The sequence below is a fragment of the Mobula hypostoma genome, chromosome 22 (genome assembly GCF_963921235.1).
Source record: "Mobula hypostoma chromosome 22, sMobHyp1.1, whole genome shotgun sequence".
Lineage (NCBI taxonomy): Eukaryota > Metazoa > Chordata > Chondrichthyes > Myliobatiformes > Myliobatidae > Mobula > Mobula hypostoma.
Window position 1 is genome coordinate 20,991,107 of NC_086118.1, and position 576,716 is coordinate 21,567,822.

General features: G+C 42.0%; 2 protein-coding genes across 2 annotated transcripts; one reads left to right on the forward strand and one right to left on the reverse strand.

Moving 5' to 3' along the window:
• Positions 1-48,971: 48,971 nt before the first annotated feature.
• b3gntl1 (UDP-GlcNAc:betaGal beta-1,3-N-acetylglucosaminyltransferase-like 1) lies at positions 48,972-423,833 on the reverse strand. Its single transcript, XM_063030766.1, has 12 exons — positions 423,463-423,833; positions 418,963-419,079; positions 406,865-406,964; positions 391,021-391,085; positions 380,444-380,509; positions 360,105-360,200; positions 202,515-202,610; positions 194,820-194,944; positions 135,934-136,069; positions 126,045-126,113; positions 121,581-121,655; positions 48,972-51,885 (listed from the first exon to the last, which is right to left on the reverse strand). The coding sequence occupies exons 1-12, from the start codon at positions 423,601-423,603 to the stop codon at positions 51,805-51,807; spliced, it is 1,167 nt and encodes a 388-aa protein (XP_062886836.1). The 5' UTR covers positions 423,604-423,833; the 3' UTR covers positions 48,972-51,804.
• A 33,665-nt stretch (positions 423,834-457,498) lies between these two features.
• metrnla (meteorin like, glial cell differentiation regulator a) lies at positions 457,499-482,548 on the forward strand. Its single transcript, XM_063074280.1, has 4 exons — positions 457,499-457,839; positions 460,290-460,675; positions 473,174-473,233; positions 479,942-482,548. The coding sequence occupies exons 1-4, from the start codon at positions 457,742-457,744 to the stop codon at positions 480,256-480,258; spliced, it is 861 nt and encodes a 286-aa protein (XP_062930350.1). The 5' UTR covers positions 457,499-457,741; the 3' UTR covers positions 480,259-482,548.
• Positions 482,549-576,716: the final 94,168 nt, after the last annotated feature.

Genomic DNA, 576,716 nt, shown 5'->3' on the forward strand with positions numbered 1-576,716 from the left:
GCACCGAGTGCTAAAATTTACATGCAACACACTTAAAAGTTGCTGGTGCCAGGTAGCATCTATAGGAAGAGGTACAGTTGACATTTCGGGTTGAGACCCTTCGTCAGGACTAAGACAGGAGGGGGAGGGATGAAGCCAAGAACTGGACAGTTGATTGGCAAAAGGGATATGAAAGGATCATGGGACGGGGGACCTGGGGAGAAAGAAAGAGGGAGGGGGCAATCCCAGAGGATGGACAAGGAGTATAGTGAGAGGGAGAGAGAGAGAAAAAATAATAATAATAAATAAATAACGGATGGGGTACGAAGGGGAGGTGGGGCATTAACGAAAGTTAGAGAAGTCGATGTTCATGTCATCAGGTTGGAGGCTACCCAGACAGAATATAAGGTGTTGTTCCTCCAACCTGAGTGCGGCTTCATCTTGACAGTAGAGGAGGCCATGGATAGACATATCAGAATGGGAATGGGACGTGGAATTAAAATGTGTGGCCACTTCTGTTAATGCCCCACATCCCCTTCGTACCCCATCTGCTATTTATTTATTATTATTAATTTTTTTCTCTCTCTCTTTTTCTCCCTCTGTCCCTCTCACTATACTCCTTGCCCATCCTCTGGGATTCCCCCCTCCCTCTTTCTTTCTCCCTAGGCCTCCCATCCCATGATCCTCTCATATTCCTTTTGCCAATCAACTGTCCAGATCCCTCCCCCTCCTGTCTTCTCCTATCATTTCGGATCTCCCCCTCCCCCTCCCACTTTCAAATCTCTTACTATCTCTTCTTTCAGTTAGTCCTGACGAAGGGTCTCGGCCTGAAACGTCGACTGTACCTCTTCCTAGAGATGCTGCCTGGCCTGCTGCGTTCACCAGCAACTTTTAAGTGTGTTGTTTGAAATTCCAGCATCTGCAGATTTCCTTGTGTTTGTGTGCTAAAATTTACATGACTGGATCCAGAGTGTCAGCCCTTCATATGCCCAATGGTGACTGAAGTTGCAAGTTGCTCAGTGAGAGCTTAAAATGCCCCCTCTGTCAATGTGAGAGTGGGAACAACTTTGCTATAAAAGCCGTAATTAAGTTTTTTTTTGGTCTCTGTCAATATGTCCTGGAGTTGTGTATTTTAAACTGCAAACACAAAGTTCTCTGATTAATGATTCAGCACTGGAATTTTCAATGGAAACCACCAAAAATACTCAGCACAATCCAGCTGCCTGCACTTCACATCACATGAGGAAGTAGTGATGTTAGGGAAAGGGGGTAGATGGAGTAAAACTGTAGGATTGCAGCATCACAGTTCTTTTGAATTCTATAACCTTCCTGGCTTCAAATGCACTAATCAAGTGATGAGAGTTAAAACATCTGAAGATTTTTTCCTAAATGCTTAATCGGTTAAAGTATTAGCCATCCGCAATTCTCTCAGTTGTTAACAATGATAAATAACAAGCTCACAGATTACATTTGCTTTCGTCAGACCAGGCTCATGTCTCAGCATTTCCAAACTCTTAAGTAATCTTCTGATACAATTACCTTCTGAATACAAACTTTCAGGCATAATCTTGCATCTATGAAACGGCTAGATTCATAGAAGACTAGAGAGATTAGCAACCTGATAGAATAATGACTGACAAAACTTATTTCATATTAGCAGTGAGTTATTGAGGACAAATGAATAATGTGCTCATTGAAAATGGTGAATGGAATGTCTGGAGCAGCTCTGGAACTGATGACAGTTCCAGATCCAGAGCTGATACTATCAGGAAAGATCTGGCAAGTGGGGACTAGGACAGGTTGTTTTCAGGCCAAGATGTGCTTGGAAAGTGGGAGGCCTTCAAAAGAGAAATTTTGAAGGTACATTTTAAAGTTCAAAAGAAATTCAAAGTAGATTTATTATTAAAGTACATACATGTCACCATATATTAACATGAGATTCATTTTCTCATGGGCATTCACAATAGATACAAAGAAACTCAACAGAGTCAGTGAAACGCTACACACAAAGACAAACAAACAACCTATGGACAAAAGACAAAGTGTGCAAGTAGAGTTGTAGAGGCCATGACGGTGAGCCCATAGGTTGTGGAATCACTTCACTGTCAAGCTGAGTGAAGTTATCCACACTGATTCAGGAGCCTGATGATTGAAGAGTAATATCAGCCCCTCAACCTGGTGGTGTGGGTCCTGAGGCTCCTAGCAGCGGTGAGAAGAGAGCTTGGACTGGATGTTGGAGTCCTTGATAATGGATGTTACTTGCTCCTTGTAGATGTGTTCAATGGTGAGGAGGGATTTTCCTGTGATGTATCCACTACTTTTTCTTGTCTTGTCTGTTCATGGACACTGGTTTTTGCATACCAGGCCATGATGCAACCAGTCAGGATACTAACCATTGTACATCTACAGAGATTTGTCAAAGTTTTTAATGACATGCCAAACTCATGCAAACTTCTAAGAGAGGAGAGGCACTTCTGTGCCTTCTTCGTGCTGACACTTATGAACTGGTCCCAGGACAGATTCCCTAAAATGATAACATCAAGTTACTCACCCTCTCCACTGCCAGTCTCCTAGTGAGGACTTCCTTCTGGACCTTGAATTTCCTGCACTTGTAGTCAATAATCAATACAGAGTATGTATGTTCATGTCAGAATCGAAGATAAGGCTAACAGGTGTAGGGAACCTTGGCTTTCAAAAGATATTGAGGCCCTGGTTGCAAAGAAGCAACATAGCAAGGAGCAAATGAGGCACTGAAGGAGTATAAGAAATGCAAGAGAACATTTAAGAGGGAAATCAGGAGGGCTAAAAGAAGGCACGGTTACTCTAGCAGACAAGATGAAGGAGAATCCCAAGGGCTTCTACAGACATATTAAGAGCAAACGGATAGCAGGGGACAAAACTGGTCCTCTTGAGGATCAGCTGGAAGAGATGAGGGAGATCTTAAATGGATATCATGCATCTGTACTCACTTGGAAGATAGAAACAGAGTCTGTATAAGTGAGGCAATACGACGGTGAGGTTATGGACTGCATACAGGTCACAGAGAAGGAGATGCTCCCTGTTTTGACACAAATTAGGGTGGATAAATCCCTAGTGCCTGACAAGCTATTCCTTCTGAAATTGCAGGAGCCCTGGCAGAAATATTTAAAATGTCCATAGCCACAGGTGAAGAGCCAGAGGATTGGAGGACAGTTAATGTTGTTCTGTTGTTTAAGGAAGGCTCTAAGAATAAGCTGGGAAATTATTGGCCTTTGAGGACTGATGTCAGTCGCAGGTAAGTTATTGGAAGTTGTTCTAAGGGACTAGGTGTATAAGTATTTGGATAGACCAGAACTAATTAGGTATATTCAAATCGGCTCTGTGAAGTGGTAAGTTGTGTCTATTCAATCTTATAGAGTTTTTTTGAGGAGGTCACCTGAAAAATTGATGAAGAAAAGGCAATGGATGTTGTCTACATGGACTTTAGCAAGGCCTTTGACAAGGTCCCACACGGGAGGTTGATCAAGAAGGTTCAATCGCTTGTCACTTGGATGAGTTTAATAAAATACATTTAACATTGGCTGCATGGGAGATGGTTACCTCTCTGACTGAAGACCTGTGATAGTGCTGTGCCAAAAAGATCAGTGTTGGGCCCACGTTGTTTGTCATCAATATCAGCAATCTGGATGATAATGTGGTAAACCAGATTAGTAAATTTGCAGATGACCTTAAGATTGGGAGCATTGACAGCAAGGAAAGCTATCAAAACATACAGCAGGATCTGGACCAGCTGGGAAAATAGGCTGAAAATAGCAGATGGAATTTAACCTTTAATCCTCTGGCTTCTTCTACTTCCTTTCCAGTCCTGAAGAAGGGTCTTGACCCAAAAACATCAACTCTTTATTCTTCTCCATAGATCCTGGCTGACTTGAGTTCCTCCAGCATTTTGTTGTATTGTCGCAGATGGAACTTAATACAGACAAGTGTGAGATGTTGCCGTTTGCAAGGACAAACCAGGGTAGGACTTACACAGTGAATGGTAGGGCACTGAAGAGCATGGTAGAAGAGAGGGACTTGGGCATACAGATCCATAATTCCTTGAAAGTGGCTTGATAGGCTCATGGAGAGAGTTTTTGGCATATCAGAAATCAAAGTATTGGTACAAGAGATTCCATGTTATATTGCAGTTGTAAAAGTCATTCGCAAAGTCTAATTTGGAGCATTGTGTGTGGTTGTGGTCACCTACCTGCAGGAGAGATATCAGTAAGATTGAATAGCTGCAGAGAAAATTTACAAGGATGTTTCTGGAATTTGCAGCCCTGTGCCCTCTAGTCTTAGACTCACCTACGATAGGAAACATCCTCTCCACATCCACTCTATCGAAGCCTTTCAACATTCGATAAGTTTCAACAAAATTCCCTCATTCGTGTAAATTTCAGTGAGTACATGCCCAGAGCCACAAAACACTCATGTTTTAACCCTTTCATTCCTGGGATAATTCTCATAAACCTCCTCTCCAATGCCGCCATATCTTTTTTAGATAAGGGACCCAAAGCTGCTCACAATACTACAAGTGCGGTCTGGCCAATGCCTTATAAAGCTTTAGCATTACATCCATGCTTTTGTATTCTAGTCCTCTTGAAATGAATGCTAACATTGTATTAGCCTTCCATACCACCAGCTCAACCTGCATGTTAACTTTTAGGAAATCCTGCACGAGGACTCCCAAGTCTCTTCACATCTCTCAATTTTGAATTTTCTCCCCACTTAGAAAATACTCCATGTCTTTATTCCTTCTACCAAAGTGCATAACCATAAACTTCTCTACACTATATTCCATCTGCCACTTCTTTGCCCATTCTCCCAATCTGTCTAGGTCCTTCCACAACCACACTGCTAAATCAACACTACCTGCCTGTCTACCTACCTTTGTATTGTCTGCAAAACTGGCCGCAATGTCATTAATTCCATCATCTGAACCATTGACATATAACATGAAAAGAAGCGGTCCCAACACCGACCTCTGTGGAACACCACTAGTCACTGGTAGCCAACCAGAAAATGCCCCCTTCATTCCCACCTTTTGCCTTTTGCCAGTCAGTGAATCTTCTGCCCATGTTAGTATCTTTCCTTTAATACCATGGGGTCTTATTTTGTTAAGCAGCTTCGTGTACGACACCTTGACAAAGGCCTTCTGAAAATCCAAATAAACAACATCCACTGACTCTCCTTTGTCTATCTTGCCTGTTATTTCCTCAGAGAATTCCAACAGATTTGTCAGGCAAGACCTCCCCTTAAGGAAACCTTGCTGACTTTGGTCTATTTTGTAAATGTCTCCAATTACCCCAGAACCTCATCTTTAAAAGTAGACTCCAACATTTTCCCAACTACCGAAGAAAGGCTAACTGGCCTATAATTTCATCTCTTCTGCCTCCCTCCCTTCTTAAAGAGTGGAGAGACATTTGCAATTTTCCAGTCTTCCGGAACTTTTCCAGAATCCAGTGATTCTTGAAAGATCATTTCTAATGCCTCCTCCATCTCTTCAGCTACCTTTTCAGAGCCCTGGGGTGTCTTCCATCTGGTCCAAGTGATTTATCTAACTTCAGACATTTCAGCTTCCCAAGCACCTTCTTCTTAGAAATAGCAACAACACCCACTTATTCCCCCAGACATTTCTGCACTTCTGCTTTCCACTAGTGCCTTACACAGTGAAGACTGACAAAAAATACTTATTAAGTTTGTCCGTCACTTCTTTGGCCCCCATTACTACCTCTCCAGTGTTCTTTTCCAGTGGTCCAATATCTACTCTTGCCTCTCTTTTACTCTATATATCTGAAAAATCTTTGTATCCTTTTTTATATTCTTGCCTAGCTTACCTTCATATTTCATCTTTTCTCTCTTAATGGCTTTTTTAGTTGCCTAATGTTGGTTTTTAAAAGCTTCCCAAACCTCTACCTTCCCACTAATTTTTGCTATATTACATGCTCTCTCTTTTGCTTTTATGGTGTCTTTGACTTCCCTTGTCAGCCACAGTTGCCTCATCCTCCCTTTAGAATACTTCTTCACCTTTGGAATGTATCTTTCCTGCATCTTCCAAATTGCTTCCAGAATCTCCAGCTATTGTTGTTCTGCCATTATCCCTGCTGGTGACCCCCTCCAATCAACATTAGCAAGTCCATCTCTCATGCTTCTTAATTCCCTTTACTCCACTGTAATACTGATACATCTGATTTTAGCTCCTCCTTCTCAAACTACAGGATGAATTCTATTATATTATGATCACTGCCTCCACAGGGTTCTGTTACCTTAAGCTCCCTAATCAAATCTGGGTCATTACTTAACCCCCAGTCCAGAATTGCTATTCCCCTCATGGGCTCAACCATAAGTTGCTCTAAAAAGCCATCTCATAAGCATTATACAGATTTCCTCTCTTAGGTTCCAGCACCAAACTAGTTTTCCCAATCTACCTGGATATTGAAATCCCCCAAGACTATCACAACCTTGCCCTTTTTACATGCTGATTCTGTCTCCCATTGTAATTTGTAGCCCACATTCTGGCTACTGTTTGGAGGCCTGTATATCACTCTCATCAGGATCTTTTTATCCCTGCATTTTCCTAACTCTACCCACATGGATTCTGTATCTTTGAATCCTATGTTTGATTTCATTTTTATACTAACAGAGCCAGCCCAAACCGTCTGCCTAGCTGCCTAACCTGTTGATACAATGCTTATCTTTGGATGTTAAGCTCACAACTGTGATCTTCTTTCAGCCACGACTCAGTGATGCCCACATCATACCTGCCGATCCCTAATTGCACTAAAAGATCATCTACCTTCTTCTGTATAGAGCATGCATTCAAATATAACACCTCTAGACCTGTAATCATCACTCTTTGTCGATTTTGGCCACTGGTTACACTTTAACACATCCAACTAACTGCTATTTTGCCTTATCATCTGCCAGTCCTTCCTCACAGTCTTACTTTATCTACTTGTGTACCAACTGCCCCATCCTCGGCCCTATCACTCTGGCTTCTATCTCCCTGCCAACCTAGTTTAAACTCTCCGCAGCAGCTCTTGCAAACCCTCCCAGGAGGATATTGGTTCCCCTTGTGTTCAGGTGTAATCCGTCCCTTTTGTGCAGGTCATACCTTCCTCTGGAGGGACCCTAGTTATCTATAAATCTACATCCCTGCCCCTTGCACCAATTCTTCAGTCATGCATTCATCTGTCAAATCATCCTGTTCTTACTCTCACTGGTGCGTGGCACAGGCAGCAATACAGAGATTACTACCCTGCATGTCCTGCTTTTCACCTTCCTACCTGACTCCCTATATTCTCTCTTCAGGACCACCTCCCTTTTCCTACCAATGCTATTGGTACCAATATATACCATGACTTCCTTTAGAATGCTGTGGACCTATGTAAGACATCTTGGAAGGCAACATACCAGCCAGGGGTCTCTTTCACGTCCACAGAATCTCCTATCTGCTCCTCTGACTATGGAATTCCCCTGTCAGTATCACACTCCTTTTCTCCCCCTTCCCTTCAGAGCCTCTGAGACAGATGTAGTCACTGGTAGGTTGTCCCTCCCCAGCAGTATCCAAGCATCTTATTATTGTTGTTGTGTTGGTGGTGTTCCTTTCCGCTCCTTGTGGCGTATCCTTGATGCCTTTTCTTCTGCATCTTTGTCTGTTTTTTACAAGGCCGAGTGGCCAGCTCAGCGCTCAACCCAGCATGGATAGAAAGCATGCAAAGAAGCGGCTGGATTCGAACCCGGGACCGCTCGCCCCAAAGTCCGGTGGCGATGCCACCACACTACCGGCCAGCTGATACTTATTACTATTTAGGGAAATTCATGCTCCTGGCCCGGGCCCCCACATCACAAATCATTCAGGGTTTTCTACTCCTATCAGGTCTTTTAAATAGAACCTCCAAAAGGACTATGAAAATTTGTAACCCGACATTGGACTTTGCCTTTAAAACCTTTCAATAAAACAAATAACACCATATAGACTTTTGTTCCTGGTAATTATTACTTCTAGCCATATCGTCCGTTGATCACACACACTCCTGATAAATTACTGTACATTACATGTAAAGGTAGATGCCTAATCTCTGCTGGGAAGGATGTGAATTGGTCCACAACATATGAAAATGAGTAACAGGGTGAGGTTTAGAGTTACATTTACTCGACAGGATTTCTTTTCATTCATTCGATGGTGAGATAACAAAGACAAAAGGCGTTCTGATGAAGGCCTGTCAGGAGCTTGTATCTGTATCACTCAAGCTTCAGCGAACACAAGTGACGACCTGATGTAGCAGCCTTGTAGCAGGATTACATACAGAGAACAGAGAGAAGCCTGTCAGTGTCCACTGGGTCATCGCACTCATCCTGCGCTTACTGAGCTGTCTGTTTACCTACCGCCCCGGAGTGATCATGTTGACAGCAAACAAAGCACTGTTGGGAAAGAAAGCATCCTGATCGTCTCCTGTCGGAGGCACAGTTGCTAATTAGGGAACATCAGGATGACAAGTGGGGCCAGGAAATGAAAACTTCAAGAGCTGTTGCAACAACATGAGAGATTTTTCCAAGTTGCCCTGTGGCCTAGGCAAATTGCATCATAGGTTCATCTGAATGGTACAAACGTCGCTGCTCAAAATATTTTACACCACAATTGCCAAATTTTGAGCTGAATCTGAACAAAAGTAAAACAAAGAATAGCTTTGTTTGACTGATCCATTTCCTTTCAACCCTCCCTGCCCCAACAGCTTGAAAAAGAACACTTGGTGGCAGTGCTTAAATGTGCAGAAACTATGACTGCTCCTGGATCAACGAGACATTGATAGAGATTTTTAGTGAGAGTTAATTGTACTGCAAAATCAATGTACTTAGTTTCATATAACATATCACCCAGCATTATGAATTTTTTAAAATCCTGGTGTTAAAATAGCTAAACATCTGCATACTTTGAAAGCTTTTTTTCTTGTGGAGTGGAAAACTTAGTCCTTCTGTGTTAAAGTAAGGATCTAAGATTGGAATGATTGCTGAGTCTCTGTGAAATCAATCAGTCAAGGACCTGCCAAGTTTATCTGATAATCTTCTCAAACAAGTTTGAGAAACTGGAATTCTTGATGTCCTTTAATCAGACCTAGTTGGAAGGTTATCAATATGAAAACATCAAGATGCTTTTAGACATCTTCAATTTTTATTTCAGATTATTAACTTTTGGATTATTTTCCCTTTGACTTCCAGATTCCTATACAACTACATCCGACGACACCAAACTCAGCAAAGTTAAGCAGGCACTCACTCTGTTGGTGCACTCCTTGCAGATGTCACAACTCCCCCTCGCCTCACAACGCAGCAAATGAAATAATCCGGGCAAACTGAATCTGTCTTAGTTTTTGCTGTTACTCTAATGGTACTGTAGGTAGAGCCCTGCAATGCAGTCGTGCATACTTAAATGGATTTTTCATATGTCAAAATGTGGATAGAAATTCTGCATCCTGCAGAGTTTGAAAGAAAACTGTTCCCAACCATGAATCACTCAGCTGATAAGTTATCAGCACAGCCGGATGCAGAGTCTGATAAATCCAGTGAAGTGTTAGAGTGGTATTTAATATCTTAGATGGAGACAGAAACTTCACCACTAACACAGTTCTGCGTGCCTGGAGGAGTTCCAAGTGCTTGGCAGAACCACTGTTTCAGTCTTTGTTTTTCGTGGCCCTGCTTTTAGTAAGTAAGAAGATTCATGTCTTCAGGAAACAATTTTTATGTTGTAATTTAGATAATGGATTACAATGAGGGCCAGTTGCTCTTTTGTGCTTAAACGACTTCCTACCAAGGCACAGTACCAAAAGTAACAGCGTCTGTAGACGGCTACACCAGTGGATGGTTTTGTTAGTTTTAGGAATGTGTGGCAAAAGAATCAGGAGTTACATTTTCAATAGTTCAATAGTTCCACTTAAATATCAGAGACTGCATACAATGTACAACGGGAAATTCTTGCTGTTCGCGGACATCCTCAAAAACAGAAGAGTGCCCCAAAAAATGAGTGACAGTAAAATCATTAGCACCCCAAAGCCTCCCACGCACAAGCAGCAGCAAAGCATCAACCCTGCCCCTCCCACATGTTTAGATATGAGCAGCTACAACCCTCGGGGGATATTGTCAAACTTCTGTTTCATTTGTGTCATAACTTCTCCAGTTAGAGTGTGATAGCGAAGTACTCTCATTTGTCCCATATTATTCTGGTTCCAATTTCCCAGCCTCCAACTCAGATCTACTGGGATTCTACTTTAGCCTTGATAGGAACTAAAAGCCTGTCTTTTTATAGTCATAATCAGAGTCATAGTCATACTTTATTGATCCCGAGGGAAATTGGTTTTCATTACAGTTGCACCAACCAAGAATAGAGTATAAATAAAGCAATATAAAACCATAAATAATTAAATAGTAATATGTAAATGCCAGGAAATAAGTCCAGGACCAGCCTATTGGCTCAGGGTGTCTGACCCTCCAAGGGAGGAATTGTAAAGTTTGATGGCTACAGGCAGGAATGACTTCTTATGACACTCTGTGTTGCATCTCGGTGGAATGAGTCTCTGGCTGAATGTACTCCTGTGCCCAACAAGTACCTTATGTAGTGGATGGGAGACATTGTCCAAGATGGCATGCAACTTGGACAGCATATGTGGCTACAATCGAAACCACAGGTGGTAGGGTGGAGATACATCTCTACCAAAGATTCTTGTCTGCTAGCCAGTAGGTCACCCTTGTGCAAGGTGTAGTGCCTACTTAGCTCCCACCCCGTCCCCAATCAGGGTCGAATGAAGTCATGGGAGCAGGTGGTGGATGGTTGTATGGGTAGCTGGTGCACATCACAAATCGGGGTTATGAGACCACTGATACCAGGCAGACAATCTCTGAAGAGTATTGATAATGGCTGGGGTCACCCGTCTTGTAAAGGCACTGCCCAGAAGAAAGCAATGGCAAATCGCTTCTCTAGAAAAAATTGCCAAGAAAAGTTGTGGTCATGAGACCATGATCACTTACATCACACAACACGACACATAATAATGATGATGACGACCTAAACCACTGACTCCATGATATAGGATAGTTCCTGAATAGGAAGGAATTAACGTAACCTGGACAATTTCAACCTGCCAAAATGAAAAGTTAATTTCAAATTCCTATTTCACATCTCCCACAGATATAGGCTACCTTTTGTTAATGACCTTCCCTATACATTCCAGCAGCATCTTGTTCGATGCATTCATGGTTACTTTTTGCCACTGAGGAACTGTGAGACAATTGGCAATGAGATTCAGGCTCTCCAATTCTTCTGGTGCAAATAAACCCACCCAACCTTCCACTGAATTTGAGTTGTAATGTACCTCTTGCTTAACCTTCACTTCTCAGGATATAGAAACTTTTTTGATCTTAACTTGCCTATTCCGTCCTTAGATCTTGAAACTCTGGGTTGGCCTAATCAATACTCAATTAGTTAAGGCACGTGAGAAGGATTGGAGAAAGATTTGAAAATTATCCCAGATTTGAGAGATTGTATATAGCTTCTGGAAAAGAATGAACCAGCTCATTTCTCTGAGGTTAATAAGGTCTTAATAAACTGAGAAAGGTGTTGAATGAGGAAGCAGAGGGATTGTGGACCACTGTGGGGAAGAGGAAGGCAAGAGATCAAGTTTGGAAAGTAAAAGAGTAGTGAGAAATGCACACTACCTTGTGAATGATTGGGACACACAGTATTGATATATAGGGTAAGCTACGAGAGGAATAGCGGAGTATCCCAGCTTGTGAATAGCTGCTGCCTTACAGCCTTTCACTCAGGTTCAATCCTGACCTTGGGTGCTGTCTGTTTGGAGTTTATTTGCTCCCTGTGGCCATGCAGGCTTCTTCTGGGTGCTCTGGATTACACCCAATCATACACAGGCTGGGGAGGAATTGGCCTGGGATCTAGATGAACAGTACAATTTGGGAGAAGTCGATAGGGATGAGGAGAGAATGTAATGGGAGTGGTGTCAGATTAGTGCTTGATGGCAGATGATGAATCGAAGGGCTAGTTGTGCAATGGGACGATTTCACATGAGTTAGACAAGAACAAATGTTGGCTTGAGTGAAGCATAAACGTCATTGACTGAATGCCCCTAATTTGAATTTACGCTGTCTAACCATGTCCAGCTTTGTTAGGATGTTATGATATTGAATTTTGCCAATTTCCTCAAACTTCATGAAAGACCAGCTTCACCAGCATTAGCATGGGTTCAGATGGCCAAGATATTTTTTTTTTGAGATTTAAAAGACTTGTATTCCGAACAGGTGATTTCTAGCACAGTGACTAGACCTGTTTCTAGTGTAACCTAGATTGGTGACTTAGCAAAAAGGAAAATTACATAGGATGAAATTTGCATCACCAAAAAAGACCTGTTTGTTTGAATAATTCACCAGTGGAATAGCTGCTAATCAAGTCACATTATTTGGACTCAGTGACATTTTTGAGAGTCATTGTGGTGATGTTAACACATGATATATTCAGGCAAATTATGGAGAGCTTTTTGATTGTAAATCGCTTGAATCATGGAAATTACTGTACAGAGGAAGACCAATTTCTCTTCCAATAAATTCGCCTTCCACCATTCTTCAATGCAATAACATCCTTCTCCACTCTAATTTATTGTTCATGTCTCCATTCCTTCTGTTCTGCTTTCTCCTTTCCAGTCCTCAGCTGCTTGTCCCACTTTATACCTCTTCCCTCTTCCTGCTTTCTGCTTTTCTCCACCTCCATTGTCCGTCACCTGCCCTGTTTCCCTTCTTCCACGTTTGGTGGCTCTGAGTATATGTACCACATGCCTTTCTGCTTTCATTCAATTCACATTTGAATTCCTGCAATAGGCTATGTGTTGTCAATTTTTGCAGCTCCCACCTCCTCCCCAAATCAATAAGAAAAAGAACGTTTTATTGCAATGCCTCTATGATTTTGACTCAGTTGTTCACTGTCTTTTTTCTTAAGTAATTCACAAACATTACATTTATAACAGGGTCATACATGGATAACAATCATAGTACAATAGTCTCTATTTTACTATTTCATTCATCATTATTGCACATTATTACACATAAATTATTACAGTGTATATTATTATTCTGTACTTTATTATTAATTAATATTATTATATTTATTATTATTGCTGTGTATTTTTAAATGTTGCTGCTGTAATGAAATAATTTCCCACTTGGGATCAATAAAGTAATTATTATTATAACCACATTAGATGTTGATAATTGTGTGTTCTACAGCTCCCAGTATCTCATATGAAGAGCAGTTACCAGGTCTACACAATGGGCTACCAACTGCACTACAATAGTCAGAGCAGCACTTCTGATTAAAACAGGCGGTGTTAAGAAACACCCTAGTTGTAGTTAATTAGCAGTTGAACTAATTCTGCAGATAATTAACAGCATTGAATAAAGGACCTCAAAAAGCAGGGTGGAGAAAATGGCTTGGGTGTACTTCACGTTAAATCTGTCAACCTACACGGTATAGTGGGAACTTTAAAAATTGCCAGCGATAGTCTTCGGTTGCATAGTTCCAGTGACCGATGTTCATTTCCAATCTCTGGTGCTTGTGTTTGTGGCAACTGGTTTCTCCTTGATGTTCCAGTCTCTTCCCACTTCCTACGGGTGTGCTGATTGCTTAATTTGCTGTTGTAATAAAAAAATTGTCCCTGGTGTTTGTTGGATTGCCAAAGAATCAGGAGAGAGTTGATAGAAACTGAGAGAGAACAGGTTCTGGGTGGAAAGTGGGCAAACTGGAATGTTTTGTTATGCTGCATAGTTTTGATGAGTCAACTAGCCTCCTTTTACATCATCAAAAACAAATGATAGATAGGATATGATACAAGACAGCAAAAAAAGTGAACAATGCAGTGAAGCCCCTAAGTAGAAATGTTGTGGTTTGGTAGGAAATGAGACAAAATAGCCACTCAAACACAGACAGCTAAGCAATGTATAATCTATCTGGTCAGTGCTCCACAGTGTAACTAGACAGAAACAAAATGTTCTTTAATCCTAATAATACACAAATTACAGGATCACATTGAAACTACAAATAAATAAATACCATTAAGGGGAAGTATAAAGGAGCTATTATATAGTTTTCAGAGCCAATTTGAATCAATCATGCAAATTATTAAACAGGTGACCGAACATAGAGCCAAAGGTAATATAGTAAAATAGGTTATAAGATCACAAGACCACAGGATATAGGAGCAGAATTAGGCCACTTGGTTCATCAAATCTGCTCTGCCATTTTATCATGGCTGATCCTGTATCCCTTCATGCTTGGACAACGAATAATCTATCAACCTCTGCCTTTAATATACATAAAGACTTGGCCTCCATAGCGGCCAGTGGCAAAAGAATTCCACAGATTCACCATCCTCTGGCTAACAATATTCCTCCTCATCTCCGTTTTAGAAGGACGCCCCTCTACTCTGAGGCTGTGTCCTCCGGTCTTAGACTCTCCTCTCCACATCCCCACTCTATCAAGGTCTTTCACCATTCGACAGGTTTCAATGAGGTCACCCCTCATTCTTCTGAATTCTAGTGAATGTGGACTCGGAGCCATCAGACGCTCTTCGTTTGACAAGCCGTTCAATCCTGGAATCATTTTTGGTGAACCTCCTTTGAACCGTCTCCAGTTTCAGCACAACCTTTATAAGATAAGGGACCCAAACCTGCTCACAATGCTCCAAGTGAGGCCTCACCAGTGCTTTATAATGTCTCAATGTTACACCCTTGATTTTATATCCTAGCCCTCTTGAAATGAATGCAAACACTGCATTTGCCTTCCTCACCACAGACTCAACCTGCAAATTAACCTTTAGGGAATCCTGCACAAGAACTCCCAAGTCCCTTTGCATCTCAGTTGATAGTAATTTTGTTCCCATTAGAAAATAGTCAGCCCTTTCATTTCTTCTACCAAAGTGCATGACCATACACTTTCAACACTGTATTCCATCTGCCTTTTATTTACCCATTCTTCTAATCTGTCTGAGCCCTTCTGCAGCATCTCTACTTCCTCAAAACTACCTGTCCCTCCACCTATCTTCATATCGTCTGCAAACTTTGCAACAAAACCATCAATTTCATCATCCAAATCATTAATGTATACATTAAAAAGAAGCAGCCCCAACACAGAACCATTTGGAATACCCCCAGTCACCTGCAGTCAACCAGAAAAGGCCCCCTTTATTCCCACTCTTTGCCTCCTGCCAATCCGGCACTGTTTTATCCATGCTAGAAAATTTCCTGTAGTACCATAGGCTCGTAGCTTGTTAAGCAGCCTCATGTGTGGCACCTTGTCAAAGGCCTTCTGAAAATCCAAGTACACAGCATCAACCAATTCTCCTTTTTTATCATGCTTGTTGCTTCTTCAAAGAATTTCAACAGATAGTGAACCTCAAGTCAACAAGCACAACGACAGTTTCTTTTGCATTGTCTTCAAAGTAAATTTATTATCAAAGTACATATATGCCACCATATATTGGAGATCGTCGATGGCTGAATAAAAGGCAGTGATGAATCAGCAAATTGGAGGGAGATTGAAAATCTGTCTGAGTGGTGTCACAACAACAACCTCTCTTTCAATGTCAGCAAGACAATGGAGCTGATTATTGACTTTAGGAGGACGAAACCAGAAGTCCATGGACTAGTCCTTATCAGAGAATCAGAGGTGGACAGGATCAGCAACTTAAAATCCCTTGGTGTTATCATGTCCTGGGTCCAGTACATAATTGCCATTATGAAGTAAGTACAGCAGAGCCTCTACTTTCTTAGAAGTTTCAAAGATTTGGTCTGACCTCAGTGGTTGGCAAGATGTTGAGGTCAATTGTCAAGGATGAGGTTATGGAGTACTTGGTGACACACGATAAGATCAGTTTCCTTAAGGGGAAATCTTACTTGACGAACCTGCTGGAATACATCGGGGAGATTACAGGTAGGTTAGATAAAGGGGATGCAGTGGATGTTGTATATTTGGACTTACAGAAGGCCTTTGGCAAGGTGCCACACATGAGGCTGCTTACCAAGTTAGGAGCCCATGGTATTACAGGGACATTACTGGCATGGTTAGAGCATTGGCTGACTGGTAGGAAGCAGTGAGTGGGAATAAAAGGATCCTTTCCTGGTTGGCTGTCAGTGACTAGTAGTGTTCTGCAGAGGTTGGTGTTGGGACTACTTCTTTTTATGTTGTATATCAGTGATTTAAATGATGGAATTGATGGCCTTGTTGTCAGTTTTACAGATGATACAAACATTGGTGGAGGAGCAAGTAGTGTTGAGGAAACAGGTAGGCTGCAGAAGGACTTAAGACAGATTAGAAGAATAGGCTAGAGAGTGGCTAATGAAATACAATGTTGGAAAAATGCACAGTCATGCACATTGATAGAAGAAATAAATGTGCAAACTATTTTCTAAATGGGACAAAAATCCAACAGTCTGAGATACAAAGGGACTTGGGAGTCCTTATGCAGAATATGCTAAAGGTTAACTTGCAGGTAGAGTCAATACTGAGGAAGGCAAATGCAATATTAGCATTCATTTCAAGAGGCCTAGAATACAGGAGGAGAGATGTGATGCTGAGGCTTTATAAGGCCCTGGTGAGGCTTCACCTTCAGTATTGTGAACAGTTTTGGCTCCTCATCTAATAAAAAATATGCTGGCATTGGAATTTAGAAGGATGAGGGGGGATAGAAACTACAGCACAGAAACAGGCCTTTTGGCCCTTCTTGGCTGTGCCGAACCATTTTCTGCCTAGTCCCACTGACCTGCACACAGACCATATCCCTCCATACACCTCCCATCCATGTATCTGTCCAATTTATTCTTAAATGTTAAAAAAGAACCCGCATTTACCACCTCGTCTGGCAGCTCATTCCATACTCCCACCACTCTCTGTGTGAAGAAGCCCCCCCTAATGTTCCCTTTAAACTTTCCCCCCTCACCCTAAACCCATGTCCTCTGGTTTTTTACTCCCCTTGCCTCAGTGGAAAAAGCCTGCTTGCATTCACTCTATCTATACCCATCATAATTTTATATACCTCTATCAAATCTCCCCTCATTCTTCTAAAGTCCCAACCTATTCAACCTTTCTCTGTAACTGAGTTTGTCAGGTCAAGTTCTCATTGAAACCTTTCGAATGTTGAAAAGGCCTAGACAGAGTAGATATGGAAAGGATGTTTCCCATGGTGGGGTAATCTAGGACAAGAGGGCACAGCCTCAGGTTAGAGCGGCATCCATTTAGAACAGTGATGCAGAGAAATTTCTTCAGCCAGAGGGTGGTGAATTTGTGGCATTTATTACCACTGGCAGCTTGGGAGGCCAGATTGTTGGGTGTATTTAAGGCAGAGCTTAATAGGTTCTTGTTTGGACATGGCATCAGAGGTAACGGGGAGAAGGCCGGGGAGTAGATCGAAGGAGACGAAGAAAGAATCAGCCGTGATTGAATGGCAGAGCAGATTCGATGGGCCAAATGGCCTAATTCTGCTCCTGTCTTATGTCATCTAAAAATTTGACGAACTTCTATAGAAGTGTGGTGGAGAATACATTGACTGGTTGCATCATGGCCTGGTATGGAAACACCAATGTCCTTGTATGAAAAGCCTACAAGGAGTAATGGATACTGCCCAGTCCATTACATGTAAAGCCCTCCCCACCACTGAGAACATCTACAAGGAGCGCTATCACAGGAAAACATCATCTATCATCAAGGGCCCCCACAACCTAGGCCATGCTGTCTTCCCACTGCTGCCATCAGGAAGAAGATATGGGAGCCTCAAGATCCACCCTACCAGGTTCAGAAACAATTATCCCTCAACCATCAGGGCCTTGAAACACAGGGGATAACTTCACTCGCCCCATCACTGAACTATTCCCACAACCTACAGACTCAATTCCAAGAACTCTTCATCTCATGTTCTTGATACTTATTGCTTATTTATTTATTATTATTATTTATTAATTTTTGCATTTACACAGTTTGTTGTTTTTTGCACTGGTTGTTTATCTGTCCTGTTGGGTGCAGTCTTTCATTGATTCTATTGTGCTTCTTGTACTTACTATGAATGCCAGCAAGAAAATGAATCTCAGGGTTGTATATGGTGACATATATATACTTCAATAATAAATATACTTTGGACTTTGATTTATTTTGGTCAAAAGCTTTAAGTTCCTCGGGGTCAATATCACAAATGACCTGACTTGGTCCAGGCAAGCAGAGTTCACTGCCAAGAAGGCCCACCAGCGCCTTTACTTCCTGAGAAAACTAAAGAAATTTGGCCTGTCCCCTAAAACCCTCAGTAATTTTTATAGATGCACCGTAGAAAGTATTCTTCTAGGGTGCTTCACAACCTGGTATGGAAGTTGTCCTGTCCAAGACCGAAAGAAGCTGCAGAAGTACGTGAACACGGTGCAGCACATCACATAAACCAATCTTCCGTCTGTGGACTCACTTTACACCACACACTGCCAGGATAATCAAGGACACAGCCCACCCAGCCAACACACTTTTCATCCCTCTTCCCTCTGGGAGAAGGCTCAGGAGCTTGAAGACTCGTACAGCCAGATTTGGGAACAGCTTCTTTCCAACTGTGATAAGACTGCTGAACTGATCCTGACCCGGATCTGGGCCGTACCCTCCAAATATCCGGACCTGCCTCTCGTTTTTTTTTTTGCACTACCTTACTTCCCATTTTTCTATTTTCTATTTATGATTTATCATTTAAATTTTTAATATTTACTAATTTTAACTGTTTTAAATATTTTTAATATTTAATATTTGTAATCCAGGGAGTGTGAAGTGCAGAATCATATATTGCTGTGATGATTGTACATTCTAGTACCAATTGTTTGGCGACAATAAAGTATAAAGTATAAGTATTTTGTTGTGGGCATTCACAGTAAATACAGAGGACATGTGCTATCGTGAGAGGCTGGACAAATTTGGGTTGATTTCTCTGGAGCGGCTGCGGCTGAGGGGAGATCTGATAGAGGTTTATAAGATTATGAGAGGTATAGATAGAATGGACAGGGAGTACCTTTTCCCAGGGTAGAAATGTCTAATACCAGAGGGCATTCATTGAAGGGTGGCGGGGGCAAATCCAAAGGGCATGTGTGGGGTTTCGGCCCAAAACGTCCACTGTACTTTTTGCCATAGATGCTGCCTGGCCTGCTGAGTTCCTCTAGCATTTTGTGCGTGTTGCTTGGATTTCCAGCATCTGCAGATTCTCTCTTGTTTGTGGTGGTGCACAGTAAGTTTGTAACTGAGAGAGCGGAGGATTCCTGGAATGTGCTCCCTGGAGAGGTGGTTGAGGCAAATTCATTGGAGGCTTTCAAGAGATGTTTGGGTAGGCACATGAATGTGAAGAAGGTGGACGGATATGGACATTAGGTAGGTAGGAGGGAATTGATCTTGTTTTTTTTTAAATTTACTTTGTAGCTGGTTCGGCACAACATTTTAGGCTGAAGTGCTTCTTCCTGTGCTGTACTGTACTATGTTCTAACTGGCAGCAGCAACATACATACCAGAGCACAGCGTACAAATATGCAAAGATTAATTTGTTGCAAAACCAACCAATGATTTGGAGGCAGTGATTCCTCAGATTTGGAATGAACTGCAATGCCAGGGACCCAAACACAGCTGGGAAAGTTCAAGTGCCTTGGAAAGCCAGTCAACAGACCAAGCTTATATAGTTGCTCTACATAAATCACACACTCTTTCAAAAGATGGAAAGCAGTGTGATTTGTTTACATGGGAGTACAGTATATGACATGTATGAGTGATACAATAATATCAGAACTGTAGCATATATCTGTTCTTGTTGCTCTTCTGCAAAAGCCTGGTGTTTCCCAGAGAAAGTTACAGATGCCTGTGCAAGACAGGCTCATGCAACACCTTCTAATGGATCACACTAACTCTAATAAGTAATAATTAATGCCTAGTGACCTCAGAGACTTGGTAACCATAACTTTCTTTCCTTCCCAATCCCTTCTGACCCCACCCTCATCCATTTCCATACAGTAATTCATCCAGTCTCTAACTCAGCTTGACCCAAAGGTTCTTACTCAACTGCAGCACTGTGAGATACCAGTCATCTCTTCAGAGAGCAAATTAAGAACTAAAACTTATCCCACCCAATAAAACAAATTTTCTGAAAAATTGCCATCTTTCAACTGCTCTCTTCCACCATAACACTAAACTTTTTTTTAGTCTTTAGAAAACTAGCCAGACCTTAATAAAAACCAATACTTCAAAAGTCACCTTTGACAACACACAGTACTTGGGCTGAATTGGATAGTAGGAGAGATCAGCTCTCTTTCTCAAAATAATAATTGCAGTAGTAACAGCCAAGAAGTGTGTATACTGACTCAAATGATAGAACAGATTAAAAACTGTAATGGGATCCCACTAGTCTCTGTGGACAATATTTCCTAATCAGCCATCACTTGGAACACAAATAAAATCATTTGCATTATTCAGAAATTGGCCCATTGGCCATTCTCTGGAATAGGCTTAATTGTTAGAGAAGCACAATTCAAAGATGCACAAACTAGTCATCCACCCAACTTTTAAATTCAGCCTTTTCACTTTTTATTTCCAAGAGGAAGATCAAAGACAGATTGTGATTTACAAAACTTGATTTCTGATTTAGTTTAGTGTAAAAAGATGATAATTTTAAAGCTCCACAGTTCCCTTTGTCTCCTGTTTTAACTCCAGATCAAGGAAAACCCCACATTCCACCATTGTTTATGGTTCTGTCAGACTAGGACAAACTTGGTATAATATCATAACGTAAAGACATGGAACAAACAGGCTATTTGGTGCAACTCTCCCATACCTACAAAAACTCTCATCTTAGTCCATCTCATTTGCCCAGATTTGGCCCATATCCCTCCTAACCTATCCTACATGTTGTCCAAATGTCTTTTAAATAGTTGTTATTGCAGCTGCCTCAATTTCATGCACTGGCAGATCATCCCATACACATACCACCCTCTGCATGGGGATATTGCCCCTCTGGTCCCCTTTAAATCTTTGCTTCTCATTTTAAATCACTTTCCTCGGGCAAAAACATCCGTGCAGTCATCCTACCTATGCACCCCATGATTTTATCCACCTCTAACATCATCCCTCAGTCTCCTATGCTTTAAAGAATAAACTTCAAACCAGCCCAACCTCTCTCTATAACTCAGGGCCTCGAGCTCTGGCAACATTCTTGTAAATATTCTTTGCACTCTCTCAAGCTTAATAATATCGTTCCCATAAGAAGGTAACCAAAACTGTGCACAATGCTCCATGTGTGACCTCACCAATGCCATGAACTAGTGTAAAATAATATCCAACTCTTATAGTCAATGCCCTCAATGAAGAAGGCCAGAATGCCAAACACCTTTTAAAATTAATACCTTAATGCAATTGCAAATTAAGTGTATTATTTCCTAAAAGGCTATATTGAAACTATAATCATTCATGATGTTAACACATTTCTATGATTTTTAAAATAATTTTAACTCAGTTTTTTTTAAACTAGCATCAAATGTAAACTGTTCTTTAAAAATAAAGGCTCACAGCAGTTTTTTTTCCCCTCCTTCCTGTCAGGAATGGGGATGGGGCCAACTCTATCCCCCACTCAATAAACTGCTTATCATAACTGTACTACTGAAGGAAATACCAAAGAAAATCAAGAATGTCAAAGATGAAAGAGAACAAATGATGTTACTTGATGCTACCTACACTCTGGCCAATGAATGACAGACATTAGTATATGAAGAAGTACATCCAACCAGAGTCAAAGCATAAGCAGATGAATGATCAGTATCTTTTATGTTTCAGAACCAGCTGTTGACTAAGCCAACAGAATCCAAAAGAAATTGCTCAAAGAGCCTACACACTCAGCTGTGATTAAAAACTTCACACACTACTGTGAATAGATTCAAGAGTATTGTATTAACAAAGTTCAATACTAAAACTTCAAAATGAGCAATGAAGCTATTAGCTCAGATTTAGGTACTTTCACTTTACTCATCTCTCCAGACCACTGGTTGTGTTGCACATATTAGCAATAGCTGCAAGAAAAAAAAGGTCATTAAATATCTACCAGGGAACTTCGGTGTAGAACAAAGCAAAGAAAAAGAGATCATTGGGGTTGAGTTCATGTCATCACGGCTACCCAAAGTATTCATTAACACTGCTAACTGTAACTTATAATAAATGTTTTTGATACGAAATAACATAGTTATTTTAACACTGTTATGCAATAGATATCCAATATGTAAAAATAAAGTGATCATTTTAATTAACATTTATTTATTTCGATTGTCTCTTTCAACTCCAACTCTTTCTTGACAGGCATTTACTGTAAGTTCACTGATGTATTTTAAGAAAAAAAGAAATAACGCCCAGGGCAATGTGAGGTAGATAATAATTACTGAAAATCCGAATGTACTGTGGGCGAAATACATTTGGATTTTCAGTCACCGTTCATTCACAGTTCAGTACTGTGACACTTGTATGAGCAATTTAAACAATTTCTTCAGCCCAACATATCCAATGACTAAGGAAAAGAATATCCCACCTTTAATAAGCTAACATAAGCTAAAATGAAAAAATTTAATACTTCTGGTTTCTAATGGATGCATAACTGATAATGTAAACAGTGTTCTGAACTCTGATTCTTTTCTTGGAACACAATTCAAGTTTCACAAGCTGAAATGATCAAAACTTGGAGCGTACTTTAAGTGGAATAACATATGGACTCCACATGTCGACTCTAGCTCAGAGTGAAATGTGATTCTGCAGAGTTAAAAAATGTTTTGAATTTGTTGAAGGGAAATGTTGTCCTTTTGTGACACATTAAAATTTCCATCAAGTACTCCAAGAAGTTGTAGTATTATTATACTGTTCGGACTTCAGTTTCTGTCTTGTATGTTTGGCCTTTAGTGAAACTAATGCTGAATCTTCAATGGCCTTAAAGTATTGTCAAGCACCTTCTCTCTGTGACACATGCAAACTTCCATCAAATACTCCAAGAAATTGTAGTGTTATTACTCTGTGTACAGCCTTTAGAGCTGGAATCAGAATCGGGTTTAATATCATGGGCATATGCCGTGAAATTTGTTAACTTTGTGGCAGCAGTACAATGCAATACATAATAATAGAGAAAAATTTGTGGATTACAGTATGAATTTTTAAATAGATATATAAATTAAATAAATAATGCAGAACAACAGAAATAAAAAGTGGTAAGGTAATGTTCATGGTTCAATGTCCAAATGGGATGGCAGAGGGGAAAAAGCTGTTTCTGAGTCATTAAGTGTTGGTGCCTGCATGCTTCTGTACCTCATTCCTGATGGTAGCAATGAGAACAGGGCATGTCCTGGGTGATGGAGGTCTTCAGTGATGGACGTGCACTTTTTGAGGCACTTCTCCTTGAAGATGTCCTGAATACTACAGAGGCGGAGCTGACTAATTTTACAACTCTCTGCAGCTCACTTCATTCCTGTGCAGTAGCCCCTCCCCATACCAGATGGTAATGCAGCCAGTCAGAATGCTCTCCGCGATACACCTGAAGAAATTGGTGAGTGTTTTCGGTGACATGCCAAGTCTCCTCAAGCTCGTAATGAAATATAGCTTCTGTCTTGCCTTCTTTATAGCTGTATCAATATGTTGGGTCCAGATTAGGTCCTCAAAGATACTAACACCCAGAAACTTGAAATTGTTCACTCTTTCCACTTCTGATCCCTCAGTGAGGACTGGTACGTGTTCCTTTGTTTTACCCTTTCTGAAGTCCACAATCAGTTCTTTGGTTTTACTGACGTTGAGTGCAAGGTTACTGCTGCGACACCACTCAACTAGCTGATATACCTCACTACAGTACGCCCCCTTGTCACCATCAGAGATTCTGCCAACAATGTTTGTATCATCAGCAAATTTATAGATGGCATTTCAGCTGTGCCTAGCCACACTGTCATGGGTGTAGAGAGAGTAGAGCAGTGGGCTAAGCACACACCCCTGAGGCGCAGCTGTGTTGCTTGTCAGTGAAGTGGAGATGTTATTTCCAATCTGCACAGATTGTGATCGTCCGCTTACGAAGTCGAGGATCCAGTTGCAGAGGGAGGTCCAGGTTCTGCAGCTTTACAATCAGAACTGTAGGAATGATGGTGTTAAATGCTGAGCCGTAGTCAATAAACAGCATCCTGACATAGGCATCTGTGTAGTCCAGGTGATCCAAAGCCACTTGGAGAGCCAATGAGATTTCATCCACTGTTGTGGTGATTCAGGTTCTGTCTTGTATGTTCAGACTCTAGTGAAACTCATGCTGGGTCTTCCATGGCCTTAAAGCATTGTCAAGCACCTTCTCTCCGTAAGGCAGGGTCGACCGGTAGCCACCCATTTCAATTTGACTTCCCATTCCCATCCTAACATGTCTGTCCATGGCCTCCTCTACTGCCACGATGAGGCCACTCTCAGACTGGAGGAGCAATACCTCATATTCTGTCACGGAGGCCTCCAAACTTATGGCATGACCATTAATTTCTCTCACTTCCGTTTTTTACTCTCCTTTCTCCCCCACTCACATTTTCCCATCCCCCTATTCTAATTACCCTCTCACTCCTTCTCTTCTCCTCACCTGCCCATCACCCCCCTTGGGTTCCCCCTCTCCTTCCCTTTCTTCCATCATCCTCTGTCATCTACAGCTGGATTCCTTCTTCTTTAGATCTCCTTCCACCTATCACCTCCCAGCTTCTTACTTCATCCCCCCGTCCCCTACCAACACACCTTCCCCCTCATCTGGTTTCACATCACCTACCAGCTTGTACTCCTTCCCCTCCCCTGCCCCCCAACCCCATCCAACTTCCTTATTCTGACACAAACACAAAATACTCTGAAGATGCTGGGGTCAAAGCCAAACTCACACCACGCTGGAGGAACTCAGCAGGTTGGGCAGCATCCGTGGAAACGATGAGTCGACGTTTTGAGCCGGAACCCTTCGTCAGGACTGTAGAGGGAAGGGGCAGAGGCTTGGAAGGACTGTTTGGGGCCCTGAATGGTGGCAAGAGAGGAGCTGTAGGGACAGGTGTAGCACTTGCACTTACAGGGATAAGTGCCAGGTGGAAGATCCATGGGGATGGACGTGTGGATAAGGGAGTCGCGGAGGGACTGATCCCTGTGGAAAGTGGAGAGTGGTGGAGAGGGAAAGATGTGCTTAGTGGTGGGGTCCTGTTGAAGGTGGTGGAAGTTGCAGAGGATAATGTGCTGGATCCGGAGGCTGGTGGGGTGGTAGGTGAGGACAAGGGGAACTCTGTCCCTGTTGTGGTGGCGGGAAGATGGGGTGAGGGCTGAAGTGCGGGAAATGGAGGAGATGCAGGTGAGGGCATCATTGATGATGGTAGAGAGGAAACCACGAACCTTAAAGAGGACATTTGAGATGTCCTGGAACGGAAAACCTCATCCTGAGAGCAGATGCGGCGGAGACGGAGGAACTGGGAATAGGGAATGGCATTTTTACATGTGGCGGGGTGGGAAGAGGTATAGTCGAGGTAGTTATGAGAGTCAGTGGGCTTGTAGAAGATGTCAGTGGACAGTCTAAATCCAGAGATGGAGACCGAGAGATCGAGAAAGGAGAGAGAAGTGTCCAATATAGACCAAGTGAATTTGAGGGCTGGGTGGAAGTTAGAAGTAAAGTCGATGAAATTGACGAGCTCAGCTTGGGTGCAGGAAGCAGCACCAGTGTGGTTGTCAATGTACCGAAGGAAAAGTTGGGGAGCAACTTATTCTGACTTCTGCTTCCTTCTTTTCTCGTCCCGATGAAGGGTTTTAGTCTGAGATGTCAGCTGGTTATCTTCCTCCATAGATGCTGCCTGACTGGTTGAGTTCCTCCAGCATTTTGTGTGTGTTGCTCATGCTGGATTAACTGGGTATTATATCTCTGCACTAATATTGCATAATTGACAACTATAGGCTGTCCCCAAGTTAAGCACAACTTTAAATCACCCCTACATGTAAACAAGCTTCCTTAATGTTATTTATGTCAAAAGTCCAAAGTACTTACACACGTTTGTCCCACAAACGGCTTGAACTAGTTTCTACTCTTTTAACCTATAGCAATTACTTTTTCTTATTGGTCTTATGCACTTTTAGTGCCACTCATTACTACACAGTTGAAGTATGGTTACCACATTGTCTATTTTATGACATGGATGAAATTGACTAAAGAACTTCTGTAAAAATGGAGCCTATTTTTTACCCGGGGATTGCCTCCAATTGTATCTGTGAATGAAACTCTTTACATATTTATTAAGATGAAGATTGGAGGTCAAGATGGCACCAAGGTGAGGTCTCCATCAAGCTTATGGTTCAGGCATAGTAGTCTCTTAAGTTTGTTGGGATAGTTTGGGGTCAGAGAGGGGAGTTAGGGGTCAGGTTATGGTTTAGGGACAGTGATGTGGATGAGTTAGAGGTCAGTTTAAGGTTTAGAGGCAGAGATATAGAGGTCAGGCCTCCACTCTGTGCTCCACATTCAATGGACAGTGACATGGATGGGTGATGAAGGACATCTGGAGTCGAGGCTTCCATTCCACACTCAAAAGCCAGCAATGTGAGCGGCTTCATTCATTACATGGTACCTCAATGCCAACAAGCCCCTGAGGTCAGACGTCCATGCAAGTTGAAGGCATGGAGGCCAGTCAGTCGGTTTGCCCACAGTTCAAGGCCCCATCATTGGTTAGTCCTGGGGTTGATATTGAAAACTGGAGCCTAAGAGTCAATTGGAAGTCAAGTTGAAGCCTGCTAGCCGAAGCCTAGTGTCTGGAGGCTGGAGGTCTGTCCTGGAGATGGAGGACAGTCCATGTGTGTGGGTGGCTGGGAGGGAGGTAAGGGGCTTATCTTGCCGCTGTTCATTTGTTGCTTGTTGTGTTCTGTGTTGTTCTGCTTGTGGGCATGCTATGTTGGAACCGGAATGCGTGGCATCCCTTGCGGGCTGCCCCCGGCACATCCCTAGGTGTGTAGGTTGTTAACAGAAACAATGCATTTCAATGTACCCTTCAATGTACATGTGAAAGCAAATCTGAATCTGAATCTGAATCTGAAGGTAGCTCTGAGGAACTGCACAAGTTTAAATATATTCTTCAAGTGTGCTCTCACAACATCATCATTTGGTTAAACCTCAAACTCCGTCTATAAACAGCACTCATCTTTGCACTGCCATGATTTTGCATATCCGAGAATGCTAACTTCAAATGAACGGTATATCTAGGCAACAATTTGTACTGAATTAAGTGCACCATGTGCTGTAAATTCTCTTATACCATAATTCAAACAGCAACATGTGGGAAATATAATCTCAATTAAATTTGCTCTGGATTGCAAGGCTGAAATGATCATACTAACTTGTTAAGATTGTGCATTTCAGGACATGAGTTTGATGTTGTTGGACTAATGAAATAATGATGTTGCTGGTCTCTTCCAGAACCATCCATAAGATTCATTGATGAATCAAAGTTCAGCTCTGTTCCCAGTTAAATTGAATTTTCAGTGCAGCCAGTTAACTGCTGCAGCAGATAAAAATGTCACACGTTTCCTTAGTAACTTCTTAAACCCTATGTCATAAGCAATATTTATTATATAAAAATGATTCTTCTGTGCGTCAGCAGTAAGAAGTAATAAACTATTTTTATATTAATAAAAACTGCTGGAAAAAAATCTTAGCATTTAAGATTGGTTCTTTGGTGATGTTGTTAGTAAGTTTTGTGCAGTAGGGCAAGTTTAATTGTATCAATAGCTTTTACAGCTGCTTAATGCAACTATACCAAGTTCAGCTTCGTTCATTACATGGTACCTCAATGCCAACGTGTTCAAACTAGTGACTTTGATGCACAAGCTTTCAACCATTGATTGTCACCGGACACTGCTAACAAATCCTTCTATTCTTCCACATATGCCTAAATGCCTTAATGAATCTATTCCATTTGCTTCAAGTGATCTCTCACTGACACTGAGTTCCACATTCTAACGCTGCGACCAGACATTGTCCTAGTGTCTGAGTCGACTAAGCAAGTGGTGCTGCTGGAGCTGGCAGTCCCATGGGAAGATAGCTTGGAAGAGGCCTTTGAACGGAAGCTCTCCAAGTACGCAGGACTGTTCAGCAACTGTCAGCAGGCTGGATGGAGAGCGTGGTGTCTCCCAGTGGAGGTTGGTTGTAGGGGATTCATAGCCCGTTCTTTAGTTAGAGTCTTCAGCATTTTGGGCGTCGAGGGAGAGAGGAAGAGGAGAGCCATCCGCAGTACCACCGATGCGGCAGAGAGGGCCTAAAGATGGCTGTGGCTCAAAACAGGGGAGCCATGGAGTCATAATTAGCTAGCCATCTGGACACAAGCTGGGGTCTGATCAGCCGCGGCTGGGTCACCTGGAGGAGGTTGTATGATGTTGAAAGACCCGAAACACCCGATGATTCCAGGAACATCACTGAAGATGTGTCCAGAAGCATCAATAGATATGTACACAGCTCATCATAAAGTTCCCTGATGGTCTTTGTAGTGATTACTTGACTGCATTATTTGATCGTAATCACTCTTATGTGATTTATCCAAGATGAAAATGTCCAGTCATGTACATGTGTGAAGGCAGGAAGTGAGTTTCACTATTGAGGAAGACAAAAGGCATACACATGGCCGCTCTGAAATCCAGTGGTGCTGGCTTCCTTCCTTTACTGGACGACCACACATTGATAGGAAAACTGGGTTACAGGTTCACTCCCCCCACCCCCATGGCTTACCTGTGTTTTCATCGCTTGATGTGCCAGTACAAATAGACTACCAAGCAATATAGATGTAAATGTGATAATGACACAAGGTCAGTTGTTATTTTCAATTTAAGAAGGTCAAAGGCATCTGAGGAATAGTTGTAATGGACTATGTTTCAATGGTGAATAGTAGTCATTCAACTAGGGCCAGTGGGGAGACTGCTTCCTTCTATAGCTCAAAAAAAGCCTCTTTGCAGTAATCCTACTTCTTTAGAATTTGCTGTGGTTAGGACTTCCTGTTTTCGAGTCAGTCTTTATATGACATCCCTCAGTCTACTTCAGTTTTCACTCCATGGGCATCTAACCTGGATGTCGGTCAACAATTGACTGGCCTTCAAGTTTGGGGGCTATGCAGTCAAATAGGAATGTGATCCAAACATTTACAAGAGCTTCCCATTGTAGGATTTCACAAATCAAATGGCAGAGGTGTTTTATGTTTAAGAAAAACCGTACCAACTCATTTATTGTACTTCAAACACATAACACAAAGTGCGCTTAAAAAAAACTTTCTGTAATTACATCATCACATCAGACCTGCCTCATAAGGTGAACCCCAACTCAATGTCGACGATTGTGAATTATGTTCATTTCCACCAACTGCATTACCCTACATCTTTCCCACAGGAAAATTTGTACATCATCTGCTTGACTGTGGAGCCCAAACTCTTTAGAAATGGTTTTGTATCCTTTTCCAGCCCGGTGAGCATCAACAACGTTTTTCTGAGGTCCTCAGAAATTTCCTTTAATCAATGCATGGCTCACTTCCAAAAACCTGCGTGGTGAAGATCAGACTTTGATGGTGAAGACCCAAGTGTATGTTCTTTAAATAGGGCAGGGCCTCCCACACTCACACCTGATTGTCATCCCATTGATTGAAACACCTGACTCTAATTTCCCCTTTAAATAAACTGATAATCCTAATGGTTCACATACTTTTCCTGTGACAAGAATACACATAGATGTTAGCTGTCCTGTGTGATCAGCAGTTGGTCTGCCACCTGTCTTCGGGAGAGAGAGAGATAAGGAAAACAATGAGCAGCATTTGGGAGATGTGTAATGAAGGGACAGGAGAGAGAGCTGTCGAGAGCGGCTCCCCCTTTGAACCCTGAACTGTTTGAAGTGATGGACAGGCGATTTGGAGATATGTAATGAAGGGACGGGACAGAGAGCTGTCTAGAGCGGCTCCCCCTTTGAACCCTGAACTGTTTGAAGTGATGGACAGGCGATACCCCAGCAGGGGGATAAAAAAGGACAGGTTCGCTAAGGCAGGACACACACGACACCACAAGGTAATGAGACCCTGGGAGCGGTGCCCCCTCCGCAAGTTGGCGGGAGTCGTTTGGAAGGCTGGTTGCGGAACCAAGCCTTAGACGCACAGGGTGGAAAGGTACGATCAGCGGGAACCCGGTGTGTGTCCACCCTCGCTTGGGTGCCGGGTTCACTGCAGAGGATCGACCGCATCTGGAGGAGGGGTCACAGTCGGTGACCTCAGGTGACATCACGAAGGACTCGCCCGAAAGCTGCTTGTGAGCAATATTGCAGGTCTGTGTGTGGAAGCCGTTTTGAATGATCATTCGTTCTTGTTCTCTCTCTCCTTCCCCCCACATTGTCCATCGCCATGGCAACGATTACTGCGAACTGAACTAAATTGAACTGGACTTTGTGTCACTTTGAAATTGGTCATTTACCCCTAGACAACAATAGAGCTTGATTGATCCTGTTATCTTAATTCTGTGCACATGTGTCTTTATCATTGCTGAACTGTTGCATTTATTATTTTCTTTCGATTACTGTGTTGCTTGTTTCTTTAATAAAACTTTCTTAGTTCTAGTAATCCAGACTCCAACTGAGTGATCCATTTCTGCTGGTTTGGTAACCCAGTTATGGGGTACGTAACATAAGTGGGGTTCTCGTTCACGATTTTGAACGCTAAATTTGGGATGGAGTAAATTGATTGGGTCAAAATTCCCGAAAGAAAGAAAAGACAAACAGCAGAAATGGAGGCTGAGGAATTTATAAAGGCGCCGACCTTGGAGGCATTAGAGGATGCCAGGAAATCGGAATTGGTAGCTGTGGCCAAACGGTTGAATCTTGCTAAGGGGAAGTCGACAATGAGGAGAGAGGAGATACACAGAGCTATCGTAGAGCACTATGTATCAAAAGGTGTGTTTCCCCAAGGCGAGCTGGAGGTGGTGTCTATTGAAAAACCTGCTGGAGACGCGGTACAGGTGCAGCTTGAAAAACTGAGACTCGAGCACGAGTTCCGGGTACGGCAGTTGGAGCGAGAAGAGAAAGAGAGGGACAGGCAGTTACAGCGAGAAGGGCAGGAGAGAGAGTTAGAAAGGCAAGCGAGAGAGAGGCAGTTGGAGCGAGAAGGGAGGCAGTTGGAGAAACAGAGGGAAAGGGAATTTGAGCTGGAGAAGTTAAAAATAAGGGCCGAGCAGGGGCTCGTGCCGAACCAAGGTGGAGGGTTCCGGGCGACCCAGGAGTTTAGGCTGGTTCCCCCATTTGACGAAACCGACGTGGATCGGTACTTTCTCCACTTCGAAAAAGTGGCTATAAGTCAGGACTGGCCGAGGGATAAGTGGGTTGTTTTGCTTCAGAGTGTACTGAAAGGGAAAGCCCAAGAAGCTTACTCAGCTTTGTCCGCGGAAGATGCCCAGAGGTATGAGGTGGTGAAAGAGGCCATCCTCAGGATTTATGAGTTGGTCCCGGAGGCATACCGGCAGAGGTTCCGGAATGCGAGAAAGCAGTGGGACCGCACGTACTTGGAGTTTGCCCATGAGATGCAGACATATTGTGAGCGTTGGTGCGCCTCGAAGGGAGTAGAGGGGGATTATGACAGACTGCTGCAGCTGATCCTGATTGAGCAGTTTAAAGGTTGTGTCCCTGAGGGTATGAGACCCTACCTAGATGAGAAAGAGGCAGCCACGTTAGCCGCAACTGCTAAGTTAGCGGATGAGTATGTGTTGACGCATAAAATGAAGTTTGCCTGAGTAAAGGCTACCAGAAGGGTAGTCAGGACGGCGGGGAGAGTCCGCCAGAAAAGTCAGAAAGTAAACCGGGGACTAGTGAGAAGGATAAGGTCGACTGGGAGCAGTCTGGTAGGAAGTCTCCTGGGGTCGTCTGTTATAATTGTGGGAAAGTCGGACACTTTGCGTCCAGGTGCTTTGCCCCAAAGAAGGAGACGGGAAAAGGAAAAACGGCAATTTTGACTGGCTGTATCGAGCTGGTACACGAACCGCTAGGGAAGGACAGGTCTGCCAAAGTTCAGGAAGGGCGCGAGAAGTTTATCTCGGCCGGATTGGTGTCAGTGAAGGAGGGGTTAAAACCAGTTCCAGTGCGGATCTGGAGAGACATGGGAGCGTGTCAGTCACTGATACTGAAGAGTGTATTAGAGTTTAGCTCATAGACCCAGGCTGGGGAGGTAGAGGTCAAAGGTGTTGGGGAAGGGACAGAGTCAGTCCCTTTGCGCCAGATACACTTACAAAGCAACCTGGTCTCTGGACTAGTCACGATCGGGGTGAGGTCCGAATTACCGATGAAAGGTGTGGAAGTCTTGCTCGGTAATGACCTCGCTGGGGGAATCGTGTTCGAAGCAGTGAGATTGACAGGTCAGCCTGCCAGCATTGAGGCCCCGCCCATGGACTCACAGGTTCATCATGGGGCTGCGGTGGTAAATTTTGCTGAGACGTTTCTGCCAATCTTGTACGAGAAGGGGGTAGAAAATGAAAAGAAGGAGTGTAGTGAGACAAGAGGTAGTGAGGGAGCTGGGACAGACGTAGCAGTAGCCAGGAAAGAATTTGTGCAGGCGCGGGAGCGAGACGATGGGCTGATGGTTTCGGCAGAGACAGCTCTCTCTGACACAGACTTGACAAGGGAACTAGTAGGCTATTGTGTGGGGGAGGAAGTGCTAAGGAAGCAAAGGAGACCAATTACCGTGCCCGCAGATGAGGAGTGGGGGGTGGTGCAAAAGAGTTATGGGGATGAGGTTTTTAACCTGGCCCACGAGGTACCCCCCGGTGGATATTTTGCGGTGCTGGAGGAAACAGTTGGTGGAATCATGAAAGAGGTTTACCGGCTGCTCAGGGGGAGGATGTTATTGATTATGACCTACGCGAACTGAGACGGTCACAGGCTTTTGATATGCTAACAAACCTAGTCGGGGTTAGCGTGGAAATCAATAAAGCTAGGGTCCCCCCAATAAGAGAGAAAAACCATTTTGAAAAGATGAGTATGGTATCGACCAGATGGGAGAAGGCTATTGTTCTGGCCAGGTCTGCTGATAAGCTCTCTCCCTTAATCCCCGAACAAAGCGACTCTTTAGGAGAAGTAATTAAACGACTCGCACCCGTATGTTTGATTGTCCCAAGGCGATGCAAAGAACTGGGACGTTGGGTGGTGTCTGTTAAATAGGTCAGCCTAGTAAGCAACAACCATATAGAATGAGTAATTCAGTGACTCAAGGGCTGACGAACACAGAGGTGTGTATTGGCAATTTAATACGGCTGTCCGAAGCCAGCTTGATAGTGAACCTTAAAAAAATGAGTTTGGCCACATGAAGGTCACTTACCTGGGAATTGTGGTGACACAGGGGCAGTTGGCAGCGATGCAAGCTACAGTGCAGGCTATCACTGACCTCCCAACCCCGACAGACAAGAGGGCCCTCAGAAGGCTCTTGGAGATGGTGGGGTACTGTAGGAAGTTTTGCAATAACTCTGCGGTCACTACCCCTCCCCCTCCTACTAAGCCCTTGCGAGAGAAAACTAAGTCGGAATGGGACGACCCTTGTTATTGTGGTCTGGGACAAAACCAAATGAGAGGTTACATAGATCGCAATTCATCAGTGTTTTTGGCCACTATGAAGTTTGCTGAGTTGGAGCCTGGTCTAAGGGATTATTAATAACACATATAAAAGGGACGTAAAATGTGATTACTGACTGTCTGTCAAGGTGTTGACAACTTCAAACTCGCTGTGTTAGCCAAATAGCTGATAAAGATGTATATTTGTGTGTGTATCAAATAATGTATTCATGTTTGTAGTTTTTACCCCCCGGTAAAAATCCTTAAAGGGGGGAAGTGTGACAAGAATACACATAGATGTTAGCTGTCCTGTGTGATCAGCAGTTGGTCTGCCACCTGTCTTCGGGAGAGAGAGAGATAAGGAAGACAATGGAGCAGCATTTGGGAGATGTGTAATGAAGGGACGGGAGAGAGAGCTGTCTAGAGCGGCTCCCCCTTTGAACCCTGAACTGTTTGAAGTGATGGACAGGCGATTTGGAGATGTGTAATGAAGGGACGGGACAGAGAGCTGACTAGAGCGGCTCCCCCTTTGAACCCTGAACTGTTTGAAGTGATGGACAGGCGATACCCCAGCAGGGGGATAAAAAGGGACAGGTTCGCTAAGGCAGGACACACACGACACCACAAGGTAACGAGACCCTGGGAGCGGTGCCCCCCTCGCAAGTCGGCGGGAGTCGTTTGGAAGGCTGGTTGCGGAACCAAGCCTTAAACGCACAGGGTGGAAAGGTACGATCAGCGGGAACCCGGTGTGTATCCGCCCTTGCTTGGGTGCCGGGTTCACTGCAGAGGATCGACCGCATCTGGAGGAGGGGTCACAGTCGGTGACCTCAGGTGACATCACAAAGGACTCGCCCGAAAGCTGCTTGTGAGCAATATCGCAGGTCTGTGTGTGGAAGCCGTTTTGAATGATCATTCGTTCTTGTTCTCTCTCTCTCCTTCCCCCCACATTGTCCATCGCCATGGCAACGACTACTGCGAACTGAACTAAATTGAACTGGACTTTGTGTCACTTTGAAATTGGTCACTTACCCCTAGACAACGATAGAACTTGATTCATCCTGTTATCTTAATTCTGTGCACATGTGTCTTTATCATTGCTGAACTGTTGCATTTATTATTCTTTCAATTACTGTGTTGCTTGTTTCTTTAATAAAACTTTCTTAGTTCTAGTAATCCAGACTCCAACTGAGTGATCCATTTCTGCTGGTTTGGCAACCCAGTTACGGGGTACGTAACACCCCAACAAATACATGTAATATTTTTCTCAATAAATAAATGAATGAGTATAATGATCTTGTGTTAATTATTTAATTGGGTTTTCTTTATCTAGTTTTAGGACTTATGTGAAGATCTGATCACGTTTTAGGTCATATTTATGCAGAAACAGAGAAAATTCTAAAGGACTCACAAACTCTCTAGCACCACTGTAACTCACTGGCCCCATTCCCACAGTTATTTACCTGCAACCTTTTACCTCACACATTCCTATCAACTCCTCCAATTCTCCAGACACGCGTCCACACCGGGAAACAATTAACCTTCCAAACTGCACTCCTTGGCATGCAGGAGGAAGCCAGAGCACCTGGAGGAAATGCATGTGGAAATGGAGAACGTGGAAACTCCACACAGTCAGCACCCAAAGTCAGAATTGAACCTGGGTCTCTTGAGCTGGGAGATGGCAGAGTTTCGACCCAAAATATCAACAGTTCCTTTCCCCTGAGAGATGATGCTTGACCCATTGAGTTCCTCCAGTAGATTTGTTGTCATTCCAGATTCCTGCATCTCCATTGGACCCATCAGACTGGAGTGGAAGCAAGTCATCCTCAATCTAAGGAAATTATCAGAGACAGGCAACTTACGGTTCACGATCAGCTAATTCCCATCAACCTGTCAGTTCTTGAATCAACGGGCACAACTCTAATCACTAGGATTTAGCAACGCCACAACCCCTTGCACTATAATGAAATAGACTTTGGGATATTTTTGTTCCATTTTTGACCTTGTAAAAATGTTTGATTTTTTTTTTGCGAATGCTGCTTATGTGATGCTATGTGCCTGTGATGCAGCTGGAACTATATTTTTCCCTTACAATAAACTTGACCTTGATTTTGAAAATCTGATTTTCAAAAAAATGAACTATTAAAATAATTCTGCGCCGACTCAGGAGATTCTACAATCCTAACAGTGATTTGTACTATAATTAATCGTGGGCTCAGTGTTTTTAAATGAAAGAGGCGCGTAGAGTTAAACTTTAACTTAGCTTCTGGGTTACTGGAACTGAAGACGATGTCGAAATGGCGCCCCCTGGGCTAACAACGGGCACACTACAGGTATGCAAACTCCAATGCCACCAATTCCGCAAACAACAGGAATTCTGCAGATGCTGGAAATTCAAGCAACATACATCAAAGTTGCTGGTGAACGCAGCAGGCCAAGCAGCATCTATAGGAAGAGGTGCAGTCGACGTTTCAGGCTGAGACCCTTCGTCTCGGCCTGAAACGTCGACTGCACCTCTTCCTATAGATGCCGCTTGGCCTGTTACGTTCACCAGCAACTTTGATGTATGTTGCCACCAATTTCGTCCTTTTTTGTTCGCTTGGATATATTGGTTTCAAATGTGAAGCTGCACAAAATACTAATGTATAAAAAAACATACAAATGGAAACTTGTCACAGAATTTAGAAAAACTAAACATCTTAAATTATGCTTTTAATATGGTTTGAGACTCTATGTTGGCAAATTGTCCCCAGAGTCTGACAGCAGCATATAGACAGCAGCATTAACATCTACTTTGGAGATCAAATGCTAGTAAAATCAACCAAGATCTTTTATAAAGTGCACAGTGATGTACCGTACGCATATCAAACCACAGACAGAGATCGTAAGATCTGGTGGTCATAAGACATAGGGGCAGATATAGGCCATTTGGCCCATTAAGTCTGCTCCGCCATTTCATCCTAGCTAACCCCATTTCCCTCTCAACTCCATTCTCCTGCCTTCTACCCGTAAACTTTCATGCCCTGACTAACCGAGAATCTATCCACCTCTGCCTTAAACACATCCAATGACCTGGCCTCCACAGCTGCCTGTGGCAATGAATTCCACAGATTCACCACTCTCTGGCTTGTATATCTGTAAATATAAAAAAGAAAGCAGTTATCTGATAATCAGCAAAAATGTCAGACAATTGTAACCATTATCAGAGGATATTATACCACCAACATTATCCCCTTGTTGCAATTATAACCACGTTTGCTTTGCAAATGTAAGTAGATGTCAAACATTGAGGGAAAAATGAAGGGATAGTTCAAAGAGATGACTGAAGGGTAGAGGGTGAATGGGAGAAAGATTGAGGGAATTGGGTTGAATAGTGCAAAATGCGGGGCCAAATTGACTGAAAACTCCCAAGAAAGGTAGAACGGAAGGAGGCTTGATGCAGAATATCAGAATCAAAATCAGAGCAAACTGGAGATGAGGAGGTTGATTGTGCATAATGACATGAAGAATGCATGGGAGGGGGTTGCAGGGCTGTTAGTAAGAGGGTCTGGAAGGGAACAGGGACAAAGCAGGCGTACAGATAAAACTGTGGATTTTGTAGGCAGGGACTGGATATCAACATTCACTGAAAAATGCAGGGTTGATAAGGAAGCCAAACTTTGCTAGAATAGTGTGTAGACATGAGCATGTGTAATTAATTTGACAGAGACTGCAAAGGAGAATGTTAGAAAAGTCAAAGCAGGTCAAGTGGGGATTTCAACAGCATTAATGACAAAGGATGATTGTGAGAATGTGCAGTAACTTTGCTAAATTTGTCTTGTCAAACTATCCTGTTTCTCAGTTCTTAAGTGAACTCAGAGTGATTCTTCTTTGAATATCACTTAGTTAAAAAGGAGATTGTTAACAAGATTCTAAATTAGTTATAGATAAGATTATAAGTAAGATTTATTTAGTATCGTAGACTGAATTTTTGACTGTCAAGTTTACCCCAAGTTGCTGGGAATGTTTTGTGTTGCTTCATGTAGCACCAGGGACCTGGAGGAACGTTGTTTCGTTTTTACTGTGTACTGTACCAGCAGCTTACAGTCGAAATGACAATAAACTTGACTTGACTTGACTATAGATGTGAATACAACCTCTATAGAGGTATAGAGGTATAGAGATATAGAGAATTAAGAGGAATAGATAGAGTGAACAGCCAGCGCCTCTTCCCCAGGGCATCACTGCTCAGTACAAGAGGGCATGGCTTTAAGGTAAGGGGTGGGAAGTTCAAGGGGGATATTAGAGGAAGGTTTTTTACTCAGAGAGTGGTTGGTGTGTGGAATGCACTGCCTGAGTTAGTGGTGGAGGCAGATACACTAGTGAAGTTTAAGAGACTGCTAGACAGGTATATGGAGGAATTTAAGGTGGGGGGTGGGTTACATGGGAGGTAGGGTTTAAAGGTCAGCACAACTTTGTGGGCCGAAGGGCCTGTACTGTGCTGTACTATTCTATGTTCTATCCATAACATGAATAACTTTAGGAAATGTTAATGGTGTAGATATAAGCATTTAGACATTGGGAATCACTGTGATATACACCACAATGGTGTCTCTTCACACAAAGGAGAAGGATACGTATAGCTGGGTATTTCTTCCCTCTCCTGTCTGTATGTTACTCAACCTATATATCAATTCTTGGTCTGTTTGCTCTGTTTTGCTCCCATTGTCCAGTAGAAGTTGCATGAACATATCTCTATATCGCTTCATCCTGTGGCATCCATTTTGCAGTCTCTAACTTGTGTGCAGCATCTGCTGCAGATGTCTCTGGTGAAATCAGGAACTGGTAGAATTATAGGAAATGACTAACATATTTTTAAAGATCTGGAAAAAAGCCCCTTTATAGGAACAGAGGAAATACTATTATGTAATAAAACTCATCTGTGGAAGATACATAAATTATAGTAACAATCCATATTTATACATTGCCTTTAATACGGTAAGTTACTTAAAGACCCAGCACAGAAACATCATAGATCAAAAATTGACAACTTTCCAAGGATTGTGTCGAAAAGCTTGACCAGGTGTGCAGTTAGCAAAGAGAGCTTTGGAATGACTGAGATTCAGGGAGGAAATTCCAGGGCTTGTGGCTGAAGGTATAGCCACTTATACATGGGGGAGAAGGAAATGGAGCCTGTACCAGAAGTTTGGTATCCTCCCAAGGTTCTGGAGGCCCAGAATGTGATACAGCATGGAAGGTGGACATTCAGTCCATTGTGGCTGTTCCGTTATTTGTCAGAACTATGTGATTGGCCCCAATCCCTGTTCTTTTCCAGAGAATTACATATTTTTCTTTTAATTTTCTTCTGAACATTAGCATTTAATTTGCGTCAAGCTCCCTTTCAAACTTTGCAGTACAGGTCACAACACAACTCACTCTGCCATTTCTCCAGTTCCACTTCTTGTTTTACCAGTTACCTAAAATCCACTTCCTTTGGCTATTGACTATTTTGCTGCTAGAATTAGGTTCTCTTCATATTTAGAGACTTTTCTCAAATATATCGATTGCAACTTAATTAAACAATGTGAAAAGTCAACAAACACACCACCAGCCACATTATTTGCAATGAGAGCCAAGGGTGACAGAGCTTGAATACCATTGCTTGTAGTCATACAAACAGGTCTTGTGCTATTACTCTGATTTTACAGGATATACTGTTGACCTTCTGGTCTCACCAATTTCTTGCATGAATTGTTAGCAAGATTCAGGAACACTGATTACCTTGAGGTAAGTTTGTTTTTGATTTGACAAAGAGGGAAATTTGACTGGACAAAATTGGCACCATGTTATAGTAATACTAAATTTTCAAAAGACCTATATATACTTGAATGAAGAGTATACTGACCAATACTAAACCAGGCATGACGACCTGCCTCAGAGTACTGAAATGTTATGTTTATCCAGTTATTTTATATGGCTCAGAATGTTGGACAATATCTAGTAACATGAGGTAACGAATTGTAGCAGCAAAAATGTGGTTTTTGAGGAGGATGCAAAGAATATTATGGACGAAACGAATATCTAATGAGGATGTCATGAACAGAGAAAATACAAGAAGAGATATAATGTATGAGATCTTGAAAGGGCAATGTAACTTGATTGGACATGTGATTAGGAAAGAGGAGTTACAATGCACGGTAATTATGGGAAAGATTGAAGGGAAGAAAGCAAGAGGAAGGCAAAGGCAAATGATGATGGAGACAGCAGCCAGAGAATTGGAAATGAATACCAATGAATTGATCCACTTGACCTGAAACAGGAGTGCGTGGGCCATGGCAGTCAAAGCTCAAACTGGGCACGGCACCTGATGACGATGATGATGATGATATATACCTGATGGTAATGCATGATTTCATTCTTTCTGTTACATTCAAATATTTGTATTGTTAGTGTATGTTTAATATAATTTCAGGAATGTGAGCGTTGATATGAACCTGAAGAACGTGGCCGATGGCGACATCCTTCAGATAGTTCACAAAAATACTCCTTTTACTTCTTCTTTTAAATATGATTCTACTACTAAGGCGTGTGCAGTAGTAACCTGTGATTTATATTTTGATGGCGTGTTTCTGAGCGATCTGGTACCTTGCTGTCTCTGAGAGAATTCCGTGAGGTTTGGAGCAGAGTGTGGAGGCTAAGAAACCTGGAGACAGGGTGTGAGCCCATGATTGACTCTATTTCTCAATGATTAAAGTGTTGAGCAAGATTGAAATCAACGAGGATGAGAACGGAAGGTGAGCGGGTGTTCAGCACTGTCTGCTTGTGTGTGACTAGTCTCTCTCTTTCCTTCCTGTTTGTTGCTGCCAGAGGATGGTGCCAGAGCCTTGGGTCTTGGGCAAAGTTTAAGTCTCGCAGCTTGAGGACTGGACTCTGCATTTCAGGTTATATATATTTCTGGTTACTCCTTCTTTTATTTTGTGTGATTTTGATTGAGGACTGCAGTCAATGAATGACACAGTGCTAAATTGAACTAAACATGCCTAGACTGTTTCAAGGACTCTATGGTTTGATGTTTCATATTCTGCACCATAGAAAGGGTGCAGACGAGATTTACAAGGATGTTGCCTGGATTGGGGAGCATGCCTTATGAGAATAGGTTGAGTGAACTCAGCCTTTTCTCCTTGGAGCAACGGAGGATGAGAGGTGACCTGATAGAGGTGTATAAGACGATGAGAGGCATTGATCCTGTGGATAGTCAGAGGCTTTTTCCCAGGGCTGAAATGGCTAGCTTGAGAGGGCACAGGTTTAAGCTGCTTGGGAGTAGGTACAGAGAAGAGGACAGGGGTAAGTTTTTTACACACAGAGTGGTGAGTGTGTGGAATGGGCTGTCAGCGATGGTGGTGGAGGCGGATACGATAGGGTCTTTTAAGAGACTCCTGGACAGGTACATGGAGCTCAGAAAAATAGAGGGCTATGGGTAACCTTGGGTAATTTTTAAGGTAAGGACATGTTCGGCACAGCTTTGTGGGCCGAGGGGCCTGTATTGTGCTGTAGGTTTTCTATGTTTTCATTCTGTGTGTTTATTGCTCTTTTTTTGCCATTTGCGTGAGTTGTTCTTTTTTATGCATGGTGGGTATTTGATGTTTTCTCTGAACAGGTTCCAGTGTGTTTCTATGTTTTGTGGCTGACTGTAGGAAGAAGACTTGTAGAGTTGTGTACTGCATACATACTTCGATTCTTTGAATCTTTGAATGTTCTACACATAAATAAAGAAATCTACACATGCTCATTAAGATTCAGGCAGCTTGGAATATCAGTGATTTAGTTTTCTCTCTGAATTAACTTCTAATTTCTTGCGCTGAACTCTCTTAGTTCTTTCTGTGGTTTTAGTGCTGGGATGGGAAACATTTCTCTGGCTTTTGCTGAATGTCAGCAGCAAACACTTCTATGTACTGATTCCCTCGCCAAGCACTGTCTCAGCCTGAACTCTGCCATCTCGGTGGCTGGAGTCTGCTGGTCATAGAGTTGTAGACGATGGAAAAAGGCCCTTCAGCCCATAATGTACATGCCCATGAACGCTGGTTCATGAGCAGCCGGTAAACAGGCAAGACCAGAAAGAATGTAGGAAAGCAGACTACTTGGCATCCAAAAGTTCCTGAGTCTGAAAATGCCTTTGGTCAAACCTCACCTGGAGCACTGAATGTAGATGTGCTCTCTAACCATGAGAACATAAAAAATGGGAGCTGGAGTAGGTGTCTGGCCTATCTAGCATGCTCTGATATTCAGTGACATCATGGCTGATCTGGTATGGGGGGGGTGGTGCAGAGGGTGTGGTGCTACTGCACAGGATCGAGAGAAACTGCAGACAGTTGCAAAATTAGCTCCATCGTGGGTAGTAGCTTCCCTAGAATCCAAGGCATCCTCAAGGAGAGGTCCCTTGGTAAGGCGGCGTTCATCGTTAAGGAACCCCACCACCTTGGGCAGGCCCTCTTCTCATTCTTACTGTCAGGAAGGAGATTCAGAAGCCTGAAAACACACACTGAGTGATTCAGGAACACCTTCTTCCCCTCTGCCATCCAGTTCCTAAATGGGTATTGAACTCATGGACACTACCCATACTACTTTTGAAAACTTTCTGTTTTTGCACTACTAATTTAAATTTAACTATTTAAGATATACTCACTGTAAGTCATTTTTTCTATATTTATCATATATTGCATTGTACCGTTGCTGCTAAGTTAACAAATTTCATGACATATGCTGGTGACTTTACACCTGATTCTGATTCTGACTCAGGTCCACCTTTCCCTCATAACCTTTAATTTCCCTACCATGCAAGAATCTGTCTAACTCTGTCTTAAATACATTTAATGAGGTAGCCTCTACTGCTTCCTGGGCAGAGGGTTCCACAGATGCACTACCACTCCTCATCTCCATCCTACATCAACTCCCCACAACCTTGAGACTGTGTCCCTTAGCCATGCAAACACCTTCCCTGCCTTTACCTTACCTAAAGAAGATAGAGACAGGGTACCTGGCCAAGTACTAAAGACCTGTGCTGATCAACTGGCTGGACTGTTCACTGAGATCTTCGGCAGTCTGAGGTACCCTCCTGCTGCAAGCAGGCTTCAATTATATGATGCCTAAGAAGAATATGGTGACTTGCCTCAAAGACTATCAACCAGTAGCACCTACAATCAGAGTGATGGAGTGTTTTGAGAGGTTGGTGTTGAGACATATCAACTCCTGCCTGAGAAGCGACTTAGATCCGTTCCAATTTGCCTACCGGAGCAACAACAGATGCCATCTCATTGGCCCTTCACTCAACCCTGGAACGTCTGTACAGCAAAGATGCACACAGTACATCAGGGTGCTTTTTGTTGACTGCAGCTCAGCGTTCAATACCATTATCCCCTCAAAATTCATCAATAAGCTCCCAGACCTTGGTCTCAATACCTCCTTGTGTGTTTGGATCTTTAATTTTCTCACTTGCAGACTCCAGTCAGTTTGAATTGGCAACAACATCTTCTCCACAGTCTCCATCAGCACAGGTGCACCACAAGGCTGTGTGCTTAGCCCCTGCTCTACTCACCAAAACAACAACCTCTTACTCAATGTCAGTAAGACCAAGGAACTGATTATTGACTTCAGAAGAAGGAAGCCAGAGCTCCATGATCCAATCCTCATTGTGGGATCAGAGAAGGAGAGGGTCAGCAACTTTAAAACTTCCTCGGTGTCAGTATATCGGAGGACCTCTCCTGGGCCCAGCTCATAAGTGCAATTACAAAGAGAATGCAGCAGCACTGCTACCTTCCTTAAGAGTTTGCAAAGATTCAACACGATGTCTAAATCCTTGACCAACTTCTATAGATGTGTAGAGGAGAGTATCACAGCCTGGTGTGGAAACACGAATGCCCTTGAACACAAAAGCCTACAAAAGGTAGTGGATATAGCTCAGTCCATCATGGGTAAAGCCCTTCCCACCATTGAGCACATCGACATGAAACGCTATCGCATGAAAGCAGCATCCATCATCAGGGACCCCCACCACCCAGGACATGCTCTCTTCTCATTGCTGCCATCAGGAAGAAGGTACACAAGCCTCAGGACTCACACCACCGGGTTCAGGAACCGTTACTACCCCTCAACCGTCAGGCACTTGAACCGAAGGGGATAATGTCACTCAACTTCACTTGTCCTACCATTGAAATGTTCCCACAACCAATGGACTCACTTTCAAATACGCTGCACCTCATTTATAGCTTATTTATTATTATTATCATTTCTTTCTTTTTGTATTTGCACAGTTTGTTGTCTTGTGCCCTGTGATTGAAGCCCCAGGTCGGTGCAGTCTTCCATTGATTCTGTTATGGTTATTATTCTAAGGATTTATTGAGTATGCCCTCAAGAAAATGACTCTCAGGGTCATATATGGTGATGTACATGTACTTCGATAATACATTCACTTTGAACTTTGAAGTGGCGGGGAGAGATAGCAGCGCGCCATGCGCACGCAGCCCTCCGGTGAAAAATGATATCATATCCGTTAAATAGGGCCGTGGACAGTTCTGATTTGATGGAGACAGACGTGAAAGCACAGAGGAAAATCTGGAGAAATTTCTGAAACGCCAGTTCGCTGTTGTTGTTACTGCGCAATCCAGAATCTTCCGGGGGGAAGGCCTCAAAATCCCCGGCTTTGCCTGCTGTTGGTGACCGAGATTGAGGTCGAATCATTTGGATAGAGATGGCGCTCAGTACTCGGTGTCGGAGAGCTGATCGGAGGCTCAAAGTTTTTGGACGGCTCAGAGTCAGACTGTGGTTGGGCATGGCAGGAAGAGTTTTTCTTCCTTCTTCCGTCTGCGTGAGATGTGGGACATTTGAGAGACTTTGAACTTTTTACTGTGCTCATGGACTCCTTCATCAAGTTATGGTGTTGTTGCACTGTTGTAACCATATGTTATAATTATGTGGTTTTGTTAGTTTTTTTCAGTCTTGGTCTGTCCTGTATTTTGTGATATCACACTGGAGGAAATATTGCATCATTTCTTAACGCATGCATTACTAAATGACAATAAAAGAGGACTGCGTGTCTTCATAATCTAAAAAGGTACACTTCTCTTGGATCTACAGAGCATGGACCTACTAGAATGATGCCTGTGACAAGGGAGTGGATCTGTGAGTTCAATTTGAGCAATGACTGAAGTTTAGAAGTGTGAGAAAGAAAGGAGTGTGATGTAATTGTCTCCATTTGCCTGGGTGGATGCAGCTACAATAACACTTTGACACCATATAGGACAGAAAAGCCTAGGGGGTAGAGACCCCCATCCACAACCATTCACTCAGTCCACCTGCAGGATGCACTGCAGCAACTCAGCAGGGTCCTTAGTCAGCACCTTCCAAGGCCCAAATATATCACAGTTCTTTCCCTGTCATTGGGTCAAAATCCCGGAATTCCCTCCCTAACATTAGGTGGGATCACCACACCTCAAGGACTGCAGAGATTCCAGATCACAGCTCACCGACACCTTCTCAATGGAAATTAAGGATGGGCAATTAAATGCTAGCTCAGATTGCGAAGCCCACATCCCCTAAATGAATTTTTAAAATACTCACGATTCTAAAGATGAGTAAAGCAGAAGCTCATTCCTTTGGCTGGAGTTTCTAAGTGGAGTCATAGTCTTAGGACAAGATGACAGCCAGTTAGGATGGAAATGAGAGACATTTACGTAAGTAGCAGGTTGTACATCTTCAGATATCTCCAAAAATTCTCCTGATCTAGTACTAATGTAAAAAATAAAAGACAGGATTTGATTTCTCTAGATGTTTCCCTTCCTGCGCTAGTTTGAAATTCAAAGTAATTACTTCACGTGCTTAAGTATATTAAAATAAACGGATTTATGATATTTAGGAGTGATTTGTGTGATGTACAATCTTCTACAAAGCACAATAGGGAAGATTAAGAATAATGGTTGTAAGGTCAACCTGGGTACACATTAGGTTTTCAGATGTTGCTGATGCTTTCTCTATAGCCCAGTAAATACTCAGCAGCATGTAGCTGGCTTCGGCAGAACATCCTACTGCAATGCGGGTTCTTTTTTAACATTTAAGAATAAATTGGACAGATACATGGATGGGAGGTGTATGGAGGGATATGATCCGTGTGCAGGTCAGTGGGACTAGGCAGAAAATGGTTCGGCACAGCCAAGAAGGGCCAAAGGGCCTGTTTCTGTGCTGTAGTTTCTATGGTTCTATGGTTCTAAGATTAACCTCCTGGAATACTGGGAAGCATTTCTCCAGCTGTCTGGCCCTGAGCAGCCTCTGAGGTAGCTGTGCTCAAATGTCCATTGAGAAGGAAAATGAATTCCAGTTTATCTAAATGTCTAGGAATCTCACCGTGTCCTCAGAAAGTCTGTCTCAGAAAATATGTACTGTCTTTACCCATTCTAATGGAACTCTATAAAAGATTACTCAACATTTATAAGTAAATCTGACACTGAAGATTACTTTGATGTTATAGGAGTTTATTTTGTCAAAAAGTAAATCCTTGATTTGAAATTGAATTCTGGTGTGGAACATCAATGAATCCTGTAGATTAGACTGCACAGAGCTCTCTGGCTGAGAGACCCACCATGACCTGGGATTATTGTTCCTTTCCAAGCACCTGATGGATGGAACAGCAGGCAAGAGTTGACTTCCCAAATGAGAAAAACTGCATCAGCATTAATTAAGTCTAGGCATCAAGATTTGAAGTGAATGGCAAATAAAACTTATTGTAATTGGTGTGCCAGTGATGGAGTAGAGGGATAGGTAAATAGGGGTATAGACTAAGAAGAATGATTAGCTAGTGATCAATACTGTCGCTGGGACAAGCCAGAAAGAAACTTTACCCAGCAACAGCCATTGTTCTCTAATGGTTCAAATAAGGAACTATCTGATCATGCAGAGGTATCTCAAGGTATAACTAAATATAGGAAGGATAGTGTAGGGGTTAGAATATTCTAGAGAAAAGGGGAAGGTGTCCGCATGAGGAACTGATGGGCTAGCTTTGGCTTAAAATAATTATAACCAACTAACCAATGATCAATTAAAATGTGTGGCCACTGGGAGATCCTGCTTTCTCTGGCGGACAGAGCATAGGTGTTCAGCAAAGTGGTCTCCCAGTCTGCGTCGGGTCTCGCCAATATATAGAAGGCCACATCGGGAGCACAGGACGCAGTATTTCAGCAAAGCGGTCTCCCAGTCTGCCCTTACACTTCCTCCCTTCAGGGCCCCAGACAGTCCTTCCAGGTGAGGTGACACTTCACCTGTGAGTCGGCTGGGGTGATATACTGCATCCGGTGCTCCCGATGTGGTCTTCTATATATTGGTGAGACCCAACGCAGACTGGGAGACCGCTTTGCTGAACACCTACGCTCTGTCCGCCAGAGAAAGCAGGATCTCCCAGTGGCCACACATTTTAATTCCACATCCCATTCCCATTCTGACATGTCTATCCATGGCCTCCTCTACTGTAAAGATGAGGCCACACTCAGGTTGGAGGAACAACACCTTATATTCCGTCTGGGTAGCTTCCAGCCTGATGACATGAACATCGATTTCTCTAACTTCCGCTAATGCCCCACCTCCCCCTCGTACCCCATCCGTTATTTATTTTTATACACACATTCTTTCTCTCACTCTTCTTTTTCTCCCTCTGTCCCTCTGACTATACCCCTTGCCCATCCTCAGGGTTCCCCCACCCCCCTTGTCTTTCTCCCTGGGCCTCCTGTCCCATGATCCTCTCATATCCCTTTTGCCAATCACCTGTCCAGCTCTTGGCGCCATCCCTCCCCCTCCTGTCTTCTCCTATCATTTTGGATCTCCCCCTCCCACTTTCAATCTCTTACTCACTCTTCCTTCAGTTAGTCCTGACGAAGGGTCTCGGCCTGAAACGTCGACTGCACCTCTTCCTAGAGATGCTGCCTGGCCTGCTGCGTTCACCAGCAACTTTGATGTGTCGTCTTCCTTGGAACTGCTTATTCGTGCTGGTGGCAAATTAAAAGTACTGAGAAAACCTAAGCATTAAGTAATACTATCAGGCTAATGTGGCATAATTGACTCTTCATGAAAGGATATGGAAATTCCTTCTGAGGTCAAGAGTAACCATCCGAGGCAGGTGATGTCATGAGTATCTTGGTGCTTAACGGTTATATATTGAAAGCAACGATTCTTTGCTGGCAGGCGTACATGAAGAAACGCCAAAAGCAAAGATCTGGCTTCAACAATGTGTTGAGTCAGCAACACCGAAGTCTTTGAATACAAGCAACCTTCACTTAATGTATTTTGAATACACCTGATGTAAAGGCCTGGGGCAATTCATGCTCAGGCATGAACTTGCTGTCTCTGGTGAGTGAATAACTATGTTTAATACGATGATTGCATGTCATTATTATTCCCAAAGTAAAAAAAAAGCCTTGTCTGATTGTGCAGATGAGATGATTTGTTGATTTTAAACATAATATAAGCTTTTGAACTTGCTTCAAGGAAACGACTTGCAAAGGGACTAGTTGCAAATGATAGCAGACATATCATTTTAAAAAAGTCACATGTAGGCAAAGGATTCAGCACAATTAATAACTTTGCAAAAACGCTTCACTGCACTAAGTATCTTGAGATCAAGTGTGTGTGGTGAAACTCTGTGCATACGACGCAGAAGTCACAATACAGCCAAGCAAATGATTGCGTGATAAATAACGGAAAGTGAGGTGACTTATTCTATCAAATCTGCATGGAATGTGTGAAAGTGGCAGGGGGAGGGAGATGGTGGCTTCTGATTTTAACTTTCTTGCTCTACCGGGGGCAGGGTGGACACCACTGAAAGGAAGCTATGTCAGCACTGGCTGTAAACCAGGGACCCCATCACATATCCTGAGATCAGAATCGGGTTTAATATTAACGGCATATGGCGTGAAATTTGTTTGTTATGCAGCAGCAGTACAATAAAATGGTGAATTACGGTGAGAAAGTCGGGATTAAAGTTCAACGTTGAAAGGCAAAACCAACCAAACCAGATTCTTGCCCCTTTCCTTCCGAGGAATTTCAGACCTAAAATTTAGCTTTCACACATCATTCTAAATTCATCAAAACATTGATCAACAACATTTGAAAGATGCTAAGAAGTGTGACCCATGAAAATGTGTGACATATACAATGAATTGTTTGACATTTAACATAGATTTATATTAATGTTACAAAAATTAACTTTTTATGACTTTTATTCCTATTTCTTATTGGTCTGTGGTTTGCTTATTATACAACAGTTAAAAGTGCATATGTGCAAAAAGAAGAGATAGTAAAAACACATTGCTTTATTTCCATTTAAAACATTATTGCTCATTGTTCACTGCCATTTGAAACGTTGTTGGTCACAACATCAAAGTCATACATACAACGATCATCAGAGGTGAAGTTCACAACTCTATACATTTACGTGCAACACCGTGCTGAAACTGACACTGTGATCCACTGACTTCTCGCACCTGCTGGCCTTTAGACCAGTAGGTGTGAACTCTGTAGCCAGCTCTACAAAGAACTGCCATTATTAAGGCAAAACTCTTTGAGCTGCTGAGAGGGTTACTACTAAAGCCTGATTTATACTTCTGCGTTAACTCAACGCCGTAACCAACGCAAGTGACTTACGTGCGTTGTGAGCATTTATACTTGTGCGTTGGTGTGTCTGCATCGCTCTGCAATTCAGGCACGTTGCGCATGCACACACACCTGCCCGCGCAAGGTTTCGTGGTCATGGTAATCTTTCTCAGGGTAAACAAGAAACGAGCGTATTTTTTCGTAAAAGCCAAATGTGTCCTCCATAATTTCGGAGGTCTGTAAAGCTTTATGGAAAGCATTGCAGCCAGAGTTCCTTCCCTGCCCTTCAGTAGCCCAACAGGAAGCTATTGCAGTGTAGAAGGAAATGCGATGCTACCAAGCCGACCAATCACAGTTGTTCGGTCTGTGTTGCCGTGACGCGCGGTTACATTTTGGGAGAGGTGTGCATCGCAGCAACGCACGCTCTCGCGTAGGGATTCGCGTCGGGTTTGCGGCGACGCAGTACTTACGGCGACGCGTTGATGCAGAAGTATAAATCAGGCTTAAGTGTTGTGCTGCGTTGTGGGGGTGGGGTGGGTCAGAACAATCTTCAAGAGAACGTCCACTAGAAGCAAGTTCTCCGAGAGTTGGGGGCTATGAATGGTATCTAGGCTGAACCTGTTAGGTTCTGGCAGGTTATACCTGGGGAGATCTCTATAAAATGAGAACAGCCTTTGAATTTCTCTTCTTTCAGGAAGCAGCAGTTCATGAATTTTTTCATGCTTTTCCTGCATCTTGAGGCTGAGTAGTTGAAGTCTCTCCTTGATTATGGAGTCTGAGGGGAAATCCTGGTTCAGCAAGTGAAGAGTAAACTGTGCGATGTAGCTGAGATATGGGTGACTGTGATCCTGACCTCTATGTACAAAGCACTGCAGGTGCTCGTGTGAGTTTGCATTTGATGCCATTGAAGGACACAGATCTTGGTGAGAGCAAAGAATGTAGTTTGAGTGTAGTCTCTTTAAGTTGTATGGCTTCAAAGGAAATACGGCAAATTAAAGGTGTGCGGAGAATTTGTTTTGGTGTATTAACTGCATGTCCTGTATAGCAATAACAGCAAATTAGACGCTCTGCAAAAGATCATGAAACTGTCCAAAAACGCTGCAAAGAAGTGCGATTACACCTAGAACCATGCTAAAATGAGACTTGTGCAGTTCCTAACAGGAAAGAGTTGATAAGAAAATGTGGCAATGCTGGAACAAAGCAATTTCCTCTCCAGGTGGAGGGACCCCTGCAGAATCCTTGCCATGAGCAGTCCCTCAGTTCTGCAAGGTGGACGACGATCTGTAAAGCTGGATTTGCAGAGCAGGATATATGCAGGGTAACTGTGGTGACCCAGTGGCGTGATGGATATGGTGTCAATCTCCAGAGCAGGGGATTGTGGGATTAGTCTCATCTGGGTTGCATTGTAGCACTGTTTTTCTTGATTATTAAAGGCATCAAATGTTACAGGGAGCAGGCAGGAGAATGGTGATGAGAGGGATAATAAATCAGCAGAGAAGACTTGACAGGCCAAACGGCCTAATTCTTAAGCCTTATGGCCAGGTGGAAGTAAACAGACCATAATCAGTGAGGTAATAACCAGTGATGATGTTTTAAATACTCTGAGCACTATGAGCTGTAATTAGTGAGCGCTGTGTCCAAAATATTTGTGTTAAAGTGGAAACACATTAAATGCCAATCAAAATGCAATGTTATTTTTATGTGTTGCCCTTACAGCATTGATTAGCCACGGAGTTGTACAGCACAGAAACAGGCCCTTCAGCCCACTACACTCGTGCCAACCTTTCTGCCCATCTCCACATTTTGTCTGCAGCAGGTCTCCAAGTGGAAGAATCGGGGGCGGGCCGATGGAAATGAGGGGAGAATAAAATAGGATTACCATACACTGGTGGTCGATGGTCAGCAAGAGCTCTGGGCTGAAGGACCTATTTCTGTGCTGTATGACTTTCTGGTGCAAAGCAGACTCAAGGATTCAAAGTACATTTATTATCAAAGAGCATATAAATTGTACAACCCCGAGATCTGTCTGCTCATGGGCAGCCACAAAGCAAAAACCTGAACAAACCCAATTAAAAAAAGACCCAATACACAAAGAAAAAAAAACACAAATTATGCGAACAATAAAAGCCAGTAAAAGCATTCCGAACTAAATTGAGTCCATAGACCTGGAGCTCAGTGTAGCCAGAGTAGGCCCATAGCCTGGTCTCAGTTCATCACACAGCGGGGCTAATCACCGCAAAGCTTGCAAACACAAAGTCCGTTGCAGCCGAAGCAGTCTGGCAGCCTCAACGCCGTGGACAGAGGAATGAACATCATGGAAGAGCGAGTGGAATTGGCCCGACACCCTACCTTTTCAGCCTGTTGGACCGGCATTTAAATCATCCTAATGCAAGAACGTTCTGAGCAAGAAACTGGTGCTAAGGTAAAAGTTCAACCATGATCTTACTGAATGGAGCAGATGTGAGAGGCCAAATAGCCTCCTGCTACTTGCACTCCTTAAGTCCTTATATTCTTACAGGCATTGTGGAATTCGGCCGTGGAGATTAGCCCGGGGTCCTCAGCTGAAATGATAGTAGTCCACTCCTTCCTTCAGTTTCAGTGAGTGCAAATTTTCTTCAAACCCACCATCTGTCAGGTCCTGCCAAAACGAGAAATGTTAGATCACATCAGCCTTGCTTTTTATCTCATAATTGATGACATAAGTGCAAGTCTAATCCATGCTGAAACCTGGCAGCTTGTCAATGTGCTAGGAGCTGTGTCCTCAGTTGTTGAGAAATACATCCCAGAGTATGAATCAGCTCAGGGGGTCAAAGATTTGTGAGCACCAACACCGTTCCTGACAGTTTGCCACTGTGAGCCTCCAGCTGTTTGAACATTTTCCTCTGTGCAAATAGTGAAAACACAAAAACAAACCAACAGCTGGTTATTCTGTGCAAGGGCTAATTATTAGTTTGTAGGGTTGTTCGCTGAGCCTGGAGGTCAGGTCGCAAGCGTTTCGTAACCAGTCGAGGTGACATCATCAGTTGCACAATTGATGATGTCATCTCGACTGGTGACAAGACATTTGCGGCCTGACCTCCAGGCTCTGCGAACAAGCAGCCAAACCAAGCTACCAATCTTTTTTTTCATTTCAAAGGTTTAATTATGTTCTTGATTGGAAGCTATGAGAACACCACCACTTAATTTCCAGTCCACTTCAGTGGTGATATACCTCCATCTTAATGTACAGTACATGTTGAATTTATCTTCTGACTTTAATTCATCTAATTTTATTATGCAATTATTTCATATATTATTGTTCTGCCACGATGGTCGGTAGACTCGAACAACATTTGGGAGCAAATTCTACTGGAAGGTTCTCTGTCATTCAGCTCCCAACTGCTGCTGCAAAATTAATTTCATTTGTTTTTGGTGACCTAAACCTTTGGACTTGATCACAGTCACCAAATTAGATCCCTTCAAAATATGCCTAATTGGCCTAAGATTGATTGACACCCATAAAGAAGGACTGATATGGGACCCACACAATTCTTGATGGTACAAGGCTTTATTGAACACTGCTGTATACTATGACAAAGGGAGTGGTTCCTTAATGCAGCTCTGCATGGTAGTCAGACACCAAAAGCACAGACGATGACTGTTGTGGAGTAGAGAAGGAAAGAGGACTCAGATTGATGAACGGGGACACTCAAGTCCTATATTACATACAATCAGGAAAAAGATCTTGGGTGCTGGAGATGACAGTGGAGCGGAGGCAATGTAGGAAATCAAACACAAAACTGGAGATGCTGGTACTTGGGGCGGGGGAATGGAACTGGGGACACTCAGCAGTTTGAATAGCAATGGTGGAAAGGAACAAAGTAAATGTTTCAATTTAAGACTGAGAAAGGGAGAAAATAAGATCAGAGAGTGGTGGTGGGTGTTGGGGGTGGGGGAGGGGTAGATAGATAATAGGGAATATCACCAAAATGGTGAGAGGAGGGTTGACTTGGTAAAACACTGTTGTTGAAGCCATGGGTTGATAGGGGAAGTTAGAAGACAGAGTGGGCGTGTGAGAGAGTGTGAGAAAGCAAATAAAGGAACATTAGAGAGCTGTGAAATGCAGGTCAGAGCTGTAGAAATCAACCAGTGTTGGTGGAGAGGGCAAAAACTGAGTCGACATGAAAGATGGTCAACCGACAGCATCTCTGATCATTTCCAATACAAACAGGAAGTAAGTGACCAACGGCATCACTGATCAGTTAGAAACATAGAAAACCTACAGCACAATATAGGCCCTTCGGCCCACAAAGCTGTGTTGGACATGTCCTTACCTTAGAAATTATCTAGGGTTACCCATACCCCTCTATTTTTCTGAGCTCCATATACTTGACCAGGAGTCTCTTAAAAGACCCTATTGTATCCCCCTCCACCACCATCGCCAGCAGCCCATTCCACACACTTACCACTCCCTACGTCAAAAACTTACCCCTGACATCTCCTCTGTACCTACTTCCAAGCACCTTAAAACTGTGCACTCTCGTGCTAGCCAGCCCTGGAAAAAGCCTGTGACTATCCACAAGATCAATGCCTCTTGTCATCTTATACACCTCTATCAGGTCACCTCTCATCCTCCGCCGCTCCAAGGAGAAAAGACCGAGTTCACTCAACCTATTCTCATAAGGCATGCTCCCCAATCCAGGCAACATCCTTGTAAATCTCCTCTGCACCCTTCCTATGGTTTCCACATTCATCTTATGGTGAGGCAACCAGAACTGAGCACAGTATTCCAGGTGAGGTCTGACCAGGGTCCTATATAACTGCAACATTACCTCACAGCTCCTAAACTCAATCCCACGATTGATGAAGGCCAATACACCGTATGCTTTCTTACCCACAGAGTCAACCTGTGCAGCAGCTTTGAGTGACCTATGCACTCGGATCCCAAGATCCCTCGGATCCTCCACACTGCCAAAAGTCTTACTATTAATACTATATTCTGCCATCATATTTGAACTACCAAAATGAACCACCTCACACTTATCTGGGTTGAACTCCATCTGTCACTTCTCAGCTCAGTTTTGCATCCTATCAATGTCCCGCTGTAACCTGTGACAGCCCTCCACATTATCCATAACACCTCCAACCTTTGTGTCATCAGCAAATTTACTCACCCATCCCTCCACTTCTTCATCCAGGTCATTTATAAAAATCATGAAGAGTAGGGGTCCTAGAACAGATCCCTGAGGCACACCACTGGTCACCGACCTCCATGCAGAATATGACCCGTCTACAACCACTCTTTGCCTTCTGTGGGCAAGCCAGTTCTGAATTCACAAAGCAATGTCCCCTTGGATCCCATGCTTCCTTACTTTCTCAATAAGCCTTGCATAGAGTACCTTGTCAAATGCCTTGCTGAAATCCATATACATTACATCTACTGCTCTACCTTCATCAATGTGTTCAGTCACATTTTCAAAAAATTCAATCAGGGTTGTAAGGCATGACCTGCCTTTCACAAAGCCAAGCTGACTATTCCTAATCATATTATGCCCCTCCAAATGTTCATAAATCTCGTCTCTCAGGATCTTCTCCATCAACTTACCAACCACTGAAGTAAGACTCACTGGTCTATCATTTCCTGGGCTATCTCTATTCCCTTTCTTGAATAATGGAACAAGATCCGCAACCCTGCAATCCTCCAGAACCTCTCCCGTCCCCATTGATGATGCAAAGATCATTGCCAGAGGCTCAGCAATCTCCTCCCTTGCCTCCCACAGTACCCTGGGGTACATCTCGTCCGGTCCCGGTGACTTATCCGACTTGATGCTTTCCAAAAGCTCCAGCACGTCCTCTTTCTTGATATCTACATGCTCAAGCTTCTCAGTCCACTGCAAGTCATCCCTAAACTTGCCAAGATCCTTTTCCGTAATGAATACTGAAGCAAAGTACTCGTTAAGTACCTCTGCTATCTCCTCCGGTTCCATACATACTTTTCTACTGTCACAATTGATTGGTGCTATTCTCTCACGTCTTATCCTCTTGCTCTTCACATACTCGTAGAATGCCTTGGGGTCTTCCTTAATCTGTCCATCAAGGCCTTCTCATGGCCCCTTCTGGCTTTCCTAATTTCTTTCTTAAGCTTCTTCCTGCTAGCCTTATAATCTTCTAGATCTTTATCATTACCTAGTTTTTTGAACCTTTCGTAAGCTCTTCTTTTCTTCTTGACTAGATTTACAAAAGCGTTTGTACACCATGGTTCCTATACCCTACCATCCTTTCCCTGTCTCATTGGAATGTATCTATGCAGAACTCCACGCAAATATCCCCTGAACATTTGCCACATTTCTTCCATACATTTCCTTGAGAACATCTGTTCCCAATTTATGCTTCCAAGTTCCTGCCTGATAACCTCATATTTCCCCTAACTCCAATTAAACGCTTTCCTAACTTGTCTGTTCCTATCCCTCTCCAATGCTATGGTAAAGGAGATAGCACTACCTCCAAAATGCTCTCCCAGTGAGAGATCTGACACCTGACCAGGTTCATTTCCCAATAGCAGATCAAGTACAGCCTCTCCTCTTGGAGGCTTATCTACATATTGTGCCAAGAAACCTTCCTGAACACACCTAACAAACTCCACCCCATCTAAACCCCTCGCTCTAGGGAGATGCCAATCGATATTTGGGAAATAAAAATCTCCCACCACGACAACCCTGTTATTATTACACCTTTCCAGAATCTGTCTCCCTATCTGCTCCTCAATGTCCCTGTTACTACCTGTGGTCTATAAAAAAACACCCAATAGAGTTATTGACCCCTTCCTAAAACAGAGAAAGTAAGTTACCTACAGCATCACTGATCAGTTCTAATACAAACAGAGAAAGTAAGTTACCTGAAAATACTGAGTTCAGAAAGTTGCGAAGTGCCCTGATAGAAAATTTGGTGCTGACTCTCAGGCTGTAGTTGGGCTTTGTGATACTGTTAAAGTGGCCGTTGACAGATTGGTGTGAGTAGGATGGAAAACAGTAATTGATATAAGCTGTTAAGATGGACATATTTAATCAGGGGACTGATAGGGCGTTTTGTCACAGAAGAAGTAGAAGGTGGTTAACCACCCAGAACCACAGAAGGATTGTATGTCCATATGTTCCTGTTGCGACCAGGAAACTATCAAAGTGGCAGAGGGCCTCACAAGTGCCATGGTAAGTTCAAAGTTCAAAGTACATTCATTATCGAAGTATGTACTGTATACAGTACACAACCTTGAGATTCATCTTCTTGCAGGCAGTCACAAAATAAAAAAAAACAATAAACCGATTAAAAAAACCCACACAACAAAGACCATCAGTCACCCAGTATATGAAAAAAGAACAAATCATGCCAACAATATATAAGGAAAACAAGTAACACACAGAAAATTAACCGCAGAGTCCCCGAAAGTGAGCACACAGCCACGGGGTCAGTTCAGCACCGAGGTGATTGGAGGCAGTACAGGAGCCCGATGACTGTCGACCAGACCACAGCCACAGAACAAGTTCAGTGCTGAGGCGAATGACGCCAGTCCAGGAGTTCGATGGTTGCAAGTCATAGTCACAGAGCCAATTCTGCGCTGAGGCAAATGCTGATGCTTGCAGGCCACAGCTACAGACTGAACCTGCAGAAAAATGATGGGGCCAACGCCACTTTTAAAAGAGGCAGGTAGGAGGTGGTTGCAGCAGTCTCCTTCAGCTGCGAGAATCTTTGCATTATGGAGCAATGATAAAAGAAATTCCATGGTATCTGAGGGAAAACGATGCACCACTACAGTATAAACTCTGCCCTTTTACGGATCTGCTTGCACTGGGATCTTGACTTCCTGAGCAGCAAATAGCAATCAGTAAGGACACACAGCAACACCTCCGCCACCATTATCCTCACAGGTGCCCCACAAGGCTGTGTCCTCAGTCCCCTACTCTTCTCCTTATACACTCACGTCCACGTGGCCAGGTTCTGCCCTAACTCCATCTACAAGTTTGCATGTGACATTTCCTTAGTGGGCCAAATCTCAAATAACGATGTCAAAGTACAAGAAGGAGATAGAGAGATTAGTGGCATGGTATCATGACAATATTTCCCCCAGTGTAATCAAAATAATAGAGCTGGACTTTGACTTCAGAGAGAGAGAGGGCAGTGCACACGCTCCTGTTCACATCAACAGTGGCAAGGTCAAGAGTATCAAAAGCTTCAAGTACTTCGGAGTGAACATCATCAATGGCCGTTAAAGTGCACTAGCACATCTACTTCTTCCGAAGGCTAAAGAAACTTGGCATGTCACAACTGGCCCTCTCCAACTTTTAAAGATGCACTACAGAAAGCATACCACCCAGATACATCATATGTCAACTGCTTTGTCTGAGATTACAGAGAGTTGTGGACACAGCTCAGCACATTGGAGAGATTAGCTTCCCCTCAGTCTACACTTCTCACTGTCTCAATGAAACAGCCAGAATAATCAAAGACCCCACCCATCCCAGACATTCCTTCTTCTCCCACCTCTCATTAGACAAAAGATTGAAGCACATACACAGAGTTTATATCTCTAAGAATATTAAACCTAAACAACTTCTGGTTATAATAGACCCCTTGTACAATGAGATGGACACTTGACCTCACAATCACCTCATTGTTTGCCTGCACTACACCTTCTCTGTAACTGTAACACTTTATTTTGCATTCTGTTATTACTTCTCCCTTGTACTACCTCGAGGTACTAATTTGATGAAATGATCCATTTGGATGACATTTTTTTTTCACTGCATCTCAACACAGGTGACAGTGGTAAACCAATTTACCAATTTATGTGCACACACACTACTGCAAGCACACTCTCACATTTACACCCTCACAGTTTTAGCCATGAAAACTCTTACCGGACCCCACACTGTCAGACGGCACATTCTTCCTCAGAGGTTAAGCAGCCAGAGGTAAAATAATGAAAAGATTTCCCATTCGTTTTGGATCCTCCATGCTGAAGCAAAGAATAAGAGGGGAGGACACAGGCCTGGGAGGATCTCCCCTCCCCCCGCTCCCCGTGAGAGTAGCTCCACACCTGGCTGCAGGAGACCTTTATCTCCTTTATGGCCAGAGAAGCTGTCGAGGCACAAATATCCTCATAAGCAGAAGCTATAATAAACTTTCTAGGTAATCTTACAAACTGTGACCATTGTGGTCACTACATCCTCTTTGTTAGCAACCTCACGACATCAGTTTCACTGCATCAGTTGGAAGGTTTGTGGGTGACTGCAATCTTTATATAGATTGGATAAGTTAAGTTAGCCGGAGGAAGAGTTTATGGGTCTGTTTCACAGCAACGTGCTGTAGCCAACAAGGGAACAGGCAGTCCTAAAGAACGGGTCTCAGCCCGAAATGTTGACTGTTTACTCTTTTCCACAGATGCTCCCTGGCCTGCTGAGTTCCTCCAGCATTTTGTGTGTGTTCCTTCGGATTTCCAGCATCTGCAGATTTTCTCCTGTTCATAATAAGCTATTTTAATTCTGATTATTTCTAAGGCAGGATTAATTATTGATTTTAAGTAATATTCATAATATGCTCGAAATTCTGGGAAAGAGCCATCATGGGTTGGAAATGAGAAACTTTGGGCTTGAGCTAGGGTTTCAAACTTAAATAAAAAAACAATTATGGAGACAAAAATGGGGAAGTAAATTATCGGATGATAGGAAGTGTGAGTAGCAGCAGGTAATTAAGGACATTTTCATAATTCTTAACAATGATAGCTTTCATTAAGAAATAAAGACTCCGTCAGAATAATCCATCTGTGGCTAACTTAGGCAGTTAAGGATGATATGAAATGAAAGCATGGTAGCAATGAATATAAAGCAGACAGTAAGAGTTTCTATAAACACTGTACATAAAGAGATAAACAGTAGCCAAGGCAAACATCGGCCCCTTAGAAGATGTAACTGGGAAATTACTAATGCACAATGCAGGGGATTTGAACAAGTGCTTTGTCTTTAAGGCAGATACTAAATGCACCCCAACAATAGTGAAAATCTGGGGGCAAAGGGGGCAGAGGAAATCATAAATGATTATTGTCACTGGAATAAAAGGAATGGGCAAACCACTAGGACTAAAGTTTGGCAAGTTTCTTGACCTGATGCCTTCATAAGGAAGCCTTGAGGAGGTAGTTGCACAGAACATGGGTGGATATGACCTTTCAAGTGTCACTCAATCCCACAGAGATCTCAGTGATTTTGAAAACTGCATGTGTAATAAGCCCATTCAGGGAGGGAGCTAGTCATAATAAAGGTGACTATAGGCCAGTTATCCCAAAGTCTATCATTGGGAAAGTGCTGAAATCCATAATTAACAAATAATAGTAAAATATTTAGAAGAATTATAATCAAGCAGAGTCACCATTTTTTTTATAGAAGTGTTTGACAAATTTAGTAAAGTATGTTCTTTAACAAGCTGGGTGAAGTTGATGAGCGGACAACAAAAGGCCCAGAAGGTATGGTGAGTCATGGAAATATATTACTGGGAAAGAGGATGAATATCATCATACAAAATGGAGTATGTGGTTTGAGGAGACTGATGGCTTTTCCTGCTCCTATTTTTCTGTGTCCCTGTGTAGTATAATTGGATTTTCAAAAGGCATTTGATAAGTTGCCACATATAAGATTACATCACCAGGTAGCAGCCTGTGTCTTTGGGGGTTATTACTACCCAAAATGATGCTGATTCATTATTGCGCTTTCAGTCTGTGCACTCACAAACACCTGTCCCACTGTTCTTGGACTGTGCTACTGTTAGCTGGGGAACCAGGCATAATTCCCTGCTCTTTACACTGTTGTGCCTGGAACTGTGCCCTCAACTGGCTCTCCCCAGCAAGGAATTGTGCCCTGTCTCCACGTGATGAGGCTGCCTCTAAGGGCTAGTATTGGACCCACTGAAGCAAAGTTGGTCGCTGCTGCTAAGTTAACAAACTTCATGACACATGCCGGTGATTTTGATTCTGAATGCATAAATACGCAGAGATGGTTCAAACAAATGAGGCAAAATTGCTCACACAGCTATTAACTCTCCCAAACTTCCTCCTGAATATCTAGCGTGTTACCTAAACATTCTTAAACTACAGTAAATCTTGATGCAGCCAGACACTGAGGTGGTACTAGAAATTATACTCTCACAGCAGCAAGCAATATGATAGAGAAATATTCACACAGATGTCAAAAGAGTCTAGGGTTTTTGGCAATGATTTATGTAACTTCCAATGTGAAGTTGACAACTGGCTTAACATACTATCTCAGGATCCTCTACTTGTCCTCCTCTTACAATATGTTTCATGACAACTTGACAGCGAGTGACTCCTACAAGAGGCAGAAAAACTATGAAGAAACTCACATGGTGAGATGAAACATCTGTTCAACTTTATCCCTTCTCCAGGAACTTTCGTTATATGGAGGAGCAAAAGCAGTATGGTTGGATGAGAGACAAGTGATAGATGGTCACCTCATTGACCAGATCCAATTGCTTTGAGCTGAATGAAACACAATGCTTCTACCGCTGATATTCTTAAGTTGTGGCCCACTGTGTACTTTGAAATGACCACTTGGCATAGACATGGGCTTTGTGAGTAGTTGAGCATTGCGAAGTTTCTCTAAAGCCACTCTGTTGAGTTTCCCAACACCAATTTTAAAAGATATGTAAAACAACAAGTTAGCACAACATGGTGCTAGTTCGACTAAGACTTTTCCACAATGAAATTTCGAGATCCAGTTTGTGTAACCATGGACGTAAATGGACCCTGCAACTTGTGAAGTCATTAGAAACATGTCTGGTGCGTTATTGCAGGAATGTTCACAGAAAGGCTTTGCCCTATTTCATGAATTGCGCAACTTCAAGTGGCAATGATAATGTTCCCTTCACTAATAAATCCAGCAAAATGGAATACATGTTCCAGGCTATCCTGTCCAAGTGGTTTCTTGGGTTGACTAAGCTTATAGTTTATATCCTGAGTACAATCTTTTAACATTTAGTATTGTTACAAAGCTCTTGTTTTTTCACAGACTTTCTGTCTTCAGTTCTATTTCATATGATGCTCCTGAACAAATTCCATGTTTACTGTAAGGCTTACCTTATCCCATCTAGTGGCAGTTCCAAGACACTATGGGCATACTGTACTCAGAATATGGTCAGTGCTACGTTGCAGAATACTTGAAATGATTTGATTTAATGTGAAATAAATGAGAAAAAGGATAGGAGAGTATGTTAAGAGAGTAGTGAAACATCTCAAGAGGAATATGAAATTCACTGCAGTCGAGGTGTTCCTATTAGCTTACACTGTCATCGGTTGGAGGAAGGCATCGAGGATCAAGACCTTGTAAAGACTTGGACCTGTGAAGATCTTAATCAGTTTGTTGAAATGCAGGGAATCAATAAATCTTATAAGGCTGGAGCAAAGTGAGAGGAATACTTTGCAGTGGTAGTATTGTGTGACTTTGATAGAAGCAGTCATGGTGCTGATGGGACAGCTGGAATTTAGGTCAGAGCTGGGTAATACCTCACTGCTTCTCTATCCCCAGAATGACTAAAATGATGGTCAAGGAATCAAAGGTTAAAGGGATGGAGATCATACTGGGAAAAGTGAGATTGCTTTGTCAACATTAAATTATAAAGAAATTGAGACTGTCCACATCCTGATGTCAAACAGGTAAGTGAAGAAGGTAATGATGATCTCTGGGCTAATGGAAGAGACAGATGCAAAACATATTTGAGAAAGTTAACTTTGATTTTGTTTGTAAGCCATGAAAGTCCTTTAGAATCCAATTAAAAACTGACTCTCCCAGTGGCTTAGCTGTCTGCACAGCACTCCTCTTTGAATTTGATAGTCACTCTTTTAGCATCTAAGTCTAAAGTAAAGTTGTGTGCAGTCACTCAGCAGTGGCCTACTCACCACAGGCACACGTATCAATTATAAAGAAACAGCACTCCTGATTCCTGATGCCTGTCCAAGCCAACCCTAATTTGAGCATGTAGATTATGCCATATTAAATCGATAGCAATCACAATTTAAATCCATTAGTACTCGAAGCAAATGAGAACTGCATAATTATGGTGTACCAGAAGGTCAAGTTGTCGCAGTGAAGTGGATTGTTATCAGTCACAGTTAAGTACTTTCTCTGAGTGGTAGGGTCTGAGAGTGACTTAAGTCACCCTGCCTGTAAGGCCTATTTGGATTGAACAGTGCCCAAGATGAGAAAAGCATGCAGAGCAATATATTTTCTTCCCGTGTCCTCTCATTTCTGAGATCCCATTATTATATATCTTAGGTTCAATTATGGAATTATGGTTCTACAGGAGAATGTTAAAAATATCATGGACCACACACACATCAAATGAGAAGTTCTCAGAAGAGCCCAAGCAGTTTGATCACTCATACCAACAATAAGAGAAAGACAACTCAGATTCCTAGGACATATCATGTGGAAAGATGAACTAGAAAAACTCATACTTTCTGGAAACCTAGAGGAAGACCTCGGCTTATGCACATCAAAAGCCTAGCCAGGTGGCTACACATCGAGGAAATGGAAGTTATCCAAAGAACGAGGGATAGATCTATATGGAAAACCATGGTCACCAACGTCCACATCGGATATGATACCTAAACAGACAGACAGGTTCAATTACTTATTAATAATGCAGAATGGGCAATGATCATATGTTGAGTAAAATTATATGATCTGATTGATGATAGATGTATCCAAGGATAGAGTCACTCTGGGAACTACAGTTACTCTTTCATCTTACTAAGAATGTAGATGTTAGATATTCACGGATGACACATACCTGTCACATAATGAAATTCACAATTTTACCATTTTAGTTTCCAATTTTCCCATCACAGCATCTAAATGATTTTAAAATGTGATAAGTTCCTAAACGATCAACTACATCTCTCTCCCTCTGACAACTGTTGGAGGCTCAACAAAACCGTCTGCAAATTTGGTGTTATATTTGTATGAGTTTTGGACCAACTTTCATGCTTTCACTAAGATTGCTAGCTTACCGGCTGATAAAAACCTTATTCCTGTCTTTGTTGCCTCTAATCCAGGACATTCTAAAGTGTTCCTGGTTGAAATCACTGATATAAAACCACAGGATCATAAGACATAGGTGCAGCATTAGGCCATCTGGCCCATCGAGTCAGCTTCACTATTCAATCATAGCTAATCCGTTTTTCCCCTTTTCAGTCTCATTCCCCGGTCTTCTCCCCATAACCTTTGATGCCATGTCCAATCAAGAACCGATCAAGCTCGCCCTTAAATACACCCAACGACCTTGCCTCCACAGTTGACTGTGGTAACAAATTCCACAAATTCACCACCCTCTGGCTAAAGAAATTTCTCCACATCTCTGTTTTAAATGGACACCCCTCTATCCTGAGGCTGAGTCCTCTTGTCCTAGACTCCCCCGCAATGGGGAACATCCTTTCCACATCACCTCTGCCTAGACCTTTCAACATTTGAAAGGTTTCAGTGAGAACCCCCCCCCATCCTTCTAAATTCTATCGAGCACAGACATACAGCTATCAATCTTTCCTCATACGATAAACCTTTCATTCCCAGAGTCATCCTTATGAACCACCTCTGAACCCTCTTGAAGGCCATCACATCTTTTCTTGGATGAGCAGCCCAAAACTGTTCACAGTACTCAAAGCAAGGCCTCACCAGTGTCTTATAAAGCTCAGTGTCACATCCCTGCTCTTGTATTCTAGACCTCTTGAAATGAATGCTAACATTGCATTTGGCTTCCTCACCCTGACTCTACCTACAAGTTAACCTTTAGGGTGTCCTCTGCATCTCCAACTTTTTGGATCTTCTCCCTGTTTAGAAAATAATTGGCACATTTATTTCTACTATCAAAGTGCATAACCATGCATTTTCCAACATTGTATTTAATTTACCACTTTCTTGCCCATACTCCTAATCTGTCTAAGTCCTTCTGCAGCCTACCTGTTTCCTCGACACTACCTGCCCCTCCACCAGTCCTTATATCATCTGCAAACATGGCAACAAAGCCATCTATTCCATCACCTAAGTCATTGATAAACAGCATAAAAAGAAACAGTCCCAACACCAACCCCTGTGGAACACCAACCTGAAAAGGATCCTTTTATTCCCACTTGCTACCTCCTACCAATCAGCCAATGCTGTGACCATGCCAGTAACATTCCAGTAACACCGTGGGCTCATCTGCCATCTCCATGTCCCTTGTAATTATTTCTCTGGCCTCATTTTCTAGTGGTCCAACATCCAATCTGAACTCTCTTTTACTATCCACTTTGATATTGTTTGCTAGCTTGCTTTTACATTTCATTTTTTCCCTCCTAATGATTCTTCTAGTTGCTTTCTGTAGGTTTTTAAAAGCTCCCCAATCCTCTTTCTTCCCGATAATTTTAGCTTTGTGGTATTCTGTCTCTTTTGCTTTTACATTAGCTTTGACTTTCCTTGTCAGCCACGGTTGTACTATGTTGCCATTTGAGTATTTCTTCATTTGAGGATTACACCTATCCTGCACCTTCCTCATTTTTTCCCATAAACTCATGCCATTGCTGCTCTGCTGTCATTCTTGCCAGCATCTCCGACCAATTTACTTTGACCAGCTCCTCTCTCATACCACTGTAATTTCCTTTACTCCACTGAAATACTGCTACATCAGACTTTACTTTCTCCCTATCAGATTTCAAGTTGAACTCAATCATATTGTGATCACTGTCTCCTAAGGGTTCTTTTACTTTAGCTCCCGAATTGCCTCCGGTTCATTATATAGCACTCAATCCTGTACAGCTGATCCCCAAGTAGGCTTAACGACAAACTGCTCTAAAAAACCATCTCGTAGGCATTCAACAAACTCACTCTCTTGAGGTCCATTTCCAGCCTGATTTTCCCAATCGACCTGCATGTTGTACAGGTAATCTCCCATGACTATCATAACATTGCCCTTTTGACACAGCTTTTCTATTTCCTGTTTAAGTCTGTGGACCAGCTACTGTTGGGAGGTCTGTATATAACTGCCATCAGGGTCTTTTTCCCCTTGCAGTTTCGTAACACAATTCACAAGGATTCAACATCTTCTGGTCCTATGTCACATCTTTCTACTGATTTGATGCCAACTTTACCAGCAGAGCCACACCAGCCCCTCTGCCTGCCCTCCAATACAATGTGTAACTTTGGACATTCAGCTCCCAATTACAACTATCCTTCAGCCACGATTCAGTGATGGCCACAACTACATACCTGGCAATCTGTAATAGTGCAACATCATCATCCACTTTATTTCTTAAACTCCATGTACTGAGATATAACACTTTGTGTACTGTATTTGCTACCCTTTTTGATTCTGCATCCCTAATGCTCTGATACTTACCCTGCTGGCTGCAATTTTGTTCTATCATCTTCCTGTCCATCCTAACAGTTTGCCTGCACGCTGTCTTTGTTTTTTTACCATCCGTCCTATCCTGAGTCCCTTCACTCCAGCTCCCACCCCACTGCCAAATTAGTTTAAACCCTCCCCAACAGCTCTCACAAACCTGCCCGCAAGAATATTGGTCCCGCTCAGGTTCTTTTGACCTGGCTGGTGGCATGGTAGCATCAGCTTCGGACTTCGGGAAGAAAGTTCCCGAGTTCGAATCCAGCCGGCTCCCCTGCACGCTTTCCATCCGTGCTGTGGTACGAGCTGGTGATCTCTTTGGAAACTCACCCGGCAGAAGGCAATGGCAAACCACTGCTGTAACTTGCCTCGTACTTGGTTCCCCATTACATCAGAGAGGCGTGGAGGGAAATCAACTGATGTACCTTTCCTTTCCTTTCAGGTTCTTTTGCAACCAGTCCCTTTTGAACATGTCATACCTCCCCCAGAAGAGATCCCAATGATCCAAGAACCTGAAACCCTATCCCCTGCACCAGCTTCTCAGCCATGCATTTATCTGCCAAGTCATCCTGTTTCTACCCTCACTGGCACATGGCACAGGCAGCAATCCAAAAATTACTACCCTGGATGTCCTGCTTCTTAGCTTTCTGCATAGCTCTCTAAATTCTCTCTTCATGACCTCTTTGCTTTTCCTTCCTATGTCATTGGTAGTAAGACATCTGGCTGCTCTCCCTCCCACTCCAAAATGCTGTGGATGCAATTTTAGACATCCCTGAGTCTGGCACCTGGGAGGTAACATACCATTCGGGTGTCCCGTTCACATCCACAGAATCTCCTGTCTATTCCTCTGGCTATTGAGTCCCCTATTACTACCACTGATTTCTTCTCTCTCTTTCCCTTCTGCACTACGGACCCATGCACAGTGCCTGTAACCCGGTCGCCATGGCATTTTCCCAGGAGGTCATAACCCACAAAAATATCCAAAGTGGTATACCTATTATTGAGGGGAATGGCCACAGGGGTGCTCTGTGCTGCCTATTTGCATTTTCATTTTTCCTGACAGTCACCCAGCTACTCGCCTCTTGCCACTTAGGAGTGACTACTTCCCGGTAACTCTAATCGATTAACTCCTCACTCTCCTGTACAAGCCGAAGGTCATCCAGCTGCTGCTCCAGATCCCTAACACGGTCTTCAAGGAGCTGCAGCTGGATGCACTTCATGCAGATATAGTTCCCTGCGAGACTCTGGGTCTCCCAAGACTCCAACTTCCAGCATGAAGAGCACATACAACAGCCATTTACTACACTAGGTACAGTAAGAGGAAAGAGGGAAAAAAAGGTAACCGTAACAAAAACTTACCCAGAGCCAAAGCTTCTTTAGAGCCGAAGCCTGCTTTGAGGCTAAGCCTGATGTTCCTACTCTCACCACGGCCTACTCCCAACAATGGCTGCCCAGCTTGTCCCTTCTGCAATCTATTGAATTCGCTGCACTCTGCTCCCACCGCTGATTGGGTCACCGGAATGAGCCTGAATGCCAGTGAAGTTCACCTTTTAAACATACGTTGCTGACCTGAGAGAAACCTCCTCGCTGTGTTCTGCTCCCAACGCTGATTGTCCTTACACTAACACTGGTCTTCCAGTTACCATCTCCAAGCTTCTCACTTTATTCCCCCCCCCCTCACTCACCCACCTACCCACCCCACGTGGTGCCGCCTATCACCAACCAGCTTGTACGCCTTCTCCTCCCTCGACCTTTTATTCTGGCTTCTTCCCCCTTCCTTTCCAGTCCTGGTGAAAAGTCCTGACACATTAACTGTTTATTCCCCCCACAGATGATGCTTGATCTGCTGAGTTCCTTCAGAATTTAGTGTATATTGATTGAAATATTATTTGAGAGTTCACGTTCAAGTTCAATTGTCATTCAACTCTACCGGTCAGTGAAACAACATTCCTCTGGGACCCAAGGTGCAAAACACGGTATATACAGTCACACACAGCACAAATAGTTACGACAGTCACACACAGCATACATAGTTACGACAGTCACATACAGCACAGTTACGACAGTCACACACAGCATACATAGTTACGACAGTCACATACAGCACAGTTACGACAGTCACACACAGCATACATAGTTATGACAGTCACACACAGCACAAATAGTTACGACAGTCACACACAGCATACATAGTTACGACAGTCACACACAGCACAGTTACGACAGTCACACACAGCATACATAGTTATGACAGTCACACACAGCACAAATAGTTACGACAGTCACACACAGCATACATAGTTACGACAGTCACACACAGCACAAATAGTTACGACAGTCACACACAGCACACAGTTACGACAGTCACACACAGCACAAATAGTTACGACAGTCACACACAGCACACATAGTTACGACAGTCACACACAGCACACATAGTTATGGTAGTCACACCCAGCACACATAGTTACGGTAGTCAAACACAGCACACATAGTTACGATTGCACATGCAGTCAGAAAATAACATTAGCAAGCCCGGAGTGGCATGGCATGAAGATTGATGGTGCAAGGGATGTTGCCCTGGAGCCATGTTTCTGCAAGAACAAGCATGCAGCAGCTCCTCATCTCACACTGGGTCAGCAGCAGACAAAGGCAAATTGGCTCGTCTCGTGCTGGATCAGCCACATATGAAAGCAATCTAACTTGTCTTCCATGGAGGCGAACTTTTGCAAGAGTAGCACTGAAGGGAGCGCTGGCCTGCTGGGGCCAGTGCCCAACCCACTCTGTCTCTGTTCTCTTCCACACCTGGGGTGGCTGTAACAGGCGAAGCCACAACTTGAAGGCACAGCCCACGCAACTTCCAAGGCCATGCAACTCCCCCACCACTGGTCTCACCAATAAACCAGCCTGGCAGTATATTGCATTACCAATGTCCATCAGGGTGTTGCGATCAAAGAAAAATGTTTAAAACAAATATTTGCACCATTTGTTGGAGCGGCTGCTGCAACCAAGCATGCCACCATCTTACTGGGTGAAGCGCGAAAATGCTGCTGAGAGCAAATGTGGCATTGGGGCAGATCTTCTTCAGACTGGCACATTGCCTGAGCGAGGCATTAGCTCTGCATGTCTTCAGGAAGCTTCATCTAAGGGGTGGTGGATTCCAGCCCATCAGAGAGCTATTATTATGAGTGTCCAGCTGCAGCCCTGAATGTCATTGAGAGATGGTGAGACCTTGGTACCAGGTTCATCAGCTGTCAGATTAATATGAATTACAAAAATATCAAAAAATCTGAAACTATAATTAGCTGAATATTATTTGAACAAAAACCCTTGCCATTATTTGACTTTTGATTGTAGTTTAGTGGTCTTCTTCAAATGAATGGGGACATCTTTGGTGGAGAGAATCTGAGGGGCCAGGTAAGAACTGTGTCATCCGCTTGCTCTCAGACACGCCCGGATTCGGTCGTGGGCTGAAGGATGGAATGGGAAGATGGATACACGAGCATCTAATCTCCAACACGTTCGGAGCTTTGACAATGCAGTTTGCAAGTCTGAACTACGTGCGCATGCACTCTCTCTCTCTCTCTCTCTCACACACACACACACATCAACCAAACAGAGAGCAATTCCTTATGGAGCAGCAGCTCGCTTTTAGCACAATCCGGTCTAATCACCCTGACTGTAATATTTTGCACAGCAGGAGCCTGAAGGCTCAACATGTGTGAGGGTCAAGTGCCTGGCAAGTAAAACACACAATCTCTTTTGTGGTGTGTGTGTGATATATATTGTGATTAATACATTTATGAAGATATTATGGCCTAGATGTTTGTCAATTCTTGCAGCCACACACCACCCACTCCCATGCTCAAACTCTGGGAATTGCCTTGAGGCCACAATCATCAGGGCAAGCAGCCAAAGATTTATCTCATTAAATTAGGTATGCTGATTGCTAAGCACTGATAGGCGCCAGCAGCTCATCAAGATAAGACTGAACTTCAGGCAGGCCTTAGGCCTTTATAGCTTGGCCGAAATCAATTAAACCCTTTTGGTGAAAGGGCCCACGGCGGGCTCAGACTTCGTAACATTACAGAGGCTAAAGGTGAGCTCGAAGCAGCAAGCAGTTTTTGTCACATTTATGGTCTACTGTGGAATGCAGCAGCCAGTTAAGTGAATTTAATAAACTGTAGATTGTACGATTTATTTATTCCCTCTGAGGTCAATCATATCTATTTACCGAATCAGATTTACTATCACTGGCATATGTTATGAAATTTGTTGTTTTGCAGCAGCAGTACAATGCAATACACACTGATAAAAAAGAACTACAAATTACAATCAGAATATACAAGTCAGTATTTAGTAGATGCACCTTTGGCAGTAATTACTGCCTTGAGTCTGTGTGGATAGGTCTCTATCAGCTTTGCACATCTGGACACAACAATTTTCCCCCATTCTTCTTTACAAAACTGCTCAAGCTCTGTCAGATTGCATGGGGATCGTCAGTGAACAATTTTCAAGCCCAGCCATAAATTCTCAATTGGATTAAGGTCTGGACTCTGACTTGGCCATTCCAGGACATTAACTTTGCTGTTTTTAAGCCATTCCTGTGTAGCTTTGGCTTTATGCTTGGGGTCATTGTGTTGCTGGAAAACAAATCTCTCAAGTTACAGTTCTCTTGCAGACTGCATCTGGTTTTCCTCCAGGATTTCCCTGTATTTTGCTGCATTCATTTTACCCTCTACCTTCACAAGCCTTCCAGGGTCTGCTGCAGTGAACCATCCCCACAGCATAATGCAGCTGCCACCATGCTTCACGGTAGGGATGGTGTGTTTTTGATGAAATGCAGTGTTTGGCTTATGCTAAACATAGTGTTTAGTTTGATGGCCAAAAGCTCAATTTTGGTTTCATCAGACCATAGAATCTTCTTCTAGCTGACTTCAGAGTCCCCCATATGTCTTCTGGCAAACTCTAGCCGAGGTTTCATAAGGATTTTTTTTCCCAACAATGAATTTCTCTTTGCCACACTCCCACAAAGCTGCAATTGGTGAAGCTTGTAGCTCCTCCAGAGTTGTCATAGGTCTGTTGGTGGCCTCCCTTACTAGAGCCCTTCTCGCACGGTCACTCAGTTTTTGAGGATGACCTGCTCAAGGTAGATTTACAGCTGTGCCATATTCTTTCCATTTCTTGATGATTGACTTAACTGTACTCCAAGTCAGTGACTTGGAAATGTTCATGTATCCATCTCTTGACTTGCGCTTTTCAATAACATTTCACAGAGATGCTTGGAGTGTTCTTTTGTCTTTACAGTATAGTTTTTGCCAGGATACTGACTCACCAGCAGTTAACCCTTTTTACAGAAGGTGTATTTTTACCACAATTAATTGAAACACCATGACTGCACACAGGTGATCTCCATTTAACTAATTATGTGATTTCTAAAACCAATTGGCTGGACCAGTGATCATTTATGTGTCATATTAAAGGGGTGTGAAGACTTGTGCAATCAATTATTTTGTGTTCTATATTTGTAATTAACTTCGATCACTTTGTAGAGGTCTGTTTTCACATTGATACATTGTCTTTTTCTGTTGATCAGTGGCAAAAAAGCCAAATTTAATCCACTGTGATTCAATGTTGTAAAACAATATAAAATGAAAACTTCCAAGGGAGGGGGGGTGAATACTTTTTATAAGCACTATATATAGAATTAAATTAAATAAGTAATGCAAGAAAGAAAGAAAAAAATAGAAGAAAAATCATGACCTAGAGTACATGGGTTCATTATCTATTCAGAAATCTGATAGCCAAGGGGAAGAAAGCTGCTCCTAAAACACTGAGTTTGTGTCTTCAGCTCTGGCACCTCCTCCTTGATGGTAGGAATGGGAAGAGGGCATGTTCTGGGTGACAGGGGTCTTTAATGATGGATGCTGCCTTTTTGAAGCATCATCTTTTGAAGGTGCCCATGATGGAGCTGGTGGAATTTGCAACTTACTGCAGCTTTCTCCGATCTTGTACAGTGGCCCCTCCATACCAGACGGTGATGCAACCAGTCAGAATGCTCTCCATGGTACATCTGTAGAAATTTGCTAGAGTCTTCGGTGACGTACCAAGTATCCTCAAACTCCCAATTAAATATAGCCCCGGCTGTGCCAACAGCCTACCTGCATAGGACTCACTATGTCTCGGTCTGAAACATTGACTGTTTATTCCTCTCCACAGATGTGCCTGGCTTGCTGAATTCCTCCAGCATTTTTGTGTGATCACATTAACGACTCGGATGAGAATTTAGGTGCCATGCTCAGTAGGCTTACAGATAATACCAAAACTGATAGTGTTGTGGACAATGAAGAAGATTGCTTAAGTTTACAACTGGATCTAGACCAACTGGAAAAGTGGACAAAGAAATTGCAGATAGAAGATGGCAGTGTGACGCAGCGCACGTAGCCTCTCCGGTGAAATGATATCGTATTTGTTAAATAGGGGCCACAATCAATTCTGATTTGATGAAGACAGCCGCGAGAAGCATGGAGGAACATCAGGAGAAACTTCTGAAATGCCCGATTCACTGCTGCTGCTACTGTGTGATCGAGAATCTCTGGAGGGAAGCCCCCAAAATCCTCGGCTTTGCCTGCTGCTGGCGACCGGGGCTGGGGTCGAAGCGTTCGGCAGAGATGGTGCTCGGTGCCCCGTGTCGGAGCTTGAAGTTTTCAGATGACTCAGAGTCGGACTGTGGTCGGGTATGGCAGGGAGAGTTTTCTTCCTTCTCCCATCTGTGTGAGATGTGGGACTTAGAATTTTTTACCATGCTCATGGCCTGTTCTTCATCAAGTTACGGTATTGCTTGCACTGCTGTAACTATATGTTATAATTATGTGGTTTTTGTCAATTTTTCAGTCTTGGTCTGTCCTGTGTTTCTGTGATATCACACCGGAGGAATATTGTATCATTTCTTAATGCATGCATTACTAAATGACAATAAAAGAGGACTGCGTGTCCTCATAATCTAATCTAATCTAGAATTTAACTCAGAGAAGTGCAAACTGGTGCACTTTTGGAAGTTAAACCAGGGCAGCATATACATAGTGAATGGCGGAGCCCTGGGAAACGTACAACAGAGAGACATCGAGTACATAATTCCATGAAAGTGGTGATGGGTAGACAAGAGGGTGAATAAGGCATGTGCCACATTTGCCTTCATTGGATGGGGCACTGAGTACACGAGTTGAGAGGTCATATTACAGCTGTACAGGACGTTGGTGAGATCAACCAGAAATATTGCATGCAGTTCTACAGACCACACTACAGGAAGGATATGATTAAGCTGGAAGAGGCTGCAAAAATGTTCCACAGGATGTTGCTGGGACTGGCGGGCTTGACATAAGGACATACCAGATAGGGAACTGTTTTCCCCTGCATGAAGGAGGCTGAGGGGTAACCTTATAGAGGCTTATAAAATCTTAAATAAAGCTGACGGTGATAGCTTTCTTTTACCCTAGAGTAGGGTAGTCTAAAACTAGAGGCATGGGCCTAAAAGTGAGAGGGGAAAGATTTAAAGGGGACGTGAGGGGCAAGATTTTCACACCTTAGATACAGATATGGAAAGAGCTGCCAGTGTAAGTGGTAGAGGCAAGTACAATTACACCATTTAAAAGCCATCTTGACAGGGGGATAGGAAAGGTTCACATGGATAGGGACCAAATGCAGACAAGTACAATCAGCTCAGAAGGGCGCCCTGGTCAGCATCAACAAGTTAGGCTGAAGGGCCTATTTCTGTGCTGTATGAATCTAAAACTCTATATATATGAAGGAAGGGGCATTGGGCTCAACCTGGAAAGCAGGCCGATGCCAGTTTGAGCATCAGTTAAAGGAACAGGGCTCAGCCAAGCTGATGTTGGGGTGTCTGCCAGAGAGACAACTACTGATTCCACTCCAATAGGCCAAGTGTCCCTTCAGGTTGTTCTCCGGCAAAGGTGTGATCGGTAGGTGGGAAGCCTTCAAAGGAGAAATTTTGAGAGTGCAGAGTTTGTATGTTCCTGTCAGGGTTAAAGGCAAGGTGAATAGGAATAAGGAACCTTGGTTCTCAAGGGATATTGCAACTCTGATAAAGAAGAAGAGGGAGTTGTATAGGAAACGGGGAGTAAATAAGGTGCTTGAGGAGTATAAGAAGTGCAAGAAAATACTTAAGAAAGAAATCAGGAGGACTAAAAGAAGACATGAGGTTGCCTTGGCAGTCAACGTTAAGGATAATCCAAAGAGCTTTTACAGGTATATTAAGAGCAAAAGGATTGTAAGGGATAAAATTGGTCCTCTTGAAGATCAGAGTGGTCGGCTATGTGTGGAACCAAAGGAAATGGGGGAGATCTTAAATAGGTTTTTCGCGTCTGTATTTACTAAGGAAACTGGCATGAAGTCTATGGAGTTAAGGGAAACAAGTAGTGAGATCATGGAAAATGTACAGATTGAAAAGGAGGAGGTGCTTGCTGTCTTGAGGAAAATTAAAGTGGATAAATCCCCGGGACCTGACAGAGTGTGCCCTTGGACCTTAAAGGAGACTAGTGTTGAAATTGCAGGGGCCCTGGCAGAAATATTTAAAATGTCGCTGTCTACAGGTGAGGTGCCGGAGGATAGGAGAGTGGCTCATGTTGTTCCGTTGTTTAAAAACGGATCGAAAAGTAACCCGGGAAATTATAGGCCGGTAAGTTTAACGTCAGTAGTAGGTAAGTTATTGGAGGGAGTACTAAGAGACAGAATCTACAAGCATTTGGATAGACAGGGACTTATTCGGGAGAGTCAACATGGCTTTGTGCGTGGTAGGTCATGTTTGACCAATCTATTGGAGTTTTTCGACAAGGTTATCAGGAAAGTGGATGAAGGGAAGGCAGTGGATATTGTCTACATGGACTTCAGTAAGGCCTTTGACAAGGTCCTGCATGGGAGGTTAGTTAGGAAAATTCAGTCGCTAGGTATACATGGAGAGGTGGTAAATCGGTTTAGACATTGGCTCAATGGTAGAAGCCAAAGAGTGGTAGCAGAGAATTGCTTCTCTGAGTGGAGGCCTGTGACTAGTGGTGTGCCACAGAAATCAGTGCTGGGTCCATTGTTATTTGTCATCTATATCAATGATCTGGATGATAATGTGGTAAATTGGATCAGTAAATTTGCTGATGATACAAAGATTGAAGGTGTAGTAGACAGTGAGGAAGGTTTTCAGAGCCTGCAGAGGGACTTGGACCAGCTGGAAAAATGGGCTGAAAAATGGCAGATGGAGTTTAATACAGACAAGTTTGAGGTATTGCACGTTGGAAGGACAAACCAAGGTAGAACATACAGGGTTAATGGTAAGGCACTGAGGAGTGCAGTAGAACAGAGGGATCTGGGAATACAGATACAAAATTCCCTAAAAGTGGCGTCACAGGTAGATAGGGTCGTAAAGAGAGCTTTTGGCACATTGGCCTTTATTAATCAAAGTATTGCGTGTAAGAGCTGGAATGTTATGATGAGGTTGTATAAGGCACTGGTGAGGCCGAATCTGGAGTATTGTGTTCAGTTTTGGTCACCAAATTACAGGAAAGATATAAATAAGGTTGAAAGAGTACAGAGAAGGTTTACAAGGATGTTGCTGGGACTTGAGAAACTCAGTTACAGAGAAAGGTTGAATAGGTTAGGACTTTATTCCCTAGAGCGTAGAAGAATGAGGGGAGATTTGATAGAGGTATATAAAATTATGATGGGTATAGATAGAGTGAATGCAAGCAGGGTTTTTCCACTGAGGCAAGGGGAGAAAAAAACCAGAGGACATGGATTAAGGGTGAGGGGGGAAAAGTTTAAAGGGAACATTAGAGGGGGCTTCTTCACACAGAGAGTGGTGGGAGTATGGAATGAGCTGCCAGACGAGGTGGTAAATGCAGGTTCTTTTTTAACATTTAAGAATAAATTGGACAGATACATGGATGGGAGGTGTATGGAGGGATATGGTCCGTGTGCAGGCCAGTAGGACGAGGCAGAAAATGGTTCAGCACAGCCAAGAAGGGCCAAAAGGCCTGTTTCTGTGCTGTAGTTTTTCTATGGTTTTTATGGTTCTATGGTTGCAAGTGAGCTAATCAAACTTTTGGGGGTGTTGGCGAAAGAGAAGTCTGCCCACTAAAATACTTGCCCTCGGCTCCCACCTTCCCTGCCCTTATGCGTAACTATGTATGTTATCAACCAGGTCAAGCTCTTACTCCAGCGAGAAGTAATCCTGTTCAGTTCATTGTTTGCATCAGTGGTTTCACTGTGATTTGTTGCTTTAAAAACAGCTACAAGCCAAAATAATTATGCAGGAAAACTGATGCTTTTCAGGTGACTCCCAAAATGTTGTTTGGTCACCTGTATCTCAGAAACCACTTTATGTATGACTCTTTGCATGGTGTGCATCTGACAGCCTCCCACACTACCCTGAAATGAACAGGTGTTGATCTACTATGCTGAGTCAATTGCTACATAATAATTTCCAGTCCTAAAATTGGACTTGTGCTAAACACAGGGATTGGCCAAGGACACGGCAGGAATCCTTTTGAATATCTCCAATACGTAGCTTCTCATTCAGTTTACAGTGCATTTGTGAACCAAAACATTTCATTACTCGATTGCCAGTGTACACTCAATATATTACATCAAAATAAATTACAAAAATGAACTGGTATTTGCATCCTATGGGTTTTAACACAATAGATGGGATTACTACAAGGTGCCTACTTGTTTGTAATCCTTTATGAACTAGATTTCAATATCTGTACCAAATGTCATGGAACAGTAAGGAGCAGGCCATTTGGCCAATAATGTTGCGCTGAACCAGCTAAAAAGCAAATTAAAAAATACCCAAACACTAATCCCTTCTATCTATACCATGTCGATATCATTCCATCCTGGGGAGAAGATGGCAGCGCGACGCAGCGCGCACGGTCGCTCTGAAATGATATCGTATTTGTGAAGTAGGGGCTGTGCACAATCCTGATTTGATGGAGACAGACGTGAGAAGCACGGAGGAACATCTGGAGAAACTTCTGAAATGCCCGCTTCGCTGCTGCTGCTACTGTACAATTGAGAATCTCCGGAGGGGAAGGCCCCAAATCCTTGGCTTTGCCTATTGCCTGTTGCCGGGGCCGGGGTCGAAGCGTTCGGCAGAGATGGTGCTCGGTGCTTGGTGTCGGAGGACTGGTCAGAGGCTCGAAGTTTTCAGACAGACTCAAGAGTTGGCTGTGGTCAGGTGCTCCCAGGGTGCTGCATCGGCAAGTTTGCGGCGCTGGAGTTTCACGGCAGGGAGAGTTTTTTTTCTTCCTTCTACCATCTGCGTGAGATGATGGGACTTTCGAGAGACTTCGAGACTTTTTTTTACCGTGCCCATGGTCTGTTCTTTATCAAATTATGGTATTGCTTTGCACTGTTGTAACTATATGTTATAATTATGTGGTTTTTGTCAGTTTTTCAGTCTTGATTTGTCTTGCGTTTCTGTGATATCATTCTGGAGGAACATTGTATCATTTCTTAACGCATGCATTACTAAATGACAATAAAAGAGGACTGCGTGTTCTCATAATCTAATCTAACCTAATCTTCCTTACAGCTATGTGCCTATCCAAACATCCCTTAAAAGTCTATAATGTATTTGCCTCTACCACCATATCAGACAGTGCATTCCAGGCATCCACGACATCTGAGTAAAAATCTTACCCTCACATCCCCATTGAAGGTACCCCCTGTCACCTTCAATGCATGCCCTCTGGTATTAGATATTTCAATCCTGGGAAACAGATACTCCCTGTCCACTCTATCCATGCCTCTCATAATCTTATAACCCTCAATCAGATCTCTACTCAGCCTCCAGCACTCCAGAGAAAACAACCCAAGTTTATCCAGCCTCTCATAATAGCAAATGCCCTCTAAACCAGGCAGCATCATGGTAAACCCCTTCTGCACCCTCTCCAAAGCCTCAACATCTTTCTATAGTGGGGTGATCAGAAATGCATGCAATATTCCAGATGTGGCGGAATCAGGGTTTTATAAAGTTGCAACATAACCTCTCGTCTTTTCAACTCAATGCCTGGACTAATAAAAGCAAGTATTCGATTAGCCTTCTCAACTACCTTATCGACTTGTGTAGCCTCTTTCAAGGAGCAATGAACTTGGATCCCAAGATCTCACCACTCAGCAACACTTACCTTCAATACCTCACATTTATCCATCTCCCATTTCTCTGCCTATATCTGCAAATGATCTATATTGCACTGTATTGTTTACCAGTCTTCTACAGTATCTACAACTCCACCAATCTTGGTATCGCCCGCAAACTTACTAACCCACCTATCTACATTTCCATCCGGGTCATTTATATACATCACAAACTGCAAAGGTCCCAGCACAGATCCTTGCAGAACACCACTAATTACAGACCTCCAGCTTGAATGAATCCCTTCAACCATCACCCTCTGTCTCCTAGGCGCAAACCAGTTCTGAATCCAAACAGCCAAATTACTGCAGACCCCATGCATCTTCATTTTCTTCATTAGCCTCCCATGGAAGACTTTGTCAAGTGCCTGACTAAAATCCATGTAGACAACATCCCCTGCCCTACCTTACATATGAATGAATATAAGGAAGGACAAGCCAATGATTGGGTAGACAAAGCAAAGAAAGCAAAGAATTCAGTTATACCACAGAGGCTAAATTCATAAGGGTGAAGAAAGCAGGACTGAAGGTGCTGTATTTAAATGCTTATAGCATTCAAAATAAGGTGGACAAACTCGTGGCGCAATTAGAGATTGGTCGGTATGACGTTGTGGGCATCACTGAGTCGTGACTGAAAGAAGGTCATAGCTGGGAGTTTGACATCAAAGGATATACTCTGCATCGAAAGGATAGGCAGGAGGGCATAGGCAGTGCTGTGGCTCTGTTGGTAAGAGATGGAATTATATCTTTAGAAAGAGATGACATAGGGTCTTCACCACCATCATCATCATGTGCCATACTCTGCCAGAGCCTGGGCAACCACTTTCTTCCACTGCCATCTGTCAGCAGTCGAACCTCTTGCATCTCTGGCAGTGAGGCTGGTCCACTTCTTGATGCTGTCGATCCAGGTTGTCCTCTGTCTGCCCCGGGAGCGGCTTCCTTCTACTCTGCCTTCAAGCACAGTGCGTTCCAGTGCGTCATCAGTTCCTGAGATGTATCCAAAATAGCGAAGTTTCCTTTGGATAACGGTTTCCAGAAGTATTGGTTTCATGCCAGTCTTTTCTAGGATGATACCCTGATGATCCGTCTGTATGTCCACATCTCAAATGCTGTCAACTTCTTTTCATCAGCTGCTTTTAGGGTCCATGTTTCACAGCCATATGGGGTTACAGGCCAGAGGAGGCTCCTGAGGAGGCGTATCTTGATGTCAGTGCTCCCAGACCTATCTTTCCAGATGTTCCAGAGTTTGGTAGTGCTTGTGTGTGCCATTGCTAGCCTTCGCCTTTTTTCCTTGCTGCGTTCGTTTGTGTCATTTAGTTCTGCACCAAGGTATATAAAGGAGGACACTTGTTCGATCTTGTCGTTTCCGATGTAGATGTCAGCTTGAATTGCAGTTTTGCTTATCACCATAACTTTGGTCTTTTTGCCATTTATCAGCAATCCAAATTCAGCAGAGACTTTTGCAACGTTATTGAGTAGTGCTTGTAGGTCTTTTTGTAGGTGGAGTTAAGAAATTGCAAGGGTAAAAGAAAACTATTATGGGAATCATACACAGGCCTCTAAACAGTAGCCAAGATGTGGGGTTGAGACTGTAAAGGGAGCTGGAAAAGGCATGTAATAAGGGTAATGTCACAATTACAATGGGGGACTTCAATATGCCAGGGGATTGGGAAAATCAGGTTGTTGTCGGATTGCAAGAGAGGGAATTTGTTGAATGCCTACGAGATGGCTTTTTAGAGCAGCTGGTGCTTGAGCCTACTAGGGGAAAGGCTATCTTAGATTGGGTGTTGTGTAATAACCCAGATCTTATTAGTCAGCTAATCATAAAGGAACCCTTAGGAGGCATTGAATTCATACTGCAATTTGAGAGGGAGAAGCATAAGTCACATGTATCAGTATCGCAATGGAATAAAGGGAATTACAGAGGCATTAGAGAGGAGCTTGCCCAGGTGGATTGGAGAGAGAGAGTTTTAAGTTCCCTGGCCCCCACCGCTTTATTTTCACCATGGATGTCCAGTCCCTATATACTTCCATCCCCCATCAGGAAGGTCTCAAAGCTCTCTGCTTCTTTTTGGATTCCAGACCTAATCAGTTCCCCTCTACCACCACTCTGCTCCGTCTAGTGGAATTAGTCCTTACTCTTAATACTTTCTCCTTTGGCTCCTCCCACTTCCTCCAAACTAAAGGTGTAGCTATGGGCACCCGTATGGGTCCTAGCTATGCCTGCCTTTTTGTTGGCTTTGTAGAACAACCTATGTTCCGTGCCTATTCTGGTATCTGTCCCCCACTTTTCCTTCGCTACATCGACGACTGCATTGGCGCTGCTTCCTGCATGCATGCTGAGCTCGTTGACTTTATTAACTTTGCCTCCAACTTCTACCCTGCCCTCAAGTTTACCTGGTCCATTTCCTACACCTTCCTCCCCTTTCTAGATCTTTCTGTCTCTGTCTCTGGAGACAGCTTATCCACTGATGTCTACTATAAGCCTAATGACTCTCACAGCTATCCGGACTATTCCTCTTCTTACGCTGTCTCTTGCAAAAATGCCATCCCCTTCTCGCAATTCCTCCGTCTCTGCCGCATCTGCTCTCAGGATGAGCCTTTTCATTCCAGAACGAGGGAGATGTCCTTTTTTAAAGAAAGGGGCTTCCCTTCCTCCACTATCAACTCTGCTCTCAAACGCATCTCCCCCATTTCACGTACATCTGCTCTCACTCCATCCTCCCACCACCCCACTAGGAATAGGGTTCCCCTGGTCCTCACCTACCACCCCACCAGTCTCCGGGTCCAACATATTATTCTCCGTAACTTCCACCACCTCCAACGGGATCCCACCACTAAGCACATCTTTCCCTTCCCCCCCCCCCGCTGCTTTCTGCAGGGATCGCTCCCTATGCGACTCCCTTGTCCATTCGTCCCCCCCATCTCTCCCCACTGATCTCCCTCCTGGCACTTATCCTTGTAAGTGGAACAAGTGCTACACATGCCCTTACACTTTCTCCCTTACCACCATTCAGGGCCCCAGACAGTCCCTCCAGGTGAGGCGACACTTCACCTGTGAGTCGGCTGAGGTGATATACTGCGTCCCATGTGGCCTTCTATATATTGGCGAGACCCGACACAAACTGGGAGACCGCTTTGCTGAACACCTACGCTCTGTCCGCCAGAGAAAGCAGGATCTCCCAGGGGCCACACATTTTAATTCGACATCCCATTCCCATTCTGACATGTCTATCCACGGCCTCCTCTACTGTAAAGATGAAGCCACACTCAGGTTGGAGGAGCAACACCTTATATTCCGTCTGGGTAGCCTCCAACCTGACGGCATGAACATCGACTTCTCTAACTTCCGCTAATGCCCCACCTCCCCCTCGTACCCCATCCGTTATTTATTTTTATACACACATTCTTTCTCTCACTCTCCTTTTTCTCCCTCTGTCCCTCTGACTATACCCCTTGCCCATCCTCTGGGTTCCCCCTGCCCTTGTCTTTCTCCCCGGACCTCCTGTCCCATGACCCTCTCATATCCCCTTTGCCAAACACCTGTCCAGCTCTTGGCTCCATCCCTCTCCCTCCTGTCTTCTCCTATCATTTTGGATCTCCCCTTCCCCCTCCCACTTTCAAATCTCTTACTAACTCTTCCTTCAGTTAGTCCTGATGAAGGGTCTCGGCCAGAAACATCGACTGTACCTCTTCCTAGAGATGCTGCCTGGCCTGCTGCGTTCACCAGCAACTTTGATGTGTGTTGCTTGAATTTCCAGCATCTGCAGAATTCCTGTTGTCTAGCTGATAAGACATGGCCTGCCGCACACATGACCGTTCTCCCTAATTAGGCCATGGGTTTCCAAATGCTCATATATCCTACCCCTAAAAATTTTCTCCAGCAAGTTCCCTGCAACTGGAGTGAGGATTTTCCCTTGATTCCTTCTTAAATAGAGGTACAACATTACCCACTTGTCAGTCCGCTGGGGCGTTGCCTGTAGCCAGAGAAGATACTAAGATACTGGTCAAGCCCCAGAAGTCTTGTCCCTTGCCTCCTTCAATAACCTGGAGTAAATCCCATCAGGTTCTGGGGACTTATTCACTTTAATACTCATTAGGAGGCCCAATACTTCCTCCTCCTTGGCTTCTAACCACGTTAAAGTATTGATATCCTCAGCATTTATCCCCTGGTCCTCCATATCCTTTTACTAGGTAAATACTGAAGGAAAGTACTCATTATGTACCTCACTCACATTCTCCACATCCAGGCAAATGTTCTCCCCTTTATCCTTGAGTGGTCCCACCCTCTCCCTAGTTATTCCCTTGCTCTTGATGTATGTATACAATGCCCTAGAATTCACCGTAATCCTTCTTGCCAAGGACTTTTGATGGCCCCTCCTGGCTTTCCTATTTCCCTCCTTTAGTTCTTTACTGGCTTCTTTATACTCTTCATTGCTTCATTTGATCGTAACTTCTGAAGCTTTGCAACCTTGTCCTTTCTCTTCTTGACTAAATTAATCATTTCTCTGGATATCCAGGATTCTTTTTATCATCAATATCAGGACCGAAGACCAGGTCCAGTATGGCCCCTCTGCTCGTTGGACTGTCCACATATTGATTTAAGAATCCTTCCTGGACACACTTAACAAATTCTGCCCCATCTAAACCCCTTGCACTAAGAAAGTCCTCGTTTATATTAGGGAAATTGAAATCCCCCAAGACAACAACCCTATTATTTTTATACATTTCCTTAAACTGATCACACATCTGTTCCTCAGTGTCCTGGTGGTGTGACGAGAATACACATAAAATTAAGATGTTTGCTGGCCTGGGTTAGCATCAGTGGCATCAGCAAGTGGTCTGCCACCTGCCCTCAGGGGAAGGAGAGATAAGGAACAACGGAGCAGCATCTGGAGATGTGTAATGAAGGGACGGGAGAGAGAGCTGTCTGGAGCGGCTCCCCCTTTGAACCCTGAACTGTTTAAAGTGATGGACAGGCGATATCCCAGCAGGGGGATAAAAAGGGACAGGTTCACTAAGGCAACACACACACGACACTCGAGGTAACAAGACCCTGGAAGCGGTGCGCCTCTCACGAGTCGGTGGGAAGTACCGGACCTTAAACGCACAGGGTGGAAAGGTACAATCAGAGGGAACCCGGTGTGTGTCCACCCTTGCTTGGGTGCCGGGTGCCGGGTTCACTGCAGAGGATCGACCGCATCTAGAGGAGGGGTCACAGTCGGTGACCTCAGGTGACATCACAAAGGACCCGCCCGGAAAGCTGCTTGTGAGCCATATCGCCGGTCTGTGAGTGGAAGCCGTTTCTGAATGATCAGTCGTTCCCGTTCTCTCTCTCTCTCTCTCCCCCCACGTTGTCCATCGCCATGGCAACGATTACTGCAAACTGAACTACTAAATTGGACTGAACTTTGTGTCACTTTGAAATTGGTCATTTATCCCTAGACAACGATAGAGCTTGATTGATGCTGTTATCTTAATTCTGTGCACATGTGGGTTTATCATTGCTGAACTGTTGCATTTATTATCCTTTCGATTACTGTGTTGCTTGTTTCTTTAATAAAACTTTCTTAGTTCTAGTAATCCAGACTCCAACTGAGTGATCCATTTCTGCTGGTTTGGCAACCCAGTTACGGGGTACGTAACAGTGGCTATGGGGGGGGGAGGGTGGTCTGTAGTACAATCCCATCAGTGTGATTGCACCCTTCCTATTCCCGGATTCCACCCGGACGGACTCAGTGTCTGACCCCTCCATTATGTCCTCCTGAGTGCAGCTGTGATATTGTCCCTGGTTTGTAGTGGAACTCCACCACCTTTTACCTCCTCCTCTATCCTTCCTAAAACTTTAAAAACCTGGTATGTTAATCACACATTCCTGCCCATTGCTCAACCGAATGCTGGAAAAAGAAGGCCACAACATCGTAGTTCCATGTACTGATCCATGCTTTAAGTCCATCACCCTTACCCATAATATTCCTCACATTGAAGTATACACACTTCAAGCCATCCGACCCATCATACCTGTTACTTTGATTTTGCCTTTCACTAGTTTCCCTAACATCTACCTTCTGGTCCAACCCTCACTGACCAGGTACTCTGTTTCCCAGTCCCCTGAAAAACTAGTTTGAACTCTCTGGAGTAGCATTAGCAAACCTCCCAGTTAGGATACTGGTTCCCCTCCAGTTCAGGTGCAACCTGTCCCTCTTGTACAGGTCACCCCTTCTCCAGAAAAGGTTCCAATAATCCAAGAACATGAAACCCTGTCCCCTGCAACATCTCTTTAGCCACTCTTTTTCTCTTTTGTGTTTCAAATTGTTTTTATTGTGAAGCAACATCAACTTAACCACAACCAACAATGTCCTAAAGTACAATGCTTCTTTTTTTGTTTCTTTCTTACAACAACATAATGAAAATCAAATGAATGTATGTATAGTAAACAAGCAAAAAGCCAAGGAAACCCTACCATCCTGTCTCCTTTCCCCTTCCCAGCCCTACCCTCCCCTTGCCCCTCCCGTATGTGCTGTTTGGGTCCTAATGCCCCCCACACTTAGTTCAGCTGTCAATCTCTTCTAAATACAACAGAAATGGTCGCCAGATTTTTTCAAATTCGTTGAGTCTGTCCTTGATAACATATCTTATCCTCCTAGATGCAGAATATCCATTAATGCAGCCAGCCATTGTCTGAGTGATGGAGTTTCCTCCTTTTTCCAGAAAATCAGTATGAGTTTCTTTCCATTAAGTATGCCATAGGTCAGGAGTTGTTGCCTGGAATTTATTTGACCTCGCAGAAGTTCTAAAAATTATTAAAATGGGGTCTGGTATTATCTGAACCTTTAGTACCTTCGATAGGACCTCAAATATTTGCTTCCAGTACTCTTGTATCCTGGGACATAAAGCATAACTATGTAACAAATTTGCCTCCGAGGACTTGCATTTCTCACACATTGGGGACACCTCTGGGAATATTTTATGAATCCTTACTTTTGAGTAATGTAGTCTATGTAGGATTTTAAACTGTATTAAACAATGCCTGGCATTGATGGAACAGAAGTTAACATACTCCAAAGCCTCATTCCATACAACCTCCTTTATCTCTGTATTTAGCCACGCTTTCTTCCGTGCTATCACCCCATTCCTACCTGCACTTGCCCGTGGTACCGGGAGTAATCTGGAGATTACTTTCGCTTTGGCCTCTTTCCAAACTCTATATACGCACCATGTAGGACCTCTTCCCCTTTTCTGCTATATCACTGGACCAATATGCACATGACCTCTGGCTGTTCACCCTCCCCCTTGAAAGTATCCTGCAGCTGCTCTTATACATCCTGGACCCCAGAACACCAGCACATCTCGTTTGCAACCACTGGATCTCCTTTCTGTCCCCCTAACTATCGAGCCCCCTATAACTACTGCAGGGCCGGTCAAGTCTCAGAGTTGACTCTGGCTACAGTGCCACCAGCCTGGCTGCTGCTGCCATGCTCTGATGGGTCATTATCCTCCCCCACCCCCCAGCAGTAACTTGTTGCTGAGAGGAATGGCCACAGGGGGACCCTGTCAAGAATAATTAATTTCCTGGACGAAGATTGGAAATTCCTTGCACCAGACAAAACCAAGAGGGCCACAGCCTTGTAGGAGGGTTTGAAGGCTTGTGTGCCTCAGTGACCTGGGGAACTATGTTGGCTGGCATCAGAGCTTTATATGTTGGCTCTTGGTAGAGTCACCCATGCCAAGCAGATCAAAGGGTAGAGGCCAGACTAAGAGTGGTCCACCGGTCCTCCAGGTTCAGGGGTTCAGCTCAGGGCTAACAACCCTGATTGGTCAAAAGAAAAACTATTACAGAAAGAGCAATGAAGAATTCTATTTATCTGTGTGCGATGGTATATGGACAACGATAGGCAGAAATGGAGGACCTTCAGTGAGATCCGAAATGCCAGTCGTGTAATGGACAGTAACTAGACAAAACCCATGTTATTTCTGACTCAATATACTTCCAATCTTCAACCATGTCATGAGATAGAGCTGTAAAACAAAGGCTAAGAATGTCTGTGAGGAGAGAGGACCGGACCAGGTGTGTTGCTCTGATGGCTCTCAAACACGTCATATTGAGTTCTCATGTGCTTAAGGGCTGACTGCTCACACACTCGTTAGGTTGCACAAAAAAGACGTGGAAGAAGTTAAAAAAAAAAACTATAAAATTCTTAACTGAAGCTGAGGAGTTCTGGCTTGTCACTGAACACTCTAACCAATGTTTATAGACTACTGTTGAAAACCCCCTGACTAGTTGCATCTTGTTTGGTAAGGCAATTCACATACACAGGAAGATAAGAAGCTTCAGAGCTTAGTAGGCTCAGCCAAAATCAACACAGGCACGTCCCTTCTGACCATCAGTAGCATTTACAGGAGGCACTGCCTCAAGCAGGCAACATCCATTAACAAAGCTCCCACCATCTTGTCCATGCCATCTTCTTATAGTTACCATCGAGTAGAAGGTGCAGATGCCTGAAGTTCCACATCATCAGGTTTAAGAACAGATACTTCCTGTCAACCAAATGGTCTTGAACCAGGCGATGTACCCAAATCACTATAGTTTAACAAAACTTAACCACTTCTTTCACTTAGCACCAAAATTGACTTTTTTGTTCTAATTTTATTTGTTCTTGCAAAAAATGTATATAATTTGTTTCATTTACGTTTTTTCTTGTGAATGCTGCAGAAACTAAGTATTTCTCATTGTACCTGTGTATACATTGTGCATATGACAATAAACTCAACCTTGATTTTGAGAAGCACATTCTCCCAGCATGCTCCTTTTGTGGCCTAATCAATTTTGTATAAAGTTGTTCCGTGGTCTCCTCCCCTCCCAGGCTGTTGAAGGCAAGAATCTCATATGTCCTCGCTATTTGATCCTCCGATGCTGTGGTCTTCAGGATCCTTGGATTTATACACTGAAGTCTCTCTATTCCTCAGTGCTCTCGAGAGGTTCTACCATCCAGTGTGCATGTCCTACGCTTACTAATCATCCCAAAGTATATTGCCTCACAACTTACCAGGATTAAATTCCATTTGCTACTGCTCTGCCCATCTAACCAACTGATCAGTATCACACTGTAGCCTATAACTATCATTTTTAATATCAACAATACTGATGATTTTTGTGTTACCTTAAACTTAACATCTTATGTTCTATAAACAACAGGAATTCTGCAGATGCTGGAAATTCAAGCAACATACATCAAAGTTGCTGGTGAACGCAGCAGGCCAAGCAGCATCTATAGGAAGAGGCGCAGTCGACGTTTCAGGCCGAGACCCTTCGTCAGGACTAACTGAAGGAAGAGTGAGTAAGGGATTTGAAAGCTGGAGGGGGAGGGGGAGATGCAAAATGATAGGAGAAGACAGGAGGCGGAGGGATAGAGCCGAGAGCTGGACAGGTGATAGGCAAAAGGGGATACGAGAGGATCATGGGACAGGAGGCCTAGGGAGAAAGACGGGGGGGGGGTGACCCAGAGGATGGGCAAGAGGTATATTCAGAGGGACAGAGGGAGAAAAAGGAGAGTCAGAGAAAGAATGTGTGCATAAAAAGGAGTAACAGCTGGGGTACGAGGGGGAGGTGGGGCCTAGCGGAAGTTAGAGAAGTCAATGTTCATGCCATCAGGTTGGAGGCTACCCAGGCGGAATATAAGGTGTTGTTCCTCCAACCTGAGTGTGGCTTCATCTTTACAGTAGAGGAGGCCGTGGATAGACATGTCAGAATGGGAATGGGATGTGGAATTAAAATGTGTGGCCACTGGGAGATCCTGCTTTCTCTGGCGGACAGAGCGTAGATGTTCAGCAAAGCGGTCTCCCAGTCTGCGTCGGGTCTCACCAATATATAAAAGGCCACATCGGGAGCACCGGACGCAGTATATCACCCCAGTCACCTACCACCCCACCAGCCTCCGGGTTCAACATTTTATTCTCCGTAACTTCCACCACCTCCAACGGGATCCCACCACTAAGCACATCTTTCCCTCCCCCCCTCTCTCTGCATTCCGCAGGGATCGCTCCCTACACAACTCCCTTGTCCATTCGTCCCCCCCATCCCTCCCCACTGATCTCCCTCCTGGCACTTATCCGTGTAAGCGGAACAAGTGCTACACATGCCCTTACACTTCCTCCCTTACCACCATTCAGGGCCCCAAACAGTCCTTCCAGGTGAGGCATCACTTCACCTGTGAGTCGACTGGGGTGATATACTGCGTCCGGTGCTCCCGATGTGGCCTTTTATATATTGGTGAGACCCGACGCAGACTGGGAGACCGCTTTGCTGAACATCTACGCTCTGTCCGCCAGAGAAAGCAGGATCTCCCAGTGGCCACACATTTTAATTCCACATCCCATTCCCATTCTGACATGTCTATCCACGGCCTCCTCTACTGTAAAGATGAAGCCACACTCAGGTTGGAGGAACAACACCTTATATTCCGTCTGGGTAGCCTCCAACCTGATGGCATGAACATTGACTTCTCTAACTTCCGCTAGGCCCCACCTCCCCCTCGTACCCCAGCTGTTACTCCTTTTTATGCACACATTCTTTCTCTCACTCTCCTTTTTCTCCCTCTGTCCCTCTGAATATACCTCTTGCCCATCCTCTGGGTCACCCCCCCCCCCGTCTTTCTCCCTAGGCCTCCTGTCCCATGATCCTCTCGTATCCCCTTTTGCCTATCACCTGTCCAGCTCTTGGCTCTATCCCTCCCCCTCCTGTCTTCTCCTATCATTTTGCATCTCCCCCTCCCCCTCCAGCTTTCAAATCCCTTACTCACTCTTCCTTCAGTTAGTCCTGACGAAGGGTCTCGGCCTGAAACGTCGACTGTACCTCTTCCTAGAGATGCTGCTTGGCCTGCTGCGTTCACCAGCAACTTTGATGTATCTTATGTTCTATATTTGTTAATGTATGTCAAGTAATGTCAAGTCAAATGAAGTTTATTGTCATTTAACTATATACATGTATATAATGTATATAGAAAGGAGACATTTCTTTGAACCATAACACGATAACTTATGAAGGTGAGGATAAAATCTACAGATGAATCACACATGAGTAACAAACTAAAGTGCATCAAATATTGTGAGGTATGGAACAGATTAACCAGTGAAACTTTGAATACAATGCAGCTGGGAATTCAGAAGCCTAATGGCCTGGGGAAAGAAACTGTTTCTCATCCTGACTGTTCTTGTTTTATACATCATCGTCTTCTGCCTGATGGTAGAAAGGCAAAGAGGATGCTGGATGTATGGGTGGGATCCTTAATACTATTAAGGGCCCTGAGTACCAGTGCTCTTGATAAGTGTCCCCGATGGATGGTAGGGAGACCCCTATGATTCTCTCAGCTGTTCTCACAGTCCTTTGTAGGGACTTCCGGTTCAATGCTCTGCTGCTCCCATACCAGATGGAGCTGCAACTTGTCAGGACACTCTCAATGGTGCTCCTGTAAAATGCAGTTAACTCCTAGCACTGATCTCTGTAGTAGAGGTTTCCTTATATAAGAACAATCCTCCACTATCACCACTTGCCTCCTTTGATCACTCTAATTATGCATTGATTTTGCCAACTTACCCTGGTTCCAATCAAGTCTAATTGTGGATTACAGTAGAATTCTATAAACTACACTTAGCTTTCAAGATTGATACAAGTAAAACATTTTGTGAATTGCACACATCTTTTTCCATGAACACATTAAAACTAGGGGAAAAATCCAAATAAAACATGATCTAAGGAAAGTTAATGACCTTAATATGACATCAGTGTACAGCCTGATGGGATTCCTCCTCTCCCACAAAAAGTACTCAAGCTCATGTTAGTGCTCTTGTCATTCAAATGGGCTTATAGTTAGCTAAAACAACAGATTCTATTACACATAATGAATTCATTTACATTGGCTGAAGATTGAACCGTAATATCTAAACTGGACCCTTTGGGTACAGCCAATTCAAGCATTTTTCAGCCAAATATAATTTTCTCATATCTGGAGGGAGAAGAAAAAAAAATTTCATAAGCTAGGAATCATATACCAATTCTCTGTAAAAATTTGCTATGTTTCAGCATCTTCAAAGATTAGTGCACTTCTTGGGGACTGAATTTGCTTTCAGAGAGAGAAACCCCATATACTCATCCAACTAACTATCTAATTGGGGAAGCACCAGGTCAGGTAAACGGAGGCACCGAGATGTATTTATGTTCCAGCTTCCATAAATGGTCTCTTTTTCCATTTGAAGCATGGACTTATTTTTCACAGTTTCATAAACTTCAGAAAGAAACCCCTCTAGGCCAGTAAGAATTCATGTTTAAGACCCATTTTGTGTTGGCACTTCCCACATTGGAACCTTACCATTCCCTGTTAGGTTTGTTATTTAAGCAAACAGAATCACATCAGATTTCCATTTCAAGCCTTTCTTTGCATGTTTTAATTTGTGCGTTGCCTACTAAATCCTGGTCTTATTCCTTCAAGGTGAACTTTAAAGGCAAATTGTGCACCGTGACTCTACTGGATTATTTACTTAACCGCACATCTACCTCCAGGAGTGACATGAATTCAATTCCCTGTTTTGCAAAAACATCCAACATACGAGAATTCACAAAGGTTGCAGAGCCATGTATTTATGAACAAGTTACAGGGTTGGTTGAACTTTTTTTCTGGTGTGTCATGCTTCTTTAAAAAGTCACAATGATCTCAAGGTTTTCAATACTGATCAGATGTGGAAAAGCTCTTCTGCTTGAAATAGAAGCTCAGGAATATACAAAGACATGCTTATGTACTGCACAAAAAAATGACCATTGCCACTGTTGGACGCCGAACAATTAAACTTGAAATTGAACTTGAGTTGTGCAATTCCTTCCTCTCTTTTACAAAATGTATCTGTTTATTTACGAGTACACCAGTACCATACAATTACGGTATGTTCAAAGGAATGCTAAGTCAATCAATGTCATTGCAACTGGCTTCACAGATAAAAGGCCCTCTGGAAGATATTATTTGAGATATCTAATCTGTTGTATCACGTGCAGTGTCGGAATTAATAAAGTGTTAACACATGTAGAGTTCATTGGGATGAATTGGTCTTTGGCCTGAGATATTGATTCCATTCTTCTTTTCACAGATGCTGCCAGATATGCTGATATTTTCCAGAATTTTCCATTTTGATTTCAGCACTCATTGGCTTCGAAGCACACAATCATTGCCAGAGCTAGGCAGTGCTAAAAATGAAATCAAAGCTTCCAGAAATTCCCCTTACAAAAGGTGCTGATATAAATAGTTTTGTGCACCGTTCAACTGGCTTAACGAAAATTCCTTCATACCATTCACACAGACAACTGTGGACAAGTGACCGGCAACAAAAGGACCACATTACAACTACTTTGCACAGACCTATTTTGTTAGCTTTTCAGTAGCAACACACGTTAATGTGGAACCCTCGTCATATTCAAAGGTTTGCTTGTATATCATAATTCTACTGTCACAGTGACAATAAGCACAAGACAATCCAATTTATTATGCTGTTATTAATATTTTTCATAGAATGGTTCAGCAAAAAAATACATTTAGTGAGATTACACAGTTCATCTGAATTAAAGAGTCTGATTTAAAAAAAATCTGTTTTGCATCACTTGCAAATTTAAATTATTATTCTGTGTTCATATGGAAATGAGCATTTTCTATACAAAATGATCGCACTTTCTTTAGTGTGTGAATAAATATGCTAATTGCTTAGCTGGACAAGAGCATGAATTATGCTGAATTCACTGATGTACAGTCAGCTAACCTTTTGCAACATGATCTCAACGCACATGCTGATGTCCCTAATTCACTGCATTATGCTGATATTTTTCTGACAAATTCGAACTACTTTTGTTTAAGTTCACCAAATCAGATCAGCTGACAAGGGTTCCTTCGTTCTGGCGATGTTCTCGAGGGGATGATTGTTCACCTTGTTCCGTCAGTCTGCACAGGAGCTGATAGTCATTTCACATTCTGTGTGATTGTGCCAAAGGTAAATTTTGTTCTTGTCTTTTTGCAGCTGTAGACATGCTGGACCACACTGACTTCCGCCAATGACACTGAAGCCTCTTTCACCTGGGTGGGACTGGACAGACCTACATCTAGTCTACTCTACCCACTCACAGCTGAGAATCATCTCTTCCAACATATTAACCTACTATCCTCAAAAATCTATCCCTGCCCTTATGAGAGATTGAAGTATGTCGGAGTTCAGCGAGGCCTGGCTGTCCTTGCACATGACTCTTGAAAGTTAACATGAGGGTTTGGAAAGCAAAAGGGAACATTAGGATTTACAACCTGAAGATTTGAGTACATGAAAAGAGATGTCTTGCTTCAATCTTTTGCTTCTGGAACAAGGTGTTTACAATGGCCTCTCTATATACAAAAGATATGGGTGGCACCGTAGTGTAGCAGCTGGCATAATGCTAATTTAGCACCAGCAACCCTGGTTCAATTCTACCACTGTCTCTAAGGGTTTGTACATTCTCCCCGTGACTGCGTGGTCTTCCTCTGGGCGCTCTGTTTTCCTCCCGCATTCCAAAGGTGTATGGGTTAAGTTAGTGTTGGCGCGTGGCCAAGTGGTTAAGGCATTCGCTAGTTCGAGCCTTGGCTGAGGCAGCGTGTGTGTCCTTGAGCAAGGCACTTAACCACACACTGCTCTGCGACGACACCAGTGCCAAGCTGTATGGGTCCTAATACCCTTCCCTTGGACAACATCAGTGGTGTGGAGAGGGGAGACTTGCAACATGGGCAACTGCTGGTATTCCATACAACCTTTCCCAGGCCTGCACCCTGGAAACCTTCCAAGGAGCAAATCCATGGTCTCATGAGACTAACATGATCTCATGTGAAGTTATCCACTTTGGTGGCAAAAATAGGAAAACAGATTATTATCTGAGTGGTGGCTGATTAGGAAAAGGAAAGGTGCAACGAGACCTGGGTGTCATTATACACCAGTCATTGAAAGTGGGCATGCAGGTACAGCAGGCGGTGAAAAAGGCGAATGGTATGCTGGCATTTATAGCAAGAGGATTCGAGTACAGGAGCAGGGAGGTACTACTGCAGTTGTACAAGGTCTTGGTGAGACCACACCTGGAGTATTGTGTGCAGTTTTGGTTCCCTAATCTGAGGAAAGACATCCTCGCCATAGAGGGAGTACAAAGAAGGTTCACCAGATTGATTCCTGGGATGGCAGGATTTTCATATGAAGAAAGACTGGATGAACTGGGCTTGTACTCGTTGGAATTTAGAAGATTGAGGGGGGATCTGATTGAAACATATAAAACCCTAAAGGGATTGGACAGGCTAGATGCAGGAAGATTGTTCCTGATGTTGGGCAAGTCCAGAACAAGGGGTCACAGTTTGAGGATAAAGGGGAAGCCTTTTAGGACCGAGATTAGGAAAAACTTCTTCACACAGAGAGTGGTGAATCTGTGGAATTCTCTGCCACAGGAAACAGTTGAGGCCAGTTCATTGGCTATATTTAAGAGGGAGTTAGATATGGCCCTTGTGGCTACGGGGTTCAGGGGGAATGGAGGGAAGGCTGGGGCGGGGTTCTGAGTTGGATGATTAGCCATGATCATAATAAATGGCGGTGCAGGCTCGAAGGGCCGAATGGCCTACTCCTGCACCTATTTTCTATGTTTCTATGTTTCTAACGGATGCCTGTAATATGGGTTAAGTAGGTCAATTGGTCAGATGGGTGTAATTGGAGACCTTGGGCCTGAAGGCTCTATCACTCGGCTGTATGTCTAGCTAAAACAAAAATCAAGCAAAAGATACACTTGCCAAAGAGAGAGAGCAACAGAAGTTCACCACTTTATTTTAGGAATGGTGTATATTGATCTGCATTCCCTTGATTTTAGAAGAATAAAAGCTGAACTTATTTAAATATGTAGAATTCTTAATATATGGAGCAGATATGTCCAGAACCAGGGGATGCGGTCTCAGAATAAGAAGTTGACCACCCAGGTTAGAGTTGAGAGGAAATCATCACTTGTGATGAGCTACAACACACCAGAACTGCCGGGGTAAGTCAACAGGTCTCAGCTCGAAACATTGGCTGTTTATTTCCATCCATAGATGCTGCCTGACCTTCTGTGTCCCTCCAGCATTTTGTATGACTTGCTCAAAATTTCCAGCACCTATAGAATTTCTGGCACCACTCTGAGGGCAGTGGAGTCTCAGTTGCTGAGAATGTTCATATCAAAAGTCAATAAACTTTTAGATTTCAGGGGAATCAAAGGAAAGGGAAGTGGTACTGAGGTTACAAAACATTTTGAGAACGATGGAGAAGCACAAAGGGCCTAATTGCCTCCTCTTCCTTTTTTTAATATACATTCCTTAATTCTCATTAATGCTGTGCTCTTCAGCAACATAATCCAGAAGCCCGGGGCTAGCTTTCTTTGTCAGTACTGATGACACTTAATTACGCCTTACCAACCCCTCTCCTAACACCTCCAAAACTTCTTCACAGTCAGGCTGCTTGTCCAAAGGCCAGCTCTTGGAGCAAAGAAATTTCCTCCAATTAAATACAGCAAAGACCAAAGCCTTTGTTAGCTGCTCCTTCCACCATCTCTGGTCCTAGCCACTGATTCACTGTTCTTCTGGCAACCACCACAAGGCAGAATTGGAATGCAAACTTGGTGTCAGTGTAAGCTCAAGGTGAGACACAAGCCATATCTCTGTCAGCTTTGTTCCTGCCTTAGCCGACATGTTGCTCACACCCTCCTTTACATCACTGTTACTTTTATACTTGACTACTACAATGCGTAGATAGTTGGTATCTTTCATTCTACTATATGGATGAAGCTATTAAAAAATTATTCAAAACAAACCCTATTCAGCATTACCTGATTTCGTACTGGCTGAAACAGGTTGCCAAAATTTGAATGCACATCCCCACTTTTGTAATCAAATTCCTCTGAGTTCTTACCTCTCTTAACTCTATTAGCTCACCCAATCATACAACTGTCAAATATACCTTCACTCATTTAATTCTGGCAAAACCCTGACCTTAATCACTCCAGTATTGCTCTTGGCTACCAATACTCAAAATTCCTAACCTAAAACTCCCCACATCTTTACTTTCAGATAATTGTTAAAACCTACTTCATTTGATCAGACTTTTGGTTATCTATCTTGGACTTTACAGTGGGGTGCTAATTCTTGGATTTATCACCCACAGCAGTCCCTCACATACCCAACTGTCCTCCCACCTTAGACAAATCCAGACTGAAGAAGTTCCTAGATAGTGAGGCCCTTCTTGACAGAACTACAGTGGTTGACCAAAGCAAGAGCCAACAACAAAACCTGAGAAAACCTTCAATAAACAACAAAATCACACCACAGCTTAGCCATCTGTCAGAGCTGTCGCATTTTTTGTTTAACTTTCTAAGTATCCCTGACAATTAATCAGAATCAGGTTTAATATCACTGGCATACGTTGTGGAATGTGTTGCCTTTGTGGCATCAGCACAATGCTATATATAATAATGTTGAAAAAATGTGAATTACATTAAATAAATAAACAAACAAACATACATACATACATATATATAAATTAGATCAGTGCAAAAATAAAAATAAATATTTAGTGAGCTTCATGGGTTCAATGTCCATTCAGAAATCGGATGGCAGAGGGGAAGAAGCTGTTCCTGAATCACTGAGTGTGTGCCTTCAGGCTTCTGTACCTCCTCCCTGGTGGTAATAATGAGAAGAGAGCATGTCGTGGGTGATGGGGGTCCTTAATAATGGATGCTGCCATCATTAACATTTAGAAACATTCATGGGCAATTAAAAGTGCAAGAACAACAAAAATATTTAACGGTCATTACACATATAAAAATTCACCGAAAACATTTTAAAAAATAATTAATATTAGAGAAAACAAGTATCAAGTAAGTTTTCTGGTTCTTAGTTACACTAAAGATGAACCACCTCCAGGATCTTGCCCCAAAGTGCAGCTGACCGTGACTAAATATTGGGAACTCCACCATGATGGTGCTTTGCTACTTGGCTCTGTGTGCAGCCCACTGACAGATTCACTGGCATGTGTGGGATTTCCATGTTTGGAAATGCATGTGCTTCAGTCTCAGACTTGTTGTCATGGTCTTGGATAAATGCTAGCAGTAACACAACTACTCACAAATTCCAGGTCAATATTTCTTTTTTATGCCTTATTGTCAGATGTTGTGTAATAATTCGCCTTGGGACATTTTATTACATCACAAGCGTATGGTGCATTAGAGTTGTTGCCATTTAATTTATTTTTCTATTTTATTTCCTTAACATATTATTATTTCTGCCTTCCCTTACTTTCAGACTCAGACTGATTCAGTTTCCACTTCAAAATTGAGTATTTGCAGCACCTTAGGTCAACCCAACCTTTAACTGACCATAATGAGCTGGAGGAATGTGTTCATGCCAAATTATAGTGAGCTAACTGGGGCTGTAGGTAGAGTCAACTTACTCAGCACAGGGCAGGGATCAAAGCTAGGGAATTCCTGGGTGGTATGATTTTATACTTCATAGTATAGCACATTTACCATTCACAGAACTATGCATGCGTATTTTTTAAGCTGCAAACAGCACTTGGAACTTTTATGCAAACATAATGATCTGTTCAGACAGATTTAATATCATAAACTCTCAGTTCACTAAGTGTCTAGATATTCAAGACAAATTCTGTACTGATTAGCTCCCAGTTCAGAGAATCTTTCGATTAGAGCTCAGAGCAGAAGCCTGGCATTGCGCTGTTTTGACTTAATCTGACTGCGTTCCTGTTGAATCAGGTGTTAAGCAGTGGGCACTCAGGACTGCTGAATAAATCTTCCCATCTGAGTCTTTGAGAGTGTGCACAATTCTTTTATTGTTCTTGCTAACCAGAAAATCTAAGGAAAGTCATAAAAGGGTTAATGCTTCCCCCATAAAACTTAGATGCCAATAACTGAAAAAGCAATTTTTTTCACAAAGCAACTAGGTTATTTTGTGGAGTTTAATTAAATAGAAAAAATCACTTCCCTGCAGATTTTCATAATTCTGCCTCCCAACAGGGGATAATTGAAAAATGCGGCAGAATGGATTCATGCTGTGTTAAAGGAGGTCTATAGAGAGGACACTGAAAGAGCTGGATGCACACGCTTCTGAGTTGGCAAACTCAGTTGTAAGGAGGGAATGAGAGAAAGGGGAGTTGTAACTGGCCTCCTGCTATTGAAGTCTGCTTGAATGGGCCACAACCCAATGAGTGTTTTGTCCACTGAGCAGCAGGCAGCTCAAGGAGTAGAACAAAAAAGGCGTTGAAAATTTTGCATCATCGCTACTTGAAGTAAAATATCAGCATTATGAAACCAAGGATTACTGCTTGTAGTTTGAATGAAATTAACGTGCACCTCTGAGGCACAATTTTCTTTCTATTGATTTATTGAAGGCACTAATCTGTTTATTTTAAATAGATTAACATGTCCATTGGAATAATGATCAAAAATATTCAGTTGTACGGAGATCTGCTAATACTGGAGAAAGTATTTCACAGAGTGTGGTATTATTAAATTAACAATTTGAACAAGCTTTGGTTGAAGTTCCATATTAATTCATAATAACCTCTATTTTTAACTTGTGGAATGTCTTTATCAACAGTTCAAAGAAGGTCTATTTATGAATCTGGCCCTGAGTACCTGGCAGCTTAGGTTAATGAAATAGTTTGAAGAGCAGTTTTTTAATCTGTTCAAGAGTTTGGTTTGGGTGGAGATTATTGCTGAATTTGTTGAGAGTGCTGTGTGCAGTATCTCAGATGATTGCAATGGAAACATTTTGCAATTCCATCTCCTTTGTAGCTCCTCTGCCCCATTTGGTCTTGATGAAATGCAATGGCTACATGCAGATAACACGGAGTAAAGACCACTGATTTGGATTCACTGAGAACAGATCAGTGATTTGGAGGCCATATTAGTGTGGAAATATGGTTATCAGTTATCTTTGATGTCTGTAGCACACTGACACAGCTGCCTCTCGGCACGAGAGAACCGGGTTTCAACCCGACCTCGAATGCCGTCTTTGTGGAATCTGCACAATCTCTCTGTAACTGTGTGGGTTCCCTCTGTATGCTTTGGTTTCCTCCCAAATCCTGAAGATATGAGAGTCAGTAGATTAATTGGCCTTATAGTGTAGGCAAGTGGTGAATGTGGGAAGAATAAAAATGGAATTAATGTAAATGGGTGGCTGATGGCCAACACAGACTCACTAGGCTGAAGGGTCTGTTTTCTTGTTGTATTGCCCTATGACTCTATGAAAGCAGACAGTAACCTATTGTAAGCCCTTCTTGTATCACACACAAAATGCTGGAGGAACTCAGAAGGCCTGGCAGTACCTATGGAAATGAATAAACAGCCAATGCTTTGTGCTGAGACCCCTCTTTAAGACTGAAGAGGAAGGGGGGAAGATGTCAGAATAAAAAGCTTCGGGGAGGGGATGGAGGCTAGCTAGAAAACGATGGGTGAAGCCAAGTGGGGTGGGAAAGGTCAAGGGCTGGAGAAGAAGGAAGCTGATAGGAGAGCAGAGTGGACTATAGGAGAAAGGGAAGGAGGAGGGGACCCAAGAGGGAAGTGATAGGCAGGTGTAGAGAGGTAAAAGGCCAGAGTGGGGAATAGAAGAAGAGGGGAGGGGGAGGGAAAAAACTTTTTACCAAAAGGAGAAATCAATATTCATGCCATCAGGTTGGAGGCTACCCAGGTGGAATATCAAGGGTTGCTCCTTCACCCTGAGGGAATTGGAATGGGGCAATTCACAGTGGGTCTGGGAACTGGAATTAGAATGCTTGGCCACCAGGAAGTCCCACTTTTGGCAGATGGAGCAGAGGTGCTCGATGAAGTGGTCCCCCAATCTACGACGGGTCTCACCAATGTAGAGGAGGCCTTATTGGGCGCACTGGACGCAATAGAAGACCCCAGCAGATTTGCAAGTGAGGTGTTGCCTCAATTGGAAAGACTATTTGGGGCCCTGACAGGAGGTGAGGGGAGAGGTGAATGGGCAGGTGTAGCACTTGGGCTGGTAGTAAGGAGAAGTGCTGGGAGGAAGATTAGTGGGAAGGGACGAATAGACAAGGGAATCACGGACGGAGAAATTCCTGCTAAAAATGGCGGGGGGGGGTGGAGTTAGAGCGAGAGGAACTTTATCACTGTTAAGGCGTTGTGAAGATGGGGTAAGCACAGATATACAGGAAATGCGGGTGAGGGCAACATCAAGAGTGGCAGAAGGGAAACCCTGTCCCTTGAAGAAGGAAGACAACTCTGATATTCTGGGAACAGATGCAGTGGAGGCAAAGGATCTGGGAAAAGAGAATAGCATTTTTTACAAGAGATAAAGTGGAAAGAGGTATGGTCAACAGAACCATGGGAACTGGTAGGTTTATAAAAGATGTCGGTTGACAGTTTGTCCAGAGATAGAGATGGAGAGATTGAGAAAGGAGAGGGAGGTGTCAGAAATAGACCAACTGAATTTTAGGGCAGGGTGAAAGTTTGAGGCAAAGTAGATAAAATTGACAAGCTCAGCATGAGTGCATGAAGCAGCACCAATGCAGTCGTCAATGTTGTGGTGGAAGAGTTGGGGAATATTACTGGGGAAGGCTTTGAAAATGGACTACTCTGTGTAGCCAATAAAGAGACAGGCACAGCTGTGGCCCATGCAGGTGCCCATGGCTACCCCCAAGTCTGCAGAAAGTGGGAGGACCCAAAGGAAAATTTGTTGAGGGTGAGAACCATTTCGGCCAGACAGAGGAGTGCGGTGGTGGAGAGGAATTGATTGGTTCTTTCGTTAAGAAAGAAGCAGAAATCTTTGAGGCCTTCTTGATGAGGACAGAAGTGTATAGGGATTGAACATCCATGGTGAAAATGAGGCAGTCAGAGCCAGGGAATTGGAAGATACTGAGGAGATAGAGAAATATAGTTGGAAAGGGACTTAATCAAGGGGAATAGAATGGAATTGAGGTATAAGGACATGAGTTCAGTGGGGCAGGAGCAGGCAGAGACAATAGGCAAAACTCTTCTTGAGTCCGTATTCCGGTTCACGGTCCGGTCCATCGACCCTTGCTCCAGGTTTTCCTCTCTACCCTGTTTCTGTTCTTGTTGAGCTAATTGAGGCAGCTGATGCTCGTTGGGGCTGGCTGCATAAATACCTTCAGAGACCAGGGCGTGGCTGCTGGATTGTTCTTGTCCTTACTCCTTGTATCCCTTCCTTTGCCTTCTGTTTCCTTGCTTTGTCTTGCCGGTAACTCCTGCCTCACCTGAAGTTCTCGTTTCGCCTTGCATTGCCTGAAGCCTTGTCTTGTCTTGATGGTAACTCTCACCTCGTTTCGCCTTCAGTCTTGTCCTGGAGCCACCCCGTACCTAGCTCCCTTCTTGTCCCTTGCCTCCGTTGGGTAAGTCAGGTTGCCTTGCCATTACCCTGCGGCTGGTTCTGTCCCTTCTTGTCCCTTGCCTCCGTCGGGTAAGCCAGGCCGTCTTGCTGTTGCCTGCTGTGGGTTCTGTCCCTTCCTGTCCCTTGCCTCCGTCGGGTGGTGATCCGCGCCCTGCCCAGGAGTAGCCTCCAGCCTCAAGTCTTTAGCCTAAAGCCTGAAGACTCCAGCCTCCCTCCTGCCAAGCCTCGCCTCAAGTCTCTAGCCACAAGCCTGAAGCTCCAGCCTCCTGCCTCCTGCCAAGCCTCGCCTGTAGCCTCAAGCCTGAAGACTCCAGCCTCGTCCTGTCTGCCAGCCAAGCCTCGTCCTTGCCTAGTTCTGGGGTCTGAGCCAGCGGCAAGACCCAGGTACTGGGTCCTTGTCCAGTCTCTGGCTCGGAGTCCAAGCCCGGGCTTCTAGCTCTCTGGTCCAGTCCTGTTCCAGGTTCCTGGTTTTCGTGTCCATGTCCTTGCCCTCACCCTGTATCCTAGTCCTGTCCCTAGTACTTCAGTGTTTGTGTCTTGCACTTGGGTCCATTCCTAGCCACCTCCTTATGACACTTCTTGTATGGCGCTTGGGAATGAGGAGGCTCTGATCTGAACCTAAAATAGAATAGCCCATGAATCACTCAAGCGCTGTAAGATTGTAGCTCTCATCTGACCTGTCATTGTGTTCCAGGGCAGATAACACATAAATTATGTATTTTGCTCTTTATAATGGATCCAGGAATATACTGATAACTTAAATATAATTATAGGAAAAGTATGAAATGCAGAAGTTATACTGCAGAGTGATCATGATTTAAGCTGATGATTCAACACACTCTGACTGCAATGACCTGCCTCTGAGTCATATTCATGTGTCAATCTGAGGAAATTTGCATAGCAGACTGTTTTCAACAGCCTTATCACCCACGTCTTTGGGTCTTTATATAGCAAAACACCTTGAGGAACATCTTGTGGAAGATTGCCAAAAATATCTTCATGCAACTTCAGACAAGTTCGACAACCACACATCAAGAATGGTGAACCCCTTAATGGATATAACAGATTTTGGAAAGGTTCACCATAATTAATCAATCACAGCATTGACTAACAGACACACTACATTATTAACATTTGGCTTAGAGGTATGTAACTGTACAATGCTTACTTAATCTTATCTTAAAAGTTCAGCAATTGCACAAAATGATTTCTTGTAGCAAACCATTCAGTGCTTTATTGCTCTATGCTTTCTTACTCAATAAAGCATAGGAGAAGGCCATTTAGCCCACCATATCCAGACTAGCTCCCAGCAGAGCCCTGAGGCATAGGAAAGAGTATTTCCCTACCCACTTTATGAAATTCTATCAGAAAGTTTCGAAGTTTATTCTTTCCCCAATGTGACCATTAATGGTGCAAACAACATTTATAGTCTTTAAGAAAGCAGTGGTGTGCTGTGGTCTGTGTGTTTTATGAGCCCTTCACAGGGAGGGAATGTATGATTTTGGCAACAACCCTTTGTTGAAGATACTCCTCCTATGCTTTTAGGTTAAACTTCCAGGAATATGACCAGTGATGATAAAAGAACAATGAAATGCTTTAAAATGAGGACCGCGACAGCAATGGCATTCAGTAAGATTGTGGACGTGGAGGTGCTGTTCAAGATGCCTGCAGTGTGTGAATGGCAGCAATGCATTATGTAGATGGTACATGACTACAGCATGTCAGTGTCGGAGGAGATGTATGTTTAATGTAGTTTTGGGAGGAACGATCTAGAGCAGGGGTTCCCAGCCTTTTTTATGCCCTGGACCCCTACCATTAACTGCGGGCTCGATGAACTTATGATCCAGAGGGTTGTTTTTTATCGAAGATGTAATCGAGCTTCCTGATCGTTGATGGGTGCAGGTGGAGATTATTCCATCGTAATCATCAATGGTTGAAAGGCTCCAGAGAGTCAGGAGGTGAGCCATCCTCTGATATAGAGTGTCTTGTACTCATATCGCTGATCTACTTACATTTCTGCTAAGTGCTGCCTCTACCCAGATCGCTGCTCTTTGGGCATTTATTGCTGGCAATTCAATTCAATGTCAAGAGCTGTGTTTAAAGTCTTTCTCGTTCCTCCAGCATTTTGCTCACCATTGTCTGTTGGCTAATGCTTCTTTTGTTTCGTATGCACCTCATTATGCTTTAGTTGTATCAGGTTGGTACCTCCGTACTGGGTACATCTAATAATTCTCCATGCTCTTTTGGATTCACAAATTAATCAGGATTGGTTCTCTAGCTTGAGGACCTTTTAGGGCGGAATATGTTAGCTCATGAGGTGAAATTCAATTTTGTCAAAGAGTCATAGAGCATGGAAATAGGCCTTCTCAACTCAACTTGTCCATGTTGACTAAGTTGTCTGGCGAATGAGTCCCATCTCTGTGGATTTTAAACGTGCCTGCCTCATCTACTATTTCTGGCAGCTCATTCCAAATACATTCTAGCCTTGAACACTGTGCAGGAGCTTCTCAGGGCAGTGTCATAGATCAGCCAACTTCAGCTGCTTCTGTCATGAAAAGAAGTGGTCCCACCTCTGACCCTTAGAGAACACCACTAGTCATTGACAGGCAACCAGAAAAGGTGGCCTTTATTCCCACCATTTGCCTGCTGCCAGTCAGCCAATCTGCTATCCATTCTAGTATCTTTCCTGTAGTACTGTGGGCTCATGTCTTGTTAAACAGCCTCATGTGTGGTACTTTGCCAAACGCCTGCTGACAATCCAATTACACAACATCCACTGGCTCTCCTTTGTCTGTCCTACTTGTTATTTCCTCAAAGAATACTAACAGGTTTGTCAGATAAGATTTTCCCTTGAGGAAACCATGCAGACTCAGGCCTATTTTATCATGTGCCTCCATGTATTCTGGAACTTCATCCTTAATAATGGGCTTCAACATCATCCCAACCATTGAAGTTAGGCTAACTGGCCTACAATTTCCTTTCTTTTGCTGCCCTTCCTTCTTAAAGAGTGGAGTGATAGTTATAATTTTCCAGTCTCCGGAACCATTGCAGAACCTAGTGATTCCTGAAAGATCATGACTAATGCCTCCACAATCTCTTCAGCTACCTCTTTCAGAATCCATCTGGTCCAGGTGACTTATCTACCTTCAGACCTTTCAGTTTCCCAAGCACCTTCTCCTTAGTAATACAAACTATATTCACTTCTGCCCATTGACACTCTCAAATTTCTGGCACACTGCTAGTTTCTCCCACACTAAAGACTGATACAAAGTACTTCTTAAGTTCGTCTGCCATTTCTTTGTTCCTCCAATTACTACCTCTCCAGTATAATTTTTCAGTAGTCCAATATTTACTCACGCTGCTCTTTTAGTCTTTTTATATTTGAAAAAAAACCTCTCTCATTCCTCTGTAATTCACTTTATACCACTGTAATGGTGATACATGACAAAAGCTAGTCCCTCTCAAACTGTGGGGCAAATTCTATCATACTGTGATCACTGCCTCCTAAAGGTTCCTTTAACTTAAGCTCCATAATCAAATCTGGCTCATTACACAACATCCAATCCAGAATTACCTTTCCCCTCTTTGTTACTCTGACTCCACATCTTTGGAACCCCTGATGAAGGGGCTCAGCCTGAAACGCCGACTAAACTTTTTTCCATGGATGCTGCTTGGCATGCTGTGCTCCTCTAGCACTTTGTGTGTATTGCTTGGTGTGCTGACTATTGTAATATTGCCCTTTTTACATGCTTTTCAATTTCCCTTTGTAATTTGCACCTCACATACTTGCTACTGTTCACAGGCTTGTATATAACTTCCATCAGGGTTTTTTTACCCTTGCAGTTTCTAAACTCTGCCCGCAAGGATTCTACATCTTCCGAGCTGACTGTATGTCACCTCTTTCTAAGGATTTGTTTTCATTTTTACCAACAGAGCCACCTTACCCCCTCTGCCTCCCTGCCTGGCCTTCTGATGCAATGTGTATCCTTGGATGGTCCTAAGCTCCAAACTATGATCTTCTTTCAGCCACAATTCTGTGATGCTCATCATGTCATACCTGCCAATCTCCAACTGCACTACAAGATCATCTATCTTATTCCATAGATTACATGCATTTAAAAATACACCTTCAGTCCTGTATAATTCAACTCATCCCACTGACGACAATTTTGCCCTATCTTCCTCACAGTCTCACTACACACTGCATCATTTTGCATACCAACTGCCCCACCCTCAGCTCTATCAATCCGGTTTCCATCCCCTTGCCAAATTAGTTTAAACCATCTCCAACAAACCTGCCCACACAGATATTGGTTCCCCTCGCATTCAGGTGTAAATCTTCCTTTTTGTACAGGTCATACCTTCCCCAGAAGAGATCCCAATGATCCAGACATCTAAAACTTTCCCCCCTGCACCAATTCCTCAGCCACGCATTCATCTTATTCGTCTGCCAAATCATCCTATTTTTACCCTCACTGGTGCATGTCATAGGCAGAAATCTAGTGATTGATCCCATGGAGGTCCTGCTTTTCAGCTTACTTTCTATCTCCCTGTCTTCTCTCTTCAGGACTTCCTTCCCTTTCCTACCTATAATAATGGACATAGACACCCAGCCGGAGAGCAACTTCAGAGTTACAGGACTCTTTTGGAAACACGGACTGGACCATGCTCAAGGAGGTGGCTACCTATGATTGTCACATTAACATCGACGAATATGTGAGATCTGTGACGGCCAATATAAAGAATTGCATCGAGGACGTTACTGTTATCAAACACATCTATGTGAGGGCAAATCAGGAGCCATGGTTGACAGCAGAGGTTAACATACCATACCAGCAGAGCATAATAGACTACCAGCCCCATGCATGTCAATGACAGTGACTCTTCTCTTCCTGATGGGCTGAATGTCTTTTATGCATGGTTTGATGCACAGAGTGATGTGCTTGCAAGGAAGGCCCCCTCTTCCCTCCCGCTCCCAGAGGAGCAGGCACTCTGTTTGGCTGCAGCTGAACTGAGGATGTCCCTAGCCAGGGTAAAGCTGAGGGCTCTGATGACATACCTGGTTGGGTGTTCAGTGACTATGCAGCCCAGTTAACTGAGGTTCTAACTGACATCTTCAACATCCCTCTGGAACAGTCCACTGTCTTCTCAGCTTCAAGGTGGCCACCATCATTCCGGTGCCCAGGAGGGCAACAGTGACTTGCCTCAATGACCACTGTCCAGTGGCACTGACCTCAATATTAAAGAAGTGTTTTGAGTGGCTGGTTATGGATTGCATTAAATCCCATCTTACTGTGACATTGGAGCCTTTCCAGTTTGCTTATCTCACAAATCAGTCCACTGATGATGCCATAGCCTCTGCACTCCACTCCGTCCTGTCCCACCTGGAAAGTAGTGACTTATATGCCAGGATGCTGTATATTGACTTCAGCTCAGCATTCAATACAAGCAGCCCTTAACGGCTGGTGGATATACTGTCCTCATTGGGTCTCAACACACCTCTCTGTGATTGGATTCTGAACTTCTTGACAGAAAGGCCACAGCCAGTCAGTGTTAGCAGAAACATCTCCAGCTCCATCACACTAAGCACCAGCGTTCCCCAGGCCTGTCTGCTCAGCCCGCTGCTGTTCACACTGCTAACGCATGACTGCATTGCTAGATCCAAATTCAAACTGAATCATCAACAGTGGTTGGCCCTTCAACAGCAATGCTGAGACGGTGTACAGAGAAGAGGTAAGAGTGGCTGGTAGAATGGTGCAAGCACAACAACTTGAGCCTCTACATGGACAAGACCAAAGAAATGATTGTGGACTTTAGGAAGGTGCAGGCTGACCATTCCTCACTGCACATACGTAACTTCTCTGTGGAGAGAGTTAGGAGTACCAAGACTCTGGGAGTTTACATAATGGACAATCTCACCTAGTCCCTCAACAGCACCTCTTTGTTCGAGAAAGCACCTCAGCGTCTCCACTTACTGAAGAGATTGAGATAAGTGAGCCCCCCCCTCTGAATTTGCACAGGAGCACCATCACCATCCAGTATGAGAAGGGCAGGGTATCTGACTGCAAGTCCCTACAAAGGTTTACGAGAACTGTTGAGAGGATCAGCAGTTTCTCTTCCACCCATTAGAGGTATTTATCAGGAGTGCTGAGATTGCACGGCCCTCAGCCTTGTCAACGATCCATCCAACAGTCCAAGAGTCTCTTTGGCCTCTACCATCAGGAAAGAAGTACCATAGCATTAGGATAAGACTTAGTAGGATGGGAAAGAGCACCTTGTCCCAAGCTGTGAGACGACTGAACTTCCTGCCACCACCCAGATCTCATCAGATATGAAGTGCTAGTAGCATGACAGTCTTTACTTCTTAACTTGTCTTGTATATGCACCTTATTATTTGTTAATGTATTTGCGGTAATATTACTTTATGTGCTATGTGAGTGAGTTACATGTACTGTGTTGTGCACCTTGATCCAAATGTTGTCTCACATGGTGGTATACAGTACATGTGTACAACTAAAGGACAATAAACGGAACTTGAGCTTGAATTTAAACTATGTCATTGCTACTAATATATACTGTGACTTCCGGCTTCTCACTCTCCCTCTTTAGAATGCTGTGGACCCGATCTTTGGCATCCCTGACCCTGGCACCTTGGAGGTAACATACCATCTGGGCGTCTATTTCACGTCCATTGAATCTGCTGTCTGCTCCTCTAACGATGGAATCCCCTATGAGTACTGCACTCCTCTTCTCCCCACTCCCCTTCTGAGTCACAGGGCCAGACTCAGTGCCAGAGACCTGACCACTTTATGGCTTTCCTCTGCAAGGTCATCCACCCAGCAGTATCCAAAGCTGTGTACCGTTTGTTGAGGGGAACAGCCACAGGATAAGCTGCACTGGAGGCTTCCCCCCTTCCCCCTCCTGACGGTCACCCAGTTGCCTGTGTCCCGCAACTTGGGTGCAACTATCTTCCTGTACCCCTCAGCCTCCCGAATGATGCGGAGTTCATCCAGTTCCAGCTGCAATTCCTTCACACGGTCTGAAAGAAGCTCCAGCTCGATGCACTTCTTGCAGGTATAGTCGTCAGGGATACTGGTTGTCTCCCTGTCTTCCCACATCCCTCAAGAGGACCATTTGGTTGGTGGTGTTGTAGATAGTGTACAGGATTGTCGAAGATTGCAGAGAGACATTGATAGGATGCAGAGGTGGGCTGAGAAGTGGCAGATGGAGTTCAACCCGGAGAAGTGTGAGGTGGTACACTTTGGAAGGACAAACTCCAAGGCAGAGTACAAAGTAAATGGCAGGATACTTGGTAGTGTGGAGGAGCAGAGGGATCTGGGGGTACATGTCCACAGATCCCTGAAAGTTGCCTCACAGGTAGATAGGATAGTTAAGAAAGCTTATGGGGTGTTAGCTGTCATAAGTCGAGGGATACAGTTTAGAGTCGCGATGTAATGATGCAGCTCTATAAAACTCTGGTTAGGCCACACTTGGAGTACTGTGTCCCGTTCTGGTCACCTCTCTATAGGAAGGATGTGGAAGCTTTGGAAAGGGTACAGAGGAGATTTACCAGGATGCTGCCTGGTTTAGAGAGTATGCATTATGATCAGAGATTAAGGGAGCTAGGGCTTTACTCTTTGGAGAGAAGGAGGATGAGAGGAGACATGATAGAGGTGTACAAGATAATAAGAGGAATAGATAGAGTGGATAGCCAGCGCCTTTTCCCCAGGGCACCACTGCTCAATACAAGAGGGCATGGCTTTAAGGTAAGGGGTGGGAAGTTCAAGGGGTATATTAGAGAAAGGTTTTTTACTCAGAGAGTCATTGGTGCGTGGAATGCACTGCCTGAGTCAGTGGTGGAGGCAGATACACTAGTGAAGTTTAAGAGACTACTAGACAGGCATATGGAGGAATTTAAGGTGGGGGTTATATGGGAGGCAGGGTTTGAGGGTCCGCACAACATTGTGGGCTGAAAGGCCTGTAATGTGCTGTACTATTCTATGTAATCTATGTAATTTAACTACCCTGCATGGCATCCCACTGCTGTAAATGTACAAGAAGAAAGTGAGAAAGAAATTAAACAAACAAATCTACCTACAGCCTTCATCTCTCCTTGCCAAAGTGCCTACGAGCCAAAGCCTGAGCTCACACAATGACTACTCCACTTAAACCTAACTTCTTGTTATTGGCCCTTGTCAAGTGCCTATTCATGCACATTCCAACGTCTCCGTGGGAACTGTGGTATGCAGGGTGCTTCAACTGCCTTTCTTGCTTCTTCTGAACTCTCTCTCTCCCAAGGTCTCCTCAGAATGTCCCATCTGTTCTTCTTGCTTCTTTTAACCTCTGTCTTCTGCAACATAATCCAACGTCTCCTTGAGAACCGTGGCATGCAGTTTTATATCTTCTTTTTTACAATCACAAAACTCTGCTGGATATTAAGACCGTCAAATACTGTAGGTCTACCCCACCAGCGGGCTGCTGGATAGCCACGGAGCTGGACTTGTTGAGGTCCATGCTGCCGCCTGGACTTGTCGTGCAGAGGCAGCGCGCAGTCCAACAAACAGTACAAACGATTGTCTTGGAGGTCTTTAATGTGATCGTAAGATCCTGTTAGACACTGGTAATGTAGAATACTGCCAGTCTGGTTCACTGGTTCATTGTGGACCCCGGCAAGGGAGGGGGTGGGCTGCGTTACCTTGTTTGCTGCGTGGACCAGGTCCTTGTGTCCCCAGGACAGAAGACACCAGAGGCAGTGCGAGAGAGAGCAGAAGCTCCTGTGGGTGCGCTAGCACCCGTGCTGGGTCAGGGGGCTGGCCTCTCCCATCTGTGCTGCCTGCCCTCCATAGCTCGCTTGGTGAAAGATATCCTGAGTTGCATTCATCTGTGTGTGACGAGGCACAAGCGCATGATGAGGAGCTGCTGTGTGTGCTCAGTCCTGCAGAATCGTGACTCCAGGGTAACATCCCATGCACCATCAATCTGCAGACCATGACACTCACGGACTTGGGCTATATTATTTATTTGTGACTATTGTATTTTCAGCTATCGTAACTATATGTGCTAAATGTGCTGTGTGTGACAGTTGGCTACAGCATCTTGCACCTTGGCTGTATTTCATTTGGCTGTGTTCAGGTGTATGGTTGAATGACAATTAAACCAGAGCTTGAACTTGAAATATAGAACGTGAATTTTTTAAGTATTCTTGGCTACTTTAGCCAGAGCAAGTTCCATCTTGCTCTGTGGTATCCTTGCTCACTAAAACACAACTTCACTGAAGGTACTGTGATCGGCCTTGAGTCTGCACAGCCCTCTGGGATGCAAACAGCTGCGTAACATTTTAGTAAAAGAAATGCATTTCTGGATAATGTTGCAGTTTATTCCTCCATGACCTATTTGTTGTCCCCAAACTACCTTGAAAACATGTCAAGGTTTAACTGAAGTCTCTTATTAAAGAACTTGTAATATCTAACAATGTGCACATTGATCCATTTGCAGTGCTGCTACAAATTTGTATCTGATGCTGGTAATGTTACACCCTCATAAATCAAGGGAGAAAATTCAGAAACAACTCAATCAGGGGAAAAAAGTATTCTTGGAGGCAAACACCAAAATAAATCAGACATTGTCTTCTTCACAAAGTGTTTTTGGATAATCATTAGATAAATGGATGGGTAGATTTCCCTCACCTGTAATGATCTTATAAGCAATTATTATTGGTCACTGTAGAATTTAAAGGGGATTGTCTTTGATAAATCAACACTTTATACTCTTTGCAAGAGAAATGATGTAAGTACAGCACCAGTTAAAATGGATGTTAAAATATCAAACCACTGACACAACAAATTACTTAAGAAGCAATACCCCACTGCAAATTATGTTTTTGTCCAATGCCTTCCTTGACAATAAGATCATGTATCGAGAAAGTAAACCAAATTATTGAAAATGAAATGTGTTTTAAAGACAACTCAGTAATGGTACAAGATCGATGATGAGGAAGCAAACAGCAAGATACTTTTCAGGTTTGTAGTTTGAAGTATTCTAGGCCAAATGTTGAAATGTAGGTTGAAGGAAAAAAATCAAAGTGCAGTATAAGGAATGGCTGACCAGGCTAGCACTTTTTTCCTTGGAGTTTTTCGAAAATGAGGAGTTTTAAATTATGAGGGGCATAGATAACGTGAATGGTAAAAGTCTTTTCCCTAGGGCAGAGAATGCTAAAACAAGGGGGCATATATGTATATAGGGTGAAGAGGAAAGGCTTAAAAGGGACTTTTTCACTCAGAAGGTGAGTATACATTCTCTGATATTTAATCAAACAAGTTAAACCATTTGAGTACAGGTGTCCCCCGCTTTTCAAACGTTCAGTTTACGAAACCTCACTGTTATGAAAGACCTACATTAATTCCCTGTTTTCGTTAACAGAAGGTGTTTTCACTGCTACGAAAAAAAGCAGCACGCGAAAAAAAGCAGCGTGCAATAAAAGGCAGCGTGCGCCCCGAGCAGCCGCCCTCCCCGGGATTCCGAATGGCATTCTCGCCGGCATTGCTTAAACACGTGCTTGTGAGCAGCCATTTGCAAGATGAGTTCTAAGGTATTGGAAAAGCCTGAAAAAGCTTGTAAAGGTGTTAGACTCAGCGTAAAACTAGACATAATTTGCGTTTCGATCGTGGTGAATGAAGTAAGGACAAAGTGAGCTTGGCTTGTAGAAGCTGATGAAGATGATGTTGAAGAGGTTTTGGCATCCCATGACCAAGAACTGATAGATGAAGAGCTGATGCAATTACAAGAGGAAAGGATAACAATCAAAACCAAATGCACTAGCCAATGGACCGAAAGTGAAGTTGTCCAGGAATTGAACGTGAGGCAACTACGTGAGATTTTCACTGCAATGATAAAGTACGACTTTAACTTTGAAACGGTACATCGGTTTAGGGCATATTTGCAGGATGGTTTGAGTGCTTACAAAGAACTGTATGATCTAAAAATGCGCGAGGCTAAGCAGTCAAGCAAGCCTTCCACATCAGCCACAGCAGATGACGAACCTCGACCTTCGACATCGAGGCAGGCAGAGATAGGAGACGACCTGCCTGCCCTGATCGACGATGAGATGACACCCCAGTGTCCCACCACCCCAAACCCCGGGCCGCGGACAGATACCAATTCGTGGAAAATGCAGCAGTAGCCGGGAGGCATCCAGCACGTCTTTAAGAAAAAAGCCGAAATAAACAAGCTAATTAATTAGGTGCCGCCCAGCACATAAATGTCAGCCCAGATCAGAGGCGATTGCCGACTGCGTCGCCTCTGATCTGGGCCGACATTTACGTGCCAGGTGGCACCTAATTAATTAGCTTGTTTATTTCAGCTTTTTTCTTAAAGATACGCTGGATGCGTCCCGGCTACCGCTGTACCCCTGCATTCTTCGCAGATCGGTATCGGTTGGCAGCCTGGAGGGTGGGGACCACTGCACCACCTACACTGTACATACATTATTTCTACTTTATATCGGCTGTGTATTTTTACGTGTTATTTGGTATGATTTGGCAGCTTCATAGCTTAAAGGTTGCTGGAGAGCGCTTGCGCCGTGTTTCTGCCGACGGCACTTGCGTGAGATTTTCGCTACGGAGAACAGTGCAGGCAATTATTGTGGAAAAGTATTCTACTTTATATAGGCTGTGTATTCATCATATCATTCCTTCTTTTACTATATGTTACTGCTATTTTAGGTTTTATGTGTTACTTGGCATGATTTGGTAGGCTACTTTTGGGTCTGCGAATGCTCACAAATTTTTCCCATATAAGTAAATGGCAATTGCTTCTTCGCTTTGCGACATTCCAACTTACGAACCGTTTCATAGGAACGCTCTACCTTCGGATGGCGGGGGAAACCTGTATATGGAAGAGTATTGAAGCAGCAGAGCCCAGGTCCGAGCGCAAGGAACAACCCAAGGTTAGGCCGATTTCAGCGCTGGGCCAGGTTGAAAAGGTCTGAGTATCGGGGCTGGAGGTGAGGGTCGGACCGGTTCACTCGTCTCTGTACTGAACTGAGGCTGGGGCCTGCGACTAACTTCTGAATCTGCCTGCCTGTGGACCCACTTTTGTGAGCTTCAATTCTGAATGCTACTTGCTTTCTTTTATTATTTTTTTCTCTCTGGTGTTTGACGTTTTTCTTTTGTTTTAACGGGTTCCCTTGGGATTTCTTTGTTTAGTGGCTGGTAAGGAGGCAAATCTCAAGGTTGTATAAAAAACACAGACTTTGATAATAAATGTACTTTGAAGTTTGAACAAGCTGTAGGGAAAGTGGTTGAGGCTGGTAGAATAGTATAATTTAAGAAGCACTTGGACAGGTACACGGAGGGCTAGGCTTAGAGGGATACGGGCCAAAGGTGGGAAATTGGGACTAGCTGGGAGGGCACTATGGTCAGTATAGATTTGTTGGGCCAAAGGGCCTGTATTCATGCTGTACTGTGTGATGACTTTGACTCTATCATTCTGTCAAAACTGCTACAGCAAAGTTGTGAAACAGTTCCTTCAGATTCAGTGTGATTTTGGCAGGTGGTAGGCTCCTGTTGAACAATGCCTATTGTACATGAAACAATAGTAACAGAATATGATAACTAAGCTCCCAAGTCATAGAAGATCAATTAAAATCTTAAAATAATGTGGAAAGGGCTGTATTTATTGTCGACCTCCAGTTGCCTTGTGATGGTAATAGGAAATCAGCTTCATTAGCAGATGCATCCATTGTCATAGCAGATTATATATAATTAAGTTATTGGCTAAACTTTTTCAGGGAATGATTAAGAATTGATCTGAGGTTCTATAAAGGGCATACTGAGTAACAATAATAAGATTTTCTTCCCTAAAGAATATTAATCAATCAGATAGCTTTCAAAGCAATTGAGTACTTTCGTCATCTACCTGTTTTCTACTTCAGATTTATTAAACTACTTGAGTTTAAATTCTACAGCCAACTGAAATATAAATTCATGCCTCCTGATTAGAGTCTAGACCTCAGCATAATTAAATTTGAACCATAATAGCTTTTCTCCCGCAATGTGCATAAAATTATACATTTACATATTAATCATGAATTAGTTAAGTGAAAGCAAGTTCTCTCTGTGACAGTCCATAGACTCCTTTCAGTTGAACTTGTGTTTAATAACTACACGTTTTTGACACTTATTCTTAATTACTTCTATATTGCTGAAGATATAAGGAAAATATAACTCATAGCTAATTAAAATTTGATGAGTGAGAATTGTTCAGAGGCTCACGTGCCCCAGGGGATGACTCTTATCAGTCGATTCTTTTTTTAGATGTGTGTCACCTCCTAAAATAATGCCACTTACTTTTTTTTAAAATATTTTATGATTTTCTACAAACTACAGCATAAAAAAAAATCACTGGTATAAATAGAAGGATCATTGCAATACAGACAAAAATAACAATAGTGCATATCTTAACAAATGAGCAAGTCTCCCATATTAAAAATGAAAAAAAATAAAAAAGGAAGCACCCAACCCACCCACTGTTCAACTCCAAGCCAACCATTATATTATAAGTATACATATTTGAAAGGACATTTGAGATAAACTTTTATCACCCCAGAGCTATACATTGTAGTAAAAAAATGAATAATAATAAAAAAACAGCCTGCTACCTAATCAAAAAAAGTCAAAGAAAGCTGGAAATGCAGGATCTGACAATCAAGGGAAGAAAAAAAAATACACCTGTCAATCTGGGTGAGAATTATGAAAATATTCAAGAAAAGGTCCTCACACCTTATGGAACTTTATGTCCAAATTAAAAAGTGAATAATAAATCTTTTCAAGCTCTAAACAAGACATAATATCCCTAAGCCGTTGAACATGGGTAGGGGGAACTACATCTCTCCACTTAAGAAGAACTGCACGTCTAACTAAAAGAGAGGCAAAAGACAATGTTCGTCGTTTAGCCGGGATCAAATGCTTGTCAGATTCTCGAGAAATACCAAAAAAAGTGATCAAAGGATCAGGTTCCAAATGACAATTTAATATAGAAGATAAAGTTGAAAGAACATCTTTCCAAAAATTTTCCAAAGAAGGACAAGCCCAATACATATGAATAAGGGAAGCCTCACCTCCTTTGCATTTGTCACACCAGGGACTAATATCAGGATAAAACTTTGCCAATTTGGTTTTAGACATATGAGCCCTGTGGACAACTTTAAACTGCAAAAGACAATGATGAGCACATAAAGAAGTTGAATTAACTGACTTAGGAATTGAATCGGACAAAGAAAAACCAAAGTCATGCTCCCAAGCAGTTTTAATTTTATCACAAGGGGCTCGTCTGAGATTCATAAATTTGACATAAATAGTAGAAATTAAACCTCTACCCAAGGGGTTCATTTAAAGAAACAAATCTACCACATTTTTATTAAGTTGTTCAGGAAAACGTGGTACTAAAGGGCTAATGAAATGTCTAATTTGAGGATATCTAAATAAATGAGTATTCAGTAAATCAAACTTTGTAGACAACTGTTCAAAAGCCGCAAACCGATTGTCTTTAAAAAGATCTTCAAAACGCCTGATACCTCTCCTACACCAGTCTTGGAATGTGGAATCCTGCATAGAAGGTTGAAATAAATGATTGTATAGAATAGGACTAGAAAGGGAAAAACTATAAAGGCCATTTTCTAAATTGAGCCCATATTCTCAGAGTATGCCTGATTACAGGATTAATAATAAACTTTGGCAGGTGGCAAGGAACTGTAAACCCAAGTACAGCTGGAATAAATAATTTCTTACAAGCATTCAATTCCATTGCCACCCATGTTGGACAAATAGACTGATTATAAAAGTAGGACCAAAAGATAATAATGCGAATATTGGCTGCCCAATAATATGAATGAAAATTAGGCAATGCCAAGCCACCTTCTCTTTTAGGCTTTTGAAGATGAGCTTTATTAAGTCTGGACTGTTTACCCTTCCACAGGTATGACGAGATAATAGAATCTAAAGAATCAAAAAAAACTTTAGGAATAAATATAGATAAAGATTGAAATAAGTGTAAAAATTTAGGATGAATATACATTTTAATTACATTAATTCGCTCAGTTAAAGACATAGATAAAGGTGACCACTGTGCTTGACTCTGTTTTGTAAAATTTAAAAGATTATTGAAATTCTCATCAAAAAGGTGATTATAATTCCTTGTTACTATAATACCAAGATAAGTAAAACAATTGTTTACTACTTTAAAAGGGAGATTTTGAAATTCTAATGCTTGTGCTTCTTTATTTATCGGAAAAAGTTCACTCTTATATAGATTAAGTTTGTATCCGGATAACTGACTAAATTTATCAAGAAGTAAAAACATCAAAGATAAGGAAGTGGTCGGATTTGATATAAAAAGTAACAAATCATCGGTGTATAGAGAGACTTTATGCTCAATCCCGCCCCTCCCGATCCCAGTTAATTCGGTACAACTGCAAAATGCAATTGCCAATGGCTCGATAGCCAGATCAAATAGCAGAGGACTTAAAGGGCATCCTTGTCGGGTGCCACGTTTAAGGTCAAATGGTTGGGATTGCTGAGAGTTAGTCAAAACGGATGCAATTGCATGAGAATATAGTATCTTAATCCACTTCATAAAATTATGTCCAAAATCAAATTTTTCTAAAACCGCAAATAAATAGTGCCACTCCACCTGGTCAAATGCCTTTTCAGCAGCAAGAGAAATAACACATTCAGGAATCCCTGATGAAGATGAATATAGGATATTAAAAAGACGCCTAATATTAAAGAAGGGAAGGCGATTTTTAATAAAACCAGATTGATCTTCAGAGATAATTAAAGGTAAAATAGTCTCCAATCTACGGGCCAAAACTTTAGTTAAAATTTTGACATCTACGTTATCGGTCTATATGAAGCACATTCTAATGGATCCGTACCTTTTTTCACTAAAAGAATAATACAAGCCTCATCAAATGATGCAGGCAATTTATTTTGTTTAAAAGAATCAGAAAAAACTAAACTAAGTTGGGATAAGAACAATGAAGAAAATGATCTATAAAATTCTGCAGAAAACCCATCAGGACCAGAAGATTTACCAGGCTGCAAAGCAGAAATAGCAGAGGATATTTCCCCTAAGGATAATGGCTCATTCAATTTATGTTTGAGATCAGAAGAAAGTTTAGGAATAATTAAACTATTTAAAAATTGCAAAACATTAGTATTACCATTAAAGGATTCAGAGGTATAAAGTTGAGAATAAAAATTCCTGAATGTATCATTAATTTCAGAATGGTCCATAGTAATATTCCCACTACTCATTCGAATTTTAGTGATATGTTGTTTTGCTTTAGAACGTCTAAGTTGATTAACTAAGGACTTAACAGATTTATCCCCGTGGACATAGAACTTACTTTTACTGCTCAAAAGTTGGCGTTCAACCGGGTAAGTAGAAATAAGATTAAATTTAGTTTGAAGTTCCATTCTTTTCTTATACAGCTCTGGATCCTTGACCTGGGCATATAATTGGTCTATGGCTTTAATCTGATTGATCAATTCTAAACGTTCTTTATGAGTCTTTCTTTTCAAATTTGCTATATAAGAAATTATTTGACCTCTTAGATATGCTTTCATTGCATCCCAAACAACCTGACTTGAGGTTTCAGGTAATGTATTAGTATTTAAGAAGAAAGTTATCTGATCCTCCATGAATTTTACAAAGTCATTATCCAACAACAAGGTCGGATTAAAACGCCAGTGTTTATTTACTTGAGGGAGACCAGGAAAAACTATAGACAATGTAAGTGGGGCATGATCTGAAATCAACATACTCTCATAGTCACAGGAACGGACGGATGGAATCAACTGATTATCAATTAAAAAATAATCGATTCTAGTAAATGTATGATGTTCTTGTGAGAAAAAAAGAGTAATTTCTTTCATAGGGATGAAAAAAGCGCCAAATATCAGATATTCCATAATTGGAAAGAAAAATTGAATTGATAAAGCAGATTTACTTAATTGTCTAGGGATAGAGGAAGATCTGTCCAAGACTGGATCCAACCAGCAATTGAAATAAGAGAGTATGAGCTTAGTTCTGGCAATGAAAAAAGGTGGTCAAAAAACCCTACATCATCTGAATTAGGAGCATAAAGGTTGGTTAAAACTACCCGTGTATTATAAAGTTTCCCCGAAACAATAATAAAATGACCATTAGGATCAAAAATCTTATTATGAAGCTCAAGAGGAACATTTTTGTTTATAAGAATTGAAACGTCCCTCGCCTTGGCTTGAAAAGTTGAATGAAAATGTTGTCCTGCCCATCGTGCCATAAGACGAGAGTTATCTGAGTAACGAATATGTGTTTCTTGTAAAAAAATCTACCTCTGCTCTAAACTGTTTAAGATGTGCAAACATCCTCCCCCTTTTAACCGGATGATTCAAATCCCTAACATTCCAGCTTACAAAGTTCAACGGACTAACCATTGAACATAGGAAAAAAAAGATAGCAGGCATTGAACCATATCTGAAATTTATATGTCAACTCTGGAGCAAAGGTATAGAAGAAAAAAACAGGGCGAAATTATGTCCTGTATAGTGCAAATATGTCAAAATTCCGTATATAATATTAGCATTGGAGTTCCCACCTATACTCTCTGAACCTACAGCAAGAAAGCTGCAAATATAAAGCAGCAAGCTCTCCCCTAAAAAAACTAACCCCCTACTTGACTTCCAGTTAGGTAACATCTTAGTCGTCTCCACTCCAACAGTTAATACAGTAATGAAAAAAACACCAAAAAGCTTTAAGAATTGCAAACTAAACTTAACCTTAATAAGAAAAAACAATACAAAGTTTATAAATTGTAACATATGATAATTATCTAAAAAGAAACTTTACCCCAACCTACCCGCTAGAATTGATAAACAAAAAAAATCATCTGTAAACCCAATTATATAGAAAAAAAACTTTAACATCCAAGTAAATAATCCATCCAAATCATAAAAATAAGAAAAACGTAAACAGCATTTTGAAACACAAGAAAAAAAAATGCCAAAGGAAAATCCATTCGAAGGGATTTTCAATCCAAACCCGAAAATGAATTTAAAGGTACAGCATCGACTGCTGTTTAAAGTTAACATAATCTAACCAAGAGAAAAAAAAGTTCATTAACTTTTGAATAACTAAAATTATGAAAGATAGAGAGTAACATTAAGAAAATGGGAAAAAAAACACTTCAATAGGACAACATAGTTAAGCCACTAATTAATTAAATGCGACATCAACTTCATTTTAAATTTTTTAAAAATCTAGATTTGTAGAAAATGGAGACTGAAATCTGAAAAAAAACAGGAAACAGTTCAAAGAAGACGTCACTTCATGAATCGATAATAATTTCATAATGCGACACCAACTCCATTTTGAAGTGAAATCTCCATATTGAAAAATAGAAATCCATCATATCGAAATATATTGAATTAAATAGATAATAAAAGAGATAAAGATTAGAATATTAGAAAAAAATAAAGGAAATAACCGTTATCTAAAAAAAAATGAAAAAGGCTGAAAAGAAAAAAAAAATCACATCATATCTGACGAACTTGAAGTATCAGATAGGCTATCAATGAAGGTCTGCACCTCTGCGACCGAATCGAAACGCTTAAAATCGCCGTTCTCGAGCTTGATTCGGAGCTGGGCTGCGTAGGCAAGAGAAGGGTAAAGTCCTCAATTATAAAAAACATTCATTACTCCTCTGTATTCATCACGTTGACTCATAACTTGAGGTGTATAGTTCTCTACTAAACGGATAGCATGACCTTTATATTGAAGTGTTTTACATCGGTGAGCTACTTTAATTAGTAAATCCTTGATTTGGTAACGATGAAGGCGAATTATGACTGGACGTGGTCTCTGGCCGTCCACTGAGCGAGATGTAAAGATACGATGCGCTCGATCGATCTCTGGAGGACTGGAAAGTATTTCACTTCCAAAAATCTCACATAGAAAGTTCGAGAAAAATTTGACAGGAGATCCGCTTTCAACAGCCTCCGGCAAGCTGAGAATTCGAAGATTTTTGCGTCTACTCGTGCTTTCAAGATCCATAACTTTAGAAGTTAACTTGCTATTGTGCTCTTTAAGGGTAGAGCAAACTTTTTCCAGTTCTTGACAACGACCATCTAGCTTCTCCGTAACTTCTTCAACTTGTGATAAACGCTGAATGTGATTCTCCAGTGTAGAGTTAGGTTTATCCAGTTTCAATTCCAACGAACCAAATCAGGAAAATCTATCTTGTCAGGTTTCTTCTAACAGCATCACAATTTCACTCAAGGTGGCTCCCGATGGAATGTCTTTTTTTGCCGATTTAGTAGCCTTAGGAACACTCATTGCGTAGCCAGTAGATTCAATAGCGGGAGGAAGAGTAAGAAGTAAAATAAAAAAATGCAGGTGTATGAAATGGAGCGGAGCAATAGTTTTAGCGACTTAAGCTGTCGCCATCTTAACCAGAAGTCCGCCACTTTCTTTTTGCAGTTGAATTACTATTGCTTTTGTGGCAGGTGACTACAATTGTCCGTCTCATGTAACATTTGAACCCTATTATCCATGCGCAGGTCAGCCACTAACAGGAAGCCACAAAGGGAAACCCATGTATTTATGTAATATTTTCTGTATTATTATTACTAAAATAACTCAAATCTTTTTTATATAAAATCTGTAGACCTATAATGGTGGTAGGCACATTACAGTGGGTCCAGGTCCTTTAGGCAAAAATTAATTCTACCAAAGATCGACCTCTCAAAGCAATTGATCAGAGAAGATAGTCATTGAGGCAACCCACCCTACTCTTAGTTGGCACCAGTAGGATTGATACCCTTTTGAAGCAGGCAGGAACCTCTGACTGCAGCAGTAAGACATTGAAGACGTCCTTGAATACTGCCACCAGCTGGCTGACACAGCGTCCTACCCGGTACACCATCAAGCCCCGCACCTTGCGAGAGTTCACCCGCTTGAAAGATGTTCTGAAGTTGGCCTTTGAAAGAGATATCACAGGGCTGCCAGAGGGATTCGCACAGGCGTAGCTTTATTGTCTCTGTCAAAGCGTGCATAAAAGGTGTTGAGCTCATCTGGGAGTGAAGCATCAGAACCATTTATGATGTCAGGTTTTGCTCAATGATGCATAATCTGAACCCAGTTCTTATGAATTGGTTGAGAACAATGCAAGTGAAGTACCTAGAGCCAGATCTGAAAAGGAGGAGAGGTTTTGGAGCAGTCATGTGGTTAACAAGACTGGGTTGCTTCACTACCTGATTGGTAAGTGGGAAGTGTGCATCCTTGCTGTGCTATTTCAGCTTAAATTTTGAGTCCAAACAACTACAAATGGAATTTAGTTCAAATCAGATCAAGGTCCATTTTTGGCAAAGTCAAATCTTAAACTATTTACAATGGCAGCATTCAAGAAGATTTTTAAGCCATATATTGTGAATGCAATTTTAAAATTCTGGTAGTACTCAGCAGTTTAGGTGGCATTTGTGGGGAGTGAAAGGTCATTAACCTGAAACTTTAATTTGGTTCCCCTCTCTACAGCTTCCACTTGAACTATTAAACATTTCCAGTGCTTTCTGCTTTTACTTCAGATTTTCAACATCTGCAGTCTTTTAATTCCAAATATGCATTGCATTACTTTTTGCAGATCTGATATGTACCTTTTACAGTCAAGCATTCTCCAGCTGGGATGAGGAAAAACCTAACTGGAGGATCACACTTAATTTACATGAAAATTTTATTAATCCAGCATGCTCGAGGCCTTGTAGCAGTTCCGGACTATGAGGACACCAATACAGGTCTAATTCTTTATTCAGATACAGCTTGGAATAAGTCCTTCGGCCCTTCGAGTCGCAGCACCCAACAATCCCCTGATTTAATCCTAGTCTGATCATAGGACAATTTACAATGACCAATTAACCTACCAACCCGTACGTCTTTGGAGTGCGGGAGGAAACCAGAGCACCCGGAGGAAACGGGGACAACATACGAACTCCTTACAGGCAGCGAAGGTAACCACTACCTTATCGTGCTGCCAATTCAGAAGTGTTGAGATGATACAAAGTAGTTTGTTAAATTTTCTAGTGAACCAGGTGAGCTTAAAGGGAGCAATGGAAGCAGGGCCCTGGTTAGAAGTCCAGAACAACTGGACTCCAGTGTGTTTAAAAGAGTGCCTTGCAGCTGTGTTGATTCTATCATTAATGCATTGTACATTTATTAATTAAAAACAAGTATTCTCACTCACCAGCTTCACACAGATGATGAAAGGGAGCTTGGCTTCCGTAAAATGGCAAATGGGAATCTTTGGCTTGGGTTTGATCTAGGAGAAGCGAGCACATTTGTTAGGGTCTCTATAGTAAGGGTGCTACATAAATGTACGTTGCTATAAATTTGCAACACATAAAACGTATTGTGTATTTGTATATGTCAAGAATGCACTCTATTTGTAACTATAATTTATATCTTGGAAGTTATAAAATAAATCAGTTTTGGTGTTAAGAGAATGGTGTATTTGCACCCATCCCTACCACCTCGCTGGCCTGGCAGTCTTACACACCAAGATGAGTGGATAGTGACCTGTCCCACTCTCTGACACTGCAGCATGCTGTAAGAAGTATTTTCTCTTTAGGAAGTGATTGGGACTTTTAAACTATCACCAACCAACTCTTAAGATTGCCCTCACTAACAATTTACACCAGACAGTTTATCACACAAAAGGTATAACATTTTATTTTAAAGATAAGAATTATGCAAAATTTGTATCAACACAATAAAAAATTGTGAAGGTAGATTCCGTATCAATTAAAGAGAAAATCCCAGAGCACAACACATGGAAACATTTGATAAGCCCAAAGGCCAGGTTATAAGAAGAGTTGTGAATGCCTGACCATCGAATCCTTGTAATTTCTGAGCATAACATCTACAAGTAAAATGAATAAGCACTGTTGTGATGTCAAACATACAGTATATATTGGTAATCATGATGCAAGATAAATTCTATGTAAAATTTGTGCCTTTTATTGGTTTTCCCTTTACAGATGCTCTCTACTAGAAGTGGGAAAAGACTTAATCACAGATTTTTGTCACCCATTACATGGAATATTCTGTCATCAGAGGATCCTGTCTCTGACCCAGGATAACTCAGCCAATTGATTGCCGGATGCTGAAGGCATTTTGGGAAGTTTATGGTAAAGAGTTCAGCACAGGGTGCATTAGGATGTATGCCCCTTGCCAGTACAAAATGGTTACACCTTACAAAGAGTGAACTTCTTCCGTTAAACATGCAGGTTCCAAGTTATGAATGTTTACCATTCAGATTGGTTACCAATTACTTATTTAGGGGTCAAAATTACTAGGAAGCACAAGGATTTATTTAAAGCTAATTTTTTACCTTTATTGGATCAGATTAAATGTTTGCTTTACTAAATGGTCACCAATGTCTTTGTCATTTATTGGCCGGATCAATGCTGTTAAGATGATTATTTTACCTAAATTTTTATATTTATTTCAAGCATTGCCAATTCTTATTTCAAGATCCTTTTTTGATAATGTTGACTCTAAAATTTCTTCATACATATGGCAGAACAAAAATCCTAGATCAGGTAAAAGATACTTACAGAAGCCCAAAAAGCAGGGTGGTTTGGCATTGCCCAACTTCAGATTTTACTACTGGGCAATTAATATTTGATATTTAAAATTTTGGACATAAAACTTGGATACAATTTCTAGTCCACATTGGGTAAATCGTGAATGTAAATCCGTACGAGGGTTTTCATTGGGATCTATTTTAGGGACCTCGCTTCCCTTTGCTCTTTCAAAATTGAATAAACAGATGAATAATCCAATAGTTGAATATACTCTTCGAATATGTTTTCAATTTTGAAAATTTTCTGGGTTGAATCAATTTGTCTTAGTAAGCCCTATTATATCTAATTTTTTTTTCAACCCTCTATTATGGACCAAGCTTATTTGGTCTGGAAGACAAAAGGAATAATATGATTTTGTGATCTATTTTTGGAAAATTGTTTTATGTCTTTTGAACAATTATCTAATAAATATAATTTACCTAGATCCCACTTCTTTAGATATTTACAGATTAGAAACTTCTTAAATACTGTTCTTACTACCTTTCTGAATCTATATCCAATGGATATTATGGAAAAAATTTTAGATTTAAATCCCTCTCAAAAAGGTTTAATAGCAATTATTTATAATATGATTATGAAAATTAATCCAGATGTATCTAATAAAATTAAGAACGATTGGGAAAGGGAACTTAACCTCACTTTACCTACAGAGAAATGGGAAAAAAAATTTCAATTAGTTAATTCTTCCTCTGTATGTGCTAAACATGTGTTGATACAGTTTTAAAGTAGTACATGGGGCTCATATGTCTAAGGATAAATTATCTTGTTATTACTTGCATATAAATCCGATATGTGACAGGTGTCATTCTGAGACAGCTTCCTGAACTCATATGTTTTGGTCATGTCCTCTGTTGAAGAAATATTGGAAAGATATCTTTATCCTTTATTGTCGCCAAACAATTGAACGTATAATCATCACAGCGCTATTTGATTCTGCGCTTCCCGCTCCCTGGAGTACAAATCAATAGTAAATATTAAAAATTTAAATTATAAGTCATAAATAGAAAATAGAAAATGGAAAGTAAGGTAGTGCAAAACGAGAGGCAGGTCCGGATATTTAGAGGGTACGGCCCTGATCTGGGTCAGGATCCATTCAACAGTCTTATCACAGTTGGAAAGAAGCTTTGATATTATTTCAATTGTTCTGCATATTGATTTTACAACCTCACCCTATTACTACAATTTTTGGTTTACCAATGATAGAACAAAGTCATTTGACCTCTTCATCATGTCGGATGATTGCATTCGTTACATTAATGGCTAGAAGATCCATACTATTGAATTGGAAAGAGATTAATCCTCCTACTACATTTCAATGGATCTCTCAAACTATGCCTCGTTTAAATTTAGAAAAAAATAGAAGTGTCACTTATGATCCTTCTATTAAATTTGAAGAGACTTGGAGGTCATTTATTTGATACTTTCATATGTTGTAGTTTGACCCTCTCCAATTCTATTCTGCTACTTTTAAATATATGGAGAGAGGAACAGAGTTACTGACACTATTGGTTTTATCTGATGTTACATAATAGCCCATTTCTTTTTCTTTTTTAATTTAGTTGATTAGTTTGATTTAGATTAGGGTTTTTTTTTCCCTATTGGGACATTTTTTTTTCTTTTTTCTTTTTCCATGATATTTTTGTATATTTTTTTTCTATATACTACTTATTTGTACTCAGTAAGATTTTGGGAGGTTAATATTTATGTATTAACTGTGTTTTTGTCTATATATACTGATTATCAACAATGTAATCCCAATAGCTTTGTATCAATTCATGGTATTGTTTGAAAATTTGATATTAAGAAGAAGATTGAAAAAGAAAGAACAAAGAGACTATAAATACAGGCTTAATCCAGCATCAAGGTCAACATCACTATGGTGAAAAAGGTCTGTCCTCTGGGTGGAGAATTTCATTCTATTTTTCTATTGTCTACTTGGTGCAAACAAATATCTGACACTACAGGAGTTTGGTATCACTAAAAAAGTGATGCCCTAAAATTGGAGACAGGAAGGAATTCAGCTATTCAGAGTGTTAAACCTGTACCAGTCAGTAATTCTTACCAATTTGCAAAGTGATATTTCTGCAAGCTATTAGTTAATATCAGTTAGATCTGATCTGCCAATCATTAATCTTTATTTTAATAATATTAAATCTATTTTGTGTAGAAGCTATTCTAAGCTCCCATTTCTCAGATTACACAGGATTGATATATCAGCATGCATACAAAGTCATTGTTACAGAAACTTCAGTATTAATTATAAAGTTGTGGATATACTTGAGGGATTTATAATGGACGAAGTCGACAATGTGAGAGAAAGCACATAGCATTTTAGACAGAAATTGAGGTCTTATGTGAATGAGTGTTCCTGAAGTTAACACTGCAACACCTTAACTTCTCAATCCACTACTAAAAGACACACAGAAGATGAGTATAACATATGATCTCTAAACCAGAGGATCATCAGAAAATAACCTGTAGTAGATGAGAAGAAAATGCCATACATGTTGTGGAACAGTGCATTCACTTTCATTAAACACTGTGTAGTCTTCTCTGTCTCATGGCTGCTTATACTGCACATGTGTTGTGAATACTGTCAGATAGAAAAAGAGATGCTATTAATAGGAAGATTTTTCTCCTACACCCCTCACCCCACTCTTCCACCAAATCAGCTCTCTTTTCCTCATCCCAAATCAGGATAGGGAATTCAATCTTTAAGGAATTCCTAGGTGAAATATCCAAGGAGTTCATGGGTAAATCCAAACACCCTGCTGGTCTCTGGAGATCCATGTCCCTAAAAATGAACAGACTGTAATATTTAAACGCAAACAACAGGAATTCTGCAGATGCTGGAAATTCAAGCAACATACATCAAAGTTGCTGGTTCACCAGCAACTTTGATGTATGTAGACTGTAATATTCAAGTCTAAATCGCTGATTGGGTGTGAGGGTTTTGTGCAGAGGTGCGGATTGTGCAGAGCTGGGGTGCTAGTTTTGTGCTGTAGGCTGTACTTGTGTAAACCCATGTCATTAAACTGCCATTTACAAAAAAAGGAATTTACCTTTGATTCTTCATAAGTATAGAAGCCCTTTGTTATCTTGCTTTGATCCACATCACAGAAGGAGACAACCTAGACAGAAACATGGCAGGAACTGTAGTTAGCTATATATACAAGCAATGTCATGCAACAAGCTCAAATGGTGACTTGAAAAACTATTCAGCCCCCATCCACAACTATTTTCACATTTTACTGTCTCATTGTCAAAATTTAAAATATGTTGAAGTAGAAATCCTTGAGCTAATCTACAAAGCAATGTGCGTCATGTCAAATCAAAAGAAAAATTCCAAAACCAGTCAACAATTTCTGAAAAATTAAAAACTAAAATTGTAAATTGAAGACGTATTCATCCCCTTTGTAATTACAATGCTAACTTTCCTCGGGTGCAATACTGTATATTACCTTACCAACTCACCCAATTTGTTGATATAGAAAATTGGAGGTTCACCTGAATAAATGCCCCCTCTCTCTGGAAGCTACAAGAGCATGGTAGATTTTCAGCAGACCAAACCAAAATGAAGACAAAAGAGCTTTCAAGGCAAGTCATAACAATGATAATACAGAAGCACAAATCTGGAGAAGGGTACAAGACCATCTCAAAGGCGCTGAACATACCTCAGAAGTTTGTGTAGGGGAACATTTTGCATCCAGTTACCACAATGCCATTAGTTTCAACGTGAATATGTGAAAAGATAGGTCTGGTCCATGGGTTGAGATTCTAAGTTGCAGAAAGGCTGATTTTGATGGTATCAGAAATGATTTGGCAAGTGTGGATTGGGACAGGGTGATTTCTGGCAAAGGTGTACTTGGTAAGTGGAAGGCCTTCAAAAACAAAATTTTGAGAGTACAAAGCTTGTATGTGCCCGTCAGAATAAAAGGTAAAGATAACAAGTGTAGGGAACACACATCAAAGTTGCTGGTGAACGCAGCAGGCCAGGCAGCATCTCTAGGAAGAGGTACAGTCGACGTTTCGGGCCGAGACCGTAGGGAACCTTGGTTTTCAAGAGATATTGAGGCCCTGGCTGAGAGAAAAAAGGTGTCTCGCAGTTAGAGGCAAACAGAAACAAATTAGGTGTCTATGGAATATAAGATATGCAAGGGAACACTTAAAAAAGAAATCAGGAAGGCTAAAAGAAGACATGAAGTTGCTCTAGCAGACAAGGTGAAGGAGAATTCTATGAGATGTTACAATATATTAAGAGCAAGAGGATTGCAAAGGACAAATTGTTTCCCTGGGAGATCAGAATGATAATCCATGTGTGGGGCCAAAACAGATCTTAGATAAATTCTTTGCACCTGTATTTACTCAGGAGATGGACATAGAAGTGAGACAAAGTGGCATAACCTTCATGGATGCTGCACAGATTACAGAGGAGGTGTTTGCTACCCTGAGGCAAATCAGGGTGGATAAATCCCCAGGACCTGAGAAGATGTTTCCTCAGACCCTATAGGAGGCAAGTGCAGAAATTGCTGGGACCCGAGCAGAGATATTTAAATCACCCATAGCAACAGGGGAAAGACCAGAGGACTGGAGGATAGCAAATGTGTTTCGCTGTTTAAAAAAGGCTTTAAACATATATCTGGAAATTATAGGCCAGTGAGCCTGACGGCAGTTGTGGAAAGTTATTAGAAGGTATTCTAAGGGACCAGACATATAAGTATTTAGATGGGCGTGGACTAATTAATGATAGTCAGCATGGCGTCGTGCATGGTAGGCCATGTCTAACCAATCTTGTCTAAACAGTAATCAGTTTTTCGAGGAAGGTACCAGGAAAGCGGATGAAGGCAAGGCAGTGGATGTTGTCTACGTGGACTTTAGTAGTGCACTTGACAGGGTCCTGCATGGGGCTGGTCAGGAAGGTTCAGTCACTCAGCATTCAGGATAGGGTAGTACGAGGGGTGATTGATAAGTTTGTGGCCTAAGGTAGAAGGAGTCAATATTAGAAAACCTAGCACATTTATTTTTCAACATAGTCCCCTCCTACATTTACACACTTAGTCCAGCAGTCATGGAGCATACGGATCCCTTCTTTGTAGAAGTCGGCGTCTTGGACCTCCAGAAGTAGTCCACAGCAGGGGTGATTGATCAGTTCGTGGACTAAGGTAGAAGGAGATGAGTTATACAGCTCTCATTATATGCATGTGCAGTTCAACTCTTTGAGTGATGATGCAGAAAGTTTGAAATTAATAACTCATCTCCTTCTACCTTAGGCCACGAACTGATCAATCACCCCTGCTGTGGACCACTTTCTGGAGGTCCAAGATGCCGACTTCTACAAAGAAGGGATCCGTATGCTCCACGACCACTGGACTAAGTGTGTAAATGTAGGAGGGGACTATGTTGAAAAATAAATGTGCTAGGTTTTCTAAAATTGACTCCTTCTACCATAGGCCACAAACTTATCAATCACCCCTCGTAAATTGGAATAGACGTTGGTTTTGTGGGAGAAGCCAGAGGGTGGTAGTAGGGGGTCGCCTCTCTGACCGGAGGCTTGTGATTAGTGGTGTGCTGTGGGGATTGGTGCTGGATCCTATGTTGTTTGTCATCTACATCTGTGAACTGGATGATAATATCGTTAAATGGATCAGCAAATTTTTGGATGACACCAAGATTGGGGGTGTAGTGGACAGTGAGGAAGGCTATCATGGCTTACAGTGGGATCTGCATCAGCTGGAAAAATGGGCTGGAAAACGGCAGATGGAATGTAATGCAGACAAGTGTAAGGTTTTGCACTTCAGTAGGACCGACTAGGGTAGGTCTTACATAGTGAATGGTTGGGCATTGAAGAGTGTGGCAGAACAAAGCGATCCGGGAATACAGGTCCATAATTTATGAAAGTGGTGTCACAGGTAAATAGGGTCAAAAAGAAAGCTTTTGGCACTTTGTCCTTCGTAAATCAATGCATTGAGAACAGGAGGTGGGATGTTATGTTGAAGTTGTGTAAGACATTGGTGAGGCCTAATTTGGAGTATTGTATGCAGCTTTGGTCACCTACCTACAGGACAGATGTCAATAAGGTTGAAAGAGTATGGAGAAAATTGACAAGGATGTTGCTGGATCTGGAGGACCTGCGTTATAAGGAAAGATTGAATAGGTTAGAACTGTATTCTTTAGAATTGAGAGGAGATTTGAACGAGATATACAAAATTATGAGGGGTATAGATAGAGTAAATGTAAGCAGGTCTTATTCCACAAAGGTGGATGGGACTACAGCCAGAAGTCATGGGTTAGGGGTGAAAGGTGAGAAGTTTAAAGGGAGCATGAGTGGAAACTTCTTCACTTAGAGTGTTGAGAGAGTGTAGAATGAGCTGCCAGCACAAGTGGTGCATGGGAGCTCGATTTCAATGTTTAAGAGAAGTCTGGATAGGTACATGGATGGTAGGGAAATGGAGGACCACGGTTCCCGTGCAGGTCGATGGGAGTAGGGAATTTAAATGATTTTGGCAAGGATTAGATGGCCTGAAGGCCCTGCTTCTGTGCTGTACTTCTCTATGACTCTATACCTTGGAGCTCAGTGCAGTCCATTGTGAAAAAATGGAAAAAAATATACCACAGTCACACTGCCTAGGTCAAGCTGTCCCTCTAAACTTAGTCATCGAAGAAGAATGTCATTTGTAAGAATGGTTCCTATGACAGAACCAGTCACTCTGTTGGAGCTGCAGATGTCAGTGGCTGCAAATGGAGATTAAGTTTATGACTCCACAATCTCTAAGGCCTTGCACAAAAAAGGCATTTATGGAAGAGTGGCAAGGAAGAAGCCTGGATAAAAAAAAAGGCATATCCTTGCCTATAAAGATTTCACAAAGCATAACTTCGAAGAATCTATAAGGTCTTGGAAGAAAGTCTTGTGGTCAGATGAGATTATAGTGGAACTTTCTGGCCTCAACACTAAGTGGTACGTGTGGCATCTGGTCAGCAATGATGGGCAGATGAATGCTACTAAATACAGAGAGAGATCCTGGATAGAAATCTGCTATCCTCTGCCATAAAGTTTAAACTGGGAAGGATGTTAATCTTTCAGGAGGAAAATAACCAAAAGCACATTGTCAGAGCAACCATGGAGTGGCTTCAATTGAAGAAAATTGATGTTATTGAGTGGCTCAGTCAGAGTCCTGACCTTAACCCGATTGAACATCTCTGGCAAGACTTCAACATTGCTGTCCACCACTACTCTCCCAACTAACTCGGCACAGCTTGAGCAACTTTGCAAAGAGGAATGGGCAAATCTTGTTCCATCATGTTGATATAGACTTATCTAAAAAGACTACTGTCTGTAATAGCTGAGAGAGGTTGTTCAACCAAGTACTGAGCAAAGAGGGATGAATACTTTTGAATTGTTGACACCTGCATTTTTGAATTTTTAGTTTTTCATGCTTTACAATTTTACCTGTTTTGGGGCTCGACTATGAAAAAAAGGCAGCATGTGATTCACAAATAAAAATTCTCAGTTAACTTGATCAAAATCGCTGGTTGTAATACTCATTTATGTGAACAAAGGGTTGGGGGCTGAATACCTTTACAAGACACTGTATCCGCATGCTGATCTCGTTTAAATATTCAACAGCTGTTTGTAGTGAAATACAGCTGGAAATGTAGCATGAGGATTTGCTGTAACTTCATTAGGCTCCTCTCCATCTATATTACAAATTTCACCTTTGTATACAATCCATACAAACCAAAAATGTTTCTGTTTGTTTAATCCTGACAATGATTTTCAAGATTCAGGATTCAAGATTTTGTAAGCAAGGGTAAAGAGAACAAAATTATTTGGATTAACAGTGAGGTCAATGAGTATCATGCAACTCAGAAATCCAGGTTGTTTAAATGTATTACATCTTTATGAGCTGAGAAATTTAACAATTCTACCCCAAGATTTTTCACATATATTGCAGTTTGTGTTAATTTAAGTCAAATCAAGTTTATTATAAACACAAAATATTCTGCAGATGCTGGGGTCAAAGCAGTACGCACAGCATGCTGGAGGAACTCAGCAGGTCGGGCAGCATCCGTGGAAATGAACAGTCAACGTTTCGGGCCGGGACCGTTCGACAGGACTGAAGAGGGAGGGGGCCGGGGCCCTATAAAGAAGGTGGGGGGAGGGTGGGAAGGATAAGGCTGGTAGGTGCCAGATGAAAAACCAGTAAGGGTAAAAATCAAGAGGTGGGGAAGGGGAAGCAGGGAGGGGATAGGCAGGAAAGGTGAAGAAGGAATAGGGGAAAACACAATGGGTAGTAGAAGGAGGCGGAACCATTAGGGAGGTGATAGGCAGCTGGAGGAGGGGGTAGAGTGGAACTGGGATGGGGGAAGGGAGGGGGAGGGAATTACCAGAAGTTGGAGAACTCAATGTTCATGCCAAGGGGCTGGAGACTACCCAGATAGTATATGAGGTGTTGTTCCTCCAACCTGAGTTTGGCCTCATCATGGCAGTAGAGGAGGCCATATATGGACATATCCGAATGGGAATGTGAGGCAGAGTTGAAGTGGGTGGCAACCGGGAGATCCTGTCTGTTGTGGCGGACTCCATTTTGTCACCCATAGTTCAGTCCCTCCCCACCTACATCCGAGATACATCCCATGCCCTCCACCTCTTCAATAACTTCCAATTCCCCGGTCCCGACCGCTTCATTTTCACTGTGGATGTCCAATCCTCAGACACCTCCATTCCCCATCAAGAAGGCCTCAAAGCCCTCCGCTACTTTCTGGACAATAGACCTCACCAGTTCCCTACCACCACTACCCTCCTCCAGTTGGCGGAACTGGTACTCACACTTAATAACTTCTCTTTTGGCTCTTCCCACTTCCTTCAGACCAAGGGTGTAGCTATGGGAACTCGCATGGGCCCTAGCTATGCCTGCCTCTTCATTGGTTACGTGGAACAGTCTATGGTCCAAACCTATACTGGTACTGCTCCCGAACTTTTCCTTCGCTATATTGACGACTACATTGGTGCTGCTTCCTGCACCCATGCTGAGCTTGTCAATTTCATCGATTTTGCTTCCAACTTCCACCCAGCCCTCAAACTCACTTGGTCCATCTCGGACACTTCTCTCCCCTTTCTTGATTTCTCGGTCTCCATCTCTGGAGACAGACTGTCCACTAACATCTTCTATAAGCCCACTGACTCTCATAACTACCTCGACTATACCTCTTCCCACCCTTCCACATGCAAAAATGCTATCCTTTATTCCCAGTTCCTCTGTCTCCGCCGCATCTGCTCCCAGGATGAAACTTTCCGTTCCGGGACATCTCAAATGTCCTCTTTCTTTAAGGATCGTGGTTTCCCTTCTGCCGTCATCAATGATGCCCTCACCCGCATCTCCTCCATTTCCCGCACTTCGGCCCTCACCCCATCCTCCCGTCACCACAACAGGGACAGAGTTCCCCTTGTCCTCACCTACCACCCCACCAGCCTCCGGATCCAACACATTATCCACCACAACTTCTGCCACCTTCAACAGGACCCCACCACTAAGCACATCTTTCCCTCTCTACCCCTCTCCGCTTTCCGCAGGGACCGTTCCCTCCGCGACTCCCTGGTCCACATGTCCCTCCCCACGGATCTCCCACCCGGCACTTATCCCTGCAAGCGTAAGTGCTACACCTGTCCCTGCACCTCCTCTCTCACCACCATTCAGGCCCCAAACAGTACTTCCAAGTGAGTCAACACTTCACTTGTGAGTCTGTTGGGGTCATCTATTGCATCCAGTGCTGCCTCCTCTACATCGATGAGACCCGACGCAGATTGGGGGACCACTTCGTCGAGCACCTCCGCTCCATCCGCCACAACAGACAGGATCTCCTGGTTGCCACCCACTTCAACTCTGCCTCACATTCCCATTCGGATATGTCCATATATGGCCTCCTCTACTGCCATGATGAGGCTAAACTCAGGTTGGAGGAGCAACACCTCATATACCGTCTGGGTAGTCTCCAGCCCCTTGGCATGAACATTGAATTCTCCAACTTCTGGTAATTCCCTCCCCCTCCCTTCCCCCATCCCAGTTCCACTCTGCCCCCTCCTCCAGCTGCCTATCACCTCCCTAATGGTTCCGCCTCCTTCTACTACCCATTGTGTTTTCCCCTATTCCTTCTTCATCTTTTCTGCCTATCACCTCCCTGCTTCTCTTCCCCCACCCCTTTATCTTTCCCCTTACTGGTTTTTCACCTGGCACCTACCAGCCTTCTCCTTCCCACCCTCCCCCCACCTTCTTTATAGGGTCCCTGCCCCCTCCCTCTGCAGTCCTGACAAAGGGTCTTGGCTCGAAAAGTTGACTGTTCGTTTCCATGGATGCTGCCCGACCTGCTGAAGTCAAGTTTATTGTCATTTAACTATATCCTGTACATGTATACCATCAAATGAGACAATGTTTCTCTGAACCAGGGTGTAAAGCACTGTAGTACATATAGCACACAATAACTTAGGAAAGTAAGGATAAAATCTACAGATGAATTATGCATATAATAAACAAATAAATCATATAAATTAAATATTGTACAGAACAGATTAACCGGTGAATGCAATGCAGCAGGGAGTTTCGAAGCCCAATGGCCAGAGGGAAGACAGTTCTTGCTTTTATGCATCAGGGTCTCCTGTTTCATGATAGAAATTCAAAGAGGATGCTGGATGGATGGGTGGGATCCTTGATAATACTAAGGGCCCTGCCCTTAGTAACTAATGATGTTTCATTTGTGATCAAAGATGTTCAAAAACATTCAATACTTCTAATGGGCAATTAAGCCTCAAAACATAGCATTGTTAGCGTTTAATTTAGGATACTTTCAGGGGTTTTATGGTGGGGCTTGTTCTAAATTCTGGTTCTTGTGCCAATGAACCTGATTTGCCTAAATGAACAAGTTCTATACTTTCCTTTGGGTGTTTCAATGAAACACAGTGGTTGACCACATTACCAAATACTAGGAGGAAGATAAAATTGGCCTCTTTTAAGGTAATTGTGGAATGATCACAGTAGTAATGATGCCTGTGATGCAGCTAATCAGGACTCCGTTCAGGGTGAATTCTATCAAATGGAAGTTAACTCTAAAGATAGAGTAACTTGCACAAACAAATATATTTGCTTTTCAAATATTATGGAAAACTACAATATATTCATACTTTTATACATTGTTATGGACAATCGGTTGTGTATTAACATTTTCTTTCAGCTGAAAAATCTAATGAATCATCAGTTCTATAAAAAATAAACATCTGTTCCTTTGTGAGAGAAAATCTTAGCAAAACACCACCAAATCCGAGAATTCAACCATAAACAATGTGGGTTTATTTAAATGAGCCACATCTGAGAGCCTCATAACCATGTGTTGATACTTTCATTAACCCTGGAATCTGAAGCATGCAATATTATCTGTCATACTGAATAGGAAAATCTTTGAAGAAATGGTATATTCTAGGATTGATTTGCCTTCCCTGACATCTTGTAGTTTAGAGTTTGTATAGCAACTGATCCGATTAGTAGAGAGCTTTCATTCCTTTCCGGATACTTGGAACATTATGTGCCAAAAACCAGGATGCCATTAATGTTGCAGATTTCAGACAGCGCCAGATTTCAAAATATCTAAGCTTCTACAATATTGGCCCAATTATTAACACATGGGAAAGGACTGGGTTAAAAAATTATGCTGTCAGTAGAAATTCTAGAACTTGTTCACCTTCTGTTTACAGTTTACTTGAGATATAGTAGTTAGGAAAAAAAAACTTCAGTTTATGCAGATTTAACATTTAAAGTAAAACTTTGATCTACGTCACAACCTAAAGTTTTGAAAAATGCTCATTGGAAGCCAGTCCTTAAAGTGTACGGAAAAATTGAGAATCAATTGTGTTCTTCAAGCATGTAAAACTGGCCATGAAGACCAACCTTCAAGCACCATGACATCGTTTGACAATGGATATTGCTTCGACAGAAACTTTCTGTTATTTGACAATGATTATTTCCCTAGTTAAAGCATTGTTGAAATGAGTACGTTCTGTGGAGAGTTTCAACACTTTTGTCAGTACTTTTGGCTCTTAATCGCAAACTTATCCATTTAGCTCTATAACTCATAAAATTTCCATTGTAATTTCACAAAACATTTTCACAAATAAGGCTTGTGTACATTACATTCACCAACCAGTGCAGATCTGTTCTGAGCAAAAATCTTGGTTCTAAGAGAAAAAAAATATGACAGCAAGCCCACATATCTGAATCCTAGTGTACACAGTTCAAAGTTCAAAGTGGATTTGATTTACTTTGATTCACAGATCTGATATGGCCAACAAAGTCAAAATATGATAAAGTGGTTTTAACATTGTCGTAATATAATGCACAAAGCTTCAATACATTATGCTTTGGAATGATAGGAGAGACTGTGCGTATGAGCCTGTAACTTTTTCATTTCTATTTCATAACATATTGTACATTGTACTGCATTCATACCTAAAAGGAAAGTTGCCTCATTTGGACCTTGATTTAATGAGAACATAGAATGATTAAGTAACGTTAGATCTGTTGCTGACCTCCTCTGCTGGACGGAAAGGTGATGATGGCAGATCATTTCAGTAAACGATAACAACAGCAGCCCAGGCTACTCAAATGCTGCTTTTAAAGCAACATATAAAAGTCATCCTCACAGAAATATAATCAGACAAAAATATGAGGGAAAAGTTATAGATTTTAGATATCACAGGGAGAATGTAGCAATATAATGGGTTAGATGATTGCATTCACCTAGATTAAAGCTCAATTATTCAAATGAAAATTTACCCCATTGTCTTTTAATAGCATCTCTACCTACCCAACAGTGAAAATTAGATAACAAAGGAGATGTTGATGGAGTATTCGATATATTATTTCTGAAGTGTTGTCCTTTAATAATTTGATTTTGGTTTAAACATACCTTTTTCTGATTGGCAGCTGACAGAGACCTGTACAGTTTTCTCCCCTGTTTCCCAGCATTCCAAATTGTAAATTGAGGCCAAGTGTTTAGAACTCTCTCCTCCAGGAATCTCACACGTTCCTTCCAAATAGTGTCCCTAAAGAAATAGAGCAATGAATCACATCTCTGTGCATGTAATACAGTAAAACAATCACCAATGTTTGGCTTTGCAAAGTACTGAAAACCATGTTGATTATATTATTGTAAGTTCGGACCTTAGACTATTTTCACATGTAATCAGACACTTGCATACATAGAAACTTGGGGCATAAGTTTTAGTTCGGGTCGTGATTCATATTATCGCAGAGACTTCACAAAAATAAACTAATATTGGCCTCTTTCTTTATTATGGCAGAATAAACTAGCAGCAGGAAGCAGCATAGAAGGAAAACTGGGTGACAAACCTGATGCACACATATTCAGAATTTACCAATCTAAATTTTCTTGGTTCCAGTACAGGGGCAGATAAATATCTTTTAACATACAGACAGTTATTAATTTCTTCTCCACTTACAGAAAAATGTTGTTGCTGGTGCCTTGCTTCAGTCAATTGGACCAGAGAACTGTGACTGCAATCACGTGTTCTTAATATCACCACACAGGCCAAGCACAGACCGAGTTTGTAGCAAAGCTCAATAGTTCCCTTTGTACTTGACTCATAATCCAGGAATGTTCTAAAGTATAAATCAGTTCCAAGGCACTGGGTACCTGGAGCCGCTGCTGTGGAAAAACAACCTTCATCTGGGCTTTTGAGGATTTTTGTGTCAATTCTATTCCTGTACGTAGTGAAATTGCTTTGAGACCATGAATTTTCTTCCATTGCCTTTACTTCACTGTGTAAAGATTTCACAAACCATCTTCTCAGACAATGCAATTTAATCAGAGAAGGTTTAACATTATTCTAGGTTGTTTAATTAGTCTGAGCCACATTTAGCACAGCTGAAGATATTTTATAATCGCTTATCATTGTGATGAAATAAGTCATGCTCAAACCAGCTTTCCAAGTTATTTCTGATTCTGTAAGAATAATAAAAGCATTTGTGCACGCAGTGACATTCCTCTGGTAAGTAGCAATGAACAGTAACACAAGAGCACAGGGACACATGCAAAATGCTGGAGGAACTCAGCAGGCCAGGCAGCATCGATGGAGAAAAATACAGTCGATGCTTTGGGCTGAGACCCTTCGGAGATTGGAGAGAAAAAGCTGAGGAGTAGATTTAAAAAGTGAACGGAGCGGAAAGAGAAACACTAGGCGATAGGTGAAACCGGGAGGGGGAGGGATGAAGTAAAGAGCTAGGAAATTGATTGGTGAAAGAGATACAGGGCTGAAGAAGGGTAAATCTGATAGAAGAGGACAGAAGACCATGGAAGTAAGAAAAGGGGGTAGGAGGAGCACCAGAGTGAGGCGATGTGCAGGCAAGGAGATAAGGTGAGAGAGAGAAAAGGGGATGCAGAATAGTGAAGGAGGTGGGGGACATTGACCGAAGTTTGAGAAATTGATGTTGGAGGCTACCCAGACGGAATATAAGGTGTTGTTCCTCCAACCTAAGTGTGACCTCATCATTACAGTGGAAGAGGCCATAGATTGACATATCAGAATGGGAATGGGAAGTGGAATTAAAATGGGTGGCCACCAAGAGATCCCCCTTTTTCTGGCGGACAGAACGTTGTTGCTCAGCAAAGTGGTCTCCCAATCACTGACGTGCAGGAAGCCACAATGGGAGCACTGGACACAGTAATGACCCACAACAGATTCACAGGTGAAGAGTCGCCTCATCTGGAGGGGCTGTTTGGGGTCCTGAATGGTAGTGAGGGAGGAGGTATAGGGGAAGGTGTACTACTTGTTCTGCTTGCAAGGGTAAGTGCCAGGAGGGAGATCAGTGGGGAAGGACGAATGGACGAGGGAGTTGCGTAGGGAGCAATCCCTGTGGAAAGCAGAAAGTGGGGGGGGGGGGTGGATGGGAAAAATTGGCTTGTGGTACCATTGCCCAAAACGTCAACTGTACTTTTTCCCATAGATACCGCCTGGCCTGCTGAGTTCCTCCAGCATTTTGTGCGTGTTGCTCAGATTTTCATCATCTGCCGATTTTCTCTAGTTGTGACAGGGAAGTAGGATCAACAGTAAGGTGACCTGGCCCCTCAGGTTTGCCTCACTATTCAATATGAACATGGCTGATCTGCCTCGTTCCTCAACTCCTTTAACCTCTGTTTCTCTGTCTTTCAAGAATTTATCCACCTCCACTTTAAACAGTTTTCACAATGCACTGCGACAGAGGATTCCTTTTCTATGCACCTTACCTTTAAAAGAGGATCTCCTTAACATGTACCTATGTTCCCTCAATCAAGACTCTCCTACTAGTAGAAACATTTCAGCATATATTCTGATATTTGCCTTTTGAATTGTGCATGTTTAATAAGATTACCCCAGATTTCTCTGAACTCTGAAGAAAACACACCCAAGCTCTTTAACCAAAAAATTAGCTTATTGAATCTCTTTTGGTCTGCTTCCAATGTTGCTATATCCATTCTAACGAGGGGAACAAAACTGCACAGTACACCGAGTGTGGACTCACTAACACCTTGTACAACTCTTACAATACTATTTTGAAGTCCTAAATTTGTAATAAAGTTCGATATTCTGTTTCCTTTCTTATCAATTTGCTGCAACTGCCTATAAACTTTAGTGCATGTTCACCAGAGATATCTCTGTATTGCATTTATTTATAATCTCTCTCCATTTAGATAATAGTTCTGCCTTTTTATTACTCTCACCACAATGCACAGCTGCATACTTTCCCCACATTAAACTCCATTTGCCAAGTTTTTATACCAAACTATGCCCTGATATTAGTCACAATATTCCTATTGTCCACCTGCCTCTGTGCCACCATGTTGTATTCAACTTTTCTAAGGATAACCTACTTCTATTTTGATTATTCACTCTGGCAAAATGCCAAGAATACACGTCAAACCCCAGTATTTGACGCAGATTTCTCTCCCTCACTGTTTGAACAAGGAGAGTTATGTTAGTTGTTTTTCAATCTGCTGTTACTTTCCCAGAATTCACTAAGTTTGGAAAACCCTAGCCAATGTATCTATTATCTCTGTAACCACTTCTTATAAAGCCTTTGGATGCAGGTTATTGGGCCTTGGTGACATGTCTGTCCTTGGTGCTACTTCTTCCTTACCTTCATAAGTTAACATGTTTAATGAGTGCCCTGTGTACTACTGTGCTTTACACCCTGCTTCAGAGAAAGTTGACTCATTTCTATATATATTATGGTTATATATGTTATATAAGTACAGTATATATTGTCAAATGACAGTAAACGTGACTTGACTTGACTTGATTAGTCTTTCCAAAACCCTGTCCCTCATCATCAGGATGATTACGAGTTTTTCCACGCTCTTTGAAACCGGCTCATCTGATTTTTGAATTGGGGTGGTCCGCAGATAGTGAACACGGAGCTGAACTGAAATATGCCTTTTGATTTTGTGTTTTATATTCGGTCTTTTCGCTCATTTTTTCATTGCTGTTTGTGCGATTTGATTTTTTTTTCGTGATTAGGGTGGGGTTTTAATGTGTTTCCTTTGAACAGGTTCCATGGCTCTTCCTCGTTTTGTGGTTGTTTGTGAGAAGACGAATCTCAGGGCTGTATACTGCATACATACTTTGATAATAAGTGTACTTTGAACCTTTGATATTATTAAGATGCTTGTGATGTCCTCCATCATGAAGATTGATGCAAAGTATTGGTTTGTTACTTCCTTCTTTCCGCTTATTAATTTTTCAGTTTCATCCTCGACGGGCTTTCAAAAGTAACTTAGCCTCCCACTTCCTCTTTATATTCTCTTAGAGCTCTTCCCGATTGACTCATAGAGTCATGAGTCACAGAACACTACAGCACCAAAATAGGCCTTTTGACCTATCTAGTCCATGCTGAACTATTAATCTGCCTAGTTCCATCAACCTACACCTGGACCATAGACCTCTATATCCCTCCAATTCATGTACCTATCCAAAGTTCTCTCACAACCCTCTGAGTTAAGAAGTTCCTCCTCATGTTTCCCTTAAACATTTCCTTCTCATCTTTAACCCATCACCTCTAGTTGTAGTCTCACCCAACCACAGTGGAAAAAGCCTGCTTGCATTTACCCTATCTATACCCTTCATAATTTTGTTTCCCTCTATCAAATCTCCCGCAAATTTTCTATCCTCTAGAGAATAAATTCCAAATCTATTCAATCTTTCCCTATAATTCAGGTCCTCAAGTCTTGGCAACATAAATTTTCTCTGCACTCTTTCGATCTTATTTGCATCTTTCCTGTAGGTAGGTGACCAAAATTGCAAACAATACTCCTAATTAGATCTCAACAATGTCTTATACAACTTCAACATAACATCCAATTCCTGTACTTAAAACTTTGATTTATGAAGGCCAGTGTGCCAAAAGTTTTCTTTATGAACCCATCTACCGACAACACACACAAAATACTGGAGGAACTCAGCAGGCCAGGCAGCAGCTATCGAAAAAAGTACAGTCGACATTTCGGGCCAAGACCCTTCAGTAGAAGGGTCCTGATGAATGGTCTCAACCTGAAACGTTGACTGTACTTTTTTCCATAGATGCTGCCTCCTTCAGCATTTTGTGTGTGTTGCTTGGATTTCCAGCATCTGCAGATTTTCTCTCGTTTGTGATTTGACCATCTACCGATAATGCCACTTCCAAGGAATAATGGATTTGTATTCCAAGATCCCACTATTCTACTGCACTCCTCAGTGTCCGACTGCTCACCGCGTAAGTCCGAGCCTGGTTTCCCCTCCCAAAGTGCAATACCTCACACTTGTCTACATTAAATTTCATCTGCCATTTTCAGCCCACTTTTTCAGCTGGTCCAGATTCCGCTGCAAGCTTTGACAGTCTTCCTCGCTCTCGACTAGACTCCAGTCGTGATGTTATCTGCAAATTTACTGATCCAGTTTACCACATTATCATCTGGAGATCAGTGATATAGATGACAAACAAAGGACCCAGCACCAGTCCCGGCGGCACAGCACTAGTCACAGGATTCCTGTCAGAGAGGCAACCACCGACTGCAGTACCACCCTCTGTCTTCTACCACAAAGCCAACATCTAATCCAATTTACTACCTCATCTTGAATGCCAAGGGACCATACCATCTTGACCAACCTCCCATGGGGGTCCTTGTCAAAGGCCTTGATAAAGTCTTTGTAGAGAACATCCACTGCCTTGTCTTCACCAATCTTCCTGGTAACTTCCTTGAAAAACTCTATAATTGGTTAGACACAACCTACCATGCACAGCCATATTTTCTATCCCTAATCAGTCACTGTCTATCCAACTACTTACAAATCCAGCTCCTTAGAATACCTTCCAATAATTTACCCACTATAATGATATCCAGCTCACCAGCCTATAATTTCTTGGCTTATTCTTTCTTAAACAACAGAATCCTCCATTCCTCCTGCACCTAACCCGTTCCCAAGGATATTTTAAATACCTATAAGACCATAAGACCTGGGAGGAGAATTAGGCCATTTAGCCTGTAAAATCTGCTTTGCCATTCCATCATGGCTGATTCATTATACCTCTCAACCCCATTTCCCTGCCTTTTCCCTGAAACCTTTGATACCCTGGTTAATCAAGAACCTGTCAACCTCCACCTTAAATACACCCAATGACTTGCCCTGCACAGCCGTCTGTAGCAAAGAATTCCACAGATTTACCACCTTCTGGCTAAAGAAATTTTCCCTAATCTTTTTTCTGAATGGATGCCTCTCAGTTCTGAGGCTGTCCTCGACCTTGCCACTAAAGGAAACATCCTCTCCACACCCACTCTATCTCAAACTTCCAATATTTGATAAGTTGAAATGAGATTCCCCCCTCATTTTTCTAAACTCCAGCAAGTACAGGTTTAGAGCCATTAAACGCACCTCATATTTTAACCCTTTCATTCCTGGGATCATTCTCATGAACCTTCTCTGGATCATTTCCGATGCTAGCACATCTTCAGACAGACATTCATCTGCCAAATCATCCTATTCTTAACTTCCGGCTGTTCACCTGGCCCCTTTAGAATGCAGTGGACCTGATTCAAGACATCTTTGACCCTGTCACCTGGGAGGCAACATACTGTCCGGGTGTTTCTTGCACGTCCACAGAATCTGTGGTCTGCTCCTCTAATTATGGAATCTCTCTATCACTACGGCACTCCTGTTCTTTGCCCCCTCCCCCACCTTCTGAGCCACAGAGAAGACTCAGGACCAGAGACCTGGTCACTGTGGCTTCCCCCACAACCGTATTTGAAGCGGTATACTTATTATTGAGGGAAATGGCCACAGGGGTACTCTACGCTGGCTGTCTATTCCCATTCTCTTTCCTGACCGTCACCTAGGGACCTGCCTCCTGCAACTTGGAGTGACTTCCTCACTATAGCTCCTATCTATCACCTCCTCATTCTCCTATATGAGCCGAAGGTCATCGAGCTTCAGCTCCATTTCCTTTATACGGTCTCGAAGGAGATGCAGCTCAATACACTTTGTGCAGGTGTAGTTATCAGGGAGACATGAAATCACTCAAATTTCTCATGTCTCACACAAGGAACATATCACTACCTCTGGATCTATTCTCAGCATACTAGCTATGTACAAACAGAGAGAAAAAAAAACTTACTAGAAACTTTCTTACTTGGTTAATTAGAACCTCCAGCTGTGCTTGCCCAAGCCTACTCTCACCTAAGCCTGTTGAGCCAAAGCTGGACCACTCTAACAATAGCCCACTCACACAGTGGCCACTCCACGTACACCTCCTTTCTTTTGATTGGCCCCGCACTGATTGCCACCCACCAAGAAAAGTGCTGAATGCACCCAAGCTGTCTTTAAACCTCGCGCTGCGTCACCAACGAATGACCTCTCACACTAATCACCACCCGCTGAGAAAACAAATATCATTGCTAGGGCCCTTGCAATTTTTGCACTGGGCTCCCACTGGGTCTGAAGAAACACCTTGTTAGGCCCTGGGGATTTATCCATCCGAATTTGTTTCAATATAGCAAACACCTCGTCCTCTGTAATCTGTATATGGTCCATGACCTCACTGCTGCTTTGCCTCACTTCCATAGACTCTGTGTCTGTCTCCCGAGTAAATACAGATGCAAAAAATTCATTTAAGATCTCCTCTATCTCTTTCACCTCCATGCATAGATGACCATTCTGATCTTCCACAGGACAAACTTTTCCCTTGTTATACTTTTGCTCTTAATATATCTGTTGAAGCCCTTGTGATTTTCCTTCACCTTGTCTGCTAGAGTAATCTCATGTCTTCTTAAGTATTCTCTTGCATTTCTTATGCTCTTTGAGGACCTCATTTATTCCTCTCTGCCTATACTTGCAATGCAGCTCCTTTTTCTTAACCAGGGCTTCAAATTCTCTCAAAAACAAGGTTCCCTAAACCTGCTATCCTTGCCTTTTATTCTGACAGGATCAGACATAATATGCTTTGTTGTAAGTTGTATATTTTTTCTCATAGTTAATGTTTTCTCCTTATTAGATTTTCAGTCTTTTTTTCTGTGCAGTCTTGAAAAATGCTCAACCTCCCTAGTCTACCACTAGACCTTGTCACTTTGTATGCTCCAGTTTTTGATTTAACATTACCTTTCATTTTCTTTCTAAGCCTGGAATATTCATACTTCTCATGGAAGCCCTGTTCTAATTAAGAAAACTTTTTACTGCATGTTATGAATTTGCTGGTTAAATCTCTAACCATTACACATCCACTGACCTATCTCTTAGCCTACTTACTCAGTCAATTTCAGACAAATCTTCCTTCATATCTTTCTAATTGCCCTTATTTAATTTGAAAACATCAGATCTGGAGTAACCGTCCTGAAACTACATCTGGAAATCTATCATGTTATTGTTGCAATTTTCCAGGAATCCTTAACCAGAAGAAGTTTAAATCAATTTTTCCTCATTACACATGACTAAGTCTAAAATAGCCTGCTCCTGGTTGGTTCTAAGAAACAATTTTTGACACAGTCCCCAAAGTGTGAGTCAACAAACTGCAGATACAGCAAGTCTAAAATAAAAACAGAAAATACTGGAAATACTCAGCAGGTCAGGAAACATCTTCACTTTCTGTTTTGGCATTCCCAATTTCTTCTTCTATGATATCCTTGCCAGTTTGAATTGTCCAATCAAAATGGTTCATTATGTGCCATTTTGTTTGATGTGGGTGATCAATGGTCTTTCCATGACCCTGATTGTCCTTGGGGAATGTTTCTACAGAACATGTTTACCATTGGCTTCTTCTGAGTCATGTATTTACAAGATGGGTGACCCAGCCATCTTCAATACTCTTCAGAGATTGTCCTGATGTCGGGTTCCGGCCCGAAACGTCGACCGATCTTTTCCACGGATGCTTCCCGACCTGATGAGTTCCTCCAGCGTGTTGTGAGTGTTGCTTTGACCTCAGCATCTGCAGATTATTTTGTGTCAGAGATTGTCTGCTTGCAGTCAGTGGTCACATTACCAGGACTTGTGATACGCACTAGCTGCTCGTACGACCATCCACCACCTGCTCCCATGGCTTCACATGGCCCTGACTGGGGGACTAAGCAGGTGCTACACCTTACCCAAGGGTGAGCTGCAGGCTAGTGGAGGGGAGAAGCACCTTACACCTCCTTTAGTAGAGATGTATCTCCAGCCGGCCCTCATCAATCATTATCACCCATGCAAACTGGAGTTCTCTTTGTTCATGCTTTCTTTATACCTCCTTTGTGCTACTGAGAAGCAACCCCTTGGGAGACTATTGACCTCTTTATACCATGTCATATTTCCAATGCTTTTCATTACTTTCACCCAACCAGTTCCACTTCACTATGTAATGCACCTACAGTACATCATTACTCAACACACCTGTTGGTGTGAGGCCAAGTGGTTAAGGCGTCGGTCTAGTGATCTGAAGGTTGCTAGTTCGAGCCTCAGCTGAGGCAGTGTGTTGTGTCCTTGAGCAAGGCACTTAACCACACATTGCTCTGCAACGACACTGGTGCCAAGCTTTATTGGCCCTAGTGCCCTTCCCTTGGACAACATCGGTGGCGTGGAGAGGGGAGACTTGCAGCATGGGCAACTGCCGGTCTTCCATACAACCTTGCCCAGGCCTGCGCCCTGGAAACCTTCCAAGGCACAAATCCATGGTCTCACGTCATGTAACTAGGTCTCTGTAATAACTAATACACATATGTTGCTATTTGTGTTATCAACTCTTTTTATCTCTCATATATCTTGCTGCAAATACTATTTTATTTACACCAGATTTATTTTACTTCCTGTCACACTTTGATCTTCATTTTCCCCTTACTTTCTCTCATTTCATTTTATTTATTAAACTTCCAATCATTAGAATCATACGCCAGAATCAGAATCAGGTTTAATATCACTGCCGTAAGTCATTAGATTTGTTGTTTGCAGTAGCAGTACATTGCAATACCATAATAATAAAAAAAACTATCAATTACAATAAGACATAAAGTATACAAAAATTTTAAATAAATAAGTCGTGCAAAAAGAGAGGATAAAGATAGTGAGGTAGTGTTCATTGATTCGTTACCCATTCAGGGGAGGGGGTAAAAGCTGTCCCTGAATCGTTAGGTGTACGCATTCAGGCTCCTGTACCTCCTCCTTGATAGTAGAAATGAGAAGGGGGCGTATCCTGGGTGGAAGAGGTCTTTAATCATGGATGCTGCTCTTTTGAGATGTTACCTTTTGAAGGTGTCCTTGATGCTGGGGAGGCTGGTGCCCATGATGGAGCCGGCCGAGTTTACAACTTTCTGCAGGTTTTCCAATCCCGTGCAGTGCTCCCCATACCAGACGTTGAAGCAACCATTTAGAATGCTCTCCACAGCACATCTGTAGAAAGTTGTGGGAGTCTCTGACAACATACCAAGTCTCTTTAAACTCCAAAAGAAATATAGCTGCAGTCTTGCCTTCTTTGTAATTGCATCAATATGTTGGGCCCAGGATAGATCTTCAGAGATGCTGACACCCAGGAACTTGAAACTGTTCACTCTTTCTACTTCTGATCTCTCAATGAGGACTGGTGTGTGTTACCTTGTCTTCCCCTTCCTGATCCACAATTAATTTCTTGTTCGTACTGAGGTTGAGTACAAGATCGTTGTTGTGACAAGACTCAACCAGCTGATCTATCTTGCGCCTGTACACCTCCTCATTGCCACCTGAAATTCTGACAACAGTAGTTGTGTCATCAGCAAACTTATAGATGATGTCTGAGCTGTGTCTAGCCAGATAGTCATGGGCGTAGAGAGATTAGATCAGCGGACTAAGCACGCATCCTTCAGATGCATCAGTGTTGATTATCAGGAGGAGATGTTATTTCTGATCTGTACAGACCACGGTCTACCGATGAGGGAGTCAAGGATCCAGTTGCAGAGGGAGATACAGAGGCCCTGCTTTTGGAGCTTGTTGATTAGAACTGAAGGTATGATTGTGTTGAACGCGAAGCTGCAATCAATAAACAGCAGCCAGACATAGGTATTACTATTGTCCAGGTGACCTAAGGACAACTGGAGAGCCAGTGAGAATGCATCCACTGTAGACCAATTGTGGTGATAGGGAAATTGTATCGGGTCCAGCACCTTGCTTAGGCAGGAGTTGACTCTAGCCACGACCAATCTCTCAAGGCACTTCTTCACAATAGATGTGAGTGCTACTGGGCAATAATTATTAAGGCAACTCACCCAGCTTTTCCTGGGTACTGGTATGATTGTCCAGCTGGAAATCCCCGACTGCAGCAGTGACCGATTGAAGATGTCCTTGAAAACTCTTGCCAGTTGTTTGGCACAGGTTTTTAGAGCCCCAGCAGGTGATGCCTTGTGACTGTTCACCCTCCTGAAAGATGTTCTGACATCAGGCTCTGAGACGGAAATCACAGGGTCACCAGATGCTGCAGGGATTTGCACAGGAGTGGTTGTATTCACCCTTTCAAAGCGTGCATAAAACGCTCTCTCTTATGATGCTCATCTGGGAGTGACGTATCACATCCATTCATGATGTTAGGTTTTGCTTAGTAGAAAGTAATAGCCTGAAAACTCTCTAACCTCAATCAAAATGTTTTCTTTCACTCTTAAAATAGCCATCCATTGATCATACCTGACTCCTTGTATAGTTCTATATCACTGGTTCTGAATACCACAGATCGATCCCTCAACAGACTATGAATCTCCTGGTTCACCCACGGCTTGTGGTTTGAGTACATCTAGTATGTTCTTGAAGGCAGACACACATCCACACAAGTCTTGAAGTCAGTGATAACTGTGGCGTACTCATTCAGATTGGAAGATGAATCTCTGAATATTGTCCAGATCACTGACTCAAAGCAGTCCTGTGACTGCTCCTCGCCTCCCTTGGTCATACCTTCTTGGTCCTCGCCACTGGTGCTGTGCTCTTTCCTTCCTGCCGACACACTGGGAGTAGAGGTATAGTCAGGTGATTGGACTTTCCAATGTATGGGCATGGTAAGCATTCTTGACGGTTGATAACAGTGGTCAAGTGTGTTGGCTCCTCTGTTTCCACAGGTGATACACTGCTGGTAGTTGTTCAGAGACTTCTTCAACCTGGCCCGGTTGAAATCCCCCACAATGATAGGGAAGGCATGAGGGTGTGCTGTTTATGTGCCTGCTAATTACGATGCTTAGCTCCTCCACTGTATGCCTCATATTGGCCTCATTTATAATGGACACTGCTATCAGGATGATGACAGAAAATTCCCTCAGCAGGTAAAAAGGATGATATTTGACCTCTCGTTGTTCCAGGTTGGATGAGTAGGACTGAGACAGAATGGCCACATTTGTGTACCACAATGAGTTAATCTAAAGCATACTCCACCTCCTCTGTCTTTAAAAGACTGAGCTGCTCCGTCTTTGGGGAGAATGGTGAAGTCTTTGGGCTGAAGTCCTGCATCCAAAATGGCAGGAGTGAGCCACGTTTCTGTAAAGCAAAGCACAGAGCAGTCCTTGATATCCCATTGGTACAGCAATCTTGCTCTGAGGTCTTCAATTTTATTTTCCAGAGACTGTGTGTTTGGCAGCAGGATAGTCGGAAGTAGGGGGTCTAAATCCTCTGCATTTCAGTCATACCTGCAGGCAGGTTTGGCTTCCACACTTCCATTTTCTTAAAGGAGAACTGCATTTGCGAACCAAGTCTGTAGTCCAGGATCTGTCAATTTTGAGTATCATTAACAACCTTGCTCTCTCTAATTGATTTAGAGCCTGTCTACAACCCTATTTATGGAATTCCTCTGAACACTAGTCCCAGCCTGGTTCATCCCAACAGAACAGTTCTCTCGTCCTCAGTACCAGCACCAGTGCTAATGAATTGGAACCCATTACTCCTACAGGACTGCAAGAACTGGCACAAAGACAAAGTATTTCCTGCTGTTTATTCCTTGCTAGAGTGAAGTTACTATCAAATAAACATAACCCGTGCCTGCTGGTTCATATGAACTCCGCACAAGCAAAGATCAAATCCATCCTTCCATTTGTGAACATGTTGTAATAATGTTGATGTCATCCACTTTTATCTGTACATTGTATAGCTTTACTGGATATAATGTAATGGAAGAATTTGCTAAAGAAATTGCTCATCATCTCCATTCTAAAAGGACATCCCTCTATTCTGAGGCTGTGTCCTCAGGTCTTAGACTCACCCACCATAGGAAACATCCTCTCCACATCCATTCTATAACGGCCTTTCACAATTTGATAGGTTTCAATGAGATCACCCCTCATTCTTCTGAATTCTGGTGAATACCAGCTCAGAGCCATCAAACACACTTCATATGACAAGTCGTTCAATCCTGGAATAATTTTCATGAACCTCCTTTGAACCCTCTCCAGTTTCAGCATATCCTTTCTAAGATAAGAGGCTCAAACCTGCTCACAATACTTCAAGTGAGGCCTCACCAGTGCTTTATAAAGTTTCAACATTAAATCATTGCTTTTATATTTTGATGTATGTTGCTTTTATATTCTAGCCCTCTTGAAATGAATGCTAACATTGCATTTGCCTTCCTCACCACAGACTTAACCTGCAAATTACCCTTTAGGGAATCCTGCATGAGGACTCCCAAGTCCTGTTGCACCTCAGTTTTTTTTCTGTATTTTCTCTCTGTTTAGAAAATAGTCAACCCTTTTATTTCTTCTACCAGAGCACATGACCATATACTTCCTGGCACTGCATTCCATCTGCCATTTCTCTTATTCTGTCTAAGACCTTCCTTTGCTTCTCTGCTTCCTCAAAACTATCCTGCCCCTCCACTTAGGATCTTCATATTGTCTGCAAATTTATCAACAAAGCCATCAATTCCATCATCTACATCATTGATATATAACATGAAAAGAATTGGTCCCAACACAGACCCCTGTGGAACACCACTAGTCACCAGCAGCCAGCCAGAAAAGGCTCCCATTATTCCTACATTTTGCCTGTTGCCAATCAGCCACTGCTTTATCCATGCTAGAATCTTTCCTGTAGTACTATGGGGTCATAGTTTGTTAAGCAGTCTCATGTGTGGCACCTTGTCAAAGGCCTTCTGAAAATCCAATTACACAACAACCAAATCTCCTATGTACACAGGATGCTCCAACAAAAACAATTTACAAAACCAAATTCATCTGCCACGTCTTTTCATGGCACAGACCACAGTAATTTATCAATTAATATTTATCAATTATCAATTTATCAGTATTTTTATTTCAATCCCTTGGTAAATTTCATTTAATTATTTTGTATTTTTACATCTTCCTGAGATATGTGGTTGTTCACTGCCTTGCATGATCACCGCTGTTATTATTTGAATTCTCCAGCTTTCTATCTCCACATAGACCTTTCATTGTATTCTTTCCTCATCACCTTGACCTTCCATCTTCCTTGCATCTACAGACTTGCTTGACCTATAAAACTTTCCATTGTGATGTCTCTTCATTGATCTGAAATGCTAACTCAGTTTCTCTGTATTAATTCTTATTTTTACTGTTACATGTTGAGATTCTTGTTTTTCTACATGATTTGGCGTGGAATTTCTAAACTTAACTTGCTTCCCCAGCACTATACCCTGCTGCGTTGAATGGCATTTCTCCCACACTAAATTACTATACCCTGCAGTAACCAAACAGTAATTTAGCCTTTGAGTATAAACTCACAAATAAATAACAAAGAACATTGGGAAAGGATATATAGATTGAGGAACAGCTGGTAAAGAGATAAAATACAAAGGAATGCACATCACTAAAATGTCAATGGCTGAATCAAAGGTGGTGATGAATCAGCATATAGGAGGGAGTTTGAAAATCTGGCTGAGTGATGTCATGGCAACAACCTCTCACTCAATGTCAGCAAGACCAAGGAGCTGATTATTGACTTCAGGAGGAGGAAACCAGAGGTTCATGAGCCAGTCCTCATTGGGGGATCAGAGGTGGAGGGGGTCAGAAACTTTAAAATTCTCGGTGTAATCACTTCGAGGATCGGTCCTGAGTCCCGCACATAAGTACCATAACGAAGAAAGCACGACAGCCCCTCTATTTTCTCAGAAGTTTGCAAAGATTCGGCATGTCATCCAAAACTTTGACAAGCTTCTTTAGATGTGTGGTGGAGCGTATATTGACTGGCTGCATCACAGCTTGGTATTTAAAATCAATGCCCTTGAATGGAAAAGCCTTCAAAAGTTAGTGGATACAGCCCAGTCGATCACGGGTAAACCCCTCCCCTCTGTTGAGCACATCTGTGCAGTGCACTGTCGCAAGAAAGCAGCATCCACCATCAAGGAGCTCCACCATCCAGGTCATGTTCTCTTCTCGCTGCTGCATCAGGAAGGAGATATGGGAGCCTCAGGATCCACACCACCAAGTTCAGGAACAGTTATTACCCCTCAACCATCAGGCTCTTGAACCAGAAGGGATAACTTCACTCAACTTCACTTGCCCCATCTCTGATCTGTTCCAAAACCTATCACACATTTTCTATGACTCTTCATTTTTATGTTCTTGATATTTATTGTTTATTTTATTATTATTATTGTTATTTCTACTTTTTCTTTTTTTTTTGTAATATGCACAGCTGTTGTCTTTTGTGTACTGGTTGTTTGTCTATCTTTCATGGATCGGTTGCCATGCACTCCAAAGTTCCTCTCTGTAGCCTACTATTTCCTTTCTTTTATGTTGTTAACAAAATATTATCTCACAAATATGGGTGCGATCTTCCTTGATTGTGTTTCTTGAATTTACTGCGACTGCCCACAAGGAAAAGAATCTCACAGTTGTATATGGTGTCATGCCCGTACTTTGATAATAAATTTACTTTGAACTGAAAGGATGTTTAGAGAGTATCAGATAAATGAAAAAAAGGAGTAGGTAAAATATATCTACATTTTAAAAGCCTGGGGGGGATGGGGGTGGGTGGGTGATAAGAGATTAGAATTGATGGAGTGAGCTGTGCTGTGTGGTGTGTATTGATGCATTGACTTCAGAAATGAGTGGATTCATATTGTAGAAGTAAAATAAATCATACATATTAAGAAATAGCAATGTAAATACAATCACAGGACAGTAACAGCTTGCTTAATCAAGCTCAGCATATTTTAACTATTGCATAGCTATCCAAAGTTACTGTTTAATTTGCATACCAGGTTAACAAGTTCACTTTTCAGAATTGCAAGCGCTCTTTGAATATAACCTATCCATTGCTGATTAATCTACTGCTCCTTCCTATTTGTGGCCAAGCAATTGGCTGCAATCAGAAGTTTCCTGAGTACGGATATCTTCAGGCAACAGTATCAGGTTTTGCAGGTGAAACTAATGATTTCCAGACACAGGACTGGTTAACTTTTCAACGGTTTCATAAATTCCGATTTTGATTCTAAACAGGTGGGCAAAGTCTGCAAAAGCAAAAGAGTCAAATCCAGGTCCCCGACTGCAAAAAAAAAAGTGATATCTTGTTTTTCATGCAAAAAATGCCGAAGAAAATCATGCTGATAGCCAAATCAAAAAGTTTTCAGTAACTGCAGTATTATTTAACATTTCAAAGTTGCACAAACTCTGATAGTCTAATCGGTACTGCAAACACAAAGCAATAGATATACCAATAAAATCGGGAGTAAAATTGTAACACTGATTTGAGTTACAATGGAGTCTTTACTTTATTGATACATTCACTGGTTACCATTTTTCAATCCAACATGAGACTTGTCAGGACTGAATGATATTTGATGAAAATGGCAATTCGAAAGCTAACCTCACTTTCAATGTTACTTTATTCCGTGCAGCAGAGTGAATTAAATGTTTTAAATCAGCAGGCACAGCATTTTGGGTGGCATATTTTGATACTGGAACACATTTAAAAGACATTTAAAAGGCCCCACCTCCCCCTCGTACCCCATCTGTTACTCATTTTTATGCACACATTCTTTCTCTCACTCTCCTTTTTCTCCCTCTGTCCCTCTGAATATACCTCTTGCCCATCCTCTGGGTCACCCCCCCCTTGTCTTTCTTCCCGGACCTCCTGTCCCATGATCCTCTCGTATCCCCTTTTGCCTATCACCTGTCCAGCTCTCAGCTCTATCCCTCCCCCTCCTGTCTTCTCCTATCATTTTGCATCTCCCCCTCCCCCTCCAGCTTTCAAATCCCTTACTCACTCTTCCTTCAGTTAGTCCTGACGAAGGGTCTCGGCCTGAAACGTCGACTGCGCCTCTTCCTATAGATGCTGCTTGGCCTGCTGCGTTCACCAGCAACTTTGATGTATGTTGTTTAAAAGACAGGGTTGGCTGTAACCTCTCATGAAGTTTGCGTGAGCATCTGTATCAGATCCTGCGCTTTGGAGCTTCCATACAGATTGTGATGCATGAGTCAGAATGCTCTCCACTCTACATCTGTAGAAATGGGGCAAGTTTGAATGCAAAACACACCAGAAGGCTAAGGTTTGGGGCTCAAAGTATTTTTACAATCAGAATGTTAGCATACGAATTAGGAGCAGAAGGCACTCAACCCATTAGCCTGATCGAACGTTTAATAAGATCATAGCTGATGTGAACTTCAATCACATTCCCATCTATTACAGTGACCTTTCACCCTGTGCTTATCAAAGGTATGTCTCAAAAATATTCCGACACTCTGCCCTTTGAGGAAGAGAGTTCCAACGATTTATGGTCCTCAGGATCTTAATGTTTAGATTCTCTCTCCAAGAGGAAGCATCCTTTCTACATCCTCCCTGGCAAAATCGCTGATGATATTGTATGTTTCAATCAAGTCCACTCTCAATCGTAAACTCCAGCAGACCCAAGCTTGGCCTATCCCACCTCTCCTCAGAAGACAACCTCACCATGCCAGATGTTCCCATGTCTTCTTAACCAACATAAAGGACTGGAAGTTTCATTGATCTGTTGCCATGCACTCCAAAGTTTCTTTTTGTAGCCTACTACTTCCTTCCTTTTATGCTGTTTACGAAGGATTACCCCACAAATACGGGGCTAAGTTCCTGTTGTTGCTTTCTCACCACCTGATTTGTCCATTGTCTAAGTTTGCCTCCTCACCATTACCCACATGGCTAATTTTTGTATTATCTGTGAACTCAAATGCAAACCCTTAATTTAAAGCTAAATCAATGAGTAGAGTCACAAAAAATGTTCTCACATGAAAAGGAAGCAGACTATTTCAGTCACAAACACAGCCCTCAACTATTAATGAGTCATTTTCTCTGAGATCAATTGGGACTTGGCTTTTTGGATTGGTTTGCCATGTGGGGCCTTGTCATTGTCATAGAGTCGAGCAGTACAGGAAAAAGAAGCCCCTCAGTCTATCACATCCCTACCAATTATCACAGTCCTATCTAGGCTGATCCCATCTACTGGCACTTGATCTACAGCCTTCTACAGCTTGACACTTCAAGTGCTTGGCAGGATACTTCTCAAAAGTTGTGAGAGCACCTGCTTTCACCTCCCATTCATGCAATATTTTCCAGATTCAAGCCTCTGGGTGAAAATGTTCTTCTTCAGAGCTCCTGTAAATCTCTTTTCCCTAAGCCTATATATTCTAGATGTTGAAATCCCTGCTTGAGGACAAGTTTCCTATTAATCACCCTAGCGATGCTCCTCATGATTTGTATACAGGTTCCCTTTAACCCTCCTCTGCACCAAGGAAAACTAACATAGACTAACCAGATTCTCTTCATAACTGAGATGCTCTTTCACATATAACATCCTTTGCACACTCTCTAGTGCAATTTCATGTTTCCTATAGTCTGGCAACCAGAAGTGCATACAGGCTTCAATAAGACCATAAGACACAGGAGCAGAATTAGGCCATCTGATCCACTGAGTCTGCTCAAACAGATGATCATTGCTGATTTATTTTCCCTCCCAACCATATTCTCCTGCCTTCTCCCCATAAATTTTAATGCCCTTACTAATCAAGAACCTATCAACCTCCGCTTTAAATATACAAAATGACTTGGCATCTACAGCTGTCTAGGGCAATGAATTCCACAGATTCACCACCCTCTGGCTAAAGATACTACACCTCTTCCCAGTTCTAAAGGGTCATCTATTATGAGGATGTATCTTCTGTTCTAGACTCTCCAAATCCACTCAATCCAGGCCCTTCAAATTCGATTTCAAAGATATCCCCATCTCATTCTTCTAAACTGCAGTGAGTACTGGCCTAGAACCATCAAACACTCCTCATACATTAACCCTTCCATTCCCTGGATCATTTTCATAAAACTCCAATGCCAGCACACCCTTTCTTAGATATGGGGCCCAAAATTCCTCACAATTCTCCAGTAGTGGTCTGACCAACAGCCTATAAAATTGCAACATTGCGTCCTTGTTTTCTATTCTAGTCCTCCGGAAATGAATACTAACATTGCATTTGTCTTCCTTCCTACTGACTCAACCTGCAAGTAAACCTTCAATGAATCCTGCACTAGGACTCCCAAGTCCTTTTGCATCTCTGATTTCTGAATTCACTCCCCATTTAGAAAATAGTCCACGCATTTATTTCTACTACCAAAGTGCATGACCAGACACTTGCTGACACATTATATTTCATCTGCCATTTCTTTGCCTATTCTCCCAGCCTGTCTAAGTCCTTCTGCAGACGCCCTGCTTCCTTAACACTATCTGCCACTCCAACTATCTTTATATCATCTGCAGACTTGGTCACAAAGCTATCAATTCCATCATCCAGATCATTAATACATTACGTGAAAAGTAGCAGACGCAATACAGACCACTGTGGAATACCACTACTCACCTGCAGCCAACCAGAAAAGGCCCCCTTTATCTCCACTCTTTACCTTCTGCCAGTCAACCAATCTTCTGTCCATGTTGATATCTTTCCTGAGCTCCTATCTTGTTTAGCAGCCTCATGAGCAACACCTTGTCTAGGACCTTTTGAAAATTCAAGTAAACAACATCTACTGACTCTCCTTTGTCTATCCTGCTCCGTAGAATTCCAACAAGTTTGTCAGACAAAATTTCCCCTTAAGGAAATCATTGCTGACTTTGGCCTATTTTATCCTGTGCCTCCAAGCACCCTGAAATCTCATCCTTAATAATGGATTCTAACATCTTGACAATCACTGGTCGGGTTAACTGGCCTGTAATTTCCTGTCTTTTCCCTCCCTCCCTTCTTAAAGAGTGGAGTGGCATGTGCAATTTTCCAGTCCTTCGAACCATTCCAGAATCTAGTAATTCATGAAAGATCATTACTAATGCCTTCACAATTTCTTCAGCTACCTCTTTCAGAACTCTGAGCTGCAGTCCATATGATCCATGTGACTTATCTACCTTCAGACCTTCCAGCTTCCAAATCATGTTTTCCTTAGATGTTGAGACTACTCTCACTTTTGCCTCCTGACACTTTTAAAATTCTAGTGTGTTGCTGGTGTCTTCCAGTGAAGATTGAAGCAAAATAGTCATTCAGTTTGTCCGCTATTTCTTTGTTCTCCATTACTACCTATCCAGTGTCATTTTGTAGCTGTCCACTATCTGTTTTTTGCCACTCTTTATGACTGTAAAACTTTCGATATCCTTTTTCATATTATTGGCTATCAAAGCTTCATATTTCATGTTTTCTCTCTCAATTTGTTTTTTATTTGCTTCTGTTGGTTTCTAAAAGCCTCCCAATCCTCTAGCTTCCCACTACTTTTTGCTATGTTGTATACCCTCTCTTTTGCTTTATTGCTGTCTTTGACTTCCCTTGTCAGCCATAGTTTCCTCATCCTCCCTTTTGAATGTTTCTTCTTCTTTGGGATGAACTGATCGGACACCTTTCGAATTACTCCAAGAAATTCCACCGCTGCTACTGTTATTCCTGCTAGTGTCCACTTCCAGTGAAGTTTGGCCATTTCCTCTTTTGTGCCTCTGTTGTTACTTTTACTCCACTGTACTACGATACATCCCATTTCAATTTCTTCCTCCGATTTTAGCTCCTCCTTCTCAAACTGAAGGGAATTCTATCCTATTATGATCACTGCCTCCTAAGGTCCCTAATCAAATCTGGTTCATTACACAACACCCAGTCCAAATTGCCTTTTCCCTATTGGGCTAAATCACAAGCTTCTCTAAAAAGCCAGCTCACAGGCTTTCTACAAATTCCTTCTCTTGCAATCCAGCACCAACCTGATTTTCCCAATCTACCTGCATCCTGAAATCCCCCATGACCACCATAACATTGCTCTTTTTCTCTCCATGCCTTTTCTACTTCCAATTGTAATTTGTGTCCCATATCTTGGCCTATATATAGTTCTCATCAGTACCTTTTTACCCTTGCAGTTTCTCAACTTTACTCATAAGGATTCTACATCTTCTGATCCTATATCGCTTCTTTCTAAGAATTTGATTTTATTTTTTACCACTCCACCCTCTTTTGCTTTATCTGTCTGCCCTTTCAATATGATGTGTATCTTTGGATGTTAAGCTTCTAGTTGTAGTCTCCTTTCAACCACAATGCATCATACCTGCTCATCAAACATGACTCATCGTCATAGTCGTCATATCTATCCTAGTTTGTATACTGTGTGAATTCAAATATAACACCTTCAGTCCTGTCTTCACCACCCTTCTTTACAATTTTGTCTTCATGTTGCCTGAAGTTAAACTCTTATCTCTTTCCAAACTTTTTGTCCATTCTTTGTTATTCTGGAGACTTCAGTAACCTCTCCTGCACTCTCCTTCCCTTTTACTTTATCCATACTTTTCAAAGCTGTTGATGCCTCCACCCCACCCCCCACGATTTAGTTTAAAACCCTATCCACAACCCTCGTTATGCAATTCGCCAGCACTGGATTTTGGCATGGTTCAGGAGGAGCACATCTCCTTGAAAGAGCTCTCTCCTCCACCAGTACTGGTGTCAATATCCCAGGAGTTCAAACCCACATCTCCCACACAAATCTTTGAGCCACATATTTAGCTCACCGATTACATTAACCTTGTGCCAATTTGCATGTGGCTCACATCCAAAAATTATTACCATTTTTGGTTCTGTGTTTCAACTTAGTCCCTAGCTGGTCAAATTCCCTCAGCAGAACCTCTTTCCTTGTCCTTCCTACATCATTGGTATCCACATGGACCATAGCAACTGTATCTTTCCCCTCCCACTCCAAATTCTTATGCAGGTCAGATGAGGTGTCTGGAACCCCAGCACCAGCCAGACAACACAGCCTTCGGGACTCTCAATCCTTGCGACAGACAGTTGTATCGTGTATTCCCCTCACTACATTATCCCCAGTTACAACTACATTTCTCTTCTCTACCCCTTTTGAATGGCTCCCTGAACCACAATGTCATGGTTTATAATTGCTATAGTCCCACTCTCATCCTCACAGGGAGCAACTAACTTGTTCTTGTTGGGCAAGTTCAAGGGTCAAAGGTCAAGGGTCAAGCAATACTACTTTTAGGAAGCCCTTACCTGCCTTATTTTCAATCACGTCCTCTTGTCCCTGGCTACGGACTGAATTTGCGGAAGATGATCTAATGGGTGAGAATTCCTCCTGAAAAACATTGTACAGGTAACTCTCCCACTCCCTGATAGAAACATAGAAACATAGAAAATAGGTGCAGGAGTAGGCCATTCGGCCCTTCGAGCCGGCACCACCATTCAGTATGATCATGGCTGATCATCCAACTCAGAACCCTGTACCAGCCTTCCCTCCATACCCCCGATCCCTTTAGCCACAAGGGACATATCTAACTCCCTCTTAAATATAGCCAATGAACTGGCCTCAACTGTTTCCTGCGGCAGAGAATTCCACAGATTCACCACTCTCTGTGTGAAGAAGTTTTTCCTAATCTCGGTCCTAAAAGGCTTCCTCTTTATCCTCAAACTGTGACCCCTCGTTCTGGACTTCCCCAACATCGGGAACAATCTTCCTGCATCTAGCCTGTCCAATCCCTTTAGGATTTTATACGTTTCAATCAGATCCCCCCTCAATCTTCTAAATTCCAACGAGTATAAGCCTAGTTCATCTAGCCTTTCATCATATGAAAGTCCTGCCATCCCAGGAATCAATCTGGTGAACCTCCTTTGTACTCCCTCTATGGCAAGGATGTCTTTCCTCAGATTAGGGGACCAAAACTGCACACAATACTCCAGGTGTGGTCTCACCAAGGCCTTGTACAACTGCAGTAGTACCTCCCTGCTCCTGTACTCAAATCCTCTTGCTATAAATGCCAGCATACCATTCGCCTTTTTCACCGCCTGCTGTACCTGACATGCCCACTTTCAATGACTGGTGTATAATGACACCCAGGTCTCGTTGCACCTCCCCTTTTCCTAATCGGCCACCATTCAGATAATAATCTGTTTTCCTGTTTTTGCCACCGAAGTGGATAACTTCACATTTATCCACATTAAATTGCATCTGCCATGAATTTGCCCACTCACCTAACCTATCTCAGTCACCCTGCATCCTCTTAGCATCCTCCTCACAGCTAACACTGCCGCCCAGCTTCGTGTCATCTGCAAACTTGGAGATGCTGCATTTAATTCCCTCATCCAAGTCATTAATATATATTGTAAACAACTGGGGGAGCCTTGCGGTACCCCACTAGTCACTGCCTGCCATTCTGAAAAAGTCCCGTTTATTCCCACTCTTTGCTTCCTGTCTGCCAACCAATTCTCGATCCACATCAATACCTTACCCCCAATATCATGTGCTTTAAGTTTGCACACTAATCTCCTGTGTGGGACCTTGTCAAAAGCCTTTTGAAAATCCAAATATACCACATCCACTGGTTCTCCCCTATCCACTCTACTAGTTACATCCTCAAAAAATTCTATGAGATTCGTCAGACATGATTTTCCTCTCACAAATCCATGCTGACTTTGTCTGATGATTTCACCGCTTTCCAAATGTGCTGTTATCACATCTTTGATAACTGACTCTAGCAGTTTCCCCACCACCGATGTTAGGCTAACCGGTCTATAATTCCCTGGTTTCTCTCTCCCTCCTTTTTTAAAAAGTGGGGTTACATTAGCCATCCTCCAATCCTCAGGAACCAGTCCAGAATCTAAAGAGTTTTGAAAAATTATCACTAATGCATCCACTATTTCTTGGGCTACTTCCTTAAGCACTCTGGGGTGCAGACCATCTGGCCCTGGGGATTTATCTGCCTTCAATCCCTTCAATTTACCTAACACCACTTCCCTACTAACATGTATTTCCCTCAGTTCCTCCATCTCACTGGACCCTCTGTCCCCTACTATTTCCGGAAGATTATTTATGTCCTCCTTAGTGCAGACAGAACCAAAGTAATTATTCAATTAGTCTGCCATGTCTTTGCTCCCCATAATCAATTCACCTGTTTCTGTCTGTAGGGGACCCACATTTGTCTTAACCAATCTTTTTCTTTTCACATATCTATAAAAGCTTTTACAGTCAGTTTTTATGTTCCCTGCCAGTTTTCTCTCATAATCTTTTTTCCCCTTCCTAATTAAGCCCTTTGTCCTCCTCTACTGAACTCTGAATTTCTCCCAGTCCTCAGGTGAGCCACTTTTTCTGGCTAATTTGTATGCTTCTTCTTTGGAATTGATACTATCCCTAATTTCCCTTGTCAGCCACAGGTGCACTACCTTCCTTGATTTATTCTTTTGCCAAACTGGGATGAACAATTGTTGTAGTTCATCCATGCGATCTTTAAATGCTTGCCATTGTATATCCACCGTCAACCCTTTAAGTGTCATTTGCATGTCTATCTTAGCTAATTCACGTCTCATACCTTCAAAGTTACCCTTCTTTAAGTTCAGAACCTTTGTTTCTGAATTAACTATGTCACTCTCCATCTTAATGAAGGATTCCACCATATTATGGTCACTCTTACCCAAGGGGCCTCTCACAACAAGTTTGGTAATTAACCCTACCTCATTGCTCAATACCCAGTCTGGAATAGCCTGCTCTCTAGTTGGTTCCTCGACATGTTGGTTCAAAAAACCATCCTGCATACATTCCAAGAAATCCTCTTCCTCAGCACCCTTACTAATTTGGTTCACCCAATCTACATGTAGATTGAAGTCACCCATTATAACTGCTGTTCCTTTACTGCACACATTTCTAATTTCCTGTTTAATACCATCCCCAACCTCACTACTACTGTTAGGTGGCCTGTACACAACTCCCACCAGCGTTTTCTGCCCCTTAGTGTTATGCAGCTCTACCCATATTGATTCTACATCCTCCTGGCTTATGTCCTTCCTTTCTATTGCGTTAATCTCCTTTCTAACCAGCAACGCACCCCACCTCGTTTTCTTTCATGTCTATCCCTCCTGAATATTGAATATCCCTGAATGTTGAGCTCCCATCCTTGGTCACCCTGGAGCCATGTTTCTGTGATCCCAACTATATCATATTCATTAATAACTATCTGCACTTTTAATTCATCCACTTTGTTACGAATGCTCCTTGCATTGACACACAAAGCCTTCAGGCGCGCTTTTACAACTCTCTTAGCCCTTATACAATTATGTTGAAAAGTGGCCCTTTTTGATGCTTGCCCTGGATTTGTCGGCCTGCCACTTTTACTTTTCACCTTACTACCTTTTGCTTCTACCCTCATTTTACACCCCTCTGTCTCTCTGCACTGGTTCCCATCCCCCTGTTGTGAACTAACCTCCTCTCGCCTAATCAATAAATTATGTGGTTAGACCATAACCTCTTTGCTCTTATATCCTATATCCCGGCTAATGGTGGCAAGTATGCAGTATGCTTTCTTCACCAGCTGATTGACCTGGACTTGTACACTGATACCTCTCTGGTCCTCAGTACGCCCTAAATCCTCATCCATCACTGCATATGTCCTACAATTATTAGTCTTCCTAAAGTGCAACACCTTCCACTTTTAGAATTAAGTCGCAACTGCCAATTGATCAATAATATCTTGTAGTCTATCAACAATACTAGAAATGTTCATGTCATTTGTAAATGTACTAATATTCCAGCTTGTTAGTTATACTTAGTTTCTCTTTTAGTGTGGGAGCTCCAGCTTGGAGCTTAGTTGGTAAGCGGGCAGAGGAATTGGGAGCCAGGGGTATATGCACTAGGAAACTAGTAATAGGCAGTTTCAACCCAGATGAGAAAGAGAAGCAGCGAGGACTTACTTTCTCTTCAGAAAAATAATTACATTTTTGGACACTGATTTGGAACATTTTGTAACACTAAGTTTGACCTGGCAGCATAACATTACTGGTTAGAGAGCCTCTTTATTCAGCTGCTGGTGGCTCATTGCAAAAGTACCTGAAAAAAACAGTACCAAACAGTCCAACCTAGAATTCCCCCTTTCTCTCGGGGGATTCAGGAAATGGCAAGGGTGAGGGTGGGCTGCATCACTGTGTTAAGCTGAAGGCGAAAATTACCCATTCTGGTCCCTGCTACAATAATGGGTGTGGAAGGGAATGAATCATAGAAATGTCAGAATTAAAATCGTAAAGTTCATTTTGCACATAATGTTCATTCTGACCGAACAGACTGGGTTAATCAGCTTTCCCAGGCCTGCAGATTATGGCACTTCAGGTACTCATATAGGTACATTTAATACTTGCTTTAGATTTGTACTTCCATCACACTTTCAGGTAGCAAGTATCAGGCCTCTCCTTCAGGTGAAGACCAAACTTCTCAACTCACCTTTAATTCTTTCTGGTTTTAGGCTGTTGCCATTCGGGGTTGAGTACTTCGACTCGTTGTTGTTAGAGCATAGAATGTAGAACAGTACAGCACAGCACAGAAACAAGCCCTTTGAACCAGCTAAAAGGTAAATCAAAAAAACCCCACACTACTCCCTACACAATGTCCATATCCCTCCATCTCATGTGCCTATCTAAAAGTCTCTTAAAAGCCTCTAATGTATTTGGCTCTACCACCATACCAGGAAGCACATTCCAGGCATCCGCCACGCTCAGAGTGGAGCAAATAACTATCGTTCTGATGAGACTCTGGCGTGTTGGTAATGGTAATGCTGGTACCATTATGTTTTCAAACCAGGCGACCCTTCCCGAAGGTTTAAGAAGAGCTTGGGAACCTTTTGGAAGGGTTGCCTGGTTTGAAAACATAACGGTCTATTAGGGAGCGGAGAGATGCAGGTCTGAATCCGTCTACAAAGTCCAGAGAGGTAGCCAGTTTTTCACTAATGACTAGTGACTTATGACTTATGGCTTATGACTTATGACTAGTCCATCATCTTGGAAAGCCTCAGCAGAGAGTACAGGCTCCTGTTGATTACCGAATGGCTGCCTCTGTTGCATCTCATTGCTTTCTGTAAGTTAAAAGAACCTCAGCTATATTTGAACAGGATTGAAGTTTGTTTCACACTTGTGCACAAAACACTATGGTGGTTAGCTGACCAAGTCTAAGTGTTCTACCCTTGCTACAGATTTTCAAGAGTGCCTCTCGTAGACAATCGTTGTGAGAGGGCACAATGCAGAACTTAAATTCCAGCAACTTAATATGAAATTATCGAAGAAACTGATAATTTCATAATTTCCCAGTACCTCAGTGTGCCTGGTAAAACAGTACTGACCAAAAACTACTTCAAAGTTGGAGAGGAATTTTTCCAAAACTGTACAATGATTAGTTTACTAAAACTACTTTAAATAAGCCAACCTAGTGAAAAGGAAGTGACAAATAATAATGGCTGGCTCTAACTTAATACACAGTTCAAATGAAACAAAGCATAAAAACTAGTTCCTTTGACTTAAATTAATGACCTCCACACTCTAGCTTATTCTAACTAAAGCTGTAAAACTTCTGACATCCTTTGCTCTCGAAATCCAAACCTAGCATCACTTGATTTCTGTTTCTTGTTTTCCCTCTCCTGCTATTCCTATCATAAGTGAAGGTTACTATTTTGTGACAAAAAAAAAACAAAACAGAATGCTAGATGATCTCAGTGGGTGAAGCAGCATTATCAGCTGAGGCAATTTCCAGTGAGGCAGAGGTTCGCCTGCACCTTCTCCAACCCGGGCTACTGCAACTAGCCTCGCCTCCAAGGGGAAACCAAGTATAGACTAAGTGACCATTTTGTGAAGCACTGATGCTCTGTCAGCATCAGCCGTATTGACTATCCAGTTGCACATCACTTCAATTCTTCTTCACCTTGCCACACTGACCTATCTCCCCTCGGTCTTCCCCAACATTATGAAAAGGACAACATCTCATTTTCTGTTTGGAGAGCTTACTTCCCAATCAAGTCAAGTCAATCACAAAACAAGAGAAAATCTACAGATGCTGGAAATACAAGCAACACACACAAAGCACTGGAGGAACTCAGCAGGCCAGGCAGCACCTATGGAAAAGAGTACAGTCGACATTTTGGGCCGAGACCCTTCAGCAGGACTGGAGAAAACACTCATGCCTGCTGACTTCCTCCAGCATTTTGTGCATTTACAAGTCAAGTCAAGTTTATTGTCATCTAACCATATACATGTATACCATCAAAACAGACGTTTCTCCAAACCAGGGTGTAAAGCACAGTCGTATACATAGCACACAATCACATGAAAGTAAGGATAAAATCGACAGATGAATCGTGCATAAATAAAATGCATAAATTAAATATTGTAAGGTACAGAACAGATTAACCAGTGACACTTCGAATGCGTTGCGACAGGAAGTTCAAAAGCCTAATGCCCTGAGTGAGGAAACCATTTCCCACCCTGACTGTTCCTGTTCTTATGCATCAGAGTCTCCTGCTTGATAGTAGAACGTCAAAGATGCTGGATGGATGGGTGGGATCCTTGATAATACTAAGGGCCCTGCAAACGCAGTGATCCCAATAAATATCCCTGATGAATGGTCGGAAGACCACGATGATCCTCCCAGCCGTTCTCGCAGTCCTTTGCAAGGACTTCCAGTCCAATGCTCAGCTGCTCCCAAACCAGATGGAGGTGCAACTTGTCAGGATGCTCTCAATGGTGCTTCTGTAAAATGTAATTAAGATGGGAGTGTGGGGAGCCTTGCTAGCCTCAATCGCCTTAGGAAGGGGAGGTGCTGCTGTGCCTTCTTGTTCAGGGAGGTGATATTAAGGGGCCAGGTGAGATAATCCGTGATGTGAACTCCCAGGAACATGGAGCATTAACTTTCTCTACCGAGGAGTCATGTATTTGAAGAGGGGGATGATTCATGGGCAGCTTCCTGAAGTCCTGAATGATTTCCTTGGTCTTCTCCATCGTCAGGCTTAGGTTGTTCTTCTCACACCAGTCCACCAGCTGCTCCACTTTCTCCCTGTACTCTGCCTTGTCATTGTCGTTGATTAGGCCCAACTACTGTTGTATCATCCATGAACGTGATGACACGGTTTGAGCTGAATCCTGTGACGCAGTCATACGTCAGTTGGGTGAACAGCGGTGGGCTGGGCACGCAGCCCTGAGGAGCACCGGTGCTCAGTGTAAAGGGACGAGAGACGTTTCTGCCCACATGGACTGACTGTAGCACTGTTAAGAAGTCCATCATCCAGTTGCAGAGGGAGGTATTAAGACCTAGTGAGAACAATCTCCCCACCAGTTTCTGGGGTTTGATGGCATAAATATTCCTGTTTCAGTCAACCCCCATCCCCAGTGTTCCTTCCCACACACGCTCACCTGTCCACCTTCCTTTCTTCTCCCTTTGTTCATCTTTCTCAGCCTCTCGTGCCCCCCACCCCTCCCCAATGCCACCTGGTTCCGTCTGCCCATCTATCCCCTCCACATCTAGTTCCATCAGTTACCTACCAGCCTCTCCCTCATACAGCTATACACTGGCAATTTTTTCCCCTCTCAGTCCTAATGCAGGATCTCAACTCAAAATGCAAACATCCACCTTTTGTACCCACCAACATGACCAACATGACCCCAACCAACTGAGTTCTTCCAGTGTTTTTGTCCCAGATTCCAACATCTTGGCTACAACCCGGACTCTTTTGAGTTAGTGATGGAGAGAAGGTCACTAAACAAACTGTTATCCATTATGCACGATTTGGCACATCCTCTCCATGACCTACTGAATAAGCAGAGGAGCACCCTTTCAAACAGACTCATTCAGCTTCGCTGTCACAAGGATCGTTACAGAAAATCTTTCTTACCAAATGCAATGAGCATATACAACAGTTTATCTCCCCGGAGAGCACACATTATTGTACAATAGACTCGGTTTTATTATTTTGTACATTATTATTGCACAGTATTGCAAATTATTGCACATTGGTAATTCTGTACTTTATTATTAATTCTCACACTGCTAAATGTGTTTTTAAATGTTGCTGCTGTAACAAAAGAATGTTCTACTTGGGATCAATAAAGTATTTATTATTATTATTACTATCTGCAGTATTTTTGGCTTTCTACCTATTTTGTGACCCTGCCTTGTACCTTCTCAGCAAACATTATAAGCAACAAAGGCAATATCTTTAAACTGAATTGAAACTGAAGAATTAATTGGAGAATTTATGATTGCTCCCCTTTGTTAGCAGTTAGAATTATAAGACCATTTTACAAATGCATTTGTAGCTCCAAGGGTTAAAATGCTGCACCTTCTCCAGAATAAAAAGAGAAACTCCAGCAAGGTTTCAGTAAAAATGAATGACTGCCTTTCTGCATGGGAGGTGGAAGTTAAACGGAAAGTGGTGTGATGCAAAGTCTGGAAGTCCGTGAGACAACTTCCAGCTCCGTCCATCATCTCGGAAAGCATCAGTGGAGAGTACAGATTCCTGTTGATTAGAGTACGGCCGCCTCTGTTGCATCTCATTGCTTTCTGGAAGTTAAATCAGCCTCAGCTATATTTGAACAGGATTGAAGCTTGTTTCACACTTGGGCACGCCTGGTGGTTAACAGACCCAGTCTCAGTGGCCTCCCCTTGCTACATATTTTCAGAAGTGCCTCTCACAGACTAATCCACAATCTGAGCCATGCAGAACATTGAGCAGTGCGGTATAGAAACAGGTCCTTTGGCCCACAATGTATGTGCCATTCAGATTGACATTAATAATTAAGAACCTGATAACTTGCATGGATGCAATTTTCAGTTTCAACGTTATTGGAGTAGACTTTGCTTCTTTGTCAAAGTAGCAAGTTTCACACCACCCATACCACAATCTGCATGCTTGCTTTAGTTGGTGCTGGAGCTACGACTGTTAATTAACTAATTACTTTTTAAGTGCACGACCTGAAAATTATTATTAAAGCAGGCTTATTGCCAAATTTTCTGTGTTTATGAAGGCAGAAACCAGGTACGAAGCAGGTCAGCTACATTACTGTTTGAGCCAGTATGAAGGAAACTCAGCAAATGCATTTGGGAAATGCTCTTTAACATGATCGTTCAATTTGGCTCTTCGATGGCTGAAATGTGATCAAAATCCAGAATTTGTTCCTTAGCAAGCTAGGAATTCAACAGCCTTGGAAGATGGACAAGCAATATAAACGTTTCCCATTTACAGACTGAAGTACAAATCTGCCTCAGATTTAGTTACAGCCTTATCTGACTCATCAATGCCTTATTTGTGGACAAGGACTGGTGAAGGTGAGGCCACTAAGATGAAAACTCCAGGAATTCTTCCAACATGAGATGTCATGTCTATGTGAACAAGAAAAATTCAACAAGGATTAGTACGCTTTCAATGTCACAGGTACACCTAAAGGTTGCGTGCTTAGTCCCCTGCTCTACTAGGTATACACACCTAACTGTGCGGCTAGGCACAGCTCTAATACCATCTTCAAATTCACCAATCACACTACTCTTACTGGATGAATCACAGGCAGTAATGCCAGAAAAGCGTCTTCTTGCTGGACATCAGCAAAACTGAAGAGCTGTTTGTAGATGTCAGGAAGAGGAAGGAGGGAGAACATGTGCCAACGAACACTGAGGGAGCAGCAATGGACAAATCGACAACTTTAAATTCCTGGGAATTGATATATTGGATGACCTGTCCTGAGCCCAGCACACAGATACGATTGCAAGGAAAATCTGCCAGCAGCTTTACTTTCTTCGGAGGTTTAGGAACACTCCAGCAACCTTCTATAGACGTACGCTGACTTGATGCATCATGGTCTGCATGGTCAGATGCACAGAAACGCAAGAAGCTGCAGAGTAGTGGATTCTGCCCATTACATCACAGACACATCCCTCTCCACCATTGATAACTACAGGAGGCACTGCCTCAAGAAGGCAACATCCCTCATCAAAGATTCCCTCCATCCAGTCCATGCCACATCACCAAGTTCAAGAATACCTACTTTCCTTCAACCATATGGCTCTTGAACCAATGGCAAAACCCTAGTCACTACAGTTTAGCAATAATATGAACACTTTGCACTAAAATAGCATGTTTTTCTTCTAACTGTGTTTTCTTGTAAAAATTGTGTATAATTTAATCTATGTTTATTTGCCTTTGTCAGAGCTGGGGAGTTGCCAATCCCTGCCAAAAGGACATCTGCAGGCATTCTGACCTCTGCAAGGGTCTGGCAGCTGTTGGTGGACCTCGAAGGGCAGCTGAAGTTCCCCAACCATATCGCAGCCCCCACCCTGCGACCAGACATTGTCCTAGTGTCTGAGTCTACTAAGCAAGTGGTGCTGCTGGAGCTGACAGTCCCATGGGAAGATAGCTTGGAGGAGGCCTTTGAAAGGAAGCTCTCCAAGTACGCAGGACTGGTCAGCGACTGTCAGCAGGCTGAATGGAGAGCGAGGTGTCTCCCAGTGGAGGTTGGTTGTAGGGGATTCGTAGTCCATTCTTTAGTTAGAGCTTTCAGCATTTTGGGCATCGAGGGAGAGAGGAAGAGGAGAGCCATCGGCAGTACCACCGATGAGGCAGAGAGGGCCTCAAGATGGTTGTGGCTCAAAAGAGGGGAGCCATGGAGTCATAAGTAGCTAGCCATCTGGACACAAGCTGGGGTCTGATCAGCCCCGGCTGGGTCACCTGGAGGAGGTTGTATGATGTTGAAAGACCCGAAACACCCGATGATTCCAGGAACATCACTGAAGATGTGTCCAGAAGCATCAGTAGATGTATGTACACAGCTTAATGTTGCTTATATGATGCTATGTGCCTGTGGCGCTGCTGCAACCTTTCATTTGAGCTGTGCATGCATCTACTTGGGCATTTGATAATAAACTTTAATTTTGAAATTAAGAGCTGTATTTCAGCCAGAATACTATGCACTGAAACTCAGCCTTGGATCATGCCAAAATTCTATATGGTGTCTTCAATATCTATCATACATTACAAAACATTCAAGGTCACTGCATTAATTTTGATTTGTAATTGTTCTGGATATAGTGTACTCTCTATAACACAGCTGGCCCCAGGGAAACAAGATGCCGCAGAAGCACATTACAAATAACTTTAAAGTTCTGTCCACATCCGTGAAGGCTCACGACTTAGTTAAATATTGAGTGCTGAGAATATGACATGGGAGTTATCTGGAAGACGTCCAATCAAATAGCGTTGGATGAAGTTGAAATGAGAGGCTTTATCAGTGAACCATCAGAGATCAACAACTGCAAGCGTTTATATCAAATTAAGCTTCTTGCAAAGTTTCAGTTGTACTGTATTCAGATTCTGCCACTAACATTGCAAGGTTCTGTCTCTAATCTGCAATTTAAATAAAATACAGAACATAGAATAGTATGGCACAGGAACAGGGCTTTTGGCCTACAACGTTGTGCTGAGCCAATTAAATTAGTAATCAGATTACCAACTAAATTAATCTCTTCTGCCTACACAACGCCCATATCCTTCCATTATCCTCACATTCATGTGCCTACCTAAATGTCTCTTAAAAGTCTTTAACGTATCTCTGCTTCTACCACTACCTCAGGCAGCACATCCCAGGCACCCGGCACTCTCTGTGTAAAAAATTTGCCCCTCAAATCTCCTTTGAAGTTATCTCCTCCCACCTCAAATGCATTCCCTCTGGTATTAAACATTTCAACCCTTACAAAGAGATATTGTCTGTCTGCTCTATCTATGCCTCCCATAATATTTTAAACCTCTATCAGATCTCCTCTCAGTCTCTGCCACTTCAGAGAAAAAAAACCCAAATTTGTTCAATCTTTCATGCCCTCTAATCCAGACAATGTCCTGGTAAACGTCTTCTGCACCCTCTCCAAAGCCTTGTCATCCTTCGTATAATGGGGTGACCAAAACTGTATGCGATACTCCAGATGCAGCCTAACTAGAACTTTATAAAAGTTATGCAACATTAACTTCCTGACTTTTGAACTCGGTGCCTCGACTAATAAAGGTAAACATGCCATATGCCTTCTGAACCCTCTGTTCAATCTGTGTAGCCACTTGCAAGGAGCTATGAACTTGCACCCTAAGATCCCTCTGCTCATCAACACTGTTAAGGATCTTTCCCTTAACAGTGTAATGTCACTTTGCATTTGACTTACCAAGGAGCAACAATTCACATTTGGCCGGGTTAAACTCCATCTGCCATTTCTCCATTCACATCTGCAACTGATATATCCTGTTGTATTCTTTGAGCGTCTTCTACACTAACCACAACACCACCAATGTTTGTACCATCTGCAAACTTACTAACCCACACATCTACATTTTCAAGGAATTAAGACCAAACCTGGCCAACCTCTCCCTATAACTCAGGCCCTCTAGTCTTGACAGCATCTTCATAAATCTTTTCTGTGCTTTTTTTCAGTTTAACCATATCTTTCCAATAACAGGGTAACCAAATCTGTATACAGTACTCTGAGCAAAGCCTTACCAACAACTTATACAACTGCAACATAATTTCCCAACTCTTATACTAAAAAGACTAAGCTGATGGTGAAGTTCAGAAGTATAATAAATACGCAGTTTTGAATACACATTTGAGGACTCCAAACTATGACTTATCTAGGTTTTGCAAAATATTGTAGATCCTTCAGATTTTGCAAGGATTTAAAATTAGAATAACAGAAAGCTATGAGACAACCGGAAACAGTACATTTTAACCAAATAAGGATTAAGTAGGAAAAGAAGCTACAATGCACTAGATTTGATAAATAACTTTAAAATGTCATTCCCCGAACTCTATTAATCTCTTCGCTGCTGCAGACCAATGTTTATTTACTTTTGCACAACATTCCTTCAGGATGACAAGGCATCCCTTGTGCTGTGCATAGTATGTGCTGCTGCCCGTGCATTATGCCCTTGTTAACGCACCAGGCTCTGTTCAGCTGAGGCGCTCAGAAACACCTCAATTTAATTCTAACCAAAGTTTCTGCCTTTAATAAAAGCCATCTACTCTGCAAATAGGTAGAATAAATGGGGTAGCACGCAAGAGCTAAAACAACATTGTTTTTGGAATAATCCTAACCATGTAAATGTTACCTCTAAATGTCCTTTGGCTTCAGAAATGCTAGCCATTGAAACTCAGTTCTGTTTTCTTCCATGGGTATCCCACACTTTGATACAAACAGAATTACACTCTCCTTCCATCTCTGTGTTTGTTGAACTATAGTGGTTTCCAATTCATCAAACAGATTATTCCTGCTTTGAAACTCCACAATGGGTTTTGCCTCTTCTAATTCACTGCTATTGTGTGGTAACTGGAATCTCTGGAGCTGAAGGCCTCGAAATCCTTGGCTTTGCGTGTTTCAGCAGCCGGGGAGAGGTTGAAGGCGCTCGGCAGAGGATGGCGCTCGGGAGGCTGTATCGGAGAGGCTGCTCCGAAGCTCGGAGTTTTCGGACAGATGGACTCAGTGTCGGCTGTGGTCGGCTGCTTCCAAGGCATCGGCAAGTTGACGGTGCCTGGAGGTTTATGGCAGGGAGTTTCTCCATTTTGCCGCCTGCTATCGGGGACTCGGGAGTCGATCGACTCGGGGACTTTAAGGCTATTTTTTTTACTGTGCCTATGGACTGTTCTTCATCAAATTATGGTATTGCTTTGCACTGCTGCAACTATATGGTATAATTATGTGCTTTTGTCAGTGTTAGTCTTTGGTCTGTCTTGTTTTCTGTGATATCACACCGGAGAAACATTGTATCATTTCTTAATGCATGTATGCGTTTCTAAATGATAACAAAAGAGGACTGAGTGTTCTCATAATCTAATTCATGTAATCAGCCCCAATTCTACAAATTCCTCGTTTGCTGCACTATCTACACGACTTCTGGCTGCCAATCTAAGTTCAAGACCACCTGTACCTCCTGTAGCTGAGCCATTAGCTCTAATATCTTGGCCTCCTCCCCCATTAACCTTTCTATCCCTTTCAAGCAACACACACAAAATGCTGGTGGAACGCAGCAGGCCAGGCAGCATCTATAGGAAGAAGTACAGCCGACATTTTGGGCCGAGACCCTTCATCAGGACTAAATGAAAGAAGAGACAGTCAGAGATTTGAAAGTGGGAGGGGGAGGGGGAGGTCCAAAATGATTGGAGAAGACAGGAGGGGAGGGATGGAGCTAAGAACTGGAAAGTTGATTGGCAAAAGGGATACAGAGTTGGAGAAGGGGGAGGATCATGGGACAGGAGGCCTAGGGAGAAAGAAAGGGGGAAGGGAACCCCGATGGAAGATGGAAAGTAAGCAAGGAGTGATTGTGAGAGGGACAGAGAGAGAAGAAAAAAAAGGGGGAAATAAAAATAAATAAGGGATGGAGTAAGAAGGGGAGGAGGGGCATTAATGGAAGTTAGAGAAATCAATGTTCATGCCATTAGGTTGGAGGATACCCAGACGAGTATAAGGTGTTGTTCCTCCAACCTGAGTGTGGCTTCATCTTGACAGTAGAGGAGGCCTTGGACTGTCATATCAGAATGGGAATGGGATGTGGAATTAAAATGTGTGGCCACTGGGAGATCCTACTTTCTCTGGCGGACAGAGCGCAGGTGTTCAGCGAAATGGTCTCCCAGTCTGTGTCGGATCTCACCAACATATAGAAGGCCACACCGTGAGCACTGGACGCAGTATATCACACCAGCTGACTCACAGGTGAAGTGTCGCCTCTCCTGAAGGACTGTCTGGGGCCCTGAATGGTAGTAATGGAGGAAGTGTAAGGGCATGTGTAGCACGTTTACAAGGATAAGTGCCGGTGGGGGAGATTGTGGGAAGGGATGGGGGGGGCACAAATGGACAAGGGAGTCACGTAGGGAGTAATCCCTGCGGAAAGCAGAAAGAGGGAAGGAGGGAAAGATGTGCTTAGTGGTGGCATCCCGTTGGAGGTGGCAGAGGTTACGGAGAATTATATGTTGGTCCCGGAGTCTGGTGGGGTGGTAGGTGAGGACAAGGGGAACCCTATTCCTAGGGTGGTGGCGGGAGGATGGGGCGAGTGCAGATGTACGTGAAATGGGAGAGATGTGTTTGAGAGCAGAGTTGATGGTGGAGGAGGGGAAGCCCCTTTCTTTAAAAAAGGAAGACATCTCCTTCGTCCTGGAATGAAAAGCCTCATCCTGGGAGCAGATGCGGCGGAGATGGAGGAATTGCGAGAAGGGGATGGCATTTTTGCAAGGAACAGAGTGGGAAGAGGAATAGTCCAGGTAGCTGTGAGAGTCTATAGGCTTATAGTAGACATCAGTAGATAAGCTGTCTCTAGAGATAGAGACAGAAAGATCAAGAAAGGGGACGGAGGTGTCGGAAATGGACCAGGTAAATTTGAGGGCAGGGTGAAAGTTGGAGGCAAAGTTAATGAAGTCAACGAGCTCAGCATGAGTGCAAGAAGCAGCGCCAATGCAGTCATCGATGTAGCGAAGGAAAAGTGGGGGTCATCAGTGTAGCAAAGGAAAAGTGGGGGTCATCGATGTAGCGACTGTACTTCTTCCTATAGATGCTGCCTGGCCTGCTGCGTTCCACCAGCATTTTGAGTGTGTTACTTGAATTTCCAGCATCTGCAGATTTTCTCGTGTTTGCATTTCTATCCCTTTCTTCTTCTTTGCTGCAGCTATCAGGTAGAAGTTACAGGAGCCCCAGGACTTGCACCACCAGGTGCACGAACTACCCCTCATCCATCAGGCTCTTGATCAAAAAGGGATAACTACTCTCACCTGCTCCAGTATTAAAATGTTCCCTCAACAAATGATCTCACTTTTAATAACTGTCTCATTATTTCATGTTCTCGTTATTTATTGCTAATTATTAATATTTACATTTGCACAGTTTGTCTTCTGCACTCTGATCTTTCATTGATCCTGTTTACAGTTACTATTCTGTAGATTTGCTGAGTATGCCCACAGGAAAATGAATCTCAGGGTTGTAGATGGTGACATATAAACTATGTGCTTTGATAATAAAATTTACATTGAACTTTGAAAACTTTCCTTAAAATCTGCAACCTGCTCAAATACAGTATCTCCTTTTGCATCTTGATTTCAGACTTTATTTGCTTAATTGTTGCTTGGACTGTGTAAATATGTTAAAATGACCACATAAATGTAAGTTAATGATTGGACTTAGGTGAAGATGGAGAAAGCAAGCTGTACCCTTGGAGAAAACAATTCTACGGCTACTTCACTGAAAACTAGTTAATCTGAAAAAAAAAATCATCACATGCAAAGAACATTTGAATTAAATCCTTAAAAGATTACTTCTTCTACGATATTCCAGTATCAGTAGATTCTCTCTACAGCAAAGCCAGGAAGCATTTAGAAATTCTTCTTCATAAGCATCATAAAACCTTTGAAGCAACATTATCCCTATTTAATTACGGTACTGAAGCATAGGCACAGTATTTAATGGAAATTGAAAATGGTACTGTTCTGGTATGAGTCTTGACTCTTATTAAGTCTAACCATTTTCTAGTTCAGCCATGCAGCTATTGTTGCCTGTTCATGCTAAGCTTTTTACACTAAATCTGGTGGGGCAGGGTGGGGTGAAATTCGAATAAAGTCTTCGTGCTGGCCTTCCCAAAACAATTTCATGATGTGAAATGTTCAGGGAAGTTCTGAAATGTTGGTTGAAAAGTTTTCTTTCCTTGTAGAACTGCGGCATCTACCTATCTATTTATTTATTTATTGTGATACAGTGTGGAGTTGGTCCTTCCGGCTCTTTGAGCCACGCGACCCAGCAATCCCCTGATCTAATCCTGACCTAATCACGAGACAATTTACAACAACCAATTAACAAACCGACTGGTACACTTTTGGACTGTGGGAGGAAACTGGAGCACCCACAGAAAACCCACGAGGTCATGAGAAGAACGTAAAAACTCCTTACAGGCAGTGACGGGAATTGAACACGGGTCACCTGTACTGTAAAGCATTGCGCTAACCACTACCCTAACGTGCCGTCCTAACATTTGCATTATGCAAGTGCTGAAGGAAAAAGAATTCAGCCGCTACTAACATCTTCACTGTCAGAATATGTTTAATTTTCAAAGTAGTAGAATATCCCCTTAGGGATGTTAAACCAAGATGCATGAATAAGTGGCACATTTCGCAGTATCATATCAAAACATGATATTTGGTGAATTAGTAACTAAGACTCAGCGATTTAGACCACCTATAACGTTCGTAAAAGTAAGTTAAGTAAACACTATGTCAAAAATATATGACTCAAGAGGTCAGTCCTGAAATTGGACACTAAATTTAGTCAAGGTGTTCGCAGTTTTTAAATTTTATAGTTAAAAACAGTGATCTTTTACATACTGCACAGGTTACAAGCAGTTTCCCCACAGTCCACAATAATCTTGAAAGAATTTTATGACATGAAGGGAGTTTAGAAAACTGAGCTTGGCAGCGCTGTCATTTGGGTGTTGTTAGGAGACCGGATGACAGATAATGTAGACACAGAAGGAAAACAGACGGAGATACACACACACAGAAGCATTTGGCATGAAATGTGCCAGGCAACATATTCCTTCAGTGTTCAGCCACAGATGGAGTAGGCCCAAGCCCCGGTCTCAGTTTATCACATAGTGGGGCAAATCACCGCAAAGCTCGCAGACACAAATTGTGTAGCAGCCGGAGCAGCCTCACAGCCTCAGTGCCAAGGAGAGCGGAGTAAAGCATCGTGGAGCATAACCGGGTCAATCTTCGCCTCTGGTCCTGACACCCTGCCTTTTTAGTCCATCTGGCCCAGCGTTGAATTATCCAAACACCGGGTCATCCCCCGCACTCAGACCCAGACCTCGCCACAGTGATACGCTCTGGGCCAGTTCTGGCCTGTACTCAACCTTTTCAAATTGGCACAGCACTTATCTGGATCAAACCTTGCTCCCGATTCAGGTGGACGGGATCTGAAACAACTCCGATTCAACTTTTCTCCACTCTGCTCGTTTCAACTTTGCCTCTGAATTTCCAGCTTCTTCACTTCCCTCCAACTTCTCCTGGAACGTGCCTCGGTCTCACTCCCGACGCCGTCTCGCACCTGCATTTATTTTTCTCTCTCCTGTATGCCTCCTCGTTGCCATCTGAGATTCTGCCAACGACAGAGGTGTCATCAGCAAATCTATACATGGTGTTTGAGCTATGCCTTGCTACATTGTCATGAGTGGAGATAAAGTAGAGCAGTGGGCTTGGTATGCATCCTTGATGTGTGCCTGTGTTGATAGTCGGTGAGGTGGAAATGCTATCAGCAATCCATAGTTCCTGTGGTTTCCCAATGAGGAAGTCAAGAATCAGATTTCAGAGGCTGTACAGAGGCCCAGGTGTTCTTGGATCAGCCTTGCCTTCGCTCGCCTCTTCATTGTTGCAGTGATCGCTTACCAGAATTCTCCATGCGAAAAGTGTTATTAATGGAGTAGTTAGTAGGAGTTTCTTACTTTGAAAACCACTCGTAAGCTGTCGCCCCACCTTCTATAGCGCCATCTTAAACCACATCAATCATACCAGTGCCCAGGGAGAGAAAGGTGAGCTGCCTCGAAGACGATCACGTAGTAGCACTCATATCTATTGTGATGAAGTGCTTTTGAGAGGTCGGTCATGGCTAGAATTACCTCCAATCTGAGCAAGGGCTAGGAGCCACTGCAATTTGCCTAGCGCCACAACAGGTCTACAATGGATACAAACTCACTGGCTCTCCACTGGGCTGTGGACCATCTGGAAAACAGAAGCTCCTGAGTCAGGTTCCTGTGTATCGGTTACAGCTCAGCATTCAACACCATCCTCCCCTCAGTACTAATCAACAAGCTTCAAAACCAGGGCCTCTGTACAGTCTCTGAAATCTGATTCTAGACCTCCTCACTGGGAAATCACAGGAACTATGGATTGCTGATAGCATCTCCACCTCACCGACTATCAACACAGGCACACATCAAGGATGCATACCAAGCCCACTGCTCTACTCAATCTCCACCCAATGACAATGTAGCAAGGCACAGCTCAAAACACCATGCTGATGACACCTCTATTGTTGGCAGAATCTCAGATGGCAACGAGAAGGCATACAGGAGAGAAAAAAATAGGCTAGTCAAATGGTGATGCAACAATAACCTTGCACTTGTCAGCAAGACCAAGGAACTGATGGTGGACTTCTGGAAAGGGAAGTCAGGAGGACACCCACCTATCCTCATTGAGGGGTCAGTGGTGGAAAGGGTGAGTGGATTCAAGTTCATGGATGTCAACATCTCAGACGATCTGACCTGGGCCCATCGCATTGATGCAATCATGATGAAGACAGGAATAGATTTGGTATGTCTCCAAAAACTCTAGCAAATTTCTACAAACATGCTGCATCTGGTATGGAGGCACCAATGCACAGGATCGTAAGAGCCTTCAGAGAATTGTAGACTCAGCCAGTTCCAAGTCTCCACATCATTGAGGACATCTTCAAAACACAGTGCCTCTAGAAGGCATCATTAAGGATCCTCACCACTCAGGACATATCCTCTTCTCATTACTACCCAGGGAGGAAATACAGGAGCCTGAAAACCCATAATCAACATTTTAGGAACAGCTTCTTCCCGTTTGGCCATCAGATGTCAGAATGGTCCATGAATTATGAACACTAGCCTGCTATTCTTCCTTTCCACTATTAATTTATTTTTTATTGTAACTCATATTTTTATTGTTTATTACTAATTTATTTTTTATTGTTGTGCCTGCACTGTCCTGCTGCCTCAAAACAACAAATTTCATGCCCAGTATCAGTGACAATAAACCTGATTCTGACTCTTATTCTGAAGATAAGAAGAAAGCAATCAGGATAGGACACTTAGCTTGAAAATAATCACTTATTCAGAAAGTTCCAGGCTTGAGTCCCAATCCAGAAAATTGACAATAAAAAACTTGGCTAGAGCTATAGAACTGTTAAAGATATCAAGGACCTATCTGTTCTCATAGGTATGCATAAAAGCTCCCATGGAACGATTTACTTGGAAGGAAAGGGAGTTATATCCAGCGCCCAGGCCAATATTTATTCTTCACATAATATTTCTGTAACCAGTTATCTGGTGAATATCAGATTGCTGTTTGTGTGGGCTTGCTGAGCATAAATTGGCTGCCAACTTACCTACATTGTAAAAGTTGACAGTACCTCAGTTCTTCAGGGATGTGCTGAAAGGGACAGGAAAGTTGCTATAGAAATGCATGTCTTTCTTCCTTCTCCATGCCAAGCTACCAGATACACTCAGTGATGGAATTTGCAGGTGGCCTTCAAACGTATCCGGGTTTGGGCAAGTAAGAGTACTGGAGTGGATAAAGCAGGTCTGTGCTCCATAATGCCATCTCAGAATCTGAAAGCCCTGAAGAATTATCTTCTGCATATCAGACTTGGAAGTAAAGTTTAAGCAGCAGGCAGTTGCCTTATTTAGTGTTACCATTCCTGATGTTGGACCTCTGATAATGTACTCCAGCAAATCAAAAGCATGGTTAACACCAGGTGTACATAGAAGTCATACTGGAAGTAAATCTGTACAGTAGGTTTTGGGCCACAGAAGTGAGCAGAGTCTAAGGTGGGAAGCAGAGATACATCTTTAATCTTTCATTTGAGTAATTACATGTGGAAATTGTTATACTGAATAGGCAGCGTTAAATTGGCACTGCCCATATATCGCAATGAAGATCTGCAAGTAAGTTATGCTCTTGATTCCAATGCTAGTTTTGGGTTTGTCGAAGCTAATTTGCTGATGGTTTTAAGTGCCATTCGGCTTGCTTAAGAAGTTGATACAGTATAACGTTACCTCATCATCTGGGCATCTTTTAGTCAGAAAGCAATGACTTCCCTCATGTTAACTTCATACTTTTTTCCAAATTAGGATTAAAATAACATTGTTGCATTGGAATGTCACGTCATTAGCAAACATGTCCCTGTCGTTTAACAAGAAAGGATGTTCTTTGAATTACACAGATCATGACATAAGGGTGGTTTATTGGAATCGTTTTTTTTATCATTAACATGAGTCTGGTGGTTTGACTTTTTTATCTACAGTCTCACTGAAATGCTTCTCCTGAATAAATTTCAAGACATAATAATTCAGTCAAGAACAAAAATAGAATCTTTTTACTCAATGTTTTATATTTTAACTAGAACTGAGAGTAGTTAGTGATGTACAAAAAACATACCCCAAGTATGCCAAAGATTTTAATTGCAATTAAAGTGCTAGTATTTAAAAGGACATCGTAAAATTTGCAAGCATCCATGGACAGCAAGATTATGGTTTTACACTAACAATTTGTGACATCATGAGATAAACATTTTACCATCAACAAACTTTTATATGACAATATAATCAGGACTTCAGGGGGTATTTCTGAATTCCCACCAGTTACATTTACCCGTTACCAAGATCAGCTATGATAGATATCAGTCAATGGGTGGGGAATACCAAGATTTGTTTTTGTTTCTTTGCACCTATCTGTTCATTGTTTTTATTTCAACTCAAAATATCCTTGGTCAAAAGACTAGTTATGTTTGGGTTTGGCAATGTTTTATTCATCGGCTGGATATTCGCACAATAATATGACCTCAGACTTAATGGTTTGGGAAAAGTACAAAGCCCACCTCCAAATAAGGAATATCTTCTATAGCCTGAAGTCATCCCAAAGCAATTCACAGCCAAAGGGGTAGTTATAAAGATTAGGCACAAAAATGTGATTGACAATCTGCACACAGCAAAGAACCATGTAGAATAATATATTACTGATCTTATGGTGGTGTGTACTGGCTATATATTGGACATGACTCACAGGACAACCTGCTGCCTCTTTTTCACAATAGTCCAACTGGATCTTTAACATCCAAATAGGAAAGCAACTGGCCCCTCAATTCATATGATCTGAAAGATGACACATTCAATCATGTGGCAATCTATCAGTATAACACTGGAGGGACTGCAGAAATTTATTTAATCACATAATTTATTCATGGCTGCTGGTCTAGATAAAGCAGATAAAGTACAGCACAGAACCGTGTCAAGTCATTTAAACTTCCTACTCCAATTTACCTGCACCAGGACCATAGCCCTCCATAGCCCCAACCATCCATGTCCCTGTCCAAAACGTCTCTTAAATGTTGAAATTGAGCTCACGTGCACCACTTGTGCTGACAGCTCATTCCACACTACCACTACCTTCTGAGTGAAGTTTCCCCTCATGTTCCCCTTCAACTTTTCACCTTTCATCCTTAACACATGAATTCCAGTTGTAGTCCCACCCAACCTCAGTGGAAAAAGCTTGCTTGCTTTTACCCTATCTATACCCCTCATAATTTTGTATACCTTTATCAATCTCCTCTCAATCTTCTACGTTCCAAGGAATAAACTCCTAACCTGTTCACATAACTCAGTTCCTCCAGACCCAGCAACATCCTTGTAAATTTCCTCTGTGCTCTTTTAAACTTATTTACATCTTTCCAAAACTGCACACAATACTCTAAATTTGGCCTCACCGATGTCTTATACAACTTCAATATAACATCTCATCTTCTGTACTCAATACTTGATTTGTGAAGGCCAATGTGCCAAAAGCTTTCTTTATAACCCTATCAACCTATGACGCCGCTTTCAATGAATTATGGACCTGTATTCACAGATCCTAGGGGGCTGGCGTCGGGCACGATGACGGACTCTCCACTTCTCCCCCTCCCTCCTCAGTGCATTCAGTTAATCTACATTAGCCGCGCCGCTGTCTTCTAGGCATCGTCCCCGACGCTGGCCCCCTAGGCCTGAGTCGACATAGTAGGAGTAGTAGTAGTATTCACAGATCCCCTTTTCTACCACCAACACAGGTGGAGGTAGAATTACAATGACGCTCAATGGCGATTCCTTTGAGTTAATCCTTGGAAACAGCTTAATTTCTACCTCTTTTCCCTCTTCAGTGTGGATGGGGTTCTATTGAAAACACTTAGCTGGAGTTAGACTCAGACTTTGGCTCTTTGCCGTGGTAGGTCCCACTCCCCAGGGCACACAACCAGCTGCTTTTTGAAATCTCAAGGACATGGCCTAGGAGACAAGGGTGCCTTCGGGATTCCATGGTTTCGTGGCACTCTGGATGAGCTGAGTCTATGCCAGTGCCGCTCACTAAAGTATCGTGGGAGAAAACGGAACATCAGGAGCAGCAGATCGGATATTGAGGGCTCTGTATTCGGCAAGTCATGCGCTCTCTCTCTCTCTCGCGTTGGTGGGGAAGAGTTTGTTGTCAATTCTCCGGTTATGGTATGTGGAATTGTCAGGTGAGTAATTAGGTTTTGTTGTATTGCACATCGTGGTTTTTCTTGGGGGCTTTGCCGTTGCTTGCTTGGTGGGTGGAGGTTGCTGATGTAAGTGGGGAGGGGGAGGGTCGTTGCTTTGCTGCTGCTTGTGTGTGGGAGAGGCGAGAGGGGGGCTTTGGGGTTCTAATGTTTTTACTGACACTCAGTCATTGGGGTATCATGGATATCTGCAAAGAACAAGAAGTTCAGGATGTATACTGTATACATTTCTCTGATATTAGATGCAACTATTGCACTATAGAATCCTCAGTGCCATGCCATTCACTGTGTAAGACTTACCCTAGTTGGTCCTACTGAAGTGCAACACCTTGCATTTGTCCACATTAAACTCTATCTGCCATTTTTTAGCCCATTTTTCCAGCTGGTCCAGATCCCACTGCAAGCCATGATAGCCTTCCTTGCTGTCCACTACACCCGCAGTCTTGATGTCATCCACAAATTTGTTCATCCAGTTAACATTATCATTCAGTTCGTTGATATAAATGACAGACAACAATGGACCCAGAACCGATCCCTGCGGCACGCTACCAGTCACAAGCCTCCGGTCAGGGAGGCAACCATCTGCTACCACTCCTCGGCTTCTCACACAAAGTCAATGTCCAATCCAATTTACTACCTTATCTTGAATGCCAACCGACTGAACCTTCTTGGATTATCACCCTCCATACCTTCTTTAAAACCAACAATCTTAATATTATTTCGCCTAATAAAACTTTCCAGCACCTCCACTTTTTCCAACGACCGATTTCTTTCCATTGTCAAGGCAAGAATATCATTTTCTGTCTTTTCCACTCTATCCTTGGTATCCTCCATTGTTCCTTCCAACTTTTCAACTTTCTTATCTGTTTTCTCCTGTTTTTTCACAACTTTATCAAACATAGTCTTCATGTTTTTAACATCTATTTTTATTACTTTTAATTCAAACATTATTTGCACTAAGGCCTCTCTTATGTCTCCACGATGTCCTTTACTTTTAATTTCTTCTTGTTCTTCTTCCTCCTTTTCTTCATCTGTATTCTCCGGGGAGTCTGATTCTGACTCCAGATTACTCTCACTTTCAGTGGCAGTTGGTTCCTGTAGTTCACCTTGTACCGATTTGCGCAGGCCTACTTCTTTATGCATGCGCAATTCTCACCTCTTCTTCCCAGAGACCGCTGCCACCGCCATTGCCCCCTGTTCTTCAAAGCCAGAGATAAAATGTGTCTCCTCAGAAGGAGATCCAACCTGTGCCCGAGGTTCCATTGCAGTAGTCGGCCCTTTTTCCTTCCCATCTCGTCGTGTCGTCAAAACGGTAGTCTTCTTCTGTTTCTGTTTACAAGGCATATCCTAAAATAATCTTGAGTAGTTTATAAGTAGTTTTCAAAAACTATTTATTAACTTTTCTTTATTTAAACGATACTTTGCTGATTTTTTACAGGAGAGCTGGATTTCCACGTCTCAATCCTACGTCATCATGTGATGTCCCCCCCCCCAACTGAACCTTCTTGACCAACCTTCCATATGGGACCATGTCAAAAGCCTTGCTAAAGTCCATGCAGACAACATCCACTGCTCTCCCTTCATCAGATTTCCTGGTAATTTCCTCAAAAAACTCTGTAAGATTCATTAGACACAACCTGCCATGCATGAAGCTATGCTGACTATCCTTAATCAGTCCATGTTCATCCAAATACTCTTACTGATGTCAGGCTCACTGGCCTATAATTTCCTGGTCAATTTTAGAGCCTTTCTGAAACAGTGGTATAACATTAGCTATACGCCAATCTTCCAGCGCCTCACCTGTCACTAAGGATGATATAAATATCTCTGCTAGGACCCTAGCAATCTCTTCACTTGCCTCCCGTAGGATCCAAGAGAACACCTTGTCAGGCCCTGGGGATTTATCTACCATGATTTACTTCAAGACAGCAAACACAGATCATGGACTATTTCCTAAATGAAAATAAAGCAGATTTACAAATATTGAAGTGCTCTAAAAACAATTTTGAAGAGGGGGCCGAGTGTAGTTTATCTACAGTGGAACCTGTTGGCTTTCTAGCTGGTTTGGGAAGATATTATGCTATAAAGTGGATTTGTTTGGTGTCCAGTGGCAGAAGTGTGTGGGCAGAAGAGATGTGACAGATGGAGGCAGGTAAATGTGTTATTAAACCTAATGGGTTTGGCAAATACACTCATCAAAGTTTTTGTCAATGAAGTTGCACCATCATGTATATTTGAATAATGTGTATTCAAATCTGAAGTACAAGTAATTATGGAACCACTAACACAAGAGATTGCGCAGATGCTGGAAAGCTTGAGCAGCAGACACAAAATGCTGGAGGAACTCAGCAAGTCAGGCAGCATCTATAGAGATGAGTAAACAGTCGACAATTCTGGTTGAGACCCTTAGTCAGGACACATGGTGAAAGGTCTTGGCCTGAAATGTCGACCATTCACTCCGTTCATAGATACTGCCTGACTTGCGGAGTTCCTCCATTATCTTGTGTGTGTTGCTTACAATGGAAATAACATGTGCCAGGGCCAGCATTTAAACCAACTTGCCTTTCTTACTTTTAGCACTGGAAGATGCATAAAGTGGAAGCCAACATGGCAAGAGAAATCAGGCAATGTGCAAAACTTGTGCAAGAATTTCATCAAATAGATGTACCATGGTTGTATATTCAAATCCTCAGCGTCAATATACCAAATCTTAGGAGGTGCAGGCAAAAATAATGGAATTAGCATTCCAAATTGAAGCTGAAATCCTCCCCAGAGGTCTCTTTGCTGTTTTCTTCTGCAGAGGGAAGTAAGTGTTAATTTGAAGATAACTGTTCTAAAGTCTGTGTCTGTACTCATGTAGGGAAGTCCCGTTTCTGTGGAAAGCAGGGTGAAACTGCACACAGACAATGAAGGTAGAGAAATGGGGCAAAGGTTGTGCTGATAGGCATTAAATCTCATTGGAGTACAGTCACTAAGGAAACAGACTGCTTTTATTTTTCAGTTACAAAAGCAATATTGTTAAGTAGCTGAACTCTGAGTTGGTCCTGGGAGCTCACACAGAAGCTTACTTTATAACAACAGCTCACCGGGGCTTTCTGACATTAATAAACCTCCCGTTGTGCTCGTATAACTTGGCAACCACATACAGCAGAGGCATAATCATTCCACGTGGGGTATGTGCCCACAAAATGGTAAAACTACAGCCGTGGTTAAATTCAAAACAGGACTCCAGAATTTGAATCATAATGTACCTAATTTATTGGGTCCACCCTAAGACATAAAATATCTATTACACACTATTGATGTGAAATTAGTGAAAGTGCTTTGCTGTAATTGGGCATATAAAAATTTAAAATTTTTAAAATAGGGATGAAGGGCTGAACTTATTTATAGTGCGGATCAACTGTGGATTTGAATACACATTTATGCCTTGATGGAACTTGGAACAAATTTTGAGGAGCGCATCAGAATCAGAATCAGGTTTAATATCACCAACATATGTTGTGAAATGTGTTGTTTTGTAGCAGCAGTACATTGCAACACATAATAATAAAAGAACTACAAATTACAAAAGGAAATATATGTTAAAACTAAATTAAGTAAGTAGTGCAAAAAGAGAGGGAAAAATATTGAGGTAGTGTTCATAGATTCATTGTCCATTCAGAAATCTGATGACTGAGGGGAAGAAGCTGTTCCTGAAACATTGACTGTGTGTCTTCAGGCTCCTGTACCTCCCCCTTGATAGTAGCAACGAGAACCACGTATCTCCTGGGTGATGGGAGCCCGTAATGATGGATGACAGCCATTCATGATGTTAGGCTCTGCTTTGTAGGAAGTAATGGCCTGCAACCCCTGCCAGAGCCGACATGCATGCAGTTCCATCTCTAACCTCAATCAGGATTATTTAATTGCTCTTAAAATAGCCTCCTGTAAGTCATACCTGGACTTCATGTATAGTTCTGAATCACTGGTCTTGAATACCACAGATCTAGCCCTCAGCAGACTATGAATATCCTGGTTCATTCAGGGCTTTTGGTTTGGGTATGTTAAATTCAAAATAGGATCCCAGAATTTGAATCTTAAAGTACCTAATTTATTGGTTCTTGAAGGCACACACTCATCCACATAGGCCTTGATGAAGTCGGTGACAACTGTGCTGTATTCATTTAGATTCAAAAATGACTGCCTGAATATTGTCCAGTCCACTGACTCACAGCAGTGCTGTAGGTGCCCCTTCACCTCCCATGAGCCTCCAGTCTTGGTCCTTACTACTGGTGCTGCAGTCTTTAGTCTCTGTCAATATATTAGGAGTAGAAGTACAGCCCGATGATTTGACTTTCCAAAGTGTAGGCGTGGGATGGCACGGAAGCGTTCTTGATGGTGGTATAACAATGATCAAGTGTGCTGGCCTCTCTGGTTCCGCAGGTGATATGTTGGTGGCAGCTGTTCAGAGACTTGTTCAAGCTGGCCTGGTTGAAATCCCCCGCAATGACAGGGAAGGAATCAGGAAACTCTGTTTCATGTCTGTTGATTACGGTGCTCCAGTGCCTGCCTGTCAATGGCCTGTAGTCAAATGTACACTGCAACCAGCATGACGGCAGAAAATCCCTCGGTAGATACAACAGACAACATTTGAACAGGTTGGGTGAGCAGGACTGAGACAGAACTCTCTCATCTGTAAACCATGATGAGTTAAGCATACTCCATCTTCTCTAGCTTTAAAAGATTGAGCTGTCCTGTCTTGGTGGAGAATGATGAAGCCATCAGAGTGCTGCATTTGAAATGGTTGGGGATAGCCATGTTTCCATGAAACAAAGTATAAAGCAGTCTCTGATGTCCCTCTGGTACATCAATCTTGCTCTGAGATCTTCAATTTTATGTTCCAGAGAATGCATTCAACTTCAGGATAGTCATGAGTTGATATGGAGGGGCAGGGTTTAAGGCCTGGCATTTCAATCGTATCACCAAACCAGCATGCTTCTGTTTTCTTAAAGCGGAACTGCACTCGAAATCTGAGTCTGCAGTCCGGGATTCAATGGTTTAGAGCATCAATAGATTTTTCAAAAATGTCTTAAAATGATGCTACTTACTGAAATACCCATGGCTATAACTGGATATAACATATCTACCTGCCTCCAGCCTCTGCTCACACCCTCTTGCAGTTGGTCACCTGACAGATCCACCTTATAACATATCATCTTCCCAGAACAACAGATTCCTAATTGGCCAGACTAATTAAACAATTGACATACCAGATAAAAAACAATCAGACATAACTTGGTTATGTAAACTAGTTCCGATTTTTCCTGAGTGTATTGAACATGTGCTGATTCCAACTTGATGACTAAAGGATGTAACCAGCAGATAAGGGTGAACCAGGTTGCAAGTGTATTTGAAAGCCTTCAATAAGATGCCACATTAGAGATTATTAAACAAAGTTTAAGAAATAAAAGGTATTGCAGGTATTGTTTCAGTGTAAATGGATAGTGTACAGCAAACAAACAGGTCATTTTCATAACACGCTGGAGGAACTCAGCAGGTCGGGCAGCATCCGTGGAAAAGATCGGTCGATGTTCCGTCCTGAAACATCGACTGATCTTTTCCACGGATGCTGCCCAACCTGCTGAGTTCCTCCAGCGTGTTGTGAGTATCGCGTTGACCCCAGCATCTGCAGACTATTTTGTGTTTAGGTCATTTTCATGTTTAGAGGATGCCACAAGGGGGTTGCTAGAGTCCCAGTTCAGAATCAAGAGGAATGATTTGGATAACAGGATAATTTGCAATGTATCCAACAAACAATCTGTTGAATTGTTTTACATGTCCCCACTGATGTTGCTCGACCCTGTGACTTCCCCCAGTAGTTTGGTTGTTGCTACAGATTCCAGCATCTGCAGTCTCAGCAACTGGATCTTTGACTTCATGACCAACCGACTGTAATCAGTCAGGATAGGCAGCAATGATTATTCTAAACACTGGTGCTCCACAAGATTGCATCCTCAGCCCCTTCCTCTGCTCCCTGTACGCCTATGACAGTGTGGCCAGATTCTGCTCCAACTTTTATCACTCTTTTTATCAGTCCCAATGAAAGGTTCTAGACCTGAAACTTTGACAGATGCCGCTTGACCTTTGAGTTATGTTTTTATTTCAGGTTTTCAGCATCTGCAGTTTTGCTTTTTGATTTTTATCCACTTCTACTTCTTACATTCTCATTTCCATGAGAAAAGGTCTCATATCCATAAAGTCTCCATACTACTCCTAAAACCCTCCTTTCACACTCCAGTAAGAACGTCCTTTACAATTGATTCGTTATAGGGAGGAATTAATAAATCTGTAGTAGGCGCGGTAGTAGGACTTCAAGCACATCTTAAAATTTTAAGAAACTTGTCACCAGCAAAAAGTCATGCATCAATCTCAAGGACAGGAGGAGAAGGTGATTTATTTCCAAGGCATAAATACTTCAAAGCAGTTATTGCTTTCTGACCCTGTTTGTTTTCCCTTTGGCCACTATCTGGGAGGCTGATGTTAGTTATTAAACCACAGTTGCATTGCAAATTTCAAAACATTCTTGTTCTGCTACCCCAGGCAGAAAATAAATCAAATTGCTCCACGGCCTCATTTGAGTAAACCATTACAAATGCAAAATAAAAAAAGGGAATTAATAACTATGTTCAAACTTGTCCCTGAAATCTAAAATAAAACCAGATTTTTTTTCAAGTTCCCTTTTAGACATTAAAATCTGTTAAACACAATTGTGTTTTCAGAAGAAAGTAACAATTCAAAAAGGGAACTATCAGCCAACTAATTTTTGCTTTCAAAATCACATAAGGTAATGTCATATTACTATGTTCATGAGATGATAATGAAGTACATTTTTTCAACTGACAGGATAAAGAGGGATCTATTTGCATGGAAGTGACGATGAGGAGAATGGATAGTGCTCTCACTGGTGAAGTGAAATGCCATTGAAGAATCTTTGGCAGAAATTGAGAAAACAAGTTCAGTTTGAGTTATCGAGAACATGGGAGGAATGTATAGGAGGGGGTTACCCAAGTTATCCTTCAGTTTACATAGTCACCTGGTTGGTAGCTGTATGAAGGAAGTCTGAGAGAAGAAACAAAGGGGCATGTTAAACCAGGTAAGAGTTATCGCAGAAACCTGGAACCAAAAGCAGAATGCTGGTCATGTGTGACAGATCAAGCAAAGTTTATGGAGGGTTATCATCAGAAGTGGTTAACTCACAGCAGAAGTTGCCAATTCTAATGTAAACACAAGAAGCAAGTTACTGGAAACCATTGATTTCAATATTGGGTTCAGAAGGTTACAGAATACCCATATGAAAGATGAGGTGTTGCTCCTCAAGCTGGCTAAAGGCCTCACTGGAATAGTGCAAGATGCCAGAGGCAGATGTTCAGTGTGGGTGAAGAAAGGAGAGTTAGAGGGGAGATACTCCACAAACACTCAGTCCAAGACTGATCTCTTCAGTGGAGTGGAGACCACATTGTAATTACTGGATGCAAACCACTTGAATGCTTCATTTGACAGAACTGTTTGAGTCCATGGATCGTGGGAACATGTGTTGCAACTCCAGTGGCTGCATTAGGAATGTACTCTGAGGATGTGGAGATGGAACAAAGGAGCTGCTAAGCTGCCCTGCCCAGTACCGATGAAGGGTCTTGGCCCGAAATGTCGACTTTCCATAGATGCTGCCTGATCTCCAGCATTTGTGTATGCTACAAATGGCCCTTTTGAACAGTTGAAAGGAAGGGGTAGAGATAGGTTTGATGGTGTATTCTTTTTGATAGTGACACATCGTGCAAAGGGTGATCTGTTTAATGTGAAAGAAGCAAAGATAGTGATGAGAAAAAAAGACCAGAATTTAAAAACAGAAAACAGGGAAATCAAGCAACATACATCAAAGTTGCTGGTGAACGCAGCAGGCCAGGCAGCATCTATAGGAAGAGGCGCAGTCGACGTTTCAGGCCGAGACCCTTCGTCAGGACTAACTGAAGGAAGAGTGAGTAAGGGATTTGAAAGCTGGAGGGGGAGGGGGAGATGCAAAATGATAGGAGAAGACAGGAGGGGGAGGGATAGAGCCGAGAGCTGGACAGGTGATAGGCAAAAGGGGATACGAGAGGATCATGGGACAGGAGGTCCGGGAAGAAAGACCGGGGGGGGGGTGACCCAGAGGATGGGCAAGAGGTATATTCAGAGGGACAGAGGGAGAAAAAGGAGAGTGAGAGAAAGAATGTGTGCATTAAAAAGAGTAACAGATGGGGTACGAGGGGGAGGTGGGGCCTAGCGGAAGTTAGAGAAGTCAATGTTCGTGCCATCAGGTTGGAGGCTACCCAGACGGAATATAAGGTCACTGTACAAAGAAAATGTAAAATAGTTAAATGTAACATAAAGACAAGCCTTATAGCTTTGAATCTTAATGTACAAAACACTCATAGGCGAACTATTAGCATAAAGAAAGGTGTGCAAATGGGGTATGATACTGTAGCCATTATGGAAACATGATTGCTAGGGATTCAAAAAATAGGAACTTATTACTTAGGGATATTTGACTTTTAAGAGGGAAGGACAGGAACAATAAGGTGTTGGAGAAGAACTGTTAAGAGATGCATTAAGTACAATTGTGAAAAAATTATGTAAAGTCATATAAAGTCTTACGCTCTGGAGAAATGCCAGAGAATTGGAAAATTCTTTTGCGATTAAATATATTTTAAAAGGAAGGGAGGCAAAAAGAAACAGGTAACTATAAGCTACTTAGCCAAACAGAGTTGGAAAAAGTAACAGCAGAACATTTGGAAAATCAAAACAAAATCAAGCAAGGTCAGCACAGTTCCGTGAGGGAAACTGTCTGACAAATTTATTAGAGTTTTTCTCAGGAAGTCTTGACTGGAGAGGATAGTGGGGAACCAGCCTTATAAATCTTTTGACAAAGTGTCTGACAGAGGGTTAGCTCACAAGATATCAACTCATGGTATAGTAGTAGATGCTGGCATAGGAACAGAGAGCAGGGATAAGGGGATCATTTACAGCAGGGAGACCTATAACCAACTGGGTACCAAAGACTGTCACCAAAACTGCTTGCAATATGAAGATTCAAGTTTGAGTTTATTGCCATTTTTCAATACATGACTGTAAAGGAGAATGAAATAATTGTTTTCCAGATCTGATGCAGTATTAAAAATAACATTGTATGGATAAAAAAACACAATAAATGTAAATATAAGTATATAAAACACAATGTACAAGTAACTGTAAAGGGGGGATGAAGGTACTGAGAGACTGTGGACAGGAGTGGTTGATGTAGATGTTGTAGTGTTGGGGTTGGTGGGTGAGTCAATGGGTGGAATTGTTGATCAGCCTGACAGCTTGCGGGTGTAATAGTTTTTGAGTCTAGTGGTCCTGGCCTTGGATGCTGCGTAGCCTCGTCCCTGATGGGAGTTGGAGAAGCAGTCCTTCATAATATCTCTGGCCTTCCAGCACCCTTCTGCATATATGTCATTATGGTGGGTTTGCTGGTGCATTAACCACCCATCGTAGAGCCCTTTTGTCCACCACAGTACAGGTTTTGTGCCACACAGTGATGCAGCATGCTAGGATGCTCTGAACTGCGCATCTGTGGAAGATCATGAGTACTGATGTGCACAGTCCAGCTCTCTTCAGCCACCTCAGAAAGTAGAGGCTTTCTTGACTGTGGAGGATGTGTTCTGGGACCATGAAAGGTTGTATGAGATGTGCATTCCCCAGAGTTTGAAACTGCTCTCAGTTTCCACTGCTGTGCCGTCGACGTGAAAACGGGTGCGGTTAACGACTGCCAGGAAGGAAGTAAATCCAGAGTAGACAAATATGTAGACAGCTCAGAAACTGCGAAGGCCAATTGTGAGGAGGATGTGAACAGCTTACAGCAGGATATTGATAAGTGAGTTGGAAAAATTGCAAAAATGTGAAATGGAAGACAAAAGAACAGAGTATTATTTAAACACAGCAAATAAGCAGGTAGGCAAGGATGTGGTGCGGGGATGGAGGTTCCTTGTGCATGTAAGATTGAAAGTGAGTACACAAGTGCGGCAAGAGATAGGGAAAACTAACTAAAGTGTACAACATACTGCATTCATCAGCATACACCTAGAGCCCTGCGAGTAACTTTGGTCCACCAAGGTTAGCACAGCACTGTACAGATCCGGTGAGCAAGGTTCAGTTACTGACACTGCCTGTAAGGAGTTTCTACATTCTCCCCGTCACTGCGTGGGTTTCCTCCGGGTGCTCTGGTTTCCTCCCACAGTCCAAAGATATACTGGTTGGGAGGTTAACTGGTCATTGTAAATTGTCTCGTGATTAGGCGAGGATTAAATTGGGGGATTGTTCGGTGATGTGGCTCGAAGGGCTGGAAGGGGCTATTACGTGCTATACCTCAATAAGTAAATATTATTTTATTTCAAGCAGTTCAGAGAAGCTTCACAAATCAGGAATGATCAAATAGGTCACAATTTATATGACCTATTTGTCATATAAACTGTCAATGTGGTGTATATGAGAAAATGACAGCAATAATGTTGAGATATTTCCTATTACGGGAGGAACCAGAGGACATGGGTTTTAATAAGGGGTGGGTGCATTCATACTGAGATGTCAATGAATTTCTTCATTCGGAGTTGTGAGTTGTTGGAGCTCCTTGCCACTGCAAATGGTAGGGCTGCAGAACTTTGGCTTACTTAAGACAGAGTTTGAATAGGTTTATAATCAGTAGGAGTTAAGGGGAGATCAACCATGATTCTGCTGAATGTTGGAATAGGTGTGAGGGGCTGAATGGCCTCCTCCTATTCCCATTTCTTAACTCTTATAATCAGGTGCAAGGTTGATGCACAGAAAGTGAAAAAATTTTTAAATCCCTCTAATGCTGGAACTCTAAAATAAGAACAGAAAATTGTAGAAATACTCATTGAGTCAGTCAGCAACTGTAGAAAAGGAAACAATTACTGTTTCAGGTCTGAGACCCTTTGTCAGAACATCATCCTTGCCCTGGCACAAGGCCAGGAAATGTAGGAGGTGGCAGGAAACAGATGAGACAGCGTCTTAGGCTCCATCGCTATGGCTTAGGGAAAGGAAGGCATTTCAAAGGCACTATATGGAAAATCTCATTTTCAGAAATGATGCAATGGAGCAGAGGAACTGGGAGAATAGAGTGGTGATTTCACAGGAGGCAGGATAAGGGGAAGTGCAGTTGAGATACCTAAGGGAGTCTATGGGCTTAGAATGGATATTGGACACTAACATATCCCCGACATGGATACAATGGTATCCAGAAAGGGAAGTGAAGAATCAGAAATAAATCATGTGAAAGTGAGAGTAGGGTAGAAATTGACAGCACAGTAATTAAATTTTCAAGCTCTGTGCAAGTTTCACCACAGATGGCCAAGGTCTTATGATCATTGTTTCAAAATATTCAATACCCTCAATCTTTTCATGCCTTCAATCTAAAATAACGTTTCCTAGCTACAGACCCCAAGTTTAACCTCTGTTTTATTTTCTATATGTGTCCTATCTTGATGGCATTATCAGAAATGGAACTTCCAATCATTCTTCACAAACACTTTGGAACTTCACACTGAGACGTTTGCTCTAGCAACAGCTCTCCCATTTCCAAAGGATCTGCAGGTTGGGAATCTGTCCTCTGAAGCCTTAGCTAAGCACACAATATGGGCAGTATGATCTCACAGTTAGAATGGCTCCTGCTTCAAGCTCCAACATCTCGGGGGCAGTCTTTTCTTCTGGTACTGTCTATGTGGAGTTTGCTAGGTTAGTCAGCAGATTAATTGGCAAAATATATCAAAGTAAATTTATTATCAAAGTACATACATGATACCATATACAACCCTAAGATTCATTTTCTTCTGGGCATCCACAGTAAATACAAAGAATCACAACTGAATCAATGAAAAACTGCATACAAGAAAGACGACCAAACAACCAATGTGCAAAAGACGACGAACTGTGAAAGCACAAAAAGGTAATAATAATAATGATCAATAATTATTGAGAACATAAGATATAGAGTTTATAGGTTGTGGAATCAGTTCAATGTTGCGGGGAGTGAAATTATCCCCTCTGGTTCATAAGCCTGATAGCTGATGGGTAATAACTGTTCCTGAACCTGGTGGCATGGGACTTGAGGCTCATAAACCTCAGCAGTGAGAAGAGAGCATGGCTTGGATGGTGGGGGTCCTTGAGACAATGCTCCATATAAATGTGCTCAATGGTGGAGAGGGCTTTACTTATGATGGACTGGGCTGTATCCATGACTTTTGTAGGTTTTTCTGTTTAAGGGCCTTGATGTTCCCATCATATACTCTTCACCACGCATCTATAGAAGTTTGTCAAAGTTTTAGATTGACTTGCCAAATCTGTGCAAACTTCTAAGAAAGTACAGGTGTTGCTGCACCTTCTTTGTAATAGCACTTACAGTATGTGCTGGACCCAAGACAGATAACTACTTAACCTGATAGAAAGTTTCTCACTTACTGAGTTATCAGTAGCTTTATGAACAACCTAAGCTATACAGTCACTTAATCTAGAATAATCATTGAGATAACTCTTGTGAACAGCCTTCAAAATTATATTCCAATTGAGTTTCATTTCAAAGTGAAATAAGGTTTTCCATTTTCCTGTTTTGATAGCTTTCATCAAAGTTAGTCACTAACATCTGTATTTTTCACTTCTGTGCTGGCAGCATAAGACTGAAACTGTGCAGATGTGCCATATGATTCCTAGCGAAGCTGGGTGAATATTATGTACTCACTGGAGACAGATCCTTTCTTGAAACTTAGGAGCGAGGATCTTGACCACATTAATAATTCTTACAACCTGATATCCGTGACATTGATCAATATCTTTGGTGCTGACGAGACCTACGTACTTTTATAAGATCTTTCAAATACCTTTTTCACTATTTTGCAATGGTTTATGAGTGAACTTTTTTGCAGATGCTGTGTAATTTGAGTAATGGAAAACAAGGAATTCTTTCAGCTGCTGTTTTTGATCCTCGAAGCCCAGGTCTTGAGTATTCTTTTTCTAATTCTTTCCGAGTGTACAAAACTTGTATGATTAAATGGGATTTTCTTCCCTCTTTTCTATTTATGTAAGACACCTTTAACTAAATGATTTTTTTTTATTTTGTCAAAGCAGAGTAATAACTTGGTGAAGCTACCTAGGACAAACAGAGTATGTTAACAGTAGGAAGACTGTATTCTTCAGAGATTTGTGCTGGGCACCACACTATCTCAGCATGGATTAAAGAAGTGATAATAAATCAGTTTGGTTGCAAGTCTATGCCCAGGATGAAAAGGGGAATGTCCAATGTGACATCTGAGTGAGAAAAAATATTTTTATTCATCATAGAACGATCATGTAGGTCCTCACTCATGGAATAAATGTGTCAACTGCTGTTTTTTGGCACACATTAAATACGTAAAAGAAAGAATATGAAAAGCTGTCACCTTCACACTACTTATCTCAGACACTAGATCAAAAGGAACATAATAGGATAATTATCCTAACAGCTCATTGAGGAGTTGCAGGTTAAGTCCAACACTCATGTTTGTTTTGACAGCATTCTAATTTTTTAAGGTAGCTAACACATCTTTTTGAACTGATGAAAGTACAACATCCAAGACCAAACAAAACATTGGGAGTATAAAATAAGCTGAAAAGTCAAAATTTCAGAGTGAAGCCTTACTCTAAAACAGCATGTGTGGCAGCCTCCAAGTGATAGCGATAGACAAGAAGGCAATGATCCACTCGAAACACGCCTCCTCCTTTCCGAAGACTTTCATAGAAGAACAGCAAATCCTCAGGAACACCCTAGAGATATACATAAATGACAGATTAGGGTTTGCAATGCAAGCATCTAGTTTACTGAAAAACTTCAAGTTCAAGTTTATTGTCATCTTTCTATACATAGGTTGTTCGTCCATCGTCGTTGTCGATGAAGACCTCGACACCATTGATGGTGTCAAGACTAGCGTGTGATTTGGATTTAAGTGAGGGAGAGTTGCGCAGCGTCAGCCTCACTCTCTCTTCCCAATTCCCATCTGGATCCAGTGGCAAGACAGAGTCGAGACAGCTGGAGATGGCTCTAGGCGCAGTGGATGACTAGGACGTCTTCTGTGTCTTGTCGTGCTCTACACGTTCCACGACGCTTGCAGAGACCGTTGGACCTTCCACTGGTCTCATCCACTCAATAGCCGGAGTCTGTCTTCATATGCTGGGATAGACAACTCCCTATCTCACCGAGGGTTTTGAGACCCGTCGGCTACCTTCACCTGGTTTAGCTGGCTTGTCGAAGCCGTTGCCCAGGGTGTGGCCACTGTCGCATGCAAACAGCTACGGGGAGCCACAGGTGAGAGCTCAGTGCCAGGTGGGGACCAAAGATGGACTAACCGCCTTGAAAAGGACGCTACATGTTCTCCCACCAGAGGTGCTACCCCTCCCTGGCACCCCATACACCCACATACACAACCAAACGAAACAATGTTCCTCCAGATCATGATATGCCCACAAAACACATAAAACAAAATATTTCCATTAATAAATATAATTCACAATACATGTAGTGTGTAGTACAAGTAAACAGTAAACAGCTTGCTGTCCTAATTACAAGACCTCTATGATGGCAGGGTATTCATTGGTCTCACAGCCTTAGGGGAAAAACTTAAAGCATTTAACTGCGCTAGACCTGGAATGGTGAAACTTGATTTTAACACAGGTTGAGTAGGGGTATTAGCAATGGTCACAGAGAGATGTGGTTGGTTCTTAAAAGGATGTAGGCAGGAAACAATATATCCATCCACAATGGCAACATTTGTAGAGGGAAAAATAAGTAGTCTATTTTTGGTTGTTCAAAGATCCTCCAGGTGAGGTGGAGAGAAAAGTGATACTTGGAGATGTAATGAAGTCCATAGACTGTGAAGGCAGAGCCAGAAGAGGAAAGTACAGCTGGTTGCCTAAAGGACAAGAGTTATCAAGGAATAGTTAGAAGGATGAAAAACATGGAAAATGTCCAACTGTGGCTTGAGCCTAAAAAGGAGTTTTGCTAAGAATGAAGCTTCAGTCAACATGTAGACTAGTAATATTCCATCCGTTTCCTGCAACTGTTCCCTGTAAATTGAAATCTGAATGTGATGGGTCATCCAGTGTGAAGTGGGTTCCAGTATTTCACCTGAGAACAGCCAAGAATGCTAATTATCCTTTAGACGGACTTGAATTCTCAATACGTTCATCACTTCGACTGAATGTTAATACGGTTGCTTTCTGCAGTATACAAATGAATCGGGTCTATCTGTCAGCTAGTCATATGGTCTTTGGCTTTCAGCATGTTTAGTAGGACCATGCAATGAAGCAGGTCTTCTGAAAAGCAGCAAGTCCACTGAACCTACTGTTTGCACAGGCTCGGACCACACTGTTATATTCAATGTGCACAAGGGTGCACTCTTTCAATGCAGAAAATCTTTTCTGCGTCCACCCCCAAGTGGCCTTGACAAGAGAGTGGAGCCCCATCCTCCTAGGTACACCCACTATTAAAGCTGCCAAATGACAGCAGCATGGTAAAATGTTGTGATGAGTCTTGTGAGAGTTTATAGACATTTTATTTTTCTTGATGCTGCAAGTGAACCAGAGTTAATATAAACACAAGAAATACTGCAGATGCTGGAAATCCAAAGTAACAGACACAAAATGCGGGAGAAACTCAGCAGGTCAGGCAGCTTCTATGGAAATGAATACACAGTTGATATTTTGGGCTGAGACCATGCTTCAGGACTGTAAAGGAAGGGGGATGAAGCCAGAGTAAGAAGGTGAGGGGAGGGGAAAGAGTACAAAAGAGGTTAATAGGCAGGCGTTGCACCTCTTCTGACTGCAGGAATAAGTGCCAGGAAGGAGATGAATGGGGAAGGATGAATGGACAAGGGAATCACGGAGGGTGCGATCCCTGTGGAAAGTGAAGAGTGGGGGGTGGGGGAAGGAGGTAAAGATGTGTTTGGTGGTAAGGTCCCATAGAAGATGGCGGAAGTTGTGGAGAATGATGTGCTGGATGCAGAGGCTCATGCATGAGGACAAGAGAAACTCTATCCCTGCTAAGGTAGCAGGAAGATGGGGTGAAGGCAGGTGGCCAGCAGAAAGAGGAGATGCAGGTAAGGGCAGCATCAATGGTGGAGGAAGGGACACCCTATTCTTTGAAGAAGGAAGGCAGTCCTGGTATTCTGGAAAGAAAAGCCTCAGCCTGGGAACAGATGCAGTGGACATGAAGGAACTGAGAAAAGGGAATATCACTTTTTTTTTTACAGGAGACAGGGTGGAAAGAGGTATAGTCAAGATTGTCATGGGAGTTGGTAGGTTTATAAAAGATATCAGTAGCCTGTTTGTCTCCAGAGATGGAGACAGAGAGAATGAGAAAGGGGAGACAGGTGTCAGAAATGGACCAAGGGAATTTAAGGGCAGGATGAAAGTTGGAGCATACTTGATGAGATTGATGAGCTCAGCATGGGTGCATGAAACAGCATCAATGCAATCGTCAATGTAGCACAGAAAGAGTTGGGGAGCATTACCAGGGAAGGAATGGAACATAATGAAAAGACAGGCACAGCCGGGGCCCATGCGGGTGTTAGCATGTCATGTTAACATTAACCAGAGTCAATATGTCAGTTCTATTGTCAGAATCATCACTGATGGTAGAAACATGTCTGTTCCTCTGTCCATGGATGCTGTCTGATCTGTTGAGGATTGGCAGCATCTGTTAGAAGATGACAGGTGAAGTCAGGTGAGTGTGTGGCCTAAATTATTTTTTTTTCTCTAGGCAGCCTTTGCCCTCTTAGATTAGATTAGATTAGATTCAACTTTATTGTCATTGTGCCATGTACAGATACAAAACCAGTGAAATGCATTTAGCATCTGACCAAAAATGCAAAGAATAGCGTTATTTACAAAATAACTGTGAATAAAAAAAAGTGCTACAGCACACAAATATAAAAGTACTGAGACAGTACAATACGGATGCAATACTGCTTAGCGCTGTGATGAGAGGTTCAGCAGTTTCATAGCCTCAGGGAAGAAGCTCTTCCTGTGCCTGCTGATGTGGGAGCAGAGGCTCCTGTAGCACCTACCGGATGGGAGGAGAGTAAAAAGTCCATGGTTAGCGTGAGATGCATCCTTGATAATGCTTTTCGCCCTGCCCAGGCAGCGTTTATGGCAGATGTTCTCAATGGTGGGCAATTGGGTGCCGATAATCCGCTGGGCAGTTTTCACCACATGCTGGAGTGCTTTGCGGATAAGGTTTCTATCGCTGCTGAGAGCTGTCCCGTTCCTGGACGTGAAGGAAATGCCCCGGGCTTTTAGTTGGAAGCACACCTCTTCGTTCAGCCAGGATTTTGGTTGGGTTGCGAGATGACAGTTCTTGAGGTACCAACGTCATCTACACACTCATCTGCGTCTTCTCTGTTCGTGGCGGCCACCATGACTGCTAGTTAGTCCATTCAAAACAGTCCTGAAGCATCGAGATTCCCTCATTAGGCCATACAGTGATGGTCCTCGTCTCCATTTTCAGCAGAGTACAGTATGCCGGCATTAACGTTGTGGAAATGTAGTTAGACAGGTCAAGATGAGGGTGTGGGATGGCTTTGCAAGTACTATGTCTGTATAAGCATGGACCAGTCTATTTGTTCCCCTAGTGAGCATGGTGACGTGTTGGTGGAATTTGGGTAAACTGTCATTCAGATTAACATGACTGAAGTCTCCTGCAATTATGAAGAGACCGTCCGGATGCTTGTTTTGTAGAGAGCTGACGATACTCTAAAGCTCTCCCAGTGGGCTCCTTGGTGTTTGAGCTCAGGGGGATGTAGACAGTGATGATGAACACAACAGTACACTCCCTGAGCAGATAATGTGGCTGGCATTTAATTGTAAGATGTTCAATTGCCCCAGAACAGTGACTGCTAACTACAGATGAGTTTGTACACCAACCTTCGTTAACGTACACACAAATTCCTGTCTGAACGGAACAAGGTCAACCTGTCCAGTTGAAGCACCGAGTCAGGTATATTGGTGTTTAACCATGTTTCAGCACAAACCAGAATGCAGCAGTTTCCCATCTCTTTCAGTGTGTTGGGCTCCCCTATAATGACTAGGCTGGCAGGTAGCTCGGGGTGGCGTAGACAGTGCCCCGCTAGTTGCAGTCTTCTCGCCTGATTTTAGTGGTGAGCATCGGTAAGTCGTCATAGAGCTCGATGTTCGTCATGTGCTGTTGCCAACTGACGTCAAGAGCCATCTGGAGCATTCGTGTATAGCAACCATCTAGAGACTTTCGCATAGTCTTGGCGAGTGTCCACCTCTCACATCTGTGCATGAGAATGGACTCTGTAGCTGCTAGAAGATCCTCCTTTTAAGCGCTTGGCCAGGTTCGACTTCCAGATTTCCTTCATGTCATTCATAGCCCTCCATGCCAGCACCTTCCGTATCTTTATGTCCTCCTCCGAACTCATCATTCTTGACGCGAGGTACTTGAAGTCAAAGACTTTCTTAATGGTATCATTCTTTACGGTCTTGAGAGTACCTTCGTCGCAGTTAAAAGCCATGTACTCTGTCTTTTTAGCGTTTAGGAGAAGTCCAATTTTATTGCACTCAATTTCCACTTTTGTCAGTAGCTGTTGTGCTTCCTCCATCCGGTCAGAGAGCAGGACTATGTTATCTGCAAAATCGAGATCTGTGAGTGTAACTGGTCTGACCCTTTTGGTTCGTCCTGGTTTTATGGTAAAACCAAGCTTGTCATGATCTTTGATAGCTTGAGGTAGAGCGTAATCAAGGACGATTATAAAGACGTACGGTGCCAGAGTGTTTCCTTGCAGCACACCAGCTAGGAGCTCGAACACTGCTGTTTCTCCGTCTGGTGATAAAACTTTCGCCATGGTTTTGGTATAGCTGGACTCTATTATTCTCAGTAGACGGTCTGGCACTCCGTGAGCTTTCATCATATGGGAGCCCAAGCATGGGAGGATGAACCCTAGGCGCCCTCCCAAGACTATGGTCAACACGCTCCTAGAAGACAGCGGCGCGGCTAATGTAGATGAACTGAACACACTGATGAGGGAGATGGAGAAGTGGAGAGTCCGTCATTGTGCGCAACGCCAGCCCCCTAGGCCTGAGTCGACATAGTAGTAGTTCTGTGTGTTCATTCTCATTCTCGGTGAGTCCATTTTATTATCTAGTGAGCGGACACTGGCCAGGAAAAGTCAAGCCGAGTTAGCTCTCAGCCCCAGCTCTCTTGCCACGTTTCTGCTTCCTCTCACACTGCCCATAATCTCGGCTGAGCCTCTCAGGCCAGATCGCTGTCACGAGGCCTGCTGTCCACAGAATCCCTATTCTGTTGAGCACCGCTATTAACTTGGCTGCCAGCGGATTAAACGTAATTTTGTCTAAGAGTTCAGCTGTATTCACAGAGCTTTGGCTGACTGAAATTCCAGACTAGAAACTTTGAAATACCATCTAAGAATTTAAAGTTAGCACCATTATTGTGTGCTGGAGAAGCCCTGCATCTCTGCATGCTGCCATCTCAATACCTTCATAAATATTAACCAAATGATGAATAAGCAGATTCCTTTTTCCTTTGTAGTTACTGAAGGAATGTTTAGAATGATTATGATCTGCAGATGTTGTTGAATGCTTGCCATGCTAGGCTCTTCTGGGCCTTTGCTTTCTTTTCTACCCCAATTAAGGGACATAGAAATAATTTACTTTCTGTGCCAAACTCAAGCTTAAATGATAATACCAGAAAGGGATGAATTTCTATACAAACAATTGCTATCCAGACAACTTGACTCAGTAACAGACATGGACTGCAATGATAATGAAACCACATCACAGATAGCTTTCCTTCCCTCTTTCCCTTCATGGCATGTGATCTATCTCAGCAGTCCCGACACTTTGAGTAGGGTCTGCAACTCTTCACTCTTGGCCCATGCAATCTGCCTACATGCACATCAATTACTGCACTTTGCTGTTTACATCAAAGCCCCGGTAACAACTCCTCAGCCAGGATTGGGTTTAATTAAAATAAAATTCCTTTGAGAGAAAATTTATGTTTGTATTTAATCCTCTTGAAGCATGACGTTAATGAGACTCAATGATACTACAGAACCATTCACTGAAACATTAAGCAAGTAAATACTGTGCACAAGATGTTCAATGGTTTCTATCAAATTAGAGTATTTTAATTGGGGAATCTTATTATCAAAGGTCATGCTGCTTTGGAATTTCCCCCACCTCCACACAACCTTTTTTTAGCCTTCAGTCTGGGCTATACAAATTTGTTACGATCTTAACAGTTTCTCTCATATACAAATACCCTCCTTTCTCCCTAGCTTCTTCCAGCCATTAAACCTCATCAAAAATTCTACATTTCTACAGCTCTGGCCCATGCACTGAGCCCTTCATCCCCATATGTTTGTGTTTTAAAGCTGTTGTCAGTCACGAGTCCAGTGGCGCAGCAGGAGATCAGATACGTTGGCATCTTGGTCTCCAGATTATCTTTGCCTTCTGCATTTCAACAGGCAGATGTAGAAGTTAGGGACAAACAGATCTAAGGGTGGTTCTTCACAACAATCAGTGGTCAGGTATAAGTGTGCTTTAGACCCATTTATTCTGGGGAAGCCCTTCGGGACATTTCCCATGTGAAAGATAAGGTTTTGTTGCTGAAATGCTGGCAGTGTTTCTTGATAACCATCAATGCCTCTAGTCATTCAGCTTCTGACCAGGAAAAGATGGTGACCCAGATACTGAGGCTTAAAAGTATTAAAACCATTAAGAGATAATATCTGTAGATTATTATTACAGACTATTAAAACAATTTCAAAATCAATAAATTAACTAAAACCTGCCTCAAAGTCATCGTCAAGATTATTGTCATTTGCACGTGTGCAATGAAAAGCTTACTTGCAGCATCATCAGAGGTACATAGCATCATATAAGCAACATTCACAACTAAATCATAAATTAAGCACAATTATTATCAGAGAAAACACAATTAGAACAAAAAAGAACTCAATTTTATGCAAAGTGATCAGCCAGTTGCTAAACTGTAGTGTTTAGAGTTGTGCTGATTGGTTCAAGAACCATGTGGTTGAAGGGAAATGCAGTCACTGTTCCATGTCTAACCTGACACAGGTTGTTCAACTGACACAACTTTACACTCTGCCACTGTGCCCCACGCGGGGTGCACCCTTGCAGTGCAGAATACCAGAGATAGCTGACAGCATTTTCAGAAATTCCACATTCATGCAGAAAGCCTTTGGATGCAGCAATTTAAAGTGGAAAATGTTGGCAGTGCAAGAAAAGTGGATAAAAAACCTCTGAATCTCCCTTTATCCTGTATTCTAAGTGTACTCACCTTTCCGCTTTCGTCAAACTTTCCAATGGAGTCAAACCATTCTCGAGAGCAGAACCATGTTGGCATGATGACAGTGGGACCATGGGAAGTAAAGACCTGCCAAGAAGAAAGACCGTTTCAATAAATAACATATTATCTAACTCTCCAATTTAGAAGCCTCCATGTATCTTACGTATGAGTGTGAGGCTAAGTACAGCTCCAATGTCATACATATGTTTGCTGACGACACCACTGTTGTTAGCTGAATCAACTGAAAATCTAGCTGAATAGTGCCATAACAACAAGAACCCTTCAGTCAATGTCAGCAAAATCAGGAGCTGGTTATTGACTTTGGGAGAAGGAAAACAGAGGTTCATGAGCCAGTCTTCATCAGGGTATCAGAGGTGGAGAACATTAAATTCCTCATTATTATCATTTCAGAGAGTCTATCCTCGGTCCACCACTTAAATGTCATTACAGTGAAGGACTGCTGTGCCTTTACCTAGAAGTTTGCAAAGATTTGGCATGTCATCTAAAACTTTAAAAAACATCTATAGGTGTTTGATGGAGTGTATACTGACTGGTTGCATCACAGCCTGTTATGGAAACACCAATGCACTTGAACAAAAAAGCCTACAAAAAGTAATGGGTAAAGCCCAGACCATCGCAGGTAAAGCCCTCCCACCCACTGAGTACATCTGCAAGGAGTGCTGTCGCAGGAAAGCAACATCCATCACTAAGGACCCCTATCATCCAGGCCATGCTCTCTTCTCACTGCTGTAATCAGGAAGGAGCTGCAGGAGTTTCAGGTCCCACACCAACAGGTCCAGGAACAGTTATTACCACTCAACCATCAGGCTTTTGAACGAGAGGGAATAACTTCACTCACTCCAACAATGAACTGATTCCATAACCTTTGGACTCACTTTCAAGAAATTTACAACTTATGTTCTCAATAGTTATTACTTATTCACTTAGTATATATGTTTTTGCTTTTCAAATTTAAATAAATTTAATTAGCACTTTATAACTTGTCCTTTTAACTTATAACTCATACATTTTAACTTATACTTATAACTTTTTAACTTATACATTCTGATTCAGCTATCTACCAGCAATGCTGGTGAGCAGCAGATATTACCTTCTTTTCCCTGTACTGCATCACTGAACGTGAGGTGGTGTGACCTCCTGGCCGAATTGTTTTTTGTGACTGTCCCGCTTATTGCACCTCATGTTTTGAACCAAGCAGATTGCAGGTTAATCTTCCAATTGGTTTATCCCTAGTCCTTGATTGGCTATACTTTAACAATTCAGCAGAGGCCCCATTTTGTAAATCAAGGTGATTACAGTAAAACACACAAAATTCTGGCGGATCTCAGCGGACCAGGCAGCATCTATGGAAAAGAGAACAGTGATTGTACTCTTTTCCATAGATGCTGCCTGATCTGCTGAGTTCCTCCAGCATTTTGTGTTTGTTGCTTGGATTTCCAGCATCTGCAGATTTTCTTTTGTTGGTGATTATCGTAAAAAGTGTTCCTACTAACTTCTACAAATTTCCATCTCTCTTATTTATCTCTCCGGCAGTCTTTATTAATGTATGATCATGATACAATTAATCCTTCACTGATTTTCCAATGAAAACAACTTCTTAAAGCCAATTATACTACCCCTACTGCTACTGTGACATAGAACATTAAACTTGAGACCTGCCTGAGGCCTTAATTCCTCAATTACTCAATAGACAAACTTAAAGACTGCTCCAAGTCTTTTGTCCTAATAAGTTATTTTCAAAATTAATCTGTTTAACTGGTCAGCATGGATGACATAATCAAAATATTCCTCTGAATGGAAAGGTTGAATCCAATGCCAAGTATAAAATGCCATTGTGGGAGTTACAATGTCATAGTGTGTATATCCACAATATTTTACAGGGTGTATTAATAACAGGGCAATTTTCTTATGTTCCCACAACAATCAGCTCTTGAACAAAAAGGGGTAACTACTCTCACTTGCTCATCCATTGAGGTGTTCACTTTAGGGACTCTTTATCTCATTACCTCCTGTTCTCATTATTTATTGCTATTTATTTATATTTGCATTTTAACGGTTTGTTTTCAGGGTCTTTCTGCACCCTGGTTGATCTTTCATTGATCACATTACAGTTAGTATTCTATAGATTTGTTGAGTTTGCCCGCAGGAAAATGGATCTCAGAGTTTTATATACTTTGAAAATAAAATTTACTTTGAGCTTTGAACTTGGCCTCATTTACCCAAGATTTTCAGTTCAATGTGTATGGGACCTCTGAGGACACAGAATGAGTTTATGGGTTGCTGTTTGTTACTCAACACACATTTTTTTCCTTTGCCTTGAAGCCAACAAAGAACACACCAGCAACATGCATAATAGACTGTAACTTCTCACTCTGCACTTTTGCCAAAGTTATACGTTTCAAATCCTGGACCATGAAAGTAAAATCATTCTGGAACCAATTAGAGTAAAATTAGACAGGTCTGTTTGTGAGACGCCTGTCCTTTACCAGATCACTTACAGCACTTCAGCTTAGCTCCCTCACACAAATTTCTTGCCACAACTAGAGACAACATTTCTGTAGGGCAGAGAGATTGTTCGGTTTACTCCTGCACCTGTTTCTTAACCTTTTTATCCAGGTTTTCACAGAACATGTGACTTGAAGACATAGTTCTTATTTTGATCTCAGTCTTTTCCAGCTGTAGCTGTACCACACCAAGTGTCTTTAAATATAGTTCAAGTTTGCACATGTATCCCATTTTCTACGCAGCCTGGTAAGTTTATAATATTAAGCATACTAATTTTAAATTCAAGCTACAGACAACCAAACAGGCTACACTTTATTTACAGTTTGTAAAGTTATCCCAGAAGTCGTGGTTACAGCTCATACTCTGGTAACCTCAAAGAGGCTACTTCAGAGTGTGGTTGCCCGTACTATAATCAGAAATTATTCTGTTAGACTGGAATACAAAAGAGCCTTTCTGTAAAGCAGCAAGCTACAACTATACAAAAAGAATGCCACTGTGAAGAAGTTTCAAATGATTTTTCCCCCCTATTTCAATGGACACAGTCCAAGCTATGTCTGTTGTCAGGAAACTTCACATAATGTCAACAGTATTGGGCTACTCACAGTACAAATAAATCATACCGCTACTTCTTTTCCACGGCAGTAGCACATGTAATAAAATACAAAGAAACTAAGAAATATCTTAAATTCCTTTCAAGACACCTAGCCACAGTCAGTCAGCTAATATACAGTACCCGTATATGGATCTCTTAACCATGGTCTACTCCAGGGAGCTGTGCACATGAAGGAATATACGGAAATTGCACATAGGGCAAGAAGGCAGAGATGATATTAAGAATCACCCATTATGCTATTAGTAAATGGTGGAGCAGGTTCATACGGTCGGCTCCAGCCCCTATTTCATGTTCTTGCAAGGGAGTGTAGCAGTTGGCGCAGTGCTTTACAGCAGCTAGCTGTGAAAATCGGAGATTGGTTGCCGTCATTGTCTGTAAGGAGTTTGTACGTTTCCCCTGGGAGCTCTGGTTTTCTTCCACATTCCAAAGATACATGGTTAGGGTTAGTACATTGTGGGCATGCATAGCAACACTTGTGAACTGTCCCCCAGCACAATACTCGCTGATATGATTTGACACAAATAATGCATTTCCCTGGTGAACACAGCAGGCCAGGCAGCATCTCTAGGAAGAGGTACAGTCGACGTTTCAGGCCCAGACCCTTCGTCAGGACTAACTGAAGGAAGAGTTAGTAAGAGATTTGAAAGTGGGAGGGCGAGATCCAAAATGATAGGAGAAGACAGGAGGGGGAGGGATGGAGCCAAGAGCTGGACAGGTGATTGGCAAAGGGGATATGAGAGGATCACGGGACAGGAGGCCCGGGGAGAAATCCCCCCCCACTGTCTTTCTCCATGGGCCTCCTGTCCCGTGATCCTCTCATATCCCCTTTGCCAATCACCTGTCCAGCTCTTGGCTCCATCCCTCCCCCTCCTGTCTTCTCCTGTCATTTTGGATCTCCCCCTCCCCCTCCCACTTTCAAATCTCTTACTCACTCTTCCTTCAGTTAGTCCTGACGAAGGGTCTCGGCCTGAAACGTCGACTGCACCTCTTCCTAGAGATGCTGCCTGGCCTGCTGCGTTCACCAGCAACTTTGATGTGTGTTGCTTGAATTTCCAGCATCTGCAGAATTCCTGTTGTAATGCATTTCACTGTATGTTTTGATGTACGCGTGACAAAGCTAATCTTTTTAAATTCAGGATGAAATTCTGGCGCATTAGTGATCAAATTAAATGTTAATTTATCTTTTAGCAATCACAGGATGGCTGCATGGTTTGTTGTTCAACCCTAATTCACCTTGAGGAGACTGTGGGAACCGCCATCTTGATTTGTTGTAGACCCTGTGTTGAAATACTGCTCCCACTGTGCCTAACACTACCACTGAGTGGCTTGTTAGGTCATTTCACGAAGAGCCACTAATTGGCAGATGAGCATGGAGAGCAAAAATTATTCCCTAAAGGTCATTGGCTTTGCTTTGCCTAACAATCCACGTAGTCACTAGTCCTAAATTAACACTCCCACATCTCAATTGAATTTGCATTCGCATCTGCTATGGTGGGATTAGATTACATTTCCTAATCATTTAGGTCAGAATCAGAATGGGAATCATGTTTACTATGACGGGCATATGCCATAAATTTTGTGGTCTTTGCAGCAGCAGTACATTGTAATACATAATAGTAAAGGGAAAAAACTGTGAATTACATTATATATATTAAATAGTTAAATTAAGCAGTGCAAAAATAAAAATAAAAAAGTAGTGAGGTATTGTTCATGGGCTCAATGTCCATTCAGAAATCAGACAGCAGAGGGGAAGATGTTGTTCCTGAATCGTTGTGTGTGTGCCTTCAGGCTCCTGTGCCTTCTTCTTGATAGCAGCAATGAGAACAGGGCATATTCAGGGTGATTAGGATCGTTAATGGTGGACACCACCTTTTTGGGGTATTGCTCCTCGAAGATGTTCTGGATACGGTAGAGGTTAGTGCCCATGATGGAGCTTATAACTCTCTGCAGCTTATTTCCATCCTGCAGTAACCCTACCCCTATAACAGATGGTACTGCAGCCAGTTAGAATACTCTCCACAGCACATCTGTAGAAACTTGCGAGTGTCTCTGCTGACATACCAACTCTCCTCAAACTCCAAATGAAATATAGCCAATGTCTCTGGATTACGAGTTCAGTAATGTAATCATAATACCACAGTAGCCCAGTGTGCTGTGGAATTAATGACACACCACAACTCCTAGAGTGTGGCTCTACATGGAGAACCCTCAATTAGTTACATAAAACAAAGATAAAAATGAAATCTTTGGATAGTCTCCTGTATGTAACAATGCAGGATGTTTTTATTTCTCCAGAGCAAACAAAATTGGTAGAGCTGAAATGCTGTAGTCTAAAAATGTATTTCATTCCCGAGCACTTTATCATACACTGCAAACATTAAGCAAAGAAAATAAACACTAGAAGTCTTGGTCAAAAGTGGTTATGTTTTTATTTCCAGAAGGAAAAATAAGCAGTTGAAAATGGTAGCCAGGCATCTGACTTTGTTTAAATTAAATGTGTTCTGACACAAGTAAAGAATTAGTGCATTTTAAAGCATGTCCATTCTTGACACAGCTTGCCATCCCATTGCATAGTCTAACTCCCTCCAGGACACCTCCGGAAACACCAGGTTGGAATTGTTCTTAGCAATCCATCAACACTTACCCCAACAAAGCAGACAATTCATACTGAAACCTCTTTCTGATTAACTAAATCCAAACCCACTACAGTAAGTAGGATAGAGAGGCAATGCCTGTGTTCCAGTCTGCAGTGGTACAAAGATAGCATTGTTTTAGTTACAAGAAAGATGCTAACAGCTTTCCAAACAACCAACACAAAACTGCTGCTTCGTGTATGGGCAAAGTCTAAAATTGTTCGATTAACTATGTGAAGCTACAGTAATACTCAGCAACATGAGCATGAGATCCTTTATTGAGCTGCAATGCAGAATAAGCCCTTCTGGATTGCCTAGCGATCCCCCCAGTTTAATCTGAGCCTAATCATGGGAAAATTTACAATGACTGATTAACCTACCAACTGGTAAGTCTTTCGACTGTGGGAGGAAAGCGAAGCACCCGGAGCAAACATACATAGTCACAGGGAGAAAGTACAAACACCTTACAGGCAGTGACAGGAACTGAACCCAGTTCACCTGTGCTGTAAAGTGTTGTGCAAATCACTACACTACTCTGCTGCCCAAAATCTGTTAAGTATTTAATTTATTCAAAACAATAAACTAGTTTGAACCATAATATTAATCTCAGCACAGGTTTCCTCTACGTCTATCCACTGAGTGCCATGACTTCCGAATTTTCAGATGTAATGTTGAACTTTTCTCGGGCTGATCTTAATATTAGCTTTGAAATGTTTCCTTTGACCACCAGGGACAACATGAGAATGACATCCACTATGCTTCAGAAAGCAAGTGGCAGCTACAAAAGGAGAGCTGAAGACCCAACTACCAACCATGGCCACCACTTACTCTTGCGTGCACCGCACCAGAATATGTGGATCCTGCATCCCCTCTTCACCCCTTGAGAACCCACCAATAGACAACGCCTTAGGACAGGGGTTCCCAACCTTTTTTCATGCCATACAGCAACACCATTAAGCAAGGGGGTCCGAGGACCTCAGGTTGGGAACCCCTGCTTTAGGAGAAGATCGTATTTGACTTGAGTGATCACAACACTAAATAAGTTTAGCCTCTAAATATAACAGTAGGAATGTGATACCAGGAAGCTAGAGTCTAAAGCAACTTTTCAACAGAGCTCTATATTGGATTATCCTTCTTTGCTCTCATTTTGTTTTGTACTAGTAGCTCCCTCAGAAATTTGCGTAGGGGATGCTGGCAGCCAACTGTACCCGTGCAGTGGTGTGGCTAGTAGACCTACAGTCTCACAACACCAGCGACTCTGGTACAATAAGACCATAAAACATAGGAGCCCAATTAGGCCATTTGGCCCATTGAGTCTGCTCCGCCATTCAATTATGGCTGATCCTTTTGTTCCCTCCTCATCAGCCTCACTCGCTAGCCTTCTCCCTGTAACCTTTGATGCCATGTCCAATCAAGGACCTTTCAAGCTCTGCCTTAAATACACCCAACGACCTGGCCTCAACAGCTTCCTGTGTAACAAATTCCACAAATTCACCACCCTCTGGCTAAAGAAATTTCTTCTCATCTCTGTTTTAAATGGACACCCCTCTATCCTGAGGCTGAGTCTGCTTGTCCTAGGCACCCCCACCACTGGAAACATCCTTTCTACATCTACTCTGTCAAGGCCTTTCAACATTCAAAAAGGTTCAATGAGATACCACCCCCTCCGCCATCCTTCTAAATTCCAGCGAGTACAGACCCAGAACTATCAGACGTTCCGCATATGATAACCCTTTCATTCCCGGAATCATCCTTGTGAACATCCTCTGGACCCTCTCCAATGCCAGCACATCTTTTCTAAGATAAGGAGCCCAAAACTGTTCACAATACTCAAGGTGAGGCCTCACCAGTGCCGTATAAAGCCTCAGCATCAGGTCCCTGCTCTTGTATTCTAGACCTCTTGAAATGAATGCTAACATTGCATTTACCTTCCTCCCACAATCCTGGCCACCAGTGCTATGTGTGTAGAGTTTGCATGTCTGTCTGCAATTGCAAGGGATTTTTCTGTGTGCTCTGATTTCCTCCCACATCGCAAATATGTCTTGGTTGGTAAGTTCCAAATTGAAAGTACGTTTATTATCAAAGTATGTGTACATTCTGCCACCATGAGATTTGTGTCCTTACAGGCAGCTGCAAAACAAAGAAACCTCAAAAGACCCCATCAAAAAGAAAGACCGTCAAACACCCAATGCCCAGAAAGAGGGGGAAAAACAAATCATGCAAACAATAAAAGTAAGCAAATCGCTTCAGAACTGAATTTTTACGAAAGACACAAAGCCAAGCAGACTGCTTCTGGAGCAGGCAAAAGCCACAGTTCAGCACAAAACCGAGTAAACATTCTGAAACCACAGACGCAAAGCCAGGCATCACTGCAGCCAGCATCACGGTTCTGCGCGGAGCTGAGTGATCACTGTGGAGCATCGAGCAGAACGGGCAGAACCGGCCGTCGCCTTGCCTCTGGCCTGACACCCTAGCCTTTTCAATCAGGCCCAATGCTTAGATTGTCCAAATATCGTCCATTCCTCGCTCTCAGGGATGCCTCAACTCTGCTTTGGCCATTGCAAATAGCTCCCAATGTGTCAGCGCAAGCTGATAGGAAAGTGGCAAAAACAAAACACAGTTAGAGTCAATGGGGAACACCAAAAATGCTGGAGGTCAGGCAGCATCTATGGAGGGCAATAAGCAGTCGGCATTTCGTGCTGAGACTCTTCATCAGGACTGGAAATGAAGAGGGCAAAAGCCAGAATGAGAAGGTGAGGGGGGATGGAACAGGCTGCAGGCTGGCAGTTGACAGGTGTGACCAGGTGAGGGAGAAGGAGGGTTGGTGTCGTTCTTCCATTTCATTGTTTATGGATGCTGAAAATATTAGAGAAAAGTTGCACTGAAAACTACTGAGGTAAGGGCTTTCATGGGGAATGCAAACCATTTCTGCTTCTTTATATGATGGTGTTTTTTGCAGTGTGGTGAATAAAAAGTATCTTCTCCGTGGATTGTCACCTTGTCATGGTGGAGAAGCTTGTGTGGTCCTGTGATCCCGACAGCAATGCTGTCTGGAGCTATGCTCCTGGTAGGGTCACCCATGGCGGTAAGGTCGAGGGAGAGGTCCCTGACAAAGAACAATCCAACCAAGACCACAACAGAGGAACAGGCGGACAAAGTTATTTCGGACTCAATGGCTGTGAAGGCGGATGACGGCTGTAACAAATCCTTCAGCTCCAATCATTGTAGTTTCCATGCCATTGGAATCAGTTGGTTGATTTGTGAAGTATCGTTTGCTTCTTGGAGTGCAACATCAAGTACACGTTAAACAAACACACGCACAGGCGTCTTCGCTCTGTGGGCCACTTCCTCAGAACGAAGCCCATCGTCCTCGACCTTGAGGGATAGCCACGATGACGTATAAAAAGTATGCTCAATCTTTCTTATTATCTTCAGACAGATTTCCTTTACGCAAAACAGTTGGATGGGTTGCTATGTCAGGAGGGCTGCAGAGATCTACTCTCAGTGGCTGCTTTATTCGGTACAGGAGGTAGCTAATGAAGATGTCACTGAGTGCATTTCTGTATGTTTGTGGTCTTCTGCTTCAAGGTTCGATGTGTTGTGTACGTAGGGATGCTCTTCTGCAGACCGCTGTTGTAACGTGTGGATATTTGAGTTGCTGTCGCCTTTCAGTCAGCTTGAACCAGTCTGGCCATTCTCCTCTGACCTCTCTCATTAAGACATTTTGCCCACAGAACTGCCACTCACTGGAGAAAAAAATATGAGGAGTCAGAGTAAGAAGGTGGGGGGGGGGAGGAGAGGAAGAAACCCCCATCTTCTTACTCTGACTCCTCATATTTTTTTCTCCAGTCATGATGAAGGGTCTCAGCCCAAAACATTGATGTTTACTCTTTTCTATAGATGCTGCCTGGCCTGTGAGTTCCTCCAGCATTTTGTGTGACCACTGAGCGTAGAAGGGCTACCTGTTGCATTAAGCAAGTTTGGAAAGAAGTTTCATGAAATGCACTCAAAGTGAACAAGCACAGATATTTAAAGAAAATAGTTTTCTTTGTCTACTTAGCACAAGTACATTTTACACAAGAAATATTGCAAGGTAGGTCCCTATCATCAAAAGATAATTGGTACATCAGCTTTTTTCAACTACATTCCTAAACATAAGGGATGCAGACTCAATTGACACTTCCAAACACCAGCTCAAAACCTATTTATTTAACCTTGGTTTTAGGTAACATCTTTGTGTCTTTTATTTTCATGTTTATTTTTATTTTTATTCTATGTTTATGTTTGCACTTTATCCCATTGTAAAGCACTTTGATCTACATCATCTGTATGAAAAGTGCTCTTTAAACAAGTTATTATTATGATTATATATGTATTTTAAATTGTGAGTTCATAAACAAGATGGAGATTCCATTTTCATTACAAGTTTGTCCCTATGTGTAGCTTGCACTTAAAACAAGCTGGTCGGACTTCAGTTCCACAATTTCTAGACATGCCATTCTCTACCCTTATCTCACATTTACTCATGGAGTTAGCTAGGTGAGCTAAAACAAGTATTTTATTGTGCCATAAAGCAGTTCTAAATCTCCTACTATTTTAACTCTAATCCCTATTCCCATTCCGACATGTCAGTCCATGGCTTCCTCTACTGCCGTAATGAAGCCAGCCTCGGGCTGGTGGAGCTACATCTCATTTTACGTCTGGGGAGCCTCCAAACTGATGGTATGAACATTGCTTTCTCAAACTTCTGGTGATTTTCCCCCTCCCCCTTCCCTCTTATTACATTTCTCACTCAGGCTCCCCTCTTAACTCTTCTCTTCTCCTCACTTGTCAGTCACCTCCCCTGGTGCCCCCGCCTTGTTCCCTTTCCCCCATGGTCCACTCTCCTCTCCTGTCCAATTCCTTCCTCTTCAGCTCTTTACCTTTTTCATCTATCACCTCCCAGGTTCTTACTTCTCCCAATCACCTAGCTTCATCTATTACCTTTTTGCTTGTACTCCTTCTCATAGCCCCAACATCTTCTTCTGGTTTCTTCCTCCTTAGTCTCCTGTCCTGATGAAAGGTCTTGACCTGAAACGCCGACCGTTCATTCCTTTCCATAGATGCTGCCTGACCTGCTGAGTTCCTCCAGCATTTTATGTGTGTTGCTCTGGATTTTCAGCATCTACAGAATCTCTCGTGTTTATGATAATAATAGAATGCTTTATGGTATTCATTGATGGCTCCTATGGTATGATGGTATTCATTAATTCCATATGTCTATGAGAATAATCAGAGGAGCTCTAAAATCCACACCTGTCCAATGGCTGCCAACAATGAGAGGAATAGCATCTTCAGAGATCCGTAGAAGAGCAGCTTCAGCAAAACTCTGCAAGTGTACCCAAAATATGCCCAACAACGTTCCAGTTCGCAAACTCATCGAAAATGCTCCTCCAACTTCCTGGCAGACCTCAAAAACCTTTCTACAACTTGAAGAACCTCGACTCCTATGAGGAACAAACTGAACGGTGCCAATACTGGCACACGAACATGCTCCCCGGCGGAGATCTGATCGACTACCCGACCTCGCTCCTCCTGGGCTCTACCACAGCTACCAGAAAAGAATAGACAGCGCAAATAGACTCAGAAGTCAACATGGCAAGACAGCACAAACACTACACTGATGGGGCACCCGACAAACCCCAGCCTTCCCACGTGGCAAAATAGCACTACTTTATACTTTATACTTCATACTTTATTGTCGCCAAACAATTGATACTAGAACGTACAATCATTACAGCGATATCTGATTCTGCACTTCCCGCTCCCTGGATCACAAATATTAAATATTAAAAATATTTAAAATAGTAAAAATTAGTAAATATTAAAATTTTAAATTATAAATCATAAATAGAAAATAGAAAAATGGAAAGTAAGGTAGTGCAAAAAAACCGAGAGGCAGGTCCGGATATTTGGAGGGTACGGCCCAGATCCGGGTCAGGATCTGTTCAGCAGTCTTATCACAGTTGGAAAGAAGCTGTTCCCAAATCTGGCCGTATGAGTTTTCAAGCTCCTGAGCCTTCTCCCGGAGGGAAGAGGGACGAAAAGTGTGTTGGCTGGGTGGGTCGTGTCCTTGATTATCCTGGCAGCACTGCTCCGACAGCGTGCGGTGTAAAGTGAGTCCAAGGATGGAAGATTGGTTTGTGTAACGTGCTGTGCCGTGTTCATGATCCTCTGCAGCTTCTTTTGGTCTTGGACAGGACAACTTCCATACCAGGTTGTGATGCACCCTAGAAGAATGCTTTCTATGGTGCATCTATAAAAAATAGTGAGGGTTTTAGGGGACAGGCCAAATTTCTTTAGTTTTCTCAGGAAGTAAAGGCGCTGGTGGGCCTTCTTGGCAGTGAACTCTGCTTGGTTGGACCAAGTCAGGTCATTTGTGATATTGACCTCGAGGAACTTAAAGCTTTTGACCTGTTCCACTTGCGCACCACCGATGTAAATGGGGTCGTGCGGTCCGCTACTCCTTCTGAAGTCAACAACCAATTCCTTCGTCTTGCTGACGTTGAGGGATAGGTTATCGTCTTCGCACCATGCCACCAGGTTCTTAATTTCCTCTCTGTACTCAAACTCATCATTACCCGATATACGGCCTACAATTGTTGAGTCATTAGCAAACTTATACATTGAGTTTGATGGAAACTTGGCTACACAATCATGGGTGGACAGTGAGTACAGCAGGGGGCTGAGTACACAGCCTTGTGGGGCACTGGTGCTCAGAGTGATTGTAGAGGAGAGCCTGTCCCCTATTTTTACAGCCTGGGTCCTGTCTGTGAGGAGGTTGAAGATCCAGCTGCAGATATGAGTGCTAAGGCCCAGGTTCCGGAGCTTAGGAATCAGTTTATTTGGAATGATGGTATTAAAGGCAGAGCTGTAGTCAATGAAAAGGAGCCTTACGTATGCATCTTTATTCTCCAGGTGTTCTAAGGAGGAATGTAGGGCCAGAGAAATGGCATCTGCCGTTGACCTGTTGCTCCGGTAGGCGAACTGCAAAGCGTCGGGGTTGACCGGTAGGCTGTGGTTGATGTGTGCCATAACCAATCTCTCGAAGCACTTCATAGCAATTGATGTCAGAGCCACAGGTTGATAGTCATTCAGGCATGCCATCTTGCTCTTCTTTGGCACTGGGATCATCGTTGCCTTCTTAAAACATGAGGGGATCTTAGACTGAAGCAAGGAGCAGTTGAAGATGTCAGCAAACATTCCAGCTAGCTTGCTTGCACAGGCCCAGAGAACCCGTCCTGGGACGCCACCTGGGCCCGTCGCCTTCCTTGGATTTATCTTCAGGAAGGCCCTTCTAACGTCCTCCTCGGTGACGATGAATCTCGATGCCACCAGGTCTGGTTCATCCGGAGGGAGCAAGATGCTCCTCTTCTGTTCGAATCTTGCGTAGAATACGTTAAGTTCGTCAGGGAGAGAAGCGCCACAGTTATTGGTATTCCCAGCCTTTTCTTTGCACCCAGGGATCTCATTTAGACCCTGCCATAGTCTACAGGCATCCCTCTGGTTAGCCTGGGCTTCCAACTTGGCTCGATATTGCCTCTTGGCGCCCCTAATGGCTTTCCGGAGTTCACACACTACACTGATGGGGCGCCCGACAAACCCCAGCCTTCCCACGTGGTGCCCCAACCCAGGACGACATCCACCTAGTCCAAACATGCCCTCTTGTCAAGATCCGAGACGGCTTTGCCACAGTCCATTGATGCGGTCAGAAGCTGGAGGAGTGGCTTGACAAAAACTAATTAGAAATGTGAAGAGAAAAGCACCTGCCATATGAAACAACAAATTTATTTACCATGCCCATGGTTTGTTCTTTATCAAATTATGGTATTGCTTTGCACTGCTGTAACTATATGTTATAGCTATGTGGTTCTGTCAGTGTTAGGCTTTGGTTTGTCTAGTTTTTTGTGATATCACTCCGGAGAAACATTGTATCATTTCTCAATGCATGTATGCATTTCTATATGACAATAAAAGAGGACTGAGTGTTCTCATAATCTAATCTAATGGCTAGATAGAGTATATATGTTATTAGTTTAGTTATGAGGAATATTGGCATGGTTATTCAATGAAATAGAAGAAATATAGCAGGTGGATGTAGAGCAATATGATATGGGTAGTTTAGAAAACAGATTTTTTTTGACTTATGGAGAAGTCATGTTATGGACAGTTCCATATGAGGAATCCTTATAAAACCCAGTGTCTGTCTATATTACATTTTCTATTATCTTGAAGCAGATCTTTATTCTTAGAGAGCAATACTGTACAAATGGGGAATGCTGGTAGAAGACTTCTGTTTTGGAGAGTAAAGCTCTTTTTTTTGCATGCTTTGGTGAACAAGCTGACAATGACTTGGAGTTCAGCCTCCAAATGTGTGCATTATTAGCATACCGCAGCTTGATGACTGATGCCACGGGTGGCAGTGATTCATCAATGGAGGTGGTGCAGGTTGAACAGTTTCCAAGTTGTCCTTTAGGTTAGCTCCACTCCAGTGGAAGCTGGTTGGAGGTGAGGTGCAGCATTACAGTGAGAAGGGGGCGCGAAACGGGCTGGGACAATGATACAACCTTGTCTGACACTGATGAGCACTGAAAATGAGTCTAGGGGGCCCAGGGGTCAAAATAATGGCAGATCAAAAATGGCAGGCACATTTAATAACTGTTCCACCTATTCTGCTTTATTTATGAACTCAAAAGCTTTTTTTGAGGTTAATAAAGACATTGAGTAGAGAATTATGCTAGTTCATGCCTTTCTCTTGCAGCTAATATGCAAAGAAAATCATGCTTTGTGCATTTACTTGGTCAGAATCTACACTATGAGTTAGGAAGCAGTTCTTTGGCGGTTGGGAAGAACCTTGGCAGTGATGCCAAGGCCATTCAATAGTGACTGTATTCAGATTTCTCTTTTCTCAAAGATGGAGATTATTGCAGCATACTTAGCATCCTCTGGCATCTCCTTCTCTTCAAAGACGGAGAGATGATGTTGCGTTTGAAATTCCTTTCCAGCAAGTTGGTGGAGATAGCACATGCTTCCAAGGCTATTATTTTACAGCTGACAGATGGGCATTTCAACATGTTGTTGCTGAGGGTTGGTGTCAAAGTTGGACCAGATGATTTGCTGTGTGATAGGATCCAGCCTCACCAACACAACTGATCAACAAGAAGGCCATCATCCTATTTAACTCTTTAAATGCCTGTCACTAAAACATATGACTTCTACATAACATTCATGTGTCATAACACATGCTCATGTTACCACAACTCTTGGATCATCCAATATTTATCTTACTTGTATCATTCGGTAACTTCTGGTTTAAACAGGCAAGCGCTGGGTTCAAGACCTTTCCCTCTTACAGAGTACATAAAGTTAGGCAATGCACTGATGTTTCATATTTTGTGTTTTTCACTAATTTTTTTGCCATTTGCACGATTTGTTCTTTTTTGTGCGCTGGGTGTTTGATGTTGTCTTTAAACAAGTTCCATGGTATTTATTTGTTTCATGGCTGTCTGTGGGGAAGATGAATCTCAGGGTTGTATACTGCATACATACTTTGATAACATGTATGTAGAGGAGAAGATGGCGGCGCGACGGCAGCACGCATGGCATTTCCGGTGATGAATATCTGTTATCTGTCAAGTAGGGGACCGTGCACAATCCTGATTTGATGGAGACAGACGTGAGAGTATGGAGGAACATCTGGAAAACTTCTGAAATGCCCGCTTTGCTGCCTCTGCTACTGTGTGGTAACCGGAATCTCCGGAGCAGAAGGCCCCGAAATCCTCGGCTTTGTGTGTTTCAGTGGCCAGGGTGAGGTCGAAGGCGCTCGACAGAGCATGGCGCTCGGGAGACTGTATTGGAGGGCTGGTCAGAGGCTCAAAGTTTTCGGATGGATGGACTCAGTGTCGGCTGGGGTCGGCTGCTTCCAAGGCATTGGCAAGTTGGCGGTGCCTGGAGGTTTATGGCAGGGAGTTTCTCCCTTTTGCCGCCTGCTATCGGGGACTCGGGAGTCGATCGACTCGGGGACTTTTGAGACTTTTTTTTACCGTGCCCATAGTCTGTTCTTCATCAAATTATGGTATTGCTTTGCACTGCTGTAACTGTATGTGATAATTATGTGGTTCTGTCAGTGTTAGTCTCTGGTTTGTCCTGTTTTCTATGATATCACTCTGGAGAAACATTGTATCATTTCTTAATGCATGTATGCATTTCTAAATGACAATAAAAGAGGACTGAGTGTTCTCATATTCTAATCTAATCTAATAAATGTACTTTGAATCTTCGACTTGGGGAAATGCTTCTGCTCCCGAATGAAAAGCAGAAATTTTAAGCACAGCTGAACTGAGTTCCTAATAGATAAAAAGATCTTCTACCAGCAAGGATTTCTACCCCATTGTTAAAATGTGTGAAGCTGTATTTAAAATTGTTCAAAAATAAATAATGCTGAACCAAAGTACTTACTTCCTACAGCTCAAATCTCTTGAGTGTATGAAGTGACTCCATTTCCTATTTGGGTTCTAAATCCAATAAGTATTACATGAATGTCAACATTATCACTGGCTTCACCAATTTAAGTCACTTTGGTAGATGGGTATGAACAGGATTGACTTGCATGTTTTGCAAAGTACCTTAAGTATTTTCTTTCGAATGGCAAGGCACTCTTTCCCTTGCCAAGCGCTCAAAAGTTTATAGAAAAGAATCTGTGGGGAGTGTGTACAACTGGCTGTTTAGAGTCTAGCATACGTGACCAAAGGTGGATTATCCCCCACATTTCAGCAACATAGGAATAACATGAGCTAACTGGGCACTGAAACTACTTGTATGCAGATCTGGAGATTTTTACTACTGACCATGGCACGTGAGACACAACATCTCCCTTAAAATACAGATGGTTAATGTTTAAAACTTGGATTGGTATATTGTATTTTTCTCTACAAGTTCCAATTGCAGTAACTCCAGTGACGATGTGTTGTGCAAGAGTAAGTCCCCTGAGCTGAACTGAATTTCCAATTAAATGCAGCACATGAGAATTACTCATCCTTACCGATATCTCGAAAATGCTGAGGGTACATGCTAGAGAGTACACAGCTCATTAAGAAAGAATCACATGATGTGAGGTCACCCTCGATTCAACACAATGTGGTTTCAAATGGAATGATTACAGAGCCCCTTGGAAATGAGACACAGAAGCATTCGTTCTTGCTTAAACAGGGCTCAGAGTCAGGTTTAATACCATCTGCACATATCGTGAAATTTGTCAACTTTGGGGCAGCATTTCAGTGAAATACATGATAAATAAACAAAAAAACTGAATGACAGTAGGCATATAAATGTATATTAAATAGTTAAATTAAGATAAGCAGTGCAAAAAACAGAAATTTGAAATAAGTAGTGAGGTAGGGTTCATAAGTCCAATGCCCATTTAGAAATCTGATGGCAGAGGGGGAAAAGCCATTGCTGAATCGTTGAGTGTGTGCCTTCAGGCTTCTGTATCTCCTTCCTGATGATGACAATGAGAAGGGCGCCTGTCCTGGGTGCTGGGGGTCTTTGATGATGGAAGCCGCTTTTCCAAGGCACTGCTCCTTGAAGGTGTCTCGGAGAAAGGTTTGAATAGAAGACAACCTATGTCGGGCTCTTGCTGCACAGCGGCAGAAATGCCCTGGCATCTCTGGTCCTAACTGGCCTAAAGTCGGTGAAGTTTAATTGGAAACAGCAGTACATTCTGAACAAATCTGCAGTAGTGAGAGAAGAGCATGCCACCCGGCACCTTTTATTTACTCAGGCCATTACCAAGCCTGCTGTCAGGGTCTGAACCGCACACAGCCAGCCTGATAATGCCTGCTCTAATTAAACCAGGCCTTGTGCCGCCTTATCTTCACCATTGTTTGTTCTTGCTTTTCCATTCCTGTTTACCCATGTGATCAATCTCAAAGTGAGTCTAAAGTGTTTACCATCAATCAATGGAGTGTAAGAAATGGATAATCCTTGTTTAAACTGGCCTCATTTAAAAATAACAAAACGCGAATGGGTCAAATTCCCAGTGTCATCTACCTTTTAGCTGGAAATGAAGAAATGCATCACAAAGGCCTTGAAATGCTTTTCAATCTAACAGCCGTAATGTACTATAATCAAAGCATTAGATGCAACTGTTCTGAGCCCCAAAGCCATAACAAACTTTAACTCACTTCATTAAAATATTGCCAATGTAATGCATTGATAATAAATTGTTGTAATACAGATTAAAGCAAACCTAGCAATCCAGGTTAATGTCCTCAAATTGCTATCATTTTATAAACTACTGTACCACAGAATAAAACTCCTTAGGTTCATCGAAGTAAAAAATAAAGTGGCTTAATACGCCAAATTATAATGAATGGAACACAGGAACAGGAAAAAACCACTTAGCCTGTTCCACTCTTTAACATTGTCTTGGCTGCATATTTTCCCCATATTTGTTATTACTTTAGATCAAGCAAAGTTCAAAGTACATTTATTACCAAGGTATGTATACAACCTCAAGATTCGTCTCCTAATAGGTAGTCACAAAAACAAAAAAACCTGAAAATTACCCTTAAAAAAGACAGACTCTTGAAGTGCAGAGTGAAAGCAAATCATGCTAGCTAATAGTCCACAAAGACCATCATGTCCGCAGACCCTTAGTTCAGTGCAGAGCAGAGCAGTAAACTAACAGAATATTCACTGATGGAATATCCCCCAGGTTGCTCCACGAGGTGAGGGAAGAGATTGCTGAGCCTCTGGCGCTAGGATCTTTATGTCCTCGTTGTCCATGGGAATGGGACTGGAGCATTGCAGAGAGGCGATTGCTGTCCCTTTGTTCAAAAAAGGTAGTAGGGATAGTCCGGGTAATTATAGACCAGTGAGCCTTACGTCTGTGGTGGGAAAGCTGTTGGAAAAGATTCTTAGAGATAGGATCTATGGGCATTTAGAGAATCATAGTCTGATCAGGGACAGTCAGCATGGCTTTGTGAAGGGCAGATCGTGTCTAACTAGCCTGATAGAGTTCTTTGAGGAGGTGACCAGGCATATAGATGAGAGTAGTGCAGTGGATGTGATCTACATGGATTTTAGTAACGCATTTGACAAGGTTCCACACAGTAGGCTTATTCAGAAAGTCAGAAGGCAAGGGATCCAGGGAAGTTTGGCCAGGTGGATTCAGAATTGGCTTGCCTGCACAAGGCAGAGGGTCGTGGTGGAGGGATTACATTCAGATTGGAGGATTGTGACTAGTGGTGTCCCACAAGGATCTGTTCCGGGACCTCTACTTTTCGTGATTTTTATTAATGACCTGGATGTTGGGGTAGAAGGGTGGGTTGGCAAGTTTGCAGATGACACAAAGGTTGGTGGTGTTGTGGATAGTGTAGAGGATTGTCGAAGATTGCAGAGAGACATTGATAGGATGCAGAAGTAGGCTGAGAAGTGGCAGATGGAGTTCAACCCGGAGAAGTGTGAGGTGGTACACTTTGCAAGGACAAATTCCAAGGCAGAGTACAAAGTAAATGGCAGGATACCTGGTAGTGTGGAGGAGCAGAGGGATCTGTGGGTACATGTCCACAGATCCCTGAAAGTTGCCTCACAGGTGGATAGGGTAGTTAAGAAAGCTTATGGGATGTTAACTTTCACAAGTCGAGGGATAGAGTTTAAGAGTCGTGATGTAATGATGCAGCTCTATAAAACTCTGGTTAGGCCACACTTGGAGTACTGTGTCCAGTTCTGGTCGCCTCACTATAGGAAGGATGTGGAAGCATTGGAAAGGGTACAGAGGAGATTTACCAGGATGCTGCCTGGTTTAGAGAGTACGCATTACGATCAGAGATTAAGGGAGCCAGGGGTTTACTCTTTGGAGAGAAGGAGGGTGAGAGGAGACATGATAGAGGTGTACAAGATAATAAGAGGAATAGATAGAATGGATAGCCAGCGCCTCTTCTCCACGGCACCACTGCTCAATACAAGAGGAAATGGCTTTAAGGTAAGGGGTGGGAAGTTCAAGGGGGATATTAGAGGAAGGTTTTTTACTCAGAGAGTGGTTGGTCCGTGGAATGCACTGCCTGAGTCAGTGATGGAGGCAGATACACTAGTGAAGTTTAAGAGACTACTAGACAGGTATATGGAGGAATTTAAGGTGGGGGTTTATATGGGAGGCAGGGTTTGAGGGTCAGCACAATATTGTGGGCTGAAGGGCCTGTACTGTGCTGTACTATTCTATGTTCTATGTTCTATGACAGGCCCATCCCTCGCCTCGGGCCCTAACACCCTGAATTTTTCAATCTGGCCTGGTACGTGAATCGTTCAAACACTGGGTTCAGTTGCTTTGATATGCTCTGGGGCCTGGACCCTGCCCCGCCTCGATTCGGCCTGTGCCCAACCTTTCCGATTCGGCTTGGTGCTTAAATCGATTGTACCTCGGGTCTTCCTCGCTCTTGGCGACAGGCCCACTTGCTTCGCTCGCCTCATCTTGTTTCTACCACATCAAATTGCCTCCAAGTCCAAAGGGAAGTTACAGGCTATTGGTCGCGATGATCATTTACCAGAAAAAGAGGGATTAACAAAGTATTTAGCTGTGTTCTGTTTCCTTAGCCAGAAGTCACTGAGATTAATCAGTTCCATCTTAAATCAGAAGGTTGATTTAAAGTTCTCAGATTTATAGTTAAACTTTGACCTGGCTTCAATTGTCTTTTGCAGAAGGGAGCTCTAGCCTTCCTCTGTCTGTTTGTATAGAAATGTTTCCGAATTTTACCTCAGAGAGCCCTGGTTATAAAGAATTTATAAAAAATTGCATTGGCAGTAGCTAAGAAGACTATAGCAGTTACTTGGAAATCTGATTCGTATTTAGGTATGAATCGTTGGAACAATTAAATGGCTAGTTCTATTCCAATGGAAAAAATTACTTATAATTTAAGAGATAAATATGAAACATTTTTGAATATTTGGCGCCCTTATTTACAAAAGATAGGATGGCATATTTAATTGCTCCGATAAAGATCTTGGTCCTTTGGGGAAACTAACGAATAAGTATACTAAATTTATTTTGAATCCCATGGAGCATGTGGAAACCTTCCAATACCCAGACAGTTCTTCTTTTTTTTCTTTCTTTCTTTTCTTTTTTAGGTAGGACTATATGGGGGGGGGGGAGGGTAGTTATTATCTTTCCATGTATTCATTTTGAAAACTTAATAAAAATTATATTAAAAAAACAGAGCCCTGGTTCTAACTTTCATTCAACACCAACAACCCCCTCCCCCCACTATCCTCTTCCCTCTATGTTAGGTAAACAAATCTCTTGTTGAGCTGAACAAATTTGTAGAAAGATTGAAAACTTCAATAATCACCCATTAACCTCCTAAATCCTAGGGAACAAACCCCTTGCTTGTGTGATCATAAACTGGCAGTGGCAGGGAAAGAAGCTAATAAGCAAGTGTCAGGATGGTGCCGAGGTGCAGTCTCCGCTGAGGTTGTGGCTGAGACTTGGTTAATTTTTAGGTTGATAGGAACAGGGTGGAGAGTTAAGAGTCAGGTTAGGGTTAAGGTCAGGGATGTGGCGAAGTTGGAGGTCAGGGTGGAACTCAGGTTGGAACTCAGGTTGGAGTGCTCCATGGATTGAGGCCGATGATCTCCGCTGTTGGACGCCGGGCCGGAAAGTGCCGTAGACGAAGATCAGCGAGGGTAGGGGGTGTTGATCCCCCAGGTCAGCAAGTCTCCCACACCCTCAGGGCATGCAGGAGGCATGAGGGCCGGTGATTCCCCTAGGTCAGCACGTCGGAGGCTTGGAGTTCAGGGTCCTATCATCGTCAGGTCCTGGCGTTGATACCAAAGATCGAAGCCTGATTGCTGAAGACTGAAGTTGGTGAATCTGGAAATCGAGGCCTGTTATCTGAGGCTCTGGGTCTGCCGATCTGTGAGTCCTCTGGGGAAGTTGGAGGCCCAGTTCTGTGAGACTGTAAATTCACTGGAAGCTGGAGGCCCAGAGTGGCCTGACCTGGGATTGGAGGGCTGGGTGTCTGAGTAGGTGGGTGAGAGGCAGGAAGGCGCACTGTTTTGCTGTTATTTTGTTGCTGTAGTTGCCTGGGTTGTTCTGCAAAACATTGTGGGCATGCTACGTTGGAGCTGGAATATATGGCGACACTTGTGGGCTGCCCCCAGCACATTCTTAGTTTAGGTTAAGACAAGTGATGCATTTCACTGCAAGTTTCAATGTACACCTCTTAAATAAATGGACCTTATCTTTAGTCATATGGACTCTACGTACCACCTTAAATTGTATGAGGGAATGGCGACCACATAGTGATGAAGTATTAACCAGTTTAAAATTTTCATTCCAAGTTTCCTCAGATATTGATGCCTGTAAATCTTGTTCCCAAGGATTCTTAATTTTGTGCGAAGAAACATTCATCATCTCCAGTAACATACCATAAATATTAGATATTGAACCATTGTGAAGAGGTGTCAAATTAAAAATTTCATCTAGTAAGTTCTTATCTGAGCTTATAGGAAATGTGCATATATCAGATATATCTCCCTACTGTGACAGATATAATAATGGAGAAGCTTCATTAATTCATATGTTTTGGACTTGTCCGAGTCTTGAAAAATATTGGAAGGAAGTTTTTCAAACTTTTTCTTTACTTTTCAAAGTCAAATTTAAGCCTAATCCTCTGACGGCCCTATTCGGTATTGTTGCAGGACAAGATATCAAGCTGAAGACATCTGATTTACATATTTTGGCCTTTAGCTCTCTTATAGAAAGGAGGGCACTTTTGTTTAAATGGAAAGATGTTTTTCCTCCTACTTATGCTCAATAGTTATGCGACGTTATGTCATGCTTAGATTTAGAGAAGATTCGTTGTTCAATTTCTGAATCTTGTCAAGACTTCCAAACATTGTGGGGACCTTTTCTGAATTACTTTCAAAACTTTCAAAACCAATTTGTTGTTTGAATTCAGATGTTGACTATTATTAATTTTTATTATATGAAAAGGTATTTTACCTTTTTTCTCCTTAATAAACAGCTTTGGTCTTGGTAGGAGTTAAACTTTTTTTGTAATCAATTAGTATATTTCAATATAACTATTCATTAACTTACATGAATACGGGGTAATTAGATTGTTATTATGAATAGATATAATGTAATTGGTAGTTTTTAAAAATCTTTTTTGACCTTTTATATATACTTTCTTGTACTCTGTATTCTTCTATGTAGAAACTAATAAAAATATTGGAAAGAAATAAATGGACCTGAAATCTGAAATCAGTCAGCAAGGGTTATTATTAGGTACCACCCATCCCTAATAAAGTGGCCACTGAGTGTATGTTCATGGCTTTCTGCTACAATAGCCCATCTGCTTCAAGATTCAACATATATGTTCGGAGATGCTTTTGTGCACACCACTCTTGTAATGCATGGTTACTTGAGTCAGTGTCACCTTCCTGTCAGTTTGAACCAGTCTAGACATTCTCCTCTGACTTCTCTCATTAACAAGGAACTTTTGCCCACAGAAAAGGACGTTTTTTTGTTTCTCTTGTCATTCTCTCTGAACTCCAGAGACTGTTGCGTTTAAAAATCCCAGGAAAATCAGTAGTTTCTGAGATACTCAAACCAGCTTGTCTGGCACCACGGTCAAAGTCCCTTAGATCACATTTCTTCCCCATTCTGATGTTTGGTCTGACCAACAAGTGGACCTCATGACCAGGTCTGCATGCTTTTATACACTGAGTTGCTGCTAGACAATTAGCAGATTAGATATTTGCATTAATAAGGAGGTATACAGGTATACCTAATTGTCACAGTGGGGGGCGCTGAAAGCGGACCCAAATGCAAGACACAGACACTGAAGTACAAGGAACAGGACTTGACTAGAGTAGGGACATGACAGGATACAGACAAGGAGCAGGGACAAGAACGCAGACTTGGGCTAGGACACGGACTAGACAGGGAACCCGGGCCAGGAACCATGAACTAGGAACCTGGGCTTGAGGGTGGGGTCTTGAGTCTTGAGGCTTGAGGCTGGGGTCTTGGCTCTAGAGGCTTGGGGCTGCTAACTCAGAGGCTGGAGCTTGGAGACAGACCGGGAACTGTACATCAACACAGAGCCGGAACTATCCTTCCAAAAGCCAGGACTCATCTTTAACTCGACACTAACATGAGACTGGACAGTACACAGACATAGAGCCGGGACTCATTCATAGACGAGCTGGGACTCAGCTTTATCTCCACACCAAGGTGGGAAAGGTCCACCTGTTGGGTAATGGCAGAACGGCCGGACTTACCCAACAGAGGCAAAGACAAGACAAGACTGATCCCCCAACAGGGCAACGGCAAAATGGCCTGACTTACCCCATGGAGGCGAGGGCAAGACAAGACAGGACCCCCTGCAGGGCAACAGCAGAATGGCCTGACTTAACCCCACGGAGGCAAGGACAAAACAAGACAGATCCCCCCCCAGGGCAACGGCAAAATGGCCTGACTTACCCCACGGAGGCGAAGACAAGAAGAGACAAACACCAAAGAACGACAGACAGTTCCATCTCTGCTTCAGGGTTGCTCCGAGTCGCAGTTATGGCCAGCAACCTAGGCTGGCTATGGAAACAGCCGGATCCCTACCTAGCTCCGAGTGGCCGATGGCCACTCAGCTGGCCTGGGAAACGGCTGAATCCATACCACAAAGACTGCTCCAACTACCAACAGTAAGCTCCATGAAGCAACGGTTCTCCAACACAGCCTAAGGATGGCAAGTGGCCGCTCTAGCCTTCCACCGGCAGGTTGCTCCCAGGAAATCATGACAAGACAAACCAGCAGCTCACACTCAACCCAAAGGCTACTTATATTCCAAGCCCCAAGATGGGAATCAGGTGCCTATGATAAACTCAATCAAAACAAGGGACAGCTGGAAGACCCGGAGTCCTGAGTCCACGGACTGGACCGTGAACTGGAATGCAGACTTCACGGACCGGACCATGACACTAATAGCATGGCCACTGGGTCTATTCCCTTACTTTTTCCCATTACCCTACTTTTTTCTCTTCAAATACCTCTTTGAAAATCAGGTACCTTTCTTGTAAGCCTAAATATCACTCTCCAAGGTTGGCAGATGGAACTGCAGGCATTATTCTGGTTATGGGGTAGCCCGGGAGTTCTGCCCTCTAAAGGTGCAGTTGATTTTGTATGAACATCACTTCCCACATGTAAGCTGTTTTTTTGTATCATATTCTGCATGGATTAGTTTTGATTTAATTTGAGGTGCAGGGTGGAAAGACAAACACCCCCACCCATTCTTTATTTTCCATATCTTTTCAGAGTAAAGAGATCTCATAAAAAACCCTACAGAAAACTTCCATCTCAATGATTTATGAGAAGTTGTTTAGCTCACTGCATCGCTGTGTACAAACTGTGTACTGTGAAGGCGGCTGAGTGAAAAGATAGCTCATCTTCAAAGTCATCACCCATGGACTGGAGACACATTTGAACACTGTAGACAAGAATGCCAGCTTTGGACCCAAGCAATATTGATCACCAAGACCTGGAGATCAAGTCTGAACATGGCTCATCTATCACGTCTTTGCGATGCTCAAATGAAACCACAATTAGCAGAGCTACAGCATAAGCTCGCATCAAAGCTGATGCAGCAAGGAAGAGGGGAGCATATGCTATGCGTGAAGTTGAGATGCAAATGGAGAAAGCTTGTATAGACACAGAGAAAGCACATATAGATATGGAGAGAGCATGTGTAGGGGCTACATTAAGTGTGCTCAAGGAAGAATATGAAGCTAAGGCCGCTTCAGCAGAAAGGTGTATGAAGCAGTAGAGAATATGTCCAAACACAATTTGGCTATAAAAAAAGAGAATGGTCAAACTCGACAAGGAGAAGCTGTCCTCACCACCTGGCCAACATGGCTTTCACAGAGTCAATATATGGACAGTCAAGGTTTACTGCAGCAAAGACCCACAATACCCACGACAGCAATCTCAGTCAAGAATTGCTACTGATGCCAATCCCATCTGCATAGACATGGACAGTCTGAACTTCCATCCATCCCAGGAAACACATTTTGCAAACCAATCTTTACAATGCCCTCATTCAGGAGCTGCAGGTGCATTAGACTGCCTTGGTACCTGGCTTGTTGAGACCATGTCACAGCAGGACTAAAAGTGTTTAACAAGCAGTCTGGCAGTTGTCTGTCTTGAAAGTCAAACTTACACAATGCTGTGGAAGGACTAAGTCTCAAACTTAGTGAAGGGCTAGACCTCTGTGAGTGGCTTGGTGGAAAGTCACTGCAACGTGCAAGAAGGGTTAGGGCAGTGCACATTAATAATCCAACTATGAGTTTACTAATGATCTGGCAGAGGCTGGACTAATGCAATGGCTCTTCAGAGGCAGTCATAGAATCTCTCTTTAGTAGAACCAATAACTTTCCAAAGCTCCCACAGAGAACCTGAGAAGCTACAGGAATTTGCAGATCTGTTGGGAGAACTGCCAGCCACAAAAAACAAGGAGTGCCTACTAGGGCTGAGTTTCTTGGACACAGCAGGAGGAAAAAAAAACATATAGTGGAACAACTACCAAACAATATCCAAGAACAGTGGATAACTGAGGGTTCAAATATAAAATGAAGCATCATGCCCCCCGTATGGCATTTTCATTTTTTGTGGACCATCTGCTGCCATACAGAAATGTAAAATGATCCTAGACTTATGCTCTCAACTTCCAGTAACACATTATTCAAAGAAAGGTCTCCAGCAAAAACACGGAGAAGCAGAACCAGGGCGGTAAAGAAAGCTTTTGGCACATTGTCCTTCATAAGTCAATGTATTGAGTACAGGAGTTGGGATGTTATTTTGTTTACATTGGTGAGGCCTAATTTGGAGTATTGTGTACTGTTTTGTTCACCTACCTACAGGAAAGATGTAAATAAAATTTAATTAGCATAGGGAAAACTTACAAGGATGTTACCAGGACTTGAGGACCTGAGTTATAGGGAGAAGCTGAATAGGTGAGGACTTCATTCCCCAGAGCGTAGAAAATTGACGGGAGATTCTATAGAGGTATACAAAATATGACTGGTATCATCATCATCATCAGGTGCTATGATCTCATACATTATTTCTCTTTTTGTCTTTGCTCTGTTCATGACATCCTCATTAGATATTCGTTTCATCCATGATATTCTTTGCATCCTCCTCAAAAACCACATCTCTGCTGCTTCAAATCGTTTCCTCATGTTACTTGATATTGTCCAGCATTCTGAGCCATATAACATAACTGGATAAACGTAACGTTTCAGTACTCTGAGGTGGGTTGTCGTGCCTAGTTTAGTGTTGGTCAGTATACTCTTCATTCTCGTAAAGGTGTCTTTCACCATCCCTATTCTTCTTTTGATGTCCCTGTCATACCTGCCATCTGATGTCACCCAGCCTCCTAAGTAGCAAAAGTTCTGTACTTGTTTTATGTCTTCCCTGTTTACTTTCAGCAGGCAGATAGGATTCTCCGTATTTCTGGATATCACCATACATTCTGTCTTTTTGCAATTGATAGACCAATTTTTACACTTTCTTCAACAACTATATCAATTAAGTTTTGTAGTTCTTTCTCCCTACTTGCAATTAACGCAGTGTCATCCGCATATCTGAAATTATTGATGTTTTCACTGCCAACTTTAATTCCCAAGATGTTTCTTATTTTTTGTAATATTGTTTCACTGTGCACATTAAATAAATCAGGGGAGAAAACACACCCTTGTCTAATGTCTCTCTTGATTTTCATAAACTGACTCACTTTTCCATCTATTCTTACAGCAGCAGTTTGTTCCCAGTACAGATTTCTGATTAGGCGGAGGTCTTTTGAATCTAGATCTAGTTTCCTGTAATATTTCAAATAACTTATTGTGCTTCACTTTATCAAATGCTTTTGTGTAGTCGATAAAACAAACAAATCCTTTTGCACTTGAATAGCTCATTTAGTATCCTTAACACCAACATTGCGTTTCTTGTACCATTGTCATTCACAAAACCATATTGTTCTTTGCCTATTTCAGCTTGTATCTTACTTTTAGCTCTTGTCATCAAAATTCTTAGAAGTACCTTGGTAACAAAACTCATTAAACTTATGGTCCTATGGAGTTCACATTCCATTGCTCCAAATTTCTTAGGAAGAGTGATAAATACTGATTTTTTTCATCTCTTCCGGTATTATTCCAGTCTCATAAATGCCATTGATTAAATCAGTAAGTTTTTCAATTCCATAATCTTCAAGGCCGATAACTTGTTCTATTACTAAGTCATCAGGGCCTGCTGCCTTTCCTTTCTTCATCTTATTTATTGCATTACTAACTTCAGATTTTAAAATACTTGGACCTTCAATGTTTTTCTTAATTTCTGGTTTTTCGCCTCGATCATCTTCAAACAATTCCTGAATATACTCAGTCCATCTGTTCATGATCTCATCTTTTTCCATGATAATGGTACTGTCCTTTGCTTTCAAACATCCACCTGTAGAACAGAGGAGCTTTTTACCAGTGATATTCTTGATTTGTTGATGTAACCTTTTTGGATCAGTAACAGGGATTATTTCTATTTGCTCACATTCCTGGTTTAACCATTCTTCTTTGGCTTTTTGACATAAGCTTTTAACTTTTTTATCTAAAGACTTATATTTTATAGGATTTGCTTTCTTCTGTCTCCTTTTTTCCATTAGATTTTTGATTTCATCTGTCATCCATTTATTCTTTGTGCTTTTTTCTTTTTTAGGAATCACTGACTTTGCTTAACCTTTAGAGAGTTAAACTTCATACATACATGATTGCTATCATCTTCAACAGATTCTATTTCTAATCTTTGAAATCTATTCCTTACTTCAATTGTAAATTCTTGTCTTAAGTTTTCTTCTTTAATTAATTGTGAGTAGTCAAGGGATTGTTCAGGACTTTGGTTCTTTAGTTTTTTAAGTTTTACTTTTACATGACATACTTCTGGGTTATGGTCACTATTACAGTCTGTACCTGGATATGTTTTGCATTGAGTCACTGAGCTTCTAAATCTTTGGTTTATAGTAATAAAGCCAATTTCATTTCTAGTGTTATTACCTGGACTTAAAAAAGGAGGGAGAGAGAAACCAGGGAATTATAGACCGGTTAGCCTAACATCGGTGGTGGGGAAACTGCTAGAGTCAGTTATCAAAGATGTGATAACAGCACATTTGGAAAGCGGTGATATCATCGGACAAAGTCAGCATGGATTTGTGAAAGGAAAATCATGTCCGACGAATCTCATAGAATTTTTTGAGGATGTAACTAGTAGGGTAGATAGGGGAGAACCAGTGGATGTGGTATATTTGGATTTTCAAAAGGCTTTTGACAAGGTCCCACACAGGAGATTAGTGTGCAAACTTAAAGCACACAGTATTGGGGGTAAGGTATTGATGTGGATAGAGAGTTGGTTGGCAGACAGGAAGCAAAGAGTGGGAATAAACAGGACCTTTTCAGAATGGTAGGCAGTGACTAGTGGGGTACCGCAAGGCTCAGTGCTGGGACTCCAGTTGTTTACAATATATATTAATGACTTGGATGAGGGAATTAAATGCAGCATCTCCAAGTTTGCGGATGACACGAAGTTGGGCGGCAGTGTTAGCTGTGAGGAGGATGCTAAGAGGATGCAGGGTGACTTGGATAGGTTAGGTGAGTGGGCAAATTCATGGCAGATGCAATTTAATGTGGATAAATGTGAAGTTATCCACTTTGGTGGCAAAAACAGGAAAACATATTATTATCTGAATGGTGGCCGATTAGGAAAAGGGGAGGTGCAACGAGACCTGGGTGTCATTATACACCAGTCATTGAAAGTGGGCATGCAGGTACAGCAGGCGGTGAAAAAGGCGAATGGTATGCTGGCATTTATAGCAAGAGGATTCGAGTACAGGAGCAGGGAGGTACTACTGCAGTCGTACAAGGCCTTGGTGAGACCACACCTGGAGTATTGTGTGCAGTTTTGGTCCCCTAATCTGAGGAAAGACATCCTTGCCAAAGAGGGAGTACAAAGAAGGTTCACCAGATTGATTCCTGGGATGGCAGGACTTTCATATGATGAAAGACTGGATGAACTAGGTTTATACTCGTTGGAATTTAGAAGATTGAGGGGGGATCTGATTGAAACGTATAAAATCCTAAAGGGATTGGACAGGCTAGATGCAGGAAGATTGTTCCCGATGTTGGGGAAGTCCAGAACGAGGGGTCACAGTTTGAGGATAAAGGGGAAGCCTTTTAGGACCGAGATTAGGAAAAACTTCTTCACACAGAGAGTGGTGAATCTGTGGAATTCTCTGCCACAGGAAACAGTTGAGGCCAGTTCATTGGCTATATTTAAGAGGGAGTTAGATATGGCCCTTGTGGCTAAAGGGATCAGGGGGTATGGAGGGAAGGCTGGTGCAGGGTTCTGAGTTGGATGATCAGCCATGATCATACTGAATGGCGGTGCAGGCTCGAAGGGCCGAATGGCCTACTCCTGCACCTATTTTCTATGTTTCTATGACTTTTCCAGGTCCACAAGCATCTTGGATGGTTTTTAAAGTAGGTATTCATAATGACCTGATTATTCATTTTGTACCGTTCTACCCATTTCTCACCTTTTTCATTTCTTTTTCCTTGTCCAAACTTTCCTATGGTGTTTCCATCAGCACCTTGTACTACTTTAGCATTTAGATCTCCCATGACAATAACAATATCTTGAGATTTGCATCCATTCTTTGATGCAAATCTCAAGATATTGTTATTGTCATGGGAGATCTAAATGCTAAAGTAGTACAAGGTGCTGATGGAAACACCTTGATAGAATTCATAGAATTCTTCATAGAATTTACCTATATCCTCATTTGTTCCATCAGTTGGTGCATATACAGTACCCGTATAATTGCTAAATCAATGGTTGTCCTCTGAATTTAACAAGGAGCACTCTTTCTGATATTGCCCAATGTCCTAAGACACGTTTTACCATGTTTTCATCCATAAGAATTCCTACTTCATTAGTATGGGATGTTCCACAAGAATAAATTAGTGTTTTAGTTCTATTCTGACATGTTCCAGCATCTCTCCAACAAACTTCGCTAATTCTCATGATGTTAATCTTCAGTCGTTCCATTTTATTTATCACATTGTCCAATCTTCCTGCTTGATATAGAGTTCTTACATTCCAAGTGGCAATAGTTTTCTTTTGTGTTACTTGAATTTTAGGAGCAGTAGCTTGATGACAGTCAGGGATCCCCTGCTGCCCAGAATCAACCCTACCGAGCGAAGCATCTTCAGAATTGTCTTGAAGATCCTCCTGAAACTGTTGTTGTGTGATACATTTTGTGAGTTTGACCATGGTTTTCTTAGCAAATAAATTCTAGGAAACCGAGTATCTAGCAATGGTGGTTTGCTATTGCCTTCTGCTGGGCGAACTAAAGAAATCGCCATTTCTCTTCCCAAATGTTCATCCGCCTGTACTATAGCCATTGACATTTGAGGTCCTAGCTCATCCCCCTTCTCCGTCATGTACAGTTACTGAACCTGCCGGACCCGCTATTGGCCTTCACTCGTATCCTGAGCAGGAATCCTTGCAGGTGCTACTGTTCCGGGTCAGAGCGGCCCTGGGAGCAATGAATGACTAAGGGGTAACTCCATTTTCCCCAAAGTTCTGAAAGTCCCCAGTCAGAGCCTCATCACCGGTTGCAGTTTAGAGTCATACCCAGGACTAATGACTTGTATAGATAGGGTAAATGCAAGAAGACATTTTCCACAGAAGTTTGGTGAGACTACAACTAGAGGTTATGGGTTAAGGGTGAAAGGTGAAATGTTTAAGGGGAACATGAGGGGGAACTTCTTCACTCAGAGGGTGGTGAAAGTGTGGAATGAGCTCCCAGTGCAAGTGATGGATGTGGGATTGATTCCAACACTTAACAGAAATTTGGACAACTACATGGATGGGAAGGGTATGTAGGGCTATGGTCTGGGTGTAAATCGATGGGACTAGGCAGACTAAAGGGTCAGCATGAACTAGACTGGACGAGGGGCTTGCTTCTGTAACCACTATCACGGTCTACAAAAGTGAAGAAGAAGACTCTATCATGGACCCCGCTGGACAATGCCCTGTCCAAAGAAACCTCACCCCTTCAGGAAATGCAGAGGATTCAGAGAAAAACTGCTCACGGACTAAAGACTCTTTCTAAAGAAGCACACAATGTTTCAGCTGTAAAGTGTTATTGCTGTATTGATAGTTTCTGTATAGCATCATGGTACTTGCAGTATAGTTGCCAGTGTTTCTGAGTCATACAGTGAGTACAGCAAGGATGTCTGTATCGGTTGAACTTACTACTGCTTAAGGAGCAGTTAATTTCTGGGTGGTGCTGCCAACTGTTTAAAATAGATGGGGCAGGAAATTGACTGTAATTCTGAGCAGGTCTCGTAGCAGCAACACTATAACAGCTTGCACACTTGGTAGCTCCGAAAGCTTTTTTCCCATGCTTTGCAAAAATGATCCATGTCCTCATAAATCTACCCCCATCCAAGCTTTCACAGATGGTCATTCACTGAATTGCTCCAACATCTTGTGTGTTACCTCAAAGCTGCCATGCTTTCCGTTCCCATTCTTTCAATGTCTTTCTCAGAGTTTGTCAGGTACTGTCTGCAGAGGTGATGAAGTCACAGAATAACAAGTGTGATCTTAATGCTGTCACCTGTTTTAGTTGGAAACTTTACACCCAATGAGAAAGGCAGCCAGTTTGCTGCAGTGCAAAGGGTGAGCAGCTTCAAGTTCCTCGGTGTCCAAATCTCAGAAGATATATCCCAGGCCCTGCACATTGATGCAGCTATGAAGAAAGCTATATTTTGTTAAGAGTATGAGGAGATTCGGTACATCGGCAAAGACTCGAGCAGATTTCTACGTATGTACATTGGAGAGTACTCTGACTGGATGCAGCACCATCTGGCAAGGAGGCACCAATACACAGGGTTGGAAAAAGCTGCAGAAGGTTGTAGACTCAACTAGGGATACCAGCATCCCCACCATCGAGGACATCTTTAAAAGATGATACCTCCAGAAGATGTCAGCCATCACGAAGGACCCTCAGCATCTAAGACATACACTCTTGTGATTACTACCATCAGGAAGGAGATGCAGGAGAATGGGCAAAGAAGTGGCAAATGAAATACAATGTTGGAAAGTGTATGGTTATGCACTTTGGCAGGAAAAATAAACGGGCAGATTATTATTTAAATGGGGAAAGAATTCAAAGTTCTGAGATGCAACGGGACTTGGGAGTCCTCGTACAGGATACCCTTAAGGTTAACCTCCAGGTTGAGTTGGTGGTGAAGAAGGCGAATGCAATGTTGGCATTCATTTCTAGAGGAATAGAGTATAGGAGCAGGGATGTGATGTTGAGGCTCTATAAGGCGCTGGTAAGACCTCACTTAGAGTACTGTGGGCAGTTTTAGTCTCCTCATTTAAGAAAGGATGTGCTGACGTTGGAGAGGGTACAGGGAAGATTCACTGGAATGATTCCGGGAATGAGAGGGTTAACATATGAGGAACATTTGTCCGCTCTTGGACTGTATTCCTTGGAGTTTAGAAGAATGAGGGAGTCCTCATAGAAACATTTCGAATGTTGAAAGGCATGGACAGAGTGGATGTGGCAAACTTGTTTTCCATGATGGGGGAGTCCAGTACGAGAGGGAATGACTTAAGGATTGAAGGGCGCCCATTCAGAACAGAAATGCAAAGAAATTTTTTTAGCCAGAGGGTGGTGAATCTATGGAATTTGTTGCCATGGGTGGCAGTGGAGGCCAAGTCATTGGGTGTATTTAAGGCAGAGATTGATAGGTATCTGAGTAGCCAGGGCATCAAAGGTTATGGTGAGAAAGCAGGGGTGTGGGAGTAAATGGGAGAATGGATCAGCTCATGATAAAATGGCGGAGCAGACTCGATGGGCCGAATGTCCGAGTTCTGCTCCTTTGTCTTATGGTCTTATGTTGAAGCTTTGGAGAGGGTCCAGAGGAGGTTCACCAGGATGTTGTCTGGATTTGAGAGATTAGCTATAAGGAGAAGTTGGACTAATTTGGATTGTTTCCTCTAGAGGAGCAGAGGTTGAGGGTGACCTGATAGAATTCAGTAAAATAGTGAGAGGCAGAGTTAAAGTACTCGGTGTCTTTTTCCTGGCTGGAAATATCAAATATGAGACAGCATAGTTTTATAGTCAGGAAGAAGAGGTTAATGGAGATTGGGAAGGAATGTTCTTAACACTGAGGATGGTTGGTGCCAGGAGAGGTAGTGGAAGTAGATATTATAGCAATTTTTAAGAGGCACGTAGACATAGTCATAGTCATACTTTATTGATCCCGGAGGAAATTGGTTTTTGTTACAGTTGCACCATAAATAATAAATAGTAATAAAACCATAAATAGTTAAATAGTAATAGGTAAATTATGCCAGGAAATAAGTCCAGGACCAGCCTATTGGCTCAGAGTGTTTGACCCTCCAAGGGAGGAGTTGTAAAGTTTGATGGCCACAGGCAGGAATGACTTCCTATGACGCTCTGTGTTGCATCTCGGTGGAATGAGTCTCTGGCTGAATGTGCTCCTGTGCCCAACCAGTACATTATGTAGTGGATGGGAGACATTGTCCAAGATGGCATGCAACTTGGACAGCATCCTCTTTTCAGACACCACCTTCAGAGAGTCCAGTTCCATCCCCACAACATCACTGGCCTTACAAATGAGTTTGTTGATTCTGTTGGTGTCTGCTACCCTCAGCCTGCTGCCCCAGCACACAACAGCAAACATGATAGGACTGGCCACCATAGACTGGTAGACAGATACATGAACAGGCATGTAACAGAAGGACACAGACCATGTGGAAAGAAATGGGATTAGTTTAGTTTGACATCATAGTCACCACAGATATGATTTACTTACAGGCTTGTACTGTTCTAGTTTCAAAATCAAAAGGTGGCCACTTTGGAGACAGATGCTACATACGATACTATATACTGTTTTGAGTCATGAGAGCACTGTCAAATACTTATCCTATATATGACATTTGTCCTTCTCTAATGCATCTAAATTTCTTTCAAAATGCTTCTGGCCCCACACCTTCAGTTTACAAACCTATCAGATCATGATGAGTTTCTGTTTGCAGAGAAAACTGGAAATACAGGATTTGTCACAATGCTGTCCTTCAGGTTTGATTAGTTCAGTGGGTGACAAACCCTGTCAGGTGTTACTCCTTTCAAAATCAAATGACGCTGCACATCGCAGTAAAGGTTTGGCAAAGAATCACTGTCTAATGTAATGATAGCGGATATATGGAAAGAAATTAAGGGGGCATTATCTTCCCTCTTCACAGAGAGCAGCAGTGGGTTGTTACTGAGCTCCCTTTTATCTATGTCAAAAGGTTGCAAGTTCAAAACTTAACTACAGAGCGTTAAACCTAACCCTATTCAATATGTCATTGATTTGCCAAATATTACAGGTGTAGGTGTGTCACGTGGATGGGTAGAGACAAGTACAGGTAGGTTTGTTTTTATTTATTCATTATCAGGTATCTGGGCATTGTTGGCAAGGCCAACATGTATTCCCATCATAAGATGGCAGTGAGCTGCCTTTTTGGACTGCTGTGGTAAGTCTAGTGAAGGAGCTCGTCCCTGGGCTGCCACGTGGGGAGATCCTGGATTTTTGCCCCTGTGGTGATGAAAAAGCAACAATATATTTTGAAGTCAAGGAGGCACACAAAATTAAAGAGAACCTGCCAGTGGTGGGGATCCACTGAGCGTATTGAGTTGTCTTTGGTTTTGGAGTTCCCAGGTTTTGGAGGTGTTGTCTCAGTAACCAAGGTGAGCACAGCAAGTCTTGGGCTGCATTTCTTCATTTCACAACTGAGATGTTGTCTGGTCCTGTAGCCTTTGCCGTCTCCTTCGCTAGCAGCTATTCTTGATATTCATCAGCATCATCATCAGGTGCCGTGCCCAGTTTGAGTTCTGACTGCCATGGCCCACACACTCCTGTTTCAGGTCAAGTGGATCAATTCATTGGTATTCATTTCCAGTTCTCTGGCTGCTGTCTCCATCATCATTTGTCTTTGTCTTTTTCTTGCTTTCTTCCCTTCAACCTTTCCCATTATTACCGTGCATTCTAACTCCTCTTCCCTAATCACATGCCCAATGAAGTCACATTGCCTTTTCATGATCTCATACATTATTTCTCTTTTTGTGCTTGTTCTGTTCATGACATCCTCATCAGATATTCGTTTCGTCCATGATATTCTTTGCATCCTCCTCAAAAACCACATCTCTGCTGCTTCATTCATGAGCTATGTAACATAACTGGATAAACGTAACATTTCAGTGCACTGAGGCGGGTTGTCATGCCTAGTTTAGTGTTGGTCAGTATACTCTTCATTCTCGTAAAGGTGTCTTTCACCATCCCTGTTCTTCTTTTGATGTCCATGTCACACCTGCCATCTGATGTCACCCAGCTTCCTAAGTAGCAAAAGTTCTGTACTTTTCTTCCCTGTTTATTCTCAGCCTGCAAATAGGATTCTCCTTCTTTTTGGATATCTCTATACATTCTGTCTTTTTGCAATTGATACATAGACCATTTTCTTCAACGACTGTATCAATTAAGTTTTGTAGTTCTTCCTCCGTACTTGCAATTAACACAGTGTCATCCGCATATCTAAAATTATTGATGTTTTCACCGCCAACTTTGATTCCCAAGATGTCTCTTATTGTTTGTAATATTGTTTCACTGTACACATTAAACAAATCAGGGGAGAAAACACACCCTTGTGTGACGCCTCTCTTGATTTTCGTAAACTGACTCACTTCTCCATCTATTCTTACAACGGCAGTTGATATTTCATGGAGGAAATCAAATTGACGCAGACTGAGGGCTCATAGGGAACTATCTGTTTGAACATTGATAAAACAGAGCTTTCAGGAACTTCACCAGAGTAGTTGAATGTAACTTCATTAGAAATGTCTGCCTCCCAATTTAGATTATCCAAGAGATGGAAGCAGAACAAGGTTGGGAAGTGCCATTTGCTTTGCTCATCATGTTCACCTCTTTTCTTTCAGGAATTCCTGCTGCCTCAGCTAACTACAGCCAGAAAATGTGAACAGGCAGATAACGGCTCACAGGCTGTCTAACCTCCAGCTCATCCCACCCCATTTCTCAGAGTAAGTGAGGAAGTCATTTGATGAAAATCATCCTGACCTCAGCCTTTGACTCTCCTCCCTCAGTGTCACTGAGAATGAACAAAGGGGAGAGTGCTGACAGCTGGGGAAAAAATACTCCCTCACAAATTCCAAAATGCATGTTATTAAAAATGCACAGTGAAAGTGATTGCATTACATCTCTGAGGGTGGCTAACAATGAAATGCTCAAACTTTGATTATTTTAAGATGGTGCCAGGAAGTGTGACTCTTTGTGTGCAGCTCCATAGGGAATTGTCAAATATTCCCATTTAGGACTACTACAGCTGAAATCTATGACCACAGGCATGGGTACTTCAGAAAAAGTTATATTGTTCTATGATGTTGAAAAAATCTATCCATCTTCACAATCGGTGGACTCCAGACTGCAGACCCGGGTTGCAAGTGCAGTTTCTCTTTAAGAAAGCATTGATGAGAACTGGCTGGTGGTGCAACGACATCGGCGCCGGACCTGGGAGCGGAGGTTCCCAGGTTTGAAACCAGTCGGGTCTGCCCCCGAGTACGCTTTCCATCCGTGCCAGGTTGAGCGTCGAGACCTCGTAAAATAAAGGGAAAATACTGCGAAAATGTCTGTGTGAGTAGTGGCGAGCCACAGAGTCTCCCTCTCGCTCCACGCCTTGTAAAAAGCCATGAAAAAAAGACATCATCACGGACACACGCAGGCACACGCCAAAAAAAAGCATGGATGAAGTGCTAGGCTGCAGTTGAAAGTGAAATGCAGGGCCCTGAGGCCCTCACTCCCAACAAACTGCCTGGATAATGTACACTCTAGGGAAAATAACATTTAAGACCTCAAAGCAAGACTGCCGTATCAGAGGGACATCAGCGACCGCTGTATACTTTGGTTCACAGAAACCTGGCTGAACCCCAGCATGCCGGACACAGCACTTGGACCACCAGCTCATTAATACTGTTAAGGATCTTACCCTGAACAATGCACTGTCTCATTGTATTAGATCTACCAAGGTGCAGCACTTCACATTTGGCCAGATTAAAATCCATCTGTCATTCCTCCATCCATATCTGCAACTGATCTACATCCCACCATATTCTTTGACAGTCTTCTATGCTATCCGCAACAACCAATCTTCATATCATCTGCAAACTTACTAACCATCTAGCCTTTCATTCAGGGCATTTATATACATCATAAACAGCACAGGTCCCAGTACAGATCCCTGTGGAACACTACTGATGATAAACCTCCAGCTGGAATAAGTCCCTTTCACCGCTACCCTCTGTCTTCTATGGGAAAGCCAGTTCTGAATCCAAACTGCCAATTTCCCACGGATCCCATGCATCTGAATCTTCTGGATGAGCCTCCCACAAGGAACCCTGTCAAATGCCTTACTAAAGTCCACAGCTCCACCTTAATCAATCACCCTCCTCACCTCATCAAAAATCTCAATCAAGTAGTAAGACACAACTTGCCCACACAAAGCCATGCTGCTGGCTCTCCACGAGTTAGAGACAGAATTGGATGTACATCAACTCTAGCAGGGTTTGCAGGTTATTACTTTCAACAAGGCAAAACCCAACCTCATAAATGGCAATGATGCTTCACTCCCAGATGAGTGCAACACCTTTTATGCACGTTTTTAAAGGGCGAATAAAACTACACCTGCTGCATCTGGGGACCCTGTGATATTTGTCTCAGAGGCCGACAAAAGGAACATCTTTCAAGAAGATGAAACCTCACAAGGCATCAGGCCCTGATGATGTACGTGTTAGGACACTGAAAACCTGTTCCGACCAACACATGTTCAAGGACATCTTCAATCTCTCACTAGTGCAGTCAGAGGTTTCACCTGCTTAGACCATAGGACCATAAGAGATAGGAGCAGAATTAGGCCATTCAGCCCATCAAGTCTACTCCACCATTTCATCATGGCTGATCCCAAATCCCATGCAACCCCATACACCTGCCCTCTCACCATATCCGCTGAAACCCTGACCAATCAGGAATCTATCAACTTCTGCTTTAAATATATCCACGGACTTGGCTTCCACCACAGTCTGTGGTAAAGTTTCAGCCCAAGAAGAACTGGCTGAACTGCTCAACGACTATTGCCCAGTTGCACTCACGTCTACAGTGATGAAGTGCGTGGAGAAATTTATCAAGGCTTGAATTAACTCCTGGCCCCACTGCAAGTTGTCTACCACCACAATAGTTCTACAGTGGATGTCATCTCATTCGCTCTCCACTCAACCTTGAACCACCTAGACAAGAGCAATAACAAACTAAAGAAAATCTACAGATGCTGGAAATCATAGCAGCACACAATGCTGGAGAAACCCAGCAGGCCAGGCAGCATCTATGGAAAAGAGTCCAGTCAACGTTTCGGGCCAAGACCCTTCATCAGGGCTGGAAAGAAAAAGACGAGGAGTCAGAGTTAGAAGATGGGGGGGAAGGCAGGAAGAAACACAAACTGATAGGTGAAACTGGGGGGTGGGGTGGTGAAGTAAAGAGCTGGGAAGTTGATTGGAAAAAGAGATACAGGGCTGGAGAAGGAGGGGACCTGTTTGGAGAGGACAGAAGGCCATGGAAGAAAGTAAAGGGGGGAGGTGCACTTGAGGGAGGAGATGGGCAGGCAAGGAGATAAGGTGAGAGAGGGAAATGGAAATGAGGAATGGTGAAGGGGGGGGGGGGTGCATAACCAGAAGTTTGAGAAATTGATGTTCATGCCATCAGGTTGGAGGCTGCCCGATATGGAATATAAGGTTTTGCTCCTCCAACCCAAGGAGACCATGGACCGACATGTCAGAATGGGAATGGGAAGTGGAATTAAAATGGGTAGCCACTGGCAGATCCTGCTTTTTCTGGACGATGGTGCATAGATGCTCGGCGAACTGGTCTCCCAATCTACGTCAAGTCTCACCAATATACAGGAGGCCACACCGGGAGCACCGGATACAGTAGATGACCCAACAGACTCACGGGTGAAGTGTTCGCCTCACTGTCTAGGGCCCTGAATGGTAGTCAGGGAGGAGGTGTAGGGGCAGGTGTAGCACTTGTTCCGCTTGCAAGGATAAGTGCCGGGAGGGAGATCATTGGGGAGGGACTAATGGACAAGGGAGTCACACAGGGAGAGAAAGCAGAAAGTGGAGGGGTGGGAAGAGGGAAAGATGTGTTTGTCGGAGGGATATTGTTGGAGATGGCAGAAGTTACAGAGAATTACGTGCGGTACGTGGAGGCTGGTGGGGTGGTAGGTGAGGAAAAGAGGAACTCTATCCCGGCTGGGATGGCTGGAGGATGGGGTGATGGCAGACATGCGCAAAATGGAAGAGATGTGGTTGAGGGCAGCGTTGATGGTGGAGGAAAGGAAGCCCCTTTCTTTGAAGAAGGGGCACATCTCTTTTGTTCTGGAATGAAAAGACTCATCCTGATAGCAAACGTGGTGGAAACAGAGGAATTGAGAGAAGGGAATGGCACTTTTACAAGTAACAGGGTGGGAAGAGTCAGTGGGTTTATAATAGACACCAGTAGATAAGCTGTCCTCGGAGATAGAGACAGAGAGATTGAGAAAGGGGAAGGAGGTGTCTGAAATGGACCACGTAAATTTGAGAGCATGGTAGAAGTTGGAGGCTAAGTTGTTTTTTTCCTTTTCCTTTTCTTTGTATACTCTGTGCTTATTTTATAATTTTTATGTTCTTTTCATCTTGTTTTTCTCTCTCTTACCTCAACCACTGCCTCACCTTATGGTGACCTTTCTTTTGTCACATCTGTTCCTTTCCAACTTCCCTGCAACTTAAAACCAAGTTGTTTCCTATTACAGCTCCAGTAAAGTATCTTTCACCTGTAAGATTAACTCTGTCTCTTTCTCTGCAGATACTGCCTGACCCACTGAGTGTTTCCAGCATTGTCTGCTCTTGTTTCGCACAGAAAACCTTTCTCCACTGTCAAACAACTGCTGAGTTTCTGCCGCAATCCGAGCAGTGCCAGGTCACTAAGGACAGAGAGGTGAAAACTGAGGGGATTCATAAATCCCTTTCCAGACTTCTATTCATCTTTTAATTACAATGAATGACACCTATCCGTATGGTTAACTCAGCAAACCCTGTCATTCCCATCCCCCCCACATAATTCATTGTACCTTCTGCTCTAGCAGTTGTCCAAAACATCTCCCTGATCCTCCAACTACAACAGAACAATTTACATTACCCAATTAACCTTCCACATAGACAGCAGCAGAAGTCCGGTCATGAACTATGTGTAGGATCAAAATGACATTGACGTAATGCAACACTGCAAGACTATTGAAGGTCTCTGTTGACATCATGTTTTGACCACACTAGACCTTATGTGGCAGCTTTAAACCGTATTTGGGGTGGATGTACCTTCAAATGTGGTGAATTAAGGTACATTGTACAAATCACATCAAACAGAATTTGAGAATAATCTCTCTCAGCATGTCTAACCAAACGTTGATTACATCATCAAACCATTGATGCTTATACAGAGAAGTACATCATTGCAACCTAGGTGGCCTAAATAATTGAACACAGGGTGATCCTTTCAGAGGAATTAAAATAAACTCAAAATCCATTTAATGCAATTAAAGAAATGTAAGTGACTGAGGTGGCAGTTTGCTTACGGGCTTACTTTCATTTCACACTCCTTCGATTGAAGCTGCTAGTAAATTCATTTTGTTTTATTCAACCTTTAATCACTTTTTATTTCATATCAGTTTGGTTGTATACATAAACACAAGAGATTTTGCAGATGCTGGAGATCCAGAGCAACGCACTTAAAAAAGCTGTAAGTACACTCAGCAGCTCAGGCAGCATCTATGGAGGGGAATAAACAGTCAGCGTTCTGGACTGAGTCCCTTCATCAGGACTGGTTCCCTTCCATAGATACTGCCTCTGAATAGCCCCATGCATCTGGATCCTCAGCTTCCTAACCCGAAGAACACAATCTGTGTGGATAACATCTCCACCTCGCTGACCACCAACAATGGTGTACCTCAGGGGTGTGTGCTCAGCCCACTGCTCTACTCCCTCTACACCCATGACTGTGTGGCTCGGCACAGCTCAAGTACCCTCTATAAATTTGCTGATGATACAACTGTTGTCAGCAGAATTTCAGATGGTGACAAGAAGGCGTACAGGAATGAAATACATCAGCTAATTCAGTGGTGTCGCAACAATAACCTTGCACTCAACGTCAGTAAGACCAAAAGAGTGATTGTGGACTTCAGAAAGGGCGAGATGAGGAAACACACCAGTCCTCATAGAGGGATCAGAAGTGGTGAGGGACAGCAATGCAAGTTGCTGAATGTCAATATCTCTAAGAACCTAACCTGGACCCAACATATCAATGTAGTTACAATGAAAGCATGACAGCAGCTATATTTCATTAGGAGTTCGAGGAGATTTGGTATGTCACGAAGGACACTCGCAAATTTCTACAGATGTACCCTGGACAGCATTCAAACTGGCTGGCTGCATCACTGTCCGTTATGGGGGGGGGGTGATGCTATTGCACAGGAATTGAAATAAGCTCATTCAGCTCCATCATGGGCATAGACCTCTGTAGTGTCCAGGACATCTTCAGGGAGCAATGCATCAAAAAGATGGCATCCACCATTAAGGACCCTCATCACATTGAACCCATGAACACTATCTCACTACTTTTTTGGTACTTTGCTTGCAAAATCATGAACGAATGTCTTCATTGCTACAGGACTTTTCTTCCCGCCTGCGCCATGTAGGTTTAGAGTGAGGATCGGTGCACACCGCCTGAATCCAAAATGCTGGAGGAACTCAGTAGGTCAGGCAGCATCTAAGGAAGGGGATAAATAGTCAATGTTTCCAGCCAAACCCTTTACTTTACTTTATTGTCGCCAAACAATTGATACTAGAACCTGCAACCATCACAGGGATATTTGATTCTGCGCTTCGCTCTCCCTGGAGTACAAATTGATAGTAAATATTAAAAATTTCAATTATAAATCATAAATAGAAAACAGAAAAGGGAAAGTAAGGTAGTGCAAAAAAAACCGAGAGGCAGGTCCAGATATTTGGAGGGTACAGCCCAGATCCGGGTCAGGATCTGTTCAGCAGTCTTATCACAGTTGGAAAGAAGCTGTTCCCAAATCTGGCCGTACGAGTCTTCAAGCTCCTGAGCCTTCTCCCAGAGGGAAGAGGGACGAAAAGTGTGTTGGCTGGGTGGGTCGTGGCCTTGATTATCCTGGCAGCACTGCTCCGACAGCGTGCAGTGTAAAGTGAGTCCAAGGACGGAAGATTGGTTTGTGTGATGTGCTGTGCTGTGTTCATGATCCTCTGCACCTTCTTCCGGTCTTGGACAGGACAACTTCCATACCAGGTTGTGATGCACCTTAGGAGAGTGCTTTCTACGGTGCATCTATAAAAATTAGTGAGGGTTTTAGGGGACAGGCCAAACTTCTTTCGCTCTCTCAGGAAGTAAAGCTGCTGGTGGGCCTTCTTGGCAGTGGACTCTGCTTGGTTGGACCAGGTCTGGTCATTTGTGATATTGACCCCGAGGAACTTAAAGCTTTTGACCTGTTCCATTTGCGCACCACCAATGTAAATGGGGTCGTGTGGTCCGCTACTCCTTCTGAAGTCAACAACCAATTCCTTCGTCTTGCTGACGTTGAGGAATAGGTTATCATCAGGACTTTCCCCAAACCATCAGCTGTTTACTTCCCTCCATAGAGCTGCCAGACTTGCTGAGTACCTCTAACATTTTGTGAGCACGGACTGAATGAGAGGGATTGTGAAGAACTGGCACTTACCAGCACTCATGGGTCACATAAGGCCACCCACTAGAAACTTGCACCCATAATCAGATCATGAACTCATAACCTCCTGTGCCCACTGCTCACACTTAAAAATGGCCCTTCCTTGACCTCCAGTCATCTTACTGCAACTTAAACCAATTTTCAGATGCAAGTGATTCGGCAGATGCTGGAAATCTTGAGTAACAGACTCAAAATGTTGGAGAAACACAGCAGGCCAGACAGCATTTATAATGGAAGGAAGTAAACAGTCAGCATTCGTTTCTCTCCATACGTACTGCCTGACCTGCAGAATTCCTCCATCATTTTGTGCATGTTAAACCAGTTTGCAACACCCTTTTGTCTACAGCTGATTTTCCTCTTGTTTTTAATTTGTTATTGCACTACTTATCTTAATATAACTATTTAATATACATATATATACTTACTGTAATTCAGTTTTTTTTATATTTATCATGTATTGCATTGTACTGCTGCCACAAAGTTAACAAATTTCACAACATGAAATTTGATATTAAACTTGCTATTAAGCTGGTGACACTGAACCTGATTCTGATTCCTCATGGATGATGTGATGATGCAGGAGGCAGACAAAGGCCCTTCTCCATTGAGGCTCCACAGGGCATTGCACTAGTATCTACATTTCTTTAAGGAGCATGGTCACTGCAGGCTATACTGTACAAGGTTGACATCTGTGACCTCAGAGAGAGTAAAGCACAGGCTCATGGAGCTGGCAGCAGAAGTCAAGCTCATTCTCACTTTTACATTCAGGATCATTCCCGACACCTGCTGATGTAAGCCACATATCACAGTTTGCTGATCACTGGGGCTTTACAGGGGTCAATGACACTCTGCTTCACAAAACAGACAGACTTCACAATGCTGCTGCATAAGAGAACTCAGCAAAACAGAAGAAATGTTGCTATCTTTTAAGCGTTTCAAAACAGCAATGAGAAGCCATGTAATGTCTAAACCCCAAAGTGATGCAGATGAATCTCTAAGCCAAAAAAATAGTATACCAAGATGTAGAACAGTTAATATGCTGTTCAATAACATATTCACCAGTTTGTTTGCAGAAGACCTCTGGTCCATTTTACTGGAAAACCTTTGGATCATAATTAAAACTGTGAACCAGATATCAAAGCACAGAATGAAGGGAAAGGCAGATGGGCTCGAGATAGAAGGCAGAGGGAAGAAAGCAGAGGGGTAGGTTATAGTGAAACACATTAAGAAAGCATTAAAAAAAACCTGAAAGATTAGGAATAAGGATGCCAGAGAACGTTGAAGTGCATCTGGAGGAAGTCCTAACACAACTGCCATCAGATTTATCAATGCACATTGATCTGATTGCATATCTGACTGAACGTTGTATCTGACTGTTCATACATGTATACAAAACAATTATGTATACATCTTAGTGTTTAGGCAATATCCTACTATATTTCCCTTCCTTATTGCTTGTGCATTGTGATGGAGACACAACATAAAGATTTTTACTCCCTCATGTTGTGAGATGGACGTAAGAAATAAAATAAATTCTATTTTCTAAAAAAAATGCTAAAAATGGAACAAAGAAATAGGTGAGTAAAGCAGCACATCAACACATCTTTCCTGAAACTTTCTGTCCTGTCCTAGTTCTCCATGTAGTTATCAAAGAAACTTTAAAACAAAAGTACAAACTCACGTTGGGACAATGCACATTTTCAGCAAAAAGTTAAAGCATAATCCTCCAGGCCTATGATTTGGAGACTTTCCTGGGGCACTGCCAAAACGTACACTTGAAGACAGCTCACTGAAAACACGGCACACACTGTAAGTGAAAATACTTCAAGAATATTTACCTCTAATTTTTCAAGAAGATCAAAGCAGTAGTTAGAGAAAGAAAAAAAACAAGCTGCTGCTTTCTGAGGCTCAGGCATCAGCTTTGAAACTCAGGAATGTGAGCACTATTGTCAAGGCTGCCATTCATTGTCCATCTCCATTTGTTTACTGAACTAAGAAACTGGTTGGGCCACTTCGGAGTCCGGCACAGGACAGATCAGGTTAAATCAACCAAATGTTTTTTTCCAAAACAATCTAGCAGTGTCATGGTCATTAGTTTTAAAAGTTTTTTTTAATATATTTTTTAATTACTTGAAATTAATTTTGCCAACTGTTGCAGTGGACTTCAAACCAATGTCTCCACATCAAGAGCTCCACGCTTCTGTATTCTAGTCCATTAATGTACCAATGATACTAATTAGCGTTAACCATGACATGAATGGCTGTGATTTCTGGGGGTGGAAATGTATCCACCAAATGTGACAAAATGGTCAGTCAGGTACATTCTTCAAATCCACTCTCCTGAACTATTTCTTCTTCTATGAAGGTGATTGGTATTGAGATTACGTGGCTTCCAAATTGCTATCCCTACATGCCCCAATCCACTTATCTTCACTAATGCTAGGCTAAAGAAAAATACCAGCTGCTCAGGTTTTATTTTAAAATTGCTACTAACCATTGATCAGGTCCGACAACTTTTGCAGACATCTGGAATTTTGGTTAAGTCTCCTCTAAAACTTCAACAATATTTTTTTTTGCTATTTTCCCTCTCCTGTATCAGTCAGCAATGCAAAACCACTCTTTGCAAAGAAACTTTCATTAAAACAATCCTCAGTTCAACAGCAAGCAGCTGTTTTTCATTAATCTGGGTACTTACAGTGGCTTTTCTTACAATGAAAATAGGGCTAGTTTCATTTCACATTTTTTTTTCCATTTCAATGTCATCTCAGGCCAAATATTTCTTGAAGGTGCTGTTCAAAGCACATTTCGAGCTTTCCTCAATACCTGTGCAGAGGAAATAGGTAAGTTTCCCAAAGAGAAAGCAAAGATAAACAACAAAGCAATTGTACAGAAGAATGATGCCTGCAGTTTATTTCAAAGAGAAACTAAACACTTACAGTGAGAGGTGAACACACTTAAAACTTCAGAAATACAAATAGAATTGTACTTACTTAAAAGGATTTAGCCCATTCTTATAACTCCTTAATTTGCTTAAAACAAAAAAAAGATCAGAGTGCATTTATATTTGATCTTGACATAGAATATAGAACATTCCATCACAGGAAAATGTCCTCTGGTCCACCAGGGAGGAGTATTTTTCTGTTCCACCAGGATCATCTGTCACATCTGATATGATGTAGGTTGTCCAATTTGTAAACTTACAGATGGCTCAACAATTGGTGGGGTTGTGGATATAGAGAAAGACAGTCAAAGAATACCGCAGAATATTTTGGGTGGAGAAACAACAGATAACATCAGAGAAATGAGTATAAATTCTGGGAAATCAGGTTGTGACTGTATAAACCTTTGGTTTGGCCTCATTTGGAGCATTGTGTGCATCTCTCGTCACTACTCTAGTCAGCACTCTAGTCAGCATGGCTTTGTGCAAGGTAGATCATGTCTACCTAATCCTACAGAGTTTTTCAACAGACAATAGACAATACGTGCAGGAGTAGGCCATTCGGCCCTTGGAGCCAGCACCACCATTCACTGTGATCATGGCTGATCATCCACAATCAGTATCCAATTCCTGCCTTATCCCCATAACCTTTGATTCCGCTATCTTTAAGAGCTCTCTCCATCTCTTTCTTTAAAGCATCCAGAGACTTGGCCTCCACAGCCTTCTGGGGCACAGCATTCCATATATCCACCACTCTCTGGGTGAAAAAGTTTTTCCTCAACTCCGTTCTAAATGGCCTACCCCTCATTCTTAAACTGTGGCCTCTGGTTCTAGACTCACCCATCAGCGGGAACATGCGTCCTGCCTCCGGTGTGTCCAATCCCTTAATAATCTTATATGTTTCAATAAGATCCCCTCTCAGCCTTCTAAATTCCAGAGTATACAAGCCCAGTTGCTCCAATCTTTCGACATATGACAGTCCCGCCATCCCAGGAATTAACCTTGTGAACCTACGCTGCACTCCCTCAATAGCAAGAATGTCCTTCCTCAAATTTGGAGACCAAAACCGCACACAATACTCCAGGTGTGGTCTCACCAGGGCCCTATACAGCTGCAGAAGGACCTCTTTGCTCTTATACTCAATTCTCAGTTATGAAGGCCAGCATGCCATTAGCTTTCTTCACAGCCTACTGTACTTGCATGCTTACTTTCAGTGACTGATGAACAAGAACACCTAGATCTCGTTGTACTTCCCGTTTTCCTAACTTGACTCCATTTAGATAATAATCTGCCTTCCCGTTCTTACCACCAAAGTGGATAACCTCACATGTATCCACATTAAACTGCATCTGCCATGCATCTGCCCACTCACCCAACCTGTCCAAGTCACCCTGCATTCTCATAACATCCTCCTCACATTTCACACTGCCACCCAGCTTTGTGTCATCGGCAAATTTGCTGATGTTACTTTTAATTCCCTCACCTAAATCATTAATGTATATTGTAAATAGCTGCGGTCCCAGCACTGAACCCTGCAGTACCCCACTGGTCACCACCTGCCATTCCAAAAGGGACCCATTAATCGCTACTCTTTGTTTTCTGTCAGCCAGCCAATTTTCAATCCATGTCAGTACTCTGCCCCCAATACCATGTGCCCTAATTTTGCCCACTAATCTCCTATGTGGGACTTTATCAAAGACTTTCTGAAAGTCCAGGTACACTACATCCACTGGCTCTCCCTTGTCCATTTTCATAGTTACATCCTCAAAAAATTCCAGAAGATTAGTCAAGCATGGTTTTCCCTTCGTAAATCCAAGGAAGTTACTAGGAAAGTTGATGAAGACAAGGCAGTGGATATTGTTTACATGGACTTCAGCAAGGTATTTGACAAGGTCCTGCATGGGAGGTTGGTCAAGAAGGTTCGGTCACTTGGCATTCAGTATGAGGCAGTAAATTGGATTAGACATTGGCTTTGTAGGAGAAGTCAGAGAATGGTAGTAGATGGTTGCCTCTCTGACTGGGGGCCTGTGACTAGTGGAGGGCCACAGGGATCTGAGCTGGGTCCATTGTCAATGACCTGGATGATAATATGTTTAACTGGATCAGCAAATTTGCAGATGACACCAAGGCCGGGCGTGTAGTGAACAGTGAGGAAGACTATCAAAGTTTGCAGTGGGATCTGGACCAGCTGGAAAAACTGGCCGATAGAATTTGATCCAGACAAGTGTGAGGTATTGCACTTTGGGAAGTCTTACACAGGAAGTGGTAGGCACTGAGGAGTACAGGTCCATAGTGGCATCACGGGTAGATAGGGTCGTTAAGAAAGCTTTTGGCACATTGGCTTTCATAGATCAAAGTACTGAATACAGGAGTTGGGATGTTATGCTTAAGTTGTATAAGACATTGATGAGGCCTAACTTGGATATTGTGTGTAGTTCTGGTCACCTATCTACAGGAAAGATGTAAATAAGATTGAAAAAGTACAGAGAAAGTTTACAAGGATGTTGCCAGTACCTGAGTTGTAAGGAAAGATTGGAACACAGAAGACTGAGGAGGGAATTTGACAGAGATGATGGAAATTATGAGGGATATAGATACGGTAAATGCAAGCGGGCTTTTTCCACTAACGTTGGATGAGACTACAGTTAGGGGTCAGGGGTTAAGGGTGAAAGGTGAAATGTTTAAGGGGAACAGGTGGGGGAACTTCTTCACTCAGAGTGTGATAGGAGTGTGGAATGAGCTACACGTGCAAGTGGAGGATGTGATTTTGATATCAACATTTAAGAGAAGTTTCAGTAGGTACATGGACAGGAGGGGTATGGAGGGCTATGGTCTGGGTGCAGGTCCATGGGAGCGGGCAGTCTAAATGGTTTGGCATGGTCTGGATGGGCCGAAGGGCCTGTTTCTGTGCTGTAGTTTTCTATGACTCTACAAGAATGATGTGGAGGCTGTGGAGAAGGTGCAGAAGATGTTCAGCAGAATGTTGGTTGAATGTTAGCTGGAAGGACAGGTTGGAGAAGTCTGGAATGTTTTCTCTCCAGCATGAAAGGCTACGAGGTGACCAGATAGATGCATATAAAATTATAACAGTCATAGACAGGGTAGATCGCTTCACCATGATGGAAATGTCAAATAGTTATGGGAAAAGGTTTAAGGTAAGAGGAGGAAAGATTAAAGGAGATTTGCAAGGCAAGATTGTTTTTAACACAGAGAGTGGTAGTTGCTTGGAATTCACTGCCAAGGGAGGTGGTAAAAGCAGATTATGACGGAAATGTTTAAGAGGTATTTTGATAGAAACGCAAACAGGCTGGGAACACATTGACTTTGTGGAGGCAGACGGGATTAGTTCAGATTGGCATCGTGGTGGGCACCAACAAGTAGGCCATAGGTGAAAAAACGTTGACTGATCGTTTTCACGGATGCTGCCCGACCTGCTGAGTTCCTCCAGCGTGTTGTGAGCGTAGGCCATGGGCCATTTCTGTGCTGTACTGTTCTGTGTTCTATGTTCTAAAGTTTCAAATGAGATAATGAAAAGGACCTTTTTAATGTAATTTATCTTTCATGGATAGAAACAGCATGAGTTTGTTTTACATTTGCAAAGGACTGCAGAAAAGAAAAATGTAGGATATGTTACCATGATGGTGAACAGTGGCCAAGACGACTGATCTGGAGACAAGAGTTCAAGACCTACCAGGAGAGCAGGAAAATTTAAACACAAATTATGAAGTAAATCTAGAATAAAAAGCTAGCATCAGAAACAATAACCAGTTACTTTGTAAAAAATCTAACTGCTTCATTAATGTCCTTCAGAAGGGGAAATCAGTCTGGCCTATATCTGATTTTGGTTCCAACAATGTGACTGACACTGTCCTGCCCTCTGAAATATCCCAGCATGCCATTCAGTTCTGTACAGCAAGAGGGACAATAAGTGCTGCCCTTGACAATGATGTCCACATAAAAAAGATAGTGTTTGCATTGGGTATGAATCAAGTGCCAATTTCATGGAGCACTTGACTTCACCTACAATTAGTTTTAACTACAACATTCATAAGGAAATTGGTCAGAAGCCTTGTTCACCAGGCACAGTGAGCTGGTATGAAAGAATAAATAATATTCACTATAAAGCCATATGAAGATGATCCAAAACCATTTCAACACCTTACCTCCAAACATGCAGGTGATAATATAGTTATTTGTGTGGTTTCCAAAGGGGGCAGTACAATGAAGCAAACGAGATGGCAAATTAATGCTAACTTGCCTAGTTTCCGCAGACCCATTTTCCTCATTGGTTTAATCACAATACTGCACATGCAAATTAAAGCATATAATGCCTGAAAACGAACATGCCTAATTGTCACTAAAATACTTGTTGGGAAATTTACATTACTTATCTACATCACCATTTTCCTGTTTTGACTGACATGTCAAGCTTTTGCTGCCTACTGTGAATATGATGTACATCTGGGGAGAACTATCGCTCAATCTAGGACGGAATGAAATGATCTGGAATGAATCAGTAGGTTCTCTTTTTTATATCTTTTGCCAGTTTCTCTTTCCAATACTGATAGGACTGTAAAATCTCTCACCATCAAAAATACTGAAACTGCACTAACATTTCAGAACGTTTCACAGATAGTTCATGGTGCAAAATTGTAATAGTACATCTAGAATTGCAGATTTATACCAAGCTAGGAACATATACATGATAAACAAAAGACTTAGATATTGCCCTGACCTTATCAAAATATGTCAGACATCACTGGAAATTATACATCCCATCTGATGAATGGGGAGAAGGTATAGTTATCCTGCATGCTCACACTGTCTGAAAATTTGGAAATCATGACCTCTACGCTCATCGAAATCAGCAATACATATTGACAAACTTGGATGATGAGAGGTGTCATAAATTGTGTCAAACAAGAGGAAGCATAGATAAATCTTGGGAAGCTGAAATCAGACAGGGCCCTTAAGGAATAGAAAAAAGCAAACAGAATAGAAACACATGAACAGGCAGGGGATGGAGGAACATAGGCCACATACAGGAAAATGGGATTCATTTAAATTGACATTATGGTCAGTATCAAATCAAATCAAGCTTAATTATCAGTCAACCATTCAGGGATAGATCCAAATGAAATAATATCCCTCTGTGGAAAACATACACAACACATTCAAAATAGCGGGCAAAAAAACATAGTCACACAAAAATAAATTCATTTATATAGCCCAAGTCCCTGAGCCAGAGATCCCGCAAATTAATGGTACAGTTCTTTGCAATCTAGCCTGTCATTCCACCGATCGAAAACTGGAGGGCAGCACTGACGGGAGAGGTCAGCCCCCAACTGAGCACGGGTGCCACACCGTACCACCTCCAGTGTCTCCTCTCCTGGACTGCAGCAGCAGGCAAGCCCACAGCTTGAGGCCTGGTTCCCACAACAACCGAGGCTACACAGCTCCCATGCCGCCTGTAGCATCACCAAACAAGGGAAACAGGCCTGCAGCATCTTACATTATCAATGTCAAACAGGGTCTTGCGATCGCAAGCCAAACATCAAAGACAATCACCTGCGTCTACACTGCACGCCGCCTTCACACACCATCTCCAATGTCTCCGATGCAATTTCTCCAAATCCAATCTGGCTCCTACCACACCCCAGCCACACCCATTCCGATCTCACTGTTGGCATAAACTTGCAGTACCCGAAGTTCTTGGAGTCCAGTATTGTCTTGCGATCATAAAAAACACATCTAACAAAGAAAAAAAACACCTTTGGTTGGCCCCCAAATGCACCACCATCTTACTGGAAGTATAGACATTGTGGGCCAAAGGGCCTGCTTCTGTGCTGTACTGTTCTATATTCTAAAATCAGTGATCATGGCATTGCTCTTTGGACAACACTACAGTCTGTAAAGCAACTATTCACTGCAACTCAAGTTCCTGTTACTTAGCCAATTTTCCATCCGTGTTGGTACAGTCCATTTTATTCGAAGGTTTTCAATTACAATTGCACACCAATCATGTAGCACCTTAACAAAACTCTTTTGGAAGTCCACATCAACCACATTTCGCCTCACCAACCCCTTCTGCTGCTTTATCAAAAAAAACCCTAACAAATGAATTGGATATGATTTGTCTTTAGCAAAGCCATGCTGGTTTTTTCTCATCAGTTCATACTAGTCTCAGAGACAGCTAATTCTGCCCTTGATTATCATCTCTGGAAATTTCCCCACCACTGAGGTCAAATTAAGTGTGTGGTAATTGCTCAGTTCATCCAGGCATCCTTTTGAACAAGGGTGGAACATTTGCAATATTTCATTTTCAATATTCCCTGCCTTGCTTCCCTCAACAGTCTGGGATGCATGGCATCTGGAAGAAGTGATCTATCCACCTAACTGTGAGCTTTTCTCATACCTCCTTTTTATCAATTGGAAACTTCACCAACCTCTTCTCTGGTAACGATGTATGTGAAATACCCATTTAGAACCACGGCTGCACTCTCTGTCTCCAAAACAAGTTTCCTTTTTTGATCGCTGATTAGCAACAACTCTTACAACCTTTTTCAAGTTCAAACGTCTTGAGAGTTTTGTTCTCTCTTTTTTGTTTGCTGCCAGATTTTTCTTATGTTCTCCCTTTGCCTCTCTGACCATCTTTTTAACACTCCTTGCAATCACCCTGCTTCTCAGGTGTGTTGGCAGCTGGGTTAGAACACTCTCTGTGTCAGGGATTTTCAGACAGAAAGGTGGATTTCTTGAGATACTGGATTACAGCTTGGCACATCGGAATTCCATTTTTACATCACTTAGTTGCTCAAGTACTATTCTGCTCTATTTACTTCCTTCCACAATAAATACTTCAAAAAATAGTACAAAATATTTTCAATGAACAATTTAAAATCTAGTGATCTATTTTCCTTAACTTAATTTCTTGGCTCAAATGTTTCATTAACCAGGAAATGAAGCTGTCATAAATAACTTACTTCCAGTAATTATTTATTTGGATCTTCTAGCAGTGTTGGTTTATAAAAACACACTCTATGATTCAGAACTCATCTAGAGTTAAAACAGGAATTAAGTTGTTTAAGCCTTGCCATGTTTGGATTGCACTGATTACAAGTTAAGTTACATTACTGTATGTACTCTATTGTACTCTTCCTATTCCCCAGCAGACAGACAGGATCAAATGATCAGGTGGCTCAACATGTGGCTTTACCCAATGATACTGACAACTGATACCTGGGTAAACAGACTATAGTGGTGAATCATGCCTGTAACGTAACTCCTTTCTTCAGACTGATCTGTCGGCATCAAATTTCCCTTTATATTACCCACAGCAAATTCGTAAACATGTTGACTGTTTTACCTACAATGTGCGCAAAGGAAATCTCACATCATTATTTGCTGTGTTTATGGCTGGTGACAAAGTTAACTTTTAGCATTAATCGTGTGAAACTGCTTTCCCCACATAAATGACCACAATACTGTACTCTGTTCAAACTCAAACTGTCAAGACCTCTCCTTCTTAAAGAGTGGTTACAAATCAAAGCAGCCTCTAGAGTTTCACTGTTATTTTACACTGACATTAAAAAAAATCAGTAAAAGTGCTCTCTAGTGTAAGGTGGATTTAAATTGTCACCATTTCTCTTTAGTGATGCTAACTCATCTGCTATATTTCAATATAACCACATTTGGTGACCTATAGCAGTCTGGCTGAATCAAAACAAGCAGGTAGATTTAAAAACGTGAGCTACAGGAATGTTATAGATGGCCTCAAACTATTCCTTGTCCTGTTATTCCCTAAACTGACGACTTGCCCTGATTAAAATTGGATTAAAACGAGGCAGGATATAATTTTAACTCAACACCTAGTAAAAGAAGTTCATTGTTTCTCACTCTCTGTTAACTTCAACTAGAACATAATTGAACACAATATTCACCCAATTGTTTGGGGTTTATGATGAGCAGTGAGGTTAAAATTTCATTACGGCACAAGTATGTGACAGTGGGGAAGAGAAAGTAACAAAGAAATGGATTTAATAACAGACAGAAACAGAAAGAGGAACGTAATTTCAAGACAGACAAAAGGCAAAACTATTAGAGATGTAAGGGGAAATTAACAGTGAGGTCAGACAAAAGCCAGACATAAAAAAGATTGGACAACTCAGAGAAAATGGGGAGAATAATAAAAAGGGGAATGCAATAGAAAGGTAGATGCATTGTCATGCATTTTTATGAATGCAGTGCAGTATAAGTATTGCTGGCTCTCATCAAAAATGTCTATTAAATTCTTCTTAACAGGATTCTGACTTCTGCAATGATATTACTAATATCAGGACATTAGTCAGAGCAGTATGAGGAAATCAGTCAGAATAATCTCTGGGACTCTTAGACAGAATGATGTGTTTTTCAGTTACTAGATTATGTTTCATCCTGTAATCTTAGCATACGTGTCCCATTTGGAAAGGATACGTCTTTCCATAGCCTGGTTGCTTAATAGGGAACAGGATGCAAATGTGGGAAGCCATAAGATGGGGGGGGGGGTGGGGAGGCTATTGTTCAATGCCTTTAAGAGGAGCAAAAGTTTAAATAAGGTGGTCCATTGTGAAAAAATGGCAGCAGTGAAGAATCTGGAAACAATACATACAGTAAGATGTTATAAAATAAATTACTTCACATTTCATTTCTTTGGGAGTGGAAATGAAAAAATAAATTTGTACAATTCATCACTGCAGTTCTTGAATGAATACTTAATACACAAGTTCAGATTTCGATCACTTCAGTGCTGCTATTGCATATAAAGTAAGCTGATGCTGATGTTAAAATACCACTGAGGCATACTGGCACAAACATAGTTACAAATGTTGTGCAAGAACAATCCTTGCTCTAATTTGTATTTTACTCACATCGTGTATGCTCTCCAAACAAAAGGATGGGAAATTTGTTCTTTTGAATTCCTCTCTGCTTGGCACATCCCCATGGCAATTAGATTGAGGCTGAGAAGGAAGAGTGTGGGAGACTGCTGATATATGCGTGTGTCTTTCTGTTCAGCAGAACAACGTTTTGAAATTTAAGCTCGCTGTGCCGCCATGGCAGCTTTGATTCTCATAACTTTCCCTGGCAATGAAAATTGTTCATGGCACTAAGGCAAAATTAGATGAGCGCAGAACAAGACTGGTACTGAACAACTCATGAATGCCTTATCACTAATATAAAGATGGAAGTTAACTAAGTGAAAATGCTAAAATGTTGGATCTAGAAGAAAAGCACAAGAAGGGAAATGCAAAACTAAAAGGAAGGGCACTTGATATTGGAACAACTCGGAGATGGCAAAAAGCTCCCTATTATGGGACTCTTCCAGCACTGAGCGTCTTCACTCCACACCACGTATCAGAAATGCATCGAAGAAAGTCACTCCTAACTTGGTGTGTAACTGGATCTCTTGCCTACAGAGAATTAATGCACTGACAGCAAAATATCCCAAGGCTCTTCATAGTAGATGGATTGGACTAAGATTTACACACAAGCTTTGAACTTTGCGGTGTCTTTTATCGGTGTTATGCAATCCATAGTTTATGTTACTCAGAGTAAATTATGTCAGTGATATTTCTAAGTGAAAATATGCCAATAGTAAAAGGGAGCCCAGTCCCTCTGGTAGCAATCTATATTAGCATAATTGACTTCTTCCTGGCTTCAGATGCACAGCAATTGTTCGTCACGTAATACTAATTCCAGGTTAGGCTGACTTAAAATGGAGCTCGAAGCTTCACACAATGACTGTTGTGACACTAGAAGTACATTCCACGACACTGCAGTTTTACTCCACACACTAAAAGTGTTAATAGCCTTTGAAGGTGACCAAAAGCCTTTCTTTAAGTCCATAAGACATGCTACAGTTAACAGGGAATTATATCTACAGCTCTTGGCTTCACAGCTGCTCATTTAAGGGTGACCCAGTGGTGACCCTGCTGGCAACACCCCAACCACTGGAGGCTTTGCGACTGGCAAAGTATTTCACTGACAAGGTTTCTGGTACCTGAGACAGGAGGCAAGTCATGTCCTATTTCCAAAGGGTCCTGAGAACACATCATCCCCAAGCAACCTGCTAGTAAAGTTGGGTTTTCTAGACCCGCAATCACAGAGATTTGTCGCATTTTGCAGTGCCACCTTCAGTCAAGCACTCATTCCTCTGCTGATCTACATGTAAAGGTGAAGGTTGTAGTGACTCCCAATCCCTTGGTCAGTGGATTGTTCCAGATGGGTACAGCAGCTCTATACCATATTCTTACAGTTGCACGATGGAAGTCATTGAGGATCTCTACTGATGAGGAAAATGTGGCATCTTGGAGTCTAAGCTTCGCTCAGCAACGCTGACTTCCCAGGACTGAAGGTGTCCATTGACCACACTCACGTACCACCAGAGCTCTGATTACATCAATAGGCTTCCATTACCTTAATATGCAGCTGCCTGCCCCTCATGAGAAACATTTTGTCATGTTGAATGATATGCTTCTGAGAAATCTGAGGGAATCTAACTGATGAACATTTTCTGCAGCCTGGAACAAGTGAAGCATTAGGTTCAGTCCAATTTGGTGATTCACTATATTCATTCTTTAGCATGCTGTGAATTCCTGAAATTTGAAGTTTGCTGCTACTTGCATTATGAGATAGTCACAATTACAACACTTTATTCTTATGGGGATTCTTATGGGAGAGGATATTAGCAGAGAATTCTCTCTCATATTGGTCTGTCCATGGCACAGGTTGTGCATTGCTATTCAAGTAGGTGTAGATTTAATATCACTTTACCTTGGAGCAGTGGTTTTCAATTTGCATCAACCCACGATGAATATAATTAATATTAATAACTCAACAAATCAATGCCCAACAATACCACTCAATGTGATATTGTCTTAAGCCATTATGAATTCCCACAGAATGTATCATAACTCCAAACTATAAATTTGCGTGATGGATACAAGTACAGATTAGGTATCACCTTATTTCTTTTGTAATCTGAAGTTCATTCTATTATGAAGTAAACCACATAAAAACATTGATTGTTATGTGTTTAATCTACATGGTATGGCATTTATTACTATAGTCTCAGAGAAGATGCCTAAAGATTAGGAAACAAGACAGGGTTTGTCTCATCTGCTGTGTGCAAATTGCAACAACAGAGATTTCCATTTCATCTGCTCCCCTTCTACACAGGGCCACAGTTTGGTTCATAAGGGAATGATTATGCAGATAAGTATGATTCCTGATTCTGAGTATTGGGGGAATAGCTTATGCTTTGTAGCTAAGAGGTTAAAATCTAAACAAATTCATGTAAATTAATTCTGAAATAACTTCCTGATGGCTGCTGGTGCCAAAAATAATAATAAAGTTAATGAAGTCTGAAAGCCTGAGGCTGGACTATGCACACCTAATGAACAAGGTAAATAATGCAAGCCTTACATGGACTTGTAACTGATTGTTTGATAAGTCAGACAAAGGGAAATGTTTCAAGTTATGGTCCAGTACATATTAAAACTTCTAATATCAAGACACTTTAGCCTGGTTGTCTTTGATAGGAAGTCATTGTAAATACTGGGAAAATGGAAGAAGGACCTCTCTAATTCTTCGCTCCAGAAGCAGTAGCAATGCCTGGCTCTGAGATCGATTACTTTTTTAAATCCAACAACGCAATCCCATGACAACTGAGAGCGGTTACGGCTCAGCATAGTAGAGATTCCAGCTGGGGGGGTGGTAGAGCAGACACTTCGACATTTTAGAAAACAAAGTGAACAACAGTCACTGGTGTCATTGCAACAGTTTCTCATCTCGGTCTATGCGTCTCTTTTTCATGATATTACCGTGTTATTAACAGTGACAAAACTAGGTGCACGGCTACATACTTCTGTCAGTAAAAGAAGCATTTCATTCCAAATGAGATGAACTTCATTTGCAAATAAATAAAGTTCATTATGGAAATGGCCATCATTCATCAACATTTAAAGGAATAAGTGTAGAGAACTTGGAGAGATAATTAGATGCAGAATACCAGAAAGAAGTATGCAGTTACCATGATGGATAATTAAATGGGGCCCTGACCAGTCTTGATGTTAAGTACAGAGCTACACGAGCTGTATGCGCACGTGTGTGTGTGTGTGTGTGTGTGTGTGTGTGTGTTTGTGTGTGTGTGTGTGTGTGTGTGTGTGTGTGTGTGTGTGTGTGTGTGTGTGTGTGTGTGTGTGTGTTTGTGTGTGTGTGTGTATGTGTGTGTGTGTGTGTTTCAACAAATGCTGCACATTATGCCACCTGTCAGGGTGTTTGGTGGGTAAAGATTATTATTAGATTCACTAGATCCCTGTTCATAACATGTCATGTGTTTCCATATGGTCGAAACTGCAGAAAATAGTAAAATCCCGAGGAATACAAAAAAACTAACTTTATTCAAAGCAAATCACTTGCGAAATAATTTCCCAATTGCTATGTGTCAAAAAAGGATAATAAACTTAACATTTGAAACCTCAAGCATTTTCTGATCTGTAGTTAGTAATACACACCTAATAAAAAGGTCAAATAAATCAGGATAAATCAAGAAAGTCTAATATATCAAACTGTGACTGACTGAGCCAAACAGTAAGATTTTAAGTAACAATTACAGTTGAACCTCAATATGTGAATATCATACAATAAAAACTTTTAAAATGGCCATACATTGTACCATTCTTTAAAAATATACACTGTGACTAGATCTCCTTACCCATTTTTTCCATTACTTTTAACATGTGCTGTGCATTTCAGACTGTTATAGGCTCTTTAAGCTGGTGAATAACCTTAGGCAACTTTTTAAAAACTGAAAATTCCATATTTGGTTTTTTGATATACAGGCAAAATTTCAGATATCTATTTACATAGTAATCAGGTTTATTTCAATCCTTGCTATTCACACTCTATGATCTGTACACAACTTTCATTTACCATAAAGAACTCTATTGTGTTCCACAGATCATTTGATAGTCTATCTCTGCCTATCTCTTTGTTCCTCAGACTTATTCTGAATCAGTAAGCTTCTTGAATACACATGGAGAACGCACTGAATGAAATTAAAACTACTAATCAGTGCTACTTGAATAAAAAATGCTTCACTATTAAGGCTGTCAATTCATGCCTACATTTTAACATAAGGCAGATTACTTTCTCAGCTATGGTATCGGGAAAATAGGAATGAAACAGGTATATTATGAAATGCTGGCAAAACTCAGCAAGTCAGGCAGCATCTGCACAAGCAGAAACAGTATTAATGTTTCATAACAACACACATCAAAGTTGCTGGTGAACACAGCAGGCCAGGCAGCATCTCTAGGAAGAGGTACAGTCCACGTTTCGGGCCCGAAATGTCAACTGTACCATTTGGACAGATAACAGGTTGTGTGGGGCAAAAGTGCTTGTTTCAATGTTTTGTAGTTCACGTGCGATGTAAAGCTAATCTTTATCTTTAAATAACAGTTGGAATTGCAGGAAACACTCAGCAGGTTAGGCAGCGTCCATGGAGAGGGGAAGAGTTTTTCAGGTTTGGGATTGGTCATTAAAATCTGGCCCAGCAGTGTAAATAAATAGTACTGAGAACGTGAGTTGTAGAAGCCTTGAAAGAGGGTCTGTAAGTCCCCTCGGCCTGAAACGTCAGTCCTGACGAAGGGTCTCGGCCTGAAACGTTGACTGTACCTCTTCCTAGAGATGCTGCCTGGCCTGCTGCGTTCACCAGCAACTTTGATGTGTGTTGCTTGAATTTCCAGCATCTGCAGAATTCCTCATGTTAACGTTTCATAACCTTTGACGTTGCTGTCTGACTTACTGAGTGTTTCGAGGATTTTCTGTTTTTGTTTCATAGCTTTTTCTGTTCAGGGGCATATTATCAAGGTTGAATTTTATTTGTCTCCATTTGCATACACTTGAGGTTTATTAAAGGTCAATCAGTGGATATTTTGACCACCATTGTCTGCTGTGACTTTAGTAAATGCTGCAATATCCTCAACTAATTCTGTCTCCCCACCATTCTTTAAGACCCCAGCAACGTCTTCAGTAAAGCATTTGATTACATCTCCTCGTGGCTCTGTTGTTGGCTCTGCAGCAGTTCTTTTATGAATACATCTTTGTGAGGGGCTTAATATGTTTTACAAAATGGAAATGGTTGCTGTCATTAATACCAAGTTAAATGTTTGAATAAGTGCTATGAGAGATTTCCAACAGAAACAAGAGGAGGAAGGCACCTTTACAACAGCCAAAAGATTCTTTCCCATTGTTTTTGGCCCTATGCAAATTAGAAGCAATTACTTGCTCTTGGAATGTTGTCACGTAGGAGGCAAAAAGATTCTTTAACAATCAGCGTCTTTTTATTTTGCGTTGACACAGCAAAACTATCAGAATTATTACTAGGACCACTTGTACCTCAGGTTTACCATATATTTGGGACTGAACAGGTTATTACAGCAAAGTTGCTCACTTAATGCATGAAAAGTTTCAGAGTACTTGGCTAACAATCAGCAGAGGTTACTGACTGAGCAACCTGTATTTCATTGTCAATTTTTTATTCATATTCTAATGTGTAATGCATTAAATACAACTTTATTTGAAGAATTTCTGGGTGCATGTCACAGGCCTGTTTCCATTCTGCATGTTTATCAGCCTACTATTAACACAAGGGATTCTGCAGATGCCAACTCCATGCCCGAACTCCAGATCCACCAACGATGGGACCCTGAAACTCTGCACTTACCGACTCATGTTATGGGGGTGCGGGGTCACTACCCTTCAGGTCTCCTGTCCCCATGGACCTCCTGTGGGGGATTCGCTGAGTGAGGGGAAGGGGGGCATGCCTGCCTGTATCTTTGCTGGCTTTGCCCACTGTGCTTGTCTCTGGCCTGGAGGATGTCCTTCATCCACATAGATGCTGGCCTCTGATTGCATAATATAGAGCAGAGACCTACGCTTTGGCCTAACCTCTAACTCCCACATCCTTGTCCCTGAACCCTAATCTGACTCCAAAACCATCACAATGAACCTAACAAACAACTAAGTCTGATTCACTAATTTGGCAGAGATCGTCGCTTGGTGCCATGTTAACTAGAAGTTACGACCAACGTTCCCCCTCATTTTTTTCACAGCTGCGCGGACCAACCATTACTCTGAGCAGGAAATTTTTACCTGCGCGGGCACTTTAATAAAACATTATGTGAAAGAAAGTCCTAGCTGCGTGGCAACAAAGGCTATGTGTGCGGAAGTATAGATAGATAGATAGATAGATAGATATACTTTATTAATCCCGAGGGAAATTGGGTTTTGTTACAGCCGCACCAACCAAGAATAGAGCGTAAATATAGTATTTCAGTTACTGCGCAGTCAGCCACTGTTCTCCGGCTTTTAAAGAGAAAATTTTAAATTTATTGCTAGTTTGCACTGTATGTGATATATATTAGAAATTCTGTGACATTTTGGGAGCCAAGGAAGCGTAGTGGTTAACATGATACTATTACAGCTTGGGGTATCAGAGTTCAAAGTTCAATTCCAATATCATCAGTAGGGAGTCTGTACGTCCTCCCCATGGAATATGTGGATTTTCCCTGAGTCCTCTGGTTTCCTCCCACAGTCCAATGTTGCACTGATTACTAGATTAATTGGTCATTGTAAATTGTCGTGTGGGTTAAAGCAGGGGCTGCTGGATGGTGCAGCTCGAAGAGCCAGAAGGGCCTATAGCACACTGTATTACCTGTTTATGACCAGTTTTTACTGAATTAGACTGAAACAAAACAGAGCAACATGATGAAAAGTTCAGAGAAAGAATTCATCATTCAAATTTTTAAATAAAATGTTTTTGAATTTATGTTATCACATATCACACTGGGGAGCTGAGAGAAAGAAGACGATGATCATCTAAATTTCAAAGAACTGAACCAACTCCTTCCCTGACTGCATAAATCTCAAACATTTTAACTAATCAGAGGCTTGATTACTTAAATTTCTATAAGTGTAACCAATAAATCAGAAATCACTGGAAATAATCTTCTCTGTGAAGAGAAATAATAGCATCTTAGGCTGATGAAACATTCTGATTACTCTGCAATTACCTACACATAGCTGTAACATAATTCCTAACAACTCATGAATCTATTACCGAATAATACTTATGGGAAAAATTCTGCTTTTGGTTCATCACCATCAACTGGTCTTCTGAGAAGCTCAGTAAGAGAGTCAAGTAAATCTCTTGCATTACAAGACAGCTCTTTGAGTTAAGAATATATGTGTAATGAGAGAACAGAATAGAATTCAGATGGAGAACCCACAAATGGTGAATTTTACTGACACTTCGAAATTAATCCCATTAAAATGGACTGAAGTCATTGCTGAATTGTGTGAGAATAGACAGGACTCCCACATAGACCATGAACCTCCTGTTGTTTCTCGCTGAAGAGGTCTGTGTATTAATGAAGCCAAAGATCTCACTTTTAGAAAACCTTTGCCCTGTTCAACATTTATATCCAAAATACCATCTGCCTGCCACTGCAGTTTGTGTTTGGACGAATCAGAAACAAGTGATTTGCCACAGATTTCTTCATTGAACCAAAGAAGTTTCACAACCCCACTATAACTTTTCCCCAAAATGTTGCCAAATTCACACAGTATAAACCTCTGAGCTAAACAAATTGGCTCCAAAACAATCGACAGAAGTACTTTTTCTTAAATAAGCTGATTGGATGCCAGACCATAGTATGAGGCCTGTCTGACAGACTTTGCCATGAAAACTGTGTGCGCATTGTGTCCGTGTAGAGCCTTTTGATAAAGCTGTGCCCACACCAGGGTCACTCATGCAATTTAGTTGGACTACTTTTTATTTTTCAGTTTATTTTCTTGGCATTTGCACAGTCTAACGACTAACCTGTACAGTTCTTCATTCTTCTGCAATTTTAACCTGGATTTATTATGTTATTAGTTTATTATTCTCACTAAATTTAATTTTAAAGCTAATCAGATTCAACTTTTGTTCAACGAGAAATACAGTTAGAATTTTAATACTAAGCCTCTTGTATGTTCATAGCAAAAAATAGTTATTCTATATCTTTGAGTTGTGACAAAAATATTCTCAAATAAGTCTTAATTTTTGGTGTCAATATGCAGCAAATGTCAAAGGTCATGATCCTGGTTGACATCTCTCATCATGCAACTGCCTGAACCAAAATGAAAATGGATACAACAGATATGGCGTTTCAAAACAGCAGGGGAGAGAGCCTCTGAGAGGTTTAAAAAAGTGCACGAGTGAAAGACATAGAGGAGAGAGAGGCTGAGGGTGACTAGAGCAAGACAGAAGATAAATGGGAAAGATTGGAAGAACTAAAGGAGACACTAATAATGGCAAGTTTGAGGACAAAGATAGTGACAGAGGAGTAAACAGCAGTGGATCAGTAGTGGAATTTTCAATTCTGTGTTACCCAGGAAGGAAAAAATAATGATGCATTACGAAAGCAGATAGCTGATTGGTTGGCGAATCAGAATCAGAATCCAGTTTTCGTATCATTGGCATATGTCATCAAATTTGTTGATTTTGCAGCAGCTGTACATTGTAACACACAATAATAAAAACTGTGAAAATAGTTAAATAGTTAAATTAAATAAATAGGGCAAAAAAGTAGTGAGGCAGTGTTCGTGGGTTCAATGTCCATTCAGAAATCTGATCGCAGAGGGAAAAGAAGCTATTCCTGAATCATTGAGTATGTGCCTTCAGGCTCCTGTACCTACTTCCTGATGGTAGCAACGAGAAGAAGGCATGTCCTGGGTGATGGAGTTCCTTGATGATGGGTGCCGCCTTTTTGAGGCATCGCTCCATGAAGATGTCCTGGATGCTGGGGAGACTAGTATAGCATAATGGAGCTGACTGAGTTCACAATGTTCTTTGGCTTCTTTCAATCGTATGCAGTAGCACCCCCCACCCCCATACCAGACTGTGATGCAGCCAGTTAGAATTCTCTCCATGGTACATCTGTAGAAATTTGTGGGAGTCTTTAGTGACATATAAAATTTCTTTAAACTCCTAATGAAATATAGCCACTGCAGTGAGCACTTGAGGTTCTTTTTCTCTATAGTAGGGTAGAAATCCAAATTAAGATTGTGACACTATAAAATACTGCATTTAAATTTATAGCTTTACAAATTAAATGTTGAAGTTTATTGAACAGGGACTTCAATTAACTCGGACAGTACAGTGGCACCTATGATAGGGCTTCTGCTTAACAGTCACAGCCACCTGAATTCAATCTGATCTTTGGTGTTGTTTGCCTGGAGCTTGCCCACTCTCTCTGTAACTGCACGTGTTTCCACCTGGTGCTCTGTTTTCCTCCCGCACCTCAAAAGACAAATGTGCAGGTTGCAAAGTGTGTAGAATCTTGCAGGAGGAGCGGGGTGTGGGCACGTGGATGGGAGTATGGGAAGAATAAAATTGGTTATGGTGAAAGTAGTGTAAAGACGGGTCTTTGATAGTTGAAGTGCACTGAGCGGGCTGAAGGACATTTTCAAAGCTTCATCTCTCTAGCGTTCTAAGTAAAACTACCAAGTCCAAGATGCAAACACAAGAGATGCTGCAGATGCTGGAAATCCAGAGTAAAACGCTCAGAGAGTCAGTCATCACCTTATGGAAAGAAACAAAGAGTCGATGTTTCAGTCTCATAGACCGATCAGGGCTCATCAACCCTTCATCAGACGATGAATCATCTCAGCCTGAAACATCGATGCTGCCTGATCTGCTGAGCTCCTGTGTTTTCTGTGTTGATACAATGGCAGAGGTAAGAGATACAAGAGACCGTAGATGCTGGAACATGGAACAGCAAACAATCTGCGGGGAGAACTCAGTGGGTCAGGCAGCATCTACATAAAACATAGAACAGGAACGTGCCCTTCAGATCATGACACTATAATTAAACACTGAACAAAATTAATCCCTTCTGTCTACAGAATATCCATATGCCTCCATTCTCTGCACATTCAAGTGCCTATCTAAAGGTTTTCTGTGCTTCCCTCAAATACCAACCTTAGCAGTACATTTCAGGCACCTAGATTTCTCTATATAAAAACTTGCCGTGCACATTTCGTAACTGCAGTTGTGCAACTAAATTTCAGTCTTTTGGTTAATGGTTTTAGAATCTTACACTCCTTTCAAACAGTGATTCCCATATTTGATTAAAGTGATTGTTGTTGAAATTCATTTAAAAACTCAGAGACAATCAGTCACTGATTTTGGGCAAATTTTCAGAACTCCCCCCAAAAGCAGTGTGCTATTATTAAATAACACAGTCATTTCTAAGCAAGCTCTGAACTAATTTTTGTTGCACTCTGTACTCTGTATGTGGTAATGCGTACTCTCAGAACCAGCAAAGAAATATTGGGGCATGACCAATTCTAAAATAAGAATCAATTTGATCTTTACAAGAAACTATCAGTGACATTTTTCCATTAATGTGACAATTTTTCCAACATATCTATCTGCTAATCTTATTTTAGTATGCGCTATATATACGGTTTCCTGCTTGAATACCAGGCAGCACCACGATTGTAAATGTATTCTGAGGTTAAAAATTACACTGTTGGCACAGCGTAGCAGCTTGCTTAGTGTGCTGCATGCATCAGTAAACTGTACCAGAACCAACTGGGGCTTTCCTTGAACAGTTTTGAATAAAGGTGAGAGAACTGTTTTTGCTCTCAGCTTAAAAATGCAGGATAAACTCTACCATTTCCAGCAACCTCTTTAGGGGAAAGTTGTAGTTGTGTTCCGTTGGATAAGTTCAAGAGTCGATATAATAACCCAACCTCAGCTCACTTCCCTCTCTGTTCTTGCCAACATCCAAGATGTCACCAAGAAAAGATCTTAAAATCAGAATCATCATGTTGGGAACCCATTTTAATACATCCCTTGTATATATTTTAGCAACATGTTACGAAAATTCTAATATATAGTTGATAAATGTAACAGAATCAACTAAAGGCCACTTTTAGTGCAGTACATCACAGAAGCAGTCTCTCAGCCCACAAATATTGTGCCAAAATAGCTAACTAATGATCCTTAATTAAAATATTTCCTTCTGCCTCCGCATGGCCCATATTCCTCCAATTTCTTTGTGTGTGCTTAGCTAAGGGCCTCTTAGGTATCTCTGGAATATCTGCTTCCACTACCACCACTTTCCAGGTACTCACCTCTGGTCTTACTCTGCACATCCTCTCTAACCTTCAATTTGACTATAAATGAAATTTGGCCTCTGTATTTATTCCACCCTCAGGCTTCCCATTTGAAATCTCCCTGGGTATTTTGGAAGTTACTGAATACAAAAGGATAAAAAATATGAAAGCTCAGTGAATTCTCATTCGGCGAGTCATTGAAGGTTACATGGGAAAGTCAGGCTAGAATGTCTTTTGAGGTCCTTATGAAGGATCTTGATTGATCAGCTATTTCTCTCCACAGATGCTGCCTGATGCACTGAGTACCTCCAGCATTTTGTTTGCTGCTCCAGATTCCAGCATCTGCAGTCTCTTCAGCCTCTAAAATCGTATTGCATTATTACAAATGACCTGTCATGTCTAATTGTGCAGATCCTGGGTTTGTGTTGGTGTTTCAACACCCTATGTCTGAAGTGGCAAGCACCAGCTGAACCACATCAGTAATAATCAAACCCAGCTGATAGTGTGGAGGCTCTCTGTGGCTGCAAGCGGTGCCATAATTTACTTCATGGTGAGGGTTAGTGAAGCAATTTCAGTACCCCTCCTACGCAGAGGGACAAATTCCTCACTGTCGCTGGAACTGGCACTGCAGAGCCATGGAAAGGGGAACTACAGAGGCCACAGCATGCTGATAGAAGTCTTATAACTGTTCTTTCTTCTCACATTCCACTTTCTTACCATTCAACCATGGCCACCTCTGTTCCCAAGATTTCCCCTCATCACAGCCAAAGGAGGTCCATCAGAATTATCAGAAACAAGAGAAAATCTGCAGATGCTGGAAATCCAAGCAACACACACACACACACACACACACAAAACACCTTTCCTCCAGCATTTTGTGTGTGTTGCCATCAGAATTATAATGTATGGAAGAAGAATACAGCCCAACTTTCAAGGTAACACCTAAAGCTTGGAATGACAGAGATGGGATGTGCAGGTTCTTATTTCTTCATTTAGAGGTACAGCATGGAACAGGCCCTTCTGTCCCTTTGAGCTGTACTGCCCGGCAACCCAGCGATTTAATCCTACCCTAATCACAGGACAATTTACAATGGCCAATCAACCTACCAATTGATATGTATTTGGACCGTGGGGGGAACCCACATGCACATGGGAGAGAACGCACAAACTTGTTTACAGAGGACACCGGAACTGAACTCCAAACTCCAATGCCCCAAGCTGTAAATAGTGGCGAATTATGTGCTACCATGGCACCAAGGAAATGTAATAAAAAACAGAAAGTGCTAGAAGCAATCGGCTGGCCAGGCAGCATCTGTGGAGAAAGAAGGAGAATTAACAGGTCAGATCAAACACTCTTAGTCACTCGTGTTTCTCTTTTTACTGATGTTGAATCACCTACTGAGTATTTCCAGGACCTTTATTTTGGATTCCCAGCATCTGCAGGATTTTGCTTTATATTCATTACAGGTTCTCCTCAGGTTACAAACACCCAATTTATGGATACCCTGTACATATGAACCACCATTTGGGAGTGTGGGATGGATGAGGATGGATTTGCTGACTGCTGTGGGGGTGTAGGCACCTTCTGCTAGATGGGAATGGGGCAATTCCGCATGCCTTCTCCCTCCCACTCCCCCCAAACCACAACAATTAGGGGCTGGGTTGAGCCAAGCAGAGCAGTGAAAGCGAGGCAAACTCACTCACTGCCTGAGTCAATGAGGCCAGCTGGAGGCGCCTGCTCACTCTTATCTCTGCTCAGAGTCTTTCCCCACACACTGTTTTTGTTCATTTCTGACTTACAAACCATCTGGCTTACCTGGGGACTGCCTGTACTGGGATCTTTTTGTGCTGTCACAAGTGGACTCATGGAGGTCCTGGGTTGTCAAAAACCCTGGAAGTTAAGTCAAAGAACATTGGGAGCTCCACCTCCAACCAAATATGTCATCTATAAATTCTCAGATAACATCACTGTTGATGTAAAATCTCTTTTGGCAGCAAGGAGGTGTAAAGGAGTGAGGTTGATCATCTGGTTGAGTGGTATTGCAACAACGACCTTGCAGTCAACAAAGGAAGACAAAGGAACTGATTATGGACTTCAGGAAGCACAACTGCTGGGATTCCTGGGATGAGGTTCACCAGATTGATTCCTGGGATGGCAGGACTTTCATATGATGAAATACTGGATCGACTAGGGTTATACTCGCTGGAATTTAGAAGATTGAGGGGGGATCTCATTGAAACATATAAAATTCTAAAGGGATTGGACAGGCTAGATGCAGGAAGATTGTTCCCGATGTTGGCGAAGTCCAGAATGAGGGGTCACAGTTTAAGGATAAAGGGGAAGCCTTTTAGGACTGAGATGAGGAAAAACTTCTTCACACAGAGCGTGGTGAATCTGTGGAATTCTCTGCCACAGGAAACAGTTGAGGCCAGTTCATTGGCTATATTTAAGAGGGAGTTAGATATGGCCCTTATGGCTAAAGGGATCGGGGGTATGGAGAGAAGGCAGGTACAGGGTTCTGAGTTGGATGATCAGCCATGATCATTCTGAATGGCGGTGCAGGTTTGAAAGGCTGAATGGCCTACTCCGGCACTTATTTTCTATGTTTCTATGTAACTCAGGAGAAAATATACCAGTGTTCATTTTGGGGCCAGTTTCAAGTTCTTAGGTGTCAACATCTCGGAAGATCTATCCCAGACCCAAAATACTGATGCGATCATGAAGAAGGCATGCCCGCGGCTCTACTTCATTAGCAGTTTGAAGAGACTTGGTATGTTACCAATGACTCTTGCAGATAAATAGAGATGTACGGTGGGGCGCATTCTGACTGGTTATATGGGGGACCAATGCACAAGAGGCTGCAGAAGATTGTAGACTTAGCCAATTCCATCATGTGCACAACCCTCCCTATCACCCAGGGCATCTTCAAGAGGCAGTACCTTAAGAAAGCAACATCGAGTTTTAAGTGACATGCACTCTTCTCATTGTCACCATCGGTGAGGAGGTACAAAAGCCTGAAGGACCACACTTAATGTTTTAGAAACAGCTTCTTCTCCTCCATCGTCAGATTTCTAAATAGTCCATAAACATCTGAACACCACCTTATTACTCCCATCTTTTTTCCTTTATTTTGTAATTTAGTAACTTTATGTAGCTTCTAATGATCAGTCCCTCAGTATCAGTTACAGCAAAAGCAGAAGTCACCCATCATCTGGGTGTCACAGTTAAAACTCATCATGCTTTGCAAACTGGCTTTGAGAAGAGCTTAAGCACATCAAGCAATCCATCCTCCAATATTTCTGGGGTTGCAACTGTGGTTTTAAGGATTACAAATCTGTTTTACTCTATCAATTAATCCCTGGCACATCACCATAGTCCATGAGAGAACCATCTTAGAGTTCTGCTGTTCATGTTGAAAGTGGTTTGGTCTATAGATGAACCTTTTGGGTGGAATCTTCTTTCGCAACCATTTATGGCCTCCTTCACTCCAAGTCACGCACCACACTACATTTACCAAAGATGCAGTGTTCACAGAGGATGATAAGATACTGAAACAAAAAAGAAATTCAAGACTATAAGAGCCTTTACCTTAATAGTGAAGGCAACTTTTAGTCCAGAAGAAAGGTCTCAACCCAAAACACTGACTGCCATTTCTCTATAGATGGTGCTTGATCTGCTGAGTTCCTCTAGTATTTTATTTGTTGCTCCAGATTCCGGTATCTGGACATCTCTTTTTCTCCATTTCTAGGATTAATGTATGGCTATTCATAGTTGTGTATGTACAGTATGCATCATATAGCAGGTCACTCTGGTTACTTAGTTAAAGAAGGCAATGCTCCTTATTATTTGAACATTTGGGAAGTGATCTCTGTGAAGCTGGCCTCCTTTTTAAAGCCCTTCTGCATAGCAGGTCGTTTGCTCATTCTCCTTAACAGAAACAATTCCAAGTAGCACAGCCACCAAAGCAAGGATGTCTATTATAAAACCTGATATAAGTGTCCCAAAACAAATTATGTCCCTGTTGTTGTCCAAGGTTTCAATCACCCCATGTGTATGTGTAGTATAACCCATAGCAACAGTGGAGTGCGAATGGTTAAGTTATTTCTCCCGAGGCCAAATGCCAGGTTTCAAATACATGCTCAGCTAGTTGTATCTGGTTAGTTGTCATTGTGTGATTTGGCAGGAATGTTGTTAAATCAATTTTGGAAGGGCTGATGTTAATTCAATATTGGATGAAGGATCAACAGGTTTCTTTACCTATTTGTTGGATGTCTACAAATCCCATTATTCTCAAGCTATCCAAGTTATTGGTGATTTAACTTAGCCCTGAAAATACATACTACCAAGAAGTACTTCAAACCAGGGCACCAGGAAGAATGATGACAAAGCCATTTTCTTTCCCAATATTCTACTTTGAGATAGAATACATGACATATCACTCTCTTTTTGTTTTTTTTTCACAGTCCAGTTTGGAATGAATTACACTTATTCAAAATAAATTCAATTCTAAGCACATGCAACAGCCAAAGGATTTGAATACAGTACAGTATTTATTTCCTTATGCTAACAGGCTTTTCAACTTCTATTATATTTTGTTTTACAGTCTGTTTGTGTTTCCCCATCTACCAGAACTCAAACAGCCTACAGCTAAATTACAAGAATAAAAGGTTGTGAGGACTGAGATCAGTTAGTATCATCTTCTAAAACATTCCAGCTTAAACTAAATCTGTCTTTGCACTTGTACGTCTGCTGCTGAAATTACTTCTCTCTGCTTCCAATGCAATAAATTACCAAACCTATAACCCTTCTGTCATCAGAAACTATCAGCACCTTGCCAGAGTTTTCCGAACTTGGAGCTTTCTAGCACAAACAATTTCATGTTGGAAGCCAATCAAAATCTAATTTTGCACTTCTCTCAACTTCACTTTTATGGAAAAAGGCATTAAGATGTTTCAACAAAGAATAATAATACATGGAAGAGCAGAAAGCCCCAAATCTTTCTGAATCATATGGGTACTTTCTCAGAAATGATGTACCAACCGGTCTAATTTGTCATTATTTTCAATGGTACATGCATGAGGGCAAGAATCCAAATTGCAATATGATAAAACATCTTGGTGGAAATAACCCTGTTCTGACTTAAATGCATTGTTTGAAAATGCTTGATTTGAAGAGATTTCAAGAGTGATATCAACATCTCACAGAAAAAAAAGCAGCAGCTTTCGTGGATGAAATAGATGCACTTGCACAAAATATGAGCTACTTTGGAAAGCTTAATCAATATTGTTTCATTTTAATCAGTCTCATGACACCAGTGCTGAGAAGCTAAACTGTGTAATGAAGTGTATGCCTGTACCCTGACTGCAGCTGTCAAGAGGATGCAGCCAAACTTTATGAAACACGGTACAAATATGATAAAAACCATGGATGTTACTCATAAACACAAGAGGTTTTGCAGATGCTGGAAACCTTGAACAACACACACACGAAATGCTAGAGGAACTCAGCAAGTCAGGCGTGGATGTTACTCACCCACTTCCATTCAGAGCCTCCAGCAATGTCACTTACAAGTCCAAAAGCAAAGCAAGGTCTCCTGCAGCACCATTTCAATGACAGGAGGGAATGGAAGTGTTAATAGAGCTGTCCAGATGAATACAAATGCAAAGTACTGCACACTTCCAGTCAAAAAAAAATGATGCAGTGGTAAACCATCTTGTAAAACACCTCACCCTCTGCAACACACCATCTCCAACACTACCATTAAACATATTTTTACCTCAACTTCCCTCACTCCTGCACCCCCCCCCCGCTTTCCACTGGGATCACTCCCTCTGCGATTCTTTTATCCATTCCTTCCCCCCGCCCCCACTAATCTCCCTCCAGGCACTTATTCCTACAAGTGGACTAAGTGCTACACCTGCCCATTCACCTCCTCCCTAACCTCCATTCAGGACCCCAATCAGTCCTCCCAGGTGAGGCAACACCTCATCTGAGAACCTGCTGGAGTCGTCTATTGTCCGGTGCTCCAGATGCGGCCTTCACTTCACCAAGAACCTCTGCTCCATCTGCTAAAACCGGAACTTCCTGGTGTCCAAACATTTTAATTCCGATTCCCACTCGGACACGTCGTCCCATAGACTCTTTTTGTGCCAAGGTGAGGCCACACTAACCCTTGACTTTTCCCACTAACTTGGCTTCACCTATCACCTTCTAGCTATCCTCCTCCATTCCCACCTTCTTTTTGTTCTGGCGTCTCCCCCCTCCCTTTCCAATCCTGATGGAAGGGCCTCAGTCCGAAACTACGTTTCCATAGATGCTGCCTGTCCTGCTGAGTTCCTCCAGCATTTTGTGTGTGTTTGGCTTTGCACTTTGTGCTTACCTGCTTTGCTATGCCAAAACCAATGATGCACAACTCTTATTTTCAGACTGATGCAGTTATTTGCTGCCATTAATAGTTACACTTCCTGTGTACAAATATATTTAAGACCATTTGATGATTCAAAATAGATTTGTTTCTTTTGGTTCAATTCTCCTCGCTCCCTCAACCTGAAAACTACACTACATTCATTTTCAACTCTCCTCCTGTAATACCACATAACAGTATCTACAAAAGAATCTGTCATCTAGAAGATTTAATTCCTGCTGTCAAACTTCCCCTAATAAATCCCTAACTCAAATTTATATTGGGAGTCAAAATTGCCATATTTTAATAGACAATAGGGGCAGAAGTAGGCCATTTGGCCCTTCAAGCCAGCACCACCATTTACTGTGATCATGGCTGATCATCCACAATCAGTACCCTGTTCCTGCCTTCTCCCCATATTTCTTGACTCCACTATCTTTAACAGCTCTATCTAACTCTTTCTTGAAAGAATCCAGAGAATTGGCCTCCACTGCCTTCTGAGACAGAGCATTCCACAGATCCACAACCCTCTGTGTGAAAAAGTTCTTCCTCAACTCAGTTCTAAATGGTCTACCCCTTTTCTTAAACTGTGGCCTCTGGTTCTGGACTCCCCCAACATCGGGAACATGTTTCCTGCCTCCAGCGTGTCCAATCCCTTAATAATCTTATATGTTTCAATCAGATCCCCTTTCATCCTTCTAAATTCCAGTGTATACAAGCCCAATGATGTTGATTAAGTGCTGTAGGCTCCTTAACTTAATGTCATCCAGTTGCCAGGTTATTAATATAACACCCACCCAGAATACTGAGCAATAGTGCAAGAGAGCCACAAATCCAATTCAAAAGAAACGAAATATTACTGATGTCAGACAAGCTATGCCGTTGACTATTATGCATATTGTATAATTCAGCTAGCCATACAGCTCCGGAACAGCCCTTTGGCCCAGCAGCTATGTGCTGATAACCAAACACTTATTTGCACCTTTTTCCCCACATTCCCATCTAATTCTACTACCCACCTACACAATAGAGGCAATTTTCAATTAATTTACTGACACATCTGTTGTTATTTGGATTTGGATGAGACCCGTCAGGTCACAGGGGGGTCATGCATACAAAAGGCGGCATCAGAAGTCAGGTCAGTAGAACCGTGTAGCCTCAGCTACATCACTGAACCACTGAAAAGATATTGCGGTCAAAGATGTATAACCTAACATCAAAAGACATGCAATGCTATAATTATAACTGAACATCTGTAAATGTACTGATTGCATGTTTCACAATTTGCTTATTAAGCACTTCTCAAAAGCAAGAGGCTGCACTAGTTGCAATTTAGCTGGCAAAGCAGATTTTTCCTCACTGTAAGGGAGGACGTGAATATGAATCACTACGATTCATAGGCTTCAGTCTTTGATGTTATCCTTTTCTCCTCTTTATTCCGCATTCCATTATTGGAAAGATGAAAGAGCACATACACAGTAACAGTGTACGTACATAAAGACAGTGTATAACAGAAGTAGACATACATTAGGGACACTTAATGGATGAAAGAAAATGTAAGGTTTTAAGTATGTAGGAGCGAAGGATTAGACTGATTGTGGAGCTGGCACAAAATCATGGGACGAAGGGCCTGTACTGTGCTGTACTGTTCCATGTTTCCTCCACATTTTTAATTTCATTCTTAGCTTTTCTGCTCTATACTTGTGCTTTCATCTTCCCCAGTACACAGTCCCCAACGGACTTTAACCTGCCTGCATAGTTAAGTCCCTCCCAGCAAACTCAATTTCAGATCATCCCTGTAATTTGTGAATATTTGACAATTTATTGACCTTCGGTAAAATTTGGAAGCAGCCTGTTTTAGCTTGGGTAATGCTCTACGACACACGCAGAGCAATTCAGAAATTGGCTTTTTACTGCAACGATATTTTGAAAACTAATTATTCTACAATCCAGACAAAACCCTTGTAAATATCTGCACCCTCTCTAATGCATTTGCATCCTCCCTGTATACTGTAGTGACCAGTAGCCTAGTGGTAGCTTAAATAGTAAGTTTCATGTTTCGTTGCAGAATAACCTCCTTTGCATTCAAATTTGTGAGGAGGGCAAGTAACCTTTATGCCTTATTGACTACCATATTTCCAACAAGTTTCAAAAATATGTCAACAAGTTCTCTAAGATCCTTCTGTTCCTCTCTAATGCACAGTATCCTGCCATTTACTGTGAATTATTTGCCCATCCAATTGCATTATATCACATTTCTTTGGATTGAATTCCATTTGTTATTTTCTTGCACCTTCATTAACTTCAATTAGTTTAAAACGTTTTTTTCTCACTATTAGCCATTCTGCTAGTTTTAGTATAATTTGCAAACTAATTAACAATGAGTCCCATATCTAACTGTGATATATACTGCATACCATTAAAAGGAAGGTACATGGCCCTGTGTTCTCTGGAATCCTTCAAGTCACGATTTTTTAAAATGTTTTCTGCCACCCAGTTAGTTTTGGTTCTAACTGGCCACTTTACCTTGTGCCTTCATGTTGCTGATCCATATACTTTCCTAAAAGCAATTTAACTTCATCAAATTCTCAGTGTTACCTCAAAAAATTCAATCTGATAAAATATATACAGTATGTGGTTAATAATAACTGTGTACACGAATCTCCGAACATTAAATCTATTGTATGGTCAGAATATCAAAAGAAAAGATTTTTATATACTAAACTTACACCAATAATGTACTAGAAGACTTCTGTGGAATAAAAGTGCTTATTCAGGCACATACAGAACAGATGATCTATACAGATTTGAATGGTCTCATTGACAGTTTACAAGAAAAATTTAGGGAAAGCCCTAGAATTTATCAAGTCTTGTGCAAAAGCACAAAGCACAAGTGATGGAAGTGAGTTTACCAGATGCTGTTGAAGTAGCCTTGACAAAATTGAAACCCATTCACTTTGATTTTTGTTTAGATTTAAGTCTTGAATCTAATCTTTCCTGAGGAGAATACTCAGGTTTAGGCCAATTAAGCTACAAGAAAAATGTGTGAACTCTAGCAAAATCTCCATGAATCTTTATGATGTTAGTCTGCACACGGCAATGATCATCAAAGACACTTTTGTTCAATTATTCAGCTGGATCCAAAGAATGCTCAAAACGCCACAACTCTACAAAAATATCACATTGCCAAATATAGTTTCAAAGGGTACAAAGTATTTCATACCAAACAGAAACTGCACAAATTACAGAATGTGTGGCACTGCTTGTCAATATTAGCAGGGAAACACATATGGAAATAGCTTGCCATTTAACAAGCCTAATCCTTCAGTTAAGTGGAATAATGCCTTTTGTTCAAAGAGGGTGAATAATGTGTCACAAAAGCAAGCATTTAACCATAACACTTCCAAGTGTTTTCCTGTTCAGGATTTCTGGATTATGCGATGTGACAACTAATGATTTATTCATTAAAATAAATGAGTCATGTAAATTAGAACCACTTCATTGTGCATTCTGTAAATTCTAACGTAGGGGTAAACAATGCCATGATATTGCACCAGTGCCAAAGAGATTGGAGGTTTGGGGAACCCATCAGATAGTTGCCTTATCGTGGATACTGTTGAGCTCCGAGATTGTTGTTGGAGCTATACAGAACCGATCAAATAGAAAGTATCTCATCACTTTCCTTGTGTGCGATGTAGATGGTGAAGAAGCTGTGGGTAACAAGAGGCAAACCACCTTTGGATGAGGAAATCAAAGTTCTGTTCTTGTAGTCATGTTATTTATTTGAGTTTCTGGTCAATTCTGACCTCCAGGATGTTGATGGTGATGGTGGGGCGGTTAGTGATGGTTAAGTCACTGAATGTTGGGAAGGTGTTTAGACAACACTTGGTGGAGATGGCTTTATCTGGTAACCTTCTGTTACTTGCCACGTAACATTTCCTGGTTGAATGTTGTCCAGGTGTTACTCTAGAGAAGTATGGACCAGTTCATATTCCAAGCAGTAAATAAATTTAACCACTTACATATGTAATTAGTATCAAATTGTAGGTAACACAATATAATAAATTACAAAATTCTATGCAAAGAAATCTTCTCGTTTTGTACAGAGAATGTCTATTGTCTCTGTAAAAGGTATCCCATTGAACAAGTTAGATAAACAGGGCCATCTGAAATCTTGCAACTGATTTTTAACAAAGAATTGTTACAATGTTTTACTTCTCACTTGGATTTTGAAATACCTTGGCAACTGCCCAGTTGAAATGGGGTGAATTATTGCACTTTAGTGTTTCCTGGAAAACAGCAATGTTTAAACTAGCTTTCAGTGGTGTAAACTCTACATAGCCATCTTGATGATCTTTTTAATCTGGCTTGTTCACAAATCCAACCCGCTTGTTATCTGCTACTGTCACTCAAGATGAAGTCCCAGTGAGAGCAGTATTCGACAGTCCACCATCTGGTATTAATATAACCACCACTCTAATTGTCTCTCGCTTTGCTTAATTTAAGAACATTAATGAATGACTGAGAAGTGCCACTAACTGTATCTCTACTGCACTGCTGTGTACATACATCTACTGATGCTTCTGGACACATCTTCAGTGATGTTCCTGGAATCATAGGGTGTTTCGGATCTTTCAACATCATACAATCTCCACCAGGTGACCCAGCCGCGGCTGATCAGACCCCAGCTTGTGTCCAGATGGCTAGCTACTTCTAACTCCATGGCTCCCCTCTTTTGAGCCGCAGCCATCTTGAGGTCCTCTCTGCCGCATCGGTGGTACTGCCGATGGCTTTCCTCTTCCTCTCTCCCTCGATGCCCAAAATGCTGAAGGCTCTAACTAAAGAATGGGCTATGAATCCCCTACAACCAACCTCCACTGGGAGACACCTCGCTCTCCATCCAGCCTGCTGACAGTTGCTGACCAGTCCTGCGTACTTGGAGAGCTTCCTTTCAAAGGCCTCTTCCAAGCTATCTTCCCATGGGACTGCCAGCACCAGCAGCACCACTTGCTTAGTCGACTCAGACACTAGGACAATGTCTGGTCGCAGGGTGGTGGCTGTGACAAAACACCTTTAGCATTGAAAGGGAAAGGCGCCTGGTGAGTAGTGAGATCAGAGGCCACAATATTTGTTCTCATGATAAAAAGATGTAATGCTCTCACCCTGCTAATACATAGAAGTTAATGTCCTTTTAACAAGTCATATCTGAGGTATCAAAATATAGATCTGGGAGAAATATTTGTCTTAAAATTTATTGGGCTAACAAAACAGAAATCACCTGCCATTGAAAAAGAAATTTGCTGTTGTGAGTAATGTTCAGTTTGACTTTGTAATTCTGTAAGACATAGGAGGAGAATTAGGCTATTTGGCCCATTGAGTCTGCAGCACCATTCAACCATAGTTGATTTATTTTCCTTCTCAACTACATTTTCCTGTCTTCTCCCCATAAACTTTGACACCCTTAATAATTATGTACCTATCAACCTCCACTTTAAATATACCCAATGACTTGGTGTCCACAGCCGTCCAATGATTCACCAACCTCTGGCTAAATAAATTCCTCTTCATTTCTGTTCTAAAGGGACATGCTTCTATTCTGAGGCTTTGCCCTCTGGTCCGAGGCTCTCCCACTATTGGAAACATCCTCGGTATGTCCACTTCGTCTAGGCCTTTCAATATTTGGTAGGTTTCAATGAGATTCCCCCACCATTCTTCTAAGCTCCACCGAGCACAGGCCCAGTCCCATCAAACATTCCTCATACATTAATGCTTTCATTCCTAAGATCATTCTCTTAAACCTTCTCTGCACTGATTCCAATACTGGCACTTCCTTTTTGAGAAATGGACACCAAGATGAGGCCTGACAAGCAGCTTATAAAGTCTCAGCATTACATCTTTGCTTTTATATTCTAATCCTCTTGAAATTACCTTCCTTACTACCAATGCTAAAAACAGAATACTGCAGTGCTACATTTATTCTATCTTGACTTATGGAAGTGAATGCTGGACAATTTCCCCAGCAATGGAAAAGAGACTAGAAGCAGCTGAATTATGGTTCTACAGGAGAATGTTAAAAATATCATGGACCACAAACACATCAATTGAAGAAATCTTCAGAAGAGCCCAAGCAATTCGGTCACTCATACCAACAATAAGAGAAAGACAACTCAGATTCCTAGGACATATCATGCGGAAAGATGAGCTAGAAAAATTCATGCTTTCTGGAAAAGATCGAGGGGAGCAAACCTAGAGGAAGACCTCGGCTTATGTACATCAAAAGCCTAGCCAGGTGGCTATACATGAAGAAAATGGAAGTCATCCAAAGAACGAGGGATAGATCTATATGCAAAATCATGGTCACCAATGTCCGCATCGGATATGGTACCTAGACAGACAGACAGACTACCAACGCAACCTGTAAGTTAACCCTTAAGGAATCCTGCACTGGAACTCCTAAGTTCTTTTGCCTTTTCCATTTCTGAATTTGCTCCCCATTTAGAAAATAGTCCTTCTACCAAAGCGCATGACCATACAGGTTCTTACATTGTATTCCATCTAACGTAAAGTCAGCATGACCACTGTATAAATATCCTGATAGTCCTAGAATCTTGGCAGTTCAAAACAGAAAACTATTTCCACATTGGTTCAGGTGGTACATATGGGCAGATCATGTGACTAGAACAGACCTCCCCCTCCCCCTCCAAAAGCTTGCAACACAATACTTTCGGCTGATTTTTATGGACTCCGCTGATGTACCATGCTCTCTGTAAAGGTTGACTGCTCTGTCACCAAAAGAATCATCCCACAAGATAAAGTGCTTGTGTATAATTTTGCAATGGCACAATTTAACTTGCTGAAATCAGTATTAAGGGGCCTAATACAGCCTTCACGGACTCAGCTCATTAACAGATGTGCTAGGCGCATTACTGATTTCACAAGCATCTATCAGTTTCAGCATTTAGCCCTTTTTAATGTGCAGATTCTTTTCATTTTAGCCTCTTTTAATATTAAGATAGATATAATGGGTTGCATGGACCTCTTCTTTAACAAAGAATTCTTCAACTTGTTATTAATGTGTATAAAGCAGTCTCTGATGACACTGCTCCCTAAGAGATCAGTTTTAAAAGGAAGTTGTGAGTCAGGATCCCGAAAATCTCTTTGAGCCACTGCTATTCTTGGTTGTATCCCTCCCACTTCTGGCACGAACATCCCCACTTCCCCAGCGCATTCCTGCTGTTAGCTCCACTGTCTGACTTGTCACTGTGCGAATCTAATGTGTTGCATTAGATGACTGGCTGGGGGCAGGTTGTTCGCTCTATTTAGATATGAAGCCAAGCTATTAAAATAGCTGTGACCTCTTGGACTTGCATTGCATTTGGAAAGTTACTGACACACCCTCAGCAGTCTCTCACGGAAGCTTCACTCACTAACTTCACTTCACTAACTGGTGCCTTGCAGAAAATGTCCATGAAATACCTGTTGACACATCCAAGTACATTTAGTGGTCTATGACATTGTCTGTCACACTACAATCATGATTGCCTCAATAGCATGAAAGGTGACAGGCAGAATACAAGAAAGAGATTCTGGCTATAACAGGCACTATCAATGTACTCTAACAGAAAAACTAAAAGAGCTGCAATTTCAACTGTTCGGTGGAAGAAGAACTAGCCCTAACCTTTTATAGAATCAAAGAATTGCTACAGCACATTAGCTCCATTATGGCTGTTCCAAGTAGAGTTAGCCAAACAGTCCTATTCCCCTGCTAATTAACCAGACACAAAGTCTAAATCTTAAAGCAAAAAGGCATTGGTTGGGCTAGATGGGTTTGTGGAACAGCTTCCTCATCAAAGCATTTTATTTCTCTCCTTGTAGGCTTCTTTTTGTTGGTCTCCATCTGCTTTTGGATGGAATGTCATTCTTAGGAGTCAGATGCCAATAATTTATTTAGCATGAAACTGCAAATTCATTGATGTTAATTGGTTCTGTTCCTCCATTCCTCACTCTCCCAGGACCTTCAGCTAAAAACAGCCAGGGACACACATCTTGCACTAAATGAGCATCTTCTTGTCAGGGAAAAAAAAAATCAGAAATCTGTTGTTTAAATGTTGTCACTGACTTTCTCTTTCTTACTGGATACTTTGTTAAGATTAAGTAGCTAGACCCGCTGTTGGCATAGATTAACATTTGGTTAATTATGACTAGTTTGGAACCTAGGTGTATTAATGCTTTAATTAAAAATACTTCTAACGGATTTTTTGTCTGAAATCTATAAAGAACATAGAATAGTACAGTACAGTACAGGCCCTTCGGCCCACAATGTTGTGCCAACCCTTAAACCCTGCCTCCCATATAACCCCCACACCTTAAATTCCTCCATATACCGGTCTAGTAGTCTCTTAAATTTCACTAGTGTATCTGCTTCCACCACTGACTCAGGCAGTGCAATTCCACGCACCAACCACTCTCTGAGTAAAAAACCTTCCTCTAATATCCCCCTTGAACTTCCCACCCCTTACCTTAAAGCCATGTCCTCTTGTATTGAGCAGTGGTGCCCTGGGGAAGAGGCGCTGGCTGTCCACTCTATCTATTCCTCTTAATATCTTGTACACCTCTATCACATCTCCTCTCGTCCTCCTTCTCTCCAAAGAGTAAAGCCCTAGCTCCCTTAATCTCTGATCATAATCCATACTCTCTAAACCAGGCAGCATCCTGGTAAATCTCCTCTGTACTGTTTCCAATGCTTCCACATCCTTCCTATAGTGAGGCGACCAGAACTGGACACAGTACTCCAAGCGTGCCTTAACCAGAGTTTTATAGAGCTGCATCATTACCTCGCAACTCTTAAACTCTATCCCTCGACTTGTAAAACCTAACACCCCATAAGCTTTCTTAACTACCCTATCTACCTGTGAGGCAACTTTCAGGGATCTGTGGACATGTACCCACAGATCCCTCTGCTCCTTCACACTACCAAGTATCCTGCCATTAACTTTGTACTCTGCCTTGGAGTTTGTCCTTCCAAAGTGTACCACCTCACACTTCTCCGGGTTGAACTCCATCTGCCACTTCTCAGCCCACTTCTGCATCCTGTCAATGTCTCTCTGCAATCTTCGACAATCCTCTACACTATCCACAACACCACCAACCCTTGTGTCATCTGTAAACTTGCCAACCAACCCTTCTACCCCCATATCCAGGTCGTTAATAAAAATCACGAAAAGTAGAGGTCCCAGAACAGATCCTTGTGGGACACCACTAGTCACAATCCTCCAATCTGAATGTACTCCCTCCACCACCACCCTCTGCTTTCTGCAGGCAAGCCAATTCTGAATCCACCTGGCCAAACTTCCCTGGATCCCATGCCTTCTGACTTTCTGAATAAGCCTACCGTGTGGAATCTTGTCAAATGCCTTACTAAAATCCATGTAGATCACATCCACTGCACTACCCTCATCTATATGCCTGGTCACCTCCTCAAAGAACTTTATTAGGCTTGTTAGACACGATCTGCCCTTCACAAAGCCATGCTGACTGTCCCTGATCAGACCATGACTATCTAAATGCCCACAGATCCTATCACTAAGAATCTTTTCCAACAGCTTTCCCACCGCAGACGTAAGGTTCACTGGTCTATAATTACCCGGACTATCCCTACTACCTTTTTTGAACAAAAGGGACAACATTCGCCTCCCTCCAATCCTCCGGGACCATTCCTGTGGACAACGAGGACATAAAGATCCTAGACAGAGGCTCAGCAATCTCTTCCCTCACCTCGTGGAGCAGCCTGGGGAATGTTCCGTCAGGTCCCAGGGACTTACCCATCCTAATGTATTTTAACAACTCCAACACCTCTTCTCCCTTAATATCAACATGCCCCAGAACATCAACCTCACTCATATTGTCCTCACCATCATCAAGTTCCCTCTCACTGGTGAATACCGAAGAGAAGTATTCATTGAGGACCTCACTCACTTCCACAGCCTCCAGGCACATCTTCCCACCTTTATCTCTAATCGGTTCTACCTTCACTCCTGTCATCCTTTTGTTCTTTACATAATTGAAGAATGCCTTGGGGTTTTCCTTTACCCTATTTGCCAAGGCCTTCTCATGCCCCCTTCTTAAGCTCCTTTCTTGCTACCCTATATTTCTCAATAGACCCATCTGATCCTTGCTTCCTAAACCTCATGTATGCTGCCTTCTTCCACCTGACTAGATTTTCCACCTCACTTGTCACCCATGGTTCCTTCACCCTACCATTCTTTATCTTCCTCACCAGGACAAATTTATCCCTAACTTCCAGCAAGAGTTCCCTAAACATCGACCATATGTCCATAGTACATTTCCCTGCAAAAACATCATCCCAATTCACACTCGCAAGTTCTAAAGGGGCTAACTGCAACAACTAAACTTTAAAATACACTTCATTCATAAATATACAGCCAATTTAGTCACAAAAAAGTTTTTTTTCCAATATAAAGATCAAATTGGAATAGAATGGTCTCATTGGCATTTACTGAACTTCCTTGGCTTCCTGTTAAAACACACACGTCTCTAATGGTCATTTCCTGTCTCTGACGAATGACCAAAATAACACTTGTGATGCCTTCCTTTAAGGAAAATGATTTTTATGGTTTAATGACTCATTCAGAGAACTGTAGGAGTGAAATATCTTGTCAGGATACCTTCTGAGTTGATGAAATGTGCACGTACAGTCAGGTGATAGCAGTTCTTCCAGGTAGTGGAATAGCATAACCAGCTGTTTTCAGAATGCAGTGCTGCCCAAGATCATTGCTTTCCAGCAGTCCAATAAACTCACATGGCAGTAAATTACTCTATACCTCTTTTTTTTCTTTTATTTCTCCAGTGTTTCTTGGATCCACACATTCACAGTGGTAGACAGGAGACCCACTCTCAGGAGGCTTCATCTCAAACGTCCGTTAGGTCTGTTTCTCATTGTACTATAATCTGGTCCAGTTATACCCTCTAACACAGGGGTTCCCAGCCTGGGGTCCACAGACCACTCAGTTAATGGTTGGAGTCCAGAGCATAAAGAAGGTTGAGACCCCTGCTCTAAAGATTTTTTTTAAAAACCCCTGCTGTTAAAGTATACTCTTTTCAATAAAGCACCAATACACACAACTTCCAAATTGGCCACCAGTTTCTGATCTCTAACAATGAACAAGGGAGAATGGAAATCTGAAGCAACACACAAAGGGACTGGAGAAACTCAGAGGGTCAGGCAGCAAATATGAAGGGGTATGGGCAGCTGACACTTTGGGTTGAGACCTTTCATCTCGACCAGATGGAAGGCTTGAATGGAATGTCAGTTGTTCCATTTCCCTCCATAGATGCCACATGACTTGCGTGTCACTATCCCAGATGACCTGTCCAGGACCCATCATATAAACATTATTGCGAAGAAAGCACGACAGACCCCTACTTCCTCAGGAGTCTGCGACGACTTAGCGTGTCATCGAAAACCTTGGCAAACTTCTATAGATTTGTGGTGGGAAGTGTGCTGACTGGCTGCATTATGCCTGGTATGGGAACTCCAATGCTTTTGAGCAGAAAATCCTATAAAAGGTAGTGGATTTGGCCCAGTACATCACGAGTAAAATCCTCGCAACTGTTGAGCACATCTATATGAAACATTGCCGTAGAAATGCAGCATCCATCATCAAAGATCTTCAACACCTAGGCCATGTTCTTTTCTCGCTGCTGCCATCGGGTAGGAGGTACAGGAGCCTCAGGATTCGCAGCACCAGGTTTAAGAACAGTTCCTACCCCTTGAACAAAAAGGGATAATGTACACTCATTTAAGGACTCTGTTATTTTGTTACTTCATGCTCATTGTTTATCGTTTTTTATATATCTGTGTTTGCAGTTTGTTTACCATTTACAGTTCCTGGTGTTTACAGTTACTCTTCTATAGATTTGCTAAGTATGTCCACAGAGAAAAAAAATCTCAGGATTATATGTGGTGACATAAATAAGTTTTACTTTGAACTTTGACCAGCTGAGTTCAGCCAGTTCCTTTGTGTGTTGCTCCAGATTTTCAGCATTCACACTCTCTCGTGTCGCTGTGAATATCTGGAGTCAGGTTTGAGTCTGCCACAAAATGATGCAGGCTCTATGATCAACGGGGATGAACTCTGCTTCACTTCACAGGGAGCTTAGACCATGTGACTCCACTTACTTATTGATCGTTAACATTGGAGTAAGTGTTGAAGTTATGTTCTATGATTATGCCAGTAAACAATATGCACAAAATTACACGATCTTCATTTTCTATTAGTGCTACTCCCATAGCTTTATGAATTTAAGCTATCACCACAGGAGTCTTTTTATTTCTTTTTTTCTCTCTCATATTACTAAATTCCATGTGTGGTATTATCTTCTAAAGTAAACATAGTTCATGAGACCAAACCCCATTTTTACAAAACTATTAATTGAAAGAACTGTTTGGTTGTAATTTTGTTAAGTTTCACTTTTTGGCCCTCCTTAGACTTAGGGTTGAAAAGAGATGGTTACCAAAGGTTCCTCCAGTGCTGCTTTGCCATCAACTCTTCAGAAATATTGAAAATCAACAGGTTAAACTCAGCATGCCTCAGCATTGAACTCTGTGCGTCATTCTTTGTTCAAAATTTATAATGTACTTCACCTTTCTGTCCCTATTTATGTCAGATTTTCCCGAACACAGCATTTTTGAAATGCCACTCAGTTACCTGACAGATTCATCGATGGAAAAAAGCCAAAGAACTGGTCCAACTTAGCCTCATTATTCAACTTCAGATAAACTCAGCAACACACTGTATGAAATTTTGTGCCACTACATTGCTAATAATAAATAACTTGAGTTATAACACAAATTATGATCGATCAATTAAATCATGGTTGTACCCGATGGCAGTAAGAAGGAGAAAAAGGGAGATAAAAAAGCAGGGGATTATGAGAGTTAAGAAGTCAAAGATATGGGGCGGGTGACGGAGTAGAGGGAGGCAGAGTAGGAAGGCTTTGGCTCCTGAGGTTTCGGCGAGCAGAGGCTGAGGAAGAGCTTCACTCTAAGTGAGGTAAGGCTGGGTAAGTTCCTTTAATAAATCTAATTACCTTAAGAGTAGGCAGCAGTTAGGGCAGTTGAATGCTCCGTTTGCAGGATGTGGGAAGTCAGGGCGAGTACAATTGTCCCTGATGACTACACCTGCGAAAGGTGCATCCAGCTGCAGCTCCTGACAAACCGAGTTAGGGAACTGGAGCTGGAGCTGGATGAACTTCGGATCATTCGGGAGGCGGAGGCAGAAACAGAGAGGAGTTACAGGGAGATAGTCACCCCTAAGGGTCAGGAGACAGGTAGCTGGGTGGCTGTCAGGAGAGGGAACGGGAATAGACAGAATGAGCAGAGCACCCCTGTGGCCATTCCCACCAATAATAAGTATACCGTTTTGGATACTGTTGATGGGGACGACCTACCAGGGACAAGTTGCAGTGGTTGTGCCTCTGGCACTGAGACGGGACCCTCAGCTCAGAAGGGAAGGAGGGAAAAGAGGAGAGCAGTAGCGATAGGGGATTCCATAGTTAGGGGGACAGATAAGAAGTTCTGTGGAAGAGATCGAGAATCCTGGATGGTCTGTTGCCTCCCTGGTGCCAAGATCTGTGATGTCTCGGATCGAGTTCTCAGTATTCTCAAGAGGGAGGGTGAGCAGCTGGATGTCGTGGTTCATGTAGGGACCAATGACGTGGGTAGGAAGAGTGAGGAGGTCCTGAAAGGTGAGTTTAGGGAGTTAGGTGCCAAGTTAAAGGACAGGACCTTCAGGATAGCAATCTCAGGATTGCTATCAGTGTCACATGCAGGCGGGTTTAGAAATAGTAAGATAGCACAGATCAACACGTGGCTGAAGACATGGTGCAGGAGGGAAGGCTTCAGATTTATAGATAATTGGGCAGTTTTCCAGGGAAGATGGGAGCTGTTCCAGTGGGACGGTTTACATCTGAACTGGAGGGGGACAAATATTCTTGCAGGTAGGTTTACTAGAGAGGCTCCAGTGCATTTAAACTAGATACGGGGGAGGGGGGGGTGGGAGGGGAACCAGAGTGTCGGAACAGATGTAGGGGAGAAGGAAGAAAAAGGAGATAGTAAAGTTGTTTGCACTGTTAGTGACAAACAGAGAGTAAGAGGAGGAAAATTTCTTAAATGCATTTATTTTAATGCTAGGAGCATTGTAAGAAAGGTGGATGAGCTTAGAGCATGGATTGATATCTGGAAGTATGATGTTGTAGCAATTAGTGAAACATGGTTGCAGGAGGGGTGTGATTGGCAACTAAATATTCCTGGATTTCATTGCTTCAGGTGTGATCGAATTGGAGGAACAAGAGGGGGAGGTGTTGCATTGCTTGTCAGAGAAAATATTACAGTGGTGCTCTGGCAGGATAGATTAGAGGACTTGTCTAGGGAGGCTATTTGGGTGGAATTGAGGAATGGGAAAGGTGTAGTAACACTTATAGGGGTGTATTATAGACCACCAAATGGGGAGCGAGAATTGGAGGAGCAAATTTGTAAGGAGATAGCAGATATTTGTAGTAAGCACAAGGTTGTGATTGTGGGAGATTTTAATTTTCCACACATAGACTGGGAAACCCATTCTGTAAAAGGGCTGGATAGTTTGGAGTTTGTAAAATGTGTGCAGGATAGTATTTTGCAGCAATACATAGAGGTACCAACTAGAGAGGGGGCAGTGTTGGATCTCCTGTTAGGGAATGAGATAGGTCAAGTGACGGAGGTTTGTGTTGGGGAGCACTTCGGGTCCAGTGATCACAATGCCATTAGTTTCAATATAATTATGGAGAAGGATAGGTCTGGACCCAGGGTTGAGATTTTTGATTGGAGAAAGGCTAACTTTAAGGAGATGCGAAAGGATTTAGAAGGAGTGGATTGGGACAATTTGTTTTATGGGAGGGATGTAATAGAGAAATGGAGGTCATTTAAAGGTGAAATTTTGAAGGTACAGAATCTTTATGTTCCTGTTAGGTTGAAAGGTAAGGTTAAAAGTTTGAGAGAGCCATGGTTTTCAAGGGATATTGGAAATTTGGTTCAGAAAAAGAGAGACATCTACAATAAATATAGGCGGCATGGAGTAAATGAGGTGCTCGAGGAATATAGAGAATGTAAAAAGAATCTTAAGAAAGAAATTAGAAAAGCTAAAAGAAGATACGAGGTTGCTTTGGCAAGTACAGTGAAGATAAATCCAGAGGATTTCTACAGTTACAGTAATAGCAAAAGGATAGTGAGGGATAAAATTGGTCCCTTAGAGAACCAGAGTGGACAGCTATGTGTGGAGCCAAAAGAGATGAGGGAGACTTTAAACAATTTTTTTTCTTCGGTATTCACTAAGGAAAAGGATATTGAACTGTGTAAGGTAAGGGAAACAAGTAGGGAGGTTATGGAAACTATGATGATTGAAGAAGAGCAAGTACTGGCACTTTCAAGGAATATAAAAGTGGATAAGTCTCCGGGTCCTGACAGGATATTCCCTAGGACCTTGAGGGAAGTTAGTGTGGAAATAGCAGGGGCTCTGACAGAAATATTTCAAATGTCATTAGAAACGGGGATGGTGCCAGAGGATTGGCGTATTGCTCATGTAGTTCCATTGTTTAAAAAGGGTTCTAAGAGTAAACCTAGCAATTATCGGCCTGTGAGTTTGAACGTCAGTGGTGGGTAAATTGATGGAAAGTATTCTCAGAGACGGCATATATAATTATCTGGATAGACAGGGTCTGATTAGGAACAGTCAACATGGATTTGTGCGTGGAAAGTCATGTTTGACAAATCTTATTGAATTTTTTGAAGAGGTTACTAGGAAAGTTGAGGGTAAAGCGGTGGATGTTGTCTACATGGACTTCAGTAAGGCCTTTGACAAGGTTCCACACGGAAGGTTAGTTAGGAAGGTTCAATTGTTAGGCATTAATATTGAAGTAGTAAAATGGATTCAGCAGTGGCTGGATGGGAGACGCCGGAGAGTAGTGGTGGATAACTATTTGTCAGATTGGAGGTCGGTGACTAGTAGCGTGCCTCAGGGATCTGTACTGGGTCCAATGTTGTTTGTCATATACATTAATGATGTGGATGATGGGGTGGTAAATTGGATTAGTAAGTATGCAAAGGATACTAAGATAGGTGGAGTTGTGGATAATGAAGTAGGTTTTCAACCTTGCAGAGAGATTTAGGCCAGTGAGAAGAGTGGGCTGAAAAATGGCAGATGGAGTTTAATGCTGATAATTGTGAGGTGCTACATTTTGGTAGGACTAATCAAAATAGGATATACATGGTAAATGGTAGGGCATTGAATAATGCAGTAGAACAGAGGGATCTAGGAATAATGGTGCATAGTTCCCTGAAGGTGGAATCTCATGTGGATAGGGTGGTGAAGAAAGCTTTTGGTATGCTGGCCTTTATAAATCAGAGCATTGAGTATAGGAGTTGGGATGTAATGTTGAAATTGTACAAGGCATTGGTCACCGAATTATAGGAAAGATGTCAACAAAATAGAGAGAGTACAGAGAAGATTTACCAGAATGTTACCTGGGTTTCATCACCTAAGTTACAGAGAAAGGTTGTACAAGTTGGGCCTTTATTCTTTGGAGCGTAGAAGGTTGAGGGGGGACTTGATAGAAGTATTTAAAATTATGAGGGGGATAGATAGAGTTGACATGGATAGGCTTTTTCCATTGAGAGTAGGGGAGATTCAAACAAGAGGACATGAGTTGAGAGTTAAAGGGCAAAAGTTTCGGGGTAACATGAGGGGAACTTCTTTACTCAGAGAGTGGTAGCTGTGTGGAATGAGCTTCCAGCAGAAGTGGTTAAGGCAGGTTCGGTATTGTCATTTAGAGTTAAATTGGACAGCTATATGGACAGGAAAGGAATGGAGGGTTATGGGCTGAGTGCAGGTTGGTGGGACTAGGTGAGAGTAAGTGTTCGTCACGGACTAGAAGGGCTGAGATGGCCTGTTTCTGTGCTGTAAATGTTATATGGTTATATATATGCCTTACTGGTGGACAAAATGAAACTCTGAGGGAGAGTTGTGTAATATAATGGGTGTGCTAGGTGTGGAGCGGGTGCACTAAAAATACAATCCAACTGAAGCAGTAGGCATGATTTACATTATAAGGATCTACATTAATATGCACCAATAAAGTCTGCAAAGAGCAAGGATTTATTCTCCTTTCATTTGAAAACCCTTTTTAACTAGTCTAGGAAAGCATCAGACAAATTACAGCTTTAGAGATGAATCTCAAATGAACATATTATTAGCTGTAAAAACTGACAATGCTTCAGTTACTCAACAAGTCAGGAAGTATCTATGGACAGCGCAACAGTCAATGACTTAGCTCAAAAAACTCTTGCCTGACTTTACGATATTTTAATTTAATAATAATTTAAGATTTTTTTTCTGATGGAAAAAGAATCTGAAACATTAATTGTTTCTTTCTCTGCCTGATCTACGGAGTACTCATAGCTCTTTTTGTTTTTGTTTCAAATATCCATTTTTGCAATCTTTTGCTGAGTATCTTTTTACATTAAATTACATTATGTTTGGTGTAGAACTTTGCAAAGAACCCCAATTATATGGACTTTCTGCAGAATCAACCTTTGTCAGATAGTGACATTTGTCACTGCCCCAAGAATTTTGCCTTGCTGTACTCAGAAAAGATCAGACCCACAATGTTTTCAAGTATGTGTGGTTCAGATGAACTGGAAGTGGTCACACAACAGTGCAGAGCTCAATCTCACCTCTGCCTTTATTCATTCAGTCATTAATTATCAGCTGTTTTCTCCCTTGGTGGTTGCTCAGCTGCATTCATTGAACATCTGGATTTTTCTTGGTATGTGAGAATTGATTTATATTTTTTAAATTGGCAAAAACATTCCTTCTGAATTGATACTAATACACAGTTTTTCCTTCATTTTCACAATTTTATTTATTTATCATTTGAGCTAATTTTACCAAAAATATTCAAAATATTTGCTTCTATTGCCACCAACAGATTTGGCTCAATTCCAATGCAAGTATGTTTTGTTTCCTGCTACTAAACTGTTTAGTTTTCATGGTTACATATTCTATTGAATGACTTAACCACTGGCTATAAGTTAGGATGCTATAAATCATATCTTTGTACTTGGATAGCAAATGTGGTTAAAGTTCTCGCTTTTCCCACAAGACAGCTTCAACCGCCACACACACGACCATCCAGCTTGAAGACTTTTGTGTGTGAAAAGATCACCCTTTGTTACATAAACAATGTGGCCAGATTTCCTCCTTGTGCAACAGTTCATTGTACTGTTTTGATTCTCCATTTAAATGTAAGAACAACCAAAGAATCTGAAGAGAAAACAATTTGCTCTGCTGTGTTTGCACTGAAATGACAGGCAGAATTCTGGTCAAGCTTGCAATGTTGAAAACAGCAATCTTTGATGTTGAAATTTGTGTTTGGCTATAATTAGCTCCCCATATCTTGAGATAAGGTCTTAAACTGCCAATAGCATAGGCAAGTATTCATGCAATTCCATTCCACCAGCCACTACTAATCATTAAAGACCTTCTAATACCTGTAGCTGCTGGGCATCAATAAACTCTTGACCATGCAAATTTGGAAATTTTCTTTAGTGAACACAAAATCAACTCGCATGGGTTTTTTAATATTAAACAATTTCCTGTTTTCATACAAGTATGAAGTAAGAGGACACTAAAACAAAGAGGATGAAGAATTAAGGGTAATAACAAAGGTAAGAACAAAGAGATAGAGTTTACAATATGAAAGTGTTTAGGCAGAGGAAGCAAAATTACTGCAAATTGAAATAAGAAAGTATGCAGATTCAAAGAGGCTGAAACTGCAAGAGTAGGAATTTCAAATTGTGATGCAGAGGTGAAAGAGGGAGTACTAAGGAACTTGTAAAGAGAGACAAAGATTCTGAACATGATGCGGGAAGAGGAGCTTGATGTTCAAAGGCACTGGGTGTACCTGTACACAACTTACCAAAAGCCACTTGTAGATGCATCAAATCATCAGGAAGACAGATAATACCTTAGTCTCTATTACGAGATGACTCATGTACAGGAGTGTAGACAATATCCAGGTGTGGCCTTATATCATATATATATATATTGTCTGATGCTTTGGAGCCCAGGTTGAGAACCTCTGATCTAGACCCTTATAAGTCACTAATACAGCCTTAGATGGATATATTTTCAAACACTGCCTTTACTGGTTCCCTCCACTTAACCACCCGCACCCCCCCACACCTAGCACTCACACCAACTACACAACTCTCCCTCAGACTTTGATTTTGTCCACCATTAAGGCATATCTTTGAGCTCTTAATTCCCATCCTTAGGAGTTTTAATTTACTACATCCATTGATATTTTTGCCTCCCTTTTCTCTTTCTGATTACCATCAAGTAGGAGGTGCAGGACCCTGCAATTATACAAGGCCTTAATGAGACCGCAACGGGATATTGTGAACAGCTTTGGTCGCCTTCCCCAGCAACACGATGCACTTAGAGTGCACCATAGACTGAATGAAAAGAGGAAAGATTCCCTTGCTTGAGATGTATTAATGAATAGTACAGCAGGTTCAAAGGAAAAAATAACCTACACTTTCTATTTTTATATGGATAGGAAGCCACTGAGGCCAAAGGGGAGCAGGTTTTGTGTAAGGTGGAGTGTGGCAAGTTGCAATTTGAACAAAGTGGACTTTTAGAAGGGCAGGATTCAGAAAACACCAATGTTGGATAATTCAACCCACAAAGAAACAAAGGTAAAGTGGGAAGTATCTAATCTCATGCTGGAGACAGTTGCTGTAATGATGGTGAAGGTGTGGCACTTAGAGCTGATATTTCCAATAAGCTAACACTGTGCAACATTGGGCCTTATTTGAGAGAGCTTTAAGATTTAGGAAGAGAGCGGTATGCAAAGTTGCGAATGTTTAAGTGGGAGCTAAAACTAATTTAGTTTGTGCTGTCATAGATATATCAAAATGGCAAAGATAAACCCAAAATCCAGAATGTTCCAATTAATTTTGTGGTCGTCCTTCTTAAATGCTTACAATAAGTTTACTTGACATTAATTGACACTGGGTCAAGAGGATAGAAAACTGAGTTGGTGGAAGGGAAATTTTTAAACAAGTCATCTCAAAACAATTCATTGCTCGAAGTGGGATAAATCCTTAAAACTGATCAGGTACAACAGATGAGTTAAAGATAGCAAGGGAGTTAAAAATACAGTTTGATCTGAGATTAGGTAAGATCAAATCTTCTCAGAATTCTTTTTAAATGGCTTAATTGGAGATGCTTCATGCTAACTTTTTCTTATTGTGGCAGAGAGGACAGGACATTTGATAGGAAAATCTCCCTTGCTGATGAAAGACCTTGGCTCCCTCACCTTCTGTGTTTACATATTGATCCTCAGAGATGCCGACAGTAGACATAGGGTCAGCTTCCACATGTTAGCTGATGAAATCCAGCTTTATCTCACCACCACCACCACCACCCTCAATTCCACAAAAGGCCCTATGTTGTCAGTCTGGAATCTAAGCAGAACAATTTTCAATCAAATACGAGGAAAACTCCAGGCACCTTGTGAATCTCCTGGTCAATCAAAACCATTTCTTCCTCAATGATAGTATTTAAGTAATACTGTGTGTAGTAGCCTTGTGGTCCTGCTTGACTGCTTTAGAGCAATATAAATGGAATGGATGATTAAATTCATTCAAAGGGAATATAAACTGGAAAATTCCCCTGCTGGCAATAAGCAGCCACAGGATGTTAATACACAGCTGAAGTTCCTGAATCAAAATCAGTGCCTTTGTGAAACTGTTTGTTAATTGAGAGCAGAAAGGTCATGCAGAAAGCTGAGGTCTGAATTCAATGAAATGATGAAAGGGCTGAGAGAAATGAATGGAACATTCAGAGGAAAAAATGTTTTGATAATTTTGTAAAATAAGTTACTTCTTTAGAAATAGTGTTGCATTTGGGCGATTTAAATTTTCCAAAATGCATAGAAGGTTATGCAACAATAAAAGCATATTCCCATCAAATTACCATATATTTGCATAATCAATCCAGAGAGTCCTTTTGTGCAATATACACCATTTGACTTGATTAGATTGAATTAGATGCTTAATTTCAACAATTCTTCATAATTACTTCAAAGAAGATATGTCCTGTGGTCTAAATTAAGCTTTGGTTAATTAAAGTCTCTTCATTACCAAGGAAAGTCTGTCACCAAGATGTAATTCACTGCGTAAGGCCTTAAAGGAACTTGTACACTCTGTTTAATACCACTTTAGAACTAAAACCACAAGGAAATGTGGATGTGACGAAAGTTACTTGGAAGTTCTGTTTTGGTCCTCACTGCAAACTGAGTCATGCTAGTACAGCTGCCTCCACTTAAGTGTTCACCTTATTCATTTGCACAGACATTTAACGGCCAGCTTCCTCTTGTCAATTTCCAGAGAAAATTCTTTTCATTAAAGGTTGTTTCCATTTAAAGGGGAAGGCAAGCTTGGAGGAATTTTATTTTTGATGAAATTCCTTTGCTTCTGTAGAAGAAAAATGATACCCACATTTGATTCCATCTTCAACATGTTCCTGCCATGCAGACCCTGATAGTTGTTCCATTTGAGTCTAAGTGTACAGTTCACACGTTATCCGATTGTTGGCCTAATTCAAAACTGGTGTGGCAATTCTTTCTTGATGCACTTTCTAAATTACAACCTTGAGCCCATGTGTTGGGACTCATGGTGGGAACCTTGCCTTCCATTGCATAAATGTGTCATTGTGCCATTTTGAACTTAACATATATTTAATTTTAGTTTGCTATCACATTTATGTTCAAACAGTTGCATCTAGTTCATCTTAATGGATGTCTCAAAGTAGCTTTCAAGTGCTAGATGCCATCAAACATCCAACAGGGATTGGCTGGTATAGACCGGAAAAAGTGTTCAGCTTGTTCAATGAAATGGAATTACTTAATTCAGATTCAGAATCAGAATCAGATTTTATCATCACCGGCCTGTGTCGTGAAATTTGTTAACTTAGTAGCAGTACAATGAAATAGACGATAAATACAGAGAAAACAAACTGAATTACATTAAACATATATATGTCTATTAAATAGTTAAGCTAAAATACGTAGAGCAAAAGAAAGAGAAATTAAAAAGTAGTGAGGTGGTGTTCATGGGTTCAATGTCCGTTTAGCAATCGGATGGCAGATGGGAAGAGCCGCTCCTGAATCACTAAGTGTGTACTTTCAGGCTTCTGTACCTCCTTCCCAATGCTAACAGTGTGAAGAGAGCATGTCCTGGTTGGTAGGGATCCTTAATGATGCACGCCGCCTTCCGAAGGCACTGCTCCTTGAAGAAGTCTTAGATATTCCTGCAGCTGTACAGGGTCCTGGTGAGACCACACCTGGAATATTGTGTGCAGTTTTGGTCTCCAAATTTGAGGAAGGACACTCTAGCTATTGAGGGAGTGCAGCGTAGGTTCACGAGGTTAATTCTCGGGATGGCGGGACTGTCAATTGTTGAAAGATTGGAGCAACTGGGGTTGTATACACTGGAATTTAGAAGGATCAGAGGGGATCTGATTGAAACATATAAGATTATTAGGGGATTGGACAAGCTAGAGGCAGGAAAACATGTTCCCGATGTTGGGGGAGTCCAGAACCAGAGGCCACGGTTTAAGAATAAGGGGTAGACAATTTAGAACAGAGTTAAGGAAAAACTTTTTCACACAGAGGGTTGTGGTTCTGTGGAATGCTCTGCCTCAGAAGGCAGTGGAGGCCAATTCTCTGGATTCTTTTAAAAAAGAGTTAGATAGCGCTCTTAAAGATAGCAGAGTGAAGGGATATGGGGAGAAGGCACGAAGAGGGTACTGATTGTGGATGATCAGCCAACGTCACAGTGAATGGTGGTGCTGGCTCAAAGGGCTGAATGGCCTACTCCTGCACCTATTGTCTATTGTCATATTACAGAGGCTAGTACCCATGATGGAACTAACTAATTTTACAAGTTTCTGGAACTTACTTTGATTTTGTGCAGTAGCGGCCCCCTGCCAATACCAGATGGTGATGCAGCCAGTCAGAATGGTCTCCACAGTACATTTGTAGGAGTTCTTGAGTATTTTAGTTGACAAATTAAATCTCCTCAAACTCCTAATGAAATATAGCCGGCTGCCTTCTTTATAGCTGCATCAATATGTTGGGACCAAGTTAGTTCCTCAGAGATCTTGACACCCAGACACTTGAAACTGCTCACTCTCTCCACTTCTGCTCCCTCTATGAGGATTGATTTGTGTTCCCTTGTCTTACTCTTTCTGAAGTGTACTCTTGCTGACATTGAGTGCAAGGTTGTAGCTATGACACCACTCAACTAACTGGTATATCTTGCTCCTGTACGACCCCTCGTCACCATCTGAAATTCTGCCAACAATAGTTGTATCATCAGTAAATTTACAGATGGCATTTGAGCTAAGCTGAGCCACACAGTCTTGGGTGACAGTCACAGTTCAGTTCAGTTGAACACTGGGCATATATTCCTAATTTTTTAAGTGCAGTTTGTTAGCAATGAAACCCAGCCGGGCTTGCCAGAATGCTGTTTTGATTGGTGAACACTGTTTAGTATCAATTTCATTTTACATTCACTCATTGACAACAAAAGCAGATGTTAGGCTGTCTTTAAAGAGAGTGAACCCTCGCAAGGCAGAAGGTCCCAATGGAGTACCTGGTCTGGCTCTGAAAACCTGCGCCAACCAACTAGCGGGAGTATTCAAGGACTTTTTCAACCTCTCACTGCTATGGGCAGAAGTTCCCACTTGCTTCAAAAAGGCAACAATTATACCAGTGTCAAAGAAGAATAATGTGGGCTACCTTAACGACTATCTTAAGGGCGTACTGGAGTGAGATATGCCAACTAGTGGAATGGTGCCACAGCAACAACCTGGCACTCAACGTCAGTAAGATGAAAGAGCGAATTGTGGACTTCAGATAGGGTAAGACGAAGGAACACATACCAATCCTCATAGAGGGATCAGAAGTGGTGAGAGTGAGCAGCTTCAAGTTCCTGGCTGTCAAGATCTCTGAGGATTTAACCTTGTCCCAACATATTAATGTAGTCATAAAGAAGGCAAGATAGCGGCTATCCTTTATTAGGAGTTTGAAGTGATTTGGCATGTCAACAAATACGCTCAAAAACTTCTATAGTTGTACAGTGGAGAGCATTCTGACAGGTTGCATCATTGTCTGGTATGGAGGGGCTACTGCACAGGACCGAAAGAAGCTGCAGAAGGTTGTAAATCTAGTCAGCTCCACCTTGGGCACTAGCCTACTAAGTACCCAGGACATCTTTACGGAGCAGTGTCTCAGGAAGGCAGCATCCATTATTAAAGACCTCCAGCACCCAGGGCATGCCCTTTTCTCACTGTTACCATCAGGTAGGAGATACGGAAGCCTGAAGGCACACACTCAGTGATTCAGGAACAGCTTCTTCCCCTCTGCCATCCGATTTCTAAAGGGACTTTGAAGCTTTGGACACTACCTCACTTTTTTAATGTACAATATTTCTCTTTTTGCACTTTTTTAAATAATCTATTCAATATACATAATTGATTTACTTGTTTACTTATTATGTTTTACTTTATCTGTTATTTTTTCTCTCTCTGCTAGATTATGTATTGCATTGAACTGCTGCTGCTAAGTTAACAAATTTCACGTCACATGCCAGTGATGATAAACCTGATTCTGTTCTGATTATAACTAGAATTAATTAATGAAGAATGATCAGACAAAGATTTTAATGTAGAGCAGTCAGCCTGAAGGGACTGTATTTGTAGCTCTCATGACTGTATTGTAACTTCCAAATGAAGATAATGATTTAAAGTAGGTCAGGTTTGATTTATGTGCATTGTGATGAGAATACACATAAATTAAGATGTTAGCTGGCCTGGGCTGGCACCAGTGGGATCAGCAGTTGGTCTGTCACCTGTCTTCAGGAGAGAGAGAGATAAGGAAAACAATGGAGCAGCATTTGGAGATGTTAATGAAGGGACGGGGAAAGAGTAACGGAAGGAGAGCTGTCAAGATCGGCTCCCCCTTTGAACCCTGAACTGTTTGAAGTGATGGACAGGCGATACCCCAGCAGGGGGATAAAAAGGGACAGGTTCGCTAAGGCAAGACACACACACGACACCCCGAGGTAACGAGACCCTGGAAGCAGTGCGTCTCTCACAAGTTGGTGGGAAGTTTTGGACGGCTGGTCGCGGGACAAGCCATAGACGCACAGGGTGGAAAGGCACGATCGGCGGGAACCTGGTGTGTGTCCACCCTTGCCTGGGTGCCAGGTTCACCGCAGAGAAACGATCATATCTGGAAACGGAGGGGTCACGGTCGGTGACCTCAGATGACATCACAAAGGGCTCGCCCGAAAGCTGACTGCAAAGGTCTGTGTGGAAGCCGTTTGAATATTCATTCGTTTTGTTCTCTCTCTCCTTCCCCCCACACTGTCCATCTCCCACGGCAGCGATTACTGCGAACTGAACTGAACTAAATTGAACTGAACTTTGCGTCACTTTGAAACTGGTCATTTACCCCTAGACAACGATAGAGCTTGATTGATCCTGTTATCTTAATTCTGTGTACATGTGTGTTTATCATTGCTGAACGGTTGCATTTATTATCCTTTTGATTAGAGTACTGTGTTGCTTGTTTCCTTAATAAAACTTTCTTAGTTCTAGTAATCCAGACTCCAACTGAGTGATCCATTTCTGCTGGTTTGGCAACCCAGTTATGGGTACGTAACAGCATTTACTTTTGTTGCTGTGAAAATGTTAACTGCCCTATCTTGAATACTCAAATTGACTGAAAGTGAAATAAATTGGAAAAATAATCACCAATTTTGACAGCAAAAATTGTTTTTAAAAAAGTGAGCTTCTTGCACTTAACACTACATTAAGTACTGGAATCTCAGAAATGAAGGCATCTGTAGCACTAACCATATACTCAAGAGTTACAAAGAGATTTTAACATCGAGTGTTTTTCAGGTGCTTTTAAAGCAGCTGCAACCAGAAAGTCACTCTTACTAGCTCTTCCTTCAGTTAGTCCTGACGAAGGGTCTCGGCCTGAAACGTCGACTGTACCTCTTCCTAGAGATGCTGCCTGGCCTGCTGCGTTCACCAGCAACTTTGATGTGTGTTGCAACCAGGAAGTGTCACTATTGGAGGTTCTAGTGGATTTCTCAATGTTGAAGGGAGCCTTCAGGTAACAGAATAGGTCCAGTGCTAACACACCGTACAGAGAGCCCAGTACAAATGGAGTAATGTCAGTATGTGCAATAAAGAGTGGTATGCGAATGGAATGACAAGAGTGCCTGCAGCTAACAAAGCATGGAATTAACACACACAAGATGCTGGAGGAGCTCAGCAGGCCAGGCAGCATCTATGGAAGAGAGTAAACGGTCTACTTTTCGGGCTGAGACCCTCCATCAGGACTCCTGCTGAGTTCCTCCAGCGTTTTGTGTGTGTCGCTTTGGATTTCCAGCACCTGCCGATGTTCTTGTGTTCATGGAACTAAGAGTGTGGATGGCACTAACAAAGGGCATGGTTAACCGACAGCTCTGTATGTGGAACTAGCCAAACTAATCCTACTAAGTGATGGTCAGCATGGACAATGTGGGTTGAAGGAGTTGTTTCTGGTCCACGAGACTCCAGACTACTAACAAATGGCATAGATTTAATGGGGTTAACAAACATATGTTTTTTAATAAAATACAACACTGACATAACCACCGAGGTCCATCCATTAATTTAAATGGACAGGACACCAGCCATATGAATAGTTACTATGGTTGTTTGATTTAAATACCCCAGGGTTAGAAATACATCTACAATCAACTGCACCAGCAATTCCTTTAATCTGCTATCTCCTCTAAGAAAGATTGCACTCACATGCTCCCAGCATTTTGATCAGTCATAGAACACACAAAATACGTTGTGCTGCTTGAACAAATCTAAATAGGTCCTTGACATTAATTAGCATTTACTATTATAATTATTAGGGAAATGCATAAGCTAACTGTGTGATTAAAGTCATGCCTGCATACATTAGAGACACGTGCAGAACTGCAATACTACTGCAGGAACTTAAAAACTCACAATGCTGTTAGTATATTCTTGTAACAAAGCCTTAGTGTTGAGGAATTACAGATTCCAGAATAATGGATGGTGGCCAACTTGTACCAACTCATAGACCATAGTCTTGATAAACTGATTCCAACTTCCAAAGGCCAGGATAAAGTAAGTCTCATTGGTATTAACTGTCATATATTCAGAGGGTAAGCCATTGCTCACATCCAGTGCAGTGTAACATTAGCAACTCTCTGTTAAGTTATGCGCTGGTGCATTTGAGACATTTATCCTGTATTTTGTTCATAATGAGAATAGAGGAAAAGAATAATAGGAATAACTTCGCAAACAACAGGACTTCTGCAGATGCTGGAAATTCAAGCAACGCACATCAAAGTTGCTGGTGAACGCAGCAGGTCAGGCAGCATCTCTAGGAAGAGGTACAGTCGACGTTTCAGGCCGAGACCCTTCATCAGGACTAACTGAAGGAAGAGTTAGTAAGAGATTTGAAAGTGGGAGGGAGAGGGGGAGATCCAAAATGATAGGAGAAGACAGGAGGGGGAGGGGTGGAGCCAAGAGCTGGACAGGTGATTGGCAAAAGGGATATGAAAGGATCATGGGACAGGAGGCCCAGGGAGAAAGATAAAGCGGGGGGGGGGGGAAACCAGAGGATGGGCAAGGGGTATAGTCAGAGGGACAGAGGGAGAAAAAGTAGAGTGAGAGAAAGAATGTGTGTATAAAATGAAATAACGAATGGGGTACGAGGGGGAGGTGGGGCATTATTGGAAGTTAGAGAAGTCAATGTTCATTCCATCAGGTTGGAGGCTACCCAGACGGAATATAAGGTGTTGTTCCTCCAACCTGAGTGTGGCTTCATCTTTACAGTAGAGGAGGCCGTGGATAGACATGTCAGAATGGGAATGGGTTGTGGAATTAAAATGTGTGGCCACTGGGAGATCCTGCTTTCTCTGGCGGACAGAGCATAGGTGTTCAGCAAAGCAGTCTCCCAGTCTGCGTCGGGTCTCGCCAATATATAGAAGGCCACATCGGGAGCACCGGATGCGGTATATCACCCTAGCCGACTCACAGGTGAAGTGTCGCCTCACCTGGAAGGACTGTCTGGGGCCCTGAATGGTGGTAAGGGAGGAAGTGTAAGGGCATGTGTAGCACTTGTTCCGCCTACAAAGATAAGTACCAGGAGGGAGATCAGTGGGGAGGGATGGGGGGGGCGAATGAACAAGGGAGTCGCGTAGGGAGCGATCCCTGCGGAAAGTGGGGGGGGGAGGGAAAGATGTGTTTAGTGGTGGGATCCCGTTGGAGGTGGCGGAAGTTACGGAGAATAATATGTTGGACCTGGAGGCTGGTGGGGTGGTAGGTGAGGACCAGGGGAACCCTATTCCTAGTGGGGTGGCGGGAGGATGGAGTGAGAGCAGATGTGCGTGAAATGGGGGAGATGCGTTTGAGAGCAGAGTTGATGGTGGAGGACGGGAAGCCCCTTTCTTTAAAAAAGGAGGACATCTCCCTCGTCCTGGAATGAAAAGCCTCATCCTGAGAGCAGATGCGGCGGAGACAGAGGAATTGTGAGAAGGGGATAGCATTTTTGCAAGAGACAGGATGAGAAGAGGAATAGTCCAGATAGCTGTGAGATTCCGTAGGCTTATAGTAGACATCAGTGGATAAGCTGTCTCCGGAGATAGAGACAGAAAGATCTAGAAAGGGGAGGGAGGTGTTGGAAATGGACCAGGTAAACTTGAGGGTAGGGTGAAAGTTGGAGGCAAAGTTAATAAAGTCAACGAGCTCAGCTTGCGTGCAGGAAGCAGTGCCAATGCAGTCGTCGATGTGGCGAAGGAAAAGTGGGTGACAGATACCAGAATAGGTACAGAACATAGATTGTTCCACAAAGCCAACAAAAAGGCAGGCATAGCTAGGACCCATACGGTTGCCCATAGCTACACATTTAGCTTGGAGGAAGTGGGAGGACCTCCGTCCATCCCCTCCGACCTTCAACTGTCGGAGGCAGAATGCTCTGTCCTCAGAAAGGGCCTCACCTTTGTCCCCCTTCGCCCACACCTCAGCGAGTTCCGTGTTCGCCATGATGCGGAACTCTTCTTCCGCCGTCTCCGTCTCTGAGCCTACTTCTTCAGCAAGGACTCTTCCACCCCCACCGATGACCCCTTCTCCCGTCTTCCACCCTCCTCTTCTTCATGGACACCCCGCTCTGGCCTTCTGCCTGCTCTGGATCTCTTTCTTGCTAACTGCCGACGGGACATCAACTGTCTCGACTTCACCGTATCTTGTTCCCATTCCAACCTCACTCCTTCCGAACGCTCTGCTCTCCACTCCCTCTGCACTAATCCTAACCTTACTATTAAACCCGCCGATAAGGGGGGCGCTGTTGTAGTCTGGCGTACTGACCTCTACCTTGCTGAGGCACAGCGACAACTCCTGGATACCTCCTCTTATTTACCCCTCGATCGTGACCCCACTAAGGAGCATCAGGCCATTGTCTCCCACACCATCACTGACTTCATCCGCTCAGGAGATCTCCCGTCCACTGCTACCAACCTTATAGTTCCCACACCTCGCACTTCCCGTTTCTACCTCCTACCCAAGATCCACAAACCTGCCTGTCCTGGCAGACCTATTGTCTCAGCTTGCTCCTGCCCCACTGAACTGGTTTCTGCATACCTCGACACGGTTTTATCCCTTGTTCAATCCCTTCCTACCTATGTTCGTGACACTTCTCACGCTCTTAAACTTTTCAATGATTTTAAGTTCCCTGGCCCCCACCGCTTTATTTTCACCATGGATGTCCAGTCTCTATATACTTCCATCTCACCTCAGGAAGGTCTCAAAGCTCTCCACTCCTTTTTGGATTCCAGACCTAATCAGTTTCCCCTCTACCACCACTCTGCTCCGTCTAGTGGAATTAGTCCTTACTCTTAATAATTTCTCCTTTGGTTCCTCCCACTTCCTCCAGACTAAAGGTGTAGCTATGGGCACCCGTATGGGTCCTAGCTATGCCTGCCTTTTTGTTGGCTTTGTGGAACAATCTATGTTCCGTGCCTATTCTGGTATCTGCCCCCCACTTTTCCTTCGCTACATCGACGACTGCATTGGCGCTGCTTCCTGCACGCATGCTGAGCTCATTGACTTTATGAACTTTGCCTCCAACTTTCACCCTGCCCTCAAGTTTACCTGGTCCATTTCCGACACCTCCCTCCCCTTTCTAGATCTTTCTGTCTCTATCTCCGGAGACAGCTTATCCACTGATGTCTACTATAAGCCTACTGACTCTCACAGCTATCTGGACTATTCCTCTTCTCACCCTGTCTCTTGCAAAAATGCCATCCCCTTCTCGCAATTCCTCCGTCTCCGCCACATCTGCTCTCAGGATGAAGCTTTTCATTCTAGGACGAGGGAGATGTCCTCCTTTTTAAAAGAAAGGGGCTTCCCTTCCTCCACTATCAACTCTGCTCTCAAACGCATCTCCCCCATTTCACGCACATCTGCTCTCACTCCATCCTCCCGCCACCCCACTAGGAATAGGGTTCCCCTGGTCCTCACCTACCACCCCACCAGCCTCCGGGTCCAACGTATTATTCTCCGTAACTTCCACCACCTCCAACGGGATCCCACCACTAAACACATCTTTCCCTCACCCACCTCTGCTTTACGCAGGGATCGCTCCCTTCGCGACTCCCTTGTTCATTCATCCCCCCCATCCCTCCCCACTGATCTCCTCCTGGCACTTATCTTTGTAAGCAGAACAAGTGCTACACATGCCCTTACACTTCCTCCCTTACCACCATTCAGGGCCTCAGACAGTCTTTCCAGGTGAGGTGACACTTCACCTGTGAGTCGGCTGGGGTGATATACTGCGTCCGGTGTTCCCGATGTGGCCTTCTATATATTGGCGAGACCCGACGCAGACTGGGAGACCGCTTTGCTGAACACCTACGCTCTGTCCGCCAGAGAAAACAGGATCTCCCAGTGGCCACACATTTTAATTCCACATCCCATTCCCATTCTGACATGTCTATCCACGGCCTCCTCTACTGTAAAGATGAAGCCACACTCAGGTTGGAGGAACAACACCTTATATTCCGTCTGGGTAGCCCCCAACCTGATGGCATGAACATTGACTTCTCTAACTTCCGCTAATGCCCCACCTCCCCCTCGTACCCCATCCGTTATTTATTTTTATACACACATTCTTTCTCTCACTCTCCTTTTTCTCCCTCTGACTATACCCCTTGCTCATCCTCTGGGTTCCACCACCCCTCCCCCCCGCCCGTCTTTCTCCCTGGGCCTCCTGTCCCATGATCCTCTCATATCCCTTTTGCCAATCACCTGTCCAGCTCTTGGCTCCATCCCTCCCCCTCCTGTCTTCTCCTATCATTTTGGATCTCCCCTCCCCCTCCCACTTTCAAATCTCTTACTAACTCTTCCTTCAGTTAGTCCTGACGAAGGGTCTTGGCCTGAAACGTCGACTGTACCACTTCCCAGAGATGCTGCCTGACCTGCTGCGTTCACCACCAACTTTGATGTGTGTTAATAGGAATAACTTCACTAGTCCTCTCATTGAAATGTTCCCACAAACAATGGACTCACTTTCAAGGACTCTCAATCTCATCTTTTCGATATTTATTGCTTTATTATTGTTTCTTCTTTTTGTATCTGCACAGTTTGTTATCTTCTGCACTCTGGTTGAATGCCCCAGTTGGGTAGTTCTGTTAATGGTTATTATTTTATAAATCTAGTGAGCACGCCTACAAGAAAATGAATCTCAGGGTTGTATATGGTGACATATGTGTATGTACTTTGATAATAAATTTATTTTGAACATTGCTTAGTACACGTTGATTGATCTGAGGAAAACCAAAACTGACCTGAAACTTGTAGCAGCAGCAAGCAGGTGAAATATTCCATGCCCCCTGTTTACCAGTGTGTCTTTATCTGAAATGGAATCTATGGGAAGATTCACACTCTGGTCCCAACCTGATTTGTGAGGTTTTAATAACATTGAGCTCTGAGGAGTCTGCCAACTTGGCACAGGTCTCTGCACGTGACACAGAGCAAATTTTTCGGCATAAACGGCAGCCATGCACGGCTGGTTGCTGCAGTAGAAACTCAGACCTTCGACAGGTAAGATCAGTCTGTTGTGGACTGCGGTATGTAATCAGACTTGCAGGATATCACAACTGGTTTGCATGTGAGTACTCTCCAGGTGTTCCGGTTTCTATCCAAATCTCAAAAATGCCAAGGCTGGTGGGTTAATTTGCCATTGTAGTTTGCCCCTACTGTGTAGGTGGGTATTAGAATCTGGGGCAAGTTCAAGAGAATTTGGGGGAGAATTTTAAAATGGGATTAATATAGGTTTAGTGCAAACGGGAGGTTGATGGCTGGCTCAGATTTAGTGGACCTGCCTCTTTCCCTACTGTACCTCTCAATTATCCCTGACCAATAAGCCACCCTCCAATGCAGATGTCAGGGTAATTGAGGAGCTACTATGACAGAGCGTCAATGGCCTTGTGGGTCAGGAATGTGTTCTCCCTCTTTAAGAGAAAGATACCTGTCTATCTGTCCGAGGTACCATTCTGCTGGTGTCATTGCTACAGTCAGGTAGGTCGCCCGGACTACTGCAAACCCGTTGGGATGGCACAGTCTGCCAAATGGGGTCTCCAAGGCCCAAAGCTGCTTAAGGTTGTTCTCCAAGGCTCATTCACTGAAATGTCTCAGCCTTCTGCTCACCATTAAACAAACACTGGGCCATAACATGTAGGTGAAGTCAAGATTACAAATATGACTTTTGTTTACAATATGGCAGATTTTGTTTTCAAGTTTATTTTGGTGACACTTTTCTTTCTGCAATGTAGCCTAATAGACATTGTAACTGCTGGTGAGCATCGGGAACTTAGTAAACTGTGAACTGGGGTGGCAGTTGTTGGCAAAGCAATCAAACCTCTCCTTCGCAGACAACCTGGAAGGAACCAGACACAAAAATATTCATTGTCAAGGGCACCTTAACAGTCAAAGGTATTATTGTGGCTGCAGTAATGTCTCAGTGAAAACTGGCAATCCAACCTGCTCATGATCATTGAGAAGCAACCCTGATACTGTACTCTGTGACTGAGATGAGGGCTGCACTGGAACAGAACATGCAGCTCGCATGTTGCTGTGGGCAGGTGGGTGAGAGTAGATGGCTGGTGAATTCAAAGCAATGGAAGATCTGCCCCATTAATTACAAATCTGCACAAAAGGGCAGAAATGAACAGACATGGCATGTTTGAGGAGTGGAAGTGATTTATAACACTGGATAAAGTCCTCTCAATGTATCTTCATTTCTTGGGGCCAAAGGTCATCTCCCATCCAATGGACTGTTATAAATTTCATTCCTCACTGGCATTTCTGGGGCCACGATTAAAATCAGTATCTTAAAGGATCAATCTAGGCTCCGCTCAATTATCATTTATCATCTTCAACAGTTGATGCACTTCTAAACACAACCACTAGACCTTTGAAGTACTATTAGAGGAATGTTGTTTTTAAGCATGTTGTACCAGACATTCAGCCATTCTTGTCTGGCACGTGGTGTCAGGATTAACCAGGTCACGTTTGAACGTTCCTGACTCGACCCTTGCATTTTTTACAAGGCCGAGTGGCTAGCTCGACACTCAACCTGGCACGGATGGAAAGCATGTTCGGAGGTGGCCTGACCTGGATTCGAACTCGGGAACCTTCGCTCTGGTGTCCAGCGCTGATCTCACTGCGCCACCAGAGGAATGGTAAAACCCACGTTCTCTTGCTTCTGTTCAAATATATCCAGTGAAAGGGAATTTTCTTCCATTCAGTACTCCATGTGTTCAATAGAACAATTAGTTGGTTACATAATTTTACAATGGTAGTTTCATGCTAAGTCTGGAAGGTGTACTACAATAGCCTCTGATTAATACTCTGTAAAATGAATAATGAACTGTGCCAGATCCTATGGTTTGCAGAATATGCAAGCAATGCATATCATAAATGATGCTTAGATTAGAAGAATGGACATGTATATACCTGCCATTGTTTTAAAAACACCAGGGACACCTTCAATTATGCAAAATCATAATAGATCAAAGAGAGTAGGGACATATGTGCAGTGAGTCATCTCACATTATATGACAGTAAAGTGTGTTCCGCTCCCTTTTTGAAATTAATTTCTGATGATTTCAAGTCAGTGTATTTTAGAAACCGTACTTTCCACTGCCACTAATTTATGGTGCATGTAAGATACTGCTGAAATTGGACGAAGTTCTGAGCTGCTATCCTGACTTATGGTCCAAGCCACCCTGGCATCCCCTGGGGCAAGCTTCACACCTCTTACACCTCCATGAGCCCTGTTGAAATATGACTCACCGCACAGATCCTGTTTTTACAAACAACACCCAGCCAATTTGCCTTGAAAATCAGGACCTGTTCTGCAAACTCCTGCAGTAGCGATCTGAATTTAATAGGATGGCCTGGGGACAAGTCTAGGAACAACTGCTACTGTGACTGAGATACTGAACGACAAGGTCCCAAGTGAATGTAAACGCACAGAAATCTGGAAATACTTAACGTGTCTGGGATGCTCAATGCTTAGGGGACATTGCAAGACCCAAAAAACAATGAAGTTAATTAATTTTCTTTTCTCTCTCTCTCTCTCTCATACACACACTCTCTCACTCTCTCTCCATTGATGCTGCCTGGTCTGTTGAGTGTTTCCAGCCCTTTCTGTTTTCTAATTAGACGTGCAACATCTGTGGCCTCTTGCCTTTTGGAAATGTGTGATGGGCTTTGCCTCTGCCCACCTTTGACCGGTGGAAATTTGTGCACAGATGAGGGATTTGTTGTGGTCTTTGATTTGGCTTGTTACCCACAAAATAAGGAGGAAAAATCTATCTTTGTTTTTCTGTTCAGAATCAGAATCAGGTTTACTATCACTGGCATGTGTTGTGAAATTTGTTAACTTAGCAGCAGCAGTTCAATGCAGTGCATAGCATAGAAGGAAAAATAAATAAATAAGTCAATTACAGTATATGTATATTGGAGGTTAAAAATCATGCAAAAACAGAAATAACATATATTGAAAAAGTGAGGTAGTGTTCACGTGTTCAACGTCCATTTAGGAATCGGATGGCAGAGGGGAAGAAGCTGTTCCTGAATCGCTGAGTGTGTGCCTTCAGGCTTCTGTACCTCCTATCTGATGGTAACAATGAGAAAGGGGCTGGAGGCTCTTAATAATGGACACTGCCCTTCTGAGACACCAATCCTTGAAGATGTCCTGGGTACTTTGTAGGCTAGTACCCAAGATGGAACTGACTAAATTTACAACCCCCGCAGCTTCTTTCAGTCCTGTGCAGTAGCCCACCGCCCCCCCACTCCATACCAGACAGTGATGCAAATTATCAGAATGATCTCCACGGTACACCTATAGAAGTTTTTGAGTGTTTCTGTTGATATACCAAGTCTCTTCAAACTCCTAACGAAGTACAGTCTTGCCTTCTTTATAGCCACATCGATATGTTGGTACCAGGTTAGGTCTTCAGAGATCTTGATACCCCAGGAACTTGAAACTGCTCACTCTCTCCACTTCTGATCCTTCTATGAGGATTGGTATGTGTTCCTTCATCTTACCCTTCCTGAAGTCCACAATCAGCTCTTTCCTCTTACTGACACTGAGTGCAAGGTTGTTGCTGCGACACCACTCCACTAGTTGGTATATCTCACTCCTGTACGCCCTCTTGTCTTCATCTGAGATCCTGAGATGCAAAGCTTAATTGTTCAGTGCTTTTGTCAGCGCGATGCATCTGAGTCTGCCATCAGCCATGGTCATGGTAAAAGTACTCATTGGTAAATCGTGAATAGTTATAGCTCCAATTTAAATCTGAACTATTTCCCAGCTTTGCCTTAGATGTGCATGTCATTGTATTTGATACACAATCATAAATAAAGTGGCTGCCCCTGAGTGCAGGGGTCAGAAGAACAATGGGATTATTTTCCATTGTATTTTAGGTGGGTGGACTGCACTTTTCTTTGGGGCTTTTAGCCCCATTGAATTTTGGTTCTTTGGGTGCCAATCTACCTGAAATCAGAGAATAATGTTGGGGCACACCTAGTCCACTCGGAATTCAGTGTAGACACTGGCTCGTTCTCAGTAGTGGGAATGCCATACAGGGTTTGCCCTGTTTGTGGAATTTGGGGTCAGGTCCGTTGCATGCTTGGAGGAGTGTACACAAGTTATGAGGCTCTACTATCTCACCTCAGAAAAAAAAACCTCACAAAGAGTATACACAAGGAAATCTGCAGATGCTGGAATTTCAAGCAACACACATAAAAATTGCTGGTGAACGCAGCAGGTGTCAGGATGAAGGGTCTCGGCCCGAAACGTCGACTGTACCTCTTGCTATAGATGCTGCCTGGCCTGCTGCGTTCACCAGCAATTTTTATGTGTGTCACAAAGAGTATCATTGGTTATACTGTAAAAACCTGAATGAATCTTTCACATTTGAGGACACAAAACAACAATACACAACTTTAGGAAGTAATTGTCTTTGCTGTAAAAATGTAATAACTACATTCAAATATTGAATGGCAAAATAGGTAAAAAGAAATTACAACTGTCCAACTTAAGCCTCCACCTCTCCCGCTGTTTGCTCATCTTTACTGCAAACCTAAATAGAGTGGTTTCCTGCTAAAAACGAACACTTCAGAATGAGTTGACCTGCAGGATAACAATACACGATAATTTCTCTTTTTTTGAAGTTCAGATACAATCTTCAAAAGCACCATTCTCTACCCCCAGCGTGCCAGTACATCTGTATAGCATTCATGTTAATAAAGATCATGACCAACTGAAAAATCCCTTATATTATGACAGCTGCAGAGAAACTAGCCATAAAGGATATCATATTTAGCGATCCGAGCAAAAATGGGTATAAATTCCCTGGGAGAGCAGCAAGGAGAAAATACCTGCAGAATTACAAATATGTTTTGCTCTTTCAAGTCTCGTCTCACTAAGCTCTATCATTCATTCATTGCTCTGTGGCATTCAGATCCTCCACCCTTCCACTAGCTGCCTCCTGACCTATCAAAGCTGCTCATCTTCCTGTCTCCTTCAGAATCTGACACCCACCTCCCTTCCTCTTTTTGGCATCCACAATACGTTTCAGTTCTCCACACAATTTTCAATTACTTCCCTTCTCATCTTTTCTCTTGCAGCCACACCAGTTTGGAGTTCCCCTTCGGCACGGTTTTAGCTTCCCTTCACTCCACCCTAGAAATGCTAACCATGCCCATCCTGGTGCCTGTCTTTCGATTTCATAAGTGCCACAATGACAAATGCCTCTCCGAAGAAGCAGCTTACTCACCTACTTGCTGGGGAGCTAAGCCAATTCCATGACTGCACAGAAACAGAACCTTCATCCCAGCATAACTATGCTATACCCATCTATGGTAATCCCATTCAATTAGTCAATAGTCTCCTGAGCTTTGGAGATTCAAGTACTCATCTAGATAACCCCTGAATGGAAAATCAAATTGAATTGAATTATTACTTACATCCTTCATATATATGAAGAGTAAAAATCTTTACGTTCCATCTCTGTCTAAATGTGCAATGTGCAATTTATAGTAATTTATAATAAATAGTATGTACAACAGTACAGTCAATATAACATAGAAACACAATTGTATCAGCATGAATTAATCAGTCTGATGGCCTGGCGGAAGAAGCTGTCCCGGAGACTATTGGTCCTGGATTTTATGCTGCGGTACCACTTCCTGATGCTGCTGGAACAGTTTGTGGTTGAGGTGACTTGGGTCCCCAATGACCCTTCAAGCCCTTTTTACACACCTGTCTTTGTAAATGTCCTGAACAGTGGGAAGTCCACATCTACAGTCACGCCGGGTTGTCCCCACCACCCTCTGCAGAGTCCTGCGATTGAGGGAAGTACAGTTCCCATACCAGGGAGAGATGTAGCCAGTCACGATGCTCTCAATTGTGTCCCTGTAGAATCTGAGGGCCCATACCAAACTTGTTCAACCACCTGAGGTGAAAGGGGCACTGTTGTGCCTTTTTCACCACACAGCCGGTATGTACAGACCACGTGAGATCCTCGGTGATGTGTATGCCGAGGAACATAAAGCTGTTCACCCTCTCAACCCCAGATCCATTGATGTTAATAGGAGTTAGCCTGTCTCCATTCCTTCTGTAGTCTACAACCAGTCCCTTTGTTTTTGCAACATTGAGGGAGAGGTTGTTTTCTTGACACCACTGTGTCAGGGTCATGACTTCTTCTCTGTAGGCTGCCTCATTATTATTTGAGTTGAGGTCAGAGTAGTGTGGTCAGCAAATTTAATTAGCAGATTGGAGCTGTGGGTGGCGACACAGACATAGATATACAGAGAGTAAAAGAGGGGGCTTAGGACACAGCCCTGAGGGGCACCTGCGTTGAGTGTCAGAGGGACGGAGGTGAGGGTTCTTACCACCTGCCGGCGATCTGACAAGAAGTCCAGGATCACAGGGCTGGGTGATGCTCATCATTATCAATTATGCCATTGATATTCCTGTCATCTCTACACTTATATACTTACATCCAAATTGTTAATGTATATATTTTTTTAATAAAGGAGTTCCCAGCACTGATCCCTATGGTATACCATTGGTCACAGGCTTCCAATCACAAATCAGTCTTCTACCCCTGCCTCGTATTACCAAGCCAGTTTTGAATCCAATTTCCAACTTGCTCTGGATCCCATGAGCTTTAATATTGTCAAGGATCCTTTTGAAATCCATCCAGATTACATCAATGCACTGTTGTTACCATTTAAAAAAAAATTCAATCAAATTAGTCAAGACAACACTCAACTTTTCGTTCAGATTAATTCTGTCCTTCTCCTCAGAGTATTTTCCTTTGATACACACACACACCTACAATTAACTAGCTACTGTCCCTACTTCCAACTGTTTGCCAATACTCTCTCAAGCACCAAGATAGCCATTCCTTTGAAAACATGAAAATCCTCCATCGTCATTTCTTTGTAAGTTCACTGATATCCTGGGTCTCACAGAATTGTGGCTTCTGGGCAGTATTCAAGTTTACCACAGTTTCTTCATCTGACCATGTCTTCCACCGCACCTCTGACCATAAGGTGTCACAGTGGTTCATATTGTTAAATTTAATTTCAGTCTCTTTCTTTTATCTCTGCTTTAGACCAAGTTTTCTACTAATTTTCCATATTCCAAAATCAATCTCTTACTGAGTTCTGGTTCCTGTCATTTTTTATTTACACTTAGCTAACAAATTCTAAGAGCCCCAGAAGCAAGCCACACTATTTCCACCTGTCTTTTTAATTGGTTGATGGAGGATAATTGCTCTGTGCACACAATACGCATAAACTAGTGCATGTAAGCACCATGAATCCAAGGCCTTCAGCACAATTCCATGCATTAACTATACGTTAATTCAAAGCCACACAAGAATTACAGTGTTATCTCTCACTGTAGTGAAGAGGCATGCAGAGACGAGGGTCAAAGCATGTAGGTACGATACAGAGTTGGAGAGTGGAGGAGTTGGAGCAAGGTGGAGGCGTATTCGAGACAGAGTCCGAGAGAGGTCCAGGCAAAATGCAGAAAAATTGGAGCGGAGGAAACCGCGAGCGAGGTGAGATCGATCTAAGTACCAGGCCAAATTGGAAAGGTTGGGTATGGGGCAGAAATGTGGTGGCGGGGTCCAGAGCATATTGAAGCGGCAGGGCCCAGATCCTAGTGCGAGGAACAACCCAACGTTTGGACGATTTAAACACAGGACCAGATGAATTGAAGAGGCACAGTGTCGGGACAAGTGGCGAGGATTAGGCCAGCTCTGCTCGCTGCTCCGCGATGTTTTCTCCGCTCTTTGCTGCACTGAGGCCGAGACTGTGGGTCTGCTCAGTTGCTCCGGGCTTCATATCCGAGGGCTCTGTGACATTTACTCCACTATGTGCTGAACTGAGGCTGAGCCTGTGGGCCTGCTCCAGGCTTCATGTCTGAGGCTGTGGGCCTGCTCCAGGCTTCGTGTCTGAGGCTGTGGGCCTGCTCCAGGCTTCGTGTCTGAGGCTGTGGGCCTGCTCCAGGCTTCATGTCTGAGGCTGTGGGCCTGCTCCAGGCTTCATGTCTGAGGCTGTGGGCCTGCTCCAGGTTCTGTATCTGAGGCCGTGGCGTTGCCACAGGCTTCGTGTCTGAGGCTGTGGCCTGCTCCAGGCTTCATGTCTGAGGACTCACTTTTGTTCTAAGTGCTATTTGCTTACTTTTATTGTGTGCGTGTTTTGGTTTTTCTCCCTCTCTTGCTCTGCTCTGGGTGTTTGTTGAGTTTTTTTTAATGGATTCTTTTGGTTTTCTTGTTTGTGGCTGCCTGTAAGGAGATGAATCTCAATCTATAATGTATACATACTTTGATAATAAATGTACTTTGAACCTTAGTGAGGTCCCTCTAAATTGAGGCTATGACTGGACGCTGTCACTTCAAGGAATGGATCAGATTAACCTTACCTTGAAGCAGCAGATTAAGGACTGGCATGAATACCACAGAACTCCAATGGATGGGATATTGTGGTGATGACCACGGCTATGCAGGAAATAATCAGAATGAATAGGTTAACCACTCCCTCAAGAAAATGTAAGTTTGCACAAATGCGGCCACTGGGAAGGCATCAAGTTGATACGAGGAATGGTGAAGCAAATTTTGTATGCGGCCTTATACTTGGTGAAAGAAATATATTTTGTACCACTAATGCTTGTCTTCCCATGAGAAAGGTGATGAAGGAGTAACCATACCACACAAGCTAAACACATTTTTAATATTAGTCATAAAATTATTGAAGTCTGATTATTGACATTTGAACAGGACCGTTCTGCTTATTCTTGATTACTCATGGCTGTTCACACTACTGTCTTGTAACTTGCTGGTTGCTATTGTATTGTCTGTTATGATACCGTCCTGTGCTTTATGCTTGGCACCGAACCACAGCCAATTTGGGTACGTTTCACATACTGTCAATAAAATGATTCTGATTCTGAGTAATAAAGCATAGAAACAGATGCTTCAGTCCAGCAGGCCCACACTGACCACAGCATCCTCCTTACGAGTCACAGTTGTGCATGTTTGGCCCACAACCCTCTAAGATTCTACCCTCCACGTACCCATTCAAAAGCTGCAGTTTTACCCACCTTAGCCACTTTCTTTGGCAACTCCTTTCAGGTACTCACACCCCTTTGTGTAAAAGAGTTACCTCTCAGGTCCCTTTTAGATCACTCCCCTCTTATCTTGTATCTGTGCCTTCTACTTCTGAACTCTCCAACCCTGGGGAAAAGACTGTGACTGTTCATCTTATCCATATTCCTGATGATTTTAGAAACTTCTTTGAGGTCATCCTTATTCTCCCATGCTCCAAGATCAAAGATCCAGAGAGGCCAACCTCAGCCTGTAACTCAGGCTCTCTAGTCCTGGCAGCATCCTTGTAAATGTCTTCTGCATCCTCTCCAGCTTGCCTTTTTCACAACAGAGTGACCACAACTGTATACATGACTCCAAGTACAGCATTACCAACAAATCACATAACTGCAATATTGTTTCATTGAATTCTCTAAAAATGGCGCTAAATTACAATAAAATGGTGGTGCACAGGGAAGCTGCAGGTTCTCTGGCTCCCAATAATAGCGCTAACACAAGGAATTCTGCAGATGCTGGAAATTCAAGCAACACACATCAAAGTTGCTGGTGAACGCAGCAGGCCAGGCAGCATCTCTAGGAAGAGGTACAGTCGACGTTTCGGACCGAGACCTTTCATCAGGCACTTCAGCAGGTGGTGTGACAAGAAGCAGAAACACAGCAAGAGAGCTGGGGTACCCGCTAGGCTGAGAGCTATCCCCGACCAGGCCAGCAGGGCCATCACTTTTTCTGACCAACAAAGGTTGGTGCACAAAATCGTCTATAGTTAGCAGCCACTGTTCTGGGGCAAGTGAACATCTTACAATTAAATGCCGGCCACGTTATCGGCTCAGGGAGGTTGCTGCTGTGTTCGTCACCAGTGTCTACATCCCCCTGAGCTCGAACGCCAAGGACCCACTGGGAGAACTTTACAGTATCATCAGCTCTCTACAACACAAGCAACCGGACGGTCTCTTCATAATTGCAGGAGACTTCAGTCACGTTAACCTGCAGGGCATTTTACCCAGATTCCACCAATACTAGGGGAATAGGAGTCAACTATGCCTACATAAACAGACTGCTTGAAATCACTCCAAGGCCGGGATAAAAGCAGGTGTGGTACATACTTCTGTATGTCATGTGTGGCACCCTTCCCTGATCTGTTCTGGTAGTGATATTACTTCAGTCATTCTGTTTCAAGTTGACAGGCTGCCTTTTGTCATTTTGCAAGTGCAGACATAGTGTGATGTTGTGTGGTCAAAACCCCCAAAGAAGCTGGTCAGATAGAAACCCCTCCTTCTGAACTTACTCTTCAGAATCCTCACAGTACTGTTTATGATCAGATAATGATACAATTCAAACTTAAAATAGAGGCAATAAATCCAACCAATAAGCAAGGATGCATAATGATAATATTTGCTGCCTTGCATACATTTATTTTCTGACTGGGTCCTTCTGCTCTTAAGAAGCCTCCTTGCATACAACTTTAATGGGCGAGGGTTTTGCTGAATGCATTTCTACGTGTCTGTGTATGTGCTATGAGAACTTCCTTGTCTCTTTCTCTTTTTACTCTGTATGGCTTCAAATAATTTGCCTCATTTTCTGTTAGGCTAGGTGTTCCCAACCTGGGGTCTACGGATCCCTTGTTTAACAATATTGGTTCAAGGCATAAAAAAGGTTGGGAACTCCTGTGTTCGTCACTCAGTTTTTCCCAAAATCCTCTAGATTCTTTTGGCCTTTTTTTTGCCACTATTTTCTGTGGCCAAGAATAACTACATCACTCTGGTAATTTACTAGGTGCTATTGGAAATCATCACCAAGCAAAGGCGAGGATTTGTAGCCACTACTGCATTTCCTGTTATCAGTTGAACTGAATCGAGTCATTGCCTTTTTGTCCCTGCCCAGTCTTGTTATCTCTAAATTTCTTCCTGCATTACTTGAAAAAAGCACACATGTGGGCGTCAGTATCAAGGAAGTAACACATCTGTGGATGAGATATAGTGTTAAGCTACTTGATCTTTCGTTCTCAAGGTTAAGCCTCTCATTTCTGTTACTGCTTTATATCATAATCCTTGCTACTTGTTATTTTACATAGGCAGTTACAGTATGCAAGGACAATGAAGAGAGAATAAGAAAAAAACTTTCTGTGGCTTGAGTCCTGATGCTGATTATGTAGCTTTATTTGTAAAATTAATGAGAAACTCTAAAATCGTTCAGACAAGCTGAACTCTCTATAAAGTCTTCTGATCATGCAGTACTATGTGCTTATGAAGTAATAAGCTTCAAAAAGATTTCAAAGTACATTTATTGTCAAAGAATGTATAAATTATACAACCTTGAAATTTATTTGCTTACAGGCAGCCACAGAGCCAGAAACCAGAAAGAACCTAATTTAAAAAAAGACCAATAGCTGATGCACAGAGAAAGGGAAAAAAACCACAAATCACACAAACAATAGGAGCGAGCCACAATATTCTGAACCAAAATGACTCCTTGGATCCAAATCCCAGAGTAGGCCCAAGCCTTCGTATCAGTCCATCATATTAGCAAAAACAAAGCACAGCAGCCAGGGGCAGTCTTCATAGCCTCAGTGCCATGGAGAGAGGAGCTTTAAGACAGTACTTCGAGTGAATCATTGAGGGAACATAAATAATGATCCGAATTGCTGCTACAGATATATTGCAACTAATATGTCCTTGTTTTAAGTCTTCATTCTTTTTCATCTCCATGCTTCAGCAACTTCTCATTCTGGTGTGTGATCACTAAAATGATATGATCCTGGTGACTCATAAGTGTAGTTCTGAATGCACCTACTACTGCTCTCTGCAGAATAAGTCTTGCGGAGCCTAAATTTAGAATTTATGCCAGCTTTCCTGGGGTAGTCAAAATGCCATCAAACCACTGTTGAGAAATAAAGGCAAAGAAAGAGGAAACAGCCCTACATCCCTTCCTCAAAACCTGTGGTTAAATATCTGAAGAGGTAGAATATTTAATGAACTGGTATCCATTCCAACTTCTGTTCTAGTGCCTGTTAGGGTTCTTGCTCACTGCAGTGAGGCTCAACAGGTATGCAGTACAAATTTATCATTTTTTTTGTTGTGGTGGTCTGTGGAGTGCTGAGAAGAACACTTCCAGTTGCTCCAAGAGAGTGATGTTGGAACCTTTACTTAACTAACCATAGTCATGTGTCTACTGTTAGCTAGGGAAGGCTTCTGGTTTAAGATGGCACGAGTGAAGCACAGCAACTACCTGTTGCTAACAAACAGAACGATAAATTATTATATTAATCACATTTTTTCCCAGATACTATCCGTGCAATCAATAGCCTGTAACTTCTCTTTCAGAATTGAGCTTTTGAACCGCCTACACAACCTGGCATTTTTGGTGTGTGAACTGAAGCCTCAAAGGTGCAGGATGGTTGTGGTGAGGTGTGTACAGGCCGAATCAAGGTTGTGAGGTCTGGGTCTGACAGCGGGGAGTGAGCCAATGTATGGCCATTGCTGGAACAGACTTGGGAGGCGATTTGAGGCGGCAGAATCGAGGCAGAGTCGAAGCGCCAGGGCCCAGGCCTGGGGCCGAGGGGCACGGAAAGAGCTGAGGTTTGATTGATTTAAGCACCAGTCAGAGTTGGAAAAGTCGGGTACTAGCTGAATCGAGGTGGCGGGGTCCAGGCCCGGGAGCATGTCAAAGCGGCAGGGCCTGGGTTCCAGAGTGAGGAATGACCCAGGTTTGGACGACTTAAGTGCTCCCATGAGGTATACTCATCTCTGCCTTGAACTGATGCTGTGGCCTGCAACTAACGGGCTCCTGGATCAGCTGCAGTGATGTCTGGCTTTGTGGCTGTGAACTCACTTTCGTGACCTTCAATTATGAATGTTGTTTGCTTACCGTTTGCACGATTTGTCCTTTTTTTCTGCACATTGGGAGTTTAACGGTCTCCTCTTTGAATGGTTTCTATTAGGTTTCTTTGCTTTGTGGCTGCCTGTAAGCAGCCAAATCTCAAAGTTGTATATTGTATACATACTTTGATAATAAATGTATATTGTATAATACTTCGATAATAAATGTATATTATATACATACTTTGATTACTTTGATAATAAATGTACTTTGAACTTGCAGTATTTGCAATGGACCTCTTCTCAAGGTAGTGACAGGAACTTTTCTAAAGCCAGAAAGGAGGGATAAAAGCAAGATTCTGTTGTTGAGGTGTGCAAGGTTTTGGCAAATACTGATGTTTTCAGGGATTTTGGGAAGGTTGAGATGCAAGAACTGGAGAATCAGGAGTATTCCCCAATGGCTTGATTAGAAACGGCATTTGCTTTGTACTATATTGGCTGCCTGTTTTAACACTGCTGAATTTCAAAAGTGTACTCTTGCTGAAAATGAAGTAAGACTACTGACAAAATCTCTAATTCTTGGTATAAACCTTTGTGAGGCATTTGTTCCTGCCACTGAGATAACAAAGGCGGATTTAGTAGTGCATCTTTACAAGCTGTGATGCCAAATCAGTATAAATGCAGCCTCACCGTACAGTAAGCAAAAGTGGGGCTTCAATTTTCACTAATCAGCAGGTGCAAAAGCAAGCTGCAACCAGATTGTGTTGGTTGAAGGTGGTTGATACAGTGGAGACTTGGCTTCATGTCATGACCCTGTCATTGGCACAACTTAACACTGACTCACCATACCCATGGAGGAGCTTTAATTATTTACTCAGCAGGCATTACATTTGTTTTCCATCAAGGCAAAATGCAACAATTGGACTGTAAAATACTTGAACATCAATCACAAATGCTGGCTTTGCACTAAGCAGTTAATATGTTTCTCAGTTTTAAAGAAAAACTTATTTCTGTCAGGGTTCTTTGTAGGTGGTGTCAGAGAAGAATCTTCATGAGTAATTCTGCAACTCTGCTCTTTTTGCTGAAAACAATATCGGCATAGTGTCCTTTTCAGACTTGAGTTAGTTCTTTTTGGCACTGGTCCCTTCTCCGCTGAACTTTGCCTGAAAGAAGCCTCCCACTTTCAGCTCTCCCACTTTAGCAATTTACCCAGCTTGCAAGTAACTCTGTGCAGAGACACACAATAAAAAGCCTTAGAAAAACTAGTGCTTCCACCTTGCATTCCGTGTTGTAATTTGGACTTGTTATGTTTTTTCTGTATGCAGCTTAAACTTACAAATGCATGGACATGACGGTGCTTCTCAGTCAAATTCTCCGGGAAACACACCTCAGTTTATAAACCTTTGGCATACAGCTCACTCCTACCCCTAACTTTTATCTGTTTGGGTCCTTCTAACACAGAGGTGAGCTTCCTAAATCTCCACTGCTGCTGGAGGGAACAATAATACTTGTGAACTTTTGGTGTTCGCATTTCAGTATGGAGTTTCTATTCACTGTGAACTTGTCAGTGATTCCGCCCTCTTTCACCTGGAAGAGGACATTTTGTATAATGGTTCTGTCTCAACTATCATTCTTAGTGAAATACCCTATCCTCATTTAAAAACCCATATAGTAAGTTTTCTGCTGTAAAGCCAGAAACCACCTCTTCAAGGTATAGTCCTTAAAACCTCAGAGCCAGCAGTTACCTCAAAAGCGTGGTAAGAGTGCTGGTTTGCAGGTGTGTCTGAAACAGCAGGGGTTAAAAACCCACTCTGCAGTAAATTACTAGCTAACACCAAGAACAAAGTTGACGAACTAAGGCCAAAACGGACCTAACAAAGAGAACTGAGGAACTGTTGTGTGGTGTCTCACCAAAACGTGGCTTACCCTCAGAGCAGCTGACTACACCATTCAACTTCTAAATTCCTCAGACAAATTTAGAGGCAGAAAGATCGCTTCTGAATCAAACCCTTGGTGAACCTATGAGAACGAACCCGGAGATACACTCTCTTCTAATGTCTGGATCCATAATATTCAAATCAGCTAACCCTGACGTTTATTTAAAAAAATCGAGATACGACCTCTGAAAAGTCATCAGAGGTGATAAGAGGCAGTGCCAGTCCAAACCTAGATCAATACCAAAAAGGTGCAAAACTGAATATTTTAGAGTGGCTATGATCCTTAAATGGCAATTAGAACCATGCGCCTGTGGCTAGTTCCACTTTCCAGCACCTGTACAAAAGTGTTACTGGATATATTGCTGTAAAGAAAAAAAAACCTGCAAGGCTGTGGAAAAGAACAGGGAAATAATTCAATGGATGGGTCTTTCAAAAAGCAGGCATGGACATGATGGGTGAAACAGTTTCTTCCTGTGCTGAATAATCCTACATCACTAGAAATGGATGTTGTCAACAACTGAGTCTTTTGGTATTGGGTAACTGATCTACCAGCTGAGTATTTTTTAACACCTTTGACAAGTATAAACTAACACAAAGACATACGGCCGGGTTCGTATTAAAAACACAGGGAACTGTGGCCACAGGTTCATGCCATATAACATGCACAGTGCCTTACTCATGGATACACAATTACAGAGATGACTTGTGATAGGTTTGCCAGAATATTCCTCTATTAGCATAAATCTAGCTCAATATTGCAAGTAAGATAATAATTGGTTCCATTTGAGAGCAGGAAGGAATCACCTCCGAACTAAATTTTCTTACTCCCCCCACCAAAGTAATTCCTTTGATTCAAAACCAACTGTTCAATCCCACTGGTTCCTTCCAATATGCTAGTTCCTAATGTGAAAATGCTCATTTTTTCCATTGGTGGATGTTATAATGAGGATTGCATCCAACTTGTTCACTACATTTTGTAAGTCTTACCCTTTTTTTTATTCCCGAGAACTTCACAACTTGCTGTTCAGAATCTGTGGTGATACCTGGTTTCTTTGATAAATTTTGATATCTCAAATTTGTATTTTGAAAAGGGAATTTCAAAAAAACTAAAAAGATTCCTGTGTTAGTGGAATGGGACTAACCATGCTACTCACGATCATAAACCCGCACTTTTCCGGATATGTAAACCTCTAAGGTTACACAAACCCACAGTTTAAAGTTCAAGCTCTGAAGGCCTATGGCCAAAGCCTCTGATTCAAGGCAATTTAATAAACTAAAACCTTTTACATTACACTGTATTTCTGGGGTTTGCAATTTAGTTTGTTTTCCTAGGAAAACTGAAATCCAGCAGCTACATGCATAGTAAAAGTGTTACAGAGAGAAGAATCATGAGGTCAGCTTATCGTGGATTAAACTGCAAAAGCACTTAATATACCAATGGCTTGTTTTTATGCAGGAAAGAAACTGAAAATAAATAAAAATTCTGCTCGGTTATCTCTTTTGATTCTACATTGCAGCAAATCTATTCCAATAAGCTGAGTTTGACCTTCTTTGCAACCTCTCATTTACTGGTCCACCATCAGATGCGAGCTGTACAGCAGCGCTGTTAGCATGCTTGGAAACATTCTTCCTCATCCTTCTCTCTATCTCTCTCAACCTCTCCTAAACTAAGAGTAGAAAATACTGAAAACACTCAGCAGCTCAGGCAACACCTTCCTTCAGAAGCTTCCTCAAGTATCACGTTCAATTCGCTCTCACAAACGCTCAATGTTCTGTTTTTTTCTTTGCAAACTGCCCTGGAACAATTTGTTACATAAAAATTCTGCAGGGATAAATCAGATTGGCATGTGCTAAGTTCTTCAGCAAAGAAAGAAATTCCCTAGTGTACAGATGAAGCACCTTCAATTACTCCAAAAGACTGAGGTTTGGTAAAATACTGAAAGGCTTTTGGAGTAATTGAAGGTGCTTCAATTTTATTCGCTGAACAATACGACCTCCACAGTGAGTGTCTGCCCCCGGACTGAGGGGGAGGGGCAAGGCAAACACCTTTATACAGGACTCTGTGGGAGGAGCCACAGGGGCAGTCAGCAGAGGGGTGTGTCCAGACAGGTAACCGAGTTACAACATATATACATGGTTTACCACAACAGACAAGTTCTCTGTCCATCAAATCCTTGTCCGCTGCACTCCAGGTGGGGAGTGGCACACCAGGCCAAACTGTATCAGTAAAAGGGATAGATCTCTGTGTATAATAAAATTATGTAACAGGTTCACTAATATTCTGCTTTGGTGATGTGGTAAAGGCAAAACTGTAGGCCATGATACTGTAGAATACATCAACCTTCACCAAATGCTGTTTTGGGGCAGTTACTTTCACTTGGTCACAGAATTATACAGGAAGCAAACCCTTCAGCCCAACTTGAACAGGAAGGTGGCACGCCCTTGTTACACAGCCCAGATCTCTACTGTAGGGCTTAAATTCACAGCCAAGAACTCAAGATGAAACTGCTATCTAATCTCAGTTCAGTAAACCAGCTCTCATACTTGCAAAGATGTCAGTAAATGTATACATCAGACAAGGCGACAGACAGCACAGCCCAGCCCTCCCTGAATGAGCTGACATAGAGAGGGTCCAGAGAAGGTTCATGAGAATGATCACAGGGTTAACATACGAGGAGTGTCTGAAGGCTCTGCATCTGTACTCGCTGGAGTGAAAAATGTGGGAGAGACAGAGTGGGATGTTGTTGAGACCTATCCAATATTGAAAGGCCTAGATAGAGCGTGTGTGTGGTGAGGTTGTTTTCTACATTGGGGGAGTCTAGGTCCAGAGGGCACAGTCTCAGAATAGAGGGACATCCATTTAGAAAAGAGATAAAGAAAAAAAAAATACCTTTAGCCAGAGGGTGGTGAATTTGTGGAATTCATTGCCACAGACGGCTGAGCAGGCCAAGCCATTGGGTATTTTTAAGATGGAGGTTGATAAGGGATTCTTGACTAATTAGGGTTAAAAGGTTATGGAGAGAAGGCAGGAGAATGGGGTTGAGAGGGATAATAAATGGTGGAGCAGACTCAATCGGCTGAATGGCCTAATTCTGCCCCTTTCTCCTGTGGTCCTATGGTTCAATTATACCCAAGTATTTACCAGCTGAAGTCACCATGAAGAACAGGCACTGCCGTAAGATTCAAGAGAGCAGTCTGTGCTTATGGAGCTTTACTTCAGTGTGACATGGCAGGGAGGATATTGGCAGAGGAGGTTACGACTGGGGGAAGGGATGTGGGGGTGAAGAAAAATTGCGACATAGAAAGGTCAGCAGCTGACAGTCTGCCAGACTTCCTCCAAGCGCATAATAGCCTTGAATTAACAAGATTAGGAATATGGTATTTATTTTTTAAAATCACACTTTCCTTTTATTAGAAACATAAAATGGAAAGCATCTGAACTGCCCTCACCCTTTGCTGCATATGACCTGCACACACTGAGACACAATAATTGAACACATCTGTGATGTCTGCCACTTCAAGGTTATGTGGGCTCACTGCGGTATATCTGGTAACACTAAATTGATTAGAAAAGGCTTTTAATTATTTCTGTACTCACTGGTCTTGGCCTGACACCGAATCAATTAAATGGTTAAAACCAAATGAAAGTTCCAATGGGATCAAAAACAAACAATGGCCATTATGGCACAAATGGTGAAAAATGGCTCATCACACTTTTGGAAAATTTCCTTAACCACATTAGAAGAATTTGTGCTGTAACTTCTGACGGAATCCTGCTGAATACATCTGTACCAACTTTATCCACCAACTGCAATTTGTCCCAACACTAAGTCTGTGCAGACGCTTACCTCTGAAATTTGATATAAATGAGTTCCAGAACACTCATAGTTTTTTTAAAAAGTTACAAATATTATAGAAACAAATACATCCAGAAAAGGGAAGGAAGGGGCAGAACTGAACATTTACCAAATAGGGCACATAATATTTCATTTCTATCTTATGGGACATTTCTATCCTATTTATTGTGCTCCGTCATTATTAGGAAACCCTGAGTGTGTAGCAGAAGGAGTGTAATACCCCATAGACTACCCAGCTGCCCGACCCATCAGCATTAGTGTCTGCAGTTCTCACAATGGCACCAAAGAACCCATAAAACTGGAGTGGAAGCAAGTCATCTTCGATACTCAAGAAGTTTCCAAAAGGAAGAAGGCAGCATCATGACAGAGGCCATTCCTCCAGAATTGATTCCTACAGCATTGAGTGCCAGCATAAATTCTACTGTCCAACCATCTATCTGCCTTTCCAGTATTCTCCAATTCATCTGGAATATTCCTTATCCTGCAGTAAGTTGTCAGGCAATAACGTACATTGAAGACTTCCAAGAGAACTCAGCTACTTTCTGTAATTACTTATTCCCAGTTATAATTATGGGCAGTGTTTGGATCCATAAAGAATGTGGCCCCTTAGAAATTCCACATAACCTGGTAAAACACCAGGATTCATCCAGCACCGTAATCTGATTCAGTTTTCAAAAAAAGTTTATCAAGCCAAAATGCTGAATTGCTTCTTCCCTTGCCAAACCTGCTGAATATTTCCACTTTATTGACTGATGGTATGACAAGTAAGCAGACTTGTGTTTTTATAGAATAATAGAAAACTTATTGATGGAGGCCATGAGGCCTACAATATCCACATCAGCTCTTTGCCAAAACAACTCCATAGCTCTACACCTGGGCACCTTCTGATATTCTCCTCCCTGGCGGGAGGAGAAGATGGCAGTGCGACACAGCGTGCACGGCCTCTCCGGAGACGATATCTGTTATCTGTCAAGTAGGATGCCGTGCACAATTCTGATTTGATGGAGGCAGACGTGACAGCACGGAGGAACATCTGGTGAAACTTCTGAAATGCTTGTTCCTCTGCCGCTGCTGTGTGATCCGAAATCTCTGGAGGGGAAGGCCCCGAATCCTCGGCTTTGCCTGTTACTTGTCGGGCTGGGGTCAGTGCTCGGTGTCAGAGGCTCGAAGTTTTCAGATGGACTCAGAGTTCACTGCGGTTGGATGCTTCCAGGGTGCTGCATCGGCAAGTTTGCAGCGCTGGAAGCTCATGGCAGGGAGAGTTTTCTCCCTTCTGCCGTCTGTGTGAGATGTTGGGGCTATCTGGACTTCGAGACCTTTTTTTTACCGTGCCCATGGTCTGCTCTTATCAAATTATGGTATTGCTTTGCACTGTTGTAACTATATGTTATAATTAAGTGGTTTTTGTCAGTTTTAGTCTTGGTCTGTCTTGTGTTTCTGTGATATCATACTGGACGAACATTGTATTATTTTTTAATGCATGCATTACTAAATGACAGTAAACGAGGACTGAGTGTCCTCATAATCTAATATGTTTGTGCTAGTCTCACATGAGGACATCTAAATCATTCACTCCAGAGGGGCAATTGGTGGTTATCTGTCATATCCAACAGGATCGCACAGGAAAACGTATGTGGGAGATTTTATAGTGGAAAAGCCATGGTACTGGAGCAGTTCCACTATCTCGACCTCGGAAGTCAGAGTCCAGTGGTACGAGTAGTCATCATAACTAGGGTCTTCCTTGGCTGCAGTGGATGACCATGACTTTTTCTGTGCTTCGCTGTGCCCTCCACTCTCCACAGAGCATTGCAGAACTGCCTTTCTGGCTGATTGGATTTTTATGAAGATCCCAACCACAGTGACCCCAGAACTGACTTTGCAGGCAACAACAGGCATGTCCCTATCTCAATGGAGTATGAGTCCTGGCAGCTATCCTCACCTGGTTTGGCCTGCCTGTCGAAGGGGTAATATATACTGAAAAAGAATGGAAACACAGAACTGTTGACCAATTCCTAGTGACACAATAGGTTTCGGAGGAGCGTGCCTGTCTGGTGTAACAATTGAAAAACGCTACAAAGCCTTCACAAGGAAGATGGCTGGATTAAACTGATAGTAACCACAAACATAAAACCCTGCAGCACTCTGAAAGCCAGCAAAAACCTTCAGAAACCCATCACAGGAAACCTCAAGGCCAAGAAGAACAATACAAGGCAAAAAACCCACTAACTTTGCTATAGAGTTTGAAAGCAACAAATCATTCTTCAGAACCCTAGAGTGTCATTCAATTTTTGTGTGATGGTGAGAAGCAAATGACAGTGAAACAACAGCCTATTTTACGCATTTTGATTCAAGCAGGTATACTTTGAAAGCACCTGTTGTAAAGCTCCCCTTGGGAGTGGAAGATATTAAAATGTAAGATTTTTGTCCTTTTAAGTGAACTATGGTTCAGTCTGTATACATTCCTTCACTGTACACTGTAACCAATTTTATGATGTTAACACGGCCAGCACAAGCTGGTTCAGAACATTTTAAAACATTCTTAACTAACTAAGGAAGGCAATCAGTTCTTCTGCAGGGATTTCCAAAGAGAAAAATGCTGAACATTGCAGTCTACATCAACAGTCTGAAACTCTGGTCCAAGTTATCTCTTTGTATGCTGTTTTCACCAGAGTGAAGGCATTACCTCTACACACTCCTTTTTATGTCTGTATTCAACTCACATCTACTTGGACTCCACAATCAACCATCCCAAGGTGTATCATCAGCCAAAATTTATGTTAAGGCAAAGCTATAACTTAGTAGAAATATTCACAGCATTAGAACATCATTGGCAAGGCCATCCCTAATTTGTTCCTAATTACCCTGGAGGGATAGGTGGTTAATAAGATCACTGAGCCCCTGCAGTTCATAATCCACAATGAGTAGCAGCGTTTGATACGACTGGGAACCTGGCCAGACGATTTCAGGGGCAGCTAACAAGGCACAACCACTCTTCTGTAAGGCCAAAACTGGGAATGGGCTGTAGATTTCCTTCCCTGAATGACACTACTAAACCAAATGTGTTTTTGCTAGTACCAGTGTCTTATTCCATATTTATTAACAGAATTAACCAACTGGCAAGGTAAGGTTTTGATTCATTTAGTGAACAAGCCTCTAAATTACAATCCCAGTGACAAAATTATTTTGCCACTGTGCCCTATGACTATTATCAAGCAGCTTGCATGGCTCATAAAGCCTGATACGAGTGGAGAAATGAGATGCCAGAAGTGGAGGAATGCAGAGATTTGAGGATTGGAGATTTCAGAAATAAAGGGTGTGGAGGGTGCAGAGACTAACGGGAAGGATTGGAATCAGGCGAGCTACTGATCATCAGCTCGAAATGGCTGTGGTTCCTCGCATTCTTGCCTCTGATTAAAAACGCCTCATGTTAATACTATAGGGTGTGGAAACACCTGGTATTAGTGGTAAAGTGGAGGAAGTTCAGCTCTGAAAGTCACACATCTTCCCTGTCATCAGGGCAAATATTCTCATGCTTATTTTATCAAAATTAAGAAGATATCTAGCAATTTACAAATGTTTGGGTAAGGTGAAAAGAAAACAGCAAGGGGAAGGAAGAGATGGATAGAAGAATGAAAACTAAAACAATCCTTAATCAGAAACTTGTGCGAGTGAGTATATAACTGAAATTAGCTGTAGGCTCAGCTCATGGACAGAGATTCCCCCTATTCAAATCTGTCACTGACTGGGGCAAACAAATAACATCATCTGATTCACTAACTAACTTTTACATGTTATGCGATTTATCTTAAATGTTAAGACTTATGTTTAAAAGAGTTAAGGTAGGAAACGGGCTTCATAGCGTCTAGATCAGGGGTTCCCAACCTTGGGTCCACACACACCTTGCTTAATGGTATTGGCCCCTGGCATAAAAAAAGGTTGGAAACCCTTCGTCTAGATCTAGGAGGTGAATAAAATCGTATAAATAAATTAGTGAACACCTGAAGTTAAGGCTTTGTAAAAGTTACAACACTCTTGCTTTTGTTTTAATCACAAAGTCATGATAGAGCAAGTATGACTATTATCAAGCTGCTTGAATTGCTCAAGTTGGCTGGTGATGTAGTGGCATTGGCACTGGACTTCGAGGTGAATGGTCCGAGTTTGAATCCGGCTGGTTCCTTGCATGCTTTCCATCCGTGCTGGGTTGAGTGTCGAGCGAGCAACTTGGCCTGGTAAAAAAACAGTCGAATGCTCTGGATATGACAGTAATGCCACATGAAGCTTCACAAGGCATGAAAAGTAACAATCAGCAATTAATTGTATTGCTCAAGAAGAAGAATTAAATAATTTCCTCTGCCTTCTTAATTGCTCAGGAAAAACTCTCCAGTTTTGTATCAAATAGAAAGGATGACCTGGAGGCTAACTCATATTGGTTTTGAAGGTTTGAGTTAACCCACAGGATAAAATTTTGTTAGCTTCACAAGAGAAATACTGTAGTTACATTAACTCTATGTCTCTGGCTTGCATTGTCATACTGGACGTTTATTGTTTGCTCATCACTGAATAGTCCTTGAATGTGAGCACAGTGTAAAGGGACTTGCTAGATTACATTGGATGATAGTTAAAAGTCAACCACCTTTGTACAGAATTGTAACTGCAAGCAAACTGTTGACATTGGTTCTACTCTCACAAGGGTACCAGTGAACCAACTTGGCTTTAACTATCCTAGTATGTGAGATGTTTTCTTTTCTCTCAGCTCAAATGTCTGCAACTGGTTGGACATCTAGTTAATTTCTGTAAATACAAGCGTACTCCGTCTGCAACAGTGAAGATCTATGCACCAGAAAGTAGTTAATGTAGGAGAGTTAGCCTTAAAAAAAAATTCTTATGCTACTTGCTCTAGTGCATCCTTCACCCTGTGAGAAGCTTCTCACAGGCTTTCCTCCACCTTTCCACGAATGATAGGCATTGGCCCAGTCTACAGTATTGATAAGAGGGGTTTATACTATTGACATAATAAACACAGCACAAAAAAAGGTCCTTCAGCTCACAATGCTGGGCCAAATTACTTAAAACTAGTATTAAAAAACCTAGCTAACTAATCCTTTCTGCCTACCCAATGTCCATATCCATCTATAATCTACACAATGATGGTAAAGCTGAAAATTCAGTAGCAAAAGACCTGGAAATAAAAAGTTGGAGAATTAAGTCCTTCCTGAATGGGATGTGAACTTTCATTTTATTCAGCAATGTGATTGCTTGATTTGTAACCATTTCAGAAAGCTATACCTTCGACATTGGATATTGGAACAGGGTTCAACAGTGAAGTCCAATAAAATGCAGGAAGTTGCTGAGCTCTTGATTTTGATTTCGAAGGAAGCATGGTTTGAGGTTGAGTTATCTGGGCCCAGTGAACAACTCCTTGGTTGACAACCAGGGGAAGGGGAAGGCACACAGCATGCTGTTGGAACTGAATGGGCCAATCTTTTCTAGCCTAGTCTCTCCGATGCTCTCATCTTCCTATCACTTCCCAGTGACTTGTACTTAGGAGCAGAGTAGAGAAATTCAAAGCCCAGACTACTCCTACTGAGCTGCTTAGAAGGAGATAGAGGACTTGAGAAGATGCAGGCAGAGGAAAGAAAAATAAGCAATTGCTGTGTTTTGTAAGAATAAAAAACAAGCCTTTGCCTGAGTAGTCTTCTACAGTATTGAATCTTCTACCCACTGTCAAGATATCTCTCCATCTCTCTCATCCAGGTGGTTATTGACAGGAAATTGTTGCTACCTCGAGCGCTGGTCTGTCCACGTGCATCAGCGTGCACGTCTGACCTGTGGACCAGCTCAGGTTTCATCTCTTAATCATTTACATCTGCGTGGTGCAGTCAGCTACAAAGTCTTTGATATCCAGATAGAGAAAGGGTAACCTGACCCTTCCACAAAAACTTTTCCTAAAATACCATGCTGCACAATATTAAAGACCGCTTGAGGTCTTTTCTGTTTAATTCATTACATTTTATTTTAGTCCAGAACAATTTATTAGCTGCAGAACAATGGTCATCAGTAATACGTAAGAGTAACACTGAATTTCCAAAAGCAGAGAGGGGGATGGTGAGGGGGTAGGGAATGGTACAGAGGGTGTAGGTCAATTCTAATGGCTAACTACACTCAGGTTCCTGACTTTCAAACTGAAAAATATCAGTAATTTTTAACAGAATCTATGTAAGCCACAGCATGCCATCCTAAAGGCAGTGGGGTTTGAAGAAGGAGTAGCTTTACTGAAAGGCTTCAAAGGAGGAAAAGAGAAAAGGGTCACTTTATCAGTGGAGGTTCAAATCAGACCGACTGTTAGGAAAGTTAAATGGATTCTGTTACAGAGCTAGTGCAAACACACAAGATGTGTGAGAGTGCATTAAATAAATTTATCTTGATTCTGAGAGGCATTTTAATCTGCAACAGCTGGTAGAAATCCAGCTGAGATATTGTGCAGCAGTATAAAAGGGACATTGGAGGGGTCTAAAAAATAGTAAATTCTGTTTTACTAAGAGGGTACTGCACTGCTCCTGGCTGTGAAAACAAAAGTCTAGAATACTTGACTTGGTCCATTTACGGCTGGAGTGACTGCAGAGACTGAACAGGCTGAAATTAAACGGGGCCGAGCCGTAACTAAACAGACAGCAATGTCAAGTAGAGTTCAGGAAGCAGAAACAGAAAATGAAATATAGTACATGACCACAAAGGAGGGTTTGCTCATATGACTTTAGTCATATAGCATTGGAAACAAGCCCTTCGGCCTCACATTCAAGCAACCATTTTAAAGTAATCCCTTTTTATTTTCGCCACACTCCCATTAACTCCCCCCAACCCGAAATTCTACCACTTACTTACACACTAGGGGTAATTTAACGTGCCCAATTATCCTGCCAATCTACACATCTTTTGAATGTGTTAAATCCTAATCAGTTTCTGCAAGAAGTTATCATCGGGGCACTGTGCAAAAGGAAATAGAAAAAAAGTTTTCAAAGGTCATCTATTCTGCATTAAGAAATCTCAAGGACATCTTAAACACAAGAGATTCTGCAGATTTGGAAATTTAGAGTAACACGTACAAAATGCTGGAGGAACTCAGCAGGTCAGGGAGCATTTGTGGAAATGAATAATTAGTCAATGTTCTGGCCAAGACCCTTCATCGGGACAGGAAACGAAAGGTGAAGTAGCCAGGAGACTGTGGAGGGAGGGAAAGTAGTACACGCTATGAGATTACAGGAAAGATTCTAGCATCGATAAAGCACTGGCTATGTGGCAGGAGGCAAAGAGTGGGAATAAAGGGAGCCTTTTATGACTGGGTGCCAGTGACTAATGGTGTCCCATAGGGGTCTGTGTTGGGACCTATCCTTTTTTAGGTTATATGTCAATGACTTGGACAATGGGATTGACGGCTTTGTTGCAAAGTTTTCAGACAATATGAAGATAGGTGGAGGGGCAGGTAGTTTTGAAGTAGAGAGGCTACAGAAGAACATTCAAATTAGGAGAATGGGCAAAGAAATGGCAGATGGAATAGTTTTAAGAAGTGTATGGTCATGCACTTTGGTCGAAGAAATGAAAGGGTTGACTATTTTCTAAATGGAGAGAAAATCAAAAGAACAGAGGTGCAAGAGGTCTTGCGCGTCCTTGTGCAGGATTCCCTAAAGGTTATATTTGCAGGCTGAGTCTGTGTTGAGGAAAGCAAGTGCGATGTTAGCATTCATTTCAAGACGACTAGAATATAAAAGCAAAGATGTAATGTTGAGACTCTGTAAAGAACTGATGAGACTTCAGTTGGAGTATTACGAGCAGGTTTGGGTCCCTTATCTTAGAAAGGATGTGCTGAAATTGGAGAGAGTACAAAGGAAATTCACAAAAATGATTCCAGGATTGAATAGCTTGTCATGTGAAGAGAGTCTGATGGCTCTGTGCCTGCTTTTCCATCTATAAGAAATTATTACAACAGACTCTAAGAATGTGTCTTTGGGAATAATATGGTAAGGAAGCAATATTTAAATCCAAATCTTCCCTCCAGTTCTATGGTTTTCCCTTACCATTTATTTTTAATTGAGTTTTTACAAAAAACAAATCTCTACTAAGAGAATTGACATTAACAACACTTGGAACATTCACATTGCACCCCTACAGCTAGTTATTTTTAAACTTAAACAATGAATGCAAATGAAGGTATATTCTTCGTAGCTATCCTGTTATATACTGAACAAGCAGCATCAGTCGAAAAAGGAACAGTTAATGTTTCAGGTCAAAGATCTATCATCAGACCTATTAACTAATTTTCCCCCCAAATGCCAGCTGACTTGCTGAGTATTTCCATCTTTTTCTGTCTTATCCAAAGTTTCCAGCAATTGGAATTTTTATACTTTCATTTATACAGACCTCCACAATGTAACTCCTTCAGGGAAGCTAGATCAACACAAGAAGGAGAATATAGTGAAGGAGCACTGGTCAAGTGTACTATGGGTTGAATTGAGCACCAACACCCGCATGGAGCCGTTAACCTAAATGGTCGCTTTCCTGCTATTAATGCAATGCAGTACCTCACTGCAGGCTACACTATTGTGACATTTATAGCAGATACGTGCCACTTCCTTCCCTCAAAGCATCACTGGCAGCAAGTCATATCATCTAAGCCACAGTCCCAAATTATAGCTTTGACTTCACTTTTACATCAAAGACTGAGAGTTGCATGTTATTACTGCTTCTTGCTTGACATTGAACATTTTGCATTTCCCCACACCCCTCCCACATAAATTATTATTAGAATATGAAAATAATGCCACCGTGTTTTTAAAATTCTCACATTCCATGCCTGTGGTGAGCGTTTAGAGTATAGGGTCTACTATATCACACTGGGATAAGGTGAAATTGATTCTCTCAAAGACTCACTTCTCTTTCTCAAAGAATGATGGTAGCAGTCTTTGAATATCTGTCAGGTAGATGCATACAATAAACAGGGGTCAGAGGAGAAACGATAACTGCAGATAGGTAGCACGGCTGGATTGAAGTAACAATCAGACAATCCATCCATTTATTTGCTGGTGCTGCAGACGTGAAAGGAATTTGATGAGATTGGTATAATCTACTTAGTACTTATTTGGCAAAAAGAATCACTTGGTACAGCTCCAAGAGAACAGTAATTTTTCAGCTGCTTGGCTATTTCTAGACATACCTACACTCCCTATTCATGAAGTATGTGGAGCCACAGGACAAATTAAAACTCACGAGGCAATCTCAAAACGTCTAACAGCTGTGAAGGACAAAATAGCGAGTTAAATCACCTATCTTTGACATTCACCATTGACCAGAAAACTCATCAGGAACAGCTACATAAATAAAATGGCTAAAAGAGCAGGTCAGAAACTGGGTTCCCAAGGCAAATGACTCATCTCCTGTTTCTACAAAGTTTCTGTATCGTGGTTTGACATATGAAGAGCGTTTGATGGTTCTGGGAGTGTATTCACTAGAATTCAGAAGAATGAGGAGTGACCTCATTGAAACCTATTGAATGGTGAAAGGCCTCCAGAAAGTGAATGTGGAGAGGATGTTTCACCAAATTGGAGTATTCTCTGATCTTAAAGCAGTCCCATTTTGGAAAATTGTAACATTCTTGTACTGACCATCAATAGAATATAATATTAAAATAAGTTCAACTAATTCTCATTTCAGAATATTAGCTTTGCAATTCGAAAACAAAAATGTTGCATGGCCTAAAGCTCAAGCTGTTACAGGTCCCAGTAATCCTGTGTGATACCATGTGCTGGCTAAAGTAAGAAAGAATAACACTTCCATTTATATAAATGCCTTTCACACGATGAGAACATCCCATAGCCATGGATATATACAAAAACACAGATAAAGATACATAGATTAAATGTAAATGAGGGGTCTCGGCCCGAAATGCTGCCTGACTTGCTGAGTTCCTATAGCATTTTGTGTATGTAACTCTGGTATTTTCATTGCATTGTTATCAATTATAACAAATTGTTCCTTTTCATTTGACATTTTGTTGTGAGATGGCCTACCATCCATAATGTTTTCAAGTTGAACTGGTCTTTCATTAACCATTTTCAAGTTGTTACCATTAATCTCATTGTTCTCATAGAAGACATGTTGTTTACAACTGAATTCCAGTTCTTACTAGAGCGAGACCTTTGTCTTTGTTAACATTCTTTTCCTCTAGCACTTGTCGTTTCAGTTAAGAATTACTCCTCCAGGGAACATGGAGTCACTATGAAAACAATCATAGTATTGAACAAAATGAGTAACATTGCTCTTTGCTGGGAGATATAAAATTATCGAGGTTATTGGTCATAACTGGTGCCAAGTTATGATCAAAAGTCCCTGAAGGTCAAAAATTTTTCTAAAATCAAAATGTGCAACTTCTCAACAAAATATGTCCATGTGAATGTTTAAATCTTTCTTTAAAGTGAAAAAAAATGCTCTATTGTAAAGAATGGTGCATAGAGTCTGATATCTCCAGTCCTGCTGAAGGGTCTCGGCCCGAAATGTCGAATGTACTCGTTTCCAAAGATGTTGACTAGCTTGCTGATCCTCCAGTATCTTGTGTTTGTTAATTGGTTCAATAGCAGGTTGTCACCAACAGAAAGCAAAGACAAAGTGCCTTATTTTCAAACTGCTTGAATTAGTATTCCATTTCTAATGTGAAATTATGTCAGGAGAGGAAACAATCAAACAGGCTCTGTAGCTAAGAACTGCTCATAACATCCACCACACTTCCACCTCTGTACAAAGTACACATCCACTAAAAATGTCAATGGACCTCCTCAAGATGAAGGGGCCATGAGTATTCCCAAGAAGCAGGGCATTTATTATTAATAAAAATCATGAACATTTAGGGAGTGGAAACCCTTGCTGCTGATGAAAAGTCCCAAATTATTAATCAGAGCCTTAAGGACATCTAGTCAATGGCTGCCTACATTCATTAGAAGTCAGCAATTCTGGCAAAACCATAGTACCACAACCCTACTTTCTACTTACACAATAAACAACACAGGTGGAACCCTTTCTTCACAGAATGCTTTGGTGATCTCTGTAATTCTGCAGAGACCAGGAAATCGAGAAATATCGCAAAAAAAAGTCTACTGTGGCCACCTGGAATGATCCAGTGGTGAGCAAGTTGAGAGTTTGCCTTCAGGGAACCCACAAGAGGTTGGCTGAGGATCTGGAAAGCAGAATCCTGTGAAAGTTATGCTTACCAGACACAGTCAGATACAATGTAGTGTCTCTAAAGACTCAGAGAAATAGATGGTCACGTCCTTGCCTTCTACCTGAAGGTCTCTGACCTTCTGAGTGACCTTTCATGTCTATCCAAAGGCACCAATAACAGACAGCTACTGGCAGTGTCATCACAGGGTGACACATTGAATAAGTACCCCAACAGCTAGGTGCTTAAAAAAAAGTCTTGTTAGACGTAGCATCCGCTGTAAACTTTGGAAGATGTCAGGGCAGCTTAAGTCAGAATCAAGTATATTATCACTGATGTGATGTGACATTTCTTGTTTTGCAGCAGAAGTTTTTATAGATTTTTATAAATGCACCGTAGAAAGCCTTCTTCTAGGGTGCATCACAACCTGGTATGGAAGCTGTCCTGTCCAAGACTGAAAGAAGCTGCAGAAGATCTGGAACACGGCACAGTACATCACATCACACAAACCAATCTTCCATCCTTGGACTCACTTTAAACCACATGCTGTCGGAGCAGTGCTGCCAGGATAATCAAGGACACGACCCACCCAGCCAACACACTTTTCGTCCGTCTTCCCTCTGGGAGAAGGCTCAGGAGCTTGAAGACTCGTACGGCCAGATTTGGGAACAGCTTCTTTCCAACTGTGACGACTGCTGAACGGATCCTGACCCAGATCTGGGCCGTACCCTCCAAATATCTGGACCTGCCTCTCAGTTTTTTTGCACTACCTTACTTTCCATTTTTCTATTTTCTATTTATGATTTATAATTTAAATTTTTAATATTTACTAATTTTTACTATTTTTAATATTTAATACTTGTAATCCAGGGAGTGGGAAGCACAGAATCAAATATTGCTGTGATGATTGTACGTTCTAGTACCAATTGTTTGGCGACAATAAAGTATAAAGTATAATAAAGCACAGTGCAAAGACATAAAATTACTACAAATTACAAAATACGTAAACAGTGCAAATAAACAGAATGGCAAGGTAGTGTTCTCGGGTTGCTTAGAAATCTGATGATGGGGGAGGAAGGAGCTGTTCCTAAGTCATTGAGTGTGGGTCTTCAGGCTCCTGGAATTTCTCCAGGAGTAGTGATGGTAGAAATGAGAAGAGGTCACATGCTGGAAGGTTAATGATGGATGCTGCCTTTTTGAGGCACCACCTCTTTAACGTGGGGAGGTTTGTGAAAATGCAAATATTGTTACTTTAACATCTTTAAATTAAGAATACTTATTGGAAGAAAAGGTGCGTGTGTGGAGGTAGGAGGCAATTTGTCAATGAAAAGTCTACACTACATTTCATTCCCCACACAGAAATGCTGATGAAAATTACCCATGCACGTTATGTTGTGCACAGTAATTAAAGTAGATCATTCTTTGGCGCAGTTAGCTGTTTCCTGTATTTCTGATAGACAAATATTGTGTTTTTAATACCCTTGAGAATATAGGAACGTGTGCAATCATAATTTATCTTTACATATTGTGAGAAATGCTATGACTTTAAATGATTAAAAGATTAAACAGCAATTGAATTTTTCACCAGAACAATAATGGAGCTCTGGCCCTCACTATCTAAAAGGCCAGTGGAGGTGTAAACACTCACCTTGTAAAAGGTACTTCGCTAAGTTTCACCCACAGAGCCGGGATGATCAGCTTTTTCTGACTGATTTGTGTAAGATGGGCCAGGTGGCCCCACTGTGATTCTATTAAATAATACTGAACATTTACCAATATTCAAAGCCCTCCCACCCACCCCAAGCTGAAATTCTCACAAGCAGTTTTTCATCAGTTAGTTACTCTCTCCTCGCTCTTCTCCAGCACTACTTTGCCAAGCAAAAATTCATCTTCCAGGCTGTCAAAAAGTTTACTCAAGGAATGACCCTGCTGAATTTCATTTATTGTCAGCAATGCTGCCTGTTAGAAAATGAGTTAAACTGGCCTCCCATCTGTACTTTCGGGTGGATATAAAAGATTTCATTATACCAATTTAGAAAGCAAGTAACTATCCTATGCAAATAAAAATGATCTTGTTATTATCATAATGCTTTTTGGTTAAGTGGATGGGCATATTGGCTGCAAAGAGCATTGCATCTGTGACTGTACTTGAAAGGTACTACGTTTGTTATAAAGCCTTTGTAAAAAGCTATGTGCTTAGCCCCCTGCTCTGTTCATTTTATAATTATGACTGTGAGGTCCAATGACATAGTTAACTTTGCTGACAACATCACTGTTGCTCACCAAATCAAAGGTGGTGACAAATCAGCAGATAGGAGGGAGACCGAGAGTCTGGCTGAATGGTGCCACAACAACAACCTCTCACTCAAGGTCAGCAAAGGCAAAGAGCTGATAATTGACTCTAGGAGGTCCATGAGCCAGTCCTCATCAGGGAATCTGAAGTGGAGAGGGTTAGCAACTTTAAGTTCCTCAGCATTATCATTTTAGATGATCTATCCTGGGTCCAGCACGTAACTGCACTACAAAGAAGTCATGGCAGCACCCCTACTTTCCTAGAAGTTTGCAAATATTCGGCATATCATCTAAAATACTGACAAACTTCTATAGATGCACAGTGGAGAGTATACTGACTGCATGCATCATGGTCTGGAATGGAATCACCAATGCCCTTGAACAGAAAAGCCTACAAAAAGTAATGGATACATCCTCGTTCATCGCAGGTAAAACCCTCCCTACCACGAAACACATCTACAAAGGGTACTGTCACAGGAAAGCAGCATCTCTCCCCCCCACCAACCTCCCATCCAGGCCATGCTCTCTTCTCATCAGGAAAGTGGTACAGGAGCCTCAGGCCCCACAACACCAGGTTCAGGAACAGTTATTACCCCTCAATCATCAAACCCTTGAACCTTGAACATAAAACACAATTTTTGTCCATCAGAATACAGGAATAACTTTACTCATCCCAACACTGAAATGGTTCCTCAACCTATGGACTTGCTTTCAAGGACTCCACAATTCATGTAATCAATATTTATTGCTTATTTATTATTATTATTATTTTGTTTTTTCCCTCTTCTACTATTTTCACAGTTTGTTTTCTTTTGCACATTGGTTGTCCGTCTTTGTTGGGTGCGGTTTTTCATTGACTCTTGTGTTTCTTTGTATTTACTGTGAATGCTGGCATATACTTTGAAAGATATGGTATTAGAGGGGTGGTATATGACTGGTTAAGTAGTTATTTGGAAGACAGGTATCAGTATGTACATATAAACAACTCAAATTCAAAACTTTTGAGGGCAACTTGTAGGGTTCTACGAGGTTCAGTGCTTGGTCCATTGCTGTTCATTTTGTATATAAACGATATATGTATGATCTCTCAGACATTAAAATGTATATTATTTGCTGATGATACAACTATATTTTGTAGTGGGGAACATCTGAAACAACTTTTGGATACAGTGGAGAAAGAACTAAAAATTTTAAAGAAATGGTTTGATACTAACAAGTTATCACTGAATCTAAGTAAAACTAAATTCATAATACTTGGAAACCGTGTACCAAACTCCTATAGTAAACTTAGAATAAATGATGTTGAAATTGATCAGGTACCTGAAACAAAATTTTTAGGAGTGGTAATAAAATTAAGCTGGAAACCACATATAAATTATGTCAAAGCAAAAATGTCATAATATATTGATATACTGTACAAAGTGCAAGATTTCTTAAATCAGGAATCTTTGCATACATTATACAGTTCACTTATAGTCCCATACATGACTTACTGTGTAGAGGTACGGGGAAATACATACAAAACAAATATAAACTCAATTTTTCTACTCCAAAAGAAAGTCATATGAATTGTAAATAAGACAAGTTATTATGAGCCAACCAATCCACTATTTATTCAACTAAACACTTTAAAATTCAGAGATTTCGTAGATTTTAAAATAATACAAATTATGTATAAAGTAAAAAATGGACAGCTACCACAAAGTATCCAAAGGTTGTTTAAAGTGAGAGAAAGTCAACATGATTTGAGAGGAACATGTATATTTCAAAAACAAAGGATAAGAACAAATGTCAAAAATCATTGTATTTCAGTCAGAGGGGCGAATCTACGGAACAGTTGTAGTGTGAATTTAAAAACATGCACCATAATTAACAAGTTAAAAAAATTATTTAATAAAATACATGATTTAAAATAAATGGGAGTAATGTAAATAAATCATACTTGAAATTGGATTTTGTGTTAAAAGATTATGAAATTTATTGTTTTGATGTGATGATTGACGCCAAATATGTTGTTGTATAAGTAAGAGGGGTAGGCGTAATAAGCTGTAGCTTCAGCCTACACCCTTTCGGTCTGTTTTAAAGAATATCTATGGTTTTTTGTTGTAATCTTGTGTTATGAAATCATCGTTATGAAATCTGCATTGAAAATGATGCTTTTTGGGTATGTTTGTACTGACCGAAATAAATTTCATTCATTCATTCATTCACTTTGAACTTTTGAACTTTGAAATACTTTGGAACATCCTATGAGTGTGAAAAGTATTCATCCAAGTTCTTTTGCTCAGTAAGTTTACCAATTCTCTGCAATTATTATATCTCTCCAGACGTTTAGAGAACTTATAAAGGGGAAAAGGGAAATGGAGGAGGAATAAATACTCTCTGTCTTCAAGGAAGATGCTGAGGAATCAAGGATCTAGAGTAAATGACAAAATAAAAGAATGTACTGATAAAATTCAAGAAGATAACAAGCCTGAAAAGCAGCAGTTACCAAGGACCTGGTTGAGGAGATCAAATATAATATTTCCATGCTCCAGTACAGCAAAGTCAACTGTGAATCTGAGTGGTGATGAAGCTCTAAGGAGATACAGATAAGGTCGATGAGGGGAAACCACACAGTAAATGATGAAGAATGTCAGGCTATCATTTTAATAGAAAAGTCAAATGCTGAATATGTAAAACCTTGAAAATATTATTTATAGAAATGAGTAATATGATGGTTGAAAATAAAATGTCTTGTAATACCAACAGGAGACTGTATTGTGAAACATTTGTCAATTTTAGCTTCCTGTTAAAAAAAATTGTTTTCAGAACTGTATGCACTGTTTGGCATAGAACCTCCAGAAGTGAAATGCTAGAGATGAAGAATAGCTACTGGATTTTAAAAATGGGGTCTTCCTCTACGGCACATATAACACACGAACTTGATATTTGTTTCACAGTTAGGACTGACCCAATAGGTTCATTTTAGTAATTATTCTTACAAAATCTTCTCTTGCAATACCAACAGGAGGCTGTATTGTGGAAAATTATTTCTTTAAACAGGAAACTAAAATTGACTAATATCTTCAAAACTGTATGCACTGTTTGGCGTAGAATCTCAAGTGAACTTCTTGTCAAATTTCATTATTTGTGCAAGTCATTTGTTTTCCTATCCCTGGTTTGAACTGATTAAGCTATCTTACAACTGGGATTTAAAACATGCTGCGGACTTGAGCTTTACATCATTTTGTTCCGATTTTTATTTTGTGTTTGGGTTTGAATCCAGTTCTTTTCCAAACTGAGAAAACAGGCAGTCATTGCAAAACAGAAATGACAATTATTTCCCATTCTTCCTGTTTGCTAAATTATGTTTTTGACGGATGCTTAGTTAATTAGATTTGAAGACCTGGAGTAGGCCCCATCAGCTTCTCAGCTGCTGTTCAGTAAGATCTTGGCGGATCTAATCGTAATCTCAATTTTGCTTTCTTGATTACCTGTGGTCACCTTTCTCCTATTTGCTTATCATGTATCTACCAGCTCTGCATAAAAATAGCCAAAACACATGGCTTCCAAAGCCCTTTGAGATGTGCATTTTAAGCAAAATACTCAGAAAATATTTTGCGTTATGTCTGTCTGCAATGGATGGACCTCATTTTTGAGCACAGACCTCTAGTGGTAGATTCTCCCATGAGAAAATACCCTCCCAACATCCACCCTCTGAAGATTTTATCTGTTTCAGTCCTCCCCATTCACTCTTCTGAACTCCAACAGATATATTAAATAAACTACAATTACTAGCATGGCAGGCTTGGGGATCCATGCCACATATTTCTCTGTTGGGTTATTTGGCCTTTTAATGCATTGTACTTTCATAAACATGTATTGCTAGTCATGTGGACTTAGCTTCTCTTATTACAGCATTCTGCTTTGGTATATGATATTCTGAAGTGAACTAAATAAATCCAGCTAGACTCTAGTCCCCTGTCAGAGAGATTGCACTTTCTGCGAGAGTAGCCTCCTAGCAGCACCTCAGTGAACTGCTGTAGGTTAAAGGTCGTTTCTTAAATGTGACAACATGGTGGCATGATAGCATACCAACTAGTAATGTTATTGTGATGCCAGCAGTAAGATCAGGGTTCGATTCCTGCCACCATCTATAAGGAGTCAATACGTTCTTTCTGTGATTGCATGGGATTCTGCTGGGTGTTCTGGTTTCCTCCCACATTCCAAAGGCGTACAGGTTAGAGGTAGTAAGTAATGGGTGCGCTATATTGGCACCAGGAAGTACGGTGACACTTGAGGCCAGCCCAGCACAATCGCCGCTGATTTGATTTGACGCAAACGACGCATTTCACTGTATGTTTCGATGTACTACGAATGGTATTAAACCAATTGTAAAGCAAATCTCAGGATCAACTACTCCAGTTCAAAACTCCACCAAGTGATAGTGTGCTACATTGCTTCTCAAAGGTTATGACCCCTCAACCATCAGGCTCTTGAACCAAAGATAACAACCTTACTCATCTACACTCACCCCATCACTGAACTGTTCCCACAACCTATGCACTCATTTTCAATGTCTTTTCATCTCCTGTTTTCAATATTCATTGATTGTTTGTTTGTTTGTTTATTTATTCATTTTTGTATTTGCACAGTTTGTTGTCTTTTGCACATTGGTTGTGAGGCAGCCATTCTTTGATTCTATTGTGTTTCTTGTACTTACTGTGAATGCCCGCAAGAAAATGAATCTCAGGGTTGTATATGGTGATATATATGTACTTAAATAATTTGCCTTGAACTTTGAATTTACTTTCCACTATTACAATGCTCATTTTATCAATATTTTCAAGAACTTACACATTAATCCATATTTTGTGAAGACTCTACAAAAATTGATTCAAACGCATAATTGATTTTAAAAAATGTCATATGCATGTCATAATTTTTTTTCAATGAAAGCTAGTTCCTTCCTCATACAAGATCAGAGATAAGTAATGGTAGCAATTGAAACAGATGCCAGCTCAATAAATTATTCAACTGAAATAGTAACTTTTTTTCCTATATCCACAGATACTGTCTAAACTGTTAATAATTTCCTGCTGTTTCTTTTAATATAATTCAACAAAAATAGCTTTCAATTTGTGCAAAGCACCTTCAATAATTACCACTCTGGATGTAAATTGTCCTGATAGACAAACCCCAACAAGCAACAATACAATGAAGTAATAACATTTCTGTAAGCAACATCACATGACACACCCAACCCTTCACCAAAGTTTATGGCTGTAATTAAATGGTACCTTTCATAAGTAAAATAGCCCAAAGCAAAATGGGTACTTCTAATGCTGCAGCCAGTTTTACACAGAGGAAGATTCCACAACATCAGTTAGATACATGATCCATTTTCTTGTTAAATAAAAAGAGTAAATAAATGAACAAGCAACCAACACTGAATAGCCATGAAGGAGAACTTCCTTGTCACCCTCAAAATAGTGCTTGGTAATCTGACGTGGCAGACAGGACCTTGGCTTAAATTCTCAGCTAAAAGGAGGTGCCACCCACATCATAGTTCGTCTTCTGTCTCTCAGTGTAGAGCAATGTGCTATTCATCCACCGCACTATTTGCTGTTTTCGATTGTGTCTTACAATTTGGTTTTCATTTTGTAATTCCGCACAAACATGCCTCTAAAGGGAAAGTTCAAAATGAGGGAAACGACAGTCAAAGTGATCCTGCTTAATAGAGTTTGATTCCAGAATTTATTTTCCAGAATTGTCATCTTCATTACAGATAGGTAGGTGATTTGAAAACTGAAACAGCAGTGAATCTCCACTGTCACCAGTTTTGCACAATCTGTTCCACTGTGTAAATGCCAGAATGCCCAGCACACTATAGCAATTCATTAGCACTGACCCCAAATAAAGTGCCTCTGCTGTCCTACATTATCCCTCTTCAGTAATGCACAGATGCCCCAGTTGGAACTTTGTAACATATGCCATTTTAGGTTTGGCAGCTCAGAAAGTTTTGGTTTACAATGGTGGCTGGACCATATTGACTTTTTGCCAGGATTTCCAATTGGCATTACATCTGGGTTTACCATGTATGAGCTGCAATCCAGGAATCACCTTGTTCTGCCTCGGGAATCAGCATGTAATTCTAAAAGCAGGCACAGCCTTGCTGTAATAGATCAGCATTATGCAGGGGTTAAAACAAAAACCACCACTTAGATCCCTACTTATTAGAACTCAGGAGGTGGCCATTCATCTCATCAGATGCATGCCACTCACAGAGCAAATTCCATCAGTTCCAATCCCCCCCCCCACCTTATTTGTCTGTAACTCTCCAATTCACTCTTTTACATGCCCATCAACTCCCCTCTGCACTTTTTGTCCCTTAATCCAATGAAATATCCTTGAGTTATGGAATAAAATGAGAGTACCAACAAAAACCAACATAGAAAACATGCAAACTGCACAATGACAACACCCAAAGTCAGGACTAAGCATGGCTCCTCGGAGCTGTTGGACAGCGGCACTAATTCCTGCACTCGCAATGCCTGGCAGACAAACAGAAACTCACTGGGGTTTGCAAGGCAGGAATTTAGAAGGGGAAGGTAGCTTATTTGAAAATTATTAAGCTTTAGTGTTAACTATTTGTGTTTTAGTTAACTCTGGAAGTTTCATTTTTCTTACTTAATTCCAATTTCATTCAAAGTTTGTAAATCTCTCAATGTCAGATATGATCAGATATGTAGTATTAAAATCAATGCAAATTTCATAACTGTCAAAGCCCTGGCCACAATTTTGCCAGCTGTTCGAGAATGCCAGAGAAAATAATGGGGACCAAGCTTCCACAATGCACTGCCTGATCCGCACTCACTGTCCAGACCATGGTGCTGGAAGTAAGGGCATGGAGGGTCACCAATCTCTGTCCTCTGCCTCCAGCCCACATAAGTACTAGTATAGTTCCACACTGAGGGAGTTAATATGCAGAGCCTGACGGTGTAAAGGGGAGGCTACTTATAATGCCTAATACAAATTTCCCATCCAGAAAGATTATTGAAGCTGTTTTCTTAGTCTAAAAACATTACATCTCCTATCAAGGTATCCAAATTTCATAGTAATTTGCACTTTACTCAGAAGGAATTCATAAGAGTTACATTTATTACCACTGACTTACATGATGTTGTTTTGCAGCAGCAGTGCACTGCAAAGACAAAAAATTATTATGAAATATAACGAATAACTTTGATTAAAAGCATTATATCATAGCTACTTCCTCCTGAATTTCAGCTTAGATATTGTTGAGCTCAACAATGAAAAATTCAGAAGTTATCTACTGGTTGTATAAAGTTGGAAGATAAATAATCATTTTTCTGGCAAAGATAGAAAATATTTCTACTCCTCCTCCTCTTCCGCATATAAACAAAAACAAAGCACAGTAGAATGGAGGAAGCCTGGAAAGGAAAATAGGAAATGTCAGGCAGCTATAATCCCAAGTTTCTCCAACTGGTTTCCAGAATTCCTGCCATATCGATACAGCTTTAAGCCTCGACACCAGATCATCACGAACAGAATTCTAATGTGTGTAAGAGATTAGGTAAAGCAACTCAAAATTAGCAATTTCCTAGAAATGTACAGCAGAGCCTAAACTTTTAATGGTCATTACTGTCTGGTATTGGAAAAACTTACTTATACTTCACACATTATCAATGTGTATCAAAACAAATATTGCTGCCTAAAAACATATTCGTTTGTACTTTTGGTTGAGATCAAGTGAACAAGATCATGGCAAAAGAGATTTAAGTTTAGATTTAACTTTTTACAGGTGGTCCATGCATGGCAGGAGACTATAAAACACACTGTCATGGAGTAATGATTGTAACTCTTTAACCTACTTAACACCAGGAAGCCCAAAACCAATTCCACTCTCAAGGGAGTGAAGTAAAAGAGTAAGAAAATCTCATGACAACTAAACAGATTTGGTAGCACTAAACATAGAGGACTGCATATTGTTCTGCTCCCTTTATTTAACAGGATAGTCGCACTTCTATTGGAGATAGTTCAAAAAAGATTCATTCCTTTGATTGCTGGAATATACAAATTGATTTTTGAGAAATGACTTGGGTATACCTCCATTTGGGCATTCTCACTGGAGTTTTGAAGAATGAATTACATTAGATCCTAAATGGGTTTGACAGAATAGTTATAAGAGGACATTTCTTCTCATGGGCAAATCTAGAACTAGGAAGCAAGAGTTTCTGAATGACTACAAGATGCCTTGCTATAATTACATGGCTTGAGAGACCACACCTGGAGCATTATACATTGTTCTGGTCTCCTTATTTAATAAAAGACATACCTGCTGTAGAGGGAGTGCACTGAAGATTCAGACTGATTGAGAGAAATTGAGAGAGGTAGATGGAGGAGACTGGGCCAAATATGCCTGAATTCTCCAGAGCTGAGAAGAAGAGAGCATCTCGCTTAAAATGTCTGACAAGGCTGGATAAACTGGATGAAAAGAAGATACCTCCATTGACTGAAGGGTCTAGAACAAAGAAATATAGGCTCAGATAATCAGAACTTCTTCATTGAGAGGATGGTGTGGAGACAATTTGAATCCAAGTCATTGAATACATTTAATGGGCAGATACAAATTTCTAGACACAAAGTTATCAAGGAATACTGGCCAAGAGAATGAGAAAGAATACAAGCTTGAGATAGAGTATCAGTCATGCTTGTATTGAATGGAGAAGCAGACTCAAAAAGCCCATCTCCTATTCCTGTTTTTATAGAGATATTAATAAGCAGTCCTTTCTTCTCTCAGAATGCTGTGAATCTAAGGAATTCTCTCCCACAGAGAGCTATAGAAATAGATTTGTGGACTTGTGACTTACTAGGGAGTTGTCGGTTACGTGAAACAGGCTGAGAAGTGGACTTAAGGTCAGGGTCAGCGCAGTCATGAACAGTGGGAAGTTGAGAAGCTTTATTGCCTGTTTTTACCTCATAACTATTAATTTGCCTACGTTTGAACTTCTTGGAATTATTTTCTACCTAATCTTTTTGATCTATGCATAAAACAAGACTGGTTACATCATAGTTTGTTCGGGCAATTCAAATGCACAGGAACGTAAGAAGATAAAGACAGACGTGGACTCTACCCCAATACATCACGTGCACATCCCTTATCATCATCAGTAGTATCTACAGGAGGTACTGCTTCAAGAAAGCAACAACTATCAGAGATCCACACACACAATGCTGGAAGAACTCAGAAGGTCAGGCAGCATCTTTGGAAATGAATAAACAGTCGAGGTTTCGGACCAAGTCCCTTCATCAGAATTGGAAAGCAAGGGGGAAGACACCAGAAAGGTGGTAGGAGAGGAGGATAGCTAGAAGGTGATAGGTAAAGCCAGATGGGTGGGAAAGGCAAGGGGCTGGAGAAGGAGGAATCTGATAGGAGAGGAGAGTAGGCCATAGGAGAAAGGGAAGGAGGAGGCGACCAAGGGTGAAGTGATGGGCAAGTAAGGAGCGATAAAAGGCCTGAGTAAGGAATAGAAGAGGGGAGTGGGAGGGGAACATTTACTGGAAGTGGAAATCGATATTCATGCCATCAGGTTGGAGGCCACTTAAGCAGAATATAAGGTATTTTCTCCTCCACCCTGAGGGTGGCTTCATCTTAGCACAAGAAGAGCCCATGGACCAACAGGTCAAATCCATCAAAGATTCCCACTGTCCAGGCCATAACATTTTCTACAGCTACCATTGGGCAGGAGATATATAGATCTGAAGTGCCATACCACTAGGTTCAAGAACAGCTGCTTCCCTCCAACTTGCCTGTTCTTGAACGCTATAGCTTATAGCAACATGATAACCGCTTTGACCACGTTGCATTAAAATGGATTTTGTTTCTTTTGTTCTTTCTTGCAAGAACTGTGCATAATTTATGATTGAATTATGATTTTTTTGTGAACGTTGTGTGCCTGTGATGATGTTGCAAGAAATTCTTTTTCACTCCACTTGCACATGCATGTACTTGTGCATATAATAAACTCCTCTTTGACCTTGATGCCCGCAGGGAAATGGGCAGCTGTCATTCTTTGGTGGAGACAGTTCATCTGAATGTCACATGTGTGGTGTTCTGACCCATTATTTCCTTCCAGATGCTGCCTGGCCTGCTGAGTTTGATTTATGTTCCAGATTTCAACATCACTGGTCTCTTATGTCCTCAGTCAGCTTTCCATTGATATGACCACGGCTGATGGCTTATGAAACTTTGCCAACAAAGGAGAATCATTTAAACAAGATGTTAAAGGTGCTGTAGCTGAGTGAAAAGTCTGGGTGTATTTCACGGTTCTACTATGGCTAGGCTGGGAGGTCTGGGTGGTGCTGGTCGTGCTGGCTGCTGAGGTGGTTTGCAAACAATGTCGTCCAATGATTTCTGAACACAATACCCAAAACTTGTCTTCCCACAAAACATCTTATCCATTAGCTGTACTCGCACACAAGCACTAAAATTAGATCAAAATTTTAAAAAAACAGCAGACAGTGGGAAGCTAAATGACAATTTAATCTAAAAAAGAAAGTGCTGGAAATACTTTGCAGGTCAGGCTGAATCTGAGGGAAGAGAAACAAAGTTAGTAGTTCAGATCAAAGACCCTTCGTCAGAACTGTGAAGTGAAAGAAAGAAACTTGTTCAGCTGCAGGGAAGGTGAGGTGTCCAACGAGTAAGAACTTAAGTGACCATGGAGACAAAGCTGCAAACATGGTATCTGGTCAATGGGATCAGATTGACAATGAGAATATAGGCAAAAGAATGCAGGAATAACCAAATACAGACCAGGAAGGTACGTAAGGTATGTCTGGCAGGTCAGACTGGGCAAGACCTCCACTTCCAGAGGGAAAATAACAGATTTAACCAATATCACAAATGGATGACTGCTACTTGCAGAGAAATCAAGTTCCTTTAAGTTGTAGAATTCAATATTAAGTCCAGAAAGTTGCAACATGCTCAAAGAGAAGGTGAGGTACTGTCCTCCTTCCCCGAGCCACACCAATCAGGGGTTTGGTAGGGTCAAGCAGAGCGGACTCATTCGTTCACTCACTGAGTCAGTGAGACAGACGTACCACGCCTCCTTGCTCTCCCATTGCAGCTGTTTCTATGATCCTCTTCCATACACTGTTTTTGTTCATTTCTCACTCGCAAACAGTTCTGGTTATGAGCAGTGCTCAGGAACAGAGCGCTCAGAAAGGTGGCATCCACTGTTAAGGACACCCTTCACCCAGATGATGCCCTCTTCTCATTGTTACCATCAGGATGGAGGTACAGAAGCCTGAAGACACACACTTAATGATTCAGGAACAGCTTCTTCCCCTCTGCCACCCAAATCCTGAAAGGACATTGAACCCATGAACACTACCTCACTTTTTTTAGTATTTATTCACAATTTCTAATTTAACTATTCAATATACATATATATATACTTACTGTAACTGATTAATTTATTTTTCTATATTATCATGTATTGCATTGTACTGCTGCCGCTAAGCTAACAAATTTCATGAGATACTGTATGCCGGTGACATTAACCTTAATTTTGATTCCGACTCTTTCACTACCTGGTGACTTCCTGTAGCAGCACAATCGTAAGCTGTTGTTTCTAGCAACTCTGGCTTTGGACAGAGTAGCTTTAATGTTTAACTACTTTTTCAAAAATAATAAAATGTTTGTTTGGAGAGAAAATCAAGATTCAATATCTGTAGAGCACAGACCGTTTTCATATCTACTCGAAACATTTCAGCTGAGCTGGGGTCTTTGCTAGTTCAGGTGTCTGCTGGGGACCAGTACTAGCTTTGTTGGATATATAATGTTAATGCTGAGAGTCTCCCTGTCATCCATTGGAGACATTTATCAGGAGCACTGCACAGGCAGGGCCTTTAGTATTATTAAGGATCCCAGCCACCCATGCAGCGTCCTCTCTGGCTTTCTACCATCAAGCAGGAGACTACAACGTATAAAAACTAGAACCGTTAGAGTGAGAAAGTTTCTTCTCCCAGGCTATCAGGCTTCTGAACTCCCTGCCATATTATATTGGAAGTGTCACTGGTTCATCTGTTCCCTACCTTATAATATTTAATATTAATATTAATATTCTTTACTCAGAGAGTGGTAGCTGTGTGGAACGAGCTTCCAGCAGAAGTGGTTGAGGCAGGTTCGGTGTTGTCGTTTAAAGTTAAATTGCACAACTATATGGACAGGAAAGGAATGGAGGGTTATGGGCTGAGTGCAGGTCGGTGGGACTAGGTGAGAGTATGAGTTCAGCATGGACTAGAAGGACTGAGATGGCCTTTTTCCGTGCTGTAATTGTTATATGGTTATTAATGCACTTAAGTTTGCTATTCATGTGTGATTCATCTGTAGATTTTATCCTTCATAAGTTATCATTATGTGTGTTACGTGTACTACTGTGCTTTACACCCTGGATCTAAGAAACTTTGTCATTTGTTGCTTCCCCAAGTCATCTGTTAAAGGTGACTAATCTTTAGCCTGTGGAAATTCATTTAGATACAAATACATTCCAGTGAATAATTATTGCAGGAATGAACTCCCTCTCTTGCTGAAAGCCTAATTGACCTTCCAGAAGCATTTATCAGCCATGGTCTCTCACGAAAGGGCTAGGTTTGAATCATCAGATCTTAATAATTCTGTCAAGCTGATCTACTGTATGTCAAACCCACAGACTTTCAAAGGAAACAGCTCCAACTGGTGAAAGGATGACGAACTCTTACTCAAGACCTGAAAAGCAACCAAGTGCTTGCCAAGCATTTTCCTGCAGAGGCCATCCTGAGGCAGAGAAGATGTCCTCTTTCCAAAAAGGCCTGATAAATAAAACAAACTGGTTTTGATGTCTGTTGTCAGCCATTTCCTTCTGCCAGGGCAACATGCATCAGAATAAGATGTTTCTTCTCCTTTCCAAACTTAATCCAAGATGCAACTGCCTCCACGCTGAGGAGAAGTTCATTCTTGCCAAGTCCCTTGCCAGCAGTAATTGAAATGAACTATCTATGCACCACAAACAATGGATTTATTCCTCTGCACCATGAGAACACTCTTCACTTACTAATGACATACTGACAAAGGAATGACTTCGTTAGCATTTTGACTTCTTCACCAGTTATGCCAAGAGACTCATAAAAAGGCTAAGAATGCTTACATCCTCCAAAATCAACCTCTGCCAACTAAATTAGTAATTTTCAATATAATTTTTGATACCCTTACCTGTTTTGTAACACGCAACTAAAATACAGTGGCATAGCTATCATTTCTCTGCTCAACCTGACACGACACGATCAAGTGAGCGGAACACCGTTAAAAAAAGAAATGGGACCATTTGGAATATTCTGGAGAAAGTTCCTGCATTTCCAATAGGTCAGCGGGAAAGGCAAGACACAAGCTTTACAATGGTGGGAATGGTGGACAGCTTACTGTGAAGAACCTCCCAGGCACAGGCCCAATTCCAGCAAGCAGTGAATAGTGAATGTTATTATGAGCTTTCTTTCTGATGCTGAGTGAGCAGTGTATTTTATAGAAGTGGACACTTTTGGAGCCACAGGAGTTCCTCTGCCTGTTACCTATGCTACAACAAGGGTTCCCAACCTGGGGTCTTTAGACCCCTTGCTTAATGGTATTGGTCCATGGTATTACAAAGGTTGGGATCTCCTGTGCTACAACCAGATCTATGAAGTCCTTCACCAAAGTCCATTGCCTACGTGCTAGATGTTTGTGTGGACGGAGACCAACATATTCAACTGCCCAATGATTACAGGGCATCTGGTCGCCAATGGGCAGCCCCTGATGGAGCAACAGGCCACACCGTGTTTCCTACTCACCTGCAGTTCTGTAGAGGGCCACCAGTCAGCTGCTAGGGTGTGTGCCTGAGGTCAGCTTGGTGGGAGTATGAACAAGCTGGCGATCATTTGCCAGCTTACTTCAGCTCTCGCTCTGCTCTTGGTGCCCGAACCATAGTTCAGGGCAAGTACTCTTCTGTCTTATATTTGCATGATATTGTCTGGCAGCCACTCACTCAACCACTGTACAACCCACTCTTGGTACTTCCAGGCACCATGCAGGCGACCTGACGACATAATAAAATCAACATACATCAAAGTTGCTGGTGAACGCAGCAGGCCAAGCAGCATCTATAGGAAGAGGCGCGGTCGACGTTTCAGGCCGAGACCCTTCGTCAGGACTAACTGAAGGAAGAGTGAGTAAGGGATTTGAAAGCTGAAGGGGGAGGGGGAGATGCAAAATGATAGGAGAAGACAGGAGGGGGAAGGATAGAGCCGAGAGCTGGACAGGTGATAGGCAAAAGGGGATACGAGAGGATCATGGGACAGGAGGTCCGTGAAGAAAGACAAGGGGGGGGGGTGACCCAGAGGATGGGCAAGAGGTATATTCAGAGGGACAGAGGGAGAAAAAGGAGAGTGAGAGAAAGAATGTGTGCATAAAAATGAGTAACAGATGGGGTACGAGGGGGAGGTGGGGCCTTAGCGGAAGTTAGAGAAGTCGATGTTCATGCCATCAGGTTGGAGGCTACCCAGACGGAATATAAGGTGTTGTTCCTCCAACCTGAGTGTGGCTTCATCTTTACAGTAGAGGAGGCCGTGGATAGACATGTCAGAATGGGAATGGGATGTGGAATTAAAATGTGTGGCCACTGGGAGATCCTGCTTTCTCTGGCGGACAGAGCGTAGATGTTCAGCAAAGCGGTCTCCCAGTCTGCGTCGGGTCTCACCAATATATAAAAGGCCACATCGGGAGCACCGGACGCAGTATATCACCCCAGTCGACTCACAGGTGAAGTGATGCCTCACCTGGAAGGACTGTTTGGGGCCCTGAATGGTGGTAAGGGAGGAAGTGTAAGGGCATGTGTAGCACTTGTTCCGCTTACACGGATAAGTGCCAGGAGGGAGATCAGTGGGGAGGAATGGGGGGACGAATGGACAAGGGAGTTGTGTAGGGAGCGATCCCTGCGGAATGTGGGGGGGGGGAGGGAAAGATGTGCTTAGTGGTGAGATCCCGTTGGAGGTGGCGGAAGTTACGGAGAATAATATGTTGGACCCGGAGGCTGGTGGGGTGGTAGGTGAGGACCAGGGGAACCCTATTCCTAGTGGGGTGGTGGGAGGATGGAGTGAGAGCAGATGTATGTGAAATGGGGGAGATGCGTTTAAGAGCAGAGTTGATAGTGGAGGAAGGGAAGCCCCTTTCTTTAAAAAATGAAGACATCTCCCTCGTCCTAGAATGAAAAGCCTCATCCTGAGAGCAGATGCGGCAGAGACGGAGGAATTGCGAGAAGGGGATGGCGTTTTTGCAAGAGACAGGGTGAGAAGAGGAATAGTCCAGATAGCTGTGAGAGTCAGTAGGCTTATAGTAGACATCAGTGGATAAGCTGTCTCCAGAGACAGAGACAGAAAGATCTAGAAAGGGGAGGGAGGTGGTCGGAAATGGACCAGGTAAACTTGAGGGCAGGGTGAAAGTTGGAGGCAAAGTTAATAAAGTCAACGAGTTCTGCATGCGTGCAGGAAGCAGCGCCAATGCAGTCGTCGATGTAGCGAAGGAAAAGTGGGGGACAGATACCAGAATAGGCACGGAACATAGATTGTTCCACAAACCCAACAAAAAGGCAGGCATAGCTAGGACCCATACGGGTGCCCATAGCTACACCTTTAGTTTGGAGGAAATGGGAGGAGCAAAAGGAGAAATTATTAAGAGTAAGGACTAATTCCGCTAGACGGAGCAGAGTGGTGGTAGAGGGGAACTGATTAGGTCTGGAATCCAAAAAGAAGCGTAGAGCTTTGAGACCTTCCTGATGGGGGATGGAAGTATATAAGGACTGGACATCCATGGTGAAAATAAAGCGGTGGGGGCCAGGGAACTTAAAATCATCGAAAAGTTTAAGAGCGTGAGAAGTGTCACGAACATAGGTCGGAAGGGATTGAACAAGGGGTGATAAAACAGTGTCGAGGTATAATAAAATATAATAATAAAATGCCTGGTCTAAGCAGTGAATAGTAGTTAATGTCATTGTGCTTCAATTGCTTCTACTCTTTCATGCAAAAGGCACATCTGTTTTGTGGTTCACAGAGGGCAGACAACGAACCACCAATAATGAAAGGGCCTGGCACATTCAGATAGAGCTTTTGGCCTTAGTTTCCAACCCTACTGGGCCCAAATTTCAAAGTACAGGTTTCCCCCGCCATCCGAAGGTAAAGCATTCCTATGAAACAGTTCATAAGCCGAAATGTCGTAAAGCGAAGAAGCAATTACCATTTATTTATATGGGAAAATTTTGTGAGTGTTCGCAGACCCAAAAATAACCTACCAAATCATGCCAAATAACGCATAAAACCTAAAATAACAGTAACATATAGTAAAAGCAGGAATGATATGATAAATACACAGCCTATATAAAGTAGAAATACTTTTCCACAATCATTACTGATCTGTTCTCTGTAGCGAAAATCTCACGCAAGCACCGTTGGCAGAAAATCTCACGCAAGTGCTGTTGGCAAAAACACGGCGCAAGGCTCCAGTAACCTTTAAGCTATGAAGCTGCCAAATCATACCAAATAACACGTAAAAATACACAGCCGATATAAAGTAGAAATAATGTATGTACAGTGTAGTGTCACTTACCGGAATCGGGAAGACAGCGCCGAGCACACTGATGATGGTGTGTTAGACTGAGTCGTCGCAGGTTGGGTGGTGCAGTGGCCCCCACCCTCCAGACCACTGAGCGATACATTGCCGTGAAGCATGCACGGGTGCAGCGGTAGCTGGGAGGCATCCAGCACATCTTTAAGAAAAAAGCCGAAACAAACATGCTAATTAATTAGGTGCCAATTACGTGCCCAGATCAGTGCCGATTTCCGATTGTGTCATCTCTGATCTCGGCTGACAATTACGTGTCGGGCGGCACCTAATTAATTAGCATGTTTATTTCTGCTTTTTTCTTAAAGATGTGCTGTGTGCCTCCCGGCTACCGTTGCATTCTCCATGAATCGGTATCTGTCCGTGGCCTGGGGGTTGTAGTGGTGGGACACTGGGGTGTCATCTCGTCGTCTGTTTCCATTAGAGCAGGCAGCTCATCTTCTCCTATGACTGCTCGCCTGGATGTCGAAGGTCGAGGTTCGTCATCTGCTGTGGCTGATGTGGAAGGCTTGCTTGACGGCTGAGCCTCGTGCATTTTTGTATCACACAGTTCTTTGTAAGGAGTCAAACCATCCTGAAAATATCCCCTAAATTGACGTACCCTTTCAAAATTGAAGTCGTAGTTTATCATTACTCATTCGGTTTCAACTGTTATCCTTTTTTCTTCCAATTGCATCAGCTCTTCATCTGTCAGATCTTGGTCATGAGATGCCAAAACCTCTTCAACATCATGTTCGTCAGTTTCCACAAGCCAAACTCACTTTGTCCTTACTTCGTTCACCACGATCAAAACGCTTAATTATGTCTAGTTTTACGCTAAGTGTAACACCCTTACGAGCTCTTTTAGGCTTTTCCGATACCATAGAACTCATCTTGCTAACGGCTGCTCACAGGCACGTGTTAAAGCAATGCAGTTCCGAATCTGGGGGAGAGCAGCTGCTCGGGGTGCGCACTGCCTTTTATCGCGCGCTGCTTTTTTTCGTAACAGTGAAAACACCTTCTGAAAGTGAAAACAGGGTACTAATGTAGGTCTTTCGTAACAGTGAGGTTTCGTAAAGCAAACGTTCGAAAAGCGGGGGGCACATGTACATTTATTCTCAAAGGATGTATACATTATACAACCTTGAGATTTGTCTCCTTAAAGGTAGTCGCAAAACAAAGAAACCCAAAAGAATACATTTAAAAAAAGACTGTCAAACACTTAATGTATAGAGAAGAAAAAACAAATTGTGCAGACAGTAACAGTAAGCAAATAGCATTTAGAACTGGAGTTTTACCAAAGTGAGTCCACAGACACGAAGCCAGGCATCACTGCAGCTGGAGTAGGCTGCAGTTTCAGTTCAGTGCAGAGCAGACACGAAGCCATGCATCACCGAAACAGGAGCAGGCCACAGCGTAAAGCAGAGCCGAGAAAACATCGAGGAGCAGCGAGCAGAACCAGCCTTGTCATTCACCTCCAGTCCTGAACCCTGACCTCTTCAATCTGGCCTGGTGCATAAATCGATCAAACCTCGGGTCTTTCCTCACTCTTGAGGACAGGCCAGGCTCAGCCTCAACTCTACTTCGCACCTGCTCACCTTGACTCTGCCTTGCCACTGTTTGCGATAATCGTTTGCCAGAAAAAGTGTTCTCATAAAGTATTTAGTTCTTTCCTTTGTTTTGTTTACTGCTGACAAGTGGGTGCTGGGCTTTACCAGCACCATCTTAAACTGGAATTGAAGTAGAAGAAATGCCAAACACTACAGCCTGAAGGTAATAATAGACAACTGCAGCACTAATCAGAGAAACTAACTTCTTTGAATTCTCAAAATTTTGCCAGATATCCTAATCAATAGATAAGTTAGACGACAGAGTGGAGTTAATAACAGAGACCCTTTGTATCCATCATCGCCAAAATCACTTTATACATATCATTGACGAGGTGAGGGGTCACGGATGCATAAGGTTGCTAGTTTGATGTGATACTAAATATGATTGCTTTAATATTGCTCCTGCAACTTCTCTACACCCTGCTAAAAAGGGAGGAAAAAAGGTGAGAGAAAGAGGGCAGGCAATTAAAATGGTGAAGCAAGCTGCAGACACATCTCAAGACATAGATCACCAAGGTAACTGGTCACCTGACAAAATATATGCCATTGCCAATGGGCTAAAACAGGTTGTTGCATATTTATTCAACAATTTATGGGAAGTGAATATGGTTGCATAACATGGAGTTTTGATGGGATAATGCTATCTAGGCTCTGATATTTAAAATGAATGCAGGAGTTCAATTTCTTTGAAGTTTTCCTTTACAATGCCTATTAACTATTGGTAGAGAAAGGAGACCAAGAATGACATAAAATAGATGAGCTGCTCTGTGGGGTTTCTGGTTCCCTCAGTCCTGGTTTGGAATAGCTCCATTCTCACATGATTATTAAAAACCAGATTATCTGAGAGGAGATTAACTCGTGCAGAGGAATGAAACACCTATCATAAAGCTCTCTGGTCATAAACTGAATTTGACACATCACACTGCATCATAACTAAGAACTAGTTCAAAATCCAGTCCAGTTTAGACTCAAATTAATTTGTAGATTCGAGCACAGAAAAAGAATATCTTCAGTAAAATATTCTTATCTCTACACATAAGTGTAGCATGTTTGACTGGATTCTTCTTCTAATTTACCAGACTTGGAGCCAACTGAATTATATTCTGCACACAAATCTACCTTCATACTAATATGCTAAATCACCAAATTGATAAGTAGAATTATGATTGACAACATCTTGTGTGAGGACAAAAGCTTCCTTAATTCAAGATGATGGCATCAGGTTAGACAAGTACAAATCCAAATTTGGCACCCAAGAAATGTGGTTTAGTCACATTACTTCTGTTATGCTTCAAAAACAGCTCCAGGAAACTAGAATAATAAGAAAAAGGAGAACAGCTTCATCTTGGTTCCCATTAGTATATGGAGTTGTAACAGTTTCTTACAGACCTCTTGCATAATATAACTAAAGTAACAGAATAGTGTCCATCCTACCTGAGTAACCAGTTGCTCCTGAGTCAGGCTATTAATCCAACGTGTGTATCGTTCAGTTGAACCCTCTGGTTCCCTCTTAACTTGACAGCCGAGTATCTAGGGTAGAAAAATACAATATACCCAGGGTATTTTTATTAAAAACAAACAAAACCAACAAGAGGTAAAATAACGAAAATATACTGAGGGAACCTGAAATTTAATCTTTGCCACTGAAGAGAACAGAATCGGTTTTCTTATATTGTCTGTCCTGTATGGATGGGTAGACATTTCTTCCATTAAACACTAGGAAGACCAAAGGTTCAGTCACAACCTCAGTCTTGAGTTCCAGTGCATCAGCTCTATCCCAATTCCAGGTCCTACATTTAACCGGGCCAGTCACAGCTGTGGTGCCCCACCTGACCTTGAGATGAGCTGACCAGAGATCTGCCCCACGACCAGTATTGTGTTTTTTTTTAGTTTAGTTGATTAATTCTGTTTAGATTAGTTTTTTTGGGAGTGTTTATAATGTTTTTTCCTTTTTCATGGTTTTGTTTAGATATTTTTCTTTGTATACATTGTTCATTTGTATCCTATATGATTGGGAGTTTCATCATTTATGTGTTAACTGGCTTTATAATCACTTATGTTAATTATAACAATGTATTCCCAATAACTTTGTATCATTACCATGTTATGTTTATTTTTATGAAACTAATAAAAAGATTGAAAAAGAAAGAAAGAAGAAAGTATTGTGTTTTTCCATTTCCTGAAAGTGGAACATGGGCTCCTGAAAGCGCTCAACCCTGCCTTTGTTAGACTTGCCAATTACAATGTTGCTCTGACAAGCGGAACATCATCCACTCCCCTACCCTCCCCATCCCACATTTATATACCCAAGTCTCTGTCGCCTATATTCCAGCTTAATCTCAAACCAGCACTCCCATGAGAACAATCGTAGACTGACAATGCATTAAATTTAAAGTTTGTTTTCTTGATTGTTAACCTCTCCATGTCCGGTCCCTTCACACCACCATTATCTCTAACAGGATAAAGCACCCAGATTGTCTGTATCTCTGAAATTTGTATTGTTAGTAAATCCCCAATTTTAATTGTTCTTTTGGTAACGCTTCGTTTTCAGTCATCTGGATTCAGGAACATATTCTCCAGCTCCAATTCACACCCTTCTTTGCAGAAACTGTGGTTAAGATACTTGCTGGATCGTTGACACGACACTCGACAGAAGAGCAGGTATTTTCGAATCGGGTAATCCAGTGTGCATAGACTGTACCACATACCTCCCAAAAATATACACAGCTGAAACTGACATGCTGTATACAGACCGAAAAGTAATCAGTGCAAAAGTAGTTAGAAACCAATTTTATCAAATGAAGTGAACCATTTCGATCCCATTTTTAAGAGTTGTTTTTACTTGGCCTCGTGATTGATCTTATTACTAAAATACAGACTCTGAACAGAAATAAAATCTGTAACAAGGTGGAATCATTCAGCTTCTGATTTTTTACGTCAGAAGTGAACACTTAAGAGTTCAGAATATATTCAATAATATGAAGCCAAAAACAAACTGCAGAAGGAACTCAACAGGTCAAACATCATCAATCAGAGGAGAGAAACTGCATCAAGCTTAGAGTGGAGAGGAAGTATAGATTATATAAAGAGGAGAAGGGGAGGGTGACATCGTGGTGGTAGAGTCTAGGTGGACCAAGGAGGGGTCTCATATATCCATATCCCTCTTTACACTGGCCATCTTCCCTCACCACTTTCATTCCTGATGCAGATCTCAACCTGGAATGTTGACAATTCCTTCCCCCTCCAAAACCCAGATACTGCTTGCCCAGAAAAGTCCCTCCAGTAGACTGGTTTATTTTTGCTCTGACCTCTAGCATCTGCAACCTCTTATGTCTTCAATAATATGATCTTTACAGTTAATTGGACAGTGTTCAATATGGCACAAAAGGCCCTTTAGGAGACCAGAGAGTCAAAACAGGATCCTACCAAATTCAAAAATAAAACTGACAAAAATACTGTATGATCAGGAAGAAAGGTTCAACGTTAATAATAATGGATCTTTCTGATGAGGACAAAACTGCTTTTAATAAGTGGATCCAGATTAAAGTGTATCAATGGTATGACAGTGTCATATTCTATACTTGATTTGGTGAGACTGTGCAAAAAAATCAATATTTTGCTTTATCAGAAGCCCTGGTAAGTTCAATAAGAAAATAAGGTAATTTTATGAAGTGGTTGCAGTTAGCTTTTACTTGCATCTTGACTTAATTATAAATGACATATTTTTCTTCAGAATAATAAATATTTTGGGGAAATTTCAACATCTTTTCTTGGTATGGGGTTAGAAGGACTGCTGAAGATATTCTTAACCTCTTTTGTATAATATCCTCTTTGTTAAAGGACGACTTCCAATGCAACAAACATTTTTTTAAGGCAAATTCTTCAGACAGGTCTTCGTTAACAATGTCTAAAGAAACTAGCACTGGAATTCAAAACTATAACATCAAAACTGTGCATCAGCAATTACTGGCCACTTCCCAGCAAATATTTAAGGTTGTGAGGTTAATGCACCAAGACTGATGCTAAAATGTTTTGTGAATGCCACCACTTGGAATTCTATCCTGTTGCCACAGCAGGCTGACTAAAGTGTCATTTGACCTGGTGATCATGTCACTACTCTGCTCCTAGCTTATATGGTTATTTGCTGTTAGTCATTGTTCCATTACCGTCTTCCTTTTTCTGCAGTTCCACGGTTAAGACATTGTGTTATAATGGTACAAATCACGCTGAAATACACATTATTCACTGCTAGAGACACATACTATGTGTTGCTGAGGGTCCTCATTAATACACCGTGTTTGACAATTTTTAAAAAAAAATTCTGTCAATCATTACAGTTTTTTTAGTTTAACCTGTGCAGCCATTAAAGTGTAGCAAAAAAAAACACCTACCACTACCAAATACACTACTCATCTGACCCAACGAAAGCCAGTATAGACAGTGCTCTGATTAAATGGCAGCTTTGGAGGACCACATTAAGAACATATCACCCACATACTGGGAAAACAAACCTTCACTGCGAAGACAATTTTAGTGATGTGGTAACAGATGGCAGGGTGAGATGTAGCACATTCTCAAATGAACCCTGAAGGAAACAACTAGAAACCTATCTTGGAAAAGCTATGCAGAAGGTATTAAACCATAACTGCTGACAACACCACACCAGCAGAGCAAGTGCACGGATGCAATCTAAATAGATAAAATGCTAGACTTGAACATCAGAAAGGACTCCAGTTTTCAGAAAGTTATTGAAGCTGAATCCTCTGAACACTCCCTCTATGGCAAGTACCTCCCTTCTTAGGTAAAAAAACTAAAATTCCTGGTGGAAGATTTCACTAAGAACCTTTGCAATAAGATTTCCTTACTCTTCTATTCAAACCCACATCTTAAACATTAAGACCATAAGACATAGTGGCAGAATTAGGCCACTCAGTCTATTCAGACTGCTCCATGTTTGATCACAGCGGATTTATTTTTCCAATTTAACCCCATTCTCCTGCCTTCTCCCCATCACCTTTGACACCCTTACTAATCAAGAACCTATCAACCTCCACTTTAAATATATGACTTGGTCTACACAGCCGTTTGTGGCAACGAATTCCGTAGATTGGCCACCCTACTCCGAAAGAAATTCCACATCTATGAGGGACACCTTTGTGCCTTCACTGGAAACATCCTGTCCAAGTTCACTCTTTTTAAGCCCAATGAGAATCTCTTACCCCCCCCCCCCCACAAAAATTCCAGCAAGTACAGGTCCAGAGCCATCAAACGGTTCTCATACATTAATCATTTCATCCACAGGATCATTATCATAAACCTCTGGATCTTCTCCAACACCAGCACAAACTTCATTCATATGGGGCCCAAAGCTGCTCACAATCTTCCGAATGTAGTCAGATCTTTTAAACTCTCCATTATCTATATATATTTTATATAGTTTGTGTGTGACTATGTTTTTTCTCATTATATTGAATGTGCTGTGTATGTTTTGCACCGTGGCCCCAGAGGAAAGCTGTTTCGTTTGACTGTATTCATGTATGGTTGAATGATAATTAAACTTGAATTTGATTTGAGTAATATTAACATACTGTTTGCTGCACCCGCCTGTTAGTCTTCAGTGACTTGTATACTGCCACAAGTCCCTTTAAAATATCAAGACTGCCCTATCTTTCACCATTTAATAAATACTCTACTATGCTCTTATGTGCATTAATTGCTATGTACTGACTGGTCACTTTCAGACTACAGATCTCCTTTTCCTGATAACAAGGTCAGAGGTAAAAATCTCCTTGCATCCGAGACAGTGATGGTCTTGTTAGTCTAAAACAAGACCACCAACACACTTCGCAAGCTGCGTACTATCTATGCATCTGTATGTTCAACACACAGTGCCAAGTCCATGGTCACTCTTTTCATAATAACTGTCACTATTTCTCTTTCCCTCCTCCATAATCTTTCATTAAATATGAACAGATCTCCTGATCAAATTCCACCAGTTAATTTACCAAGTGTCCATTTTCTGTCCATCTTGTTCACAAAGCCAACATTGTGTGTGCAGTAGGGTTTGCATTAATAGCACTGAAACATAATTTAAAACATGTTTGAAAGAATCAGGGGTCAGCATGCAGAAGAGAGATATGTATATTTATACTTTGTTTTCCTGCAAACGACTCTTTTAAATGTGCCAAAATAAATAGGTCGTGGTCTCTGTGACGGCTCCGTGCATCCTTGCCTGAGGCATTCATGCTTATATTCAGCTTCAAGTAAAGCTAAAGGTTTGAAATTAATCTCCAACTTTGCTTAAAACAGCAGAGAGAGAAAAAAAATGACCAGTGCCTACACGATTGGATAGTGTTAAGGGTTTTGCAAGTAGGATTTAGATTTCCATTCTATTCACTCTGAAAGTGTCCAAGAATATTTTAGGTGAACTATTGTGATAATAGAGGCAAAATTATTTGACATTGATATTACAAACGTTTGTACTAGCAAATTCAGAACTCCAGATATGAACACTGCTGGGTGGCACATGCAGAATAACAAACATCCCTTTACCTCATACAGTGGCGGGTTCATTACATTGGAGTGTTGCTATAAAGGTGCACATTCATTTATTTAAGGATCACAGGTGAAGAACACAAGGACATTTAAAGTTCTTTATGCAGGCTCCCATGAAATATAAAATGGCAAAAATCCATAAGAAGGGGAAAAGCATTTCAACTTTCAAAATAAAATGTCAATCATTCAAAGAAAACAACTATGTAATGAGATTTTCTTATTAGCAAAATGCAGAAATAACAGTTACTTATAAATTACCAAACACCATAATATGAAGAATGCAGAACTTTCAAACATGCTTTTACCACTTAAGGCATATTCAGAATGTACATCTAAATCTGATGATGTCAGGAACACTTGCATCTCTTTTCGATCAACAGATTCCAAAATGTAAACCTATCAATTGGAAATCCCAATATTTTAATGCTCAGCTGTAAATATGGGGATTACAGTGAACTTTCTACCTCATCATTCTTCAATGCAATAAAATACCTAGAGGGTTCACAAGAGCATTACCAGGTTCTGATACAATTACATATGAAAGTGTCAAGACAAAATCCTGGTTTGAAAGTGTTTAAAGAGCATATCTTAAAAAGTAAGTAAGAGAGTGAAAGGAGCAGAGAAGCAGGAGCGGAACACCAAACTTCATGGCCCAGATAATGACGCCACAGCTGCCAGTGGGTGGACACTAGAACAAGAGAATTTACAGATCCTGGAGAAGATCTGATTACTGTCCTTCACACAACTGAAGGCGCTGCAAGTAATTTATCACCTGTTTTCCTCTTTCAAGATTCACTGATCAAGACATTTTTTTTAAAAAAATCACCATTTTTCCCTTGAAGTCTGCTTGCTACCTAGATCTGACCTTGCTGAATAAACAGGAGTCCTTTTCACTGCAACACAATCTACTGCCTGACATGCTGATTTCATGCAACCTCCAACCCCCACAAGAGATTTCTATTTTTGTTACGACCATGCAGTATCTACCGATCAATGTCCACAAAGTTTTTCTTCAGAATCCACTGAATAATTTGAACCGAAAGCTTCCATAATCAGATTGCCAAATTATGGCTGAATGTTGGTTGTAGTCCAGCAGCCACATTCTGCATTTTGGCCATACAAGATTATTTTTTTCCCCTTCGCTTCTCTGTCCCTCCTCTCCTCTGCACCTTTGTTAGACAGATTAGCTGTCATTAACACACTCCCCCTCCCCCTCCCACTTTCAAATCTCTTACTAGCTCTTCCTTCAGTTAGTCCTGACGAAGGGTCTCGTCCTGAAACGTCAACTGTACCTCTTCCTAGAGATGCTGCCTGGCCTGCTGCGTTCACCAGCAACCTTGATGTGTGTTGCTTGAATTTCCAGCACCTGCAGAATTCCTCGTGTTTGCGTCTGTAAGAGTTTGTAGGTTCAACTTTAACTCCAAACACTTGTACCCAAAAATTTTAAACTGAGAATCCAGAGCTGCTCACAAAAGGAATGTGAAATTGTTGAGGATGGAATCATTTGGATGTCTCACTAAACCTTCACTCTCAGGTGGACACAATAGACCCTGTTGAAGTGTATGACAAAGAGGGCACACGAAATGCTGGAGGAACTCAGTAAGTTAGGCAGCATCTATAGAGGAGAATAAACAGGCCAAGACCTTTCAAAAGGGCTCATCGACACTTTGTTGCTCAAGATTTCTAGCAGCTGCAGAAATTCTTCTGCTTATAAGCCTATAAGACATGGAAGCAGAACCAGACTATTCGATTGTGGCTGATTTATTTTCTCCCTCAACTCCATTCTCCTGCCTTCTCCACATACTCTTTACATTCGTACTGACGTTGAACCTATCAACCTCCACTTTAAGTATATCCAGTGACTTGACTTCCAGGGCCATCTGTGGCAATTAATTCCACAAATTCACCACTCTCTAGCTAAAGAAACTCTACTTTATCTCAAGTTCCTTCTATCCTGAAGCTGTACCATTTCTACCGAGATTCTCCCACTATTGGAAACATCCTCTCCGTGTCTAGGCCTTTCAATATTCAGTACACGTCAATGAGATTCCCTCAACCCTCAGCACCAATTATGTGGACGGGAATATGCGCACCATCCCCTTTCTGAAGTCAATGACCAGTTCTTTTTGGGAGTAAAATTGGAAGAAGATAGTCTTAGGCTACAAGGTGATATTGATGTGATGGTGAAACAGGCCAAAAAATGGCAGATGGAGTTTAACTCTGATAAATGTATGGTGATTCTCTTTGGGAGTACCAATGTGGCTTGGGCCTGCACCATAAATGGCCAGGTGTTAAGATGCATTGAGGAACCGATGTCCAAAGATCCTTGAAGGTGGTAATCAAGGCTTCTGAGCACAGATGTAGGAAGGGTATACTCCAATTTTATGAAGTGTTGGTCAGACCTCAGCCAGAGTGCCAAGTGCAGTTCAGACCACCACTCTACCGAAAAGCTGTGACAGAAAGCAAGGAGATTCACCAGGTTGCCGCATTTTAATTATGAGGAGAGACTTAACGGGTCAAATTTGTTCACTACCTCAGTGTACTATGCACAGCATGGTCTGCCTGGATGGCACACAAATAAGAAGTTTTCCCACTCTATCTCGGTAGACTTGACAAATAATAAACCAATTGCACTCCAGATCCGAGGGGAACTTTCCTCACACAGACAGCGCCGATTTCCTGGAGTGCACTGCCTGAGCAGGGTGGAAGCAAGGTCACTAACAGCACTTGAGGTGTCACAATGAGCACATGAATGACAGAGGCAATGAAGGCTAAGGGCCAAGTGCTGGAAGATGTTGGTTAGAGTGGACATAGGTATAATTCAGACCTTGGATAGTGGGTGAAATAGCCTGTCTCCATGTTGTTGACTCTCTACAAAGAAACCTCCAGAAATAAAACAAACCAGAATATGAATCTATAATGCAATATTTTCCAAGACATGCTTGGGGTGGGAAACACGTGCAGTCCACAGGTGACATGGTTATCAGCAGCTTGGAAACAATTAAAAAAAACACAAATGTCCTTTTAAAAATATCTTTGAAAACATTATAATTAGTAGGATGCATCCTCTTCCCAAGTTTAACTTGAAGGATCAAAACTGAATCACGAAATGCAGCTCATGTTGTAACATGTAATCAGAATGATTGTTGCTTGTATTAGCAACTATGATGTATTACAACTATTGTGAAATCTATTTACTTAAAGTGAATGTGAATGAACATTAATTACCAATTTAATTGCAAAGAACAAGTTATTTTGCCTAACACCATTCAATGCAATCAGCCACAAATTCAGTGAAACCTCAAGAATATATTAATAAAAAATCAAGACTTCCCTATACACAGACATCACATCTTATTTCAGTTTGTGAGATTTACACCATTTTGGAATAGTTCAACTTTTAAAAAAGTTAGCAAGACAATCATTGCTCCTGATTGCATCTCCAAATAGCACTCAGTTTTCCATATATTTGGTTCATCAATGGCATGAACTGTGGCAAATCCTGAATAAAAAGGGAAAAGAAATCCAGGGTCTGAATTACACCAATTTCTCTCTTTTCTCTGTCTCTCTCTCTCCCTCTCCCCCCCCCCCCCAACTGCTTCTGATCTCCAGTGGGAAGTATTCTCTCGCTTTGTAGCCCTTCTAAGTCAGGTCAAATAATGCATGTTTGGTGTTAATTATAGCAACATTCAGTATTCAGTGGGAAGCAAACTCATCTCTATGAAGGATTCACACTCCAGAGATCAATGACTAAATATCCTATTGGCATTCCTCTACAGCACTGTAAGGAACTACAGTGTTCGCCTTCTTCCCCACAATAATCAAACTTAGGAATCAGATTTCAGATTTAGTTTTATCAATCACCTCTTTCATATCCTCTTCCAGGTGCTGCTAGTGCTTGAACCCTTACTTCTTCCGTTCTTGTCAATATAGTGTTTATTTTTGCACTGATTCAGTTTGCATTATACTTCACACCATTCTGTTGCTTTGTTTGCTGTACTTACTGTATTTGTTACTGCTGTGTATACTTTCCACTGTGAGCATCACACAACCAATGAACTTCATTGGTGTATATGCCAATACACCTTCTTATTCTGGCATCTTACCCCTTTCTTTCCAGTCCTAAAGAAAGGTCTCGGCCCAAAATGCCAACTGTTTATTCATTTCCACAGATGCTGCCTGACCTGCTGAGTTCCTCCAGCATTTTGTGTGTGTTGCTTTGGATATCCAGCATGTGCAAAATTTCTCCTGTACAGTGTCTGACAATAAACTAATCTGAATCTGAGGTGGTGTCAGGAATCAAGGTCCCATTTGTCTCCTCAAATAAAAGATCCCATGCACTATTCCAAAATAAAAGTTACCAGTGGTATCCACATTAGTGTTTATCCCCATTCAATAATATAAACTAATCACACTATAGACGACAGAAACTAAGAGAATGAATCAACAATCTCAATTTCCACATTAAAACTACAACTAGATTTCATAACTACTTCACTAATGGCCTTTCTTTGGGTGGCAACTTTTGCAGGCTGCCCCAGAACATCCTTAGGATCTGCTGGTTGTTCACGCAACCAATACATATCACTGTATGTTTTGATGTACATATGATAAATAAATTAATCTAAATCTGAGGTCAGAAGTGAGGTTGTTTACTGGTGATTGCACATTGTTCCAATTCTATTCACAACTGCTTGGCAAATGTTGTCCACAGCTGCCTGCAGCAAGACCTAGACAACATACCAGCATGACAAGATAAATGGCAAATTATACACAAGAGAACACTTAACTATCCTTGACACTGAATGGCATAACCATTGTAGGGTTCACCTACATCAATGTATAGGGTATCACCATTGAACAGAAACTCAGTTGTAAATCCTTTATTAAAATGGCTTTAGCAAGAGAAGGTTAGAGGTTGGGCATCCCGCACTGATACTCTTTTGCTGCACATTCTTTCCACTATCAGCAAGATACAAGCTTGGAAATTTGTGCCATCTTCTCCACCTGCCTGGAAAAATACAGCTCCAATGGTAGCCAAGATACTCAATATAATACAGGACAAAGCCACATAATTGACAGGAACCCCAACCACTAAACAATTCATTTTCTTAACTTCTGCTTGCCATGGCTGCACTGTATATCATTTACACCTCAAAGAATGACAAGAGCTTCAGATGTGTGGGAATGACAGTGCTGCACATTCCCTTCCAAACTGTACACTACCCTGACAATGAAACATATCACGGTCCTCCAGGGTCAAAATCTTGGAACTCTATCAACGTGGATTCTTGAGTACCAACACCCTAAGTCATGGTGTCATAGAGTTGTGCAGCATAGAAAAAAAGCCCCACGACGCCTACCCTGACCTTTTTTGTCCATCTATATGAATCCAATTTGTCCATATTAGGAGTGATTCATAATCTTAAGAACTGCAGAGGTTCAAAGTTGTGGCCTAACACCATCTGAAAGGCATTTAATACATTTTGCATTGCATATTTCTGATAAAAATGGAATACATTTTAAAAAGCCAATTAAACAAAGCAATGTGCAAAACGCTGAAAGCATGTACGACCTTTTAAACTACAGCCAAACAACTCTATTTAGAACTAAAAATAATATATTACCCAATTAAAATGCTCTCATTGTTGCATCTTATTAGAGTGATTATTGAAGGACTTTCTGAAGTTCACAGTTGTACAACGTAATTTAACACACTATCCAAACCAAACCAGAACAAAAGCACTGCCACTTAAAGCAGAATAATTTACTCATATATTAAAATTACTTGCTTTAATTTAGAAAAGAGTGCATTCTTGACACGTGCTCATCACTTGCAGGGCCAGCATTTATTGCCTGTCAGCAATTACCCTTGGGAAGATGATTACTTGTTTCCCCGAGGAGCTTTACACAGTGCTTGAAGATTACTGTGTGCAAACTGGATAGCCCATATTCTATGTTATAATAATCATCACACTAGGTATTTTACGGGCTGTAAGGTGACTTGGGATCTCCTCAAAGTGACATGAAAAGCCCTACGAAATTCAACAGTAAATGAAAAGATATTTTTTAAAAATAGAAATATTGAAAATCTGAAATAAAACAAAAAATGCGGGAAACCGGCAGCATGTGGACAGAGAAAAAGTTAATGTGTGAAGTGTCCCAGGCCTGAAGCAACAACTGTTATAAATCTGAAAACAGACAAACACAAAATGATTGACAAGTGCCTACCCTCAAACAACTAAACCACGTCCACTGCACTATTCGAGAACATACTGGCGTCTGGACCAATTCATGTGCCCTTCCATCAACTGCCAATCAGTTCCGATAATAAACGTAAATATGGAGTGTCTGTTTATCAGAAAATAGCGTAGGAACTTGATGAACATTACCATCTTTCAAGGTTTATTTGCAAGGTTATAGAAGATCATTGGACAGTTGGAGAATCTGCTCTTTACCCAATCTGACCCCAAACCACAGCTGGAAGTGAACCTTATAATAAGCAATGGAGAAGAGCAGAAAGTAGCCCAATTACAAAAGAATCTGCAATTAATAGATAAGAGTGGTGATGGGTGGTGGGGGAGGAAAGAGATGGTGTGATAGCCCATTGAGTAGACTGGTTGCATATTATCTAGAGTGTAGAAGAGAGAGGTTTCAATGAAATTTACACCATTTTTATAGGGCTCAACAAGTTAGAGGTAGCTTCCCCTGTATAGGGAGCCCAGAATCAACTGTGACCCCTGACTTACACTCTTTTAAGTTCACTTTTTCACATAGCTCTTTTATCCATTTATTTGCACCTTTCTTTTGGCACGGGCCACTCTCCACTTATCTCCTTTACACAATATAAAGTTTCCCCTCAGCTATGGTTTGGGGTTAGATCAGTTCAAGTTGAAATTTCGAAACTGTTCAATGGTTTTCTACAATAGGGGAAGACAATCTCTAGCCCACATGATGATGGTGGTGGTGGGTGGAGAGGCTCAATCAGAGTTTTTCAATAAGACTGACAGATTATTGGACATTAAGGGAATTGAAGGACATTGCAGGAAAACTGAGATGGTGCTCGACAGTGACTTCTTGGAGCTCATCAGCAGAAACAGCTTAATTTCTACCTTTAATGTCTCTTTTTTTCCCTTTACAAGGTGGATGGGGTTCTGTCAAAGACCCTGACCCTAGAGCTACACTAAAACTCTTTTTTTTTTGCAATGATGAGACCCGCTCCCAGGGGTCATCGACCGGTCGGTTTTCGGTATCCCAAGGACCTGAGGCTTTGCGGCCCTGGGGACAAGCCCATTCTACGCCAGTGCCGCTGAGTGAAGTGTCACGGGAGAAAACGGAACATCGGGAAAGGTGGATCAGCTGTCAGGGGCCCCGTACTTGGATCACACTCTTTTTCTCTTTGGTGGGGGTGAGTTTGTTGCCGATTCTCAAGTCAGAGAACTCGGGGTAAAAAAGCAGCATGGCTGACTGAAACACCATAAATCAGAGAGTTGTTTGTCTTTGTTGTTCTCCCCTCTCACTGTGAAAGGGTGACACCTTTCTGTCCCTTTATTAGAGAGCCTGCGTTATGTTGAATCGTCGGGTGAATGATTAGTCTTTGTTTTACTGCAGATCATGGTCTTTCTTGGGGGCTTTAATATTGCTTGCTTAGTGGGTGGAGGGTGCTGATGTGTTTTTTTTTGCTGACATAACTGGGTGAGGAGAAGGGTCATTGCTTATTGCATGGGTGGAGTAGGGGGGTTGGGGTGCTAACAATTTTACTGTCACTCATTCTTTGGGGCACTCTGTTTTCGTAGGTGTCTGCGAAAAACATGAATTTCAGGTTGTATATTGTATACGTTCTCTGACATTAAATGGAACTATTGAACAATCTTGCTGAATAGCAGAGCAGGTTCGAAAAGTCAAATGGCCTCCTCCTACTCATAAATGTTTATCAAGGAATTAACGTTGAAACATATGCGTAAAAACATTGAAAAAAGCCCATTTTCAATAAATATCATAAATTGATACAGGTAGACCTGTAAATGGGATATATGTGTGTAATACCCTGGTTAAGATTTCTACTGCTATGCTGTAAGATAGTTTACTTTAGCAGTTTTCTGTAAAAGCAGTGAACCATGCTGGAAAGAGTGTTTCGGCTTTGGCTAAAGTTAAGGAGCCATGTTGTCCAATTTAGGAATGTGTGTCAGCCAATCAGGATTGCGGGACGTGAGAGAAAGTTCTGGAGAGCTGTCGGGAAGAGTTTTCTGATGAACAGTAGTCTGGTTTGAGGTTTTGATGGGAGCTGTGGAGCGGGGTACAAGGGAAGATGCCGCAGTATGCCGTTGGAAGGAGAGTTCCCGTTGCAAGAAGTGCTTTGCGCAGATGAATGGCTCCAAGGAGGAAGGGCCAATACTCCTGAGAGAGAGCCTGTTAGTTCGAGATGGTCTTCGAGGGAAGTTTGGAATGTGGCGAGTGCTTTCACACAGACCACAAGACATAGGAGCAGAATTAGGCTCTGGGTCCAGTGTGTAAGTAAAGAGATACACCCCCGATTACTCCAGTATGAGTTCCAATGGTCATGTGCACATTGGACTTGTTTAACTGTAACGGATCCTTTTATTTTCTTTTCTTTTTCTGTAACCATTTGTTAAAACTTGAAAATCTGGTAAAAAAAATACTTTCTTTATAATTTTACACTGGTGTGCGCTCTGTCATTTATGGACTACTGAAAACTGTGTATGGGGCAGTATTTAAGCAACACACACAAAATGCTACAGGAACTCAGCAGGTCAGGCAGCACCTATGCAAAGGAATAAACAGTCGATACTTCGTGTCAAGACCCTTCATCAGGACTGGAGAGGAAGGGGGACGATGCCAGAATAAAAAAAAGTGGGGGGAAGAGAAGACGACAAGCTAGAAGGTGAGAGGCAAAGCTAGGTGGGTGGGAAAGGTAAAGGGGCTGGAGAAGAAGGAATCTGATAGGGAGAGGAGAGTGGACCAGAGGAGAAGGGGTAAGAGGGATCCGGTTGAAGATGGCGGAAGATATGGAGAATGACAAGATGGATGCGGAGGCTTATGGGGTGGTAGGTGAGGATAAGAAGAACTCTATCCTGTTAGGGCAGCAGGAAGGTGAGGAATGGAAAAGATGCGGGTGAGGGCAATATCAATGGTGAAGTAAGGGAAATCCCATTCTTTGAAGAAGGGGGGTATCTTTGATGTCCTGGAAAGGAAAGCCTCATCCAAGAAACAAATGCAGCAGCGATGAAGGAACTGAGAAGAGGGTATGTCGTTTTTACAGGAGACAGGATGGCAAGAAGGCTTATGTTTTGTTGGCCTTCTTTATTCATGGGGGGGGCAGTGTTGAGTTCAAGAGCCGCAAGACAGTGTTGCAGCTCTATAAAACTCTGGTTAAACCACACATGCACTACTGTGTTCAGTACGGATGCTTCATTATAAGGATGTGGAAGCTTTAGAGTGGCTGTAGGGGAGATTCACCAGGCTTTTTGGAAGCATAAAGGGAATGCCCTTTTCCCAGGTAGCAATGGTTAATACAAGAGGAATTAACTTTAAAGTAACTGGAGGAAAGAATTGGGGATGTGTGTGTGTGTGTGTGTGTGTGTGTGTGTGTGTACACAGAGAGTGGTAAATGAATGGAACACACTGCCAGGGTTGTGGTAGAGGCAGATACATTAGAGACATTTAAGAGACTCTTAGATAGGCACATGGATGAAAGAAAAATGGAGGGTTATGTGGAGGGGAGAGTTAAGATTGATTTTGAAGACGGTCAAAAGGTCGCCCTAACTTCGCGGTCCGAAAAGGGCCTGTACTGTTCTATGTTCCGTAAGAGTGATGCCAACTCTAATTGCTGCTGATAAGGAAATAGCTTTTATTTTGCAGAAAGGAATCTAATGTGAACAAGGACACTCTACAATACCATCCATTCAGATATCTGGTTAGAGTGCTCATTTGCATTGGTAGAATTAACTCATTAAGCTTGCTTTATTGTCATCTTGATAGATGTATGGTTGAGCCAGTCTTATTGAAATGTTTTATCTCCACAAAGATAGTGAAGTTTAACAAAAGAGTTATCTGCATCTGTTTTATACTCATCAGAAATGGAGAACTTAAAATCGGTCTGGGGTTTCCCTCGATTTCAAAACTGAACAGTTCATCTGCAATTGTAAACTTCAAAAGGAAGTTACACTTCTGCACCTCAAATATCACAGTCAGGAAAAAAAAAGCTATGGGCTCAGGAACAAAACACGATTTCAGCATTCCTTGGGAATTCTCTTTAAGACAATCAATCACATACTTGAGGAGACCATTTCAATGTGTGCAAGGGGACAGCTACACTTACTACTACTGAAGAAATTGAATTGCTTTATCATTTCCTTTCGAAGAATCATAGAAGATTTATGACATACAGTGGAAGCATCATATCCCTAATAGTTGAAAAACAGTTATCCAGACTAACCTCACCTTCCAGCACTGTTTCTGTAACCCTCTAGGTTATGGCTCTTACAGCACAAGTCCATTTTTAAATTTAGGGATGGAGATTTATGTTTCTTTCACTCCGTCAGTTTGCAAGCTCCAGATCCATACTACTCTTGATGGAAAATATCTTGTCAATATCCCTCTAAACCTTCTGTCAATGACTTTATTATATTCCCTGGCTTTTGACCTTCCTTCTAAATGAAATAGACCCTTTATATTTATCCACATAATTCAATGCACTTCAATTAAATCTCCCCCCAAACTCTTCTGTTCCAAACAAAATTACCCTCAACTAACCAATCTTTCCTCAAAGACAACTGTTTTCAGTCATGGCAACTAACGACGTCCTTCAAGAAAGGGCCTCAGCCTGAAACGTCCTTTATTCCTCTCCCAAGATGCTGCTGGCCTGCTGAGTTCCTCCAGCATTTTGTGTGTTTTATTCTGGATTTCCAACGTTTGCAGAATCTCTTGTGTCTATGTCTAGGCCATTCTGGTACCCTTATCTTTCTTCAGCCATCTTTATCATACATGGCTCCAGACCTAACATGGTGAGTCTCAATTATTCTGTTCAAGGACAGTGAAGTATTGGTCCATACCAGTGGTACTGACAGCAATGTCCTCAATCAGAACAATTTTTAAATAATCTTCAAAAATCATCTGCACACTGTCCAGCGCAATCACATCTTTCTGGCAGTGCAGTGACCAGAAACTGTGGCCTAATTAGTGTTGCAGTGCATGTCCTCCCTGCTTTTATATTCTCTTCCATGCTAATGAAGGAAAACATCCTATATGATATCTTAAACATCTTATAAATTTATCAACTAGTCTAGCTACTTTTAAGCTGCTGTATTCTTTTCCTCCAATGTTTCAGCATCCTACTATTTACTGTGTATTTCCTCGCCATATTGGGCATCTTTTATAGCGTCCTCTCATATTTCTCCAGTTTGAATTCCATTTGCCAACATTCTCCCCAACTGGCTACATCATTTACATCTTCAAGTTAAGCTACGACACCCTAACCCAACTCCCTAGTCATCATGGACTCTCCTTCACTACTGAGCAAGTGAGAAGGTCTCCGGGGAAACTCAGACATGGTAAAGCATTAGGACTGGATGGTGTGAACCCCAAGGTCCTGAAGGAGCATGCTAAGCAGCTGTGTGGAGTTCTCCAGCGCATTTTCAATCCGAGTCTCAGCCTGGAAAGGGTCCTGACTGTGTGGAAAACAGTGTATGTAGTCCCAATATCGAAGAAGGGCCAACCGAAAGTCTTGAATGACTACCGTCCAGCGGCTCTGACCTCACACATCATGAAGACCCTAGAAAGGCTAGTCTTGGCTTACCTCCAATCTCTGGTCAGATCAGCCCTCAATCCCCTGCAGTTTGCCTACCAGGAGTACACTGGAGTCGATGATGCTGTCATCTACCTGCTGAACAGAGCCTACTCCTATTTGGATAAGCAAGAAGCACTGCGAAGATCATGTTTCTTTGCCTTCAATACCACACAGCCATCATTGCTGGCGGAAAAGCTGTGCTCGATGCAGGTTGGCACTTCCATTGTATTCTGGATAATGGATTACCTGACTGGCAGACCACAGTTCGTGGGGCTTCAGAGTTGTGTGTCAGACATGGATATAAACAGCACTGTGGCCGACAGGGGACTCTACTGGCTCCATTCCTGCTTATCCTGTCTACCTCGGACTTTAGATACAACACTGAGTAGTGTCATCTGCAAAAAATTCTCAGCAATAGTTGGGTGTATAAAGAGACAATGGGAGGATGAACACAAGGCCCTAGTGGTGGACTTTGTGAAATGGTGCAAGCTGAATCATCTGCAGCTCAACATCAGTAAGACAAAGGAAATGGTGATGGACTTTAGAATGGCTAGGCCTACATGCTCCGTGTTACTATTGACAGTGAGGATGTGGTGAGGAAGTATCTGGGGGTGCATCTGGATGGCAGACTCAAGTGCAGCACTAACACAGAGGCTGTGTACAAGGGCCAGAGTTATCTCTACTTCCTGAGGACACTGAGGTCCTTTGGAGTATGCAGGCCTCTCCTTCAAATGTTCTACCAGTCTGTTGTTGCCAGTGCAATCTTCTATGTAGTGGTGTGCTGGGGTAAGGGCATCAACACAGATGATGCCAACAGGCTCAAGAAACTGTTATAGGGGTCAAACAGGGCACACTGGTAGTACAAAGGACCCTACAGAAAATTGTGGCAATTCTGGACGATATTTCTCACCCTCTGCATGCCACCTTGGCTGGACAGGGAAGCACTTTTAGGAATAGACTGAGGCAAGACTGAGGCAATGGCACTGCTCCGAGAGCACTATTTGAGGTCATTCTTACCTTTGGTCAATAGGCTGTATAATGAGTCAACCTATAGCCGGGGAAGTGATAACCCCCTCCTGTTAGACTGTTTGAGCTAACTTATTTTTTTAATTCTTTCTTACTTCTCTTCTAATATTTGTACATCTGTGCACTTGAAATGCTACTGTGACACTATAATTTCCTTGGGATCAATAAAGGTCTATCTCTGCAACTCGAGCTTCATTTACTCATTAATCCTGCCCTTCCTATATTTATTTCTACAGACTCCAATTTTGAAGTTATTGATCATCATTCCTTGTTTCTCCTTTTCTGGCTCATCACCTATTTTTGCTCAACTGCTCTGCATGACTTTCAATATTAAGGCTCTGCATAAATTCTCTTCAGTTACCACAGGCAGCTTAGCGTGGGTTGAAAGCAGAACAATTAAGAAAGTTTAAAATATTGATGAACACAAATGATTCTGCAGCTGCGGGAAATCCAGAGTAACACGTACAAAATGCTGCAGGAACTCAGCAAGTCAGCAGCGCCTATTGAAACGTCATCCGACCCGTTGGCTCTTTATTCCTCTCCATAGATGTTGCCTGATATGCTGAGTTCCTCCAGCATTTTGAATGTGTTAAAAAAAATTCTCAAAGAGCAATAAATAATTCCAGACAAAGAAATAAACAAAAAAAATATTTGCAATGGTCGTCAGCTTTTTAGAGCAATAATGTTCATGTTGCAATCAGTAGCTTGGATAAAACTCCAGTTTTGAACTTTTGTATGGTAATTATATTAGATTTATTCATTGATCACCATTGCTGTTACTGCAGTGAAAAGGTGTTAACTCACTGCATCACTCAGCTCCTAACAGTGCTACTATGATAGCAGGAAGCAGAGTCTGAAGAGTCGTGAAACGAGAGCCTCGATGATCAGAGCACTGATAAAGGCTACAAATAATGTGAAAATTACAGGAATCCAGCATATATGTCAACTAATTTGAAAGATCATTTATAGACCTTGTGGTTAAAAGTTATGATTTGTTCACAATTTTAAAATGTAAGCACAGAGGTTTTGATTCTTAAAATTATCTTAAAATTTTACGAAGTAATTAGCTTTATAGAAGTGCAAATTATTCTTGCAAAAATAATGCAACCTTCCCTGTAAGCAGGTCTATCAACATTATGAGTATGTTAATGCAAGTTAGTCTTTAGCACCTTACAAGATCTCCTTTGCTGTATATTTATTGGTCAGAAAAGTTAAAATCAGTCAGGAAGATCTCGTGCAGTGTGTTTGGACACGTAAATATACACAGTTTAGAAAGATAATTAAAATCTTAAGCATGCATATAACCAAAGAAGAGGAAGAAATAAGATCAGAAAATGGTGGTAACACGCAATAGGTCAGATAGCCTCCACAGGGAAAGAACCAGAGTTAACGTTTCAGCCACACAAAAAAACATCTGCTATAAGAATTCAGTGGGTCAATCAGCATCTGTGGAGGCAAAGGGATGATTGATGTTTCAGGTCAAGACCCTGCACCAGCACAGAGTATAGTGGGAAGATAGCCAGCATGAAGAGGTGAGAGGGAGGGGTGAAATATAGACTGTGGGATGATGGGTGGAGCCTGAAGAGGTATGGGATGATGGGCAGGTGGGGCCATGTGGGGATGGGTGGGTTGAGTTTTCAGAAAGAGGCTGTTGGAGAAAGATGTGGAAAAATGGGCAGCTAGAACTCCACGAAGGAAGAGGAAGATAAAGTGGGATGCCGGATTGTGTGTGCACAGACCATTCTGACATAGATTTGTATTTGAATTCAATGATAACTGATAGAGTCACCAAGCAGAGCAAAGTCAAGTGTCATAAGGAGACAGGAACATATACAAATATTACAGAGAATTCTTTGGATTATTTCTTTCTCAAAGCCACAAAGAATTTGTATTATTCTTTGTGCCTTTGAGAAACTTTTGAATTAGAATTTATTTAAAATCTTACGTCCATCCCACAATGCGAGGGAGTAAAAATCTTTGCGTTATATCTCCGATGCAATGTACAGACACGTGAATTTAAAAGTCTAACGGCTTTTGATGAAATTGCAAAGAGCACCAGCAGGAACTGCTGACAAACTGGGGTAAATTTAAACACGAATCATAAAACTACAGGTTGGTACTTAAGAGATGCTCAGAACTTCCAGTTTCTGCAATATTTACAATGAAAGGTCAATTGGTGAGAGAAGGCAAGGTGAATTCACAAGCTAGCATTCTATTGTAAAGCCTCTCTGGTAAGGCGCTATAAATCAAAAAGGGTTTGAAAGGCTGCCACATTATCATAGGTGCTGTGTAAATATCAAGCAACAAATCACTTTTCCCATTAGAAAAATGAAAGGCCATAAGGAAATAACCACTTAGCTTTGAAATTACCAGTTTCGGTACTTACACAACGAGGGTGTTCAAGGGCTGCATCATACTGTAGTCTCACCCTCTGTGGCATCATGACATCATCCTGTGGCAAATAACATTCATTATTCAATGCAACTCAAACAGACAGACCAGATGAGTTCACCTGTACACGTTACAATGACTTCACTTCAAGTCTGGTTCAATCGCAAACCCATTGGGTGGGTGAAATCAGTAGGCTTCAACCAAGTCTAAATGTGGTCACTTTGATATGGCACTGCTGCTGTTGCAATGACGTCCTCCAATCCCATACTTTCAAAATGGCAATGTACCAACAATCTGGAAGTTATTTAATATCAATCCTGGATGTGCTCCGAATTCCAAACATAGCCATCTTTTATCACTTTGTGAGGGAAGTCAGACCCACTCTCAACTCTATAGGCCATGACTATCAAATGGGGTCAGAATGCTACCAACCGTCTCTTTCCGAATATGTACATTTAAAATAAATAAAAAGACAAATTTTCAGCCATACAAGAGTTAAATGGGACTCAATGGGCTTAAGAAATTTATTGGCTCTCAGAATTCTTAATGTATTGCAATTACTGTGCCAGGAATTCATCTGTCCATTTCAGGATTAGTCTGTTTTCAGTTTCAGACTTGGCTTCAAACACGCCTACGCTGGTGATTCAGTGGGCCGAGTTGTCCTGGATCCATCACCCTAATCTGAGTCACCGTCTGCATTCTCCTCACACCCATATTAACTCAGTACAGATGCACAGATGGAACCTCTCTAGCCCTGTGACACAAGGTGCAGCAAGATCCGAACAGTCCATAAGTATGGGGGAGGCAGAGATGAGAAGAAATCCCCCTATCCAAGAATACCCTGATGGGCTTTAACAGAAGGCAAAGCTGAGGGCAGAAACTTTCAACTTGTGGCCTGGCGAAATAGCCAAGAATTTATAACTGTGTCTAGCATTTGGACATTGAACTGAATCATGTTCAGGCATTCGTTGCTGAAACATGCACAGGACACACTGACTGATGACACTGACACATCAGTCACTACACACCACTGCTGGAATCCACATGGAACTCAATGGCCCAGTCTCAATGGTCCCTTCCAGCAATATACCTAGGAATCCACCCCTCCAATCCCACACCAGGTCAGAACTGAAGTGAGCGTGTTGACCACATTTCAATACCAATCTTACCGTGCTAACTAGAGAAAACGAATAATATTTTAACTAAAACACTTAAGTCTTTGAACTAGAGTAAAACAATTGTGTTCTATGTTATTAATGAATTAAATAAAGCATGCGAATAATTTGTGTTTTTAATTTTCACATGATGTAAAAACTAGTAAGACTGTGCATGTGTCTGGAGGCACTGGACAGAATGGAGTTGGAAATTTCTGAAGGGAATCTCCAGAAATCAGCTACCACAGAAGCTTCAGATTTCCACATATTAAACACTAGCGGCCAAGCACGGCACTCCATTAAAGCAGGATGGGGCACACGGACACCCAGCTCTGTTGCCAGATCCACTGTTGTATCCATCGATGGAACTAGGACATGTGGAAGGTCAGGTGAACCACGTGGGGCCTTCAGTGCTATACAGGGCTTTGTCAGACACGTGTTAAAATGCAGGTGCAGATAAATGTTTCCCTTTGTTTATTTCTAAAAATTATTTGTTAAGGCTTTAAAGTTCTTGTAATTAAACATTTTAAATGAGGAAAACATTAAATTTATTTTATCATCTTTGAATATGATTAAACAGCCTGCCTCAGTCTCTTGGAGGCAAAGATCAGCTCCTTTGGCACTCGGCACCAATAAACAGGAAGTGTGGCTGGGCAGGCAGGGACCTCAGAGGGCAAAATGGTTCCAACAAGATTCAGATGTTTAAAAATTATGAAATTTCTTGACAGCTTTGGCACATGGCAGAGCTCCAGCTGCAACCTTGCCTGTTGTCAGAGCCTGGAGTTTTCTAGGGAGGGCCACAGGACTGCACTGCCTAAAGCCTCAACTCCCTGTTGAAAGTGTACAACGAGATTCTACCAATATATCTCTACCAGGTTACATGGGCATGGGTAGTAGACAGGAGTCTTCATAATTCTGCCTATTAAAAATGATTAAAATTAGTCCTTGCACTAATGCACAGTGTAATGAATTGATCTGTATGAACAGTATGCAAGACATGCTTTTCATTGTACCTTGGGTGTGTGTGACGATGTTAAACTGATTCCAATTTAGATACACAAAAAAAATTCCAATATTCAAAAAATAACACTTGACCACTATTGCTCTGCGACTACTAAATTTTGGACTCAAGTGGCTGCAGGAGGACCGGAGAACATACATTTTTTTCTATCAAAGGTGTCATCACTAAGTGGAGTTGCCCCTGTAAAAAAATATTGTTACCTAAAGAATGCCAATTTCTTGCAATCTTCCAAGAAACATAAAACGAAGAAAAATGTTTAGAAAAATCCTTAGCCCAGCTGGATGCTATAATTAGAACCAGCATTTCTTATCCAGTCACATTACAGGTTCTACATAATTGGAAAATAAATATATTCTGATTTAATAATATTTGGCATGTTACTGCTAGAAATGGAATTGTATTTAAATACTTTGATTTCACAAGGTTATTTGAACAGAATTGCAAAACAGCTACATAAACAGATAATGATAAAACACAGCCTTGCACTCGTAACAAACAAAACACTTAACATGTTAAACAACATTCTTGACTGCACGCTTTAGACAAAATGTTAAACCATTAGTTGCAAACAGGTAGAAAACTACATTATAAAACCAGACAGAAATGTCCTTGAATGTATTTGCCATTTATTGGTTTTAATATTTCAATTTCCAGCCTCAAATTATCTCTGTGCTAAAAAACTTAACAGTCTTCCACATAACTCAGATGTGTCAACATACAATGATATCTAACATTTTTTAAGATATTAGTATGCCAGTGGTTAAAAGAGAAACTGGCTTTCTGACTCACTAATTGAAATTTCAAGTAACTAGCAAGTTACAACTTGCAATAATTTTGGTAGACCAGCCCAGTGCTGAATCTATACTTAACTTCTAGAGTAAAAGGAAAAATGCACTCGGATTGGTCCAAATTGCTCAAGTACAATGATCAATGCAATGGGTTCTGATTTAATACTTTTCTCTCTACGTTCTAATTTCAAAAAAATCGATGTAGCCCTTGAAAATAGAATGCCCCTTGCTCTGCTCTAGAAGTGCAATTCGTTTAGTGTGTAGTTTATTTTGTACGAACATCACCCAGAATCAGTCATGCTTTGCCATCACAACAACTAATGAGAAGACAGTGCTCCAGCTCTACAGCTAGAAGCTGTCCATGCCACTCAGCCAACATGCCTATCCCTTGACAGTCAAGGTCTACAGCAGCAAAGACTCACAACACCCTCTTCAACAGTTTTATCACAGCAAAGGCTTCAGTCAAGAGTTGCTACTGATGCTAAACTTTCTGCACAGACATGGACAGACTGAGGCTCCATCTATCCCAGGATATATATTTGGCAAATCAGTTTCCACAATGCCCTCATTCAGGAGTTGGAGGTGCATTAGACTCGGCTTGGTATCTGGCTCATCGAAACCTAGTCACAGCAGGACTAAAAGTGTTTGACAACCAGCCTGCCAGTTACCTATCCTGGAAGTCAAGCTTTCGCAATGCCGTGGAAAGACTAAGTCTCAAACCTAGCAAAGAGCTAGATCTTCTCTGTAAGTGGCTTGGTGAGGAGTCACTGCAACGTGCAACAAGGGTTAGGGCAGCACACATTAATGATTAATACAGGTTTGAAAATGTTGTTGTGGAGGCTGGACAAATGCTACGGCTCTCCAGAGGTAATCGAAAAATCACTTTTCAATAGATACAACAACATTCCAAAGCTCACAAAGAACCACCAAAGCTAGCAATTCTTTTGTCAGAACTACAAGATGCAAAAAAAAAGGTTAGCTATCAGTTTCTTGGATACTTCAAGAGAAATTAACCCTATAGTGGAGAAACTATTGAACAACATGCAGGAATGGTGGATAACTGAAATCCCAACCCCTGAGGTTGCATGTGGTCATTCAAATCTTAAGGACATAGCTGACAAGATTCCCCCACTTGTCTCTTCTGCTGAGATTCTCTTATTGCTTGGCAGAGGCACTGTCTGTGCACACGAGGTAGGAGAACAGTGCAATGGTCTGCATGACGCACCATACGCCCAACGACTGACCTGGGTTGAATCATCATGGGTGAAGTCTACCTCAGTGGAGCTCATCAACCCACTGTCAGCACGTTCAAGACCAATGTCCAGGAGGATGGACACTCAAGTCATTTCAGGCCCTGTGAGAGTAGAATCTGTACAAGCAAATGTAGGTAAGCAAACCAAGCACTCCGACATAACTACTTCTGCTCAAGTAGATTCAGGCAAGCTGGTCTTCTGTCGTTCAGAAGATGATTATAAGCTGACACCTTCCATCGAAGATAAGGTCTTCCTTCAAATCATGAACAAAGGGTAGCCAAAGACAGTCTTTGCAGTGTTTTTACATTTGTAAGCAACCTCTCAGGGCAGAGCAACTGAATCAGGCTAAGGTTAGAATCCTTTTTGTTGTTCAAAGACAGACGAATGCAGAGGAGGTGCGGTGCATCACAAAGCAGTAACTTTTCCTAATCCAGTTACCCTAGTAAACTCTGTCCCGTTCTTGACGCTGAGATGCTACTGTGAGTTGGAGGATGTATTAGAGAGCACAACTCACTTTACAGGTAACTCACTCGTTCCTCATTCTGAGTGAGCACCGTCACCAGTTTGCTTATCAAACATTACTATGAGTAAGTATGTCATCAAGGATGGCGAGAATAGTTAAAGACTGTTTTCAAGGCCAGTCCCTAAGACTGTCCTCCTTTTGCCAGAGATTTAATGAAATGATCATTCGACTTTTCGTTTTAGTCGTTATGTTTGACATGGATGTCAGATGGGGAGTGGTCTGCTCCAAATTTGACTCTTCTGCTGAGATTCTCCTGTCGCTTGGCAGAGCCACCATCCGTGCGCATAAGGTGCGTCAACAGCACAGTAGCTGGCACAATGCCCAACAACTGGACCATCTCAATGCTTTAAGGTGCTTGTGAATTTTAATTTTTTTTGTTCATACATTAATTTTCATCGTTTCTAAAATGACAGTTAAAACATTTAAATTTGTAAAAAGCATTTGCAAGTTTGACAGCTGGCAAAGCTCTACCCCATCCTTGCCAGTGGGAAGGACTGGGGCACCGGGTATAGGGCTACTGCTCATCGCTGCCCATGGCTTGGTCGTTGTTCACATTTAGTTGTTGAATTCAATGTTGTGGACAGCCAGCAAGATAAATCCCAGAACCATCTGAGCTCCAAATGACTCAATTGTCTCATTTTACAAATCTAGCCATAGCTAAATTGGAGATTAATGGGAAATATGAAGCATTTCCAATTAGAAAGCATTACTTTTCCCCGTGTAACATTTGAAAGGGCTTCACTGATCAGCTTTATTTGACTCCAGAGAAAATATCAGACAGCACGTGTTACTATAGACTCAAAAAAATCAATAAATTCAGAAACCAATTTCCCAAGTCGTAAAAGAGCAGCAGTAAAACAGTCGATTGCCATCTAACTCGAGTATTTACTTTATCCAGAGGACTCAGAATTTCCCATCTTTGCATCAAAGGAAATGCCAGCAAATATCTGTTTAGAGAGTAGGTGTCACACTATCGAGCTCCAACGACATAACAGAAGAAAAAACAAAGATGTTTTGCCTGCAACCTTTGAAGAGATATTGTACCTGAAGGGGGAAAAAATCCTTTACACAAAACTACCCATTAGAATGTTAAAGTACAGATGACTGGCCCAGCAAGTAAACTGTCCATTGTTGTCTTCCAGATGAAACCCTAGCTTGTGCTGCCAGCAAGCAATGATTGTAGCAACCTCCGCCTTCATTTTAAAAGAAATAGGTATTATCGGTCGAAGGTTTTGTCCCTGTGTTCTATGTTAAAACCAGTTGCACCCACATACAGAACTGTTTCCTCCTGAAGTACTTTCACAGAATAAGTGAAGATGCAAGCTATTAAGTTGAACCAGTTATATTGTATAGAAATGTGAAGACTGATGGCACATTGTAGAAATGCTGCAGGTGTTTATCTTCTGGTTACAGCTGTCATGAGGCATTGTTCATTTATCTTCATATCATAGGTTCCAACAGGGTGGGTATGTATTTTAAATGCATTTTGTTTCATAATACATAAACTTAAAAAGCACCGACAGAGGAAATAGCAAACTTAATTCCAAGCAGTTCTGTGTCAACCATTTACTTTGGCTTTTCAATTCTCAGGAAAAGGAACATAGCTACTTTACCTGGTGGCATTTTTTGACCCCAGGTGAACCTTCAAAACCTTCCATCATTAAGTACCCTGCCTCCAATGAAGAAACTTATATTAATAAATGTTCACATCTTTTGCATGTTCAGTAATTTGGAGCTACTAAATTATTTTCAATTTATTCCTTGTTTATTCATGGAACAAAGGTGTGGCAGGGTCCCGGCCCGAAATGTCGACTGTACCTCTTCCTATAGATGCTGCCTGGCCTGCTGCGTTCACCAGCATTTTTTGTGTGTGTGGCAGAGTGAGCTGGGTTGGGGGCTGTCCCCTCTGCTGGTTCTGCTCTCCAGTATTTGCTCCCTGTAAGACGTTGGATTGCCTTCACCTGGACTGACCCAGCGTGAGATGAGGAACCACTGTATGCTTGTTTTTGCAGAAACATGGCTCCAGGACAATATCCCATGCATCAAAATTCAGGCTACGCCACTCAGGGATTGTGCTAGTATTATTTTGAGACTGTCTGTACTGTGTTGTGCACTTTGCTCTTGAAGGAACACCGTTTTGTTTAGCTGTAAGCATGTGCATGTTTAAAAGACAATTAAACTTGAGCTTGAAGAAGGTTAGCAAATGCAAACAAACCATTATCCAAAACTATACTCAGTATAAACATTAAGGGACTAGGTGACTGGTTAAATGAAAACATAATTACTGGCTGCGATAGAAGAAAGTTCAGTCTTCTTTTGAACAGTTCTATGGGATCTTTTATGTCAACTTCATAAAGGAAGATTAGTCACCAGTTTAACATCTCATCGGCAAAATGAGAGACAAGGAGCTTCAGTTCTTTCCCAGTTGGTCACTTGGGGGTTTTCCATATTCCATTCAAAATCAATATTACTGGCAGTGTTGGTAGTTTCTCCTCACCCTTTCCTCCATCAAAATCAGTTAAAGTTCAAAGAGAGCTTTTACAGTGCTCTCTGTTCATGACATTATGGAGATGAATAAAAGCAAAAAGAAGATAAATGATGCTGCAACTGTAGCTGTGGTAAATCTAAGATAAAAGAAAGCTAGAAATACTCGTCAAGTGAAGCAGCATCTATAGAGAGCAGAGAAGCTAATACCACAGGTCTTTTACCAGAACTGGCCAACTGAAATAGATGGCAACCAAAATTTATTGATACTGCAAGTCAGAATATGAAATGCTGTACCTCTAGTTTACACTCGGCTTCATTAACAGTGTAAAAGGCTAAAGAATAGGAGGTCAGAATGGAGAGGAATGAAGAATTAAAGTGACAGGCATTCCATAGCAAATGTCTCACACTCTGATTTACTTCTTGTTGAATCAAATTGATATTCCACCCTTCACACTTCTACAAATAACTACAGTTATACAGAAGATATTCAATGCTCTTTCAATCACTGCTTTGTGCGTACGCAGAGATTCATGCTTAAAAATACAAAACAGCACATGCATCCTCTTAACCTCTCTCTCTCTCTCTCAAAAAATATCAACTCAATACGTCTCAAAGATATCTGACTGCACACTGACTTCATCCTTTATTGTTTTTGACACTTTAATAAATGACGTCTCTTTCCTTTCAGGCTTCAAAGATTGCAAACTTCAAAACCCTTCAAATCTAGTAATTTTTCAGATCCCAGCTCTCCTCTAGTTCCACACTTAGTATTTTTTTCAACCAGCTTCCCTTCTCAGATCCCAAATAATCTACCCTCAAAATTAGTCCCTGACATCCCAAAACAATGTTTAGCACTTTTGCTACTATCTTTGTCTCCAAGCCCATGGTTTTATTCTAAAACTCTTAATCCCAACACCATGGATGCATCTTCAGAATTTTTGATCTACCTGGACCCTGTCTCCCCACCTCAAACTGCAAGCATGACTTTGACCACCCCATCTTTTCACTGTCCTTGTTCATTGACACCTATCTTATTCTGAACTCATAGAACTCTATTCAACAAGGATCAATCCTGACATTGACATTCAATATGCTGACAAGGATGGTGCCAGTGCTTAGCAGAGTAATAGTAGTGTGATCACTCCAGTCAGGTTTGATGTTCACCCAAGGGTTTGTCTATTGTTGGGTCCTCAGGTGGCTACAGAGGCCAATCCAAGATTCACGTACTCTCATCGCCACAGGACTCAATCTGGGCTGTCAGGTTGGATTCCCTTAATGGAGGAAGCCTGTCTGTGACTTTGTTTAATGTGGGAAGGCTGATGTACAGGAAGCCACCACATGGTTCTTGAGCTTAGGGCCAGTGTCCAGTAGCACCGAACGCAAGACAACTGGGGACCCTTCACTGCCGCAGCCTTCCTCTGCCTTCACTGCCGTTGTAATATTTCATCATCTCCTGGCAGCTCCACCATTAAGATCTTGGTTGGATGGCTCTTTGTCTTGAACTTCCCCCTTGACCTTACCGCCACGGGTGATCCTACCAGGAGCTAAGTGATATCGCTTTGGGTATCTCAGGAACTCACAATCCTCTGCACCACGACAAGGTGACAATCCTCGGCAAATTCACCTCTGTCTCACAGACACCTCCTTAAACCTCCCTCTGGTCCATGTTCCCATCTCTGAAAATCACATCACTGTAATCCAGAAAACTAGTCCTTCTTCTTGTTCCATAGAATATACTTCTTTCTACCTTGACTCTTCTTCAGTCCAGTCCCTTCCCATTTACAACTGAGATACCCGGCTCTTTCCATAACCAGCTCCTTGCACCCAAATCTGCAAATGCTGACTGTAAACATTCTCTGCATCCCTACCACACCCCAGGATGGCACTTTCCTTGAAGAGGACCTACGAAATCTGTCCAGCATCATTCTCATTCACTCTCATGCTGAGTAACTTCTCCTTTAACTTCACTCAGTTGCTCCAAGCCTAAGATGTAACAATAAGAAGTCACATACACTCCAAAATATGCATGTCTCTTTGTGTGATGCATGGAATAATCTGTATTTCAGTCCTGCCTCCCTCACTTTTTAGGGTACATTTGTTAGGGAGTATTCTGCGGTTATGTGAATATAGCAGACATTAATTCAAACAAGAACAAGTGTTCAGTTTTTATTGCGTTCAAGATGTTGACCAGACTGATGTGGCCACGTAACTCATCAGAAATGGCCACAGGTACAGGTGAAGCACTATGCCACTTCCACTTCTTCACATTTAGTGTACTGCATTCAATGCCCGCAATCTCATCAATGGAGAACAACGGAGAAACCAAACGCACAATGGTCAACTGTAGGATACCAGTGGTGACCCTGACCTTCCAGTTGCCTATCACTTTAACTCTCCAACCCACTCCAATTTTCGTTCTCTTTGGTCCAGTCAAGACCAAGAAAGGCGGGAGGAGAGAGAGCAGCATGCCGCGCATGCACAGCCCTCCGGTGAAAAATGATATCGTATCCGTTAAATAGGGGCCGTGGACAATTCTGATTTGATGAAGACGGACATGAAAGCACAGAGGAACATCTGGAGAAATTTCTGAAACGCCAGTTCGCTGCTGTTGTTACTGCGCAGTCGGGAATCTTCCAGAGGGAAGGCCTCAAAATCCCCGGCTTTGCCTGCTGTTGGTGACCGAGATTGAGGTCGAATCGTTCGGACAGAGATGGCGCTCAGTACTCGGTGTTGGAGAGCTGATCGGAGGCTCGAAGTTTTCGGATGACTCAGAGTCAGACTGTGGTCGGCATGGCAGGGAGAGTTTTTCTTCCTTCTCCCGTCTGCGTGAGATGTGGGACATTTGAGAAACTTTGAACTTTTTACTGTGCTCACAGACTTCTTCATCAAGTTATGGTATTGTTGCACTGTTGTAACTATATGTTATAATGATGTGGTTTTGTTAGTTTTTTCAACCTTGGTCTGTCCTGTGTTTTGTGATATCACACCGGAGGAAATATTGTATCATTTCTTAATGCATGCATTACTAAATGACAATAAAAAAGGACTGCGTGTCTTCATAATCTAAATGCTAAAGGAACAGTATCCCTTCTTCTGACAATACTGCACCTGGGAGTCAACATTGAACTTAATGTGAGATAAAGGGTCTTTCTTGCTTGCAACTCAACTGGTCAATTTTGACGAATGAAACCCAACCAGCAATGGTATCTCTGTTTTTCCATCACACACACGCACACTCTGAGCATTTCCAGCAATTAATGTTTCTATTTATAATTAAAAATAATTATTCATGTTCTTCTGAATTGGACATGATTTTATGTGAAAATAATTGCAGATATATACTCACTGCGTCTAGAAAACAAAGAAATCTTCCAAAACTTTGTGCAATTGCATAATTCTTGGCAAAACCCACTGCAGAAATACAAAAAAAAACTATTTTAAGAACATACCCCAAAGTTTTCGACATGTATATTAAGATATTAACTCTGACATGGACGGTCCCAAGCCCGGCTGCAAAAGGAGAAGGATTGGGCAAAACCTATCCCATAAAAGTTCAAAACTACAGAAACACCAATAGAAACTCCAAAGACCTCATTTCTGAGAGGAAGGATTCACCAATAAGACAGACGGCTCCAGCGAGCTGCAGTCGGCAGCCTATGCCCCAGTAGGGTTGATGGATTCAAGAAGAAGACATAAACATATTATGAGCATAACAATATACGACTTGCAATTTTCATGCAGTGAATAGTTACCTGTCAGTTGGATGAGATGTAGGTGGCATAATTAGTAAAGTTTACAGATGACACCAAAAGTGGTGGTGTGGTGAACAGTGAAGAAGACTGTCTAAGGCCACAAAAAAATTGAGATCAACCGGCAACATGGGCCATAGAATGGCAGATGGAATTTAAGTCAGACAAGTACAAAATGAAGTATTGTTGTAAGTTAAACTGAGGCAGGATGTAGACAGTGAAACTTAGGGCCTTGGTCGGGGGGTGGGGGTTGTTGCAGAAGAGAGATCTAAGGTTGCAAGTACACTGTACCCTGAAAATGGTGGGACAGGTAGACAAAGTAATGAAGATGGTATATGGAATAGTTATCTTCATTATACAGGGAATTAAATCATGTAACAGCTGTAAAAGATGTTGGTGAACCCCTACCTGGAACGGTATGTACATTCCTGGTTGCTGTACTATAGAAAATTTATGCTGAAGCCAAACATAAATGTAACACGCTGTAAGGTTTCACTGCTAAGGCTAATGTAATGGCTTCTATGTAATGTTCACTGCTAATGTAATGGTTTCTCTGTAGCAGCAATGTTTGGGTCATGGCTAGAGATAACAGGGCTTTGGAGTGCAGGGGTTAGGCAATGAAGAAATGTTGTTCTTTCTTGTGTGTCTGGAAGCCAGGTTTTTTGCAGTCTTTCATTGGGGAGCAATGGAGAGAGAGGACGTGAATGGACAGAGTCGGAAGACCACCGGACGGAGTGGACTGAGGAGTGAGGGTCCGAGGACAGGCTACGCTTGGAGGTCAACGGGAACAAATGAATGAACAGTGAGCTCCAATGATGCGCAATAGACTTTTTCCTTAAAATGGGCCCTTTTACTTTTTATTTTCTTTATTAACCCTCTATCCAGATTGGGATTTATAAAGTTCAATCACTTAATTGCATATGGTGTACTGTCCGATATTTTGCAGTGCAGATTTGTAACCGGGCAACGCATCATGTAGTATCAACACAAACGAGATTTCTCAGTTTGGCGGGGCCAGGAGTTGCTTTCCCCTAGAAGAGCACGTGCTGGCCGAGCCTAAGGGTTACATAAACACAAGAGATTCTGCAGATTTTGGACATCCACAGCAACACACACAAAATGCTGGAGGAACTCAGGAGCTCAGGCAGCACCTATGGAACCAAATAAACAGTCAACATTTCAGGCCAAGACCCTTCATCGGGACTGGAAAGAAAGGGGGAAGATGTCAGAATACAAAGGTAAGGGGAAGGAAAGAAGTACAAACTAGAAGGTGATAGATGAAGTCAGGTGGGCGGGAAAGGGGGGGCAGATGGTGTACCTTTTCCACTTATGGCTTCCCAATAGTGCAAAAGAGGAAATAGCAAGGTAATGTTCACAATTCATGGACTGCTCTGAAATCTGATGGCAAAGGGGAGAAAGCTATTCCTAAACCGTTGAGTGTGGGTCTTCAGACTCCTATACCTACTCCCTTACGGTAGTAATGAAAAGAGGGCAAATATTGCCACAGTGTGTTGCTCTATGCTATATGATAGACACTACATTCCAATCTTCCAGCGGCCATGAACATAGAAGTCTGTGCAGTGTGTGACTGGAATGACTATACAGAACAAAGAACTTCTCCAATCCTGTACTAATCCCCATTATCACAACCGTTTATATAGATCCCCAGCTTTGCTTCAAAGGACACTGAACTTGGTTGCCCAACAAATATGAAACTAGTGAATACACAGACTATTTGACATGAGGGACATTTGTTAAAACTTTCAACTCTATCTTCAGAATGCATTATCTAACAGAGGCTTTAATCATTAATAGCAATACCACTTATTTGTCTTGTACCCCCCGCTTCTTATTCAAGCACAATAACAGCTCAGCCACCTACACCCCACACTTTGTCTCAGGTCAGCTAACTCTTCAGGACCTTAGGACTGAAAATGGAAAATCCCTGCTGTGAATTGGTTCAACTTTTGACCCTGTGCATAAGAACTGGACCATGAATGCTTCATAAAGGAAGGTGAATAATGCCTTAACCAGTACACTCACAAATACTAGGTATAATAAAGAATTATTTTTATCCACAATACTTTGGATATATAAATCCTAAAGCCCTCACGAGTAAATAAGAACAAAAAGTCAAAGGTCACCCCAAACTTATTTTTAAAGACTCCCCATATCCCAGTGAGTGACATAAAGCTATTGCACACAAGGTTCCATAATGTCCTATGATTCCAATACCGGAGCTCGAGACCAAACAGAATTGGTAGCTGTGGATAGTCTTATCAAACAAAGAGGTTTCCGCAATGCAGTGTGTATTGCTGTAACCAACGAACTTGGGCTAACTATGCGAAGCAAACTATCAATCAATGTTAGCACCAGCAGACCCATTTCCTCTCAGTCTTTTCAGAAAGCCCATTCCCCATAACTACAGTTGAATTTTTCCACAGCAATGCCAGTATAAATCATGTCTTTACTGCCCAATCTGTACATGAAGTTGCAAGTTTCAACATCGATTCCTATCAGATAAGAGGCAAAATGCTGTCACATTAGATTTACTTCGGGTTTTCTGGATGCATTTTTTTTCAAATTCAGTTTTACATAGAAACATAGAAACATAGAAAATAGGTGCAGGAGTAGGCCATTCGGCCCTTCGAGCCTGCACTGCCATTCAGTACGATCATGGCTGATCATCCAACTCAGAACCCTGTACCTGCCTTCTCTCCATACCCCCGATCCCTTTAGCCACAAGGGCCATATCTAACTCCCTCTTAAATATAGCCAATGAACTGGCCTCAACTGTTTCCTGTGGCAGAGAATTCCACAGATTCACCACTCTCTGTGTGAAGAAGTTTTTCCTAATCTCAGTCCTAAAAGACTTCCCCTTTATCCTCAAACTGTGACCCCTCGTTCTGGACTTCCCCAACATCGGGAACAATCTTCCTGCATCCAGCCTGTCCAATCCCTTTAGGATTTTATACGTTTCAATCAGATCCCCCCTCAATCTTCTAAATTCCAACGAGTACAAGCCCAGTTCATCCAGTCTTTCTTCATATGAAAGTCCTGCCATCCCAGGAATCAATCTGGTGAACCTTCTTTGTACTCCCTCTATGGCAAGGATGTCTTTCCTCAGATTAGGTGACCAAAACTGCACACAATACCCCAGGTGTGGTCTCACCAAGGCCTTGTACAACTGCAGTAGTACCTCCCTGCTCCTGTACTCGAATCCTCTCGCTATAAATGCCAGCATACCATTCGCCTTTTTCACCACCTGCTGTACCTGCATGCCCACTTTCAATGACTGGTGTATAATGACACCCAGGTCTCGTTGCACCTCCCCTTTCCTAATCGGCCACCATTCAGATAATAATTTGTTTTCCTATTTTTGCACCAAAGTGGATAACTTCACATGTATCCACATTAAATTGCATCTGCCATGAATTTGCCCACTCACCCAACCTATCCAAGTCACTCTGCATCCTCTTAGCATCCTCCTCACAGCTAACACTGCCGCCCAGCTTCGTGTCATCCGCAAACTTGGAGATGCTGCATTTAATTCCCTCATCCAAGTCATTAATATATATTGTAAACAACTGGGGTCCCAGCACTGAGCCTTGCGGTACCCCACTAGTCACTGCCTGCCATTCTGAAAAGATCCCGTTTATTCCAACTCTTTGCTTCCTGTCTGCTAACCAATTCTCTATCCACATCAATTCCTCACCCCCAATACCGTGTGCTTTAAGTTTGCACACTAATCTCCTGTGTGGGACCTTGTCAAAAGCCTTTCGAAAATCCAAATATACCACATCCACTGGTTCTCCCTTATCCACTCTACTAGTTACATCCTCAAAAAATTCTATGAGATTCGTCAGACATGATTTTCCTTTCACAAATCCATGCTGACTTTGTCCGATGATTTCACCGCTTTCCAAATGTGCTGTTATCACATCTTTGATAACTGACTCCAGCAGTTTCCCCACCACTGACGTTAGGCTAACCGGTCTATAATTCCCCGGTTTCTCTCTCCCTCCTTTTTTAAAAAGTGGGGTTACATTAGCCACCCTCCAATCCTCAGGAACTAGTCCAGAATCTAACGAGTTTTGAAAAATTATCACTAATGCATCCACTATTTCTTGGGCTACTTCCTTAAGCACTCTGGGATGCAGACCATCTGGCCCTGGGGATTTATCTGCCTTTAATCCCTTCAATTTACCCAACACCACTTCCCTACTAACATGTATTTCGCTCAGTTCCTCCATCTCACTGGACCCTCTGTCCCCTACTATTTCTGGAAGATTATTTATGTCCTCCTTAGTGAAGACAGAACCAAAGTAATTATTCAATTGGTCTGCCATGTCCTTCCTCCCCATAATCAATTCACCTGTTTCTGTCTGTAGGGGACCTACATTTGTCTTTACCAGTCTTTTCCTTTTTACATATCTATAAAAGCTTTTACAGTCAGTTTTTATGTTCCCTGCCAGTTTTCTCTCATAATCTTTTTTCCCCTTCCTAATTAAGCCCTTTGTCCTCCTCTGCTGAACTCTGAATTTCTCCCAGTCCTCAGGTGAGCCACTTTTTCTGGCTAATTTGTATGTTTCTTCTTTGGAATTGATACTATCCCTAATTTCTCTTGTCAGCCACGGGTGCACTACCTTCCTTGATTTATTCTTTTGCCAAACTGGGATGAACAATTGTTGTAGTTCATCCATGCAATCTTTAAATGCTTGCTATTGCATATCCACCGTCAATCCTTTAAGTGTCATTTGCCAGTCTATCCTAGCTAATTCACGTCTCATACCTTCAAAGTTACCCCTCTTTAAGTTCAGAACCTTTGTTTCTGAATTAACTATGTCACTCTCCATCTTAATGAAGAATTCCACCATATTATGGTCACTCTTACCCAAGGGGCCTCTCACGACAAGATTGCTAATTAACCCTTCCTCATTGCTCAAAACCCAGTCTGGAATAACCTTCTCTTTGGTTTGGTTCCTCGACATGTTGGTTCAAAAAACCATCCCGCATACATTCCAAGAAATCCTCTTCCTCAGCACCTTTACCAATTTGGTTCACCCAATCTACATGTAGATTGAAGTCACCCATTATAACTGCTGTTCCTTTACTGCACACATTTCTAATTTCCTGTTTAATACCATCTCCAACCTCACTACTACAGTTAGGTGGCCTGTACACAACTCCCACCAGCGTTTTCTGCCCCTTAGTGTTACGCAGCTCTACCCATATCGATTCCACATCTTCCCGGCTTATGTCCTTCCTTTCTATTGCGTTAATCTCATCTTTAACCAGCAATGCCACCCCACCTCCTTTTCTTTCATGTCTATCCCTCCTGAATATTGAATATCCCTGAACGTTGAGCTCTCATCCTTGGTCACCCTGGAGCCATGTCTCTGTGATCCCAACTATATCATAATCATTAATAACAATCTGCACTTTCAATTCATCCACCTTGTTACAAATGCTCCTTGCATTGACACACAAAGCCTTCAGGCGCTCTTTTACAACTCTCTTAGCCCTTATACAATTATGTTGAAAAGTGGCCCTTTTTGATGCTTGCCCTGGATTTGTCGGCCTGCCACTTTTACTTTTCTCCTTACTACTTTTTGCTTCTACCCTCACTTTACACCCCTCTGTCTTTCTGCACTGGTTCCCATCCCCCTGTTGTGAACTAACCTTTAAAATACATCTTTATTAGAAACTTAACACCTTTGAAGGAAAGAAACAGTGTGTATATTTCTAACATTTCAACAGCCAAGGTTGTACATCTAAAAGCAGAATATTTCATTTTAACCCACAGTGAAACAAATCACAGCATCACATGGGAAATGGAGATGCAGCTCGATGATCTTCATCTGGTCAGGGAGAATAAGAAGGTGATAGAGAGGAGCTATAGGCAGGTGGTCACACTGGGGCCTGGGGAGACAGATAGGTGGGTAACAGTCAGGAGAGGGAAGGGCAAGAGTCAGATACCAGAGCGTACTCCTGTGGCTGTCCCCCTTAACAATAAGTACTCCTGTTTGAGTACTGTTGGGGATGACGGCCTACCTGGGGGAAGAAACAGTGGCCACGCCTCTGGCACAGAGTCTGGCCCTGTGGCTCAGAAGGGTAAGGAAAGGAAGAGGATGGCAGCAGAGATAAGGGACTCTATAGTTAGGGGGTCAGACAGGCAATTCTGTGGACGCAGGAAAGAAACATGGATGGTAGTTTACCTCCCAGGTGCTAGATTCCAGGATGTTTCTGATCGTGTCCAAGATATCCTGAAGTGGGAAGAACAGCCAGAGATCGTGGTACATATTGGTACCAACGATATAGGTAGGAAAACGGAGGAGGTCCTGAAAACAGACTACAGGGATTTAGGAAGGAAGTTGAGAAGCAGAACCTCAAAGGTAGTAATCTCAGGATTACTGCCTGTGCCACGTGACAGTGAGTATAGGAATAGAATGAGGTGGAGGATAAATGCGTGGCTGAGAGATTGGTGCAGGAGGCAGGGATTCAGATTTCTGGATCATTGGGACCTCATTTGGGGCAGGTGTGACATGTACAAGAAGGACAGGTTGCACTTGAATCCCAGGGAGACCAATATCCTGGCAGGGAGGTTTGCTAAGGCTATTGGGGAGAGCTTAAACTAGAAATGCTGGGGGGTGGGAACCAAACTGAAGAGACAGAGGAAGAGGCAGTTGGCCCAGGAATAGAGAAAGCTTGGAGACAGTGCAAGAGGGAGGATAGGCAGGTGATAGAGAAGGGACGCGCTCAGACTGATGGTTTGAGATGTGTCTATTTTAATGCAAGGAGTATTATGAACAAAGCAGATGAGAGAGCATGGACCAGTACTTGGAGCTATGATATTGTGGCCATTACAGAGACTTGGATGGCTCAGGGGCAGGAATGGTTACTTCAAGTGCCAGGCTTTAGACGTTTCAGAAAGGACATGGAGGGAGGTAAAAGAGGTGGGGGCATGGCACTGTTGATCACAGATAGTGTTACGGTTGCAGAAAAGGAGGACGACAGGGAGGGATTGTCTTCTGAGACTCTGTGGGTGGAAGTTAGGAACAGGAAGGGGTCAATAACTCTACTGGGTGTTTATTATAGACCACCCAATAATAACAGGGATACAGAGGAGCAAATAAGGAGACAGATTCTGGAAAGGTGTAATAATAACAGGGTTGTCGTGGTGGGAGATTTTAATTTCCCAAATATCAATCGGCATCTCCCTAGAGCAAGGGGTTTAGATGGGGTGGAATTTGTTACGTGTGTTCAGGAAGGTTTCTTGACACAATATATAGATAAGCCTACAAGAGAACAGACTGTACTTGATCTGGTATTGGGAAATGAACCTGGTCAGGTGTCAGGTCTCTAAGTGGGAGAGCATTTTGGAGATAGTGCTCACAATTCTGTCTCCTTTACCACAGCACTGGAGAGGGATTTGAACAGACAAGTTAGGAAAGCATGTAATTGGAATTAGGGGAAATATGAGGCTATCAGGCAGGAACTCGGAAGCATGAATTGGGAACAGATGTTCTCAGGAAAATGTATGGCAGAAATGTGGCAAATGTTCAGGGGATACTTGTGTGGAGTTCTGCATAGGTACGTTCCAATGAGACAGGGAAAGGATGGTAGGGTACAGGAACCATGATGTACAAAGGCTGCTGTAAATCTAGTCAAGAAGAAAAGAAAAGCTTATGAAAGGTTCAAAAAAACTAAGTAATGATAAAGATCTAGGAGATTAAAAGACTAGCAGGAAGGAACTTAAGAATGAAATTAGGAAAGCCAGAAGGGGCCATGAGAAGGCCTTGGCAGACAGCATTAAGGAAAACCCCAATGCATTCTACAAGTATGTGAAGATCAAGATGATAAACCATGACAGGATAGGACCAAACAAGTGTGACAGTGGAAAAGTGTAAATGGAACTGGAGGAGATAGCAGAGGTACTTAATAAATACTTTGTTTCAGTATTTACTACAGAAAAGGATCTTGGCGAGTTTAGGGATGACTTACAGCGGACTGAAAAGCTTGCGCATGTAGATATTAAGAAAGAGGGATGTGCTGGAGCTTTTGGAAAGCATCAAGTTGGATAAGTCACCGGGACCAGACGAGATGTACCTGAGCTACTGTGGGAGGCGACGGAGGAGATTGCTGAGCCTCTGGCGATGACCTTTGCATCATCAATGGGGACGGGAGAAGTTCCAGAAGACTAGAGGGTTGCGGATGCTGTCTCCTTATTCAAGAAAGGGAGAAGATATAGCCCAGGATATTACAGGCCAGTGAGTCTTACTTCAGTGGTTGGTAAGTTGATGGAGAAGATCCTGAGAAGCAGGATTTATGAACATTTGGAGAAGCATAATATGATTACGAATAGTCAACATGGCTTTGTCAAAGGCAGGTTGTGCCTTATGAGCTTGATTGAATATTTTGAGGATATGACTAAACACATTGCTGAAGGTAGAGCAGTAAATGTAGTGTACATGGATTTCAGCAAGGCATTTGTTAAGGTACTCCATTGCAAGGCTTATTGAGAAAGTAAGGAGGCATGGGATCCAAGGGGACATTGCTTTCTGGATCCAGAGCTGGCTTGCCCACAGAAGGCAAAGAGTGGTTGTAGACAGGTCATATTCTGCATGGAGATCGGTGACCAGTGGTGTGATTCAGGGATCTGTTCTGGGATCCCTATACTTCCTGATTTTTATAAATGACCTGTATGAGGAAGTGGAGGGATGGGTTAGTAAATTTGCTGATGACACAAAGATTGGGGGTGTTGTGGATAGCGTGAAGGGCTGTCAGAGGTTACAACGGGACATTGATAGGATGCAAAACTGGGCTGAGAAGTGGCAGATGGAGCTCAACCCAGATAAGTGTGAAGTTGTTCATTTTGGTAGGTCAAATAAAATGGCAGAATATAGTACTAATGGTAAGACTCCTGGTAGTGTGGAAAATCAGAGGGATCTTGGGGTCCGAGTCCATTGGACACTCAAAGCTGCTGCGCAGGTTGACTCTGTGGTTAAGAAGGCATACAAGCATTGGTCTTCATCAATCGTGGGGTTGAGTTGAGGAGCTGAGAAATAATGTTGCAGCTATACATGACCCTGGTCAGACCCCATTTGGAGTACTGTGCTCAGTTCTGGTTACCTCACTACAGTTAGGATGTGGAAACTATAGCATGGGTGCAGAGGAGATTTACAAGGATGTTGCCTGGATTGGGGAGCATGCCTTATGAGAATAGATTGAGTGAAGTCGGCCTATTCTCCTTGGAGCGACTGAGGATGAGAGGTGACCTGATAGAGGTGCATAAGATGATGAGAGGCATTGATCGTGTGGATAGTCAGCAGCCTTTTTCCCAGGGCTGAAATGGCTAGCACAAGAGGACAGTTTTAAGGTGCTTGGAAGTAAGTACAGAGGACATATCAGGAGTAATTCTTTTTTTAAAAACGCAGAGCATGGTGAGTGCGTGGAATGAGCTGCCAACAATGCTGGTGGAGGCGGATACGATAGGGTCTTTTAAGAGACTCCTGGATAGGTAAATGGAGCTTAGATTAGATTATGAGGACACAGTCCTCGTTTATTGTTATTTATAAACGCATGCATTAAAAAATGATACAACGTTCCTCCAGAATGATATCACAAGGAAACACAGGACAAACCAAGACTAAAACTGACAAAACCACATAATTATAACATATAGTTATAACAGTTCAAAGCAATACCATAATTTGATAAAGAGCAGACCATGGGCACGGTAAAAAAAAGTCTCAAAGTCCTGACAGACTCATCATCTCATTCAGGCAGCAGAAGGGAGGAACTCTTCCTGCCATGAACCTCCAAGCGCCGCCAACTTGCTGATGCAGCACCATTGGAAGCACCCGAGTGCAGTAGACTCTGAGTCCATCTGAAAACTTCGAGCCTCCGACACAGCCTCTCCGAGCACCATCCTCTGCCGAGCGCTTCGACCCCGCTCCGGCTGCTGAGCAACAAGCAAAGCTGAGGACTCGGGGCCTTCTCCTCCGGACATTCTGGATCACACAGTAGCAGCAGTAGCGAAGCAGGCATTTCAGAAATTTCACCAGATGTTCCTCAGTGCTCTCACGTCCGTCTCCATCAAATCAGGATTGTGCACGGCACCCTACTTGACAAATAACAGACATCACCACTGGAATAGCTACTGCGAGCTGCGTCACGCCACCATCTTCTCCTCCCGCCGTAAAATAGAGGGCTATGGGTAACCCTAGGTAATTTCTCAGGTAAGGACATGTTCGGCACAGCTGTGTGGGCCGAAGGGCCTGTATTGAGCTGTAGGTAAAACCACTACTGTATCTTAAATGTTTTATCGTCAAGAGTCAACTGCAGATTACTGTCATTAGAGCAATTATTACCATATAAAAATTACAGCACGGAAACAGGCCACCTCGGCCCTTCTAGTCCGTGCTGAACTCTTACTCTCACCTAGTCCCACCAACCTGCACTCAGCCCATAACCCTCCATTCCTTTCCGGTCCATATAGCTGTCCCATTTAACTTTAAATGACAACATTGAACGTGCCTCAACAACTTCTGCTGGAAGCTTGTTCCACGCAGCTACCACTCTCTGAGTAAAGACGTTCCCCGCCATGTTACCCCAACTTTTGCCCTTTAACTCTCAATTCATGTCCTCTTGTTTGAATCTCCCCCACTCTCAATGGAAAAAGCCTATCCACGTCAACTCTATCTATCCCCCTCATAATTTTAAATACCTCTATCAAATCCCCCCTCAACCTTCTACGCTCCAAAGAATAAAGACCCAACTTGTTCAACCTTTCTCTGTAACTTAGGTGATGAAACCCAGGTAACATTATAGTAAATTTTCTCTGGACTCTCTCTATTTTGTTGACATCTTTCCTATAATTCAGTGACCAAAACTGTACACAATACTCCAAATTTGGCCTTACCAATGCCTTGTGCAATTTCAACATTACATCCCAACTCCTATACTCAATGTTCTGATTTATAAAGGCCAGCAAACCAAAAGCTTACTTCACCACCCTATCCACATGAGATTCCACCTTCAGGGAACTATGCACCATTATTCCTAGATCCCTCTGTTCTACTGCATTCCTCAATGCCCTACCATTTACCATGTATGTCCTGTTTTTTAGTTACCAATTGTTTAGTTATCAATTAGGAAAGATTTTTTTCATTGCCTTCATATTTCAAAGCTTGCTGGTCAGAGAGCTTAATAAGCACAAGGCAGTTTCCAGAAAGATCTCTTTGCTCTCTTACATAGAGCAGTTTGTACATAATGGAATTGTAAAAAATGCTCAACAGTGACACTTCAAGTTAAATTACTACAGCCTCTAAACTTATATTCAACACACCCAGTTATACACCCTAACAATGGGCCTTGTAAATCACTGTCTAACAATGCAAAGGCAATTTCAATGGTCGCTCAACCACCTCACATCTGTCTTTCATCTGTGGTAATATAACTGACTAAGCAGTTCTTGTGTACACACAAATACCAAGGTGGAAACTTACTTTTAGTATAGCCATTAATACTGAATTCCATTTTTATTCTGCTATCAAAGTGCTTGGTTTTTTATATGAGGCCTCAAAACATTGGGATGCTTCACTTTTCCATATTAAAGTAATTAAACACTGCAAATCTTTGCAAGAAAATGAATAACCATGAGTAGAAACAGTAAAGGACACAAAGGGATGCCCAGCTTGAAGAAATTACATACAGGATTAACCTTGCCAAAAGAATCTTCTATCAAATTTGTCACTTTATACAGGATTTGATTCACTTGCATCTGTGCCAAAAATCCACCCATTCCTTTGGGATCTTCTCAAATCCTTTTGAGTTCTGATTTATAAACCCAAACATATACTTCTGTCAACTGCCAAATCACCATACACAAAATAAAACCAAGCAGCAAACAAGTGTGTTTTATGGGTAATCTTTTATCTATCCATTCAGAAAAATGAAAAGCTTATACAATTGCCACATAGCTTTTGTTTTGGTACCTCCCTAATGTGAATGCTTTGATGAAAGATTTTTACTTGGTAGCGAACCCAAAATTAATCCTCAGCTAACGATGTGCATGATGCATGGGACATGTCTTCTCCTATACCTCTAATTCCCATCAGGCCTTTGGTGAGTGCATGGATTTAATGTTTTTCTATGCAAAACACGTTTGGCCACACTAGACATAGAACAGACAACGTTTACGTCTGGACATTTCAGAAGATCATGTCGTGATATCATGACAAGTGAATTATAAAAGTTGTGTTTATCATTCAATCTGCATCTTTGAAATGCACTTAAAAGTTCAGAAGGTCCTTCTATAATCAAGTTACAAATAAATTGAAAAGCCCACAATATGATAAAAGCATAGAACTATCTTCATATTCCATTACCAACAAAAAGTAATAAAGTGTGGCTCATAAAACAATGAACAACAGCTGCAAGAGAGTATTATCACAAGAAACTCCCATAGATATGTCAGTCACGTCATGTTAACTGCAAAAAAGCTTTCCAATAGCACATAAATGTTCACATTCGCACAACTATCCAGAAATTCAAAGCATGTGTAATACAAGCAATCAAGTCCTTGTCAAATGCAGCAGAAGGAAGCAGCAATTGGATTTGGATTGAAAGGAAAGACAACAACTGGGCTGCAAGATGAAGACAGGAGGGTATGGAACTGAGGGGGGTGTATCTGGAACGCCAGGTAGCACCGTTGAGCCCTCTGGAGACGTCAAAGAAGGAGGGTGCCCTGCTGATGACTCCGATGATGTACCTACCCTCCCTCCTTGTCCACACTCCAAACCCACTGCCAACATCGAGAGTGCTGCTTACCATAGGGATTGAAACATCAAGTCCTAGTAGCTCCACATCTACTGGTCTATTTCAAATTACTCACTGAAAAATGTTCAAGTGATTGCACTGTTCAGCCATAAGAATAGTTAGGTACTTGAAGAAAGGTTGAGCTTCTTTCCCACTGCTTTCAGACATTTTGACGAATCGCCTCATTCAATCAGTGATGCAAGTCTACCTCTCTCAGTGATTCCATTATTGACATTTTAGTATTTCCATTGACACTACTTCATTACAACTGTTGCACCATTCTGCTGTTTGGCACACATAATAATGTATTTATTATTAGCTTGCATATGGTTTACTCTGAGAGTTTTATGCAAAGTAAGGAATTTCATTGCACCCTTGTGTATATGACAAAATAATCTAATCAAAAAGTATAAACTCCATGAGATTCCCATTATGTCTCACATATATTCAACTTGTTAAAATAAATGCAAGCAATTCCAATCCATTTTCTGCATGACAAACAGATGGAGTAGGCCAATCAGTTCTTCCAGGCTGCTCTGCCATTCAGCCAGACAATGGCTGAATGGCTCTTCCAATCTTGGCCTCAACATCACTTTGTTTCCCACAAATCCCATTCACTTCTTAAATTTAATTATCTGACAGTCTCCATCCTGAATATATTTAAAGAGTCACCTCCAGTTTTCCGGATAGAGAATTCCAAAGCTTCACGACAGTCAGCAAGCAAATCTCCAGTTTAAATCTCCTTGTTCTGAAATGATGTCCCAAGTACCAGGAGAAACATTTTCTCACCCTTTTAATCACACTCAGAATCTAATAGATTTCAATAAGATCATCTGTCATTCTTCCATACTCCAAATGAACAGAGGCTCACTCTGATCAAACTATCTTCATCGCGGATTGAAGTGAGCAACCTTCACCACAATTTCACAAGCACATCCTTCCTTAAACATGGAGACCAAAACTCCATTCAGTATATCAGGTCTTATACCAAGTCTGTGACCCTGTAAGTTTGCATCTAAACATCCTTTCTTTTATACTCCAAAGTCCTGCAATAAAGGCAAATGTTTTATTACTTCCTAATTACTTGCTGTACTGGCATGATAACCTTTGGTGCTTCACATATTAAGACTCCCAAATCCCTTTCTACTATAACACATTGTAGCCTCATTCCATTTAAGTAACAATTTGCCTTTTCAGTAGATTCCATATTTTCTCCTTTTTGGGTTCTTAAAGTAGCCATTTCATTATTTGAATTCACAAGCTTTGGACATTACCTACAATCTTCTACAAATCTATCAAAGCATTCCATAATCTTTTCGGATTCTAACAGTGAGCCTTTCAGACTTTCCTATGTGTAAATTATTCATTCTGTTCTTTACAGCTGAAACATCCAAACTTTACTGCTTTAAAACACACTTATCGCAAGTTATCCCCTACAGCATCAGGACACTGATTGGATTAGGTGATTGAACAGGGAGACTTCCACATACCTAAAGGTAACTGGACAGAATGTCTATCACATTTCCTCATTGCCTCCCTACCTGGCATTTCCTCTAATTGAGAAAACCACCAGGACTATGCTTCACGTCCCGTTTCCCAACAAATTTTGAATTTAATTCCTCTGTCCATTTGAGCCAGAGTTTGGTCACCACTGAATTAAAGACTTGAATAGCTTTCTTATCTTACAGTCACCTGTGTCACATTAAGTCGCATCATCCATACACCACTAAATTTCACATCATCCATACTCCAGGAATGAAAGGGTTACTGTATGAGGAATATCTGGCAGCTCTTGGGCTGTATTCCCTGGAGTTAAGGAGAATGAGGGGGGGATCTCACAGAAACATACTGCATGTTAAAAGGCCTGAACAGATTAGCTTTGGCAAAGTTATTTCCCATGGTAGGGGATTCCAGGACTTCAGGATTGAAGGACGTCCTTTTAGAACTGAGATGCGGAGAAATTACTTTAGTCGGGGTGGAAAATCTGTGGAATTTGTTGCCACAAGCAGCTGTGGAGGCCAAGTCATTGGGTGTATTTAAGGCAGAGATAGATAGGTTCTTGATTAGCCAGGGTATCAAAGGGTATGGGGTGAAAGCAGGGGAGGGGGGATGACTGGAAGAATTGGATCAGCCCATGATTGAATGGCGGAGCAGACTTGATGGGCCGAATGGCCTGCTTCTGCTCCTATATCTTATGTTCTTATTTTTAAAATCACCTTAGCTTCCTATTTCCCAACACTAAATATGAAGTCCATCCTCAGTACCACAAAATTCTTGATTTACACTATACCTTATACCATATAAGTTTAGTCTTTTGATTCCGCATTTTTCTGTGCCTCTCCTCCTCTAACTCCACCACCAAAATGTAAATATCTTCAATTGTTACCCCCTTTTCTTAAAATCAATAAAGAACCTATTTTCCACTCCATCTTTGAAAAATCATATCTAAGCATATCCATTCAATCATATTTTTGGCTGTTCTCCACATCTTTCTTTCCCTGATGCAACATTTTCCTCCTTTAATCCTGTCAAGATCTCAATGGAAATACACTAATTGCAAATGCAATTATTTTGTTCCTGTTGCATTATTTTTCATTGAAACTTTAAACACTAACATACCTCCTTTTGGGGATGGTGACTCATGTCCACCAATCACAATATGTATACCTTTCTCTTCAAGTTTCATTTGCCATTTTCCAATAATATTCATTGAACCATCCTGTAATAAATTATAAAAACAGCTCAGTAAAATGTTTTTATTTGACACAGATACAAAATATTACTTGATTTGGCAGGTTTAAAACAGCACAAGAGAGAAATCCGTGAGTGATGGTGTTGCACGGCAGATTGATTACTAGTGTTTGCTCTCTAAACCAGGGCAGTTGTTATACTAGGTCTGAGGAGCTGTTATGTATTCTGTTAAATTTACAATGTAACATTAAACTAAAAATAATTAAGTAATGGTTAAGTAAACAAATGTATTATATGGCAGGTCAGGTTTCTATCTGAACTGCAGCAAGCTGAATGCTCTGAACAGTGAGATGTCCTGAGCAGAAGTTGCATAGAAGACTACACAAAACATGCAAGGGTACACATATCAGTGAAAATTGAACAGAATAGGCCGCCTTTCTCTTCAGCTAAGACTGTAAAGTGACCTGATAAGATATTGTTAAAATGCTGAAGGAAATTGATAAGAGGATGTACAGAAAACATTTCTACTTGTGGTGAAGGCCACACTCGAGGATATAAAACATAGACACCAAGAAATTCAATGTGGAATTTAGAAGAATCTTCTTTACTCACAGAGTCGCAAGAATGTGCAACAAGGAGTGGTTGAAAGAATAGTTTTAGGTATAAAGAGGAAGCTGGAGAAACACAAGAGGAAGGAGGAAACAGAGGGCTGTGCTGATAGCTTTAGGCGAGGAAAGACAGGATGCTTGGGCACGGCATAAAATCTGTGTGGCCTGATGGCGCATATTTCATTAGCCAATAAATCATAAACATGATCAGCTTAACGTATCCTATGCATGTTTTGAAGAGAAAGAAACAGGTATGTCACCACCCATCCTTACAATCTCCAATACACCTGAAACTACAGTCACTTCCGTGCACAGAAGATCAGTCTTCTAGAAGGTGAAACCACAGAAAGCATCAGGCCAGATGGTGTCCCTGGCCATATTCTCTATGCACCAGCTGGCAGGAGTATTTGCAGACATTTTTAACCTCGTCCTGCTTCAGGCTATGGTTCCCTCCTACTAAAAGAAGACCACTATCATCCCGGTACCCAAATAAACAAGATAAAGTGCTTTAATGACTGCTATTCAATGGCTCTGACATCTACAAATGAAGTGCTTTGAAAAACTGGTCATAGCATGCATCAACTCTAGCCTCTCAAACAACATTGACACGCTGCAGTTTGCCTACCACTGAAACAGGTCTACAGTGGATGCCATTTCCTTGGCCCTACACTCATCTCTGGAGCATCTGGACAGTAAGGACATCTATATCAGACTATTGTTTATTGACTATTGTTCTGCCCTCAATACTGTTACTCCAGGCAAATCCATCACCAAATGCTGGATCATGGGAGTCAGTGCCTCCCTCAGTAAATGGATCCTTGACTTCTGGACTAACAGACCACAATCAGTAAGGGTAAACAGCAATGCCTACGCCACAATTATGATAAACACAGCTGGCCCTCAAGGCTGCATCCTCAGCTCCCTATACACCCATGAGTGTGCAGCCACACTCCACCCTAACTCCATCTACAAGTTTGCACTCAATATCACCAGAATGAGCCTCATCCGAAATAACGATGAGTCAGAAGACAGGAAGGAGATAAAGAGAGCTTAGTGATATGGTGTTATGACAACAATATTTCTCTCAATGATAATTGAAGAGCTGGTCATTGACCAGAAAGGGAGGAAGTGAACATGCTCCTGTCTATATCAATGATGTTGAGATGGAGAGGATAGGGAGCTTCAAGTTTCTAAGTGTATACATCATTAACGGCCTACCCTGGTCCAATCACAGCCAGCAAAAGCTCACTAACACCTCTACTTCCTCAAGAGGCTAAATAAATTTGGCCTGCACCACTACCAATTACCACTTTTTATCAATACCCCCATAGAAAGCGTTCTGACCGGACACACAACAACTTGGTACGGCAACTGCTCTGCACGTGACCATAAGAAATTGCAGAGTTGTGGACACAGGTCAGCACATCACTGAAACCAGCTATGGACTATCTGTACTTCTTGCTGCCTCAGTAAAGTGGCCACTGTAAACAAAGGCCTCATCCATCTCAGACATTCTCTCTGCTCCTCTCTCATTGGGCAGTAGTTACAAAAGCTCAAAAGCACATACCACAAGGTTCAAGGACAGCTTTAACCCCACTGCAGTATTAGAATGGACCTCTTGTATGATACGATGGCCACTTCCCCGACCTCATAATCTACCTCATTATGATCTTGCATTTTATCATTTAAAATTTGCACTTTTTCCGATAGATTTACACTTTATTCTGCATTATTATTGTTTCAGCTCATTCTATGTTGATGCACTGTGTAATGATTTGATCTGTATGAACTGTATGCAAGACAAGACTTTTCACTGTATCTTGGTCGATGTGACAAAATTAAACCAATAACAATAGTAACTGATGTAAAAATGGAGAGACGGGTTCCTCAGAGGAATGCTGGGGAATCTCAGTATCACCGGATTCCAGACCTGGACTGGACATGCACGACAGAGTGGAGAGACAGATACCCTAACAGGTCAGACAAATCTGGGCCTTACTTACCTGATGTGGCTAAATACAGACAGCTCCACAAAGAACAACAGCAACGGCCAAATCAATTTTGCCCACTAACTCTATTTCTCTCTCTACAATGTGGGCTGCCCAGCTGAGTATTTGCAGAAATTTCTGTTGTTTATGCCCATTTCATAGTTTAAGGGCTTGATTAAGTAAAGGCATTTCGAAGTTGAAAGAAGTGTCAGCTAAAAGACAGGCATCAATGGTCGAGCAATGCTGGAGCATTGCTCCATTGCCTTAAGGAGTCTGAAGGACATCCCAGGGCTCTTACCCTGAACTTGTAGCACTGTTTCATTCTTGTTTGGCAGGTTATTTGCTTGCTTTGCAGGCTCCCTTAAAACAGAGGCAATCATGTCCTGGTAATCCCCTCCCTGCAGCAGAAAGCAGACCGCCAGGCTCCCATACACAAAGACCATGTCTCCTGGGATCACTGCTCTTTACCAGGTTCTCCACATTCCTGAGGTGCACTCTCCCACCCCACACACATAACTGCAACATTCAACCAGTCAGTAGCAATATTGCGTGGTTACATGGAGTTAATAAGGCACATGCTCTCACAACACCTAAAAAGTTGTATTCTGTTATTGAAAAATATATTCAGTTTAACCCAGAGTAGATTACAATTATACTCATTTCTTGGAGCTACAACACATTGGGAAATTCATTCCCTCAGGGATTTTTAACCCAAAGTACATTTTTTCTGCTTAGCTTCAAACTCCTCCAATAGCATTAACAGTACTGCAAAGGAAGTTTATGTGTTAGTGAGGTTTTCCCATCTTCATGATCTCCAATTTTTCTTAACATTATTTACTCATAGAGAGGTACCTTTTTCTAATCAAAATTTCCCCCAAAATTGTACTTTTTTAAAGGTTCAGCATTCACTGCTTTCTTCGCCCTCCCTAAGCTCTCTGGCCTTCTAGATGTGTCTCCACTGCTTTTCCAGGAAGATCACAATCACCATCACTCTTGGCTCTTGCTATCAGCATCATTCTTGTAATAAAAACTGAACATTCAGGAGCAGATCAGATGCTATCTGTGGAGAGCAAAACAGTTAACAGAGGATCTTCAACCCATTACATTAAATTAGTTTCCCTTTTCACTTGCTGTATGCTTGCAGCATTTTTTAACCTTTATTTCATAACTGCACAATTTTCTTTCCTGGCTGTTTTTACTGATGCATTAGAGAATTTGTCAAAACCTCCTTCCCAAGGAAAGAAGAATTCATTCACTTTCCTCAGGCCACACGAGTAAGATTAAGCTGGAGCATTTGCAATCTCCCTCACAGTTCAGGCAATCATGTCCAAGTGACCTCCAACATGGAGCACCTGGTACATATCCAAGGCTCCTGCGCACAAAGAACATGTCTCCTGTGGCCACAGTTCTTCACTATGCTATCTGCATTCCTAAGTGTCCTTGGGTGCAATCTCCCATCTTTGCAGCATCCAATCATTAAGCTGCAATATTCTGCTTTACTTTAAAGAGAATAGATTCTACTTGATCTATCTTCAAGAGCTGGTAACAAAAGTGTGTTTTATTATTATTATTAATAACAGTTTTTTTCTCATTTGCACAGTTTGCTTTCTTTTGCACATTGGCTGCTAGGCCATCTATGAGTGCAGTTTTCCAATGATTCTATTATATTTCTTTGTTCTTCTGTGAATGCCCACAAGAAATGAATCTCAGGGTAGTATATGTTGACATATACGCACATCGATAATAAATTTACTTCGAATTTTGTGACAAATGTAACTTGCAGCACGGCATTACATGTGAAAATGTATAGCGCAGCTGAGCGAGTCTCACAATGAAGCACTAGCTCCTTAGGTTACAGTCAACAGCAGCATTTGCTGGCCCACATCACTAATGTAATGGCAAAAAAAATAAAGGCTGACTCCACACCATAAGCACAAGAGATTCTGCAGATGCTGGAAATCTGAGCAACACACGCAAAATGCTGGAGGAATTCTGGAAGTCAGACAGCATCCATGAGGGGTCTTGATGAAGGGTCTCAGCCCGAAATGTCAAGTGCTTTTCCCCTTCCACAGATGCTGCCTGACTTGCTGAGATCCTCCAACATTTTGAGCGTGTTGACCTACCATCATGCCCTATATGTCCAGATAAACACACAAAGATGATCCAACAACTATTCTCATTTCCAGGCACTCTAGGATATGTCAATAACAGTTTAAGAAATAACTAATAGACCTTGGAGTATTAATGCATCAATTAGTGATTCCTATTGTTTGGACATCTATTGTTTAATTTTATATGTATCATATGGTTCACTATATGTAATGTATGTCCTGTCTGAACTGGATCTCTATCAATTCTGTTTTTCATTCAGCTGAAATTCAAACTACAATGTTATGTGATTGATTACCAATCTACATGTAACAGACCAAATGTTGAAACTATTAAGTATCCGACCATTAATCAATTTCTTACTTTCACGGGTTTGTAAAGTTACTTCCCATTTCTACCATCCCCTCAACCCTCACTAACCCAGTAACTCACTATAACTATCTGATTCAAAAGCCAATTCTAAAAGCAGAGTTCCAGCTCATCCTTATGACTCATTGGTATAAAAGGTATTATTATAAATATAGTTTCAAAATCAGTGAGCTGAAGGGGAAGTAAAACCAAGAATCTGTCCCTCTTGCCAATAAATTCGATTGAAGCCAGAAGTTGAGAACTGTTGCTCCTGATTCAGTCTTTCAGTATTCAGTTACTGTCCTGGCTACTTATGTACAGTGCATGATGAAGAATATACTTTGAAGATGTATCTATTTGAATCAAATCTTATCAACACGTTCAGCAGATGGAGCTGCCAGGAGTATCAAAGGTGGAGAGATTGAGTCAACTAGGCCCAAAATCAACTGGATTTTAGAAGAATGAAAGAAAATCTCACTGAAATATCCAAAATTCTGAAAGATTTAAACACGTTTCTCTTGCCTGGTGGCCTATTGGCATTGCAATGGTGGTGGTGGGGGGGTCTATTCTAGAAATCACAGGCTTGAGATATGAGGCAAGACATTTAGTAGTGAGAGGAGGAATTTCAAAAGACGGAGGTTGGTGAACCATCTGTGGAATCTGATACTATGGAAGGCTGAGGAAATCAAGTCAGTGAATATGTTTGCGAACACAGATAGATTTCTATAGACAAAAAGAGATCAGAGTGCTTGAGGAATGCGGCATTGAGACAAGGGGTTAGCAAAGCATACGTTGAATGGTGGAGCAAGTTCAAAGGGTTGAATGAGGGGAGTGCAGTTGACATGCTGTCGTTTACCTGTACTTCAGACAGTCCACACATGGAGATTCATCTAAAAGTTAAGAGACTTTGAGATCCAGGCCAAATTAGTAAATTAGCTTGGTGATAGGTGGCAGAAGCAACAGTCAAAGGTTGCTTTAGCATTTGGAGCCTAACAGCAGAGATTACCCATCCTCATGTGAATGTTGGAGGTATGTTCAGTGAGTTCACAGCTGACTTCCCACAGTCCAAAGACGTACTGGTTGGTAGATTAATTGGACATTGGTGATTAGACAGGGATTACATTGGGGAATTGCTGGGCAGCACAGCTCAAAGGGTCTGAAGGGTCTATTCCACACTGTATCTCAATAAATAGATAACCCATGGTAGGACTGCAGGAGATACAAAGGAACAGAGTAAACTGTGTAAACAAGAGTCTCTGGAGGCAGCAGTATAGGTGGATAAGGTAGTTAGAAGGCTTACAGGAAACCTGCCTGCATTAGCCATGAGGCAAAGTATGGAGTAGGTAGGCCACAGTTTGAATAGTGCATGCAGTTCTGATGACCACGTAGAATTTGACTGCACTGGAGAGAATGCAGGGGAGATACATAGAAACATAGAAAATAGATGCAGGAGTAGGCCATTCGGCCCTTTGAGCCTGCACCACCATTCAGTATGATCATGGCTGATCATCCAACTCAGAACCCTGTACCTGCCTTCTCTCCATACCCCCTGATCCCTTTAGCCACAAGGGCCATATCTAACTCCCTCTTAAATATAGCCAATGAACTGGCCTCAACTGTTTCCTGTGGCAGAGAATTCCACAGATACAGCTGGATGCTGTGTGGAGAAACAATTTTATAGGCTGGGTTTGTCCTCCTCACAGCAGAGAAAGCTGAAGGAAGTGTGGGTGGGGGTGGGGACTATGGAGGGACCAGATTGAGGTATACAAATTATGAGGGGCAGTGACAGAACAGGTAGCCAAAAACTTTTCCCCGTAAAAAGAAGTGGGTATAATAAGAGGGCATAGATTGAAGGTAAGGAGAGGGGATTTGAGGATTTTTTTTTCACCCTCTGGATAGCTGAAATCTGCCTGAAAGAGTGACAGAGTTAGGTACTACCACCACCAACAACCAATACTGAACAATAACTCTTTTATAGTAGTATATAGATGAGCACTTGGAGAACCATGGTATGGAAGGCTATGTCTGGTAAATACTATTAGCATAGAATATATATCTACCTGTACTGCTGGCTTCAGAGACTCTGGTTCCTATACTAATATAGCCAGCACTAACATGGTGGCCCAAAGAGCCTCTCTCCCTGCTATATAATTCTCTGAATACATGCCCCACTCATGCTCCAGTTTTACTATGTTTAACTTTTTAAGTAATAATGTCACTTCATTTAAACGTCTGGAAATATTAAGTACCCTTGAGATACGCAAGTATAACCAACATAATTAATACAATTTGAAATGTTGCTTTAATGCAATTTATGTTTGAAAGATTTAATAAAATAGAAATTTTTGAAGCTGGTTTAAAAGGTGCCCTCAGATATATCCAAATCACCATCACACTTTGCAACTTCACAAATATGACAACTGTTGCAGAAGTTCAGCCCTAAAGATGATAGAGCCATCCCTGCCAAACTTCATCCCATTCTTGCAGTCAGGGAAAGTTGCACTCAGTCGCTTCCTCCTCTCCGTTGCTCAGCTGACAGCGCTGCCTCACCCAGCCTGACTCACATTGCGGAGACAAAATACCAGCTAAAAAACTGGCTAACATATCTATTGACTAAAGCCTGGAGCAAAACATTTAAGCCTAGACATTGGATTGGACAAAATCTATTTGCATCTGATCAAACTCACAACATACAATTTTGGCCGTGCTTCTTAAAAAAAAAGTAATTTCCCGTATTTCCTGAAGTACACCCTCCGATCAGGAAATTGGACGGATGTTTCCGGGCGCTATTCATCCTATTATCTTCCTGTCCTGATTAGAGCTGAGGGGGACTTTCTTAATGTGTGGAGTGTGCATTTTCACCTACAACTGCATGCACAATTGATTTATTTTCAATTTAACTACAAATAAATTGTACGAATTGATTCATTTCCACAAGCACAAAGGAACAATCACAGACTGAGAGATGCCAGAAGGCTGCCCAGACACTTTCTGCAATCCACAAACTATGCTGTAGCTTTCTCCAAGTGCTTTTTATACCACTGTTGCTGTTCACATCCCAATTCTGCGAGGACATGAAAAGCTAAGACCGGCAGCCATTTATCAGGAGGCAAATGGTGTGATAATGACTAGTTACCCAAGGTGGCCTGGAATGGGACATGAGGCCAGCAGTCACAGCCACCCCTATCAACAGGGTCTTCTAACAAGTTAACCTTTACCCAGAGCTCGCCAAAGGGCAATGCTTTGCAAGGCTGCTCATGAGACCTCTACCACTTTTCACAGCTTGCTACAGCATAAAGGTCACAGAGGAACTCTGCTCAAGGATTCCCCACCACACCTGGTTCTTCTGCTTGTCGCCTACAAGCTCCTGCACCACCTTTTCACATTGGCTATCTCCCCTATACAGTCTAAGTTCCAATGAAGGCTCTCTGCATTGGAGGGGTCGCGACTGTCACGTGACAGCACTGCCCATTTACCTGGTCAAAAGACACGCTACCTGCCAATCAAGGTTTGACCCCTCCTCACCCATCAATGCACACCTCACCATTGCTCTTTGTAATCAGTTTAACCCTGCTGGCACCGAGCCATTGGCTTCCCTGTGAACCACCTGGGCTGGACTCATCAGCCCTGCTACACTATAAAGGAAGCCGCGTGTGCTTGACCCTTTCCCTTTTTTGCTACCTCCGAGGGACCACCCTGCCATTGGTGAGTTGTGCACTGAATAGGGTTGGGGGTGTGGGTATCGTCCCTAATATCATAAGAGCATGCCCACACAGAGTCAAGGGTGTCGGGTATCGTATTGACATTTCCCTTGGTTGTGTGTGTGTGTGTGTGTGTGTGTGTGTGTGTGTGTGTGTGTGTGTGTGTGTTTGTACACGCACGCATGTACCGTGTTCCCACGTGATTTTATTAATTGTCCGCGTGTTTTATTGTCGATCCCACTTTTCCCACGACTGCTGTAAATTGTGCGCGTGTTGTTTCTGTTGTCATTTTCCCACATTTGCCTTCTGTAAATAAAATCCTTTACTACCAAGACTGTGTCCAGAGTCCTTGCCTTTGAGACCTATCGAATCTGTCTTCTCACTTACAACAGTCTCAATGAAGGATGCTGATTATGAAGATTATGAACTTTTCCTGACTGCAAGAATGGGATGAAGTTTGGCAGGGATGGCTCTATCATCTTTAGGGCTGAACTTCTGCAACAGTTGTCATACTTGTGAAGTTGCAAAGTGTAATGGTGATGTGGATATATATGAGGGCATCTTTTAAACCAGCTTCAATGAAGGGAGCCAATAGGCTGGTCCTAGACTTATTTCCTGGCATCATTTACATATTACTATTTAACTATTTATAGTTTTATTATTTATGGTGCAACTGTAACGAAAACCAATTTCCCCCGGGATCAATAAAGTATGACTATGACTATGACTATTATCCCTCTGTCTGCACAGTGTTGCTTGACCCACTGAGCTCCTCCAGCAGGTTGTTTTTGTTGAGAGATCCTCCTTTTTCTGCCTCAAATAAATAAGCACCCAAATTAAAGCAGGCCTCTGCATAAAATGCACTTTCTTCTCTGAAGGCGCCAACTCGTTCTCAATCCTCCGACCCTTTCACAGCTGCTAAACATTTATGCTAGACACACGGGACTGCAAACGCACAGGACTCTGGAGCAGCAAACGATATGCTGAAGGAACTCAGCATATCCAGCAGCAAATCATAAACTCAAGAAATTCTGCAGATGCTGGAGATCTACAGCAACACACAAAATGCTGGAGGAATTCAGCAGGTCAGGCAGCATCTATGGAGAGGAATAAATTGTTGATGTTTCAGGCTGAGACCCTTCATCAGGACTGGAGAGGAAGGGGGGAGAACCAGAATAAGAAAGTGGGGAGGGGAAGGACGGCATTAGTCGATGCAGCGCAGAGAGAGTGGGGAGCGTTTTCAGTACAGGCTTAGAAGGTGGATTGTTCCACGTGGCCAACAAAAAAGGCAGGCCAAGCTGGGGCCCATGCAGGTACCCAGGGCTATTTGCAGCATCTGTTGAGGGAAAGGAACTGTCAATGTACGAGTTTGTAATAATTAACAAATTGACATCCAATAGGTTGGGAGAGGCAACAAAGGAACCAATATTCAAATCAAATAACAAGTAAGCTTTCTCCAATTGCAAACAACAGGAATTCTGCAGATGCTGGAAATTTAAGCAACACACATCAAAGTTGCTGGTGAATGCAGCAGGCCAGGCAGCATCTGTAGGAAGAGGTGGAGTCGTCGTTTCAGGCCGAAACCCTTCGTCAGGACTCAATTGTGTGTTTTTTTGAAAAAAAGAGCATTGATGAGTTGAGATTTAAAATGGTACAACAGACCGCAGGTATTCCATACCATGCTCTCAACAATGTGAAGTGATTTATGTAGAATAATGCTTGTCTGCTTCAGCTAATCCAGTCTATTTTCAATGGCCTACCGAACAAGAACAGGAAGTACAACAGAGTTCAACGTTCAAAAGTTCAGGTAAACTGCACCACCTCGCTCACCTTTGGAACCAATGTGCTGACAGACCAGGGTCATGAGACCAATTCCTGCTGTCTTTGCACCTCACCTCCATGAGCAATCTCAGCGTGGTACAACTCATGATGAAGAGGCGAGCGGATGGGAGGGACTATACTTTAGAAATTCAGAGCTCAGTTCCTACATGCCATTTCATAAGAGGGCCCTGTCTTCAAGTAATGCCTCTCACTGTTCAGCACAGTGTGTAGCCTATTAGTACTTGGTACCTGCTCGACAAGGACAACCCAACCCTCACCACTCCAGCAAGGGTCAGAACAGAAACGAGAAGTTTCTGCTTTCAGAGAGTGGTGAGTCTTTGGAAATTATGACTGAAGAGGGCCGCCAAGACTCCGATTTTGAGCATATTCACCACATAGACTGATAGATTCTTATATTAGAGATTTTGGATTATGCAGGAAAGTGGTGCAAAAGGTAAAAATATTAGTTGTGAAATTACTATGGGGCACAGCAGGCTACAAAGGCCAAATGGCCTTCTCAGCTCCCCCCCCCCGCACCTTTATATCCGTATAAATCTTCTGCATACTTGCACATACAATGACAATGTACTAGACTTTGCTTTTCTCTTCCACCCCTCCTCTCCTCCCTGCTTCACTTTCCACTACATCTCCACTTCTTTTGTGGGAAGGAAAGCTGGTGGCTTCTGCCGATAATCTACAAAAACAAAGCTCTAATTGTGTTCATTCTTGTAAAGACGGGTATGATTTATACTTGTGAATGTTATGTATCTGATATTATATGCCTGGGCTGCCACTGCAAGCAAGTTTTACATAGCATCTGTGCATACATGATGGAGCGATACTGGAACGTTGAGAACTGCACCTTGAGACATCCTGATATTCCTTTTTGTATTGCTCCACTCTTCATAGACTCTTACTCTCTGGCCACTTACTACCAGCCGTCTTGTACTGCGACATTAGTAAGTCTCCTGCCTCCACTGGTAAACAGGATATTCTCATGTCCTACACTACTACTTTCAGCACCTTCTGCTTAAATCTGGCAACTCTATTCTTATCCAGGAAGCCTATGTGTTCCTGTACATTGTTTTGAGAATGATGAAGAATGCATCACTTTGGGCCAAAACACCTGCACCATTTTCATCCACAGTGGCAGTAGGTGCACCACATCAGAAGAGTTTTATGTATGAAAATGCCCAGTAGCTCTTAACACTTGAAAGCCAACTTTTTAGCTGGCAATCCTTAATTTCTGCCAGTACGCGGCAAAAAAATGAAAGCACAACACATGGCACTCACTCAGCACATCAAAAGAAAGTGGTTTCGAGCTCCAAGGTTTCACTTTCTTTCACTATTCTACATTTTCAATAAAAGCTCCAAGAAAATGTTACAAAAATAATCCGATAATAAATAGCGGTAGTAGTTGTAGTCATAACAATAAGAAGAATATGTACAACCTTGCTTGCATCATTGAAAATTGACAACTGCATCGATCCCTGGAAATCCTGGTCCAAAACTGACTGAAGGCACTCATCCAACCATCTTGCTGCATTATGAACAGGCAGAATGATAGACTGCAAATCAAATGAAAGAAAGTAATAAATGCACAAAGGCATATTAAAGAAGGAACAGTCCACTTCCTGACTCATGTCCAAAATGATGTAACATCAAAAAACAGTGAAATATTTTCCATTTCCCAATGTTCAAAATGTCCATTTTAGATGGATTTGACCTCTATCATTTTATAATACTTACTTATTTCTCATTGAACTTGAAGTAAATTAGTTGGAAATCTGTGGTCAAGTTAAATAAACTATTCATTTTTCCCTCTTCCATTACTTTTGACAGATAAGAAACTGAATGCTTATTAAGATATATACACACACAGGCAGATCCCAGCCACAATTTCATTTTAGACTGAAGCAGCCACAACCATTCTAGTGCCTAGCTTAGTGCCCTCAAGTTAAACAGGAAAATAGGGTACAATTTCTTTTGATTGACGTCCATTGAAGCCCTTCCTGAAAGAATAGTTTTATGTTTCTGGAACACAAGAGGTTGAAGAATTGGTAAGAAACTTGGATATCTCAAGCTGAGCTACATGAAAGATGACAACTGCAGTTTGAGATATCCAAGTAGAAAATGAATGCAGGGTGGCAAAACCAGTTGACTCAGCTGAATCTTTCCCCAGGGTCACATAACTGCCAACACTCTCTATTTGAGTCCTGCAGAAGAATGGCTTGCTGGCATGGCACCAGAGAGTTATCACACTCTTGGAATCTCTTGCAAGATATCAGTACATCAGGAATTGAGCACAAACATTAGGGAAAAATAAAGCACATCTGCAGATTTCTTTTTCTTTAAACACATGCTAGGAAAGCAGGCAGAAACAAACATTCCTGGTCAATTAAATACTATTGTAGGGAAGACCTTAAGCAGCCAAATTAACTTCAGTCCATGTCACATTTACAACTTATGTATGACCACAATTGAAGCGCCACACATTGTTTTGTATTCTAGAATATTTTTCCCCAGCACAGTATTAGATGTAATGTTATCAAGATCATAACACAGAATGGAATCATTTCATATTTTGCCACATACATCCAAGAAGATCAGATGTTCAGTGAGGCATCTGCTTAATACTGAGCAGCGAATAAATTACCATGGTGATAATATAACAAAACTATTATCTGTTCCATTTGCAAACTTCACTTCAATTTTCACTGCGGACCTGTTGGCAGGTCTTTCTCTTTACTATGGTGACTGTGCGAGAAGCATCAGTTTAATCTTTGAAGCTTAAACCAAACATAGGAGGTTGCCAATTTTTTTAATAACTCATTTGAAAGAAGGTGAAAAAGCCAAGACTCAGGAGGTGAGAATAAGCAAACAATAATGGGGTAGTACCTCCCATCCACGTGGAATCAGATTTTAATCACCAAACAATAAGAGAACAGGATTATAAGAAGGGAAATCATTCAAAGATGAAGATTCAAAGTACATTTGAATTCCACATCACATTACTTTTGTAATTTGTCTTTCCAGTACTTGCAAACATTCATCTCCATTAACTATGTAACCAAGGAATCAAGGAATTTTTAAATTTAACCCACAAGATCATAATTTAACCCACTTCTCACATTTTGCGATGTCTATTTTACAAAAAAAACAGATTTGTTTTCATGAGGTGGAGAGTTAAAAAAGTACATTTGGTTTAAATTCAAATCATCTAGCATTTACAGTTTTACAATGATCAAACCTTCTCGTAATTGTGACACAGTTATCACTCTTCACAGAACCAGCCCAAGAGAAAAGAAACATTAGATGAAGTACTTTATCTGATGCAAAGCTGGGAACAGGGAGGTATGGGTGGTAACTTGACCAGTTTGCTAAACTGAGCCAAAAAGAGAGGGCTGCTAATTGGCCAACTGGCATTTCCTTCTTTCTTCTATTCTGATCTACATGATAGAAATACCTACAATAGAGGCATTGACAGGGTAGGTGGTCAAAGTCCTTTCCCCGAGGGGCAAGCCCTAGAGAGCATAGCTTTAAGAGGGGGAAGTTTAAAGGAGATTTACAAGGCAAGTTATTTATTTATTTTTCTTACACAGAATGGTATGTGACTGGAAAGCACCACCCGGGGAAGCAATAGAAGCATTTACACAGGCACATCAACAGCAAGCGAGCGAGATGACATGCGATCAGATAGGATTCCTTTGCATTGGTTTCATGGCCAACACTTGACTTTGTGAGCCTTGGGGCCTGTTCCCGGGCTGCAGGGTTCTCTGTTCACCGGATAGGGAACACGAGAAAGAGAAACAGCAGAAAGAGGAAGAAACGATTCATCAGCACGCTGGTTCCCCAGAAGAGCACTGGTGATGCATGAGCTAATTTGCATTACATGACTCATGTTTGTAGTTCAAACATGCAACATTGGATTACTAGTCTAAATTGGCTTGTGTGACATTAATGACACTCATTCACAATCGCACTGTGGAGGGCTTTTACTCAATCAGGACAACGCACTCAGTGGCCACTTTATTAGGTACAGGAGGTACCTAATAAAAACCACTGAGTATATCGCTATATGTTCATGGTCATCTACTGCTGTAGCCCATCCACTTCAAGGTTCAATGTGTTGTTCGCTTTAGAGATTTTCTTCTGCACACCACTGTTGTAATGTGTGGTTATTTGTGTGAGATCAGCAGTTTCTGAGATAGTCAAATCAACTCAACTGGCACAAATAGTTATTCCACAGTCAAGGTCACTTAAATCAGATTTCTTCCCCATTTTAATATTTGGTCTGAACAATAACTGACCTCTTGACCATGTCCTCTTACTTTTACGCATTGAGTTGCTGCCACATGATTGGCTGATTAGATATTTGCATCCAGCAGGTGTACACAATAAAGTGGCCACTGAATGCAAGTTATCACTGAAAATTTAACTAAAATTTTTAATTCATTTGCAATATTCCCAAAGATAATTAAAATTTAAAAAAAATATGAATCCAGGCAACACACACAAAATGCTGGAGGAACTTGGCAAGCCAGGCAGCATCAATGGAGAGTCAATGGAGAGGAATAAACAGTGATGTTTTGGGCAGAGACCTTTCATCAGGACTTGAAAGAAAAGCCAAAATGAAAAGGTGGGGTGGAAGGGAAGGAAGTACATGTTGGCAGGTAATAGTTGAAACCAGAGGCCCTTCATTAGGGTCTCTGCCCAAAACATTGACTGTTTCGCCTTTGTAGATGCTGCCCGATCTGCTGAGCTCCTCCAGTATTTTGTGTGTTCTGCTCAAGATCTCCAGCATCTGCCGAGTCCCTTGTGCTTCTGAATCCAGGCAGGTTTCTTCATCCAACTCTCAAGCCTGTTCCAAAACCAATATAGAGGACAGTAGAGACTGGTTCAATTTAAATCATTTCACCCTTGGAATCACAAAAATGTTACCAATTGGGGCAGACAACATTCCAATTGCTTTCAGCCAATGGTAATGCTAGGTTATGACTGTCCAAAAACATTTTATATTGAAAGATGTATAATTCACAGGAATGTACCAATCTAGCCCATTCAACCTTCAAACAAATTTCTTCCATTTCTCCAAGGATAGCATGACCAATCAAGTTGTGGCTTATTTCTGAACCAGGACATTATGAACTCCAAGCCCACTTGTGGATAGTTGGGCGATATTCTAGAGTTGCCTTGAGGAAATACTGCACGGTCAGAAGTTATATTTCAGACTTATTAAACCAAGGATGCATCTGCTTCCCGTAGTGCTATTTTGAAAAGAGCAATGTTATTGTAGGACCTTGGACTAAACAATTTACCCATTACTGGTACAACTTTGGCATGGGTGGTGGGAATGCTGATCCTTTATGCTACAATAAGTTGGGGGGGGGAGGGTTGAAGCCGATTGCATGGGGGGGGCAGGGGGCTTTGGGGTTCTTTAGTTTTTATTCTGTCATTCATTCTTTGGGGTTTTTCTTGTTCTGAGGATGTCGGCAGAGAATAAGAATTTCAGGTCGTATATTGTATACATTCTCTGATATCAGATGGAACCACTGAATATGGCATAACAATGTGCAACTGTTTTTGAAGCACCTAATGTTAACACTAAGGGACAGAGGGCACCAAATGCAGTGTATGCAGGTCTATGTCCTACCAAGTTTAGGATTAACATATTGATGGGAAACCATTTCCCAAATGTAGGATGCCATCAACTCACCGATATGAATCGATTAAAACTTTAAAATTGCTTAATGATGTACTTGGGAGGGGAAATGAACATTTCTAGCAGCAATAAAAACAGGCCGAGTTTAAAAGAATCAAGCCAAGCATCATTGCCCATCTCCAAAATAAAAATGTGATAACTGCTTTTGTTCATCATGTATTGCAAAACAATAAACTTGCACGAGATCCATGTATGAAAATGTATAATTCATTTCAGCTGCTCAACATACCACATCACTTAGGTAATCTTCCCTCCCACAGTTTAATCTGTGCTCGTCACTTTTTTCTCTGTGTTTTGTTGTTTTGAAACCAGCAACATCTTCGACTTCGCCTTTGGTAGATTTATTGGGAACTGATACGCACACTGACATTTAAATACAAAAGTAATACGGGATCCTCTGCATTAAAAAACATGTACTCAAGGCCTACCGAAACTAGATATGCCCTCAACCGACCAAAACTTGCAAAACAGAAACTATTCCCTCTGCTCACGCCTTACAAACAACAGTTTATGTAATAGATATGTTTAAATAAGAGCGGACAACTTTCCCAAACTACTACGATCGGATGATATTAACCCGCAGGGAAAAAATCCAGTATCCGGAAGTACCGCACGCGCTGCTTCCAGCAATGCGTCCCGCCCCCTCTCGGCGCTGATTGGACTACACTCCAGCCTCTGAAAACATTGCGAATTACTGGTGGCTGATTGGTCAGTAAAGCTGTAAACTATTCCGGTATGGAACTCCAGGAAGCTCCCACTGATGTCAATCAATCCTTCGACGTAATATTGGTTAATCTATGCAATGAAATAGAGCTTAAAAATTCTAAAATTAAATTGAACAATTAGGACAAACATTTAATATTCTACTTTATTTTGGTATCTTAATTTGCGCTTTGAAAATTCCCTCAAGTTTTCCAAATAATTTGCCAATATTAATAATACCATAACAATTGCTGACTAAAGTATTGTGACCAGAAATACAATGTTTTCAGTACTATTTTAATGATTAAAAACTTGTTATATCCATTATGCTGGGATTAAACTGAAAATTATATCAAGCCTCTAACCGACAACAGGAAAACGGCCCCGGCGCATCATTGCTGCAGATTCGGACGCTGATTACTTTAAATATATTATTAAGATTTTTGGCGCCGCGAGGCTGCTGTCAGGTGAAGTGTGTCCCTTGTTTGCCCCAAAATTGCTGAGTTACGCCTTGCAGACTATGGGGTGAATTTTTCCGTGGATGGGGCCAAATTCCGGTCTTTTAAACGTTGGTCATTTCTTAGCTCCTTTCACGACCAAACTATCATTGACTGAAAAGAATAAGGTTTTCCTCCAGTGTCTAAGCAACCATAACTACTTAAAGTCAAACAGCCTACAGTATCCAAGTCCACATTCACTGCAGTTGCAAATGCAAGGTTCCATTTTTCCTCGGAAGTTCATTTTTTAAAAAAAAGATTCCTTAGGAAAGTGATTTAATTCCAAAAATTAAATATTTGAAAGAAAATTAGGTAAACATTATGTGTCATATTGAAGCTTGCCTTGTAAAGCAAGTAATGCATTACCAGAGCTTATCCAAAATACCAGTGATGTAGAGTCCACCAGAACAAAAGACAAACCAGTTGAAGTATCCTGATCTTTAATAGATAATTGACTGACATTATAATATCTAACTTGGTCAGCTGAAGATTTACCATGAGCAGATTTGGCTTTTGCAAAGTAAGGTTCTTTAGCCAAGCAACATTTTGTTGAGCAATTAGTTTATTCAATGAAAGGGCAAGAGAAAAACATGTTATACAAAAGCACAGTCCGATTGAAGGATCTCGGCCCAAAATGTCAACTTTATGCTCCTCCATGAATGCTGATTGACCTGCTTAGTTTCTCCACCATTTTGTGAGATTGCTCAAGATTTCCAGCAACTGCAGAATCCTGTGTTCATGAAAAGCATCTCTAGATTGGATTGCACCATAATAATGGCCAATTTTTGGTTAATCTTAGAAAATAGATATCAGGACTGAAATAATTTTAATGTTAATTATTAACAGCTGCATTATTAAAAGACAAGCACATAATTAATGACCAAGTTAATTCATTAATTTTAATCAATTTGTCCATTAACAAATCCAAAAAAATCTTCCCTATTGGTGTTCAACTGTTTCTTGATTTAAGGATTGAAGGGTGCCCATTCAGAACAGAAATGTGAAGAAATTTTTTTAGTCAGAGGGTGGTGAATCTATGGAATTTGTTTCCATGGGCAGCAGTGGAGGCCAAATCATTGCATGTATTTAAGGCAGAGATTGATAGGTATCTGAGTAGCCAGGGCATCAAAGGTTATGGTGAGAAGGCGGGGGAGCGGGACTAAATAGGAGAATGGATCAGCTGATGATAAAATGGCGGAGCAGACTCGATGGGCTGAATGGCCTACTTCTGCTCCTTTGTCTTATGGTCTTTAGTTTCTCCTAGATGTCTGAGTTGTATATAGAAACATAGAAATCTACAGCGCATTACAGGCCCTTTGGCCCACAATGTTGTGGCGACCATGTAACCTACTCTTGAAATTTGCCTAGTGCATAGCCCTCTACTTTTCTAAGCTCCATGTATCTACCTAAGAGTCTCTTAAAAGGTCCTATTGTATCCACCTCAACCACCTTCACTGCCAGTGCTTTCCACGCACCCACCAGTCTGTGAAAAATTTACCTCTGACATCCCCCTTGTATCCATTTCCAAGCACCTTAAAACTATGCCCCCTTGAGTTAGCCATTTCAGCCCTGGGAAAAAGCCTCTGGCTATCCACACAATCAATAACTCTCATCATCTTATACACTTCTATCAGGTCACCTCTCATCATCCATCGCTCCAAGGAAAAAAGGCCAAGTTCACTCAACCTATTCACATAAGACATGCTCTCCAATCCAGGCAACATCCTTGTAAATCTCCTCTGCACTCTCTCTATTGTATCCGCATCCTTCCTGTAATGAGGTGACAAGTACTGAGCTGAAGTGGGGTCTAACTATGGTATATGGTGACGTATGTAGTTTGATAATAAATTTACTTTGAACTTTAACTGTTAATTTTTTTTGAGTTTAGGAAACTTTTCTGATATCTGTTTGAGTTTGCTTTTTACCAATTTTAACTTAAAAATCAGAATTATTATCACCAACTTAGATGACATGAAATCAACTAGACAAATGAGGTTCTTCAGTCCTGCCGAAAGGTTTTGGCCCAAAACGTCGAATGTAATTTTTTCCATAGATGCTGTGTTCCTCCAGCATTTTGTGTGTGTTGCTTGGATTTCCAGCATCTACAGATTTTTTCTTGTTTGAGATAAAGATAAACTGTAACTGGTTAGACCACACTTGGAGTACTGTGTCCAGTTCTGGTCGCCTCACTGTAGGAAGGATGTGGAAGCATTGGAAAGGGTACAGAGGAGATTTAATAGGATGCTGCCTGGTTTAGAGAGTATGCATTATGATCAGAGATTAAGAGAGCTAGGGCTTTACTCTTTGGAGAGGAGGACGATGAGAGGAGACATGATAGAGGTATATAAGATATTAAGAGGAATAGATAGAGTGGACAGCCAGCGCCTCTTCCCCAGGGCACCACTGCTCAATACAAGAGGACATGGCTTTAAGGTAAGGGGTGGGAAGTTCAAGGGGGATATTAGAGGAAGGTTTTTCACTCAGAGAGTGGTTGGTGCGTGGAATGCACTGCCTGAGTCACTGCTGGAGGCAGATACACTAGTGAAATTTAAGAGACTACTAGACAGGTACTTGGAGGAATTTAAACTGTGGGGTTATATGGGAGGCAGGGTTTAAAGGTCAGCACAACATTGTGGGCTGAAGGGCCTGTACTATTCTATGTTCTATATATTTGTTATGTGTACATCAAACATACAGTAAAATGCATTATTTGCATCAAATCATATCAGCAAGGCTTTTGCTGGGCACCCTGCAGTGCCAATGTAGCATGCCAACAACTCACTAATGCTAACCTGGATATCCTTGGGATGAGCCAGGAAACCAGAGCACCTAGAGGAAAGCCATGTGGTCAAAGGAAATTCCTTACAGGCAGAAGCAGGAAATGAGTTTAATTACAATAACATTACAGATTTACCATTTCTATTCTACCACGCATCCCTTTAAGATCACCTTTCCATAAGGTATAGGAGCAGGATTAGGCCATTTGGACAATTGAGTCTGCTCTACCATTTTATTATTCCTCTCAGCCCCAATCTCCTGGTTTATCCCCATATCTCTTCATGTCTTGACCAATCACAAATCTATCAACCTCTGCCTTAAATATAAATAAAGACTTGACATCCACAGCTACCTGTGGCAACAAATTCACCACTCCCTGGCTAAAGAAATTTGTCCTCATCTTTGTCCTAAAAGGACATCCTTCTATTCTGAGGCTGTGTCCTCTGGTCCTAGACTCTTCCACCTGAGAAAACATCCTCTTCACATCCACTCTATCAAGACCTTTCACCATTTGATAGGGGTCAATGGGGTCACCCCTCATTCTTCTGAATTCCAGTGAATACAGGCCCAGAGCCATCAAATGCTCTTCGTATAACAAATCTTCATATTCATCATCCTGAAATGGAAACCTATCATTGTTACTCCATTAAAAATCTTGGGATTCCTTCCTTTGCAGGAGTACAAAAAGGCTCACCACCATTCTCTCATCAGCAATTTAGAATGGGCAATTAAATGCTAGCTCAACCTGCATAGCTGAAGTCTCTTGAATTAATTTAAAATGGGGGGGGGGGATGGAGGCAAACTTTAGCAGGAAAGGCATAGCCTTGTCATTAAGCTATTGCCATTATTATTCCTAATGATTTGATCGCTCTTATTCTGGATGTGTGAAATTACATGACAATGCAAGATGCCAGGAATTTGCTACAGATTGGATATTCTCATGCACAAATTGCACATTAATTGTTATTCCCAGGGTTAGGCTGCACAACCAAAGGTAAAAGCAAATAACATTAATTGTTAATTGGGCTGGGCACTCCTGTGTGTACTTCCCCTATTGTCTGTAACCAAAGGATGTCTGTCATCAGTTGTGCATCTAGTATTAACTGCAGCCAATTCCACAACTACTGAAATAAATTAGAGACTAAGGGTTCAACCTTGCTTATCTTTGATGGAGGGGAGGGGAGGGGAGGGGAGGGGAGGGGAGGGGAGGGGAGGGGATGGAGGGGAGGGGAGGGGAGGGGATGGAGGGGAGGGGAGGGGAGGGGATGGAGGGGAGGGGAGGGGAGGGGAGGGGAGGGGAGGGGAGGGGATGGAGGGGAGGGGATGGAGGGGAGGGGAGGGGAGGGGAGGGGAGGGGATGGAGGGGAGGGGAGGGGAGAGGAGGGGATGGAGGGGAGGGGAGGGGAGGGGATGGAGGGGAGGGGAGGGGAGGGGATGGAGGGGAGGGGAGGGGAGGGGAGGGGAGGGGATGGAGGGGAGGGGAGGGGATGGAGGGGAGGGGAGGGGAGGGGAGGGGAGGGGATGGAGGGGAGGGGAGGGGAGGGTATGGAGGTGAGGGGAGGTGAGGGGAGGGGAGGGGATTGAGGTGAGGTGAGGGGAGGGGAGGGGAGGGGAGGGGAGGGGAGGGGAGGGGATGGAGGGGAGGGGATGGAGGGGAGGAGAGGGGAGGGGATGGAGGGGAGGGGATGGAGGGGAGGGGAGGGGAGGGGATGGAGGTGAAGGGAGGGGATGGGAGGTGAGGGGATGGGAGGTGAGGGGATGGGAGGGGATGGGATGGAGGTGAGGGGATGGGAGGGGATGGGATGGAGGTGAGGGGATGGGAGGTGAGGGGATGGAGGTGAGGGGATGGAAGGGAGGGGAGGAGATGGAGGGGAGGAGATGGAGGGGAGGGGAGGAGATGGAGGGGAGGGAGGGGAGGGAGGGAGAGGAGGAGATGGGAGGTCGGGAGGGGAGGGGATGGAAGGGAGGGGAGGAGATGGAGGGGAGGGGAGGGGGTGGAAGAGTCAAGAAGCAAAGCCTGTAGTACAGAGATCTGAATTAAAGGATCCCCATTATGACAGTGCAACATGTGTAAAACTATTTGTGTATTTCCATGGATACTGTCTGACCTGCTGAGTTCCTCCAGCATGTTGCGTGTGATGCTTTGGATATCAAGCGTCTTCAGAATGTGTCATGTTTGTAACTCATCTGGAGGAACTCTACAGGTCAGAGAGCATCTGTGGAAATGAATGAACAGTTAATGTTTCAGGCTGAGACCCTTCATCAGGACTGGAAAATAAGGGAGAGGATGCCTGAATAAAGGGTGGTGGGGGAGGGGGAGGGGACAAGCCAGAAGGTGATTAGGCAGGACGTGAAGGGATACAAGGAGAAGGCAGGATATTGAGGGGGAGAGGAAAATTAAATCAGCCGTGATGAAATGGCAGAGCAGATTCGATGGGCATAATTCTGCTCCTATATCTTATGTTTTTATGGTGATGAAGTCAGGTTCTCCTCCATTCCCTGGACACCTGTGGTCATCCATCCTCCTGTCACCTTAACAGGGATAGAGTTCCTCTTGGCCTTACCTACCATCCCATTAGCCTCTGCATCCAGCACATCATACTTCGCTACTTCCGCTACCTTCAACGGGACCCTACTACCAAACCCATATTTACGTTCTTCCGATTCTCTGCTTTCTGCTGGGATCATTCCTTCCATGATTCCCTTGTCCATTCACCCCTCCCAGCTATCTTTCTACAACCACTTATCCCGTGGCAGAAGTGCTACACCTGTCCCTTCACCTCCATTCAAGACCAAAAACAGTCCTTCTAGGAAAGGCAACACTTTATCTGCAAATGTTGGGGTCGTCTACTCTATCCGGTGCTTCCAATGTAACTTTGGAAGGCTTTAGTGCAGGAAAGTGGTGCTGAGGTAAAAGATCTGTCATGATTTTACTAAACGGTGGATTGTGCAGAAGTTACTAAATGGGGCCTACTTTTGTTAGTCTTTCTTACCTGCCTGCCTGTCCAGTACCCAGCATGAGTATAAGGAGGCCTTGTGTACAAAACCTGATGGGAAACATGCAAGTCCTGAATTTGTGCAAAATGCCTAATATATGCTTTTACCTTAATTCACAGTATTTTTATCAGATTAGCTGGATTGATACCTAGCACAACTAAAAGTGAAATTATGTTCCTCAACATATATGGCGATGACCAGCATTGAAACATGATTCTGTGAGATGTGAATGAAACTGTTGTTTTGACTGGAAATCAATTAGGATCAACAAGGGAAACATTCCAGTGATATTCATCCATAGTAATATTGTTGGTCATAAAGGTTCTCCATTACCTATATTTCAAACCGGATGAGTGAACAATACAGATTCCGTTTAAGTATGGGATTATAATATACAACTGATTGAGACCGACGCTGCTTCACCACAGATTTGCTACTGAAACCCCCGTGCATATCTTACTGACGTCTGGACCTGAGCACAATGCTGCAATCTTGGCTACCCTTGTTCTATACTCTGAAAACTTCAGTTAATCAAGTCCTCTAGCATATACACATAGTCTGAAGTTCACCTGTACTCCCTTATGGATTGCATTCTTCATAGGGTGAAGCAAAATCTTGATCTTTCTCTCAGAGTTCAGTTTTCACCTCTCTGTTTTGTTATACCATGGGAAATGTCTGGGCTTCTCCATTTATTCTTTATTGATTTCCACCAGTAACAGTTTACACGCAGCTGCATCTCTAATTTTCAATTTCTTTAACTTAAACTACATCTTTAGCTAGTCCTTGTCTATAAATGTGCTTGTGTCCTGATGAAGGATCTCGTCCCAAAACATCTACTGTTTATTCCTCTCCATAGATGCTGCCTGACTGCTGAGGTCCTCCAGAATTTGTGGATGTTGCTCAAGATTTCCAGCATCCGCAGCATCTGTGTGTTCATAAATAGATTGTTTTCTTATGTCAGGTGTGTAGTTCTTTTTTGCAAGCATCCTTGAAAAAAATCTTTAGGTCCTGATGACAACGGGACGTGGCGCTCAAGATATAAACAGAAGAGATTCTGCAGTTCCTGGAAATCTAGAGCAACATACACGAAATGCAGGAAGAACTCAGCAAGTCAGGCAGCATCAATGGAGGGAAATGAGCAGTCATGTTTCAGGCTGAGACCCTTCATCAGGACTGGAAAGGAAGGGAACAGAAGACAGAATAAGAAGGTGCTGGGGGGAGGGGAAAGAGTGCAAGGGATACCTGAACACTCCTCTCTCTTTCCTTTTCCTATTTTGTTTATCCTCAGCTGCCCATCACCTCCTTCTGCTTCCCCTCTTCCTTCTGTTTTTTTCCATTGCCCATTGTCCTCTCCAATTAGATTGCTTCTTCTTCAGCCCTTTACCTCTTCCACCTATCCTCTCCCAGCTTCTTACTTCATCGTCCTCTTCCAGCTACCCATCTTCCCCCTCACCTGGTTCCAACAATTATCCGCCAACTTGTACTCCTTCACCTCCTCCCACCTTCTTATTCTGGCTGTCTTGCTAAATTCCTCCAGCATTTTGTGTGTTGCAACCAGAGGACTATACAGATTGGCTACAACTTTCTCTGTATTCCATACCATTGTTTTATTTCAAAATCCTAAACTTGCCATACTGCAAAATACTGTTACGAATCATAAATATCTTAAAAAATATAGTATAAAGTTCCCGACATAATTTAGAAATTACTTATCTTTTTCGCTTTATAAAACAGCGTTGATGCAACCTTCAGCAATCCATCAGAAATAACTGAAATATTTTTTCAATATTGCTTTGTTTATTTCATGTGTAAACACAATGGCAAGGATTGTTTTGTTAATTTTGATCAATTCTTTCCCTATAATGAATTCATCTCATTGATCTTCTGACTTGCATTTCAATTATCCCCACAGACCTACAGATCTAGTTAATAACATAACATTTTAGTTTACTTCTAGATCTTGTCATGATACACCACCCATCCCATGTGTTGATGATAAATTCCTTCCATCTCCTAAACTTGTTATAATCAGCATAATATTAACATTGCCACATTTCCGTTAACCCAGTAAACTTAAACTCCATTAATCTGGCACTATGGGACTTCGGTAGTGCTGAACTAACAGATTTTTTGGATTCTTGGGTAGTCCTGTTGTGTACTTTGCTTCATGGAAACATGACTCACCCCCACCATTTTTGACACAGCACTGCCGTCTGAGGGCTTCACCATCCACCACAACGCCAAGATGGCCGAATCTTTTAAAGGTAGAGAAAATCAAGAATGCTTCATGATTAACTCATCATGATGCACAGGCTTGGCGGTTCTGTCTTATTTCTGTTCACCCGACACTTGTGGTCAAGTGTCGTCCGTTTTATCTGCTGAGGGAGCTTTTCACCATCACCCTGATAGTGGTGTACATTCCAACTCTGGCCAATGTCATGCAGGCACTGGAAGGAGCTGAGCACCATGATCAGCAGGCATGAAGCAGTGCACCCCGATGCCTTCCCTATCATTGCGGGGGATTTCAACCAGGCCAGCTTAAGCGACTCTCTGAATAACTACCACCAATATACTACCTGTGGAACCAGAGGGGTCAGCACACTGGACCACTGTTAACCACCATCAAGAACACTTATAGTGCCATCCCACGTCTGCACTTTGGAAAGTGTGATCAGCTGGCTGTACTTCTACTCCCGGCATATAGGCAGAGACTAAAGACCACGGCACCACTGGCGAGGACCATGAAGTTATGGTCAAGAGAGATGGAGGAGTGCTTACAGGAGGACTTTGAATCGGTGGACTAGACAATAATCAGGGATTCATCTTCATCTGAATGAATACGTCACGGTTGTCAGCGACTTCATCAAGACCTGCGTGGATGTGTGTGTGCTTTCAAGAACGTACTGGACATACCAAAAGCTATTATGAGCCAGGAGATTTGCAGTCTGCTGAGAGCTAGATCTGTGGCATTCAAGACCGGTGATCCGGAACTATACTAAAGGTCCAGGTACGACCTATGAAAGGCTATTTTAAAAGTGAGAAAATGATTCCAATTGAAGTTAGATACTGAATCGGATGCACATCAGCCTTGGTAGGGTTTGCAGGCCATTACTTTGTACAAAACAAAACCTAACATCATGAATAACAGTGATGTTTCACTCCCAGATGAGCTAAATGCCTTTTATGCACATTTCGAAAGAGAGAATAAAACAACACCCGTGCAAATCCCTGCAGGATCCCTGGAGGAATCTTTGTCTCGGAGACTGATGTCAGTACATCTTTCACGAGGGTGAACCCTCACAAGGCATCAAGGCCTGATAGCATACCTTATAGGGCAGTGTTTTGGAATCTTTTTCAGACCAATGCCCCTCTAAAGCACTTTCATACTTGACAACACCCCTCTTAGGCACAATATCCTTTCCAGTGCCCCTGTAGTGTAAAAACATGTCTACTATATGTTAAAAAATGAGAAAAATGATTCTGCTTTAAATTTTTATTTGTCCTTAAATCTAGCTAAGATCGTACCTGTGCACTGTACAGCAGCTTTGATATCAATGTGATCTTGAGCTTGGTGGGTTTTTTTAGCAAGAGTTGAAATATCTGGTTCAAGTTGTGAGGGCAAAAGCCTTGAGTCCCCATGTGTAACATTATCCAAATAGTTTCTGTTTTTTTGTGAGTATGTGGTTCACTCCACTGCAGTCTCTTCCAACAAGGTAGGAGGATGGAAATGCATTGAAGAGCAGTTTGGCTCATCTCCAAGGATCAGGAAACTTCGTATGACAGTGTAGCCACATACCACAAAGCCGACATTTTTGAAAATCATTTTTTGCTTCCTCATCATTCTGAATTTTGATAATTTCTTCTTGCAAGCTCTCTTCCTGTTCTTCCACCTTGCAAACAAATGGGTTAATTATCCAGCCCGGATTTCCCAGTTCGTTCATATCCTTGAATTGATTCTGAAAATCTTTTTCAGTGACTGCAGGTGTAAGCAGTACTCTTCCAAATCACTGTCTGTGAAAGAGAGTGCCAAACTTTCATAGAAACATAGAAAACATTCAGAACAATACAGGCCCTTCGGCCTACAAAGTTGTGCCGAACATGTCCCTACCTTAGAACTACCTAGGCTTTGCCCATAGCCCTCTACTTTTCTAAGCTCCATGTAGCCATCCAGGAGTCTCTTAAAAGACCCTATCTTTTCCACCTCCACCACTGCCACCGGCAGCCCATTCCACGCATTCACTACTCTCTGCGTAAAAAACTTACCCCTGACGTTTCCTCTGTACCTACTTCTAAGCACCCTAAAATCATACCCTCTCGTGCTAGCCAATTCAGCCCCGGGGAAAAGCCTCTGAATATCCACATGATCATTGCCTCTCATCATCTTGTACATTTCTATCAAGTTACCGCTTATCCTCCATCGCTCCAAGGAGAAAAGGCTGAGTTCACACAACCTATTCTCATAAGGCATGCTCCCCAATCCAGGCAACATCTTTGTAAATCTCCTCTGCACTCTTTCTATGGTTTCCATGTCCTTCCTACAGTGAAAGGACCAGAAATGAGCTCAGTACTCCAAGTGGGGTCTGACCAGGGTCCTATATAGCTGCAACATTATCTCTCGGCTCTTAAACTTAATCCCACAATTGATGAAGGCCAACGCACCGTATGCCTTCTTAACCACACAGTCAACCTGCGTAGCAGCTTTGAGTGTCCAATGGACTCGGACCCCCAGATCCCTCTGATCCTCCACACTGCCAAGAGTCCTACCATTAATACTATATTCTGTCATCATATTTGACATACCAAAATGAACCACCTCACACTTATCTAGGTTGAACTCCAGCTACCACTTCTCAGCCCAGTTTTGCATCATATCAAAGTCTCGTTGTAATCTCTGACAGCCCTCCACACTATCCACAACACACCCAACCTTTGTGTCATCAGAAAATTTACTAACCCAACCCTCCACTTCCTTATCCAGGTCATTTATAAAAATCACAAAGAGTAGGGGTCCCGGAAAAGATCCCTGAGGTACACCACCGGTCACCGGCCTCCATGCAGAATATGACCCGTCTACAACCACTCTTTGCCTTCTGTGGGCAAGCCAGTTCTGGATCCACAAAGCAATGTCCCCTTGGATCCCATGCCTCCTTACTTTCTCAATAAGCCTTGCATGGGGTACCTTACCAAATGCCTTGTTAAAATCCATATGCACTACATCTATGGCTCTACCTTCATCAATGTGCTTAGTCACATCTTCAAAAAATTTAATCAGGCTTGTAAGGCACAACCTGCCTTTGAGAAAGCCATGCTTACTATTCCTAATCATATTATGCCTCTCCAAATGTTTATAAATCTTGCCTCTCAGGATCTTCTCCATCAACTTACCAACCACTGAAGTGAGACTCACTGGCCTATAATTTCCTGGGATATCTCTACTCCCTTTCTTGAATAATGGAACAACATCTGCAACCCTCCAATCCTCTGGAACCTCTCCCATCCTCATTGATGATGCAAGGATCACTGCCAGAGGCTCAGCAATGTCCTCCCTCACTTCCCACAGTAGCCTGGGTTACATCCCATCCGGTCACGGTGACTTATCCAACTTGATGCTTTCCAAAAGCTCCAGCACATCCTCTTTCTTAAAATCTACATTCTCAAGCTTTTCAGTTCACTGCAAGTCATCCCTACAATTGTCAAGATCCTTTTCCATAGTGAATACTGAAGCAAAGTATTCATTAAGTATCTCCGCTGTTTCCTCCGGTTCCATACACACTGTTTCTATTCATGGAAACTGAGAATATTCTTCTCCCAATGTTATGCTTATATATTTCCAATTTTCCAATAAAAAGTAGACACTACATTTTTTACCTGAATTAAATTGGCATTCTCACCCTGCAGTTTCATATTTAGAATGTTCATTCTGTCATACAGATCAGCTAGTTATGCCACGTCTCCACGTAGAAGTTCAATCTTGTTTTGCAAGCTCTTGTCGACTTTGAGCAAAACTTCAATCACAGTGTCAAAAAGATCAAAGAAACATTTTAAGCAGCAACCTTTTGATAGCCGACGCATTTCATTTTGAGGAAGCAAGGGTTCAAACTCTTCATCATCATCTTGGCATAATTGGCAAAATATCCTGCTATTCAGTGGATGAGCTTTAATTTTGTTGACGGCAGATATTACAAGAGTCATGCTTGAAAACAGTCGCTGGCTGAGGCTTTTGGCTAGGAGATGTTGATGAATTACACAATGGATTGCAAACGGAATTGGAGGTCATTTTTTTCATAAATACCACTAAACCGGCAAGGCAACCTGTCATATATGGTGCTCCATCTGTTGCACAAGAAATCATGTTCCTCATCAGTCGACTGCGCCTCTTCCTAGAGATGCTGCTTGGCCTGCTGCGTTCACCAGCAACTTTGATGTGTGTTGCTTGAATTTCCAGCATCTGCAGAATTCCTGTTGTTTATGTTCCTAATCAGAATACTTTTGTCCTCAATGTACATTTTGAGCGAGTCATAGACTGATTTTCTGTTGATATTTGATTTTAACCTCTTACAAAAGAAAATCTTTTCATAAATGTTTTCATTTTTGATAAACCATACATATACCATTAGCAATGTCTTGTCTCGCACAGTTGACTCATCCAGTTGCAACCCAAATTCTGCTTTTTGTAGCTCTGTGCATAGTTGGTACTCAATGTCTTCACTCATTTTGTCAATATGATGAGCTACAGGTTATTACTCAGAGGAATCAATTTTAAAATACTGGCATCCATTTTGAGAACAGTGGTGAGCGCTTCTGATACAGCAGGCATGATTAATCTTTCACCAATTGTGTGAGATTTACCACACTTTGCTATCATTTTGGAAATGTTATTAGAAGCAATTACCCACTCCCAATGTCATTCTTAGCTTTCTTGGCAAATGACTTGAGTGTGCAATGCTTTTCAAATGCTTCTTTCATCTTCTGGAACTGAGTAATACCAAAAGTAGCCTTTTCAAGAGGTCTTTTACAGAAGTGTTCCTGCAAACTAGTGTTCTTGATGGTTCATGGCTTCATTAGACTGTACAATATTACAAATAAGACACCTGGGGCATCAATGATCTGATGGGAATGGAATACAACCGTACTCCAGGTATGTAACATTCTATTGACACAATTTCTGTAGTTTCTGCTTCTTAGCAGGATTAGGTTTCAAGACTTCACTGCCTTCAGACTCTCTGCAAGTTGAGGGGAACTGTTGGGCACCCTGGTTGCTAGTTTATGCATCTCCGATAATATCTGTTTGGTTGGTAAGGTCAGATGCTATTGCCAAGTTTAGGGTGCATTATGCTCATGGTCTGCAGAGCTATGGTTCTTCCTGGGTTCCCAGTGCCTCATCCTTTGTTTTTGGAACTGACTGCTCTACTAACAGTCTCATGCCTCAAGTTAGGATGTTGCTTACTGCCTCCCAGCCCCAAGACTCTTGAACATCTCCCCATGATGTCTACTTCCCCTAATGCCACCTTAGGACACATAACCACTCCCTTGGGGGGGGGGGGAGCGATACCAAGCCTGTTGGGAATCACTGTGATAGGCCATTCAATACCTGTGCCAACCAACTGACAGGAATAGTCAACAAAATCTTCAATCTCTCACTGCTGTAGTCAGAGGTTCCCACCTGCTTCAAAGGACACTTATCAGACCAGTGCCCGAGAAGAACAGAGCGAGCTGCCGCAGCGTCTATTTCCCAGTTGCACTCACATCTACTGTGATAAAGTGCAGTTCATCATTGAGAGATTTTGGTCATGGCCAGAATCAACTCCTGCCTACGCAAGGAACTGGACGCACTTCAATTTGCCTATTGCCACTTGGGGTCTGCAGTGGATACAATCTCACTGGCTATTTACTCGGCCTTGGATCACCTGGACAACAGCAATACCTATGTCAGGCTGCTGTTGACTGATTTCAGCTCAGTGTTCAACATGATCATACAGCTCTAACACCTTCGGCTCTATACCTCTCCTGCTACTGGATCCTTGACTTCCTCACTGGGATACCACAGTCAGTGCAGATCCTCCTTGATGACAATCAATACTGGTGCACCTCAAGGATGCATGCTCAGCTCACTGCTCGACTCTCTCTACACCCACGACCGTGTGACTAGGTACAGCTCAGGCACCATCTATAAATTTGCTGATGTCACGACTAGTGTTGGCACAACTTCAGATAGTGACGACGAGGCGTACAGGAGTCAGATAGATCAGCTGTTTGAGTGGTGTCGCAACAACAACATTGCAGTCAACATCATTAAAACTAAGGACTTGATTGTGGACTTCAGGAAGGAGAAGTCGAGGAAACACACACCAGTCCTCATCGAGGGATCAGAAACGGAAAGGATGAGCAGTTTCAAGGTCCTGGGTGTCAACATCGCTGAAGATCTATCCTGGGCTCACGTATTGATGCAATTACAATGAAGGCACAATAGCAGCTATACATTCCATTGGGAGTGTGAGGAGACTTGGGGTGTCACCAAAGACTCTTGTAAATTTCGTGGAGAGTATTGTGGAGAGTATACAAACCGGCTGCATCACCATCTGTTATGGAGGTGCACAGGACTAGAAAAAGCTGCAGGAAGTTGCAAACTGAAGTAGTGCCATCATGGACATTACCCCACCCCCCACAGAATCGAGGATATCCTCATTCAAGGATGCCTCAGAAAGGTGACATCCATCATTAAGGACCCCCAATACCCAGGACCTCCTTATTGCTACCATCAAGGAGGAGGTACAGGAGCCTGAAGCCACATACTTGATGTTTTAGAAATAGCTTCCTCCTCTCCACCATCTGAGATCTGAATGGACAATGAACACTACCTCATTACCACACTGTTCTTTTTTTGCACTACTTCACTACCTCTATATGTGCGTGTGTATATATATATATATATATTTCCCCCCCCACTCAATGGATGGAAATTCCCTGAAAAAAAACATAATAATAACTTCTGAAATATCAGTTTACTTTTTGGAGTCTGGAGGACAGAAACCGCTCCCAATTTTATTTTTGGAAAAGACCTTCAACTGCAGTGTAGAAAAGGCAGCTAATTGGACATTGATAAATAATCTGATTCTGATTCTACCCCTATTCATACCAAACACTTTTTCAATTTCATTGTTTTATGTGTTACAGTTTTATAATATTTTTCTTCAGAGAATCTGCTTGTCTGCTGATTTCAAAGGAGGGGGAGGTTGTAAGTGCTCACTTTCACTCTGGGCCCTCAGTTCACTTTCTGGACTAATGAGTGAGCCAGGTGCTGAACAATCAGGATTTCCAAACAATTGGATGTCAGATTATTGGAATTCTGCTGCATTTATTTCGATTCCAAGTCATGTCCCACTTCTGGTGTAGCACCCACTTGATAGGAGAAGATGGTCTAAGGTATTTTTAAAGTGAATGAAAGTGGGCCTGTGGGGTTTGGGAATAGGATTAATGTGGTAGTGGTTGTTGGTGGAGGTGGTCAGTGAAATATTTGCCAATGTCTAATCTAGTCTGTGATTGCACAGGAAGCACACTTTAATTTAACTTGTAGTACAAGAACACACATTCTGGCAGAGTGCATTGGCAATGAATCAGCCAGAGTGTCATGGAGCGAACTAGTTCAATGAAATGCTGAAAGAGTAGAACAAGAAGTGATGTGTCAGTGTTGCTGTCACAGGGAGGTGTTGGAAATGGGAGGGAATGATCTATTCAATGTGGAATGTTGGGGGAGGGCTTGGAAAATGAAGATACATGAAGGACTATTATGGTTGTGGGCTGGAAGGGAATTGGTTAGGGCAAAACACCCTTGAACTGGAACGGCTGAATGCAGTTTGGGTCCCATCTTGAAATTTAACCCAAATGTAAATATGAAGGTAGAACTAGCATTTGTAACTCAAGAGATGCACAGAATAAATGCACTGTACAAAACACTTCAAATACTCACAGAGCAGCTGTTATATGATGTTAAATCGCAGGAAAATGTATTCTTTGCTTGGCTGGGGATGGGAGCACTCCCTGTTTACAGGGCCAGTTTGGTGTCCTTGTCTGGAACATCAGTTATTGGGTTGAGTTTTCCTAAGGATTTTCTTGCTGCCTTTCCACCTGCTTGGCTGCTGTCCATATCAATCACAGCAAGCTTCTCCCCTTCGCTCTGAAGACAGCAAGGAGTGCTACCATTTACAATTTAGAAGTACTGTGCTCTGACACCAGTGGAAAGGCTTTAAAAACCTGCATACAATAAATTCATACGTATGTTCATTTTGATAGTTGATTTTTACAGAGCTATCATTTAAATGATGCTATTCAAATGGTCTTTATTAAGGAATATCCATGTGTCGCTGGATTCTGGATTTCTTGACAGACAGACCACAGTCAGTCTGTGTTGGCAGGAACATCTCTGACTCCATCACACTGAGCACTAGATCCCCACAAGGCTGTGTGCTTAGCCCATTGCTGTTTACACTACTAACACATGACTGTGCAGCCAGATTCAAGGAGAACCTGATCATTAAATTTGCAGATGATACCACAGTGGTGGGGCTCATCAGCAAAAATGATGGAACAATGTGCAGGGAGGAGGTCAAAACACCTAGAGAGCTGGTGCAGGGATAACAACTTGATGCCTAATGTCACCAAAACCAAGGAGATGATCGTCGATTTCAGACAGTCTCAGCCTGAGCACACACCCCTCAGCATCAGCGGCTCCGCAGTGGAGAGACTGGAAAACATCAAGTTCCTTGGGGTGCAGATCTCGGACAATCTCACCTGGTCCAGGAACACCACTGGGATTGTGAAATGGGCCCAGCAGAGATTGCACTTTCTGAGGAAGTTTAAATGCATCACTCCCCACTAACATCCTAACTACATTCTACAGAGGCGTGGTTGAGAGTGTGCTGACCTTTTGCATCACAACCCGGTACTCCAGCTGCAGTGCTGTCGACAAAAAAGCCTTGCAGAGGGTGGTTAGGGGAGCAGAGAAGGTTATTGGGGTCTCCCTACCTTCTGTCCAAGACCTCTTTCGGAGTCCATGCCTCCAGAAGACACGGTACATCATTAAAGACCCCTCACACCCTCTCCATGAACTGTTTGTTCTTCTGCCATCAGGCAAACGTTACAGGAGCATCAAAACTAAAACCGCAAGGCTACTAAACAGCTTCCTCCCGCAGGCAGTCAGACTGCTAAATAGCTGCTCTACCTGACTCTGCTTTGGACACTTTTAACTTGCACTGGACACTTATAACTTGATTTTAACTGACATGTGGCTGTTGTGTTTTACTATTTATTGTTATGTTTATTATTTAGTGTTGCATTTGTTATGTTATGATTGCACTGCTCCTGAGAAACGCTGTCTCATTCTGCCCTGCAGAGCTGATGTACGGTTAGAATGACAGTAAAGTTTTTTGAATCTTGAATCTTGAAACTTATATTTTCATGTTGATCTGCCACCTACACACACATGTACAATCTCATGAAAATAAAACATGAAGTTTTCACCTTTTTCTCAGTGTTACCTAAGATAACTATACAGTACTGTGCAAAAGTCTCAGCCACATATACAGTATATACAGCTGGGGTGCCTAAGATGTTTGCACAGTACTGCATTTGTCAACGTAGAGGGGGAGAGCAAGTTTGTAAATCTGGCAGGAACAAAGGATGTTGGGAATGGCGAGAAGGGAGTGCTGTGGGACAAGTGCCGGAAAAGGACTGCCAGGGGTGGGGAATGGCGTGGGTGCAGACACACCCAGCCCTGAGACATCAGTCAAGGTCATTTGATTCCAAACAATTGGTTTATTGATCATTATGAAGTAGCATATATCGGCCCGATGGGACGTCCGCATCAAGGAGCGCAGGAAGTGTATTTGTTTGGGTTACCCAGAGTAATCGGTGGTAGCAGGACATTGCACTCACAATGGCCATAGGGTTGACTTCGATGGCACAAAACTATTGTGCTGCGCCAATGGCTTTTAGGACTGCCTGGTAAAGGAAGCCATTGTGCTAAAGCTAGAGGAAAAGAATTTTAACAAAGACGAAGGTTTTGCTCTAAGTAAGAACTGGAATTCAATTGTAAACAAGGTGGGAGAGTGGAAACCTTATTGGATGAGCACTACCAACGAGGAGGGACGGAGTATAGGGGTATAAATTCCATGGGATTAGATATGCCCAGGCATCATCCCTGATGAAGATAGCAGATAGAAGATAGATGTCATCAAAACATCAGTTATAATCAATACCTGTACCTGGCTGGAAGCCCGAGAAAAGTTTATTTGTACACACACAATCATTAATTAGTGTACCTTGCAGGTAGGTAAAAAGAAATTTTTATATAATTGTGGGATTTATATTTATCCAGCTATGACAAACAAAATAATGTTTTACATATGTATTCAAAAAAGGTGATGATGTTAAACACATTTCTTAAAAAATTCTCCCAAACTTTCACTCTTTTTGCAGTTACTCTTCAGTTATACGATCTTTCACCTTGGAAGAGTATCATTTCTGATTTGTCCTGGATTTTATCACAGCCAATCAGATACATGAGTTTTTAACAATGACATCACAATAGCTGATCTCTGAGGCAGACGTCATTACACACCACTGCATGGAACAGCCCAGTGATGACTCGTCAATGCAAACCGTAAAATTAAAATTAGAATGCTTTTTCAAATACCAAGGTTAACGTAATGAAAGTAGTCACTCCATTGATGCAGAGCTAAATTTGCATCTAGTATGCTCTACTTTGTGTCCACCCTATTACTGCACCAAATGTAGCCAGGGATTTTTCAAAACTACGTTATTTGTTAACAGTGAACACTACTTCTGAATTTCAGTTCTGTTTAGTATTAAAACAGGAATCCCGCAAAATAGTAAATAGTTAAAAAGAAACAAAATAACATCAATAACGATTTCATGATTGTTGCCAAAACAAGAGATTCTGCAGATGTTGGAAATCTTGAGCAACACACACAAAATCAAAGTTCAAATTCAAAGTAAATTTATTATCAAAGTATATTTATGTTGCCATATATGAATCAGTTTCTTGCAGACGTTCATCATAGATACTAAGAAACACCACAGAATCAGTAAAAAAACTGCACAAGAAGGACAAACAACCCATGTGCAAAAGACAACAAACTGTGCAAATACAATAATAACAATAATAATAATAATAATAATAGTAGTAGTAGTATATAAATGAGCAATACATATCAAAAACCTGAGATGAAGAGACCTTGAAAGTGAGTCCATAGGTTGTGGGAATAGTTCAGTGTTGGGGTGAGTGAAGTTATCCCCTCTGCTTCAGGAGCCTGATAGTTGAGGGGAAGTAATGCTGGAGGTAAGCAGCAAGTCAGGCAGCACCTATGGAAGGGATTAAACAGTCAACGTTTTGGGCTGAGATCCTTCGTCGCGACTCTAGTATCCATTAAGAATGGTCTTGGCCTGAAACATTGACTGTTTATTCCCCTTCCATAGATGCTGCCTGGCTTGATAAGTTCTTCCAGCGTTCGGTGTGTGTGGCTCCTAACTATTGCTGGTGATCTTGTAAATGCTATTGCTTTGGTGGAGTTTGTGCTTTGGTGGGGGGGGGGCGGGGTGTGAAGAAACTGAATGAACAGTAACAAAAATACCTTAATTAAAACTAGGAGCTTCAGCATCTGCAGAATTCCTGTTGTTTGAGCTTCAACATTCTTAGCATTTTAACTATGCATTGGTTTCCTCATACCAAGAAGTTCAGCAATGGCATCTGGAGAGTTTCCCAAATGATCTCATGTGTAATGTATGTAACAAAGAAGCAGATGGATTGTTTTAGATCCACCCTATTGCCCAAGCTCAGAGATGCAAGGTCTGTCCACTCACACTAGCCTGGCTAAGCTGACACCTCATACCTGCGTGATGCCCCATCACTGGAGCTGACCATGACGTAGCAGCTTAGTGAGACAGCTGTTCGGAGGACCTGGCCCTCAACATTAAAGAGCTGTAAAATATAATTAAATCATTACAAATAATTACAATTATTTGTATTTTTAAGTGAACTAAATACCTATTAAGATAAACTAAAACAAGTGAACCACTTAACTGAATTTACCTACTCGCTGGGGATTCTTGTACTGTACATTGCTGGCATAAAGCTGTGAAGCTGGGTATGAACTACGTTCAGGCCCTCTGTTCTGTTAGCTGGGGCCCCTATACTGCATTCAGATATGAATCTGTGATGGAGTGGAAGGCCGGCTGCATGGATATTTTGCATTTCAACGTGTAAGCTTGGAAGTTGGAGACAAGATGAAGAGCTGAAAGTAAGTACAATTCAGCCCTTGGATTTGCATGGTAATTAGAAGACAGAAGCAGATGTTTAAGTCTAACAGGTTGGCATTGGTAAACTTCCTTCACACAAATTGTAGTCTTCAGTTTATGCATCCATTGTGTTTCCATATTTGTATCCCTTTCCTTCAAACCTTGGCATAAAATCAATTTTTCAGTACTCTGTTCTCCAGTATTCTTTCCCCTATTATATTTACAAACTGTTGTTCCAGCCCCAAAAGAAATTTATCTTGTCTTAAGTTTTTAATATTTCTATCAAGTTAGCCTTTAACATACTTGTTCCAATGAAAGAGACCCCCACATTTTCAAGCCCTTCCTCACGTCCATCTGTATCCTGTAATGTGTCCTAATCCCTTAAATTTTCTCGTATAGTTCACAGCCCAAAACTGTCCAAAGCACTTCAATAGCGATGTTGCAAATAAATATAGAATTTCAACGGGACACTCAGAACTATGCTTTTTTCGGTTAAATTATCTTACCAAGAGTTGAAAGTAGTGAGCTCATGTTGAGTCCAATATACATAAAGCAGTAAAAGAGTAAATTGTACAAACAATGGTGCTATTGTGAATGGCATTCATCATTCATTGTTGGCAGTACTTCAAGAATTTCTGTCATAATTTAACAGTGTCTGAAGTATTTCAGTCATCTTTGGACTAGGTTTCAGCAACTGTCTTACCCAGTTCGGAGCTCTGAGGACTGCATCATTACAAAAGAGCTTCATATTCTTTCATCAATGATTGCAGTTGAAACATGCTTTAAACTGAACTATTTTAAGAGAGCAGAGGGTACATCTTCATATGTTAGATTTTAAATATTTAGGGTTTGGGAATGGCGAGGTGCCCACCAAGTGTAGACCTATAATGCTTACTCATTCTATACATTATCAAGCATAATTTGGCTTCTCCCTGAAATCAGGTAGGACTTTAAAACTGTGAAGTTTTCATTTTTTCAACTGCTGCTGCAGAAATGTAACTCAAACACTTCTTTGCATTTGAGAAATGTCAGACCATGTACAGTAATCCAGTAATCAGAAAACATAACATTTACAGAAATGAGTGTTGGTAAAGGCAGAAATAACTTTGCACTGAAATAGCCAACAAGGTAAATTAGCCGCTTACTAGATAGATGAAAGCCTAGGGATTCTGGGTCAGCTAAAATTTCAAAAATGATGGAAAAATGCTAAAATTGGGACAGTTTTTACCCTACAACTCACATTCTAATAGACTTTGATCAGAAGGCTTTGGCCTATTTGGGTTTTTGAAAGGATTCATTAGCAAAAATAGAAGGACATGGTATGTTTTCATGAAGGATTGAAAGGCATTTGTGTCCTGAAGATTGCGGGTTTCATTGTATACAAATTATTGAAAGTTAATAGACAGGTTCAAAAAGCAATTAGGAGCCAAATATCTTGTCTTTTATTGCAAGTTGATTTAAGGACACGAATAAAATTGTTCTGCTCTCAATATATGTGGCTCAGGTGAGATTACATCTAGAATATTTTATCCAGGGATGATCTCCCTACATAAGGAAGCATATGCTCGTGATAAAGGTGTCAGGAATTTTATTAGAGGCCTGACCCAAAAGCAGAGTGGTGAAGACAATTCAGCAGTGAATTATACTTTAATACACTGCAAACTAACAAGCCTCGAGGTGCCACAAACAAGAGAGAACAGAAGTCAAGATTCACTGTAGGCTGGGAGAGTGAAAGCTAGGAGCAACTGGTTGTGGCCAGCTGGTTCAATAAGTGAGCAAGGACTGTGGCTGAGAACTGGGCTGCAGGTGATGAGTCTGGAATGAGTGGCAGGTAATTTCTCAAACTTCCAGTAATGCTCCACCCTTTACCATTTCCCATCCCCTTGTCCCTCTCTCGTGTTGTCTCCTTGCCCACCCATCGCCTCCCTCTGGTGTTCCTCCCCCCGCCCCCTTTCTTCTTTCTTCCATGGCCTTCTGTTTCTTTCACGAATCAACTTCCTAGCTCTTTGCTTAATCCCTCCCCCTCCAAGTTTCACCTATCGCCTAGTGTTTCTCTTTTCCCTCCCCGCACCTTTCAAATCTACTCCTCAGCTTTTTTGCTCCAGTCCTGCCGAAGGGTTTCGGCCCAAAATGTCGACTGTATTTTTTCCATACATGCTGCCTAGCCTGCCGAGTTCCTCCAGCATTATATGTGTGTTGCGCGGATTTCCAGCACCTGCAGATCTTCTCTTGTTTGTGGAAGGTAAATCCTCTTAGTTGGGTGGGGACAGGGAGTGCAGGCCTGACATGAGCACACCCCACTCCTCCCAACCGAGGAGGGATTACAAGGCTAGCCAGAAGCAGGAGACGAATTGTGGACCCCAGTCTGACACAGTGTCCTGAGGGAAACCATGGAGGTGATCTACATTTTGGGGAACCAGGTCTGCCATCTCAGTGGCTGACAGAAGCTTGGGGAGGGGAATGAAGTGGGCCACCTTGAAGAACTGGTCCACCACTGTCATGATCATCATGGCCTGATCAGAAGGTGGCAAACCCATGATGAAATCCATGCCAGTGTGGGATCAGGAGGGGCTGGATGAGCCCAGAGGCCCACTGGTTGGAAGAATTGGATCGGGCACACTGAGGACAGGCAGCAATTAACTGACGTACATCTACGATCATGGTGGGCCACCAGAACTGGCATCACAGAAAATACAGAGGCATTTTTGTGTGCTGGGATGACTGCAAAAGGGTGAGGAGTTGTCCCACTAGAGTGTGTCATAGCACACATCCATCAGCACCTACATACGGTTGTCAGATGCTTCACCTAGAGTGGGGTTGTGCTGTAGGCCTTGTCAGATCTTGTTCTCAAAAGTCCCCAAAGGTTAGGATGAGGATCTGAGAGGGAAAGAATAATGGGACAAAGGCTGGTCTCCATTTCAAGTGGGTCAAAGTGTCGTGACAGTTCATCCAGAAATGGATCAGCAGGAGATAGTGAAGTTGAATTGTTCGAAGAAGGGGACACAGCAGGCCTGATGTTGGTTGAGTGGGTGGGCCTTTGTTTGGATATGAAGTTCTGGTGGTCAGTCCAGATCAGTTCTCATTGTGGCAGCAGAGGAGGCCATGGACTGACATGTTGGAATAGGAATGGAAGTAGAACTGAAATGGGTGGCCTCTGAGAGATCCCACTTTTTCTACCAGATGAAGCATAGATGACCTACACTCCATCCACCAGAAAAAGAGGGATCTCCCAGTGGCCACCCAATTCAATCCTACTTCCCATTCCGTCCTGTCAGTACATGACCTCTTCTACCTCTGCGATGAGGCAACGCTCAGGTTGGAGGAGAAACACCTTATATTCCATCTGGGTAGCCTCCAACCTAATGGCATGAACATTGATTTCTCGAACCTCTGGTAATTGCATCCCTCTACTTCACCATTCCCTATTCCCGTTTCTCTCTCTCACCTTATCTCCTTACCTGCCCATCACCTCTCCCTGGTTCTCCTCCTCCCTCCTCCCTCTTCCCTTTCTTACATGGTCTTCTACTCTCTACTATCCGATTCCCCCTTCTCCAGCCCTTTATCTTTTTCACCAAAGGGATTCCCAGCTCTTTACTTTACCCCTCTCATTTTCACCTGTCACCTACCACCTTGTACTTCTTCCTCCCCTCTCCCCACCTTCTTACTCTGACTTCTCAACTTCCTTTTCAATCCCAATGAAGGGTCTCAGTCCAAAACGTCGACTACTTTCTCTTCTCCATAGATGCTGCCTGGTCTGCTGAGTTCCTCAGCATTTTGTGTGTGTTGCTTGGATTTCCTCGTATTAAAGTTACAGGAGGTCCAGGTACAACGTCTGGAAAACCATCTCACAGGCAAAGTGGCCATTTCAAACCAAACTTGAATCAACAAAGGATGCTCAGCAGTTGTGGCAGGGCTTGAATACTATCATCTCTTATAAAGTTAAATCAAACAACATAGGAGGTAGTAGGGCTTCATTTCCAGATGAGTTCAATGCCTTCTATGCTCACTTTGACTGTCAGAACATGGTGGGACCATCATGAACTTCCACATTCCCCCATGGTCCTATGACTACTGTCTCTGAAGCTGATGTGTGTGCAGCCTTTAGGAAGGTGAACTGATGAAAAACATCTAGCCCAGATGGCATACCTGGCCAAGTACTAAAGACCTGTGCTGAAAAACTGGCTGGTGTGTTCACTGAGATCTTACACCTCTAGCTTTTGCAGTGTAAGGTCTCCACCCTCTTCAAGCAGGCTTCGATTAAACCAGTGCCAAAGAAGAACATAGTAACCTGCCTCAATGACGATCGTCCAGTAGCGCTTACATCGGGACAATGAAGTGCTTTGAGAGGTTGGTGATGAAACATATCAACTCCTACCTGAGAAGTGACTTGGATCCACTCCAATTTGCTTTGGCTTTTCACTCAATGCTGGAACATCTAGACATCAAAGATGCATACATTAGGATTCCCTTTATCAACCACAGTTCCGCATTCAATACTATCATCACTTCAAATCTAATCAATAAGCTTCTATACCTCTTTGTGTAATTAGATCCTTGCTTTCCTCACTTGCAGACCCCAGGCAGTTTGGATTGCCAACAGCATCTTCTTCACAACCTCCATTGGCACAGGTGCACCACAAGACTGTGTGCTTAGCCCCTGCTCTACACTTACGGCTGTGTAACTAAGCACAGCTCCAATGCCATTTTTAAGTTTGCTGATACACCTCTGTCATAAGCCAAATCAAAGGTAGTGATGAATCAACATACCATATAGGATGGAGATTGAAATTCTAGCTGAATGGTGCCACAACAACTTCTTACTCAAAGTCAACAAAACCAGGGAGCTCACACACGAGGAAATCTGCAGATGCTGGAATTTCAAGCAACACACTTAAAAGTTGCTGGTGAACACAGCAGGCCAGGCAGCATCTCTAGGAAGCGGTACAGTTGACGTTTTGGGCCGAGACCCTTCGTCAGGACTAACTGAAAGAAGAGCTAGTAAGAGATTTGAAAGTGGGAGGGGGAGGGGAGATCCAAAATGATAGAAGACAGGAGGGGGAGGGATGGAGCCAAGAGCTGGACAGGTGATTGGCAAAAGGGATATGAGAGGATCATGGGACGGGAGGCCTAGGGAGAAAGAAAAGGAGGAGGGGGATGCCCAGAGGATAGGCAAGGGATATAGTGAGAGGGACAGAGGGAGAAAAAGGAGAGAGAGAGAGAAAAAGAATGTGTGTATATAAATAAATAAATAATGGACGGGGTATGAGGGGGAGGTGGGGCATTAGCGGAAGTTTGAGAAGTCAATGTTCATGCCATCAGGTTCGAGGCTACCCAGATGGAATATAAGGTGTTGTTCCTCCAACCTGAGTGTGGCTTCATCTTTACAGTAGAGGAGGTCGTGGATAGACATATCAGAATGGGAATGGCGGACAGAGCGTAGGTGTTCAGGTGTTCTCCTCTACTGTACCTCTTGAACCAACTCTTCACTCAATTTCACTTACTGGCTATTTGCCCTTTTGGGTGCAGTCTTTCATCGCTGCTATGGAGGTTATTGAATTTACTGAGTATGCCCACAAGAAAATGAATCTCAGGTTTGTATATGGTGACGTATATGTACTTTGATAATCAGTTTACTCTGAACTTTGGATGAGAGCATTGTTGGGTGAGTCAGTCTGGAGGAACTGGATGGACTCGTGGAGGAGGGCAGAGGGAGTGAGACTGGCTGTGGTTCTGTAACAAGGATCTGGTATGAACTTGCCAGATAGGAAGCCCCTCGTCTCCATCTGGGGGGGGGGCATCCCCAGAGCAGTGGGTGATCAGCAGGTCCACTGACTCTTGCACAGATTGTGGGGGGGGGGGTGCGGGGTTAAGGGAACTCTTTCTGACTGCATGGGTTCTGGGGGTGTAGGTGATGAGGTTCTGGGAACAGAACTGGGGGTTTGGCTCATGATCTGTAGGGTTGGTCATAAGATGCTTGTCAACACAGAACGGTTGAATGATGTGGGCTTTGAAGTTGGTGGGCATCTGCCGGGTAATCAGCTCATCTTTCAAGCTCTCTGAGAGGCCATGATGGCAATGGAACAGCAGTGATTCCACATTCCAGCCTCACTCCTCTAGGAGGGTGTTGAATTCCACCGTGTAATCCAGTACAGAGTTTCAGCCGTGACACAGGCGAAATATCAAATCCACTGCCTGCCTTCCACTTCCAATGGTTGAATACCTGGTGCATCTCGCCAGTGAAATCCTCATGTTTGTCATTAGTGGTGGTTTTACTGTCCCAGTTAGGAATGGCTCAGGTCAGAGCTCACCCAGTCAGGAGAGAGGTGAGGAAGGTGACTTAGACCCATTCTCTACAACACAGGGACAGCTGGAGCTCGAAGGGTAAGACACACTGGAACAGGAAGTTGCGATATTAGTTTGGAGATCCACTGAAGCATTTGGGCACGGGAATCTGGGGCTCAGAGTGAGGAGGTTGACTGGGGTGGAGCTGCTGCCCTGAGCTGGAGGCTTGGATGAGAGTGCTGGACAGATGGCCAATCATTTCCTGCTGCTTCTGGACCATGTGCTCGTGTCAGTTGATGACTTCTTTTCAGTGAGCATATTCTACCGGGTCAATTAAGGGTTTATTCATCTTGTCAGGAATTGCAGAGGGGGCTTGAGCCAAAAGCAGATCAGTGGGGGGATTCAGCAGTGAAGGAGAACTATAATAATAGACCACAATATAACGAGCTACAAGGGCTCACAAAACAAAAGAGAACAGAAACTAAACACAACAGGCAACTAGGTGCATTTTAGGCAGGAAGGGTGAAAGCTAGGAGCAACTGGTTGAGGTTAGCTGGTTTAATGATGAGAGCTGGGGCTAAATAGGCTTCAGGTGATGAGTCTGGAATGAGTAGCAGGTGAATTCTCTGAGTTGGGTGGCAAATGGGAGGTGCCTGCATGTGCAGGCCTGACAAAAGGAGTCCAGTGACGATTGATTTCTGAGATGCCACATTTGTCATATGAGGAATGATCTGGCAATGTTTATTCTCTCTTAAGGTTAGAGAAATGATAGATGATTTCAATGAAGTGTACATAATCTTAAAAGCCTTTCCAGCGTTCAAGTGGAGTTGATATTTCCTTGGCTGAGGCCTTACAAGCAGGATTTGTAGTGTCAATATAAGCAACTGACTATTCAGAATAAAGGTGAAAAGAAATGTCCTAATTACGAGGTTATTTCTAGTACAAGGAAAGTAATACCAACTCTGCCTTTACAAATTCACTGGAAGGGTCAATGAACCAAAGTGTCCTCTCCCAGGTCAACAGCCCTGGTTATACTTGGTTGGCTACCTCCCTCTGAGCTGATACTAGCCTCTTGAAATTGTCATAGGAAAGGATTACCAGCTGGGCAGGGAGAGAAAAATCAAAGATATGTTCAAAACCTTTTTGAAGAAATGCAACATTCCTACTGAATCTTGAGAATCTCTCACCCAAGACTTCTCAAAGTGAAAAAGAGCATTTAGAGATGAAGACGAAAATTGGGAACCTGAAGGCTGTAGATTGGGAGCACAGAGAGGAAAAAGGAGAGCATCACACAAAAATACCCAGGCACTATCTCTGTCAACCATCTATAGAACAGCCTGTATTTTCCACTTTGGCTTCATTAGAACCTAGAAAACTGGAGAGGTAGCAAGTCATCCTTGATCCCAAGGGACTGGCTAAGGAAAGAAGACAGATCTTTTGAATTCTGAAATTCCAAAAGACATAAGAGACTCAGTTGCTGAATATTTTAAAGTTAAGGATAATTAGATTTTATGGTGATAAGGGAAGGAAAGGATATGGAGTTAGTATGAGAGAGTGAAAGAGTAGAAGATTAATCCGGTCTTTGTTGAATAGTGGAATGGACACCAGGGGCCCAATGGTTTACATCTGTTTCTATTTCTTTTATTATTCTTCAATAACCTTCTCCCCAACAGGCCTACAAGATTTTTCAAGTATATATCCAATCCTTTCAAAGCTACTGCTAAATCTGTTTTCACTTTAATAAGTAATTGCAGTAATTCTTATTCGCAGCAATACCTTTTAATGGTAAGCTGTTCTCACATTCCGAATCCTTCTTGCATTCCCTACATATTGGCATAGACATTAAAAAATGGCAGCATTAAGAGCAACACTCAAAACTAATCTTCTGGAGGTTTCCGAGGCATTTTTATTAATATCACAAAAGACTAAGTATTTTGATTTTGCTTATAAATATCAAGGGGCTGCTACATCATATTCTGGAAGTGATCAACATTAATTTTACCGGTATATTTATTTTAGGATTTCCATGAAAGAATTAGTCAGTTGTTTCAATGGCCAATATTGTTGGGGAGACTGATGGAATTTGTTTTTACCAACACTGTGTGACTTTAAGTTTACTCATAGTGGAACAAGGAGCCCTATGCTTAACTTTAACATACTACTCCCTACTTAATATTAGCATACTTCTCCAAGGAGTTATTTACTGACTATTAAATAAAAACTCAAAATCTCAGTAAAGGGGCTTAAAAACAATCTGATGAGTTTACATTTTCAATTAATAATCTGACCAAAAATATTGAGGGGAAATTTAGTTTTAAGATGTAAAATTAGGACAATGTCAATAAATTCACTAATTGCACCTGAGGATACACAACTATTATCACTGGAATTCACCTTCATTAAGCTGCCATGAAGAAAAATGAACATGTTCTTTATTTTCGTCTTTCAAGGTTATTATTTATCTGCTACCCTTAAGTGTCCCTGAAATGAGTGGCTTGCTTGGGTATTTCGGTGGAGTTGAGAAGGAGATTTTGGTGGGTCTGCAGTTGTGTACAGATTAGGTGGATTGAGGACTCTGGACTTCTTTCCCTGAAGAAATAAAATTAGTAAATAAATGAAATAGACTTTTAAAATAACTATCCAATATTTTATAGCTCATTATTTTGTCATCAGAGAGTCACAATCAATTGCTTCTCTAACTGAGAATCTTACCATGCCGAGCCATGATGGATGGTGGTTCCAAAGGAAACTACCAGCTGTACCCATGCGCACACCGGGAAAACTCAGACTTGTGCGCTTGTCCAACCGAACACAAAAACCAAAGAGGTCCTACTACTGATAGTTCGCTTTGTTGCTGGACTCACCATTATGCCTAGTGGTGGAGCTGTAGCTTGCTTAAGAGAAGATGCTGGTGTATCTCACATTAGGATCTCAGCTTCAAGAAAACTGACATTTCAGTGCCAGTCCTTTTCCATTTTTTTTACTCTGGACAAATGTAAGTGCTTTACTTAATTTTAATATTTCAGTTTTAACATAGAAATCTACAGCATATTACAGGCCCTCCGACCCATAATGTTGTGCCGACCTACTCCAGGAACTGCTTAGAATTTCCCTACTGTTTAGCCCTCTATTTCTCTAAGCTCCAAGTACCTATCTAAGAAAGACCCTACTGTATCTGCCTCTACCACCTTCGCTGGCAGTGCATTCCAAGCACCCACCATTCTCCGTGAAAAACTTACCTCTGACTTCCCCCTTGTACCTACTTCCAAGCACCTTAAAACGATGCCCCCTCATGATAGCCATTTCAGCCCAGGGAAAAAGCTTCTGGCTATCCACATGATCAATGCCTTTCATCATCTAATACACCTCTATCAGGTCACCTCTCATCCTATATTGCTCCAAGGAGAAAAAGTCAAGTTCACTCAACATATTCTCATAAGGCGTGCTCTCCAATCCAGGCGACATACTTGTAAATATTTTAGGTGTATTTCAATCATTTTAAACTTAAGAGTATTCTTTTTAACATTATTTAAAGATGCTTTTTAAATGTGAATGTGAAACATTAAAACTTGTTAACATGTTTTTACAGGTTTTAACTGCAATCATTCTAGGATTGGGGCATTAGGGCACACTGTCTGATGCCTACATGCTAAAGTAGAGCTCTCCCCAATTTGCCAGATGCTTGTCAGTTGCAGGTGGCCATTGGTCAATTCTCTGCATCTGCCAAACATGTGGCTGGGTGGAGTCTATGGGGGAGGAGTCTGGGCAGTGAATGGGATCCAGCATTGACCTGCTCAATGCTGAATTATTGGCCATTTTATGGTTTGGATATGCCAACCTTTTGGGTCCACAGTTAGTGGAACTATTTTGTGAGTAAACAAGCACATCAAAGGAATCAGATCAAGGCAATTTTCAATTGGGAAGATTCTGCAGATGGGGGACTTTCATCTGTGTGTTCTCTGCAGACCAAGCACAATTGGCTTCTAAATCAGCAAACAATTAGGTAAAGATACCACATATTTGCAACATATAAAAATTGCCACATGGCTTTGGGTCATTGTTAACATCAGATATGCACTCACCTTCATTGATTCTATGACTATGCACCCTAGAAACTTTCGTAATATTCACATTTGATATAGAGTGCATCTCTATCACTGATGCTGATATCACTCCTTAGGTTAATATTTTTGGCTGCTCAAGTAGCCAGCTTTCTTGTTAGTTTTTTTTTCTCTAACAAAGCAGATAAGTTATTGGAATCTCTTTCATGAAAAACATCCCTTAATCAAAAGTGGCAATATTATGGTTTCTCTCTGTTATGAATGCTGCCGCAATTTTTTGTCTCTACGTACTGATTTGCACTATGAGTTAAATTAAAAGTAGTTTATAACAACACATTCCTGCATTTTCCAAGAATGTTTGAGCATTCAGTGCAGAATTATTTAAGGAGAGTGTCACCAAACCATTAACATGAATGCCACATATGCTCAGTTCTGCCTTTATGTGCATTGTATTTCGTCTGTTCCTCTGAGTGTTGCTTTGGGTTTTATATTCATGTTTTGATGCAAGTTTTAACATAAAAGTTAAAAATTAACTTCCAAATGATTAGCAAACGGAAACATTGATTTTCCAGTAACATCACCACACACTCCTGTGTTTGAACTGTTGGTGAAATGTTTTTCAGATACACAGATTTTAACTTTGGAACCTACGTGACTGTGGCCTTCTTCCCAGCAGGCAGGTTGTATAGTTTTCTGAATGTTTATATAAAAGCCACAAATGCTAGAAATAAAAACTAACTTGAGGTAACAGGTTAGTTCTCACTCGCTCTTTCCCAGTTCTGATACACGTTCTTCAACCAGAAACATTAACTCTTGCTTTTCTTTCCACAATATGGCTCGGCCTGCTGAATGTTGCTGACATTTTCTGTTTTTATTGCCTAGTTTCCTCCCTGGAAAGTTTGCATGAACAAGTAACCTGTAAATTGAAAGAGAGTAATCTCGCATTTACATGGCATCTTTAAATATCCCAATCACAAAAGAAACAATCTGCAGATGCTGGAAATCCTAACAACACACACAAGATGCTGGAGGAACTCTCTTTAGGGATGCCTACCCCGAAGAAGTTTAAAGTATGTTTAGGGATGCTTACTGTGAAGAAATTTAAATCTTCCCTTCGACGGGAGTTCAGTGAAACCCTTTCTCACTGCTCCCTCTCTGTGATCTTTGCTGCCCCCCAACTCTTCGATCACGTGCACCTATCACCTTGTGTTTCTTCTTCCCCCCACCCCCACCTTCTAACTCTTACTCCTCATCTTTTTTTTTCAGTCCTGATGAAGGGTCTTGGCCCGAAACGTCGACTATACTCTTTCATAGATGCTGCCTGATCTGCTGAGTTCCTCCAGCATTTTGTGTGTGTTATTACATCCCAAAGCACTTTATGGTCAATGACGCCAGTTTGAATTTTAGTCGCTGCTTAAGTATTGGAAAGTAAGTAGCAAATTTGTGCACAGCAAGCTCCCACAAAATGATAAGTGACCAGGGTTATCTTCTCTTTAGGAGAACTCCCTTGCATTTTGCTGTACAGTACTTGTCCCAGAGAGCTTATTGCATTCACATGATGACTGCTTCTTCTGGGAAATAAAACTGCATTTTAAGCAGCGGAGTCCTCTATTGGTACTGCCAGCTTAGATTTTATACTCGGAGTGGAGCCTGAAACCATAGCGTCCTGACTCAGTGGAGAGAAAGGGTATATTTGGGGTGCAAGTTCATAACTTCCTGAAAGTGGCAACAGAAATGGAGAAGGTGGAAAAAAGGGTATATTCTTGCCTTCACCTGCTGGGTCATTGAATATAAAAGTTGGCAAGTCATTTTGTACCTGTATACATCTTTAATTAGGCCACTAATGGAGTATTGTGTGAAGTTCTGGTTACTACACTACAGGAAGGATGTGGAAGCTTTGGAGAGGGTGCAGAAGTTGTTCTCCAGGATGTAGGGTAGTGTTCTCTACGGCACTGTACCGTGAGAGGCAACCTGACTTAAGTACAGCATATACAATTATGAGAGGCAGAGATGGCCGGCGTCTTTTTCCTCAGGGTTGACATTTCAAACACTGAAAGATGAGAGGGGAAAATGTAAGGGAGATGTGCGAGGCAAACAGATAAGCACAACTTTAAGAGGTAGTTAGGCAGTCCTGAACAGGAAAGGGAATAGAGGGCTACAGACTATTCGGAGGCAGATGGGATTAGTTAGATTAACATCATAGTCAGCGCAGGTGCCAAGAGGCCTGCTTCTGTGCTGTTGTACTATGTTGTAAAAACCTAGCAAAGGTGGAACTGGGGAAGAAATCCTTCAAACTTAGCCAAAGAGCGAAGGCTCTGGCGGAGAATCGGGACGCATGAGATGAGAAGCTGTGGTGCGGGAGCCGAATGAAAAGGCCGGAAACAGAAGAGATTCTGCAGATGCTGGAAGTCTCGAACAACGCACACAAAATGTTGGAGGACTCAGAAGGTTAATGGAGGGGAATCAACTGCCGACGTTTCGGATGTCCCTCCACAGACGCTGACCCGACCTGCTGAATTGCTCCCGCACTTTGCGTGCATCGGTCGATGATCCGAGCCTGGTTTTGGCGGCAGCCTTGCGAGGAGGCGGAGCGGAGCCTGGCCGGGCTGGCTATCAGCTGCAATGCAGCCGCGTGACGTGGAGCCGGGAGTCTTACTACACAGAAACTGCTGCATTGAGGAAATGTGATGCTCTGTCATGCCTCAGCTCCGGGAGTAGAGCGCGGCGGGCTGCAACAACAACACGCTCAGTGAACACTCCTCAACCCAAACCATAATGTAGAGAGAAGCAGCATCCAGTCCTCGAGGTTTCTGGGATTTCATTTCACACCACCTTCTCCCCCTGGCACTCGGAACAGAGGAGAGCTGAAGAAAAGAAAATGTTAAGTACAGCGTTGGACTCGCTGATCGCGGTGCTCCTGGTTTGCAGAGCGGCGACCTCGCAGTACTCGAGCAACCAGTGCAGTTGGAAGGGAAGGTGAGCAGTAACCTCACTAACCTGTAACCTGTCACACAGAGAGAGAGAGAGAGAGAGTGGGGGTGGGGGGAGAGCGAGCAAAACCACACGCAGGATCTACGGTAGAGGTCAACCTCCCGGACCTGTACCGGAATGCCACGACTAGTCAGGGGAAGAAGCCTGTCTTCCTGTGGTTCTCCAGTAGCCCACGCTCTGCCACCGTGTTGGTGCTTTTGGGGATTAGAGAGAGGACGTATTGACCCCAAACCGGTGCCGGATCTGGCCAGTGTTTGAAAATGGTCTGCATTGGCTGTTGAGTTTTTGACACTTTTTAAATGTACTCGTATATCAATTTGCTGTGATTACATGTTCCTCCGAGGTTTTATTTTGGGTAGATAAAACATTTAACTACTTATTAGCGAGGAGCATTGGAACTATTTTCAAAAGCCTTAGATTTTAATTATTTTAGTTCCTGCTTAAGGTTTGGTTTAAATTGGATAAAGGACTATCTCGACCTCGAGAGTTTAATGAGCTGTTTCTATCCTGTGATTTAGTTCCAAAGTAAAAAGCAGTGGAAACTAACTCTCGGTCCTCTCCCCTCTAGAAGAAACGTACCCATCACTTCCAAGTACTTAACCAGGAGAGCCTTTTAAATGGGAACACTTTGATCAAAATAAGACTTTACAAGGTGGCAGAGTTGTGATTATACGTATAGTTGTATGTTTTAAGTACGTTTTAAAATAATAATTTTGTATTCAGAAGTCCTCTTTCCTCTGTAAGTTTCAATGAAACACCAGCCACCCACTGCCGTTTCCCAATTCTGTTCACGCACATGACTCACTGGGTGAAGGTGCCACCGTGAGTAACTGCTGTTTTGAAGGGTGAAGGCGCAGGCAGCATCGATTTTCTATAACGACACAGAACGGCAGTTTGTTTCCAAGAGCTTTTGCCTGGAAGACAAATTGGCGATCTCTCAATAAGCTACCGGCTCTTGAATACAGTGCCCCGATCTTGGGAGGATTCATCGTATGCGGAGGTTGGGAGGGGTGCTGGCTTAACGGAGGTCCACTTGAACAGAATGTAGAAAAGGTTACACCAGAACTCTGAGGGAGCTGTCACCTATGGGTGCTGTGGAGAGTAAGAATTGAAGTGACAGCAACGCTTCTTTTTTATTAAACCTTTAACCGAATCTTTTTTTTTGCTGTGGTGGTTCTCAAAAATGTGGTTCATCCAAAGTTGAGCCTTGCTTTTATAACCTGATAGGAAAATATTGCAATTCCTGTTTGATTGGACCTCTGCGGTGTGTGTTAATGCAACACCATAGAAATCTTGCTGTGAAATGTATAGCATTTTAAGCAAAATATTAATATTTGGACTTTTGCTACCTTTTCCAGCCTTTTCTTTTTAAAAAAAATCCCGACTAATTATTTTCATGCTAATTAGTCAAGTATTGAAGCTATTTTGTTTGCTCATCTCAAAACCTTTGTGCGTACTTGTAGGTATTACTTGACATGTGGTGATTAAATCCTGGGAGGTCTGAGACGTTCTCCAGACAAAGCAAGTTTACTTTACCCAGGAAAAGTTTGCCAAAGCTAATGAAAACTGACCCGTTATCTGTCAATGCGTTTACAAGCATGAGATAAATCAACTCAAAATAATGACCACTTAAATATGGATTACTGCAATATGATGAGAATACCCTGACAATTTAATTGGAAAGATAAGCTGTTTGTACTTGATTTTTCTTAAAGTTCACTTATTCCAAAAATGTAAACAATCTAAACCAACCTGACCACTGTGGACATATACATACCAAAGGTTCATACAATAATATCATTCCAGTACTGTTAATTGCTATTAGTGTATTCTGGATCCACAAAAATGACAAGGCATACACCTGAAAAGTTATAAAATTACTACCAAAAATTAAGTGTTTCAAAATGTATTTTGTTACAAATAGTAGACAATATACTATGCGAAAGCCAATGTGATCTGGTAAATTCCAAACAAAAATTTATTTGAGGAAAAATATACTGACTGATTGAATCATTAATTTCTGAGATGGATTATGAAGGCTTATGATGGTTTGAAAAACAATTGCAAAATTTCTATTGTTTATACAGGATCCAAAAGAATAGAGATCAAAATGGTCATCTAGGATGTATAAAACCCAGTTCAAGAGCAGCAGTTATTTTGTTTCTTTGAGAGAGCCATCCATAATAATGCATAATAGGTAGTTTGGTTTTGCAAGTTGGATGCATTCCACTAAAGGCATTGTTATCTTCAGTTCACTTTTTTTCTAATATGCTTCTTTCTAAAATCACTAAGTATTATTGGATTCTCTCTTCCATTGCAGTTTGAGGTACCAAAAAAGAATGTAAAGGGATTATTACAAGAAAATCTTCACTGGAAATTACCCAAAGGTATTCACTGTGTAGATTTTAATTTTGTTTGTTCTGTTTTTCTTCTAGTGGTTTAACGCATAATGCTCACTCCAGAGATGTAGAACAGGTGTACCTGCGCTGTTCTGAAGGTTCATTGGAATGGTTGTATCCTACTGGAGCCCTGAGGGTTAATTTACGAACCAATCTAGCATCATCTTACAAAAACTTGACTGTCTGCATTAAGCCTTTCAAAGATTCCAAGGGAGCTAATATTTATTTAGAAAAGGCTGGTGATCTGAAACTACTTGTGACTGAAGAGGACCACGTCCCTAACAAAGTATATTGTTTCGGCATGGATGAGGGGGCACTCTTTATCCAGGCCACCCCTCAGATGGACATAAGCAGAAAAATCACTGGTTTTCAGTATGAATTATTTAAAGATAGGACTGTTGCAGATTTACACAATGCACCAGGTAAGTCATATATTCAGGATTTCTGTTGCAAATTACTTGCTGGTTTTAGGAATCTAAATAATAAATGGTGAAAGAATTATTACCTTGCTATTATAGTCTTGACTGGGAGTAACTCTTGATGGCGGCTTATGTGCTCATTATATTCAGGTGTAGTTAACACTGATATGGAAACAGATGATGGGCTGTTTGGGTAACCTTCAATTGACTTATTTTTGGCTTCAATTATTTACTCTGTTTAGCCTCACTATCAACTTTTCTCTTTCAGCTGGAGGTTTTAGATAGCCTGAATTGTGGAGTCATGTAGAATGGCATCCACTGGTATTGCAGGATTAGCTGCACAGAGATAACTAACTTGAGTACACAATATGCTGCAAGGTTCATTTGCCTGACCGTGTGTGAAAAATTAAATATAACATTCGGGTACTGCTCAACCAGCAATACTGAATAAGTCTGGTTCATTTAATTAATAAGTGCCAGACAAAATCAGAGTACCCACTATGTTTACTGCAATATATAACCATAAATAATTTTGGTGAGTGGGTTGAAAACTGATTTGTTCTTTAAAGTTACTTGGGTTAAATGGGGCTTAACATGCTGACCTCTGAAAAACCTTAGGACTGGCTTGCATTTCTTGACGCTGAGGATACCAAGTACAAAAATATTTTCTTTTGCACACACGTCTTTATTCTCCTATGTAAAAGAACAACAAACTTGGGTATCATTATGCATCAACAAATGCATTACTAGTATATTGTGTCAAGAATAAGCTTGCAATAAATTGTAATATGTACCGAGACACTGCTACCTATTGCAATTCCAGTACATGGGGTAATTCTGAAAAGAGATCCATAAATCGACTGTAAAATAAGTTAAGATGATGTGCATCAGTCACATTCTTAGCTTTATTTCACCCACCAATAGGTGGCGCTTTCACATCAGACTGTTTTGAAGTAATTGCTGGTCAAACCGGTTGTGTTTCAACAATGAAATATGATTAATAGCTTCCTGCACAAACCCAATTAGAAATTCAGTCAAATTTACAAAAACATAAATGGATGAATTGTTCGAGCATAAACTTGTTTCAGATAGTAAGTCTTTAGGAAAATTGCTTCCAAGTGGAAACTTGGCTTTCTGCATCTGCTGTTTTCAAAAGCAGTAACTCATATTTGTCACATATAACTATATGCTTTACTTTCCATAAATTGCCCTTCCAGTGAGCAAAGACAAGTTTTGTACACTTCCTTTATGGTATCTGAATAGGGACGAGGACTTTGGGAATGAGTGTTCTGTTCCCAATTCACCGTGGTGGGGAAAGCAGTACTCAAAGTGCTCTGAAGTGCAGTGTAAGACTGAAGTATGGGGGGCTATTTAATCCAAGTCAGGAAATGAAAATTATTTAGTGCTGTTGCCAAGCAGCTTGAAATGGTTTTATTCCAAAATGAATGAATTGTTCAATGTAGCTCTTGACATCTGTTTGTATCTAATAGAACCAGATCTAAAGTGGGAAGCTTCTCAGTTCATCATGTGTCCGTTTGAGAGCTGATCTTAAGTATTTATAACACACACACTTAGACTTGCCTTGGTATAATTAATATAACTTGTAAAATGCTTTCTAATCATTTCAGTTTTAATGTGGGTTCAATGAGATTACCATCCTGGGCCATGTCATTAAATCGGCCGCTGTCTATATCCTTGTGCTAGTGACTGAGATCTGCCTTTGCAGAGTCAGGCTATGTGATGGGTAACTTTCAAGAAAGTGTGGTGTTAAAGAAGGAAAGGTAACAGGGATTAGTGGTGGAAAGTGGCTTGAGGTGGAAGATCAGCCATGATATAATAAGTATAAGGGGCAGAATGGCCTCCTATTTCTTTTGTTTTTAATGTAAACTCTTGGGTGAACAGTATATTGGAAAAGTAAATTCAAATTAAGTTCAATATGAAACGTTTATTCAGTTTATACTAAAGTGTCTGTAAAGAATTTACAGACTTTTGTATGGAATCAGTCATGTCTTTCTTTGCCATTGCTAGGAAGATGGTCAAACCATGTGTATTTTTTTGTATTTCAACACATCAGCTTTCTGCTTGTTTTGTCACCTTAATGTGGTTATTAATGGTCACATTTTTATTACAGGAGACAGTTACAAAAAACAAGTTTCCTTGCTGTCAGGAACAGCTATAATTTGGTCAATGTGAGTTAATCATATTTACCTCATGCCCATTTTTGAGGTCCACCACAGGGTAGATTCAACACCACATTTACCAGCATTACAAACATGACACTATCTGCATCCCTGAGTTCTTCTGATATGCCCTCCCTTTCCCATAGAGATGAGGTGATGAATCTTTTAATTGAAGTTCCTCCCCGCCAGGCTTCGGAATTGAAACAGGTATATACATCATCACCTGAGGCCTGGTTGATCAGGTAGAGCTTTTTCAACAACTTTTTCAACTTGTTGGTCAAGGATGGTGGCAAGGCTGGACTATGATGTTTGCTGTGAGTTGGGCTCATGGTTAGCAGTGAGATGTTGGGCCGCTTCTCTCTTTCTGCCAACATCTGTTCTTCAGGCCACAGGTTTTCTGTTGCACCTTGGCCTTCAGGCGTTTGTCAAGCTGTCTGTTTATCTCAGTCAATGAGACGCATCCATCTGCTATAAGGAAAGTTATCAGCAGTGGTTGAAGAGTTGTGGGCTTGAAGAGGAATGTAGGCAACAGCACTGACCATTGACCATGGCCACTTTTGTCCTCACTAAAGGCTTTGATTCTGTAAATTGAAAAACACTCTTCTGAAGTTTGGATGCTTGCAGAAATTCCCCTCCATTCTAGATTTGCATCATTCAGAAAGGGGGTCACCTTGCATGGTTACTTGAGTTGCCAAATGCAGACCTCCTTGAATATGCAGGCATTCGGAGACGGGGCTCATTCATGCAAGTATGTGTCTTACACTTGAAGACAAAGATCATCCACCGATGTTTTTTCCCTTCCTGTCCCCACATCCACTGCTTGCATGACAGCACCTTTTGGTCACAAGAATCCTGTGACTGGAGTCTGGAAAAAATGCACATCTTTCCACTCTTTGGGAGCTCTCTCCAAGAAGTCAGATGTCAACAACAGAATTAGCTGTTGCTTTCAGTACACCAGTGTGGACCAGCTGTCTGAGGGAAAGTGGGCTTGAAGACTAGCACTTAAACACGGTAAAAAAGAAACGCTGATTGCTTACCAGGCAGCCCCTGTGATTTCATAGATGAAGAATACCTGTAGCAAATACTATCAATTCAACAAATCCACTTACAGGATAAGGAAAACCAATGTCCGTGTCTTCTATCAGGACAGCATCTCCAGGAATGAGGCCATAGTTATATGCAGTTGACTCCATTGTGCAGCAGTTTGCTGCATTCTCAATACCAGATTCCCAAAACAGGCATTCTAATTCAGAGCTCTGTCACAGGAAGATACTGCCAAGATGACAGCAGAAAATTTAAGGCTAACCGTGGACCTCCTTTGGAAAAAATGCAAACTCCCCACTAAGTTCTGGAAATCTCTGGCCAATGCCTACTTAAAGAAGAGGCGTACTATTCAGGTTGGCACTGAGAACCTTTTATCCAATAGCTGAGCTCCGAGAAGCCCTGCATAAATAGAGTAAGGAGTATAACACCCAAACTGTTCACCTACCTGTCCTGTCAAGCAGGTCGTGTATTGTGAGTCCCACACTGACCTCTTCACTCTTCTCAGAATGCACTGAACTGGAGTAGAACATGTTACCTCTGATCCTGAGGACTTCCCAAGATGGGAAAGAACTGTGAAAGCATATCATTGGCTGAGTTTGAGATGTCTTAAGGACTTGATAGGTGCTACAGAAATGAAAGTTTATTTATTCTCTTCCTTACTTTCACTCCTCGGATATCAATTGCTAACTATCATCATCAGTGTTCGGTGGGAACCTAACCAATCTTTCCATCTTCTCACTAAGGACAATATGGGGCTTTCATCATAATTGGGTTTTACTTAACAAGATCTCCCTGATGTAGTATATTTTGGTTGGAGAGTCTTTTGTGGTAATTAAAGAAGAAATACTGTATACTATTGAAATTTTCACCGAACACCAGAAAGAAGAGAAAAGACTTTTCCATAGATGCTGCCTGGCCTGCTGAGTTCCTCCAGCATTTTGTGTGTGTTACCAGAAAGAAACTTGCATCAAACAGAAAGGGCTCTTGAAACTTGGAGCTCCAGCTCTTCCCATGTACAATTTAATTAAGTTAGTTTATTATAAGGATTAAGTTGGTGATCAGTTGATAATATGAACAAGTATAAAATATCACAAGCCATTGCCTGTCAAGTAATGGTAGGTTAAGGCCATAATTGTGTTTTATTTTAACACACCATGTCCTATTTAATTGCTGCCTTCACCCTGTTTTTTCTTCATTTGAATTTACTTTGATTGTGTATAATTGGTAACTTCTGAGTACAACCTGTCCACAATTGAATTTATTGAAAGATGGTGACTGCTTAAATTGGCTGCTTTTCACAGGGCTTTGTGGTAAAATGTTTTACATAATCCAAAAACAAAGTGGGAATTTAATCATTTTGTGGTTATGTTTTCCACTGAATCACTTTATTCACCAAGTCCAGTGACTCATGGTTAAAGTCCTAGTGGAATTTCAAGCAAATTGAGATTGGAATGTTTTATCTGCTACATCTTCATTGGCTCCAGTTTGGTGAGAGTTCTTAAGTCTTTGGTGCTTCTTTCTTACAACATGCTAGCGAATAGTGTGTGCTTGAAGTTACAAAAGATTTTTGTTAGGGTAAGGATGTTAAGGGCAGCATAGTGCCTCACCATTCCAGAGAATCAGGTTCCATCCTGATCTCTGGTCCTGTTTCTGTGCTCTCCCTGAGGCTGTGTGTGGATTTCCTCCCTTCCGTTTTCTCCCACATTGGTTGGTAGGTTAATTGGCAACTGTAATTGGGGTTAATATAAATGGTTTATTGATGGTTGCATGGTGATAGACTGAAGAACCTAGTTCCATGGTGTATCTCTGATAACTGTGACTCAATGATAAGTATGTAGAAAGTTTTGCAAAGGTAACTGGAACATTTTGTTCCAGTTACTGGTAAGTTGAAGACCCGCATTTAAATCCATCTGAATAATAGAAGGCAATAAAGTGAGATAGAATTCAACATTTTTTAAAAAAGGTTAATAAATAAGTGTACCGTATAGCCTACGGTATAATATTTTTGGGGAATCCTTGAAAGGATTTGAGGCAAGAATTAGGAAAAAGGATTCACTTGATAGTTTATTCAAAGAGCTAGTACAGCTGTGATGGGCTGAGCAGTCTACACTCCAGGTGTTAACTCTTGGATCCAGTGTATTGCTGGAAAATTTCTTTCACTTTGTTACTCAATCTTTCCTTATTACTGACCCAGAATAAAACTCCATAAACTGATGCATAATCTTAATAATGATGATGATAATGATCAGTCAGCTTTTAAGCTTTTTGATACTATCTTTAGACTTGGGTCATTTAACAATGTCCTGAGGTTTGTTTTGACCTTGCAAGTGCAGAGAGCATAGCAGAAGCAAATGGTTAAACATTTTAATGTGTTTGGCAGTATAGGTTTAGTAATGTAACATATAGGTTGTTAGAAGTGCTCTGGAGGCACGAGGTACATAGTGGAATGCAATTACTCTTGTTTGTGATCTCAGACAATCAGTAAGTTGGTGAAGATTAATTATTTTTCACAATTGGGTTGACTCGAAGAAAACAAGTTTTATGCCTTTGTCTTACTAGCTGAGCAAGCTAGCTTTGTTTTCTAGAAAACATACTCCCCTTTTCTGACGATGGGTCTCGGCCCGAAACGTTCACTGTACTTCTTCCTGTAGATGCTGCCTGGCCTGCTGCGTTCACCAGCATTTTTTGTGTGTGTTGCTCTCCTTTTAGTTGATGTTTCACACCTTTCTCCACCCTGAACATCTATATCTGCAATGCACATTAAGTTGTCGTTAAATTTAATTGGGTTTCTTCTACTTGAGCACAAATACTCAGTTGTTTGATTACTTGGGTTAATTTTTCAACAGGACATTTAAGTTGAAGTCAGTAGGTTGGTTAATAATCACTGAGTAAGTTAGAGGCTCGTGACAGACTTTAATCAAATTTAATCAAGTTAGAGGGGTTATATCAAAACTCACTCTTTTTATAGAATGCATTTCAAAGGACAATTTATCTACAGTTTTCATCTTGAGAGTTACATGCAATAAGTCTAGAACATTATTTTGAAACTTGGATTCCAGCTAAGATGTAACAAGCCTAAAATATTTTTGGCAATGTTAAAATATTTATGAATTCTGATACAGTATAACTTCCTCGTGTGCAAAAGAGACTAAGTAATTTTTAATTTTGACAGACTGAAGTGTGGGCGAAATCATGATCATTGTCACTTAGTTGCTAAGGGCTGTAAGAAAAAGGGGAAGTATTTTCTGATCTAAGCCTTGTCTTTGTGACTTGCACCAGCAGTACAATTTGTGACTTTTTGGTGGCTGCTCCATTTGCCAATGGAAACTGTTTCCTCTTATTAAGTTAATCAAAACTCATTGTTTGAACAGCTTTAAGCATCCATGTGTATTGCTGCGATGCTTAAGGTCTCAATAGTGTTGCCATCAAGTACAGATATTCCAATGAGTGTGATGAGGGGGTGAAATCTGACTATGGAGATGCCCCACAGTAAGAACAAGAAATTGAAGCATTTAGGCTTTCAGTAAGATCATGGTTTATCCTTTACCGTAGCACAACTTTCCTGCTCTGCCTCCATATCCCTTAGTCCTGTGTTATCTGAGATTTGTTCATCTGTGTCATAAGTTCACTTGGCAATTGAGCCTTCACGATTCTCCTGAGTAGAAAATACCAGAGATTCATGTGCCTCTGGTGAAGAAATCTCTTGTCGAGCGTTGTAACTGGCTGACCCCATGCTTTGTTTTGTGATCTTGAATAACGCAAACCAAATCAGTAGTTGCATATTCAGTGCTTCTACCAATGTGGCAAAAACCTAGCTTGGAGCTTCCTCACCCACCACCATTTCATTTTGATTGACAATATTATCTAATTACTGTTGAAATCTATATTTTGTCATGGCCCCTCTGGTTGGAGGTGTACAGCGGTTTATTTTAGAGGCTTGCTTGTAACTTCTCCGGTAAAGAGGCTACCTCATTGACTTGGTCCATGTTCCAAGCCAGTGCTCAGATTAGACTCCCCAGGGTCCTATTTCAGATGTACAACGTAAACTGATATTTGGAGTCGGAAGTTGTTACTATGGGTTAAAGTTCAGAGTCACTTGTCCCACAGGGTTTGGATGGCAAAGTTTTACTGGTAACTGCAGTTCATTCAGAACAGCCACAGATTTACAGCTGTTGTACAAACAAGACCTCTGTTTACTTGGACAGAGGCAGCAGTTAATATTAATGGTGTGTTTGTTTTGAATAGTAATGGTAAATGGTGATTTGAGGAATCCTTTATAATGTCTTTCAAGTTGGTACTTGCCTTTCAACATCAAACAATATGAAATTGGGACCAGGTAAGTTAAATTAAGTCACTATCTTTGAAGCGAGTCTTATTTATTTAATTAACAGTTCCCTAATGCAAATTGATCATGACATATACTTTTTGCAACCAAGTTTGCAGATGTGCATATATAAAATAGTAGTTTTCTATGCCTGAACAATTGCTCTTGCATATGCGGTCATCCTGATGAGAAGACTAACAAGATTCGTCCGCTTATAATCTTGGCTGAATGTCTTTATCATAGCCACTGCGATGCCATGTGAACGTATAAGAATTAACAAACTGGACTCAAAATTTTAAGTTAGTGTTTTTTTTAGTGATTACTTGTGCAACCATCAGGATTTGCTGCTTTGCACTGTAGATTTTAATTTTGATCACCTTAATCGATGGCATCAAACTAACTCCTTATTTACTTGCACAGAAGTTGATCAGAGCAGTATTATTCTGCGTGATAAATCCTGCTTTTCTGTCCAGTGCCTGTGAAGTTCATGGCTCGGGCAGGGTATGGCTAGTAGCTTACAAAGTGTTGACTGTTTTGACCAAGTGGCCTCTGTTCATAGGCGACCCAGCGAAGAGGTGGTGTTTAAAGTGTTGGGGGGGGGGGGAGCGGAGGGGACTATGGGATGGTGGTGAGTGGTTCATGCCTGGGGGAGATTGGAAATTTGGGATCAAAGGCAATTCGATTATCCTAGTTGTGGCCAGGGACAAGGGTAATCAGGAAGGTAATCCTGAGCACATTTTGTACTGTAATTTTGTATAGAAAACTTGAAAAATGTCAACACAATGTTGATGTTGCACAAAATGTGACTATTTAGTTTATTTGCATATTTACATTGGTACGATGGATTAAGTTGAAGGGATGACTTGAGCTGAGTTTTCAGTCGTGCAGTGCTTTTAAAACATGGTTAAAAATGGGCATCCAAAAGAATTTCTGCCCCCTGTTCAAGCACAGTTGAGTGGGACACAGTGTCTCAAAGCACCGGTGACCCAGGTTTGATTCTGACCTCCGGTACTGTCTGTGGGGAGTTTGGATGCTCTTCGTGTGAAGGGGTGGGTTCCACTTCAGCTGCTCATGTCTTATGCTATATTGCTGGAGATCTGTTGGCTAGGAGGTAAATTGTCACCAGTGTAGATAGAAAATAAGTGCTGTTGATGGGTATGTGTGAGAATAGATTGAATGGATATAAATAGGGTTGGTAAACACAAGGAATTCTGCAGATGCTAGAAATTCAAGCAACACACATCAAAGTTGCTGGTGAACGCAGCAGGCCAGTCAGCATCTCTAGGAAGAGGTACAGTCAACGTTTTGGGCCGAAACGTCAACTGTACCTCTTCCTAGAGATGCTGCCAGGCCTGCTGCGTTCACCAGCAACTTTGATGTGTGTTGCTTAAATAGGGTTGGTGTTGTGCTTATGATTAATGGAACTGCTTCAAGAGCAAACACACATTCTATTGGCTGAGTAGTTTTCTACTGTATTCTAAGAAAGTGTAACATAAAATCATATTCAGTAAAGTTTCCAGAGGAGCTCAACTTGAATTTGAGGCCATCTCAATAAAGTTTCAGTCAGGAACTAGCCATTATTTTTATTTCTGTACTATGAACTCTATTTTGGGAACATTTTTCTCCAAAGGATACTCTTTCCTGGCTTGTTTGGAATATATTTGGCAATCTGCAGCTCCAAAGTGGAATGCTAGCTTTGCACGTCTTTTGAAATTTGTCACGTCTCTTGGCTTTAGGGTGGCATTGCTCTATTTTGGTATTGTGGGTAGCTAAGGAGAATGATTATTCATGAGCTGAATTTAAAGCCTGAAGCAGTTAAACTTGTTTAATGGTCTGATCTCCCATTATCTACTAGTAAACGATCTCTGAGAACAGTAGGGGATGTGGTGTGGAAGTGGGGAAGTAAGAATTAATAATACCATAAAGACACAGTGATAAGTCTGTCAGCCTTCATCAAAGCCGACAACAATTCATTTTGCAAATACATCATCAGAAGTTAGTCAATGCTCTCATGAGTATGGATGCTGTTTCACATAAATTTTAAATACCCAGATCTTAAACATAATAGTTTTCAGCAGAGCATCACTGTTCTAAAATGTTTGTTATTTTACCCTTCTGAATAACCAGTCTTTCTAATCCTAAGGATCTGTGAATTAAAATAACCAGCTCTACATGGAGAGTAACATGCTAAAAATAGAAGACTTTGGGAAAACTTGAACAAAATGGTGTCCTACTTTGTATTCAGAAATGTGAATCTTTAAGGTAACTTTATTGATAAGCATGTGTTTTCTGCGGATTTTCCCTCTGTTAACCTGTTAGTTCGCACTGATTGGGGAATCTGAATGAGCTGCTGGGGATGATATGGCATTCTGATGATGAGTAGTTACTGCCCCTCGGGATCACCTCCTCACGAAGTATGTTGGCCAACAAGTGCTGCCTATTGTTAGCAGCATCGTGTACTTTCAGTAACATAGCTTCAGAGGGCAAGTCATTCAAAGCAGCAGCAACATGAGTGCTGGCTTGTGCAGAATGGTGTAATTACATCCTTCTGTCAAACAGTGAATACACCAGCTCAGGAGCATTGGTTAGGGCCTGAGTCAGATTACCGCCGGGTGCTGTCAGTATCCGTAAAGTAATCTTCAGCAAAATTCCATTTTGGACTTGGGACAATGCTCACATTATACTGGAAACATCTCTGAATTGCAAGTATCCACGCTTTGGAGGTCCATGATCTGCTACTTCATTTACTGTGTAGAAGCCAAGGTTACCTTCTTGTGATTTCTAATTTTGGGGCAGGTAGAGAAGGAATGCATACAGTTTTGTTACCTGCTTGCCTTTTGGCTCATTCAAGGCAATATATGGAGATCATGGCGACCTCTTTCATTCTCTGAAAATGAATTAAGAGTATGTGCTTTTTCTTCTGCATCTTTAAAATATGTAATATCTTTATTCACCGAGCTGCACAGCACTTCATTGAAATCTCAGATGAATAACATACACACTTATTCTGTTCTGTTAATTCTTCCTAACCTCTTTATTAAATAGGGAGCTTTATGAAATATTAATATAGCTGATTAAATCAAAATTTTTGTACTATCTTTATGTTTTGAGTTATTAACTCTGGCATCCTGGAAACAATATCTCTCCACATTGAAGCATTTGCTACCTTCTCATGTTCTGACAAAGATTAGAAATCTATTGTTAGGTTCACAAGTTAACTAGAGCCCATTTAGTAATCGGGTAAAGTGCCCAATGAGCAAATTCACTGCATGCATAAGTGGAGGAAGGAAACAATTTCATAATGTCGGAGTTTATTTCATATGCAAATAATTATATTTGTTTCTAATGAAGGTGCACATTGCAAAACTTGCTCAAAATTGGCATGATATAAGAATGATCAGGTAACTCCTTAAGGAAATTGAACCTTCTATTTTTTAGAAGGCAAATGTATGTACCATTTTTGAATTCTCTTGAACAAAATTTCTGGGATTCTTTGAGTATCTTTTACACTGGCTATCTAGTGAAAACATGTCTCTTTTGATGACATTCAAAAAATAATGAAATGGTAGATATACACAGCTTTATGACCACTTCAGTTTGAATGTTTAGCTTTCAGTATCTAGATTGTACTAGTGTGGGAGCAAGACTGCAGACTAGAATTAAAAAACACAAGATTCTGCAGATGCCAGAAATCTTAAGCAATATCCTCAAAATGATGGAGGAATTCAGTAAATCAGGCAGCATCTATGGAGGGGAATAAACGATTAAGGTTTTCTGCCGAGAACCTTCACTAGGACTATAATTAATTTCCATACCTACAGTTAATGCTAGTGAAATGTTGTACAGTTAATCTAGTTAACTTTAGATTTAGGTTTTGCCAGCAGACAATTATGGGACATTGGTAATGGTCTCTTTGGCATGTTGTTACTAATTCACGTTCTTTGGGCAGAATGCTTTCATAAATACTACTGTATCAGAATCAGATTTAATATCACCAGCATATGTCATGATATTTGTTAACTTTATGACAGCAGTACAATGAAATACTGCACATGATAAATATATAGAGAAAAAACTGAGTTACATTAAGTATATATATGTCTATTAAATCGTTGTTGTATTGGCGTGTGGCCAAGTGGTTAAGGCGTTGATCTAGTGATCTGAAGGTCGCTAGTTCGAGCCTCAGCTGAGGCAGCGTGTGTGTCCTTGAGCAAGGCACTTAACCACACACTGTTCTGTGATGACACCGGTGCCAAGCTGTATGGGTCCTAATGCCCTTCCCTTGGACAACATCGGTGGCGTGGAGAGGGGAGACTTGCAGCATGGGCAACTGCTGGTTTTCCATACAACCTTGCCCAGGCCTGCGCCCTGGAAACCTTCCAAGGTGCAAATCCATGGTCTCACGAGAATAATGGATGCCTATTATTAAATAGTTGTTAAAATAGTAGTGCAAAAACATTTTTTTTTAAAGTACTGAGGTAGTGTTCATGGGTTCAATGTCCACTTAGAAATCAGATGGCAGAGGGGAAGAAGCCGTCCCTGAATCACTGAGTGTGTGCCTTCAGGCTTCTGTACCTCCTTCCTGACAGTAACAGTGTGAAGAGGGCATGCCCTGGGTGGTGGGGATCCTTAATGAAGGACGCACTGCTCCTTGAAGATGCCCAGGCTACTACAGAAGGTAGTACCCATGATGGGGCTGACTAATTTTGCAGGTTTCTGCAACTTGCTTTGATCTTGTGCAGAAGCCTCAACCCGCACCCCCCCCCATATAGCAACATAATGAGAATATCACATTAAAAAGCACACTGAGATGAAATATTCCTTGCTGTGTACTGAGAAACTTCCTTTTGAATCTCACGTTTGGAATATAAAGGCAGTGTTTGCTAATAAATAAACAATTGCATTTATTTGTAAAGAGCTTCAAGGTTTAATCTGCTGCTTTTCTCTTTCTAGCTTCTTGTCGTCCATGCAATGACATGGAAGTCCTCCTCGCTGCCTGCACCAGTGATCTGGGTAAGTGTATTTGTCAATCACTTTGATCATGATTCAGTGACACTGTTGCTCAATGAATAAGGGGAACTGAATATTCGGCGTATTTGACATTTTTTTTTAAGAATAGGCAGAAGTAGAAGGAAATGGGTTAGCTCTATTAAGAAAGGATGTTGTAATGGTGAATTTGAGCTCATAGCACTAGATGTTTCATCTCTTTGATAAGCAGATCCTAACTTGAGTCATAGTGTCAAGATCTTGAGGCGGGGCTTGGTGGTGGCAGATACTTCCCAGCACCCCCTTTCTTAGATGTTTCATCAGTTTAAGCCCACTACATCTCCAGAGGGCTCAACAGTGTGACCTTGGCCACCCATGGGTCATTTTAGGGCCCAGCTACCGTCGCTCCTCTTCATCCATAACCAGTGGCTGCTTTGCTCGGCTGCCTCCGAGTTCTTTTATAGCTTGTCACTGGCCCTGGCCTCAGACTCCCAATCCCTTCAGCAATCTGACCATGGAAGAAGCCATGAGCTCTCTGCAGCCAACCTCTGTAGGGAAGATCTGCACCTTCCATCCACACGGCTTGGTATCTGCAGCCAGCTCAGCGTATCTTACATGTTTCCGCTCATACATCTCGCAGACTGCATCTTCCCAGGGCGCTGTGAGCTCTGAGACCACTACAGCCTTCAGACCGCTGGAATGATACTGACTTGAAAATCACTGTGGATGGTAATAAATAATAAGAGTAATAAGTCATTCGTGGGCATCGTAAACTGCCCCCTTTGCAATAGCTGTACTGTATGACAGAGTATAAACACAAGGGGTTCTGCAGATGCTGGAAATCCAAGGCAACACACAGAAACTGCTGAAGGAACTCAGCCTGCCAGGCAGCGTCTATGGAAATGAATAAACAGTCGATGCTTTGGCCTGAGACCCTTCATCGGGCCTGGAACGGAATGGGTATATGCCAGAAAAAGAGGGTCTGGGGCAGGGAGAAGTACAAGCTGGAAGGTGATGGGTGAAGCCAGGTGGGTGGGGGAGGGGGGAATGAAGTAGGAAGCTGGGAGGTGATGAGCCGCAAAGGTGAAGGGCTGGAGAAGGAGGATTTTGACAGGAGGTGAGAGTGGATCATGGGACGAGGGGTACCAGGGAAAGTTAATAGGCAGGTGAGGAGAAGAAGTCAGAGGCCAGAGTGGAGAATAAAAGCAGAGGCAAGGGTAAGGGGGACATAAAGTTAGCGTACCAGTTAGTAGGTTAATTGGTTGTTGTAAATTGTCTGCCAGAGTTAAATAGAGTGACACGGTTCATTGGGTCAGAAGGGGCTGTTTCACACTATATCTCTAAATAAAATAATGTAACATTTAAAAACAGACTTTTTAAAAAAGTACAGCAACTTAAAAAAAAATAGATGTAGTAAATACTTTAAAGAATGGGTAGGAATTAACAGGGGAAATTGAGATCTTATATAAACATACAAAATTATGAAAGAGATAGATAAGATAGAAGCAGGAGAATCGTTTCCACTGATAGGTGAGACTCGAGCTAGGGGACATAGCCTCAATATTTGGGGGAGTAGATTTAGGACTGAGATGAGAAAGAACGGCTTTTCCCAGAGGGTGGTGATTCTGTGGAATTCTCTACCCAATGAAGTAATGGAATCTACCTCAGTAAATATATTCAAGACAAGGTTGGATAGATTTTTGCATAGTAGGGGAATTGAGGGTTATGGGGAAAAGGCAGGTAGGTGGAGATGAGTTCATGGTCAGATCAACCTTGATCTTATTGAATGGACCAGATGACCTACTCCTGCTCCTGTTTCTTATGTTCTTATGTAGAGCAAGGGCAGAGAACATTGATTATTATGAATTGGTCTTCATAGTGGAAAACACTGAAAATATCATTATAATGAATAAGGGCTGTGGTGAGGGAGCAACTTAAAACAATCTTATAACTGGTAAAATGTTCTGGGTGTACATAAGAGGCCAAAGGCCAACAAGTCCCATGGATCTACTGGCTGTATCCCAGTGTCTTAAAGGAAAATGGTGAATGCATAGGTTGTTATTCTTTAGAATTCTAAAGATCTACTGGTTGGTAGTTTAATTGCTCATCATAAATTGTCCCATGATTAGGCTAGGATTAAAGCGGGGATGGCTGGGTGCGTGGCTGAAAGGGCTGGAAATGCCTATTCCACACTGTATCTCAACAAATGAATAAATGGAAATAACTTCGATTAATTTGCGAGTGTTTTGGAAGAAGTAACAAACGTGGCAGATTGAAGGAGAAACCAACAGATGCGGTGCACTTGAATTGCTAAAGTGCAACATAAAAATTACTGCAGAAGATAACAGTGCAATGGGTTGGGGGTAATATTTTGGCATGAATAAAGGGGTAGTAAATGCATAAATAAGTCATTGTCAAATAGGCAGTCAGTAACTAATGGTGGGGTATAAGGGTTAGAACCAGGACCACAACGATTTATAATCTGTGTTGTTGGCTAGAAACAATGGGCTTTGTACGGGGGCCAAATGTGTTGATGAAACAAAAACTGATGGGCCAGGAAACTTATAAAAGGACACAAAGAGCCTGTATATGGATACAGGGAGATTAACTGAGTGGACAACTAGTCAGTAGATGGAGGAAAATATGGGGAAATGTGAGGACAGAAGAATGAATGAAAACTAATGGGATACTACAAAATGTTGTTGTATGGAGAAATCTGGGGCTCCTTACATAAAAAGTGAGTCAGCCTAAGATATGAGGGGCAATCTGGAGTACTGTAGACAGTTCTGGTCTCCATTTTTTAAGGATGTGCTTGCATTTGGAGGATGGAAGGAAGGGGTTGAGGAGTGAAGAAAAATTTGAAAGGAAATCGTGTTTGATTTGTGAGTGTCTGAGGTTGGGTCTGAACCCATTGAGGAGAGAAGAATGAGAGGTGGTCTTATTGAAGTATGTAAGATTCTGAGGGAAAATGATAAGGTGGGTGCTGAGAATTAGGAATTTTCTGCCCCAGAGCGCTGTGGAAAGTCCTTGAATGTATCCAAGATAAATTAGTAGATGCCACATCAGACTAAATAAGCCACATATTGTGTATCAAAATCAAATCAATGCCGAACAGCAAATAAAATAATTTAAAAGAATAGAAGTAATTATTGAGATTTAGGAGACCACAATTTAACATGATGATAATTTGTTTTGACTAAAGACTTTGTGATTGTCTATACCTTTTGTATGTTGAACAAAGAAGCTGTAGAATTTAAAGGAGTTTTGGATTCAAAGTGGACACAGAATGATCATTGGCCATTGTCTTTACTCCTTCTGCAGGAAGGAAAAGAAGAAAGGCAGAGTTTTCTGCTTGCTTTTGTTCACACTGCAGGTTTCATGTACACATTAGGCTACATCATTAAAGAGTGGAAAGTGCATCTGGCTTTACTGCTTCTCAATGAACACCTGCTGGTGTGATGCGAACAGCTTGCTGAGTGATGGAATGCATTGTGCTGGAACCCTGCGAGTTTTGAGCTCTGCTCAAAAGCTAAGAGGAAGTAGGTTCTGGAACAAATTGAAAATCTATTTTGTAAATCATGAAAAAGGAGTCTGTCCCACCCATTCCATGGGTGATTAAATTGCTAATTCTTTCTTTTGGGAAAGATAACTCAGCAATTTTCAATTTTAGCATTTGGACAACGAGCAACATCAGGTACAATTTGATATTCAAGGTACTCTAGGACGTTTTGATAATCATTCACTGAGGCTAAAATGATTGCGTGAGTTTGACTTTAATTTGTGTGCAAGCACCTTATACCAAGTTGTAATTTGGATATTACCACAATCCATTTTTATCCTCCTTGAACTCCTTTCATTTGGTATAAATATCACATGTATGCATTGAGTGTTCGTACATCCCATTTCTTGCAGTTTATCTTTCAGTACAGTGCGACACAAGAGCATTAATGGCCAGCACTAAGGGTTGTAGGCTAGCTTTAAGAAGCAAGCTGTGGCTGGAGACTACCGAGCTAAGTGGTCTCAATATCCACTGGGGCTACACCTTTCTCACTCGTCACTGAAAATATCTCAGTCTTTTATAACAACTAATTGAGCACTGTCTACAGTTACAGCATGTATTACAGAAACTGGCCATCAATTAGTGATTGCTGTTACGAGGCACTTTATCCTTCTCACTATTGATTCTGTACAGATGTTACTTTTCCTAATGGAATGCATTGAGGTTTATGCTCTTTTATAAATAGAGTATTTATCCCCTACTGCAGCTGCGTAAATCATTCACTGTATATAGAGTCTTTTATACACTCGCTGTGTAACAGGAACCACTAATCTCAAGGATGATGACTGTGAACCCACCACATAGTCCAGTACAGAGGTTCCCAACCTTTTTTATGCCATGGACTCCTACCATTAACCAAGGGGACTCCAGGTTGGGAATGCCTGCTCCAGTGAGTGAGTGGTTCACTAAAGCCTGTCCATGTCAAAAGTATAATAATTATTATTGTCACCCTATACTACCTTGAGATTCATTTTCGTGCAGGCATTTACAGGAAAATAGAAATATGATAGAATTTGTGACTCTGTACATAAAAGCTGTCAAACATCAATGTGCAAAAGAAGACATTGTGAATAAATAAACACACAAATAATACTGAGAACGTGAGTTGTAGAGTCCTTGAAAATAAGTCTGTAGGTTGTGGAAACAGTTCACAGTTGAGGGTCGTTTTCAATGACTCTACAACTTGAGTTCTCAGTAATAGTTATTTGATTTTACTTGCACAAATTTATTTCCGGAAAAGAACTTGGTTATCCTTAACCTGGTCTGGTCTGTATGTGACTCCAGAGCCATCCACTACTTCGGTTTACTGTGCATTGCACCTTGAATTGGTCTAGCAAGCCACTCAAGGTACCATTAGGGTTAGCACTGTCAGTAACATCCATATGTGGCACACATCTCACAGGTCAGGGGAATGCTTTACAAGTATTTTCCAGAATGGAGATTTTTTGATTAAGTCAGTCACCCTCCAGCTGGGAGTTACCACATAAGACCATGAGACAAAGGAGCAGAAGTTGGCCATTCGGCCCATCGAGTCTGCTCTGCCATTTTATCATGAGCTGATCCATTCTTCCATTTAGTCCCACTCCCCCGCCTTTTCACCAGAACCTCTGATGCCCTGGCTACTCAGATACCTATCGATCTCTGCCTTAAATACATCCAATGACTTGGCCTCCACTGCTGCCCGTGGCAACAAATTCCACAGATTCACCACCCTCTGGCTAAAAAAATTCCTTCGCATCTCTTCTGAATAGGCGCCCTTCAATCCTTAAGTACTCCCGTACTAGACTTCCCCACCATGGGAAACAACTTTTCCACATCCACTCTGTCCATGTCTTTCAACATTCGAAATGTTTCTGTGAGGTCCCCCCTCATTCTTCTAAACTCCAAGGAGTACAGTCCAAGAGCAGTCAAACGTTCCTCATATGTTAACTCTCTCATTCCTGGAATCATTCTAGTGAATCTTCTCTGAACCTTCTCCAACGTCAGCACAAGCTTTCTTAAATAAGGAACCCAAAACTGCACACAGTACTCCCAATTGAGGTCTTACCAGTGCCATATAGAGCCTCAACATCACATCCCTGCTCCTATACTCTATTCCTCTAGAAATGAATGCCAACATCGCATTCACCTTCTTCACCACTGACTCAACCTGGAGGTTAACCTTAAGGGTATCCTGTACGAGGACTTCCAAGTCCCGTTGTATCTCAGAACTTTGAATTCTCTCCCTATTTAAATAATAGTCTGCCCGTTTATTTCTTCCACCAAAGTGCATAACCATACACTTTCCAACATTCCACATGATGGGTCTAGTCACCAAGCTTCACCTCCTGCCATGGGTTACTTCTTTCTCCATTGAATTGCCATTCTTCTCATGATTAAGAAAATGGAGGACTTGCTTTTGACATGCAGAGATGAACAACATACTTGATATGTGTAAAGATGGGCAATGAAGTGTGCATATAATGGGACCCCAAGTCAGGAACAGGAACTTCAGCAAATTAGCATAAAATATGAAATGATAAACCCAAAACAAAACTAAATTAGGAATGTGGAACCTAAGGACATAATTTTAAATTATTGGAAAGGAAATTTGAAGAAGGGCTACACTTAAGAAACACAAAAGCATTTGGAAAGACTTTTAGGGAGGGGCTATTCCCTAAACATGAAAATGTCCAAAATGAAATTAGATTTTGAACTGGAAAAAAAATAAATGGCTTACTTTTGTCACTGACCTATTTTGGGTGGTGGGGTGGAGATATGTCTCTACCAAGGGAGGTGTAAGGCACTCCTTCCCTCCACTAGCCCACAGGTCACCCTTGAGTAAGATGTTGCAGCTGCTTAGCCCCCTCGATCAGGGTCATGTGAAGCCGGGGAGCAGGTGGTGAACGGTTGTACCAGCGGCTGGCGCATGTTACAAGTCCTGATTATGCGACCACTGACACCAGGCAGACATTCTCTGCAAGGTACTGATGATGGCTGGTGTCACCCGTCTTGTAAAGACACTGCCCAAAAGAAGGCAATGGCAAACCATTTCTTTAGAAAAATTTGCCATGAGCAATCATGGTCAAGACCATGATCGCCCACATCATACGACATGGCACATAATGAATGAATGAACTATTTTTTACGCTTTGTATTTTATTAATGGAAAACTTTGCCTTTGTTCTCTTTCCTAGTGATCAGAGGAACCATTCGTTCTGTGTCACATGATCAACAACAAGAAGAATCAAGGATAGATATCTTTGCAGACAAGATATACAGACAAAAGAACAAGGTATTCCAGCCAATCGGGAAGAGTGGGAAATGGCTGGGACATATAAAGACACTGCTACATTGTGGAGTCAAGGAAGGAGAAGGGGACTTCCTATTCACAGGAAGCATGCACTTTGGTGAGGTCCAACTAGGCTGTGCACCCCGATATAAGGACTTCAGAAGGATCTACAAAGAAGCGAGAGACAAAGGGGAAATTCCTTGTGAATTGACCACAGACTGATGCTACCCTTCCGCAACTGGATTAGAGTTATCCAGATCAAACGGAACACTATCTTATAGTGCGCTGCATTTGAAACGTGGTACTGATGAGACCAAGCATTCTGCCACTTTAATAGAGCTCATTGTTGCTAGGCAACATTACAGATTTCAACTAAACTAAAATGAAAAAGACTTTAAATCATTGTTATTCAAGACTGCCATCAAAATATCAATACTAATAAATTTCAAAGTCTTAAAGAATATGAATGTAGCATAAACTTGTATATGATGTACAGATTTTCAAAGTGATGCCTGAAGCTGTTGTTTTGTAATGATGCTGATGTACAGTACAAGGGATTTTGTAACACAGAAAATTATGAAGACAGAATGTTTCTGAGAGAATGTAAAGTCTTGAAATATTGTGAGCCCTCTTAAAACTGGTAATAAAATCATTCCAGAGAGGTAACTATCTCTGGCTCAGTACAAACTGATTATAGCTGTCAATCAATGATCCACGTTTAGGATGACACTGGACACTAGACAAGATATAAGGTATAATAGAACATCTGTTTGGTACTTAGTACACAAGGGAACTGGATTGCACTGGTAACGTAAGCCATAAATGTGCTCCAGAAGAGTCATAAGCTTGAACTAAGATCTTGACTCAGATTTAAATTCCTTTTTTCCTCCGTAAACAAGTCTTGAGTTCTTGATGTGGCTGCTGGCTAAGGTCCACATAGCTGTTGGGTGAAACAGTCTCTCTGCCCCAGAGCTAACCTCTGCCAATAGGTCATGGTGTATTTCATACTTCTGTCATGGTGAGTGTCCCAACCTGGCCCCCAGGAAACAAGGATGACAGCAGTGCCGTTCAGGGTCTTTGTGTTTTACTGGGTGGTTTCCTGGCAATTACAGGCTGAGTTCATGAACAATTGATGAATAGGCCAATTTAGAATTTAACCTGGGCCAGTTCCTTTGTTACAGATGACGAACTGCATCATATTAGTAATGTTTGGTACAAATAGCAGCGAGGATAACTTGTGGAAAAATATTAAGTATTTTAAGCAAATGGCATTGCTGGCACACACGTCTCTCTTTCTGAGGGGGAAGATTTGTCCTGCTGTAACCCTTGCTCCATTGCATTGAAGAAAGAAGAAAAGAAAATTGTGTAGTGCTTATAACAAAGCAAAGAGTCCTAAAAACATTTCATAGTAGTGTGTTAGAGTGCAGACATCCCACCTCTCCTGGAAGTTCTGGGAGTCTCCCGCATATTAATAGTGGCTCCCTGATGCCCGAAAATTATATACAATATCCTGGAAATCAATTTTTTTGAGAGCGAGAAAGAGCGAGAGAGAGATTGCGAGTGCGCAAGAGAGAGAGAGCAAGCGCGTGACAGAGAGAGAGTCCTATGGTAGAGTGTTCCAAAAAAAGAAAATATAAAATGTATGTCACCCCAGTCTACCCTAAAGTGTACCCCTGCCTAAAAGGGGTCAAAAATAATGACAGTGTTGCTCGCCGCACTGTTTGCAACAGTGACTTTTCTATTGCCCATGGTGGGTTAAGACTGTTAAAGACATGTTGAGGTGAGTTTTAACAGGTGTCATTCATTCACTAGAATAGCTAACGTTATTTAAACTAGCTGGCTAGCTGTTAAGGAGCTACTCTATTGCAGGCATCCCACCTCTCCCGGAAGTTCCGAGAGTCTCCCACAAATTGATGGTGCTACCTCCCTGAAATGAGTTTTTGCAGGGTGGGATGTCTGAGAGTGAATCACTAAACATTATGAGAGGGCATTGGTTTTGTGGGAAGAATACATGGTTTGTAAAGGCGACTGTAAGCAACTTCTTCAGCATTTAGCAGGAGAAGTTTCTGCTTCTCCAATGCAGCAGTTCCAAGGCACCTAGGTATCCCATCCAGGTCCACAATCTTTTCTCTTGGTCATCCAGGCCCACTCACAATGTTACTTATTGCCAGCTGTAAGAACTGCAAAGTATATTAGGCCTATTGCTATGTGATGGGCCTGAATCCGATAAGACAATGGTGACAGCTTGTCATAGTTACATATTGGAGCATCCTTTGGCAGGAGTTAGTTCAGTGGATTTAAACACAAATACTTGTACACTATAAATGTCCAGTGTCACTGTGGTAAACCATATATATGTGTTGTAACTGGGTTAACTGTCTGGACACGCCCCTCTGCTGACGGCCACTGTGGCTCCTCCCACAGAGTCCTGTATAAAGGTGTTTCTCCTTGCCCCTCCCCCTCAGTCCGGGGGCAGACACTCACCGTGGAGGTCGTATTGTACAGCGAATAAAAGCCTTTCAGTATTTTACCAAACCTCAGTCTTTTGGAGTTATTGAAGGTGCTTCAGTCACTGTGACTCCCAAGGACTCTTTGCTTGCCAGGTGTTTGGGACTGGGGCAGTGGCATATTGGATGACTCAGCATTGGGAAGGAGACAGACCAGACCTATCTTGAAATGATACTGGCATCTTCTCTCCATCTGCAAGATCCCACTGGGTCTGCGCCACTTGCTCAGATGCATATCTTTACGTCTCCTCCGTCCATCAGGCCTCAGACAATGTGGGTGAGTCCAGCTGCTGGAGAGGTCTTACTACAATATCCAGAATAATCTGCAGAATGTAATAGTGACAGAGGAGCCACCAGGTTCAATAATGCTCTATTTTGTTACTTACGTGAAATGTTAACAAAATCTTGAACAAGATTGCCTGGGTAGTAGAAAGAAAGGTCAGACAGCTGTATCACATGATCATGATGTCCACCTGATCTTCTGACCATGTGATTAAACATGCAGCTATGGTAACTATTCTTCATTCTTAATTAGTGACAGCTAATTTTATTTGATTAAGTGAATCGAATTAAACTCATCTAGAGAAAGTAAAGGACAGAGCTTTTAATTGCTGGCATCATTGTATAGGTTGTTACAACATATTTTATATTGGTTACAACATATTCTTCTTGTTAGCACTAAACAAGCAACATGGCTGGGGGTGTGCTATGACCTGCTTCTAAAATTCAATCCCATTGGTGAATAATATTGGGTTTTGGAATTGGATTTCAAGCAAATTGTCCATGTCAAATTTCTTCTAGCTTCTGTCATCAGCTGTTGTTTCCTTTCTTTCTCCTGTTTTATCTTTTCAGGAGCCAGGTGTATCCACTGGGGGCATCTACGGCAGGTGATCTGGACAAGCGGGGGTGGGGGTGCCATCCATTCCAGTGGTGGAAGTGGAGAGTCTTCAGACAGGAGAGATGCCAACAGTGTCACTGAACTTGGTGGTGACGGGTGTTGCATGTTGGTTATGGTGGAAAGCAGAGGCCAATGAGTGAAATGTGGCCTCTCACTGGCCTCTGTTTTCTACCACAGGGTATCCAGATCCTTGGCTCTGTTTTGGACTGTGTACAGTGCTGCAGCTAGGATTAAGATCTGGATGTCCAGATGCAGGACTGTGGTGAAAGTTAACATAGATTTTGACACTCCAGTTGCTTCACCTGTCTTCTGCTCTTGTAGTCCTATCTGCCGTAATTGGTCTCGATCTCTAATGCCTTTCTGACATACTGCCTCCCAGTTGTCTCATGCTGTTTCTTCTGCACCACAGACAAACCTCACTGCTTTCTCTTTTCATCAGTCCATTGCCTATCCGTTAAAATGCTTCACCCAATTTCTGTTGACCACATTCCATCCATTTGTGTACTTGGGGTTGTGATGATCAGCAGTCTTCTAAACTGCTAACTATATAGTCATAGTCATAGTCATACTTTATTGATCCCGAGGGAAATTGGTTTTCGTTACAGTTGCACCATAAATAATTAAATAGTAATAACCCATAAATAATTAAACAGTACTATGTAAGTTATGCCAGGAAATAAGTCCAGGACCAGCCTATTGGCTCAGGGTGTCTGACCCTCCAAAGGAGGAGTTGTAAAGTTTGATGGCCACAGGCAGGAATGACTTCCTATGACGCTTAGTGTTGCATCTCAGTGGAATGAGTCTCTGGCTGAATGTACTCCTGTGCCCAACCAGACCATTATGAAGTGGATGGGAGACATTGTCCAAGATGGCATGCAACTTGGACAGCATCCTCTTTTCAGACACCACCGTCATGTTGTTAACCACTATATGTTGTTAAAATTGAAATTAACCATAAAAATGAAATATCTAAAAATAACCTCAAGAGTCGGGTAATGAACAGGTAACATATAAACCAGGTTGAATTTCCCCGTAGTATAGGAAATCATGGGGGAAAGAATTGATTGAATACTTTCCATTGGTGAACTGTAGATATGAAGCATGCATTTTAAACCTTTTAAGTCTTTCAGGAAAAAAATTGGGAAATCTTCCTGCACATCCATGTCTGGATCTCCCATAAGTTCAGTGGATGGTAATAGTGTATAGGATGATAAGAGGCATAGATAGAATAGAGAGCCAGAATCTATTTCCAGGGCTGATATATGAAGGTGTAATTCTAAGGTGATTGGAGAAACTTGTTGGAGGGTGTCAAAAGTAGTTTTTAAACACAGAGATTGATAAGTGAATGGTGGCAGAGGCAGATACATTTGGGATATTTAAGAGACTCTTAGATACACACATGGATGAATGAAAAATGGAGGCTATGTGGGAGGGAAGGGTTGAATTGATCTTGGAGAAGGTTAGCAGACTGGTACAATATGGTGGACTGAAGGGTCTGTTCTATGTCAAATTCTGCCAATGATTTTAAACCTGAGCTCAGTCGTTTTTTCCAAAAACAGAAAATGCTGGTAATACTCAAGGTTGTGAAGTATTGAGAGAGGAAACAGGTTTAATCTTTCAAGCTGATGACTTTTCAGGGTATGTTTTCATTAGCTAAGTGTAGCGAGGATGTGGAGCTAAACTGAGAGGCTGAGCTTAGGATACGGATCAACTGACTAACAGAGCAGGCTTCAAGGGCTAAACATCCAACCCTGTAATGTTCCTACTACGTGTCGAAGACGCTACAGCCTCAAAGTAATTTTAAGTAACTGTTCTTTTTAAATTTTTTTTGTTGGTATATGTTAGCATTATAAACATAGTCATAAAAAACAAAGAGAAAACTTGTAACCCCACCACATGAAAAGCCCAGCCAAATACCTCTGTCCCCACATCAGTCTTTCTGAATCCTTTCCAAACCAAACAGTCTCCCCATTTATAGATGAAGGGTTCAGGAGACAAGGAAACAAAACAGAACTTTAAAAAAGCCTATATTTTTTATGACACATAGAGCAGAGATAACATTACATTAAAGGGAACATCGTCTGGTATAAATAACTTACAGGGTAGTTTTGTGTGACTGTTTAAACAGGAATATAACAGCAAAGCAGGTACTATGAAGTAATGCCAACTCGTCTTCATTTCAAGGACCTGGTTCTTATTTCACATCTGAAGCCATCTGATTCTCATAAAGTTACAGCAAATCTTAGTCGATCCAGAAATAGGAAATGAGCAGTTTTGACTGTAATAAAAAAATTAAGCATGAAAGTGTGCTTGATTATTAACTGTCCCATATTCAGAGGGTTTTGGAGATGTGCAAAATCTGCATTGGCATATCCTATGAATAAATAAGGTATATAAAAAATAATGAAAGCTTGTTGGAATGAGGAAGAAAGTTTCTTTCAGATTTCTACTTTCACCTTTTAGTTGTATTATTATTTCACACAACTTTTTATTATTTGCAGTTCATTATTGGATACATAAAGGGCGCGGGCATCATGGTAGTGTAGGGGTTAGCTCGACAGTATCACAGCTTGGGGTATCAGAGTTCAGCATTCAATTCTGATGGTGCCAGTAAAGAGTTTGTACATTTTTCCCATGAACGCGTGGGCTTCCGCCCACACTCCAAAGACCTACCGATTAGTAGGTTAATTGGTCATTGTTAGTTGTCCTGTGATTAGGATAGGATTAAATAGGTAGGTTATTGGGCTATGGGGCTCACTGGGCCAGAGGAGACTGTTCTGTGCTGTATCTCCAAATAAATAAGTAAAATTAATTATTGGGTTACCCTTTCCCTTCCTCAAAAATTTCAGTGGTCATAGTCAGCTGTTCGAACTCTTGGTTCACAGCCAGAAGGTTATGGGTTGACTTTAGGTGTTATTTCAGTCCATTAGTAACTGAGTGCCTTGTTGTCAGTAATGGTGTTATTTGGATGAGGCTTTGGTGTGTATATAGTTTCACTTCATGATTAAAACAAATGCACTGAGGTTTATTTGACCAACATCCTCCCATAATCAACACCATAAAGCACAGATTACTCAGCCATTCATTCATTGGCTTTTTATTTGACCTTGCTGTGTGCAGATTGAAGGCTGATTTTGGTTGCACAGCAGTGGCAGTGTTCAAGAATAATCCATTACTGATAAAGTGTTTTGGAATGAGATAAGTATTCTGCTGCTGATATTATTTATTAAGCAAGCCAGGGTCTGTGCAGTGAATAAAACTATTTTTGATGAAATGGTTGTACTTTTAATATAAAACTAATCAAAGCTTAAAATATGAAATTTAAAATTCTTAAGAGCATAAATCATACCTTGCTGATGTTGCATCAAACTCTGTGCTGAAGTTTGACATAGAATAATTTAGCAGAAATTTGTTTATTCTTATCCAATCATTTCATTCACCTTTTATTTCTTAAATGCAAAAATTTCATCGGGGGGGGGGTCACAGAAAACAAATCTAAGCCTATATTTCATTGATATCAGCCTGACTGTGAGGTCAATTTGTACCCCATGACTCAGTTGTATTATGCACCATGTTAAAGTGATTTTTAAATATGTACAGACCAAAAGTTGCTATGTTGTTCACATCAGAGACAAATGCTTGTGTTTTATAATCCCAGTGGAACTGTTTCTACTGACAGGAGAAAGGTCAAAGGTGGGTTACTGGCACCTTAAAACCAGTCTCTTCAGCAGACCACTAGTTTATCTAGGAGAAGGAACACTCTGATTTCAAACCTCCGCAGCCTTGGGTATAGCTACCCAATTATGGGAAAGGCTTCGTGAGTAAACCCCAAGGGGAAAAATTGGGAACTGGAGTCCCTGAGTCCAACACTGACTGACGACCTGTCTGACGCTGCTGGTGCCATTTCTTTCGATGCGTGGAGAGGGGGAGCTTGCTACATGGGCAACTGTTTGCTCTCCATATTGTACTGCCCTGGCTTGCCTATCCTAGACAGCTAGAATGCAATATCCATGGTCGACCCTAGCCAAAGGAGGCCTAATATCCATTAGCTGATCAACTGATTGCACAAGAGTGGATAAGGAATGTTCTCAATAAATTGGCAGAGGTTGGGCACTAGAATGCAGCAATAAAGGGGGATAAGGTGTGGGACTATCAGGTAGCAATGGAAAAGGAAGTAGTGTTGGGATCAGCTTAAGAAAGTCAAAGACAGGTTTTGAATGCATGTGTGTAAATGTGCAAAGTGTTGTGGGCTGTAAGCAGAGACAGTTGTTTAGGAACATGATATAGTGGGAATAAACATGACTCAAAAATGCATAGAACTGATCACTTAATATTCTTGACAAGGTGTATGTGAAAGTCAAAGGAGGTAAACATTATAAGTAAGGAGCCAGTACTCACTGAGAAAGATATGATGCTGGGGAGAGTGGATAAACATTCAGTAAGGAATGAGGAACAATATTACGCTATAGTTATATTCTTAGAGCAAGAAAAAATAGGTGGGAATTCAAGGAGCAAACCTGCAGTGAAATTATTGAGATGTAAACTTTTTTATATATAGGCATCCGTTAGTCTCATGAGACCATGGATTTGTGCCTTGGAAGGTTTCCAGGGCGCAGGCCTGGGCAAGGTTGTATGGAAGACTGGCAGTTGCCCATGCTGCAAGTCTCCCCTCTCCACGCCACCGATTTTGTCTAAGGGAAGGGCGTTAGGACCCATATAGCTTGGTACCGGTATCGTCGCAGTGCAATGTGTGATTAAGTGGCTCGCTCAAGGTCACAACACGCTGCCTTAGCCAAGGCTCGAACTAGTGACCTTCAGCTCGCTAGACGAATGCCTTAACCACTTGGCCACGCGCCAGCACTATAAGGTGTAAACTATAATACCTGTAAAGTGATGTGAGGGGATTTCACTTCCCTTCAACACTGGAGTAAAAGACCAAAGAAAGTGAAAAAGTTCTGAAATGTGTTCAGAAGAACTACTTTATGAACAAAGGAGCTGCTACTATCTAGTTGAAGCTTTCCCAAAATTTAGGGAATTTTGGGCAATTAAAGCCGATGTATCAACTCTTTCTCAAATTCCATCAAGATCTGACGCTCTTTGTTAAAATATCTGTGGAAGTTCTTAATATTTGCTTTTATATTTCTTATTTGCTTATTGATTACTTTTTCCTTAATTGTTAATCTTATGGCAATTTTTGGATGAGGAGGATGTTGCCATGAATTTACCAGAAGGGGAGATAGGAGAGGAAATGGAAAGGGTGAAAATTTGATAAGGCCGATGTGCTCAAAAAAATCAGGGTATATTGAAAGACTGATTAATAAAGAATGAAGATCCCGAGCTTTGCAGAGCCAAGAAATATGAAAGCAGCAAGCTTGCTTTGAACCTTCATAAGCATTCATTAAGCCATGATGAAAACTGGGTAATATTGTGCAGTTGGGTACTATTGTGTGCAATTCTGGTCAGCAATAATCTATTAGAATGGGTCAGAGAATGATAGATTTCGGGATACAGGGAAGCTGGGGTTGTTCTTCCTGGAGCAAAGAAGGTTGAGATGTAGTTACTAGAGGTGTAGAAGGTCACAAATTTTTCAGACAAACTAAACAAAGTCTCGGTATTCTCATTCTTCTCTTCTTCAGTTGTCCATCGAAATCCAATGACGACGTCCACTCCTTTACCAGTTCCCGTTACTGAGTAAGTTAAGGACAAGTACTGTATATGCAGACTTAAATCCATGGAAAAAGGATTCAAAGCGATGTGAAGAGAGCCATTATATACAATCTCATTATATCCCATGGTCAGTAAGGGTGATGGAAACAGAATCATTCAGGGCCTTTGGAGGAGAACTGGAGAGATCTACAGGAAAAAGGCATGAGAAGGAGACTGACATGGCTACTTAGGCTTCTCCTAGATCGTAAAAATGATAAAATTTTAGGATTTTGTGTTTCTTTGATTCCATATTTCAGTTTTACACCATAGACTACCGTTATAATTCCACTATAGAAAGACAAGTTTGAACATTTTCTATGTTTATTTTTGATACATGGTAAAGTCATAAATTTCTTTGTTGTCTCATCATCATCATCATCATCATCATCATCAGGTGCCGTGCCCAGTTTGAGCTTTGACTGCCATGGCCCACACGCTCCTGTTTCGGGTCAAGTGGATCAATTCATTGGTATTCATTTCCAATTCTCTGACTGCTGTCTCCATCATCCCTTCAATCTTTCCCATAATTACCGTGCATTCTAACTCTTCTTTCCTAATCACATGTCCAATGAAGTTACTTTGCCTTTCCATGATCTCTTTGCTCTGTTCATGACATCCTCATTAGATATTCGTTTTATCCATGATATTCTTTGCATCCTCCTCAAAAACCACATTTCTGCTGCTACAATTCATTTCCTCATGTTATTAGATATTGTCCAACATTCTGAGTCATATACCATAACTGGAAAAACATAACATTTCAGTACTCTGAGGTGGGTTGTCATGCCTAGTTTAGTATTGGTCAGTATACTCTTCATTCTCATAAAGGTGTCTTTTGCCATCCCTATTCTTCTTTTGATGTCCAAGTCGCACCTGCCATCTGATGTCACCCAGCTTCCTAAGTAGCAAAAGTTCCTAACTTGTTTTATATTTTCCCCATTTATTCTCAGCCTGCAGATAGGATTCTCCTTCTTTTTGGATATCACCATACATTCTGTCTTTTTGCAATTGGTAGATAGACCCATTTTTGCACTTTCTTCAACAACTATATCAATTAAGTTTTGTAGTTCTTCCTCCGTACTTGCAATTAACACAGTGTCATCTGCATATCTGAAATTATTGATGTTTTCACCACCAACTTTGATTCCCAAGATGTCTCTTATTTTTTTGCAACATTGTTTCACTGTACACATTAAATAAATCAGGGGAGAAAACACACCTTTGTCTCACACCTCTCTTGATTTTCGTAAACTGACTCACTTCTTGTCTTTGTTGCCTACTAAATTGAAAATACAATTACCATTAAGAAGGTTTTGAGTGACCCCTTCCCTATACATTATGATGGTTGTTTCCGGGTTCTTATTGGCCTTGAATCAGAGTTGGTGTCTGCCATCCAATTAAGGAGTTTTCAGTTACTACCCTAAGACTAGAATCTGTGGTACAACTAACATGCCAATTAGTATGCTTAAATAGAGAGGACATTGTGTATCTACTAATGCATATGTCATAATTCTGAGCTCAACAAGCTTGAACAGAGGATTCATGCTGACTCTTGCAATCCCTTCAGGTTATGTAACACCTGACCCCACCCCAGAAAATTTAAATAAACAGATGTTAAATCCATTTGTGACCGAAAAGACAAGAAACACTTTGATATCCATAAGCATACAATTTTCAACAAGGCTCCCCCAGCTGTAAGATCTTTCCACACAAAATACTGACATTTGCAGTTGCTTTGTATTTCCACAACTTTCCATTTTTATTTTGGTTTTCTTCTATTACTTGCAGTTTTCATTTCAACTCACATAGCCAATGTTCTCCATTTTTAAGCATCATCTTTATTCCCAAATAATGAACATAAGCAATATAGAACTTAGGGTAAATAAATCCTGATGAAGGGTCTCGGCCCGAAACATCAACTGTACCTCTTCCTATAGATGCTGCCTGGCCTGCTGCGTTCCACCAGCATCTTTTGTGTATGTTGCGTAAATAAATCCTGGAATGTTTGTGAGACCACTTCTTACATGATCAGCCAAGACAATGGCCCCATGTTGTTCAAGATTTATGATGTCTAAATCCAAGAATGTTGGAGAATGGAAAACTTGTTAAAAACAAAGTTGTCATCTTACACAACAGCTACTTTCTCCATATTAGTAAGCATTCCATCTCCCCACAGAGGAAAACAAATCATTTAAGATCACAAAATTGAGTGGAGCAATGACAAAGATATTAGACTAGTTCTTCATGAAAGAGCTTATGTCTGTTGTAGGTAAACACCTCAATCATGATTCCAGCCTGCTTCTTCCTCATGCTTGGGGTCTGTTTTCAATGGTCAAATGCTAAAACTGTGATTTTATCATCAACACACCAGCAAGCAAAACTGTCTATTATATTTAAACTTCCGCTAAAGCCAATGCACAGAATAAATATACCTGGCTTGGTTGTCCAAGATCAGCCCAAGAGAATATTTTAAAGACACATGAAAATGCAAACATGCAGTGCAAAATCAGGATTGCTTCACTTCCAAAGGATAGGTTTTACATCAAATTCTTTTAGCTGGAAGCAGTTCACATAGTAAATAAAATTAGATGGAGAACGAACATAATCAATTAATCAGACTGATGGATATTAACATAATACATATTGTAACGACATAATACCTGACAAAATAAGATTTATAATTGTGAAGTTTAAAGAAGGTTCATGAATAAGAATTTGTCAAGAACAATTTATTTGGGATATAAAAAATATTGATCCCTGTTCTGTTTTAATGAACCTTTCACATATGGTTGATAAATCTGGTGCTCCTCAGCAATGTTTACCTTCCTTATATTCCATAAGCATACAAGTTTTGAAAGACAGATTTGACTATGTTATACAGGGTATATTGCCATAGATTTTCCTCCTGTCAGGAGCATTGAAGTCTAACCATTATGTATTTCTGCTCTCTCTGAATCAACAATGGAGGCCAAAAATGATGAATATAGTTTATTAATAAAACAAAATTGTATAAGATAGAGGAATAAATGAACAGTTCTAAAATGGCGCATAATGGCAACTCAATGGCGCCTAACGGTGACTCTTTTGCATGCATCTTCGGAAACAGCTCTATTTCCACTTTAATATCTTATTTTTCCCTTTCAGGGTTCTTTTGAAGACCCTGACTTGGAGTTACACGCAAGCTTCGCTTCTATGCGGGAATGGGACCCGTTCTTGGGTTTCCACAACTGGCCGTTATTCGACATGCCAAGGGTTTGGCCTGAGAGTCTTGATCGTGTTCAGAAGCCTAAGACCTCAGGGCTCTGGAGACGGGCAGACTGAGGGTCAGTGTCACGGCAGGAGACTTGTACGTTGTCGGGGAGGCTGGAAAATCTTTCGCTGTGGGCCCGTAGATCCGCGGTCTTTGCGATCTTCAGACACAGAGCTCGAAAAAAGCGATAAAACAGACTTTTAACATCATAAACCAGCGGGTTGTTGTTATGTCTCCAGCTTGCTGTGAAAATGGGGGACACCTCCCTCTCCTTTGCTAGGGAGAGAGAGCCTGTGGTTTGTCAAATGTCAGATGAAATGTGAAGCCTTTGGGGTAACTTTGGTCTGTGCTTAGCACACGCTTGGGCTCAGTGATGGTACCTATATGTTTTTTTTGCTGGTAGTGGGGAGGGGGGATCGTTGCTTGCTGCTGCTTATGTGCAGGAGGGGGAAAGCGGGGGGGACTTTGGGGTTCTCACGTTTAACTGTCGTTCATTCTTTGGGGCACATGGATATTTTGTGAAGAAAAAGCATTTCAGGGTGTATATTGTATACATTTCTCTGACATTAAATTCGACCTTTGAATCTTCAGACCTTAGAACCTTTTTTAGCCACTAAAGCTTTCAGAGCAAAATCAAAATATCTTTTTAATCTTTTTTAAAACACAAAGATACCATTCGTGTATGACAGTCAACAAAACAACATGAATTTGAACAAGGAACTAGTGAATATCTGTCGTTATTTATTGGTATAGGGCGCCATGGTGCCATGGTGTTATAACCATGTTGAATGGCATTAGCTCTCTCTGTCTGTGAATATCGTAGTGCCCGTAAATAATCTTTTTGGACTTTGCACTTCTGTTGAAATTGATATTTTGGTAATTGTTTTAAATAAGAGTAAACTGCGGAAGTTCTAAGCCACACACATAAAATATGCTGGTGAACGCAGCAGGCCAGGAAGCATCTATAGGAAGAGGTACAGTCGATGTTTTAACACCTCTAACACCTCTTTTTAAATATAAAGTTCTAATGTGGTGGATATTTGCATCCTGGGCCAGGGGCCTCATGTTTGCCAAGTTTGGCTTTCTAAACAGGGCAGCTCCCACTCAATTCTGGAACCTTGATTACCAATTAGAGGGACCATCCTGAAGCCTTAAAGGGGCTGTGTTAGCTATCCGTACTCCAGGAAATTTGAGTATCTAAATCCTGGAAGTTGGTGCTGATTGGGCCATCTTGTAACAAAACTGGTCTTTGAAGATTGGGTAATTACAGTATAACATATAACATCTCTTTGGTGAGAGTACTCCTTGGTGTTTATATTTGATAGGGCCTAATGTCTTCTTTTGAGTTTAGAATTATTTATTTATTGAGGAAGCGTGTGGAGTAAGCTCTTCCAGCTCTTCGAACTGCGCCTCACAGCAGAGCATCAATTTAACGCTAGCCTAATCACAGGACAATTTCCAATGACCAATTCATTTACCAATCGGTATGTCTTTGGACTGTGGGAGGAAACTGGAGTACCTGGAGGAAACCCTTACAGTCACAGGGAGACGGTATAAACTCCTTGCAGGCAGGGTTGGGAATTGAACCCGGGTCACCTGTACTGTGAAGCGTTGTGCCAACCTCCACGCTACTGTGTCTCCCAGCAAACCCAATACAATTACAATGTTCTGCTGCGCAGGATGCTCCTGGATAGCCTGTGCAACACAACAGTGGCCTCCACATTGCATACTACATAAGGGCAGCTGCTGGCAGGAACAGACTTAACATGTGTAATGTTTTAAATTTGATAAAGAAATGCGTGGAATGTTGGTACCTGTGAGTTACCTTCACTTCATCTACATGCTGTTTCTATTTCAGTTTGCTTTCTTCCAGATGAAGTTCACCAAAACTATCAGGGAGAACCGAAACTACTGGTCTAACTGTTTTTTTGTACACTATATGATTTAATGAATTTAGTAACACAAGAAAATTATATTTATATATTGGGCTGCTATTTCCATCCAGGGTCTCCCCAGGTTGCAAAAAGATTCAGAAACTTGGGGTTGAACTGAGTTCATCAAAGGCAGAAGGTGCCTGTAGCCCCACAGTAGCTGACAAATCCATCTCACTGATCTCCTGAAAGCTGGTTGTATGTATGGGCTGTCCATATATAGGCTGCAGAAGTTGTGTAATCAATTGAAAATACCTTGGGCAACACAGGTTATGCTCCAGTTAGATAAGACTGTATCATAGAAAAATGGACTCCAATGACTACCTGAAATTAAAAGAACTGATAAACCATCAACTTCCATATGAAGTCTGAGACCTGAGATATCAAGATTCTCAGTAGTGACAGTCTTGAACTTCACCAGCCCAGAAACCAAGACATAATTGCTGAGTGAGACATGCTGAACTGGAAATGACCAACACAAAGAGCTGCTCTTTTGGGAAGGTAAACTGGAAGTGATTCGCCATCTTCATTTGCCATCAAGGATGAGCCAGTTGGCATTTCAACTACCTTGTGTCACGGTCCTGACTGTTAATTCCCCATTTTCTCCTAATTCCCTTTGATGGTGACACACCTGGTTCTCATCAAGACCTGCAGCATAAAAACCCCGGCTTTGCATCCACTCTTTGCCAGATCATTGTTTTAGCCAGTGTGGTGATTAACGTTCCCGGCCACTTAGGATTGTGTATTCTAAGTTTTACTTCAGTATTGAGGTTTACCTGTGTAACTCCATCTCTCTGTGTCAAGAAAAATATTTTCTACTGCTTGCCTTTCTATGCTCCGTGTCAAGATAAGTTCTACCTGCCTCCTGCTTACCTGTTCACCCTCCTGTTTGCCGTTCAGCTCCAGCCACTCTCACAACCTCGTCTGCATCCTAACTCAATTTCCGTGCCAGTGTCCTGCGTTTGGGTTCGCCCCGTTCCTTGCAACAGAACGATCTGGCCACCATGGACCCAGCCGACATAAATATCCTTTAACAAGCCCTCGCCAGCCAGGGTTCCCTACTGGGACAGCATGACCAACTCCTCCTGGAGGTCATGGAGAACCTCCGTTCCCTGTCTGCTCACATCACGCAGATCGGTAACCAGGTGGACCGTGTCTCCATTCATTTCACTCAAACCACTCCTGGAACCCTGTCTAACCAGCCCAGACAGCCTGTAGCGGCAACCCCCCACGTGTCATCAAAACCCCTGCCCAAAGAGCCTCACGTACCAGAGCCGGAGCACTACGCTAGAGATTTGGGGAAGTGCCGGGCCTTCCTCCTTCAGTGCTCCCTGGTGTTTGAACAGCAGTCGCTAACTTATTTCATGGATAAGTCAAAGATTGCTTATATCATGGAGTTGTTATGGGGAAGTGCATTAGCGTGGGCCACAGCAGTTTGGGATAACCAACCGGCTCCTCTTTCACCACTTTTATCGCGGAAGTGAGAAAGATCTTTGACCACCCTGTCTGTGGTAAAGACACCGTCAAGCGTCTACTCTCACTCTCCACTGGGGCTCACGCAGTGTTGCTGAATATTCCGTGGAGTTCTGGACGTTAGCGGCCGACTCGGGGTGGAACGATGAAGCACTCCAGGGGGTTTTTTGGAATAGGCGAAAGACGAGTTAGCAGCAAGAGATGACACCGACAGCCCGGATTCCCTGATCTCTCCAGCCATCAGGTTGGACAATCGCCTCCGCGAACGCCGTCGAGAAAGAACTGGTCGTCCACCACCTCTGGCCACTCCACGACACTCATTACCGCCTCCCGCCAGAACAAGCCTCTCTCCTCCTCCTGCTCCCAGCCCGGCCGTTTCCACCGCCCCGTACAGCTGGGACGGAACCACCTTTCTCCCGCTGAACGACTCTGGAGATTGAGAGCAGTGAGTGTCTATGTTGCGGCCAGTCCGGCCACTTCCTTGCTACCTGTCCCCTTCGGCCAAAAGGGAGGGCTCACTAGTAGCAGGGAGGACCCTGGTGAGCCAGACAACGTTCCTTTCTGTTCCCCGACCTCGGATGCAGCTTCAAGCCACTTAGTGTTACAACCAACAGTCCCTGCCTCTGTTGGCACTAGTGGACTCCGGCACAGAAAGAAACTTTTTGGATGAAAACTTAGCCTTCCAAGTCAGAATTCCTCGTGAGCCATTGTGTACCCCCCGGAAGCCCGGGCACTGGAGGGTAGTCTTCTGGCCCGAGTCACACACTGCACTCTCCTTCTCTCCGGAAACCATCGGGAAAAGGTACAATTCAGTTTAATTTCCTCCCCTCAAGCCCCTATGGTTCTTGGTTATCCCTGGTTAAGCCGTCGTAACCCCCACATCGACTGGCCCACCGGGAAGATAGTCAGCTGGAGTTCATTCTGCCATTCCACTTGTCTACAATCAGCAGCCCTTTCCCCAATGGAGGTCACTGCGACCTCGTCCGCCTCTGAGCCCCCTGACCTGTCCAAGGTTCCTGTAGAGTATCACGATCTGGGAGAAGTGTTCAGCAAGCAATGGGCACTTCCTCTGCCTCCACATCGCGTTTACGATTGCGCTATTGACCTTCTCCCCAGAGCCTCTCTATCCACTAGTCGGCTCTACAACCTGTCCCGACCAGAAAGAGAAGCAATGGAGGCTTACGTAAATGACCCTCGCGGCTGGCATTATCCGACCCTCATCTTCTCCTGTAGGTGCAGGGTTCTTCTTTGTGGGGAAGAAAGACGGCTCACTGCGCCCCTGCATTGACTACCATGTCCTGAACAATATCACCATAAAGAATGAGTATCCACTGCCCCTTATCAATTCAGCATTCGAGCCCCTTCACGGAGCCACCATTTTCTCTAAGTTGGACCTGCGGAGTGCCTATCACCTGGTCAGGATAAGGGAGGGGGATGAATAGAAAACAGCTTTTAACACCCCCCTCGGTCATTTCGAATATCTGGTCATGACGTTCGGTCTCACCAATGCCCCCAGCAGACTTTCCAAGGGCAGCAATATGATCCAGCAGCCTTCTGAGGGCAACGACTCCAACCAACAGCCCCCTGAAGGCAGTGACTCCAACCAACAGCCCCTCCGTGGGCAGTGACTGAAACCAGTGGCCTCTCCAAGCAAAGTGACATGAAACAGCGACCTCTCCAAGGACAGCAACACAAACCGCTGCTGAGGGCAGCAACTACTTCGTCCCCTACCTGTCCCTGGCCGCCCTTGGTCCCACATTGCTCTGGATTTTGTCACTGGACTGCCTCCTTCACATGGTAACACAGCTGTACTCACCGTTGTGGACCGTTTCTCCAAAGCCGTGGACTTCATAGCCTTTCCCAAACTCCCTACAGCCTGTGAAACAGCCGACCTCCTTGTCCAACATGTCTTCCACCTTCATGGAACTCTCTCTGACATTGTTTCAGACTGGGGCCCCCAATTCATCTCTCAAGTCAGGAAATTCTTCTGTCACACCCTCGGAACTTCAGCAAGTCTGTCTTCCGGTTTCCATTCACAGACTAATGGTCAAATGGAGTGAGCAAATCAGGATTTGGAAGCAGCAGTGCACTGCATTTCCACCAGTAACCCGTCATCCTGGAGCACCCCTCTCACTTGGGTGGAGTGCGCCCACAACTCCCTGGTCAGCACCATCACCGGAATGTCTCCTTTCGAATGCTCCCTAGGTTATCAATCCCCTCTGTTTCCTGCCCAGGAAGATGACATCGCAGTGCCTTCAGTTCAGGCCCATCTCCGCCGGTGCCGCAAGGTCTAGAAGGATGCACGCTCAGCCCTGCTCCGCTCCGCCGATCGCCACCGAACTCCAGTGCCCAACCATTGACCTGGTCAGAAGGTTTGGCTCTCTTCAAGAGACATCTCCCTCAAGAATGAATCCAAGAGACTCACCCCTTGGTACATTGGACCATTCAAAATCCAGAGCCTCATCAACCCCTCGGTGGTCAAACTCAAACTGCCCAGATTTATGCACATTCATCCCACGTTCCATGTCTCTCAACTGAAACCCATGTCTGTCAGCCCTTTGTGCTCTCCTGCTGAACCTCCTCCACCCGCCCGTATCATCGATGATTGCCCAGCTTACACCGTCCGGCGAATACTGGATGTGCGCCGCCGAGGCAGGGGTCTCCAGTACCTGGTCGATTTGGGAGGGATACGGTCCTGAGGAGCGCACCTGGATCCCCTGCTCCTTCATCTTAGACCCTTCCCTCATCCAAGATTTCCATCGCGACCATCCGGACAAGCCTGGTGGTTCGCCTGGAGGCTCCCGTTGGGGAGGGGGGGTGGTATTGTCACGGTCCCGACTGTTAATTCCCCATTTTCTCCTAATTCTCTTTGATGGCGGCACACCTGATTCTCATCAAGACCTGCAGCATAAAAACCCTGGTTTTGCATCCACTCATTGCCACATCGTTTTTTTAGCCAGTGTGGTGATTAACATTCCCAGCTGCTTAGGATTGTGTATTCTAAGTTTTACTTCAGTACCGAGGTTTACCTATGTAACTGTTTCTCTGTGTCAAGATAAGTATTGTCTACCGCTTGCCTTTCTACGCTTCGTGTCAAGATAAGTTCTGCCTGTCTCCTGCTTACCTGTTCACCCTCCTGTTTGCTATTCAGCTCCAGCCACTCTCACACCCTCGTCTGCATCCTAACTCAATCTCCGAGCCAGTGTCCTGCATTTGGGTTCGCCCCGTTTCTTGCAACACTTTGCTTGTGCAATGCGAGTATTATTTCATCTCACGGGAACACAGAATCAACATAACTTGCTGATTAAAGTTTCAAAGGTTCATTTTATTATCAGAGTATGCATGCAGAAAACAACTCTGAGATTTGTCTTCTCCAGATAGCCATAAAATACAGAAATCCATAGAAGTAGTTGAAAGAAAGACATCAATTCCCCCCCTCCACCCTCTAGTTATAATCCCCTCCCCCACATGAAAAGAAAAAGAAGCAAAAACTCCCAAGCCCCACCAACTCTTCCCCCACACAAAAACTAACATGGAGAAAGAAGAGCAAGAACATCAAGACCCCAAGCTCCCAGCCAACTAACATGCAACAAGAAAGATTGGGCCAGAACATGAAAAAATATAGATCTGAAAGAGGCCAAAGTGAACTACAGTCCAATGCATAAATCTCAGAATTTTGATAACTTCTCCAAGAACATTGAGACCCAGCAGCCTCTCTGAGGGCAGCAACATGAACCAGTGACCCCTTCAAGGATAGCGACTCCAACCAACAGCCCCTCCGAGGGCAGCGACTCAAACCAATGGCCCCTCCGAGGGCAGCTACTCAAACCAACGGCCCCTCCGAGTGTGGCGACTCAAACTAACGGCCCCTCCGAGGACAGCGACTCAATTCAGCGGCCTGTCTGAGGAAAATGACATGAAATGGCGACCCCTCCAAGGGCAGCAACACGAACCACCTTTGAGGGGCAGCAACCGAACCCAGTATCCTCGCTCTCCTTCACATTTGCCTCAATGTTTCAATCGTCCTTGATGCTTTAATCAGCAAGAAAAGTAGTCGATCATGGTCCCTGGTCTCACCTCTGAGCTTCTCCTCATGGTGGCTCGTGCTCGCATTTCTCTCCTGAAGTTCTATTGAGGGCAGCAGAGCACTAGCTCATTGAATCGAACTACAGATTGTAAGTCACAGGCTCCAACAGTTTCAAAAACAAGATTAAGATAAAAGGAATAAGTAAAAGATGTAAGAAAAACTGAAATGATTGACTACCTGGAAGATGTTGCCCGAGGAATCGTTGTTCGCTGGTGCCATCTTGACTAGAACAGGTCAGTGTAGACACCTCACCCCTGGAAATTACCTCAGAGGCCAAGAAAAATTTGTATTCCAGTCTTCAATTCCTAGAGGAAGACAGACAGATCCTACTTGCTGACTTCACTGTAAAGGTTGGAAAAGATGTCCTTTGGCAATGTGTGAGTACCAAGAAGGAGTAGAAGAGACTAACTTCAGTAGAGCCCTTCTCCTGAAAGATGTATGGAGTACAGTCTTATCATAACTAAACCGTACTTCACCAGAGTGAGAAGCATGAAGCTGCACAGCGACACCATCTGGTCTATGCACCAGCACATGTTGGATCATATCATTGTCCAAGAGATGGTTACAAGGATGTCCACATCACCCATTCCATGACAGGCATTGACAACTGTTGTACTGCCACCACCTAATCTCCTGTCTCCATTAATCTGGCCCCAAAATGCACAGCATCAACAGAAATATTTCCACATGAAGATCAATGTTCAAGTTCTCACGACCCCATAACATTAACTCTTATTTTCACAGAACATTTCAATCATTCTGAAAAAAAAGAGCTGCAGAGTGATTGCTGGCCTGAAGTCTCCCGTAACGATACCACTGAGATGATACTTGAGTCCATGACGCAGAATGGACCATGATTGGTTTGATGAGAATGACATGCAGATCCCATGAGTAATTATTGTAAATTCAGGGTGTTCCTGTATTAGAAGGTCATCCATGCCTCAACAGAAAAGAAATAGCTTTGCCTGCATCCAGCAGAAGAGTTTATGACCTAAAGTATATGCAATGGTTGGAAAGAATGCAGCTGACAGCCAGGCCATGCTCAAACTCTTCAACAATATTCAATTGCACCCCAATGAGTGCCAAGAACAGTGTTATCTTAATAAAGACTGAAAATCTAATAAAGACTGAAAATCTGGAAGGGATACTTCAAAGATTCCCCTCAACTGCAACTCTACCCCGACACGAGTGCCAAAGCATAGGAGTGTCATGGTCCTGTCTGTGAAGTCTGCATTCTGGTTCACGGTCCAGTCCGTGGACTTAGGACTCCGGGTCTTCCAGCTGTCCCTTGTTTGAATTAATCATAGGCACCTGATTCCCATCTTTAGGCTGGCAATATAAGTAGCCTTGGGATTGAGTGTGGGCTGCTGTGGTGGTAATGCACCATTAAGTTGGATGCCAACTGCTGTAAAACAAGATACAGACAGTGTGGGCTGCTGTGGTGGTAATGCACCATTAAGCTGGATGCCAACTGCTGTAAAACAAGATACAGACAGTGTGGGCTGCTGGTTTGTCTTGTCAGTCCTCCTTAGAGCAACCTGCTGATGGAAGGCTAGTAAACCATTTGTGATCTTTAGGCCTGGTTGGAGGACCACTGCTTCATGGAGACCTGTTGCCACTCATTGAAGTAGTCTTTGTGGTATGGATTTGGCTGTTTCCTGGGCCAACTGAGTGGCTGCCAACTACTCTGAGCTAGGTAGGGATCTGGCTGTTTCCGTAGCCAGCTGAGGTTGCTGGCCGAATTGAGACTTGGACCTTCCCTGGAGCAGAGATGGAACTGTATGTTGTTCTTTGGTGTTTGTCTCTTCTTGTCCTTGCCTCTGGGATAAGCCAGGCCTGTTTTGCTGTTGCCCTGTGGGGGGGACCTGTCTTGTCCTTGCCTCTGTTGGGTAAGTCTGGCTGTTCTGCTGTACCTGATGGAGAGACCTGTCCCATCCTGGTGTGGAGATGAAATTGAGTCCTGGCTTGTTGTAGGATATGTCCCGGCTCTATGTTCTGTTCTGTTCTGTCCTGTCTCATCTTTGTGTTGTGTTAAAGATGAGTCCTGGCTTGTTGTAGGATATGTCCTAGCTGTATGTTGATATTCAGTTCCCAGTCTCTGTCTCAGCTCCAGTCTCTGAGTTATCAGCCTCTGCATTTCAAGACCCAAGACCCCAGCCGGCAGCCAAGCTCAAGACCCAAGACCCCAGCTGGCAGCCAAGCTCAAGACCCCAAGCCTCGAAGATCCCAGGCCAAGCTCAAGACCCAAGACCCCAGGCTGCAGCCAAGCTCAAGACCCAAGACCTCCAAGCCTCGAGGATCCCAAGCCAAGCTCAAGACCCAAGATGCCAGCCTCAAGCCATGTCATGTTCTTGCCTGGTTCTGGGGTCTGAGCCTGAGGCATGACCCAGGTTCTGGGTCCTTGTCCAGTCTTGGGCTCAGAGTCCGAGCCTTGTCTGGTCTCCAAGCTCAGGCCGCTAGACCTCAGCCACGTCCTGTCCTGAAGCCATGTCATATCCTTGCCTGGTTCTGGGGTCTGAGCCTGAGGCAAGACCCAGGTTCTGGGTCCTTGTCCAGTCTTGGGCTCAGAGTCTGAGCCTTGTCTCCTAGTTCATAGTTCCTAGTCCTGGTCCTGCTTTCCCTAGCCCAACTCTGTGTTCTTGTCCCTGCTCCTTGCCTGAATCCTGTCATGTCCCTACTCTAGTCAAGTCCTGTTCCTTGTACTTCAGTGTCTGTGTCTTGTATTTGGGTCTATTTCCAGCACCCCTTGTGACAAGGAGTGATGCCATCAACATTGTCTCCACAACAGGCTACAAATCTGCTAGCAGAGTAAATGAATCAATATCAATACCTTCTCCAGAGGTCACATCCTCAGCACAGAGGCCTTAATTACATTCTGTTAGCTTCATTGGGTAGGCCACATTGTTCATATACCTGATACCAGGTACCTAAAGCAGACGGTCTATTCACACTCAGTCAGAGGAAGAGATTACTATGTGAACCGAGGGAACTATCGAGGATGTGCTTTCAAATAAGCACAATATCCTGATCAGTTCCTGGGAGTCCCTGATTCTTGGCTTCTCAAAGTGGAGAAGGAGAATTCTGGATGTCCCTGAGCCCATGCATGAGGAATGCACAAATGACCCAATTACTCACTCCACCAAGAAGCTTCTGCAATACCTGTGGGGAAAATTGTTGAGTCCCTCATTAGCCACATCAGCCCTTTGGAACTGCCAAAATGAAATGGAAACTAGTCATCCTTGACCACAGGGGACTGCATAGGGTGTAAGGTTACAACAGACTGTAGATTATATTTTTCATTTGCAGTTTATGAAAATAATTAGCATAAGCAACATTTCATGTGTGATCATAATTATGCTTGAGTGTGGTGGAGGTATTCCCTCAAAGTGATATTAGAGATTTCCAAGATTTTGATTTTGTGATGTGGAAGAAAAGAATATACTTCCAAGTCATGATGCTAGTAAATTTGGAGAACTTAAAGGCAGTGATATTCTCATGAATTGTTTCATGAGTGTTACAGCAAATCTAATCCAAAATCAAAACAAAACATCTCCTGCTTGCCTGTGACCTTATGGACTATTATACTTGTGTGACACAACCACAGTTCCAATGATTGCTCCAAAAGTCAAACCCTTTATTCTATCCTTTATCAGCAATTAGCAAACATACAATTAAGTGTTATTGAGTGGTATCTCAGCAATTAGCAAAAGATATGAACTCTGCTGGTCCCAAGCTACAAACTGCCACGAAATAGGCAAGAATACGTAACTTATTCCCTTCCCTTTAATCATGCCCCCACTCATGTGACTAGTTACTACAATAAATATAATAAGCCAGCAGCACAAAATACAAGGCAGATTAGGAACAGACACATGGCTCCTACAGTGAGGTAAAAGGCTTGTTAATTTGGTCTTCTTTGCATTGATAGGAGCTCAGAGTACGTGAGACAGTTTCCAGTGTTATACTATAAACTCAACTGTCCATCGGTACTTAATATTTAAAACACCATGAGTTATAAACATTTTTTGATCACTATAGACACAAGCTGTTTCTTAAATATACAGAAATGGGATTTCAAGTTCTTAGCAATCTGGTGTGCATCATCGCTGGCTTTTGATTGACAACATCTTCTCTTTCACTTCTCTTCCCACCATTTGGGATCCAAAAGAGCTCATTGCTTCAAATCCACTCTTCTTGATACGGTTTGTTCTATATTAGGAAGATCTATCACTCCCAGTTCAATATTTTTGTCATAAGGAACCTATCTGTTCCAGCGAAATGCAGATGAACTCAATGAATCACACACTACCTGCTGACTCAGGATGATACAGTCTTGCAGACTCAACATGAGGTCATAGAATAAGCATTTCTGTATTTTTAATCTGGATTTCTATCAAACATTCCAAATTTCACTGAAAATTTAAGGTAAAACATTTTCTATATTTTTACATAGGTATTTGATTTTGGGATCCACGTGTTTATTGATCAATTGTCCTTGAGAAGGAGGTTAGTAACCCAACTTCTAGGTGAATTTTTCTGGTGGAAAGTCTTCCCACAATGCCTTGGGCAGGATGTTCAAGGATTTAAACCTAATGACCATGAAGGAACAGTTATACCTTTCTAGGTCAGGCTGGTACACAAATTAATGTGAATCGAGAGACATTCCTGTTGCTTGCCACGCTAATTCTCCGTCCCACTTCTGCTCTGAATTATTTGTGTATGACATCCTACATTGTTAATACCTTGTTAAAAATTATTCTGTTATTTACTCTCAAGATATACCATAAAGTATCACCTTGGAACAAGTCCTAAATATATTCTCATGCAATATCCGGATCAGTCCAAGAGAGGAAGAACCAACAAGGTACGCTTTCCTCTGACTAGTTGTGTCTGGTAGTCTGGTGGAATGATCCCTCTCATCTGTCCAATAATCTCTTTGAACCCCGACCATCAGGCAGGTGATACCGTAGCTTTAGGATGAGAAATATTAGGGTGGGAAACAGCTTCTTCCCCCACACCATGAGACTACTGACCTCCCAGGTCTCATCACACATGAAGCCCCGGTACTGTTACACTGTTTACTTTTTAAATTGTGTCGTAAATGCACCTTATTATTTGTTAATTTACCAATGGTAATCTTTCTTTATATGTATTTTATTTGTTCATTTACAGGATGAGGATGTTGCCAGCAAAGCCAGCACTTGCCTTGAGAAGGTGGTGATGAGTTGCCTTCCTGAACCATTGCAGTCCCTGGGGTAGCCACACCCACAGTGCTGTTAGAGAAGGAATTCCATGATTTTGACCCAGCAACAATGAAGGATCGATGATATGTTTCCTCGTCTGGATGGTGAGTGACTTGGAGGGGTATTTCCAAGTGGTAGTGTTCCCAGGTATCTGCTGTTCTCGTCCTTCTAGATAGTTGTGGTCATGTGGCTGGAGGTTGCTGCTTTAGGAACTTTGGGTGTTGTTACAGTACATCTTGTGGATAGTACACACTGCTGCCACTGTTCGCCAATGGTGGAGGGATTGGATGCTTGGGAAAGGGGTACCAATCAAGTGGGCTACCTTGTACTGGATGGTGTCAAACTTCTTGAGTGTTGATGGAGCTGCACTCATCCAGGCAAGTGGCAAGTATTCCATTACACTCCTGACCTGAGCCTTGTAGATGGTGGACAGGCTTTGGGGAGTCAAGAGGTGAGTTACACACCACAGGATCCCTAGTCTTTCACCTGTTCTGGTAGCCACAGTGATTATATGGCCAGACCAGTTCAGTTTTCTGTCAATGGTAACCCCCAGGATGTTGACAGTAGGGGATTCAGTGATGGTGATGCCACTGAATGTCAAGGGACAATGGTTAGAGCCTCTCTTGTTGGGGTGGTCATTGCCTGGCATTTGTGGGGCTCGAATGTTACTTGCCACTTGTCAGCCCAAGCCTGGATATTGTCCAGGTCCAGCTGCATTTGGGTATAAACTGCTTCGCTATTTGAGGAGTCACAAATGGTGCAGAACATTGTGCAGTCATCTGTGAACATCCCCACTTCTGACTTTATGATGGAAGGAAGGTCATTTATGAACCTGGTGCCATGAGACTTCATGGGGTCCAGAGTCAATGTTGAGAGTTGCCAGGGCAACTCCCTCTCTACTGTATACCACTGTGTCACCACCTCTGCTAGGCCTGTCCTGCTGGTGAGACAGTACCTACCCAGGAATGGTGATGGTGGAGTCTGGAATGTTAACTGTAAGCTATGATTCTGTCAGTAAGACAACGTCAGGCTGTTGCTTGACTAATCTGTGCAACAGCTCTCCCAACTTTGGCACTAGTCCCCAGATGTTAGTAAGGAGGGCTTTGCAGGGTCAACACGGCTGGTTTTGCTGCTGTCATTTCCAGTGCCTAGTTCGATGCCAGGTTGTCCGTCCGAGTTCATTCCATATTTTGTTTTCATTGGTTGGATACAACTGAACGGCTTGCTAGGCCATTTCAGGGGGCATTTAAGAGTCAACCACATTGCTGTGGGTCATATGTTATATGTACTCTATTGCGTACCCTGGTCTGGGGGTCGTTGTTTCGTTTGGTGGCAAACATGTCTATCGTTGAATTATAATAAACTGAACTTGAACTTTTAGAGATTGCACATTCAAAGGGTACCAGACAGTTTGCAAATAAAGAGAAGCTGTCTCACAAGTCAAGCAACAGCCTGACATAGTTTTACTGACAGAATTAGTTAACATTTTTTATCCTTTTTCCTTGCCTTCCAATGATGCGGTGTGTCTCAGATGATTTGCAAGTCCCTAAATCTCACTCAAATAGAAGACTTCATCACCGGATGATACAGCACAGGAGGTGACCACTTGGGCTAATGTAGCTGGGCTGTCTCTTTAGAAGAGAGATGCTCTTTGCTGATCTTCCCCATTGGCCCTGAGCAATTTCCCTCTATAAATATTTATCTTGTTGCCTTTTGAAATTTATTGTTGAACCTTCTTTAATCATCATATTAGGCAATGCAATTTAGATCATAAAATCTCACCATGTAATTTTTCCCATCACAAAGCCTTTGATGCTTGTGCCAATGAACTTAAATCTTGTTCTCTCATCATTAACCCTTCTGCTACTTAATACATTTTCTCCTTACTTACTCTACCAGATACTTTTATAATATTAGAACCTTCCATTAAATTAGCTCTTACATTTCTCTGTTCTAAAGTGGAGAACCCCTAACCTTACTAATTTATTCTAAAAAATTCTATATTACTCTTCCTATGATGCCCACAATTAGCCAAGTGAGGCCTGACAAGGGTTTTACACAGACCTAGCATAACTTCTGTCCTTGTGTTGCTATGCCTCTGCTTATAGAACAGGAATCCCATATATCTTCCTAACAGCATTCTCATGCTCTTCAGCTGCATTGGGGTTCATACTTTATTTGTACACTCCTGATTAACCAGTATAGGCTCAACTGGCCTATTTCTGTCTCATAAGGAAATAAAATTAGATCCCTTTAATTCTCAATATTCCTACAAAATAAAACACAATGTGGATATCTCTGCATTAGATTTTATCATTTGTTTTCTCCATTAATCACTATCTCAATTCTCTTTACTTATTACTTCATTTCTGAGCTTTGTATTATTTATAAAGGTATGTTCTGTATGCTCAAGTCCAAGTCAATCATTAATATCAAGAAGAGAATGAACCATCATTGCTCTCTGAAGCACCAAGCCTGGAAAAGCACTCAGCACTGTTCTTCACATGCTATTCAACAGCTATTCTTGTCACTATTGATTACTTAATCTCAATCTCCAAATTCTTCAACCAGTATTCTAATACTTGACTTTGCCTAAAACAATTTCAATATTAAGTCTACATCAGTTGCAGCATTTTCATAAACATCCTGATACTTCATCATTCACTGAATTTAGTCGGAGATATTCTGACTTACTTAATCGCACATAATTTTCTAAACTCCAGTTAACTGTATTCTATCTTTAAAAGTTCATTCATCTGATTTCACACTGATAGGGATTGTTGCTGGGCTTAACCCTCTCACAAGAGCACAATATTGATAATCTGCCAAATCTTTTCTCCCCGCTACAACACTCCCATATCTACGATTAGTTGAGAGATTTGGACAGAGCCTCTGCTATTTCTGTTCGTAATCCTTCAGCAAACTACAATGTTTTCTCTCTTAACTCGGTAAGCTCTCTGTGTTGGGCAAGATTTATAAGTATTTCTTTAATGTAATCTGCTTTACTGTGATATTAATTAAATCGTCTTCTGTAGTGTAACTAGCTGCAGAGTATTTAGCCATTCTCTTTTCTTCCAAATTAATATCTCCTTTTGTTTCCTTATTTATTCCTACCATCCCTTGGTCCATCTTTTTCATACCGTACGTTTCTGAAGGACAATAGGACAATGGGTTACTCTTGTGTTAAACACGAGGTTATACTCATGGACACTTTGGCCCTCCTTTATTCAGCTCTTTTCTCTATTCTTTGCATTTGTTTTTGCTTTTTGCTGTATGATAAACATTACATTTATCCTTGCAATCACTTTTTGCTTCATTATAATCACTGATACATTGGTCAAGCAGAAGATACCAGTTTTAGATCCCTGGATGCCAGAAATGTACCTAGTCAGTATGTGCACAAATTTCTCTTTTAAAGGCCTCCAATGGGAAATCAAATAGCAGATTTTTCTGCATTTAAGACAAAGATATTTTTTGGAAATTATGATTGAAACTAAAGTTTGCCTAATACTTCCACTGCTGAGGGAAGCTGATGATATATATTATTTTGTTTAGCTAATGTGAGCCAACTGAAAAGAAACAAGACAGAGGCAAAAAAGATGAGTCCTTAAAAGCTTGAGAAAGGTGCCAGGGCCTAAATCTGTCAGATCCTGACTTCGTGGGTAGACTTTGTAAGAAGTTTTACATTTAAAAATGCAAACACAAGGAAATCTGTAGATGCTGGAAATTCAAGCAGCACACACAAAATGCTGGTGGAACGCAGCAGGTCAGGCAGCATCTGTAGGAAGAGGTACAGTCGATGTTTCTGGCCGAGACTCTTTGTCCTGACAAAGGGTCTCGGCCTGAAACGTGGACTGTACTTCTTTCTATAGATGCTGCCTGACCTGCTGCGTTCCACCAGCAAGAAGTGTTACATGTCAGATTTGTCTCTCAATATCTGAAGCTCCTATGTCCTGAAATACAGAGGTACTTGAGTGCTTTATTGGCCCCGGTTTGCCTGAAATGATCAGTGAAATAACACCAACAGGGGTATATGTAATGTCCACATGGTCTTCCTCGAAGGATCTTCAGTATTTTTCAGTTCAAGATTGTAGGTATTATGTCTTTTTATGAGGAGTCCCCAGCACTTCCTCTAAGCAGAATGATTTTAACTAGGTTTCTCAATGAATTGGAACAGATACAGTTCTAAGCTGTATGGCAAACTATCTCTTCTGATGATCCAATGAAAGATGAGCTCACCGCAGAGGTGGTGGGAGACTGAAAGGGTAGAAATGGACTGGTGCATATACCTCATTCCACCATGAAAATGGCTGGCTGGTGGCGCAATGGCATCAGCGTCGGACTCCAGAGCGAAGGCTCCCAAGTTCGAATCCAAGTCGGACCACCCCCAAGCACGCTTTTCATCCGTGCCGGGTTGAGCGTCAAGCTGGCCACTCGGCCTCATAAAAAAGGGTCGAGTCAGGAATGTTCATATCGTGACCTGGTTAATTCGAAAGGAGACCAATCCTGACACCACGCGCCAGACAAGAATGGCTGACTGTCTGGTACGACATGCTGAAAAAAAAACCATGAAAATTGCTTTTAATGAGCATTGCCAATTGCTCCATTAGACATCTAGTTGTAGCAAAAGTGAATGTTACGAATCTTGCAAAATGCTGGAGAAACTCAACAAGTCACTATGCACACAAAATGCTGGAGGAACTCAAAAGTCACTACATAGAAAATGTTGGACATTTTGCCTTGCTGACTTCATCCAGCTTCCTTTAATGCACCTTGTTCTTGCTATTCCTTTCTTCCATTTTTAATTTTAAATCATTCTTCAATCAGCAGGGCACTTCCCTTTAATTTGCTCAGTTTTGAAAAGTTTTATTTCAAAAGAGGGCAAGAAGACATTGAACAAACTAGAACATGAAAAATAAAATCTTACTCCACCTGTTCTGAGGCCCACAATTGCCTGGCCAAGAAGTGAAGCAGTTAGAGAAGTTATTAAAAATCAGAGAGACCAACTGCAATCTGATTGCTGATGACCATCAGCATGTATGAGATCCTTGTTATATTTCAGAAGCAGTAAACTCTGCTGGTGCTCACTAGTGTCAAATTATTTTCTGGAGAAATATTATGAAACCTAATCACCATTACTTTATTGAACTTTGCCTTTAAAAGTATCTAAATTATGTGTTTGTTGGTAACGCATGCTGTTTGAATTTTAAGTGGATAACAAGCTATCATATTCAACTTTAACAAAGCTGGTGATAGATTTAATTAGGGAAGAAAAGTGTTGGGCTACAGAGTAGCAAGTGGCATGCAATAAGAAGAAAAAGATGGACGAACAGAGAAATAGTAGCTATAAGTTTGTTACTGACCTTGGACGGTCTGAGTTCACAATGAAAGGAAAGTAACTTGTTCCAAATAGCTGATAAACAGAATTCTTTAACCTTGTCAGCGGTCTCTAATCTCTATAAATCAGAATGACCTGATACTCATAATAGTTTTCTAGGACATTGCTTCAGCACTTTCCTTTGTCCTTAGCTGAAAGATTGACTTTTATGCAACTTTGTTCTGTCTCAACTGGCACTAAGCCTGAGTTAAGTTTCTGCACTAGGCTGTGCCAGAGGAACCAGAATACTAATTGATACAAATAATTGCTGTTACAGTCTTTGTTATAAAAGAACTTGTTGATATGGAAGATGTAGTAATTTGATGCCCTTCATTCAGCATTTGTAGGGCATTGCGAAGCTGTATTCGGAGCTGGTTCTTTTGGTGCATGATGTCATCATTTATAAATTTACTATTAAAAGAGAAGAAAGAGAAACGATCGAAGGACATTCGACCTGAACTGTTACTTTATTTCTGTCTCCAGAGATGCTGCCTGATTCACTGTTTCTCCTGCATTCTTCATTTCTATTTAAGAAAGAGAAGTGGTTGAATATCTCCGAGAGTGAACGTAATTTAAGTGATTGAAACTAGAAGTCAAAGCAGAGCTAGCCGCAAGGAGACACAAGAAACTACTGACGCTGAAATTTGAAGTAATATTTGCTGCTAATTATTTATTCATTTACTTATCACAGTACGGTGTGGAATAGACCCTTTCAGCCCTTTGAGCAACACTGTCCAGCAATCCTCCACTTTAATCCTAGCCTAATCACTTGAAAACTTACAATGACCAATTAACCTACAAACCCATATGTCTTTGGACTGTGGGAGGAAACTGGAGCACCCAGAGAAAACCCACGCTGTCATGGGGAGAACGTACAAACTTCTTACAGGCAGAGACAGGATTTGAACTTTTGTCGATGTACGGTAAAGCATTATGCTAACCACTATGCTACCTTGCAGCCCTATGTGAATATGTAAAAAAGAATCAACAGTTGGGAAAGAATTCTCCTATGCTAACACTGGTGACAAAATTAAAAACTCCAAGGATTCCAAAGTTCAACACAAGTCAGGACTCCAATCACCATGGATACTGTGGATTGACATTTTCCCGCCTTTCAAAAGGGCACCTGTTTTCTTTTCTTTTGGATTTCTTTCATTTTTTTGTGAGTACTGTAACAAACATGTCATACTGGCTGACTATCTTCAGCAGTCCTGTGCATTCTAATTGTGATTCTTCTCATGCACCCCACTACCCTATTTGCTTCTGTACCTGTTGACACCCTCCCCAAGTTATAAGGATCAGCTGGTTTTACATTTATCGAAGCCACATCTTAATGGAACACCTGAACATTCAGAAAAGAAACAGCCATTGACAAAGGGAGAGAAAGAAGGGAAAGGGAGAGAAAGAGAAATGAAAAAAACCCCACAAAATAAAGACTGGGAGAGAGAAAAGAAAATACAAAAGTGGTGGGGAAGGAGAGAGAGAGAAAAAAAAAGGAAAAAGGGGACTGAGGATATTTTCCATGAAGACAGTGACCTGGCTGGCTACATAAGGATCAGGAAGAACTGCAGAGTTGGACAAGCCCAACAAAGTTTGGCAATACAGAAGGAATCTCTTAGACAAGGAATTAGTTGGAGGAGGAATATACAAATTAAACAGCTCCAGCTTTGCTCAGAACAGCACTAAAAATCACATTAATTTTGAACAGTGTAAACTCCAGACTTCAGTAAATTTTTGTCAAACATTTTTCACAGTGTGATTGGTGATGGAATTAGGTTGTGGGGAGTTGAAGGATTTTGAGATGTGGGAGGCAGTTTACAACAACTGTAAAGGCAGCAGTTTAAACAGGGCCTCTGTTTGTTTTCAGGGTGTTGTGAATATTCTCTGCAAACACAAGGACAAGTATTGCTATGAGGACAGATTGATGATGGAGTGAAAATATAACAAAAGTGGGCGGTGTTGGGAAAGTATAAAACAAAATGGAATGAGTGTCTTTCAATAAGAAAACTATCCTCTGGCTCTTGGTCAAAGCACAATGGGATCAAGCACTGTAACAATGTAATACCACATTGCATGTTGCTGATCTGCAGTGTGGAAAAGTGTAAGAGATGAACTGGAACTAGGAGAAGTGCCAAGGAATGTCCATACTCCCACTTATGGCGATGTAATTGCTATTGGGAATAAGATGCATGGCACAAATGACAATATTTAGCTGCAGAATAGACAAGGAGAGAGTCGCCAAAGAATCACAGCTATAATTTTTACATAATTTCAAATTCAATAATGATGCAGGAAAAATCTATTTGCACAATATTTGCACCCCTATATAATACTTTGAAGTTTTGTAGTTTCTAGTCTAGAACTCAGATGCTCTAGAATGGAAAGCCTCATCCTGAGAACAGATGCAGCAGAGACATTGGTGCTGAGAAAAGGCTATCATTTTTACAAGTGATAGGGTGGGAAAAAGTAAGTGCGAGACAACTGTCCCGATAATTGTGAGAGTCAGTATGTTTGTAAAAGATATCAGTAGAAAGTCTGTCTCCAGAAATGGAGACAGAGAAGTGTCACAATTGGACCAAGTGAATATGAGGGCAGGGTAGAAGCTGGAGGCAAAGTTGATGGAACTTGTACGGGGCCTATCAGTAGCGTCAACAGAGCTCTCCGAGGTGTTCCTTGCAGGTTGGTGGCAATTATTTAAAAAGAGAGCTTCAAGGGCATTTGTGCAGGGCCTACAGTGGCATCAACAGAGCTCTACGAACTAAATAAAAGTACAGAAGGGTTAAGCGGAGCAGCCATTGTCGGGAGTAGGCCAGTGATGAGAGTAGAAGCAACAGGCTTTGGCTCAAAAGAGACGTTGGCTCTGTGTAAAGCATCTATTAAGGTTTCCCTTTCGTTTTTTTCTCTTACTGTACAATTTAAATTGCCGTGGTGTGTTCTTCATGCTGAATGTTGGAGAACTGGGAGACCCAGAGTCTCCCAGGGAACTACATCTGCGTAAAGTGCATCCGGCTGCAGCTCCTTGAAGACCGTGTTAGGGATCTGGAGCAGCAGCTGGATGACCTTCGACTTGTACGGGAGAATGAGCAGATAATTGATCGAAGTTAAAGGGAGGTAGTCACCCCGAATTTGCAGGAGGTGAGTAGCAGGGTGACTGTCAGGAGAAATGGAAATAGGCAGTTTGAGCAGAGCACCCCTGTGGCCATTCCCCTCAAAAACAAGTATACCGCTTTGGATACTTTTGTGGAGAATGACATCCTGGGAGAATGCCACGGCAACTGGGTTACATGCAGAAGGGAAAGAGAGAGAAGAAGGGGGCAGTAGTGATAGGGGACTCAATAATGAAGAGGACAGACAGGAGATTCTGTGGACGTGAACAGGACACCCGGATGGTATGCTGCCTCCCAGGTGCCAGGGTCAGGGATGTCTCAGATCATGTCCACAACATTTTGGAGAGGGAGGAGGAGCAGCCAGATGTCTTGGTACATATTGGTACCAATGACATAGGACGGAAAAGCATAGAGGTCCTGAAAAGAAAATTTAGAGAGCTAGGTAGAAAGCTGAGAAGCAGGACGTCCTGGGTAGTAATTTCTGGATTGCTGCCTGTGCCATGCCCCAGTGAAGGTAGAAACAGGATGATTCGGCAGATAAATGTGTCACTGAGAAGCTGGTGCAGGGGACAGGGCTTCAGGTTCTTGGATCATTGGGATCTCTTCTGGGGGAGGTATGACCTGTACAAAAGTGATGGGTTGCACCTGAAACCAAGGGGGACCAGTATTCTTGTGGGCAGGTTTGTGAGAGCTGTTGGGGAGGGTTTAAACTAATTTGGCAGGGGGATGGGAATTGGAGTGCAGGGACTCAGGATAGGACGGATAGTAAAAAAGTAAAGATAGCATGCAATCAGATTGTCGGGAAGGGCAGGCAGGTGATGGGACTTAGTTGCAGCCAACATGCTGAGTATCAAAGCATTAGGGATGCAAAATCAGAAAGGATAGCAAATATGGTACTCAAGGTGTTGTATCTAAATGCACGTAGTATAAGAAATAAGGTGGATGATCTTGCTGCACTATTACAGATTGTCAGATATGATGTTGTGGCCATCACTGAATCGTGGCTGAAGGATGATTACAGTTGGGAGCTAAATGTCCAAGGTTACACATTATATCGGAGGGATAGGAAGGTAGGCAGGCAGAGGGTGTGGTGTGACTCTACTGGTAAAGAATGGCATCAAATCAGTAGAAAGACATGACAGGATCAGAAGATGTTGAATCCTTGTAGGTTAAGTTAAGAAACTGCAAGAGTAAAGGGAAGTTGATGGCAGTTATATACAGGCCTCCCAACAGTGGCTGGGAGGTGAACCACAGATTACAACAGGAAATAGAAAAGGCATGTCAAAAAGGTAATGTTATGGTAGTCATGGGAGATTTTAACATGCAGGTCGATTGGGAAAATCAGGTTGGTAATGAAGCTCAAGAGAGAGAGTTTGTTGAATGCCTAAGAGATGGCTTTTTAGAGCAATTTGTCATTGAGCCTATGAGAGGATCGGCTATACTGCATTGGGTGTTATGTAATGAATCAGAGGTGATTAGGGAGCTTTAGGTAAAAGAAGCCTTAGGAACCAGTGATCACAATATGATTGAGTTCAACCTGAAATTTGATAAGGAGAAAGTAAAGTCTAATGTAGCAGTGTTTCAGTGGAGTAAGGGAAATTACAGTGATATGAGAGAGGAGTTGGCCAAAGTAAATTGGAAGGAGCTGCCGACAGGGATGTCAGCAGAGCAGCAATGGCGTGTGTTTCTGGGAAAAATGAGGAAGGTGCAGGACATGTGTATTCCAGAAATGAAGAAATACTCAAATGTTAAAATAGTACAACCATGGCTGACAAGGGAAGTCAAAGCTATTGTAAGAGCAAAAGAAAGTGCATAGAACAAAGCAAAAATTAGTGGGAAGATAGCGGATTGGGAAGTTTTTGAAAACCTACAGAGAGCAACTAAACAAATCATTAGAAAGGAAAAGATGAAATATGAAATCAAGCTAGTAAATAATATCAAAGTGGATGGCAAAAGTTTTCTCAAGTATGTTAAAAATAAAAAGAAATAAGAGTGGATATGGGACTGCTAGAAAATGAGGCAGGAGAAATAATAATGGGGGACAAGGAGATGCCTGATGAACTAAATGAGTATTTTGCATCAGTCTTCACTGTGGAAGATACCAACAGCATGCCTGATGTTGTAGAGTGTAAAGGAAGAGAAGTAGGTGAAGTTACTATTAAGAGAAAGAATGTGCTCAAAAAGCTGAAAGACCTAAAGGTACATAAGTCACCTGAACCAGATGAACTGCACCCTAGGGATCTGAAAGAGGTAGCTTTAGAAATTGTGGTGACATTGGAAATGATCTTTCAAAAATCATTGAACTCTGGCACGGTGCTAGAAGACTGGAAAATTGCAAATATCACTCCATTCTTTAAGAAGGGAGGAAGGCAGCAGAAAGGAAATTAAAGACCAATTAGCCTGACCTCAAAGGTTGGGAAGATGTTGGAGTCGATTGTTAAGGATGATATGATGGAGTACTTGGTGACACAGGACAAATACAAAGTCAGTATGGTTTCCTTTAGGGAAAATTCTGCCTGACGAACCTGTTGGAATTCTTTGAGGAGATTACAAGTAGGATAGATAAAGGGGATGTAGTGGATGTTGTATATTTGGACTTTCAGAAGGCCTTTGACAAGGTGCCGCTCATGAGGCTGCTTATCAAGTTTAGAGCCCATGGTATTGCAAGCAAGTTACTAACATAGTTAGAGCTTTGGCTGATTGGTAGGAGGCAGCAAGTGGGAATAAAAAAATCCTTTTCTGGTTGGCTGCTAGTGACTAGTGGTGTTCTGCAGGAGTCGGTGTTGGGACCGCTTTTTATGCTGTATATCAATGACTTGGATGATGGAATAGATGGCTTTGTTGCTAGTTTTGCAGATGATACGAAGATTGGTGGAGGCGCAGGTAGTGTTGAGGAAACAGGTAGGATGCAGAAGGACTTAGGCAGATTAGGAGAGTGGGCAAGAAAGTAGCGAATTAAATACAATGTTGGAAAATGCATGGTCATGCACTTTGGTAGCAGAAATAAATGTGCGGACTATTTTCTAAGCTGGGAAAAAATCCAAAAATCTGGGATGCAAAGGGACTTGGGAGTCCTTGTGCAGAACACCCTAAAGGTTAACTTGCAGATTGAGTTAGTGGTGAGGAAGGCAAATGCCATGTTAGCATTCATTTCAAGAGGTCTAGAATACAAGAGCAAAGATGTGATATTGAGGCTTTATAAGGCACTCGTGAGGCCTCATCTTGAGTATTGTGAACAGTTTTAGAAAAGATGTGCTGGCATTGGAGAGGGTCCAGAGGAGGATTCCAGGAATGAAAGGATTATCATACGAGGAACATTTGATGGCTCTGGGTCTGTACTCGCTGGAGTTCAGAGGGATGAGGGGTGATCTCATTGAAACCTTTCGAATGTTGAAAGGCCTAGACAGAGTAGATGTGGAAAGTATGTTTCCCATGGTGAGAGAGTCTAGGACAAGAGGGCACAGCCTTAGGACAGAAGGGCATCCTTTCAAAACAGAGATGTGGAAAAATTTCTTTAGCCAAAGAGTGGTGAATTTGTGGAATTTGTTGCCACATGGAGCTATGGAGGCCACGTCACTAGGTGTACTTAAGGCAGAGATTGATGAGTTCTTGACATGGCATCAAAGGTTACGTGAAGAAGGCCAGGAACTGGGGTAGAGGAGGAGGAGAAAAAGGATCAGCCATGATTGAATGGCGGAGCAGACTCGATGGGCCAGGTGGCCTAATTCTGCTCCTACGTTGCAGGGTCTTATGGTCTTATGGAAATTGGTGAGCTCAGCATGGATGCAGGAAGCAGCATTAATGCAGTTATCAATGTAACACAGAGAAAGCTGAGGAGTATTAACAGTGAAGTCTTGGAACATGGACTGTTCCATGTAGCCAAAGAAAAGACAGGCCTAACTGGGGCCTTCGCGGGTGCCTATGGCTACACCTTGGGCCTGGATAAATTGGGAGGAGCCAAAAACAGAAATTGTTGAGGGTGAGAACCAATTCCACCAAATGGAGGGGGGTGATGGTGAAGGGGAACAAGTTAGGTCTGTTGTCCAGAAAGAAGTAGAGAGCTTTAAGCCCTTACTAATGGTGGATAGAAGTGTATAGGGACTGGAAGTCCAGGATGAAAATGAGGCAATCAAGGCCAGGGAACTTAGTGATTGAAGACATTGAGAATGTGTGAAGCGTCACAGATGTAGGTAGGAAGTGACTGAGCCAAGGGGAACTAAGTGGAGTTGAGATATGCAGATACGAGTTCAGTGGGGTAGGAGCAGTCAGAAACAATGGACCTAATAGGATAGTCAGTGTGTTGCCCTTAAGGCACTTCTTTGGCTTTGTTGTGTCTACGTTTTAAATAATTTGTTTGTAACTATCTTCTAGTTAAAGTTAAAGGTTGATAATTATGTTACAGTATAACAAAGGTAAATTCCTTGTCTATGGTATATCACGGCAGGTCATGACGTCACCTCAGGTTTTGCTGCGTCTTGTGTGTAACTTCCGGTTCGGGAAGATGTGAAGGTGGGTGCCATGCGTGCAGCATAATCGTGAAGAGCTCCGTTTCAACCCACAAAGAAACATTACAGAAGCAACGCCATAAGTTCATAAGAATGTATTTGAAGTAAAAAATATTAATACGGTTTCTGTTAAGGAAGCAGCGGTTGGGGCGGCGCGTGTGCCGGCTTTTCAATTTCAAACGCAGGGTGGGCTTGAGCCCGGCGGCGGTTTGACGGGGCCCTCCTCGCCCGCTACTCGGGGCAGCTGGAGACACTCGCTAAAAGAAGAGTGCGCGCGTGGTTTCCAGAATGAAACAGACGCTGTGTGTGTTTGTACTTTTTTATCAACAGTTTTCACCATATGATGTTAATGTGGAAGAGTGAACAGTAAATGGTTAACCTTACTACGACTCTGACTTCATTGGCTCCGGTTTAACTTGGTGTTTGGTCAGAGTTTCAACACACTGCACGAGAACACGACAGTCAGGTTTGTAGATCTTTAGTTGGAGCTAGTAATGACCAATGCAGGTACAGGAACTATAACATTGGTGGCAGTGGGTGGGAGCTCTCCAGAGGTGATGAGGTTGGTGATGTTGCTTGATTCTCCTTGGTGGGGTCCTGTTCAAACGGTAAATTAGAGGAACTGAATATTTAATTTAGTTGCCTTCTGAAGAACATGGATTATAGGATTTGGATCTAGCACAGCAATTTGAGAAAAAAAGTATATATTGGTTGTTGGCAGATGTGGTATTTATTTCAATTCAGATTTTGTTGGCAATCTCTGTGTGGTCCAGCCAGCACTGACTGCTCTCTTGGCATGGTAGATAATTATTTAAGAAGCTGGCTGCAAGTTTCCACTTTTGCGAAATCTTGGAATACTTTTAATGAAACGGAATTCTTTCTCACTTTTATGGCTTATCTCAAATCTGCACGAAAAATAATTTTGCCATGTTCCTTGATTTCCCCATGTATACTGCTGCGAAGAATTTTAAAAATAGATATCCATAAATACAAGCCCTTTGATTTGCTTGTTACATTTCACCATCCTTAATTGAATGAAGAACTGTAGAGAGCTGATCAGCAGCAATCACAGGTTTTGCTGATTTTCAGAATGGAACCATGTTTACTATCTATTTTGTCTGACTGTAATTGTACCAAATATTGATACTTCTGGGTTAAGGAAAAGTGCTTTAACCATTTTTTGGTTGTTTATAATATAATGGGCAAAACGTCTTGAAGCCACTATAGTCTCCAGATGATTAGCGTGCTCAACACTACGAATAACGTAAGCTGAATAAGTTAAGTTGAATTCTAAGTTTTGACGCAGAGATGCATCCTAGGATGTGCTGGGACACGTCATCAGTGATGTAACCTGGGGTCGTCGGTCGTTTCAGGTCTTTTAACATCAAGCAGTCTCCACTCTAGTCATATTAGAGCTGCATTACACAACCAATTTTTGCCAGCCAGTAGTGTAGTGGCATCCGCACTGGACTTTGGGGTGAGTGGTCCTGGGTACAAATCTGGCCGGCTCCTTGCATGCTTCCATCTGTGCTGGGTTGAGGATTGGGCTAGCAACTCGGCCTCGTAAAAAAAAACAGACAAAAATTGTGAAGAAACTGCAAGGTTGCAGTCTGATGTGCCACAAGGCGCAGAAAGGAACAACACCAACACAACAAATTAATGTTTCACTTTGGCTCAGCTCCTAGAACAGCCAGGACTTTCTGCAGAAAAACTGGTGCTTGCCTGTTCCAACTACAGAGTGACCTTTTGCAATCTGTTCTTTTTCTAATGATCTTGGGTTTATTAATAATGAGTGCATTAGTGAAGTTGTTTAAGATGTTGGTGAGGCCAAATTTGGAGAAATGTGTGCAGTTTTGGTCACCTACCTACGGGAGAGATATAAATTAGTTTGAAAGAGTACAGAGAAAATTTACAAGGATGTTAGCACATCTGGAGGACTTGAGTTATAAGGAAAGATGGAATCAGTTAGGACCTTATTCCTTGGAACATAGAAGATTGAGGAGAGATCTGATAAAGACTGCGGTGATGTGATGTGTCAGAATGTGATTGGAGAGAGTTCTGGACATGCACAGAAATGATAGAAAGATCTGGAAGCATGGTACTGTAAGACACGTGTGGTTGTTGCTGTTAAATAAAAGTTTTAATTCTTCCAGAATATGATTCTTTATTGTTAACCCACGGTACGTATAAATATAGAGAAAACAATATGGTGTTAGAAGTCGGTCTGGAAGAATAATATGTTCGCTAACACGGGAGAAGCGAAGATATTTGAAGAAAAAAGAGTTCAGACTGTTTTGGTGTTTGCTAACAGTTTTAAAAATGGAAGGTTTGCAACCTCCACTGACACTTCAGCTGATTGGGAACGTAGCTGAGAACTGAAGAAAATTCGAGCAGCGTTTTGAAATATATTTATTGGCGATCAAAGCTGATAGAAAACCAGAAAAAAACAAAAGCTAATAGGTGACGATGCAATTGAGGTATATAATCACTTTATTTTTGAAGATGGAGATAGTTTGAAATTGGAAACGATAATGGACAAATTTGAAGCATTTTGTATACCTAGGTGTAATTTGACGTATGAAAGGCTTAAATTTTTTACACGTGCGCAGAGAGCTGCTGAAACAATTGATCAATATGTTACTGAGTTGAGACACCGTAGTAAAATATGTGAGTTTGCAGAACTGACAGACTCTCTCATTAAGGACAGAATTGTTTGTGGCATTCTGGATAATGGTCTGAGAGAAAGTCTGTTAAGGCAACAAGATTTAAACTTGGAAATAGCTTTGATGCACTGCAAAGCTTCGGAAACAGTGACGTTGCAGGCTAAAGAACTTTTCACTGAAAGCTGCCACGTAGACGCTGTGCAAAAGCGCCAACATATTAGAAATAATAATAAAATGACAACAAAACAGACAGAGAGAAAAAAGCTATGTGATCACTGTGGGCAGCAGCACCAGCCAAAGCAGTGTCCAGCATATGCGAAAATGTGCAATGACTGCGGTAAGAGTAATCATTTTTCACGCTGTTGCAGAAGTAGGAAGAAAATAAAACAAGTAAATGCAGTGCTTGAAAATGAACTTGAGGAGTTTTATACTGATGTGCTTTGTGAAAACAAACAAAGTAAGAATGACTGGACTATTCCATTGCAAGTGAACCAAAACAATATTCTGTTTAAACTTGGTACTGGAGCACAAGTAAATGTTCTTGCAGAATCTGAGTTTAATGCATTAAAGCCAAGACCAAAGTTACATAAGACAAATATAAAAGTGACTGGGTATTCAGGTGCAGACATTCCAGTTAAATGAACATGTGTGGCAAAAGTATCACACAAAAATGTTTTGCACACGCTTTCATTTGTGGTGGTGCCAAAGAATGTACAGTCAATACTGGGTTTATCTGCCTGTGAGAGACTGAATTTGGGGAAAAGATTTTAGTCCTGGACATTGACACAGAGTCAGAATACAGTGACAGAATGGAACGGCTAGAAGTCATAAAGAAAGCTCCCAGATCCATCTTCTTGTTACCAGCATCTGACAAAGCATTGTCACCAAAACCAGGAGTTGCAATTTTGCCCTCTAGAAGTAATGCACATGCATCAATGGGCCATGCATTCCATCACAATCTCACCTCTGCAGGAGGACAGAGGCCAAACTTGCCGGTACAATACTGATCTGAAGCCAACGAGTGACAAGAATCAGGGTTGAATTGAAGAAGTGAAAGCACAAGTGAAGGAATTGAGAAGTTTTATTGAAATGATGAAGTTCAATGATGAAGCATAAAAAAGAGATTACACAGTTAACGAATGAATCAAATGAAGAAAAGAAGATTCGTATTTCATTACAAATGGAAGTGGAAAGAAAGCTACAGCACTTGAAGTACAACCCAGATCATATATGGTCCAAACAGAAGAAGGAGCAGTGTTAAGAAGAAATCTCAAAGACCTCAAGAAAGAGACAACTTCAGAGTTTCAGTTAACCGATGCAGACCAGACAAAACATGGAAATAACAACGAAACACAAGAACTGTTTGAACCACTTAGAAGGTCTACTCGTTTTCATAAACCCCCAGAGAGACTGATAGAGACACGTTAAATTATGCATTTGCTTTGGTCAATGTTGCTAATTGTTTTTCTTTTTAAGGAAAGGAAGATGTGGTGATATGACATGTCAGAATGTGATTGGAGAGAGTTCTGAGCATGCGCAGAAATGATAGAAAGATCTGGAAGCATGGCGCTGTAAGAAATCTAAACTTATATATTTATAGAACAAGGTCTCATCAATCAAGCAATATTTCGGTGCAACCTCCTGATTTCGTAATTTTTTCGTGAATATGTGTTTTTCCTATCATTACTTAGTTTTTGTCAACACAGTCAGACACAATAAAAAGCTAATTATTCCTATTCATTTAGCCTTATACAGATTTAGAAACTTTTAAATCATTGTGTCTACACCATGGGTACACATATATGCTGTTAAATGTTGAATATTCACTTTTGTTCATTTTTTGTTCTCCTTTAAAAACTCTTACATCATGCAACTTTTATCATTAGCATTAAATATACAGAATAACAATTTTGGAAATAAAAACACATTTTTAATTTTAAAGAGACAATTTCTTTAACAAATCAACTGTTTTGGAGGAACAGATTGTAAGCATATTAATCTAAAACAAAGAAAGTTCCATCTGACAGTGGTGACTGAGACCTGACGGTGGTGGCAGTGGACTAATTACAACAAACAATTCCAACCTTTTCACCACTCAAGTCAATGCTTCCTTGCTTAACAACTTTATTTAACAATTTGGTCCAACAAATAACAGTTTGTCATGTACATTTTATCCTTCTGTAAATATTAACAACAACAGTAAACAGCAAAATAAAAACTACAGTACAACTGCACTGTTTAAGCATAAACATCAGAAAACACACCAGGAACTAAAAAAAAATTCCATCCATTTCTGGGCTTGAAAATCTTCGAAAACATTCAGTCATCTTTATCAGTCAATTAATATGTTCCTCCTCTATGAAGTCCATGACTTCAGCAGACAGGTGGTAAATCTCCCTCGTCCTGCTTGCACGACCCGGTGATGATGGCTCCATCAGTTTGACCAGAATATTTTCAACTGGTATGAAGCACGTATCCTTTCCATCTGGTTTTGGATGGAAGCATGTGTTGGGCCCAGGAGGGTGGAAAAACTCCACTTGAACATCTTGATGATGAGCATCCACAGTGACAGCCTTTGCTAACCACCAATTTCAGTCATAAATGGCTGCAAGCCAATCTCCACAATTAATGACACCAGCAGATATATCTGTCGTAGTCCCGTCAGGACCACTGTGGGGTTCCTGCTCCATTTTCTCCATCAGCATTGCCAAAGGCCCTCTGTTCTTTCCCATTGTGGTAGGGCCATCATTCTCCTCAGCCTGTACTCTGGCATGTGTATTTTCAGTCAACTGAAATGCTATTGGACTGAAACACTGGCACATCTGTGGCTCACTGCAGAAACATTACAATGATCTGCAGTGGTTGCTGTTTCCGTAACGTATGACCTGATGGATTTTCCTCATTGCTGGTACAGGTTTTAGTGGTTGAGAAAGGAATGCATCATATATCTGCATGTCACATTCAGCAATATGATAGAGCTGAGTACTGCAAAGGCTTCTCCCAACCATCTCATGGAAGATTTCGCTTCCCTGTAGCATCTGCTCTGTTTTTTCTTGGTGATTCTTGTGTTTTTTTATTTCTAGTTTGCTCTTGTCGCCAACGCTTTTTCAGTTTGTTCCTATCTTTTATTATCTCTTGAAGTTTATTTTTCAAAGCTTTCATCTCTCTCAAGTATCTTGCTCTTGTTTTCTTTCTTTCCCTTTCCCCTGCTATAGACTGCCCACTGTGAGCTGGCTCCTGTATAGTCTGATCCAATGGACTATCTGGGGGAGTTTCTGGGCGTTCTGGGCCCTTTCTCTTATGCTCTCTTGACTCTTGCTGTCTACGTTTCCATGCTTTTCTCTTACTCCTCTTTTCCCTTTCATTCCAATCACTGATAGTTTTTATCTTCCCATCCTCTACTCTCTTCTTCGATCTTTGCTTTTCCTGTCTCAGGTATTCCTCCTCTAACTCTGGCTCACTATATATTTTCTCTCTCCACTTTTTTTGGTATTCCCTGTTTCTTCTCCTTCACTCCTCCACTGGTAGCTGCTGCCTAGCCATAACTTCCTAAAATACATAAAAGGAAGGTCAGAATTTACTGGAATTACTATGAAATTGTGCAAAATTACTATGAATTTAATTATGTTTAATTTGGTGAAATTTTATAAAAAGATTATGAAATAGTGGAACTAAATTCATTTATGGTTTTAGTCATTGGGGATACATATAGTAAGGAAATATTGTAGGCCTGTGTGTGGAAGAAATAAAGGGGAAATTATGTATATTATAAATAGGTTAATGAAACATTACAAGCCATATTACTATTTATTGTGATCATAAATTACACTCAAGCCTCCACTGAGGATGATTTAGATGTTTTTGTCAAACTATGTGTCACCACTATCAGACAGGAAATCTGACAGTGTTGACGTCTGACGGTGGTGATGAAAACACACTTTTTTTTACATGACATGCATGAGTTGTATACCGGAGCCATCTTGTTTTCCCTCTGTTGCTTGCTGCCTCTGGCCTCTACTTAAATGCATAAATTTATGTCATAATTTAAAGTAATTCTTTCTATACAAAAGAGACAGTGTTGACATGTCATGGTTGTGACAGTAGCAACATCAATAAATATGTAAATATTATTGGAAAAAATACAAACTTACAGGAGCTTGTTTGACCCTGTTGCATTTAGCAGATGTGGAGGGTGGAAAGGGGGTCCTCAGGAATATAGTTGACCATGTGGTTGCCTGATTTTATTGCTTTTTTTAAATATAAATATCTGATGGTGTTGACAAAAAGTTGGGACACACTTTGAGCAACCACAAAATAAGAGTCAATATTGAAGATTCTCTACTTTTAGTTTTAAAGAGGTTTTTCACTCTACTCTTTCATCTGGCATATATATTATACATTTTACATGATTTTTTCACACTTTTTTTATCAAATTGAAATGATAATTTGTCTGAGGACAACTGCTTTTGTGGGTACTGGACTATCATATAATTATATAATTTATAAAATTAAAAAACAAATACATGAAAAAATGTTGCATTTGTGCAAAAGACCCTGATTATTTTAAATAAGAAAATTTTATTCATTTTCAATGGAATTAGCACTTTTCTTAGAGGGACATGTTTTCGCTGAAGCCTCGGGAATCAGTGAATGACAGAATTATAAGGGGTATAGATAGGGTAAATGCAAGCAGGGTTTTTCCACTGAGGTTGGGTGGGTCTGCAACTGGAGGTAGGCTTTTTCCACTAAGATTGTGTGAGATGACAACTAAAGGTCATGGTTAAAGGTGAAATGTGAAAAGTGTCAGGGAAAATCAGGGGAAGCTTCTTCACTCATAGGGTGGTGAGAGTGTGGAATGTGCTGCTGGTGGATATGAGCTTGATTTAAATGATTAAGAGAAGTTTCGATAGGTATATAAAACATAGAACACAGAATATAGAACATAGAAATCTACAGCACATTACAGGTCCTTTGGCCCACAATGTTGTGCCGACCATGTAACCTACTCTAGAAACTGCCCAGAATTTCCCTAGTGCATAGCCCTCTATTTTATTCAGCTCCATGTAACTATCTAAGAGGCTTTTAAAAGACCCTATTGTATCCACTTCCACCATCGCCATCGGCAGTGCATTCCACGCACCCACCACTCTCTGTGTGAAAAACTTACCCCTGACATTTCCTCCGTAACTATTTCCAAGCACCTTAAAACTATGCCCCTCATGTTAGCCATTTCAGCCCAGGGAAAAAGACTTCCGCTATCCACATGATTAATGTCCCTCATCATCTTACACACCTCTACCAGATCACCTCTCATCCTATATCGCTCCAAGGAGAAAAGGCCAAGATCACTCAACCTATTCTCATAAGGTACGGCCTCCAATCCAGGCAACATCCTTGTAAATCTCCTCTGCACTCTCTCTATAGTATCCACATCCTTCCTGTAGTGAGTTGACCAGAAATGAACACAGTATTCTAAGTGGGGTCTGACCAAGGTCCTATATAGTTGTAATATTACGTCATGGCTCTGGAACTCAATCCCGTGGTGATGAAGGCCAACATCATACGCCTTCTTAACAACACTGTCAACCTGTGCAGCAGCTTTGAGTGTCCTGTTGACATGGACCCCAAGATCTCTCAGATCATCCACACTGCCAAGAGTCTTACCATTAATATTATCAGGGATGCATCTCACCCTAACCATGGACTTTTTACTCTCCTCCCATCCGGTAGGCACTACAGGAGCCTCCGCTCCTGCACCAGCAGGCACAGGAAGAGCTTCTTCCCTGGGGCTGTGACACTGCTGAACCTCTCATCACAGCGCTAAGCAGTATTGCATCCATATTGTACTGTCTCAGTACTTCTATATTTGTGTGCTGTAGCACTTTTTTATTTGCTGTTATTTTGTAAATAACACTTCTTTGCATTTCTGGTCAGATGCTAAATGCATTTCATTGGCCTTGTATCTGTACTCGGCACAATGACAATAAAGTTGAATCTAATCTAATCTAATATTCTGTCTTCAAATTAGCCTTACCAAAATGAACCACTTAACACTTATGTGGGTTGAAATTGATCTGCCACTTCTCAGCCCAGTTCTGCATCCTATCGATGTCCTGCTGTAACCTCTGACAACCCTCCAGACTATCCACAACACCCCCAACCTTTGTGTCATCAGCAAACTTACTAACCCACCCTTCTACTACTTCATCCAGGTCATTTATAAAAATCACAAAGAGGAGGGGTCCCAGAACAGATCCCTGTGGAACCTCCACGCAGAATATGAACCATCTATAACCACTCTTTGCCTTCTGTGGGCAAGCCAATCCTGAATCCACAAAGCAAGGTCTCCTTGGACCCCATGCCTCCTTACTATCTGAAGGAGCCTTGCATGGGGGACTTCATCAAATGTCTTACTGAAATCCATTTACAATACATCGACTGCTCTACCTTCATCATTGTGTTTTATTAACCTTCATTGATGTGTTTTGTTATATCTACAGAGACAGTAGGAGTATGGCTGGCTATGGTCCCGGTGCAGGTCGGTTGGAGTAGGTAGTTTCGATAGTCTGGCATGGACTAGACATGCTGAAGGATCTGTTTCTGTGCTGTGCTTTTCTATGATTAATGATTAAAGATTAATGGTATTAGACACAAACAAATACACTTTATGGATTAAGTCATTGCATCAAGTGTACAAATAAGGATAAGTTTAGTAACTGAAACTGATCACATCCAAGAAGAAATTGCTGCCAAAATCACAATAGGAGAGGAAGTGGTTGAGGAACTGGTTCTTTGAATTTGAGTCATAGAGAAACAAATTTTGGAGCCCAGGTGGTGCACTTTTGACTTTGTCTGGAATAAATTACGTTGGAGATTATTACATTGTGCCAAATGCAGGAATGGATCAGGCAGTTCTGTGTTTATATTCATATTAGCATGCCTGAAGTTTTCCTAGCATCTGATAATACCTTTATTCCTATGAATTCCATATCTGTCTCTACAGGCATACACTGAAGCTCAAGCTGTAACCTGTGATGATGTAGGAAATGTGGAAATAGACTACATTGTACTTTTTTGCTATGTATCTTATTATTTTAAATATAGAGTGTGGGTAAACTAGGTGGAATCCGCAGCCTTAGTCCTTCACCATCACCTCATGGATAATAGGTTGGGAATGGGTAATATAAAGGCCTGGCAAGAAATCCTCCCTCTTTCTCCATGCCTGGATTACCTAGTTCTGGGAAAGGTTTCAGAAAAGAACCTTCTCATATTATTCAGTCATCAAGGCTGAATAATTTGTTGAAAGATTGGAGCGACTGGAGTTGTATACACTGGAATTTAGAAGGATGAGAGGGGATCTGATTGAAACATATAAGATTATTAAGGGATTGGACAGCTAGAGGCAGGAAACATGTTCCCGATGTTGGGGGAGTCCAGAACCAGAGGCCACAGTTTAAGAATAAGGGGTAGACAATTTAGAACAGAGTTGAGGAAAAACTTTTTCACGCAGAGGGTTGTGGATCTGTGGAATGCTCTGCCTCAGAAGGCAGTGGAGGCCAATTCTCTGGATTCTTTCAAAAAAGAGTTAGATAGAGCTCTTAAAGATAGCAGAGTGAAGGGATATGGGGAGAAGGCAGGAAAAGGGTACTGATTGTGAATGATCGGCCATGATCACAGTGAATGGTGGTGCTGGCTCGAAGGGTTGAATGGCCTACTCCTGCACCTATTGTCTATCTTGGGATTCTGGAATTTTCTTTTTTGGTCCTCTTCATGAGACTTTAAGTGGAATGGTTATGTCACTTCTCTCAATTTAACTTATCAGCGAATCTGTGGAGCTATGGTTGATGGTCTAGTTCTCTTTCCGGGACTGAAAAAAGACCTGTGATGAAACTAGGTCACAGGTGCATGAGCCAGAGTACCTGTGACAAAGGTCATTCTACCAAGTCACACACATGACGATCTCAAACCAATCAGGCCAAGAATTCTAAACCTAAGCCATTACACCCCATTGAGTTTGTCCCATTGTGAAAGAGCTTGAACAGACCGCCTGTAGATGGTGGAGCTGCAGAACATTTACAGTGAAGCAGTGAGTTCAGGCAAATATAACTAGAGAAAAAAAAATCTAACATCACCAGACATCTATGTTTAAATGCTCTTTGGAAACATTATCTTTCAGAAGAGAAAGAATTATCATCAATTCTTGCTAACAAGAATTTCTTCTGCTAACACAATCTGAAATTACCCCCAGTCATCAGAAAATTGAAACCATTACATGCATCAATGCTTCTTTGTATTCATTTTGATGAGGCATGTCCAAGCTCTGAGCTGTAGACAGAAGTAGCTTCAGCACATTTAAAATGTATTTTGAAGTGCACTTGAAAATCTGTAACTTACACAGCTATGTACCAAGTGTTAGATGGTGGGATCAGACTGGGCAGTTTGTTTTGACTAGGATGGTTATAATGGTATGAACCACATTCTTCCGTGGTGCAAATTTTTTTATAAATTAGGGTAACTTTTTGATCCCTAAGAACTCATTTTGTGGATGTCCTTGAGATGGTTTTAACAATTCAGTCAGAATGCATTGAAGAAGCTAGTTTTAATTTGGAAGAAACTTAACTTGAGTTTAGATAAAACAAACCATTTTTAATTTGTTCTAAATTACAAGGACTATACATATGTATTCATTTAATCATATATTTTGTGTTGTAATTTCTTTTTATAGATTACTGGCATGCCTGTAGAGACAAAAAAAAGGGATATCTTTGGTCTTTTTCTGCTACTGTATTGGCCTTTTGGGAAAATATATTGAAGATGAAAGATTATTGATAACAGGTAGCTCAATTTCCTGAGATGTGCACTTGATATACATTATAAAGCCTATTGAAGCATTTTTAACATGCTGAAACATAAGATAAAGGAACATAAGCAACACAAAGTGATCTTAGTGGAGAACCACGTCCATCTTCCTCCTCCTGCCCACCTCCACCTGATATCTTCTGATTTTCTTGTAATTCAAAGGTCCAATGTTAAATTTACCAAATTGTTAAACTTGCTCTTGTCTCTGGGGTAGAGAATTCCAAACTGGCAAAAAAAGGTCTCCTAATTTCATACTTAGCTGGTCAGTCTTTTATCCTGAGATCATACTCCCTGGAACTAAAGGAAGCAAACTCTAGTTAACTATGCAAAGTCACGAAATCATGGAATTGTTATAGGATGGAAGGAAGTTAGGTAACCTGTTGAGACTGTGTACGTGCCAAGTAAAACCAATTCAACTAGTTCCACAACCTGTCTTCTCTGTACAGCTCTGAAAATACTTTCCCTTCATACCCCCTTTTGAAAACTACATCTGAACCCTTAAAGCTCTCCACTTGTTTCTAGATAACAGACCCAACCTGTTCTCCTCCACCACCACTCTCCTCTCTCTGGCAGAATTGGTTCTCACTCTCAATAATTTCGGCTCCTTCCACTTCCTTCAAACCAAAGGTGTAGGCATGGGCACTTCTATGGGTCCCAGCTATGCCTGCCTTTTTGTTGGCTATGTGGAACAGTCCATGTTCCAAGCCTGCACTAGTATCGCTCCCCAACTTTTCCTACGCTACATCGATAACTGCATTGGTGCTGCTTACTGCACACACGCGGAGCTCATCGACTTCATCAACTTTGCCTCCAACTTTTAGCCTGCCCTCAGATTTACCTGGCCCATTTCCAACATCACCCTCCCCTTTCTTGCTCTCTCTTTCTCTATCTCTGGAGACAGATTATCTACTGATATCTTTTACAAACCCACTGATTCTCACGGCTACCTGGACTATACCTCTTCCCACTCTGTCACTTGTAAAAATGCCATCCCCTTCTCTCAGTCCCTCTGGCATTGCCACATCTACTCTCAGGATGAGGATTTTTATTCCAGAACTAATAAGCTGTCCTCTCTCTTCAAAGAAAGAGGTCTTCCTTCCTGCACTGGCAACGCCGCCCTGACCTGCATCTCTTCTATTCTGCACATCTCTGCCCTTACCCCATCCTTCCTCCACCCCACTAGGGAAAGGGTTCCTCTTGTGTATAAGTCCATATATAGGAGGAAAATTAGGACATTTGGCCCATCGAGTCTGCTCTGTCATTTCATCATAGTTGATCCAATTTTCCTCTCAGCCCCAATCTCCTGCCTTCTCCCCATATACCTTCAAGCTATGACTTATCAAGAATCTATTAACCTCTGGCTTAAATATACATAAAGACTTGGCCTGCACAGCTGCCCGTGGCAAAGAATTCCAAAGATTCATCACTCTCCGGATCAGGAAATTCCTCCTCATCTCCATTCCAAAAGGATGCCCCTCTATTCTGAGGCTGTGTCCTCTGGTCTTAGACTCTCCCACCATAGAAAATACCCTCTCCATATCCACTCTATCAAGGCCTTTCACCATTTGATAGGTATCCATGAGGCCACCCTTCATTCTTCTGAATTCTAGTGAATACAGGCCCAGAGACATCAGATGCTCTTCATACGACAGACCATTCAATCCTGGAATCATTTTTGTGAACGTCCTTTGAATCCTCTCACCTACTACTACTGGGCAGTAGGTGGTCCTCACCTGCCACCTCAGTAGCTTCCACGTCCAGCACATGATTCTCTGTAACTTCTGCCATCTCTTACGGGATTCCACCACTAAGCACATTCCCCCCTCTCCCCTCCCCATGGCTTTCTGCTTTTCATAGGCATTGCTCCCAACACGACTCTCTTGTCCACTCATTCCTCCCCACTGATCTCCCTCCTGGTACTTATCCTTGCAAGCAGACCTGGGCCTGCACCTCCTCCCTCAATAACACTCAGGGCTCCAAACAGTCCTTCCCGGTGAGGGGACACTTCACCTGTATGTCTGCTGGGGTCATCTACTGTTACCAGTGCTCCCAGTATGACCCCCTGCATAACAGTGAGACCGCTTCACCGAGCACATAGGCTCTGTCCGCCAGAAAGGGTGGGATCTCCCGGTGGACATCCACTTCAGTTCTACTTCCCATTCTCATTCTGACATGTCAGTCAACGCCCTCCTCCACTGCTGCGATGAAGCCACACTCAGGTTCCAAGTTTCAAAGGTTCATTTATCATCAAAATATGCAACTCTGAAATTCTTCATTTCTCTGGGTAGCCTTGAAACCAAGAAAGAAGAGAAAACAAAGGCAGCAGGATCATCAACCTCCAGATCTCACCTCCCTGCAGAAAAATCGAACAACAGCAGAGCAGGCCATTAAACCGCACCCCACCCCCCATACCCCCTCCAACACAAAAACCAAGCAAAATAGATCAGGCAAATCAACCCCAAATCCTTCCGCCCACACGAAAACTGAATAAAACAGATCCCCAAATCCTCCCCTCTGCACAAAAAAAAAATATTATTTCCTTGTTGCACTTTGGCTCTTTAGTCAATCACTTCATTCTACACTCCCTTCACTCCCTTTCCTGTGAACTATTCATCCTTGGGAATAGTTCCTTCCCACCAAAATGCATAAATTCACATTTTCTCTATTGTATTCCATCAGCCCACTTTCCTAACCTCTCTGTGTGTCTTTGCAAACTTGCTGCTTTCTTCCACGGTCCATTCACCCGCCAAGATTTATATCAGCAAACCTTAATGCATTTCACTATGTCTAATTATCTGAGTCACTGATATCAATTGTGAATCATGACATTTCCTGCACTCTCAAAAACTGACACTGTGCAATTGAGGTATCTGGAGTACTGCATACAGTTCTGGTTACCCCACTATAGGAAGGATGTTAAGGGTTTGGGGAGGGTGCAGAAGAGGGTTACCAGGATGCTGCCTGGTTTAGAGGGCATGAGAGGCTGGATAAACTTGGGTTGTTTTCTCTGGAAGGGCGGAGGCTGAGGGAAATCTGATAGAGGTTTATAAGTTTATGAAAGGCATACATAGAGTAGACAGGCAGTATCTGTTCCCAGAGCTGAAATGCCTAATACCATGGGGCATGCATTGAAGGTGAGAGGGGGTAGGCTCAAAGGGGATGTGAGAGGTGATTTTTTTTACTCAGAGAGTGGTGAATGCCTGGAATACGCTGCCTGGTACAGTGGTGAAGTGTTTAAGTTTTAAAACCCATCTAGAGGTAAAGAACTGCTGATCTGAATCCCTGGACCCAGTAACTACTGTGTAAAACCAGTGGTCAGTGGGCTGGCTGTCCTAATTTTATCATAACTAGTCATATAGTGCAGATCCATTCATTTGGAAGAGATTGCTAATCTTATTCAAAGTTCAGCTAAGTGTTTTTGTTACAATTGTTTTGGTTTTTAACTTTAAAAAAAAATTGATTCTGAGTGGATTAGAACGCCTTTTGTCATTGGAGACACTTCAAAACGGTGAACCAGGCCTTTGACGCCACAAGCGGTGTGCTAGGGGTAGTACCTTAGGATCGAGCAACTCGAGGCCTGGTTGCCATTTGAAGCCCAATCTGCTTATGGGCCAATTGTGGAACCGAGGCATTGAAGTTGCTGGCTGCTGCAGGGGGTTAATGCAGGGCTAGAGTGGAAGGATGAGCACGGGCAATGATAAGTCAGGTAAGCCAACATTCTGGGACTACTGTATTGCTACTCATTTGATTGCTTTAGCCATTCACCTAAGATCCTGATCTTTGTCTGTATTTTTGCTATGATCTCTGAAGCAAACGTGTGAAATAATTTTACTTTGAAGTAGCGAGTGAGAGATGAGATCATCGAGAGCAGGACCCATTTTAAAACAACAAATCTCATTGGGACTGGGTCTTATTTGAGCCAATAAAAAGAAACAAAGTATAAGCAGAGTGGCCATTGTGGGAGCGGCCATTGTTGGAGTGGGCCAGGTTAGAGTGAGAGGCTTTGGCTTAACAGGCCTTAAAGTGAGAACAGGCAGAGGCCAAGGCTGCTTCTGAGTTATTTGGAAATAATTTATTGTGATTATAGAACTTAGACTTCAGAAGTTAGAGCCAAAGGTGTAATAAACTCAGTGAGAAGAAGCTGAGTAAGTGACCTAGGTGGGAGACGAAACTCAAAGGCTTCAGGCAGGTAAGCGTGGGCAAGGCTTTTTTGTTCTTGTCTTAGTCCTTAGTCCTTCAATCAGTGTAGGCAGGATGGTAGTTAGGGCAGGGGAATGCTCCTCCTGTAAGATGTGGGAATTCAGGGTACCTAACGGTTTTGCTGTTGACTATATCTGCGGGAAGAGCACCCGATTTCAGCTCCTCACTGACCAGGTTGAAGAACTGGAGCTGGAGCAGGATGTACTCAGGACCATCCGAGAGGCTGAATAGCTCATAGATGAAACACTTACTGAGGTAGTCACACCCAGACTGCCGGCTCAGATAGTATATGGGTGACCACCAGGAGAAGTAAGGGGAGTAAGCAGTCAGTACAGAGTTTCCCTGCAGCCATTCCCCTCATCTTATTGGGGTGGAATGACCTATCAGAGCACAGCAGCAGCAGCCAGGCCAGTGGCTCTTTGGCAGGCTCCATGCCTTAGCAGGGTAGGGTAAAGCCAGGCAGAGCAGAAGTGATAGGGGATCGTTAGGGGAATGGACAGGAGATTCTGTGGCTTTGACAGAGAAGCCAGGGTAGTATGTTGCCTTCCAGGTGCTAGGGTCCAGGATGCATTAGAGTGGCTGCAAAATATTCTCAAGAGGGAGGGTGAGCATCCAGAGGTCGTGGTGCACTTTGGCACCAAAGATATAGGTAGGAAGGGGGAGGTAGTCCTCTGCAGTGAGTACAGGGAGTTAGGAAAAATTCCGAAGAGCGGGGCCTCCAAAGTAGTAATCTCTGGATTATTCCCAGTGCCATGTGCTAGGCAGGGCAGGAACAGGTTGGTGTCACAGATGGTTGAGGAACTGGTGCAGGGGCAGGTTATCAGGTTCTTTATCATTGGATGGGCTGACCTGTACAAGAGGGACGAGTTGCACCTAAACTGAAGGGGGAACCAATATCCGGGCTGGGAGGTTTGCTAGTGCTGCTTGGGGAGGTTTCAACCAGTTTGGCAAGGGGATAGTAACCAGAGCACCAGGTCAGAAGATGGAGCGGAAAGTAGATGTCAGAGCCAGTAAAAACAGACGAGCAAAATAAAAGATATGATGGGATGGATAGTTTGAAGGGTATGTATTTTAATATGAGGAGTATTATGGATAAAGGTGATGAACTTACAACATGGAACTTTAATATTGTGGCCATTACAGAGACTTGGTTGAGAGAGGAACAATATTGCTTGTTTAATGTCCCAGGGTTTTGATGGTTTAGAAAATTTGGATAGGGGTAAAACAATAGGGTTGTTGTCATGGGAGACCTCAACTTCCCTAATATAAATTGGGAGCTTAGCGCAATTGGTTTAGATGGGGCAGAATTTGCTAAGTGCATCCAGGATGGTTTCTTAAATCAATATGTTGATAGTTCAACAAAAGATATTTTTAATATTATTTCTAAGGTATTAAATATAGATATCTCTCCTCACCCTATTACTGCTATCTTTGGACTACCTAAAATTTCTAGTAATCTTTCCCCTTCAGCCCGTAGAATGATTGCATTTCTTACTTTAATGGCGAAAAGATGTATTTTACAACATTGGAAAGAGCTTAATGCTCCGACTACCTTTTTTTGGTTTTCTCAGACGATTTTATGTTTGAATTTGGAGAAAATTAGAAGTAACCTTTATGATTCTTCATTTAAATTTGAACAGATTTGGGGACCTTTTATTCGATATTTTCATTTAATGTAATATTTACCCTTCTTGTTTTTTTTTTCACTGTTTTTAATGGAGGTCGGGATTGAGGACGTGATTTTAAGTTTAACTCTGTTTGGTTTCAAGTTAGCCCATTGCTTTGCCTTGCTTTTAGTTAGTTGCACGGTGGGTTTTTTTTGGGGGTTTTTTTTTCTTTTTTTCCATTGATATATATAAAATTTAGTATACTATTATGTTATCTTGGTTTCTTATGTTTAAATTACATTGTTTGTAGTATTTTTTTTGGTATTGATACCTTTTGGAATTTTATTATACTTTAACATTGTATTAATGTTTATATGGCTTACCTTTTTTGTATACTTACTCAATAAAAAGATTTAAAAAGGAAGATAGTTCAACAAAAGAGAATGATGTTGTACTAGACTTATTGTTGCGTAACACAGGACGACAAATGTTTTCAAAAGTGTTGTTTCCTCAGTTTTTTTTTTGTTTGTGATAGACCACTTGAAGCTGAATGCAAATATAATTTCAGACTACTCGTATCATGTAGGGATTTAGAGAAACGAGAAATCAACTTTTACTGAGTATAATGAGTTTAATTACATATTGATGCTGACACTTTGCAATAGTTCAAGTAAGCTAAAAACGCTTTGTGGATGATTTACATTTGTACTCCAAGTATAAAGCTTCTTGCTTAAGTGTCCAACAATAATCAGCCAGCAATGATGGATTCCAGTTGCCTGATCTTGTACCTTCATGACTGCAATGTCCTGGTGAAGCCTTTCACCATGACATCACTGACAACGCCAAGATTTGTGGGGATGACATTTAAATGGGAATGCAAAAGAAGAATCTTTAGTGACACGTTGTACTTCCTGGTTTTGTGTACTTGAAGCATGTAGTTTGGTGCTCTGTAGCTGCCAAGAAAAATTTCAACAACATCCTTGAATGCTTTTCATGTGATTTTCTCCAGTCCCACTTGAAGTTCTTTGAATTGCCTGTCATTGATGATCTTTTTGATTTGTGGACCAAAAAAATGTCTTCCTTAATCTTTGCATCAGTTATTTTGACTTAAATTATGAATTGAAATAACAAGTATAGGCAATTTTAAAAAAATATTGCATGATAGGGAAATTCCATAGTGATTTTCGTGATCAGCCTCCCACAAATGCATAAGATACACACAAAAGTATTCAGGAAGCAAAACCTTTGGTGTGATGAGCATGGCCAGGTGACTGACCATTCAATGGATGAGCATTTAGAGAACAGTGACTACAATTCCTGAAGTTTCAAGACAGTGATGATAAGGATAGGTATGGACCTTGACGGAGAGTATTAAATTGGACCAGAGCAAAATGTGAGAGCATTAGACAGGAACTAGGAAGAGTTAATTGGGAACAGCAGTTTTTGGGCAAGTCCATGTCTGATATGTGGAGGGTGTTTAAAGGTGAGTATGGGACACGTATGTTCCAATCAGAGAGAAGGACAAGGATGGTAAGAGAGCCTTGGATATTGAGAGAGGTAATGAATTTAGTCAAGAAGGAAAAGGAAAAATATGTAAATCTTAGAAAGCTAGAATCAAACAGAGCCCTTGAGGATTATAAAGAAGCCAGAAAAGAACTCAAGAATAGTAACAGGAAAGCCAAGAGAGGCGATGAAAAGTCCTTGGCAAGTAGGATTAAAGAGAATTCCATGGCATTCTATACATATATCAAGAGCAAAAGGATTATTAGGGAGAGGGTAGGGCCATTCAAGGAAAATGGGAAGGTGGGAAAATTTGTTTGGATGTGGATGAGGACCTTAATGAGTACTTTACATCAGTATTTACCAAATAAAAGGATGTGGAAGATAAGGAGATCAGTGCTGAGTTAGTCATATCTGCTAGGGGATTTCAAAGCAAAGGGGGGATGCATGGTGGTGTTGGGTCTCTTAATGAGTACTAAGGTGGATACGTCCCCACAGCCTGATGGGATATACCCCAGGCTACTGAAAGAGACAAGAGAAAAGATTGTTGGGGCCTTGACCAATATCTTCATATCCTTTCTAACCACAGGCAAGGTTGTGGAAGATTGTTGAGTAACTAATGTTGTTCAATGATTCAAAAAGGGAACTAGTGATAGATACTATAGACCGATGAGTCTCACATCAGTGGTATGGCGGTTACTGGAGAGAAGTCTTAGGAATAGGATTCATGAGCATTTGGAAAGCCATGGCCTAATTAGGGAGAGCCAGCATGGCTTTGTGTGAGCAAGACATGTCTTACAAACTTGATTCACTTCTTTGACAAGGTGAAGAGGGTTACTGATGAAGGTAGAGGAGTGAATGTCATTTACATGGATTTTAGTAAGCCCATTTGACAAGGTCCCTCATGGGATGCTCATCCAGAAGATTGAGATGCATTGGATCAATGGTAAATTGGCTGTTTGAATTCAGAGCAACACACAAAATGATGGAGGAACAGCTGGGTTTCAGCCCAAAACGTTGACTGTACTTTTTTTTCCATAGATGCTGCCTGGCCTGCTGTGTTCCTCCAGCATTTTGTGTGTATTGCTCGGATTTCCAGCAACTGCAGATTTTTTCTTGTTTGTGTCTGGATTCGGAACTGGCTTACCCACAAAAGACAGAGGATAGTGATTGAAGGGACTTACTCTAGCTGGAGGTCTGTGATTGGTGATGTTCCTCAGGGATCTGTGCTGGGACCTCTGAAGGTTGTAACGTATATAAATAACCTAAATGAAAACGTGGATGGGTGGATCTGTAAGTTTACAAATGATATGAACATTGGTAGTGGTGTGGATAGTATAGAAGACTGTCAAAGAATATAACAGGATCAGTAGCAGATATGGGTAGAGAAATGGTAGATAGTTTAGCCTGGCCAAGTATGAAGTGTTGCCCCTTGGTAGGTCAAATATAAAGAGACAGTACCCTGTTAAGAATAAGACTCTGAACAGTGTTGATGAGCAGAGGGATCTTGGTGTCAAAGTTCATAGTCCCCTGAATATAGTCACACACATTGATAGGGTGGTTAAGAAGGTATATGGCATGCCTGCCATTATTAGTTGAGGCATTGAGTTCAAAAGTCAGGAAGTTATGTGGCAATTTTATTAACTCCATTTAGGCCGCATCTGGGGTATTGCATATAGTTTTGGTTGCCCCATTACAGGAAGGAGTTCGAAGCTTTGGAGAGGATGTGGAAGATGTTTACCAGGGAGCTGCCTGGATTAGAGGGCATGTGCCATAATGAGAGATAGGACAATCCTGGGGAAAGATCTGATAGAGATTTATAAGATTATGAGAGGCGTAGACAATATCCTTTTTGCAGGTTTGAAATATCTGATACCAAAGCACATGCATTTAAGGTGAGAGGAGGTAACTTCAAGGGAGGTGTGAGTGAGTTTTTTCACAGAGTGGTGGGTTCCTGGAATGCGATGCCTTAGGTGGATGGTAGAGGCAGATACATTAGAGACTTTTAAGGGATGTTTAGATAGGCACATGAATGTGAGGAAAATGGACAGATATGGACATTATGTAGGCAGAAATGATTAGTTAGTTGGCCACTTGATTACTAATTTGATGGCCCTGCACAACATAATGGGCCAAGGGGTCTGTTCCTGTGCTGGACTATTTTATATTCTATGTTCCATCTTTAGCTTAATATTAAATATATTTTTAAAAACTTCCATACAATAAATCTTCCATACAATAAAACTTCCATACAATAAATCAAAACCTTGGTGTTAAAGCAGGTAAAGACCCACAGTTGGCACAATGAGATGATATTCAGCCATGAAAGCTCCTGAAATGGGGCCTTTGGATTGTGGTTTAGATACACAACGTTTCTGTCGAATAATACTCATTTTCAGAGACGTGGGTTTGTTTAGACTCACTTGAGTCATGGCCTTTCTGTGTATGGAATCATCTCAATTTAAAGAGCATAATTTCTGCTGAAGTTTTGCACTGTGTATAAGGAGCTTTGAATTAATATCCTGCTTATTAAGCAGAAATAGTGAATTAAGTAAATATTTTGACTTTCCTCTGAAAGTTCGTTTGACTACTATACCAGGAGAAGATTTATTAGTGAGACATTGTTGGTCATTTATTCAGTAGTGGCTGGCTATAAGTTTTTTCAAAATTTAGAGATATAGTGCGGAATAGCCCCCCTCCTACCCCCCACACCCGCTGGTCCTTTGGGCTGCTGACATTAACCTACTAACCAGTATGTCTTCGGGTGAGGCAGGAAAATGGAACACCCAGAGGAAACCCGTGCATTCTATGGTGAGGATGTACAGAGGAGGTCAGGATTGAGCGCCCCGAGTTTTTAAAATCAGAACAAGTCTATTCTGAGACAAACGAGGAACACTAGATATCTGAAACTGCTGAATTCACTGCAGTTAGGTCCTCAGGGTTAGGACATATCCAGTGCAAGTGCTGTTCCTCAAGTTTCTGCTGGCTTCAGTGTAAAGTGCTAAAGACAGAGAAGTTAGAGGGACACTGAAGAGCAGAATAGAAGTTGCAGGCATCCAGAACCAGGATTACCCTTGCAAACTGAAGGAAGGGTGCCACAAATCAATAACCCAACATGCATTTAATTCTTTAAAAATGTTAATAAGGTGACATTGCGAGCACTAGATGCAGGCATTAACCTAGAAGTGGAATAAATACGTTGCTGCTTCATCTTAGAGCAGAGGCTCCCAATCTGGGGTCCACGGACCTCTCAGTTAATGATAGGGGTCCATGCATTAAAAAGAAATGGTTGGGAACCCCTGCCTTAGAGGAATATTTAGATCCCTGGATGGCTGAGAGTGAAGCCTTAAGAAAGAGGGTTTTATGTCTTCTCTGGTTGCTTTTCCCACTGTCCAGTCTCCAAGATTAACACTCTAAGGGTGGGTTTAAAGTTTCTGACCCTTCCTTAGTTCTCTACTTCAGTGATGCAACGTGACAGGAGGTGAGTAGGGAGTATCTTTAAACAGTTGACCAGATTGAGTTGAAGACTTTAAGAAAACAAACAAGAAAGAAAGCCACACTAATAAAGCATCTTTTATGTCCCTTTTGGATATCTTAAACACTTTACAGCTAACAACACACAACAAATGCTGGAGGAACGCAGCAGGCCAGGCAACATCTATGGAAAAAAGCATCGTCGAAATTTCAGGCCGCATAGATCATTTTCCATAGATGCTGCCTGGCCTGCTGAGTTCCTCCAGCATTCTGTATGTGTTGCTCAGATTTCCAACAACTGCAGATTTTCTCTTGTTTTTGATTTGATTACAACTAACAACATCTTTTTGAAGCATTGACACTGTTGGAAAGTAAACTACACAACAGTCAGTCTTTTCTTAGCAATTCCAAAAAGCAACAGAGGACTTGATTTTAGTTATGTTAAGTCAGGGATAAACATTGACGTGGACAGTAGGAGTAGCTTACCACTCTATCTCAAATTAACACCATGGGGCTTTTTTTTAGCATTATATGGTGATTTAATGTATCATTCAAATGATGGCACTTCGGAAGTGGCAGTATTGATTTGTGTGTTAAGCTAGTGCAGCTTCATTGTTTGAAAGGCATTGTTGACTTTAAGTTTTGCTATTTTTTTCTATATTGCTAGATTTTTAAAATTAAACAAATTAATTTTGAGTGGTTTTGACTGCTCTTCGTCATTGGGGACATTTCCAGACAGTGAAACAGGCCTTTGATTCCATGAGTGCTGTGTTAGGGGCTGAAACCTTGGGGATCCACCGAAGAACACAAGAGCAATAGAACTAGGAACAGGAGTGGGCCACCTGGTCCTTTGAACCTGCTTAGCCATTCAGTAAGTTTATGGCTCATCTGGCCAACTTTGCTAAGGAAGGTCAGAAACTTTAAACCCATTTTGGGCGTAAAGACCACCCTTAGAATGTTAATCTTGGAGACTGGACAGGGGGAAAAGCAACCAGAGGAGATGTGAAACCCGCTTTCTTAAGGCTTCGCTCCCAACAATCTAGGGATCCAAATATTCCTCTAACACAGAGGTTCCTAACCTTTCTTATGCTGTGAACTCCTATCATTAATCGAGGGGTTCATGGACACCAGATTGGGAAACTCTGCTCTAAGATGAAGCAGCAACATATTTATTTCACTTCCAATTTAATGTATTAATACTCACAATGTCATCGCATTTACATTTAAAAAATATCAAATGCACATTAAATCTACTTCCCACTTGCCATTTACCCATAACATATAATTCTCCTGCTGTGCAAAGATCTATCTAACAGTATCTGAAATATATTTGATGAGGTAGCCTCTACATGGGTAGAGAATTCCACAGATACACTACTCCATGGGAAAAGCAGTTTCTTCTCATCTCCATCTTAAATATACTCAGTGACAGGTGAGGCTATGTCCTCTAGTTTGTTATCTTACCTAGAACCAGTGGAAACAATTTTCCTGCCTCTATCTTATGTAACCCTTTCATAATTTAATATGTTTCCATAAGATCTTCTCACATTGAATTCCAGTGAGTATACTCTAATCCAGGAATCTCAATCTCCCCTCATAGGCTAACCGGCTCATTTCTGGAATCAACTTGGTGAACCTCCACTCCAAAGCCAGTATTTCTTTTCTCAAGTAAGACCAGACCTGTGAGCTGCCTTAATAATTATTGCCTGGTAGCGCTCACATTGACAGTGATGAAATGCTTTGAGAGGTTGGTCATGACTAGGCTGAACTCTTGCCTCATCAAGGAACTGGACCTATAGCAATTTGCCTATCACCACAGTAGGTCAACGGCAGACGCAATCTCAATGGCTCTTCACACAACTTTAGACCACCTGGACAACACAGGCATCTATGTCAGGATACTGTTCATTGACTATAGCTCAGCATTTAATACCATCATTCCCACAATCCTGACTGAGAAGTTGCACAACCTGGGCCTCTGTACCTCCCTCTGTAATTGGATCCTCAACTTCCTAACCAGAAGACCACAATCTGTGCGGATTGGTGACAACATATCCTCTTCGATGATGATCAACACTGGAGCACCTCAGGGGTGTGTGCTTAGCCCACTGCTCTACTCTCTATATATACATGACTGTGTGACTAGGCATAGCTGAAATACCATCTACAAATTTGCTAAAGATATAACCATTGGTGGTAGAATCTCAGGTGGTGACGAGAGGGCATACAGGAGTGAGATATGTCAACTAGTGGAGTGGTGCCACAGCAACAACCTGGCACTCAACGTCAGTAAGACAAAAGAGCTGATTGTGGACTTCAGGAAGGGTAAGATGAAGGAACACATACCAATCCTCATAGAGGGATCAGAAGTGGAAAGAGTGAGCAGTTTCAAGTTCCTGGGTGTCAAGATCTCTGAGGATATAACCTGGTCCCAACATATCAATGCAGTTATAAAGAAGGCAAGACAGCAGCTATACTTCATTAGGAGTTTGAAGAGATTTGGCATGTCAACAAATACACACAAAAACTTCTATAGATGTACTGTGGAGAGCATTATGACAGGCTGCATCACTGTCTGGTATGGGGTGGGGGGGGGTGCTGCTGCACGGGACTGAAAGAAGCTGCAGAGGGTCGTAGATTTAGTCAGCTCCATCTTGGGTACTAGCCTACAAAGTACTCAGGACATCTTCAGGGAGCGGAAAGACAGCGTCCATTATTAAGGACCTCCAGCACCCAGGGCATGCCCTTTCCTCACTGTTACCATCAGGTAGGAGGTACAGAAACCTGATGGCAAACACTCAGTGATTCAAGAACAGCCTCTTCCCTTCTGCCATCTGATTCCTAAATGGACATTGAACCCTTGGACATTACCTCACTTTTTAATATACAGCATTTCTGTATTTTTTGCACATTTTTAAAATCTATTCAATATATGTATATTGTAATTGATTTATTTATTTATTTATTTATTCTTATTATTATTTTAGCATTTATCATTATTTTTTCTATATTATGAATTACATTGAACTGCTGCTGCTAAGTTAACAAATTTCACATCACATTCTGGTGATAATAAATCTGATTCTGAACTGCATTCGACATTTCAGTGTGTCGTCACCAGAACCCTGTAAAGATGCAGCATATCTTGCCTGCTTGAATTTTAACTCTAGTAATGAAAGTCAACATACCCTTTGCCATCTAGATAACCTGTTGCATCTGCAAACCAACCTTGCAATTCATGCACAGGTACTCCCAAGTCCCTTTGCTAACAGCACACTGAAATCCTGAAATCTTCCGCTATTTAAATAATAATCTGATGTTCTATTTTTCTTTCCAAAGTGGATGGCCATGCATCTACCAACATTGTACTCCACTTGCCACTTGTCTATCACTGTCTGGTGTGGGGGGGCTGTTGCACAGGCATAGAAAAAGCTGCAGGAAGTTGTAAACACTGCCAGCTCCATCGTGGGCAGTAGCCATCCTAGCATCAAGGACATCTTCAAAAGGCCATGCCTCAGAAAAGGACAGGCCCTCTTCTCATTGCTACAATCAAGGAGGAGGTAGAGGAGCCTGAGGGCACACACTCAACATTTTAGGAACAGCTTCTTCTTCTTTGCCATCAGATTCTGAATTGACAATTAATGTACGTATACTACCTCACTATATATTTTTTGTCTCTTTTTTACTCATCATTATGTGCCATTTTGTATGACGTGGGTGATCATGTTGTCCATGACCATGATTTTCTTGGTAATTTTTTTTCCAGAAATGGTTTGCCTTCTTCTGGACAGCGTCTTTACAAGATGGGTGACCCCAGCCATTATCAATACTCTTCAGAAATTGTCTGCCTGGCTTCAATAACCGGGACTTGTGATATGCACCAGCTGCTCTTATGGCCATTCACCACCTGCTCCCATAGTTTCACATGACCCTGATCAGGGCTGAGGCGGGGTTGGTAAACAGGTACCACACCTTGCCCAAGGGTGATCTGCAGGCTAGTGGAGGGAAGAAGCACCTTATACTACTTTTGGCAGAGATGTATCTCCATTACGCCATCTACTACTTTGCACTACTTATTAATTAAATTTAACTTATATTCAAAGATTCAAAGCACACTTGTTATCAAAGAATATATAAATTATACAACTTTGAGATTTGCCTGCTCATAGGTAGCCACAAAGCAATAAACGCAAAAGAACCCAATTAAAGAAAAAAATAAAAACAAAAGACCAAGAAAAAGAAAAAAGTACACAAATCATGCAAACAATTGAAGCGAGCAAAATCATTCTGAACCAAATTTAGTCCTCAGATCCAAACCCTGGAGCAGCCTGGAGTGGGCGCAAAGCCTCACTTATCAGCTCATTTGGAGCATGCAGGCCTCTCCTTCACATCTTCTACAAGTCTGTTGGTCCCAGTACAATCTTCTATGCAGTGGTGTGCTGGGGTAGTGGCATCAAAACAGGTGATGCCAACAGGATCAATAAACCGATCAGAAAGGCTGGCTCTGTTATAGGAGTCAAATTGGAGGTTGTGGTAGAACAAGGACCCTATGGAAAGTCCTGGTTATTCTGGACAATGTTTCTCACCCTCTACATGCCACCTTGGCTGAACAGGTGTGCACTTTTAGTATTAGACTAAGATAACTGCACTGCTCCAAAGAGCACTGAGAGGTCTTTCTTATCCTTGGCCATTCGGCTCCGTGAGTCTATCTATGCCAGGAGTGATGACTCCCTTCTGTTGGACTGTTTGAGGTAACTTATTTTTTATTCTTTCTCACTTCTCTTATAATATTTGTATACCTGTGCACTTGTAATGCTACTGTGACACTGTCATTTCTTATGGGATCAATAAAGTATCTATCTATCAATCATAGTAGTGGGCACGGAGCGCAGCAGCTGGGGCAGTCTTCATAGCCTCAGAGCCATGGAGAGAGGAGTGACCATCACGGAGAACAAGTGAAATCGCATCTCCCCTCGGATCCCGACATCCTGTCTTGTCAGTCTATCTGCGACAAAACAACGGAACAGCGAAAGGCTCCGACACCCCGGAGAGAGGAATGAACATCGCGGACAGTAAATTAAATCGGATCTCAACTCCGATCTGGGCCAACGTTTAAGTTGTCTAACAATGGATCATAGTTTGCACTATGACCTGGCTAATGAGTAGGACTCTATTGTAAATTATAGTTGTTTATTAATATGTATTGTAATGTACTGCCACCACAAAGCAACATATTTCATGACATAAGCCAGTAATATTGAGCCTAGTTCTGATTCTGATTGTGATGTATCACTCTGCAGACTCTGCATCCTCTGCACAATTCGTTTTTCTACTCAATTTAGTGCTGATGACAAACTTAGATATGGTACACTTGGTTCCTTCTTCCAAATGGTTGACGTATATCACCAGGAGCCACCTGGTGGTCTGGTTTCCACTTGGAACCCAATCTGCTTAAGGGATAGTTGTGGGACCAAGGCATTAAAGTTGTTGGTACCTGCAGAAGATTAGATTGAGTGCACGCTGGTGTGAGGTGGAATGAACATATACACTGGTGTGAGATTCACTCACAAAAGTCAACGATGTGGGACTTTAACCCAAAGCTGAAATTTCTGTCAACTGAGCCACAGCTGAGTCCTTGGGACAGCTTGGGTTGATAATGTTTAACTTACTGACTGAGCATAAAGCCATTGCTTTTGAGTCAGATGTGACAGAAGTGAAACTCACATGATTTCTCTCGGAATATCTGACGTCAAAAACCTGTTTTACTCATTTGTTTATTGAAAATTTGCTTTTTGGGATTGACATAAAATTAAGATCAAATCAAGTGGACAGCAAAGCTTAGATATAATTGAATATTTAAATATGTCTTCTAGCTCGTAATCAAGTAGTCTATAACTGCATCAGCAAGTGCTAATACTTCTAACAATGCTTCCTTGGCCATTCTGTTACCTTACTACATGTCATTAACAAACATCTATTAAATGATGTCTTTTTAACATTTCATACATTGCTATTGGGCTGATTTTATTTAATCCATTCTTCTAATTCAGGAACATAGTAACAAAAGAGATTCTAGAGTGATCCATATCTTATCATCCAAGGTAAACTTACCTTCACAGGTTAGTTAATGAATGTTGTCCTTGAACTTTTAGAGAATGTTTTAATACTAACACAGATAGCACCAATGCATATGTGTGGATTTATTAGAAACATTGGATAAAGGTAATGGTTTGCTCAAAGTGAAATTTCTCTATTTAAATATTTTTATCATTATTCAGCAAAAAAACTATCCAGTGTGTTTCCTATCAGTTGTAAAAAGCGACTTGTCTTTAGGATATAAAATTTGCATTATGGAGTGATTGTCTATTACAGAAATCGCCTGATTTTTCTTTTTCTTGATTTAGCTTGCAACAACAGCTATAAGCTATGCTGATAATTCAAAGTTCAAAGTAAATTTATTATCAAAGCACACATATTCCACCATATACAATTCTGAGATTACTTTTTTTTTGTGGGCAATCACAGTAAGTACAAGAGACACAATAGAGTCAATGAAAGACCACACCCAAAAGGGCGGATAACAAAAAAAACCTCTAACAAACTGTGCAGATACAAAAAAGAGAAATAATAATAATAATAAATAAGCAAAAATATCGAGAACATGAGGTGAAGAATCCTTGAAACTGAGTCCACTTAAGTGGGAAGAGTACAAAGATGTGGAGAGTGAAGTTGAGTGAAGATCTCCCCTTCGTTTCAGAAGTCTGATGGGTGAGGGGTAATAACTGTTCCTGAACCTGGCAGTGAAGGTCCGGAGGCTCCTGTACCTTCTTCCTGATGGCAGAAGAGAGCATAGCCAGGATTGTGGGGGTCCTTGATGATGGATGCTGCTTTCCTGCAACAGCGCTTCATGTAGATGTACTCAATGGTGGAAAGGGCTTTATCCGTGCTGGACTGGACCGTATCCAATACATTTTGTAGGCTTTTCTGTTCAAGGGCATTTGAGATTCCTTTCCAGGTTGTGATGCACAAGTCAATATTCTCTCTACCACACATCTACAGAAATACTCACAACACGCTGGAGGAACTCAGCAGGTTGGGCAGCATCCGTGGAAAAGATCGGTCGACGTTTCAGGCCGGAACCCTTCGTCAGGACTGAAGAGGAAAGTGGCAGAGGCCCTATAAAGAAGGTGGGGGGAGGGTGGGAAGGAGAAGGCTGGTAGGTTCCAGGTGAAAAACCAGTAAGGGGAAAGATAAAGTGGTGGGGGAGGGGAAGCAGGGAGGTGATAGGCAGGAGAACAATGCGAAGTCGTAGAAGGAGGCAGAACTATGAGGGAGGTGATGTGAAATAGGGATAGAGGAAGGGAGGGGGAGGGAATTACTGAAAGTTGGAGAATTCTATGTTCATACCAAGGGGCTGGAGACTACCTAGACGGTATATGAGGTGTTGCTTCTCCAACCTGAGTTTAGCCTCATCATGGCAGTAGAGGAGGCCAGGTATGGACATATCTGAATGGGAATGGGAAGCAGAGTTGAAGTGGGTGGCTACCGGGAGATCCTGTCTGTTGTGGCAGACGGAGCGGAGGTGCTCGACGAAGCGGTCCCCCAATCTGCATCGGGTTTCACCGATGTAGAGGAGGCCGCACCGGGTGACCCCAACAGACTCACAAGTGAAGTGTTGCCTCACTTGGAAGGACTGTTTGGGGCCCTGAATGGTGGGAAGAGAGAAGGTGTAGTGACTGGTGTAGCACTTGCGCTTACAGGGATAAGTGCCGGGTGGGAGATCCGTGGGGAGGGTCATGTGGACTAGGGAGTCCAGCCCCTTGGTATGAGATATGTCCATACATGGCCTCCTTTACTGCCAAGATGAGGCTAAACTCAGATTGGAGGAGCAACACCTCATATACCGTCTAGGTAGTCTCCAGCCCCTTGGTATGAACACAGAATTCTCCAACTTCCGGTAATTCCCTCCTCCCCCCTTCCTCTATCCCTATGTCACTCTGCCCCCTCCCCCAGCTGCCTATCACCTCCCTCATGGTTCCACCTCCTTCTACTACCCATTGTGTTTTCCCCTATTCCTTCTTCACCTTTCCTGCCTATCACCCCCTGCCTTCCCTCCCCCACCCCTTTATCTTTCCCCTTAATGGTTTTTCACCTGGAACCTACCAGTCTTCTCCTTCCCACCCTCCCCCCACCTTCTTTATAGGGTCCCTGCCCCTTCCCTCTACAGTCCTGACGAAGGGTTCCAGCCCGAAACGTCGACCGATCTTTTCCATGGATGCTGCCCGACCTGCTGAGTTCCTCCAGCGTGTTGTGAGTGTTGCTTTGACCCCAGCATCTGCAGATTATTTTGTGTTTACACACCTACAGAAGTTTGTCAAAATTTTAGATGGCACGCCGATTCTTCACAAACTTCTAAGAAAGTAGAGGCGCTGCTGTATTTTCTTCATAACGACACAGGATGGATCCTCTGAAATGACAACACCGAGGAATTTAAAGTTGCTGACCCTCTCCACCTCTAATCCCCTGATGAGGACTGGCTCATGAATGTCTGGTTTCCTCCTCCTGAGGTCAATAATCATCTCATGGTCTTGCTGCGTGAGAGCCCTTTGTGGCTCCACTCAGTCAGATTTCCAGTCTCCCTCCAGAATCCTGATTAGTCACCACCTTTGATTTGGCCAACAACAGTGGTGCTGTCATCAAATTTAAATATTGCATTAGGGTTTGCTTATCCTCACTGTCATAAGTATAAGGTGCGTAGGGCAGGGGTCCAAGCATACAGACTTATGGTGCACCGGTGCTGAAGAAGATAGTGGAGTGACGTTGTTGCCAATCAGAACTGACTGGGGTTTGTATGTGAGGAAATCAAGGATCCAGTTGCATAAAGAGGTAGTAAGTCTTAGGTCTTGAACCGTATTGATTAGTTTTGAGGGGATGATAGTATTGAATGCTGAGGTGTAGTCAATGAAGAGCATCCTGATGTATACATCATCGCTGTCTAGATGTTCCAAGATTGAGTGAAAAGCCAATGAGATGGTAAGCAAATTGGAGCAGATCCAAGTCACTTCTCAGACAGGAGTTGATATGTTTCATCACAATCCCGTCAAAGCAATTCATCATGCTGGATGTAAGTCCTACTGGATGATAGTCATCGAGGCAGGTTACCACATTCTTCTTAGATACCGGTATAATTGAAGCTTGCTTGAGGTAGGTAGGCACCTCAGACTGCTGAAGTGAGTCATTAAAGATATCAGTGAACACTCGAGCCAGATGATCAGCACAGGTTTTTAGAACTCAGCCAGGTAGCCAGACTGGGCCAGATGCTTTCTGTGGGCCCAATGCTTGCCTCAAAGACTGAAAATACAGGGGCATCGGGGGCTCTGGGAGATTGTGATGGTTCCTCCTTGTTTTGATGTAGCTAATGTACCTACATTTATGAAAGGAATTTGACAACGTCTGTTGTAAGTTGATACAGTTTTAGACACATTGCTGATGTTACAGTTATTGTGAATCCTTTCCCCTCATTACAAATCAGTTTTGCACAGACCTCCATATGGGAGGAAAGATGATTGCGTGAATTTCCTTGGAGTATCTGTCAAGTAGGGTGCCGTGCACAGTCCTGATTTGATGGAGACAGATGTGAGAGAACGGAGGAACATCTGGAGAAACTTCTGAAATCCCTTTCTCGCTGCCGCTGTTACTGTGTGATCCAGAATCTCCGGAGGGGAAGGCCCTGAGTCCTCAGCTTTGCTTGTTGCTCGGTGGCCGGGACAGGGTCGAAACACTCGGCAAGATGGTGCTCGGTACTCGGTGTCGAAAGGCTGGTCGGAGGCTCGAAGTTTTCGGACGGACTCAGAGTCGGCTGTGGTCGGGTGCTTCCAATGCATCAACAGTTGTCGGTGCCTGGAGGTTTATGGCGGAGAGAGTTTCTCCCTTCTGCCGCCTGCTATTGGGGACTACAGGGAGTCGATTGGAACTTTGAGACTTTTTTTTACCGTTCCCATGGTCTGCTCTTTATCAAATTATGGTATTGCTTTGCACTGCTGTAACTATATGTTATAATTATGTGGTCTTGTCAGTGTTAGTCTTTGGTTTGTCCTGTTTTTTTTTGTGATATCACTCAGGAGGAACATTGTATCATTTCTTAATGCATGCATGCATTTCTAAATGACAATAAACGAGGACTGAGTGTCCTCATAATCTAAAAAAAATCTAACTCCTAGCATTACCAGGACTTTATGGAACTAGATTTGGAACAACTTTAAGTTAACTTCCAGATTGGATGCCATAGAACATAGAATAGAACAGCATAGTACAGGTCCTCTGGCTTATGATGTTGTGCCAATTGCTTACCCTATTCTAAGATCCATTAACCCTTCCCTCCCACACAACCCACTATGTCATGTCATTTGTCATCATTGACATTCGAGGATAATTCAGTCCCCATTTGAAGCCTCAACCACTGCCATTATGTTATATTATAGTCAACCCACTTTATGCGAATTGGGACAAAGTTGTGTGGAATTCATCTACAGGGCAGAGTGGGCGAGTGGTGTAAATCTGGAAAGTTACAATTCCACTGCAGCTACTAGAATGTGATGACAATGTGAAGTTTATGCAACTGTCTACATTAAAAATATTGTCATGGAAATCTCCATTGCAAAAAGTTGGTCCACAAAGAAATAATTTTTTAAAAATAAATTACGGTTTGCATTGTCAGTTTCTTCAGTGAACAATATCATGTGGGGACTGAATTTTTTAAACATGGGAACACTCATTTTAAGCCTTTTGCATGATTGGGTAATTACTACCACAACAAATAAAAAACATACAAAGGTAGCAGGATTTTTAGGTACAGAAAAGCTTGACTTCTAAAATTCTGACATCTTCTGTGAAGCAAGGCGAAACACTAATCCTTCTGCAAATGTGTACCATCAAAAATGTTTGATACATAGCATCCTTTGGGATAGAGCCTCCTACATTCCTTCAAGATTGTGTGACAAGGGCAAAGATAATTGATGATACCTTCTCACTAAATTTATAGCAATTCCCTCCTGAGAAAGTTAGTGAGCAGTGAAGCTATATTTCAAGTACTGTTTAATGACCTAATAAATTTGAAGAGCTTTTCCTAAAACACTTCCACCAGCTGCACTCTATACCACTTCCCTCCAATCACATCCATTATGATTATTCTAACATGACACATCAAGATTTTGTATAAAACATTGTTTTGTATATGAAAGAATACGGAATTCCCATTTAACTCATGTTTAAAGAAAAAAAGAGGACTTCTTTTTTCAGGCATACTGATAATCTTTTATGTTTTCAGATTAAACATGAACCTGCAACTATTTTGTATGTTATTTTCAAATAGTCGAGTTAAATTAAAATCTCAAATAAAATTGCATAACTTTCTCACTTGCTATCTCTAAGTGTCGCAATTCTCTAATATCTAAGCAGTAAGATTTTCCTTCCACTCAATATACTTTGTGTAATTCAATCTAAACTATTAATAGTTCCCATCTGAGCTTGAATGTGTACCCTGCTATTGTGCAGTTAGCAAATATCAAACATATTGAGAGTGTTTAGTCTAAATATACCCTTTGGGATATTGAGATTTCGAGAAAATCCCCCTGTTATGATTTGAACAGGAACCACATACTTCTTCTCACATTCCAATGCAAAAGATTACTTCTCCAGAGAAGTCTACTCTATACGCATGGTGATGAAGGAGGCAGCATGTGTTGGGTGAACAATAAGTCCATTTACTGGAAACTATAAATCCTGATCTTTCAAACTGTATAAATAATATTCTGACCTGATATATGTCTCAGACTACAAACTATAGGTCAAGGTTATTGAGTAAAGTTAACAGAAACAAAAAAACAATGGCGTACAGAAAAATCATTGTTTCACTAATCTATAGTTATACAATCAAACCTCTCAGAGTTCTGGTCTTTGCAGATTACTTTGATACTTTGGAGCAATATCCACTGTGTGAATTTTATATGTGAAATTAGATACTTACTACATTCTCTATTAGCACCAGCTCATTCCAGGTTCCTGATGGAGCAGAGATTAATCTTTACTTTCAATCATGTCAGAGTTACAAAGTTTACCTAGGAAATTGTATATCCACAGACAACTCAACTTACTTCAGCTAGCGGTAGAAAAGGGATTGATTGCAATCCTTTTCCAAAGAATAAGCAACATACTGCTTGACTTGGAGACCAAACTCACAAATAAACAAATCATAAATCACAATATCATCCTATTAAAATTTGTCAATCATTATAGAGATCAGCAAACACCCAAATGCAAACACTAATACTTCAATAAAACAAATAACAATCAACACTTCTTTTAGAACAGTCAAGGATCTTTGAAGAGGCAACCATAAAAGTAGAGGACAGGTCTAGCTGTTGGTAATCCTTCCTGCCTTTGGTTACACAGTTGCCCACTCCAGTCATTAACTTGGAGGGCTCATTTTTCCCCCAGGAAAGAGAAACAAACACAACTGAAAGAATCAATTGTAATAGATAGCTGTTAAATTAAAACTATTAAAGACAATTTAAAATTGTCATGCACTGACCACCGTCACGGGTCACATAAAAAAACGAGTGCTTCTATTGTGAATAAACTAGATTAAGAATCAGAATTAGATTTATTATCACTAATAGATAACTGTTGATTTACAGCATTTATTACAATGCAAACAAAATTTCAAAATTAAGCAAGTAGTGCCAAAAAACATCAGAATAGTGAGGACTCAGCAGAAGTCCGATAGCAGTGAAAAAGAACCAGGAAACATTGAAAGAAAAATCAGCAGGTTCGGGAGCAGCTGTGGTTCGGGAGTTCCAGGAATTATGAAGGAGCGATGCCTCAGAAAGGTGGCATGTCATTAAGGACCCCCATCACCCAGGACATACCCAGTCGTCACTGCTGCCATCAGGAAGGAGGTATAGGAGCCTGAAGGCACACACTCAGTGACTCAGGAACAGCTTCTTCACTTTGCCATCCAATTTCTGAATGGACATTGAACCCATGAACACTACTTTTTAATTTTTATTTTTGCACTACTTATTTAATTTAACTATTTAATATATACATATATACTTACAGTAATTCTAAGCTTTTTTCTTTCTTTATTATTATGTATTGCTTTGCTCTGCTGCCACAAGGGCAACAAGTTTCACGACATAATATACTAAACCTGATTCTGATTCTGATTCTGGGTTAATGTTTAAAGTCTGAGCCCAATAAGTCTCAGAACTAAGAGCGAGACAGCTAGTTAAGGCAGCAGAGAGGATGGGGGAGAGCAGAGGGTGGAACAAAGGGCATTTCTCTGAATTAAGGTTGTTTCTGTAATGAAAGATCCCCGACCTGAAGCATAAAATATTTTTCTTTTTACAGATGCTGCCTGGCCTGCTGTATTTTCCAGCATTTTCTGTTTTCATTTCAGATTTCCCGCATCTGCTGATTTTCCTGATGAAGGGTCTCGGCCCGAAACGCCTACTGTACCTCTTCCTGGCCTGCTGCATTCACCAGCACTTTTTTTGTGTGTTGCTTGAATTTACAGCATCTGCAGATTTCCTTGTGTTTGATTTTTTTTTTCACTTACATTGCATGGTCTTGAACGGGTATCAGTTTCAATACTCTAAGGTGGGTAATCTCTGCTGGGCCTAGTCGACTTCCTTCAGTAAAGTGATAAAGTTTGCAGCTTCTACTTTAGCTACCTACTGAAGCTTATTGGTGACTTAAAGACAGATACAGTCATAAGTATTCCTGGTGGATGTACAAGATTTCAAGGAATAGATGAAATAGTTGGTCAAAATTAAGAGCAATAAAATTCTCTGTAGGAAAATGTGAGTTCATTCACTTTGGACCTAAAAAGTATAAGGATGAATGATTTTTACATAATATTACAGCTAGAAGTAGTGGGAGGCCCAAATAAGTTTGTCCTATCCAAAGGCATTGGGATCTCCAAAGATGTAACACAATGAAGAAAAGCCCATGTATGTAGCTGAAGCTTGTAGTTTCTAATATGATAGAGCTATCTACAGAGAAATTCCCCTTATTGTAATACATAATACAGCTGCTGTACCAGAGACACACTAAACAAATGCCACAAACAACATTAGACGAGAACATCACAAGGCCAAGTCACCACATGAAGCAAAAACCACACTCTGATCAAAAATACCCTTGAAGTATACTACTTGAGAGCACAGAACCAAATAATTGGCGTTCACATAGTGTCATAATTCAGAAAAATGTGATGAAGTGTTTTTACAGTGGAGTGAGCCAATTGAGGAGCAGGTTGTCCAATCGTTTGATTGAAGATTAAGCAGAGAATAATTTCAGAATGTGGGGCTCATGCAGTTAACGTTATTCATCAGATCAATACAGGGCAAGGGGCTGGAGTCAGTGTTAAAAACTATTGGACTGTAAGAATTTGGCAAGATGGGGAGGCCAAAGCTGCAAAGGTACTTAAATAGATGGCTGAGGATTTTAGATGAGGCAACTGAAGCTGGTTGTGCTCACTCTGACCTGGATTGACCAGCCCTAACCCGGGATCGTGTCTGAGTCCAAACACCCTTGATCTACCCATTTTGGACTGGTGATGGAAAGGGCAAAACTATGAGAAGCTTCATATGTGGTCAAACGAATCCAGAATACCAAAGCTCATGACATTTCACAAATGTATGAGCAAACAGCATAAAGATATTGACACAACTTAAACACATTAAAAGGCAATAAACATAAAGAACACCATCCACAGCTTAGAAAGAGAATACGACTACATACAGATGTTCTGGAACTGCCTTTGTATTAAAACATGTGTTGATGAGCAGAAATTAACTGGAACATTTCTGCGAATGCTAAACTACTTAAGTTAATTGTGAGTTTCTGAATAACCACTGTTTTATGTTCAATCTATGATGTTTGTAGTACTATTGTTATTAAAAATTCTGCTTTTCTACATTCATGTGGCATTGCTTGCATACGTTTCACAGGGGTGAAGAAACCTGACCCAAGATAGCTGGAACATTATAAAAAGTCCAAAACAAGAGCAGAAACCTGATTTTCCTTATGATGTATTTCTCTTAAATAAAAGGAAGACGACTTTTCTGGCAAACTCTTAAGAAAATGTAAATTATCCGTCGATTGGGAAAGCAACATTTGGGAATTTACATTGTACATTGTCTTTTCTATGCAGTAACAGCTGTTATCTCTTTTGAATATCTGTCATTAAAAGGCAGTACCAGTCATACGACGCTGTGTTAACAAAGTGTCCACATGCTGAAATAGCAAATGTTTAGCTAACTGCCCAAAGTTGATGCACTCCAAATAAAGCTGACATGATGATCTTCATTCTCATCCACACCATGGCTGCATATAACCTTCTCCATGGCAACCATAATGCCGATCGCAGACTACCACCTTGTTAACGACTTCTCATGATGTCATCCCCTTCAATAGCTCAAGAGAAAATGATTTGAAAGTTTGCTTTTCGATAGACCAGGGGAATAATCAGAACAGGCCGTTCTCAGGCCAGGAGGTTGAGACTTGCAGTGTGAGCAGTAAGTTAAAGGATGAGGATATGATAGTCAGCACACAGGCCTAGGGATTGAGCAATGCAGTCAATGGTAGCTTTAATGAAATGTTGTCAAGGGACCAAATCTGAAGCATGTTTCAGTTTAAGTTGAGTCTATTGTCATGTGCACAAGTACGATAAAATAATTACAAAGGAAAACTGCTTGTAGCAACACACAATGTAAATTATACATAGAATTATACATGCAGGGAAAACAAGTCTGCAAAAGCAAGATCTTTGTGCAAAGAAAAACACATAAATATTCTATCTTTATTCTATCTATTTTTGGCAAAAGAATAAGTCAAGGAAGGTAGTGCACCCGTGGTTGACAAGAGAAATTAGGGATAGTATCAATTCCAAAGAAGAGGCATACAAATTAGCCAGAAAAAGTGGCTCACCTGAGGACTGGGAGAAATTCGGAGTTCAGCAGAGGAGGGCAAAGGGCTTAATTAGGATGGGGAAAAAAGATTATGAGAGAAAACTGGCAGGGAACATAAAAACTGACTGTAAAAGCTTTTATAGATATGTAAAAAGAAAAAGACTGGTAAAGACAAATGTAGGTCCCCTACAGACAGAAACAGGTGAATTAATTATGGGGAGCAAGGACATGGCAGACCAATTGAATAATTACTTTGGTTCTGTCTTCACTAAGGAGGACATAAATAATCTTCCAGAAATAGTAGGGGACAGAGGGTCCAGTGAGATGGAGGAACTGAGCAAAATACATGTTAGTAGGGAAGTGGTGTTGGGTAAATTGAAGGGATTAAAGGCAGATAAATCCCCAGGGCCAGATGGTCTGCATCCCAGAGTGCTTAAGGAAGTAGCCCAAGAAATAGTGGATGCATTAGTGATAATTTTTCAAAACTCGTTAGATTCTGGACTAGTTCCTGAGGATTGGAGGGTGGCTAATGTAACCCCACTTTTTAAAAAAGGAGGGAGAGAGAAACCGGGGAATTATAGACCGGTTAGCCTAATGTCGGTGGTGGGGAAACTGCTGGAGTCAGTTATCAAAGATGTGATAACAGCACATTTGGAAAGCGGTGAAATCATCGGACAAAGTCAGCATGGATTTGTGAAAGGAAAATCATGTCTGACGAATCTCATAGAATTTTTTGAGGATGTAACTAGTAGAGTGGATAGGGGAGAACCAGTGGATGTGGTATATTTGGATTTTCAAAAGGCTTTTGACAAGGTCCCACACAGGAGATTAGTGTGCAAACTTAAAGCACACGGTATTGGGGGTAAGGTATTGATGTGGATAGAGAATTGGCTAGCAGACAGGAAGCAAAGAGTGGGAATAAACGGGACCTTTTCAGAATGGCAGGCAGTGACTAGTGGGGTACTGCAAGGCTCAGTGCTGGGACCCCAGTTGTTTACAATATATATTAATGACTTGGATGAGGGAATTAAATGCAGCATCTCCAAGTTTGCGGATGACACGAAGCTGGGTGGCAGTGTTAGCTGTGAGGAGGATGCTAAGAGGATGCAGGGTGACTTGGATAGGTTGGGTGAGTGGGCAAATTCATGGCAGACGCAATTTAATGTGGATAAATGTGAAGTTATCCACTTTGGTGGCAAAAATAGGAAAACAGATTATTATCTGAATGGTGGCCGATTAGGAAAAGGGGAGGTGCAACGAGACCTGGGTGTCATTATACACCAGTCATTGAAAGTGGGCATGCAGGTACAGCAGGCGGTGAAAAAGGCAAATGGTATGCTGGCATTTATAGCGAGAGGATTCGAGTACAGGAGCAGGGAGGTACTACTGCAGTTGTACAAGGCCTTGGTGAGACCACACCTGGAGTACTGTGTGCAGTTTTGGTCCCCTAATCTGAGGAAAGACATCTTTGCCATAGAGGGAGTACAAAGAAGGTTCACCAGATTGATTCCTGGGATGGCAGGACTTTCATGTGAAGAAAGACTGGATGAACTGGGCTTGCACTCGTTGGAATTTAGAAGATTGAGGGGGATCTGATTGAAACATATAAAATCCTAAAGGGATTGGACAGGCTAGATGCAGGAAGATTGTTCCCGATGTTGGGGAAGTCCAGAACGAGGGGTCACAGTTTGAGGATAGAGGGGAAGCCTTTTAGGACCGAGATTAGGAAAAACTTCTTCACACAGAGAGTGGTGAATCTGTGGAATTCTGTGCCACAGGAAGCAGTTGAGGCCAGTTCATTGGCTATATTTAAGAGGGAGTTAGATATGGCCCTTGTGGCTACGGGGATCAGGGGGTATGGAGGGAAGGCTGGTGCAGGGTTCTGAGTTGGATGATCAGCATGATCGTAATAAATGGCGGTGCAGGCTCGAAGGGCCGAATGGCCTACTCCTGCACCTATTTTCTATGTTTCTATGTTTCTATATATACTGTATGTAATTGTATAATGTATTCTATACTAGCAATAAGATAAAAAATCTGCTTGGAGACTTAATTTGGGTGTTAAAAAAAGAGCAACAAGTGAAATATGTACACATTGTGCAGGAGAAATGGCTGTAAGGCCTGATCTTTGTAAATCTGCTTCTTTGAAAGATTCTGAAGGTAGGAGATCCAGCACTTAGAGCCTCATCAGGGGAACCAGCAGACCAAGCATCTCCGTAGAAATATGGCACTTGTCAATGACAAATCAAACACCCTGCTCTACATAAACTATAGTTCAGCAAGGCCATGTCTGGTCAGAGCAATTGGGAAATTTACTTTGGGTTTGATTTAAATAACCACACACACCCACCCCCCAGACACACACACCTCCCATGAAGATAAAACGCCAATTTTAAATTCTGGACCTAGAAAATGGATCTTTTGGCAACTTTTTAAAAAATGTGTAAGTCCTGTGTTAAAGTGATTTAATCTGCATTAGATCATGCCAACAATTATTTCCATATGAAATTCTGCCCAGTGGGAAATTAGATTAGGCAGCTTTGTTGCTTTTGCCTTAGTATGTCTGATGTTTCTCTAGAGTTTGGCATGAACCCATTGACCTCACAAGTCATACAAATGACATTTCCTTCTATAGCAACATAAACTGGATTTACTGTATAAGGTGCAACCTTTGCCTGTTGGTTAACAATGAGGAATTCAAAATGAACCCCTTTTGCTTTTATATCCGTTCAGACTGATGCTCTGCTGACATTGGTTTACTCGATATAACAGCTTTAGAACTGACTACAAGTGCATCAAGATTACACTAACTGAGGAGTGATTTCATTCAACACTAAGCCCCTGAGGTGTTCACCTAATGGCTATCTCAGTGATGACATCAGTAATGATCTGAAATGTTGACTATTCCATTTCCCTTCACAGGTTTTGCCTGATCCGTTGAGTTCTCCAGAATCTTGTTTGTTGTTCCAGATTATAATTTCTGCTATCTCTTGTGTCTCCATTAACATGGCAATGATTGGCTAGTCAGAGATATCAAGGAATAAAGTTAAGAAATGTCATCTGTAAGGAGACCATATCCACAGAGTCTTCATAAAAACCTGGACTCCTCCAGTGAACAATGTGTTAATAGGTTTAGGTTTTCCATGGTTGTCAGTACTGACTTCCTACAGGGAGGTCTTCATCAAAGTCTTGTGTCTGGATAGCTACCAATGTGAAAGTCAAGTTCATATTGACCTGCAGAGTTCTAATTTCAAGATGGAAGTCTGTCATGTCTGACAATTTGCTGCTCACCAGTGAATCAGACAGATCACCAGTCCTGTGCTTACATGGAGATATGTAACTTTCCTCTGGCACAGAGTGTTGCCTTCCTATGAGTACAGGCAGCCACTGACTTCACTCAAGTGCTACAATGGATTCCGTTAATGACCCTGCTCTTTGCATCACCGGCAATAGTTTCCATTGCCTCAATATTCAGGGGGTGCTGAATCACAAGAAAGCGTCCTTGAACGTTTCTGGAAAGCTCACATGGTGCGTCCAGCCTCAGGGAGAGCAAACTGCCAGAATGATTCAGAATGGTTCTAAATGGTCCATGAACCCATCAATGCTACTTCGTTATTCCTCTTTTGCACTTTTTTTTGGTAACTTATAGAAATTTTATGTCTTGCACTGGTACTTCTGCAAGAAAACAATAAATTTCATGACATACAGTATGTCATGAAGGATCCCCCATCATCGAGGATGTGCTCAGTTCTCATTGCTACCTTCAGAGAGGGGGGTAAGGAGCCAGAAGGCACACATTCAGTGATTCAGGAACAGCTTCTTCCCTGCTGACATCTGATTTCTGAATGAACATTCAACCCATGAACACTACCTCACTACATTTTAATTTTCATTTTTGCACTACTTATTTAATTTAACTATTTACTTACTGTAATTCACACTTTTCTCTATTATTATGTATTGCATTGCACAGCTGTCGCAAAGACAACAAATTTCTCAATGTATCCCAGTGATATTAAAGCTGATTCTGATTCTGATATTAAGGTACATACCTTGCACGGCCAGCGTTATGTGGAGGTATGGATCCTGCGGACGAGAGCTACTCTCTGCACCCCATGCCCCTTTCAACATAAAATCATAGAGCTGTACAGAATAAGACCAGGCTCTTTGGCATACTGTACATATCAATGCTGACCATCACATCTATCTATAATACCCGCCTGCACTAATTCTATATCCCTCTATAACCTGCTCATTCAAGTTCCAGACAAGAAGCCTCTTAAATATTGTCATTGTTCCTGATTCCAACACCTCCCTTAGCAGCACATTCATAGAAACATAGAAAATAGGTGCAGGAGTAGGCCATTCGGCCCTTCGAGCCTGCACCGCCATTTATTATGATCATGGCTGATCATCCAACTCAGAACCCCGCCCCAGCCTTCCCTCCATACCCCCTGATCCCCGTAGCCACAAGGGCCATATCTAACTCCCTTGTAAACATAGCCAATGAACTGGCCTCAACAGTTTCCTGTGGCACAGAATTCCACAGATTCACCACTCTCTGTGTGAAGAAGTTTTTCCTAATCTCGGTCCTAAAAGGCTTCCCCTCTATCCTCAAACTGTGACCCCTCGTTCTGGACTTCCCCAACATCGGGAACAATCTTTCTGCATCCAGCCTGTCCAATCCCTTTAGGATCTTATACGTTTCAATCAGATCCCCCCTCAATCTTCTAAATTCCAACGAGTACAAGCCCAGTTCATCCAGTCTTTCTTCATATGAAAGTCCTGCCATCCCAGGAATCAATCTGGTGAACCTTCTTTGTACTCCCTCTATGGCAAAGATGTCTTTCCTCAGATTAGGGGACCAAAACTGCACACAGTACTCCAGGTGTGGTCTCACCAAGGCCTTGTACAACTGCAGTAGTACCTCCCTGCTCCTGTACTCGAATCCTCTCGCTATAAATGCCAGCATACCATTTGCCTTTTTCACCGCCTGCTGTACCTGCATGCCCACTTTCAATGACTGGTGTATAATGACACCCAGGTCTCGTTGCACCTCCCCTTTTCCTAATCGGCCACCATTCAGATAATAATCTGTTTTCCTATTTTTGCCACCAAAGTGGATAACTTCACATTTATCCACATTAAATTGCGTCTGCCATGAATTTGCCCACTCACCCAACCTATCCAAGTCACCCTGCATCCTCTTAGCATCCTCCTCACAGCTAACACTGCCACCCAGCTTCGTGTCATCCGCAAACTTGGAGATGCTGCATTTAATTCCCTCATCCAAGTCATTAATATATATTGTAAACAACTGAGGTCCCAGCACTGAGCCTTGCGTTACCCCACTAGTCACCGCCTGCCATTCTGAAAAGGTCCCGTTTATTCCCACTCTTTGCTTCCTGTCTGCTAACCAATTCTCCACCCACACCTATACCTTACCCCCAATACTGTGTGCTTTAAGTTTGCACACTAATCTCCTGTGTGGGACCTTGTCAAAAGCCTTTTGAAAATCCAAATATACCACATCCACTGGTTCTCCCCTATCCACTCTACTAGTTACATCCTCAAAAAATTCTATGAGATTCGTCAGACATGATTTTCCTTTCACAAATCCATGCTGACTTTGTCCGATCATTTCACCACTTTCCAAATGTGCTGTTATCACATCTTTGATAACTGACTCCAGCAGTTTCCCCACCACCGACGTTAGGCTAACCGGTCTATAATTCCCCGGTTTCTCTCTCCCTCCTTTTTTAAAAAGTGGGGTTACATTAGCCACCCTCCAATCCTCAGGAACTAGTCCAGAATCTAACGAGTTTTGAAAAATTATCACTAATGCATCCACTATTTCTTGGGCTACTTCCTTAAGCACTCTAGGATGCAGACCATCTGGCCCTGGGGATTTATCTGCCTTCAATCCCTTCAATTTACCTAACACCACTTCCCTACTAACATGTATTTCACTCAGTTCCTCCATCTCACTGGACCCTCTGTCCCTTACTATTTCTGGAAGATTATTTATGTCCTCCTTAGTGAAGACAGAACCAAAGTAATTATTCAATTGGTCTGCCATGTCCTTGCTCCCCATAATCAATTCACCTGTTTCTGTCTGCAGGGGACCTACATTTGTTTTTACCAGTCTTTTCCTTTTTACATATCTATAAAAGCTTTTACAGTCCGTTTTTATGTTCACCGCCAGTTTTCTCTCATAATCTTTTTTCCCCTTCCTAATTAAGCCCTTTGTCCTCCTCTGCTGAACTCTGAATTTCTCCCAGTCCTCAGGTGAGCCACTTTCTCTGGCTAATTTGTATGCTACTTCTTTGGAATTGATACTATCCCTAATTTCTCTTGTCAGCCACGGGTGCACTACCTTCCTTGATTTATTCTTTTGCCAAACTGGGATGAACAATTGTTGTAGTTCATCCATGCAACCTTTAAATGCTTGCCATTGCATATTCACCGTCAATCCTTTAAGTGTCATTTGCCAGTCTATCTTAGCTAATTCACGTCTCATACCTTCAAAGTTACCCCTCTTTAAGTTCAGAACCTTTGTTTCTGAATTAACTATCTCACTCTCCAACTTAATGAAGAATTCCACCATATTATGGTCACTCTTACCCAAGGGGCCTCTCACGACAAGATCGCTAATTAACCCTTCCTCATTGCTCAAAACCCAGTCCAGAATAGCCTGCTCTCTAGTTGGTTCCTCGACATGTTGGTTCAAAAAACCATCCCGCATACATTCCAAGAAATCCTCTTCCTCAACACCTTTACCAATTTGGTTCACCCAGTCTACATGTAGATTGAAGTCACCCATTATAACTGCTGTTCCTTTATTGCACACATTTCTAATTTCCTGTTTAATACCATCTCCGACCTCACTACTACTGTTAGGTGGCCTGTACACAACTCCCACCAGCGTCTTCTGCCCCTTAGTGTTACGCAGCTCTACCCATATCGATTCCACATCTTCCCGGCTTATGTCCTTCCTTTCTATTGCGTTATTCTCTTCTTTAACCAGCAATGCCACCCCACCTCCCCTTCCTTCATGTCTATCCCTCCTGAATATTGAATATCCCTGAACTTTGAGCTTCCATCCCTGGTCACCCTGGAGCCATGTCTCTGTGATCCCAACTATATCATAATCATTAATAACAATCTGCACTTTCAATTCATCCACCTTATTACGAATGCTCCTTGCATTGACACATAAAGCCTTCAGGCGCTCTTTTACAACTTTCTTAGCCCTTATATAATTATGTTGAAAAGTGGCCCTTTTTAATGCTTGCCCTGGATTTGTCGGCCTGCCACTTTTACTTTTCTCCTTTGTACTTTTTGCTTCTACGCTCACTTTACACCCCTCTGTCTCTCTGCACTGGTTCCCATCCCTCTGTTGTGAACCAACCTCCTCACGCCTAGCCTCTTTAATTTGATTCCCACCCCCCAACCATTCTAGTTTAAAGTCACCTCAGTAGCCCCCGCTAATCTCCCTGCCAGGATATTGGTCCCCCTAGGATTCAAGTGTAACCCGTCCTTCTTGTATAGTCACGCCTGTGCCAAAAGAGGTCCCAATGATCCAAAAACTTGAATCCCTGCCCCCTGCTCCAATCCCTCAGCCACGCATTTATCCTCCACCTCATCGCATTCCTACTCTCACTGTCGCGTGGCACAGGCAGTAATCCCGAGATTACTACCTTTGCGGTCCTTTTTCTCAACTCCCTTCCTAGCTCCCTATACTCTCCTTTCAGGACCTCATCCTTTTTCCTACCTATGTCATTGGTACCTATATGTACCACGACCTCTGGCTCCTCACCCTCCCACTTCAGGATATCTTGGACACGATCAGAAATATCCTGGACCCTGGCACCAGGGAGGCAAACTACCATCCGGGTCTCTGGACTGTGTCCACAGAATCGCCTATCTGACCCCCTTACTATCGAGTCCCCTATCACAACTGCCCTCCTCTTCCTTGCCCTACCCTTCTGAGCTACAGGGCCAGACTCTGTGCCGGAGGCACGGCCACTGTCGCTTCCCCCGGGTAAGCTGTCCCCCCCAACAGTACTCAAACAGGAGTACCTGTTGTTAAGGGGCACAGCCACCGGGGTACTCCCCATCACCTGACTTTTCCCCTTCCCCCTCCTAACCGTGACCCACTTGTCTGCCTCCCGTGGCCCCGGCGTGACCACCTGCCTTCCACTCCTCTCTATCACCTCCTCGCTCTCCCTGACCAGACGAAGGTCATCGAGCTGCAGATCCAGTTCCGTAACGCGGTCCCTTAGGAGCTGCATCTCGATTCCTGATACTAGCTACACTGCATGAAAAATTTACCCCTAGATCTCCTTTAAACCTCCTCCCTCTCACCTTAAACTTATGCCCTGCTGTTTAAGACATCTCTACCATGGGACAGACTCCTATCTGTGTACTTCATGAACCTCCACTTAGCGGCTACTTAACTAGGCACTCCCTGTACCTAATAAAGAGGCCACTGAGTGCTGATGGTGGTTTTCTGTGGCTCTAGCCCATCCACGTCAAGGTTTGATAGAAGTTCTTTTGCACACCACTGTTGTAATGTGTGGCCATTTGAGTTACTGTTGCCTTCCAGTCAGTTTGAACCGGTCTGACCTCTCTTAGTAGCAAGGCGTTTTCACCCACAGAACTGCCGCTGACTGGATTTTCATTTTGCTTTCCGCGCCATTCTCTGTAAACTCCAGAGGCTGTTGTGCGTGAAAATCCCAGGTGAGTAGTCCCAACATGGTTCTACGGTCAAATCGGTCACATTTCTTCCCCATTCTGATGTTTGGTCTGATCAACAACTGGCCATGCCTGCATGCGTTGAGTTGCAGCAGCCACAGCATAGGCTGATTAGATATCTACATCAATAAGCAGGTGTACGGGTGTACCTAATAAAGTGGCCACAGAGTATATATTTTGTGATTATGCCATCTCTCAGCCAGACTATCAAACCTCTCCTTATAAATCGACCCCCCCCAACCCAGGCAATGTCCTTCTGAATCTTTTCTGTACCCTCTCCAGCTTAATACTAGCCCTTGTACACTGAGGCAACCAGATATACACAAGCAACCTATATTTTACTCTGAGTTAGATAAGCCATAGAAACATTGTGGAAACTGCCTGGGTCTTCTGACTTTGTGGTTCCTCTGTCAGCATCAGGATATGGTCATTGTTCTGCACAATTAGCAATCTCAAGAGAGCAGTCAGCGCCAGGGGAAGGCAATATACAGAGTTGGAGCCTGAGGGCATGAGGCAGAGGTCAAGGTAGATAGAGCTAGGTCAAGAATGCCAGGAGGACAGAGAAGGTCCTAGTCAAATGCAACAAATTTCATCTCCCAGAAAAACTGAAAACATAAGCTGAAGAAGGAGGGATTTACTGCATAGGCAATAATGTTCTCCCTGAAGGAGAGATAATTTTCACAAGGAGCCTGTTAAATCTAAATACCCTAACTGGACAAAGTTATCCTCTCTGCACTCCAAGCTTAACTTCAGCAGTGGTTATCAGTGATCAGTCAATTGAGCCATATGACATTCTGTTTTGCACTTTGAACAAATTTCTGATCTTGTTGCTGAAGTGATTCACATAAAACACAGAACATTACAACACTGTACAGACCCTTTGACCCACAATTTCATTTCAACCCTTTAATCTATTATAAGATCAATTTAACCCTTCATTCCCACATAGCCTCCATTTTTTTAATCATCCATGTGCCTATCTAAGAGTTTCTTAAATTCCCGTAAGGATCTACTCTACCACCACACCTGGTGGGCATTCAATGCACACACCACTCTCTGTGTGTGAAAAAAAGACTTACCTTAGACATCCCGCCTATACTTTCCTCCAATCACCTTAAAATTATGTCCCTTCTTATTAGCCATTTCTGTTCATAATTTACAGTACATTAGCCATTCACAACAGCCGTTTCCTATTCTCTGTATTTCACCTTGCCATAACTCGTGAGGAAGTGAAACTCAATTCTACAATGAACAATGATTCTCGAACATGGAGGAGACAGCAGGGGCCAAGGTCCTCATGTGGCCCAGGATCTCTTTCCTGGCATTTATCTCACAGATCAGAATGCAAGATATCTTTCCTTAGATCTGCATAACAATCCCAGTGTTGAACTGAGCCTGAGCCCATGTGGAACATCACTGCATGGTGTAGGCCATTTTAACTCTTCCCAATGTATTGTTTGGCAGAGTCCAATTTTGTGTCGGTGTTATCTACAGCATATCATTAGTATACCTAACAGGGAGGAAATCTAATTTCTAAACACTGGTATTCTCATTGTGTCAGTAATTTTGAAACCGCATTTTCCATTGAATATAGACTCAAACACACAATAATCCATAATTTCCAATAATTCAACAACTAAAGGATCATGCAGTAGATTTCAGTATTACATTTGCTTCTTTAATTTTGTTTAAGGTTAAAGATTAATTGATAATGCATTAAATATTGTCCAGTTATTGTGGAATTATGCCATAAAATATTCCAGCTACATTTTTTTTGGAAGAATCAATAAATTGTCAATGATTGGGATGGTACATGTGATTGATGTACAAGGCTGACTAAACACAACGAGTTTCCCACATAATGTTCCATGACTTGAGAACAGTGAGTTCTTCTTGGAATGTGTCCATGATGGTGCCATTAGCCCAATGCAAAAGCTGGGCTGTGATGTTGGAAACCTGCTAGTTTAGCGTTCCAGCAGGATGTAACTGAGAGAGTGGTTGAATCGAGCTTTCCTCCAATGATCTGTCTAGTTACCATTTAATCTCATTCCTGTGTGGGCACTAAAATCAGAATTAGAGTCTGGTTTATTATCACTGGTATAACATTTATTGCTTTGTGGAAGCAGACATTAAAAATTACTTTCAGTTACAATGAAACAGAAAAATAATAGATAGTGCAAAAGTGGAATAATGAACACAAGAGATTCTGCAGATGCTAGAAATCCAGAGTCATATACACAAGTTGCTGGAGGAACTCATCGGGTCAGGCAGTATCCATTGAACGGAATAAATAGTTGACACTTTGGCCAAGTCTCTTCAACAGGGAGGAGTAATGAAATAGTTACGCCCTGTTCAGAAATCCGATGTCAGAGTGAAAGAATCTAACCCTGAAACCTTGAGGGTGGCCCTCCCCACCATTGAGCACGTCCACGTGGAGCGTGGAGCACTGTTTGCAGGAAAGCAGCATCCATCATCAAGAACCCCTACCACCGAGGTCATGCTCTCTTCTCGCTGCTGCCATCAAGAAGAAGGTACAGGAGCCTCAGGACCCACACCACGACATTCAGGAACAGTTATTACTTCACAACCATCAGGCTCTTGATCCAGAGGGGATAACTTCACTTGCCCCATCACTGAACTGCTCCCTCAACCTACTGCCTCACTTCCAAGGACTCTACAACTCAATTTCTCAATATTATTTATTTATCGTTATTATTATTTTGTGTTTTTTTTCTAGTTTTGTATTTGCACAGGTTGTTGTCTTTTGCACATTGATTGTTGCCAGTCCTGTTCAGGGCAGTCATTCATTGATTCGATTGTGTTGCTTGCATTTACTGTGAATGCTGCAAGAAAACGAATCCCAGGGTTGTATATGGTGACATATGTTTGTATTTGATAATAAATTTACTTTGAAATTTGAACTTCAGGCTCCCATACCTCCTCCCTAATGTTAGTAACATTAAGGAAGCATGCCCTGGATGGTGAGGGTCTTTAATTATAGATGCATCTTCTTGAAGCATCACCTTTTACAAATGTCTTCAGTGGTGAGGAGGATTGTGCCCAGGATACGGCTGGCTAAGCCTATAACCCTTGCAGCCTCTTTTGATCCTGTTCATTGGAACCTCCAGACCAAGTGGAGATGCAACCAGTTAGAATGCATTCCATGGACCATTTGTAAAAATGTGTTAGAGTCTTCAGTGACAAACCGCATTTCCTTAAACCTAATGAAGTGCAAAAGTCATTCAATGGTTGAGGTGGCAAGAAGTATTAATTTCTCACAGCACAGGAGGCTTTTTGCCCATCGACTGCACTACCTCTCAGAGAAAGCTGATCGATCCCACTCCCCTGTATTTCCCTTTAGCCTATGAAGACTCACATATTCATTAGTTCCACTTTGCTTTTCAACCAACCAGCACATCTTCGGCATGTTGGAGAAAACCAGTGTGGTCATGGAGGGGGAGTGTGAACTCCATACAACAGCACCAGCAGTCAAGATTGGACTCAGGTCACTGGACAGATGAGGCAACAGCATTTCCTGCTGCATCATTTACTGCCTTTTGAATTCAGGTTGGATGGCGGGCATCCACAAATTGAGGCATCCCTAATTAATCTGCTGAGGCATTGGTTTAGAGTGCATCGCTGCTGGCTGAATTACCTTCTTGCAAATATTGATCAAAGTAACAAAATAAACTCTTAATGTCGGGATAAGATATAGGGAAATAGAAGAGAATGAAGATCTTATTTACAAGGTTTCATGTGGAAATGCAAACAATATGGAAAGAAGTATAGGAGTGAATAACTTAGTGTCGCACAGGGATTTATTCTGAACTTTTAGCACAATGAACCAATCTCTCTTTGGCCAACTCATGTATACTGGATCAGAATCAAACTCAGTAAATCTGCTGAAAGAAAATGAGAATTGCATATCCTGCCAAAAAACTAAGTTTGTTCATGTGATCAAGAATTAGGAGGGTGCAGTAAAAGCTCTCTTGCGAAGTGATCTCACCTTTAGTACATATTCATTTGTTATACAATATTTTTTTCTGATGTTGCTTACTAGTCTAGTTCACATATCAGCTTCTTAGGGTTTATTCTTAGATTATGGTAGATTCCAATCTAAGTAATTAGGCAATCATTAATACAGCAAAATTAATTGGCAAAATTTCTGAATCGACAGTCGGAGCATTAAAAGGTCTATAAAGGATAATTCAGATGCAGCACAAACCTTACAAGGTGAAAGCAAAGCCTCTTAGATGTACTTTAAGTTTAACTTTCAGGACAGTTGACATCTTAACTCAAACTTCTGTGATTAAAAACTTAATTCTGTATGATATAGTTTGAACTTTTGCGTTTGAAGCACAATGGTGAAAACATTTAGAAATAAATGATTACATCAGAAATTATGACTGGTTCCTATATTTCCAAATACTCAAAGTTTTTATTACTTGTAAAGTAATTCTAAATCAAAGTATTTAGCCCTGATTGCATCGATTGGCTTTTTGCTTTTTTCAAAATAAGAAAAAAACTCGACTTTTAGTTAAACTGGATGACAGCCTAAACTGTGACACACCATTAAAATTTCTGATATCTTGCCATGAGAATTTATGGTAAATATTCAGTCAAATTAGAAGGAGCAAATTGGAAAGGCTTGTCAAAAGGGCAATGTTATGATAGTCATGGGAGATTTCAATATACAAGTATATTGGGAAAATCAGGTCGGTGCTGGATTCCAAGAGAGGGAATTTCTAGAGTGCCCATGAAATGGGTTTTTAGAGCAGCTCGTGGTTGAGCCCATTGGGGAATCAGCCCTTCTGGATTAGGTGTTGTGCAATGAATCGGAATTGATTAGAGACCTTAAGGTAAATGAACCCTTAGGGAGCAGAGATCATAATATGATAGAATTCACCTTTCAGTTTGAGAGGGAAAAGCTAAAGTCAGATATATCAGTATTACAGTGAAATAAAGAGACCTACAGAGGCATGAGAGAGGGTCTGGCCAAAGTTGATTGGAAGGGGACACTGGGAGGGATGACACTAGAGTAGCAATAGCTGGAACTTCTGGAAGCAATTTGAAAGGCGCAGGATAGATACATTTCTCTGAAGGCAAGATGATGCAACTGTGGCTGACAATGGAAGTCAAAGCCAACATAAAAGCCAAAGAGAGGACACATGACAAAGCAAAAAATAGTGGGATGTTTGAGGATTGGGGAAGCTTTTAAAAACCAACAGAAGTCAACTAAAGAGTCATAAAGAGGGAAAAGATGGAACATGAAGGTAAGCTAGCCAATAATAGTAAAGAAGGTCAGGTCAGCTCACTCGTCTGAGCGCTACTGGTCCCATGTAACCCAGTACTACCTGTCACATATTTGGGTGGTTAGTGACTAAACCGGCACCCCCACCAGGCTTGCCTGGTGAGGAGGGTGGCTAGACACCCTGTAGGATGAAAAACAAGACCTGTCAAAGGGCAGATGAACCCTCTCGTAGGGTCAATGGCCATCTAGCAAACATGTGCCGTGAAGCGCGGAAAGGGCATCCCTTGCATCGAAGCTTGGTCTGGCCATTCACTGCAACAGAGCTTCCCCCAGCCGTCTTGGACCCCACCATGCCACTGGATCCGGGAGGGGATGTCGAGAGGGTGGGTCTGGACCTGTGCAGCCCCCTACTCACCTAAAATCCATTCACGCACGCACTGTTCCTTTCTGAGGAGTGGGGTACCACCCCACCAACTGACTGAAAGGAACCATCATCATCCTATGGGATGGATCACCAGAGAGAGGATAGTAAAGAGGATACCAAAAGTTTCTTCAGATATATAGACTAAAAGAGAGGTGAGAGTAGATATCGGACCGCTGGAAAATGACACTGAAGAGGTAGTAATGGGGGATAAGGAAATAGTGGACAAACTAAGTAAGTATTTTGTATCAGTCTTCACTGTGGAAGGCACTAGCAGTAGGGATGATTGGCAGGAGGCACAGATGGGAATAAAGGGAGTCCTTTCTAGTTGGCTTCTGGTGACTTAGACTAAGGAGCTGGTGGTAGACCTGAGGAGAGCTAAGGTACCGTGACCCCTGTTTCCATCCAGGGGGTCAGGATGGACATGGTGGAGGATTACAAATACCTGGGGATACGAATTGACAATAAACTGGACTGGTCAAAGAACACTGAGGCTGTCTACAAGAAGGGTCAGAGCCGTCTCTATTTCCTGAGGAGACTGAGGTCCTTTAACATCTGCCGGATGATGCTGAGGATGTTTTACGAGTCTGTGGTGGGCAGTGCGATCATGTTTGCTGTTGTGTGCTGAGGCAGCAGGCTGAGGGTAGCAAACACCAACAGAATCAACAAACTCATTCGTAAGGCCAGTGATGTTGTGGGGATGGAACTGGACTCTCTTACGGTGGTGTCTGAAAAGAGGATGCTGTCCAAGTTGCATGCCATCTTGGACAATGTCTCCCATCCACTACATAATGTACTGGTTGGGCACAGGAGTACATTCAGTCAGAGACTCATTCCACCGAGATGCAACACAGAGCGTCATAGGAAGTCATTCCTGCCTGTGGCCATCAAACTTTACAACTCCTCCCTTGGAGGATCAGACACCCTGAGCCAATAGATTGGTCCTGGACTTATTTCCTGGCATAATTTACATATTACTATTTAACTATTTATGGTTTTATTACTATTTATTATTTATGGTGCAACTGTAACAAAAACCAATTTCCCCCGGGATCAATAAAGTATGACTATGACTATAGTAGTGCTCCATACGGATCTGTGTTGGGACCACTCCTTTTTACATTAAATGTCAATGATTTGGATGTGGAATTGATGGCTTTCTGACAAAGTTTTCAGATGATACGAAGAAGGGCTGGTAGTGTTGAGGAAACAGGGAGGCTGCAGAATTACTTAGACAGATTAGGAATGGACAAAGAAATGGCAGATGAAATACAGTGTTGGGACATGTATGGTCATGTACTTTGGTAGAAGAAATGAAAGGGTTGACTATTTTCTAAACTTGGGAGTCCTTGTGCAGGATTCCCTAAAGATTACTTTGCAGGTTGAGTCGGTGGTGAGGAAGGCAAATGCAATGTTAGCATTCTTTTCAAAATGACTAGAATATAAAAGCAAGTATGTAACACTAAGGCCTTATAAGGCATTGGTAAGGTTTCATGGAGTATTATCAACATTTTTGGGCCCATTATCAAAGAAAGGGCATTGGAGACATTGGAGAGGGTTCAGAGAAGGTTCACGAGAATGATTCAGTAATGAAAGGGTTACCATATGAGGACCATATGATGGCTTTGGGCTAGTACTCACTGGAATTCTTAAGAGGGCGTCTCTCAATGAAACTGATCCAATGTTGACAGAGTTGGTCTGGAGGGGATATCTCCTATGTTGGGAGAATCTATGGTCAAAGGGCACAGCCTCAGAATAGAGGGGTGTCCTTTAGAATGGAGATGAGGAGGAATTTCTTTATCCAGACAGTGAAGAATCTGTGGAATTTGTTGCCACAGGCGGCTGCGGAGGCAAAGTCATTGGGCATATATAAGACAGAGGTTAATATGTTCTTGATTAGTCATGGTATGAAGGGTCGGGGGAGAAGGCAGAAGATTTGGGGCTGAGAGGGAAATGGATCAGACATGATGAAATGGCAGAGCAGGCTCAAATGGCCTAATTCTGCCGTCTTATGGTCCTATGGTCTAAAATCAGATATATGTAAAAATGCCAGCAACATACATCAAAGTTGCTGGTGAACGCAGCAGGCCAGGCAGCATCTATAGGAAGAGGCGCAGTCGACGTTTCAGGCCGAGACCCTTCGTCAGGACTAACTGAAGGAAGAGTGAGTAAGGGATTTGAAAGCTGGAGGGGGAGGGGGAGATGCAAAATGATAGGAGAAGACAGGAGGGGGAGGGATGGAGCCGAGAGCTGGACAGGTGATAGGCAGAAGGGGATACAAGAGGATCATGGGACAGGAGGTCCGGGAAGAAAGACGGGGGGGGGTGACCCAGAGGATGGGCAAGAGGTATATTCAGAGGGACAGAGGGAGAAAAAGGAGAGTGAGAGAAAGAATGTGTGCATTAAAAAGAGTAACAGATGGGGTACGAGGGGGAGGTGGGGCCTAGCGGAAGTTAGAGAAGTCAATGTTCATGCCATCAGGTTGGAGGCTACCCATACGGAATATAAGGTGTTGTTCCTCCAACCTGAGTGTGGCTTCATCTTTACAGTAGAGGAGGCCGTGGATAGACATGTCAGAATGGGAATGGGATGTGGAATTAAAATGTGTGGCCACTGGGAGATCCTGCTTTCTCTGGCGGACAGAGCGTAGATGTTCAGCAAAGCGGTCTCCCAGTCTGTGTCGGGTCTCACCAATATATAAAAGGCCACATCGGGAGCACCGGACGCAGTATATCACCCCAGTCGACTCACAGGTGAAGTGATGCCTCACCTGGAAGGACTGTTTGGGGCCCTGAATGGTGGTAAGGGAGGAAGTGTAAGGGCATGTGTAGCACTTGTTCCGCTTACACGGATAAGTGCCAGGAGGGAGATCAGTGGGGAGGGATGGGGGGGACGAATGGACAAGGGAGTTGTGTAGGGAGCGATCCCTGCGGAATGCAGAGAGAGGGGGGAGGGAAAGATATGCTTAGTGGTGGGATCCCGTTGGAGGTGGCGGAAGTTACGGAGAATAATATGTTGGACCTGGAGGCTGGTGGGGTGGTAGGTGAGGACCAGGGGAACCCTATTCCTAGTGGGGTGGTGGGAAGATGGAGTGAGAGCAGATGTACGTGAAATGGGGGAGATGCGTTTAAGAGCAGAGTTGATAGTGGAGGAAGGGAAGCCCCTTTCTTTAAAAAATGAAGACATCTCCCTCGTCCTAGAATGAAAAGCCTCATCCTGAGAGCAGATGCGGCGGAGACGGAGGAATTGCGAGAAGGGGATGGCGTTTTTGCAAGAGACAGGGTGAGAAGAGGAATAGTCCAGATAGTTGTGAGAGTCAGTAGGTTTATAGTAGACATCAGTGGATAAGCTGTCTCCAGAGACAGAGACAGAAAGATCTAGAAAGGGGAGGGAGGTGTCAGAAATGGACCAGGTAAACTTGAGGGCAGGGTGAAAGTTGGAGGCAAAGTTAATAAAGTCAACGAGTTCTGCATGCGTGCAGGAAGCAGCGCCAATGCAGTCGTCGATGTAGCGAAGGAAAAGTGGGGGTCAGATACCAGAATAGGCACGGAACATAGATTGTTCCACAAACCCAACGAAAAGGCAGGCATAGCTAGGACCCATACGGGTGCCCATAGCTACACCTTTAGTTTGGAGGAAATGGGAGGAGCAAAAGGAGAAATTATTAAGAGTAAGGACTAATTCTGCTAGACGGAGCAGAGTGGTGGTAGAGGGGAACTGATTAGGTCTGGAATCCAAAAAGAAGCGTAGAGCTTTGAGACCTTCCTGATGGGGGATGGAAAATGTAAAAATGCCGTTGATTTTATAGTTCATTTGTTTGTTTTTGTTTGTATTAACCTGAAAATAATGATTTTATTGCACTACGTCTTTCATGTCCACATTGAAATCCTCTCTTCTTTGTCTTTAAGAATGCCAGTTCAATAATTAATACTTTTTAAAACAGCAGCAAAAAGATTTTGGTTCAAAATTGTTCGAGATCTCTTGATCACAAAACTCGTAATTTCATTTTGTTATATATTAATCTGCAGGTAAGGAATATTTGTCAAGTTTTTCCCGGTGCCTTTACGGGATAGGATTTTAAATATAAAGGGACAAAATCTACTCAGTGAAATTCATTTAACTATACAGCAAGTCTTTACCAGCTCCCTGCATATGTTTCATGTACAGCCGTATTTTAGCAATAATCTCCCAATTGCAAAGCACCACTTGGTTATAAGCAATAAAAAAATACATAAATAAAAAGAATGAAAAACTTACAATTTGGCAGTTTTGATACTTGCACGAACATAATGAGATGATTTTGGTTGTAAATTAGAGATCCTCTTACTGCTTTCTAGACTGAACCCAGGCTGACATTTCAGTGGAGTAGAGGATCTGATGTGTTGTCAGTGGTGTTGCTTCTTGGATGATGTGCTTCAATGAGTACTCATCCAAGTGCAAAATATCCAAAGGCAATACTTTAACAAACCCTAAGTTTTTTTTTCTAGTGTCCAGGCCAATAGTTATCATTCACTCAATATTACCAGCAGTCTGAATATTTGGTCATCAGCAAATTGCTACTGGCAGGAGATTGTTGTGTGCAAATTGGCAGCCACAAATGTTTGCACTTGAGAAATGCTTCACAGTGGTAAAGTGTTCTGAGATATTCTGAAGAGGTCAAGAAAGATGTGACATCAATGATTTTACTTTCAAATGTGCTCTGTAACTGCATGAGTTATGAAGAACGCATGGCAGTGCCTCTACTTCCTTAGAGGTTCGTAAAGATTCACCATGGTTTGGGTGAGATGCATCCTTGATAATGCTTTTCGCCCTGCCCAGGCAGCGTTTATGGTAGATGTTCTCAACGGTGGGCAATTGGGTGCCGATAATCCACTGGGCAGTTTTCACCACACGCTGGAGTGCTTCACACTGACATGCAGTTGGTGAGTATGCTCTCAATGGTACAGCGGTAAAAGTCCATCAGTATCCTGGGACAGAGTGAGCTTTCTTGATGCTCCGCAGGAAATAAAAGCGCTTTGCGCCTTTTTGATCAGGATGGAGGAGTTCAAGGACCAGGTGAGATCCTTGGAAATGAGGACACCAAGGAATTTGAGCTTGATGCATGCTCCACTACAGCTCTGTTGATGTAGATGGGCACGTGAGTGTGGCTCCTAGCATGCCTGAAGTCCACAATGATCTCCTTGGTCTTCTGGGTGTTAAGGGCCAGGTTGTTGTCAGCACACCACGTGGCCCGGTGCTGAACCTCGTCCCTGTAGGCTGTCTCGTCATCCCCTCTGATCAGCGAACCACCGTGATGTCATCTGCAAATTTCATTATGGAGTTAGAACCATGTACAGGAACGCAGTCATAGGTGAAAAGGGAGCACAGAAGGGGGCTCAGCACACAGCTTTGAGGCATGCCGGTGTTTAGGGTGAGAGTGGAGGAGGAGACGTTGTCTATCTCTTGGCCATGTCTTTATCCAGCTCACCCAGGTGGGAACAGTATACTTGAAGATTATCATCTGGTATCCTTTCTTTCTGTTCCAACTCAGAGAGGCCCAGAAATCAGAAAGGGTTGCGACAGCTAATATTACACTGAAATATAGTTAACTTGGACAGAAGTACAGAGCAGACTGATTTGACTTTAATAAGATTCACATCATTTCCTTGCAGTTAAAGATTGATTTAATTAAACTTGGCAAATAATTCTGACAAAGAAGCAATGTCATGCCTAATATTCTTGAGTTGATTCCTGAATGAAGGATTCGAGTCTTCAAAGAATTTTCTGTTTCAAAAAGTGTATAAAAGCATCTAAGCCAGTTTTCTTTTGACAGCCATCTGATTTCTGTGTGCAACAGCAAACATTCAGACAATTCGTAATTCTCAATGCCGAGCTATTGCAATGGTTGAGA

Coding starts and splice junctions, on each gene's coding strand:
- metrnla (XM_063074280.1), top strand. CDS start 457,742: ATGTTAAGTACAGCGTTGGACTCGCTGATCGCGGTGCTCCTGGTTTGC. Junction 457,840..460,289: donor CAGTGCAGTTGGAAGGGAAG/GTGAGCAGTAAC, acceptor TTTTTCTTCTAG/TGGTTTAACGCATAATGCTC. Junction 473,234..479,941: donor TGCCTGCACCAGTGATCTGG/GTAAGTGTATTT, acceptor TCTCTTTCCTAG/TGATCAGAGGAACCATTCGT.
- b3gntl1 (XM_063030766.1), bottom strand. CDS start 423,603: ATGTCAGTGTGCGTATCAGTTCCCAATAAATCTACCAAAGGCGAAGTC. Junction 380,510..391,020: donor TTCTTTGTTTTCTAGACGCA/GTGAGTATATAT, acceptor TATTTGCCACAG/GATGATGTCATGATGCCACA. Junction 194,945..202,514: donor AGTTTGACGAAAGCGGAAAG/GTGAGTACACTT, acceptor GTATATCTCTAG/GGTGTTCCTGAGGATTTGCT.